The sequence below is a fragment of the Bubalus kerabau genome, chromosome 6 (assembly GCF_029407905.1).
Source record: "Bubalus kerabau isolate K-KA32 ecotype Philippines breed swamp buffalo chromosome 6, PCC_UOA_SB_1v2, whole genome shotgun sequence".
Taxonomy (NCBI): Eukaryota; Metazoa; Chordata; class Mammalia; order Artiodactyla; family Bovidae; genus Bubalus; species Bubalus kerabau.
In genome coordinates, this window is record NC_073629.1 from 50402079 (window position 1) to 50978794 (window position 576716).

General features: G+C 42.1%; 7 protein-coding genes, 1 long non-coding RNA gene and 3 other non-coding genes across 26 annotated transcripts; 6 read left to right on the forward strand and 5 right to left on the reverse strand.

The window, feature by feature from the left end:
* The first annotated feature begins 45677 nt into the window (after positions 1–45677).
* GCLM (glutamate-cysteine ligase modifier subunit) lies at positions 45678–63544 on the forward strand. Its single transcript, XM_055585072.1, has 7 exons — positions 45678–46232; positions 49859–49924; positions 51187–51271; positions 54300–54359; positions 55733–55935; positions 58431–58545; positions 62708–63544. The coding sequence occupies exons 1-7, from the start codon at positions 46107–46109 to the stop codon at positions 62875–62877; spliced, it is 825 nt and encodes a 274-aa protein (XP_055441047.1). The 5' UTR covers positions 45678–46106; the 3' UTR covers positions 62878–63544.
* Positions 63545–74472: 10928 nt separating this feature from the next.
* Positions 74473–86643, forward strand: DNTTIP2 (deoxynucleotidyltransferase terminal interacting protein 2). Of its 3 annotated transcripts, none has more exons than XM_055585069.1 (7): positions 74473–74636; positions 75501–77137; positions 78436–78574; positions 81207–81302; positions 82377–82541; positions 83739–83848; positions 85576–86643. In XM_055585069.1, exons 1-7 carry the CDS (start codon positions 74565–74567, stop codon positions 85667–85669), a joined length of 2313 nt encoding a protein of 770 aa, XP_055441044.1. In that variant the 5' UTR covers positions 74473–74564; the 3' UTR covers positions 85670–86643. The 3 variants fall into 3 exon arrangements, with proteins under 3 accessions (XP_055441044.1, XP_055441046.1, XP_055441045.1); XM_055585071.1 differs by lacking the exon at positions 74473–74636 and adding an exon at positions 74706–74830; XM_055585070.1 differs by lacking the exon at positions 74473–74636 and adding an exon at positions 74985–75130.
* A 12579-nt stretch (positions 86644–99222) lies between these two features.
* TRNAR-UCU (transfer RNA arginine (anticodon UCU)) lies at positions 99223–99307 on the reverse strand. Its single transcript is given in 2 exon segments — positions 99223–99258; positions 99271–99307. It is a non-coding gene; the product is annotated as a tRNA-Arg (tRNA).
* A 16947-nt stretch (positions 99308–116254) lies between these two features.
* Positions 116255–121038, reverse strand: LOC129655111 (uncharacterized). Its single transcript, XR_008715774.1, has 3 exons — positions 120426–121038; positions 119635–119856; positions 116255–116812 (listed from the first exon to the last, which is right to left on the reverse strand). It is a non-coding gene; the product is annotated as an uncharacterized LOC129655111 (long non-coding RNA).
* On the forward strand, positions 119072–375663 carry BCAR3 (BCAR3 adaptor protein, NSP family member). Of its 10 annotated transcripts, XM_055585079.1 has the most exons (14): positions 119283–119298; positions 119619–119656; positions 155122–155353; positions 256656–256983; positions 285326–285365; positions 347183–347311; positions 350265–350710; positions 354977–355080; positions 356457–357109; positions 362043–362158; positions 366315–366486; positions 369063–369174; positions 372153–372365; positions 375263–375663. In XM_055585079.1, the coding sequence occupies exons 4-14, from the start codon at positions 256667–256669 to the stop codon at positions 375439–375441; spliced, it is 2481 nt and encodes an 826-aa protein (XP_055441054.1). In that variant the 5' UTR covers positions 119283–119298; positions 119619–119656; positions 155122–155353; positions 256656–256666; the 3' UTR covers positions 375442–375663. The 10 variants fall into 10 exon arrangements, with proteins under 10 accessions (XP_055441053.1, XP_055441054.1, XP_055441050.1 ...); XM_055585078.1 differs by lacking the exon at positions 155122–155353 and having other exon boundaries at positions 119072–119298; XM_055585075.1 differs by lacking the exons at positions 119283–119298; positions 155122–155353 and having other exon boundaries at positions 375263–375448; positions 375493–375663.
* Positions 375664–390146: 14483 nt separating this feature from the next.
* Positions 390147–514731, reverse strand: FNBP1L (formin binding protein 1 like). Of its 5 annotated transcripts, none has more exons than XM_055585086.1 (16): positions 513130–513257; positions 512355–512444; positions 454445–454560; positions 433318–433371; positions 431892–432039; positions 431164–431226; positions 422233–422337; positions 418048–418176; positions 415988–416134; positions 413101–413304; positions 404182–404291; positions 402651–402783; positions 402163–402257; positions 395159–395307; positions 393672–393830; positions 390147–390410 (listed from the first exon to the last, which is right to left on the reverse strand). In XM_055585086.1, exons 2-16 carry the CDS (start codon positions 512367–512369, stop codon positions 390370–390372), a joined length of 1668 nt encoding a protein of 555 aa, XP_055441061.1. In that variant the 5' UTR covers positions 512370–512444; positions 513130–513257; the 3' UTR covers positions 390147–390369. The 5 variants fall into 5 exon arrangements, with proteins under 5 accessions (XP_055441061.1, XP_055441064.1, XP_055441063.1 ...); XM_055585090.1 differs by lacking the exons at positions 390147–390410; positions 512355–512444; positions 513130–513257 and adding exons at positions 406765–406779; positions 411501–411659; positions 514395–514684 and having other exon boundaries at positions 392405–393830; XM_055585089.1 differs by lacking the exons at positions 512355–512444; positions 513130–513257 and adding an exon at positions 514395–514731.
* Positions 428719–428825, forward strand: LOC129656640 (U6 spliceosomal RNA). Its single transcript, XR_008716429.1, has one exon. It is a non-coding gene; the product is annotated as a U6 spliceosomal RNA (small nuclear RNA).
* LOC129655115 (60S ribosomal protein L23a-like) lies at positions 442112–442629 on the forward strand. The gene has a single exon (XM_055585092.1). The coding sequence runs from the start codon at positions 442112–442114 to the stop codon at positions 442586–442588; it is 477 nt and encodes a 158-aa protein (XP_055441067.1). The 3' UTR covers positions 442589–442629.
* On the reverse strand, positions 479041–479703 carry LOC129655114 (60S ribosomal protein L9-like). Its single transcript, XM_055585091.1, has one exon. The coding sequence runs from the start codon at positions 479686–479688 to the stop codon at positions 479110–479112; it is 579 nt and encodes a 192-aa protein (XP_055441066.1). The 5' UTR covers positions 479689–479703; the 3' UTR covers positions 479041–479109.
* A 25586-nt stretch (positions 514732–540317) lies between the features above and the next one.
* LOC129656685 (small nucleolar RNA SNORA16B/SNORA16A family) lies at positions 540318–540450 on the forward strand. Its single transcript, XR_008716474.1, has one exon. It is a non-coding gene; the product is annotated as a small nucleolar RNA SNORA16B/SNORA16A family (small nucleolar RNA).
* Positions 540451–553493: 13043 nt separating this feature from the next.
* On the reverse strand, positions 553494–575182 carry DR1 (down-regulator of transcription 1). Its single transcript, XM_055585123.1, has 3 exons — positions 574776–575182; positions 563985–564148; positions 553494–557088 (listed from the first exon to the last, which is right to left on the reverse strand). The coding sequence occupies exons 1-3, from the start codon at positions 574993–574995 to the stop codon at positions 556942–556944; spliced, it is 531 nt and encodes a 176-aa protein (XP_055441098.1). The 5' UTR covers positions 574996–575182; the 3' UTR covers positions 553494–556941.
* Positions 575183–576716: the final 1534 nt, after the last annotated feature.

A 576716-nucleotide genomic window follows, 5' to 3' on the forward strand; every position in this document is an offset into this window, starting at 1 on the left:
CCTACATGCTGTGGAGCAACTAAGCCTGCGTGCCACAACTGCTGAGCCTGTGCACCACTAGAGAGTCCACGTACCACATTTAGAAAGATCCTGGATGGTGTAACGAAGATCTTGTGTGCTGCAATTAAGACTCCAGGCAGCCAAATAAATAAAAACAAATTAAAACTATCCTATCCAGGGCTAATATCTTATACTGCCACCCACTACCCCTAAGAATACCACCTCTATCAGCGGCCACCCTTTGCTCCCAGGAATATTCACAGCAGTGTGTTGAGGGCTCTTCTGAATGTCAGCCACTGCACTTCTCCCACCCCTGCTGCTGGGTCAGAGGATGCCAGATACTGAATCTCACTCGGCTTTGCATCCCATCCCTCCTATGACTTCCACGATTGTCTTACTATAAAATGGATTTTTGGTTAATATTGAACTAGGTAGGATGAAAATGCTAATTTGGGAAACGGCAGGCAGGATCAGTTACATAATTTTGGAGGCCCAGTGCAAAATGAAAGCTTATTAGAAAATTATTTAGAATTTCAAGATGGCAGTTGTGCTCAGATGCTCAGTATTGTCCAACGCTTTGCAACTCCCAGCAAAAACAGTGGAGGGGGTGCTATTGCCTCCTCCATGGCATCTTCCCCACCCAGGGATTGAGCTACATGTCTTACATCTTCTGCACTGGCAGGTGGATTCTTTACCACTAGTGCCACCGTGAGCAGAGCCTTAAATCAAGCACAAGTGCATGGGCCTCACACTCATGAATGTGGCCCTGAAGGCTTTGAACACAGAACTCCTTAAGTAGCAGAATGACTTAAAAGAATAGGCTATGGAGAGGCTCCTAACTATGTACTACATCCACTCATTTCTTCCACAATAAGAGAGCAGTGACTTGGAGCCAAATTGCCCAGGCAGAGTCAGCACTTCTCCAGCCTTGTGGTAAGTGTGGCCTGGTCACTAAGCTCTCTTCAGCAGAATGGAATGGAAGTGGCAGGCATGACAGCGGAGTAGAAGTGCCCTTCCATGCGCTCTCCCCAGCTCTGCTGACTGGAACCTGATTTTTGTGGTAACCATGGAGACAAGTTCAAGGATTCAGGATGGCAGAGCCACAGATAGAAGGCCCCGAGTGTGTGTGTAGAGCAGAACTGCCCAGCAGCACAGCCCACTCCCCTACACCATTAGGTGGCCCAAACTAGTCTGCATCTTCATTACATTACAGCAGCCTAGCTCGATTGACTTAAGTGGTGTGATAGAAATACTATTTTTGACTCACCCAACAACCAAAAATAGACTCCTCCAGACAAATCCAATGCTATAACAACCCCCTAGGGACTGTAAACTGGCAGCGCTAGGCCCTGGGCCAGCCCCAAAGAAACAGCCTGGCTTAGAGGGGAAATAATACATACATTCCCTCCAAAAACTCAAGCAGCTACTTAGATGTTAAAGTTCCTTAACAGAGAAAGCCTGTAAACCCCAGCATGGAAAAATAGATATCCTCACAAGTGCCGGAAACCCTCCTGGCAAGTCTGGGATGTGCTGCCATGAGCTCCACTCCTTGCTGATCATTCACAACCATTTCTCTAGAGACACAGTAGGCAAGACTGCTGGCCCTGCAATCGAGCTTGGCAGTGTCAGATGGACCAGGGGAAGAGACTGTTTTTCAAGCAAGATTGAAACTCCATAGTCATGTAGTTCCCAACAAGGCTATAAACTGTTCCCAAAGCACATAATGACCCAAATCCAACCGGCTACTCATCAGATAACATCCAGAGGTCAAGGATCAGGTGTTATACAACACAACACATGGCCCAGAGCATGCACGCGCACACGTGCACACACACACACACACACACATCTTTTTTGGCAACAGACCTTGGCTTTCATAAACACATTCTACTTGAATTTGCTCAGGAGTTTTTTTTGTGTGTTTTTTTTTTTAATAGCTACAAGTAATGAATGCCCATGATATTCCTGTTTTGATGAAAAATGAGTCAGCTATCTGATGATGCTCAAGCAGAGGGTATCTGACCCTGGACTTGCAAAACAGAAATTTGTAACTTGCCAAAGGATACAGCTATGCCATTGAGAAGATATTTTCAATAATTAGTATTTTCAACAATATTTAGCATATCCCCCAAGAAACTTGTGGACCCTTCATGAGAGATTTCATTCAAAATTTAAAGAAGGCCAGAGGGAGACTCAATGTCAGAGATTGGATCAGACTCAAGTCTTAATGATCCCAGTCCTGTCTGCAGCCTGCACTCATACCTCCTACTCTTTTAAATTAAAAAAGCACCAGAGAAACAGACCAGTCTCAAGAAAAGGCAAAAAATTGCATGTATATACTTGTCACACCCTCTTCTCAAAAACATGGTACATTTACAATAACCAGCAAAGAGCACTGCAGTGCTGAAAAGATGAGGAGAAACAAACTCTGGGCTTGAAACAGCAGGGTTGGCTAGAGATAAGATTGAAATGATGATGAAACTGTGTGTAGTGGGACTGGGGTAAGGGAGGCCATACCCACCTGGAGACAGGTACATGCCCAAGCTCATGCACACAGCCACGCAGGGAGAACCAGGGCCTGGGACAGAGGCTGGAGGACACAGAAACAATTTGCCTCTCTGATGCTCTCCAACAGCATGGTTCCATGGGATATCCCATGAACAAACACTGTTCATTCAACCTTTTGAGGAGATGAAAAGAATGGCAGATATAGGCCAAACTGGAAATAAGACAAAAGAACTTAAGAAAGCTAAAGAAGCCATTCAGAATAAAACTCCAGTGCTGACACTCCCTGGAGCTCTGGGAAGAGACTCAATTAATCCAAGGAGGCCAAACATGAGCTTCCCATCAGGCCAAGGTTGAAAAACAAAGTGTGCAGAGATAAAACAGGCAGCAGTGTTCAGGGACCCGTAACTGTAAAGAGGAGCACAGTTTTCAGAGTGTGCCTAAAACTTCAAACATGCAGACCTGGAGGCTCACCACTTCACGAAATGACTTCATTTTGGAGAACACTGATGAAAATGTCACTATTTAAGGTTAGCCAGAGCAGGAAAAGGGATGGTGGCCTTTTCTAAAACCACTGAAGCTGTGGTCAGTGCCAGAGCCAGAGAGAACAAAAAAGTTTCCTTTCCCCTCACAGCCTGGGGCCCCACTCCCACGGATGCCAGGCATTTGCTTTTTCAACCTGGAATCTGAGAATTTTAAGATCTTCAAACTGATGGAATTGGGGGCTACCAGGACCTTAAGAGTTGTAGATTCTTAGACATCCTGCTGCTTCTAAGTCACGTCAGTCGTGTCCAACTCTGCGTGACTCCATAGACGGCAGCCCACCAGGCTCCCGTCCCTGGGACTCTCCAGGGAAGAACACCAGAGTGGGTTGCCATTTCCTTCTCCAATGCGTGAAAGTGAAAAGTGAAAGTGAAGTCGCTCAGTTGTGTCTGACTCTTCTCGACCCCATGGACTGTAGCCCATCAGGCTCCTCCGTCCATGGGATTTCCCAGGCAAGAGTACTGGAGTGGGGTGCCATTGCCTTCTCCCTTAGACATCCTAGAACCATGAAATTCCAGAATCTCAGGGTCAGAATTACTGTGTCCAGGGAAGAGACAGCTTCCACCACTTCCTAGTTGTGTGACTTTGGGCAAGATGCTTAACATCTCTGTGCCTGCATTTCTTCATCTACAAAGCAGAGTAATAATTGTATGTACTCCCTTCTCTGCTCTCGGCCACACGAAAATACAGTAAGTCAGCAGCATACAACCCGGAAGAGGATCCTCACGAGAACGCTCCCGTGCTGACACCCTGATCACAGACCGTCCAGACTCCAGAACCGTGAGAAAGAAACAGCTTTATTTTTAAAGGAAGGAGGGAAGGAGGCTGGTAAGAATTTTATCAGGACTACCTGACCATCCTGTCCAGATGCCCACCTTCCCCAAGGTGTCATGTTCCCATGAACCCATGTCTAGGACCCACAGCTACCTTCAGTTGACCTTCTTAAAGCAGGGCCTTCACTATAAAACCTCATCCCGGAGACCACCACGCTGTTCCAAGGGCTCCTGGAAAGCAGTGCCGGCCTGCCTTTTCCAGACTCTTCACATTCTTGGCCCACTTTTCATCCAGCTCCTAACTCTTGATAATGATGGTGTTCTTGGCTCTATAAACTGCTGCCTTCAGGATTTGGTAAGGATACTTAATCTTGGAAGCCACGACCCTCGGTATGCCTGCTAGTGCTGACCCAGACCTCTGACTCCTTTCTCCTTGGAGGTCCTGACTCCTATCTTAGTTTCAGCCCTGGGTTCCTCAGCTCCCAGCAGCTGCCCACCTATTCAACACCCTCATCATCTAACTCTGGCCCCCTGAATGGGATATTGCACAGATGGGACGTAACCAAATTGTGATTGTACCCCCATCTGAAATTTGTTGCATATATAATGCCTAACAATTTATAGTAAAGTGTACATAATTAATCTCATAGCTCGGGTTTATTACTTAATTTATTATTCCCATTCCTGTCTTTTTAAAAAATATTTATTTGGCTGCACGATGTCTTAGTTGCAGCACGCAGGATCTGGGGGTCTTCATTGTGGTAAGAATGATCTTTAGTTGCAGTTGCAGCATATCGGATCTAGTTCCCTGAGCAGGAATCGAACCAAGGACCTCTGCGTTGGAAGCGTGGAGTCTTAGCCACTGGACCACCAGGGAAGTCCCTCCATTGTTGTCTTTAAGAGACCAGAATTTAAAAACAACTACTACCACCAATATTTGGGTTTTGTTAAGAAGATGTGCTCAACTCAAGTAGACCCAAACCTGTGGTGCCTCTAACTTGAAATTTTGATTTATTCTCAACTGTTTCTGAGCCTCTACTAAGGGCCAGGGAACTTAGCACACTGGGGAACCAGGACAAGACACAGTCCCAACTTGTGGAGCTCAGAGTCCAGTGGGAAGAAAGACAAATCCCAGAGGTTAGGAGTCATTGTGGACGCTGCTAAGAGGCGCCTAGAGGAGGCAGCAGCAGAGCGAACTGTTAAGAATAAAAGAGTAACAGGGGGAAGGGGAGGTAGTGGAGGGAGAGTGTTTTAAGCAATGGGAGCATTCGGTAGAGGGAGACCCTAATTCTGTGCACCAGTTTGTCTAGACGTGGCGGGGTGGGGTGGATAAGTGCTTCCAGGAGGGATGAGAAGATAGAGGCAGGCATACCCACATTCTGGTGGGCTTTGTCTTCCTGGCTAAGCGGTTTGGACTTTATCCTGTAATGTACCTTGATTCTTGGTGTACATAAGAGTCAGTGAGGGACCCCATTTTTAACTATGGCTCCTGAACCCTGCACATAGAACGTTGGATTCAACAGGTCAGGCAGTGGACCCAGGAATCTGCATTTTGATAACCTCTCCCTCTGCTGAGTAAATCTGATGCAGACTATGCTTGGGCAGTACTTTTCTGAATACAGTTACAGGAGACGGGGAGTCATAGAGGGGTGGCATGATCAAATCTGTTTCAGAAAAGTCGCTCTGGCAGAAAGTATGCATACGTGCTCACTCAGCAAGAGCCCCTAATCCTTTGATAATCCCCTAGTAACCTTCTGTTGCCCAGGGCCTGGAGCGCTCAGAGTTGGCTCTGAAAGAGATAGTCTCCTAAGAATGGAGTCCACTGGGAAAGTTATGCCTGAGTGCTCCTGGCCTGTTGTTCTGAACGTTTTGTAGCTCCAAACCCAGGGCAACAAGAGGTACTGGTTGTGAAAGCAGGAAAGCCTTGGGGCTCCAGGTCCACTGATGAACTTCTGAATGCTGGAGGACACAGACTCTTAAAGGGGCGGACTGCTGGAGCAGACCCATGTCTAGTCTTGTTGGTGCTACAGAAGCTCCTGACAGGACAGAACCTGTGCTCATTTGGTTATTAAAGACCCAGGGGGATTTGGGTGCAAGCCACATCAGCATTTTCCCCTGGAATGCCAATAATGTCACCTCAGAGAGCTGAACCCATCCTGATTAGCATGGCCTAGTTTCTTGCAGCCAATGGCAATAAATACACCGATAAATATTTTGTGATGGCTACAACAATGACATTCCAACCAAAAGCCACACTCATTTCCTGGAACTGCTGAATCAGTCAAGCAGCCGTTCTGCAAAAACTGCCTTCTTATAATCTGGTGATTCTGACCATGGTAAAACGTTCAGGCGGGCTGATGCTGGCTGACAGCATGGGAGGCTGGGTGATGTTCACTCCAACTCACCACCCACACCCACACCTAGATCCCAGCCCAGTGAGCCTTTAGTCCCAAACCTGTCCACCTTCCCGTGCCTCTTCCAGAGCAAAAGTCACATCTCGTCCAAAGTTGGACTGTGCTGTGATCTGTAACATTTTGTTTCATATTCTACCATCTCAAAGGGCAAGAACCGTGTCTTGGGCGTCTTCTGGCTCCTTGTGCCAAGCAGCTACTCCAATGAGCAGGTCTGAAATGACCAAGAGACCTCCATGTGGTTGGGCTGGCCCCACTCTTAGCCCCAGCCAAAGTCCTCCCAGCTCAGCTCTGCCACTGCCCAGGCACCAGACTCTAGCCTGGGACATATGTTTCCTGAATACTCCTCGAATAATGCTGTTGGCTTATGCTTACAGGATTGCCCCTTTGCCAGCTGAATCCTGACTAGTATTTTCTGTAATGGAGCCTCACTGACCACCTGGCAGGACCCCACTGGGGATCTAGAGGAGAAAAATAGTCTTGTTTAGGTACTTTAAATAGCCATTAGAAGGTGATTCCATTTGGATCAGGGGGACTACCTCAAATATTTTGGCTTTTCTGTGTTAACTTGCCAGTCAGATTCTAGTCTATAAACATTTATTTATCTTAAATTTATTTATTTATTTTTGGCTGCTCTGGGTCTTTGTTGCTGTGCTCAGGCTTTCTCTATTTGCAGTGAGCAGGGCTACTCTCTAGTTGAGGGGTGCAGGCTTCTTTCTCCTTGTTGGGCTTCTCTTGTTGTGGAACAGGCTCTAGAGTGCCTGGGCTCAGTAGTCGTGGTGGACGGGTTTAGTTGCCCCACAGCATGTGGAATCTTCCCGGACCAGGGATTGAACCCATGTCCCCTGGCAGACTCTTCACCACTGTACCACTGGGGAAATCTGCCAAACATATTTAAATATCATTTGTGCACATGTGTGTGTGTGTACATGTGTGAGAGAGAGGTCTTATAACATTTGTGAGTATGTAACTGATACCTAAAAAGATCTAATCTAATATCTAACTTGATATTATTACTTAAAGGGTAAGTTTCAACATAGGTATCAAAAATATTTATAATTAATGAATTGCTAGAAAATTGGGTTTGCTGCCTTGTCTGGAAAACACAGCCGTTTCTTGGTTTTATAATCAAGAATTTCCACCTGGCATAAACAAAAATTACAACAAAAACCCTACCTATTGGTCCTGTGTGGCCTACTGGCCTAGGATGACCCACAGCATGTTTATATAGTGCCATTAAAGTGGGGATCAAAGATGGGGGCCCCACTGCCACCCCTCCCAAGTGCCTTCAGGTCAGAGACCCTACTCAAAGATGCTCAACCAGTTTTCAGACACCAAATGACAAAACTGAGTTTCAGGAGACCAATATTTACACACACACACACACACACACACACCTGGGCCACCCTTCATCTTAACAGCTATACAAAAGGCTTTGTGTCCACCTGCATGGTCATTCTGAGATACTGTATTTCAGATAGACTGGGCTGAGTCTGCCCCATTCTCAAAGTGTCAGCTTAGTTCATAGCCTCCAGCTACCTAAGCTGTAATAATCACATGGCAAAGCCTGTGACTCTGCAACCCACGCATGGCAAACAGATAAGGCTGAAAAGACATAATAGGTTTGGGAGGAGTGCTGATATTTGTCAAGTTCCCACGGCAAAAAAAAAAAAAGCTTTCAAGATAATCCTCTGAAGTATCTACTCTTACCCCCACTTTTTAGATGAGCCTACTCAAGCTCTAGAAGATTGATCTGCCAAATCCATACAGCTAATGAGAGGCAGAGTAGGATTTGAGCCAAAGTCTGCCTCTCTCACCACCCACGTGTTCTCTCATCTATTTCATTTAATGTAATTTGCTCTTCTTCACATTATGATGACAATTATTAGCACTACTTTCCAGGTAAAGAAACTGAGCTTGTTTCTGAAGTGAGTTTCCTCTCTGGAACACTCAAGCATTTTTCCACACTGTCTCATAGAAGTATTTTTAATATACAAGTCAAGACTCTTAACATAACACAGAAGAAAAGCTTTTTGAGAACAAGTCCCTCACAATGACTGCTCAATCTCATCATAGTTCCAAGTAGACTAAGTCTTCATATAAACCCTCATGATTTAATATTATAAACAAAATGGTAATGATGAATAGCATACAACAAAAGAACCATGACTTCTAAACCTAAAATTCATGTCTGAAAGAAACTGTCCTCAGCTCCTAAGATTCCTGGCTAAGATGTCATGGTTGCAAATAACAGAAACCAATCTGACTTAGCATAAATAAAATGTGGTTTTATTGGAAGTATGAAATTCAATAACTATGGCAAGACAACTTGCAGGATCTGTGTGTTGCTCAGTCATGTCTAACTTTTTGTTAGTCGTGTCTAACTCTTTGCTATGGACTGTAGCTGGCCAGGCTTCTCTGTCCATGGGGATTCTCCAAGCAAGAATACTGGAGTGGGTTGCCATGCCCTCCTTCAGGGGATCTTCCTAACCCAGGGGTTGAACCCAGGTCTCCCACATTGCAGGTGAATTCTTTACCATCTGAGCCACCAGGGAAGCCCAAGAATACTGGAGTGGGTAGCCTATTACTTCTCCAGGGGATCTTCCTGACCCAGGAATCAAACCAGGGTCTCCTGCATTGCAGGTGGATTCTTTACCAGCTGAGCTACCAGGGAAACCTGTAAGGGCTTCAGTAGGGAGTTTAAAGATCTTCCTTCTACAGGTGAGGCAGCTTACATGACTCAATTCCTAGCTTCAGGACTCAGGCCAAATTCTCAGAATGAGAAGTGAATGTTTCCAACTAATTCAGCCAGTTCTGGAGCAGGGTTACCTGGTAGAAACATGGCTGCCAGGACTCACCCATATAAGGGGCAGAGTTTTTAGCAAAGGAAAAGTAGTTGTTCCTAATATTTATTCATAAAAATATAACATATAGCTAACTCCAAATTCTAAGCACAAAATTATTATATGGATAGAACAATAGGATGGGGAAAACACCATATAAGAAGTTAGGCAATGTGATTCCTATTAATTCTCTGCAATGTCTTTGGGCAATTCCTGCATCTATAAAATCAGGAGTTGAAGTAAATGACCAAAAGTCTTCTAAACCCACCCTCAGGTCTAGGTTTCTGTAGATGGTTGGTATAACAGTCATTTCAAGGAGACTTTAATACAGCTATCTGAGGAATGCATATGTTTTGATGAACCCCAGAGTTTGTTTGAAACTTTTTTCTACAGAAACAAATGAGTGCAACATCACAATAATGTCAACAGCCAGCTCTGTGAAGAGGGAAGAAAAGATTAACATGCCAATTCTGGGACTTTAGTGCTGGCCCCTCAGACCCCATCTCTAAAGGGGCTTCTTTCATGCCTATCTGATCAATGTTCTATCTGTACTTGGCTCACCAAGCAGAACACATGACTGCAATATCACATTTCTATGCTGGATTTTAGTCAGTACTTTAAGTTTGCCTCAAATTAGCTGGGAACCAGATTCAGAGTTACTGCTGACATTACCCTTGTCTTATGCTGACCAGCCAAAACTGAGCTCAGATCTTTATCAATAGAGAGAATAATAAATCAAGGCAATTTGTTTTAACCATATGCTTTATTCCCTACTGTGCCCTCCTTCCATGTCCCTTCTTTCAACCACTTTATTCTGCTACAACCACAGTACTTGGGTGTTTGTCTAAAACTAAATTATTTTTCAGCAGAAACATTTTTAAAATTGTAACATATTTGCCACCCCTACCCACCTGCCCTCCAAACCCCCTTTACTCTGCTCTGCCTCTTTTTTCCCAAAGCATTTATCGCCTTCCAACATATCATACGACTTATTGTGTATATTCTCCCATCAGACTGTGAGCCTCCACAAGGAAAGATATCTTATTGTGGTACATATATAACTGTACTTTTTCCCTGGTCCCTGGCACAGAGCACCTGCTGCTGCTGCTACTAAGTCGCTTCAGTCGTGTCTGACTCTGTGCGACCCCATAGACGGCCTCCTACCAGCCTCCTCTGTCCCTGGGATTCTCCAGGCAAGAACACTGGAGTGGGTTGCCATTTCCTTCTCCAATGCGTGAAAGTGAAGTCATTCAGTCGTGTCCGACTCTTAGCGACCTCATGGACTGCAGCCTACCAGGCTCCTCCGTCCATGGGATTTTCCAGGCAAGAGTACTGGAGTGGGGTGCCATTGCCTTCTCACAGAGCACCTAAACCCCTGGAATTTCCTGAGCCATAGGAATGTATTTTGTTACTCATAGTGAGCTTCTTCCTGATCATAGTTGAATTTATGCTAATAAGGTGACCAGTGGTGAGGTCCTAGATAGTTTCAGGATGGAGGTTAATGGCCAGAGACACCAACCATATGATTAGAGGTTTAGAACTTATAGCCCCACACTCAACCTCCAGGAGGGGAAAAGGGATGACATTTGCGTTCAGTCATAATGGCCAACGATTTAATCAATTGTGCCTGTGTAATGAGACTCCCTATACAAACTCTAAATAAAAGAGCTTCCCTGGTGGCTCAGAGGTAATGAATCTGCCTGCAAGGCAGGAGACCTAGGCTCAATCTCTGGGGAAGATCTCCTGAAGAAGGGAATGGCTACCCACTCCAGTAATCTTGCATGGAGAATTTCATGGTCAGAGAAGCCTAGCGGGCTACAGCCCATGGGATCTCAAAGACTTGGACACAATTGAGTGAATAACACTTTCATTTTCATACAAATTCTAAGCAACAGGTTCAGGGCACTTTTCAGTTTGTTGAACAAAACTGCAGGCCTGGAGCATGATGTACCCTGACTCCACCAAGACAAAATTCCTGAAGTTGAGACCCTTCTGGATCTCGTCTATGTACCATTTCATCTGGCTGTTCATTTTTATCCTTTATGTGTTAGTCTCTCAGTCATGTCCGATTCTTTGTGACCCCATGGACTGTAGCCCATCAGGCTCCTCTGTACATGGGATTCTCCAGGCAAGAATATTGGAGTGGATTGCCATTTCCTTCTCCAGGGGATCTTCCTGACCAAGGGATCGAACCCAGATCTCCCATATTGCAGGCAGATTCTTTACCGTTTGAGCTACCCAGTGATGCCCTCATCCTTAATAGCAATCCATAATCATCAGTATAAACTCCTGAGTTATGTATGTCACTCTAGTAAATTATCAAACCTGAGGGGGAAGTGTCATGTAGACCTCAATTTTCTAGACAGCGGCATCTGAAGCTGGGCAGCCTTGTGGAATTGAGCTCCTCACCTATGGAAAGTGAGTGTTATTCGCTCAGTCATATCTGACTCTTTGTGACCCCATGACTGTAGTCTGCCAGGCTTCCCTGTCCATGGAACTCTCTAGGCAAGGATACTGGAGTGGGTTGTCACTCCCTTCTCCCAGCGCTCTTCAGACTCAAGGATAGAACCCAGGTTTCCTGCATTGCAGGAGGATTCTTTACCATCTGAGATGCCAGGGAAGCCCTAACCGATGGAGTCTGCAATAACTCTAAGCAGTTAGTGTCAGAATTGAACTGTGAACACCCAGATGGTGCTAGAGAAGGAGAGAATTGGTTGTTATTTTAAAAATGACACACCCAACCTCTTAGAAAAGTGTCTGGTACATAGTAGGCACTCACCTAATATTTACTGAATGAGCAAATGGATAGATGTCATCCTATATATGACTTCCATTAAAGTTCTCCTGTTTTGACCATCATCTCCTTGGGAGTCCCATTCCTTCCTAATGGATTTTTAACAGTTCATCAAATAAATATTTTGAGGTCCCAACACACGCCAGGCACTGAGGACCCAACATTAATAAAGTTAGCTAGGAGGTAGCAAGCATGCCACTTGATGCCATAGGTCTTGGAGCTACTCAAGAAATCATGGTGCTCTGCCAACCCCACCAGGATGGAGCCAGACCTTGTGGACAGAAGAGTTCTGGCCCTCTCTGAAACTCAGTGAGGTCCACAGTGATTCTTCAGCTTGCCCTCACAATCAACAGAATGCAGCCCTGAACATATTCCTCTCAACCTCTGAAGCCTGGATTAAAATCACACATGGAAGACTGGCTCTAAAGACACAAGGTTTGAGAGTCATTCTCAGCAGGAAGCAGATGGAACTCCAAGCCAGCCAAGAGCACAATTCTTTGTGTTTTCAGCAAACAAGCTTCCCCAGGGCATCCAGGAGCCAGCTGAGTTGCTCCCTCCATCTCTTCTTTTAGCTTTTAGCCTCTACACTCAACTCTATGGAGAATTTTAAAATTCCACTCTATATATGACATTCACAAAAACAAATCCTGGTAGATGAAAGTGTTTAATTTAAATATACAACTCCTACATTGCTACAAAAGAATCTTGACCTTTAATCTTGGACGGGAGCAGTCCTTTATAAGCAGAACAGAAAACACAGAGGTAATAAATGGAAAATTAGAGGGTTTAATTAAATAACTTTGGAAACTTCTTAAGGAAAAATAACAAGACTAACAATGTTAAATATAAACTGACAAATATTTCAATGTAGATCAATAAGAGGGTTAATAGTGATAATACAAGTCTTTAGCAGAGAAGCTCATGAAGCCATTCAGTAGAGACGTTTGGAGTCTGGGGATCTAAGCAGAACAGCCTTGGGGACCCCAGTGACAAAGGGTGGTTGGCACACAGTGAGCAGGTGCCCTTTCCCCACCTCTGCCCGAAGCTCAACATCCCAACTCTGCCAAACAAGAGTTGGAACCTTTGGAGCACCAGCACTGGAGGGACAGCCCCTCCCTGTACTCCCTGCTCCACAGGCTCTTCCTGATGTAACCCAGCACCAAGGCCTACATTAACTACCTGGGAGAGCACCTTGGCCTTGCGCAGCTGCTGAGCCAGGGACTGCAAGCTCCAGGCAGCGGGCGTTACCATGCGGGGCGTGGTAACCTGTACAGGGCCCTGAGCCGCTGGCAGACCTGCGAGCGCACACCTGTGTGTGGAGCCCACAGCCTTCGCGCTGCTGAGCCACTCTTTGCACACGGTTCTGCTCTCCCACCTGCAGGGCAGGCTCACAGCCTGGGATAAGTTCCTGACAGGCCAGGCAGTGGTCCTGACGGAGAAGTACCAGTGAGTTCCCTGCCCTGCAGGTCCAGGTCTGCACCAGTCAGTGAATAGGCCTCAAAAGACTGGACAATGTTTTTTAAAAAATGGACACTTTGGAGACATCTAGAAATAGCACCGCATGGCATGGACTTTGACATTTGGTTTCTGTTAACTTCTCCAAGCTTCCGGGCAGATACACAAGAAGCAGGGGCCAAGGGAAACTGAGAAGTTACCATATGGAGACAGAACCAGCAGACAGGTTTATGGACAGAGGTGAGACACCCTTGGGGACTTCCAGAAAGAACTGGAGGACATTGTGAGGGCCCTGAGAGCCTGGTTTTACTTGGGATACTACAACAGAAAATGTCTGGACATACATATATACATACATTTCTTTTAAGTCTGGAGGGATAATGGTTTCTTGGAGAAATGGAATTATGAGAGGAGACAGGAAATTCTACCTTCTAGTGTATACATTTCAGGGATGTTTCATTTTTTTTTAAGAAACATATATTACTTTCATAATAGTAACATACAAAAAGATAGTCCCACTTAGAAAAACAAAATAAAAAATACACAGGATTTGGCATTTGCCTTTCAAGGATGGCGCCCTGCTCTGGAGCATGGCTGGTAACAGAACCAGTCCACAATTAGTCATCCCGTGTTTTGTGACCTGTGACAGGGATACGTAGGAGTTTCCCAGGCCTCAGTGTCTGGAACTGAACCATGTCTAGGGGCAAAAGTTGGTTTGGTGGCCAGCGTGGAATGTCAGGGTTAGTGACTATCACTGGCATAGAGGCCCTGACTTGTTCTGCCTCGAGATCTCAGAAAAACTCACTGTTTTGGAGGCAGTCACTGCAGGGTTCAGAGGGTTTCTCTCTCACACACGCTAGGTTGCAAGTGAGAGATGGGACCGAGGTCTCATGATCTGCTGCTCTCATGAAAATGTCCAGCATCTTCATCCAGATTCACAAGGCCTGGCCCCTGCCTTCCTCTCCAGCATCATCTATCTCCTCTTTGAGTTTTGAACATACTAAACCAGGTATGGTCCCCAGAGTGGTCTCCTCTTTCTACCCTTCACCTGCCCCTTCCCTCACTCTTCCATTCCCAGTTGTATTATTACCCCTTGCAGAATCCTCCCTGAGGGGCCCCTTTCCAAGGGCCCCCCACCCCGGGTGAGGCACCAGCAGCTCTGCTCCTGACGCCCTGAAACATCACCACTCTGTAGAATGGTTGCCTGATTACATGTCCGCAGCCCCCAGCTGACAGGTAGCTTTTCGTCCAGCAAGAGTGAGAGTGTTACCACCATGGCCTCCAGTTCTGGTCATGAGGCTCTGTAAACATTTGCTAAATGAAGAGGAACATGCTGGCCTGGCCTCACCCTGTGGGCATCCTCATGGGAGGACCCTGCATGTTCACTGACCCACCTGTAAGCTCTTCACAGTTCCCGAGGGAAGGATGGTGGCAAAACACCAAAAAATAACAGCACTTACTAAAATGTCTCTTCATGGAAGAGAACATAAGAAGGGAGTTAAATGCTCACAAAGGGAAAGAGAAAAACAAGTATCATGTATTAACACACATATATACATAGAGAGAGAGAGAATCTAGAAAGATGGTGTTGATGAACCTATTTGCAGGGCAGCAAAGGAGACACAGACATAGAGAACAGATTTGTGGATGGAGGGTGGGAAGAAGAGTGGGGGACGAATGGAGAGGGTAGCATGGAAACATATCCACTACCATATGTAAAATAGATGCCCGGTGGGAATTTGCTGTATGACTCAGGGAACTCAAGGCTCTGTGACAACCTAGAGGGGTGGGAGGGAGGGTCATGAGGGAAAGGAAAACATATGTATACCTACGGCTGATTCATGTTGATGTATGGCAGAAACCATCACCATGATGTAAAGCAATTATCCTTCAATTACAAATAACTAACATTTTTAAAATGCTCACAGAGGTAAGTGGGACTGCAGGCCTCCCACACAAAGTTCTTGGTACGTCAATTTACCAGGAACAAGTGGGAGTCTCAGGCCTGGCAGGACAGAGAAAAGCACCGTGGGGCTGGGGTTCTCGCTGTGACTGTGGGCACATGCCTTCACCTTTCAGGCCTGGCAGCCCCTGTGCCCGCCCCAGGGTCTGTGGAGTAAAGGCTAGGGACTGGCTAAACCCTGGGGGTAGAAGGAGAAGAGCTGACCGATCTGAAAGGCACATCAATTGGGCTCCACCCAACCTTGACCTCAGCCCTGGATACAGACTAACCCAAATCCTCCTGCCTTGTACAAATGCTCCTCACAGTAGACATTCAATCTGGGTCACAGGACAAGAATCTTACCAAGGCCTTTGCAGCTGGTGCTTTGCACAAACAAGCAAATCTAGACTGAACTGGCACCTTTCCTTTGAAGGGAAGGACACAGGCCTCCTTGCACCCGGTTTCCCGGGGTATAAGTTTTACCTGGACTTTATTTCTTCCAAGACCAGGCAGTCACCGGCCCCACAGCTCTGTCACCAGCCTGAGCCTCCCTCCCTGAGGCAACTCCAGAGCCAAATCCACACCCTGTTTCCAAGGTGCTAGACGTGGGAAGCTACTGCCTATGTTACAAGGTAGAGTGTGCGTGTCCTAAGTCGATTCAGTTATGTCAGACTCTTTGCGACCCTATTGACTGTAGCTGCCAGGCTCCTCTGCCCATGAGATTTTCCAGGGAAGAATATTGTAATGGGTTGCCATGCCCTCCTCCAGGGGATCTTCCTGACCCAGGGATAGAACCTGAGTCTCTTATGTCTCCTGCATTGGCGGGTGGGTTCTTTACCACTAGTGCCACCTGGGAAGTGCTATAAGGTAGAAGGGAACACCTCTATTCCCAGTGACTTCACTGAACTGGGGGACAGAAAAGTTCGTTGATGTTTTTCTTCTATTCTGCTTCATGCACAGGCTTGGGCATCAGTGAGACCAGGCTTCGGGTCTCAATTCTGCCTCTTTCTAATGATTTGACTTTGGGCCAGTTACCCACCTCTCTGCCACTCAGTTTTGAATCTGCAGAGTGCAGACAGAAGGCCTACCTGAGAGGCTTACAAGGCAGAGTTGTTATGGGAATCAAATGAAGCAACATCTATCAACCACACAGCACAGAGCAAATGTCAGCATCTTTACAGCCTGGAAATGTCTGCCAAGAGCAATGGGGTGTTTTTATAAGAATTTCCCTATGAGTCATGGTCAGAATTGAATCCTGATCCCACAGCCCATAAGTCAGGTCTCTTCATGCCACCTCACTCACCACCCCACAGTTCCAGCTACTTTTGATTGAACAACTGAGAACTGTAAAAACGGAAACCCACAGCCAAAGACCCAGCCTATTTCTGACCCTCCAGGAATCCCCACAGCTCAGATCTGCTATCTCTTTCTGCCCTGGCAGCACAGCACTGAAGGCAGGATGCTCAAAGTCAAGTTTCTGACTTGGAGGCTCTGGTGCCTCCTCCCCAGTGAGCTTTTCTTTACTCACACTGGGACCTTCCGCATAGTTACTTTTTAATCTCATGAAAAATCCCCGCAGCCTGCTTTGTAGAGGGGTAACCACCTGGAAGAAGGGTGCATATTCAGGATACATGATGACAGATGGCACCTAGAACTGAGAAGCAGAACCCCAGATGTCTCTGCCAGCTCTGGGGCAATAAACCTTTTTGTCCCTTTGGGTTAGCTTCAATTTCTTTTTTTCTTTCTTTCTGTCCTTTTTTTTCTCTTTTTTTATTCAAACCAAAGGATCAAAATGAGACAGGCAATAGAATTAATAAAGACTAATGCCCCAAATCTATGTTAGCTTCCTCAGCCAAACTCTCCCTGAGCTGGTTAATAAATAAGCCAGTGATTAAGCTGCTCTGGCACATTCCATTCTGTAGCCCAGAAGGGATCTTTCCTGCGTGGAGGGACAAAGACACTAGATTTGTAGCTTCCGTCCCTGTTCACCTTCCCTGCTCCTGTGTCTGCGGTGTGGTGGGTGATGGGACCGCCTCCAACACCAAGTCATTTCTGGGACACCACCAGGACCAAAGAGGACCCAGAGACAAAGAGAGGCCGATGGGGTCCTGTTGTACAGGACTGGCCCATGACGGGGTGGTACACGCCTCACACCACATCTTTGTGGTGTGAGATGTTAATTAATCCTCCTGGTCACCCCATGCTGCAGGATCTGTCACTAATGTGAAGGCTCAGAGGGGTTAGTGGCATGCTCAGAAAGCTGGCAGAAGCAGATCCTAAGCCCCACAGCCTGATGTGGGAGAGCATTAGGTAATACTGCCTTTACCTTTTTACTACCAACCACAAATGTACTATTTCCAAAACCTGAGAGATTAATGAGCAGTGCAGTTACTCAAGAAGGTTCAGTGGAAGGGGGAGGATTTGGAGAGGTCCCGGGCAAGAGGCCAGGCACCCACGTGCTGGGAAGGAGTCTGGTGGGTACAGGAAGTGGGGGCAAGACCAAGCATAGACTTTGTTAAGGCAAAATTTTTTCACATTCCTGCTGTAATGCATCTAATCTCTAATTTAAAACATACCTGAACTTGTATAAATGAGTGCTGTTAAAGCACCTGTTAATTTTAGCAGCTGGCACTCAGGATGAGAGAGTTATGAGCAGGCAGGGATGGTCCTCTCAAGCCTTCCTCTCAGCCAACCCGTGCTGACACCCTGTTCCCTCCGCATACCTGCAATTCTGTGAACAGCAGAGGGTCAGGGTAGCTTCCACCGCGCAAGCTATTTAGGCTCAATATCTTTCTAAAAAGAAAATTGCTCTTTCTTTGTGTTTTGGAAATTCTGTTTTGCAAATGGTTCCTGCAAGTTTAAAGTTGTTTTTTGTTTTGTTTTGTTTTGTTTTGTTTTTGCTGTTTGGCATTGAGAGAAAATGTTTTATTGTTGGTTGTTCATTTTAATTGAAGGATAATTGCGTTATAATATTCTGCCATACATCAACATGAATCAGTCATAGGTGTACCTACAGCCCCTCCCTCTTGAACCTCCATCCCACCTCCCAACCCATCCCACCCTTCTAGAGCTCTGGTTTGAGTTCCCTGAGTCATATAGCAATTTCCCATTGGGTATCTATTTTATATATGGGAGTATATCTGTTTTTTAATGATTTCTACAAATCAAATATATAATATTTCTCTTGAAATTGAAGTCATCTGGTGACTAGTTCAACGTTCAGAACAAGACAGTTCCAGGTTGTCCGGACAAACCAGAAAGGGCAATCACCGCCTGGCAGAGCCTAGCTGGCTCCCTACGGGAGAATGTTGAGCCTACGTGGTCAGTCCCCAGCTCCCAGATAGCAGGAGTCGCTCTCTCTTCCTCACACCCTCAGCCCTGGGTCTATAGCATTCCTGAAATCTCTGCCCTACCCTCATGTTAGTGCTCTCAATGACCAGGCCACCAAGCAGGAAGTGCCTGGAGGTGAGGGTCATGCTTCATCCTCTCTTCCAGCAGAAAGTGCCTTAATGTCTTCTATGTGCCAAGCAAATTTCTGGGCCCTGGGCTACACCTGCAAGCAAGACTGTCTTGGCATCATGCTTAGGAATATAGACTCTGGAGCTAGACTGCCTGGATTAGGATCCCAGCTCTACCATGTACTAGCTACTGTTGCCCTGGGCAAGTCACTTAGCCCCTGTGTATCTTGTTTCCCCATGTGTACAGTGGTGATGACGGTGACCTACCTCATAGTGATGAGAGGATTAAGTGAATTCATACATTGTGAAGTGTGTTTGCGCTTAGTACCCAGTAAGTCCTACAAAGAAGTTAATGTTACAGACTGTAGTGATAATGAAATAGACTGCTATAGTAAAATACAAGTGCTCTCTATATCAAGGGTAAGTACAAGATTATTTTGGAGCACACCAAAAGGGTGCATAAACCCGGTCTTGGGATGGCTTCCCAAAGGATGTGCTGCTGTGTACTGTCATCTCCCACTCTTTGCAGCCCCACTGACTGTAGCCCACCAGGCTCCTCTGTCCATGGGATTCTCCAGGCAAGAATACTGGAGTGGATTGCCATTTCCTTCTCCAGGAGATCTCCCTGACCCAAGGACAGAACCCAAAGGACAGGGATAGAACTCCTGTGTCTCCTGCATTGGCAGGTGGATTCATTGCCACTAGCGCTACCTGGGAAGCCACACTCTAAACAGAGACTTAAACCACAGGAAGGAGATTTGAGGATAAGGAGAAGAATGTTCTAGGTTGAGTGACTTCACGTGGAAAAATGTGGAGGCAAAAGTCCACACTTTCTTTGGTGAGTTTTCTTCATTTTTAAAAATGAAACAAACAGAAGTTCAGTCACTGAGTAACAGTTATCAGAGTTAGTAACATGCCTTCTGTCTGTTGAACCATTAATGAACAAACAGAAAATTCAGGTTCTGATCCCCACAGCAAGTCTGAACTTAAGGCATCTTTGAAGGTCATACCAACAAGGTCACAATGGCTCACAAGTTCTCTTTTTATTTTCAGTAGGAAACAAACATGAACCTCAAATCTTTAGGTTAATTGAATTATTTCTTGAATGATTTCTGGTCTATAGACTCCCTAAGAGAAGACATTACTGCTTTTACTCCCCACATCACGCCCAGCACACCTTCCACATGGTTGGTATCCAGCAAAAGCCTTTTTTTTCTTTTATACTTGAATGCATTGAATTTTAATTTGCATCTCAATATTTTTTAATAAATGCGTTTTAAATGCTGAGTGTTAAAATGAATTCTGCCAATGCCCAATGCTTCTCTTTCCACTCAACTCACAGGAAAGCAAGTTTGGGCCCGCCTCTGATCTCTTAGAGCTGAAAGCTAATCTCCAGGGTGACCTCACCACAGAGGTGTGTTTTATAGTCAACTGGCAAATCTCAGCATGAACTGAGAACGAAGGTTGGAAAGACAATAAACATACAAACACGTCAGAATTGTACAAATCAAGTCAGTTCGGAGAACCAGCGGGACTTATGACTAGCTTTCAATTTTAAGAAAACTACAAAGGGAGAAATCTTCCTGGCCAATAGTAATCCTTTTCAGAAGACTAGGACGGCCTTTCTCTTATTAGCAAATGAAGAAGTCTGGATAATAGAAGAAGGAAAAGGATTTTAAATTAATCTATGCCAGGGATTTTCAAACATGTTTTGACTGAGGAACACTTTGTTCAAACTAAATATTACTAATATATATGAGCAAATAAAAACACATCAAGACAGAGCTTGAAGGCAGGATCCAGGCCCCAGTTCTAGCTGTTGCTCTCTTCCCTTCAGTTCAGACCAGTCGCTCAGTCGTGTCCAACTCTTTGTGACCCCATGGAATGTAGCACGCCAGGCTTCCTTGTCCATCACCAACTTTGGGAGGCTGCTCAAACACATGTCCATTGAATCGGTGATGTCATCTAACCATCTCATCCTCTGTTGTCCCCTTTTCCTCTCGCCTTCAATCTTTCCCAGCATCAGGGTCTTTTCAAATGAGTAGGCTCTTCGCATCAGGTGGCCAAAGTATTGGAGTTTCAGCTTCAACATTAGTCCTTCCAATGAATATTCAGGACTGATTTCCTTTAGCACAGACTGGTTGGATCTCCTTGCAGGCCAAGGGACTCTCGTGTCTTCTCCAACACCACAGTTCAAAAGCATTAATTCTTCAGCCCTCAGCTTTCTTTATAGTCTGACTCTCACATCCATACATGACCACTGGAAAAGCCATAGCTTTGACTAGATGGACCTTTGTCAGCAAAGTAATATCTCTGCTTTTTAATATGCTGTCTAGGTTGGTCATAGCTTTTCTTTCAAGGAGTAAGCATCTTTTAATTTCATGGCTGTAGTCACCATCTGCACTGATTTTGAAGCCCAAGAAAATTAAGTCTGTCACTGTTTCCATTGTTTCCCCATCTATTTGCCATGAAGTGATGGGATGCCATGATCTTTGTTTTTTGAATGTTGAGTTTTAAGCCAGCTTTTTCACTCTCCTCTTTCACTTTCATCAAGAGGCTTTTTAGTTCCTCTTCACTTTCTGCCATAAGGGTGGTTATCATCAGCATATCTGAGGTTATTGATATTTCTCCCGGCAATCTTGAATCCAGCTTGAGCTTCTTCCAGCCCAGCATTTCTCATGATGTACTCTGCATATAAGTTAAATAAGCACGGTGACAATATACAGCTTTGACGTACTCCTTTCCCAATTTGGAACCAGTCCATTGTTCCATATCCAGTTCTAACTGTTACTTCTTGACCTGCATACAGATTTCTCAAGAGGCAGGTAAGGTGGTCTGGTGTTCCCATCTCTTGAAGAATTTTTCCACAGTTTTTTGTGATCTACAAAGCCAAAGAAGTGCTCTCTACCTGTGAGCACTTCTAAAACTTCTCATTGTAGTCAAACTTCACTGGCCCTGCCATTGTGCAGTAGGAAGACCTGAGACTGAGAAAAAATACTTGACTTGTCCAAGGTCACACAGAGGCACCAGAATGAGTTCCTGGGTCGACTTAATCCAAATTCAGTGACCCTTCCACTGCACCATGCAGAGGGTAGGGAAATTTTTCTTCTTAATGCAGAGGGGTGGCTGATGGGAAGGAGATGGAGCACAAGAGGAGAAGGATTGCCCTGTCGGATGCACAGAGTAACAGAGCAGAGCAAAGCCATGCAGCAGCTACTGGCTGTTTGGAGGCTCCAAGATACCTGCTGAAATGAGAAGATACCATATCCTGTCTTTTGGCTGGATCACTAGCCTGTGATGATTTACTCACATGGTCAAGTCAACAGACATTAACTGAGCATCTGCTATCAGGTGCTGGGAAACCTGCTGAATACAGTGATACAAAGACAATTAAGTCACTCTGTCATGCCACAAAAATGAGGAAGTCACTTCTTCATCCCAGGTACTCATGGTCAAGTACAGAAAACAGATTGGAAACCCTAACTAGAGTGAGTGTGAGACTGCTGCATGGACCTACAGGATGGTTACACAAGCGAAGGGGAGAGATAATTCACTGGGAGAATCAAAGATGCCCAGCTGAATAGACAGCCACGTGGGCTTTCCAAGGATGAGTCTGTGTGCAGGTGGACAGGCGAGGAGACACATCTGGTTCAGAACAGAGAGTACAGAGAAATAGGTTTCAAACAGTGGCAAAGATGCTCATTTGCAGTTTAGAAAGATCACTGAGGTGGCACTGTGGAAATGCGCAGCATGAAGAGGCTCTGCATTGTTTGAACTGAGGGGACTCAGAGTAGGAATGGAAAACAATGGTGGTTTTCACAAGGAAACTCAGCATAAGGAGTAGGAGCAATAAAAATGACAGGAGGGTTCCCTGGCTCCTGTGGTTCCTGAGAACTGTGGAACGTGGTACCATCACACATAAAGAGTTTCAGAGAGGAAATAAGGAGCCAGCTTCAGCGGGCAGGAGTTCATGGTGCTGGTGGGCCCACCAAGTGAAGATATCCGATGGGGAGATAGGCGTAGGGGTCTGATGGTGCACACAGCACAGGCTGGGTTCGTTCCTCAGCTTCAACTTCTAAAGGAAAGGCGTCACCTATTTCATCTACATGGGGCTTCCAAGGTGGCTCAGTGCTAAAAGAATCTGCCTGCCAATGCAGGGGATATGGGTCCCATCCCTGGGTCGGGAAGATCCCCTGGAGAAGGAAATGGCAGCCCACTTCCAGTATTCTTGCCTGGAGAATCCCATGGACAGAGGAGACTGGCAGGCTATAGTCCATGGGATTGCAAAACAGTCAGACACAACTTAGTGACTAAAACCTTTCCCCTGTGTGCCACAGAGCTTGTTTCAGCCCTCTACTCTGAGGGCTTTTCATAAGTAGAACTTTGTGAAGTTCTGTGTTGGTTGTTTTTTTTTCCTAAGCTATCTAGTTGAATCCAAACCCTATCAGCTTTTACCACAAGTTAGCTGGGGAATGCAGCCACACCCTAGAGATACTGGCTTCCTCTATTACATCGGAAATAGGAAGCAACTTTATTTTAAGCAATAATAAAAATATACAACACTGAAAAATACAGAACATATATCCAGTTTAGCTTTGTCCCATCCATTCCTTTATGGAATAAAATTATCACCATTTTCAAACAAGAAAAGAAATATAGGAAGAAGGTAAATGTACAGGCCCCAAGCCAGGGAACCCTGCAATTACTCAGAATTGAGTTAGGTACTTTGTTAGCACTCAATCAATACATCTGTACCAAGTAACTTAAGGTGCTGAGACACAATACCCAAAACCATGGGAGATATTAAAAATAGAGAAAGCCTAAGAAATAGATTGCAGCCATGAAATTAAAAGATGCTTACTCCTTGGAAGGAAAGTTATGACCAACCTAGATAGCATATTCAAAAGCAGAGATATTACTTTGCCAACAAAGGTCCATCTAGTCAAGGCTATGGTTTTTCCAGTGGTCATGTATGGATGTGAGAGTTGGACTGTGAAGAAAGCTGAGTGCCGAAGAATTAATGCTTTTGAACTGTGGTGTTGGAGAAGACTCTTGAGAGTCCCTTAGACTGCAAGGAGATCCAACCAGTCCATCCTAAAGGAGATCAGTCCTGGGTGTTCATTGGAAGGACTGATGTTGAAGCTGAAACTCCAATACTTTGGCCACCTCATGTGAAGAGTTGACTCATTGGAAAAACCCTGATGCTGGGAGGGATTGGGGGCAGGAGGAGAAGGGGACAACGGAGGATGAGATGGCTGGATGGCATCACCGACTCGATGGACATGAGTTTGAGTGAACCCCGGGAGTTGGTGGTGGACAGGGAGGCCTGGCGTGCTGTGATTGATGGGGTCACAAAGAGTCTGACATGACTGAGCAACTGAACTGAACTGAACTAAACTGAACTGAAGAAATAGAACATCAGCTCCAGGAGCTGATAATTAATTAACTAGATAATCAAGTACCAAAATGAAAATGTAAGGATAAATGGAACAAATGTCAATAGAAATTAAATGTCCCAAAAGTTAGAGGTAGGAAATAGAAAGTTTAATCAGAGTAATGAGGAAACATTTCACAGAGGAGAGGTGCGATCTAAACTTAGTGTTGAAGGATGAGCTGAGTTTGAACAAGCTTGGTGGCTCAGACAGTAAAGTGTCTGCCTACAATGTGGGAGACCTGGGTTTGATCCCTGGGTCAGGAAGGTCCTCTGGAGAAGGAAATGGCAACTCACTCCAGTACTCTTGCCTGGAAAATTCCATGGACAGAGGAGCCTGGTAGGCTACAGTCCATGGGGTTGCAAAGAGTTGGACAGGACTGAGCGACTAAACTAAACTAAACTAAACTAAATAAAGGAGAAGGCCACTAGGCTGGAGGGAGGGAATGGACTGAAGATGCAGCATGGGTCCCACCAAGTGTTTCAAGACTAGAGAATAGGTGATTCTGGTCAGAGCAGAGGGTCCACACATAAGAGCGACCTCAGCGGTTCGGGAGGGGGTCTGAGGGCCCTGACTCCAGATGGAGGAGGTCATGGGAAATCTCAGAAGGGACTCTAAGCAGAAAAGGACATGGGGCATCAGAAAGGTGGGAGTGGGGACAACCAGATGGATGGCAAACTGATCACTCCTGAGGGAGAAGAGCACGAGGCCATGAGAGAAGCAGAGCAGAGGTGAGGGTGGCTTTGTGACGAAGACAGTGTGTGAGGTAGGTCTGGAGGACCGGGCTACTTGGGATGTTGAGATGGAAGAACAAAATCATAGAGGCTGAAAAATGTAGTCCATATGAGGAAAAGCACAAAGGGCAGCTGCCTTCATTGTAGGGCCTGACTAGGAAGTCAACCACATGAGACAAAAGGCAGACTGGAGCTGGGAGTTGCTGGCCTACAGAGAACTGGACTCTGTTCAGAGGGCAGTGAGAGTCCCTGGCGGTGGTTGATAAGGGGATGTACTGGATCAGAAGCTGTGTGTGAGGAATGCCAGGTGATGATAGATAGCTTCACAGCTTAACAGCCAGCAATATTCATAGCATTTCGATTGATAGCAAAAGTCAAGACGGATGAGGGAGAGCTACAGAAGCTACCCAGATGGGGAGACAGGCACAGGCTGTGCTGACCTCAACAGGAATGTGGGTGCTGAGGAGTGGGAGTGAGGGGTGTGAAGGATATCTGGAGGCCTTACCTGAAAGTCTGAACATGTTATGGGAGAGAAGGTGTGAAACAAACATCCTGAAGACCTGCCTCCATGAGCTGTGAACTATGCCAAAATAATGTTCATATCAATGATATCTGAACTTTCCAAGTATAAGCATCCAAACCTGGCTATATTTAAAATCCTCTCTACACACATGCTTGAAAGGTACTCTGAGTATAGTAAGAATTTCTAAAATACTCTTACATTGTGAGACTTATCATCTTTATAGAAAAATCAAGTAAAACATATTGGTGCAGCTTAAAGAATTATTATAAGGTGAACCCCTGTGTAATCTCTCCCAGGTCAGGAAATAAAATGTTGGCAGCACCCCAGAAGCCAGCTGTGTGCACCTCCCAATTTGAAACCTCACCTTCACTGTCCTAAATTTTGTGACTACCATTTCCTTCCTTTACTTTCTACTTTGAACATATGCATATGCATCCTCGACTGGATGGTATATCGTAGTTTTGTCTTCCATCAGTGGAAGAGAATAGAAAGAGTGGGAGCAGACCTAATCTACAATGATCAAAACACTATGGTATTAGCACAAAAGCAGACACATAGACTAATGGAATAGATTAGAAAGTCCATAAATAAACCCACATGCAAGTGATCAGTTAATTTACAACAGAGGAGCCAAGAATATATAATGGAGAAAGGACAGTAGTCAACAAATGATGTTGGAGAAACTGCACAAGTGAAAGAATGAAATTAGACTGCACTTTTACACCATACGCAAAAATTACTGAAAATGGATTAAAGAGTTGAAAGAAAGACCTGAAACCATAAAACTCCTAGAAGAAAACATAGAGAGTAAGCTCACTGATATCAGACAACAAGACAAAAAAATCAGCAGTTGAGACTACATCAGACTAAAAGGCTTAACAAAGGAAAGCATCAATAAAATGAAGTCAGTCTACTGAATGAAAGAAAATATTTGCATATCACATACCTAATTAGGGGTTAATATCCAAAATACATAAAGAATTCAATCAACTCAACTGCAAAATAGCAAAGAATCCAATTAAAAAGTGGGCAGGGACTTCCCTGGCAGTCCAGTGCTTAAGACTCTGTAACTCTTCTGCAGGATGGCACAGATTTGATCCCTGGTTGATGAACTAAATAATTAGTTAATTAATTAATTATTTAAATGGACAAAAGATCTGAATGGACAGCTTTCTGGAGGAGACACACAGCTGGCCAATGAACACATGAGAAGATACTCAATATTACTAATTAGCAAGGAAATGTAAATCAAAACCACAAAGAGATGTCACCTCACACCTGTTAGAATATCTATTATCAAAAAACCCCAAAATGACAAGTATTGGTGAGGATATTAAAGAAAAGGAACACTTGGGTACTGTTAGTGAGAATGTAATCGGCGCAGGCACTATGGAACATATGATCAAGTTTCTTCAAAAAATTAAAAATAGAAATATCATATGATTCAGCAATTCTACTTTTGAGTATTTGTCCAAAGAAAACAGAAACAGTACCTTGAAAAGATATATGCACCCCTCATTGCAGCATTATTTACAATCGCCAAGATATGGAAATACTCTGTGTTGTCAATCAATGGACGAATAAATATAGAAAATGTAACATGTATATACAATAGAATATTTTTCAGTAATGAAAAAAGAATGAAGTTCTGGCACTGTGACAACATAAATGGACCTCAGGAGTATTATATAAGTGGAATAAGGTAGACAAAGACTGACAAATACCATATGATCTTATTATATGTGGAATCTAAAAAGAACAAAGCAAAACCCAAGCTCATAGGTTCAGAGCATGTTGCCAGAGGCAGGGGGTGGCGAATGAGTGAAATGGGAAAAGGGGGTTAAAAGATACACACTTCCAGTCTTGGGTCTTGGGCTCTCAAGAAGGAGATGTGAGTGAGTAAAGTCGCTCAGTCGTGTCCGACTCTTTGTGACCCCGTGGACTGTAGCCCACCAGGCTCCTCCATCCATGGGATTCTCCAGGCAAGAATGCTGGAGTGGGTTGCCATTTCCTTCTCCAGGGGATCTTCCCAAGCCAAGGATCAAACCAGGGTCTCCTGCATTGGAGGCAAATGCTTTAACCTATGAGCCACCAGGGAAGCCCCATAGGGGTCTGGAATTCTCAAGGAGAAAGGACAAACATCTTCTTTTTCTCTACATTCCTTAGTCTTAAGTCTTAGTCTTAGTCACATAAAATGTTTTTTTCTTTAAAGTGATGATTACAACAGAGGATGAGATGTTTGGATGACATCACCGACTCAATGGGCTTGAGTTTGAGTAAACTTCAGGAGATGGTGATGGACAGGGAGGCCTAATGTGCTGGGGTCGCAAAGAGTCAGACATGACTGAGCGACTGAACTGAACTGAACTGATGATTACACAACAAACAACTCAGTTTAAACTCTGTACTAAGGATTATATAACAACAATGTATCCTGCTTGAGGACAGTTTCTCCTTCCTGAAAACCTTTTGGCTAATTCTGTTATCTTAAAATAAGATTTTAAGTGTGGGTCTACTAAGATCTTTACAACCTTGAGACATTCTTTTGATTTATTGTAATAACTAATTAAAAAATCAGGGGGGCACTCTCTGTCCCCCTTCTGATGTCTGTGTCAGAAGCTTTCTCTGTCCTTTTTCATATTTTAATAAAACTCTGCTACACAAAAGCTCTTGAGTGATCAAGCCTGGTCCCTGGTCCCAAACCTAAGTCTTCTTCAGAGATCAAGAATCCGACACTGTTCACCTGAAGCTATCATTAATAATACTACATTGCATATTTGAAAGTTGATAAAAGACTGGATCTTAAAAGTCCTCATTGAAAAAATTATAATTATTTATGGTGACAGACCATCCCCAGGAAAAAGAAATGCAAAAAAGCAAAATGGCTGTCTGAGGAGGCCTTACAAATAGCTGAGAAAAGAAGAGAAGTGAAAAGCAAAGGAGAAAAGGAAAGATACACCCATCTGAATGCAGAGTTCCAAAGAATAGCAAGGAGAGATAAGAAAGCCTTCCTCAGCAATCAGTGCAAAGAAATAGAAGAAAAAAATAGAATGGGAAAGACTAGAGATCTCTTCAAGAAAATTAGAGACACCAAGGGAACATTTCATGCAAAGATGGGCTCAATAAAGAACAGAAATGGTATGGACCTAAGAGGAGCAGAAGATATTAAGAAGAGATGGCAAGAATACACAGAAGAACTGTACAAAAAGATCTTCACAACCCAGATAATCACGATGGTGTGATCACTCACCTAGAGGCAGACATCCTGGAATATGAAGTCAAGTGGGCCTTAGAAAGCATCACTATGAACAAAGCTAGTGGAGGTGATGGAATTCCAGTTGAGCTATTTCAAATTCTGAAAGATGATGCTGTGAAAGTGCTGCATTCAATATGCCAGCAAATTTGGAAAACTCAGCAGTGGCCACAGGACTGGAAAAGGTCAGTTTTCATTCCAATCCCAAAGAAAGGCAATGCCAAAGAATGCTCAAACTACCGCACAATAGCACTCATCTCACACGCTAGTAAAGTAATGCTCAAAATTCTCCAAGCCAGGCTTCAGCAATACGTGAACCGTGAACTTCCAGATGTTCAAGCTGGTTTTAGAAAGGGCAGAGGAACCAGAGATCAAATTGCCAACATCCACTGGACCATCGAAAAAGCAAGAGAGTTCCAGAAAAACATCTATTTCTGCTTTATTGACTATGCCAAAGCCTTTGACTGTGTGGATCACAATAAACTGTGGAAAATTCTGAAAGAGATGGGAATACCAGACCACCTGACCTGCCTCTTGAGAAATCTGTATGCAGGTCAAGAAGCAACAGTTAGAACCGGACATGGAACAACGGACTGGTTCCAAACAAGAAAAGGAGTACGTCAAGGCTGTATATTGTCACCCTGCTTATTTAACTTATATGCAGAGTACATCATGAGAAATGCTGGGCTGGAAGAAGCACAAGCTGGAATCAAGACTGCTGGGAGAAATATCAATAACCTCAGATATGCAGATGACACCATCCTTATGGCAGAAAGTGAAGAAGAACTAAAGAGCCTCTTGATGAAAGTGAAAGAGGAGATTGAAAAAGTTGGCTTAAAATTCAACATTCAAAAAACTAATATCATGGCATCTGGTCTCATCACTTCATGGCAAATAGATGGAAAAACAGCGGAAACAGTGGCAGACTATTTTTTTGGGCTCCAAAATCACTGCAGATGGTGACTGCAGCCATGAAATAAAAAGACACTTACTCCTTGGAAGGAAAACTATGATTAACCTAGACAGCATATTAAAAAGCAGAGACATTACTTTGCCAGCAAAGGTCCGTCTAGTCAAGGCAATGGTGTTTCCAGTAGTCATGTATGGATGTGAGAGTTGGACTGTGAAGAAAGCTGAGCACCGAAGAATTGATGTTTTTGAACTGTGGTATTGGAGAAGACTCTTGAGAGTCCCTTGGGCTGCAAGGAAATCCAACAGTCCATCCTAAGGAGATCATTCCTGGGAGTTCATTGGAAGGACTGATGTTGAAGCTGAAACTCCAATACTTTGGCCACCTGATGCAAAGAGCTGTCTCATTTGAAAAGACCCTGCTGGGAAAGATTGAAGGCGAGAAGAGAAGAGCAGAGAATGAGATGGTTGGATGGCATCACCAACTCAATGGACACGAGTTTGAGTAAACTCCAAGAGCTGGTGATGGACAGGCAGGCCTGGCATGCTGCAGTCCATTGGGTCACAAAGAGTCGGACACGACTGAACGACTGAACTGAACTGAACTGATGATGACAGACATTAACTAGACTTATTGTAATGATCATTTCACACTATATACAAATACTGAATCATTATATTGTACACTTGAAATTCAATTTTATCTCAATTTTAAAAAACCAAATCCAAATATGGTATGAATTATATGATACCTATTTCATATCATTTATCAAAATAAATTATAAATAAACTATAAATAATATTTTATTTAATCAGATCAGATCAGTCTCTCATTCGTGTCCAACTCTTTGCGACCCCATGAATCGCAGCACGCCAGGCCTCCCTGTCCATCACCAACTCCCAGAGTTCACTCAGACTCATGTCCATCGAGTCAGTGATGCCATCCAGCCATCTCATCCTCTGTCGTCCCCTTCTCCTCCTGCCCCCAATCCCTCCCAGCATCAGAGTCTTTTCCAATGAGTCAACTCTTCGCATGAGGTGGCCAAAGTACTGGAGTTTCAGCTTTAGCATCATTCCTTCCAAAGAGATCCCAGGGCTGATCTCCTTCAGAATGGACTGGTTGGATCTCCTTGCAGTCCAAGGGACTCTCAAGAGTCTTCTCCAACACCACAGTTCAAAAGCATCAATTTTTTGGTGCTCAGCCTTCTTCACAGTCCAACTCTCACATCCATACATAACCACTGGAAAAACCATAGCCTTGACTAGACGAACCTTTGCTGGCAAAGCAATGTCTCTGCTTTTGAATATGCTATCTAGGTTGGTCATAACTTTCCTTCCAAGGAGTAAGCGTCTTTTAATTTCATGGCTGCGGTCACCATCTGTGGTAATTTTGGAGCCCAGAAAAATAAAGTCTGACACTGTTTCCACTGTTTCCCCATCTATTTCCCATGAAGTGGTGGGACCGGATGCCATGATCTTCATAAAGCTATTTTATAAAATAATTTATAAAATAAATTATAAATCAACTAAAGATTTAGTATAAAAACCAGAGCAAGAAAAGTACTAGAAGAAAACAAGAGGGAGATAGTTATGTTATCTTGAAAGGCCCTTCTAAGGATAATACCAAAGGCTGAGACCATAAATGAAAGGAATGCCAGATTTGTCTATTAGAAAAAAGTAAAAATCTTCAGTAAATCAATAAGCACAGTAACGGAAACTAAAAAGAAAATGCCCAAAGGGAAAATTATATGGCACATCATACTAGCAAAGCAATTATGTCCATAGTTCTTACAAATCAGTAAGAAAATAAAACAGTGGCAAGAGTAGCTAGGACAATGTCTAGGTTAGCTGTGTGTGCTATGTGCTGTCGCTTCGGTCATATCTGACTCTCTGCGACCCTATGGACTGTAGCCTACCAGGCTGCTCCATCCATGGAATTCTCTGCGCAAGAATAGTGGAGTAGGTTGCCATTCCTCCTCCAGGGGATCTTCCCAGGGATCAAACCCGTATCTCTTAGGTCTCCTGCATTGGCAGGCAGGTTCTTTACTGCTAGTACCACCTGGGAAGCCCTTCTAGGTTAGCTATTGCCACAAAAATGATTAATAATAAAGAGGCCCAGAATACAGCGGTGTAAAATAACATTTATTCTCACTTATGACACGCAAGTCAACTGAGGTTGTTTGGGCACTGGGCTTAGCACAGGCAGAGTCCAGGCCCGTGCCATGTGTTTCTCATGCTTCTGGCAGCAGGCTGGCCTGGACATGTTCTTCTCAAAGAGATGGCAGAAGGCCAACAAGCACTCCCCACCATCCAAGCAGTTTGGACCTTTAGTCACCTATCTCCTGCTAACATTTTGTTAGCAGGTCAGATGGCAAAGCCTAACCATAATTGGTTGTGTAAATAGGCTCCACTGCAGTGGGAGGGCGGATAATCAATATTTGATGATGGCAAGTGCCATAGACTGAATGCTTGTGTCCCCCCCTCCCAATTCAAATGATGAGATCTAAGCCCAATGTGATGGTATTAGGAGGTGGGGCTTTGGGGCTCCACCTTTACAAAAGTCACCCCCGGGGAGAGCTCTTGCCCCTCTGCCATGTGCAAACACAGGGACAAGAGGGTATCTACAACTAGGAAGCAGAGCCTCACCAGACGCTAATCTGCCAGTGCCTTGATCTTGGACTTCCTAGTTTCCAGAACTGTGAGAAATAAACTTATGTCATGATAACTAATTCCAACAGCCCAAATGGTCTAAGACAGCAGGTATCATCAGGTACTACTGGAAAAACAAGGACAAATGACCAATTAGTATGTGGAAGAGTGAGCAACATTCTTTATATGGAAAAATACAAATCTTAAAAAATATATCATTTGTGGCTTATCAGATTGGCAATTACAAATTGACAACATCTAACATGAGTGATGATGGTCCCTCAGTACTCTTTTGGTGAGACTGTAAATTGGTATCATCCTTTATATCAACATTTATAATATATACTCTTATGATTTGCAATCTTACTTTTGGAAAATTATTCTACATATTTAACAGTACAACATCCTAACGATGTATGACAAGAATATTCAATATAAAGTAGTTTGTAATAGCAAAAAATTAGAAACAGTCCTAAGCCCAAAAATAAGGGATGTTAACAGGACATAGAATTACATGAGAAAGCGGGATTTAGGAGACCATTTTTAAAATGGAGATAATAAAAGAAATGCTACTAACCAGTGTTGTCAGGAATATATATAATGCATTTTATATTGTGCATATTTTTTAACATAAAAATATGCACAATATAGTAAATAGAAATAGATTATAAAACAATTCAAACAGTATGATCGTGTTTTAAAAATGAAGATATATAAATATGCAAAAAACATCTAGCCAAAAAGAAAAAAAAAAGACATCTAACCAGTGACATATCATAGTAATGGTGATTTGGGATGGTAAGATTTTGGATTTTATTCTTTTTTCTTTGTATATTTTAATCTTTTATAATAAACAGGTATTAATTTTATATGATGTTAAGTTAAAAAAACATCATGTTTACTATGATGTTAAGTTGAAAAAAGATACATTTGTTGAGACAGTATGAGTCATTGTCATGTAAATGTGTGTTTAAAAACACATTAAAAGTATGTGTTTAAAAACCAATGTAGATATGTTTGAGTAGTATAAGTTATTTTTTTCTACTTTTATGCATATTATAAATATTCTGTGATAAAATACATTCTTCTTATAGTGAAAAAATATTTTTTAAAGACAATTGCTGGACAAAATAATTTAGGATCCCTTAACAAATTGAACTGTATCTGTAGTCAGATGTCAAAAAAAAAATACATATACAAGTCCAGTGGTTTTCAAGTTGTAGTGACCCTAGGAGACACCTGGAAGCCTTCTTTAAAAGGCAGATTTCCTGTTCTCATCCCCTAAACCTGCCAGTCTTTGATTTCTACTATATAATGGTATTTGACAGTCCCAAATAGTGTTGGGGCTTCCCAGGTGGCTCAGTGGTAAAGAATCCTACTGCCAATGCAGGAGCCATAGGACACTTGGGTTCTATCCTTGAGTCAGGAAGATCCCTTGAGGGAGGAAACAGCAACACACTTCAGTATTCTTAGCTGGATAATCCCATGGACAGAAGAGGCCTGGTGGGCTACAATCCGCAGGGTTGCAAACAATCAGACTGCACTGAGCATACAGACGCACACACACAAATAGTATAATATGAATATCTCAACTCAGTCTCTTCTTTATGTATTTTTATTAAATGCATTTTCAGCATTTGCAAAGTAAGTATATGATTTTCAATTTAAAACTGCCAACATGATGATTTATATTGGTAGGTTTTCTTTTTTAAAGTATTTATTTATGCATTTTTGGCTGTGCTAGGTCTTCATTGCTGCCTAGGCTTTTTTCTAGTTGTGACAGCAGGGACTACTCTTCATTGCAGCGTGTGTTCTTTTCATCGCTGTGGTTTCTCCTGTCTTAGAGCACAGGCTCTAGGGCATATGGGCTTCAGTAGTTGCAGCGTGCGGGCTCAGTAGTTGTGTCTCATAGGCTCTAGAGCGAGGGCTCAACAATTGTGGCACATGGGCTTACTTGCTCCGTGGCCCTGCTCCCTTGATCCCTGGGCACCTGATTCCCTGGCAGCCCAGAGTTTTCTCCAAGCCCTTCAGTTTCTTAGTAATAATTTGTCATTTAATGACAAACATGCTCATCTTGGGATGGAGGCATCATTGAGAACACTTAAGACAGAATCTAGATTTCCACATTCCACCATGCACTGATGCTTGGACTTGCTGCTGCTGCTGCTGCTAAGTCGCTTCAGTCGTGTCCGACTCTGTGCAACCCCATAGATGGCAGCCCACTAGGCTTTCGCGTCCCTGGGTTTCTCCAGGAAAGAACACTGGAGTGGGTTGCCATTTCCTTCTCCAATGCGTGAAAGTGAAGTCACTCAGTTGTGTCTGACTCGTAGCAACCCCATGGACTGCAGCCTACCAGGCTCCTCCATCCATGGGATTTTCCAGGCAAGAGTACTGGAGTGGGGTGCCATGGCCTTCTCCGGACTTGCTGCTGCTGCTGCTAAGTCGCTTCAGTCGTGTCCGACTCTGTGCGACCCCACTGACGGCAGCCCACCAGGCTCCCCTGACTCTGGGATTCTCCAGGCAAGAACACTGGAGTGGGTTGCCATTTCCTTCTCCAATGCATGAAAGTGAAAAGTGAAAGTGAAGACGCTCAGTCGTGTCCGACTCTTCACAACCCCATGGACTGCAGCCCACCAGGCTCCTCCATCCATGGGATTTTCCAGGCAAGAGTACTGGAGTGGGGTGCCATTGCCATGCCCACCAATCCCCAAACCAATAAGCCACAATTTAATGAAAGCCTAAAGTTGGCTCAACACTAGTCAGATTTCAAATATAACTTGTACAGAGTTAGCAAGTATTAGCAAGTTTCAAAGATGTTTAAAGTTCGTTTCTTTCATCATAGAGTATTTCCTCCGGGATTTTGGATGTTTCTTTGAAGAAGGTAGCCAACACATCACAGAGAATATAAAATGATATATAGAAATAGCTAAAACTAGAAACTAATAAGCACAGTATCTTTGCTAGAAACTCTTAGAATCCTTGTCCCAATAGTCTTGTATTTTCTAAGTAAATCATGCAAAAAAAGTAATTTATTTGTATGACATAACATTTATTGAGCTACACATGCTAAGATATTATGCTAAGAATTTTATATATATTCTATCATTTGCATAACAACTGTATGAGTTGGGTGCTAGGATTACCCCCACCCCATTTTATAGATGAGAAAACGGAGGCTTCAAGAGAGTAAAAAGCTTACCCAAACACATGCTTCTGGCAAGTGTCGGAGCAAATGTTTGAACTAAGGTCATCTGATGCAGCTTTCCTGCTCTCCTAACCATTCCTGTATATGCTTCTCTGGTTAGCAGTGTCTATCATTCATGTATCAATGAATATCATCCTCAGAAATGCACATCAAAATTTAGTTTTTCCCTGTTTTTAACCTTCCTAGAACTGTTCTATTATATTTTCATGTAATAATTTTAAAATATGTATATCATACTCATGAGTGTGATTTTGTGGGTATAATTGCAAACTAAAGCTAGCACTTTGCCCAAATGTATAAACATTTGTATCAATGTATACTTAAAAATTATAGAGTGATATTTGTTTGCTAGAGATGGGAAGAAATGTATATTACATCTTAAAATAGTAGTACATTTTTCCCATAGTAGTAACACATTTTAAATGAAATTATAAGAACAGAAATGGTATCAGTTAGGGTTCAGTTGGGATAAATAGAAACTACTCTGTTAAAGCAGAAGATAATATTTAATTCAGGAAATAATTGAAGGTTGGACAAACAAGCTCTGGACCAGGTCTCTAGAAATAATGTCCACTGTGACACTGTTTAACTTGTCCCTTCAGGAGAACTTCTCCTAGGACACAATAAGAAGGATGAGCAACCAGGAGGTTGCCATGAAATCATCATTGCTGCAATCCAGGGATCAGAAAGTGGTTCTAACTGCCTCCGTGACATCTGCAAAGCAGGGGTAGGACTTCAGACCACGGCTGCAGCAAAATTCAACAGTTGACGATGCAGGAAGATGCCCTCCATTGAACTTCTACTTTGAAATCCAAACCTAGTACATGGAATTTATGTAATCTAATTTGTACCTAGAATAAGGGCTTGTAAGGGATTCTGAGAATTAGTGAAAGAGCCTGCAGGCTGTATCATACAGGAAAGCACCCTAGAAGGAATTTAGGGATTGAGTGGCAGTTTAAGATTTTCACCACAAACACACTATGAAATAAGGTAACACTGAATTCCTATAGCTGTGAGGTACTGTGGTCTGTGTCCCATGGGCAAACCGCCAACTCAGTAACTGGATGGCACTTCCCAATGCTTTATGAAGAGGTATGCAGTGTTATCTAACACACTCCATTGGAAATGCTACAGAAACAGGAACCAAGAGACAAGAAACCTGACTTGTGGATTTTTTTTTAACTGTCTACATCATTTCTTGTTAAAAGCTTGTTTGTCTCAAGAAGTTGTTGTTGTTCAGTCGCTCAGTCATGTCCAACTCTTTGAACACCATGGACTGCAGGACTCCAGGCTTCCCTGTCCTTCACCATCTCCCGGAGCTTGCTCAAACTCATGTCCCTTGAGTCGGTGATGCCATCCAACCATCTCATCCTCTGTCAACCCCTTCTCTTCCTACCTTCAATCTTTCCCAGCATCAGGGTCTTTTCTAATGATTCGGCTGTTCGTTTCAGGTGGCCAAAGTATTGAAGCTTCAGCTTTTCAGCATCAGTCCTTCCAATGAATATTCATGATTGATTTCCTTTAGGATTGACTGATTTGATCTCCTTGCTGTCCAAGGGACTCTCAAGAGACTTCTCCAATATCACAGTTCAAAAGCATCATTTCTTCAGTGTTCAGTCTTCTTTATGGTCTCTCACATCCATACATGACTACTGGAAAAACCATAGCCTTGACTAGATGGACCTTCGTTGGCAAAGTAATGTCTCTGCTTTTTAATACACTGTCTAGGTTTGTCATAGCTTTTCCTCCAAGGAGCAATCATCTTTTGATTTCATGTTTGCAGTCACCGTCTGCAGTGATTTTGGAGCCCAAGGAAAAAAATCTGTCATTATTTCCATTGTTTCCCCATCTATTTGCCATGAAGTGATGGGACCAGGTGTCATGATCTTCATTTTTTGAATGTTGACTTTTAAGCCAGCTTTTCCCTCTCTTCTTTCACCTTCATCAGGAGGCTCTTTCATTCCTTTTTGCTTTCTGCCGTAAGGGTGGTGTCATCTGCATATCTGAGGTTATTGATATTTCTCCCAGCACTCTGGATTCCAGCTTGTGCTTCATCCAGCCTGGCATGTCTCATGACGGACTCTGCACAGAAGTTAAGTAAGCAGGGTGACAATATACAGCCTTGACGTTCTCCTTTCCCAATTTGGAACCAGTCCGTAGTTCCATGTCCAGTTCTAACTGTTGCTTCTTGACCTGCATACAGATTTCTCAGGAGCCAGGTAAGGTGGTCTGGTATTCCCATCTCTTTAAGAATTTTCCACAGCTTGTTGTGATCCGCACAGTCAAACACTTTAGCATAGCCAATGAAGCGGAAGTAGATGTTTTTCTGGAATTCCCTTGATTTTTCTATGATCCAGCAGATGTTGACAATTTGATCTCTGATGGCTTCCCTTGTGGCTCAGCTGGTAAAGAATCTGCCTGCAATTTGGGAGACCTGGGTTCAATCCTTGGGTTGGGACGATCCCCTGGAGAAGGGAAAGGTTACCCACTCCAGTATTCTGGCCTGAAGAATTCCATGGACAGTCCATGGAGTTGCAAAGAGTCGGACACGACTGAATGACTTTCACTTTTCATTTCCTCTGCCTTTTCTAAATCCATCTTGAACATATGGAAGTTCTTGGTTCATGTACTATTGAGGCCTGGCTTGGAGAATTTTGAGCATTACTTTGCTAGCGTGTGAGATTAGTGCAATTGTGTGGTAACTTGAATGTTTTTTGGCATTGCTTTTCTTTGGAATTGGAATGAAAACTGACCTTTTCCAGTCTTGTGGCCACTGCTGAGTTTTCCATATTTGCTGGCATACTGAGTGCAGCACTTCAACAGCATCATCTTTTAGGATTTTAAATAGCTCAGCTGGAATTCTATCACCTCCACTAGCTTTGTTCGTAGTGATGCTTCCTAAGGCCCACTTGAGTTCACACTCCAAGATGTCTGGCTCTAGGTGAGTGATTACACCATTGTGGTTTTCTGAGTCATTAAGATCTTTTTTTGTATAGTTCTTCTGTGTATTCTTGCCACCTCTTCTTAATATCTTGTGCTTCTGTTAGGTCCATACCATTTCTATCCTTTATTGTGCCCATCTTTGCATGAAATGTTCCCTTAGTATCTCTAATTTTCTTGAAGAGATCTCTAGACTTTCCCATTCTATTGTTTTCCTCTATTTCTTTGCATTGTTCACTAAAAAGGCTTTCTTATCTCTCCTTTCTATTCTTTGGAACTCTGCATTCAGATGTGTTTATCTTTCCTTTTCTCCTTTGCCTTTCACTTCTCTTCTTTTCTCAGCTATTTGTAAGGCCTCCTCAGACAGCCATTTTGCCTTTCTTTTTCTTGGGGTGCAAAATTGTATGGAGTATGATTACAGTATATCATAAAACAACAAAAATCTTAAAAGTCTTCTTTATAATCAAGGAATAATGGGATACCATTTATTACTCAATTGGCAAAAACTGAAAAGACTGATAATATGTAGTATTGAGAATTGTGGGAGGAAATGAGTAGTCTTATGCAATTTAGATTTGAGTATAAATTGGTTCAGTGGTAGCTATTAAAGTAGAAAATATGCACACCTTCAGGACAACAATACAACACTTAGTTATCCTACAGGAAAAACATTCCCTGATATATAAAGAGGCAAGTACCAAGAATGCTTATGGCCACATTGTTTATTCTAGAAAAAACCTGAAAACAACCTACCTGGTCATCAATACTGAGAATAAATAAATTATAGTATATTTATATAATACTAGGTTTCTAAATATACATGAAATAGGAATCTATGTATTGACCTACATACATATATATGTATATATAATTAAATTATACATGTAATATATAATTAAATTTAAAATAAATTGCATAAAAATAAGTGTATTCACATTTATGTTAAACACACAAAAACACATATATAACTAACATTTATTGAACATATTTCAGACACTATTCTAAGAGATTTATGGGTTTTGACTCATTTAAATTCTCATAGCACCAACATGAGCAAGAATATGATAATTATGCCCATTTTACAGAAGAAGAAATCAAGATACAGAATCTTAAGTCACTTGGCCAAGGGCAAATGGCCACTAAGAGGTGGAACTGAGATTCCGACCCAGAAAGTCTTGCTCTAGAGTCCATGTCTTAAAAAAGGAAGAGATAGGACAGGAAGCTAAACCTAGGTCTGAATGACTCCAAAGCCCAGAATTTCATTTAAACTTCATTTTTAGATAACATCATGCTTGGATTTTCCAGAAGATGGTTGGTCATTTTACCATAGTGGTCTGTGGGTGTTGTGTCTTATTCAGGGTGAAATATTGGAATTTCAGGAGCCTGCTGTCCAGAATTCTTGCCAAGTTGTCTGGTATCCGGAGAATGGGTCTGACCTGCTTTATGGAGGTGAGCCAGGCCTACCTGAAAACCAGAAGGACTCTCAGCAAAGTGCTGCCTTCTGACCTTCTGAAAAATAACTCTACACAGCCTTATTAAAAATCTGCTCACTCTTCTTGGTAGAAGTAACTCAACCCTGGATATCCTCTTCCCAGTAATGGAAAAATATGACAGTTGAAGCTATAATGGTGCAATACACGTGCACAGGACTTGGGCTTAACAATGAATAGATTGTAGGCATTGTTATAAAGATTGCCAATCTCCCTTACACTTCATCACAATCTCCTTTTATTTTTTTCTTAGCTTTAAATATTATTTGAAATCATTTTAAAGTCTTATTTTGTATATCTATGTACTAAAATTAAGGAACATCCCTATCTTGAAGAGCCAGTCCAAATCCCTTAGAAAAGTTCTTAGATGACACATGAAGTATTCAATAAGATTTCCTGAATTATTAAATAAATGCTATTTATGCCATTTATTTTCCTGGAATGTTGTGGTCCTGTGTGTGCTAAGGCCTGTGAATGACTGATTCTACTTTCCTTTTTCTAATAGGCACAACCCACTTGAAATCACCCTGCCTGCCTGCTCTTAGAAAGGGCTGCTTTCCCCTCCTTTGCCTGGACTCCATAGCAGCATTCTGGGGCAGGGGAAAATGAGGCCAGGGTTGGAGGATGGGGAAGAAGGGATTGTTAGGGCCTTTTGTTTCCCCTAAGTTCCAGATGCTACAGTAATAGTTTAGCATCAACAGAATGAAGATGATTCATCTAGATGATTGTGACCTCAGAGAATAACCAATATGCAAATACTCAACCCAGGTCTGAAACAAATCATCAGAAATGGCATTCATTCATTCATTCATTCACTCATTCATTCAGCAAATATTTATTGAGCTACCACATGCCAGACACTTGATTTGTACTAACAGGAATACTGTCTACATGAGCAAATAGATCACTCCTTAGGATCCCCAATCTATAATTCCCAATCTGCTAAGTAATAGATAATTATCACAAACTGACTTCAGCCCACTACACACACTCAAAAACTGGATGTGATACATGAGAGGCAGATGGTGTTAGGATTTCATCAGTTTTTCTGTGCTCTTATCAATATGGATAAGGCTTCCCTGGTGGCTTGGATGGTAAAGAATCTGCCTGCAATGCAGGAGACCCAGGTTCAATCTCTGGGTCAGGAAAATCCCCTGGAGAAGGAAATGGCAACTCACTCCAGTATTCTTGCCTAGAGAATCCCTTGGACAGAGGAGCCTGGTGGGATACAGTCCACGGGGTCACAAAGAGTTGGACACAACAGATCGACTAACACTTTCACTTTTTTTCACTTTATCGATATGGAAAAATAACATTAAAGGCTAATTGATACGTTTCAGTTCTCTCACTTTTCTCTGAGCCCCATTTTCTCTTTTGCTTACTTTAAGTAAATCTTATCAGTTTTTCTAACCCCACCACGGCAACCTGATTTCTCTCCAATAACTAGGGCAAATGAAGGCAAATCTATTTGTGTTTTTTTTTGGTTGGTTGGTTGGTTTTTGTTTTTGCCTGCACCATGGGCATATGGTTCCCCTATCAGGGATTGAACCCATGTCCCTTGCATTGGAAACTCGGAGTCTTAATCATTGAACAACCAGGAAAGTCCCACATCTAATCTGTTTCAATGCATCTTCACAGCCTTCATTCACTGTGGGCCAGGTTTTCACTAACCAACGTCTAGATGACTACCAGAGTCTTTGCACTGGTCTCTTGGCATTGAAACATTCCCACTACAACTTTATATACCACTTGTAGACTTATAATATTTGTACCCCTTCTTTATAGTAACAGCCACAGCAGAATTTTACATTTACTTGTAATTATATGACTAAAGTCAGAGAAGGCAATGGCAACCCACTCCAGTACTCTTGCCTGGAAAATCTCATGGATGGAGGAGCCTGGTAGGCTGCAGTCCATGGGGTTGCTAAGAGTCGGGTGACCTCACTTTCACTTTTCACTTTCATGCATTGGAGAAGGAAATGGCAACCCACTCCAGTGTTCTTACCTGGAAAATCCCAGGGATGGGGGAGCCTGGTGGGCTGCCGTCTATGGGGTCGCACAGAGTCACACACGACTGAAGCGACTTAGCAGGAGCAGCAGCAACAGCATATGACTAAAGTGGCGTCCTCTACTGGATTGTAAATTATGTGGGGACAAGGATAAAGTCACACTTTGCTCACCTTAAATCTGTAGTGCCTAGTCCAGCATCTGACAAGTATTAGACATGTAAGAAATATCTGTTGAGTAAATTAATATTACTTTAAATATAGATTTTTTTTCTTACTTCCTGGAGTCAAGACTTTGTTTTACTCAAGGTCAAAGTCTTCCTAACCCAAATCCAAAAACTCCAGGTTGATGATAATGGTCTTCCATTAATCACATTCTCACTTCCTTCACCTTTAAGGGGTACTCCTGCTCAAGGCAGGCGCCTCTATTTCCTATTCTCAAAAAAATGCTGTGGGTGTTTCCGCTCCTCTGTACTTAACTCATGTTCTTTCTATTCCAAGCCACTGGTCTGTTCTTCCAAATTGTGTGAGAGTGACAGTCGTATTATTTCCAAACAATCTGGGTTTCAGAAATACCCTAGAGAAATCTTTTTATATTTTGTTATATTTATTTTGGGGTATGCTGGGTCTTCATTGCTGCGTGGGCTTTTCTTTAGTTCCAGTGCATGGGCTTCTCATTTCGGTGGCTTCTCTTTTTGCTAAGCATGGGCTTAAGGGCACACAGGGAGGTTCAGTAGTTGCGGCTCCTGGGTTCTAGAGCACAGGCTCAGTAGTTGTGCTACACCTGCTTAGTTGCTTTGTGGCATGCGCAACCTTCCTGAATGAGGGATCAAACCTATGTCTCCTGCATTGGCTGGCAGATTCTTTACCACTGAGCCACCAGGGAAGTCCAAGAAATCCTTTTAAAAACCTTCACTTCTAAAGTGGCCATGACCAAGTTAGTTACTCCTGAATGTGGTAACATTAATTTGGAGAATTAAAACAAAAGTTAAGAATTTACATCAGTTTCAACTGATTAAGCATAAAATGTACCAAGTGGTCCCTTAATAAGATGAAATAAATTTAATTTTCATATTTTGCTTGTTCTTACATAAAACAAAAATGGACTATGAATTAAAAATGTAATCACTTCCTGCAACAATTTATTTATGAGACCATTTTTGCTGTCTGCTTTAACATAAACATTTACAGCTCATGAGCCTCTATTGGGCTTCCAACAACACATTATAATTTTTAAAAGTGTTCTGTGATCAAATATGGTGAGGAAACTCTCACATGTAGTGTAGTTTATTTCAAGCTAAGTGAGGAGAGTAGTTTTTAAAGGAGAGCCTGGACAGTAGTTATCAGATCCTAGAAAGGTCAAGAAGAATGAAAAAAGGGCAGTCAATATTAGTGACTCTTTATACTTACACACATTTGCAGAATTTGAAAGTATCTAAAACTGAAATTTATACCATTTCCAAAGATGAATGTGTCAGCATTTTTTCCTCTTCCATAGAAGGAGTGGGGTGGGGGGGGTGCGGCAGTGGAACTCATTCAAAATATATACAGCAAAATACTTCTGATTTTGTATTCCCTGTTTTTGTCAACAAATAAATTTAGAAGATTAAGCTTTTTTTTCTTCCAAAATTATGATGCCAGGGCAAAGGTATCATTCAGTATAATATACAGTAAAATAAAGCTGTACAAGCACAGAAAGCATATAAATCATGCTCATACACATTTAAGAATTAAAATTACCTCAATAAATACGTTTTATGTAGCATAAATTGTAGTATGGAAGAGTAAGGAGTTTGAAAATGAAGGATCTAGGTTTTGGTGGAGGCCCCAAAACTTAGTATTACCTAAGATTTTCAACAAATCACCTATCTGAGTTGCTGTGAAGAGTAAAGTTTGGTGGTGGTTTAGTCACTAGGTCTTATCTGACTCTGTGCGACCCCATGGACTGTAGCCTGCCAGGCTCCTCTGTCCATGGGATCCTCCAGGCAAGAATACTGGAGTGGGTTGCCATTTCCTTCTCTAGGAGATCCAGGGATTGAACCCAAGTCTCCTGCATTGCAGGCAGACTCTACCCACTGAGCTACAAGGGAAGCCCAAAGGGGTTTACACATGTGAATTTTTGTTTTGGCCATGCCCCATGGCCAACAAGATCTTAGTTCCTCCACCAGGGATTGAACCTGTTTCCCCGCAGTGAAAGTGCCAAGTCCTAACCAGCGGACCACCCAGGAATTCCCTTCTAAGTGTAAATTTTAAAAACATGACAGTGATGTTGCTGTGAAGTACATCATGAACTTGCCAGTGTTGTGAGAAGTGGGTTGTAAGGCGGAAAGAGAAGAATCAGTATTTCTAAGTGACCTCACCTACTGGACATTTACTATACTGAGGGCTGTCATAAGTTCTCTCATTAAGTCCTCACACTTACCCAACGTAGTAGTGTTGTATTAGGTGGAACACTGGGAACTAGCTATTTCAGTAACTCAAAAATAGTTATCAGCAATATCACAAAGTTTAAACTACCAACCGCAGAAACGGGAGAAAGTGAAACACAGAGACTGAGTGACTTGTCTAAGTTAAACTAACCAGTACCTGATAAAGTCAGATTTGCAAGCCACACAGGTTTATGTTTTTGCTGTTTAATATATCTGATTACTCTCAACAAAAGCAAAAATGTGTCGAGGAAAGCTCAATAAATGTTAAATTCACGGTTCCTACCAAGTCTACTACATATGAAATTTAATAGGAGTAAAATGACCAACCTAGACGGCATATTCAAAAGCAGAGACATTACTTTGCCAACAAAGGTCCATCTAGTCAAAGCTATGGTTTTTCCAGTGATAATGTATGGATGTGAGAGTTGGACTGTGAAGAAAGCTGAGCACCGAAGAATTGATGCTTTTGAACTGTGGTGTTGGAGAAGACTCTTGAGAGTCCCTTGGACTGCAAGGAGATCCAACCAGTCCATTCTGAAGGAGATCAGTCCTGGGTGTTCTTTGGAAGGACTGATGCTAAAGCTGAAACTCCAGTACTTTGGCCACCTCATGCGAAGAGTTGACTCATTGGAAAAGACTCTGATGCTGGGAGGGATTGGGGGCAGGAGGAGAAGGGGACAACAGAGAATTAGATGGCTGGATAGCATCACACCGACTGGATGGACATGAGTTTGAGTGAACTTTGGGAGTTGGTGATGGACAGGGAGGCCTGGCGTGCTGGGATTCATGGTGTCGCAAAGAGTCGGACACGACTGAGCAACTGAACTGAACTGAACTGAAAGAATCACAAACTCTAAGGGAACAGCCCATATCTTCCCTGATCTCACCAGTTTAAGCAGTCTCTCTCATCTCATTTGGAAACTATGATATTCTTACAGTATTACTCACTGTTTCATATACTTAAATCGTATCTGGAACTACTGTTGAAGAATCTCAAGGGCAGAGATTAAGTCTTACTCTTTGACGTCACACACTGGCCAGCAAATAGAGTAAATCAATAGACCTTTAATCAATGGACGTGAAGAAAAATGAGCAGTTTGGGGGAAAGCCCTTAAGAAGGGAAACGAACTGCTTCTGAGAATTGAAACCGGCGGGCGTTTCAATGCCTCGGTACTTTCTCTTTTTGAAGCGTTATCTTAGGGCTAACACCAACGTGATAGCCCATTGGCTGGCAAGTGAGGTGGCTAGCGCAGCTGATGGAGGTGGAGCGGGCCGGCGCACCGCCCTCTGGCCGGCAGAGGGAGCCCTGCCGAGCGCTGGGCCCCGCGCTGGGCCCCGCGCCATGCCGCCCCGCCCCGCGTGCCCCGCGATCTCTCCGCCGCGCGCCCGCCTGCCGCCCGGCGCCACGCCCGCCGCAGGCTGAGGGCCAGTCACCCGCGGGCCGGCGCCCCGCAGCCCGCTTGCCGCCCCGCCCCGCCCCGCGCCGCCGCGGGACGGGTAACGGTTACGAAGCACTTTCTCCGCCGCAATTTCTGCTTAGTCATTGTCTTCCAGGAAACGGCTCCTCAGTTGGGAGTCCACTCTACCGCGGCGGCCGCTGTAGGAGAGAGCCGCAGCCATCAGTGCGTCTTTCCCGGCCGCAGCTCCTCCGCCGCCCGGTCGTCCTTGGGCCCGAGCGCAGGCCGGGGTCCCGCCGCGCGGGGCGAGCAGCCTCGCGCTTTGCTCTCCGGCCTCGGGCACCGCGTCCTACGGGCGGCCTCCTTCCCCGCCTGCGGCCCCGTCGCCGCCGGGCCCGCTCCGTCGGCTGCTGTCATGGGCACCGACAGCCGCGCGGCCGGAGCGCTCCTGGCGCGGGCCAGCACCCTGCACCTGCAGACCGGGAACCTGCTGAACTGGGGCCGCCTGCGGAAGAAGTGTCCGTCCACGCACAGCGAGGAGGTGAGAGCGGCGAGCGCGCCGGCTGAGACCGGCTCCAGGGACAGGCCGCGGGCCGGGCCGGGAGGCTCCGCGGGCGGGTGGTCGGGCTCCGAGCGCCGCGGCGGACGTGGGCGAGGCGCGCACCTGGGCTCCGCCTGCGAGAGGAAGCCGGGGCTGCTATCTGCTCGATGTCGCGTCCGAACCTGCTGTTGGGGGCCACTGCGTCTTTACAAATTCGGCAGGTGCAACTTGATGAGGAGTGACGCCTCTTGTCAGTGCTCCCGGCAGATGACCAAACTCTCGAACCTATTGGATCGCTCTCCTGGGCGAGGGGGTCAGAGAGGGCCGATCCCGCGCTTCGTCCCCCTCCCTAGCTCACTCCCTTTCTCCCAAGATGTCCAGGTAAAGAAAAATTGGGGGGATTAGCTTGCTGAAGACTCAGCAGAGGTAGTAGTAATAATCCATTTAGCTTTAAGGGTGTTGACTGTAGTTTCTTTATGGCTGTGAGGCAAATGACTGAACACTCAAATCCGGCTTTGGAAAAAGGTATGTATTTCTCTTGCCGAAGATTAGTTTGGCTAAAGACTGACCACTATTTTGAAGTGGCAGGGAATAATCTGGAATTATACTCTCGTTGAATATTTGTTACATCGCTGGTCCTTCCTGAAATGAAGAGTCGATCATTACGCACAGTTAATTGCTGAGGCATGTTGGTGGTATAGGACGGGTTTTAGTGTTAAAAAAAAATAACAGTAAAACAAACTTTTAATTTAAGAGCTCTGTGACTTTGGGAAAGTTACCCTCGCGAGCCTATTTCCATGACTTGAAAGTTGGATTATATCATCATCAGGTCACGGTGAGGAATAAAAGATCCTATATGAAACACCATGCAAGCATTTATCTCCCTTGCCATCTGGTTCAGAGAGATAAAACAAATCTTGATTAAAAGAAAAAATTCCTAAGCTATGTCAATTATGATGTTACCGACTGTGTTCCTAATCAGTTTTAAATAAGATGTTGGTGATATACTAGGTAGTGGCAGTAGCATCCCTCTGAGTATGAGTTGGACCTGTGCCTAGGCCTCCTGTTGGCAGTGAGGACCAATTGGGGGATGGTAACTCCTGGTTGCAACTTTAATAGGAATCAGAATCCATACCATATTCTGTGTCCAGGATGCAGCTCAGTTTGTCTCTCTTGTTTTTTTTTTTTTTTTTTAAACACCCTCACCTGTGCTATTTCTCCCAAAGATAGGCACTTCTGTGTTTTGTACTAGATCTTTAACTTCTCCAGGGTTGATGGTTCAATACAGCATTTTGCACATAGATAGTACTGGGTGACATTTTCTCTCTCTTATCTCACTCAACACATGCTAAAGTAGTAATTTGCAGTTTGACTGCAAACCCAGTAAAAAAAAAAAGCATTTTGCCTTGACAGTCCATTTCATGGTTGCGTGCGTGCGCGCGCACACACACACACACACACAATCTTAAGAAAAGATTTTACTATATACTATGTATTCTAATTTTTTCTTATTTTAATTTTTAAAACCTTGATTTGTTAATGCAATAATGAGTTACACCCCTCAGTTTGAAAAACATTCTTCACAAGACTAACTGTGATTTGTGTATTTTATTTTGGGTGAGGTGAAGGAGGGACAAAATTAAGAAATTTGAAAACTTTTGAGGAAAGCTTGGTGCTAGCATATGTGGAGAAAACGTGATTAGAATAGGAGAGATGTGTTTTGTTTCTATGTAAAGAACTTTGCAGCAACCAGAGCTGTAAACCAGAGATCCTTAAATTTCCTAAAAGGTCTTTTCTAGTCTAATGTTTTGTTTTTTAATTATTCTGTAATCTCTGCCCAGATTTTTTGTTTCACTGTAATTTTCTGAAATAAAATCTTGTGTTTTAAATGGGCCATTATTGGACTGTTTTGAACAGTTATTTGTTGTTAAGGTATTTGATCATGTAGGATTTTTTTAAAACTCTTATACAACTCCAGATCTAATGATACACTAAATTATGATGATGCTCATCTTCCATGATACTATGTGTGGTAAGAATGAAGACAGCAGAGAACAAAAAAGTACAAAGTTAATGTTCATTCAGTATAGATAACATATAAAAGATTAAAAATCACCCAGTTTGTGATAGTCAGTGAATTTCTCATATTGTTACAACATTGGACTGTTCCATAATTTGTCCTGACAGAAGGGAGAGAACACTCTGAAAATATACTTATCTTTATGAATTGAGAAATTCATCTGGAAAGCCTTCCACCAGTTAACCATCTTACCCGAGGAAAATTTCTAAAATTTCTCCCATGACTTGAGCCACAGCGCTCCTGATAGAATTGTTGTTCCTGCTGCCTCAATTTTTATTAATTTTTTCAGAGAATATTGATGTGTAATTCTGTCTAAAATGATTATCAACTAATCATTTTTTATTTAATGACTTAAATTTGATTATAAATGTATAGACCCTGTAAATGGAATTCATGTGGGTTATTGTGGCTAGCACATGAATTACTGTTATATACTGTAAATCTTAAATAGGTGATTTTGAGCTCTTGATAAACCAGTTGTCCCTTGTAATTATCTATACTGAAATATAAGCAGTAAAGTTCTTGTGTCGGTTTGTATCATAAGCACTCAGAGATCAGATAGTGAGTTCAGAAGTTTAATCTCTGTTGTTGGTATTAGGAAAGTGCTTTTGCAATTCAGGGATGTGCTTCTAGTTACTCATTTATTTTTTCATTGATTGCCCACAGAATGCAAAGTACTGTGCCCTTGGTATTTATAAGGCAGTGATTTCAAACTGCTAGTGTTGGCCCATTTGTGGTCAGAAGTCAGTTCAATGATTCATGGAGCAACATATTTTTTTCTCATAAGAGATAAAAGATAACTAGATACTTGAATGAATTTACAGAACACTACAATGTTAGTGTAAGGAAATTGTATAAGAAAACATTGATGACAGGTCTAAGGTCTACCTGCCTGTTAGGAAATGACTTACATGAACTGACTTTATGCAAGCTGACTCCGTGAGATAGGACTATGGTGGTTTCTAGACTTTAGAGTACATTTTGATTACTTAGATGCTTCTTAAAATGAAAGTTCTGCTGCCCTCAGAGAGTGATTCAGCAGATCTAGGATGGGGCTCAGGGATTTAAACATTTATTGAACACCACAGGTGACTCTCACGTAGGCACATAGTGGTTAAGGCTCATTCTAGTCAGCTGCCCCTGGGCTTGATTACAGTTCCTCCATTTATAAATTTCCTTATTCTTGAAATTTTGTTTCTTTATGAATGCTTTTACATCTCAAAAGTTTACTTAAATTTTCATTGGTGCAAAAATATTTTTTAAATGATTAGATTACTGCTTTAGGTCAAGAACATTTGAGAATTAAGAGTAGGATAAAAACAGATATAAGTTGATCTTTGTTAAAGGAAACAAAACCTTGTAGAATTAAAATTTTGGTTTGTATCATATTTCCTATGGGTATCTTCTTTTTCCTACTTAGCAGACTAATACAGTCCTTTTTAAAAAAAAACTTTAGGTGAAGGTTTATTTCAACCTTTTTTCATTGTAGAAGTACATAAAAAGTGTAGTGTATGGTTAACTGTTTCAAAATGCATTTCTTTTGCAGCTTCGAGATTGTATTCAAAAGACCTTAAATGAGTGGAGTTCCCAAATCAGCCCAGATTTGATCAGGGTGAGTGAACTGTGAATGAAGAAATCGTGTAATAAGCAGGAAATTAATTTTCTCAGGTTTGATCAGGAAGTCAGATAGGCAACTAGCATGAAAATCACTGTGGTCCATTTGCTGAAATGGCAGTTTGACCCAGTAGGCTTAAGCATGAAAGAGAAAATCCAACTCCGTAGTCAACTCTAAAGTAAGACAAGCTACTAAGATTCCACAGTCTTCTCAGAGTGTATTTAGTTCCAGTTTATATTTGGTCTAGTAGAGGAATGACTATCAAACAGTTCTGGTTTCTAGATGGCTTTGGTAGACTATAAGCAAAACATAGTTGCTAAAAATAATTTTGTGTCAGTTACTTATGAAACAGTAAGGAAGTGTTTCATTGAATATCAGTATATGGCTATTATCAAAATGTTAATATACAAAACACAGTCTGTAAACCACTCTTTGGAATCCAGTTTAGCCAAAGGCTTGTCACAAATTACAGAGACTACTTAAAAAGTATGGAAGAGGACATGTACTAAAAATAATTGTTTCCCTAAGCATACTGCAACTTTGTAACTAAAGGTGCTAGGCAGACATTCACTAATGTCTTCTATCAGTCTCCTTTCTCAGAAGTGACCATTCACTCTGTGCTTGACTTATAAATACTTAACATGTGGTCAGGCATTCTATGTTCAAGAATTATGGGAAAATCTTGTTTACTTTGTTTTAATTTTATAAATGTTAGTATGTTAGTGATTTTTATGTACCAATATTTTACATTTCACTCATTAACTACTCATTTTTATGCATTGGAATTGCCTTTACTTTGTTTCCATTGCATTCAGAAAAAAATATATTTTGGGTTAAAATGTTTGTGATTGACATATGGGAAGTTTTTAACATGTCAATATCCAGAAGGAAAATACCACTTTTCATTGATTTCTGAGTTGAAGTATTGACTGTGTTAATGGTTCTCACTCTTCACTTACTGCCCAGTTTGCTTGCTGGTTTGTTCATTTGTTTTTGGTCATACATTCTTCCCTCACCCCCGCCCTGAGTATCTCATCAAAATGAGACACTTTTCCCCAGAAAATGGACACACACATATATACACACAGCACTTTACCTTTATTTCAGGGCATTATAAACTTTCTGAAGCCAATCAGATAAAGAACTTTATTGTCTTATATGTTCTCTGCTTCTAAAGAGTGTTATGGACAATAGAAAATATATAGCTAAGTAAAAACATTAATTTTATATTTATTGTAAATATCATGTGTTTATTATAGGAGTTTCCAGATGTCTTGGAATGTACTGTGTCTCATGCAGTAGAAAAGATAAATCCCGATGAAAGAGAAGAAATGAAAGTTTCTGGTAAAGTCCAGCCTTTACAGTTCATTTTGTTTTAAGTGGATAATAGGTTTTGTTAGGCATGGGGATAAGCCTTTCTTTGATTCTGGTAATAAGTAACTCTATCACTCAGTGTAGGAAATATAGAGATTCTTTATAACATAATTTTATAGCCAGCTTTAAAGAAAGAGTTATAGGAGGTCACTGTTGGCTACTTCAGTGAAGGCAGAATAGAACTTCACCTCTTCATTTTGTTCTCACTAATTTATGTGAGACATTATTAATCAGAGCAGTAGCAGAAGGTGTAAGAAAGAATAAAGGGAAGGCTTAAGAGCCGTGTTCACCCGAAGCCAGCGTAAGTCCTCCCTTCCTGGTGTGACACTACTAAGCAGTGGCTGAGGTCCCCTGGGAGCAGGGAAACCAGTCTGGGCAACAAGTCACATGAAGAAAAATAAAATACATACTGTACCCATTCAACAAAGGTGGAGGGACTCCTGCTACTTTCCAGAGGTAGTGTTGAGTTCAAGGAATGAAAGCCGTTCTTGTTCTCAGCTTACAGTCAGCATATAACATAGTCATTAAATACTTGAGCTTAACTAGATTGAAATTCCTGGATGTGCAGATTACCGACTGACATAATCTAGGGCTAACAAATGATTTAACGTCTCTGAGCTCAGTTTCCTTATCTTTAAAATGGGGATACACCTGTTTCTCAAGCTTCCTTGTAAGTTAGATGAAATAATGAAAAAAGCACTTAGCATGGTTCTTGGCACAAAGTAAAGTGCCAGGTAACTGTTACTTATTACTATTTGTGGCTGTGTCGTAGTTGCTGTCGTTTTATCATTGTTCTTATTAGGATGAACACGTAAGATGAATTAGAGCATTGACTCTAATAACTACCATTTGTTGAATCTCACTTTATACCAGAGATTGTACTTGCCACATTATGGTTATATTTATTCTGTAGAATTTTCAAAACAATTCTGCAAGGTAGGTTTATTATCCCCATTACACAAGTGACATTAAATAACTTGAAAGCTGTCGTGTAGCAAGTAAATGGTTGAACCAGGAGTCCATCGAGGTATGCCTGACTACAGAACCCATTTCTTTTTGTTAATTTCACATTCCTGTTTGTGTTGAAAAGGTCATCAGAACAGCATTTCTCTGTGGTGTATTGCAATTCATCACGGTGTAGATCCATCTTGGAACTCTTAACAAGTTGTCCTTGATTCCTGGAAGGCTTGAGATTTTTGATAAGCATCAAGAGCTTTCCTCTCTTCACCTACCTAAAAATGCCTCCTCTTTTGGAAAGAGGAGACCATCTCAAATGACACCCAGTTCGTAGCCAGTGGGGTAATGATGGGGAGGGTTTTCACAGAATATAATTACAGAGCTGAGTTGGAGCAAAGTGGTGAAGATTGACTCTCAGCTGGTAAGGAAGTTGTGATAGCTTTTAGATAGAGAAGTAACATGAGGAAAGCAATATTTTAGGAAGATTATCCAGCAGTAGAAAGGAAATGCCAAAGGAAATGACAACAAGAAATGTTGTACAAAGAAAATTTGTTGTATATATTGAATGCCAGGCACTTTACATAAGTGTATTTCATTAACCCTGTTTTCTCTCTATTACCCTTTATGATTTTCTCTCTCCTTGCTTTCCTATTATTCTACCTATTTGTTGAGTAAATTTAGATTTTTGAACAGTGAGTTTATTACATAAAGTAAATATATACATATTTATATATATACAATATATATAATGTTGAGTCAAATCAAGCCAGAGCTTCAATTTCATTTTGTATGTATCAAATTAGCAAAAATATACATCTTTTTTTTTAATAGCATCCTATATTGTTAGGAGAGCAACTTCTAACTTTTAATGGTCTGGTAACCTGAGACAATTTTTTTTTAAGTAAGAGATAAATAAAACAAGACTAACAAAAGAATCATATCCTTTGACTCATAATTACATTTCTGATCTTCAGAAATGCTTCAGGCATAAAGTTGAACAGAGAGTTACCATAGATATTATTCATTAAGAATACAGAGTACAGGGAATTCCCTGGCAGTCTAGTGACTGGGACTCTCTGCTTTCACTGCCAAGGACCTAAGTTTGACCCTTGGTCAGGGAACTAAAATCCCACAAGCTACAGAGCCAAAACAAAAAAGAAGCAAAAGAAAAGTACAGAGTACGTAAAAATCTAAACAGTAATTGCTTTTGGAGATGAGACTCATGGCAATTTACCTAAATATTGCATAGAAATATAAAAAAAAATTTGTTATATAAGGGTAATAAACCAAATACATAGAAGTACAAAATATATACTATGTTTCATATGACCAAGAACTCGAAGGTACTGTTGTCTAAAATTGAAAATGATTGTATTAGGAAAGTAGAATTGTGGGATATTTGTTTGTTTGGGTTTTTTGGTTTTGTTTTTTTAATTTTCTTCTCATTACAAGCAATTTAATTTAATCTTTATATAGACTTTAGTTTATTGGAGAAAGTATGTAATGTGGTGGTGGTTTAGTCACTAAGTCGTGTCTGACTCTTGCAACCTCATGGACTGTAGTCTACCAGGCTCCTCTCTCCACGGGATTTCCCAGGCAAAAATACTGCAGGGGGTTACCATCTCCTTCTCCAGGGGATCTTCCCAACCCAGGGAGGGAACCCAGGGCTCCTGCGTTGCAGGCAGTTTCTTTACTGATGGAGCTACCAGGAAAGTCCAGGCATATAATATGCTCCATTAATGTTTAATTCATAAAAATATATATTTTGAATGCTTCTATATTTATCTGCCCTGCTTTCCAATAAAGGAGAATTAATATTTGCCTTTTTGTTTTGACAGTCAGATACTTGTTGGCAACTGGCCTATCTTTTTTAAGTTACCATGGAAATATACTTTTAGGTCTTAAAACTATAAAACAATGCAGCTAGGGAAGGAAAAAATTCATTCAGGATTATCTGTTCTTAGTATTTTAGCAGTGTTACTGCTGTGTAGTAGAATGTTATTCAAATATAATAATCTGTTTTGTTGTTTTTGTCACTCAGCAAAACTATTCATTGTAGGATCAAACTCTTCATCATCAACTAGAAATGCAGTCGACATGGGTAAGCAAAATTTTAACTTTTATTTTCATAGTGAATTTTAAATTACTGTAAGTGTATTAATTATATCTTGTGTTCAGGTCTAGTTAAAAAAAAAAAATAAGCTCATTGCAATTTTACCTTTTCAAGTTCTAGCCTAATTTCTTAAGGCTTCTATGGAAATCACATCAACCAATGCAATGTAAGGTCATATTTTGATATATATAAGAGGAATGTAAAAGGTGTAACGTAATTACATGTGAACTATATATTTGGAGATAGAAATTCTCTTTAATCATATTCTTAACTTTTTTAGTACTACAGGTGAAATATCAAAAGAATAACAGCAAAAACAGCATTTTTATCTATTTTCATCTCATGGTGAGGTTACTATATAGCATTATAATTAATGAGTATTTTTTCTTTTAAAACATTCTTCTCGTATTTACATACATTGAACAGTTAAATAACTAGCTGTTTAATATAACTATGGAAGGAACAAAAATTGTTAAAAATAAACTCAGTTTTATAAAAACTAAGAAGTTATCTACATCGATTGTTGTTTAGTTGCTAAGTCGTATCTGACTCTTTCGCAGTCCCTTAAACTGTGTAGCCTGACAGGTTCCTCTGTCCATGGGATTTCCCAGGCAAGAATACTGGGGTGAGTTGTCATTTCCTCCTTCAAGGGATCTTCCTGACTCAGGGATCGAACCTGCATCTCCTGCTTGAGCGACAGTTTCTTTATCACTGAGCCACCTAGATTAATGTGTAAGTTAAGGCCATAAATTCAGTTTTTCATAGTCTCAAGCTTATTCTTTGCTATGACTACCAGTTACAGGATTTCCCAGGTGGCACTAGTGGTAAAGAACCCACCGCCAATGCAAGAGACGTAAGAGACTTGGGTTTGATCCCTGGGTTAGAAAGATTGTGTGGAGGAGGGCATGGCAACCCACTCTTGTATTGCTGCCTGGAGAAGCCCACGGACCATGGAACCTAGCAGTCCATAGGATCCCAAAGGTCAGACACAACTGAAGCAATTTAGCATGCACGCACAGCATACCCAACAATTATAGACTATTAGGTCAGAAGCTACCAAAAAGTCCTGGGGCCTAGGAAACAAGGAGCCTATAGTAGTTGTGAGTTTCCCCAGGAATGAGGCAAGTCAAGGAAACCCACATGTCTGCCGCACAGACCAAGTAGATGAACGGACACTCATTGTTTTGAAAAAGATGGAAATGTTATACATGACAGGTAAATTATGAAACCTAATGAAATAATCTGTTACACAGAATACTAGTGAACTCTGGGCAGAATTCAGTGGGGGAGAAAGGACATTAGAAACACTTGCCTTTATTACGTACAAACGTTTGTCTTCTTTGTGTTTTCCTTTGCATCAGCCTGTTCAGTCCTTGGAGTTGCACAGCTGGATTCTGTGATCATTGCTTCACCTCCTATTGAAGATGGAGTTAATCTTTCCTTGGAACATTTGCAGCCTTACTGGGAAGAATTACAAAACTTAGTTCAGAGCAAAAAGATTGTTGCTATTGGTACCTCTGATCTGGACAAAACCCAGTTGGAGCAGCTGTATCAGTGGGCACAGGTAAAGGACGTCTGCATCCCGAGCACCCCAGGAGCAGCCTGTCCCTTACAGTCTTTGCTGCATCCCATTAAACATCATGCACATAGCAGACACCACTGTGGGGGGCCTGTTCCAAATATGGGGATTTTGAGGCAGACTTTGACAGAAAACTCTAGAAAATGTGTGTTGAAACATTCATAGCCAAATGAATTGAGGCTCTTTCCTTCAGTTTTGGAACTATGTGATAAAAATAATATGTTTTCCATTAGACCATGGTTCTAGAGAATATCATATATAACATATATTTTGCTCTGTTATTTAAAGACATGTAAGACCTTCAGTTCACATAACTTGATATGGAGTAGGAGTCATAAATTAATGACTCCCACTCTCTGGCCTAATAACCTACACAATTATTAGGGAAGTTGCTTACAAGTAGTTTACCTTTACTGTCCCTATTTTCTTTATTCCTTTTACTTCATCCCCAGCCTTTTCATTTTCTTCTGGGCAGGAAAACCCTAGAGAAAAGTTGCCTCCTTGTCCCTTTGACTTGGTGATAGCCAGAATGTGGCTAAGATTCTGCTGAATCGCTAAGATCACTTGGGTGATCTGAAATGTATCTGTAAATTAACCAGAGCATCTGTTAGAAATGACCTAATTCTTCTCTTTTTCAAATGTATATGATTAACAACCATATTATATATTTCAACATTAAATATACGTGTCATTTGTATTTGATCCTCTAAGATATCTCCTTTCTAGGTGGAACCATCACACTTAGAATCATGTTTGTTTTCAAGGCAGATATATTAGATGGCAGGTTCTAGCATGAGACTTCTGAATAGTGTAGTAATATATTGGCTTATTCCCCTCTCCTTAGAGCTATTTTTCCCTTTCCTGTTACCAGTACCATGAGTCAGAAAAGCGTATATTAATAAATATATTCAAATGAAAACTACAATGAGGTATCACTTCAAACCAATCAGAATGGCTATCATCAAAAAAGTCTACAAACAGTAAATGCCAGAGAGGATGTGGAGAAAAGGGAACCCTCTTGCACTGTTGGTAAGAATGTAAATTGATACAGCCACGATGGAGAACAGTATGGAGATTCCTTAAAAACTAAGAATAAAACTACCATATAACACAGCAATCCCACTACTGGGCTTATACCCTGAGAAAACCACAATTCATAAAGGCACATGTACCCGCAATGTTCACTGCAGAAATATGTACAATAGACAGGACATGGAAGCAATCTAGATGTCTGTCGACAAATGAATGGTTAAAGAAGTTGTCGTACATATAAACAATGGAATATTAGCCATAAAAGAAATGAATTTGAGTTATAGTTAGGTGGATGAACCTAGAACTGTTACACACAGTGAAGTAAGTCAGAAAGAGAAAAACAAATATCATATACATATAATGCATATATAGATATACACACACACAAACATTTGTTTATATATATGGAATCTAGAGAAATGGTACTGATGGACATGTTTGCAGGGAAGGAATGGAGATACAAATGTAGAGATTTGGCTTGTGGACACAGCAGGGGAAGGAGAGGGTGGGATGAATTGAGAAAGTGGCATTGACATACAAACACCGCTCCTGCTGCTATTTAGTCCCTAAGTCATATCCGACTCTTCAGGACCCCATGGACTGTAGCCCACCAAGCTCCCCTGTCCGTGGAATTTCCCCCTCAAGAATACTGGAGTGGGTTGCCGTTTCCTTCTACAGGGGATCTTCCCGACCTAGGGATCGAATCTGCATCTCCTGCTTGGCAGGTGGATTCTTTACCACTTAGCCACCTGGGAAGCATATATACACTGCCATGTGTAAAATAGATAACTAGTGGGAAGCCACTTTATGACACAGACCAACCTGGGGCTCTGTGACAACTTAGAGGGGTGGGATGGAGAGGTGGGGTGGGAGGGACACTCAAGAGGGAAGGGATACTTATATAGTCATGACTGATCTGCGTGGTTTTATATAAGGCAGAAACCAACACAACATTGTAGAGCAATTATCCTCCAATTAAAAAATAAATTAAAACTGGCACAAGTATGCTGCTGCTGCTGCTAAGTCGCTTCAGTCGTGTCCGACTCTGCGACCCGATAGACGACAGCCCACCAGGCTCCTGCGTCCCTGGGATTCTCCAGGCAAGAACACTGGAGTGGGTTGCCATTTCCTTCTCCAATGCATGAAAGTGAAAAGTGAAAGTGAAGCCACTCAGTAAGTGTCTGACTCTTCGCTACCCCATGGACTGCAGCCCACCAGGCTCCTCCGCCCATGGGATTTTCCAGGCAAGTGTACTGGAGTGGGGTGCCATTGCCTTCTCCAGGCACAAGTATAAGTAAAAGTAAAAAATAAATTCATGTAAAAATAAACTTGAAGCACTGTAAAATGTGATATTTCATATGTTCTAAAATTGAGTCCTTTTATTGCTTTCTACTTTTCGAAGTACTTAATTTAAAGGAGATGTCATGATTTTTCTTTTTCACTTCTAGGTAAAACCAAATAGTAATCAAGTTAATCTTGCCTCCTGCTGTGTGATGCCACCTGATTTGACTGCATTTGCTAAACAGTTTGACATACAGCTATTGACTCATAATGATCCAAAAGGTAAGACTGAGATTTTCATTTGTAGAGATTGATCAGGTGCTTTTATTTTATAAGAAGCTACTTGTTAAAATTTAATTTTTAATTGTACAGTGATAAAGGTACAATGCTGTCACCTAGAAATATTCTTAATAGTTAAAAATACATACACCTTTATTTTAGTTTCAGAAAGCTTTAATTTTGTCTTTGTACCAATGGGAAAAGAAATGAAGAGATCACTTCCTGAACATCCAGTCTGCTCAGATTTATAAATACTAAGCTACACAGAGAAGATCTTGTAAGATACTCTAAGTAGTGTCACATATAATATAGTACAGCAGAGATTGCACCAAAAGGCCACTTAATTAAAGAGGATAAATATCTGGAAAAAGCAGCAGATAAAATTTAATTTGAAACTTAAGCATCTTAGGATGGGTATTTGATTAGGTATTTTATTAATCATTACTACCAAGACATATATGTTTGATGTTAATCAGAAATTTTATTTGATTAATGAGAATGGCTTGTCTGCCTTTTGTAGGATACGTTTTTATCAACATTTTACAAGATAAGTTGGAAAGCTGGGAGGATAGTGTTTTACACTTTAGTTACTAGCAGTCTGCTCCATTTTCATTTTTTCACAGTTTCATAGCGAGCCGAGTTGGGGTTTTACGAAGTAAATATACAGGCTGTATGAGATAGTTCTTTTTGGTATAGTCAAGTGAGAGCTATCTTGTGAAAGTTTCAAATTTCTATGACACTTTCCCTGGTGGCTCAGACAGTAAAGCGTCTGCCTACAGTGCAGGAGACCCGGGTTCAATCCCTGGGTCAGGAAGATCCCCTGGAGAAGGAAATGGCAACCCACTCCAGTATTGTTGCCTGGAAAATCCCATGGACTGAGGAGCCTGGTAGGCTACAGTCCATGTGGTCGCAGAGAGTCGGACACGACTGAGCAACTTCACTTTCAGTTTTATAGAAGTTCTCATTTAATAAAAATTGGAGGAAATTTTATTTTATAGGTGATTCCTAAAGAAAAACTTTGAGTTTTTACTTTCATTTCTAAAAAGATGGCATTTGTGTAGGTGGTGTGATTCCATTTATTTTTAGGATGCTTATGGATAACTTCTTAAACCTTATTATAAACAGTCTGCCTCATTCTCATTTTTTTTTTTTTACTGTTTTATAGGAAGTGGAGGAGGAGTTTTAATAGTTATTCTTTCTCAAATGCTAGGCAGCATGCTACATGCCTCAGAGATTGTAACTCTCACAACTGAAACTGGACATTTTATGGATGAGGAAATAGAGCCTTAGAGTTTAAGAAACTCCTCAAGGTCACCCAACTTGGCCTAGCCTGAAGTCTGAACTTAGACCTAGGTCCTGAGTGAATTTGGAGTCTTTTCCCCACTCTCTCTCTGATTGAAACATTAGTATTGTAGTATTTCAGGTCCGAAACTTTACTTTCTTATCAGCCTCCATTTAAATCATACCAGAATAGGACATAGTTACTGTTACCTCCCGTCTCCAGCAGAGCTTTCATGCATAAGTAATTAGATTCATTTTTTTTTTAAAAAAGGTCATTTTAGTGAAAATCCAACAAAGAATTGCTGTGCTGATTTGTTCTGAAATATAAGCTATTTAAAATTTAAGTTCCTATGTGTTGGCATATATTATATAATTTTTCTGTTTACTTTGTGGAGGCTCTTCCACCACCAGCAGTTGTTATTATCACCAACAGCAGTTGTTACAAACAGCTGATCGATAAGCCTGTACCCCATTTGAGCTCCACTTGAAAAACACATAATTCTTTTTCCATTGGGAAAGGAAATAGGAAAAGTCTAAGGTGTCTAGTGTTTTATTTCCATTTATCTAAATGTGGGCATGTGGATTATGTGCTAATACATCATCATGGAAAAATATATTACATATGTATAGGAGAAGAGAAATTTAATCCTTTTGGGGAGAGTGTGTTTTTGTTTTACCAGTGTAATTTGACTTTAGGATATCTCTTTAATTTAATTCTAAACCCTTTAGGTAGAATTTATAGTCTGATCCTGCATATACTATAAATGGATCTTCAGACACTTTGATCTGTAATGAAGCAGTTCTCTTAAAAGTTTTGTCATGTTTACTGATTCTAAAGATTTAACATTAGTTGAATTAAAAGAATGTAGTTAGTGAATAACATAGTTTTCTGACTTTGTGTAAGATTTATTTTTTAAGCAAGCAAGTTGTAAAACATTTAACTTTATTTGTCATCTAAAATAGAATCTTGTTTATAAGTCACCTAAAGGCCTTCCTCTCTTCTATAATTACCCTTATTCCTCAGGAAGGTTTATTTTCCATTATTCTTTGTCCTAGAAGTTGTGGTAACAGTTTAACTACAGTCAGAGTACAATGGTCAAGTATGTGATTCTGACTTCAGAGCTTTCCTTTTTTTATTGGCCTTACTCCTCTCCTCACTCCCATTAAGTCTATAGTATGCCTCATTCCCTCAGGGTTCCTCGATTAGACAATCTGAAAAACAGATCCACAAACAGAAATATTTGGGAAATTACCATTTTATTTATGAAAACTACCATTTACTAGCTGTGTGACCTTGGGCAAGTTATCTAATGTCTCTGCATCGATTTCCCCCTGCAAAGGAGAATTATATCCATCTCTTGGGGTTAACATATGGATTAAAAGAGTTAATACATGTGAAGTACTTAGAAAAGTGCCTGGCACATGACAGTAGCTAATATTTACTGAGAGTTTAGTATTGATGTTATTCAAATATCACAGCAGTTCATTTTGGGGCAGGCAGGTTCTTTGACATTCCCAAATCATATTGCATAGATGGTCATCTAACCCCTATCTGTAGGATTGGTTCTGACCCTAGTGGAATCTTTCCATATTGACTGATTTCTTCAGTAGACTATGTGCCAGGCATTCTAAGTACTAGAAATACAGGCCCAAGTCAGGAAAATCTCAGCTGTCATGGAATTTATATTCTGATGGGAGGAGACACAAATAAGATAAATGTTGAATGTGATAAATGGTGGTGTGTGCCATGGAGAAAAGTTGCCTGAGGAAGAAGAGTGCCCAGCTTAGGGGGTGTTGTTTTATATAGGATGGTTGGGGAGGCCTCTGTCCTAGGGTACATTAATCACAGACCTCCAAGAAGGGAGAGAGCCATGTGGGTGTCTTGAAGACGAGTGCTCAGGGAAGAGGGAGCAGCTAATTCAAAGGCCCCGAGGTAGAAATATGTTTGAGGATTTCAGGCTACAGCTATGAGGCCAGTGTGACTAGAGAGGAAGAAGTGAGGAGGGGAGTTGTAAATCAGAGCAATGGTAGAGGTCTTAGATATAAATGTGGAATTAGAAAATAATGATTTCATCAAAGAGATGCAGATTAAAAGATAACCATCGGGAAAGATTTTTTAAATGATTGTTGGTGCTGGTGAGGATATGGTAAGATTGGCACTCCTGTATCAAGTGTGAAGCACAGTCTTTCTGAAAAGCGATTGGCAATACACCATGTATCAAACCTTCCAAAGGTACTTGTACTTTGACCTTGTCATTCCATAGCCAGGCATGCATTTTAAGGATGTTCATCAAGCTTTATTTTTATTAGCAAAATATTAGGAAAAACCTAATTTTTTTGCCAACAATAAGAAAATGTAGAAATTATATCTATAAAATATTGGGAGAATTATGAAAAATGCTTTCACAGAATAATTACATGGGAAAATATCCATAATATACAAGAAAAAATAAGTTAGGCTATAACTGCAGTATGATTTCTGGTTTTTAAGATATGGATACATACATACATATAAATATATACAGAAAAAGTAGTTTGATGGAAATACACGGTAGTGAAATGGTCCATGTTTTTCCTTTTGTCCTTTTCCTTTATTGTCCTTGACTGCACGTTGGGATCACCTGGAGATTGTCAAAAAAACACAAGTACTCAGGCTCCTCTCACCAGAAATTATGAGTTGAACTGGCTGGGTTACAGGTGTAGATACTTTCTAAAGAACTACCTGGGTTTTTCTGATATTCTGGTTCATATTCGTAGCACACATTAAGGATAAATATTCAGTTTTGAGGTGTTTCTTTTGTTGCATTTAAATGCTTACCTACATAGTAAAGTGCTTTGATTTCAAGTTTAACAATTTGAGTTTTTATTTGTTGTTTGTTTTAAGAACTGCTTTCTGAAGCAAGTTTCCAAGAAGCACTTCAGGAGAGCATCCCTGACATTCGAGCACATGAGTGGGTGCCTCTGTGGCTACTGCGGTACTCAGTCATTGTTAAAAGTAGAGGAATTATCAAATCAAAAGGCTACATCTTACAAGCTAAAAGAAAGGGTTCGTAACTGCAGCTTAGGATCATAACCTACTGACCTATATTTTCCTTGAATATAAGATAACATTGAGCTGTGTAAAAATCTAATTACTGCCTGTAAGTGTGTCATGGAGGCAGATATTCTTTAGTTATATTTGACAATATGTTATCTGTCAAGTTTGAATACTTCTCTTGCTTCCATATCAGTTCACTCACATGAACCACTATATTGTTTTCATTAAACTATTGTTTTCTAATTGAAATTGTCTATGAAGAATATACTTGCAATATATTTTTCCTTTATTTTTATGACAATAGCAATCAAGAAAATTTGTCATTAGATATATTTTGGCCTAGGCATCAGGGTAATATATATACATATTTTTTATTTCTAAAAAATTCATTAATTGCTTCTTACTCTATAGTATAACTAAGCAATTTAATTACAATTGTTAAAACTGAAATACTGGAAGATATTTTTCCTGTCATTGATAAGATGATTATATCTCAGACTAACTGGAGTAGCTGGGATCTACTAATAGTGTAAATAAAAGTCCTTTCTTCACTACATGAATGGAAACTTACATTTTTTAATGTGTCCTTGCTTGTAGTTGACCTGCAATGACTTAACCTGAATTCTGTGCCATAATTGCTCTTGCTTTTATTACAAGGACAGACCAAAGTAAATATGTAAAGGAGACTGGGAGCTTTGATCTTATTGTTTGGGGACTTTATAAAAGCAGCTATTGTCACATCCAGATTCTTTTTAATTCTCAATCTGTCCTTAGTCTCTTTCTACTCATTCACGAATATTCAATAAGTATTGAGCGATTGCCGTGTGCTGGACACTGTGGGCTCTGGAAGGAGGAAGGAGGGAGCACAGGGATGAAGAAACAATTAAGTAAAATATGCAATACTTGTTCCTTTCTAGTAACCGACTATAAGGGACTAAAAGCCAGAAAAGAGGTGAAAAAAATCTTTAGTTCAGGGTCAGTGTTGTCTATTTAGACAACTTTGTTTGAGATACAGTCTTAACTATTGAAAAGCAGAAGAGTATAACCAAAACTTTAAAGCTAAAAGAGACTGTGTATTATTTAATATGATTCCTCATTAGGTTAAGAACCAGAAAATAGCAAATAAGTAAGTTGTGACCTTTGGTATATACTGTTGGTCTCTGTAATTCTATAAATTTGTATCTGTGACCCAGATAGTTTGAAAAAATTTTTTTAAATCTCTTGTATCTCAATTAGTACTTTTAAACCATGTATTTTAACATATGGTTTGTAAAACTAAGCTAATGATAATATATATATTTATACATACACACATATATACATACACACACATACACATATACATCTACACACATGTATGTAACTCATATAAAACTAATTTGCCCAAGTTTTTTCAGCTTAGGGAAAAGAGCTGTGATTCCATATTCAAAATAAACACATTAAAAATCAATATTATATAAACAAACAAGACTCTTCTCCTATCCTAAGTAAGGTTTTGTGGTTTACTAGTTGGATAATTCGGAGAAGGCAACGGCACCCCACTCCAGTACTCTTGCCTGGAAAATCCCATGGATGGAGGAGCCTGGTAGGCTGCAGTCCATGGGGTTGCTAGGAGTCGGACGCGACTGAGCGACTTCACTTTCACTTTTCACTTTCATGCATTGGAGAAGGAAATGGCAATCCACTCCAGTGTTCTTGCCTGGAGAATCCCAGGGACAGGGGAGCCTGGTGGGCTGCCATCTATGGGGTCGCACAGAGTTGGACACGACTGAAGCGACTTAGCAGTAGCAGCAGTTGGATAATTTGATTAGAATTGTAATGTGAAATCAGCTGATTTACCTGCTAAAACTTGTTTAGACTTTCAGCTTCCTAAAGCCTTCTGTAGCCTTTATATTAATTGTATGTAATGTTATTAAGTATACATAGTTAACTTTTTAATTTAGAAATGTACATTTTTTTAATGTAACATAAGTCTTAAATGCTCATTTTAATTTAAGCCTATACAGTGAATTGGGCAAGATATTTAACAAGGTACTTAAATATCACATTTATTATTTTTTAAAACCCTAGGCTTACAAAAGCGGATTTTTAAAAGGTTATTTTGAAAATAGAAAAAAAAAAAACAAAACCGTATATTGCCAATATATCCAGACTTCAGGGGGACCTTTTTGTGTGTTTTTTCACCAACTCTTGACAAGGAACCAATATTATAGATTCATTTCATAAAGAAGATCATGTATGGCTTTTTTTTAATGTGTTTTTTGTTTTGCTTCTATACCTTTAATTTCTGTTCTTGAATAACCTTTCTTTAAAAAACTGTTTTTTTAAGGCTTCATCTTCTAAGCTGATATTCACTTCTTTTATTTGGTGAACTATCAGAATATAGTGAATGCTTTCAAATATTGAAGGATTAATGTTTAAAAAGCCATAAAATAAAGAGTGATGATACTACCAAATAATTGCTTAAAACTGAAAGCTAAGTGAGCAATAGTGTATATAACAGATTTGTTTTTCTGGGGAGATGTGTATCCAGTGACCCAGGGTATAAGGAATTTATATAACTTTTTTTCCAGTAAACATGACAAGAAGCTGCAGCTTATTATTATATGTCCAAAATACACTGGAGCCTTATTTTAAAATAATGTGCTGTAACTTGTAATTTGTTCTGTAATGAGTCTGTTTTGAATTCTCATCTAAGATACTGTAGTCTAAAAAAGGACCCAGGTGTCTTATAAAATGTGTTTTCATGTAGTGTGAATTCTGAAGACCACATTGTGCCAGTATGATAATAGAGCATCCAACAACCACTGCTAGAAATTGAATCACGAATAACAGCTAATAATTTTTCCATTCACAGGAACATTTAGACAGCTGTGTGAAATGAAAAGTGAGGTTATTCTATTCTGAATGAATGATAACAGACTTTTCCCTACCAGAGCCTAATAATAACTGAAATAGGATCTTGATTTTCAGTGATAAAGGTCTAAGGCTCATTTAATTGTGTCTCTTTTTAGAACCTAAAAAGTTCAAGTTTAGAACTTCTTAAGTTTAAACTTAAGAAAGTTTAGAAGTCTTTCTAACTTTTCCACCCAGATTCAATATTTAGGAATGTAAGCAGTTGAGAGAGAGAGAGAGAGAGAGTGTGTATGTGTGTGTATATATATATACACATACGTGAGTTTTATTTTTTAAAAATATGTACTATAACTTTTATTAATTTTTTATAGTTTTCAGAGTAAGAAATAGGAGGGGAAAATGTTTTAATTAGATAATTCTACTTTTATGTGTCTTTAGTAGTATACTATAAAGGCAAAATATAATGCATCATTAAATATTTATAAGTTTTTAATTTTAACTATATTATGAACTTAAAGTATAAGTTGTATATTTTTTAATTGAGTTGTTGCAATAATTGTAAGCATCTTGAAACATTGATTTTGAACTGTTTAAATTCAAACTGAGTATGATTTGGAAATAAATTATGATAAAAATTTAAACTTCCAAGCCATAAAGTTATTCATACGTTCATTCAATAAAGATGTATTGAATGCCTGCTGTGTGCCAGGCACTGTGCAAGGTGTTGGCAGAAAGACAGAGATGAAAATAGCCCTGTCTTCAAAGAGCAGATAAGTATATTTGAGGGGCGAGAGAGATCTCAATGTGAACAAGAGCAATAAAGGGCTGCATGTGTTGTTAATGATAAAAGCCGTGAAAGGGGAGTAGGGTCATATGGAAAGAATGGGACTGCTGGGAAGCAGAGTGAGAATACGTAAGAAAAATTCCCTGAAGAAACTAGCCTTAGAGTTAGGATCATAGAGTGGGATGTGGGGTGTGCCTGGTTTGTATTCAATAAATACACTTATACTGAATGATGAAACAGTTTATATGTAAACTTCAGAAATTCAGTGAAAACACTTTCTTCAAGAGCTTATTCTTATCAGAAAGGAATGGCTTCTAGTGAGACAAGAGTAGGTAAGGTTTGAAAAGTCACATTTTATAAAAGACAAAAACTTGCCCCAGTCCCCTAGACATGTTAGAGTATGTCTTATGTAGTTTCACTACCAGAAACGTCAGACAAAACCTTAATATGTATCCCTGAGCAATGAATAAATGTATAAAATGTTCTACAAGATTTTGGTCTGTGTTTTGGTTTCATTATCTTAAGAAGGTTCATGTTTTACAATAAGCATCACTTATTTGGACTTAGCTTTGTTTTCTCTGTTTCTTTACTCACTATTGATTCTTGCATCCTATTCCATTCACATTTACTTTGTTCTTAATTATATCCTTAGTAATTCTTTCACTAAAGGTCTTTGGGCAGTAAACCTCCTAGGTTTTGTTTGTCTCAAAATGTCTTTGTTAACAATCTTAAATGATCATTTGACATTATAGAATTCTAAGTTTCCAAACACTTTCTCTGAGCATCTTGAAGATAATATCCCATTGATTTCCAGCATTTATACTCTTGCTAATGAGAATCTGGATTTTCTTCCCTAGAAATAATCTATTTTTCCCTCTGGTCTCTTTTTTCATTTGAAATACTTGATTCATTTTGATATGTGTGGAATTAGAATAAAGCAAGAAAATGAAAACTGGCTTATGAGTTTTCTAATAATACCAAAAAAGTAACCATAAAGGAAAATATCAATAACCAGATTTAATCAAAATTAAAATCTTACGTTCTTAAAAATATACTGTCAAGAAAATGAAAATGTGAGCCACAGACTCAATGAAATATATGCAATAAATCTTATGAAAAATAAATTGGACATAAATTTTTTTAAATTGAACTTCAAAAACACCATTCAAGATAAGCCAAATGGAAAAAAATATAAAAAGAATGTGTGTGTGTGTATATATAAAACAATCACTTTGCTGTATAGTAAAAATACAAAATTGTAAATCTACTACACTTCAATAAATTTTTTTAAAAACTTCAAACCTCCATCAAGAAAGTCAAAACACCATTAAGAAAGTCAAAAGGCAACCTAAAAACAGGATAAGATACTTGAAAATCATACATTTGATAAGGGTCTTGTATCCAGAGTGTTTAAAGAACTTCTTACAGCTTAAAACAACCCAAGAAAAATTAGGCAAAATTTAGGACAGATTTTTTTTCCCCCAAAGAAGACATGAATACTCAGTAAGAACATATAAGATGTTCAACATCATTAGTCATCAGGGAAATGCCAATTAAAACCATAATGAAATATCACCAAAGTAGCTAAAATTTTTAAAGACAGTAGCAAGTAATGGCAAGGATGTAGAGGAAGCAACTCTCACATGGTCCAGTAAAATGGTACAACTACTATGAAAAATAACTAGATTTCTTACAAAATGTACCATGTGACCCAGCAACTCCACTCCTAGGTGTTTCAGATCAGATCACTTCAGTCGCTCAGTCGTGTCCAACTCTTTGTGACCCCATGAATCGCGGCACGCCAGGCCTCCCTGTCCATCACCAACTCCCAAAGTTCACTCAGACTCATGTCCATCAAGTCAGTGATGCCATCCAGCCATCTCATCCTCTGTCGTCCCCTTCTTCTCTTGCCCCCAATCCCTCCCAGCATCAGAGTCTTTTTCCAATAAGTCAACTCTTCACATGAGGTGGCCAAAAGTACTGGAGTTTCAGCTTTAGCATCAGTCCTTCCAAAGAAATCCCAGGGCTGATCTCCTTTAGAATGGACTGGTTGGATCTCCTTGCAGTCCAAGGGACTCTCAAGAGTCTTCTCCAACACCACAGTTCAAAAGCATCAATTCTTCGGTGCTCAGCCTTCTTCACAGTACAACTCTCACATCCATTACAAGAGAAATCATATATCTGAAAAAGACATATACCAATATCTATAGTACTTTGGAGTTCCGTGGTGGCTCAGAAGGTAAAACGTCTGCCTACCATGCGGAGACCCAGGTTCGATCCCTGTGTTGGGAAGATCCCCTGGAGAAGGAAATGGCAACCCACTCCAGTATTCTTGCCTGGAAAATCCCATGGACAGAGGAGCCTGGTAGGCTACAGTCCACAGGGTAGACAGGACTGAGCGACTTCCCTTTCACTTTCATACACAGTAATATGGATGAGTCTCGGGAATAGACTAAGTGAAAGAAGCTGGACATGAAAGTACATTATTTCCTTTACATGAAATTTTTAGAACAGACAGTATTGACTGTATTATCTATTGCTGCACCTGGATACCTCAAGGCCTCTCAAAATGTTGCAATCACGGTCATCTGGGACTCCAGTCTCCTCTGTGTGCTTGATTGAGGTTGGTCTCCTTCCAAGCTTGCTCATGAGGTTGTTGACTGGACTCAGTTTCCTTTCTGGCTATAAGCCAGGGGCCTTCCTCACTTCCTTGCCACATGGCCGTCTCTATAGGGCAGCTCATAGCAACCAATTACTAGCTTCCAACAGAATGAGTGAGTGAGAAAGTACAAGAGAGAAGCCAGCCTTTTTTGTAATCTCATCTTGAAAGTGACACCCATCACTTTTGTTAGGTTCTTTTCATTATAAGAAACTAGGTCTAGCCCATACTTAAGGGCATGAAGACCAGAGGATAGGATCAATGGAGACCATCTTACCAGTCAAACTTAATTTAAAAGTAATATTTTGTATGTAGTAAAGTAAAGTGACCATGAATAGTATGTATTTTTAGGCATATGCACTAAAATTCTCATTGGAAAAGACCCTGATGCTGGGAAAGATTGAAGGCAGGAGAAGAAGGGGACGACAGAGGATGAGATGGTTGGATGGCATCACTGACTCAATGGACATGAGTTTGGGTAAACTCTGGGAGTTGGTAATGGACAGGGAGGACTGGAGTGCTGCAATCCATGGGGTTGCAAAGAGTCGGACACGACTGAGCGACTGAACTGAACTGAACTCTTATCTTTTGGTTAAAATTCCTGCAAGAGATTCAACCCTATAATTTAAGGTTTTTAGTTAGTAAAATATTATGGGAGAGTTTCCCTTTAGGCCTGAGTAATAATTACTGTGTTTTTATACTTACTGTATCTTCCAAAATCCACTTTGGGAAAAGAAGAGAGCAGGTAAAGAAGGCAGAGATGGGGAAACATGGCAGACATGTTCAGTTCAAATAGAATACTTCACAGTTTTGCCCCTGATCAGCAGACCAGTCCAGTCTTCTTATATTACTAATATGTACTAACATTTTAATCTTAGTATTTTATTTTTGTTCTTGAACTTTTTAGATTCTAAATACTTGGGAGCGTTTTGCTTTTTCATTTTAAAGGGGCCATGCTTGTAAGTGAATAGTACACACTGGTTTCATATTAATAATATTCTCCCAATTTTCTATACAACTCCTGTGATCTTAATATTTTCATGCATTTGTTCATGTTAAAGTGGTCATACATATTAAATGTTATACATAAGTATATATTAAATGAGTTAATGCATGTAGTACCAGCATATAGTAAGTGCTCTACTGATTAGGAACTAGAAAGCCTCTTGATGAAAGGGAAAGAGGAGAGTGAAAAAGTTGGCTTAAAGCTTAACATTCAGAAAACTAACATCATGGCATCTGGTCCCATCACTTCATGGGAAATAGATGGAGAAACAGTGGAAACAGTGTCAGACTTTATTTTGGGGGGCTCCAAAATCACTGCAGATGGTGACTGCAGCCATGAAATTAAAAGACGCTTACTCCTTGGAAGGAAAGTTATGACCAACCTAGACAACATATTCAAAAGCAGAGACATTACTTTGCCAACAAAGGTCCATCTAGTCAAGGCTATGGTTTTTCCTGTGGTCATGTATGAATGTGAGAGTTGGACTGTGAAGAAAGCTGAGCACCGAAGAATTGATGCTTTTGAACTGTGGTGTTGGAGAAGACTCTTGAGAGTCCCTTGGACTGCAAGGAAATCCAGCCAGTCCATCCTAAAGGAGATCAGTCCTGGGTGTTCTTTGGAAGGACTGATGCTGAAGCTGAAACTCCAGTACTTTGGCCACCTCATGTGAAGAGTTGACTTATTGGAAAAGACTCTGATGCTGGGAGGGATTGGGGTCAGGAGGAGAAGGGGACAACAGAGGATGAGATGGCTGGATAGCATCACCGACTGGATGGACATGAGTTTGAGTGAACTTTGGGAGTTGGTGATGGACAGGGAGGCCTGGCGTGCTGTGATTCATGGGGTCATAGGGTTGGACACGACTGAGGGACTGAACTGAACTGAACTACTGATTACTGTAATTGAAGCTGTTGTCTTCTGCTGCTTTGATCTCCATTACCCACCTTGTTGCTTCACCTTCCTTCCTCTACCCCATCCCATCTCTTCAAATTTAGCATGTCTTCTGTTCTTTCTTACCTACTCCAACTTACATAGAATGATGTTCTCTCAGATCCCCTCCTCTTCTCTCCACTTTAATTCCCCTGCATTTACAGTCGCCTCTCTGCTTCAATTATCAACTTTTCCCTCTTGCCTCAAAGGAAGGAACATTCCTCTGTAGCTCCAGCTCCAGTTTTTTTAAAAATTCCATTCTTTAGCTGGGATTAGGCTCAGCTGCAAAACACAGAAAATCCCCAAATAACAGTGGTTTAAAGTGAGAGATGTTTCTCTCAGGTGAAACAGCTCTAAAATTAGTCTGTTTAGAACAAGACACTTGCTCCTTGGAAGAAAAGCTATGAGAAACCTAGACAGTATATTAAAAAGCAGAGATATAAGTTTGCCAGCAAAGGTCTGTAGAGTCAAAGCTATGGTTTTTCCAGTAGTTATGTACAAGACCATAAAGTCCGAGCACTGAAGAATTGATGCTTTCAAACTTTGGTGCTGAGACTACTCTTGAGAGTCCCTTGGACAGCAAGGAGATCAAACCAGTCCATCCTAAAGGAAATCAGCATATTCATTGGAAGAATTAATGCTGAAGCTGAAACTCCAATACTTTGGCCATCTGATGCAAAGAGCTGACTTACTGGAGAAGACCCTGATGCTAGGAAAGTTTGAGGGCAGGAGGAGAAGGGGGTGACAGGATGAGACGGTTGGGTGGCATCACTGGATGTGAGTTTGTGCAAACTGGGAGACAGTAGTGAAGGGAGAAGGCAATGGCACCCCACTCCAGTACTCTTGCCTGGAAAATCCCATGGACAGAGGAGCCTGGTAGGCTGCAGTCCATGGGGTCGCTAAGAGTTGGACACGACTGAGCGACTTCACTTTGACTTTTCACTTTCATGCATTGGAGAAGGAGATGGCAACCCACTCCATTGTTCTTGCCTGGAGAATCCCAGGGATGGGGGAGCCTGGTGGGCTGCTGTCTATGGGGTTGCACAGAGTCGGACACGACTGAAGCAACTTGGCAGCGGCAGCAGCAGTTAAAGGGAAGCCTGGCGTGCTCCAATTCATGGGGTCACAAAGAGTCAGACACGACTGAGTGACTGCAACAACTGATAACGGCAGTTCCCCAATTTGTCAGAAACTTTTTTGTCACTGCTCTGCGATCCTTAAAGCATGGCTCTCCTCTTCATGGCACAAGATTGCTGCTTGAAAACCAGGGAACATGACTTTCCAGGGAGTGGAATGAAGTTAAAGGCAAGGAGAACCTCCTCTTTTAAGAGGTCTCTAGAGAACTACCCCGGAGAAGGCAGTGGCACCCCACTCCAGTACTCTTGCCTAGAAACTCCCATGGACACAGGAGCCTGTTAGGCTGCAGTCCATGGGGTCGTGAAGAGTCGGACATGACTGAGCAACTTCACTTTCACTTTTCACTTCCATGCATTGGAGAAGGAAATGGCAGCCCACTCCAGTGTTCTTGCCTGGACAATCCCAGGGACGGGGGAGCCTGGTGGGCTGCCGTCTATGGGGTGGCACAGAGTCGGACACGACTGAAGCCATGCAGCAGCAGCAGCAGCAGAGAACTACCCAACGCTTAATGATCTGTAATTAGCTCAAACAGCCGTATCTGTCTGCAAATAAAACTATGAGAGGAGTTATTTAGCTGAGGGCAGTGTGCCCACTGAAAATTCTGTACTTCATGACTTTAAGGCAAAAAAAAAAAAAATAGTTTTCTGTTATAAGGTAGGAGAGAAAAGATACAATGAGGCGCGCGTTCTCATCTCCAATGTCTGTTTACGTCTTCATCCATTGCCCTCAAACATATTCTAGCTCTCCTCTCTCCATTCTGAAGGAAAAATCAAAAAGCTTTTCTTGCTTCTGGTCATTCTCTTTCACTGAAAAAAAAATCTTTTAAAAAATATCTCCTTTGCAATTTAACATTCTTCTATTCTGCTTATTCCCCATCCCTACTCACCATCTCACCTTTAAATTATATAGCTTCCTTCCTAACTAGTCGAGTTCCTGGGCATTTAGCAGACACGTCTTTTACCCTAACTAGGGCTTTTATTTTAACTTCACACGTAATACAAGAGTGTGTTGGGGGCGGGGGAATGTTTTTGGTTTTTTAAGGTGTTTGGACGGGGGAGCCTGGTGGGCTGCCGTCTCTGGGGTCGCACAGAGTAGGACACGACTGAAGCGACTTAGGAGCAGGAGTAGGAGGAGCGATAGATAATGCAAACGTCTCCTTTGGCCATAACCATGGCTACAATAAGTCTTTTGCTGAGCAAATGAGAGGACAGATGTAGTGGGGCACATGATGCTATTTTCGAAACCATTCGGGTGTAATGGGGACAAGGGCCCTAGATCATTGCGGGAAGGTCTCTCCCTGCACCAGCCTGGGCTGTCTTCTACCGCACTGTGAGTGAGTGCAAGTGAGTTTAGTCGCTCAGTGTCCGACTCTGCGACCCCACGGACTGTAGCCTACCAGGCTCCTCCGTCCATGGGATTTTCCAGGCAAGAATACTGGAGTGGGTTGCCATTTCCTTCTCCAGGAGATCTTCCCGACCCAGGGATTGAACCCAGGTCTCCCGCATTCTCAGACGGTAAGACGCTTCACCGTCTGAGCCACCAGGGAAGTCCCGCACTGTTGCTGCTGCTAAGTCACTTCAGTCGTGTCCAACTCTGTGCGACCCCATACATGGCAGCCCACCAGGCTCCCCCGTCCCTGGGATTCTCCAGGCAAGAACACTGGAGTGGGTTGCCATTTCCTTCTAAAATGCATGAAAGTGAAAAGTGAAAGTGAAGTCTCTCAGTCGTGTCCGTCTCTTAGTAACCCCATTGACTGCAGCTCACCAGGCTCCTCCATCCATGGGAGTCCCGCACTGTACTGAACTCTAAAACCCGAGCCCTTCGGAATCCCGGCTCGGATTGCCTTGACCTAGGTCCGTTGGAGAAGACTCTTGAGAGTCCCTTGGACTGCAAGGAGATCCATCCAGTCCATTCTGAAGGAGATCAGCCCTGGGATTTCTTTGGAAGGACTGATGCTCAAGCTGAAACTCCAGTACTTTGGCCACCTCATGCGAAGAGTTGACTCATTGGAAAAGACTCTGATGCTGGGAGGGATTGGGGGCAGGAGGAGAAGGGGACGACAGAGGATGAGATGGCTGGATGGCATCACGGACTTGATGGACGTGAGTCTGAGTGAACTCCGGGAGTTGGTGATGGACAGGGAGGCCTGGCGTGCTGCGAGTCATGGTGTCGCAAAGAGTCGGACACGACTGAGTGACTGAACTGACTGAACTGAGGTCTGAGTGGCCGAGGCGGCACGAGATTCTCGCGGGAAACGCGAGTGAGGCGCATCTCTGACGTACTTCCGGGTCGCGGGACCAGAGGGAGGCTGCGGGGGCCGCACGCCGGGAAGATGGTGGTTACTAGGTCTGCGCGGCCTCAGGCCGGGAACCAAGCCACGTCAGTTGAAAGCTTGCGGCAGAAGGTAGGAAAACTCGAAAGTCTCCTTCATTTCTTCTAACTGCTTCGCAGAGCAGTGCTGAGAAAGGTGGGCGGTGCAGGGGTCCAGTGGAGCCTGGGGAAGGAACGGCAGAAAAGCCAGATCTGGCGGCGCGCTTCTGCATACCAGGCTCCTCTCTAAGCCTGTAGCTTCTAAAGACCACATTGGGATCTTTTAAGGTAATGCTTGGCAGGTAATAGATTAGGTAACTTGATTTGCGTAGTTCAGCTCCGTAATGCAGGTGCACTGCTCGCTTTTTAACCGTACTGCTAACGGAGGATTAATTTCGGCCGCCAATCGTGGATTGGAGAAGGCACCGTTTTCACGTGGGAAGACTGACTGTGCCTCGACAGCACTTCCTTCTGGTGGGGGTAAGAGGACTGCGGTGACGTCACCTCGTAATTCAGTGGCGCTAATTGTCTGCTGCCTCTGATGCTGCGATGAAGCGAAGGGAGTATTAGTCCACGTAGATATGAAAAGTAATTTCATTGGCGTGTTTTCCTGAACACATCGTTGGCTTCTTTGTTCTTTTCCTGTATGTGTGTCGGAATGTAGGTCCACCAAGCATTTGTGACCTTGCGTGAGGAAGATTTTTATTTGCAGTTGTTTGTTTCCTGAAGTCAGGACTGAGGTGACGCTAGTGAGGCAGGACCTACAAATGCGAAGTCAGATCCAGTATCTAGCTATTGATTTTTTAAATTGTGGGTGGGGATGGTAGTTACTGTTTTACATTAATTTTGTTTACTGAGTTTTTCCAGTGCCCCCTTAAAATTTGCTTTTGAAGGGAGTGCCTCATTCACTTTGCCCTTGTCCCAGCCCTACCTAAATTACAGTGTATTTGGCTTACAGAATTCTGCTGTCACAAGACTTCAAGTGCACCCAAAAGGCAGGAAGGGGTCTTCACCTGATAACCCAAATACTACCGAATCACAGACCACTTCGGAACGAAGTCCAGCTCCTAAAACCAGGAAGAGGGGAACTACAGGCTCATTACCAGAAATGAACAAACCTGCGACAGATGGCGAGATCTCTGAAGCAGAATCAGGTTGTTCTTCTGTGCCTGAGGTCCAGGATCCTGTGTTCAGAGTAACTAGGAGAAGGCAGATCTTAGTTGCAGGCACCCCAGTTTCTAGTGTAAGGAAAAGGCTGAAAATAACTCGGGTAAGTGAGTCTCATACTGAAGAAGAAGTCTCTGAAGCAGACTCACATGTTTCAGGTATTTCTAGAATTATGCCTCCCACAGAAATAACAACCAGAAGAAGTAAGGCTAAATCCCAAAGAGAGCCAAAGCAAGAATCCCATGTGGAAGTTATTTCTGATGCTGAGTCATCATGCTCAGACATTTCATTTTCTGGAATTGCAACTAGGAGAACAACAAGGAGTATGCAAAGGAAATTACAGGCACAAACTGAGGAGAATAATACTAAGATTGTACTGGAAAATGAGAAGGAAATCATACATACACCTGTGAATTTAGAGGATTCAGTTAACAGACAAACTTCTCGTTTACTAGCAAGATCACTTTCTCAGATAAATAAGCCAGATTTCTCTAATAATGAAATTTATAATGACCCTGATGATTCCTTCTTTGGAATTTCAGGAAAAAAACTAGCAGTGAAAAAAACCCGAAATTTTACCATAAGAGAGGAAAAGCAGGACAGTATTTCACCTCTCAAAGAAATAACAAAGCAGAATTGCAAAAGTTTAGATGAAGAAGCCAAAAAAATAATAGATGGGGGAAAAGAAGGTAATGAGAAGAACTCTCAGTTGAATCTTTCTGAATTTCAGGATACTGGCCTTCAGCAGTTAGTTTCTCAAAGGCATTCAACCCCTGAAAGTGACAAAACCACATCAGAGTCTTCAGCTCTGAACCATGAGGCTGTGATGAAATCGTTAGCTCAAACATTTGCAGTTGTGGAAATGGACAGATGGAATGAAGAGAGAAAGAATGCCATAAAAACAAGTGACTGTTCAGAACCTGGTGACGGTAGTTATAGTGATAGTGATGAAGAGTGCACAGTTATAGGTGTTAGTGAAGACATGAGCAAAGAAAAGGAGGTAGATTCTGAGAGTGATACCAAACCAAGTAATCTTGAGTTCAACACAACTCAGGATAAAGATGATTCTGTTTTGTTAGTTCTCAGCAGTGATGAAAGCCAGCAGTCTGAACACAGTGAGAATGAAGAGGACACCATGTGTTTTGTTGAAAATAACGGTAACAAAGAGTCCCTAAATGGAGACTCAGAAAATTGGTCACATGACAATGCATTGTTTGTGATTGACACTACTCCCGGGTTGAGTGCTGATAAAAATTTTTACTTGGATGAAGAAGATAAGGCAGGTGAGGTTGCCACTGAGGAGGAGGAAGAGGAGGAGGAGGAGGAGGAAGAGGAAGAAAGTGAAGAAGAACTATCAGACCATGACAGAAATAAAGATAATGAGTTTAGTGATGAAGACAACTTGCTAAGTAACACAAAATCTAAACTGTAAGTTTTATCTTTAATTTTTTTAAAGTAAGCTTTTGATACGTGCTTCAAGTGGCAATAATTTACCATAGAAATATTACAAAGCATAGGAACTGAAAAAAATTACTGCTTTGGGTTCTTTATCTGTCAGGGTTTCCCTTGTTTATGTGGGTGCCTTTGTTAGTCATATTTTTCCCACCGGTGAGAGCTAAAAGTACTCCGTTTGATGGTATATTAAAAGATCTGTTAAGATTTTCTTGCATGATTATTAAGAGCAACATACAAAAGGGAAGGAAGGTAACTTGGCTTTTTTATGCATGTTGATTGTAGAGAAATTGAAAAATAGAGGAAAACTGAGAAAAATAGTAACCTATAATCCCATGTACTGCCATTAAAAAGCAGTCTTTGGAGGCGGTTTCTTTAGTTTTTCTGTTTTCCAAATTTGTTTTTCCCAGGCACAGGCCTTTAGTGGCAGTGTATCCACTGAAAATACAGGTATCCTTGGAAGGAAATGTACGTTAACAGATGCCCAGTCTTCACTCTAAACCAGTGGAATCTCCGAGACTAGTCTCAGGTGTATTGATTTTTTAGGAGCCACACCCTTTCCCCAGGATAATTGTAACATACACTCAGGGTTGAGAATCACTGCCAAGGCACTGTAATTGAATAGAGGTTGTTTATGGGAACTTTAAACTGCTCAGTTTATATGAATAATTAGGGAAGAAACTAAGTCCAAGTGTTTATAAGTGTACTTATAAAAAAGACTTTAGTAATTACATAAGTACGGCAGAAGCCCAAGCCAACTGCTGAAGATTCTGATTTGGTGGATCTAGGGTATGACAGTTACATTTTTTTTAAGCTCTGGTGGAAAATACAGATGCTCACTGTTGTTTAAAACTCCTTGATTTAGAGGCACTACTAAATGTTCTTAAATACTCAGGAAACAATTCCAAGTTTGGATAACTTAGAAGTACAGAGAAAAAGGCCCTGTCTGTCTCATTGGCTTTTGAGATGGAAAAATATGGACATTTATTAATTTACTACCTACATATGAAGTTGAGCTAAATGCCAGATGCATTTCCTTTTTTCTGTAACTCTTTCCTTGTAAAATACATGTATGAAGTCTGTTGACATGTAATATGGCCTTAATCCTCTTTTAAGAAAATTTGGGGAATAAATTTGGATGTGCTCTCAAAAGGCTTAATTCATTATTTATCCTATAATTTCTTCTAAATGAAAAGTCTCAGTTTTCATTTTGAATTGCTAAACGATGTAAAGATTATTTCTTAATCACTTAAAAGTGATCATTTCTCTTTCAGTCTGAAGTTGATGAGCAGCAGCATAGATACTGGACTGAATATTAAGGAGCTGGGTGGTTTGTATATTAATTTCAATGCAGACAAGGTACAGTTGAACAAGAGAACCCTAACACAGATGAAAGAGAAAAGGAAAGATGAGGTAAGCTGCACAGAACTCACCAGTCACTTCTAGAAATGATTAGTCCTTGGTAAGAGACTAGTTTTCCTGCAGTGAAACCACATTAGCCTACTGTGCTCCTTTTTTCTCTTTTTATCATAAAATCTCAGCCAAAGGTGATATGTGAAAACTAATGTAGGGTCAGTGTTCTTCTGGCAAGCACCAGTTATGATCCCAGAGTTTTTTCGTTTTTTATTGCTATATTTTTCATTCCTCACTGCTTTGGACTCTGTTGAAAATCTGAAAGCTGTGAGTACCCATTAACTCCACCGGGAAAAAGCATATGTGCTCATAGACATTAAATTGTACATATATTTTTAGAAGGAAATTACACGTTAGGTAACCTTACACAAGCCTTCAGTTTCTGCTGCCACCTTGAATGGCTTCCTCCTAAATCTGTAGTATTTCCTAGTCTTGCAGCCTACACAGGTCTTTAAACTCAGGTGCCTATTCTTTGTTCATTCAGATGCATTCAGGCACTTGACTTCACTAATTGCCCTTCTCTTCTTCCTTGCCTGAACCAGCTTCTCCTCTTGTATTATTTATCCTGGTTAACAACACCAAAATCTATTTCTCTTTTGTAATCAGTAACTAAGCTTAAAGGACAGTGCTCTTATATACTTCCTATTAATATTCTGCTCCCTCCTTTCCACCCCACTGTCACTGACTAGTGACATCTGTTTTACTTTTTATCTAGACCACTGCATTGGCCTCCTCTTCTTCAAGCCGTCCTCAATGGTCTTGCTAGATTTCTCATTCTAAAAACACAAAATACCATCTGACCATGATACTCTCCTGTTTAAGTCCTTGAGTGGTTCCCCAGAGCCTTTCAAGGTGCCTCTGTTCATCTGGCTCTGTCTGCCTGCTGTGTTCTTAGCACTGGAAAAAACAGGATTTCTCAACCTCAGCAAAGCTGACATTTGGGCTGGATAATTATTTGTTGTGGGAAGATGTCGTGTGTATTGTAGAATGTTTAGCAGCATCCCAGCCTCTACCCCATAGGTGCCAATAGCATCCATCTCTACCAGTTCATGCCCCCCACCTCAGAATGTCTTCAGACATTGCCAGTTGCTCTCAGTTGAGAACCACTCTAAACCCTACTATAGTACTTGATACACAACCAGCTCTTAATAACCTATAAAATAAATGTCATGCACTCTTCTCTGACTGATAGGAAAGTCTAGACCACTACTGTGCTACCCAGCAACTTCTAGTCCTAAATTTGAATTGAGGATTTAATAATTGCAAATGTTATTGACCAAGTTAACATTTGCTACGTTCCTGTGAACTGTTTTGCGGGCTAACAGTTTTGTGAACTGTCTTTAGTTCTTGTTCTAGGGAAATGACTAATGAGTCTGAGGTTCCTTTTAGTCACATACACAGTATTAAGACAGTATTTAATTACCCTAGGCAAGTAATCAAAAAATGCAGAAGACATTTAGGAAAAGATTAACAGATTTGACTACATAAAGTTTTTAAACTTACGCAATTAAAAACATCTAAACAAAGATAGGTAAAAGGCCATGGGTTTAATATCACTAAGATACAGAATATAATTCTTCAAATTAATAAGAACACCACCTTGTATAAAAATAAAAAAGAACACTGCCCGCCCCCGCCCCCCGATCCCAAACAAATGCAGGCATTCCACAGAAGACTTATACACAGCTAAAAAAAAAAAAACACAAAAAGATGATCAGCAGCAAATGGAAACATTCATGAGGTACCACTGACAAAACACAGAGATAATCACCAGTGTTAGCTATGTTAAAAAAAAAAAAAAGGTACTGATTAACTTCTGGTAGGAGTTTATACTACTTGGATTCAAGGCAATTTAGTGGCACCTATCAAAATTTAAACGACACGTTTTGGAATCTGTTTTATAGAAATAATCACAAGTATTCAGAGATGATGTTTATAATATTTAATGGAAAAAATTTAATAGAGACTTAAACTAAATATCAATAAAAATTGTGCATAACAGCTATGAATGAAGTTGATCTTTGTATGAATTGACATTGAAAGAACATCTTTGATATGTTGTTGAGTTGCAAAAAGCAGATTTGCTTGATGGCATGATTTAATTGGTGTACCATTAAAAGCATGCGTTGTTTAATCAAAATCCATATTGCTGTTCTTATCAGTAGTCTAGCTGGTCTCAGATCACATAAAGCTGTTTTGTCAACATCAAAAGAACTTAGGCTAGTCAGGTGTTTTTTTGTGTGTTTTTTCAGGAAGTTCCAGAACACTATAGCATTGTTTCTGTTGTCTTTGTTTTCCAATTGGTTGGTGCAGGTGGCTGGTTGCAAACCAATGAAATGCGAGTGGACACATTAATGTATGTCTGGTGTGTGCAAATTCAAATTAGAAAAAGAAATTTGAAATGAATATTAATTTTATAGATACCCTAAAATAACCCTTCAGTTTGTCTCCTAAAGCATTTTTATTTTTATATAATTTATAGATTTAAGAACAGGAACAACTTTGTAGTAGTATATCTGTCTATAAAGAAGGTTAATGTATCTGGAGTCATCAGTGTGGGAGATGTTTCCTTTTTAAGGCAAAAATGTTGACATTTTGACATTATTTTAAAACCAGTTTAATATATTTGTAGCTTCTGCAGAAAACTGTCATTACTCCTGAATTTGAAAAAAACTACTGTGTCCCACCATATAGTGAATCAAAATATAAACTTCAGAAAAAACGCAGAGTAAGTACAGTGATTCTTACTTAGAGCATTTAATGTGTTTGACTATATATATATATTCAGCTTGTCTAACATGGTTGTACAATTAAAATACATGTTTCCAAAGAAAATTATCACAGATAATTAAGAGCCCATAAAATATGGTTTCATAAACACATTTCATGTAAATTTTCACAAAGTGAAAGTGCAGCAATTGGTGCATTTGGATACAGCTCTTTTTTCCCTTCATTAAAAACAGTGGCAGCCAGCATACGAGGTCACTGTCCACACCATACTGTGTCGTGGCTTATAGGTGCTGTTCACAGAAGGCTGGGAACTCTGTTGCTGGCTCTTGAAGTAATGTAACCAGCTAAAAACACCAGCCTATTGAGTCTGCCAAATGAGAGCAAGGAATTTCTTGAGTAAAAAACAGGGGACTACTTCCATTTCAACTAGTAAGCATAAAGAAATTATGGATGGTACACGAGGAAATTTGAGGATGGTGCTCCAGTAATGTCACTGATATGACCAGAGCACCCTGGCAGGTGGTAAACACTAGTATTTGCTGATGAACAAAACAATGAAATTGAGCAAATAACTTGCTGTAAATTTTCCAAAAAACAGAAAAGATTTTGAATTTTAGAAATAATACAAATTCTGGGCATGTTGGAGAGAGTAACTTTTAAGAGACAACTGGGTGACTGAATAAAAATGTTAAATGTTTACAGAAAGGCTCCAGATGTAAGAATGTTTTTATACTTTACCTCTTGTAGGATATCTCAGACAATAAAACATCGACATTGTCGGCTATTCTCCCAACAAGTCAGCAGTTCTTACTGAGATACAAAATTAATTTTAAGGAGCCTTCATTTATGCCACTGATAGTGCTGTGTCTAACGTATCGAGAGAAATGGATTTTTGTCATTTAATTCATTTTATGAAAGGTGTATCTGGAGACTAATATATACATTCTTGTTAAGTAACCTTACTTGGTTTTAATTCATGAAATTTTCTTCATAATATTGAAATGAGGTGTAGTTATACACTACTTATTAAAAATGAGAATTTTCTAATTGTTTTTGAAATTCTGAATTTCAGCAACAGCGACAAAAAACAGCAGGTGATGGATGGTTTGGTATGAAAGCGCCAGAACTGACAGATGAACTGAAAAACGATCTCAAAGCACTGAAGATGAGAGCTAGCATGGACCCAAAAAGGTTTTACAAGAAAAATGATAGAGATGGCTTTCCTAAGTACTTCCAGGTATGAAGCAAACAGAGTAATGGTAGTGATGTTGTGAGGATTTTAGTCTGGAAAACACTACAGTGACTTGTTTTCTCTTAAATGTGTATTTACAGTGTATATCTGCTCGGACCATATAATGGCCAGAACCCAGTTCAGATAGCCATCAGCCTGTAATGGCTTTCCTCATCAAAAGACAGTGTTCCAAATGGTAACTAGGTGTCCAGATGAGCTCTGTGAATATGGAACCTGTAAGATGGGTGTACCGTGTATTAATGATACACCTCAGTGGTATCAAGATATTCAGTAATACCACCAGTGATTCTTTATAACCTGTAGGATAGAATCTCTATCCTATGATGTAGCCCTTTACAATCTGCACCCACACCAGTTCACTAATCCTTATTTTGGTCACATAGCCCTCTAAGCTCCAACACACTCGGCTGCTCAGTCTTCTTGGGATATGCACCAACTGGCCTAGTCATTCTCACTTTAGTGTTTGGCTCTGCCATGTCTGCTTGGTGAAATTTTACCCATACAAGTCCAAGCGAAAATGTCATCCTTGTGAATTTGGTAGAATTGGCCACTTTGTTTTCAGAGAATCTAGAGTGTTTTGTTCAACATAATACTAGGTTATGCTTTCATTTTTAGCCGTGTCTCTTTGGATCTTCTATAAAACTGGCCACTCACTGGCAGGGACCAGATACTCTTTGTTTCCCTAACCCTGGCACAGTTCCTGGCACATAGCAGACATTGTATATTTTACTTGGTTGAATGTATGAACAAATGCCAAGTGTTCAGTAAGAAGGTTCTAAGCTGGCAGCATTTATGATAACCTAGGAGATCTAACAGGTATATAGTAGAATGTGTGCATCAATCTTGTTAAATTGGAAAACTAAAAAGGTGTTATTTTTATCTGTCCCACTTTTCTTCTGTTTAGACTATTCATCAAGAATTTACAGTCTAGCACTTACATAGAAGGAATTTGTTTTACTCAAAAATTTTAATGAAGAAATGTCACTAGTAGGACCCAGTGCAGGTTGAATAAGTGATTTTTTTCAAGAAATGGCAAAACTAATACTGGTAAAATATAAGCTGTGTTTTCCATTCCTTTCTATAAATAAACTTTGTTAGAGCTCCCCTGAGATAAGAAAACAGCTTGACTTTCAGGTATTGCATGACTTATTTCAATCACTTATTTCAATCATTCATTCATAGATTGGAACCATTGTTGACAATCCTGCTGACTTCTACCATTCACGAGTTCCCAAGAAACAAAGGAAGAGAACTATTGTGGAGGAACTGCTGGCTGATTCTGAGTTCAGAAGGTAAAGGAATTCATGTTTCACTTTATAATATATGTTTTCCTTTAGATTGTGCAAAAACTTTAAATTCAAGATAATTTTTAAATGCTTTAGCACAGTTTCTCAACAGAACTATTAGGTATATTGGGTGGGATAATTCTTAGGGAGGACTGTACACTGTAGGATCTTTAACAGCATCCCTAGTGTCTGCCCATTAGATGCTGGTAGCGCACTCCCCTCCCTCCCAATTCATGACACTCAAAAATGTCTTCAAACGTTTTCAGATGTTCCCTGGCGTGCAAAAGCATTCTCGATTCAGAACCACTGCTTTAGAAGGAAATGAGACTAACTAGAGGAGGAACCCACAAAGGAGACCAGGAAAGAAGTCAGGGAGGCAGGAAGAAAACCAGGAGAGCAGTGTCATAGAAGTCAAGGAAAGAAAGTATTACAGGCAGGTAGAAGCCAGAGGGAGTGGTTAACAGGAATAAATGCTGCTGAGAATGCAAGTGAGCTAAGAACTAAGATCTTCCTCTGAATTTAGTACGTGGACGTCACAGTAACCTTGTCAGGAGTTTTTAGGGGAGTGGTGGGGAGGAAACTAGACTGGACGGTACTTGAGAGTGAACTGAAGAAATAAGAGATGTTGTGAGCAAGACGAGAGAGGCACAGCTAGTGAATGGAGCTGGGTTCCTCCCCCCCCACCTCCCCGAGATGGGGGCAGTTAAGTATGTTTAAATGTCCTTGAAGCAGGTATGTGTATAGCATAGATTTAAAAGCATGCCTCATATAGAAACTTCTGCTGAACTTCCAGACTGGTTTAATAGCAAAAGTGAAAATATTGATCAGGGATTTTTTAAATTATGTTAATATATAGGCATGGAAAACAAATTTAATTCAAGTGTTATGTAAACTTTTTCATGATTCTAGGTAATGGTGAAACTTTTAGAAATAAGCAATGCTCTTTTCTCACTTATTTCTCTCTCCCTGGAAATCTCATCCCCACAAAGTTGTATTAATCTGTATACTGTTGACTTTCAAATGTATGTATAGTCTGGATCTCTCCTGAGTCCAGAGCCACATAACCTGCTGCTGCCTTAGGAACATCTAATGAGTATCTCATAAGCCCCTCTGAGAGCTAACTTGGGGTCTCCCGACTTCGTCCTTCCTATACATTCTAGTCCTCTCCCAGTGTCCTGTTTCTCATGACTGACTGGCATTGCCCTCCATCCCTTAGGGCAAATCCTTAACGCCACCTTCTCCCTTCAGTCCCATGTTCAAACTGTCAGATTTCCTCCCATTTTCCTATCTCTTAAGCTTGTCTCTTTCTATCCCACAGAGGTGTCGAGTACAAGGTGATTGAGTCTTTGCTTACTTCATATATTGACCTACATTTTGTAATCTTCGTGATAGCAGTCTCAGAAATTACAGCATGGGTCTCTAGTGGTTGAAAGTTTCCGAAAGCCTGCCTCTACCATGGCCACTTTTTTCTTACTGGACTACAAGCTCTGAAGACAGGGACTATGGCTGGCTAGTTCACTGCTCTGTCTCCAGCTCCTAGTATGGCTTCTTATTCATGATGGAACTTGGTACAGATGTGATGGATAGTGAAAATGCAAAAAAAAAAAATTTAGAAGCACTTGCCCATCACCCCCACCCGCCTCTGCCCCCCAAACACCACCAAAAAGTTACATTAACTTCTAATGTCTGGTATGTCATACTTTAGAACTTAAAGGTTTGGTTTTTCTTTTTAGATATAACCGAAGGAAGTACTCAGAGATAATGGCTGAAAAGGCAGCAAATGCAGCAGGAAAGAAGTTTCGAAAGAAGAAGAAATTCCGTAATTAAGATTCACCGAGCAAATCACAAAATTGTACATCTCCTCTTTATTTATTTACTAATTTAAAAATTAGCACGACTGTCACATAAAGTAATATAGACTGGCCCTATTGGGGGGATTTCTCGTTAAAATTTGATTTGAGAGAGAATCAGTCACATGCCACCTGGAATAAAAATAGGCGTGTCTACAAAAGATCCACTCATGTTTAGACCCTTTGAGGAGGGAAAAAAGGAAAAGAACCTCAATCAACATATTTAGAAAATACAAAGTTTGCTAACATTCAAAAAATTTAAAGTATTTTCAAAGCTACATAAGCAATACTGTAATTATTATGTAGAGGTGTACATAGGGAGATGATGCCATGTGTCAGTTGCACATTCAAATCCAGAAAACTGGTAAAGCTGGGATACAGAGATCTTGTTGCAAGTGTAAAAGTCACAGTTGAAATCAAAGAAATGTTATAAGTGTTGGAGCATGTGTATGTTAATATATGACCAAAGAACTAAATGAAGCTATGAAAAGGACTTAAAAGATAGACTACTTGGAAAGTTTGGGTTAAAGGTAGAAGCGGGAGAGCTATTTTCTTTCCTTAGCAACTGAAACAGGAGGTAAGATAGATTTTTATCCATATTCAATGTTGTGTTCCAGTGAATAGTATTCAGATAATTTTAACTTGGCCAGGAGGTAAAGTCTCCAGTGGCAGAAATATGCATCCTTGCTAAGCAACTCATGACACCCAAGGAACACTAGTCATTTCTATTCATGCTTCTTGGTGGCTTATTGCTTCCTTTATGTCGTTATTCACGGGACCTCTGTTTTCTACCGTACTGCTTTCTTGGGATTTCAGTAAATAAGCAGCTTCCTATTTTGTGTTTACTGCTTAGCGTCACAAGCAGCCTAGTAATAAAACTAAATGACATTTATAGGCGGAGTGAGGGAAGCATCTGTTCTCTTTTATAATAAAGCTTTTATTTCAAGAGTATTAAGTTTTACATTAAGGACCTGCTATGAGAGAATTAACTATCAAATCAAGAAGCATTTACCCCATACACGTTCTTCCAGAAGGAGACATTCTTAACGGAACGTTTCTTCAACTCATGCTGCTGGGGTGTTTGGAACACTCAAAACTGGTGGCCCTTTTGTATTGTGTTTCTCTGTGCAACTGAGAATTTACCCACTTTTTTCTCAGGCTCAAGGGGATGGGTCAACTTTTTATCTGTCTGTAACCTGCGTGCTGGTTTCTGACTCATGAAGCTAGAATAGGTTGAATTATCTGGTATTCAAAACTGCAGTTATGACAGATATTTGGGACACTGTAGTGCATTTACAAGGAACACAAAATTGGAAATCTCCTATCCTTCCCACACAGAGCAGCATTTGAGCTTTCTAGATTGGGAAGCAGTGATAAGGAAGAGAACTGAACCTAGGTGCCAGCCTCACTAACCCATGTCAGAGGTGCTCACAAAATGTATTCTGAGGATAGCTGACCCTTGAACAAAGGGGTGAGGGGCTCTGAGCCCCAAGCAGCTAAAAGTCAAAAACTTAAAGTAGGTCCTCTATGTCCACGGTTCTTCATCTGAGAACCAACTGGTCAACTCCTGCAGAACATGTAGTACGTTAGTATGGATTTACTGGGAAATCTATGTATAAGTGGACCCACCCAGTTCAAACCTGTGTTGAAATGCGAGTTTAGATAACTATGGAGGTGGTTCTGAAACGTAAAGTTACCAATAAACACTGAACACCAGCTTCGAGAAAGGGGAAACTTATAGGTTCAGGTGATCGGTGTTCGTTCATTATCACTGTGTAACAAATTGCCCCAAGACTCAGTGATTCAAAACAGCCACTGTTTTACTCAATCTCATGATTTAGCGGGCCAGGGCTGGGCTAGATGGCTTGTACTCCACATGGTATCAGGTGAGGTCATTCAGCTGGCAACTGAGCAGATCTAGAAGGCCTAACATATTCTTGAAATTTATCTTCAGTTTAATGGTAGTACAGCATAGAAGGGCTTCCCCAGTGGCTCAGCAGTAAAGAACCCGCCTCCAGCCTGCAGGAGACACATGAGGGTACCAGGCAGGAAGGCCAGGGGTCTCCAAACAAAGAAAATAGCCTGCAAGTGTCAGACATGGTTCTCTCAAGCAGCAAATTTAAAAGGAGGTTTCTCTTAAAAGACTGCGTTGCCATAATGACACCTGGTTTCACCTGAAGTTAACTATTCTCAAACCTAGAGATAACCAATACATTTCTCTTATGGAAATATTTATCTTCAGCTATGCTAATGTACTATGCATTTAACCCAAACTCTGTCTTCAAGTCAGTTCTGCCTCTTGGCTCAGAACCTACTTGACAAACCAGTATGTTATACTCAGATATTTTTCCCCTAATCTATGTAAATGAAACTATTTGTATGGTGATCTGCCCTTCTTCAAGATTCAAGGTAATCATTTTATGGCCCAGGATGAACCATTTGGTGCCAAGATTATCCCAAAATGCATCTTATGGGTGAGGGGCCTGGTGCCATTCTGAGTCTTAAGACATTCCTTTCTTTTATTAATAGACTGCTAGTGACTATGTAACATCCAGCTGAAGACTAGCAGGGGGGTACTCTTTCTGCCCCCTTCTGATGCCTATGTCAGAAGCTATCTCCTTTATACTTTAATAAAACTATTACACAAAAACTCTGAGCGATCAAGCCTCGTCTCTGGCGCCGGATTGAATTCTCCTCCGGGGGCCAAGAATCCCAGCGTCTTTGCATGATTCAACAACAACCTTTCACACATGGGTTCGATCCCTGGGTCAAAAGATCCCCTGGAGTAAGAAATGGCAACCCACTCCAAAATTCTTGCCTGGAGAATCCCATGAATGGAGGAGCCTGGTGGGCTACAGTCCATGGGGTCACAAGAGAGTGGAACACGACTTAGCGACTCAACAACGGCATAGAAATTGGCTAGAAGTCCAAAACATGACCCACACCTTTTGCGTGGCGCGGCACAGTATGTAGGAAGTCCTGCTCTTCTCCATCTGCCTCCTTCCTAGTTAACCCTCCTAAGGGAAGAGGAGTTGCTAACCAGATTGAGGAGAGCCCAAGATACCCATTAGGCTATACTTCACAAACAGGGCTGATGTATTAACAGGTCAGAAACCACCTGCAGTCAGTCTCTCTTGCACTGTTAGGGGGCAGGCCTATCATTCTCTCTTCCAAATGAAGTGGGAAATCAGAGTTTGGGCTTTCCTCAGCCAGGCTTTCTCTATGAAAGGCAGGGGATGACAGGGGCATAAGTCATTCAGTCGCAGCTTAACTGAGAAGTCTGCAGTCACGGTGCTCTTCTAAAGCTATTACATGAGTGGTATACTTTGTTTTCCATTGATTCATCTTCCTTTTGGTTACAACCTCCTGGGCAGAAATGCAAAGCAGAAGCTGGTATGGTTCAGGTGCCAAAATCTTGACCTCAGATCCCATGCAATGTACTCAAATTAAGAGAAGAAAAGTGAAATATGAAAACTATAATTAGATTTAGGTCAATTACCATATGAACTCTAGCTCCCCAAAACAGGATGATTACAGATGACTGAGAGGTGTTTCTCAACCTTTTTCAGTGGCAGGAGAGAAATTTGTGCATGCAGTCATCTATATGAAGAAATGTTTATATGAAGTTTTGTTCAGTCCCTCCCTCCTACATCCACTCCTCCACCCCCGTAACTCAGGGAAGTTCACAGGAGCAATGTACTGAGAGCAAAAACAAGGCACACACTATAGTTAATAAGATTTTTCTATATGTTAAGGTTTTATCAGGGAAACCTATTTTTTTCCCTTAAATGTATGTGTATACATTTTTATGTGTACACAAATCAAACTGGCTGGCTCTGAAGCAGAGCTAGGAGAACAAGTCACGGCTTAATTCTGTAATGTAAAGCTCACCCAAACTTGGGCTGATGTAGCTGTAACATCTGCCCTTCCAGCCAAGTCTGCCACTTAACCTGCTTCAACTGTCTGCTGCCCCCACCTGCCAGGGGGGGTGCGGGTGGATGTCCAGGTGAGGGGAAGAGAGCACACAACCGGCCCGGTGCCTCTCCTCGAGCTTCGGAGACTGCTGAATCATGACTCAACCCTGTCACGTTTTACCTGACTGTAGTCCTTTAAGGTGACTCGTGGTTTTTCCTTTAGTGAAAATCATTATCCTGATCTGTCCAAAGGCAACTGAACCAAGAACAGCCTGCGGTTTCTCAGGCTCGGTCTCATCAATTCTAGTCACCCTATTTCCACTCCACCTCAGTCAGTCACCATCATGGACTTCAGACTCACTGCTTGAAACTGTTCAGTGGTCAAGATTCTGGACTTTGACTATCTCAGTCTGTTCTGTTAGCCTTCCCTCCAGTTCGCTCTAACCCAACCTTGACTGCACTTTGAAATTACCTGAGGTGGCTCCAAAGTTCTGTAGACTCCAAAGAGGCCTATCTCAAGTATTTCACCCTCCCAGTCCTCCACCTCCATCAGGATACATTTTCCTCCCTAATCAATCTGGATCCATTGGTGAGACGTTTCTTTATCTCTTTACTTTTTTTTTTTTTTCCCTGTTACTTGCACTTGCCACTCCCAGCCAAGGAAATACCCACTGTTCCTTCTGTGACCTAATCCATCAAGAGAAACCATTCCTCCACGCATCCAGCTGTTGTATTCAATAGCTTTTATCTTTGTCTTCATCTCTTCTGGCCAGGAAATGTTATTTGACATTACTGACCCTTCCTTCTTGAAGCTCCAGCCTCTCTTGGCGCCTGCAGGAAGATAAACTTTCTGCTTCTCCTCTCTCTCTACTCTTTTTCTCTTCACTGGTTTTCTTACTCTGCCCACTGCTTGCTGGTCTTCCATAATGCCTGCCCTCTTCTTCCTCTATTCTGTCTAACTTGAATGTCTTGTTCTCCCTCTCCTGCTTTGCTCTCACTTCTCTGCAGAAAACACCAAAGTCTCCATCCTTACATCTCTTTTTTTAAAATAATTTTTGGTTGCACATAGTTTTGTTGCTGCATATGGGTTTTCTCTAGTTGGGGAGAGCAGGCTTGTCAATGTGGCTTCTTTTGTTGTGGAGCACAAGCTCTAGGTACGCACTTCAGTAATTGCAGCACGCGAGCTCAGTAGTTGTGGCTCGTGGACCCTTCAGCACGCAGGCTTCAGTAATTGTGGTGCATGGGCTTAGCTGCTCACAGCATGTGGAATCTTCCTGGACCAGGGATCGAATCCATGTCTCCTGCATCAACAGGCAGCTTCTTATTCAGTATACCACCAGGGAGGTCCATCCACCCTTACATCTCTACACCTCTGCTCCAGATGCAAATTTCCTATTAACTCTGTAACATGCCCATCCATGTTATTGTGACGTCCTAACTCAACATATCCAGAACCAGACACATCATCTTTCTGAGATAAATGCTTAGCGCCATACCTGGCACATGACAGGTACTCAAAGGGAAGCTACTATTTCCCTGTTCTCCATCTTCCCCATTGGCGAAGTCTTCCTAAAATGGTTTGAACAACGTCTTTCTGCTTTTTTACGTTCTATGTCCTACCTCTGCCTTTCAAAACATGAGGCAACCCCTACATTCAAGATTTGACATTCAAGACTCCATAAAAGGACACCACCACAGGCTTATGTTCATCACTCCCCTGCTTTTGCTCCAAACTGCCTTTTTGCTGGTCATCTGCCTGTTTCTCTCACTGCTCTGCTCTGGACTTCAAGAAATGATATTTCCCAGATGCCAAATTGACTTTCCAGTGAGACACTGACCTGAGAGGAGGACAGAAGGAGGGAAGAGGGTATTTCTCTCCCTCTCTGGCTTGGGTTGGGTTGCAGCTCTGCCATTTCCCAGCTCTCACCAGGCAATCCCCCACCACTTAGGATTCTGGGAACACCACCTCCTCCCATGTCCCACTGGCACTAGGAGTAAATAGGAGGTTTCCTACTGTTGGAATTTCTGGGTTACCTACACTTTGATCACCTATGTGACAGTTCCCCATACTACATTTCCCAAAGTGATGTGTCTTTATGCCTGGACCCAACTGACAGATTTCAGCCAAACCAAACTAGCTGATACTGAATATTAGGTTACTCAACATATACCATGTTCTATGTATGCTAGCTACTGTGCTGGATACAGTAAGCTTTCACCTTTTACTTCTGTTCATATGGTTAACTCCACCTAGAGTATTCTCCTTGCCTCCAACCCACCTATCAAAATACTACTAACTTTTCAAACCCATTCAGAAACCAGTACTTTGAGCATCTTCTCTGTGCAAGGCAAAAGGCCAGGAGCTCGGGGTGCCCAGGGAAGGAATAAGACCATCCCAGGCATCAATGAGCTGATGCTCTACATTTCTTCATAAAATATTTTTTGTTTTTTCCCCACCAATACCTGCATCCTTGGAATTCCCATTTGACTCTGCTTATTTTTACTTTGTTTTTAATAAACACTATAGCACTTACTATATGAGAAATGCTGGGCTGGAAGAAGCACAAGCTGGAATCAAGATTGCTGGGAGAAATATCAATAACCTCAGATATGCAGATGACACCACCCTTATGGCAGAAAGTGAAGAAGAACTAAAAAGCCTCTTGATGAAAGGGAAAGAGGAGAGTGAAAAAGTTGACTTAAAGCTTAACATTCAGAAAATGAAGATCATGGCCTCTGGTCCCATCACTTCATGGGAAATAGATGGGGAAACAGTGGAAACAGTGTCAGACTTTATTTTTGGGGGCTCCAAAATCACTACAGATGGTGACTGCAGCCATGAAATTAAAAGACGCTTACTCTTTGGAAGGAAAGTTATGACCAACCTAGATAGCATATTGAAAAACAGAGACATTACTTTGCCGACAAAGGTCCATCTAGTCAAGGCTATGGTTTTTCCATTGGTCATGTATGGATGTGAGAGGTGGATGTTGAAGAAAGCTGAGCACCAAAGAATTGATGCTTTTGAACTGTGGTGTTGGAGAAGACTCTTGAGAGTCCCTTGGACTGCAAGGAGATCCAACCAGTCCATTCTGAAGGAGATCAGCCCTGGGATTTCTTTGGAAGGAATGATGCTCAAGCTGAAACTCCAGTACTTTGGCCACCTCATGTGAAGAGTTGACTCTTTGGAAAAGACTCTGATGCTGGGAGGGATTGGGGGCAGGAGGAGAAGGGGACGACAGAGGATGAGATGGCTGGATGGCATCACGGACTCGATGGATTTGAGTCTCAGTGAACTCCGGGAGTTGGTGATGGACAGGGAGGCCTGGCGTGCTGCGATTCATGGGGTCGCAAAGAGTTGGACACGACTGAGTGACTGAACTGACTGACTGACAGCACTTACTAAGTGCCAGGCACTTTCTAAGGACTTACAACTTATTTTATGTAACCATTATGTATGTACGTATGTATGAAACGTACATACATATATAACAATTTAGGTAACCTTTAGGTAAACCTAGGAGATAAGTCCTACTATTATTCTCATCATTTTATTAATGAAGAAACTGAGGCACAGAGAAACTAAGTAACCTGCCTAAAGTCACAGAGCTAATATATATAATTCTGTTCCACTTTCATTTTAGCTATGCACTATAGCTATGTGCATACCTATTTCAGCATCACCAGCAGAAACTGCTGGATTTTTCCCCTTTCTTTTACAGTTAACAGAACATATGATTTTTAGCTGGGAATGGTCCCACCTTTCCATGGGATGTGAATGAACGTGGTTTATGCAACTCCTGGGAGGTGTCCTCAAAGAAAGGAGAGCTTGAAATTAGGCTCTGTCCCTTTACCTTCTCCCCACTAACTAGTATGCTGACCTGATGGCAGGGGCAGCAGCAATCATCTTGGACCATGAAGTGGAAGTTGCATTTTTGAAGATGGAAGAATAAGGAGCCTGGGTCTCCTGATCAAGTAGCTGCCATAGAAGGTGGATGAAGTTGTAAAATGTTTTTTTAATTTTTTGATACAGAAAGCCTCAGATCAAGAGGAAGCTGGAATGAAACCTCCCTGAGCCCCTGGTCTTTTAAGGTCTGTACTGGCTCTGTGTGGCATTAAGATAGGAATGTCTCCACCTTTGGGGCAGAGCTCCCACTTTGTCAATACCTTCCTGAATTCTGAGTGTGTGACGCAGAGCAGTGAAAGAGGGCACGAAGGAAACAGGTCCTCAAACATGGAAACCTAAAATTTTCCCTTCTCCATCTTCATGCTTTAAGCTCTGCCCTCTTCCTGCTTGCCTTAGAAGAGCAGACACTCTTCCATCATGCTTAAGCTAATCCTTTCACCTTACCCCCATAACATTTTTGCACCTCAATTTTCTCATCTGTAAAATGGGGAGATTTTGTACTTTTTAGGGTTGGGGGGATAATTAAATGGCAAGGGTTAAATAAAGTTGCTATCATGAAACAGGTGTTTAGAAAAATGTAAGATGTCTTCCTTTTCCTCTTGACTTGGTCCTCCTCAAGAGGAAACTTACTCCATCAGTTTTTGGAGATAATGCTTCTTCCTGGATTTCTTCCTATTAATACCTCCCTGGCTACTCTTTTTGTTCTCTCTGAAGAACTCATTCTTTGACTATCCTTCAACTGTCTATGCTCTGGGTTTTTGTCTTCAATCCTCATCTCTCCATACACCATCTACACTCCCCCGCATGACCTCACATGGTCCAGAGCTTCAAGTGCCATCTGTAGGTGAATGAATTTTAAATCTCAGCCTAGATCAGCCTCCTGAGCTCTAGAGCTTCTCTTTCTTCCCTCTTTCCCTAAATACCTACTTTCCTTTTGGTCCTTTCATTCAGTAAGTATTTACTGAGAGCTTGCTATGTACTTGGCATTGCATATCAACTGCCACTGTACATCTTCTCCAGGGTATTCCACAGAGACCTCAGGAAATCTGAACTTGACTGACTTCTCTGTCTCCTTCATGACTGTTTCAGCATCCACCCATAGTCCCTGGTTAGAAATGGGAGTGTTTTTTCTGACTGCCCCTCCTCTATATATCACTTAATTCATCAAGTCCCATCAATTTGGCTTCCTTTAATATCTCTCAATTTGTATACTTATCCCTCTCTCCAAACCACCTCCCTAGTTCCAGCCCTCATTATTTTCTTACCTATATGACCTCAACAGCCCTGAACTGGTCATCCAGCCTCTCATCTTGTGCTGTTCCAGCTTGGGATCCATAATTCAGAGGGCTGACACAGAACACACATCTGAACACACATCCAAACCCACAGCTAATATCCTCACTGATGAAAAGCTGAAAGCATTCCCTCTAAGATGAAGAACAAGACAAGGATGCCCACTCTTGCCACTTGTATTCAACATACTAATAGTTTTGGACATCCTAGAAATAGCTATCAGAGAAGCAAAGGAAATAAAAGGAATCCAAATAGGAAAGGAAGAACTAATACTGTCACTGTTTGCAGGTGACATGATGCTATACACAGAAAACCCTAAAGGTGCCACAAGAAAACTACCAGTGCTCATCAATGAATCAGTACAGTTGCAAGATACACAATTAATATCTAGAAACCTGTTCCGTTTCTATACACTAACAACAAAATAGCAGAAAGAGAAATTAAGGAAACAATCCCATTTACCATCACACCAAAAATAATAAAATACCTAGCAATAAACTTACCAAAGGAGGCAAAAACCAGTACTCCAAAAACTATAGACGTAGATGAAAGAAAGAGATGAAAAGATGTACCATGTTCTTGGACTGGAAGAATCAATATTGTTAAAGTGGCTCTATAACCCAAGGCAACCTACAGATTCAATGTGATCCCTATCAAATTACCAATGGCATTTTTCACAGATCTGGAACAAAAAATTTTGAATTTCTGGGAAACACAAAAGACCCCTAATAGCCAAAACAATCTTGAGAAAGAACAGAGCTGGAGGACTCAGGCTCCTTGACCTGAGACTATACTTCAAAGCTACAGTAATCAAAACAGTATGATACTGGCACAAAAACAGACACACAGATCAATGAAACAGAGCAGAAAGCCCAGAAGTAAATTCACTCACTTATGGCCAAAATTAATCTACAACAAAGGAAGCAAGAATATTCAGTGAAGAAAAGACAGTCTCTTCAATACATGGTGATGGGAAAACTAGGCAGCTACCTGTAAAAGAATGAAATTAGAACATCTTGAACACTGTATAAAAAACTCAAAATGGATTAAAGACCTAAATGTAAGACCAGATACCATAAAACTCCTAGAGGAAAAGATAGGACACTTTTTGACATAAATTACAGTAGTATGTTTTTGGACCTGTCTCATAGAGTAATGAAAATAAAAACAAAAATAAACACATGGGGCCTAATTAAACTTAAAAGCTTTTGCAAAGCAAAGGAAACCATAAAAGGACAACCTACAGAGTATAAAAAATATTTGCAAACAGTATTACCAAGAGATTAATTTGCAAAATATACAAACAACTCATACAGCTTAAGAAGATCAAAAAAACAACCCAACAGTATATGGGCAGAAGACCTAAACAGATATTTCTCCAAAGAGGACATACAGATGGCCAACAGTCACATGAAAAGATGCTCGTGGTTAACTATTAGTGAAAAGGAAATCAAAACTACAGTGATGTATCACTGTAGTGATACATCACACCAGTCATGGTGTGTAGTGATGTTTCACATCATGTACACATCACAACATGTAGTGATGTTTCACACCAGTCAAAATGGCCATCATTTAAAAGTCTACAAATAATAAATGTTGGAGAGTGTGTGCGCAGAAAAAGGAATTCTCCTACACAACAAGGGAATGTAAATTTGTGTAGCCACTATGGAGACCACTAAAGAGGTTCCTTAAAAACTAAAAATAGAGTTGTCATATGATCCAGCAACCCCACTCCTGGGCATATATCTGAAGAAAACTCTAACTTGAATTAACATACATGCATCCGAATGTTCACTGCAGTGCTGTTTACAATAGCCAAGACATGGAAGCAACCTAAGTGTCCATTGACAGATGAATGGATAAACAAAATGTGGTATTCACATACAAACACATGATGAAATATTACTCAGCCATAAAAAAGAATGAAATTATGCCATTTGCAGCAACATGGATGGACCTAGAGATTATCATATTAAATCAGAGAAAGACAAATAGCATATGATATCACTTATATGCATCTTTAAAACCGATATAAATGAACTTATTTACAAAACAGAAATAGACTCACAGCCAAAGAAAACAAATTTATGGTTACCAAAAAGGTAAGGGGGGATGGGAAATTTGGGATTAACCCATGCTGCTGCTGCTGCTAAGTTGCTTTAGTAGAGTCCGACTCTGTGCGACCCCATAGACGGCAGCCCACCAGGCTCCCCCATCCCTGGGATTCTCCAGGCAAGAACACTGGAGTGGGTTGCTATTTCCTTCTCCAATGCATGAAAGTGAAAAGTGAAAGTGAAGTCACTCAGTCGTGTCCGACTCTTAGCGACCCGATGGACTGCAGGCCACCAGGCTCCTCTGTCCATGGGATTTTCTAGGCAAGAGTACTGGAGTGGGGTGCCATTGCCTTCTCTGGGGATTAACCAATACAGACCTCTATATACTAAATAACAGTAGACACAGAACTATACTCAATATCTTATAATAACCTATACTGGAAGAGTATGTAAAAAAAAGAATATTTTTATATATAACTGAATCACTATACTGTACCCAACATTGTAAATCAACTGTATTTCAATTAACATTTTCTTAAATAAGAAAGGTAGGTGAGTACTTTAGTTCAACTAATAAATAGCACAGGAATCTTGGTTGTCTATAAAACTATCAGATTTAACTTTAAAAACAGAAGTTAAAGCCAAAATATAATGTCTATTTAAAAGAAAACAAACCCAAATATATTTTCTAGATACCTACTGTGTGTGTGGTGGGTTTGGTCATTTTTCTATTCCATCATCGTTCATTTTCTTATTGGTTTGAAGGAGTTCTTTGCACACTAAGGAAACCAGCCCTTTTTTGTGATATGTATTATAATTGTTCTGTTCCAGTTTGCCTTTTGATTTTTGTTTATGGTATTTTGTTTTTTGTCTTACAGAAATCCATATTTTTGGATTTATTGATTTTTTAGTGGCTTCTAGGTTTGGAGTTATACTGCTTAAGTTATTAAATAACTTCATCACATCTTATTTTAGTGCTTTTGATGGTCATATTATTTGTATTTTCATCTGAAATATACCTCTGTAAAAGGACTGAAGTGGGAATTTTGTCTCAGAATCACTGACAATGAACATTCCTCCTCTTCTAAGCATATTTGAAATGCCACTTTTATCACTGTTAGTGACAGTAAAATGGATACAATCTCTATGAAAGCAATTTGGTAATATCTATCAAAGAATGCACAAACAAGCCTTTGACCCAGCAATTCAATTTCCTAGGAATCTATCCTACAGATAAATTTGCACTTGTGTACAGTAATAAGGCTGTTCACTGAAACACTAGGAAAATACATAACACTGATATGGCCAACTATTGGGGACTATTAAATCATTATGATACTTAGGTACAATGGAACAAGGCAGTTCTATTGCAATAATAAGTGAGTTAGCAAGCATAGCGAAACCACCTACATCAATAACATCAACAAATATAAAGAGGGTAGATGCAGCAATGCTGACATAAAATAAATCTGAAAATATTTCCAAGAAACCATTTTCACTGATGGCTTATAGAGTTGAAGAAGGGCTGGGAAATAGGAAGAACAAAGATGTTTACTTTTCCCTATACTTTTCTGGACAATTTGGGATTTTGTATTTTTTGCATGAATTGTTTGTTGCAGCATTGTTAAAATTTCATTCACTCACTGATTTATTCGCATTCATCGAGGTAGAACCCTAATCTCATGCAAAGATATGAATTGTCAGAAGGGCTTCGCCGGTAGCTCAGTCGGTAAAGAATCTGTTAGAAGAGGTAAAAGATAGCCTTGCCTAAAGGAGCTGACAGGCAGAGTGGACCTTGGGTCTCTTTGCACCGGAATCATGGAGGAGAGGAGCAGGCGTTCTTATTCGAAAGTCAGATTCCTGGGCCCACTGGAGTGACGCCCAGAAATCTGCATTTGTGACAGGATCCCACTGGGCTGGGAGCCTTCTGGGCTGGAAGACTGCTCACCGCGTGGGCGCGTTTCCCTGTCCTTCGCTCGCCCCTCCCTCCCTAGCAGCCACAATCGCGCCCCTGGCGAAGGGGTCTGGAGCCAGCTCTCCCGAACAACCGAGACGGGGCCTCCCCCGCGTTATGCTTAGGCCGAAACCGCGAGACCTTGCCTCGATGCCGCCCGGGCTGCTTTCCCCAGTTCCCGGATCAGGCTCCGGAGTCGGCAGGGCCCTGGCCCAGAGCCACCGAGCCAGGGAAGTAAGGGGAGGGATAGACTATAGAGGTGAGAGCGACTAGAAGAAAAAGAGCTGCAGAAAGCCGAAGGCAGTGGGTATAGCGGGCAGAGAATGCGAGGCGAGAGTACACCCTTTAAGAAAAGGAGAGAAATGACTGGTGTAGAAAATAAAACAGGGGGTTGGAAAAAACCTCCGACTCCGCCGGGACTCGAACCCGGAACCTTTGAATGCCTTCAACCTCTAGAAGTCCAATGCGCTATCCATTGCGCCACGGAGCCACCTGTTGGAGTTTCCGCGCATCTGCTCTGTTAAGCCAGAGGCGACGGCCCCGCGCCCTTCCCACCTCCCCCATTAACTGTTGGTCTGTATCACTGAGGCCAGGGCGCTTCCAAACATCGCTCGCTGGCGCCCGTCCTCATTCGGCGACCGCCTTTTAATGAAGTCGGCTTAGCCTTGCAAGAGAAGGGATGTTGCGAGGGCGCCGGGCGCGGGCTGGTTGAGTCTGAGCGCAGCCGCAGCCCGGTCTCCGGCCCGCCCTGGGCGCCGCCGTACCTGGCCGAGAAGGACAAATCACGCCCGCGCTCCTCCTCCCCCGCTATTTTCCTTTCCGATCTCCCCCGCCTGCCCGCTCTCCCGCGGCCGGTTCCGCCCGGCCTGGCCCCGCCCCGGCGTTGCAGGCCTCCGGCCGGCAGTTGCGCCTTTAAGCCGGGCCGGTAACGCCGGGCACTTACGTCGCACCGTTTAGCGGCTGGTCCCGAGCAGCGACCCCTCCCGGGTCCCGAGCTCTTCCCTGGCCGCACGCGGCCGGGATCCGCCGCGGCGGGCGCGGGTCGCGGCGACGTCTGTGTGAATGCTTGTGTGTGTTTATTTGCGTGGGGTTCGGCAAAATGGAGTTTGGGTTGCATTTCGCTCCCCACAGACCCAGAGCCGAATTTCTAAGGTATCCGGGCTCTGGTGGACTGAGGGGGGCGACGCGCCCCGCGCTGCAGCGTCCTCCGAGAGCTCGTCCCAGGGCCGGCAGCTGGCTCGGTGGGCGCGGCGCAACGCAGCAGCCGGGTCCGCGCGGCCAGAGCACGCGGCTGCGTGGGCGGCGGCGGCGAAGGGCCTGCGCGCGTGGGAGCGCGGGGAGCATGCGTGAGCGGTCACGAGCGGTCGGGGGGCGCGCGCCCGAGAGCAGCCGCGGGGTTTCCGGCAGGCGGCGCAGCCACAGGCTGGGTAAGCTCCCGCTGTTCGAAAGGGCGCGGTCGCCACTAATACAAGGGTTTGTCTGAGGGAACCCGGGGTTTCAGTGCTCCCTGTAATTCCTGTCACTACGACCCCAATGCCACTTGAAATAGACGAGCCAAGTAAAAACCGCGTGGTTGCCCCGCAAACGTCTTTGCATACAAAATCCTTGGTCCCCGCTCCAATCAGCTTGCGGTTTTCCGAGCCCGCCTACTTAGAAATTGCGGGGCTGCTACTGTGCCATCTCTTCAGGCTCGTTTGCAGCCTACCCTGTGGTCCACTCCGTTCCACTCTGCCCAGCTACATCGTGCCTTCCGCACCCTATCCCAGTGCTAAAGAGGGAAAAAGCACCCAGAAAGGGTCGAGTAGAGTAGGGATCAGTACATTCTTATTTAACTTCACTCCACTTTGATTACACCAAAGTCTTTGTGTAGATCACAACAAACTGTGGAAAATTCTTTTAAGAGATGGGAATACCAGACCACCTTACCTGTCTCCTGAGAAATCTGTATGCAGGTCAAGAAGCAACAGATAGAACTGGACATGGAACAACTGGTTTCAAATCGGGAAAGGAGTAGTCACGGCTGTATATTGTACACCCTGCTTATTTAATTTATATGCTGAGTACGTCATGCGAAATTTCGGGCTGGAGTAAACACAAGTGGGGATCAAGATTGCGGGGAGAATTATCAATGACCTCAGATACGCAGTTGATACCACCCTTATAGCAGAAAGTGAAGAGGAGCTCAAGAATTTCTTAATGAAAGTGAAAGAGGAGAGTGAAAACCTGGCTTAAAACTCCACATTCAAAAAACTAAGATCATGGCATCCAGTCCCATCACTTCATGGCAAATAGATGGGGAAACAATGGAAACAGTGACAGACTTTATTTTCTTAGGCTCCAAAATCACTGCAGATGGTGACTGCAGCCATGAAAGTAGAAGATGAAATTAGAAGCTTTTCTTCTCCTTGGAAGAAAAGCTATGACCAACCTAGACAGCATATTAAAAAGCAGGGACATTACTTTGCCACAAAGGTCCATCAAGTCAAAGCTATGGTTTTTCCAATAATCATGTATGGATGTGAGTTGCACCATAAAGAAAGCTGAGCATGGAAAAATTGATGCCTTTGAATTGTGGTGTTGGAAAAGACTCTTGAGAGTCCCTTGGACTGCAAGGAGATCCAACCAGTCAATCTTAAAGGAAATCAGTCCTGAATATTCATTGGAAGAACTGATGCTGAAGCTGAAGCTCCAATACTTTGGCCACCTGATGCAAAGAACTGACTCCTTGGAAAAGACCCCAATGCTGGGAAAGATTGAAGGCAGGAGGAGAAGAGGACGACAGAAGATGAAATGGTTGGATGGCATCACCGACTTGATGGACATGAGTTTGAGCAGGCTCCAGGAGTTGGTGATGGACAGGGAAGCCTGGCGTGCTGCAGTCCATGGGGTCGCAAAGAGTCGGACACGACTGAGCAACTGAACTGAACCGAACCACTACAATGTTATGAGCCAGATATTATCATCCTCTTTATAAGGAAGGGAAACTGCTGCTAAATGACTTGTGTAGGGAGGCCCCGCTGGAGTGTGACAAGAACTTTGAAGAATCGTCTCTTTTACCCTACTTGCCAGTTAGGCCATCTTTCCAGTTTCATGGATGTTGACAGAACACGTAGGACTCCTGGGTCAGAGATGAAAGACTATGACTGTAGCCAGAGTGTTAACATGATTGTATCAGTTCTCTGAACCCCAATTCTCACAGGAAAGAAGCAGGTGGGCTCAGATGGATGATTGCACACAAAATGGGTTGCATTACATAAGAGGAATGCTGATCTTGGGGAACCTTCCACTTTATAGCAAGCAGTAAGCAAGCCGGCTCTTTGTCTCACAGACATTCCCTAATCCTTCAAGGTTGCTCACTGCAAACACAGCCTGGAAGAATGACCCAAGTGAGCAGGGTCTTAACATTCTTAGCACACTCAGCAAGAACGTGCAGGGATGCTAAGGGCCTGTGTTCATTGCCTCTCCAAACAATGCCAGAGCCCAGACTGTTGCCAGGCCTGTATGTTTCATTTTACCACAATACATAAAGTTTCTTGACAGTAAGCACTTTATGTAAAACATCATTATGCCCCCTTTAAGATTAATGAAATAAATATCCTCATATGCAGGAAGGAGAAATTCTGACATATACAAAATTAACTCTTAAAATAGCAAATGACTTCAGAGTGTTTTTGTTTAATCTTTTTTGAACTTGGAAATGTGCCAGGCATTAGTGGCCTCTTAGAGTCTTCACTAGTCCTTTGGAATTTCAATGGCTTAATGTTTGGAATACCATACAGAGGAATTCTGGGAGCATTGGAGCCAAATCACAAATGATGAATCATTGACATGATTAACAAGTTTAGACTCATATGTGAAAGGTCTGGGAAGGGGGAATAGAAAAATAAATCACATGTTAAGGAACGAGGTGTTTGTCCTTAATTCCACTTGATAAATCAAGCAAATATTTTTTAGATATTTGATTGCTTTCAGTAGTTGAGATCAAAACCTCTTGTCTTTGTCATGGAAAACATTACCAAGACACAAGGTTACCAGACAGTGTGGGAAAACCAGGGCTTGTGTGACCAACTCTGTGAGTAATCAAGGTGTACTTTTTTACATCTTACAATTAGATGCCTGGGAAAGCCATGGCAGAACAAGTGCTGTGTATGTTCTCTGACAATAAGTGGTTTGTAGTGAGTCTAGTTTTAGAGGCAGCAATGTTAGCATATAAAAGGAATGAAAATCTGTATTTAGTTTCCATCTAAGGAGAAAGATCCAGTAGGTTTTCTCATCCCCTTTACTAAATCTAAGAGCTGAATCTCAGGCAATAGTACATGCAGTTAAGAACCATCACACAACTTGCACCAACTTATTTTTACAGGTAAAAACAGACAAACCTCTTCTTTTCTGCCAACAGAGGGAGCCAAAGCACAGACTATATAACCACCTGCAAGCCGGCTGCCCTTCACCCAGCTGCAATTTGAGTTCCCTGGGCAGTAAAACCCTACTTCATCTTGGTGTCTTATTTTTAAGTTCAGATCATTATACCCCTCTGGGAGTCTCTAGTAACACTTCTCATGTTTGTATAGAAGGATTATTTTTAAGTTACTGAGTTATATTTGCAGTGCTTAGAAGCAGCTTCAGTCTTCCCCAGAATCTCTAGAAATCTACTGTATTTCTATTTATTTTCACTAGCTTTGCTTTGCTCCAGAGGGAGAAGGTCATTGGAATACCAGTGTAATTCAATTCAAGGAGTATTTAGGGAGGATGCAGTTGGGCCTACTGTGGGAGCTAGAATAGAAGTTTAAGACACAATCCCTACCTTTAAGGACACTTCAGATTCCTTGGGAGAAATACCTGTGACTATGCAACAAGGAGCAAACTAATGCAAGATGGCATATGAAAAAGTGGCAAAATGTGATTGGTATCCCTACCAGTAAACTGTTTTTGAGTTTGCATTCCCAAATAAAAAGCATATACTCTATACTAATTATCTTTTTTAAAAGGAAAAATGTAAAGGAAGAGATTTTTTAAAAAAATCCAACACTCCGAGAGTGGCGGTTAGGAACATAGGCTGTGAAGTCAGACTCCTGGTGTTCACATCTTGGTTGTGCCTCTAATTTGTAAGACATCAGCTTTAACTTTTCTGAGCCTTCTCCTCCACCTCTGAAAAATCCTAAAGTTGTTGTGAGGATTATGGGAGTTAATCCTTGTAAGGGTTTCTCTCTGTCCTGGCACACAGTAAGTGTGTAACAACCGTTTGCTGTTATTATTAGCAAGCAGCTCTCAATAAAGAAATCTCATACATTCTGCAGGAACAAACCACCTCAGATACAGGGTCAGCTAAATTTGTTGCAACTCAAGAAACATTCTCAGCCTCCCTAGTGGACTCCTACTCAGCTGTTGACATCATGTTTACATGATGTACCAAACAGAACGCTCAGCTTCTGCATGATGTACCACACAGAAGGCTCAGCTTCTCCAACTAAAACATCTACCTTCAGCTCCGTGGTTTCCTCATTATTCTCCCCCAAGAACCTTGTGTGGATTCTTATCTTCCTGAGTGCAACCACATGGTTTCCCAAAGCAAGAGAAAAACAATGCATCTCTGAAGGATTTATGAAGACAAAATCTGCTCACAACATTTGAATGATTGCTTTTTTCATTCTAATAAGCTTAGTGCTCACCATTAAGCAAGATGTTTAATACACTAGGTGGCAAGGTGGAATAGGAGAAGGAAAAGAAAAAGTGCCAGGATGAAGAAATTTAGATATTAACATAGAAAAGAGACACAAAAGAGTCCTTATGAATGTACAGCTGGGGTGAGGGTTTGCAGCGTCAGGATGCTGGGCAAGTAGAATAGAGGCCAGATGTGGCAAGGGGGCTGGGGGCAAGCTTGGTTCAGGATAAGAAACGTGGATTTCATGCAGTAGGCCGTTTCTTTTGGCATGAGAATGGCTGTGTTTTAGAATGGTTAATTTAGGAGGTGATACACAGGCTGAATGGAATGGAGCCCAAGGGTCAGGGAAAATTACATCCCATTTGATTTGTGCTTAGTGTTGTCTTATGACTTCATCTCTTCAACAAGCAATGGTTGAGTGTGGTTGACATACAAAGGAAAAAGACGTGTGCCTGGCTTACTGCCTAGGAGATATGATGAAAGGTACACAATTGTGATGCAAGGTAAAACAGTGTCCAAGTGAGACAGATGCAGTGGTCACGGGCTTCAAGGGGAGAGACTGAGATTACATCCTGAAAGGGCAAAGCAACCTAACCTAGGGCTGACTTGCCTGCAAGGAACTCCAGGCAAGGGTTAGCAAACAGACTAGGGAGGAAGGAGGAAGAAGATAGGTCAGGGCTGGGGAAATGGCAGCGGCTGAGCAGTCCAGTGTCTGAATGGGTCTAGCTAACTTGGCCTTGGCTGCAGCAGGTGCTGGTGGAAAAGGTCACTGAGGTTCAAGGCACTGATGACCAAGTCAGGTTCGGGCCAGTTCCATGGTTCTGTGCCGTCAGCCCATTCACAGGAGGACAAGAATCACAGCTGAGGATAAATGGAACATGATCCAGCCCCCAAAGGGAAGGTTTTAGAAAGAACTGGTTGACAGTCTCGGACCAGTAGGCTGGTGTTCAGAGAAGGAGTCTAGTCACAAAGGGAAACTGATGCAGAAGCAGGTATACCGTGTCTGAGGCAGGCAGCACCAGTGTGTGATTTCAGACCTCGTGGCTGCCAACCAGGCTTCCAAGCCTGGAAGAGCTCAGGAAGAATGTAGGACCTCCCTGTAGGTGGTAGTCACTCCCTGCTGTCGGGATAGCTAGACAAAGGCCAAGCCTGACCTGGGTCTTCAAAGCTGCTCAGGCTTTGAGCTGGCAAAAACCACACTTATTCACTTAAGCACTGAGCACAGCTAAATGCCAGGGTGCTCCGCTGGTCTCCAAGGACACTGTGGTGAGGAACACAAGTGCTTTCCTTGCACCCATGTACTCTGCAATCTTGAGCAAAGTCAGACAGGAGAGCATGGATGGATATCGGAAGTAAGTTTGACTTGTCAGGAGACAAACATCCTGAAGCCCTTTGAAGGCAAGGCTACATACAGGGCCTGAAATTGACGAGCCCGTGTCACCTGCTCCACAAACTGTCCCAGACCTTCTTCTTCAGCCAAGTCTGCTGGTGGGGACGGCTCCTCTTCTAGGTCGGAGGTGGGAGTCGTATAGTTTTCTATCTTATTTCTATATCCTCTCTGAGGCTATCAGCATCTTGAGGGGAAGGAACCACACTTTATTGTCGTTAGATCACCCATGTCACACAGCTTGTGTGATCTTAGTTGCCCAACCAACCAGAGATCAAACCTGGGCCCACAGCAGTGAAAGCTTGAAGCCCTAACCAGTGGACCACCACAGAATTCCTTAGCTTGTCTTCTTTTTAAACCAGAAGCTCTAGAAAGTTAAACATCCTTGCTTTCTGATTTAGGCAGTTCTCCCCAAGGCTTACTTAGCACCAGGCCCTGTCACTCCGGTACTGTTGCCTGAATGATCTTGGGAGTAGAACTTGATCTTCAGTGTCCTAATTCTGCCTTCAGTCTCACAGTTTGTGGGAGTGGGTGTTGAATCCCATCCCCTACAGATCCACTTCTCTTTCTTCCAAGTTATTGAACAAAGGCATTTCTCCACTCCTGGCCCACAAAGGATAACCATCTATTAAAACTTAACTAATCTTAAGTCTCTAGCCATTGAGAGTAATCATGAAGTCATAATGCATTGTGCCAGGCACTACACTGAGTTCTCTGTGAATACATGAATGTGCTCCATCCTTCTTTTGACTCAGCCATTGCCCCTGTCCCCGGATGAGAAGGGGAGCCACAGAGAGAGCAGCAGGATGGATCAGGCACCTGCCCCCAGCTACCAGTTACCCTGAACTGTAGCTGCTTCTCCCAGGAAAAGGATCAGGAGGGAACCAGCAAACAACTGGAAATGGGCTTGTTAGAAGTGAGGTGAAGTCGCTCAGTCGTGTCCAACTCTTTGTGATCCTGTGGACTGTAGCTTACCAGGCTCCTCCGTCCATGGGATTCTCTAGGCAAGAATACTGGAGTGGGTTGCCATTTCAAATACTGCCACACACTAGAATCCTAATGCCCAGGATGCACATGAGACCAATTAAAGTGGACTTTCTGGGCGTAGGACCCTGGCATCTATAGCTTTTTAACTTCCCAGGTGATTCTCATAAGCACCCAAGTTTGAGAATGATTGCTTTCTGCTCTTCCTGCTAAATTGCTGACCATGGCCCAGGAGCATCAGCTTCACCTGGGAGCCCTACTCCAGCCCTGCTGAAGCCAAATCTGTATTTCAATAGATGTCCCAGGTGATTCATTTGCATTAAAGTTTGAGAAGCACTGGCTTAGGGCTTAGGTAGCGAACTCTTATTAATCCACTTGGCTTCTGTTATCAGCATTAAGTCCTTAATAAGCAGATCTCAAAATTCCATTGAAAAGCTCTGAATCAATCTGATTTATTGACTCAAAAAATGACCTCAGAGAAAACTATGCCCTTTTACTTCCCACTGCGTGGGGAACTGGGGAAGAAAAGTTCAATTGCTAGTTATATCCAACAGAACCTAGGTCAAGTCCATTCCAGAACTGGCATAAGAATCACTCCTGGCTGTCTTCCTCCTTCTGAGATAGACTCAGTCCACAGGTAGGTGATGACCACACCTGGGCTGCCAAGGTGACTGATAAGATCCTCCAGCCAGCAGTGTCCACGCTTTGATGGCTTCAGCTATTTTCCCATGGTGTATACGTGTCATAGCTCCACAAATGATACCAACAATCCTTTGTCCCAGCAGAGGTCTTATTTGTCATCAGCTTTCTGATTTCAACTAGAAACACTGTCCACTTTTTTAGTTGTTTCTTTGCTATTACTTTAGAATGCTGTTTGCTTCACCTCATCTCTGCCAAGTCCTTGAAGCTGCTTCACAAAGTCTGTAAGAATACGATTTTTGCAGGTAGTTTGAAAACAATCATACATAACAACCATATAATTTCAGCCTTAAACCTGAGACCACTGTCAGAACAATCAGGCTCATCTTTGTAAGTCAATCAGAGGAGGAGGAGAAAATCTCAGAGAGGCATGACTGTGTGGGGCAGCATGGTTTAGAAGGATTTGAGGGCAGGTGTATGACCTTGGGAAATTACTTAGGCTCTCTGAACCCATTTTCACACCTCTGAAGTGGAGAAAGTTATTTCTTTTTTGTTTTGTTTTTTTAAGAAAGTTATTTCTATTTCACAGGATTGTCGTGCAGATTAACTGAGCTGCTGACATACACTGACTAACAGTAACGGAGTAATAGTTATCTTTGTTGCCTTAGTTGCTAAGTTGTGTTGCAACCCCATGGACTGTAGCCCTCCATGCTCCTCAATCCTCATGGGATTCCCCAGGCAGGAATAATGAAGTGGGCTGCCATTTCCTCCTCTAGGGGCATCTTACCGACTCAGGGATTGAACCCGAGTCTCCTGCATTGGCAGGCAAATTCTTTACCCCTGAGCCACCAGGGAAGCTCGGCAGTTATCTAGGGCTGCATTAACCACTTATTTCAGACCTTAGCAACTCAAAACAATAAAATTATCTCAGTTTCTGTGGGTCAGGGAGCCATTTAGCTGAGTGGCTTACACTGAGGGTCTCTCTCGAGGTTGCTTGGGGCTGTGAGTACCTGAAGGTTTGACGGGGGCTGGAGGGTCTGCTCCCAAGATGACTCCACTCACTCACAGGCCTGTTGGCAGGAGGGCTTAGTTCCTTGCCTCAGCCCTCTCTCAACAGGGCTGCCTCCCCCAGACTGAGTGATCTAAGAGAGAGGTGGAAGCCACATGCCTTTGTGACCTAGCCACAGAAGTCCCACACCATCACTTCTGCTTTCTATTGGTCACATGGATCAGCTCCAATACAGTGTGGGAGGGGAAGGGTGACTTGCCAGGGAAGCCCCATGCCGCATCTTTAATGTTAGTTTCTTCCTCCTCTTGATATGGCAACCAATTTCCCTCCTTCCTCCTCTTGATATGGCAACCAAAATCCCCAAATATTCTGAGAAGGAAGATTCTTGAGGTGATTCACTTTTGTTCTCACTCCAAATTACTTTAAGTCAGAAGCTTCTCTCCTCACATCAGGCCTCACAACTGATCAGGGATCCAGACAGTTATGACTCAGAAATTTGGTACTAGACTCAGAATTTATCCCAGTTCATCTGACGAACATGGAGATTGACTGGGATGCTCCTTGTTTTACTATTCTCTGGTCCTTGTCCACTTTCCCCTTGAAAGAATGCACTCTATGCATTTTGTTATATCTTCAAGATGTCAAGCTCAAGCATTATCAAATATGCTGGCCGAAGTTTCCCTCCTTTTCCTGGAATATCTGCCCTTGAATACAAAGGGTTTACTTTTGGATCCCTGACAATATGGCTGTATAAATGTGACCCCACCATTATACAAACGAATTCCCATTTGAAAGGAAATGGCTAGTTAATACCAAGTTTTTAAACACTAGCAATGGGGAAGCATCAAGAAATAGAGAGGGGCCAGTCCTTTCTGTCTGCTTCTCTGGCTGATCCTCCTTGGTGGCCAATGACTTGGCATTTTTCAGCCTGTGGTAAACAATAATGATAAATAGAAAGATCTCCAGGGTATCGTCATAGCAGATTCTGTGCTACAGCCTTAAACACAACTCATGCAAGTGTCGAATGAACTGATGTACGGATGCATAGATGAATAGATGGATGAATTCTTCAGATGTAATATAACTATGGGTATCTGACCACCATACCAAAGGGTAGTGCCCCAAGTGAGGGGACCATTCCATTGGTCAGGCCTCCCCTCTGCTGGTGGCACCCACACTGTACTGGCCATTAGAGATAGCACCCAGTCTGGAAGAACGTGGTACCATGTTGCAAACTAGGTTACAGAGGAGTGTTTAGAACCCAAATGATATGTGCTTGTTCATAGGACTGGCTGGATTGACTGGGAACCTGGAAGGAGCAGGACTTGATAGACTCCGAGCTGCAAAAAGATGGATCTTAGAGCCAGTATCCAAAGTCAAAGTAGAGTGAGGTAGAGGATGGGTGAATATAGCTCTGGAGTCAACCTGGAGGTGAAAGCTGGGAGCAACAAAGGAGTGCAAGGCAGGGGGAGACCAGGGGCGAGAGGTGAGTGCACTGAAGTTGAGGACAGTGGAAACAGAGCAGGAGGAAGGGATGTTTATCAGTGAAGTTCAGCTGGAAGTCATGGAAAGCCCAAAACAATGGAGTTAAACTTCATTCTGTATTAAGTAACAAAGTGTGAAAGTGAGGCATCCTTAGCAGGTATAGCAATTTCGGGATGATCAAGGATCCAGATTTCTTCAATCTTGTTACTTCATCATCCTCAACATGTAGCTTCCACCTCATGGACAAAGATGGCAGCTTAGATTCCAGCCTTTACATCCACACTCCAGTCAGTAATTTGGAGAGAGAAGCAAAATGAGCACTGTCTCCCTTAAGGCAGGGTTTCTCAGTCTTGGTCCTATTGGCATTTGGGGTCAGATTGTCATAGGGCCTGTCCTGCTTAGCAACATCCCTGGCATCTACCAACGGATGCCAGTGTAACTTCCTTCTTCTCAAGTGTGACAGAAAAAATGTCCCCTGACATTGCCCAGTGTCCCCAGGGAAGCAAAATCTATCCAGCTAGAGAACCACTGCTTGTAACTGACTTCTTGAGGCTGCACCTCATCCCTCTGCCACTGATCAGAGCCTAGTCACAGAGGCAACTCTTAGCCACCAGGAGCTGGGGAATGTAATCTTTATTCCAGCCAGCCATGTGCCAGCTAAAACCCGGGAGTTTTATTGCTAGAAAGAAAGAAAAAGTATAGGGAGATTATGCAAGTGCAAGGACTCAGCCAAACTTTGGGCTGCTTCGTTCCAGATCCCAGCTCCTAGCTACTGGTTAGCTGAAAGGAGAAGGATTTGTGGTCCCAGTGGCATCTTGGATCGCTAGGATAGGAACTTTCCTCCCAAAGGCTGAGCCTTCAGCTGAGAAAGGCAAACACTGGGTTCTCACTCTGCCTTCCAACGTGGCACCTGAACTCAGGTTTATGAGTATGTTACAAGGCACAGAACTTTGAGTTGCCCTTCACTGTGGAGACCTGTGTTTTGCTTCAGTTCCCATGAGACAGCCCTAATCAAGTTTCCTCCCTACTCCGCTTCTACTTTCCTTCTCTCTCTTCCTCCTTTCTTCCCTTAGGTGTTCTTACAAGAGGACTGGATGTAGAATCAGGAGCCCTGAGATCTAGCTTCCTCCTGCCACTGACTTAGGGTGAGGCACTCAATTTGTCTGGTGTTAGTGTCTGTAAAACTAGGAACTGACCAGATGATCACTGGAGTCCCCCCCTCACTCTGAACGTGCAGGCTCTCCAGAGTCCACAAGACTGTGGGGGGAAGCAGAGACTCCCTGTCCCTGAATGGCATAAACTCAGCCCCTGGCAGGGTCTGTATCTGCCAGGCTCCCCCACCGTGTGAAGTCCCAGCCTGGAAGATGTCACCAGTCCCTCCCACGGGCTCCAGATAGACCTGCTTTGGATGAACGGCACTCTTGTTTTGCTGTTTCACCAGCTCAAATCAAGCCATACAAACCAGGCCTTTTTACAAACCTGTCCTTGTGCCAGTCGGATGGTTGCAGCGCTTCCCGGCTGCCAGCTGAAGGTTGAAATAGCCCTAGTCGTGGCCTCTGGGGCGGTGTTGTTTCGTTGGTCAGATCCCCATGTCCTGTTAAGTTCTGTTTCTCTAGTTAAAGTGTTTTCAGTCTTTATTTGTTCAATAAACACTTCTTGAGCACCTGTGATTCCCAGGGGCCCCAGGAATACAAAAACAAACAAGTCACAGGCCCCTCCTTTCTGGAATGGCCCTGAACCTGGCCTTCCTGGTGCTCCAGCGTCTTGTCCCACCTGACCATGCAGCCTGTCTCCCTCCACCAGCTACAAGCTGTGCTTGGGATCCTCTCGCCGGAATCACTGTCTCTTTCCCTGTGCCGATTTTGCATTTGCGCAAGCTCAGCCTGAAATGGGACATTGTCCCTGCCACACACACACACACACACACCTCTCTCTCTCTGGCCATGCCTCACACACACACCTCTCTCTCTCTGGCCATGCCTTCCTCATTATTCAGGTTTCTCAGTTTAAATGTTCCATCTTTTGGGAGACCTTCCCTGACTGTCCTGCTCCTAACCCCAGACTAAAGTACACCCTCTCTTATATTCACTCACAGCACCCTGACTTTCCTTTTCAAAGCATTCACCATCTTGTATTCCTGAAGTCTTCTCCCTCGCTGCACTGCGCCCTCCCTGGTGGCACTGAGGAGCCAGGTCTCTCTCAATCACTGCTGGCAGACAGTAGGCCCTCAGTAAATGACACATGGGGCCTTCCCTTGTGGTCCAGTGCCTGGGACACCACGCTTCTAATCCAGGGGGGCTGGGGTTTGATTCCTGGTCAGGGAACTGGCTCCTGCATGCCACAACTAAAGATCCCATGTGCCGCAACTAAGACCCAGCTTATCCAAATAAATACATTTTTTTTTACTAAATAAAAAAACATAAATTTCACGTGAATGAATACTGCATGAAGGAAACCATGAAAGGGAGAGAGATACAGACAAACACCCTCCATCAGGTACTGCTCCAGGAAGGCTGGCAGAGTGGAAAGAGTCTCTGGCTGCAGGCATGGGGAAGGGATGGGTGGGAAGTCCTCACAGGAAGGAAGAGGAATGAGAAAGGTGAAGAGGAAAGGAAAGAGCAGCCCAGGTAGAAGAAACTGTAGGGGCGAAGACATGGGGCAGGGCCTCTGACATTCCCTGGGCCTGGGGAGACTTGGCCAGTGATCAGTGCCGCAGACATGGGGAAGCTATGGGCCCCCAGCCCTGGGTCTGTGTTCTCCCAGGAGCACAGGCCAGTTCGTCCCTTCCGCTCTGTCTCTCCCCTCCTGCCCTCCGCCTACCCTGATACTTTGTTTAAGAGCTTTCAGAATCTCTGGATTTGGAGTCCTTAAGAAGGTAGGGTGGTCCAGTGAGCAAGATTCTCCATTGTCTCCTTCTTTCTCTCTCTTCCTCCATCCCTCCCTTCCTTTCTTCCATCCTTCCATTCTTTACCAACTTCAACTCATATTTACCAAGCTCCTTCTATGTGTTAAAAGTTGGAGAGAGAATTTTCCTCTCATTCTATCTGAAAGCTTTGAAAAAGGAATCCAGACAGAAACCAGACACAGTTCCACTGGGCTGGAGCTGTGGCAGGGGAAGCAGAGGAGAGCTGGCAGGCAGGCAGACAAGAGCAGGAACAGCATCTCGGCCAGATCCCCAAGCAGGCACATATTTAGGGGTCAGGTGAGCGGAGCTGCCAGTGCAGAAATGGGGCAAAGAGTCAGCAGGATGAGCTCCAAAGCGTTGGCCCTGGATGTGGAGGGAAGCTGAGCTCAGGAGCGAGAGAGAAGGGGCAGCTTGAATCCCTGCTGGAAGAAACAGGCAGAGAATGGTTAAAGGCAGGGGATATGCCCTTGTTTCCTTTCCTTGCTGTCTCCTACCAGAGTGACCTCTGGTTCTCTTTCTGAAGAGACCTTAACTTTTAAATGCCTTGGTTGCTTTTCTCTACCAAGGAGGAGTGTAAACCTGCCAATGAAGGCGGCCGCTTAGCCCCTAAGAGCAAAGCAGGGTGGGGCAGGCTGAGTTCTGAAGGCCGGGCTGCCCAGGGTGGGTGCTCTGCAAGCTGATGTATGCCAGGGCAGTCACCAGCTACAGCCCTGGAAATGAGACTGGCTCTGAGGTTGACTTGGGGACATAGGTGTGGCACTCAGTGATTTTCTCTGGTGTTACTGAGTGGGGTTTCCTGTGTACTGGCTCCCTAACTTGACCCTGGGTGTTGAGAGAATGTCGTCCACTTAACGTCACCCAGGGAATTCACCCCAGAGCTGACTGACCCACTGAGGATTCTCGGTCTGTGCTTCTGAGCTTTGATGGACGGCCTGAGAGCTGAGGAAGGGGATGGCCTGGAACAAAAGCCAGGCGTGCCGCTCGCAGCCAAGCCTGACAAAGCTCTGTCTCTCACAGACTCTTCCTCAGGACGGCAGAGCCTTCCCAGGGAGAAGGCTGCCCCTCAGGCCACCGGGGCATGCAGAACCCAGTGCCCAGAAGGAAACTTTCAATCAGATTAAGTGCCTTTTTTGATGAGACAGAAGGAAAGAGGAGGAGGAGAGGCCCTGCCAGGCAGCTCTGGACTTAAAGAGGGCACGAAAGAATGTCATCTGAGGAATGGGGAGAGAGGACAAAGAGCTTAGTGTGACAGGAAGCCTGGGAGGAATAAAGCCAGCAAAGGGAGCCAGAGGGAGAGAGGGCCACAAAGAAAGGAGGAGGAGGCCGCAAGGCAGATGCAGGAACACAAAGAGGAGGGGCATGGTGCCTCTAAGTGCCTGGGCCAGAGCGAGGGAGCCCCGACGGGAGGGAAAGCTGCACAGTGAGTGTGTCTCTACACCCAGAGTCATCATCTGAGAGGCCAGCCCAGCCCAGCCCTCTGGGATGGATCTGATGGATCGGAGGAAAGGACAGGCCCCTTTGTTGAGGCAGTCAGGCCCTGCCCGCAGCCAGCCACGGGGCGCCCTGCCTGACCCCAACCTTCGAGCACAGCTGCCACATGTCCCTTTACGGACCAGCACTAGGAGTTCTGAGGGCAAAGATGGAAGGAAGTCATTTCTGTCCCTACTGTTTTGTTCTTTGGGAGTCCTAAACATTCAGCAGGGCAGGAAACGGGAGTGCAGGCCAGGTGTCTGTAGGAAGGAGGCAAGGGGCAGAGTTAGCCAGGCTGCCTGGGAGGGGCCTGGGGTGAGGCCCAGGGTTCATTTGTTCATTCAACAAACACGTGTTCACCATCTACTAAAAACAGAGTGAACAAGCCAGAATCTCTGCCTTTTGGAGTCTAGTTTACATTCCAGCTGAAAGCTATGGTTTTTCCAGTAGTCATGTACGGATGTGAGAGTCGGACCTTAAAGAAGTCCGAGTGCTGAAGAATTGATGTTTTTGAATTGTGGTGCTGGAGAAGACTCTTGAGAGTCCCTTGGACAGTAAGGAGATCAAACCAGTCGAAATCAACCCTGAATATTCATTGGAAGGACTGATGCTGAAGCTCCAATACTTTGGCCACCTGATGCTAAGAGTCAACTCATTGGACATGAGTCTGAGCAAACTCTGGGAGATAGTATAAGAACAGGGAAGCCTGGCGTGCTGCATTTCATGGGGTCACAAAGCGTCAGACAAGACTTAGGAGCTGAACAACAACAATTGTTCAGTACTTACTGTGTGCCAAATGCTAAGTCTTTCCTTTTTTTTTTTTATTTTATTTTATTTTTAAACTTTACATAATTGTATTAGTTTTGCCAAATATCAAAATGAATCTGCCACAGGTATACATGTGTTCCCCATCCTGAACCCTCCTCCCTCCTCCCTCCCCATACCATCCCTCTGGGTCGTCCCAGTGCACCAGCCCCAAGCATCCAGTATCGTGCATCGAACCTGGACTGGCAACTCGTTTCATACATGATATTTTACATGTTTCAATGCCATTCTCCCAAATCTTCCCACCCTCTCCCTCTCCCACAGTGCTAAGTCTTTCCGTTCATCTGTTCATTTCATCACTACAGTGTCCTGCGGATCTGTTTTCCAGTGTCACCATGTCATTTAAAACCAGTGCCTCACAGCGCCCCATTTTACTCCCTTCCACAGCCCGTATCACTTTCTGACGCACTATGTTTACTTCGATTACTTGTCTGTGTCTCTTCACTAGAATGTTAGCTTCCTGATGGTGAGAATTTGTTTCATGCTCAGCACCCAGAACAATGCTTAGCATACAGTAGGCCCTCAATAAATAGTTGATGCATGATAGTACTATTATCCTCATTTTATAGATGAATGGGGCCCCAAGTGGTTAAGTAGCTTGCTCAGATCACAGCTAGAAAGTAGCATAAATAGGATATAAACCCAGGAAACTTGGCTCTGGAGACACACAACTACAACAGACTATTAGCCCAAGTATAGCATGACTAGGCCTGAGCTGGGGATATTGTGTGGAAAGGGTAGACCAAGTATTCAGCTCATAGGTAGGAAGAAGAAAGCCCTGAGTGGGAGGTGGCAAGCACTGAAGATTAACTTAGCTCTTTGACATTTGTGCTGAGAGTGCTGGTATTAACCTGGTATGAATATAATCATATAGAAACCAACAGACATCTACTGAACCCCGTTAGTGTGCAAAGCGCTGCACAAGGGGTTAAGAGAAATATCACAAAGTTTAAAGGAGACACTTGGCACTCAAGGAGCTTATAATCTTAATTGTGGAGACAAAGCGGTAGCACATGAAAAATTAATAGTGAAGTCGGTAATATTAACAGTATCGTAAAGTAGCATGTGGTTAACGGACAGATCAGCAGCCCAAAGAACAAGTTCTTCACCCTAAAGGAAGTGGGCATCTCTGAGGCCTGGGTGGATGGAGAAGCTTCATGGAGGGAATAAGTCTTCGCTGGCCCTGGCAGAGCGAGAGGGCTGGGGATGTGAATAAGGTGGGTGAGGAAGCAGGAGGAGGCTGGGATGAGGAGAATTCCTTGAGCAGAAAGTGCTGTGATGTGGAGTGCTGCAGAGGTGCCAGGTTGGGACTTGCAAGATAAACAGACCTGGTCAGCTGCAGAAGAAAACCTGAGCATGGGAGTAGTAAGGGCAGAATAGATTCAGACTGTGGAGGGCTTTGAACGCAGGATGACAGATGTGACATGGAACTTATGGATGGCTGTCCATCTTGAACTAGGAAGGAGCCCAGACAGGGAAGCAAAACAGAAGGAGTGGAAAGGCTACAAAACCTAATGGCTGAGGGCACAGACTTTAGAGTCAGCGTGAGTTCAGATTTCACTTTTGCCTCTTCTGAGTCACGTGAAAGACCAAGCCATGCAACATTTCTTGAGGCTTGTTTCCTGCACTCTAATAAAAAAGCAATGACAACAACAAAAACATTTCGTTAGGTACTGTGAAGTTAATCTAATGAGAAATAACATACGTAACGCACTGAGCACTGTGCTCAGTAAGGGGTAACTTTCAAAAGCCATGGACTAGATCCACCAACAAGGCTTGGTTCTCAGCCCCAAGAATCAGAAAGCAAGGCCAGACCATGTTCCATACTGGCCTCCCCTCGTGTGACTGACCCCTGCTTTGACGCCCTGGCCCTCATTCCTTCCATCACATATACAAGTACATACTTGTATATAAGGCTAAATAAAACTCTTGCAGAAACAGGACAGGAAGCTGGAAAGATATCATAAAGTCTCTTTATGTAACAGGAATTCCTGTTCCCAGGATAGTGTTGGTTTAACAGGATGTAGAGGGACCAGGGAAACAGATGGCTGGGAAGTGAATGTTATGGAACAATACAGGAAGGTATTGCCTTCCTAGGCTCAGGACAGACAAACTAGTTCTATTATTATAGCTGCTGCTTCTGTGCTGCTGCTGCTTTTTTTTTTTTTTTCCCTTTATGTAGTGTTTGCTTGCCTGCCCCTGAAGGCAGTTTCAGGACTTCAGCAAAAGACAAGTTAGTACCTGTTTTAATAATGATAGCTAAGATAGTTTAGGGATTTTGTTTTGTTCTGTCTTCATTTTTGGAGTTGCATTCCTTAATATTTCAGCCTTAGCTACAATGGTGGTTTTGACATCGTCAATCAAGAACTCAGTGGGCAACAGCTTAAATGCCTTCAATATTACCATCAATTGCTTGATTTTTAAATAGAGTTTTAATTTCTAAAGTATTTTATTAACTATTCACCAATTAAAGCAAAGCTAGAAATCGCAGCTTCATTTCAAAAGTATTGCTTGGGGATAAAGTCATGAGAAAACATGAGCTACCCTTCTGTCAATTTGCTACACCAATAAACCAGGTCACGGTGAGCCTCCACTGCAGCTCATGTTTTAATGTGCCTACTCAGTGCCAGGTGTGGCACTAGGTTCTGTGTGTAAAGTGGTGAACAAGACCTCATAGTCTTCACCCTCAAGGAATTTTCTAGTAAACTTTTCCAAAGCGCATTCAGCCCTTTGCAGAGCAGGCTGACCTAATTTTTCACCCACTTGTTCTTTGAGAAGCTGTGATGAATTTGTGAATGCTCCATTCACATTCTTCCCCAGCATCCTTTGTGTCTGGAATGCACACATAAATGAAGACGCAGGGCAGGTGTGAATCAGACCATTGTAAACCCAGCTCAGACCCCGATCTTGCGGCTTAATCTGCACTCTGTTCTAACCCGCTGCTAACCAGGTGGAGTGCGTACATGCATGCTCAGTCATGTTTGACTCTTGGCGACCCCATGGACTATAGCCTTCCAGGCTCCTTTGTCCATGCATTTTTCCAGGCAAGAATACTGGAGTGGGTTGCCATTTCCTACTCCAGGGGATATTCCTGACCCAGGGGTCGAAACCGCATCTTTTGCATTGGCAGGCAGAATATTTTTTTTTTGACCACTGATCCACCTGGGAAGCCTAACCAGCTGGAGACAAGCTCCCTAATAAACCACTGTAAAATTACATTCTGAAGTGACTCCTTATTCATGTTTCTGGCCGAACATGTTTCCCATATATCTGTTGGTGTACAGGGCATCTCTGCACAAATGGTGCATGGCTCTTCCCATGTTTTATTTCATTTTCCATTCAAAAGAAGCCTGTGAGGCAGATGAGTCAGCCAATGATATCTTTCACATGGTGAGGAGTGACTTTTCCAGTCTTGTAGATGAAGGGAAGCTGGGCAGTCTTGTTGGTCACTCCAGGCCAGGGCTGCCCACCAACCTCACAGACTAATCTGGGCACTAGCTTTACAAAGTCAAGTGCACTTGTACATCAGTATGTACTGAGCCCCTGTCTGTGTGATGCTTCTTTCTCTGAGCCAGCGCAAAACTCCATTTGCTGAGTCATCAATTCTCAAGAATCCCAAGCTTCCCCAAACATGAGGACCCCACGGATGCTCCAGAGAATGGCTCCAGTTCACTACTTACAGATGTCTCTGCTCCACGAGTAAATCCCAGGAAGAAAAGAAGCAGCTAGTTAATTTCATGCTGAGAAATATTTCTCTCCTCTCTTTGATCTATTTATTTCTCATGATTCTTCTGCTCTGAGCTTCTCCTTTGGGCCTACAAAATGAATCTCCCTGGTGTTCTGGGAGAGCACTCAAAACTATAAAGCCATAAAGAGGAGGCTCTGGGCCATGTGAGGGGCACTAAGAGTGGATGAGTCACGTGGGATGGGAAAAACCTGCCTGGGAAGGCACAGGAATCTCATTTAGGATGTAATTGCTGCTCTGCCTGTTTCCATCACTCAAAAAACTATAAGCTCTGTGAGGCAAGCATGCATCCTGCTCTCCATGTAGAACCAAGGCAGAGCCTGGCGTATAGTTGGTGCTCAATAAATACTTACTGAAAGGAGAAAAGAAGGTAGGTAGGAAGAAATGTGTGTGGGGGCACCAAAACATCTCAGAAGGATGCAAAGAAAATGTGGAGAGTTAAGGTCTGGGTAAGAACAGAGTTTGCACAATTCTGGCTTTAGCCCCTACACCTAAATGTGCTGAAAACACAGGTGTTCCTGGTTTGGTGGGGGTGGGAGGACGCCAGCTGAAGGGGAGGGCTCAGTCCCACCAGCCTGGGAGCAGCGGTGCGGCAGCAACCCCAGTGGGTGTGGGGGTAACGGCTGGTGCACAGGCCAGTGGGGACCCCAGATGGACCACCAGGGCAGACCTCCCTGTGTTCCTTCACAGCACGACTCATGGATACCTGTTGTTCGTGGAAGCCTCAGGTAAGGCAGCAGCTCTGTCGTAGCAGCCACAGAGGTAGGATCCACTAGGGGCTTTGCAGGCTGTGGACACGACGTCGTGAAGAGCAGCTTTGGCACTCGGACCTCCGGGTTGGGTTTGTGCAGAAATCGTAGCAGTTGGTTACAGACAGTTTAAAACACCGCATGACCACATTTGTAGGACCCTTTCACATTCAACCGCCCTGTAAAAGAAGCAGGGCAGAAACTGTCACCTTCTTTTTATAGATGAGAAAATCGAGGTTTAATAAGGCTGAATAACTTTCCCAAGGTCTCACAACCAATAAGGGGTCAAGGTCTGCACTTCAAGGTTTCTCGTCCCTTGTCAATTATATCCTCCGAAGCAGGCAGCGGCAATGTTGAAAATGACCAGCAGAGGGCAGCCTTCACACAGGCTGTCTACGCCTCTATGGAGCTCAAAGCTACCATCGCTACTGGGACAGACCCCCATCATGGACCCCCGAAGATACACTGAGAAGGATACAACGTCATGTCCTGTGATTTTCCTAGCCCCAAAGCTTATCTAAATGTAAACATGAAGCACCAGGTACTTAAATTCAGGGACAGACTACGGAGTAACTGGTGCTCATATATCAACTCTTTGCGACCCCATGGAGTGCAGCCCTCCAGGCTCCTCTGTCTATGAATTTTCCAGACAAGAATACTGGAGTGGGTTGCCATTTCCTCCTCCAGGGGAATCTTCCTGACCTAGGGATGGAACACACTTCTCCTGCATCGGCAGATGGATTCTTACCACTGAGTCACCTGGGAAGCCCCAAATAACTGGCCAGTGACCTTGAAAAATGTCAAGGTCATTTGACATTGAATATCCTTTTTCTTAGAAATATTTAGGGGTGAAAACACAATGTTTTGAACTTGCTTTTAAATAAGTTAAGAAAAAACAGTAACAATAAAAAAAAATGAGCAAAATGTAAAGTGAATCTGGGTAAAAGGTATATGGAATTTTGTTTGTTTGGCTGTGCTGGGTCTTCGTCGCTGCATGGACCTTCCTTGCTGCATGGGCCTTCCTCTAGTCTTGGAGAGCGGGAGCTACTCTTCATGGAGGTGCTCGGGCTTCTCATTGCAGTGGGTCCTCTTGTTTCGGGGCACAGGGTGCTAGTGCTTCAGTAGTCGTGGCGCCTGGGTTTAGTTGTCCCTCAGCATGTGGGATCCTCCCAGACTAAGGATCGAACCCATGTCCCCTGCATCAGCAGGCAGATTCTTAACCACTGGACCACCAGGGAAGTCCTGGAATTTCTTTGTACTAAACTTTGAAATTGTATCCACATAAAAACAACAAAAAAGGCTCCTAGTTCTCCAGGGTCTGGGGCTTGCGGTAGCCACACCTGATTCTGGGCAGGGAGAGAGCTCCCTCGTTGGGGTTAGGGGTGGGATAATGAGGCCTTTTCTCAGTGAAAGTGGCTTTAGCTGTGAAGCCCTGACTGCCTTTGGCTGGCCAGAGTAGCTGCACACAAAGCTTACCTGATAATAGAATTGCCTTGCCTGACCTAGAAGATGGCCTTTGCAGCCCGTGTTTTGAGAAGACAGGCTGTAATTCACACCTATGCAGGGGGGAAGAACAGTGGACCCAGCTGAACGTGGAATGGAGCTTGCAGGCCCCACATCTCAGTAGAGGCTGGGGACACAGGGAGCGTTCAGAGCCTGTGAAATACAGAAAAGGAGTGTAATGTGGGATGGATGCAACTGTCACCTAGAGCCTTGCTGAGAGGATCCTTCTAGTGGGTGAGACTGCTAGGATCTGAATGAGCAGGGGAAAGTATTGACAATAAAAAGATACTATGAGGGGCAGCCGGATAAAGGGCATCGCGTAGAAAGGGCCCATGGGAATGAAGGAGAGTAGACCAGTTCCCTCGGAACCACCTGGAGGGCTCCCTCCCCCACCCAGCCCAGAATTCGGATTCATTTAGGCCTGGAATGGGCACTGAGAATTTACTTTGCTAACAGACCAGCCAGGTGCTGCCAGGATTACATTTTGAGTGGCAGTGATGCAGCAGCTGATTGTGGCCTGCCCACGTTAGAGGAGTCACAGCTATGAGGGACACCGGAGAGCCTCAAGCAAAGTGTTCTAAGAGGTCCAAAGCGCCTGAGTCACCTCTGCCCAGGCAGTAAGGACTAGGGACAGATGGTGTTGTGGATGAAATGCCACAGAGACCGAGTTTCAGAGGAGATGGGGTGGAGGAGGGCCTTCTAGGGAGAAAGAACCGCAGAGGAGCAAAGTCCAGTCCTGTCCAGTTTATCACTGGGGTTCCCTGGGGAATAAAGGGCCTGAAGGCAGTGGGAGGCGAGGAGACTAAGAGACAGGGTCAGGAAATTGAACTGTGTGGAGCCGTGCAGAGCCTCTGATGGGAGGCAGGGATTCCAAAAGATTGACTGGGCAGAGACATGGAGGGTGGCTAGCAGGGAGGCTAGAGGCAGGGAAACCAGATAGGAGGTCCAGGTATAGGCTCCAAGAGAGATAAGGGCCTGAGGTAAGGGCACAGCAGTGAGTGTGGAAAGCAACGAGGTTTACACATTACAGCTGAGTTGGAGTGTTGAGTTACACAAAGAATCCATTTGTTCTCTTAAGCTTTTGGCCTAGAGTTACCACTGAAATGGATTTGAAGCATTCAAGATTACAAAGTTTTTTTGTTTTTGTTTTTAAATCAATCTACTAAATATATTTGAAGACATGGAGAATTAAAAGTCAAGTGTTAGCTTCCATGTGAACATCTTCAAGAGTCTTCCGGGCAGGAAGTAGGCAGATGGAGACAGTGATGTGCTGGTAAATATTTAACAACAAGCTGGGAGTGGAGGAGAGCCCTGATTGACATTTGTCCATTTCCACGCTTTAAAATCCTCCCACAATGACTGATTTCAAGCTACCAGTATGATGTCAACCAGCTTGCACAATTCCAAAAAATACAATTGACCCTGGGAGGTGGTGTGAGCTGGCTCCAGCATGCTTCTGAATGGAGGCCCAGTGCCAGGAAATGGATGGAGCCACTAAGGCAAGAAGTGGGTAGTCACCCCTCAGCACTGGGCCAAGGTCCCAGCGAGCAGCCCAGGGTGCTGATGGCTTTGAGTAGCTAGCACGTAACACTTCTCAGAGTGGTAAGTGGAGAGCTGGGGCTTGTTCCAGGGCCCCCAATGCCAAGAGGATCATTTCACATGATACAGGAGAAGTGTCAAGGAAAGAGTCTTATACTAAGAGGAAGGAGAGCCAGTTTCGAGTCCCCTACTCAGCTCCACTACTGTCTGTGCTTAACTGTACCAAGCCTCAGTCCCTTGTATTTAAAATGAGGATGTATTGACCAAGTCGCCAGCAGAATGCACAGCCCAGAAGCATTCAACACGCGCCAGAGCTTCTCCCCTCCCTCCCCTCCTCCTGTTTCCCACCCTGAAGCATTCTGAACGTCTCCCCTCCTCGCCTAGGGTTTACGCTGGCCCAGGCCCTGTATCTGCCCGGTAGGACCCATCCTCCTTCCCTCTTATTGTCGCCACACTCAGGGTGGAGCCAGGGAGTGGGTTTGTGTGTCAGGTGCAGAGAGAGAGGGGAAGGGAAGCTGCCTGTGATCCCCTGGGTTTCCTCCACCCTGCTATGGATGCACCACCTTGTCCTTGGAGTCCAGTATTTTTTTTTTTTTTTAATGTTTGGTTGTGCTGGGTCTTCACTGCTGCGAGGACCTTCTCTAGTGGTGGTGAGTGGGGACTCCTCTTCATTGCCGTGCTGGGGCTTCTCACTGTGGTGGCTTCTCTTGTTACAGAGCACAGACTCTAGGCGGTCAGACTTGAGCAGTTGCAGCCTGGGGGCTCAGCAGTTGCGCTTCACAGGCTGGAGAGTGCTGGCTCAGTAGCTGTGGCCCATAGGCTTAGTTGTTCTGCAGCATGTGGAATCTTTCTGGACCAGGGATCCAAGCCCTGTCCCCTGCATTAGCAGGCAGATCCTTTTCCACTGTTCCACCAGGGAAGTGAAGCATTTTTCTGATAATTTTTTCCTTTGACTTGAAATTAAGGTTCTGTTACCTATAACCCAAAGACCTGAGATGCCCTAATGATCTTTCTTTTAAAAAATCTTGTAGAGCTAAAAGACTGGGAATCAAATCTGGATTGTGACCTTGGGCAAGTCCAAGGGTCTTAACCTCCTAGGTCTCGGCTTCAGATAGTTTGCCTGTGCGCCAAGAGAAACTTAAAGGGTTATTCTTTAAAAGTTATTTTTAAAAATTATGAGTAAAAAACTAATTAGTATAGAAGATATAGATATGTGTAAATTATAAAGAGGAAAATGAAGCAATCTACTATCCAAAGACTCAGAGATGATTTCTGACACCAGTTTATATCCCTTAACTTTTTCAAGGAATGATGTTCTACATGGTCTTATAAACTACTTACCTCAGAAATTCATCATTAAAGATTTTAATTAGTAATATATTCAAATGTTTACCATCAAATACTACTGGAGACCTTATAATGAAACAAGTCACCTGCTCCACCCCTCCCCATCCATGGTTCTGCTCCCCTGAGACAAATTCTAGGCCTTTCTACTTAGAATTCATTTGGAGGTTACCGCCGTATTTCTAAATAAGATGCTATTTATTGATTTAACTTCGTGCTTTCTATTGACTTCCTTATGTAATAGATGAGGCATCAGTTCATTTCTACCCTGTTCCTATCTCCCCCTCCAACTCTTCTAAATATATTTAAATGACTATTTTCGGAGTTAAGCCCTGGTCTCTTCTTCAACTTCAAAGAACACAATTAAGCGCCATTTCCTGCTCCATCAGTTGCAGACAGTATCTCTTTACTTCTCACTTTGTAAGGGAATGACACCACTCCCCACTTCCCTCCTTGCTCCTCCCCGCCATCAGCCTGTTCCATACTTTTACGATTTGTTCTGACAGCTGTTCTTGTTTGTTTGTCTAAGGTTGATTCTAAGAGTAGAAGGCCAGAAAGTAGTGTTTCTTTTATTCTGGTGATGTAAACATAGCTCACAGCAGATGAAAGCAGTGAGCTAGGACCACGTTTCTTTCTTTATGGGACCAGTGTCCTATTCAACAGAGAATGTTGCTGAAGTAAATTTATCCTCTTTTCTTTACATCCCACCAATTTCCTTTATCTTAGCCTCATATCGTGTTTTCCAAGCTTTTGATCATGCTATTTCTCTATGGGTTCTATTTCCTTTCCTCCCTAAAAATAAAACAAGAAGCCTCTCCCTGCAGCTTTCTGTAGTTCTGTCTCCCCGCCCTTGATTCCTATGGGTTTCTGCACACTGCTGCAATTTTCATTCGCTGCTTTCATTGATCAGAGTCACTCTTTTCAAGACCATGATAGCTTCTTCTTTCTTAGTTTACACTCTCATTTTGCTGAACTGTGTCCTTGAGCCACTCTTCAGGATAAACTATACAGAAGGTAAAATTTATAGAACTTGCCTACTGAAAATGCCTTTATTGTGCTCCACTCGATTAATCAGTTGGCTGTGTATTAAATTCCAGGTCAAACATCACATTCCTCAAAGCAGAATCTGTTTTTATCTCTCTAGAATCTTGTGACCCTGGTATTTATCTTTTTTTTTTAATTAGTTTTAATTGGAGGCTAATCAGAAGGAAAGTTATGACCAACCTAGATAGCATATTGAAAAGCAGAGACATTACTTTGCCAACAAAGGTCCATCTAGTCAAGGCTATGGTTTTTCCTGTGGTCATGTATGGATGTGAGAGTTGGACTGTGAAGAAAGCTGAGCGCCGAAGAATTGATGCTTTTGAACTGTGGTGTTGGAGAAGACTCTTGAGAGTCCCTTGGACTGCAAGGAGATCCAACCAGTCCATTCTAAGGGAGATCAGTCCTGGGTGTTCATTGGAAGGACTGATGCTGAAGCTGAAACTCCAGTACTTTGGCCACCTCATGCGAAGAGTTGACTCATTGGAAAAGACTCTGATGCTGGGAGGGAATGGGGGCAGGAGGAGAAGGGGACGACAGAGGATGAGATGGCTGGATGGCATCACTGACTTGATGGACGTGAGTCTGACTGAACTCTGGGAGTTGGTGATGGACAGGGAGGCCTGGCGTGCTGTGATTCATGGGGTTGCAAAGAGCCGGACACGACTGAGTGACTGAACTGAATTGAATCACTTTACAATATTGTGGTGGTTTTGCTATACATTCACATGAATCAGCCATGGGTGTACACGTGACCCTCCCTCCCTGGTCTTTATCTTATATTGAGAGTTTTCAGAGATCCTGACACTCCCTCCCTGGTCTTTATCTTATATTGAGAGTTTTCAGAGATCAGGTCCAGGTATGAATCTTCTCGATTATTGTGCTGGGCCTCTGTGGATCCTATGAGCAAAGACACATGCCCTTCTTCATTCTGGAAAATTATTTATCATCTTTCTTTTATAATTTCCTTCCTTTTGTTTTAACTTTTTCTTACTGGAATTCCTGTTACTTAGATCTCAAACCTCTAGATCATCCCTTTATGTCTTTTGTATTTTCCATCACGCATTTTTTGTTTTAAAATCTTTTAAAATATTTTTTTAATTATGAAAGTATGATTTAAAAGTTTTAAAATCTTAAAATCTATACTTGGAGATTACAACCTCATCATCTAACCTGACTATGGTTATTATTATTTTGGCAAGTAAATTTTAATTTTATAGAATTTTCTCTTGTTCTGTTTCTTTCTCATAGCACCCTTTTCTTGTTTTTACCACAGTGATATATTTTCCCAGTTGTCACTGAGGTTTTTAAAAAGTTTTTGTTTGTTATGTAATCCTCTCCTGCTCCGTGAATTATCTGTTTCCTCTAGAATCATTTTTGTTTGTTGGTTTATCTTTTTTGTACTTTTTCCTTTTGCCAAATTTCCTCCATATCTGTTTACTCTTGGTTTTTCTTTTCTATTAATATTTAAAGTTGAGGTTGAAGCAACAGGAGGCTGATGGGAAGTTTGCAGAACATGCGCAGAGCCTCTCAGGCTTCTCTCCAGGGAAAGGTGGCAGAAAGCTAGTTTTTTTGTTCTTGTGAAGGATTCCTAAGGACAGGAGTGCAGGAGAATCCACTCTGAACTTCCAAGCTCCATATTGGCTAACTGAATTCTCCCCAGGTGGTCTGTACAATTTCTTCAGAAACAAGCCCTCCAATGTTGGACTTAGAGAAAGTGATTGGCACCTGTCTAGTGTCTAATCTGGGCAAACAGAGGTGTTGCATATTAGAACTTCCGCAGTTGCCAGCCCATTTTCCCTTCCTGCTTTCTGAGATGTTTTGCATCTCCATGCTGAGGCATCTCAGGGTCGGGACAGACTGGAGCCTTTATTGCCTGTAGCCTCCTCTACCTGCTGTGTTCCTCAGTATTTCCTGAGCCCTTTATGTTTCCAAGAAATTTGCGGAAACTTCAGCTGATGTCCCTTTCCTGCTTTCTTCTTTGCTGTCAGTTTATATCATTTTAATCCATTTATTGTTATGTTAATGGCAGTCTCAGAGGATAAATACATTTGCTAAGTCCTTTTGTTGTTTAGTCACTGCCCTGTCTGACTCTACAACCCTATGGACTATAGCCAGGCTCTTCTGTCCATGGGATTTCCCAGGTAAGAATACTGGAGTGGGTCGCTTTTTCCTTCTCTAGAGAAGCCCTGGGAAGCCCATGCTAAGTCCAAACCTGAACTCGGAGCCTGAAATAGCCATTTCAGTAGCTGTATGGTACTCCATAGGGCTTCCCAGGTGGCGCTAGTGGTAAAGAATCTGCCTGCCAATGCAGGAGAAATAAGAGATGCAGTTTCAATCCCTGGGTCAGGAAGATCCCCCGGAGGAGGGCAACCCTCTCCAATATTCTTGCCTGGAGAATCCCATGGACAGAGGAGCCTGGTGGGCTACAGTCCATAAGATTGCAAAGAATCGGACACGACTGAAATGACTTAGCATGAACATGGTACTCCATGGCAAGGTTATACCTTAAACTGTAGCAAATGTGTAAACAATTTTGTGATGAAGATCCAGGTAGCTAAATCTTCACATGCAACCATGATTATTTATAATAAATTGTGAGAAGAATTACTGCATCAAAATGGAAGCACCTATATTTTTTAACAAATAAAATTAAACATACATTTACCTTAGAATCCAACCATTCCAATCCGAGGTATGTACCCAGAAGAAATGAAAACACATTCTCATACAAAGACTTGTTCACAAATGTTCACAACAACTTTATTCTATGCAAGATGGCTAAAAACAGAAAACAATCCAGATATCCATCAGCTGCTGAATGGATAAGGAAATTTTTGTATTCAATAGGATACCATTCATAAATGAAAAGCAACAAACTATTGATAAATCACCACCTGAATGAATCTAGAAACATGCAGAATCAAAGAAGCTAGATACAAAAGAGAGAACAATATACTATTCTAATTTATATGAAATCTGGGGTAGGCAAAAATAATCTGTCATGGTAGAAACCAGATTAGTGGTTGCCTGGGGCAGGGGTGAAGGGACAGGAAATCTTTTTGGGGTGATGTAAATATTCTATATCCTGATTGAGGTGGTGTTTGGAGGGTGTATATTTTTAATCAAAACTCATCATACCAAAGTATATGCTTAAAATAGGTGTGCTTTTGTATGCAGATTATATGTTCATAAAGATGGTTTTCAAAGTAAAAATATTATATGTATTTCTGAATTATCCGTATAGTTTTTTCTCATTATATTCTTAGTATTCCCTATGACACCTTCTTAATATGTTGCCATTACCAAAAATAAAAAGTGAAAAGAAACTTTTTACAGTCATTTAAAAAGGGAAATTTCAGCATAATCTCACACTGCCTTTCACTCCCACTCCACCCCAAGTTACAACCACAATGACCATTTGAGTGTTTCCAGATTATCTGATAAATATACCAATACAGAGCTACATGAACGCTGTTTACAGAAATAGGATAATACTATATACATATTCTTGAAACTTGTATGTAACATTTTCTAGCTTTTGCCTGATGCAGTGGGCCCAACCAGTTTCTGCTGTAGTGACTAGAAAGTGTCCTGCACACAACAGGCCTTTACATGTTAGGTTCTTTGTCTTCATTTGCTGGTGAACATTTCCTCTTACTTCAAGAGAAAATATTTTACCAACATTTTCAGTTTGTTTCTTCTTCTTCTTCTTCTTTTTTTTTTTTGATTTTACTAAAATCACATTTTCCCACTAACTTTTAACTTAAGTTCTTGTGGCCTAAATTCTTTCTACTTCCAGAGGGGAGGTACTTCTAGGTGGGTTTCTGGGTGATGGTCGAGGCTGAATGAGAGACTTGTTGTGGATTAAGGGTGGGGTTATAGGGGGTTTGGCTGCTACTGCTAAGTCACTTCAGTTGTGTCTGACTCTTTGCAACCCTGTGGACTGTAGCCTGCCGGCCTCCTCTGTCCGTGGGATTCTCCAGGCAAGAACACTGGAGTGGGTTGCCATGCCTTTCCCCAGTGATCTTCCCAACCCAAGGATCGAGTCCGCGTCTCTTAAGTCTTCTGCATTGACAGGCGGGTTCTTTACCACTAGCGCCACCTGGGAAGCCCATGGAGGGGGTGGGTTGTGGGAGGAATGGTAAAGTGTCTGCCAGCAGAAGAGGCTCTGTCTGCACAACTGTCTCTGACTTCATTTAATTTTAAGGTTTCACCCACCGCCCGAGTGGGATGCCCCTTTCCCTCCACCTCTTCAAGCTGAACACCATGCCCACTGTATCCAGTCCCCAAGGATGCAGGGCCACTGCCTGAAACACCTGCTTCTTCCCCTGACAAAGCCATGGGCTGCTTACATGTTCAACCATGAGCACTTCCCCAAGAAATAAACCCCAAGAGGGTGTCTGAAAGGGTTACCTGAGAGATGAGTAGAATGTAGGTTTCTAAACTGGAACGAAAGGATCATCCGGGAAGTGGTGGAAAATGTAGCTTCTCAGACCCCCTTCTACGTTAGTCAGATGTAGGGTGTACTGTGGGTACCCCACTTTGAGGAATGCTGGCCTAAATGGTAAATCAAAATGTTCAGTCTTCAAAGTTGAAAAGGATGTGGACTGATTCCACACCCAGATTCAGAAGGGTTGCAGCTCCCTCCTCAGCCCAACCCTGGGATTGAATTAAAGTTCAGGTGGTCCATTCCACTCTATTCCTTGTCTCCATAGGTTCTGTCTCAGCTTGGGAAATCAGGAAGAAAAACATCTTTTCCTTTTGACCTAAAAATTACATTCCCGTGCTTTAGGAGGGCCTGAGTTGCCCTTAGGTCTCTTTCTTCACCCTTCAGGAATGTCTCTGGTTTAAAAGTTTAATTTTTGACCCTGTTCCAGTTAACTGTTGCTACATAAAAAGACACCCAAAACTTAGTGACTTAACACAACAATGTCGATTTGTTTTGCTTATGAATCTGCAATTCAGGCAGGCCTGAGCAGGAATGGTTTGTCTCCACTCGACATGGTCCCACTGGGGCTGCTCAAATGAGAGCTGCAGGACCCACCTTGGAGATGGTTCCCTTGCACCGCTGGCAGGCTGGAGCCGGCTCTGGCTGGGAGCTGCGTGTGTGGGCTGGCTCCTTTGAACATGGCTCTCTCCACAGGCTGCTTGAGCTCCCTCATAGCATGGAGGCTGGGCTACAGAAGTGAGTATCTCAGAGAGCAAGGCATAGTTGCATGGTGTTTTTTGTGACCTAGCTTCAGAAGCCACATAGTGTCTTTTCCACCATACTATGGCTTCAAGAAAGCATAAAGTCCTCAGGTCAAGGGGAGGGAAAGTAGCCCCCATCACTTGATGAAAGGAGTGTCAAGGTTACATAGTAAAAATAGGAGGATACAAAATAATATTGTAGTTGTCTTTGGAGAATAGTTTGTCAGTAGACTCTGACCTATTTTTTAAATTATGTATATAGGTTTTTCTGGTGCATAGTCACTGAAAGTTAAAGTGTTAGTCGTTTAGTGTTGTTTGACTCTTTGTGACCCCATGGACTGTAGCCCACCAGGTGGCTCTTCTCATGGAATTTTCCAGACAAGAATGCTGGAATGGGTTGCCATTCCCTTTTCCAGGGGATCTTCATGACCCAGAAATTGAACCTGGGTCTGCCACATTGCAGGGGAGACTCTTTACTATCTGAGCCACCAGGGAAGCATGTTCACTAAATGCTGTTATTTCTATTTTATTTCATTTTATCCTCTTCACAGCCCTACAAGGGAGTTGTATTCCTTTTGGCACGTCCAAATACTATTCATACATATAGTCGGTTTACCTGATACATTATTTTAAAAATCGTGATTACATATGTGAAAAAATTATATAAATATCTGAATTTCTGGCTTTTCTTCACAATCTTCAGAAGATTGAATACATTTGGGCTGGGTTTTCCTCCTCTGAGCAATGGGCTGGATCTGAGTAGTGGGGGCCCCTTTCATAAACACCTGTCTGTGATCCATTTACCACAGTCCCTACCACTCCCTTCCACTGTTACATTTTATGTCTCACAAACACTTGATTCTGAGGCTTTCTGCTTTAGAAAAATACACCCCAGTTCTACCATAGAAAAGTAACAAATAATGCTTGTTTTTGACTTTTAGTTTTCTGTAGAGAACTCCTTTGAGGGTTTCTTTCTTTTCCAATCTGACCTCTCTTTGGGGGAAGCCAGCAGGGCACTGTTTCTTGTCTGAAGACATCTGCAGCTCTGCTCATTTGAAGAACACAACTGAGTGATCTGTCCTAGTTCCCAGAACAGTCTTGATGCTCAGTTCCAGTCCCCCCCACAGACGGGCCCTTCTGGGAATCCCCACCACTGAGCAGAATTCTCCTTGAGACCTCGAGTTCACTGTCTGAACTGCCTGATAAATGCCGCATCCCCATAACATTGGAATTCTCAACAAGGGTAAGGGAAGCTCATACAAGGAGCACCAACGTCAAAGTTTTCCAGCATCACCACCTCGCCCAGCGCCAAGTCTGCATACAAAGACTGTCTCACTGGGAGATAAGTGTCCAGGGTTCACACCACTGTTCAGGACCAGCTCTGAAGACTCCTAATGGCTCAGAGGCACAATGCTCACTTTGTCTTTTCAGGGACACTTGGTTTTATTTCCAAAATGTCAACAGATAACTGTAGGTATTGATTAAACAACCAGAAAAGCACAGCCAAGGGAGAGCATTCTCTCCAACCTTCCTCTAGCCCTTCAGAGGAGCCGGGCCCACCCTGAAAGGGCAGCAGGCAGGTGCAGCTGGGCCCACGCTCTGTAGTCAGGACACCTTCCTCTCTGGGGCTTGAGTTTCTCTGTGGTTCTTTAACACTAGGAAGACCTGCTCACCCTCAGCACAGAAGATGCCTAAGAGTAGGAAGGACAGAGTGGTTTCACTATCAGTGGGCTCAGCCGCCTGGCTAGAACGTTCCCCACAGCCCCTAATCCATCACGTTCCCCAACCCTCTCCCCATCAGTAACCAGGGTCCTAAATTTTATGTTATCATTCACTTGCTCTTCATGATAGTTTTGCCATCTATTTTAGAAATCTATTGCTATTCGAAAATAACCATAAAACTTAGTGGTGTAAAAGTAACAATCTTTTTTTTCCTCCCATATCTGCAATGCGGGCAGGATTGTGTAGAAAAAACTCACCTGTGCCGCACACGGCATCCGCTGGGGCAGCTCGCCTGGGGCCTTTTGCATCTGTGTTCTTCCATGATGCATTCACTGGCTGGCTGTTGGAGCTGGGCTGAGGCCCGGGCCTTGGTTCTTCTCCCTGTAGCCTGGGCTTTCTCACAGCATGGTGCCTGAGTTGCCAAGAGAGAAAACTACATAGAAGCTGTGTGAACTTTAGCCACCTAGCCTCAAAAGTCATATATCGTCCATTAGTCGAAGCAGCCACAAAGTCCCACCTGGTTCAAGGGGCAGGGTCACTGCCTGCATCTGATGATGGAGGAGTATGCAAGTTCTGGAAAAACAGGTGGGACCAGAAATACTCTTGCAGGCTTTTGGGGGAAGTACCACCTACTGGACTATCAATGTAGGTACTACATAAATAAAATATTATTTGATTTTGCATGATTTATTTTTATTTTCAATTTATTTTAAAATTTATTTAATTTACTTTGGGCTGTGCTGGGTCCTTGTTGCTGTGCTCAGGCTTTCTTTCGTTGTGGTGAGCAGGGGCTACTGTTTGTTGTGGTGCGTGGACTTCTCATTGTGAGTCTTTTCGTGTTGTGGGAACACTGTGGCACTCAGGCTTAGTTGCCCCATGGCACATGGAATCTTCCCAGAGAAGAGATAGAACCCATGTCCCCTGTATTGGTAGGCAGATTCCCAACCATGGGACCACCAGGGAAGTCCTGATTTTGCATGCTTGAAACTTTATAGAAATATTGATATTAAATATTTGTTGTTCAGTTGCGTCCAAATTTTTGTGACCCCATGAAGGCACCCCAGCCTTCCCTGTTCTTCACCATCTCCCAGAGCTTGCTCAAACTCATGTCTATCAAGCTGATGATGCCATCCAACCATCTTGTCCTCTGTCATCCTCTTCTCCTCCTGCCTTCAATCTTTCCCAGCATCAGGGGCTTTTCTAAAGAGTTGGCTCTTCACATCAGGTGGCCAAAGTTTTGGAGCTTCAGCATCAGTCCTTCCAATGAATATTCAGGGTTCATTTCTTTTAGGATTGATTGATTTGATCTCCTTGCAGTCCAAACAACTCTTAAGAATCTTCTCCAATACCACCGTTCAAAAGCATCAATTCTTCAGCACTCAGCTTTCTTTATGGTCCAACTCTCACATCCATACATGACTACTGGAAAAACCATAGCCTTGACTAGACAGACCTTTGTTGACAAAAGAATGTCTCTGCTTTTCAATATGCTATCTAGGTTGGTCACAACTTTCCTTCCAAGGAGTAAGCATCTTTTAATTGGGCTGCAATCACCATCTGCAGTGATTTTGGAGCCCAGAAAAATAAAGTCAGCCACTGTTTCCACTGCTTCCCCATCTATTTGCCATGAAGTGATGGGACCGGATGCCATGATCTCAGTTTTCTGAATGTTGAGCTTTAAGCCAACTTTTTCACTCTCCTCTTTCACTTTCATCAAGAGGCTCTTTAGTTCCTCTTCACTTTCTGCCATAAGGGTGGAGTCATCTGCATATCTGAGGTTATTGATATTTCTCCTAGCAATCTTGATTCCAGCTTGTGCTTCATCCAGCCCAGCATTTCTCATGATGTACTCTGCATATAAATTAAATAAGCAGGGTGACAACATACAGCCTTTCCCAATTTGGAACCAGTCCGCTGGTCCATGTCTGGTTCTAACTGTTGCTTCTTGACCTGCATACAGGTTTAGCATACTAAACATATTCTCCTGCAAGTTTGTTTTCCCTAACAATCATGAGAGTCATTTATTGTTGGGAGATGTTTATTCACTTTTAGAACTGTGTAATATTTCATTGCATTTGTTGACCATGATTTAGTTGTCCATCCTCTTGTTGGATATTCACATTTTTTCCAGTCTTTTTTCTTATGTGTTATGCTTTTTGTTATACAGTGCTGCTGTGAACATTCTTATAGAATTCTATTCGTGCACAAGAGCCTAGGGTAGTGGTTCCGAACCAGGGGTGATTTTTAGCAATGTCAGGAAATGTTCAGCAAATATTCCAGACATTTTTGGTTTCTGTGACTAATGGTAGTGGCTTTGTTTCTGGCATCTAGTGGGCATAAGCCAGGGATACTGCTAAATATCCTACAGTGCTCAGGGCAGCCCCTTATAATGAAGGATTATCTGATCCAAGATGTTAATCATACCGAGGGTGAGAAGCTCTAGCTTAGGGTAGGAGGCAATTCCTAGATGATAGGGCATTTGTAGTTCCAACTTTTGTTGTCATTGTTTAGTCACTAAGTCGTGTTCAACTCTTTTGCGACCCTATGAACTGCAGCCTGCCAGGCCCCTGGGTCCAAGGGATTTCCCATGCAAGAATATTGGAGTGGGTTGCCATTTCCTTCTCCAAGTTTCAACTTTATTATATGATATTAAATTATTTTCCCAAGAAGCTAAACTAACTCACACTCTGCCAGAGCAGAATGTTCCACATCCCTCTGATACTATCAGCCTTCTTAAATTTTGCTTATTCACCTGTTTTACCCTTTTATAGATAATAGCATCGATTAGTAGGAGTTCTTTATATATTCTACGTATCAGCCCTTTGTTGGTCGTATATGTTGCAAATATCTTCTCCCAGTTTGTTGCTTGTCTTCTCACTTCTTCATGGTTTTTTTTTTAATTTTTTTTTTTTTTTTTTTTTTTTTTTTTGGCTGCACTGGATCTTTGTTACTGTGTACAGGCTTTGTCTAGTTGTGGTTTGTGGGCTTCTCATTGTGTTGGCTTCTCTTGTTGCGGAGCACGGGCTCTAGGCTCACAGGCTTCAGTAATTATAGTGCATAGACTCAGTAGCTGTGGCTCCTGGACTCTCGAGTGCTGGCTCAGTACTTGTGGTGCACAGCTTTAGTTGCTCCGAGGCTTGTGGAATGTTCCTGGACCAGAAATCAACCTGTGCCCCTGAACTGGCAGGCAGATTCTTAACCACTAGACCACCAGGGAAGCCCCATGGTTCTTCTGATAAACAGAAGTGCTTAAAGTTTATAGTTACGTTTATTAGTCTTATACTAGCCTTTAGGCTTGGGACTTGGGGGTATTATTTAAGACAGCCTGTCCTTCTCTGAGGTCCTCACTGCCTTCCAAGCCTGGGAGCCCATTGAGGGTCTCACCCCTTCGAGATGGCTTCTCCTGGAAACGGATGACCCCAGAGGGGGCTGTCCCTCCTCATCTTCTGGAATGATTGCTGAGTACTCATGGGTAGTGGACTTCAGCACTGATTTCCTGACACTGCACTTTCTCTGCTGGGACTGGAGTCCTTCCGTGACCACTCAATCCCTCTCCACCTAGCACTGAACTCTGCTGTCTGGGGACTGGCCTCAAAATGAGCTGCCGTCTCTGGAACAAAATTACTCCCCGCCCCAGTGTCAGCACCATCAAAAATGCCCCTTAGATATCAGCCTTGCTTGGACTGAGCTCTGATTTTCTATAGTACATGGATAGTTTCATCTGGACCCATCCGGGAAACATTCCTCTAGCCCTGGATCAATGACAGTGGAGCTGAAGGTGCAGAGTGGTGCCCAGGAACACTGCTTCTCCCAGAAGGGGAGTCCCAAGATGAGCCTCTCTACTCTGACCATTCACCTTCAAGCCAGGCCTGCCTGTCCAGTGCCCTTAAAAGCTGACTACAGTTGAAGGGTAGCCTTGGAGCTCTCTGCTTCATCCATTTATCCATTTTTAAAGTTTTACGTTGGAGTAGATTTGATTAACAACATTGTGTTAGTTTCAAGTGTACAGCAAAGTGATTAAGTCATACATAACATGTATCTGTTCTTTTTCAAATTCTTTTCCTATTTCGGTTACTACAGAGTATTGAGCAGATTCCCTGTATTACCCAGTATATCCTTGTTGGTTACCTGTTTTAATTTTTTCAGTAGTAGTTTCTTTTAAAAAAAATTATTTATGACTGTGCTGGGTCTTTGTTGCTATGTATGGGCTTTCTCTGGTTTCAGGGAGCAGGGGCTACTCTGCATCGCTATGTGTGGGCTTCTCACTGTGGTGGCTTCTCAGGTTGCAGAGCATAGGCTCTAGACATGCAGGTTTCAGTAGCTGCAGAATGTGGGCTTAGTGGTTGTGGCTCCCAGGCTCTATGGTGTGCAGATCTAGTAGTTATGGCACACAGACTTAGCTATTCCATGCCATGTGAGAATCTTCCCAGACCAGGAACTGAACTCATGTACCCTGCATTGGCATCACCGACTCGATGGACGTGAGTCTGAGTGAACTCCGGGAGTTGGTGATGGACAGGGAGGCCTGGCGTGCTGCGATTCATGGGGTCGCAAAGAGTTGGACACAACTGAGCGACTGAACTGAACCCTGCATTGGCAGGTGGATTCTTAACCCCTGGACCACTAGCCAAGTTCCAGTTATCTATTTTAAATATGGCAGTGTGTACATGTAAATTCCAAATTCCCAATCTGCCCTCCACACCAACATTCCCCGACTAGTAACCATAACTTTGTTCTCTGAGTCTATTTCTGTTTTGTAAATAATTTCATTTGTATCATTTTTTTTTTTTTTTAGATTTCACATATAAGTGGTATCAGAGTCTTTTCCAATGAGTCAACTTTTTGCATGAGGTGGCCAAAGTACTGGAGTTTCAGCTTTAGCATCATTTCTTCCAAAGAAATCCCAGGGCTGATCTCCTTCAGAATGGACTGGTTGGATCTCCTTGCAGTCCAAGGGACTCTCAAGAGTCTTCTCCAACACCACAGTTCAAAAGCAACAATTCTTCGGCACTCAGCCTTCTTCACAGTCCAACTCTCACATCCATACATGACCACAGGAAAAACCATAGCCTTGACTAGACAGACCTTTGTTGGCAAAGTAATGTCTCTGCTTTTCAATATGCTATCTAGGTTGGTCATAACTTTCCTTCCAAGGAGTAAGCATCTTTTAATTTCATGGCTGCAGTCACCATCTGCAGTGATTTTGGAGCCCAATAAAATAAAGTCTGACATTGTTTCCAGTGTTTCCCCATCTATTTCCCTCTGATGCTGGGAGGGATTGGGGGCAGGAAGAGAAGGGGACGACAGAGGATGAGATGGTTGGATGGCATCACTGACTCGATGGACGTGAGTCTGAGTGAACTCTGGGAGTTGGTGATGGACAGGGAGGTCTGGTGTGCTGCAATTCATGGGGTCACAAAGAGTCGGACACGACTGAGTGACTGAACTGAACTGAACTGATAAGTGGTATCATGATATTTGTCTTTGTCTGATTTACTTTATGATGATCTCCAGGTCCATCTATCTTGCTGCAAATGACATTATCTCATTCTCTTTGATGGCTAAGATTCTACTGTAGATATGCACCACCTCTTCTCTATCCATTCATTTGTTGACGGGCATTTAGGTTGTTTCCATGTCTTGACTATCGTAAACAGTGCTGCAATGAACACTGGGGTGCGTGTTTCCTTTTGAACTGTTTTTCTCTGAATATATCCCCAGAAGTGGGATTGCTGAATCATATGGTAGCTTATTTTTAGTTTCTTAAAGAATCTCCTTAATGTTCTCCACAGTACCTGCACCAATTTATATTCCCATCATCAGTGTAAAAGGGTTCCCTTTTCTCCATACCACTCCAGCATTGTTTGTAGACTTTTTGATGATAGCTACTCTGATTGGTGTGAGGTGATATCTCATTGTAATTTTGATTAGCATTTCTCTAATTAGTGATCTTGAGCATCTTTTCATGTGTCTGTTTGTCATCTGTATGTCTTCTTTGGAGAAATGTCTAGTCAGGCCTTCTGCCCATTTTTTTATTTTATTTTATTTTTTTTTTAATATTGAACTGCATGAGCTGTTTGTAAATTTTGGAGATTAAACCCTTGTTGGTCGCATCATTTGCGAATATTTTCTCCTATTCTATGACTTGTCTTTTCATTTTGTTTATTGTTCCCTTTGCTGTGCAAAAGCTTTTGAGTTCAATTAAGTCCCATTTGTTTATTTTTGTTTTTATTTTCGTTAGGAGATGGATCAAAAAAGATTTATTTATTTATTTATTTTTGGCTGTGGTGGATCTTTGTTGCTGAACATGGGCTTTCTCTAGTTGCAAAGAGTGAAGACTACTCTTCATTGCGCATGGACTTCTCATTGCAATGACTTCTCTTGTTGTGGAACACAGGCTGTAGGCGCGTAGGCTCAGTAGCTGTGGCGTGGGGATTTAGTTGCTCCATGTGGGATCTTCCCAGACCAGGGATCGAACTGGTATCCCTTGCATTGCAAAGTGTATTCTTAACCATTGGACCACCAAAGAAGCCCCAAAAAAGATATTGCTGTGATTTATGTCAGTGTTCTGCTTATATTTTCCTTTAAGAGTTTTATAGTACCTGGTCTTACATTTAAGTCTTTAATCCATTTTGAGTTTATTTTTGTGTATGGTGTTAAAAGAGTGTTCTAATTTCATTTCTTACATGTAGCTGTCCAGAGCTGTCCAGTTTTCGCAGCACCAATTTATTGAAGATGCTTTTTCCATTGTTATAGATTAATTGACCATAGGTGTGTTTGGGCTTTCTGTCCTAGTCCATTGATCTATATTTCTGGTTTTGTGCTGTACTATACTGTTTTGTTGGCTTGAAACTCAACATTCAGAAGAGTTTCATGGCATCTGGTCCCATGACTACATGGCAAATGGATGGGGAAACAATGGAAACAGTGACAGACTTTATTTTGGGGGGCTCCAAATTCACTGCAGATGGTGATTGAAGCCATAAAATTAAAAGACACTTGCTCCTTCAAGGAAAAGCTATGACCAACCTAGACAGCATATTAAAAAGCAGGGACATTACTTTGCCAACAAAGATCCATCTAGTCAAAGCATGGTTTTTCCAGTAGTCATGTATGGATGTGAGAGTTGGACCATAAGGAAAGCTGAGTGCTGAAGAATTGATGCTTTTGAACTGTGGTGTTGGAGAAGACTCTTGAGAGTCCCTTGGACTGCAAAGAGATCAAACCAGTCAATCCTAAAGGAGATCAGTCCTGAATATTCATTGGAAGGACTGATGCTAGAACTAAAACTCCAGTACTTTGGCCACTTGATGCAAAGAACTGACTCCTTGGAAAAGCCCCTGATGCTGGGAAAGATTGAAGGCAGGAGGATAAGGGAAAAGACAGAGGATGAGATGGTTGGATGGCATCACCAACTCAAAGGACATGAGTCTGAACAGACTCCAGGAGTTGTTGATGGACAGGGAAGCCTGGCATGCTGCAGCCATGGGGTCACAAAGAGTTGGACATGATAAGCAACTGAACTGAACTGATACTGTTTTGATGTAGTAGATACTGTTTTAGCTTTGTACTGTCGTCTAAAGTCAACAAGCCTGATTCCTGAAGCTCCATTTTTCTTAAGATTGCTTTGGCTATTCAGGCTGTTTTGTGTCTCTATACAAATTTTTAGATCTTTTGTTCTAGTTCTGTGAAAAATGCTTTTGTTAGTTTGATGGGATTGCATTGAATGTATAGATTACCTTGGGTAGTATAGTCATTTTGACAATATTGATTCTTCCAATTCAAGAACATGGTATATCTTTCCCATTCACCCATTTTGGACTTAAACTGGACTTAAATTTGCTTCCCTTCCCTCCCAGCTCCACACAGGACCTAATCTTTGGCGCCCCTCTCTCCTAGATCCTCTCACCTTTGACTTCAGACTGGTCTGAGTTTTTCTGGCTTTGACACTAGGCACTTTGTAAGGGCTTTAGATGAAACTCATCTTTTGCCTCCCATTTGCCTCAAGAAAGGCACCTCATGCTGGTTCGAGCTTTCCTGACCCAAGCTCATGGATCTATATAAAGTTGAAGAGACAGATTTCCTGGTTTCTAGCTGAATAACTGCCAAGTCAGGGAGAAGATAAATCTTAAGTTGGGGAGCAAAGAGAAGGTGAAATAAGAGTTAAAACAGCCAAACATCAGGAAGATGTAGAAGGATGGATAGGCAGAGTGAGAGGACTTGAGGCCCAGCTGTGTGGATGGCAGCGAGCTAGCACAGGGCATTCTACATACTAGTCCAGAGCGTAATCTTTGTAGACAGGGAGAATCTCCTAACCTTACTGGTTGTGTGATCTCATGCAGATAGCCACTTTACAGTGGGGTGAGGGGGATAATTTACATGATTATATGAAGATTAAGTGATAATATATAAGCCATATTCATAGCATTTGGCGTAAAGCAAGTGTTCGTAATGGCAGCTGTTTTGATCACTACTAGTCTGTGAACAGAGTACCAGCTGTCAGGTTCCTTTATGGGTGTGTTGTCACAGGCCAGGAGTTGGCAAACTGCGGTCCATGGTCCAAATCCTGCTCACTGGATGTTTCTGAATGACCCTGGAGCTAAGAATGGTTTTTACATTTGTAAATGGTTGAAAAAACTAAAAGAAAAGTAATATCTTGTGATATGTAAAAATTAAATGAAATTCAATTTTCAGTGTCCAGGAATAAAGTTTTACTGAAGCATGGCCATATTTATTTTGTATTAGACAGTCAGCTGGACTGTGCAGAACTGGCTTCTCTTCTCCATGGCTCTGCACATGCTGGCCACCTTTCTTTTCCCACTGGCTCTCTCTGCCCTGGGCCCCCGGAGGACCTTTTGGTGAAGCCATCCTCAGTTGAGCCAATGCACCGATGTCTGGATTTCTAAACAATGGGCCTGCTTCATACCAGGGAGCCAAGATAGGACTGTTCTGAGATCAAAATGAAGTAAAATGTGCAAAAGTGCTCTGAAAATTCAATGGATGTTATTATTTAGCAAACAATGGCTAGTGATAGTGAGATTTCAGTGTATTTTATTCTTCTTTGTATGTTTAGTAATACGTCTTTTTAAGCAAAAAAAAAAAAAAAAATATCAGAAAACTAAGATCATGGCATCTGGTCTGAGCACTTCATGGCAATTAGATAGGGAAACAATGGAAACAGTGACAAACCTTATTTTCTTGGGCTCCAAAATCACTATAGATGGTGACTGCAGCCATGAAATTAAAAGACACTTGCTCCTTGGAAGAAAAGCTATGACCAAACTAGACAGCATATTAAAAAGCAGGGACATTACTTTGCCAACAAAGGTCCATCTAGTCAAAGCTATGGTTTTTCCAGTAGTTATGTATGGATGTGAGAGTTGGACCATAAAGAAAGCTGAGTGCTGAAGAATTGATGCTTTTGAATTGTGGTGTTGGAGAAGACTCGAGAGTCTCTTGGACTGCAAGGAGATCAAACCAATCAATCCTAGAGGAAATCAGTCCTGAATATTCATTGGAAGGACTGATGCTGAAGCTGAAACTCCCATACTTTGGCCACTTGATGTGACGAGCCAACTGTTTAGAAAAGACCCCAATGCTGGGAAAGATTGAAAACAGGAGGAGAAGGGGAAGACAGAGGATGAGATGGTTGGATGGCATCACCGACTGGATGGACATGAGTTTGAGTAAGCTCCAGTAGTTGGTGATGGACAGGGAAGCCTGGCATGCTGCAGTCCTTGGGGTCACAAAGATTTGGACATGACTGAGTGACTGAACTGAACTGAAGCAAAATTACCAGAATGCTCTCATTTCTGACCAGACCAAGTAAATTTTTAAGCCAAATTTAAACACCCATAAAGTATGTCAAACCCACCCTCACCATGGAGTTTTGAGCTTCCCAACCTTATTTTTAAAGAAAATCCTGGCTCTTCCATCTTGTTTTTGCTTCCTCTTTGCTTCCTGTACACCTAATGTCATTTTCTCTTCCAGTCTCTATGCTTCTGTTTTGGACCATTTCCAGCTTTTAGGATCTGAGTAGAGAGCAGTTGAAAATCATTACATTCGAAAAAGCCAAGGAATTGTGAGACCTGTGTTTTAAGAGAATCATCAACCAGCTTTTGACATTTCCCTAGGTGATGAGGAGGACTGGCATGCAAGAAACACTCTGAGTCAATCCCTCAATACAGTAAGTCCCCTCCATACAAACCTCCAAGTTGTGAACATTCAAAGGTGCAAACATGCCCCTGTATGCCAGCTGTTGTACTGTACTACTGTACTTTTCAAAGTGCTGACTATAAGATTAAAAATATTTTCTGTATTTTTTGTGTTCATTTGTTTTTCATGTCTCACTTGTATAAAAAGTGTTATGAACCTAGTACAGTACAGTACTATACAGTCAATTGTGTTAGTTGGATATCTAGGCTAACTTTGTTGGACTTAAGAGCAAATTGGACTTAGAAACACACTCTTGGAATGGAACTCATTCATATATAGGAGATTTACTGTAACTATTATGGGAGACCCAGAAAAGCAGAGGGGAGACGGGGTGGATGGCCGGAGTTTTCTATAAAGGAGGGGAGAAGCAAAACAGCTGGGGACTGGGACAGGAAGTAGAAGAATGGGCAGCTGTCCCTGGAGAAGTTGGTAAAGGAAGGCTGAGGAGCCCTCAGGGAGGGAAGGCTGAGGTCTAGGGTGTTGTCTGCCTTTCGTGGGGCCCCAGAGGTGGTACTGAGGAAGAATGGGAGGGAATCCCATGAGTGGTGAGAGATGAGGTCAGCAGGAAGGACGTGAAGCAAGGCAGGGCTGAGGGTAAGGAGACATGTCCTGAGAGATTTGCGTTTTAGCTGGAGGACAAGGGCTACAGGAACATGAGTCATCCCAGGATTAAAAGGCCCTGAATTCAAGACGAAATGCTGGGGTAAGGTTGTTCCCATCCTGGAGGCAGGAGAGGTGGGGATGGTGGGCATGAGAGGCCTGATGCAGATGCAAGGGTGGGAGGGGGCTGAGGCAGCTGCCTGGATCAATTCCCTTGGCCCGTACCCAGGAGTACCGTGTGTTGTGACTGTGTCTTCATTTCCTGAACAACTTAAATACTAAGCAGTTACTTAAAAGTGCTGAAGGAGGAGGCTCAGGTTTCTAATGACCTTCTGTCAACATGACTAATGTTGCCCTGGGACACCTTCCCCTCAGTTTTGTGTGAAGCTCACTTTCCTCTTTACCCAGATTTCTCTCAGAGAGGGGGCTTCTCTGACCCCTGTGCTCAAAACAGCCCTTTGTATCACTCACTAATTGTCTTATCCTGCTTTATTTTCTTCATCCTGCTTATGTCCATCTGATACCTTCTATATTTGTTTAATAGTTAACTGTCATCTCCACTTCCCTGGTGGCTCAATGCAGGCTTGTTGCAATGCAGTCTTCGCCTGCCAATGCAGGAGATGCAAGTCTGATCCCTAGGGGTCAGAAAGTTCTCCTGGAGGAGGAAATAGCAACCCACTCCAGTATCCTTGCCTGGAAAATTCCATGGACAGAGGAGCCTGGTGGACTACAGTCCACAGAGGGTCACAGAGACTCAGACATGACTAAATGACCAAGCACACTGTCTGCACTAGACTGTCAGCCCCCTGGAGTCAAGAGCTTTCTCTTCTTCTTGGTCCTCTTTCCCAGGGCTCAGAGCAGAGCTCGGTGAATGTTTGTGAAAAATATGGATGGATGAATGGGGATAGTGAGCACAGGCAGAGTGGCCTTCCAGCTGTTTACAGGCCCTGAGCGATTTCATCTCTCAATTAGAAGTTGCTGCCCTGTTGATGGTTCTGTTAACCCTTGAGTGGTCTCTCTGCACCCTGCCTCCTAAGCAAAAGTGAGTTGCCTAAAATTCACGGCCACACTGTCTCTTTCAAAGTTTTATACAATTAAATCTGACTGCTAGAAACTCGGCTGCTGGTTTTGGCCACTCCTTCCCCCCATCTTGCCATTCCTCCTTAACTGCCTTTTCTGATATCGGCCAAGAGATACATTAGAGTCAGCAAATTGAAACTCTACCATGACCCATTACCAGGACTTGAGGTTTTTAATAACTAAGACAGTCAGACAACCTCCTCTCCCCTAAGAGCCCAGGTTGAGCACAGGTTGTGGGCAGACTGATAATTGAACATGTGATTTTTTAATTTATTTATTTATTTTTGACTGTGTTAGGTCTTCATTGCTGTACAGGCATTTCTCTTGTTGTGGCAAGCGGGGGCTACTCCCTGGTACAAGCCTATCATTGTTGTGGCTTCTCTTATTTTGGAGCACAGGCTCTAGGGTGCCATGGGCTCAGTAGTTGTGGCTCCTGGGCTGTAGAGCATAGGCTCAGTAGTTGTGGCACATGGGCTTACTTGCTCTGAGGCATGTGGGATCTTCTTGGATCAGGGATCAAACCCATGTCTACTGCATTGGCAGGCGGATTCTTCACCACTGAGCCACCAGGGAAGCCCCTTAAATTTTATTTTTGGCCACACCACACTGCATGGCGGGATCCTAATTCCCCAACCAGGTATCAAACCCACGTCCCCTGCAGTGGAAGGTCAGAGTGTTAACCAGGGAAGTTCAAACTTCTGATTCTATGATAGCAGGTAAAGGGAAACAGGGGAGGAACTACCTTCAGAAAGGCTCTGAGGAGGATGATCATCCCATCCTTGAGGAATGATATCTGAATAGGAAGCTGAAGGACGAGCAGGAGTTAACTGAGCAAGGAAGGGTTGGGTAAAAGTGTATCTCAGGGCAAGTCTCAGAGACTGGAAAAGTGGGACTTAGTGGAAGAACTGGAAATGCCAGGTGCCTGGAAACGGAGCAGGAGGTGGGAGTCGTGGGTAAAGCCAGAGCTGCAACAAGAGACAAGCAGAGTGGACTCCAGCTCCCACACTCCTAGCTGTGTGACTCTGGGCAAGTTAATGATCCCATGAAAGCATCAGTTTCCTTATGGAAGAGAGCAGTAGTCTCTAGGCGAGCTTCGAGGATGCGGCAGTAGAGGTCAAACACTTAGCAAAGTGCCTGCCACACTAACTATTCATTGTATGTTGTGCTGTTGTGCTACACAGGCCTGCAGTAGTGGAGAAGTGCCCAGTGCATGGGGCGTGTTCAACAGACAGGTGAAGGCACTGCAGGCCCATAGGGGCAGCAGTTCTGTCTCCAACCACCCAATTCTTTACCGCCAAGAAGAGTTGCTAGAGGTTCCTCTTGCTAGAGGTTTGGTCCCTTCCCAGGCCCCCATTACGCTGTTAACATAGTGTAACCCTCCAGAAATGTAAGTGCCTTTACCTGCATATGGTATCTGGTCCCATCACTTCATGGCAAATACATGGGAAAACAGTGGAAACAGTGACAGACTTTATTTTTTGGGGCTCCAAAATCACTGCAGATGGTGACTGCAGCCATGAAATTAAAAGACGCTTACTCCTTGGAAGAAAAGCTATGAACAATCTAGACAGCATATTAAAAAGCAGAGACATTACTTTGCCAACAAAGTTCCATCTAGTCAAAGCTATGGTTTTTCTAGTAGTCATGTATGGATGTGAGAGTTGGACCATAAAGAAAGCTGCGTACTGAAGAATTGATGCTTTTGAACTGTGGTGTTGGAGAAGACTCTTGAGAGTCCCTTGGACTGCAAGGAGATCCAACCAGTCCATTCTAAAGGAGACCAGTCCTGAATATTCATTGGAAGGACTGATGCTAAAGCTGAAACTCCAATACTTTGGCCACCTGATGCGAAAAACTGACCCATTGGAAAAGACCCTGATGCTGGGAAAGATTGAATGCGGGAGGAGAAGGGAAAAGACAGAGGATGAGATGGTTGGATGGCATCACTGACTCAATAGACGTGAGTTTGAGTAAACTCCGGGAGTTAGTGATGGACAGGGAGGCCTAGCGTGTTGCAGTCCATGGGATCGCAAAGAGTCGGACACAACTGAGTGACTGAACTGAACTGATGGGCTTCCCTGGTGGCTTAGACAGTAAAGAATCTGCCTTCAATGCAGGAGACCTGCATTGGATCCCTGGAGAAGGGAATGGCAACCCACTCCAGTATTCTTGCCTGGAGAATCCCATGGACAGAAGAGCCTGGTGGGTTACAGTCCATGGAGTTGCAAAGAGTCGGACATGACTGAATGACTAACACTTTCGCTTTTCACCCACGTACATAACTACATTCTGATCTGTTTTTCTATAATTTATCTCCTTTCAAGCTTATACCCATGTGATCATATTATAGTCGTTCTTTTTCACCTCGCTTTTCAAAATCAATTTATCTTAAAGAATGTGCCACAACAGTACATTCAGACAGTTATTATTCTTTTAAACATCTGCATAGTTTTCCATTTTATGGATGAGCCATAATTTAACCAGTCTTCTACCTACTGATCTTCAGGTTATTCCAGAATTTCTTTTTCTGTTACAAATAATGTTGCAATAAACTCTTGAACATATACATGCCGCATGTTTGTGAAGCGGTAAACTTACATAGGTGAACTTGCTGTACTAAAGGGTGTTTGCGTTTAAAAACTTAGATAGCTGTATGGCTCCATTCACTTTTTAGGTGCTCAAAGGGGGCTGGATTGCAGTGCTAGACATAGGATTCTGTCTGAGTCGCATCCAACCAACCAAAATTGGAAGCCTAAATGTAATACCCTATGTTTTTCAGCAAGATTACAGTGGTCTAGATTGAAAATTATTCCCACAGGTGGGTGTGTATATATACACATATATATATACACACATATTTGTGTATATCAGATCAGTCGCTCAGTTGTGTCCGACTCTTTGTGACCCCATGAATTGCAGCATGCCAGGCCTCCCTGTCCATCACCAACTCCCGGAGTTCACTCAGACTCACGTCCATCGAGTCAGTGATGCCATCCAGCCATCTCATCCTCTGTCGTCCCCTTCTCCTCTTGCCCCCAATCCCTCCCAGCATCAGAGTCTTTTCCAATGAGTCAACTCTTCGCATGAGGTGGCCAAAGTACTGGAGTTTCAGCTTGAGCATCATTCCTTCCAAAGAAATCCCAGGGCTGATCTCCTTCAGAATGGACTGGTTGGATCTCCTTGCAGTCCAAGGGACTCTCAAGAGTCTTCTCCAACACCACAGTTCAAAAGCAACAATTCTTCAGCACTCAGCCTTCTTCACAGTCCAACTCTCACATCCATACATGACCACAGGAAAAACCATAGCCTTGACTAGATGAACTTGGTTGGCAAAGTAATGTCTCTGCTTTTCAATATGCTATCTAGGTTGGTCATAACTTTTCCTTCCAAGAAGTAAGCGTCTTCTAATTTCATGGCTGCAGTCACCATCTGCAGTGATTTTGGAGCCCAAAAAAATAAAATCTGACACTGTTTCCCCATCTATTTCCCATGAAGTGATGGGACCAGATGCCATGATCTTCGTTTTCTGAATGTTGAGCTTTAAGCCCACTTTTTCACTCTCCGCTTTCACTGTCATCAAGAGGCTTTTTAGTTCCTCTTCACTTTCTGCCATAAGGGTGGTGTCATCTGCATATCTGAGGTTATTGAGATTTCTCCCGGCAATCTTGATTCCAGCTTGTTTCTTCCAGTCCAGCGTTTCTCATGATGTACTCTGCATAGAAGTTAAATAAACAGGGAGACAGTATACAGCCTTGACGTACTCCTTTTCCTATTTGGAACCAGTCTGTTGTTCCATGTCCAGTTCTAACTGTTGCTTCCTGACCTGCATACAAATTTCTCAAGAGGCAGATCAGGTGGTCTGGTATTCCCATGTCTTGAAGAATTTTCCACAGTTTATTGTGATCCACACAGTCAAAGGCTTTGGCATAGTCAATAAAGCAGAAATAGATGTTTTTCTGGAATTCTCTTGCTTTTTCGATGATCCAGCAGATGCTGACAATTTGATCTCTGGTTCCTCTGCCTTTTGTAAAACCAGCTTGAACATCAGGAGGTTCACGGTTCACATATTGCTGAAACCTGGCTTGGAGAATTTTGAGCATTACTTTACTAGCGTGTGAGATGAGTGCGATTGTGCGGTAGTTTGAGCATTCTTTGGCATTGCCTTTCTTTGGGATTGGAATGAAAACTGACCTTTTCCAGTCCTGTGGCCACTGCTGAGTTTTCCAAATTTGCTGGCATATTGAGTACAGCACTTTCACAGCATCATCTTTCAGGATTTGGAATAGCTCAACTGGAATTCCATCACCTCCACTAACTTTGTTCGTAGTGATGCTTTCTAAAGCCCACTTGACTTCACATTCCAGGATGTCTGCCTCTAGGTCAGTGATCACACCATCGTGATTATCTGGGTCGTGAAGATCTTTTTTGTACAGTTCTTCTGTGTATTCTTGCCATCTCTTCTTAATATCTTCTGCTTCTGTTAGGTCCATACCATTTCTGTCCTTTATCGAGCCCATCTTTGCATGAAATGGTCCCTTGGTATCTCTGATTTTCTTGAAGAGATCTCTAGTCTTTCCCATTCTGTTGTTTTCCTCTATTGTATACAAATGCTAAGTCCAAGAAGTTTCACAGACCACACTTCATTTATAGATATGTATGAGGAACATGGATATAAGAATTGGATGAAGTATGTAGTCTCTGCATTGCTCTAAGAGTTAGAGGATGAATGTTCTTGAAACATGAGTACTGAAACAATGAAATGGAACTGGATGTATGGTAGGGTTGCCAAGGAGAGCCTGATGACACTGGGTGGGTTGCTATGACTACAGAGGAGGATACATTCTCTTATGTAAAGTTCTAACCCTTCAATCAGGACAGAAGGATCTCTCATCTCCCATAACTAGACCTTATCAAGTTGTCAACAGATTACTATACCTGAAGAAAAGCAGCCAGCCAGTAGATGGAAGGTCCAAGAAATAAATCTCTGAGATCTTATTGACTTATCTCCATATAGCATATAATTTTTATGAGTTCTTCAGGGTGTTGCCACAACTTTTCAAATTGGTAAAATAATTTTATTTCTTGGCCATGCAGCTTATGGGATCTTAGTTTCCTGACAAGGGACTGTACCCATGCTCCCTGGAGTGGAAGCACAGTCCTAACCACTGGACTGCCAAGGAATTCCCAAAATAATTTTATAAAAAGCACTATTCTGTCTATATCCTGGTATAAAATGCTGTAAGATATAGAGTTAAGTGAAAAAAGCAAGATGAATTAAAGCATGTGTGGTATGCTACAATCGTCTAAAAAACATATGCAGTACTTATTTTTTTAATGCAATAAGGTAAAAGAAAAGATATAAGATTGGAAATGAAGAAATAAAGCTTATAATGAATAGAGCGTATAATGTGATTGTGTACAAGGACATTTGGTCCTTTGCCTAAAGGAATCTCCAAGTAAACCACTAGAACTAATAAGTAAATTTAGCCAAATCAGAAGACAAAGCATCAACATACCAAAACATCAAAAGACCAATAGGCAAATGAAAAGATAGTGAACATCATTAGTCATCAAGAAAGTAAAAATTACAATAAGAAAATACCACCTATCCATCCTAATGGCTAAAATTTTTTAAACTGAGTTGAATACCAAGTGCTAGCTAAGATGAGGCACAATACGAACACTTATGCACTTCTGGTGGAAATATGAATGATAGAACCATTTGGGAAATTAGTTGTCTCTAATAAATTTATGTAACTTCCTTGTAGCTAGTTGTGTGCTTGTAAACATTTAACAATTGGCTTTGGGGGTGGAGGAGAAGGAAGTCCTGATTTATAGCATTTGCCTATTTCCATGGTGTAAATATTTCCCCCTTGGGATAAATATTTCCTCCTTGGGTGATTTCAAGCTACCAATGGGAAGTCATTGAAAGTAGAATTGGGAAGAAATGCACATTACTGGCCCCAAGCTGTACAAGCTGGCTCCAGACCACCACTTCCTATGACCCAGCAGCTCCACTTCTAAGTACACATCCAAGAGGAATGAATAGTAATATCCACAAAAAGATGACTTCTATGGGAAAGTTCTTAGCGGCTTTATTCCTATCAGATACAATATAAACACAATCCAGAAAAGATGAAAGGATAAATAAATCATGGTGCATTCATGCAATGAAATACTGTTCAGCAATAACAGATAATGAACTGATACAACAGCATGAATAATTCTCAGACATGTCATGTTAACTGAACCAGGCATGAGCGTGCACTCTGTATGGTTGGTTCCATTTACATAAAAGTCAAGAATGAACAAAACTAATCACTGGTGTAGGAATCAGATGGTAGCTATTTCCAGGATTTCTCAATTGACTTTTGGAGTGGGGACAAGGTAACCTTCTGGGGTGATGGAAATATATTTTATCTTGATCAGCCTATGTAAGTGTGTATATTTGATAAAAATTCACCAAGATCTTCACTTATATGTAAAGTCACCTCACTAAAGTCTTTGTTGACTCATTTTGCCTCATTTAAAAAAAAACATAGAAGTCACAAATTTTTAAACAGTTATCTATAGAAGGATGGAGGAAACTAGGAAATGACATGGTTAAAAGCTAGATTCGGAATATACCTTGTCTTGTAGGTTTGATTTTGGATTCATGGGAATAATTTACATAAAATATAGACTCAATTAAATCAAAATTGAAAAAGGCAATTCCTTAAAATCAAAATAAAATGTTTTAAACTCTATATTGAGTTGGTGGCCAACCAAGAGGAATTATTTCAAGAGATTTTTTAAAATTTAATTTTTTTTTTTTTTTTGGCTGCCATGAGTCTTCATTGCTGCATGCAGGTTTTCTCTAGCTGGGGTACAAGGACTTCTCATTTGGTGGCTTCTCTGTTAGGGAGCATAGGCTCTAGAATGTGAGGGCTTCAGTAGTTGTGCAGTTGTGGCTCACGGGCTTATTCGCTCCAAGGGATGTAGGATCTGGAGCAGTGACTGAACCCATGTCCCCTGCATTGGCAGGTGGATTCTTTACCACTAAACCACGAGGGAAGCCCCTCAAGAGATTTTTAACAGAGTAAAATATTAGTAATAATATTGGTATTATTATTCTGAAATTATTATAAAGTAATATTATACATAATATTATATAAAGTAAGTAAATAATTATGTTAATGTTAGAAGAAACCAAGAATTTTACCAGAAGAGACAAAGAGATGCAAACACAGAATTTAATAATGTAGTAAACATTTTATAGTCTTAAATTTGAGTAGAAAATATCAGTATGAACTGTTGATACATTTTCTTATTTTAAGAGTCTGTTTCCTAGTTCTGTCCACTGAAAAGGCCTAGGAAAAATGACCAGTCACATGGAATGCATACCCTTAGTGCCCGTTTAGTCCCTTAATACTATTTCCCACGAAAGGGAACCAGGGCTTCTTGAGGAGATGCATGGTTCTGGTCTGAGGCAGGCAATGTACGTGATCAACCTGGACCCTCACAACATACCTGAAATTCCTGGAGTCATGTCAAAAGGACTCAGGGCCAACCTGTCAAGGCTCTAACTAACCACATATGGGACAATTTAAACATGGAAACTGAAAAGAATTAAAACATATGAATCATGTTCAAAATTCATAATATTCATAACGATGCTAAAAAAATACCAACCCCAAACCACCATTGGATGATACCAGGAAACCAACTTACCATTCTGAATATAGGCAAGTAAACCTGTTACCTACTTTTGCCATCTGAACTGAATTTCAAATAGTAGTGAAGGAGATGTTTCTTTTTATAGAAGTTTTCCAGCCAATAATGAAGGAATATCACCATTTGACAAGTCCTAAAAGAAATAATGGTTCTAGGCAAGGATGATAGTATTTGTTTCCTGGGGCTACAATAACAAAGTACCACAGGCTGGGTAGCTTAAAAAAGAAATTTAATGCCCCTCAGTCCTGCAGGTGAAAGTCTGAAATCAAGGTGTTAGCAGGAACATGCTCCCTCTCAGACTATATGAGAAGCTCCTTCCTTTCCTGTTCTATCTTCTGGTATTTGTTGGCAAACCTTGTCATTCCTTGGCTTGTAGATAAAACACTGATTTCTGCCTTTGTGGTCGCATGACCATCTCCTCCTTGAGTCTGTGTTCAATGTTCCTCCTCTAATAAGTGCTGGGTTAATGTGGGTCTCATTTTAACCTGAATTACCTCCATGGGCATGAAGTTTAGGATTTCAACATATCTTTTGTGAGGGATACTATTCAATCATAGTCATCAATGGCAGTTAGGATCACAGAGTGAAACAGGACATTATGTATTATTCCAAAGAATTAGACCCAAATCAGACCAAGTCTAGATCTAACTATCAATATATAGAAACCAGAAGGGATGGAAGAACATGGTAAAAAACTCCACAGGTGTATAATCTGTGAAGTCCAGAATGTGGGAAATTCTGCAGGACAAGTGACTTGGTTTCCTCAACAAATAAATTACAAGGAAAAAAACAGAAGCAGAACCTTTAAATAATTATGAACATAGACATAGCCACCAAATCCCATATATAGCTCTTGTCTGGAAATCTGAATACTTACTAGATAGTTAATGATATAGAAGGGTTACTGGCAAGTTTTAAAAAACATATCTTTAAATGAGACTCTACTATATAGCACAAGAAAATATATTCGATATCCTGTGATAAACCATAATGGAAAAGAATATGGAAAATATATATTTGTATAACTGAATCATTTTGCTGTATAACAGAAATTAATACAACATTGTGAATCAACTATACATCAATAAAATTAAATTTAAAATTTTAATAAAAACATATCTTAATGGCATGGTGGTAATGTTTAAAAAAAGAGTTCTTAATATAAGAATACATAACTTCAGGGACTTCCCTGCTGGTCCAGTGGTTAAGGCTCTGTGCTTTCACTGCAGGGGGCACAGGTTCAATCTCTGGTCAGGGAACTAAGCTTTCACTGGCCTCGTAGTGCAGCCACAAACAAAAAACAAACAAAATGAAAAAACATGCTCTCAAATAAAGCAACATGATGTTTGGAAGATGTCAGGAGAGTGGGGAATGGGTTAGGTATAAAACAAGATTAGCCATGTTAAATAATGAAGCTTGGTATTGGGTATATGGGAGTTCATGATACTGTTTTTTTCTATATGCTAAAATTTTCCAGCATATACAATTATAAAAATAAAATGCAATACATTAATTCAGTGTTTCTCAACTTGAGGCAGTATCAGAATCTATTTTCTGAAGATTCTTCCCTTCCCCAGAAGTTATGCCTCATTCTTGCAGAGAAATTGGTGTTGAAAATATTTACACTTCAGTAAGGAGTATTTTTGTAAAGAAGTTAGACTATCATAGGATGAAGTTATACATTTTTTATACATTTTTGCAGCATGTGTATGTTCAGGCTTTCAACTGTTTTTACTCATCTTTTAGTTCAACAAATGTCCAAAAAACTTCTGCCTCACATCGTCCTAAAACTTGAAATTATTGTATATATTGGGAATCTGATTTCAAATTCAGATGAATTTATATCTCATTAATATTTTTCATTTTTTATTTATACTCAGGCTCTGGGTTAAATGCTACCTCCCCTGCTCCGTCAATGTCCCTGATTCCCCCCAACTGGAAGTACAATTTTTAAAAATTCCTTCCTTGCCGAAAAGTATTTTGTCAGCTACATAGGAGCTTCCAAAAAAACAAAACTTCTCCATCATTAATCAAGCTGCAATGGATGAGTTTGAAAAGAGAAACTCAGTATCCTAGAAAAGTATACTGAACAGCAAATCTCAGTGAGTTTGGGGAAGGGAGGTGGTGGCTTAGTTGCTCAGCCAACTCTTTGCGACCCCATATAGCCCGCCAGCCTCCTCTGTCTGTGGAATTTTCCAGGCAAGAATACTGGAGTGGGTTGCCATTTCCTTCTCCGGGGGATCTTCCCGACCCAGGAATCGAACCTGAGTCTCCTGCTTGGCAGGCAGATTCTTTACCACCGAACCACCTGGGAAGCCAATAGATATATAAATAACAGTAAAAGAATGCTGCTGCAAAGCTGCTGCTAAGTCGCTTCAGTCGTGTCCGACTCTGTGCGACCCCATGGACGGTAGCCCACCAGGCTCCCCCGTCCCTGGGATTCTCCAGGCAAGAACACTGGAGTGGGTTGCCATTTCCTTCTCCAAAATAATGCTAGCAAGTAGAAAGAGATGAAAGAGTAACAAAACAGTGCATAAGATCACTTTATGAGGAGAGAGAGGTAACCCTGGTGGGCTACCGTCCATGGGGTCGCACAGAGTCGGACACGACTGAAGCGACTTAGCAGCAGCTTTGCAGCAGCATTCTTTTACTGTTATTTATATATCTATTGGCTTCCCAGGTGGTTCGGTGGTAAAGAATCTGCCTGCCAAGCAGGAGACTCGGGTTCGATTCCTGGGTCGGGAAGATCCCCCGGAGAAGGAAATGGCAACCCACTCCAGTATTCTTGCCTGGAAAATTCCACAGACAGAGGAGGCTGGCGGGCTATATGGGGTCGCAAAGAGTTGGCTGAGCAACTAAGCCACCACCTCCCTTCCCCAAACTCACTGAGATTTGCTGTTCAGTATACTTTTCTAGGATACTGAGTTTCTCTTTTCAAACTCATCCATTGCAGCTTGATTAATGATGGAGAAGTTTTGTTTTTTTGGAAGCTCCTATGTAGCTGACAAAATACTTTTCGGCAAGGAAGGAATTTTTAAAAATTGTACTAAGTGCATACACAAGGTAAAAAAGAAAATCTAAAACGAGCCAAAAAGTCAGATCACTCCTCCTGCCCCAGTTCCACTCCCAGGGTCTCCACTATTCCAAGCTTCTTGCAAATCGCTCTACACATTTTTTCTAAGCATATACAAAAATAAATGCTACTGGACCTTACTGCAAGTACTATCTGCTGGGGTTTTTTTTTTTTTTTCCACCTTGCAGTACACATTAGAGACCTTAGCAGCAAATACAGGATCTCTCTCTCTCTCTCTCTTTTTTTTTTTTTTTTGCACTACATGGAAATCTCATTTATTTCAGCCCCCAGTTGGCAGCATTTTTTCCCAGTTATTTCCTCTTACAGATAATGTTGCAATGCACCATCTTGTACACACAGAGAAAAGGAATTTTGTTGAAAATCTGCATTTCTGAAGGAAACCCCTCCTTCATTCTTTTAGCTGGGGGCAGGAAGCACCCTGTGGTATGAAGCAATCGCTCCGCAAACCTTCCAGACCTGACGGTATCACCTTGAGATTCCCCAGCGGCTGGGTGGTCAGTAGTGTGCCTGGTTCCCTAGAAGGGAAGACGCCAGCACCCCCTGCTCTGTGGTTGAAAGCGGATGCCCCCTGAGTCCCCTCATGTTTGAACCCCCAGCCTGGGAGGGGTGAAGCCTCAGCATCGTGTCATTAGGTAAGTGCGCTGGCTTCGGAGGTGTATTAGACTCACCTGGACGCAGCAGTGGTTCAGTTGGTGGTGTGTTTAAAGTTAATTCACTAAATGCTAATGTAGACAATGTCTCTGAGACCAAGAGCAGTCAGTGCCAAGTGTCCTCTCTGAAAACAGCATTTTGTGTGGGTGAGCAGAGTAAGCTTTTATTTTAGTTCATTCTTTTAAAAAAAGAACAACTGTGGCTTGTGTTTAATCCTCTGGAAGTCCTCTGTGTCAGCGAGCCTTTTCTTTTCATGTGGGCATCTCTTGCCAGAAATCGGAGTTTCCTGGCAGAAAAGAGAGGCAATTTGAGTAACCCGGACACAGACAAATACACTTCACTTCAACAAAGCTTCTCAGGTGTCACTGAAGATGTGTGAGAAACCAAATAGAATTCTATAGAAAATGGTCTTTTAAAAAAGTATTCTCCAGTTGATGGCTTTAATGAAGCTCTTGCTTCTCATCTCAAACTGGATAAGTTCAGGCCAAGGCTTCACTGAAGAGGGTTTTGTTGACCACAGGGAAAAAGGGTTGGGGATATGGTCAACATCTCAGACCAGACTGTGGGGCTTCCTTTCCAGCTTGGACAATAAGATCAGGGCTCAGAGCAAAATGCATATGACTTGATTTGTTTCTCCTCTTTAAAAAAAAAAAAAAACTTATGGTGTCTGTTATGTGAAAAGTAGATAAAAGGTTTGTTTACAATCTCTCCCTGAAGAGTGGAATTGAACAATTCCAATTTTGGAATTTTTCCTCATTGCTGTTAACTACCTTGGTGAAATTTGGCTGATCTACAGTTATTCAAAGATAAGCATATGTTTGTTGGGAAGGGAGAAGTAAAGTGCTTGCTCATCTGACAAGTCTAAAGTTTCCATAATGGCATTTGGCTTCACAACAGGGGATACTAGGAAAGCATTGCTCTAGTGGAACTTGAGGTGTGGATTCAAGTGAGGGATGAGACTGTGGGGAAAGGGTTGAGTCTGGGGAAAGGGTGGAGGTCCCATGAGTTCTCAGAGGAGATGCAGGATGACCAGGTCAGACGTAGAGGTCAGTTCTGTTTTAAAAAGTGGTAAAGCATTAACATCCAGGCAAAGTAAACAAAGAGGAAGAGAGCTAATGAAGGTGTGGTGCTGGGTAGGGGGGATGGACCAACCTAGGATGTGCTGGTCTCAGGTTAACCTGGGCACAGGGCTTTGCACATAGTCTGTGCAGGTTCCAGGACTGAGGGTCAGAGACTTTAATACACAGGGCCCAGGGAAACCAGTCTCCAGGTCTCATGGGCTCCAGTAAGAAATCTGTCAGAGACCAAGGGGTTAGGTCCTAATTGAGAAGGACCCTGATTCTCTAGGCATTCATTCAGGGAAGCTTTCTGTTTCTCCCCTACAGAGGGTGTCCCATTTTGCATCACCTGTCCAGTCTCCATAAACAGCTTTTACAATCTGAACTAGTTCCGTTCCATAGAGAAGCGTTTGTTAAGCATTCATTAGCTTGTAAGATTTTTTTCACTCTGTGAAATTCTTTCAAGCTTTTTGACATTGTCATGTGCCTGGATGCTTGGGTTTGAACAACTGTGATCTTCAGCTGTCTGAAGACCTGTAATGCCATCCCTGTTGAATGTAGATTCTAACTCAGGGATTATTTTAGTCAATAAGAGGAAATACTGGAAAAGGGTATAGAGTCTCCCCTTCCTGCCTTTGCGGCCTGTAAGTTAAGACCTGTTCTTTCATGCAAGTGACTGCTAGTCAATCTGGATTCTAGTTTCTCTAAACAGATAAATTTCCTGGAGAGGTGGAATAACAGGGTGCCTGGTTTAGGAGTCAGGAAACTGGGGTCCAGCATTGCTTCCACCACTAATTACCCCACGTGCCCTTTGGCAAGCCCTTCGGTATTTCCCCTTAAATAAAGATGAAGGGGTTGAATTAAGATGCACAAAGATTTCAATAATCGTAAAGGAGGGGCTGAACTGATAAGATTAAATTTTTAAAAGTTGGCTGCAAAGATAGATGCTGGGAAAAAGCTATCATTGCTGTTCCTTTTGAAAAGGTTTAGTACCCCTGAACATGAAACAGGAGGGAGTTGTGGTCACCAGTATAGTTCACATCTGCAGGCAGCCTCCATAGAAACTCAGCTTCCAGAATAAGGTCAGAGGTCAGAGTTCTGCTGTGCTCTGTTCTGACCTGGCAATGACACCACTTGCCTCCAGTTTCACATCTACCTCCAATACACTCTCCAACTTAGAAATCAGAGTGATTGTTCTTAAAAACTAAATTCGATTGTGTTACCCTCCTGCTTACAAACCTTCAGGAGCTCCCTATTGCCCTCAGAATAGTCTCATACCATGGCCTTCATGATTTGATCCCTGTTGATCTCAAGCCTATCTCTTATCCCCCACTGACCCACAACCCTCAACCCTGAGTCTTGTAGTTCCAAACCACAAGCAGTTCCCAGAACTGGTCTCCTCTCCCTCTCTCTCCCCCATCTAGAGTGCAGTTTCCAACACACACACACACCTCTCCACCTGTCAGCTTCCCCAGCCTCTGGACTTTCAGAGGGTTTGCCCCTGTCATAGCACTTCCCACACTATATTGCAATTCCTTAAGAGTACTCCACCCTCCTATCCCAAGACAGTGAGCTCCTCAAGACAGACTATGCTTTTTCCGTGCATTCTCAGCATCTGCTGTCTTCATGGAAGGCACTCAGGAAATATTTGGAGAATCAACAGAAGGCTGGGGGAACAATTGACAAACCAAGTGTACTCAGAGAAGAGTAATAAGGATGGTGAGGGTGGTAGAAATGAGGTTGAATGTCAGTTGAAGAAGCAGAAATGGTTTAGCATGGAAAAGAGAGCATCGGAGCTCACCTTCATGCCAGGACTGCCTTGGGATTTGATTTACTCAAGCCTCCCCAGAGGGCAGGGTTAGATTCTGGTGGGAGCGAGGCAGACATGGTGCAATGTAAGCAGCAGCAGTGGAGACTGCTATGACGTGCTACGTTTGGGTACATTTGGTGGAGGGAGGATACCCTGCAGACAAGAGATGGCTTCTTGGTGACTTAAAGAGCCTCCTGGCCCTGAAGGGCCCCAGCACTGTCTCAGGAGTATAGCTAGAAAGATACTTGTGTTGGGTGAAGCATTCACCCCAATAATATTGAACATAGGCTCTAAGATCTGCAAGCACTGAAAATTCTAAAAGTCAGTGGTTCTCTCATCTAGGCCAGAAGACCACACACTTTACAAAACTGAACCGACATTCTAATTCCTGACTTCTCTTCCTTAACAGCTTTGGCGTATTTTAACTTATTCCAAATCCACCCATGATGCCAGGTCCACTTAGTTGTTCCGCTGGGGAAGGAAATAGCTGCACAGAGAAGTTATATAACCTGCCCCAGTTTTTGCAGGATACTAAGAGACAGAATCTTAATAGGAAACAGAACTCCCAAGTCCAAAGCATTACAGTAGATGGCTTTTCCAGGTCCCTGATGACTTACCAGGCCAAGTTGGCCTATGAAGTTTCATGTTTCTTACCATTTTGCCTTCATCCTGCATCTTAAGTTCAAGAACACAATCATGGCAGAGTGGCGATGGAGATGGGCTCAAGAACCAGACTGCCTTCGTGACCTCAGAAAAATCTCTTCCTCTTTCTGTGACTCAGTTTCCTCATCTATAAAATGGATGTAAAAATAGAATTAACCTTATAGAGTTGTAAGGATAAAATGAGGATACAGAACATGGATATATTAAGTACTTAATAAGCATTACCTAATGTTATTAGTACTGGATGAGGACAGGACTTGGCAATAAAGACAACTGATTTCTCATTTCGGTGCTAAAGGTACAGTGGTCTTAAGCCATTCTCTGCACATCCTCAGAAAGTCCTCAGAAGGTCCTCAGAGCTTCTGCTGAGAGCCTGAGTGGGGTATAAAGGACCAGAGATGACAACCATTGGCAAAGAAGAACCAGATTGGGGTAGGGTAGGCTGAGCACCTAGCTCATCTGCTGCTGTCTGTGGTCCTGAAACAATTTGTTAACTATCTAGAAAAATGAGGGTGTGGTGGGATTTACACCCACAGCCTCCCTTCCCAACAGTTGCCTGCTTATGGATAGTCCACCCACAAAATGGAGTCTGGATAAATTATCGATAACCTTTGAATCATTAGTTTCTTTTTCTCTGAAAACAGGTAATTCATGTCTTCTGATGTGTTCACAGGGATGTTATCAGTTTACATACCATCCATGTATAAAATACCTCCCCACCTGTTGCCTGTCTGAGGGACACAGTCAGAAAGGGGCGACATAGTGGGAACAAAGATATCTTACACTCTGAACTCCCTCCCTACTGAGTTTCAGTGGGCTTGGAACTCCAACCCCACTGAAGGCACATCCCAGCTCTCACCTGACAGAGTCCCAGGGACCTCATACAGTTTTTAGTGACAATTCAAGTCTTCCTGAGGCTGGGGTCAGAGCCACACTTTGCTTTGCAGGTGGCCTGCATCGACCATCACTGCCTCTGCCGGTGCTGATGCTGCCTCCTCTGTGATGCCCACCTGGGATGGGGCAGACTCTCCCCCACCAAGGTCACAGCTCTTGAGATGCTGCAAAGGGCTCTCTTGCTGTTTCAACTTATAATCTTCTTTTGCCAAAGACTTGGGATGGATTCTGAGTGGAATCTGGGCCAAGGGACAGTTAAGACACCTCCCAGCATCTTGCTCAAAAGTCTTTCTTCTTTCTTTCTCATTAGCCTGGACAGTGCAATCCATTACTGTTCCAGGATAAATCCCAGGCCCCACCAGAGGCCTCCCCAGGAAAGAGATCGGGGGCATGCTGCCCCTGTTCTCTTTTTGGATGTCAGAGTTTAATCTGGCATCTTGTAGCTCAGCTATGTTCTTGATATCCTCATCAAATAACTCCCAGTGAACCTTGAGGTGGACAGAGCTCCTGAAGGGACCCTGCTGACTGGCCTCCCTCTGAGACCCTCAGTCCATAGATATGAAAGTGCTTCAGACTTTCTGCACCAGGGGAATTTTCCAAACCTGATTAAGTGTCATTACAAGGAAAAAAATAGAAATAATTTTTCTTTTTATAGATTCAGAAAGCAGAAAAAAACTCTTAATGTTGATTTTACCCATTCTGGCTGCTAGTAGGATTAAACTCAAAAAATAGTGGTTAAACTTAGAGAGAAAAACACCTCCCAGAGATTAAGATACTGCAATGTCTCCTTATATGATGGAGGGTCCCCCAACCAATGGCCACATAAATTCCTTTGTGGTGCTACTTAAGACCTTTACCTATTTTTATGTCCTTGAGGTGAATCAGAAGGAAGATGGTAGCGTGCCTTGGCTGTCTCCCATCACACAGTATAATTCTCTGTGCCTGAGTTCTTATCCACCCATCACATGCATGCTCACACATCCCTACACACGTGCTCAGTTGTATCCAACTCTTTGCAACCTCTTGGACTATAGCCCACCAGGCTCTTCTATCTATGGGATTCTCCAGGCAAGAATACTGGGGTGGGTTGCCATTGCCTGGCTGACACACACATTCAGCTCTAAACTGTAGTCACCTGTGTCTGACTTGGCTCTGGGATGTGAAGGGGGAGCCCTGGGTATGCAATACCATAAACATATTTTCCCCAAGAGATGCTTATGCAGCAATTCAGACATTCTCATTGCTCTGCCTTTTAATTAGTTCAGGGAGTTGCAGCCTCACAGTGTGGGTGTGCTTGCCAGCTGGGCTTTTTGGGAAGTTATCCGGTCTGCGCTCCTTCTGTCTCCTCCCTCGGTGTCAGGAAATTATAGAGCTAGCTCTCTTTGCTTGTCTTGGAAATGTGTGTGCTGATCTTACCCCACAGAGCCCTGGACACTCCAGGGCCTGTCTGAGCCAGCGCTCAAAGGCCCCTGTGGACCAGTGTGGTGACACGCAGAGCTCAGGTCTTGCAGCCTGCTGTCCTTGAGCAGGGGGCGAGGCAATAGCTTTGGGCTAAAAGGGATGGTTTTCATCCATAATTACTTGGTCCCTTTGGGCCACATACTGTAAAATTGGTGCCCCTGGGGGCCCAGAGGAGGGATTTTATGACTCAAGGGAAAGCTGCTTGTCTCCCAGGCAGGGCCCTGTTCTGGAGACTGCCAGATACCTTATTCCCATGAAAGAAGAGGCCCCAGAAGAGTCCTTCCAGCCTTCCTCTGAGCTGCCTCCCCACAGGGGTTCTGGGATGGCTGCGGCTGAAATTAAAACTCTCACTGCTGCTGGCTTTTCAGGGTAAACCTTTCTCCTCTGCAGTCATCCCTTGCTTTGTTTATGCATCCTCCCTCTGGGTGTCCAGATCACACTCTCGGCTCTATTTTAACTTCTCCATTAACCAGGCTTTGGCACACCCTCCTCTTTCCCTGAGCAATGGGGTTTTTCCTGGCTTCTCCCCTAGATGTGTCTTCCAGCTCAGTCTGCATGGCCAGTGCCTCTCTGACTTGCTGGTTTGTTCCTATGGGCTGTGGAGGTTTCTACACCACACTTTTCAGCTGAAACCCACCAGGGTGTGATTGTCTTTCTTGATTTATCTCATGCTTTGGCACAGATTGCCCTCTCTGTTTCCTCCTATCTGCACATCTCTTTTTGTGGCTGTTCACATCCTTCCAGCCTCACTCACCTTTTGGGCAGGGGCTCCCACCTGGACAAAGGGTTGGATCCCTTCCCAACCCAGGGATTGGACAAAGGGTTGGATCCCTTTCCAACCCAGGGATCGAACCCAGGGGCTTCTTAAGATATCCTGCTATCTGCTGCAAATAGGGTCACTAATCACTGCCTTGGCATTGACTCTGATGCCGCAGCCTTGCAGGCAGCCACCTGCTCACCACCTAGTCCCACCTGTCATGTTGATGGTCACTGTGACCTCAGCCAATCCCAGCCCCTCAATGCCCCTGTCCCTAGACTAAGGCAGAGCACAAATGAAGGGGCTTGGAGCTTAAATATGTACTTTTATAACCTCTAATTTCAGAAGAGCTGCCTAGCTAAATGTTATATTTATTTTTTCAAAATAGAGTAAGTCTAACTTTGTATGATTTTTTTCCATTTTATTTTATAAAGGAGTAATATATTTATATGGTTCAAACATCAAAAAGTCTAAACTCTTCTTAAGTTATTTTTGGCTGTGCCGGGTCTTCATTGCTGCACACGGGCTTTCTCTAGTTGCAGCACGTGGAGACTACTCTCTAGTTGCGGTGTTCGGGCTTCTCTTGTTGTGAAGCAGCGGCTCTAGGGCACACAGGGTTCAGTAGCTGCGATTCTCGGACTCCAGAGCACGGGCTCAGTAGTCGTGGTGCACAGGCTTAGTTGCCCTGAAGACTGTGGAATCATCCCAGACCAAGGACAGAACCCATGTCTCCTGCATTGGCAGGCGGATTCTTTACCACTGGACCACCAGGGAAACCTAAGCCTAAACTCTTACACAGCAAAAATTCTTTCTCACTGCCTTGTTTTCTTCTGTCCAGTCTCCATCCTGTGTGGGTAGGCACTGTGTGGATCTTGCTTAACTTGATATCTCTTAGTAGTCTTGTACCAGATTCAATATCAGTTGACTGCTTCTAAAACAATGATGTGCCAGCTAGTTAACAAAGGAGGCACACGGTGGCACATTGGCCATTTAGGATCGAAGTACCTGCTCCTCCCCTACCCCTGTGGCTATACATTCTGTACTAAGATCTTTCTCTTTCTCATAGCCTTTGTGGTAGTAGGAATCTTTATCTCAGCCATCTTCGTCTACGTGTCTTTGTTTCAGTGTCTTGAAGCTCAGAGCAGATTCCATTACTTAAGAGCTTAGTGAATTGCCCCCAGTTGATCAGATAAGCACTAGAGAAATTCCCTGGAAATCTCCAACAGAGACTTAGAAAGAGCCAGCACAATCCATTTATCACAGTTAGATTATGGCTGATACCCTCAAAATGCAGGAGCCCTTGCGGTCATTTAAACAACTTGAAGAGGGCTCAACGGAGGAGAGAGGGGACAGGAGGGAAGTGTGGGCAGGCAGGCATGCTCAGCCTCAGGCTGGGTGTCCCCAGAAGTCAGGGCTTTCTCTGGACAGAGCTCAGTGGCCCAGACAGCAGGAGTGACCGGCATTCCTATAGTCATAAAGAAAATTCATCTGGGCAGATAAATCTTTGGAGAGTTCTGGCTGCCCACCTCCTGGGCACTCTCATCTCTGGGTTTCATTGGAAAGGCGTCTGCTAACCTGGTCCTCATCAGCACCATCTCTGAAACTGCCCATGGCAGTCACCGTTCTATACACACACACACTTAGTGCCACCTAATATATTTGTCCCAAATCTTCACTTTTCTAAAGTGCTTTCAATTCACTGACTCAACTGGAGGGATCACCAGCACTGTTTGATGGCCCAGCCCGACACTAGAACCTCCCCTGAGTAGACTTTCTTTATGTTTGACCTGCTGCCCTACATATCTCTGGGAATTGCCACCGTGTTTAAAGATGCTCACTGGTGATCACAGAGATGGCTCCAGGTACCACAAGATTCAGAATCACAAGAATGGGGAAGTTCACTGTGGTCTCAGTGGGGAGTACTAACCTTCAGTCATAAACATGTATAAACTGGCATTCTTACGTGGTGTATATGATTTATGCAGTGATACCACACTAAACATTTAATTAACAAGAAAATGTCACTCCCAAGCCACACCCAGTGCCCCGTGGGATATCACACTTTGCACTGGGGACAAATGAAAACAAGGATTGGCCTTGGGTAAACGGGTGGTGGTGGTTTAGTCACTAAGTCGTGTCCGACTCTTTGCGACCCCATGGATTGTAGCCTGCCAGGCTCCTTTGTCCATAGGATTTCCCAGGCAAAATACTGCAAAAGGTTTCCATTTCCTTTTCCAGGGGATCTTCCCAACCCAGGGATCAAACCCAGGTCTCCTGCACTGCAGGTAGATTCTTTACCGACTGAGCTACCAGGGAAGCCCAACTACCTGGTCTTTAATTAGGAACTGTGGAGGAAATACCTAAAGCCCCTTTCCCTAGGAATATCCTCCAGGATGTCTGTTCTAGCTCATGCCTGCCAGAAAGGTTCTCCAGCCTCTGAGCAGGGATGGCCATCCCAGGGGCTGCTTGGCTAATGGGTGAGGTCCTACTTAGACAGGAGATCTCACACATGTGTCACAGCTGGGGAGACACCTTCCCCAGAGGTCTGTGGATGGGCCCTGGGGTCTGAGTCACAGAGGGTGGGATTATAGAGCCAATACTGGGTCTGTGGATAAGGAGGATCAATGAGAACTGCCGAGGAGGAGTGCCTGTGGGTCATCTGAGTAGAGGGCCAGCGACATCCTTATCTGGGGACCATTATCGCATTAAATAAGGAGAAGAGATGGGGCCCTGGAAGTGTGGGTGGGCTGAGAAGGGGAGAGGTCAGGATGTCTCTGGACAGGGCACAGCTAGAGCAGTAGCAATGCATTACCTCTTAGGGATGAAGACGTTAACTGTTGCGGATGGGGTATTCTGGGTGAAGGGCCGGGGCTGGGGTAGGTCAAGCCTGCTGTGGCAAGCAGGGAACAGGTGTATGTCCAAAGGATTGTCATCAGCCTTTGTGGTCTAGTTGGTGTTCTCAACCCTGCCCTCAGACAGCCTGAGGTAGGTGGTGAACAAGAGGAAAGGAATGTGGAAGTTCACTGGCACTTTCCAGATCAACACAGGAGCCTTGGGTCAGTGATCAGGTGGATGGGTGGTGTGTGGTCCAAGGTATACTGTTCTTGCTGGGTGGAGTCATGGTGGATGATGGAGGTGGGCAGGGGCTGTGTCTGAGCCTGAAGCCCTCTCCTTCCTCCTGACTGAGCACATCTGTTCCTTGTACAGTGATGTCATAGTCACAGCTTGAAATCGGCCATGGTGGGAGTGCCTACACCACGGAAATGCTCTGTATCAGGGTTTTCTTTTCCAGAGAGCCAACTGTTAAACATTTACCAGCACATCACTCAGGGGTGGGGAAGTAAAGTGTACCTGTCGGCACATGAAAAAGAATGAGTCTAAAGTGAGGGACCTTGACTGCTGAGGAGTTCGGACTTTATCCTGAGGGCTGATGAGAGTCATTGAGAAGCTGGATAATTCAGTACATTGCTTGAGAGGGGAGTATTTGAAGTCTGTTTGCCTAGGTTCAAATCCTCGCCCTACCACTTGCTAGCTGTGTGACCTTAGGCGGGCTACTTAACCTCTCTGAGCCTTAGTTTCTTCATCTGTGAAATGGGAGAAATAATTCCTACTTTACAGTTTATTGTGAGGTTTAGACAAGTTTTGCATCAAGAACACTTAGAACAGAGCCTGGCGTGCAGCAAACATTCGATAAATGTTAGCTATTATAGATGTGTTCAGATCATTCAATGACAAGATCATATTTGTCTTTGGGGATGAACACTGCAGCCAAGAGATTAGGTTGAAGGGGGAAGGACAGAGGCTGGAATAACAGGAAAGAGCAAGGGATGGTGGAAGCCTGAACTAAGCTGGAGAGAAGGGAGTACACCTGGGGGATCTTGAGGTGGGGTGGAGAGGGCAGGGAATACGGTGCAAGAGGGAAGGAGAAGCGAAGGGAAGATCATAGCAAGCAGCCATGAGCAGTGATGGCTTTGAGAAAGAGATGGATCTTGAAGGGGTATCTCTGTGGAGAAGAGGAAGCAGGACTTTATGAGTAGAAGAAGCCATATAAGAGAAGAACAGGGGTTTTCCAGGGAGTGTTGGTGTTTTCAATAAACATATGTCATGTGAGTATTTAAATGTTTGATGGATACAGCTGGAATGAAAAAAGGAAGAAAAAGCAGTAGGCTAGAAAAAATTAAAATCCCATTAAGTTTCCTGCATTGCTCCCAGTTTATATGCTGCTTTCCCAGAACCTACAGAAGCCACCTGGTGAGGTCCAGGCATCACCCCTGACCTGGCTGGAAATGTAGCCTTCCAGCCCAGAGCTGCTCCCGGTGGGGTGGGGGCCCTGCAGTGGCCCTGATCAGTGTTGCTGTGGAATTAGCCAAGCACCAGAGGGTTAAATTTTCCCTCTCTTTCGTGAAGAGGAGAGGGAGACAGAGATCTTTCCTGTTTACACTGTGCTGGGCTTTCGGCGCCTTCCTGTTGTCATAATGGTTCTTTGTTGGTGGCACAGGCCCTCCAGACCACTGGGGCAATATTTTACCCTTGCCACACTTCAAACACTGTCACCAGAGTCGGGCTAACTGTGTCACAGGCTGTCTTTGCATCAGCCCACATTCTGTGAGGTTAGCTGGGGGATAGTGATAAGCTGGTGTTATATCCAGTTCTGCATAGGAGTATAGGGGAGAGGGCTAATGGGGTGCTGGCAGTTACATTGGCTGGGGCACGCAGACCTGGAAACTTCCAACAGTTCACCTGCCTCCACCAACCACTTCCCCACTCAGCCTGGAGAAGGGTTGGAGGTGGCAAAGAGCCAGACTTTTCTCACATTCTATCCCCCAACAGCTTCTCCTCAGCCACCAGACACTGTCTCTCCTCTCAAGTGAAATGGAAAAATAAAGATGCGGCAGGGGGCGTTAGGGGTAAAGAATCTGCCTGCTGATGCAGGAGACATGAGAGACCTGGGTTCAATCCCTGGGTCAGGAAGATAACTTGGAGGAGGGCTAGCAACCCACTCCAGTATTCTTGCCTGGAGAACCCTATGGACAAGGAGCCTGGCAGGCTACAGTCCATAGGGTCACAAAGAGTCAGACATGACTGAAGCGACTTAGCATGCAGCAGCAATGAGCCACAAGGGTAAAAAGATAGCAGAGAACCAAGTTGGACCTGTTAAGTGACTCGGAGAACTCAAGTTGTTTGGAGGGAAAAGATACATATATGTAAGAAAAGTGAAAAGATAGGCAGACTTCGCTTCTAAGTTTGGTGTGAACATCTCTCAGATATTCTCCTCCTGGGAACCCATGACTCCGCCATGCTTTAAAAATGACACACACCAGGACACTCAAAGCAGAGTATTGCTTAGTTGTTGCAGTAATCTTTGGGAATCCAGCAGAGTGGCATAGATTTAGACCATCCTACAGCTGACTCCCAATTAGTGGCTTTTCTCAGACAAATTATTCGGCCATGTCAGACCCACTTGGGCCTAAGGCAGGTCATTTGGACTCACTCCCCCACGGCAGCCAGTTCACCCTCTGTGGGCCAGGCCTGCCCAGCTGCTCTCAGCCAATGTGTGTTCTTTTCCAGCCACTGCTGGGGCTCCTGGGAAGCCCTTCTTCTCTCCTCTGGCCCTGTCTCCTGACAGGTCAGGTCAGCTCCCAGGGGTTGACCTGGAGCAGTGGAAGCTGGAGGCCCAGCTTCCTCCTCCTCTTTCTCTGCACCCTGGCGGGCAGTGCAGCCGGACTTCCCATCAGCACCAAGGCCCTCATTCTCCCACTGCCAGGAGAGTTTGCCTGCTGGTGGGGAGAGCTGGGTCCTTCCCCAGAAATTGCCCTCACCCAAAGGGAACTGCTTTGCCCAAGGCTGTGCCCTCACCCCAGGGTCAACTGCCTCCAATGACTGGATGATGCAGAGGTACAAACTCTTAGCCCTTTGCTTCCGTTCAGGACCTCTCTGAAGGGCCGACTCAGCCTCACAGCTCCCTCTGGGTGGTGGGGTGTTGACGTCTCTGTGTTGATGGTGCATCCTCACGTGTGAGCCTCCTCTCCCTCCCTGGCAGTACCGTTCCCAAGCACACTTGCCAGTAATTGCATGTAAATCTCCATCCCAATGTCTGTTCCCCAAAGGAAGCCGACCCATTACACTTAGAGACACTGGACAGGAGGGCTGTGGGCCCCGAAGGCCAGGCAGTAGTCTGCAGGGAGGCTGGGTGGTGGGAGAAGCAGGGTGGCGAGGAGGTTGCTGAAGGAATGACCCAGGGAAGAAAGAGTTCACGCCTAAGGATGCCCGCCTTGCCCTCTGCAGCCTGTGGGGGTTGTCTGGCCCTGTTGAAGGAAAAGGAGAGGACGAGAGAGGTTCAGCTGTTTGTCCCACAGCTGACTAAACACACACTGCAGAATCCTTTCTCCTGGTGGCCTGGGCACATTTACCTCACAAAGACATTACTGCCTTCCATCTGAAGTCAGCTGGGAAATTATGCAGTTAGTCTTACCACTAGCTAGTTCAACAAGTGAGTGAGACGCCAAAGATTAAGAGGAAAAGATAAGAAGGAAAAGAAGCTGGGGAGCTGTATGGCCTGCTCCTCCTCTGGAGAAGAGGGGAGTGCAAGGGTGCTCCCCACTTGGTCTGGCTTCATGCCCCAGGCCCCATGATGTGCGCTCCTTTAGGAAGATCTCTGGCTTTCCTCAGTCTGAACACAAATCCTCTGACTATGACAGGAAACAGGAGTGTGGGTTTTCCTCTTTGCCTCTCAGCAAAGAACCCAGATCCACTCATCTGTCTGTCAGGTCTAGAACAGACCCCAGTCACCGTGGCTTCCAACCTGGGGGTGAAGAGGAGCCACAACTGCGCACATCCTCAGATCCCCCGTCTCAAACCCTAAAAGCTCAGAACAGCTCAGTGTCTCTTGTTCCCATTCCAGAAAGCTCTACAAGCCTAGGGTATAAATTTTGTAAGGCCAAGAACCCCACACCAGTGGCTAACTTTTTTTTTTTATGTTTATTTACTTACTTATTTTTTATTTACTTATTTATTTATTTACTTACTTATTTTTGGCCACACTGGGTCTTTGTTGCTGCGTGGGCTTTTCTCTAGATGCAGTGCACAAGCTTCTCATTGCGGTTGCTTCTCTCGTTGCAGAGCACGGGCTTTAGGCACAGGGGCTTCAGTAGTTGTGGCTCCTGGGCTCTAGAACACAGGCTCAATAGTTGCAGCACAAGGGTTTAATAGCTTCAAGGCATGTGGGATCTTCCCAGATCAGGGATCGAACCTATGTCCCTGCATTGGCAGGCAGATTCTTCACCATTGAGCCACCAGGGAAGCCCCTGGATGCTAACTATTAATAGTGCTGACACAATGGGAATGCAAGGGAATAGTCTAAAAGCCGAGATTTTCTGAGGGCTGTCGGTGCCAAAAATCATTCCAATCCTCTCTAGAGGCTGTAGCTGCGCATTCCCCCAGGAGGTGCTTGTGGGGAAGGGACGATGCACGCAGACACACATCTGTCCAAATGATGTATTACCTCCGGGAACTGGCTGAGGCCCCTTCAGTTTCTGTCAATGTTTTTGTTTAAAATAATTTTTTAAATGCATTTTATAACAATTTCAGATGAAGTTGGAAAGTAAGCACAAGATACTAACTTGCTTCATCAGCTTTTTTACCCAATCCCAAGATCCCCCAGAGAGAAGGAAAAGTCAAATGCAAAGTTGACAAGAACTTATGTCACATAAAGTGGGTGATGAGCTCTCCAGGTTGGCCTCTGGGCTGGTTTCTAGGAGGAAGGGATGGAGGGCTCTGTGCTACTTGGAGGTAATAGGGCTAATTATTAGACCAGGGGTTGGTGTTGCAGAGATAGAGTGAAGGGGACATGGCTAAGATTGAGCACCCCAAAAATAGTCCTTGGATGACTCTGGACCTGCCATTGTTGTCTAGAATAGGAAGAGCACTAACACACAATGGGAGAAACCCAATTGGGGAGAAAAAATTGGAAACCCAATTTCTCCCAATGGGGAGAAACACTACCTGCAATGAAAAGTCAGCTTTATTTTGTCCTTTAGGTCTATGCATAGCTCTAGAATTCTGATATATTTTGTCTGTGGAGCTGACAGTTCTCCACCATCCACTCAGATTGTCAGAGGCTGTAGATAGGAGAGCCTGGCAGCCCACATGACAGGGGATGTATTCTCCCCCCTCTTATTTGTCCAGAGCAGGTGAACTTCAGCTACAGATTGGCTCCTGCCTCTGGGATTTCCCACTTTGTTTGGTCTGAGCGCTGGAGTCAGAGTGACTCCAGATAACCCTGACATGGAATAATAAACAAAAAACTAAAATGGTACAAAAGCCCCTATCATCAGATGTCATCTTAGGTAATTTTAAATCATGGAATGTTTCTTCCTTTCTGGGCATGTGTACATGTACATGCACAGACTCTTTCATCCTGTATCTCTTTATACATTTATAAATTTCTATGCCTTCATCCACATAATGGTGATTTAAAAGTCTAGCTCTATTTCATCCTTGAGATGCACTGTGTGGGTCAAATGATATCATGCAAGCCTTCCAGAAGGATGAAGTGCTAGAGAAACAGCAGGTGTCCCCATGGACAACCATGGATCCGTCACTTGTTATACAGTTACTCTGCATCCTGCCCTTCATGTTCAGAGAACAAAGGAGTCCAGTGTTTTATTTATTTTTTTGTTTTTTATTTATTTTAATTGGAGGCTAATTACTTTACAATATTGTGGTGGTTTTTGCCATACATTGACATGAATCAGTCATGGGTGTACATGTGTTCCCCATCCTGAACCTCCCTTCCACCTCCCTCCCCATCCCATCCCTCAAGGTCATCCCAGTGCACCAGCCCTGAGTGCCCTGTCTCATGCATCGAACCTGGACTGGCAATCTATTTCACATATGGTAATATACATGTTTCAGTGCTATTCTCTCAAATCATCCCACAGTCCAACATTTTAGAAGTTAGACTCAATGATCCCTGTGTTGACAAGATGAAAGTTTAAGGAAGACAGCAGGACATGGGCTTGTTTTTCCAGGAAGGCTAACTGAGCAGTTCTCGAAATGTTTGCATACATGGGGCAGAATTCCATGTAGTCTTCGAACCTTGAGCCAAGACTCAGCATTAATGATGCCAAAAGTTTAATTTTTTTGACTGTGGGAGGGCTGCGATCACCCTTTAAATGGCCATTCAGTTTGAAGTTCAATAAACACTTTGATTGTGAAACACTTTGAGGGGTGAAAAGTCCTTGGCTGTGGGAACATTTTTTACTCTCTCTTTGCTGCAAGATTTCCTGTGATTTAAATCACAGTAATGTACCCTTAAGTGTACACGCAAAAGAGCCCATATGCCAGCTCGGTGGTGACCACGGCACCTGGTAGGTGATCTCGTCTTCCAACAGCAGGAAGTAAGACCTGTGGACTCTCAGGCAGTCACTGGTCTGAACTGATTATCAAAGCTCTAAGTGGAAGTGTTTCCCCACTGCCAAATCTAGAATGGTCCTGGGAGTGTACGTGAAGAGGAGGTATGTGTGTACTCAAAACAGGAAATTCTGCAAGAGAGCAGCCAAGACAAAGCCAAGAAGACAGACTAAGCAGAGAGAGGTTGCTCCATGGCCATTACCAAGAAGCAGGCTTCCATGAGCCAGTGAGACATTTAACAACACGAGATCAGCCTCCATTCCCTTTAGATGGGAGCCTCCATTCCCTTAGATTGAAGACGTAGCCACATCTTTGTCCCTCACCCTCACGAGGCTGGGTGTAACACACCTGAGTATAATACAAGAAATATAGTTTGGAAACAGAAGATCTGGGTTTGAATTCCAGCTGTGTCCCTCACCTGCTGTGGACTAGGAGCAGACCCTCTCTGAGGTCATTTCTTCACATGGAGATGGCAGGAAGACCTACTCTGAAGGGTCTTAAACTTGAACCGGTCACAGCCTACCATGGTGAATGTGAAAATATTCTGCAAGTTTACCATGTGATTTGCCACAGGTCACCAGTGAGGGGTCAGCTAGAGAGGGGATGCTCACAGGACAGACACTGCTGCAGCCAGCTCCACTGCACTGTTCTTTGCCTAAACATACAACAAGTGCACAAAATCTCACCAGAACCAAAAGACAACCTTCCCTTCTGTTTGTCAGCTTCTTGAAAGGCAGCCTACTGCTGGCTAGTCCCTTCTCTGGGAGAAAAAGTAGAGCAGACTCCTTGGTTGGTTGTATGCAGTGTGGTTCTGGGCATACCCCCACCCTCACTGGGGTCACAGTACTTCTCAGCCCTTTGCCTTGAGGTCAAAGACTGATGACCTCACAGGTGTAACATTCACCACGTGCCTCTCACAGAGCTCAGACCACCCTGCTCCAGCACCCTTTCCCATGTCTGAATGGGTTTCCTCACTGTGAGATGGGAGGATCATAAACCCTTCCCTAAGCAACAGTATTGTGCATACAATCATACACCCACTCTTACTTCAAATCTGATATATCTTGTTATTGATATTAAGTGACTTGTCACAACTGACTGACACCTGGTGGTATACCTGGAAGACAAGATTGAGAACAGTCTTCATCTGCAAGTGAGATCAGGAATTGGCTTGTGCACCTTAGTATTTCCAATGCCCGATGCATGGTAGGGGCTCAGCGCCAGCTCAGATTGGAAAGAGAAGCCTCCCATCTCCCATAGATGAGCTGTAGAGCCATTCCAGACTCAGAGGTGCTGGCTGACAGTCAGAGCTCTCTCTGGAGCATAGCAGTTAGGTGACAGGAGGAGATAGGGGCTCTATGGGGGATTTCACTGCTAGGATGAGCCAGCTCCCTCCCCATTCTGTGGTAGTGGCAGTTTTCACTGGAAAAGTTAGTACCTACCCTATTTCATGTCTGCCTTTGAAGAGGTGGCCTCTCGCCAGTGAGAAGTGCCTGAGATCTGGGCTTGGTGAGGGCTGGACGAACTGAGCATGCAGGTGCTACCGCTTAGAGAGTACACGGGAACAGCCATGGTGGATCTGTAGGTGCAAGGCAAAGAGGTGCATCCTGGGCACCATCCCTGAAGACATTCAAAGGCACCTGCATTTATCTGGGTCCTTGGGTAGATCTATAGCTCCAGGGGATCTGAGGATGTTGGGGCCAATGCTACCATGGATTTTCCCTTCCAGTTGGGAAAGGCCTTACCAGGGCAGCAGTCTGAGCCACACACCCTTGCTTAGGAACAGTTTGGAAGCTGGCAGCCCATGGAGTCGGTTGAGCTCACCAGTGTATGGAGAACCTTCCGGATAATTTGTCACAAGTGTGCTAATAACTCTGGGGACCAAGGGTAAATGAGTCACACAATAGTTTTTGGTTTTTTGGCCACACCCTGTAGCATGTAGGATCTTAGTTCCCTGACCAGGGATTGAACCCATACCCCTTGCTTTGGAAACATTATGTCTTAACCACTGGACTGCCAGAGAAGTCCCCACCACAGAATGTTTCTGAGATCTGGATGTGTAAATGAGTTGCTCTGTAAATTGTTACTGTCTCACCACAGCTTAGAAGAAACTAGATCTGATGGGCTTGGCCTATGAGGCAAAGCAGAGCTTGGCTGTTTCAGCCTTAGGGAGTGGGCAAAGTGGTCTCACAGTCTGAGAACCTCCCTGGTGGTACCAGGCCAGCTTGAAAGTCGATCAAATCAGAAATATGAAGAGATTTTGTTCTAGCCCTTAAGAGACAGGAATTGTAGATGACAAATGGGGAAGAACCAAAAGCAGACAGGAGAAGACCCTGGGACTGGAGGACTCAGCTGTGGCCTAGGAGTGGGCTGTGCTCAGGCCAGACCCAAGTGTCAGCGAAGTCCCTGTGGAACCTGAGTGAATCGTTAGCCCCGCTCATGGTCGGTTTCCTCCCTGTGAGATGGGAAATCGGGACTTCCTCAGTGAGCTGTGGTGAGGATGAAGTCAGGTCAGTATGTGAGGTGCTTGCCGTTGTGCCTGGCACAGAGCAAGTACAGTGCTGGGTACTGTTCCTGGTTGTGCTGTGACTTGGCCATCACCAGTGCTGTGGAACAATCAGCGCAACTTTAGTAGCCAAAAGACAACCATTTTGTTATGTTCATGGATTCTGTGGGTCAGGGATTTAAATATTTATTCATTTAGATTTATTTGGCTGTGTTGGGTCCTAGTTGCGGCACACAGGGTCTTCATTGCATCGTATGAGATCTTTGGTTTCAGCTCGTGGGCTCAGTAGTTGTAGTGCACAGGCTTAGTTACCCCACGGCATGTGGGATCTTAGTTCCCTGACCGGGGATCAAACCCGCATCCCCTGCATTCCAGGGCAGATTCTTAACCAGTGAACCACCAGGGAAGTCCCCATCAGGGATTTAGAAACGACAGAAGCTCATCTCCATTCCATAATGTCTGGGACATCAACTGCGAAGGTTCAAAACCTGAGATAGCTCAATGGTTGAGCACTAGCATCTTCCGAAGTCTTATTCACTCACGTCTGCTGCCTGGCCAGGGAAGGACTTGAAGATGAGTACTGCTGACCAGAGAGCCTGCACTTGGCCTTTCTAGGTGGCTTCCCTACAGCCCAGCATCTCAGGGTAGTTGACCTCCTAATGCAGTGGGCAGCTCTTCCAGAGTGTGTGTCCAGAGAGAAGCAGGCAGAAGTGGAATCATCTTTTCTGATCTGGCCTCGAAAATTGGTTGCTTCTGTTGGTTACAAGCAAGTCTCTGAGGTTGGCCGCCTATAGTCAAAGTGAGGGCATTTCTGGATGGGAGGAGTGTTAAAGAATGTATAGACAAGATTTAGAGCTGCCAAAGTAAATGGAGAAAAGAATAATGCCTTAGGATTACAGTTTTAAAAGTCCATTCAATTAAAAAAATTTTTTTTAATTTATTTTATTGAAGTATAGTTGGTTTACAGTGTTCTGTTAATTTCTACCATACAGCAAAGTGATTCAGTTATACATACATACACATTCTTTTTAATATCCCTTTCCATTATGGTTTATCAAAAGATACTGAATGCCATGCCGTAGGACCGTCTAGTTCATCCATTCTCTATGTAGCGGTTTGTATCTGCTAGTCCGAAACTCCCAGTCCATCCCTCCTCTGCCTTTCCTCCCCATTGGCAGCCATAATTCTGTTCTCTACATCTGTGAGTCTGTTTCATAGGTAAGTTCATTTGTGTCATTTTAGATTCCATATATAAGTGACATCATATATTGTCTTTCTCTTTCTGACTTACTTAGTATGATCATCTCTAGATCCATCCATATTTTTGTTTCAAATTCTAAACTTTTTATTTTGTATTGGGGTACAACCAATTAACAGTGTTGTGATGGTTTCAGGTAAAAAGCTAAGGGACTCAGCCATACATATACATGAATCTATTCGCCCCCAAACCCCATTCACATCCAGGCTGGGACATAACATTGAGCAGAGTTCCATGTGCTGTACAATAGGTCCTTGTTGGTTATCCATTTTACATATAGCGGTGTGTACACGACCTTCTAAAACTCCCCAACTATCCCTTCCCCACTGGCAACCACAAGTTTGTTTTCTTAAGTCTGAGTCTTTCTGTTTTGGCAATGAGTACATTTGTATCATTTCTTTTTAGATTCCACATGTAAGGGATGTCATGTGATATTTCTCCTTCTCTGTCTGACTTACTTCCCTTAGTATGACACTCTCTAGGTCCATCCATGTTGCTGCAAATGGCATTATTTCATCCTTTTTAATGGCTAAGTAATATTCCATTGTATATATGTACCACATCTTCTTTATCCATTCCTTTGTCATGGACATTTAAGTTGCTTCCATTAAAGTTGGGTGTTGGAAAAAGTGCTGCAGTGAACATTTGGGTGCATGTATCCTTTCAGATCACGTTTCTCTCTTGAATATATGCCGAAGAGTGGGATTTCAGGGTTATGTGCTCTATTTTTAGCTTTTTAAGAAACCTCCATACTGTTCTCCATAGTAGCTGTACCAATTTACATTCCCACCAAGAGTAGGAGGGTTCCCTTCTCTCTGCACTCTCTCCAGCTTTTGCTGTTTGTGGATTTTTTGATGATAGTCATTCTGTAGGTCCATCCATTTTGCTGCAGATGGCATTATTTCATTCTTCTTTATGGAAAAAAAAAAAAAAAAAGCCCATTCACTTAATCCTCCCAGTATCTTTGAGTGGTGGGCAGGCGATGAGAGGTGACTCCATTTTGCAGTGTGGAAGCAGGCTCAGAAAGGTAGTCACTTCATCCCCTGAGCTGAAGTGTTCATACAAGACGCCCTCTCTCATCCCTTTCAGCTCAGAATTACTGTGGTTTTCTGTTCCTTGCAGAAAGACACAGTCCTGAAAATTTGGTTTTAGTGAAAGAAGCAGTTTGACTAGACCTCTATTTACTATTTGAACAATTTCTCTGCCTTCCTGGAACAAACTGAATTGCTTCCACTTAGCCTACACCTGGATTCTGAAGGCAGCTAATTTTAGATTTCTTGTTTCAGTGCCAAGTATTGAAGGAACATTGAAAGAATAATCTTTGCTCAATTGGAGTACAAATTCCTTCAACAGAGATCAGTTATGGTACCTCATCTTAAGATAAGAAAACCCCATTTATCATATAGCTTTAAGCTGAAATATTAAATCCAAAGCAGGAAAAGTAAAAAACCAAGATCATTTTTAAGCAAATGACTCACTGAGCAAGTAAATATATCAAGAATGAAGATTTTGATAAATAGATGCAATTCACTTAATACTTGTAGTCCTGATTTCATGACTGAAAATTATTTTTACGTTAAGTCCATTTTAATGGACTCAAGAATGACAAAAAGAAGGAGGAATTTCCTAGTAAAAGACTCCTGTGAAAATTTGCTTCCTAATTTAAGTTTTATAAATTTGAATTTCTAGAAGTTGGATTTTCTTAAAATATACTCAACCAATATCACATAGTTTCCTAGACACTGTTAAAGAATCTGATTTTAGAAACTTTGGATCTTCTCTCTGTTGAAATGCCCATGTGGAAAATGGCATTACCTAATTTGTTTCCTTTTACTTTATTCATAATTTGCATTTTTTAAAAATACTTGGGGAACGGTGATAAAAAGGAGAACCATGAAGGAACAGTGACCAATAAATACTTAGATCCAAACATGTTCTTTTCCTGTGGCTTTGGAGGCTGTAGTGAGAGATTAATACAAATCTATCACCACCATCCTCACCCCTTTTTTGTTGAAGGACCCAGTAACACATTTTTGAGATGTACACAGTGCCCTGTGGTTAATGCAGATCATCTTGCAATTTGAAACTTAGTAAGTTAAGCTTTTAAAGCAGAAATTAACCTGGCATGGGGCAGTAGTAAGGCTGCATAAGCTCCCAGTCCCGTGTTCCTTCAGCACCTTCGTTGTGGCCAGCATTGTGCAGGGCGTCATGGGGAACAATAGAAGCTTAAGGTACCATTCCTACCCCATACACTCCAATCTAGTTGAAGGGATGAGACACACGCACAGGCTACAGTGAACAAGCCGGCTTCCTATACAACATCATACCAGGCAAGAATATAGTTCCAGGTATGTGAAGAATTAAAGAATAAATAGGTCAGCCTATCAAGTGCTGTTAATTATGTAGCATAGACAATAAAGATCAAAGGAGAACTGGTGAAAGAAGAAATAGCATTGTAGCCCTGTGTTTATGAAGCTTTTAAAAAACATTTCCTATCATTATTTTATTCATTTCTGACAAGTTTGGAGGCCATCAGAACCAGGATCATAACTCCTGCTTTATGAATGGAGGAGACTGAGGCCCCTGAAGGATGAATGACTTTATCTCAGGGATCTCATGGACATGAACCCAGAAAGTCTGACTCCAAACCAGATACTCTTTTCCCTGCATGACACTAACCCACATGTGGCAGCCTTTTTAAAGAAGGATTTTTCCAAGAGGAGATTTGAACTAGGCCTTGAAGGAGAGGCAAGGGATGGGCAATCTGAGAAGACTGGGTATTCAAGGAGACCCGAGAAGCTGGACCAGAGCCACAGGACAGACACTGCATGTGAGAGACAGGAGGAGTTCAGCCTGGCTGTGATGGGTGGTTCTCATGGGGGAATGAAGTGGAGGGAGCTCGGACAGGTGGAAGTAGGCTGATCTCAGAAGGTCTGGATCTCTGGGCTGAAAATGGCACAGAGCCACCAAAACCCAGCAGTAAGGTGAAATATGTTTAACAATATTCAACTGGACCCAGTCATTCTGGGAATTCATGAATATAAAGAAATAACCTTAAATATGGAAAAGCAATTTGCAGAAAGATGATCATCAAAGTCTTATCAGCACCAACATACCAATAATGGTTAGGGTAGGCTAGACTATGTTTGGTTCTTTTTATTCCCATGTTTCCCAAAGGGAAAGAATCCACATGCAATTCAGGAGAATTGGGTTCAATCCCTGGGTTGGGAAGATCCCCTGGAGAACGGAAAGGCTACCCACTCCGGTATTCTGGCCTGGAGAATTCCATAGACTACAGTCTATGGTGTCAAAGAGAGTCAGACACAACTGAGCAACTTTCACTTTTCAGGGAGATATGTTCCTGACATAATTTATGACTGGTTTATTATCAACATTTTCTTGGGATCGATTGGCCCATTCTTTCACACATCCTGTAGTACTGTCCTGATGAAGGGCATAGTCAGGACACACACACACCAACTTAGAGCACATCACACTCACAAGCTAGTATCTAGTGGGTTATTTAACCATTGAAATAACTCCATGTATGCTTTTCTTTGGACAACAAACCTTCTATTTACTATGAGTCAAAAGACTGTCAGCAGGAAATTAGGATTATTAATGGCTGAGAGATCACCAGAGGTAAGCCAGACAGACTAGAAAAAGCCAGGCAGGTGGAGGAAAGCACAAGAGAATGCCCTAGCACGCTGGCAAGGGCAAAAGACGGTGCTTGCTTTCCATTCTGGCTGAAGCAGCGCTACGGCAATGCTAATGGGGGTTAGGAAAACCATTATTTCAAAAATAATGAGTGCAGTCAGCTGAATAATGGCCCCCCAAAGATCTCTGGAACCCATTAAGGCTGACTTCTAAGAAAATGGGTATTTGTAGATATGACTCATTAAGAATCATGAGATAGGGACATTATCCTGGTTTATCTTAGAAGGGCCTTATATGCAATCACAAGTGTCCCTATGATAGGAAGGGGGGATTTGACAGCGACTGACGAGGAGGAGGCAGTGTGACCACAGGGGCAGGGCTCGGGGTAATGCGCTCTCAAGCCAAGAAACACCAGCAGTCATCAGAAGCTGAAAGAGGCAAGAACAGATTCTTCCTTAGACACTCCAGAGGGAGCCCGGGCCTGCTGGCACCTTGATTTTGGACCAATGAGACTGATTCCAGACATCTGGCCTTTAGAACACAAGGGAATACGTTTGTGTTAAGTCCCCAAGTCTGTAGCAATTTACTATAGCAGCCACAGGAAAACAATGCAGTGAAAAACTGTAACATTTGAAAGGGAGAGTCCTCTGGAAAATAAGGTGAGATATGGAAGGAAGGGGAGATGTGGTCAAGCATGAAGTGCTGAAGAAGAGCTGGGTGCTGAGAGTTCAGCATGAGCAGACTTGGATGATCAGCTGTGAAGAGTGAAGAAAGGCAATGGCACCCAGGAACTGGCTCCTGCAGGCTTCATGAGTCATGGCACACATCTTCCCCAGCTCCACCTTCAGAACCATCATGTCGGTGGCTTGAAATTAGCTGTGTTTTTACAGGGTGTGTATTTTCACCCTAGAAATTGGCAAACTCTACAAGGCTTTCTTCCAGGGAACCAGTTGTTAGACATTTGCCACTGGGTAAAAGGGGAAGGAAAGATGGAAGATGGATTCTGTTCAGAACCAGAAGACAAGCATTGTCATGTGCTTATCTCATTCATTGTGTAACCATTATATGCCATTTACAGAAAGGGAACATTGGAAAGGTGATTTAACTTTAGAGCTTTGAATTCAGTGTGAGATTTGGATTTTCTCCTGGCATTTACTTTGTGAGTGAGTGACATCTGCTCAGTCATGTCCAACTCTTTGTTCAGTTCAGCTCAGTCACTCAGTCGTGTCCAACTCTTTTCGACCCCATGGACTGCAGCACGCCAGGCTTCCCTGTCCATTACCAACTCCCAGAGCTTGCTCAAACTCATGTGCATCAAGTTGGTAATGCCATCCAACCATCTCATCCTCTGTTGTCCCCGTCTTCTCCTCCCTTCAATCTTTCCCAGTGTCAAGGGCTTTTCCAATGAGTGAGTTCTTTGCATCAGGTGGCTTGGAGTTTCAGCTTCAGCATCAGTCCTTCTGATGAATATTCAGGACTGCATTCCTTTAGTAGTGACTGGTAACTCTTTGTTACTTACATGTATATCATAGTCTGCTTTATTGTTACATAGTGGGTCAAGAACAGGGGACACAATAATGCTTTAAGACATTGTCTTGGCTTTGTGGGGAAGACAGAATTACAGTGGAATTGGGAAAGTGCTAATAAAGATACAAGCATATCACAGAGGTAATGTGATGGAAAAGTAGGGATGGGGTGAGGACTTCCCAGGTGAGGTGACCTTTGCAGTCTGAAGGAAGAGTAAATATTTGCCAGACATGGAAAATTATAGGGGAAGAGGGCAGTTTAAATGGCAAGACTTGCAGTGACCCCATGGGGAGACAAGCAAGTAAACAGTGGTGTATGGTTGGGAGGTTGAGAGGCTGAAAGGATTGTGATTAGAGGAGCTGCTTCCCTCTATAGAAGAGCCAAGGGGTTAAATTCACAAGATTATTGAGTGTGGCCAACTCAAGTTCAGCCTGGACTGAATAATTAATAATCAGGGCATCTGATTCAAGGAATGGAGTTAGCCACAGCAGCAAGGGCTTCTAGGAGGAACCAGTTCTTGGTGATGGATAAATGACAGACAAGGGGGCTTCTCTGGTGGCTCAGATGGTAAAGAATCTGCCTGCAGTCCAGGAGACCCAGGGTCGATCGATGGGTCTGCAAGATCCCCTGAAGAAGGAAATGGCAACCCAGTCTAGTATTCTAGCCTGGACAATTTCATGGACAGAGGAGCCTGGTGGGCTATAGTCCATGAGGTCGCAGAGAGTCAGACATAACTAAAGGAATAACACTTTCACTTTTCAGATGACAGAGAGAGAGATTAAGGAGATCAAGCTGTGGAGTAAAGGACACAATAAGATGCAACCCTCTGTGAGGGAGAGTAGAGAAGGAGGTGGGATCTGGCTGGTGGTGGGGAGGGGCAGTGAGGGAGCTGGGAACTGGAGTGGAATTCAGGAGAGAGTGCAGAAGCCCAGATATCAGGTTAGCCTCAGACAGGATGAGTTCAGCTGGTCCTGCTATGTCCACGAGGATAGACAAGGACTGTCTGCCTACTGCTCAATCCAAACACCTAGTACCTAACACTGAGTGGTCATTCAATATATGCTCGAGAAATAAATGAATGAGGGTTTTATTTATTTGTTCTCCTAGGGTTCTGTTTCTTCCAGAGACACTGGACACAGGGAAGCAGACATCTCCATTTTCTTAAGGTGAAGGCCTTCCAGTGAACCAGTACAGTAGGCTTGGCTTTCAGTCAAAATCAGAGGCACTTGATGAGTCATTTCTGCTGGCAGGTGGGTGAGATGGAGCAGGCCAGCATCTCCAGGTTTGTAGTGAGCAAAGGCCTAGACCTGGGCATCAGGGCAGCATGTGTGGGAACACTGTACAGGAAACACGGGCAGTGAGGTATGGCCAGAGCATGGTGCATGGGGGACAGTTGTAGGAGATGGCATCTGAGTGTCATGTTAAAGGATTCAGATTTTATCCGGAAAGCAATGGGGAGCTACTGGAAGGTTTTAAACATGGGAACAATAAAGTCAGTTTTACATTTGGGAAAGACCAGTCTGGCAGCCATGCAAATTAGATTGAAAGGCATGAGGCAAAGACAGGTAAATTCATTAGAAGGCTGTTTCCAATACCATAAGTGAGATCCTAATCTTATGTAGTGATCCCGGGACACAGAAGGAGACAAAATCGAGAACTATTTAGGAGGTTCACTCAGCAGCTTGGGGTAAAGAGAGTAAGTTCTGCAGATGTGATGCTGTTACTTAAGAGATGGATCCTGGTGGAAAGCAGGGCGTGGCTCTCACACTGACTGTAGCAACACAGGTGTGGAAGCCACAGCTTGTACGACTGGACACTAGAATTGGACATGGCAGCCTCTGTCCTCGCTGGAATGGAGCCCCTCAGCGCATGCCTGCTGAGGCTAGTGTCCCAGTCCAGGGTGGGTTTCAGGTGTGTCTGTTTGCCAGAGGGAAGGACCCTTTAAGGGAAGCTGAGAAAGCAAGTATTTAAGACTTTCTGTGCTTCTCACCTAAACTCTTAAGGTAGAGGATTCTCCAACTGAAGAAGGCTGTTCAGAGGGTCTTGTTAACCAATAAAAATAATGACAAATGCTTACTTAAAATATAAAGAATAAGAAAAAGAAAGAAGACCATGACCCATAACCCTGAGAAAAGCCAGAATTTAAGAGGCAGAGGATCCAGAGTCAGTGAAGAAAACCAAGAAGGAAGAATCAGAAACTAAAAGGAGATTCAGAAGAGTAAGAGGGTCCGGTGCTGCAGGAGCCCCAGAAAGAGAGGGCTTTGAGCGGGACTGAGTAGCCACTGGAGCGGAAGATCAGGAAGTGATCAGGAGCAAGTGGGAGTAGAGCCAGGGTAGAGGGGGCTCAGGAGTGAGTCATGTTAGTAAGGACAGAGCCTAGACCTTTCTTCAAGAAGTTTGGCTTGGAAGGGGAGAGCAAAGAAAGAGAAAGCCGAAACTAAGGTGTGGTGCAGAGTGGGAGGGTGTGGATTTGGGCTTTTGAGCCTGGAGTGCAACGAGTACGTTCATAGGAGTACGTGCAGGGCCAACCCTGTGTTCCCCAAGGATGCCCACAGGCTGTGGGGAGAACCAATTTAGCAACAGCCTCTCCCTTTATGCTGCTCTGAGAAAGTTGCTCTGTTCAGCAAAAGGTATTCATGTTTTGTTTTGTTTTTTTAAGATTCTAAATTACCCATGAAGCTTTCCTTTTTTCGGGATTAAGAACATAGACCATCTCCACTTTACTTCTGGGGTTGTAGATGTTCATTGCGAAAGGCATCCTGAGACAGTGGAGGGCGGGCAGTCTGTGGCTTAGGAGGAGGACTCTGGGATTGAGTGCAGCCTTATAGCGTCTGTGTCTGGAGCATCGTTCCAAGCTCTGGGACAGTGATGACACCCAGCTCAGGCTTCTCAGGAACAAGGGCCGGTGGCCACTGTTGCCCACTTCCCTCAGCAAGTTGGATGTTCTCCTCCTGCCCTACATGCTTACAACTCCAAGAGCTGATGCACAGTCAGCTGCCTCTTTCCTGGGAGAGCCCAAGAAAAGCAAGAGACCTCTGTTGAATTATTCATTAAACTTGCAGCCTTCTATTATGCTAAAGACCTCTAACTATCCTCTAAACTCACACAAGTTCTATGTATGAGTGAGTAAATACTTCTGTCTTCTGAAGAGTTCTTTCAGCATTTTTCCTCATCTTATCATATACCCTCAGAAACATGCCCGGGAGTAAAATTTGTGAATAGCCTCACTTTTTAGATGAGGAAACCAACAAATGAGTGAGTAAGGCAGGAAGGCACTCCCATCCTACACACAGAGTTATGAACACCTGGAAGAGACAGAATGAGAATCCAGGACACTTTTTTTCTGCCTAACAAGTTTTTTTTTTTTTTTAAACTTTACAAAATTGTATTAGTTTTGCCAAATATCAAAATGAATCCTAACAAGTTTTAAGAGACTGTGGAATGTCTATTTGATTATGTGCTGGGTTGAAGGGGGTGGATTCAAGGGGGGTAAAAAAAAAGATGGTGAGTGGCTGAGAGAAAGAGAAATGCATTTTTATCACCCACTTTTCCTTTGCATAAAAGATTTTAGCCCAAGAAACTAATGTTGAGTAAATTCTGAATAACAAGAAAAGTCTATGATAAAGCAGTTCTAAAAGCAACCGAACAGTCGGTCACCCTGCTGCACCACGGATGATGTTGACAAAAGCCCTATTCACTTGCTGCAGGGTGAAATAGTCTGTCATCAAAGTGCCCAACTCCTTGCAGGCAGGCAGAGGCTGAATCCAGCTGCCAAGCCAATAATGACCCTTTCCCCTTTACTCCCACCAGACAAAACTGGCAGGTGACGTGGAGAGTCCACCCTGCCCCACGTGGTGGGCTCCACCTGGCTTTCTGAAAGGGTCTATTTGTTTGTGGGAAGAGAGTTAACGTCACCCACAAGATCTTCAAACCCCTGAAGCCCCAGCCATCCCCAGGAAGGGGTATACCTGCTGTGTAGGGCAGACATGCGTGCCTGATTTCTAGCTATGGTTCCCTGGAGACAATTAAGTTAAAAAAGAAATGCCTCTGGGTCTTGGCCCAGCTCAAAGTCAAGTTAGAGAAACTGCAGAGTTTCTCTTTGGGCGAATAGCTTTCATTCACAGTTTCTTTTCTTCTTTCAGACACCATGTCAGCTTGCTTCCTAAGGGGATTTCCTTGTGGGAAAGACATGAAATCCATTGAATCTGGCTAAGCATCCTATTTAATGAAGGCAATAAATCATGTCAGTGAGGGAGGTCTGGGGAAGCCCAAGCCAAGGAAGGCGGGACAGGAGTTTCTGTAGAAATGGAGGGCAGGCATCTGCTTTGGTCTCAGCCCGCTTTGTCATCAACAATACCATGGGGAAAACTGGGTTTCAAGGGAAACTGCCCAAGAAAGAGCCTGGAGGGAAGTTCCAATATGCTTCTTGATTTCTCTTGGAGAGTCTTTTCAAACCCTGGTTCCCTTGTGTGCAGAAGGGCCAGACTCTCTGCAGGTGGGTGGCCTGTGAGTCACAATTCAAGTATGGGGGAAGGGATCCCACATTCTCTCTTGGACTCACTGGTTGTTCATGGAAAGTGCCACTATTGGAGAAGCTGAGGTAGTGAGGGCCTCTTGATATGTCTAACCCTGAGGTAGGCCAGCAATGGAGACATTTACTCCTGTTAGAGTCCATTCTGAGGGCTAGAGGCTGGTGAGGACACCCTCACCAACTTTGTACTGTCCCGAGAGCTGGCCCTGCAAATGAGCCTCATTGGGAATAAATGACTTTGCCACTCAGTTCCAGTGTGACTAACACCCTCATCACACTCTGAGCCTTGGCTCTTCCAGTCTGTAAAGTGGGGATAATAATGCCTATCTAACCAGGCCATCGCAAGGGTGAAGTGAGATGGGAGACATGAAAGCTCTAGCTAACTGTGATGTACGACATGGATGGGTGGGGCTACTCTTGCATCCAGTCCGCTGCTTCCCTGGATGTGAGGTAATCCAGCCTGGCTAGGTTAGATTCACTGGTTTTCCCAACACTTTCTGTCACATATTCTGCTGCCTCCTGCCCTTCTCCAGCATCCTTTTACGTGGCATTGTACATGGCCACCATGAAGCTGTAACCCTCCTTTTAAAGAAACAGACAGCAATAATGTAGACAGAGAGATGATGGGCCCACAGGCAAACTGATAATCTCTATACAAAGAGACACATTGAATAAGTACCTGTTCATATTATGAGCAAATAATGAGGTCAGTGTACTTAAGAGTAACTTGGTAAGAATGGGCTTGTCTGTACTTCCTGGGTGATTGACTGCTCTCAGCAAAGTCCTCCCAACATTTTCTGAAGGGGTGAACCTGGGAAAACACCATCTGCTTGAAACCACATTGGACAAGTGCCTGGAGGAAAAGCTACATCAGATGTTACCCCATATGGGCCATCTTTTAATAGTGAAAGGGGCTTATTGGATAAGTTTAAGTAAATTTATTTTGTATGAAGCTCCCAATATAGAGGCTGTATGCTTCAGGGCACTGGAAACTGATTCGTGAGATTTATGGTACATTTGGGGCTGTTTACAGGGCCACCTGCCTCTGCATGGGTTACTATTGCTGTTGTTCAGTCCCTCAGTTGGGTCCGACTCTTTGCAACCCTATGGACTGCAGCACACCAGGCTTCCCTGTTCTTCACCATCTCCCAGAGTTTGCTCGAACTCACGTCCATTGAGTTAATGATGCCATCCAACCATCTCATCTTCTGTCACCCCCTTCTCCTGCCCTCAATCTTTCCCAGCATCAGGGTCTTTTCCAGTGAGTTGGCTCTTCACATCAGGTAGCCAAAGTATTGGAGCTTCAGCTTCAGCATCAGTCCTGCCAATGAATATTCAGGGTTGATTAGGTTGCATGAGTTACTAGCCCACTTGTTATGGAAAGTCGCCTTCAAATCTTTCTTTTTCCTGGGCCCAAATTTCTCCCTAGCATGATTTGGTACATCAAATAAGACCCTGAGAAGGCACAATTAATTCATGTATACATGAATAGACTATAGTCTATTTCCCACTCCCTATTAGATGAAATATTTTAGGAAAAGTTACGCAGTATCATTTCTTTCATGCATCTTCATATAGTTTTAATGTCAAGTGTCTTTTGGGAATACAATTTCCCAAACAACTTAAACTCAGTTTGAGAAATCTTTGGATAGTGCTGGCATCTATATATATAAAGATAGTTTGTTTGACAGAGGCTATGCTATGCTAAGTCACTTCAGTCATGTCCGACTCTGTGTGACCCCATAGACGGCAGCCCACCAGGCTCCTCCGTCCTGGGATTCTCCAGGCAAGGACACTGGAGTGGGTTGCCATTTCCTTCTCCAATGCATGAAAGTGAAAAGTGAAAGTGAAGTCTCTCAGTCGTGTCCGACTCTAGTGACCCCATGGACTGCAGCCCACCAGGCTCCTCCGTCCATGTGATTTTCCAGGCAAGAGTACTGGAGTGGGGTGCCATTGCCTTCTCCATGACAGAGGCTACATAGGGGTAAATTACCATGGATAAAGAAACCACAGCCCTAGACAAGGGACAGCCAACGTGCAGCATGCCCGGAGCAAGGGTCTCTGAAGAGGAAGGTGGCTTGCATTCCTGAATGCAGACAAAGGAATCTGAGTTCTGCTGTTGGCAGTAGAGAACCAAAGGGATTTCTAGCAGGGGAGTAATGATCAGACCAATTGGTAAATGAGGGAGTCTGTCTGTCTGAAATTGTTGTCCCTCTTTTCCCTTGGCGCAATACATCTGAGAAGTGTTCTTGAACTAGTTTCAGCTCAAAAACTGAACCCTTTGATGACAATTTATCCCACCACTGCCTTTTGAGAGTCTCTGCTTCCACAGTACAATAGCCAGTGGACTCCCTCTATCCAAAACCAAAAGGGGATGCTTCCAGGAAGCAGTGAAGAGCTGTCATACCACAGGACCACACTCCACTAGGAAACAAAACTATTTACGTGATAAAGTGCAAGTGGCTTTAAAAAATCAGTCTATTACAAGCAAGAAAACTGAGGTCAAGAGAACAAAAATAATTCATCCAAGACAGGTCAAACTTATATATTTTACAGGCTTTATGCTGGGCACTGGGGATACTTAAAAATAAGACATAGTTCCCATCCTCAAGGAGTAGAGAAACATGTAAACATATCATTTTATATCTAATCCCAAGGGACATTTGGAATTGGAATAGGTGGTTACTACAATGCTGCTGCTGCTGCATTGCTTCAGTCGTGTCCGACTCTGTGCGACCCCATAGACGGCAGCCCACCAGGCTGCCCCATCCCTGGGATTCTCCAGGCAAGAATACTGGAGTGGGTTGCCATTTCCTTCTCCAATGCATGAAAGTGAAAAGTGAAAGTGAAGTCACTCAGTCGTGTCTGACTCTTAGCCACCCCATGGACTGCAGCCTACCAGGCTCCTCCGTCCATGGGATTTTCCGGGCAAGAGTATTGGAGATTCAGCTCTAAATTTCTATGTATAACTGAAAGCAGAAGCATCTAGTGGGGTGGGGGTGAGTGGAGTTCGGTGTTATGGGAATATAAGAAAGGAATACTTGGCATCAATAGAAGACATCTTGGAACAGTTAATGTTAGAGCCAACTGGGGTGTCCAGTCTCTAAGGTGGCCCCCAGTGAGTCTTGCCTCCTGGTGTCTGTTCATGACCCTGTGTAGTCTCTCCCATGTTGAATGACATCCAGCCTGGGTGACAAATAGAGCCTGGTAGATGGCATGGTGGAGGTCTCAGATGGCACTGTGGGTTTACCTCAGTCTCTTGAATTGTCTGGAGTGGGGCAGTCCTCATACCTTGAGAACACTCGGGAAGTCCATGGAGAAGCCCGTGTGGAGAAGAATTGAGGCCTCCTGCCAACAGCGAAGCAAAGGAGCTACCTTGGGAACTGACCCTGATGGTCAAGCCTTCAGATGACGCAGCTCTGGTGGATATCGACTATGGTCTCATGAGAAGATCTGAGCCAGAACCAAATTCGCAACTCAAGGAAATTGTAAGAGACAATAAATGATTGCTATTTCAAGCTGCTAACTTTGTGGGTAATTTTGTTGTGCAGCAGTAAATGAACCTAGCATCTCTGTTAAGAACACAGGTCTTATGTTATCCAACCCAGTCATCTCTGAACTATTTTCAATTTAGTACCCCAATTTTTTCTAATACCCAAATCTGGTCAAATAATTTTATTATCCTTACATAAAGAGAGTTGACTTTTAGCAAATATGATTTTTAAACGTAGGTTGCATTTTTTAAAAGGAGTGATTGAAGAAAAGTTTATAGAGTTTAGCAGGATATTAATTTTCTTTCCAGTTCTGTTCAATGTGATGCTGGTGGCATTTCAACAAGTGCCCTTTTCTTCGATTGTCTTCTTTATATGGTGGCATTTTGGCAAGAGATTTTCTTTTCTGTGTGGTTGCATTTCTGAAATAGTTTTGTGTGGGTTTTGTTGTTTGTTTGTTTTCTAAATAGTAGGTTTACCAAAAAAAGCTCCATGTTTCGATCTGTAAAATAATGAACTTCAACAGAAACCTAGGATGATTTTGTCAGGGTATTTAAACAGTAGAGATTTTTAGTACTGAGGATTTTAATTCTCAGTCTAATTCAGTTTGGGGAGGAATTTCTTTTACCAAAAGTAGACAACAAGGATGGAATCTGTGTAGTATACAGAAAACTGCTTCTAATAGGTGCAAATTCCATTTAAGCAGGCCCAGGTGCTAAAGCCAATTAGAGAAAATGGAACCTGGCAGATGGAGAGAAACTTGCCAGGGTACCCTGGGAGCAGAAGTTTTAATCACAGCCCATGTGACAAACACTTAACCCAGATTATTAGAAACCATTAGCACCTTGTCACCCATGGCAATCAAGAGTGCCTTTTGCTTTAAATCTTAAGCTACAGGCTCCCATTTTCCCTTTAGACTATAAAGACCCTTAGTTATATGGAGCTACTCTGCTTCTAAAATTCTGCTGTGAGGAGCTCATTGGATTATAGCAGGAAAGAGGAATGGAGCAAGTGTAATATCTCTAATTCTTTCTGCTCCTACAACCTTCTGGTTGGCCGTTTTTCCAAATAGGTGTCTTCACACTCTGACAGCCTGCACCACCCACCTCCCTTTCTCCAGTGCCTTGGGTAAATTCAAAAGGACATCTTCAGGGTTAAACTTGCTAGTTTGAAATGCCAGACACAGACGGCTCTCCATTCCTATCTCTGCATTGAGGCATCATGGTGTGGAGGTCAGTACATGGACTCTGAGTCCATCACTTACCATGTGTTACTTGGATAAATTTTTAACCTCTTTGAAGCTAGTTTTTAGTCTGTCAACATGCATTCCTTGGAGTGTCATTGTAAGGACTAAAATAATAGTAATGGTAATTATAATAGTTAACAGTTATTGATTTCTTGATATGTGCCAGGCATCTTTCTATTTTATAGATATTGACACACACTTAATCCTCACAACAATCTCTTTTAGCTGACGAGAAAACCAAGGCACAGAGAGGTTAAGAAACTTCCCCAAGGTCACAGAGTTAACAGGCGTCAGAGTGAGGTTCAAATCTGAGCAGTCTGACCTGAGCTGATGATCTTAGTACTATACTGTGCTGTCTCCAGAGAGGTATCAGACATTAATAATAATATCTACTTGTGTGTTGAATGAGTAAATGTGGTTGTGTGATTTTTCTCTGGCAGTGCTCAGCAGTCCCAGGTTGTAGCAGAGAAGGGCGGGGTGGTGGTTGAACAAAGCCAAGGTTGGGGTTTAAGAGTAGGCTTTACAAAAGGAGGAACAGACAAAGGTGCTGATCAGGCAGTGGTTGAAATGATGATTTTTTTTTTAAGATAGAGTTTTATTTTATTATTTTTTTAAACTTTATTTATGTATTTATGGCTGTGCTGGGTGCTCGGGCTTTTTTTCTCTAGTTACAGGGAGTGATGGTGACTCTCTGGATGTGGTGCCCATGCTTCTCTTTGCGGTGGCTTCTCCTGTTGCAGAGCACAGGCTCTAGGAGCACAGGCTCAGTAGTTGTGGCTCCTGGACTCTAGAGCACAGGCTCAGTATTTGCAGCACGCAGGCTTAATTGCTCTGTAGCATGTGGGGTCCTCCTGGACCAGGGATCAAACCCGTGTCTTCTGCACTGGCAGGCAGACTATTCACTGAGTCATCAGGGAAGCTCTGATAATATAATCTTGAAATTTAGTCTGGAAAGAAAAGAAAGTGTTAAATTGCAAGAAAACAGATGAGCCAGGAGCTTTGTGACAAAAAACCAAGAAGCCATAAAAAAGTGATTGTAATTGACATGTTAAATTTTTAAAATTATGAATTATTACAAGTCCCAGAAGCAAAATACTTTGAAACTAGAAATAATGGTTGCACAACATAAATGCCACTGAATTGTATACTTTAAAATGATTAACTTTATGGTATATGAATTTTACCTCAGTAAAAAGAAAAAAAAAAAGCTAGTAACAATCTCAGAAGACAAAGTGGGGAAAATATTGGCAAAATAAATGACAAAGGGATAATTTCTTTACTATGTAAAGAGTTCCTGGGGTATGTTAAGAAAAACAACATCAACCCAATAAATTAGGTTCATCCTCAGTCATAATCAGAGATTCAAATTAAAACTAGGATGCTACCATGCTAGTCACCTGATTGATTGGCAGTGATCGAAAAGACTTGTACCTTCTTTTTTCTTTTCATCTTTTCCCTGTGCTATTATACAGTAGATCCTTGTTGGCTATCTATTTTATATATAGTAGTGACGCTCACCCCCTTTGACCCACCAATTCTAGTTTTTTGGGGGTCCACATCATGTGGCATGTGGGATCTTAGTTCCCCAACCAGGGATCAAACCTGTGCTCCTTGTACTGGAAGTGCAGAGTCTTAACCACTGGACTGCCAGGGAAGTCCTTAGGCAATTTTTTAAATGTGGTAGATCTGTATGGATTGTTAAAGGAATGTTCTCCTAGCTGCATTATTAAGGGAAAAAATCAAGGTGTAGAGAGTGTTCATAGTATGCTATTCTCTCTACTTAAAGTAAAAGGGCAATATATTCATTTGTGTATGACTGTGTCTGAAGAATGTCTTTGGAAAAATAATTAAACTGGTGATACTGATCGCCTCTGGGAATGAGAAATGAAAGGCTGGGGATCAGAAGGGAGTCTTCCGTTCACTCTTTATTGTTTCTTAAAAACACGAAAAACTAAAAGAAAAAAATAATATCTTTGATTATTTGGCATGTTCCTCTCTGTTGCAAGCTACTGTCTTAATCTGGGCCTTGCTGCATTGCTGTTATTGGAATGTTGGGGGTACAGCAACCCCAATCATTAACTGATGGACATAGAGCTTCCTCCAAGTACCAGCATCTTGAATTACATCTGACTCTGGTAAGCATACTTTCTGAAGCCATCTGGCTTACTTGGGCGCTGGTCACTTGATGTTAGCCAAGCAAGGACTCAAGAGTGGAGACCAGTGGGCAGAAAGCCAAGCTCTACCTGGGTCATCTGCTGCTGTTATCAGTGAAGCCGGTGGCAGAGGATGTGGAAGTCAGCAGGAACACTTTTATCCAAGGCTGAACACAAGTCTGTCAGCTGAAAACACAGCTGGTACTCTGGGGTAATTCCTAACTTCCTATTAGAAACAAACAAAAGGCCTGCTCTACTGAATTTCCCACTCAGCATTTCAGCCTGGCAGTCAGTCTGTAATGCCTATCACCTAAGATAGCAAGGATATTAGGCTGGGCCACTGGACTAGAACAGAAAGGGTGGGAAAGGCCATCCCCTCCTGACCTCTGCTCTGCAGAGCCACTAACCAGATGCATCAGGGGTTTGGGGACCGGAAGGAGACAGAGGACCAGGGATTGAGAGCAGGGGGGAAATGAATAAGCAGACAAAAGAAGGAAAAGAATGTTGAGTGAGCAGACGGGGGACAAACCCTAGCACCCTCTCCCCTGCTCCTCACCAGAAGTCTCAGACCCACCCAGGGCACACCAACTAAGCCCACCAGGTGAAGCCAACCCTGATGGCTGATGGGGGTCAGGAGACAGGCTGTGGATTCGGAGGTGGTGCTCTGTGGCATTTTTTAAATGTCTGCTTATTTGGCTGCACTGGCTCTGAGTTGTGACATGTGAAATCTTCAGTTGCAGCACCCAAGCTCTTAGCTGTGGCTCGTGGGATGTAGTTCCCTGATCAGGTATCGAACCAAGCCCCCTGCACTGGGAGCACAGTCTTAGCCGCTGGACCACCAGGGAAGTTCCTGCTCGTGAGATTAAATGGATGTCCCAGCCTGCGGCCAAGGCAGGAATGCTCTTCCCCACAGCCAGCCCCTTAGGTTTCTGTTATCCATGCCTGCATCCGTGGGAAAGAGCATCTTTGTGGCCTGACTCTGTGTGCTGACTTTGCAAGGCCTGGCAGCTGTTGTCAGCATTTTGTGTCACCATGAGCAACCTTCAGGTGACAAGATACCTGCCTGACCTGACTTGCCTTCCTCTCGATTTTGTGCCACTGTGTCACAAGTTCAGGGTTTTCAAGGCTGGCATTTCAGAAGCTCTTTTCTTCTTCTGTGTACTAAACTTGATTTCTGGGCACATTCCATCCACTTAGAAAAGGGCTGAGTCCATCATTTGTGAGACTCAGTACAAAATGAAAGTGCAGGGCCCCTTGCTCAGAAATTAAGAATGACAGGATGGCAGCAGCAGAGCGTGAAACACACACAGGACCCTTCTTAGCCTGAGTCCTGTACAGTTTATACACCCATGAAGCTGGCTCTGCCTCAGGATCTAAGAGGCTAAATTTCTATAGATAAGATTAACTGAGCCCAAGATTATACAGTACACATTTTTAGTCATTTTTTTATTTTTAGAAAAGTATAATATTTTATTAAAAGATCAGAGCTTAAAGATTGTAACCAATCATTACTGAATTTTTAAAAATATACAGGCCCTTAGCATCATTCCTTCCAAAGAAATCCCAGGGATGATCCCCTTCAGAATGGACTAAAGCTGAAACTCCAGTACTTTGGCCACCTCATGCGAAGAGTTGACTCATTGGAAAAGATTCTGATGCTGGGAGGGATTGGGGGCAGGAAGAGAAGGGGACGACAGAGGATGAGATGGCTGGATGGCATCACTGACTCAATGGACGTGAGTCTGGGTGAACTCCGGGAGTTGGTGATGGACAGGGAGGCCTGGCATGCTGAGATTCATGGAGTCGCAAAGAGTCGGACACAACTGAGTGACTGAATTGAACTGAACTGAACAGGGCCTTAAATTCAGGAGATATGAACATCTAGGCACATCACTTATTAACACTTAACTGTTTTTAATCACTGTGTAACATGAACCTAATTTTCTCCCTGATTTGGTAGCTTAACTGCATTTCCCATCTCATAGGCTTCTCTGTAGCCCCAGAGCACCTCCTTTAACCAGAGTGGGGGTCACCTAAGATGTGGCAGCCGCCACAAAGCCATGCCAATCAGGAAGGACTAGTTCCCAAGGGAAGGGCAGGTCATCTCACAGCTGCACAGCTGGAAACCCAGCGGGTAGGCAGGGGCAGAATCTGGGAGATTAACTTGTACAACAAAGAGGAAGGAAGAAGTTTAGTGTTTGATGGACAAGTCAAGGTTGGAATTCCAGGTCAGAGGCAGTGCCAACTCCAGACCCACCAGCCTCCTCCATGGGGTCAAGGAACTGTGTCATCCACAGAGAACTCAGGCAAACCCTCTTGGCCTTTCTGTTCCTCGCTTTGTTCCTGTTCTCCTGTCCTGGCTCCAAGGTTAACCTGTGCAGACCTGCAGGGTCCTGATTAAGATTGCCAGATTTAGCCAACAAAAATACAGGACCCAGTTAAACTTTAATTTCAAGTAAGCAATGAATAATGTTTTAGTATAAATATTACACGGGGGCATACTTAAGCTATAGCATGACTCACTGTTTATCAGAAATTCAGGTTTAGCTGGGCATCCTATATGTTTTCTGGCAACCCTGGACCTAATCTTGGATCCCCTTCACCTGATTGAAGACAGCATCTCTGCAACTCCTCTGCTCCTAGACACTAAGTGGTCTTCCAGCAGGCTTTCCTAGACTTGGTTGCTGGTCTGCCCTAGCCTGCCCAGTTTTCTGGTGATGAACTTCACAGATGTGCTGTGGGAGAAGCTGCTACCCCTGTGGAAGATGCCGGTGCCAGGTGGAGATTCATCTCTGACCTGCGGCCAGCTCTGCTCAGCCTCAGCACATTCCTTCCCAGCTCAGCTCATCCTTGGCACTGAGACGGGGCAGCCCTCTCACTGACCTGCTGGGTGGGCTCTGAGGGGGAGGTTCCAACTGTGATTGTGGCTTGGGGATGCTTGTTAGGTTCTTCTCTTCAATTTAGTTTATTTTTTAATCTTCCTTTTTGGAAACAAGCATGAAACATTATCAGGTGTCAGGAAAGTGCATATTTCCTTGTGGTATATCACTTAACCCTCACAACAGTTCCATGAGATGGGTGATACTATCCCCAGTTTGCAAGTGAAAACATTTGGGTGCCACTGTACTACTCTTGGCAGGTGCCAGAGCTTGAATTTGAGCTCCAGTCTTCTAAATCCAAGTCTGCTCTATTACTTCCCAACTTCATCATCAGCCGCCCAAGTAGAAACTTTGATATAATTGTTTGTACCTCGCTCTCCAGTAGGATCCTGCTATCATTCTGTCTGCAGTGCCCTCTCCATACTGCTGTTTCTCTGTCCAGGCCATCACCACGGCTGGAGAGGACAGGAGACTCTTGGCTGGCCATCTGCTTCCAGGCTTTCCACTTCAACTCATCCATTACTCAAAACTGCTTTCTATAAAGCGTATCTGACCATTTACTCCCCAACTTAAAAATGGTGGTATATCCACATGGCCTATAGCTGTGGTTCTCAGACTTGAGTGTGCAGAAAAATTGCCCGAAGAGCTTTTTTTTTTAATTTAATTTAATTTTTTAACTTTACAATATTGTATTGGTTTTGCCATATATCAAAATGAATCTGCCACAGGTATCCATGTGTTCCCCATCCTGAACCCTCCTCCCTCCTCCCTCCTCCCTCCCCATACCATCCCTCTGGGTCGTCCCAGTGCACCAGCCCCAAGCATCCATTATCATGCATCAAACCTGGACTGGCGACTCGTTTCATATATGATATTATACATATTTCAATGCCATTCTCCCAAATCATCCCACCCTCTCCCTCTCCCACAGAGTCCAAAAGACTGTTCTATACATCAGTGTCTCTTTTGCTGTCTCGTATACAGGGTTATTGTTACCATCTTTCTAAATTTCATATATATGCGTTAGTATACTGTACTGGTGTTTTTCTTTCTGGCTTACTTCACTCTGTATAATAGGCTCCAGTTTCATCCACCTCCTTAGAACTGATTCAAATATATTCTTTTTAATGGCGAGTAATTTACCAGGCCCCATCCTGGAGCTTCTGATTCAGTAGGTCAGGGGTGACGCCCAGGGTTCTGCATTCCCACCAGCTTGAGATGATGCCCATGCAGATGATCATGGATGCCACTCTGAGAAAGGTCTATAGGATAAAATTTAAAATCCTGACATGGCACTTAAGAATGCTCCCAGTCTGCTCCCATTTCTGTTGCCTCATCCAGTTCTCCAATTCCAACCTAGTGGCCTCTTCCCTCACGCACCCCCACCCCCCACCCTCCCAAACCTATGTGGGTAAAGGCCAGGAGGTTAGGGATGGGGATCCGGGGTCTGACTCTGCCTCAGGCTCCTCAGCCCCCTCGAGTGGAATAACAGCATCACCATAACAGCGCTGTGAGGAGAATGACTAACTGTGAGGTACTTGGAGCAGAGCCTGGTCCTTAGAAAGCACTCAGTGAAAACCATTAATTTCTGTTTGTATAGCTTTAGTCATTTTGCCTCCTCTTCCTGGAGTTTCGTTCTCCTCCTCTTATGCCCTCTTCCATGTCCAGTTAAGAAGCCATAGTCTCTAGCTACAGTAGGTCCCATTACCTACTGTCTCCTCACCCAGTCCCCCACGATTATTGCTTTCTGTTCTCTGCTCACACAGTCATCTTGTGCTTGGTAATTACACCTACTCTGTCTACATACGTGAACCACCTGGGGGCTGTTCATTTTCTGCAGGACTTGGTGTAATGCCCGGCACGTTTTCTAATTAAACTCATCACCACTTCTCATTCCATGAAATTGGATATTCAATCTGTTATTTTAAAACGGAAGTTTGGAAGCTTAATTTAATAATTGTGCTTTTAAATGAGCATCTCTGGCCTCCTACCTCTTGCTGCCACACTCCCTGGTTTCTCCTTCTCCCAGTCCCTCCACGTTCCATGGCTGCAGCCAGTATGCAGTGACTAGCCTAGCCGAACTGTTACACATTCCAAATGCCTTATTTAGGAATGATTGCCCACCACTCACAGACAGGGCCCTTAATTCTGACGGCAGGAATGTTCTTCCTCTGCTCTGCCTACAGAATCCGTAGGGAGGCTGCTGAATGCTGTGCTTCCAATACGTGTGTCTGAGTCTCATTGTTTGGTGGCTCAGGTCATGGCACATAGCTTCCTTGAACCTGGGACCACATTATCCAATAAGTGGTTAATTAGCTTTTCATGGGCCTATAAACAATTCTGAGAGCTGGGGGGGGAATATAATTTTTCCAAAATAAGAAAAGGAAACCATGATAACAAAACTGAAAAATGTTTAAGTAAATGTCTACAAAGTGTAATAGGATTCCAGCTAGTCAGCTGAATCTGAGTCTACCTCTTCCATGGTGAAATATGTTACATTTCATGTGAGGTGAATGAGCACTTTAGGGTTTTTGATATGGGCTGTTGTCTCCAAAAGCAAAAGGGCTTGGTGCTGAGGAAAGTCTCAGAGAGGCCCCATGTTGTCTGCCGGGAGTGAGATCACAGCTGAGGAGAGGAAGAAGAGGACTCTGGGGGTTAGATCAGGGGAATCACGAGGGATGACAGCAGATGTATCCTACAACTCAGGCTCCTGGCACAGGGCTATAAGAGCATCTCTGGAGAATGTTGCTTTTCAAACTTTTGGCATCGAATTCTGCCACCTCAGGCTCAGCATAACCAGATCCGGTCCACTTCTGACCAAGCAAGAGGGTGCACTGGAGACTCAAACCAGAATGACCTGTACTCACATTGTTTTTTATTTCATCAGTAACATTTACAGAGCCCTTCTATGAGCTCGTGCTGGGGAACACAGCAGGGAACAGGACAGGCTCAGCCCTTGTCCTCGGGGCGGGGAGGGGGGCTTACAGTTCAGTTAAGAAAACACACCCTGAACAGCTAATCATTGGTGGAAGAGAGTCACTGAGAAGTGCAGGCCGCTGTGGGTGCTTGGCAGAGAGGTCTGTCTAGTCTGGAGGTCAGGGTGGGTGTCCCGAAGGAACTGACTTTTAATTTTTGGCTGTGCTGTGTCTTCGTTGTGGTGTGTGGCTTCTTTAGCTGTGGCATGAGGGCTTTAGATTGTGTGGGCTCGGGCTCAGTAGCAGTGATGCATGGGTTTAGTTACCCCATGGCATGTGGGATCTTAGTTCCTCCGCCAGGGGTTAAACCCACATCCCCTGCCTTCTAAGACAGATTCTTAACCACTCGATTACCAGGAAAGTCCTGAGGAACAGACACTTAATGTAATAAGTGAAGGGTGAGGAAGAGCTAACTGGGTGGAGAGTGTTTCACACTGGAAGTCCCTGTGCTGCCTTAAACCTGGTGCTGGGGTGCCAGGGAGGGGTGTCCCTGTGTGCCCACTCTTCTGAATCCCCTCCAGGTTGGCCCACTGAGTCCGTGCCTTGGTTTCCTGGTTTGCCCTGAGTTCTGCTGGAACTGGACTAACACTACCTTTTTTGCTGGGACCCTGCCCTGCCTGGATGCCCCAGCCTCTGCCCATGAGGGCTGGCCCTTGGGTGGCCCCTGCAAAGCTGTAAGGCTGCCACCACCTGTTTATAAGCATCACCACTTCCCTGGAAACCACGTCCCCACTCACCCCCATCTGACCTCTCCAGAGGTCAGCCCAGGCCACATCACAACCTCATGTACCACCCCTTTGGCCTCTCTGACTGTGGGAACCATGCTACTGCAGTCCCACCACTTCCGTCTGGCTCATGACTGAGATTCAACCACAGTATAGCAGATCCTACCAGAAGGCTCCATGTCATAGAGCAACGTTTCCCAAACTAGGGCATCCAATGAACCCCAGACAAATCCATGTGCTCCAGTGTGAGGAATACTACACTGAGAGATGCATGCAGGCACTGTTAGATGGCGTGATTATAAACACAAACTCAGATGTGTGCCTGGAAACTATCTCAGCATTCTGTTGTCAGTGTGTGTTCTCAACCTCAGTCACGTCCAACTCTTTGTGACCCCAGGCTCCTCTGTCCGTGGGATTCTCTAGGCAAGAATACTGGAGTGGGTTGCCATGCCCTCCTCCAGGGGATCCTCCCGGCGCAGGGATGGAACCTGTGTCTCTTGCGTTTCCTTCATCAGCAGGCAGATTCTTTACCACTAGTGCCACCTTGTCAGGGAGTCACACGTATAGCAGAATGTTTATTCTTTTAGGTTAGCGTAAAAATGAATGAAAAATCAATAATTCTCACAGAGGATGCTCACGGTTACTCTGGAATACTTTCTTGGACCCTGAGGGGTTTGCAGGCCTCACCTGGAACATATGGCCTTTAGAGTATAGAGAACACATCACCTTTCTGGACCTCAAGATTGCCCATCTCAGCGACGGGTTTACATAGCCCACCTCTTCCATACCTCTCAAGTGTTGTAAATATCCATTAGGTGAGGTGTGTAGAACACTTTGAACTGGCCTGAAGATGCCATGTAATTACAAAGGTGAAATATTGTTCTTTTTCTTCCTCCTGTCTGCCGGCTGCCATCTAGCCTGCTCACCTCAATAGCCTTGAACTTTCTCCTCCAGTAAAGACTCAGTTTCTCCTCTCCCTGTAGAAAGGACATAAGGCCATATTTTCAGGAGAAAAGCCACCAGTTTCTACTTAGAGACTGGGTTTTGGTTTTAGGTTTTGCTCTTCAAATTCACTTGTTTACTGCCTATGTGGCCTAATGCTGGAAAGAAAAAATGACAATGAATAATATTTAAACTGCCCTGGTACCCAGTGGGCCAAGAGTTCTGAGCAAATAAAAGGACCTGGAAAGCAGTACACACATGTACACGGGCATGTACACACACACACACACCCCTATACCCACCCCCTCACCAGCTGCGCTAAAGTCTCCCAAGTGTTCCTTCAGCTTCTGGCCTGTGTTTACTTTGCGCCTTTCATCTGAGGGGCTCACAGCTCCTTGCTAGGAAGCGGGTATGTATTAATCCTCAGCACCCTCCTGTGAGGCTGCTACCCCAGTGCAGTCCTGGGGGAGGGCCTGTGAGCCCGGCCTTACCCCCAGGCCAGCGTCCTCCTGTTCCTGTCCCCAACGCAGTGTTTTGTATGTATAATTGTTGGGGGAGTACTCCCCAGTGACAGGAGAGGATTTAGAACATAAATGTTTGGGGTTTTCAGTGTGTTTAGTCCTTAAGAACTTGTTCTTTTTATAAGAAAATAGGGAGGAAGGTACAGAGGTTTCTCATATACCCCCTGACCCACTCACAATAGCCTCCTCATTGTCAACATCATTCACATATGGCACATTTTTTACCTGCACTGATGTGATAATCACCCAAAGTCCATAGCTTACCTTACAGTTCACTCTTCGTATTGTACATAAGGGTCTGGACATGTATCCATCATTATAGTTGCATACAGAGTATTTTCATCACCTTAAAAATTCTTCATGGTCTGCCTATACTTTGGGAACTTTTTTTTTTTTATAGCTGTTTTTATGATAATGAGCTTCTTCATTTGCTTAATAAGTTCTTAAGAGCTATTCTTCTTGGGAGTTCACCTTCATATGCACCTTTTCTTTTCATAAGATCTCTGTTTGCCTCAGTCTTGGTCTAGATGGGTTTCACAGGTCCAAACTAGCTCCTATATTATCAGACCAGTTTGGATCTTTTACTCTGTATCAGTGGTTTAATTTTGGACTTTGCATGCACACTATACACACTCAGTTCCTATGTTCCATGTTGCCTCTGCTTCTTTACTTTTTGTGTGTGAATTCAGTGCTCTCAAAAGCAAAATCTACATCCAGTATACTTTGTTTAGTCACTAAGTAGTGACTGACTCTTTGTGATGCCCTGTACTGTAGCCAAGCTAACCTGTCCGTGGGATCCCAGGCAAGAATACTAGAGTGGGTTGCCCTTTCCTTCCCCAGGGGAACTTCCCAACCCAGGGATTGAACCTGTGTCTCTTGCACTGACAGGCAGATTCTTTATCACTGAGCCACCCAATATACTCTAGTTAACCAAGTGTTCCATTTAAGAAGTTAGATTTTTTTTTGGATAATCAACATGAGGATAAATGACCAAAGACCTATGAACTACAGGGGAGAAAAGTCTTTTCTCAAGTTATAATTTATGTTTATGAATGAATTTGAAGTCATATGCTTTTCTCTTATACTAACTCCATTCCAGAACCTTTAGATCCACAGTTTTTTGAAAAAGAATTATATTTTCAAAGAATTACATGGTGGTTTCATTTAACCTTCAGTGATTCAGAGGTACTTCATAGTACAGAATAAGCCTTTAATGAACTTGAGTTTCCTTCTCTCTTCTAGTAGAATGCTGTTTCTAAAGTTTTATAAACTAAGGGGAAACCTACGGCCTTTGTCTAATCTAAATCCCTCCTCCAAAAAGGAGGCAAACTGGGCTGAAGCGGGCCCTGCAGGGTCACAGCAAGTGGAGGGAGTGTCTCATTTGAGCTTGAATCCTTGCGGACTTTTTATTAAAGCTGCCTACAAACTAGAATCTAGTAAAGATGCATTTTCCCAAGCTTTTCTCCCCGAAGCACCTGGTAACATGCCACTTTGGTCTCAATTTTGTATTTTTTTTAATGTAAGTATAGTTGACTTACAATGTTGAGTTAGTTTTGGGTGTACAGCAAAGTGATTCAGTTACACACACACATATACGTGTGTATATGTGTGTGTGTGTATATATATATATATATATATATACACACACACACATATATATATATATATATACACACACACATATATATATATGATTGTTGTTAGGTCACTAAGTTGTGTCCAACTCTTTTGTAACCCCATGGACTGTAGCCTGCCAGACTCTTCTGTCCATGGGATTTCCCAGGCCAGAATACAGGAGTATATTGTCATGTCCTCCTCTGGGGGATCTTCATGACCCAGGATTGAATCCACATCTCCTGCCTTGCAGGTGGATTCTTTATCACTGAGCCACTGGGGAAGATTTTATACACACACACACACACACACACACACACACACACATACACATACACACACACATATATAGACACACATACATACATATATAGATATTCTTTTTCAGAGTCTTTCCCATATAGATTATTACAAAATATTGAGTGTAATTCCCTGTGTTTTACAGTAGGTCCTTGTTGGTTATCTATTTTAAATATAGTAGTATGTACATGTTACTCCCAAATTCAATTTTGTATTTCATTTTGCTGCTTTGCAGGTATTTAGATACTAACCCCACTGATAGAGTGTTTGGATGCAGGGCAAGCACTTCTGTCTCTGCAGCTGTTGTTTGCACAAGGTTGATATTTGTTTAGAAATGACCATTGCTACCAACCATGGAGGGGAGAGGCCCCATTTGGCAGGGATTGGTTGGTACTGGGGAATTCTGGAGTTACTGCCCAAAGAGACATCAGACAGAAGGAGACGGAAACCTCTTTATTTCTTTGTGGACATTTTCTGGGGTTCGAGGTTTCATAGCAGGTGATGCAGCTGAAAGACAGTGGGGGCTCCCTCAGGGCGGGAGAAGGTGGTTGGGAGCCATTGGCTGTAATCCCAGCAGGTCACAAGAGTGGCCTGGCCGTGTGACAAGGGCTTGGGAAATGCTATTCTGACTCCATGGCAACCGCTGAGTCGTTTGTCCAAGTTCAGGTCTCTCCAACCAGGTTTTGCTCTCCAGTCCTCTTCACTCTCTGCGCAACCCCACTCTCAGTGCTGCTTTTTCTGTCCCTGTGGCTTCATGGCCTCACAGATCTCCTCTAGCATCGAGCACGTTGTCTTGAAAGAGGTTTCACCCAGAGCCTGTCCTGCACCACCAATCCTGCTAATTTTGGCCCCATACTGTAAAGCTGGTCCTGTGAAGTTCTTTTCCCTGCCCATGCTAATTGTTTTCTTTCTCTTTCTCACTTTCCCTGGAGAGGAAACTCTCTCCTGAACCTGCTGACCCTAGGGAGAAGCCACCTGCCCAAGAGGCTTGCTCTTCTCAGCCCTGTTTCCTAGCTTGGCCTGCCAAACCCCCTGTGGAGCCTTGCCCTGGGGCTCCGGGATTTAGACCTCCTGGATCAGGATCCGGTGTCAGAGCCCTCTTGCCTTTATTCCCCCATGAGGTGGGGGCAAGCGAGGAGAAGGCTCTCAAAATCTAGAGCCTCAGAGGACTGGTCCCTCCACCCACTTCTCCTGGGCCTGGGGCATTACTCACTCCTGAATAGGGCTGTGTGCGAAGAGGGGTGTTAATTCTGTCATCACTTGACCTGAGCTAGAGGAGGAGTGGAAACATGGGATTTTGAACCTGCATGTGGAATCTTTCAGCCATGCACTGTGTCAAAGGCAGAGAAAGTTGCTTTGATTAAGGTGGCACCTGAAATATATAATTTTTGATATCTATTACTTATTTATATAAGACACAGGCTTCCCACTGATGTTTTCATCCCATTTAGGATGTGTTTTTATAGCTGAGCCCCTGATCTTGCACCTCCTTCCTTTCTAGCCTACTCCCTACCCAATAAAATAGTTCATCAAAGGACTGTTCAGGCCCCATGGCTTTCCCCTGGCATGAAATTGGTGTTGGATTTCTCCCAGAATTTTTTTTTAATAGATTAGATTGAGATTTACAGAAAAATTGCAAAGATAGTACAGAATTCCCCATACTCCTAGCTTAGTTTCCCCTATTGTTAGCATTTTACATTACATGGAACATTTGTCACACTGAGAAACCAACACTGGTATATTATCATTAACTAAGCTCTACCCTTTATTCAGATTTCACTAGTTTTCCCGCAATATTCTTTTCTGTTACAGTATCCCATGCAAACTTCCACATTGCAAGTAAGCATCCTTACTCTTTGCCATGTGACAGTTTCTGACTCGTTATTTGGATGACCTAGGCAGTTTTGAGGAACACTGGTCAGGTATTTTGTAGAATATCCCATAATTGATGTTTGTTTAGTGCTTTTCTCATGATTAGACTAAGATTATGAGTTCTGGTGAGGACATATATTATTTGAAATCTTCTGTAGGGAAGATCCCAGAGATGTTTTCCAAGCAAGCCAGAATTTCCCTCTAACACTTACTAGCAGGCCAGTTGAGCTGGATGCATGGATTTTGCGGGGCTGGTCCTGGAAACCCTGAGGAGAGCATCTCATAGAGTCTTACATTGTGTGTTTTCAGCTCCTGGGTATTGGGAGGATCAGTTTGAATATATAGATATAGCTATAAATAAAGATATATACACACACAAATTATACATACACATGTGTGTGTGTGTATATATATACATGTGTGCTAAGTTGCTTCAGTCATGTCTGACTCTTTGTGAACCTATGGACTGTAGCTCGCCAGGCTACTCTGTCCATGAGGTTCTCCAGGCAAGAATACTGGAGTGGGGTTGCCATGCCCTCCTTCAGGGGATCTTCTTGACCCAGGGATTGAACCTGCATCTCTTACGTCTCCTGCTTTGGCAGGCTGATTCTCTACCATTGGCGCAATTTAGGAAACCCATATATATGCATACAGAATCTATCTTCTCTCCATCTATACCCACTGAGCCATTCAAAAACATTTAGCAAGTGTCCAAAAGTACACAGCCCTCTGTGAGCAGTGAAGGCACAGGGTAGTAAATAAGGTTCAATCTAGACCCCAAGCACTGCATGCAAGATTACAGACGCAATTCAACAAATATCCCTGTACTCGCACTGTCAGCTCTGTGCCTGAAGTTGATGAAGCAGCAACTGGAAGCATGATGAGGAATAGAAAGGCAAGTTCAAGGTGCTGCTGAGGAATTGATTAGGGGGCATCAGCAAAGGCGTCTCTGTGAGAGTGGGGTTTCAGCTTAGGAAGGATGAGCAAGAGGAAGTCAAGGGTTCAGAGGCAGTGGGGGTGCTCCAAGGAGACAAGTTCATCAGGCAGAGAGAACAGATCACATCAAAAACAAGCTAGCATCAAGAGAGACGTCTGGAAGAACTGAAATACAGCCAGTGTGTCTGGAACTTAGGTATATATAGAAAGAAACTGTGGCCTAGAAAAATCACATGATAATTTAGTCATATGACATGGTTCTACTTCCTTAAAATTAGCTTGTTCTATATTCTTTAACAGAGAAAACTTGATGTTTTAATAATAGGTTTATACTTTATATATTCTGCTAAATTTCTGTACAAACATACTGAAAGCTCAGGTGTTTTATACATGTGATGCTAAAACTAAAAATGCATATTAGGGAGGCTAGAGAAACCTGGAAGGGTATTTTAGTGCCTGCTGATACATCCCCAGTTCTCCATTTCAGGACCTTCAAGGCTTTCGTTTCCCCAGATGCTGGGGGTAGTGATTGCTGAGGGCTCACAGCTGAGACCTCCCAGGCCTTGCTTTCCTCTGAAGACAGCTGCCCCCACCCCAAGACTGTACCTGTCCCAGGGGGCTGCTCACATCCAACGACTAGTTGGTGCAGGCGTACCAAGTCCTGGCCCCTTGGCCTCAAATGTTATTTATTTATTTTTAGCTGTGCTGGGTCTTCATTGTTGTGTGGGCTTTTCTCTAGTTGTGGCCAGCAGAAGCTACTCTCTAGTTGCATGCTCAGGCTTCTCACCGCAGTGGCTTCACTTATCGCGGAGCACAGGCTCTAGGGCACATGGTCTTCAATGGTTGTGGCTCCTGGGCCCTAGAGCACAGGCTCAATAGTTGTGGTGCACAGGCTTGGTTGCTCTGCAGCATGTGGGATCTTCCCAGACCAGGGATTGAACCCGTGTCTTCTGCATTGACAAGTGGATTCTTTGCCACCGAGCCCCCAGGGAAGCCCCTTGGCCTCAAATTGAGACAACTCTGAAGGACCGTCCAGTCTCACTGCCCCAGAATAGGCTGAGATGTTCCAGCTGCATCACAGTTCAGCCTTTCCCTCTGCCCACCCCCACTTTTTTTCACAGCCTTGCAGGTATTGTTTCTGAGAGGACTCTCCAATAAACTACTGGTATGCAAATCTCTTTCCTGTGTTAGAAATACAGATATAAGCGGTATTGGTTTCCTAGGGCTGCTGTAACAAATGACGATAATCGGGGTTGCTTATAACAGTAGAAGTTCATTCTCTCTCAGTTCTGGAGGCCAGAAGTCCAAAATTTAAGTCAGCAGGGCCATCCTCCTTCCAAAGGCTTTTGGACACAGCCCTTAGGAAATCCACTTGTGATGGGACTGGTGGTGATGTCCCCCCTTATAAATATCCCCAGTCCAGAGGGCCAGACAGGAGCCCCAGCCACCGGCAGAGGGTGTCCTCACTCAAGGGGCTTCTACTCCTCTCTGGGCATCCCTGTTCGTACTTTGGCTGAGCCCCCCATGCACCAGCCGAGGCCCAGTGGAGTCCATTTACAGTGCTTGTTAATCACTTTATTGCCACCCAACCTGTCTGTCCAAAGCCCCTTCCACCCCAGACAGGGGTCAGTCCAGTTCTTCCAGCTCCGCAGGACACAAGTGCCACCAGGCATCCCCAGAGGGAGGTGGCCCAGTGGCTTCATTTTCACACTGGAATGTGACTTCCCTTTCCAATTAGAGACCACACAGGATGGAAAATGAGAGCAGGGCAGCCCTTCTAGCGTGAAACCACATCAGCCTTTACCAGGAAGAGCCGCTGGGGGCCCTGCCTTCCAGGCCCACCTGTTTAAAGCTCCTGGCCTCCTTCACCTGCTATCACTCAGCCTCTTTTTCCTTTGCCCCCAAACTCAAGGGCTTCTCTTGAGACAGGATCAGTTCTCTGGGCATGTCCAGTCCCCAGGCCCAGCTTCCCAGGGCTTGTTGTTCTTGTGGCTTGTGTGGCAGAGAAAGTCAGACATGTCAGGCTTTTGAGACAAAAATAAAAACCAAAGAAACTAACAGCAGATAGGAAGTGGGTATCCATCCTTGACAATACGCACTCCTCTGGGGTACCTCCCAGGAGACCTGGCAGGAAGTCTGGGCCAGTGGGGACTGGAGGGCTCCTGAAGGCAGGAGAGGGACTCAGCCCTCAACACAGGAACAGTGGGCCACGGGCACCCCAGGTGGGAGGGCAGGGCCTCGGGACCACCACACCTGCCTCTCGAGAGCACAGCCATGGTGTGCCGTCTGTTCGCCTCCTGCCAAGGCAGCTTGGCCAGAGGGCACTGGCACATGTCTTCCTACTTCCAGTCTCACTGCTAGGTCGATTTTCCCGGCTAATATCTAGCATTCTGTTAGGGACATCATCTTTCCAGAAGCACCTTACTCCCAGGGCTAGGTCAGAGTTGGGGAAAAATTGTGTTTTTCCAGGCACACCTTGGGGCTGTCCTGGGACTGGGGTCTGGCAGTTCCTTTCTGGCTTCTGGAAGCTTAGAGATCTGCCTGAAGCGTCTAATCACGACTGCCTCTTTGTTCTTCAGGCCTTGACCTTTATTACTTCATCTCGACCCCCCACCCCCAGCTCCTTGAATCCCCCATTCTTTTCCCTCTTTCTGGCTTGGAGGGAGGCTTTTACTCTCAGGGACCTAATCCTGTTGCTCGTACGTGTGACTAATTCCCTCCCCTCCCCCTCGGCTCCCAGCAAAGAGGAAGGGGCCTGTTTGCCCTGATGAGGGGTCTGCGTCCCTTGCTGGCAATCAAAGCACAGACACATTCCTGTGGGTGGTTTCCTGCCCTGAAAACCAGCCCTGCAGGACAAGCATCCTCTGTTCCCTGCGGGCCACCAGCCCCTGGGGCCAGAACTTCTGCGAGAGGGATTTATGATATAGACAGCAGTCCATTGCCCTTCCAAACCTGCTATGATCTAGCGGTAAAGCAGATTGTATTGTTGCGGGACAATATGACTCCCCGGAGAAGAGACAGTGACCCTGCGAGCCTGATGGTTCTTGGGCGGCCGCTTGCAGCAGAGGGTGTATGAAGGTTACACAGCGCAGGATGCAGGCCTTATTATCCTCAAAGCACCCCAGAGACCCTGCGGGTCAGCCTCGCCTGCCTGATTTCTGAAGTTAAAAAGCACATAATTATGGTATTGTTTGACTGCCAAGAATTCTGGGTTAATCTCAGTTTTATTTTGACTGCTACCTAAAATAGCCTGTCCCTGAGGACAGCAGCAAAGGCCAGGAGGCCAAAAACAAAAAAGCAGGCCTGAGATCTAAGCAGGCTCTCATTTAGCATCCCAAACCAGGGTGCAGAGATATGGGGAGGCTCCCGAGTGCATGGGATCAGGCACTTGGAGCCAAGGTCACCCTTCAGCCCTGTTCCCTTACAAAGGCCTTTCTTTTGACATTGGCCTAGGGTGGCCCTCTGCCTCAGTGGACCTGGCCTGAGCCTGTGGGAACACCAGTGATGGCCAGGCCCCACCACGTTCGATGTCCCCAGACACATTCGGGGGTATTCCCTGAGATAGTTTGGAGCTCTGTTCCTGTGATCCGGGGAAATAGGATGAATAATATGAGCTGACTTTACAGACTGCTTGTCCTGTGCCAGACGCTACTGTAGGGGCCCAGGCCTGCGGTACCATGTTCGGTCCTCACCAAGAGTCCTCTCGGTCAGTACTTTGCTGTCTTCTCTCCTGCCCAGAGCCGCACAGCTGGCAGGTGAGACAGAATTTGAGCCCACAGAACCCTGGCTTCAGGATTGGCCCTCTCCCTTCTTTACCACCTGGCCTTTCCAGAGTTGAGAGGTCACGGCCTTGAAGGCTCAGAAAGAACAATTCCCACCGGAATCTGAGCTTCCAGATTGGGAGAGCCACGTCACTTCATTAGTGTAGAAGATTGTGCCTGGTGAGTGGTGTGTCTCCTTCTTAGAGCACACACAGAAACATCCTTAGTATTCTCCATCATACTCAGTTCAACAAACATTTCTGAGAGTGCCAGTCTTTTTCCAAGGCCTCTGGGCCACCAGGCAGGGGATCCCTATGGAAAGTTCAATGTCATTAAAGGGAGAATCACAAGGCCACGTGTGTTCCTATGGAGGAATGCTTGCTGTGTGCCGTCAAGGAGGACTTCCCAGGGGAGGGGACATTCAGGTTACATCTGAAAGGGTGCTAAGATTCGTCTGGGTGGACAAAGTGAAGGTGGATTTTCTAGGCAGAGAGAACACCATGGGCAGTCTATTGCTGTATTCTACCAGACTCAAGAGATTCCTGAGGATTCTGAGCTACCGGTCCTGGGCACTGGTCTCCAGGATCTAAGTAACCATCCGCTTTCCCCTCATGCTGGCTCTCGCTGTGCTGACTTCAGAGGGCCTTCCCTACCCTTCCTTCCTGCCCCACCTAAATGTCTCTGAAATGTTTCCTGCCTGAGGCATCCCTGAACTTCTAAGGCATCCAGAGATGTCAGTCCAGCCATTTGCAGGCTGCTATCTGCACACTGCTACCAGGGGTCCCATGGTCTCAGCCAGCAGTACCCAGGGAGCTGGCTCAGGCTCTTTGCAGCTGCCCAACACCCTGATGCACCCCCAGTACCTGGAGTGGGTGTGTGGTAAGGCAGATGGCACCTTGAGAGCACAGGGACAGGCCCAGAGCACTGGGGATTCCAGCGGGCTTCTTCCTTCTCTTCTCCTCCTAAGCAAGGGAGAGGTAACAGGAAAGCTCGGGGACCAAGCTCCCAGGCCCGGTGTGTATGGTATGGGTGGGAGTGTGTTCCCTTTGCTCCTCAGAACGTCCTCATCTTTTCTACCTTTTGTTGTTGTTTGACTGAAGTGCTTCTGAGTTCCTTTCACTGGAAAAGAACAAAGGCAAGTACGAGTCATATTCCTCACCAGCGGAGCGGCAGGAGCGAGGAGCAGCCTGACAGCAGCAGTCCTGGCTGGTTCTCCACCAGGCACCGTGGCTGGAGAGTGGACCGGCTGTGCGAAGGCAGTGCCATCCAGGGAGGGTGGGGATGGTGGAAAGGGGCTCACTATGACTAACAGAGACACTCCTCTTACCCCATCACTCAGAAGTTCCAAAGGTTTTAGGAGTTCTGTGCCAGGAACTGGGGAGAATTACTAAATACCTGTTTCCTCTTGTGTCACAATATCACAGGAAATCTTTTCCCAGGGGACAAGGGTTCATGGGTCAAGAAGGGATGTGGCTTTTATACATAGACTATCACATCGCAGCACCTGGCACTTAGTAGGCCTGCAATACCAGTAATAGTTGTTATCTTTATTACATATTCAGGGAGTGAGGGAGTGATCTGAAGAGCAAAGTATGTGGCAGAGGACACTGGCGGATGATGGAGAAGCAGTGAGGTCGGCAGTCTGTAAGGAGCTCCCAGTGATCTCACCTCCTGGTATTCACATCCTTGGCTAGCCCTTGCCTATAGCGTTTCACAGTTGATCTCTGCTGACTGGTAGAATACAGCTGCAGTGTGATCAAATTTCTGGAGGGGCCCACGTGGTGCAGAATGGAGACCTCTAGCCAACAGCCAGTCAGGAACCGTTGGAATTTTGTCATCCGCCATATGAGTAAGCTCGGAAGCAGACCCTCTTCATGTGACTGAATTTGGGGTGGTTTGTTATACAGCAGAAGCTAATCAATAAAGCATTTAAGGGAACTGTCCAAAGCTACAGGTAAGCTCTGAAGTAAGCAAAAGGGCACTGACAGTAGCCTGGCCTTATTCATACGGTGGCAGCAGAGTTTTACGAGTAAAAGAATAGATACCGTAAGGTCTCCTGAGGCCCAGGCCAAGACCTCCCATAACCTTGCAACCTCTGCACTCTATCCCCCAAAAGACCAGTCCAGATAAACGGGCTGAAGAAGTAGATTCCATCTCTTGATGGAAAGAACTGCGCAGGACTGTAGCCATTTCTGTGTTCTCTCCAGCCCATCTGCAGTCTCCTGGTTCAGGCACCTGCGTCTCCCTGCCTCAGTGCATTCTCTGATCACAAAGAGCAGGTTCAGCTCTTGTATGAAGCAGACCAGAAGGGCTGCCGAGTTAGTCCCCTCAGGCCAGCCAATGAGAAAGGCAGCTGATGAATAAATTCCCCAGCTTCCAAGCTCTTGATCAGATAATGTATGTATACAGTCTTTCAGAGGAACCTGGGGAAATTGAACCAAGTTTCCCCACAGTGGTCACCAGCTCATAAAGCACCCTAATTGGTGTTCCTCCCTTCCCTGTCTCTCACATCCCCACTGCCTTACTCTGCTCTGTGGATCACCTTCTTTGAAGGATCTTGTACAACTTGCACCCAAATCCTATCTATGGGTCTGTTTCTAGGGAAATCTGCAAAGAAGTTGATCACCCCAATCTCATTGGCCAGGCTAATGAGTTGGAATTTATTCTGTAATTGATTGGGTTTCTGGGAGTTTTAAGCTGGATAAATCTGTATTCTAGAAACAAAATTAGTGGCAGTGAAGGAACTAACACCCTGTCTACTGACTTCCAGTTGACTTCTTAAGTCAACTCTACACTGTTTTAGGCTTTGGATGTAAGATTACACAGATCTTTTTTCCAAAAAAAGTTCATTGATTTTTTAATAGATAATAAATGCACATGGTAAAAATGTAGAAAAGCATGTAAGGTCAGATCTATTTTTATAAGCATTTTCACTGTAAAAGAGCAGCTAAATAGCCATTGTTTCCAGAATGTTTTATGCCACAATAGAGCTTGATTCCTTGGGCAGCTGCTCCTGGCCTGCTTCTTGCTCTTCCTGCCCCGGCCGCTTGACTAGGGCTCTTGCGGCATCCACTCACTGCAGGCCTCTCTGCTGGAGGTGAAACACTTGACCTCCAGCTAGAGAAAAGTTTTGACACTCTTGGCCCTGGGAAACTTGGTGGTGTTGGCAGATGTCATCTTTGCTCTCTGTTACTACAAATAATTGCAAGTTGACTGAAGGCTACTCAAATGCATTAAGGTTTGTGCCTTGTTCTGACACAAATCTAAAACACACAGAGTGAAGGCCAAGCCTGAAGCTTTTATCTGTCAACTGGGAAGAGGAAGAGATAATGATGCCTAACATCTCAGGTCTTTGCATTTCTCCTCGAGAGGTGCCATCTGCTCTCAGATTACTTGCCCTGGATCAATCAGACCATCTGCATTTATTTAAATCAAATCCATAAATAGTCTCTGGGTGTCTGCTATGGGCCAGCCCTGAGGCGGTCAGGTAATTGTGAGCCGCCAGCTTTGTCACTCAAGGAGGCAGACTGGCGAGGTGGCAAGTCTGGCAGCTTTTGGAACCAGGCAGGTCTACTGAGAATTCCCTCTCTCCCACTGGCCAGTTGAGAGATGTTGGGAGCTTAGTCTATTTCCCCAGGTCCTTCGTTTCCTTACCTTTAAAATGGCCCCACTTTTTGCATAGGGGAAGGTGGAAATCCCGAAGACCGTGCTTTGTTCCCCTCATTTTTTTTTTCTTGAGGAACTTACAAAACTAGCCAGAGAAAGAAGATACACAAGTGGAAAGTAAACATCTCTAAGAGATCAACAGTTCAAAATAAGATAAAACAAAGAGAAGAAGGTGAAAAAAAGGAAAAAGATACAGAGAGGAGGGCTGAATTACCAAAGTATTAAGTCTGCTAGGGCTACAATAACAAAGTCCCTCAGACTGTGTGGCTTAAACAGCAGAAATGTATTTTTCCTCACAGTTCTGGAGGCTGAAAGTTCAAGATCAAGATGTCAGCAGGGTTGACTTCTCCTGAGGTCTGTCTCCTTGGTTTATAGGTGACCAGCTTCTCTCGTGTCTTCATATGGACTGCATTGCAGGCAGATTCTTTACCATCTGAGCCACCAGGGAAGCCCTCTCTGTATATATCTGGGTCCTAATCTCCTCTTCTTAGAAAAACACCAGCTATATTAGAGGGGCATCCAGCCATATGACTTATTGTACCTTAATTACTTCTTTAAAGGCCCTATCTCCAAAAACAGTCACATTCTGAGGTGTTGGAGGTTAGGACTTCAACATCTAAATTTTGAGGTGATCCCATTCTGCCCATAACAGGCAACATATAGTATTTGTTTAGAAGTTGAGCAAGGGAGCATAGCAGAGGGAGTACAAGAAGGCACTTCTGGTTTGTAATTTTATTCAGTCTTAACTCAATATGGAATTGTAATGCCAGGCACATAATTGTTGTTTTGCTCAGTCATTTCTTTTGCAATCCCATGGACTGTAGCTTACCAGGCTCCTCTGTCCCATGGGATTTCCCAGGTAAGAATACTGGAGTGGATTGCCATTTCCTCCCCCAGGGAATCTTACAGACCCAGGGATTGAACTTGCGTCTCCTGCATTGCAAAACAAATTCAGTGAATTCTTATCCTCTGTTGCAGGGTAAAGTGGATTCTTTACCATTAAGCCACCAGGGAAGCCCCTGGCACATAGTGCTGCAATAAACATTTGTTGAACAAGTGTTCAAATAAATGAATCAGTACCCATACAGGTTTTGTTACTGGACTTTATGAAAGACATCCAGAGAAGAGTATATATAGACGACAAACAGGCAGAATGGGTGACTTTCATATTCAAAAAAAGGATTCTTTCAAGAATACATTTTGATCTGTAAAGGCACAAGTTAAAAATGAGTGTGACAGAAGTTTATGAAACTATGAAAGTCATGGATGAAAGTATTATAATCTTAAAATCTTCACCAAATATTGTGTTGTTATGGGTAGATAGAGGACAACCTTTGAACTCGATGAGGTTTCAGAACATATGCCCAGAGAGAGAGAGAGAGACAGAGAGTGGATAAAAAAGGAAAGAAAGACGATCTGTTGCTCTTAGACAATTTCTTATCCTTTGAGACGCTAGAGACTGAAAACGTAACTAAGGAAAGGAGGGGATTCAGTGAGTTCGTGCAGGCTGATCTCAGTGCAAGTTACTTCAGATTCCTTTGCGATTTTGACTCCCATGCTAGAGACAGACTGCTGGCTGTGTAGATCATGGATCTAGCCAAATGCCACATTTCTATGGTTTACTGTTCCTTCAAGGAACTTTTAACCAGCGCCCACCATACTCCAGCTGGTGTCCTAGGGAGTGAGGACACTGCAGTCAATGGGACATGTGCTAGCCCTCAAGGACCCCCACTCCAGGGAGAAGTGTGAAGAGAGAAACTGCAGTTTACTGAGGTAACTTCTCCAATAACAGTACAATTTAAGTGCTTTATAACCTCAAAATTCTTGTGGCAATAACTAAATGGACAGTCTGTGCATTAAAGAGACTTGACAATATTTGATCAATAAATGAACAGATAAAAAAATACCTGGTAAAAGATACTAAGAGCATGGACTTAACACCATATCCTTTGGGTTACTAGCAAGAAACTTAACCTATTTACTTTTGAAATTAAAAAGTTGAATCTATAAAAGTTATTTTTCTTTCCCATTTTTTAAACTCTGCCTTCTCTACCTGCACTTTAGAACTTGCTATGAACTCAGACAATATTTGTGGGTGTTAGATGAAAAGCTGGGTGAATAAATGGGTTAGAGAATGACTGTTTTGCTTCCAGAACTGAGCAGATTTTTTCCAATAGAAATTTGTTCATCTTTAAAGTCTCACTATAGTGTTAGTCTCTCAGTCATGTCCGACTCTTTGCGACTCCATGGACTGTAGCCTACCAGCATCTTCTGTCCATGAAATTCTCCAGGCAGTAATACTGGAGTGGGTTGCCATGCCCTTCTAAACCAATTTGGAAGTCTGTTTGGGTAGAAGCCCTGGAAGCTGTCTTAATTAAAAAAAAAATAGCACTTCAGTTTCTGTATCCTTTTTAAAATCTGCATTCAAGTCTATAGATTGGGAGGCTCTGTAGAATTGCAAACAGCAGGCCAAAAATTAGATTGACTCAATGTTGAGTTCCCTAGCACACACTGAAGGACACTTCATGGCAGTGATTTCTCACTCTTTCTCTACACTGGGATGAGTTCATTTCAGTCTGAGTGTTGCAGAGGAAGTCTGTTTCACTGAAGAGCCTCAAAATAATTCCTCGGCCCAAGCATTCTTGCTGACCTGAACCAGGAATCTGGACATCATTAAATGAGTTTTCCTTATGTGAATTTAGTCTTAGTTCAATATTCAAGAGAAAATAGCCCTGTGGCTTCATCAGAAGTCTTCTCTCCCCATCCTTTCCCCACCCTGACTCCCCATCCTCCCTTCACCAAGATGAGACCCTAGAGTTGGTGTATACAGTCATTAGCCACCTGTGACTATTTTAAGTTAACTTGATTACAGTTAAATAAGATTCAGAATGCAATTTCTCAGTTATACTAGGTACATATCAAAAATTCTGAAAAGCCACGTGTCTAATGGCTACCCTAATAGACAATGCCCAGAACATCTCCATCACTATAGAAAGTTCTGTCGAACTGTGCTGCCCTAGGGAAAAGGAGGATGAAGAGTTGAAGAGGAAGGTGGTAAATTTTTGTGTGTGGCTATTTTCTTTTTTAAAAAATTAGTTTATAATTGGTGGTGTTGTTTGTGCTGGTTCTTTATTGCTGTGAGCAGGCTTTTTCTAGTTGTGGAGAGCAGAGGCTACTCTCTAGCTGCAGTGTGCGGGCTTCTTATTGCCGTGGCTTCTTTTGTTGCAAAGCACAGGCTCTCGACTGCAGGCTCAGTAGATACGGCTATAGGCTTAGTTGCTCCACAGCATGTGGAATCTTCCCGGACCAGGGATTGAAACTGTGTACCCTGCATTGGTAGGCAGATTCTTATCCACTGTACCACCAGGGAAATCCAGGAAGGTGGTAATTTTTCATAAAACACTGATAAACGCACAGACCAGCCACACAGGAGAAGAAACGTTCTAGCAGGACACTGCCGCAGAATGCGCACCTAGGCAAGAGGATGGAGTGTATAAGGTTGGGGAGAGGCTAAAAGCTTTGGGATCAGAACTCAGGTTTCAGCCTGGGCCCACCACCCACCACACTGGTGGAGCAAGTTATGTGAACTGTTTGAGCCTCAGTCTCTTCATCAAGGAAACAGTAGTAATAGTTCTTATGCCATAGGATTGGTATAAGAAATCCTGAGGTAGTTAGAAAAAGTACATAGCATATGGCCTGACAGATGGAAAAAGCTCAAAAAAAAAGATAGGTTGGGGGTTAGAGGAGGCATAGGGGGGATGAAGGAGATGTAAAAAAGGAAAGGGAAGGATGTAGAGATAAGGCAGCCAACCTGGGAAGAAGAAATGTCTTCTAGATTACAAAGTAGACCTAAGCAGCAAGCGCATGGCTGGAGGGCAAACCAGAAGGCAGCTGAGCCTCCAGACACCTGAGAGGCACAGAGGAAGATCCTCTGGGTCTCAGGATTAGAGAACTGAGCCAGGCAGTGGCAAAAATCACCCCTGACTGGTGGTCCTCCTGCCCATCTGTAGCAGCAGGAATTGCACTGCCACTTGGAGTTTAGCTGTGCTCATGCTGATGCCACTAATTATGGGCAAGAGATGCAGAGATGTAGCTTTCCTGGGACAGGGTGGGTGAGCCAGGGCTGGGGCTGGCGAGGCCAGATGTCAAGGTGATGCAGGGCACTAGGGTAAAGGGAGGGGGATGACGTTTATTCCGGGCCTGCCACCAGGTTCAGCACTTGTGTGTCCAATTGCACTTGAACCCTATGGCAATTCTGAAATGTTGTTGTTGTTGTTATTTAGTGGCTAAGCCGTATCTGACACTTTTGTGACCCCTGTAACCCGCCAGTCTCTTCTGTCCATGGGATTCTCCCAGCAAGAATACTGGAGTGGGTTGGCAGTTCCTTCTCCAAGGGATCTTCCTGACCCAGGGATTGCACTGGCATCTCCTGCTTGGCAAGCAGATTCTTTACCAATGAGCCACCTGGGGAAGCCCCCAAAAGAAAATGGAGTTCAGTTTGGTAAAGGAAAACTTGCCTGGGGTCACACAGTGGGTGCTAGGTTCTGGTGTACCATGGAAAAGTGTTTACAAAAATGGCAGCGTTCTCTACTTCCCATCATCCAAGCCCCTTTGCAGTGTGACTTTTCATCTCTTCCCTTAAAAGCTTGTGTGTTTCTCCATTTTTGGATCTGCCCTGGGCTTGTGACTTTCCTTGACCAATAGAAAGTGGTGGGAGTGACACCATACCTTTTCCAGATCTTTCAAGAGGCCTTGTGTTCTTGAAACCCTAGAGCTACCATGCAAACACACCCACCTAGCCTGCTGAATAATAAGAAACACAGGCCCATTCACTTTCATTGTCCCAGCCAATGGCCTGTCACCTGCCAGACACTAGAGGTGAGAGGCTATTTCAGGTCCATCATGCCCAGCTAACCCAGCTAATAGCTGATGCCAGACACATGAACAAGTGCAAGTGGATCAGCAGAGCCTGGTCCAGGTCAGCAGAACTCTGATGACCCATAGACACTTTAGAAATAATAAATGAACACTTTAAAAGCCACTAAGTTTTCAGGTAGTTTGTTTTATAGCAAAGGCTGATTGATACATGAGCAAAATAGATACATATTCTCAAAAAGCTTATGGTCCAATGGACTATAAACTTTAATCACAAAACCCTACAAATACATATCAAGGGAAAGGAAGTGATCATTTAGCTAGCCCCCACAAAGAACCCCAGTGACTCCCACCTCCTGGTTTTCAGACTATGCATGGTCTCCTCCCATACTGTGCCAGGGTTGGTCTGCTTGACCAATAGCATATGGCAGAAAACATGCTGTGTCCCTTCTAAGATTAGGCTACAAAAGACTACAGCTATTGTTCTGGGCCCCTTCTCTCTTTCTGATCATTAATTTTTGGGAAAAGCAGGCTTTCACATGCTAAAGGCACTCAGGCAGCCCATGGAGAGGCCAAGCAGCAAGGAACTCAGGTCGCCAACAGCTTGAGAGGCACTGAGGTCTCCCAAATGCCAAGTAAAAAAGCTGGGGAGGCACCCTCCAGCTCCAGAGACTGGGGCTCAGGCTGACCCCTTGGATGGAACCTCTTGAGAGACCCTGACCCGGAACCATCTAGCTAAGCTTCTCCCAGACTCCTGACACGTAGAGACTGTGAGATAAAAAGCGTTTGCTGTTTTAAGCCAGTAGGTTTGGGGGTAATTTGTTACGCAGCCACAGATAACTAACAAAACGAGTTAACTAGACAAAGCAGGGGGAGGAGGTGGAATGTTCCAAGCAGAGGGAATAGTGAGACCGAAGGTCCTAAGGCAGGAGGGTATATAGCACATTTGAGAAACTGAAGGAGTGCTAGGAGTTCAAAGAGCAAACGTATGAGAGTGGAAGATCAGTGGAGACCAGAGCTGTCAGGGTGGCCTTCGGCATCTTACTAAGAAGTTTCCTTTAGGAAGAACAAGAAACTGGATGATTAGGGGACCATTCCCTGGGGGACCGAGGAAGTCGAGGTTCTTAGACAAATGAGATAAAGAGAATAGCAATACAGCTGTGAGGAGTCCTGTCCTTATTTGGCCTTCATTATGAATTGTAACCATTAGAGTTGGGGAAAACCCCTGAGAAGCCAAGTTAGCCATCCTTAGGAGGGGCTGCATCTCGTTTCCTTGTGATGCTCATCCAGGTACCCTGGGGGTCAGTGATGTGGTGGGGCCAATGGTGGGCAGCAGAGGAGGATGGGAGAAAAGAAAGAGTGTGAAAAAGAAAAGGGGCAGGAAGGAGGAGGAGCCAGAGAGGAAAAGGGAAATGGCTGAAGAAAGGGAAGGGAAGTGTCAGGAGAGGGGCAAGGATGGAGAAGAAAAGAGGGAGGAGACGCCACAGAGAAGCCTAGTCTGGCTCTGCAACCCCATGGACTGTAGCCCACCAGGCTCCTCTGTCCATGGAATTCTCCAGGCAAGAATACTGAAGTGGGTAGCCATTCCCTTCTCCAGGGAATCTTCCTGATCCACGGATTAAACCCAGCCTTCTCACATTTCGGGCGCATTCTTTACCATCTGAGCCACCAGAGAAGCCTAGGGAGTCTGCAAAATGATTGCATAAAGAGAGTTCGAAGCATAAAAGGGGAGTATGGCACCCCACTCCAGTATTCTTGCCTGGAAAATCCCATGGAAGGAGGAGCCTGGTGGGCTGCAATCCATGGGATCGCTAAGGGATCGCCAAGCGATCGCTAAGTCGACTGAGCGACTTCACTTTCACTTTTCACTTTTATGCATTGGAGAAGGAAATGGCAACCCACTCCAGTGTTCTTGCCTGGAGAATCCCAGGGACGGGGGAGCCTGGTGGGCTGCCGTCTATGGGGTCGCACAGAGTCAGACACGACTAAAGCGACTTAGCAGCAACTTAGCAGCAGGAGGCTCTTAGAGACACTGGTGTTCAGAAACCTGAAAAACTCAGGCATGAGACTGTATGTGTTAAGGATTCAAGGAGTGGAATGGTCACTTCAATGGAAGATAAGCAGAGGAGAGTAGAGGGAGGTGAGTGGAATCAGGGGTAGCAGCTAATGCCGAGCTGGAACACAGTCAGGGTTCAGGGATTTGAACTCATGGCCGTCACTCGGGGCCACACTTTGGGGACATGCTGTCAGCTGTAGCAGCCATCCGTTAGGGAAGAGTGATGATTTACAGCTGAGGGGCGGAGGCAGAGCTCGGTGGACTCTCGAGATTCTGCACTGAGTTTTCCAATCAGCCCTGCCAGGATAAGGTCCCTCCAAATGAGTGATTTGCGGTTTTAGTTCTCCCCACTCAGAAGTCCCCTTCAAAGGGCAAAGGAAGAGGTGACAAAAACCAGAGCCATGAGGAGAAAGCTGCTCCAGGCACAGCATGGCTGTGCCTGCCTGGCTTCCCGGATGGTCCCTGCAGTAGGCGCAATGACATGCAAGGAAAGGGGCCATCTCTTGGCCAGCCTCTCTTGACTTTCAACCTCTAACTCTTCTACACCCTGTCCCACCAGCAGTGGATCTGTACTGTTTTGAAAATACTGAAGCTCCTGGAATCTTATTTCATTCCCTTGTGGATTTGGTTCAGCCAGCCTAACCTTTTTTTTCATCAGTGAAAAGAAATCTAAAGATACACGTGTTCCCTAAAACAGCTTTGCAGAAGGAAAGCAAAGAAAATACAGCACTGAGCAGATCTATTTATTTTGTGACTTAATTCTGGAAAGGTAACATCTTTTTTCTTATTTTAAAAAGTATGTATTTGAAATAGAGATGTGAAAGACTTATATGCTGTTCCATCAAGGAAATAAATTCTACCAAGATAATGGTATAGGAGCAAAACTCCAGTCCTTACAAAGAAGGGTTAGTTGACCAGATAATTTATTTCCACCAATCTAAAATTGTAAATGATACATAGAATTTTTTTAAAAATACACCTGTTTTTCCATCGAAGTTGCCTTCTTTTCCCTCTTTCCATCTCTAGTCCAGGAAGTTCTCCCCTCCCTCCTCCTTGTTGTTCTGGGGGGAATTGGGAGGACCCCACAGAGGCAGTGGGCTCTGGGCTCTGGGAGCCTCTGCAAACACCTGCACAGACACAGCCGCGCTCCACTGAAGCGCAAGGGCCCCGTTATAAGACAGAGTGTATGTCACAGCACGGGTGCCAGCTCAAAACCACTTTCCGGTTAGGCAGATTCATTGGCCTCTGTTGCCCTTGAGTGTGCTTTGAACAGACCACAGACTGGGAGGATCAGAAAGAAGGGGGAAGAGAGGCGGCTGTAAATCAGCGTGGCCTCTCCAATTCTCCGGGTCAGAAAGCAGGTCCTGCTGAAAGGACAAGGAAAACAGCCTCACCTTGGGGAAGGCCTGGTGTTACCTCATGTGCCTCCCAGTCGGGGGCCCTCAGGAAGCCTGTGACAGCCCTCATCCCTTCCTTCTCCCTGGCTTTGAACCAGCTGCTCTTGGAAGGAAAAAGCTCTGACTTCATGCGGGCTCCCCAGCCTCCCTTTTCTCTAAACACAAGGAGGACTTTTTCTCAGGTAATTGTCTCTCTCCTCCTAGTGATTCTTTTCCTTTCCTTCTCCAAATGTGCAATCAGTTCTCCTGACCCCCATTTTAATAAGCTTAAAAGCTGATCCCCCACAAGCATCAACAGAGAGCATCTATTTGGGTGTTATAATCACTGCCAGCTCTCACTGAAAAATAGAACAGCCTGCCAACCTCTCCTGCCTGTGCTCCAGGCACAGCCCTGGGAGGAGCCAGTACAGTCCCGGGACCCCATGCTTTCTTGGAAAGAAGTAATTCCAGCTAGTTCAGGTGTTTAAGGGATTACTGCAATGATCTTTCTCATGTGGGTTTCAACATGGTCTGTGAATAAAGTAAGTTACACAAGGGACTTGATGGTGGTGACATTGCAAAGATAGAAGGGGGAACTGAAACAAGTTTCTTTTTTAAAAAAGATAAACTTTTTATTTTGTATTGGGGTACAGTCAATTAGCAGGCTTCCCAGATGGTTAGTGGTAAAGAACCCACCTGGCAATGCAGGAGATGTAAGAGACTCAAGTTCGATCCCTGAATCAGGAAGATTTCCTGGAGGAGGGCATGGCAATGCACTCCAGTATTCTTGCCTGGAGAATTCCGTGAACAGAGGAGCCTGGAGGGTAACAGTCCAAGGGTTACAAAGAGTCAGACACAACTGAAGTGACTTAGCATGCACACATAGTTGATTAAAAATGTTGTGATAATTTCAGGTGAACAGCAAAGGGACTCAGCCATACATACACATGTATCCATTCTCTCCTAAATGCCCCTTCCATCCAGGCTGCCACATAACAATGAGTAGAGTTCCATGTGCCATAGTGTAAGTCCTTGTTGGTTATCCATTTTAAATATAGCAGGGGTACATGTCCGTTCCAAACTCCCTAATTATCCCTCCCCTTGCCCCATCCTTCCTCCTGGCAACCATAAATTCATTCTCTAAGTCTGTGTGAGTCTTGAAACAGGTTTCTGTCTGTCAGAAGTTTCATTTAGCCAGCATGATTTCAGAAACTAGCATTTTGCTTTTTTCACAGTTCTTTACGTCCCTGAGGGTAATCAGATGCTAGGTAAGAAAATTTATGAGCTAGAAATATGGAAATGAAAGAGATCACAACAGCTTTCCCAGGACCCACTGTTGGCTGGATTCGGGCAGGGGACGTGTGAAACTGCGAGTATTCCTAGGGGACTGGATACAGCCAGGTCTTGGAAGTGACATTAAGATGGTCTTTGGATTCATCCTGCTGCCTGCTCTTTGACACACAGAGGATTCACTTTCGCATTAGTCCCATCCATCAGAGCCCAAATCCAGCTTTTCTGGGGATTTTCATTGTTTTGAAAGCCCCTAGAGCAGGGTGAGAAGTGGCTTGGGGACAGAGCTGAGAAGGCAGCTCATTGCTGAAGGTCACGGTTCAGGGAGTAGTTCTTATTCTTTTCTCCATGCAAGTTCTACACAAGTGAGCAGTAAAAAGAGATGCTTATCTGCTTCCTTTATTTTAGCAGGCCCCGAAGTTCCGTTTCCTTCTTGAAACCTCTGACTCAATGGCTGGAGGAATGCTCCCCCACCCAACCCCACCCCATCCTGTCTACTCATGCAGTTCTCCCTTCTCGTGCCACCTTGCAAAGCATGCTCGATTCACTGTGTCTACATACTGCAATTTCCTTCTTTGTTTATGTTGTTTATGTGTGTTGGTCACCTGTTGCATAGGTAAGATTTAAATCTGGCTGTGTTGGTACGGTCAGTTTTTATTATTACTATTCCCAGAAGGAAAATAGTATTTATAGACATGGATAAGTGTGAGATGTTATTATTTTTTCCTTTTTGATGGTAACACTTTGCTAATCATTAAAGCATGTGGTAGTGGTCATGTGTCAGCCTCAGCTTTGAATGAACTGGGCTAGGGAACTGTCAGAATCACTATTAGTACCATGATCAGCATTTTAAAGCATGATCACTTATTCTGGATTATGTACATCTACTATGTTTGAATAAGTGTTGTTGTAACTACTGAATAGTTTGTTTTCGAATTACTTTTATTACTAAAATAATACACAGAACACTCATATTTTAAGATAGAAAAGCACCCTTTTAGTATATGTATATTTTTCACTATATATAGATTTATTTTCTTCTCAATAATAATGGTATACTGAGGTTTTTTCAGTGTCTTGTCATTTCACTTAGTAATTGATCATGAATATAGTTCACAGTTCTTTTATAATAGAGATTTAGAATACTGTGTGGTATTCCATTATATTGACTTTATATAACCAATCCCCTGTTATTGAAATTTACTTTTTAAACACCTATTTAAGTACTTACTACGTGTCAGTCACAGCCTATCCCCATTTTACAGATGAAGAACCTGAGATTAAGTAATTTGTCCCAAAGTAAGTGGTGGAGCCAGTTTCAAACTCGGTTTAGCTCCTAATCACATTTTACTGGCCTCTCTCTACTTCTACTGAAAGGTCAAGACCTTCTTTACCTGGCAGAAAGGCTCAATCTATATAAAGTGGTTCTGGCAAAAAAAAAGAAGGAACTGCTGTCCTGTGAGTCACTGTTACTTAGAATGATATCAGCTGCTGAGACCACATGCAAAGAGGCATTGGGGCGGCATGAGCCGTGCGAGCCCAGCAGCCCAGAGAGGTGCCCTCAGGAGAGACCGCAGACCCGGGTCCACCCAGCTTGCTACCTGCGGCAGTCACCCTCCGGCAGAACAAAGCAAGCGGCCTGGCCTCGCCTGCGCCATGTGAACGTCCTCACACCAGACCGAGAAGGCTAAGGAGCAGCTGCTCCTGACCAAACCCAGCCAGGGAGAAGGGCACAGGCAAGGTAGGAAGGAGCCCAGTGGCTGCACTCTGCCCCAGAGCACCGGCAGCGCTGAACCAGCAGAACTGTGGCCTGGGCTACGGGGAGGTGTCAGTCCAGCCTAGGAAGCGGCCTCTGGGGCAGCGTCTGGAGTGTAGGAGAATCTCTTGACTCACCCACAGAGGCTCCGGGGCGGTTGTTTCCTGGGTGATTCTGGATCCTTACTCATCATCACCTTGAGACTGGGCTTTGGGCTTTGGCCACATTTTCCCCTATCCTCTCCTTGCCAGTGATGATCATCTGATGTCATAGCCAGCAAGGATAGTTGTTCTGTTTTACTTCTTTAATTCTACTTGTTTCATTCTACAACAGCACTGTGAGATAGAACAATATTTAGCAATAATGAAGAACTGATGCTTTTGAACTGTGATGTTGGAGAAGACTCTTGAGAGTCCCTTGGACTCCAAGGAGATCCAACCAGTCCATTCTAAAGGAGATCAGTCCTGAGTGTTCTTTGGAAGGACTGATGCTAAAGCTGAAACTCCAGTACTTTGGCCACCTTCTGTGAAGAGTTGACACATTGGAAAAGACTCTGATGCTGGGAGGGATTAGGGGCAGGAGGAGAAGGGGATGGCAGAGGATGAGATGACTGGATGGCATCACCGACTCGATGGACATGAGTCTGAGTGAACTCCAGGAGTTGGTGATGGACAGGGAGGCATGGCATGCTACAATTCATGGGGTTGCAAAGAGTTGGACATGACTGAGTGACAGAACTGAACTGATCTTCATTTTAGGGATAAAAAAGGGGAGCTGCTGAGAACTTAGCCAAACTGACATAGGAGAAAGGGTCTTAGGTATGGGGAATCACAGGGCTGTGACCTAGACCTCAACCTGTGTCCCAAGTGGGCCACCACACTCTGGGCCTCAGGAGGCAACTGTGGCTGGAAGGGAAACACAAGTTGACCCCTCTTGCTCCCCTTAATCCCATCCCTTCTGAGAAGAGAAAGAGGAAGCAATAGGGGGGTTTTCCCTGATAGTCCAATGGTTAAGACTTCACCTTCTAATGCAGGGGGTGTGGGTTCTATCCCTGGTTGAAGAACTAAGATCCACATGCCTCAGGGGGCCAAAAAATCAAAACATAAAACAGAAGCAATATTGTAACAAATACAATAAAGAATTTATAAGGTCATCTGTCACGCTTGAACCCCACACCTTGGGTTCCCACCCAAGGCAAGACTCCACCTTCTTCTCCGATCTGTAGCAGCAACCCTGGTGGAGCCAGGACCAACTTCCCTGTTTAGGAAGATGGTTGGCTTAATTGATAACAATCTAAAGAATATGGGAATCTCTAAGTGGAATTAGGGAAGGCTGGCAAAAACTGGCTTTCCTACTGCTAAATGATTATTGGGGTGTGTCTAAAGTGTTCTGGGTTTTTTGAAATGAATCATTATTTTTTCTGCCCAAGTCCTTGAAGATAAATGCCCCCCCACCCCACCCCCCAAAAAAGTGCAGTGTTCACTAGGCTTTAAAAGATACAAAGAATTGCTGCCATCCTAGTTGGAGACACAGTGACGGTATCTCTGGATTGATGCAGTAAACCCCTCTGCAGTCTATTCTCTTTGCTATGAGCAGACCAAGTGCTCAAAGCAGCAATAAATCAAGTCACTGTCCTGCCTAAGAACTTGTGATGACTTCCCATGACCCCCAGGTAGGGTCCCAACCGCTCCCAGGGAGTTCCTAACCAGCCCAAGTCTCTGTGGAGAGGCTGAGCGCCCCACGGCCATGCTGCCCAGTGCAAATCCCAGCCCCAGCCCCTCAGAAGTTGTGTGACTTTTGTGAACATGTCTACTTCTCTGTGTCTGTGTTATCATGTGTGAAAGGAGGCTAATAGAACCGACCTCATGGATGCCTGGCACACACTCAATGGCCACCAGCTGTTTGTATTATTACTTTTGACCTCACTATTCTCCATTCTCCCCACCCTCCAGCCCATTACACCCCGTCCTACCCACCTCCTTTCTGTTCCTTGAATTTGCCAAACTCACTCCAACGTTTGGACCTTGCCTGGAACTCTCCGCCCACAGCCCCACCCAGGTCTGTGGGCCATTAGTTCTCATTTGGGGGTTTCAACTCAAGGTACCTCCTCAGAGAGGGCTTCCCTGACCACCCAGGCGAAATCAGCCCAGTCACTCAAGTTTATCGCTGTCCTGTGGGCATTCCTGCAATGATGGAAATGTTCTGTATCTGTACCACTAGCTGCTATCCTCATGTGTCTCCAGGACTTGAAATGTGGCTAGTGTGAACTGGAGAACTAAATATTTAATTTAATTTCATGCTAATCAGTTTGGACTTAAATGTAAATAGCCACATGTAATTAATGGCTGCCATACTGGACAGTATAGTGCCGGCCTTACCTAACTTCATGATCTTCTGAGCACTCATTGCTCCCTGAAATTACCTTGCTGGTCCCTTGTCTGTGGTTAATGGTCTGATTCCCCAACTAGAGCGTGCACTCAGTGAAAGTGGGGGTCTTGCCTTGTTCACTGCTATGTCACTACATGCCAAGGAAAAGTGTCTGGTTCTTTGTTGGGGCTCATGAAGTTTTGTTGAATGAATGAATGAATGCACATATAAAAGTACTTTGTAGGAATGGGGAGGGAGGAGGGAGGAGGGTTCAGGATGGGGAACACATGTATACCTGTGGCGGATTCATTTTGATATTTGGCAAAACTAATACAGTTATGTAAAGTTTAAAAATAAAATAAAATTTAAAAAAAAAGTACTTTGTAAACCAAATGCATTATATAAATGTAATATGTATTATCATTATATGTACATATAATAGGAAAGTGTGTGTAGGTCTTCACCTTTTTAAAAAGTCCCCAGCATGTGCACTCATATACACCCATGCAAAACTGACCTTTAAAAAATGAATAATTTTTAAAAGTAGTTTTCTTATTTTATGAATGTATTCTTTATCTCTCTAAATAAGATCCCTCACCACAAGATTGCATGTGTAACCTCCCCCGCCTCTAGTAAGTAGAGGACGGCTTGACCTGACCAAAATTCCACTTCTTCATCACTTCTAAGCTGCTATGGCAGGCACACCTGTGAGTTCTTCTGTCCGGTGCCGGCCTCAGCGGCCAGCCCTGGACCACAGACAGCAGGATGCTTCTCGGGGCCCTGGGCCTGTTTGCTTCGCAGAGACCAAGGCTCTGGGCTTGATGGCAATCAGCCCTAAAGCCTTTGAAGTGCATGGGTAGCTGCCACTGTGACTCGAATGAAAAGGTGAGGATTCCCAAGGGGACTGCAGTATTCTTGAAATTAGAAACAAGATGGGAGCAGACCCTCTCCTTCCTGTGGGAGTAGCTAGAGCAGAAGTGCTGAAATATGATGCCCAGGGCTTCTGGTAGGGCTGGAACCAGCCCAGTTCCATGCCACTGGCTGGTGTGAGGTTTCCAGAGAGGGCCCAGGCGGTGATCTGACTTCCGTCTTGATGAAGCATTGTGGCCCATGGCTGCCTTCAAGGGAACACTAGAGCTGAAGCTGCAGAGTCAAGTCCTGGACAGGGCACATCATTGCTCCATCAGGCAGGATCTGGGCCTGAACCTGGAAACTCCATGGGCTTCTGGAGGGCCTGGTGGCCACAGGGGCTACTCTCATTGCTCAAAACCAGGTGCTGGGTCCGATAACCAGGTCAGCTGGCTGTAAGATGCTGGCCATGCCCTCCCCTGCCCTCAGGCCTGAGCTGATAAGTTGACAGCACATAGGGGAGACTGTTAAACTGCAGTTGTTTTTCAAGACTTTTTCTGGCCCATGTGCTTGAATTTCTTGCAACATTCTCCCTCCCTACATAAAGTCTGTCCCATCCCTCAACCTTCCTGCATACACCACTCTATCTAGACACATATTTTCCTACTTGCCTCCTATAACATCAAACAGGATGCTTGGACAGTGTGAAGGAAGCATTAGCCTGGGTTCAGCTTCAGGAAGGCATCTGTCACAGTGACATGGGTATGTGGGCGTGGATGTTCGTGGGGATGGGATGTGCACAAGGCTATGTGTGTTGTGTGGACGTGGATGTGCGTGGGGGTGGGATGTGCACAAGGGCATGTGTTTTGGCCCTAAGACTCTCCACCATGACAGTGTCTCTCCCCGGATTCAGGTGGATGGGTCGATACCTTTAGGAAGGTGAGGCTCCTTTTGTGGATAAAGTGATGTGTACAGTGCTCGCCCCACCCCAAACCACAGGTTCATGCTTTTTCTGGGATCTTCACCCAGCGCCTTTCCTGGGTCAGGTCCCACCCTGCCCTTGCCAGTGACTCGGCTGCTCTCAGAGGAGAAGACCGTGATGGGGCAGATATCGGTTAGATGACTAGCAGCTCAGCGACACAGGAAGTGGTTCTTTTGCCTCAGGCACCCACTACCTGCTTGGTGAGTCACCAGAAGAATGTTGGCCTCCAGGGCAGCCCTCTGTGTCCCTGTCCTGCAGGGCCTGTAGACACAGAAAAGAGAAGCAAATGCATCTTTGGAAAGAAGTCCTGGGGGCTGGCCCAGAACATGGACATGAGGGGAGCAAAACAGGTCATTAATGTCAAATAGGTACCCACCCCCGCCCCGACCCCGTGGTCCTGCCCAACCACACTCTACCCTGTGCTGCGCAGTCTGTACTGCATCATTTTTGTGAATGGCTTTATATTATGTTGCTTCTTATAACTGTTCATTTAAAAAAATCTTTTTGTGAAGAAATGTCTCATGCATGGAATCTGTGGGGTTTCCTATTGCCCACCTGACCAGACACGTATGTGGGAGATAGTGGCCAGCAGGGATGGACCTTCGAGTTTCTTCTATTCCAGTGGTGGGAACTTGTGGCCAAGGGGTGGCCTGTCACTCAGGGATCTTCCTCTGCTCTGGAAGGCATATTTTGGGTAAGGCCCCCTAAGGGAAGCTCCGTAAAGGGCCCTAGTGACCGTGGACAACACATCCTAGGAGCTTCTTTCAAAGAAAGTGAAGGATCCCACGAGGCCAATTATTTTTATGGTTCTTCAGCACCTGCAAGGGCCAGGCCCCATGCTTGACTCTTTCCTGTTACTGTGTCTAATTCTCAAGGGCCCGTCTAGGATGTGAGTGCTCTTGGCATCTCCATTTTACACAGGGACGCTGTGGACCAGAGAGGGGCATAGCAGTCTGTGAGGTCACACAGCCTCTAGCGGCAGGACCTGTCCTCAAGCCCGGGTCTGACACTGACTCTGAAGGCTGTACCCACCACTCTGTCTGCCTCCCCCTGATTGCTGTCCACCACCAGCCCCCCACACCCTTGCCTCTGAGGCTGCTTCCCTTCCCAAAAGTCCTGAACATCAAAATCCCCTCCACCAATGTGACTTCCTGTGGAATCTGCTGAGAAGATTGCTCCCGACTGTGTCCATTTGTTCTCCACAGGAGGATCCTGTAGGGGAAAGATTATCAAAATATTTGCTGGCCTTGCAGGAGACTCTCTGAGTCGTTGCTGTGCCCCACTGGATGTGGGAACTGCCACCATCCCTCCTGGCTTCTGTTTGTATCCGGCTGCTGAGCAGGGGAGAGGGGAGCAATATTTAGCCTTCTGTGAGCCCATCAGGGATGCTCTAGTGCAGTACAGATGTTTGACAGATAATAGATATTTAAGAATTTTCTGGTTCAGAGCACGATGTGGGATCTAAATTCTGAGCTGAGTGAAGTGCAGTTAGCATACAGCTGGAGTCCTGGGTGCTCAGAGCCCCTGGTTGGTGGCATGAGCCCTGGTTCTCCCTCAGAAGATCCGGCGTCTTGCCTGGCTCTGCGCTTGGGCTTGTTTCTTCACCCCTGAAATGAGGTTGAGGGCAGCGAGGAGAAACGATCTTTGGAGGTAGAGCAGCCTGTAGGAGCCAGACTGTGTGCGTATGATTCCAAGGCCTCATCATAAGAGCTGGGAGACTTTGGGCAAGCGCTGACACCTCTCTGGGTCTCGGTTTCCTTGTTTGTGCTCTGAAGATTAAATGGGTCTCTACGTAATGTCCCTGGAACAGTGCTTGGCTGTTATATAATAAGCTCTCAGTAAACATGGCTATTACTCTTTACAGCCCCTTCCTGCTCTCACATTTTATTAACTCAACTGTGGGTCTTGGCAATTGTTCCCTGAGAAATGATGTTTTGGCTGAGCAGTGGGTTGAGAAGCTAGCTGGAGGTAAAGAAATTTCTTCCTTGTTGGCTCACATGTAATTAACTCAAGAATTCTATCCACTCCTCCCCCTCACAAGGTATAGCTTTAATGCAATGATTTTACCTGTGTAAAAATCCATGTCATGGGGGAGAGGCAAGAAATGAAATGTCCCCTGAGAATGTTCTGAAATTATGAATGGGAAGGGAAATCCTAGGGGGATATGCTTTAGTTGCTAAAGCAAAACTCCTCAACTTATTTCAGTTCCTTTTCCCTATTTTGAGTTTCTCTCTCCTCAAGGGAGGATCTTTGCAGGTGACATACTATGGGTGAAAAAAAAAAAAACCCATGTGTCAGAGTCAGACAGACCAGGAAATTCATATTGGATCCCTAGAGATTCCTAGCTGGCCAGGGTGATTTCTCCTGTCTGAAGCAAAGTTTCTTCATCTATAAATGGAGATGATATTTATTTTATAGGGTTGTTGGAGAATTAAATATGGCCATGTATGCACAGCATCTGGAGAAGGCGATGGCACCCCACTCCAGTACTCTTGCCTGGAAAATCCCATGGACGGAGGAGCCTGCTAGGCTGCGGTCTATGGGGCCGCTGAGAGTTGGACATGACTGAGCGACTTCACTTTCACTTTTCACTTTCATGCATTGGAGAAGGAAATGGCAACCCACTCCAGTGTTCTTGCCTGGAGAATCCCAGGGACAGGGGAGCCTGGTGGGCTGCTGCCTATGGGGTCGCACAGAGTCGTACACGACTGAAGTGACTTAGCATAGCATGCACAGCATCAAAAAGCTAGAGGTGCAGAAAAACTTATTCCCCTACTCTGAGTAGCCTCCTCTCCATTTCTGTGCCCAAGAGGCTCCTTAACTTGCATGTCTCCTTCTGTCCCAAGACAAAAAGGCAGGAGGCAACCCCCAGGCTCGCTTATGTTGTGTGCTGTTAGCTTTCAGAATGAGGCTGTAATCCTGTAAGTTCCCCTGGCAGGTTACCACCCATGGAGTGGGAACCAAAAGTAGATGCTGTTAAGGTAAAGCTGTAAACAAGAGAGGAACAAAGTGGGAAACTCAGCAACCCCTTCTCACTTTAGGCGTTCAGTCACAAGCTGGTGGCCTTGTCTCCAGTCGAGGGCTCCACTAAGAGCAGAAAGAAGTGGTGGTCACAGGTGGAGTTCGGGAGACTGCCTGTCTTTACCAGGTGTCCTCCAGCCTGCTCAGGAATGGGGCATTAGGGTTAGGTGGCCGGGGCCACAGTCTGAATATGCTGATCTTTCCTCTGGCCATGGGGGCCTTGGATGACTGGAGATGGGCAGGAAGGAGTGGGGTGATGGGGAGGGGGTGACAAGAAGAAGGACACAACCATGAGGCTGGGCAATATCTCGGTAGGCTGAAATTCTGAGCCCCCCACTAAGAGGGTCCCTCGGGCTCCCCAAACCTCTCTTTACCAGGTGTCCTCCAGCCTGTTCAGGAATGGGACATTAGAGTGTCGGTGGCTGGGGCCACAGTCATGAATATACCAAACTCTTATCATTTCTGCCAGGTCCTGAGTTATTCTGGCCATCACCTAAGCTGTTTCACTACTGTTATTAATGTCTTCTCCATTAGGGCTGCTGCAGTCCCAAAAAAACCCTTTTTGCAAACTAAAAACAAGGACCTCCTTTTCTAAGAAAATGTGGTTCTATACCAGGACACACAACTTGGCAAGTGGGTGCACAGGCTGGATTTCAGGCCTCATTTACGGCTTCATCTGAGCAACCTTGTGAACGGCCTGCACAACTGCCCATGGCAGCCCTGTTTTCCATGCTCTGCTTTAATGATCTGGATTGGCCACGCTGCTTCTGTCGCCTCCTCTGAACTCATTGCTCCTGACTCTGCTGTAACCCTCCCCATAGCATGGCTGGCTTAGGCTACAAAAGAGACTGGCACTGTCAGCTTTTCCAGCCCCCTCTGTGGAAGGAGCTGTGACCTCTGACTAGGGCCAGGCCAGAGGACACTTGAAGGGCTCCACAGACTCCAATTCAACACTCTTCTCTCTGACATTATTCGGCACTCAAGGCCCAGCAGTATTATATACCCCATCTCCTGTAACAGTGTGAATCCCCTGCTTATCCAAGAAGCTTCTGCAGAAGCTGAAGTCAGCATCTGCTTCCACTGTGTTCAAGGGAGTACACTGGGGCTTTGAGGATTCTAGCATCCATCCAGCCTCTTCACTTTTCTTCCCAGAGGGCCAGCAGATTGGCTTGTAAATAGACCTCCTAAAGGCTTACTCTGACGTCTCAGGATTCCTGAGGAGGGCAGGTATGTTGGCAGGATGCTCCCAGCATACATAATCACAGTATTCCCTCACCAGTGACCTGGCCCTTAGGGTTTAAGGTACTCTGAAAACATGGTGTTTTATGATTCCATCTTCCTCTACTTTAAACTTATGGTCCCTGCCAGAATATCTGGACCACCTGTTAGCCATGAATGGTTCAAAGCCAAGTTTCTGGAAGCTTTGCCAATAGCCAGGAGAGGCCACTCCCTTTGAGGAGCAGGGATAAAGGTGGGCTGACTCCTGGGTGGTCCTCCTGCTTCACTCTGAGAGGCAGTGGGAGGGGAAGGTTGGCTGCAGACACATTCACAGGTGCAAGGAAGAGCCAGCTCTCAGTCACTATGGTAACAACTAGGGCTGGAGGGAGGTTGTAAATCTGTAAAACTATCCTCAAACTTTCTTTCCACAGTTAGCAGTTGAGTTTGCCAATGTAATCTGGTAAGCATAGAGTGTTAGAGGAATACTTTCAAGGATCACTAACCCTGCCAAACAGAACCAAAAAGTTTGATGATGCCTGGGCTGAGGGCAGAGGGTGGGGTGAAAGCTGGTTAGATAAAGGAAGGACGAAATTGTGAGCATTGACATGGAGGCATGGAATAAACTGATGAGTTCAGGAGAGCCATCCTGGATAGTTTGGACTTCAACTTGTGGGTGACAAGAAGCTCCTGAGGGGCTTTACGTGATGGAGAGATGGGATGAGGCTGTATTTTAGATATGTCACTCAGGTGACTGAGTGGAAGACTGGCTGAAAGAGGGCAGGATGGGAAGGAGAGAGACCAGCCGGGAGATGATGTCCAGGTGAGAGAGAGTGAGGACCTTGACTGGAGACATGATGGGGAGAAGGAGAGGAGGGCATGAATTTGAGGACTAGTTAGGCATGAAACGCTCAGAACTCCGTGAGTGATTGGCTGTGTATTGTGGGTGTGTGCAGATGGAGAGAAATGAATACCGGGATGTCTTCCAGGGTTCTAGCTTGGGCAACCAGATGAATGGAAGTATCATCCTGACACAAAAGGAGGAGGCCCCGGCTTTTTGGTTGGCTAGGCTTGGGAAGTGCTAATTTTGAACTGTCCATGCCATAATCAGTACTTCGCAGGCCATTTGGATGGAAAACTGAGCACAAGAAGCAGGTTGCATTAAAACTATGAAAGTACACGTGATGACCAGGAAGAGTAGGCTGAGCTCGGGACCTGGCTACATCCACTTTCAAGGTGGCTGGAGAAAGAGGACCAGCAAGGAAGACCGACTAGAAACTGCGGAAGATGCAGGAAGAGAGTCAGGGGAAAATGGTGTCTCAGAGGTCAAGGGAGTTGAAAGATTCATGAAAACGGGAGTAGTCATGAATGTCTGCTTAGCAAAAAGTTCAATTACACAATGTCTGAATCGTGTCCACTGGATCATGTACTTTATAAATCATTGTCAGCCTCAGGGAGAGCAATTTCAGTGGAAGGCCTGGGGCAGAGACAACTGCAGAGCCTTTGGTGAAAGGGAGGAGAGAAACAAGATGGTAGATGGCAGAGGAAGTGAAGCACAGGTGCAGGTTGCTGGGGCTGAGAGGTCGTGTCCTTTGGGCCTCAGAGGTGTTATCACAGGACAGGAGTGGGTGGTTTTGCGGACTGTAGCCAGCTCTAGCATAAACAGGGGGAGGACAGTCAAGGTTTCTCAAACGTGCCTGATCAAAAGGACACATGAGATTTTGTTAAACATGGGGTCTCCTGGTCTCCACCTGGATCTTTCTAATCCAGATCTCTAGGGGAAGGAGCTGGGACTCTGCATGGTCAAATTTCCCAGGTGATTCTTATGATGATCAGGCAAGTTTGAGAACACTGATATCAGGGTAGGAAAGAGGAGTTTAGAGAAGATTGGATGGAGGAGAGGTTTGGAAGACACCCTGGGAAGGGAGCAGGGAGAGATGGGCCAGGCAAGAGGAGAGCCCTGGAGAGAGGTGAAGGAGAGGATTCATGTCAGGAGGGCTCACATTTGGGATGCTGAGCAAGGATCTAGCTGGGGAGCTCTACCATGAAAGAAGCATAGCAGACTCAGTTTCTGGTGTCCTGGTGGGGAGACAGAACAGTGTGCTCTGAAACATTTGTGGCTCTGGGTTTGGATCATCTCTCCTCTGACGAGTTGTCTCAGATGTAAATAGGGTGGTTGAAACTTGAATCAACTCGTTGGCCTTGCTTCCTTTGACTGGCTGTCCTGTCCATCTTTCTATGCCCTTATTGTCTGGCTCTCAGGTCCCAAGAGCAGATGGTCAGTACTTGTCATCTGGGTTTCAAAGCAAAAGTGCTCTATTAAGTTACTTCATCTCTGTTTCCAAACAGAATCAGTAAACAGTCCATTCTAAAAAGGGGTTTACACCATCCCCCAAACTTCATGGGCTTAGATAATTCTCTGAGAACTGGGGAGGGTCCACTTTTCTCCTCTTTGTGCAGGGCAGCTGGAGTCTGGGACCTGGCACCAGAGGGACACATAAGTGGAATCGACAGCCACTGGTGTGGTACCACCCTCTCCTCCATTCTTTGCCTATCCCACCTCTGAAACTCCCCAGGGAACCAGGTGAGCTTGAAGTAGCCAGTAGTGGAAGGAGAGACTTGAACTTTAGAACCCTGTCAAATCTATATTCCTCTAATACTTTCTAGACATGTGACTGTGAGCAACTTAACCTCAATTTCCTCATCTGTAAAGTAGGGATCATAATACTAACTCAGGGCACTGCCATGAGGATCGAATGGGCAAACCACGCAGAGATGCCAGTTGTAGGAACTCAAGCAGTGGGCAGGGCTGGCCACCATCAGTCACTATAGATGACACTCTACACTGAGCCCAGAGCAAATGGGAGAGGGCAGTGTGGGAGAGGTGAGGGAGCTTGCAGGGGGGTGGGTCGGGGGAGGGTCCCTGGAGTTCCTATTGAGTAGTTTCTGTCCCTGCTGCTGCTGCTAAGTCGATTCAGTTGTGTCCGACTCTGTATGACCCCATGGACTGCTGGGATTCTCCGGGCAAGAACACTGGAGTGGGTTGCCATTTCCTTCTCCAATGCATGAAAGTGAAAAGTGAAAGTGAAGTCGCTCAGTTGTGTCTGACTCTTAGCGACCCCATGGACTGCAGCCCACCAGGCTCCTCCCTCCATGGGATTTTCCAGGCAAGAGTACTGGAGTGGGGTGCCATTGCCTTCTCTGGTTTCTGTCCCTAATAATTGTCAAATCATTACTGTACAGTCTGTGTTGACAGAAGCATTTTACTTGTCCTTTATTTTCTCTTTGTGACCAAAGGTGGTAACAGTATATTATTATTTCTTTATAAATTACCTCCAGGTCGGGAACCACCTGATCTGCTGTCCCCAGTACTTATGTTCTGTGGGACACTCTCTAAGGTGTTCGTTAGCAGTATACTCTGAACAAAGAAACAGAAACCGTAAGTCTAATCAGCTGGAGCACATCCCCAAGGAAGGCCAACATGACTCAGTGCAGAATATGCGAGGATTATTCACTAATTTCCTTCCATGTGGTGCATTTGTCACTGCCTGGTCACACTGTGAGGAAGTGCGCCTGTCACACCCTCCAAGTTCATGAGCCCTGAGACAGACAGGGTCACATGGGGGGTACACAGGGGCTTGAACTTCCTGGAAATGCTGACAACTGAGATGTCCCACTCCCATTCAGACGGGTCTTTCCAGCAGGAGGAGATTAGGCTGCACATGGTCTTAGCCTGCCTCAGCCTCAAACAGGGAAAAGGAATTGTCCCCAGTTGCCTGGGGATGCCCAGGATGATGGCTGACACCTCTGCTGTGGGAGGTTGCTGAGCCAGGCCTTTGCACGTGTCACCTGGGAGACTGGTTAGTGCACAGGTTCTGAGCCCGTAGGTCTGGGGTGGAGCCGAGATCAGGATTTCTGACAAGCTCCCAGGAATGGTGAGACTGCCGCTCCCTGACCACTCAGGGCAGGAAATGCTCAAGGACTCTCCATACACCTGTGACCCGTCTATGTGGTTTCCTGCCATGGGATATTCAAGAGTGCATGGAGGCCCAGACTGTGGACCCCAACTCACTGAAGACTCCCACCCACCCCCATCCTGTGTCTGAAAGTCTGTTCAAGAATCCAGTTCACAAATATCTACTGGGCACCTCCTACCAAGTGCTGGGCAATGTGTTCAAGTCTTACCCCATCCCAGAGAGCTTGCTTCTTTCAAGTGTCACACCTCTATTCCCCAGCATTCTCAAGCCATTCAACCCAAACTCATGATGGAAGGTGATGTAGGCAGTGAAGTCAGAGAGTCCAGTCAAGGGCCCTCCATGTCTTAGCCATGTGCACTTGGCTAATTTCTCTGCCTCTGTATTCTCACCTGTGAAATGGGTTTACTAACTTTTTCCTCTCTGTGTTGCTGAAAGGATGGATTGAGATGTGGTAAAGCACTTAGTCTAGTGCTAGGAAACATAGCTGTTATCGTCAAAATTTTTTTTAATTTTTTAATTTTTAATTGAAGGATAATTGCTTTACAATATTGTGTTGGTTTCTGCCATACATCAACATGAGTCAGCCATCAGCATACATATGTCTCCTCCATCTTGAACCTCCCTCCCACCCTATCCCACCCTTCTAGGTTGTCACAGAGCACCGAGTTTGAGCTCCCTGTGTCATACAGCAAATTCCTGCCTGCTTATCATTGCAGTTTAGGCTCTTTTCTCCCATAGAACATGTGGTGATCTACTCCTCAATGCCGCCTCTTATGCTAATTCCAGGGCACTTTGCTGTTGTTGTTCAGTCGTTCAGTCCTGTCCTACTCTTTGCAACCCCAGGGACTGCAGCAAAGCAGGCTTCCCTGTCCTTCACCATCTCCTGGAGTTTGCTCAAAGTCATGTCCATTGAGTCAGTGATGCCTTCCAACCATCTCATCCTCTGTTGTCCCCTTTTCCTCCTGCCCTTAATCTTTCCCAGCATCAGAGTCTTTTCCAATGAGTCAATTCTTCACATGATGTGGCCAAAGTATTGGAGTTTCAGCTTCAGCATCAGTCCTTCCAATGCACACCCAGGACTGATCTCCTTTAGGATGGCTGGTTGGATCTCCTTGCAGCTCAAGGGACTCTCAAGAGTCTTCTCCAACACCACAGTTCAAAAGCATCAATTCATTGGCATTCAACCTTCATTATGGTCCAACTCTTGCATCCATACATGGCTACTGGAAAAACCATAGCTTTAACTAGACAGACCTTTGTTGGCAAAGTAATGTCTCTGCTTTTTAATACACTGTCTAGGTTTGTCATAGCTTTTCTTCCAAGGAGTTTGACCGTGTTCTATTTTGTGACCTCGATACTGTCAACAGGACCATCAAAGGAATTCCAAATGGTCACCACCTAAGATGTGCCCTACATCAACAGAGTGGGGTGGGGAGAGAGGATGTTGGGGAGGGACAGGTTCATATGAGGAGGGAATCAGAGAAAAGAAAAGGACCAGATGTATGACCTCAGCCAATTTTCCAATTTGCTGTCCCAGCTGCTCTGCCTCTGGGGTACGGAGGTACCTCACTACTGATAATGCAGTACCACTGGCTGTAAATAATTTATTTAAAAAATAAACTGATAGACATAAGCTTGTCCTTATCATAACACCACTTTTACACATCCAAGGGATTTTTAAAATTTTTATTGTAATGTTTCATTATGGCGTTTTCCCAGCATACACAAAAGTAGAGACAAAAGCATCACAAACCCCAGCTGTAATATTTATCTTCATTTTAGTAACCAAAAGGTGTCTTGAGTGAAAGAGAAAGTTGTGGAATCACACCTCATACCCTGGGCTCGAACACCCCAGGCATTCACATGGGAGTAAGTTATGCAATGTTAATGTCTAGCTGGAAAAAAGGTTGAGAACTCTTCCTCTTTCTGATCCACTTCCCCAGTTGCTCTCCCTTCTCTCTGGAGACTTGTAATGACCCCGACCTCCCAGGGATTGGTTGAGCCTAAAAAATGGGTGGTGGGCTTGGAGCCTCACAAGAGGAGAGAACAGTTCCTCCTTGGCTCCTGCCTGACCTCTGGTGCTTTGGGAAAATAGGGAAGGATCAGGATGAAGCTAGAGGCAGATGCTGAAGCTGAAACTCCAATACTTTGGCCACCTGACGGAAAGAACTGACTCATTTGAAAAGACCTTGATGCTGGGAAAGATTGAAGGTGGGAGGCGACGGGGATGACAGAGGATGAGATGGCGTCACCGACTCAATGAACATGTGTTTGAGTAAACTCCGGGAGTTGGTGATGGACAGGAAGGCCTGGCATGCTGCAGTTCAAGGGGTCGCAAAGAGTCAGACACGACTGAGCGACTGAACTGAGAGGCAGAGCTGAGAGCCTGATGGCTCAGGGCTGGACTGTGCTCTGGACCCTCAGCCAGCTTCCTGCAGCCACGTGCCTGCAGCCCCCTGCCTCCTCCACAATGGCTTGTGTCCCTTTTGTAGAATGACTGCTGTTCAGATAAGGACGCTAAACAGCAGAGTAAAAGGGGCAGGGTAATTTGCCCCTGGGCTGTGTGGACCCCACCCACAGGGGGTTTGTCACACTTGTCATCCCTGAAGTGTAAGGAGGCCATTTCCCACCCTCAGCAACAGCCGCAATGGAATGGGTGGGGCGTTCCCCCGGTGGTACTGTTCCTCCCAGACTCATCACTTTTCTAGCACATTTCTTCTGAGAAACTGTGATCACCGCTTCCCAACAGGGTATCCCCACAGCAACTCAGACAGTTGTTGTTGCTGTTGTTGTTGAGTCGGATCCAGCTCTTTTTGACCCCGTGGACTGCAGCATGCCGGGTTTCCCTGTCCCTCACTGTCTCCTGGAGTTTACTCAAACTCATGAATATAGAGTCAGTGATGCTATCTAATTCAGGCAGTGGGATCTGTGAAAAGAGGGTTGACGTGGAATTAGGCTAAATTTCAGTCCTGGCTCTATTATTTAATTGTCTTGGTGACTTTGGGCAAATTCCTGAACCTTAATACCCTTATTCTAAAAATGGAATGATGACATTTTACCCCAGAATGATTTTGAAACTCACCTAAATACTGTTAATTTTGTTTTCTTAACTGGACTGGCTGTAGGCCAAACTGTGAAGTGTTAATTCAGCACTTTTCAAGTTCTGGGTCTGAGCCCAGGTCCCTGCGTGTTCCCAACTCCTCCTTCTCCACTTACCTCTAAAGCACCAGATGCTGCCAGGCAGCCAATCAAGAAAACAGCCAATTAAATTAACATACAGTAAAGGGCTGATCATTTAAGCTTAATAGAGGAAATAGTCTGTGTTTGTCCAGTACTTGCTAAATGCCTGGCACTAAACATATTTTGTGTAGTTCTCAAAGTGGTCTCCTGAGTTATGTGACGATCTCATTTCCATTTTACAAATGGAGAAAATCACCCAGAAGTAAGACACTTGCTAAGAATCACACAGTTAATCAGCAGAAACTGGGATTCAGGTGTGTCTGCCTCTAAAAGCAGTGCTATTTATCTGTTTATTTATGTCATCTTTTTGAGGCACTATAATCTAGCGATTAAGAGCACGAAGTCTGAGCCAACTGGCGTGGGTTCAAAGCTCAACACCTTTATATACCTCTGTGTGACCCGGGCAAGGACTGAGTCCTTATCTGTAGAAAGGGTTAAGAAAGTGCCCTCTCACAGGATTATTGTAGAATTAAATTGGTGAATATACATAAAGCTGTTAGAACAATACTTGACACATAGTAGTGTATGCATTAGTTGTTCAGTCCTGTCCAGACTCTTTGCAACCCCATGGACTGTAGCCCGCCAGGCTCCTAAATGGAATTACCTGTCCATGGAATTCTCCAGGCAAGAATACTGGAGTGGTAGCCATTCCCTTCTCCAGGGAATCTTCCTCACCCAAGGATTGAACCTGGGTCTCCTGTATTGCTGGTGGATTCACTGTCTGAGCCACCAGTAGAAATTATTTTTAATTATGAAAGCAATCAGTGCTCATTGGAAAAAATGCAAACAGATTAGGATAGCATAAAGGAAAAAGCAAAGTTCCCTCTCACTTTTCTGTCCATTTAACCCCTCAGGATGATGGGGGGAAATTCTTCCAGATGTTTTATACATGTAGACACATAACCCCCACACAAATTCATTATTTTTATATTAATGAGGCAATTTGCTTTTTTCACTTAACATTTCACAGGTATCATTCTGTGTCAGTACCTATAGAATTACCTCATTCTTATCAGCTGCATAGTATAGGCATGCTACAATTTAGGCGTTCCTCTGCAGATAACCATCTTATTTTGACTGCACATAATGCTGCTGTGAATAACTTCCTGAGCACAGATGAGTGAGTGTTTCTGCAGGACAGATCCCTAGAAGCAGAGTCCCTTGGCAAAGTGCGCGTTTACAGCCTGGGTTCTATTAAGTCATCCATTAAGGATTAACATTGTTTTACAAAAAGAGCATGGCAGAGGTCAGTGCCTAACACAAAGGAATGAGCAACTAATGACAGAGTTTTAAGTGATAAGATTGCTAGGAAGATTTTTTTTTTAATAAGATGGCAGATGTGAGTGTCTCAGCCATGTCTCACACACCATGCTCCTAGGCTGAAGCCCACTCATCTGGAGGGCCAACTTTGCTCTCAAAGGTTGAATGAGGACATCCAAGTAAGTCAGGTTTTCCCATCAGCCTGACTTCTCCTGTGTAGGGGAGCTGGTAGGCTTCATACTCCCTTCATCTCTCTGACTGTCCGGGTTCCTTCTTCTGCACTAGAACAGTGCCGGCAGGGCTCACCTCTACTTGCCATTGGGCAGTCTGCAGCCTCTAAACTGAGCCCTTCCCGTTGTAACTCAAGAGGGCAGCCAGGTGGCCATTGCACCAGGTCTCACATACGTTTGTTTCCTCTTTCTTTGTTTCCACAGTAAAGCATTTCTTCTTCAAAACTCCTCTCCTTTATTTTCACCAGCATCTGTCCCCCAGTACTTTCCATCTCTCCCTTCTCTGTTTCTCCACAGCACAGGGAACCTCTATCACAGCCAGTCCTTCTCTCTGTACCTGTCCTGTATTCCCCTCAAGGACAGAAGTTCCTGTTGATGTACTCATCTGCATATCATGCTGAGTTGGTGATGATTTCCATATGGTAGGGCTCCATGAATTGGTCTTCTAAGTGACATTTTCAATAATAATAATAATACATGCTTACTTAAGAAAAAATGGAAAGTGGGAGCTATGTGTGTGTGTATTCAGTTGCTCAGTTGTGTCTGACTCTGTGACCCCATGGACTGTAGCTCAGCAGGCTCCTCTGTCTGTGGGATTTCCCAAGCAAGAATACTTAAGTGGGTTGCATTCCCTTCTCTAGGGGATCTTCCCAACCCAGAAATCAAATCTGCATCTTCTGCATTGCAGGCAAATTCTTTACCATCTGAACCACCAGGGAAGTCTGGAGCTGTGTAAATAAGAACATTAAAATCATCTGGAATTCCATAATTATCCACAGGCATTTTAGATAATTTTCTTCCAAATATTGCCTAAGTTGAGAAGCTAATTAATGCAAAACTTGTCATCAAATTAAGGAAGTCACTGGGGATGAGGGTCCAAGTTCCATGAACTGGTGGTTCAAATATGTGCCTTATATAGAAAATGAGCCTGTGTTATCAAGAACTCCATCTGTTTTTCTCTCATTCATTCATTCAGTAAGTATTTATTGAGGATCTGTTGAACTGTAGTCCTCCTACAGTGACTTTTCTAGCTGATATGACTGGGCATTTATGGCCATCATATAGGCCTCTTGAAAGCTGAGTTGACTTCTCTGCTTGGAAGACTGGGATTCCCATGACACCAGGCCCATGGCTAGCTCTTCATGGGCCAGGAGCCTAGAGGATAAGAATTCTGAAAATACCATAGCATTTTCTCCTCTGGTCTATGTCAGAGCTGCCCCTTCTTTGGGGCAGTGGTTTATAGTATAGTAACCTCAGGGAGAAGGCAATGGCAACCCACTCCAGTACTCTTGCCTGGAAAATCCCATGGACGGAGGAGCCTGGTGGGCTGCAGTCCACAGGGTCGCTGAGAGTCGGACACGACTGAGCGACTTCACTTTCACTTTTTGCTTTCATGCATTGGAGAAGGAAATGGCAACCCACTCCAGTGTTCTTGCCTGGAGAATCCCAGGGACGGGGGAGCCTGGTGGGCTGCCGTCTCAGGGGTAGCACACAGTCGGACACGACTGAAGCGACTTAGCAGCAGCAGCAGCAGCAGCAACCTCAGGGAATTCTCAGTTTCTCTGTCTGTGATTGTTCAAGTTCAGATCTTCTGTATGACCTTTATCAGTGATGGCCTAAGCATCTGTTGTTCCTTACTTGTTACCATGTAGAGCTGAGTAAAGCTTAAATTTTAGGAGTTATTCTTCCTTTAAGTGTATTTTGCCCAATGCCTGCTCCAGCTACCTGTTAACTAATGATGTTACGGGGTGAGGCTCAACAAATTACTTTGTGGCAGGTGGTGATCAAGGCCTGGGTAAGTGCTCCCTGACAAAGCCTTGTGCATTGCCCGAAGTCATCAGCTCCATTTCATTGGTTATGTTGTCCTTTCATATGTCTCTTTGGTTAAAGCAGCCCAGGGTTTTGCTGTCTAAACATTAATGTGGAAGCTGACTGTACACTTAAAGAAGTTTGAATCCTCAAATTGTCTATAGCACAGCCCACATCCATGACATTACATTATTTAGCTTTAGGGAGCTTTATGATGTAATACCAAAGACGAAAGGACGAAGGGTCTAAAGGCCTGGAGCTCATTCATTCATTCAATAAATATCTCCTGCCTGCCAATTATGGGCTTCCCTAAGTGGCTCAGCGGTAAAGAATCTGCCTACAAGACAGGAGACCCAGGTTCGATCCCTGGGTCAGGAAGATCCCCTGGAGAAGGGAATGGCAACCCACTTCAGTATTCTTGCCTGGAGAATTCCATGGACAGAAGAGCCTGGTGGACTACCATCCGTGGGGTCACGAAGAGTCGGATACAACTAAGCGACTAATACACACAGACAAATTATGTGCTCCAAACTAGGACCAAAGTAAAAGCAAAACCAGGCATAGATCTTAGAGACTATAGAGCAACAGATGTTAAACAAAAATAAACGTGTAATTATGAACTGTGACAAATTCTGGGAAGGAAAGAAGACTGTAAGACACACATAATCTAGGAATCTGCCCTGCTTTGGGTTTCAGAGAAGGTTTCTCAGAGAATAGAACATATGAACTGGTTATTTGATTTCATGGGGCCTCAGTCTTCTCATCAGTAACGTGGGGATAATACTACCCCCTTTGGCTCAGAGACATTGAGGGAAGAGTGATGTATGTCAAAGATTGAAAAATGCTCAGTGTCCCTGTGAGTAAGCGTGTTGCTCTCCAGTCAGAGGCAGCTGGTCCCCGGCTTCTCTATATCTGTCATCAAGCCAGGCATTACTCAGGCGCTCAGCCTGCAGACCTTTGATCATTGTTCTTCACTCTGCCAGGCAGCTGGGGTCGGATAGACCTGGGGTTAGCCTAGGTTCTTCCACTTATATCTAGAGTGAATTTGGGTTAAGTCACTTAACTTCTTCACTTTTCTCATTTGTGAAATAGGGGCAATAATAGTACCAATTCACAGCTTAAATTCTGTAAAGCACTTAGCATAGTGCTTGGGTTGTAGTTACTCCTAAAACAGTTGTACCTACTGTTACTGTCATTGTTATCATTGCTGATTATTAACTCTTGCCAATTATTTGTTGGTAATAACTTTGGCCCTTAACTTTCATTTCCACTGTCATCAGCCAGGTCAAAACTCTTGTTGTGTGACAATTGGCTGTTGCCATGGACTTCTAATTAGTGTCCCACCGTGGCTCTCACTTCTCTAGTTCATTTCATATGGCTTCCTAAAATAACGTTGCTTTACATATATCAATTTTTTCTTTAATATCATCATTGAAAAAATATTCACAGTTCATACCACAAAGAACTGATATAGAAGGGTGTCCTATAAAAATAATAAAAAGACCTACAAATGGATAGAAAAATGAAAGTGTGGATTCCAAAAAGGAAAAACAAGTAGCTACTCAACATGAGTACTTATTATGAGACCTGAAAATTTAAATTGCACTAAAATTCACATTTTACTTATCAGATTGGCAAAAATTCAAAAATTAATACCTTCTGAAAAGGATGTGGAGAAATAGACATTTTCTTATATTGCTGGGGTGTATAAACTCGTATAATCCCTGTGGAAGGCAACTTGGTATCACTTATCAACATTACAAAAGCACATACCTTTTGACTTGCAATTTTACCTCTGGAAACTTATCTTAGAGATATACATATCGATACTATATATAAAAGATTATTCATTGCGGTATTGTTTGTAATAGGAAAGGACTGGAAACAAGCTAAATGTCCATCAACACAGCATTTATTGAATAAAGTATAGTACAATACATCTCTTCAAAAGGATACCATGCACTAGTATGGGGAAATCTGCAAGATATATTAAGTGAAAAAAGAGAAGTGTAGAACTATGGATATAGTATGTTACTTTTTGTGTAGGAGTGAGGAATAATACACACACTTAGAGAAACTGGGTCAGACACACATTTTAAAAGCAGTTGTTACCTATGGTGGGAGGGGGACTGGCTGATGGGAGAAAGAGTTAAGAAGGGAACTTTTCACTGCATACCATTTCATGTATATATATAATGGTGTGTGTGAGATTACATATATATACACAGATATATGTGTGTGTATATATATAAAATTTGTGTAACAAGAATCATATTACCTAATCAAAAGGTTATATTAAAAATACTCCCATTACTCATTCATTAATGTATTGAGCACCCACTACATGCTAGGCACTGGAGATACAAATGTGAAAGTAGTTGTGATGTGATGGAAAGACCACTGAACTTGAAGTTAAAATATCTGATTCAAATCCTGACTTTGTTTCTCACTAGCTATGGCTCAGCGCATAGTAGACACACATCAAATGTTTGTTGAATGAATTTACGGTTGAAACTACTTAATCTTTCTGAGTCTGCTTCCCTCTGTATGGTGGTGGTGGTGGTGGTGGTTTGGTCACTAAGTCGTGTCGGACTCTTGCGACCCCATGGACTGTAGCCTGCCAGGCTCCTCTGTCCATGGCATTCTCCAGGCAAGAACACTGGCGTGGGTTGCCATTTCCTTCTCCATTCCTTCCATATAAATATTATCTAATGATTTAATGTTATCTAATGATAGAGATGCCTCCTATGTCACAGAGGTATTATGATCGGATGTGTCATCAGACCTAGTAATAGTTGAAGAGAACCATCATATGCTAGGCACTTTCACATGTATTATTTCCTTGAGTCCTAGCATTTATTTGCTCATTCACTCCTGAAGAAATAGCGGGTCTGGGAGGAACAGTGACTTGCCTACGGCCTCTTGGGTGTGAGTTGTCTTCTAGTCTTTGTTACTACCTTGTCATGATGCTTCATTAGTAGAATTTTTACCCAATGTAGGTGCTCAGGGAATTTTGAAAATCAAGAAAAACCAAAGTTTTACCACTGTTCTCAGTGACACTTCAGAGTAGCAGAAACTCAGTAAATGCAGTTCTAATAATTCAGTTTAGAAGTATACCAGCTGGTCTGTTTGACATTCACTGCACTAAATACTTTGGGAAAATCTAACAAAAATTAAAATTTATGCTTCTAATGAGGTAGGAAAGATAAAGACTAACCCACAAAAACACTCATAAGGAAAAGATAGAAATGATTCTTGAAGATGCTGCACTTAGAATTTTGCAGATTCACCAATGGCTTGTCCTCAAAGGAATGAAAATGCTATAAAATATATCAACATGGCACAATTTAAAAAACATTTTTATTGGAAGAAAACATATGGACAGAGCAGTGTACAAATCAATTTTTATAAAATGAGAGATAGTTGATTTTTATTAAATAGGACATGTCTATGCAACCAGCACTTGGATCAACAGAGGGAATATTACCAGCACCTAGAGCACCTCTGGGTTCCCCTTCTATCACTATACACCCTCAAGATAACCACTGTCTTCACCCTTAACATCATAAATAAATTCTGTTTTTGAAGTTTACATATACCCATTTGTGTCTAGTTTCTTTTACTCAACATCACATACTAAGAGTCATGCATCTTGTTGAGTGTAGACACAGTTCATTCATCCTTATAGGATTCCATAGTTTCTCTCTCTTCTATTAATGGACATTTGAGTTGTTTCTCTTGGGCTCTTATAAAGAGAAATGCTATAAACATTTTTAAACATGTCTTTTGATGAATATTGTATTATCTCTGTTGGGTATATAACTAAGGAAGGAGCTAGGTCAAACACTTATGTAGAAGATAATGCCAAACAGGTCTCTAAAATGTTATACAAAGTTCTCTAATTTTAGGTATTCTGGTGGGTGTGAAGGGAGATCACAGCGCAACCTCAACTTGCATTTCTGAGATAAGCTGAGAACCTTTTCGTATGTTTTTTGACTTTTTGAGAAATAACTGTTTATCCCCACTTGCAAAATGCCTGTTGAAATATTCTGCTTATTTTCAGCTGTGTTTTTCTGCCTTTTTCTTGCTGATCTGTTAATGTCCTTTATATATCCTATGTAAATCGTTTTTTGGATATGTATGTTGCAATTATCTTTTCTCTGTGGCTTGATTTTTCACTAATGGTGTCTTAGAATAAACAGGAGTTGTTAATATTTAAATTAATTATTTATTTTATTTTTGGTTGCTCTGGGTCTTTGTTGCTGCACGGGATTTCTCTCATTGCAGCGAGCAGGGGCTACTCTCCAGCTGCAGTGCGGGCTTTTCACTGACTGGCTTCTCTTGTTGCGGAGCAAGGGCTCTAGGGCTTATGGGCTTTAGTAGATGGGGCCCTCAGGCTCTAGAACACAAGCTCAAAAATTGTGGCACAAGGGCTTGGTTCCTCCCTGGCATGTGGGATCCTCTAAGGTCGGGGATCCAACCAGTGTATCCTGCATTAGCAGGTGTATTCTTTACCACTGAGCCACCAGGGAAGCCCAGGAGTTCTTAATTTTAATGTTATCTAATGATCAGGTGTTTTTTTCCCCTCCTTATGGCACCCCACTCCAGTACTCTTGCCTGGAAAATCCCATGGATGGAGGAGACTTGGTAGGCTGCAGGCCATAGGGTCGCTAAGAGTTGGAAACGATTGAGCGACTTCACTTTCACTTTTCACTTAAATGCATTGGAGAAGGAAATGGCAACCCACTCCAGTGTTCTTGCCTGGAGAATCCCAGGGATGGGGGAGCCTGGTGGGCTGCCGTCTATGGGTTCGCACAGAGTCGGACACGACTGAAGCGACTTAGCAATATGGTTAGTACTGTGAGTGTTTAGGAAGTCTTTGCCTACCGTAAGGTCATGAAAAAAATTGCTTTTATATTTACTTTGGATGCTTTTATTGTTTTATCTTTCACAGTTAGATTTAAAATCCATCTGGAATTGATTTTTTGGTATAGAATAAGGAAGGAGAACGCAATGGCAACCCACTCCAGTATTCTTGCCTGGAGAATCCCATGGGCAGAGGAGCCTGGCAGGCTACAGTCCACGGGATGGCAAGAGTCGGACACGACTTAGTGACTAAACCACCACCACCACCAAGGTAGAGGTCAAGATTCTTCTTTTTTTCTCCATGTGGCTTTTCAGTTGATCAAGCATCATTTACTGAAAAGATCACCCTTTCCCCAGTGCATCACATCAGCATCTTCTATGTAAATCAAGTGACCTTATAATGTAGATCTGTTTATGGACTCTATTCTATTGTCTATCCTTGCTGCTGCTGCTAAGTCGCTTCAGTGGTGTCCGACTCTGTGCGACCCCAAAGATGGCAGCCCACCAAGCTCCGCCTTCCCTGGGATTCTTCAGGCAAGAACGCTGGAGTGGGTTGCCATTTCTTTCTCCACTGCAGGAAAGCGAAAAGTGAAAGTGAAGTCTTCGTGACCCATGGACTGCAGCCTACCAGGCTCCTCCGTCCATGGGATTTCAAGAGTACTGGAGTGGGGTGCCATTGCCTTCTCCGTCTATCCTTGCTACCAATTAATATTTCTATAGCTTTATAACAGGTCTTGATAACTGGTAGTCCTCCACTAGGCTCTAATTTTTTACCCTCCCAAGCCATCTAATACCAGAGTGCAGCTTCCACTTCCCACTTGGCTGTTAATATCTTCAGATGGGTGTAATTGATTTGCTTGTTCCAAGGGCTTGGTCATTTGTGGTTACCTGGGTCTTTATCCCATCAAAACCCCTTTAAACAAAGCCAGCCAGGTGTCGGCAGACAAGCAAATCAGATCTGTTGGGTAATTAAATTACGCGGGGAGGTGAGAGATGGATAAAGTGAGGATGTCTCCCCTGGGGGTAGAGTGACAAGGTGGTCGATCTACATACACCTGAGGACTGGCTTCTCAGGAGGTACGAGGAGAGCCAAACTAAAATGCGGGTAGAGGAGGGCTACGCGAGGTCAGCGCATGTAAATGTCGCGGGGGGTTCCGCAAGGCTGTGCGAATAGGCTCGCTGGGGTGGGGCCGAGAAGCCGCAAATCACCAGTTGAGGGCCGAGTGCGCGTCGCCGGCTCAGAGGCGCGCCTGCTGCTGCCTGGGCCCGGGCGGGGGCCGGGGAGAGAACCGGAGCCCCAGCTGCCCGGCACACAGGAGAGACGCGCGCCGGCTTCCCGGTGGGCGCGCTCCACCGATTATGAGCCGCTCCTGCTCCGGGAACAGCCGTGGCGCGGGGCAGACCGTGCGGCTCCTCTGAGCCCCAGCCCGAGAACCCGGGCCCCGCGCTGGGAGGTGAGTCTCCGCCGCGTGTCCCGCGGGGGTGCGGCTTCTCCCGGGGCGCTTCGGCCTCCCCCTTCCCTTGGAGGACGGACTGGGAACTTTGTTGGCGAAAGTTAGGCTTTGGGGAAAGTAGAGCCAGCGACCCCCTACCGCTCCCCCAGCCGAGTTGGCGACTGGGGGCTGGAGTGGCTGAATTGTGGACGGGGTTGCGCCCGTAGGGGGCCTCTGAACCGGGTGGGATTCCCCACACGGGGCCTGCGGCGGGAGGCGACGTGCCGCGAGCATCTCTGCTCTTTGCGTCTTCCCGGGTGCTGGCTTCTCCGACCCCCTGAGCGTCCAGCCGCGCCTCCCGGTCCCCTCCCTCTTGGCCGCAGAAGCCGGAGCCGGTCGCGGGATGTGAGGGCCAGGGAGGTGGGGGTAGGGGCTGCTCCGCTGGAAGCCCTGGGCTTGGAGGAGGCGAGTTTCTCCACTAATCTCTTGGAAAGTCTGCAAAGCAGGCGAAGGCGCCCGCCCCGTAACTGTTGACAACAGCTCCCTCCCTCTCTCCCTTTGTTGAAAAAGAATGAATAGTTGGTTGTGTTGCTCCCTCTTCGTCGGAGAAGGGAGGGAAGGGGAGGTGAAGGCAGGGAAAGGAGGGACGGTGGGCGCAACGCAAAGTGGGTTCCGGTCCCAGCCGGTCTTTCCTTACCTGCTAAGGCTGCCTCCACCTTAAAAGTTTGATCAGGTGTACACAGTCGTGGGAAGTTCAGTGGGCTCCAAAGCAGCTGTCGAGGCGGTGTGTTTCGTGGAGGAACCCAGAGGGTCGTGCCTAGGCTTGGGTGGGGTTGATGGAAAACTGGTTTTGGTTTTAACTCGCTTGAAGCAGGGTGAGGAGGTAAAAGATTATTCTCCTAACCTCGTTTATCTTTCACCTGACGCTATTAGCTGAGATAGAAAGTAGAGCCGTGCGTTCAGCCATGCATTTTAAACCTTGACTCTTATCTACCAAGGCTACACAGATCTTTCCAAGGAAGACACATTGGCGGAGGGAAGGTCAGTTTGAGAACGGATAATCTCCCTGCTTGTTGCCAAGGAGTGAAACGAGATTCGGGAGGAAGGGGGAGACCTCGGTTCAGAAAGTCACAAGTGGGAGGGGGCTGCTCAGTTAATATCGGGAAAGCCACAGGCCAGGCAGTTGTACGTGAGTGTACAAGGGGACATATGGAATGTAGCTGTAAACAACTTGCCACACTAACGGCTCTCTCACGCCCTGACTCCAACTTTCCCTGACATTCCCCGAGAAGCCTGACATTTCCAGAATGACTAACAGGAGATCTCAATCTCCTATTCATATAGAAAGGACTGCTTGTCGAATGGATGCTAATCTTAAGACCTTTATCATGTAGATCCTGTGCTGTGTTGCTTGAAATTCAATCCATGCAAGAATTATTCATACTTCAATCATTTGGCTAGACTCCATAATGTACTTCAAAATAAAGGGATACTCTTAATTCCTACACCCAAGCAGAGCTTCATTCTGAGTGGATAAGCCAGCTTTATATGTGTGGTTTGCCATCTCCTCTTCCTATCTGCCTCTGCAGAGAAGATATACAACTACAGATCTGGATTGTAACTTCTCTGTCGTGGTCATAACAGGGCAGCAGAGGGGCTTACATTTCCAGAGTTTAAAATACGACAGAAAGCTCTTAAAGCCCATATCCCATGACCGTCTGTGAATTTAACTTGAAAATATCTCATTTCAGAAGTAAGATTGAAAAATCCAAACAAATAGACTGCTTATCTCTGCCTCAACTTGTGTGCGATCGTCAGTTTCTTTGAGGCTATAAAGGAAGGGAGTCACGCCTGTTGTTCACAAGCATTTCCAAGCATAGCCGCTGACCAGGGTCAAGAAGGCAGCACATAGGTTGGGAGTGTGTCAGGCTCACTCTCATCTCTACTGAGATTTCAGCTCTTTGAACGTACACGTGGGTCTCATATTTTTCTATCAAGATGTAGAGTCTTTGACCTTTGTGTATATTTCAAGATCTGGCTTTAGACGGAGTCAGGACGCTGTGTCTGATTACCTGCACGGGTGAAGTCAGATGGCCAAAGTCTCACCTGGGCTTTTATTTTAAAGACTGAATGTGGGCTCACTTCATGTGCTTGTGTATCTGTGCCCTTGTCATACTTGATTGGGTGTCGTTACATCTTTTGTTCTTGGTTTAAACATCTCCCTCTTCATCCTTCCTGGCTGCAGTCTTCCCCAGAAGCAGTGACTTCGTTTATGAGCTCTCACTGTGATGGGGATGCAATGACAAGCAAGACAGACATGGTCTCTGCCCTGCTTAGAGGAGACCTGGTATTTTTGGAATGCTTGCTGTATGTCAAGGGCTTTCCATACACAATTGCATTTACTTTTCGCAACAACTCCATGAAGTAGATGTTGTTAACCCATTTTTACAAATGAGAAACTGTCAGAGAGGTTGTCACTTGTCCCAGGCCACACAGTAAGTCAGTAGCAGAGAGGGATTTGAACCTATGAGTGTCTTCAAAGCCCAGGTTCTGAGTCACACCATGTTTGATTTTCAAAAATTAAATAGTACATAATGGCTAGGAACATCAAGACAGAAGTATCTCCAAGTGGAGAAAACTTGGGAGCCAGAAACTGGAGACTTGAATTTAGTCTCCACCATGCTCTTCCAACCCATGTGTTCCCATCTCAAGACCCTCCCATTTGCAGAATCCCCTGCCTGGAACTGAAGGGAGTTCAATCTTTTCTTGACTGGTTCCTTCTCTCTTTTCAGGTCTCATGTCATGGTTCCCTCTTCAGAGAGCTCTTCTCAGAACACCCTTTCATGTTCTTTAGGGCAGTTATGACTGGGATATTCCCTAATTTGTTTTTTTTAATCTGTGTTGATTGGACTTCCCCATCGCAGTGTAGGCTCCATGAGAAGGAGGAGCTTATCTATTCTGTTATAGCCGCAGCTCTGGTACATTGTAAACCCTCAGAGAATATATATTGAGTGAATGAACATGTATTTTCCTTATCTGGAAAAGGGAAGGGGCTTGATCCTCTGAGATCCCATCTACATATCACGTGCTGAGATTCTGCCTAGTGATCAGCTGTGGTAGGTGGCTTCTCTGGCAGAGTGGAAAGTACGTACCTTGAACCTAGATTCCATCACTCCAACCTCTGGATTTCCCCCAGGTTCCTGGAGTCTGGAAAAAATAAAAATAAATAAAAAGTAGGAAACAGAGCAACCCACAGACTGCAAATGAGTTTCTTCCACCTGTAGTTCTCCCTTCCACTCCCCACCCCACTTTGGTTTGTTGCTGTTGTTTGTTTTTATAAAGTTGGGTCTCTGGCCAGGGCCCGCCTCTCTACTCGTTGGATTGACTCAAGCTTGACATTGGACTCAGGCTGGAACCAGTCTTTCGCAGTGACTAGTCACGGGATGAGGCTATATTTTAATGGGGAAGAGTCCCAAGTTAGAGGCAGCAGGTTGTTGAGGAGAGCCTGGCCTGTGTATTTCCAATTTATCTGCAGCTGAGAAATTTAACTGTAACACGGGAAACTTCAACTAGGATGATCTTCATCCTCCCATTATTAAACTCTGCTTCACAGCCTTCGGGTCAGCACCCCTTCCTCAGGGAAGCCTTTCCTGGCTGCTAGATTCATCTAGACCCCAGTTTCCACTCTGCGTGCCCCCGTAGCCTGGGGACTCACCAATACATAAAGTCATTACTTACTGTCTGCTTCCTCCATAGGATAGGAACCTCTGGAGGACAGCTGTTTGACACCATCCCCAACACCCACACAGTGCCCACCACATAGGAGGCCCTCGTTAGATGTGTGTTGGATAGAAGAATTAGTGGATGCTGCTGTTGACTGACTGTTCCTCTATGTCATTCTTTTCTGTTACCCAGAAAGTAATCTGAGTGTCAGTTGCTCTGTACCAAAGAAACCCACTTACCTGGTGGTTCTCAAACCTGGCTCCACATTGAACAATATTGCAAGGATTTTGATAAGACTGATGCCAGGGTCCTATTCACCGAGATTGTGACTTGATTGGTTTGGTTCATGGCTTGGGTGTCAGAATTTTCTAAGCTTCTCCGAGGACTCTTAATGTGTATCCAGGTTGAGAGCCTCTGCTTTTCCAGAACTCATTCCTGGCGTTGGCCCTTATAGGCTTGAAGCAGTCCAGGTGAGAGAGGGCAGGGATATAATTCATGGAATATTGCATGGTTCCTGACAATTTAAGAGGTACTTTCACATCTGTTATCACATCTGATAATAACAAGCTGACGGATCTACTCTCTGGTTTAAATACTCCCTTTATGTTGATGACTCTTAAAAATCTACATTCTGTACTGGCCTCTAACTGAACATACGAGTATCTAGACTGCTAGACAGAACCGTCCTGGGTACCTCACACTCAACAGCCCCAGTGGTGAGCTTGTTACCCGCCGTCCTGAGAGGGTCACCCCTTGTGCTACTGAGTGATACAGCACAGCACCATCCTCCCATGGCTGTGGCCTCCTTCATCCCATACAAGAGGACTTGAGCTCTTAGCCCCTCACTCTGCCCTTCCTTTCCCTTCCCGTGGCCACTGTCCCAGGTCGGAGTCCTTCATCATTCCTTGCTGGCTTGTTGCTGGTGTCTAACTGACCTCCTCTTCTGTCCCCTCAGAATCACCAGAGCTCCCTACCCAGGCACAGACTGGATTCCATCCCTCTCTTCCTGAGTTTCCCTAGCACTGACAGTCAAGTTCAAACACCTCAACACACCCTTTAGGACTTTGTGATCTGGTCCTAAGCTGTGCTTCTTCCAGGAAGTACTTCTCAGCCTCACTCCAGCTGCTCTGCACAGCTTAGGTTCCTGAGCCTCTGCAAGTACTTCCTGCCTTTATGCATCTGCTGTTACCACATCATCTTAGAAGGCTTTTCCCTACAGTTTCCAGCCTTTCAAAATCTTCATCTCCAGTGATGCCCTCTCTGAGATCCTCCTTGAGCCCTTTTATCAAAATTAATTGTTCTTCCCTCCAGCATCTTAAGGGTCCCATCAATGAGTTATATTGCAGTTGACCCTTGAACAGCACAGGTTTGAACTGCATTTGTCATTTTGTTGTTGGTTAGTCCTTCAGTCGTGTCTGGCTCTTTGCAACCCTGTGGACTGTAATCCACCAGGCTCCTTGGGATTGCCCAGGCAAGAATACTGGAATGGGTTGCCATTTCCTTCTCCAGGGTATCTTCCTGACCCGGGGATCAAACCCATCTCCTGCATTGCAGGTGGATTCTTTAGCCACTGAGCCACCCAGAGTTGGGGTGGGGGTGGCACGTAGAATTGCATAGGTGCACTTATACACAGATATTTTTCAGTAGTAAATACTACAGTCCATGGTCAGTTGAATTTGTAGATGTGGGGGAACTGTGGATACAGAGGGCTGTCTGTAAATTACATGCAGATGAACCCTGAGTTGTTCAAATGTCAACTGTATTCTCTTTGAATTCATAGTTAGGGATTGAGGTTTATGCATCTTTGTTTCTCTGAGTATCTTATCTGGAGTGGGCACTTAAATGTTTGTTGAGTTGAAAGTAGGAAAAGCAGGTGTTAACATCCCTCGAGAATACACTGAGGTGTGGATAACTTGCCGAAGGGCATTCTAAAGCACTTTGGCTCAGACTTGAAATAGATAGATCTTGGATAAGCAGAGAGGAAACAGGCTGCTGGAGACGCTGGAGCCAGTGTAACTCTTGTCTGTCATCCTAGCCTGGAGATAGACGTGATCAACACGAGGGGCCTTTGCATGCGGAGAGATTCTGTGTGATGGGGGTGGGACTTTGGATCTCCCCACCAGGTTCTTGGGACTGATCCAAGCCTGTGGAGAAGAAAGGTGCTGATAACTCGGGCAGGTGAGAGTTCATGGCTGTGAGTGTGTATGGGTGGGATGAGGGAATCCTAGTCGGCTTACGTCATCTGTGTTGAGGAGAGGGCTGAGGAGTTTGGTTTCTTTTTTAATAATGATGATCAACATGAAACAAGTGCTGACAGTGTGCCAGGTACTGGCCAGACCCGGGAGGGGCCCCCGCGGGGACTGACAGTCCGTTGTCTGCACCCGCTGGCAGCCGGCCTTCTGTGTGGTCCCAGTTAAGCATGGAGCAGACAGGCCTCAGAACTACCAGGTCTGGCAGGGTTCAGATTATATGCCTTAAATGAAGGGCCTCCTTCCACCCAGCACTTCAGTGTCTCTCTCTGTCACGTGTGGGAACAGTGGACTGAGTGTGGGTGTGGGTGTGGGTGTGTGTGTGTTTGTCATTTGTTTCCTCTGCGCACTCTGCTGACTGCTCTGGGTCCACCTCTTATTTTACCAGATTCTGTTCTTGATTGTCCCCAAGCCAAGTCCCAGGTCCCCAGATCCTTTGTGGAACTGTCTGCAATGGTGCTAGAGAGTGATGATTTTCACTCAGCACCACTCCCTTTGCAGGGGAGACAGTGGTCTGTGAAGAATGGGGATTGCACGGCCTGAGAACAGACTGCAGAGTGAAGAGGCATGTTCCTCACCAGGCTCGGGGAAGGCCAGGGCGTGGGGCTTAGCTGTGCAGCTGTGATCTCTGGATCAGTCTAATACTGTGACTAGTGGTACAGATTCTGTAACCTTCTGTCTCCTGGGACTAGCCGTAATTTTTATTCAAGCTTGTGTTTCTCCTTCTCTATTTATTCGCCTTTATAATTTTATTTATTTGGCCATGCTGGGTCTTCTCTGTGGCACAGGCTTTTCTCTAGTTGTGGTGCCTGGGCTTCTCGTTGTGGTGGCTTCTCTTGTTGTGGAGCACAGGCTCTAGAACACAGGCTCAATAGTTGTGGCACACAGGCTTAGTCACTCTGTGGCATGTGGGATCATCCTGGATCAGGGATCGAACCCATGTCTCCTGCGTTGGCAGGTGGATTCTTTACCACTGAGCCACCAGGGAAGCCCTATATTGGCCTTTAAAATATCATTTAATTTGGCTTAGATCAAAACCATAGTGGTTATTTAGAGGATAGAGGTGCTAACCCTGCTCAGGGTGAACTCTCTGCTAGTGGTGATAGCTGGAAACAACTGCTAAGGCTGCTTTCACACACAGCATTTTTCATTTCTTTCCTTGCGGCTCTCTACCATTTTTTTCTCTTTTTTGCCTTTCCCACTGTCCTGACTCCACAGGCACCTATGCACATTGCTTAACTCTGTTGGTGATAGGCGGGTCCCTGACCCCTCGAGGGGATGATTGGAGCCCCCACCCCATGGCTTTCCTCTCCAGCTGAGCCCACTGATGTGTGGAGGAGTGGCCCACCTCCTGAACCCTGACCATCTTCGTTAATTAGCGTACATTGATTTATTTACAAGCACCAGGTCTTCACCAGAAGGAATCTGTCCTGTCTCTCTGGGTAGCACAAGTGAGGAGCTGGGTTGAAGGCATTCTAGCAGCTAAGGAATTCCAGCCATCTTCACCTGTTCTTATTGCTTATAGGGTGGTGGGAATGCATGAGCTCATTATCTTTCCTCAGTATTCTTTTTTGTTAGTCATGCTTTTCCATCAGCTTCAGTCATCTGAAGTAATAAACTGGCTCGTGTGTCTCTAAAGGCTCTGAAATGTATTTGCCCTATTCCATTTTGGCTCAGTCAGTAAAGAATTGGCCTGCAATGTGGGAGACCCAGGTTCAGTTCCTGGATCAGGAAGATCCTCTGGAGAAGGCAATGGCAACCCACCTCAGTATTCTTGCCTGGAGAATTCCATGGACAGAGGAGCCTGGTGGGCTACAGTCCACTGGATCGCAAAGAGCTGGACACGACTGAGAGACTAACACACACACACAGATTGGTGGATCTGCTGCCAAACCAGGAGCATTCTTCTATAGGATGAAGAAGGGGATAAATAAACTTCCCATCATAGTAAATTTCACAAGTGATGTTTATCCTTTAACACTTCGTGAGCATTTTCTTTTGTTACATGATCTATTTCCATTTCCTTTTGTAAGGAGGAAGTCAGTTCTCATGGTTTTCTTAGATTTATGGCTTCACTCTCTTCTTTCCCCCTTAGACTTGAGGATCATGGCTGCGGGAAAGTTTGCAAGTCTTCCCAGAAACATGCCAGTGAATCACCAGTTCCCCCTTGCCTCGTCCATGGACCTTCTGAGCAGCAAGTCCCCTCTCGTTGAGCGTCGTGCAGATGCCTATCAAGACGTGTCTATACATGGCACCCTTCCCCGGAAGAAGAAAGGCCCTCCTCCCATCAGGTCCTGTGATAACTTCAGTCATGTGGGGACCCTCCCCCATTCCAGATCCCCACGGCACCACTCACCTCTGATCCAGGATGTCATCCAGGAGCAGCCCCTGCAAGACTGGAAAGGTGAAGCCTTCACCTTCAGGTAGCTTCTTTAATTTCACAAATGAAAATGATTTGTTTTAAAGGATTTTAAAAAAAAAAAAAGTTTTTTTTCGGAAAAATATCAAACATGCCCAAAGTAGAACAGATAGTTTAATTAACTCCCATGGACCCATCACCCAGCTTCAACAGTTATCAACTCGTGGTTGGCTGTACCCCACCCACTTTCCTGCCTCTGGTATTTGTATTATTTTCAGGCAAAGCTTTATTGTGCTCTATTATTATTTTGAAGCAAATTTCAGACTTCGTTTTATCTGTGAATATTTTGGTATATGTCTTTCAAAGATAAGGACTCTTATTTTAAAAAAACATATAGCTACAGCATAAAAAACTGTAACATCTAAAAAAAGAACCATTTCTTAATATCATCCAATTTGGATGATATTAAGTGTATTTTAAGGTCAGCTTCCTGTATCATTAAGTCCCTCAGAGGGAACCACGGTATGTTTTTTTTTTTTTTTTTTTGCCTCAGATTATGAACTGCATCCATCCATTTCTATAGAGATGCCAGGATTTCTATAATTAGGATGTCTATAATTGTATAGGCGTCCCCATTATCCAGAGCATGCCTATGAAACCTTCCATAAGCTGAGATGATGTGAGGAAGTAGTTCCCCTAGGACACATCATACTATAAATGGATGCATAACATAAATGGAGATAAAGCACAGATGCTCACGCACAGCTCAGGGCCAGGGCGACTTGATGCTGCGACGCTGCATGTAGTTCTGGAGGGAACTTGGTGCTGCCCCTCTCTGCTCTGCGTGTGCACCGCCTGTGCAGCAGCTTCCAGAAAACAGACACTCAACGCTATTTTAGCATTTCACCTTTTTCCACAAAAGCAAAATTCCCGTTCAGACTTCTGTTAGTGAAATCAAGTCCCAATGTAGGTCATTTTGTAAAAGCAAAGTAGTGTCAAGCACACTTTCAAAAAGCGGGGATACCTGTGTTTAGCTGTCAACAAGCTGAAATAAAATCTTGTTTGGTTTTGGATCCATCATCAAGTCAGCTTCAGAATACTTTAGAACAGGAATTGCTGTCTTCTTCTGTCCACCAGGGACCTGGGTAAATAAGACTCATGGTCGTAAAGGCTTTTTCTCTGGGTCTGAAATGGACCTAGTTGTGACCCTGCTTGTGGAGCTGGTTTAGAACCGCTGCACCCCTTTTTCTGTTGAGCAAGGCCAGCAGCCTGTGATGCTGTTGGGTAAGCAGGGGGATGGTTTCTTCCGCTGTATCTCCTTACATCGCTCTCTCTGTGCAGCCCTGTAGTACGGAAGGCCGCTTTGGTCCTAGCTCATTTATTTGTTCAATACCTGTATATTGAACACCTGTGTTAGTTAGAATATGCTGATTTTGTAAGCACTGTTGCTTCACCAGGAAAATTCTGCCCATATCCTCTAAGTATCTTAACTAAAGGGCTGGTCTGACATAGATGACAGCTTCAATCATTTCATTGCCCTTTCAAATCATTGCCCTTTTACAGGGTGGGGAAACATGTGCCCTGACAGGATAGCAGTGGAACATGAGAAATGGTGTCCTCCCAGAGCAAACATTGTAGTGAAGGATCCAGATGATAAATACAAGTAAATAAACAAGACAATGGCAGGCTATAGTCAGTGATATAGAGGAAATAGTAATATGCTGGAGATTTATTGGGGTTATATTTTTTTATAGAGTGGACAGTCTCTGAGGAGAAGAGTCAGTGGAAGGCTGTCCTGGCATAGGAAGAACAAGTGCAAGGAACCAGGGGTGGGAACATGTTTGAAAAACCCAAAACAAGCTAGGGTGACCTGTGGCTGGAGTGTGGCATGTTGAGAGACAAATAGTACACGTGTTGGGAAAGGCCTAGGCAGGCAAGAGTTCAGAATGAGTTGTATAATTGCAATATTACAGGAGAAGATGAGTGGAAGCCCAGATAGTCTCTGGAGAAAGCACTGGAGAGTCTGCAGGGTTTCTGACATCAGACCACACAGCTTCCCAGGGCGTTCTGGGCATCAGGTGGTTCTGCTCTGCGGAGTCCAGGTGGGTGGCCTGCTGATGACAGGTGTACGTGGAAGCACATGTGCACAGTAATGTTGATATCTCATGATGGGCACCTCATGCACTGCCATGCAGAAGCAGAGTCATTACTGCCCTGTCTTAGGGAGGCTATGAGGCAGTGAAGGAAAATAACTTCCAGCTAGCCAGAATTAAGCCCAGGCTGGACTCATGGAGTCAGAACCTGCTTATTACCTGGCTTCCTGTGGCCACTTTTTATTCATTAAGTTAAACTCTATATTGAGCTAGATATCCATGGGCTACCACATGGAGATGGTTCACAAAGTCCAGGCTAGGTGTCTACTCTTACCAGGGGGATCTCCCAGGGGCCAGGGGTAGTAATGGAGTCACCCTTTGTAGCTTGAGGAAGTTCTCAATAAACTCCTGAGGCCCAGGCTGTCAACCTGCCAGCAGTTCAAACCTTTTTAACTGGAAAACTAACTTGGACGTAGATCAGATCTTAGATCTTATCGGAGGTGGACTCAAGTCATGAGTTTAAAGTCCAGGCTGTGGAAGACTTAACAAGTGCTGCTGGTTTAGGTTTGTTTCTGATTCAGAATTACGTTCATCCAAATTCATGTTTTTTCCCCTTAACTTAAAATACCTTATTGTTAAAGGTCAGCACAGGAAGTAAATGCACATCCTTCAAAATTATGCTGAGTGTCAAAGGATCTAAAGTCCTCTTCCCCCACTCTGCAGCCTTATTGTTAATGTATTTTGTTTACCTGACACATCTTAAAAATATCCTGAGTTGTTCTCAGTTTTGAGGACTTCAAAGCACCTTATATTCTTTTTTTTTCCCTCCCTAAATCCTTTTAAGTATTCCTAATAAGATTATGAGCTGCCTCAGTTACTTTTTGGAACAAGTCAAAGTGTCAACAAGTAACATTTTGTGAAAGTGAAAAGCTGGGGACAGGCTGTTTGAATGAGAACCTGAGCCTCTAGAGTGGGAAGTGTGACCAAGGTGCTAGACAGAATTACCTCCAGAGAGAAACAGCATTTCTGTTCCTAACTCGGCTCTGACAGCCCGGCAGAGCTGTGAGACCCACCACCCTGGTTCACTCACCACTGGAAGCTGGGAGCTGTGTGTGTTTTAGAGTTTTGAATCCCTGACTCTAGGGACCTAAGACTAGTTAGGTCTACCTTTAACAGGATTATTGGTTTCTTTTTTTTTTTTTTTTTTTTTTGCCTTGTTTCAGATAAACTCTTTTGGCCTTATTTCTTTTCAGAGTGAATTCAGGAGTTAACTTCAGCTAAGAGTAGCTGAAGTTCAACTCTCCCAGATGTCAAGCCTGCAAGCCTTCCATTCCATTGCACTTGGGGTTGGCATGACGATGGTGGGGCCATCTTGGGGAGTGCCCCCCCGCAGCTGCTCATGTGGGCCCACCTATACTCAGAGGGAAGCGCTCCAGATAGCACCTCCTTGTCTTGTGAAATATTCTAAGTTGCAAGTTTGCTGTTTTTCCAACAAATTTGTTTACTTTATTAATCACTAAAAAGTCACCTTTATGGTTGAATATTAAGTAAATATCAACCCTGTGGAAGGCCCCAGGCAAAGCAGAGGAAGTCTTCCTTTTGACCTAACAATTTGCATTAGTAAGCAGTCATATAAACATGTGTCATATTCACATGGATTATTATTCCCTTACATTTTATAGTTATAAAATATCTTCCTGTTCATAAGTTATCTTGTTTGAACACCATAACCCTATGTGACAGCAGATTTCATCATTAGCAGCAGCATCAGGTTGTCATCAATACAGCTGAATAAATGGTTCAGAGATTGAATGGTTGAGGCACCTAAGATTAGACCCTCATGTGTGACTGAGCTAGGATTAGGACTCAATAACTATCATAGGGCCTTCCCCAGACACTGTGCTCTGTAGCCTTGCAAGAAGGCTGGCTCTGCTGTGGGCATCTCTGAGTTATCTTCTCGCATGAACGCTTCAGTCCCCAGGGTCTGACTGCAGCGTCTCAGACACCCCCCTTGAGGAGCTAGAGCCTTGGCCGCCAAGAGCAGGCAGAAGGCAGGCCTGGAAGGGGAACTGGTCTCCTCGTTCCGAAACCCGTATCTCTTGGCTCTGTTGTTGTCTTGGCTGCCCTTGGATATACTTGTGGTTTGAAAAGGAGCCAAAGTGAGGAGCTCAACGCTCTTAAACCTGCTGCTTGATGTCACAAAAGGAGCCTTTGTTCTACAGGCTGAGCAAGGCTTCTCTGAGCAGTCTGCAGATGGGATTTCCTCTTGACATTAGCGTTGTTTGGCTGGTGTCCCTTGGGTTCATCCATCTTCAAGGATGAATTTTTATTTCAATCTGGGACCTTCTTGGGCTGAGAGGAGACTGGTTCCTGATATGAGAGGTCTGCATTGCTGGGATAGGTGAAGAGTCAGCGCTTGGAGTCCACTGTCGGTCCTCTCCCTGCCCATGGGTACGTGGAGGCGCACATTCCTGGGAACAGCTGCTGAGAGCGTAATTCCTTCTACCCTCTGTGCTGTGGGAGCATGTGGCTGGACAATGCGGTGTTTCATTAATCTGCATGAGTGGAGCTGACTGACTAGTCACAAGTGTTTTAACTAATGGGGGCCAGAAAGTCTGCAGAATTATTCCAAGTTAAAATCCCATATCGTTTCCCAGGCAGTTAAGTAACCTTCTGTGTCATAGTGTCAGCTCTTCAAATTTGAAGCTGAAGTGTTAAGACACAGGCTCTGTACAGAAGACCCTTCTCCAAACACTAATTCTAGGCTGTGACGGTACTGTCATCTGAAAAATTGTTTCCACAGCCACCAAGTTCTAGAACTATTGATTTATGGTCCCCCAGACATGCAAATAAAGTAGTCTTTAGCACAGCGTTAATCAGAAGGATCTACTATTTGAAGGTCCGCACGCAAGCATCTGCTCAGTTTATACATGGGCATGTCTGCTGTCTACCAATTGGAAGCTCTTTGGGCACAGAGAAAAAGTTGGGTTTAGATTTGAAGAAAGGCTATTTAATATGAATAAATTCTTTTTAGGAGAAGGTGCATTTATTGAGTTAGCAGAGTGGCAATGGTGTAACAGCCAAGAATGTCTCCAGAAAGTAATAACCCATGCATTGAATTTTTATTTTTAAATTTTGAAGTTAAGTTTTATGAACAGTTTGAAATGCCCCTTGGTGTTTAAGTGCAGCTGTTGCGGATGGGTTAGTGAATTCCAAGCCATGGTGCACGTCCAGGTCCTGGTGGCCCCTGGTGTGCGGAGGCCAGGAGCAGCTGGGTCAGAGGTGAGCTCAGCCCCTGCTGGGCATCTGGTACCAACCCAGGGTTGGGGGAGCCCAGAGAATGGGGAATGCCTGCAGGCCCACCAGCTGCCTGACAGTGTCCTAAATCTTCTACCCACAGGGATGGTTTCAACCTAAAGGCTGGGATCTGTGCATTCTCAGCTGTTCTGGGGGAAAACTGAAGTACTTTTTTTTTTTTTTAACTGATTGCAAACCACAACCAAGAAAATGATCAGACTTACACAAAACCGTCCTTGTTAAGTAGAGCTGTTCAACATCTTCTTTCCTCCCCCAGCCCCCCCAACAAATCTGCTTTAAATTCCTGTTTATTGAGGCCTCCTGCACATTATTTGAGCAAAAGTCAGGTTTGTCAGTCTTCTGTGAGTCAGAAACTCTGAGTTTTTCACACCCCTCAGGATAGGTTGAAGCACACTGTAGACAGAAGATGCTCTGCAGTTACAGATGACTCGTGTTCGTATCACGAGTGGATTGGGGAGCCATCCCAGCCAGGCCCGGAGGTGGGAGCTGGAGAAGTTGCTTTTGCTGTTTAGGAGATCCCTTCGTGGGGACTGGACTGGAGCCACAGGAGTGATAAGCCCTCCGGCCACCTCCAGCCACAGCCACCCTTCTGCTCACAGCTTTCTTATGCTGTCACCACCCAGTCTGTCTCTTAGAGGCTAGCTGCAGGATTGCCTACAGAATTTCAAGCTTTGTTTCCTCCAAGGCCCCAACACTGAGGGTGTTCCTGGTTTTGGACTGTGCTGTTATTTACAAATTATAGAAGTCTGAGAAACCTTCCGTGTTGACCCAGCCTTTATGTCTGTGGTTCCAGAATCACTTGCAAAAGTAGTCAGAGGTGGACAGAGAGAACGCGAGTCATGTAATCCAGGAGGTCTCAGTTTATCCACTACTAGGTGTGTGAACTAGGACGGGTTCTAAACTATAAACTGAGGGTGAGCATAATGCTTCCGAGGGGTGCTGTGAAGATTCACTGGTCACTAAACTTGCAAGTTCCACTGAATGGCATGGCTCTGACTTCCACTCTTAAGCCTGGTTCTGCCTTCTGGGAGTCTGGGTAGAACAGGTCATGTCCTTGCTCTCACTTCCACCTGATCATAGCAGCTTATTCTTCTCCTGCCAACTCTGCTGGGTGACGCCTGACCTGAAGGCCACTGGGCATTTTGCTGGGATGTTGATGTAGCCGTGGATATCAAAGAAAGCAGCTAGTGACCTTGGGGTTGATTCCAGCAAACAGACTGGGTGGCTTTGTGACCTTGTGTAAGTTACTTCATCTTTCTGACCTCCACATCCTCAAAGGGTGGCTTGGGGGTCAAATACAACCCCACATGAAGGCACCTAGCTCAGGACCTGGCATGGAGCAGGGGCTTAGATGTTGGTTTCCGCCCTTCCTTCCTCCTGGAAGTCCAAAGGCCAGAACTTGGAGGCTACTAATCCTCGTATGTAACCTGAGATCACGTTCAATGCCTGCGGGTTTCCGTGGGAGAAAGTTTCCCATGTGTTGACAGTCTGGCCGGAATCCCTCTATCTGGGTCTGCTCTAAGCGGCCCTGCAGCAGGGCATCTTGGCCACCACTCAAGCTTACAGGTCTGACAACCCCATGGCACATGGAAAATCAGCACACCATGGTACTGAGACATAGAGTCTGTCCTTGGTGAGCTGGCCCAAGCCCTTGCCTGCTTGTCCCTGTACTCAATGTCTGTGTCTTCACTGTTTCTTTGAGTATTTATTGAGTTTATTTCGTGTCAGGTATTGTGCTGGGTTCTTCCCAGGTGGCTCAGTGGTGAAGGATCCGACTGCCAATGAAGGAGATGTGGGTTTGATCCCTGGGTCGGGAAGATCCCCTGGATCAGGAAACAGCAACCCACTCCAGTATTCTTGCCTGGAGAATCCCATGGACTCAAGCCTGCCAGGCTTCTCTGTCCATGGGGCCACAGAGAGTCGGACACGACTGAGTAATTGAGCACACACGTTGTGCTGGGTACCAGGTCCCAGTGGAGCATAAAGTATAGATGTGGGCCTTGTCCTTGGGGAGTGCCCAGTTTAGGGCACTAAACTGAATGAGGAGGTACAAGGAAGGTCATATCAGAGAGCCCTGAGTTCCTTGAATTGGGGGGAGAGAAGGGTTCTCTGCAGGAGGGAACATTTGAAGATTGAATATAAAAAAACAATGTAAACTTCTTCATTAATATTTTATGTTACGATGTATTAAGATAATATTTTTGAAATATAAACTTAAAACATTATTAAAATTGAGTTCACCTCTTTCTTTTCAATGGACTACTAGGAAAGTTTACATTACATGTTTTTCACATTGCATTTCTGTTGGTTCCAGTCTAGACCTCACTAAGGAGTTTAGATTTTCTCCACAGGTCAAAGGGAAGCCTTTAAAGGGTTTTAAGCAAGGGAATAGCATGATCTGGCTCAGTTAATAGAAGACTCAGTGGAGAAGTGATTGAAGGCGAAACAGGAATTGGAGGGAGGGCAGGAGACAGTTGCAGAAGTTCAGAAAGCAGAGGGGATCTGTTCTGGGAGGGTAGTAGGGGAGATGAAAGTGGGAGGATTCAAGATCTATTTTGTAGGTAGAATCTACTGGAATTACTGAGGGTTTGATAGAGAAGGATGAGGCAGTGGGACAGTCAAGCATGGCTCAGGGAGCTGGGTGGGGGAGTGGGCCATTTACGGAGATGGGGAAGAGTGGAGAGGAACAGGGCTTTATTTGGTGATCAGGCTGCTTTTTCCCGGGAGGAGGAGGTGATGGATGGTTCGATTGCAAAGAATCGAGACTTCTGTTTTACGTGTGCTGAGTTTGAGATGTTTGCATGTCTGCTGGAGGTGTTAACCAACCAGTTGGTGTTGTGAGCCTGGAGCTATGGAGCGAGGTCTGGGCTAAAAGTTATAAAGTTAGGAGTCTGCATACAAATGATGTTAAAGCCAGAAATGGATGCCATTGGCCAGGGAGAGAGCTGTATAGAGCATAAAGAGAAGGCCCCCTAGAGCCCAGCCATGAGGAACCCAAGCACAGACCATTCTGGGGAGTCAGCATAGGAGGCTGAGTGTTCAGTGGGGAGCAGAGAAATGAGGCAGGAACCACACATGGTTGGTGTTCAAAGGAAGGTGGGGATGAGAGACAAAATTCAACAGGAAAAGATCTAATCTTTTAAGTATGTAGTAAAACAAAGCACATTTTTTCATTACTTGATTCTTTTTATAAAACGTTTTTGATTTGATTAAAGCAGACATGCCCCTGGGGCCGCCCTCCCTGTGGGCCTGTGTCAGCAGTGTGGTGATTATGCCTGCGGTTGGTTCCTTCCCTGGCGGTTCTGTGCATCCCCCAACAGCTCCGTGGACAGAGGTTACATAGACCACTGTGGTTGGTGTTCAGATTTTTGCCTGAGGGGTGAGGGCTGTTTTTCTAAGATGCCTGACCTGGAAAAGGGGCCTGGGGTGCATGTTCCTATATATGTTTGGCTGAGTGAAGTCTTTCCTTTTATTTTCTCAAAACTGTAGCACTTTGGGGCTTCCCTGACAGCTCAGTTGGTAAAGAATCTGTCTGCAATGCAGGAGACCCTGGGTCAATTCCTGGGTTGGGAAGATCCACTGGAGAAGAGGGATAGACTACCCACTCCAGTATTCTTGGGCTTCCCTTAGGGCTCAAATGGTAAAGAATCCACTTGCAATGCAGAAGACCTGGGTTCGATCCCTGGATTGGGAAGATCCCCTGGAGAAGGGAAAGGCTACCTACTCCAGTATTCTGGCCTAGAGAATTCCATGGACTGTATAGTCCACGGGGTCACAAGGAGTCAGACAGAATAAAAGTAGTACTTTTATTCTGTCTCTGAGTTAGTTGAGAAGAAACCTTTACAGACACACTCCTTTAGCAGTGAGTGGAGAAGGCAATGGCACCCCACTCCTGTACTCTTGCCTGGAAAGTCCCATGGACGGAGAAGCCTGGGGGGCTGCAGTCCGTGGGGTCGCGAAGAGTCGGACACAACTCAGCGACTTCCCTTTCACTTTTTACTTTCATGCACTGGAGAAGGAAATGGCAACCCACTCCAGTGTTCTTGCCTGCAGAATCCCAGGGACGGTGGAGCCTAGTGGGCTGCCGTCAATGGGGTCGCACAGAGTTGGACATGACTGAAGCAACTTAGCAGCAGCAGCAGCAGGGGAATGGTTGGGGGCAGGGTGGATGGGGCCAGTAGGAGTGGAGGAAGGGCAGATAGACATCAGCCAAACAAAGCATCTGCTTTTATCAAAAGTGCTGTGTTTGGGCTTAGCCAGCCTGAAGCCTGATGATTCACTGATGCCAGACCCTCTGTGCCTGCCAAGAGACATACTGGCCTTGATACGGTTTTTCTCGTTGTTACTTTATTCAGTTTGACTGACTGCTGCCAAGTTAAGATTTCAACAGTGGCTTTTAACTTAATGCTGTCCTGGAATTCTGCTGAACACAAGTTAACCCATGAGCACATCAGGTCTTTGTCAACCAGGACCACTTGGTATTAACCTTGGATTCCTGTAGAGACTAACCATAGTGTGATATGTAGGATATTTAAATGGTGCTGTTTTAACATGATTAGGGAATCTGCCTGAGGAGGCGGTTTAATTGCCATTCTTTCAGTGTATGTCATGAACACATTCATCAGGCATGGCTGTATTTTCAGATGAGATGGAAACTGACTCATAGGAGCAGGAATTGGCTGCTGAAGTGAAAGAAGCAGGAGTTTGAGAAGCAGCTGGGCCTTAGGATCTCTGGTCACCAGGACGGGAATTGTGTCTTCATGTACAGTCTACCCTGGGCTGTAGGAAGAAAGATTCCCCAAGTTGAGGGAAATGACAAAGAGAGTCTCACCGTCTGAGGCTCTGAAAGGGAAATGCATTTCAGGACAACTGACAGCAACATGCTAACCAGAGTTTGGAGGAGGAACAGGTATGTTGTGACCATCCAGGGAGCGCTCATGTTTAAGGATGTATAGGAAGGACTGTCTCCAGCCTGGACTGACCTGTGTACAGGATCCCCCAGACTGTAGCATGATGAGCCAGGGCTGATCTGATAAATTCATTCACTAGTACCCTGAGTATTTGTGTGCTGGAGACTCAAAGACAGGCCAGGGCTTTTGTCCAGTTGAGGAGCTCGTGGCCCTGGGAGCAGGGGATGCAGGTTTTGAACCATCTGAGCTCACCTGCACCTGTTCTGTCTTTGCTGCTGACCTGCCTTCCCATCCACACTTTTGCCCTCCATGTCACTCCACTAGCTCAATAAGCAATTCTACTTTTCTTGACCTCTGACTCGAACATCTTTCCAGGTATCATGTTACTTTTTCTCCTTGACCAGGTGATTGCAGGTTGTGCTTTCTAGGTAACCTTCCCTCAGAGCCTGCCTTCACTGTGCCACCACTTGCTCTGGGCTGTTCTGGCCTTGGACCCAGACTTAGGAAAGGTCGGGCCATGCAACCGAGGCCCGTATCAGAGGGTGGCTCTGGGCTGTGGAAAGAACTTGAGTGCAGAGTGAGCAGAGGATTGTAAGGAATGCTATGGGTAACAAAAAGGGCTTTCAGAAATTATGTTTGGAATAATAAAACCAAAGAGAGGGGGATGTGAGAGAAACCAAACTGCTGAGCTTCTGTTCAGCTTGCGTTTTTTCCTTTTTTTTGGTCGAGGAAATGACTTCTCTGATTGGAAAGGGTAGGATAGAGGTGAAGGAAGATAGTAGATGAGGCCGTGACAAGAGGCTCTAATGCCATCAAATAAGCTGAAGCCCCAAGGCCCCAGAAGAAAGGCTGAGACCACCAGACCAGTGCACAGCATTGGAAGCATTGGGGAAATGCTGGCATCACCAACAGTGACAGGAGAGATGAAGATAGATAAGGATTTTAGTTTCCAAAACGGAACTAGGGAGATACAATTAATCTACAAAATGGTAAGATTGACATCCATCTCAGGAAATATTCTAAAAAGGATTATTAGAACAATGATTTTTGAATACTTGGGGAAGGAAGCAACAACCAGTAGTAATTAGCAGGGCTTTGCCAAAAAGCAGGTCGGACTAGTTTCACTTTCCTTCCTGGGGTTACTTTGTTGGTAGATTAGAGGACCGTTGAGAAGGTGTATATTCAGATGTCAGTCATCAGTGATATCCTTAGGATGAAAGTGATTGCAAGCCAGATGATGGTAGAGGAAACACACTCTAGGCTGTGTCCGTAGCCCGTTTCTAGCCAACTTTAAAATATCTTTTAGACAATGATGCTGACATAAACATCATGTTGGTGGATGTTATGAATATTGGGGGAATAACTAATATGTCAGAGATAGAAGTAAGATCCAAAAAAGATCTTGGCATTTTGAAACAACAGACCAAACCTAACTAGAAGGACCGTGTGTGTGTGTGTGTGTGTGCGCACATGCGCACACGCAGAGTCACTCAGTCGTGTCCAACTCTTTGCGACCCTTTAGACTCTAGCCCGCCAGGCTCCTCAGTCCATGGGATTCTCCAGGCAAGAATACTGAAGTGGGTTGCCATTCACTTCACCAGGAGATCTTCTCAACCCAGGGATCAAACCCGAGTTTCCCGTGTCTCCCGCATTGCAGGCAAATTCTTTACCTGGTGAGCCATCGAGGAAGCCCAACTAGAAGGACTCAGGAGAGACAAAGACTTGGACTAAGTCCAAAAAACCAAAATAAATGTATAGCGTTTGGCTTAATAGCCACCTGTGAAAAAGTATTCCAGGATTTAGGTAATTGCAACCCTAGAATGAGTCAGCAGTATTCTAGGGTTGTCAAAGAAGCTAATGTGATTTTAGGAGCATTAATTGAAGTTTAATAATTGGACCAAGGGAAGTGGTTACACTTGGCTGCCCAGCTTCCATCTGGTGAACTGTTATCTCTAAACAACAGAAATAGAAGATGAATTCCTCCACTACAGAGCAGTGAGCTTCTGTCTAGATCACTCTTCTACTTTAAAGCAGAGACGTTTAATCATCAAGGCATACCCCTAAGGTTCTTTGTGTTAGTGAAAAGGAACTCCTCATGTCATGGGTTAACCCTGGGAGGAGAACAGAAAATAAGCACCAGCCTTAATCCTGTCAACTACTAGTGAGCCAGCTTTAACAAATGAAATCAAGGAGTATGTCTTGAGATGTGGGAGAGTAAATCTCATATTTATTTTGCAAGGGGATGAAACAAAATGTATTGTCTGAAATGCACATCTAGGACTGTTATAGTTCTCTGTTTTTAAAGCTACATCCCATTTTAAAGCACAATCGTATGCATATTTTATAATCAATTTCATAATTAGCTTTTATGGGTTATTTTTCTTTTTCTTTTTGGCCTCTTCTTTTTTTTAAAGATTAAAGTAGAATTGACTTACAATGTTAACAGATTGCATCCTTCTTTTAATTAGCAAAGACAGTGTGTATACTATGCCCCTGTGTGGCATGAGAAAGTAACTTAAAAATTTTTTTTTAATTTATTTTTATTTTTAATTGGAAGATAATTGCTTTACAATGTTGTGTTGGTTTCTGCCATACAACAACATGAATCAGCCAAAAGTATACATATGTCCCCTCCCTCTTGAACCTCCCTCCTACCCCTCTAGGTTGTCACAGGGCACCAGGTTGCCCTCCCTATGTCATACAGCAAATTTCCACTAGCTATCTGTTTTACATGGGGCTTCCCAGGTGGCTCAGTGGTAAAGAATCTGCCTGCTAATACAGGAGATGAGGGCTCGATCCCTGCATTGGGAAAATCCCCTGGACAAGGGAATGGCAACCCACTCCAGTATTCTTGCCTGGGAAATCCCATGGATAGAGGAGCCTTGGTGCGCTACAGTCCATACAATCTCTAAGAGGAGCCTGGTGGGCTACAGTCCATGGAGTCACAAAGAGTTGGACACAGCTGAGTATGTACTAATGGTAGTTTCATTCCTAGTTTTTTAAGAAATCTCCATGCTATGCTATGCTAAGTCACTTCAGTCGTGTCCGACTCTGTGTGACCCCATAGACGGCAGCCCACCAGGCTCCCCCGTCCCTGGGATTCTCCAGGCAAGAACACTGGAGTGGGCTGCCATTTCCTTCTCCAGTGCATGAAAGTGAAAAGTGAAAGTGAAGTCGCTCAGTTGCATCCGACTCTTAGCGACCCCATGGATTGCAGCCTAACAGGCTCCTCCTTCCATGGGATTTTCCAAGCAGGAGTACTGGAGTGGGGTGCCATTGACTGTTCTCCATAGTGACTGTATCAGTTTACATTCCCACAACTGTGCAATAAGGTTCCTTTTCTCCACATCCTGTCTAGCATTTATTGTTTCCAGGGTTTTTGCTGATGGCCATTCTGACCAGTGCGAGATGGTACTTCATTGTAGTTTTGCCTTACATTTCCTTAATAATGAGCGATGTTGATCATATATTCCTGTGTTTATTGGCCATCTGTATGTCTTCTTTGGAGAAATGTCTACTTAGGCCTTCTGCCCATTTTTTGATTGGGTTGTTTGTTTTTCTGATATTGAGCTGCATGGGCTGCTTGTATATTTTGGAGATTAATCATTTGTCTGTTGCTTCGTTTGTAATTATTTTCTCCCATTCCAAAGGTCGCTTTTTTTTCATCTGGTGTATAGTTTCCTTTGCTGTGTTTTTAAATTTAATTAGGATAAAGTAACTCGTTATTGCAACTTTAATGTGATTCCCAGTATCAGTGGAGAAACTGTCCATCTAACTACACACTAGCTCATGTTTTTCCAAGTGATGTCATTTCTCCACTCACCAGGCCAGTCCTGTTTTAAGCATCTAGTTCTTCACTTTCCCATAAACAGTTGGAAATGACCTTGTGGTCCACTCAGTCCTCTTGGTTATCTGCCTGGTTAACCTCCTCTCTGGCATTTCAAATGTGTCCAGAGAGATTCATTTGCAGCTGAAGCAGCCAGCTTTTCAAGACCACTTTGAAAATATCTAGTCTCAGAGGGGCTGGGGAGCTAGGTGCTGGCCGGACAGCAGTGACCTTCCACTGCTAAGGGAGTTCTGTCTGCGGCCATCACCGCTCGGTCACAGGCCTGTGGCTATATTATCTCCTTCATGAGGAGGCCCGTCAGTCCAAGAATAACATTTCTCTCATGTTCCCTCTCTCTCTCCAATGTTATTCTTCCCTTGATGAACCCATGGAGTGTGGTGGGAAGGGTTAGAGTCTAGATCTGCTGCATAGTGGAGAGAACACACACACACACACACACACAGCACTCATACTCATTCATTCAAACCAGCATGGATTGAGCAGCTGTACTCTGGGGCTACAGAGGTGAATAAAATAAAATATGGTCCCTATTCTCAGTGAGATCATAGTCCAGTAAGGGAAATAAACAGGTGTATATATATTGTATTGAATTATTATTTGTTATAGTAAAGTTTTATATTAACAAATAATTATAATTCAATATAATACATGTACTCCTTTATATGTTTTATAATGCATAGAAAATAAGTGCCGATGAGATGTTATTAATTCTGTGAGTTGGTGGTGGGGAGGGAGGAAGGGGAAAGAGTGGTCAGAGAAGATGGAAATGAGTAAAAAGATGATGGGGACTCTGTAGACTTCTTGGTTCAGGGAATTCCAAATAGTTTGGATTTGTTGGAGCGTAAGGAGCATGGTGAGGAGATGAGGCTGGTGAGATGGACAAGGCCTTCGAATCGTGGATAGCGTCTAATAAAATATAAGATGAGAACGCTATACTCTCCGACATCAATCTTACCTGAAAGAACATGGGTTTAGTCAGGAATATTGGCCAATGGAAGCAAAATCTTAATAGATTCAAAGCCTCTTGCTATCTCTTCCTCCCCGCAACAGCTCCCCAAGGTGTTGAGATGTTGATAGAACTTCATGCTAGAGGACAGAGTGACTGAGGGCTCTAAGTTCCAAGGCCATGTCCACATGCACGTAGGCTGAGGTTGCCAACAAAGGGCAAACTTCCTCCCAACTATTGGGTTCACCTTTCCTGCTTGTCGATGTGCCCTTGTACATGGGTTGGTTAAGGATGGTAAACCAGTAGTCCCCTAGGCTGCAGTGTTGGTCCTCTTTGGCAGCATGCTACATGTGAAGAAGCCCATTGGTCACACTCGTCTTAAGTCTCTTTGTATTGCAGTTCAGTTAAATGTTCTAGGAATGAGGTCATTTGTGGTAAATGGATACCCGCAAGCTAGAATGTATAAACCTCCTAGTCCCTCACCTCAGTAAGTTTTGAGTTGATGATTTTTGCAGTGCCTTCATATCTGGGAACCGCGCTTTACTTGGCAGCTTTGTATAGATTCTTTGTGTGTTCTACAGTCATCATTTGTGAATCATGACAGTTTTCTTCTACCTTTTCCACTTCTTATACTTCTTATTTCTTTTGCTTATTTAAATGCGCTGACTAGGACCTCCCGGACAGTGCATGGAAGCAGTAATAGGGGGCATCCTTATCTTGTTTCTGATTGATTGATTGGTTTTAGTAATGATTCTAATACTTCACCATTAAGAATGAGGTTTTTACCAGATATATTTGTTCTTTTTTATTTCTAGTTTGTGATGAGTTAGCTTTTTCATTGCTGAGATCATGAAAAATTGGTGGTATTTTTTTAAATCCTCTTCTTCCCCCCATTAATTAGAAGCCCCAAATGATTTTTCCTTTAATCTGTTAATGTGGTGAATAGATTTTCTCAAGTTAAACGGACTCTGTATTCCAGGAGTCAACCCAGTTTGATTATATTTTTATACATTTTTGGATTCTTAAATTAGGTTTGTCAATATTTTAGGATTTTTTTTTGTATCTCTTCATGTGTAAGATTAACCTATACTTTTTCTTTCTTTTATTAACCTGGTGTCCTTTAGTATCAAAATTATATCTTCTTCTTCAAATTTCTTGAGTTTATAATTTTCATAGTAATAAATTCCAAAGTTTGGCAGAACTTCCTGGTTAGAAAAACCATCTAGATCTGTAGCTGTTGAACAACTGACTCAATTTTTTAATTGTTATAGATAGGACTCTTCAGGTTTTCTGTTTGAGTCTATTTTAGTATTATTTTTCCAGGAATTTGTTTTTTTCCTAAGCCTTCAAATTTATTGGTATACAGATGTTCATAGTGTTCTCTTACTGTGCTCTCTTGTATCTGTGATTATGTGCTGCGTGTGCTCAGTCGCTCAGTCATGTCCACCTCTTTGTGACCCCAAGGCCTGTAGCCCGCCAGGTTCCTCCTCTGATTTTTCCCGTAAGAATACTGGAGTGAGTTGCCATTTCCTCCTCCAGGGGATCTTCCTGACCCGGGATCTCTGATTATACCCCCACTTTATTTCTCTGCTGTTTCGTGCCTTCTCTCATTCTCCCCCCTAGATTATATCTGTCAGAGGTTTATTTTATTAGGCTCCTGAAGAACCAGGCTTCATCTGTTGCTCCCTTACTGTATCGTTTTTTTTTTTTAATTTCTGCATTTTAAAAATCTTTAGTCTATTTTTTAAATGTTTGTTCTGTTCTCTTAAGCTAGAAACAGTTAATTTCAGTCTTCTCTAAAAGTAAGCATTTAAGGCTCTAGTCTCCTAGACTCCTGCAAATAACCACTTTGATTGTGTCCTACATGTGCTATATCCTACATTGTGCAAATCTGTCTTGAGTTTAATCTGGTTAACAGTTGCCATGCTTGGTCATACATTTGGGTTTATAGCTACCTCTTATTCTGTGTGTCTGTACTGTTCATACATTTTTCTAAACTATGGTCATTTTTTTAACTGCCTTATTTTGAATTGTCTTAAAAAAAAAAAAAACCTCTATTCCTATTCATTTAATGGTTAGTTTAAAAATACCTTTAAATGACTTTATACAACAAAATAGAGTAAAACAATACCTTTCCTTCTTCTCGAGCAATGCAGGATTTAGAACATGCGCTTCGGGCACCTTCCTCTTGGCTCCTATGTCAATGTTGCCCTGTGTTTTAGTTTGTCTTTTAAAATTGTAGTTAGTTACACATACCATCGGAGAAGGCAATGGCACCCCACTCCAGTACTCTTGCCTGGAAAACCCCATGGACGGAGGAGCCTGGTGGGCTGCAGTCCATGGGGTCGCTAAGAGTCGGACACGACTGAGCGACTTCACTTTCACTTTTCACTTTCATGCACTGGAGAAGGAAATGGCAGCCCACTCCAGTGTTCTTGCCTGGAGAATCTCAGGGACGGTGGAGCCTGATGGGCTGCCGTCTATGGGATCTCACAGAGTCGGACACGACTGAAGCGACTTAGCAGCAGCAGCAGCACACATACCATAAAATTTACCTTCTTAACCATTTTTAAGTGCACGGTTCAGTAACGTTAAGTACATTCACATTGTTATACAACCAGTCTCCAGAATTCTCTTCAGCTTGCAAAGCTGAAAATCTGCACCCATTAAACAACAACTCCCCATTCCCTGCCCCCCGCACACCCTCCCCTGCCCCTGGCCACCACAATTCTACTTTCTGACTCTATGATTTTGACTACTCTGGGTACCTCATATAAGTGACATCCTTATGGCTATTTGTCTTTTGTGCCTGGCGTATTTCACCTACCATATTGTCCTTAAGGTTCTTCTGTATGCTAGCATATGTCAGAATTTTCTTCCTTTTTGAGGCCAGATGATATTCCATGGTATAGATCACATTGTGTATATAGCACATTTTGTTTATCCATTTATCTGTTGATGGACAGTTGGGTTACCCACCTTTCAGCTTCTGTGAATAATACTGCTATAAATGTGCACAAATATCTCTTCAAAATCCTTGCTTTCAATTTTGGGGGTATATATTCAGAACATAAATTGCTGGATTGTATGGGAATTCTACTTTTACATTTTGAAGAGCCAACATACCGTTTTCCACAGCAGCTGTACCCTTTTACATTCCCACCAACAGTGCACAGGGTTCGTTTCTCCACATTCTTACCAACGCTTGATTGTCCGTGTTTTAACTCCACGGATTAGACATTGTCTTGTTTTCACCATGAGTGCTGTTTTAGAGTTGCCTGTGTATTTACCAGTTTCTCTGTGCATCGTTCAGTCTTAGACCCTAAGTTTTCCTTCTGGCATACTTTTCCTGCTTCACTGAAGGGTATTCTCTACTTTTATTTGTCTCTGATTGTCTTTATTCACCCTTGTTCTCGTAGTTTTCTGGGCAAGAAATTTTGTGCTCCTCACTTTCCCTTTTGGCTGCTGAAAATCTCCTGTCGGTCTAATTGTCATGGCTGTCAGGGCAACCTTTCTTTGCTCTTCTGCTGCTTTTAAGATCTTCTCTTTGTTTTTGGTAGTCTGTAACTTCCTTAAAATGTGTTTATTTTTGTTTTATACTGCTTAGGACTCATGGGATGCCTGAATTTAATAATTAGTATTTTTCATTAACTTTGAAGGTTTCCCATCATTATTTGACTGTTGCTTTTTGCCTTTTTCTATTCTCTCTTTCTAGAGTTCTGGTTAAATATAAGTAAACCTTTTCATTCTACCTTCTGTATCTCTTTTATATTTTCCCTGACTCTTTCTCTGCTGTGTTTTGTATAATTTATTTATTTATTTTAATTCATAAATATTTTCTCTAGTAATGTCTGGCTTATTTATAAGATTATTTTTATATTTATATCTAGATGTTGTGATCAACTTTTTAAAATTTCTAGATGTTAGATTATTTTTGTATCTGCCTGTTTATTCTTAAGTCACATTTTTTATTCCATCTTTTTAAAAAACTTATCATGCATCATTATTTTATAGCTTACCTCTGAAATCCCAATATCTGAATTCTTTAGGGATCTCAATCTGTTGTCATTTCTGCTCATTTTGGAGATTGTCATTGGGGCTTATTTTCTGGTGTATGTAATTATTTCTAAAAGGGAGTTTATATTTAACCAAACTTGTGGATATCCTGTGTAGCTTTCTGTTGATGATGTTTTCCTCCAGAAAGCACTTTTACATTGTTCCCTGACACTAACCCAGACACTTTAATATTTTGCTCAGTTTTGGATTCTCTATTAAAGCAGGTCATATAAATTTGCATCCCAAAGGATGACTTGTGGTTTACACATTCTTAGGGGAGACTATTACTACTGCTATTGTTTCCATCAGAATCTGTGGTGGAGATAGCAGCTGTCCTTGGTTTCCTTTGCTGGAACATGTTTTCGTCTTGTGTTGTATTTAGCACATTTCTTCTGTAGTGGGTGGTGTAGTCCTGGTCCGATTGTTCTAGCATTATGCAGGGAACTAACTTCAGAGTTAGTTGCTCAGTCTGGCCGACCCAGGGCTTAGCCTCCCTGCTTTCCTCCTTAGCTTTTTGTTGTTCACATTTTGTGTTCTTAATTTGTTCTCTTTTTGTATCTGTTTTATATATATGTCTGTGTTTCCTGAGACTTTCCCTTTCTTGTGACTTCAACAATATATTTGAAAATACATTTTTAATTTGATTATCATTTAGATTTGAGACTACCTGGTCTGCCAGGTTAAGCAAATGAAGGTCCCAGGGTGGAACTTTCTATTTTTCTGAGTCTTTATTTGTATATAAGGTGGTTAATTGTGCATTATATGTTCATTTGTCCTTGCCCTTGTTTATTTATTAATTGGCTGCTATGTGACAAATACTTTGGTACGTGATTAGTATACATTAATGAGCAAGACAGAAGTAGCCTCTGACTTCACAGAGCTTACAGTCCTGTGGAAAAGACATAAACAAGCAGTGGCAGCTGAGGCGGGGTGATGGAGGAGACCAAAGCATTATGTAAAACTGGGCTCTCTTATCTAGCTTCTGCACAGCTCCTTTGTTTTATTGTTCCCTGGTTTTCATGAGTTAACTACTTTTGCTGGTATGAAGGGATTACTTAAATATTATATTTTATTATACTCTAAGAGAAGGATTTCTGTGTTCATAGTTTGAAGGATGTGAAAGACCCCCAGAAAATAAGTATCTGTTGAGAAGGAAGAAGAGCTTATTTGGGATATTCAGTAGCTAAATGGCAGCAATCACGTGTGCACTACTAACCATGGAAAATGGGTGGTGAAGGGATAAAATCTTACTATTTCAGATCCTGGTAGTCAGTACGGTATAGTGCTTGAGGCAGGCATGCATGTGTGCTCAGTCATGTCTGACTCTTTGCAGCCCCATGGACTGTAGCCCGCCAGTCACCTCTGTACATGCCAAGAATACTGGTGTGGGTTGCCTTTTCCTCCTCCAGGGGATCTTCCTGACCCAAGCATAGAACCCACGTCTTTTTCGTCTCCTGCATTGGCAGGCAGAATCTTTACCACTGCGCCACCTGCAAGGTGTTTGCTAATTCATTCTTAGCAAATGTATTAAGTCCCTACCAAGTGCTAGGCACCATCTACCTGGTTCCCTTAGAAAGAGTTCAGTGAGTGTCCTTACCTCTGTGTTTCCTTTCACCCACTACATCCTGCCATTTACCAAGGCCTATCTATTCCGCCTTCTAAAAGTCTCCCTCACACTCTGTCACTCTAACCCAGGCCTACTCATCTCTTACCCAGACCCCATAGTATCCTCCCTTTAGTCTTCCTGGCTCCATTTGGACCCCACTAATCTGTTTTCCATACTGCTGCATGGAGATTTTTCTAAAACACAAATCTCTGGTTATTCTCCAGCATGAGAGCCTTCAACAAATCCCACTGCTTTCAAGATAAAGTGTAAATGTGTTTACATGGCATCCAAGCCCCTGATAGTCTGGCTCTGCCTCTTCTTCATCCTGATCTCCCAACCCCTCACCAGACCTATTACCTCCCCCAACCCCCTGCTTTCCTTAGTAGTTCTTTTACTCCTTAATTCAGCAAGTGGTTTCTGGGCAACTGCTATGTGCAGAGCACGGGGGACACCAAGGGGAACAAAGCCAAGAAAGCCCCACTCTTGCAGGATTATATTCAAGGGAATAGACAGACCATGAGCAAATTAACATATCATAAATTATCACATAATATGGGAAAAAATGAAGCCAGATAAGGGGATAGAGTGTGGTGGTGGTGTTCATTTAGGTAGGCTGGTTAAGGAGGTGATGTTTGAGAGAGATCTGAGTAACGTGGGCTGAGTGAGCCTTCAAGTATACACGTGCTAAGTTGCTTCAGTTGTATTTGACTCTGCGACCCTATGGAATGTAGCCCAGCAGGCTCCTCTGTCCATGGGATTCTCCAGGCAAGAATACTGGAGTAGGTTGCCCTGTCCTTCTCCAGGGTATCTTCCCCACCCAGGGATCGAACCCTCATCTCTTAGGTCTCCTACATTGGTATGTGGATTCTTTACCACTAGCGCCACCTGGGAAGCCCCTTCAAGTATATATAGAGAGACTATTCCGGGCAAAGGAGCAGTGAATGCCAAGCCACAGCTGACTTGATGCGTTTGCACAACAGAAAGAAAAGTCAGTAGGGCTTTGGAATAGGCAACAAACGTGTCAGTGTTCTTTTGCTGAGTAACAAGTTACCACAGACTTGGTGACCTAACATTCATTTGTTACCCCACAGATTCTGTAGGGCAGAAGTCCCATGTGGCTCAGCTGGGTTCTCAGCTCAGTATCTCATTCAAGATGTCAGTGACTGCATTCTCATCTGAGGTTCTGGGGTGGGGAGTCTGCTTCCACACTCATTCAGGTTGCTGGCAGAATCCAGTTCCTTGTGGTTGTAGGACTGTGGGCTCTGGACATCTGCCAGGGGCAGCTCTCATCTCCTATGGGTTCTGTCTTGTCACAGACCCTCGCATAACATCACGCTGGCAACAGACTCCCTCATGTCAAATCCCCCAAGTCAGCTGACTTGTGACATTATTAACATCTGCAAAATCACTTCAACAGCAGTACCTGGATTAGTGTTTGATTAACTTCAAGGGACAGGAATCTCAAGAAAGAGGCATCTTTGAAATTCTGCCTAACGCAGGTTGGAAAGCTGGCTGAGATCATGCCATCCAGGGCCTCAAAGGCCACAGTGGGACCTCAAGGTTTTGTTCTGAAAAGATGGGAGCTAGTAGAAGATTTTGAGCAGGGCAGTGATCTGAGTAAGGATCATGCTGGCTACTGTGTGGAAGTTGTAGAGATGGAGCAGAACTGGGGATTTGTATTGCAGAGTCCAGGTGAGAGATGATGGTGGCCAGGGCTAACGGAAAGTCAACTCCTCAGTGCTGTGGTCCCCCATATGTAGTGTATTATCACATGCTTCTCTCTTTGCCTGAGGATTTCTCATCACCACCTGCCCCACAGCTTCTTCACTGGGACAAGTCCCTACTCAGCCCTCAAACCTTAACTCAGATGTTGCTTCAAGGCCTCTCTATGGAGCTTCCCTCCCACTGACTGTCTCTAACTTGAATTGTGCTGAGTCGGTTGATCTGTTTTCCCACTTGCCTGCAGCCTCTCTATAAAAGCAGTGCCTGTGCCTTTGCTTCTTGTATTTCTGTTGTCTGGCCTACTGTAGTTGCTTGCTAATGTTTTGGGATGAATACAAGAACTGTGGGGATGAATACAATATTGAGTGTGAAGTGAGCAACTGAATTCTCTTGGATTGCTCACCTTGTAGAGGGAGATACCATTGTATAAATACCATTACAGTAAACATGCATGGACGCACCAGAGGAAGAGTGCACATTCTGCACATCACTAGTGTGCATGGAGGGCTCTGGTGGCTCGGTTGGTAAAAAATCCGCCTACAGTGCAGGAGAACCAGGTTCGATTCCCTAGGTCTAGAAGTTCCCCTGGAGAGGGGAATGGCAACCCACTCCAGTATTCTTCTTGCCTGGAAAACCCCATGGACAGAGGAGCCTGATGGACTAGAGCCCATGGGGTCGCAAAGAGTCAGACATGACTGAGTGACTAAAGCACCACCAGTGTGCATGGAGTCTAAGGGGAGCCCCAATCTGATATAGCTGCATCTAGTTTCTCACATCCCTCCATTGTATGAAACAATCATGTTATCACAGGCATTTCCTTTTTAGTTATATCCAAACGAACATTTGTGTGACATCACTGTTAGCCGTTAATTTAGCCTATAATATTTAAATAAGTAAACATCCATTCCCTTAAAACATTCTCTTATTTAAGACAGACATAGGGCACTTCCATCTCCATCTGCATTTGAACTGCTCAGAAAAGATCTATGTCAGTGAAATTCTGTTTGTGTATTCAAGGCGGAGAACCTCTTAACTCAAAATAGCAAACACTTCTAGCTCAAGTGTCCCTTTAAGAGAGAGGAAATTATTAACCTGGTTACTGATGAGAAACAAACTAAAATAGTAAATATGTGTAACATTTCTGAGACTCCCAGCGACACATCCTCAGTATGAACTTGAGAAAGTGGGACACTGGAAAGAATGATTTAACCAGAGTAAGCACAGTGATGTTATTTAAAACTTAATAAACTTAAGAACAGAATAACAGAGTCTGGTTTCATCCTGCTGCTTTCCTGCGGTCTGTGGATGGTGCTCTGCAGGGCAGCCTGCCTGACAGAGGGCCCATGGTGCCCACCAGACTCTCAGGGGTAGAGATGCACACAACATCATGGATTCACATGGGTGGGGATTCATAACTGGCATAAGCAAAAAAAAAAAAAAAAAAAAGATTAAAAAAGCTTTTCATTTATATTGCCAAGTTTCTCTGTTTGTTTTCTAGTGAACTCTGTTGGAGAGTATAAAGATGTGGTTTAAGGAGTGTTTGCTGTGCAGTCTTATATGAATAATTGGATATTCTATTTCAAATTAGAGGCTGGGGCTACAGGGCCAACTGCTATGTTTCTAGCTTATGTCTTCTTTGTGGTTAGATGGATTAGAGTTAGGGTTAGGCTGGCTGAGAAAGGAGACACAGCACTTCTACATTAAAATATTTGGGTTGGCTAAAAAGTTTGCTTGAGTTTTTCTGTAAGATGGTACAGAAAACCCTGACGAACCTTTTGGCCAACCCAATATACTGTTAATTTGGTTCAAGGCAATGATTTTTAAGGCTTTTGGATTTATAACGTACTCTCTTTGTCTTCCCTCCCTTGCCTCTCTGAAAAGGGTGAGCAGAAGAATGCAATCTGCCTGCAGTGCAGGAACCACAGCAGACACGGGTTTGATCCCTGGGTTGGGAAGATCCCTTGGAGAAGGAAATGGCAACCCACTCCAGTATTCTTGCCTGGAGAATCCCCATCGACAGAGGAGCCTGGCGGTCTGCAGTCCATAAGGTCGCAAAGAGTCGGACACAACTGAAGCGACTTAGCACTCACACACTGTTCTGCTTACAGAATGAACAGAACTCTCTTAGTAGGGTTCAGTTGAGGGTGGGGTCAGGAGGAGACTTCAGTTTTTATCCCTAACCAGCACCTCCTGTTTCCTTCTCTTCTGCCAAGAGAAGTGTGTGTGGTGGAGGATCAAATGGGAACACTGAAGTCCATGCAAGCCTGGGGGGATGCTTGGGAGAACACCCCAGGCTCCTTTGTGCTGGGGTCACTGGGCAGGAGAGCAGGGTGGTAGGGAGAGCAGGTATGTTACTGAGCTGGGTCCTTGGACTCTTTAACCAATAGAAACTGATAAGAGGTCAGCCAAGGATTTCTGGCAGGGTTCTTCTGATGCCACAGGAGGGAGTGAAAACAAGTAACAGGCGCCCTTGCTCGCCAGCCCCCGGTGGGGGAGAGCTGGTCCTGTAAATGGGGTGAGGGGAAGGAAAGCTTGGTGGGTTGGGCTAGAGGGTGATGCAGATGATCTTCCAACCCCCTTGGCCCTGTTGGGTGCAGAGGACATGCGCAGCGTGCTGCTTTTGCTCCCAGCAGCCCAGAAATGGCAGCTGAATTTTGGCCTTTTTGTAACGTGCTATTCAGGACCTGCCCCAACCCTGGGTGGATGCAGTTATTTTTAGTTCCTTATGGTTTCTTTGTATTCTGTTGCTCCAGGTGAAATTTATCTGGATACAAACACTTGGAGTAAAGGGTCCCAGGTCCTAGCCTGTCTCACAAGGGCCACCCTGCCTGGAGGTGACCCCACTCTGAATGGGGACCCTTCTGACTGCAGCTGGGGCTACCTCAGGAGCCACCCAGACACGGCGCCCAGCCTGATCCGTGTTGGTTACCACACTGCCTGCCCAGTAGAGCTTGAGGGGTCTGTCCTGATAGAAGGAGCTCAGTTTTCAGGTCTATCTCTAGAAAAGAGAGAGAGAGGAATATTTCAGCTTTCGAAGGTAAAAGGAAAAGGATTTTTACAGGTAAATCTGGTGAGAAGAGCAGATCCTGGGCAAAGTTCTAAAAAGAATTTATTAAAAGAATGACCTTTGAACACCTAAAAAAAGTTAAAATTACAGATCATGACTATGTGGTCTTGGTATTTGGAAGCTATTTCCTCCAAAATGAGTGAAATGAAGCTCAGGGAAAATATTTGACCTTGTTAGTTGCCAATGAAAAAATTCCAGTGAAAAATTAAAATTTTAGAAGACTCATGGAATCCTCCACCATGAGCTTGACAGTTACTTCCTATAGGCAGTAACTTCTAACGAGATTAGTGATGATATTAACAAATGTGATTTTTTTTTTTACATTATAATGAATTGGGTCAAAATTTGGCAGATCTGCATAACTCAGTGAACCAGTATTTTCCAGAATAGTGTTTAAAGAATCAGACATGGACAAAAGATCCATTCAAAGTGCAGGACAGATGGAAAAGAGTAAGAGATATGGCCTCAGAGTCCACAGCTAACCTTTAAGAAATTATTACTTGTCAAGGTTTGGTATGTTCTTAAAGTAGAACATCCATAATTATATGAAAAACCTATTAAAGTATCCCTCCCTTTTCAATTACATAACTTCATGAGGGTGGATTTTCTTCATTTGTTTCAACCAAAACATATCACAACATTTTGAATGCAGAAGTAGATATGAGAATTCAGGTGTCTTCTAGTAAGCTGCTGCTGCTGCTGCTAAGTCGCTTCAGTTGTGCCCGACTCTTAGCGACCCCATAGACTGCAGCCTACCAGGCTCCTCCGTCCATGGGATTTTCCAGGCAAGAGTACTGGAGTGGGATGCCATTGCCTTCTCCGTCCTCTAGTAAACCAGATGTTAAAAAGATCTGCAAAAATAGGACAGTGTCACTATTCTCACTAAATTTTTGCTATAAAAACATGTTTTTCATAAAAATGTTATTTATGTAAATATTTTAATGGAGTTACCTTTAAAGTGTGAATTCACAAACACCTTAAAAATTTCTCAGGTTCAATTTCTAGTATCAGTAATCAGTAGATATAACCCACATGAACAAAATTTTTCAGAGTCCTCAATTATTTAGTGTGGAGAGATTCCCAGGACCAAATCATTGCTATAAACAGCACACACCTACACTGTTATCCATGCATCAAGACACACATGTATGAGTGTATATAATGGACATTTTAGAACATACCTAAAAATAAACACTTTAAAAAGATGAGAAACAGCATCCAAGTGGCTGTAACATCTTTCTGCACTCCCAGGGCCAGACCACTGGACTGGATGATTAGCATGAGACTGGATGCCTATAAGCCTAAAATGTTACTTCAGTAGAAACCCAGGAGTTTGAGAACTTAAAAGGGAGCTTGGCCAAAGCCCTGCTGACAAAGTTTATAGTCCCTCTCCATGTGGTCTCATGGTCACAAAGTCTGGAAACATCAGCTTGATGTCCAGACTGCAGAAGGAGAGCTGGTGACCCAGCACAGCAGACAGACTCAGCCGCTTTGGGAAAAGATGCCTAATGAACAAACACAAGCTTAGTGGCAAAGAGTATGCTTGGTTTTAAGGCTCTGAAAGACTGATTTATACTCCTCTTTGGTGGAAGTGCACCAGGGACTCTGAGCTTAAGCCCTTCTCAGGTACTTTGGCCTTACAAAGGCACTCATTTCAGAAGCTCATGAGCTCACACAGCCTAGAGGAGCGTCCGCGAAGCCAGCCTGCCTCTGTGTGCATGGCTGTGTGCAACCCTCAGTGGACAGACCAGTCCAGGAACAGCTCTGAGGATGGGGTCCATTTTACAACAAGACGGGCTGCCCCTGAGCTGTGGGAGCCACTCCTTGTGTCCCAGCAGGGGTCCGCTGCCCCTGTTCAGGAGAGAAGTGCTACTGTCTCCCCGGGGTCTCTCCACAGAGGGAAGTGTCCAAGCCCCTGAGGGTCTGGGCTTGAGCTCATTCTTCCGGAGGCGGCTGCCTATGGGTGGGGATCCCCCGCCTCCTGAGGGCCATGTGCTTTCTGTAGATATACTGACAACCTCCCCACCAGCTTCAGAGTCACTCTGTTTAAAAAGTGATCTCATCTCTTCAGGGGAACGTGTTGATTTTGTGAAGTTTAAGTCTCTAAAGGCACTGTCTTCTCACATCCTGTGTTACGGCAGGCACCTTGCTCTAACTCCGCCAGTATTGGAAGCAGCAGCTCTCACGTGCCCGCTCCCTTCCTTTGCCTAAGATCCTCTTCCACTGTAATAAATCGGCCTCCTCAGTGACACTGCTGCTGTTTACTTTACTTGTCTGGTTAATCCTAACAGTATTATAATAGATCTGAGCAGACGTTAGATGGGGAGAGAAAAAACACTGGGGTACCAAAGAAGATTAGAATGAGTTGCTCAGCTTGACAGCAAAAGACACAGGGGATTTAGAAGCAGAGCTGGGTTCAGAACTCACCTAGCTGGTGCTGGGTAACCTTGGGCGGCTGTGCTCCCCACCTGAGCTCCTGTTTTCTGTCAAGGTGGGTGTGGCAGAGCCGCCTGGTCCAGAGTGCTGCGGGGCCCTGCTTGATTGGTGTGTCTGTTACTCCTCACAGCTCTTTACCTCAGACTTTTAGGCTGATTTTTATGCTTTAGTGACCCTAGAATTACTAGCCATAAATAGTCTAATGTTGGGGGCTTGAATTTTACAGGAAAACACATGTCTTTTCTAACTTCATGGCTGTGGATATTGTCTGGGAGGTGGACTCATCTTAAAAATGTGGATGAATAGGGTGTAATAATGTTAGATACATTGTGTGAGAATGTTAGATACCCAGTGTGAGAATGAGTTGTTCCCAATTGTTCTCATGCTTATATTTTCTCTTTTCAGGGATCAGCATCTCCTGGACCCAACTCTGGAATATGTGAAGGTAGGAACCCGGGATTTAACATGTGGTAGGGACCCTGTGGTAACAGGCTTCCCATTTCTAATACAATGTTGTCCTCTGGCTTGTGTAGGAAGCTGGTTAGATTGAAACCACCAGGACATAATTTGACTCTCTTGGGCCTTTAGTAATCTTTGCAGGGCTCTTATGTCACCCTGTTATATATTTATAAACTTTCCGCCTTGTCTGAAGCCCTGGGAACCAGATGTGTTTTAAAAATTTGGAGTTTTTTAGAAAGGTAATATGGTACATATATCTAACCTCTAAAGGGGGCTAGAGTCAATGAAACTCATTACTACAACAGTTTAATGTAAGGATATTCACACAAAGTGAGATGAATAGACTACAGATGATTTTGTGTAAATCACATTATGTTTTTGTCACCAAATGAGCTAGGGTTTGTTGTGCTGCCAAATGAGTTATTTAAAATTTTTCAGTTTTCAGAGTTTGGGGATTTTGGAATGGTAGACGAGGAACTGTGAACCTGTGTTTGTCTTCAGTGGAGGACTGAAGGGTCTCTATGAGACTTTATTTTACTTATTTATTTTTGGCTGTGATGGGTCTTCATTGCTGCACTCCGGCTTTTCTCTAGTTGCCGTGAGTCGGGGCTGCTCTGTAGTTGCGATGTGCAGGCCTTTCATTGTGGTGGCTTCTCTCATTGTGAAACACCGGCTCTGGGGCACCAGGTCCAATAGTTGCCGCTCCCGGGCTCCAAAGCACAGGCTCAGAAGTTGGGGCGCATGGGCTTAGCTGCTCTGCAACATGTGGGATCTTCCCAGATCAGGGATCAAACCTGTGTCTCCTGCATTGGCAGGTGGATTCTTCACCACTGAGCCACTAGGGAGCCTTTCTGAGCCATCCCCTCCATCTCAGTAGCCACCCTCTTGTTCGGTGGCTAGTTGGTACCTGTGAGCAGTGTAATTCTTTTACTTTCCGGTGGACTCACATTCAATGTATCTGAATACTCAGTACTGCTAAACAAGTTTTAAAATGCCTTTCACTTCCTGCTTCTGCCACACACACCCAGTTTTCAGGTGTGTATGTTTGTTTGGTTTTATTCTATTTTTGAGAACTGTAATTATGTCCGGCACCTACTACAGAAAAGAGAACTCTCATCTGTCATGACAAAATGTATCATTCATTTTTAGGAGAAATCATGGCACAAGTTAGGACTTAAAGTGCTTGCCCCCTAGGAGCCATACTTCATCTTTATTTTTCAAAGGTCAGCCTCCCTGTTTCAGAGCATTTAAGCCTATTCTTGCTTTTCTGTGTGCCCATGACTGTGCCTGCCCCTGAGTTTTGGCATTTCTTCCTTTTAGACCAGAGGGTGGAGGGTTTAAAGCTTCTGCTGGAGGAGAAGACTCTAGTAGAACCATGTGGTCACTTGAGGCAGTCATAATGAAGTTTGTTGGAATGGAGGTGGGAATTGCGTTTCCCGTCTCTTCTACCGTGGCTATGCCTGAGTTGCAGCTTGACTGCAGCAAATATGTAATCCTAAACCAACAGAGCCAGTGAGTCAGAATCTGGTCAGGACTTTATGAGTGGTGTGTCTGTGTCCCTCCTGGTGCATCGCGTGTGCTTTCGTGCTGGTTATGCACTGCAGGGAATTAGGGGCACTGTCATGCTCTGATCTGACTTGACCGTAACATAAAAGAGTGTGTCCTAGAATTCTCCAGTGTGTTAATCACAGCAGCTCTTTAGAACTCACTCTGTTCCATGTCCCAGAAACTGGCTCTCTCCTGCTGCCGGCTCATTCAGGCTGTGCTCATTTCCCTTCTCGCTACTCCACAGCTCAGTTTTTCTCTTTTACTAAAGTCCCAGCCTTTAAGATAATCCAGTGATAAATTCTAAACCTAAGCAGAGACTTTGGGAAGGACTCATTTTAATATTAATATTTTCTAAGCTATTGCATCTCATTCGTGAATTGGTCATTACAAGTTGTCATGTTGACTCAGAAGAGGTATTGGCTACAGTATATAAAATAGATAGCCAGTGGAAATTTGCTTTATGACTCAGGGAACTCAAACCGGGACTCTGTGACAACCTAGAGGGGTGGGAGGGAGGCTCAAGAGGGAGGAAACATATGTATAGCTATGGCTGATTCATGTTGATGTATGGCAGAAACCAACACAATATTATAAAGCAATTATCCTTCAATTAAAAATAAGTAATTTTAAAAAGAGCAGTGAACATCAACTCAATCAGAAGTATAGACTTCAAGAGGCAAATAAAAGATACTATTAAAAATTGGAACTAAAAGAAGAGGTGTTGGGGTTGTTCGTGCTTCTGTCTGCCCGGCTCCCCACTTTGCCTGGCGGTGATAGAACTGCTCCCGGTAGTGGCTCAAGGAGTCCCCTTTTCTGGGACTCACTGAGGTCTTCTGAAGCTTACTTTTTGCTATCAACCTTGTCTGAATCTGGTCAGAACTTTAGAGATGACATTTCCGTGTCCCTCATCACGTTTTCTTTTTTTTTTCTTTCTCATTTTGCCCTTGGTTTGGAGATATGGCTTGGGGACTTAATGAGCAAATATAAGGGATTTTCATTTATCTCCATGGGCACTAAAGCTCTGAAAACACTTCCAGAGAGGCCTTGGGCCTCAAGGTCTGAATGGACCCATGAGTCAGTTGTCTTGGGCCAGTGCAGTCCCATCCTAGCATTTCTCAAACTTAGCCACCCTCTCGAGCGCTTCTGACCAAGCCATGCCTCAGAGGCCTCGTAAACTGGTGCCAGCTGGTGCCTAGTGCCTGGAGGGTGGCTGAAGATGATAGAGGGAGGTGAGAGATGTAGATAAGGTGAATGCAGTTTGGCCCCCTGACTTTGAGCTCTTTCTTCCCTATCATCCCTTTGTACACATAATATGTCTCCTTGAGAAAAGTAGTGATTCTGTATCAAGTATGTTGCATCATGTAGGGCCTTTCTGAGAGTCAGGGTTTTAGAGGTTCTTCCTGACCTGAGAATGGGGGAGGGCAGTGAGCAGATCTCTGACTGAGTCCATCTTGCAGTAGAAGCACCAGTGGTAGCCAGCCGACTGTCGTTCTTATCCAGGTGGGAGTCACAGTCCCAGGTCTCCCTTAACCTGGGAGACTTTCTAACCATATTCACCTGGTTTTTCCAATTCCCAGATTACGAGAGAAAGGTCTGGGGTCACCCTTACCTCCTCATGTCTAGAGGAAAGGAGACACTGAGGCTGACCCCTTAATGCACGGGGTGATGGGGCTGCTGTGTTGCGGCAGGAGAGAGCTGGGTGGAGAAGGAGTCCACCGTGCAGTCCTGTCCAGTTTGTACTGTGTCCTCCCAACACTCCCCACAGCTGGCGCTGCTGCACATCAATACGGAGGCATGCCAGGGGACCTGCGGGGCGGTTGCCAGGCTACGAGGAGCACCTCTGTGAGAACTGGAGAGAAAAGTGCGTGGCAGGGAAGCTCTAGAACCGTTTGGTAGTCCTTCATTTCTTCAGCAGGCTGACCTCCTGCTGGGGCCTCCCAAGGACACCTTGTTACCCTAAGTGGTGAAGTCCCTATTTGGATGTGATAAGAAAATTTGAGTAGATCCAAAGAACCCCCGGGAATTTTGGAATCTTTATTCTCCTCTGTTTCTGTCTCTTTACTTTTCTGACCACCAGAGAGGGGAGCTTTTTCTTTTTCTACCTTTTCCTTGTGTCTCTATCCCCCTCCTCCTCTCCACATCCCCCCAAGCCACGAGCCTGAAACATGATGATCATCTTTGAGGTCTGATTTTAACTGTTAAGTATAGTCATGAGATACTTTTCTGTAATCACATATAATTGATTCTCTTTCACTGTATCTGAACAACACCCTTCTTGTGGATTGGAAAACAGAAACCTCCATGCAGCTGCGCCTTCCTCCTGCTCTTGAGGTAGTGACTTTGGTTAGTGGTGTAAGCTCTGGAATTTTCCTGTGCGTACCTAGCATTCCTTACCCTAGATAAAACTAATTTTTTTTTTTTTTAACAGAGGAAATAGCTTTTAGAGGAAATAGCCCTAGGCAAAATTGTGTAGTAGAGTTTCTCTTCTGGGTTGCTTTACCTGCTTGAAAGTGAAAAAGTGAAAGTGTTAGTCGCTCAGTCGTGTCCAACTCTTTGCGACCCTAAGGATTGCAGCCTGCCAGGCTCCTCTGTCCATGGAATTCTCCAGGAAAGAATACTGGAGTGGGCAGCCATTCCCTTCTCCAGGGGATCTTCCTGACCCAGAGATCGAACCCGGGTCTCCTGCATTGCAGGCAGATTCTTTACCATCTGAGCCACCAGGGAAGCCCTGCTTACTGCTCCTGTTTATTTTTTGCCATATTTTTACTGCCTTCAGTATTTACTCTGTGTCTAGTTTCCTAGATCTGTGTCAGGTAACTGTTTAGAACATTTGATAAAAATAATTGTACTGAAATATGAATACATGGTAATAGCTCAGTGTGCTGTCCTTCCCAGATAGCATTTCAGTAGGAGACTCCAAGTTACATAGCCCCTAAAATCTCCAGGCAGGGCAGCCTGTCTCACATTCTTGTCTAATTAGCAGCATGACCTTGGACTTACCCCCTTTGCCCTATGGCTTCTGAGGCAGGAGATAGATGGGCCCCAGGCTAAGCAACTGGAGTTTGTCCCCTGTTGGGGCACAGGAGGAAAGAGAACACTGAGCCCTGCCCAGATAAGATAGTACAGAGACCCCGTAGCCCTCATTTTCAAAATAAAGCTCCTTGGAGGTCAAAACAGAAAGAGGCATCATGCCATAGTAGGTGATGTCAACCTACCCATAAGGCCTCTTCTCTAGAAACCATTTTGGCTAAGAGATGCACACACACAGGAGAAGACCCCAAGATAAACGGAATACAGACTCGAACCAGGCAAAGTGAGATGACTGGCCAAAGGAAACCCGGCAGAAGTGCCCCATATAAGTGATTCAAACCACCACGTGGGTGCAGCTCTGAGTCCACCCATGTAAGTCTATTCACACATACCTTTTCCTACTAATAAACATTTTACTTGTTTTACTACTTTCTGTCTCTCTGTGGAAATTCATTTCTACAAAGCCGACAGGCCAGGGCCTTGTCACTGGCCACTATCCCTGGTGGTCTAGAGGCTGGGATTCAGTGCTCTCACTGCTGTGTCCTGACCTCAGTCTCTAGCCGGGAACAAGAACCCTGCTTCAAGCCACTGCAGACTGAAGCCACCCAAGATCAGTTCCATTTTCCCCACAACTAGAAAACCAGGGGATGGGCCAGTGTCCCTTCTAGTTCCACACTTTTAGGCCTGTGACAGAAGAACTGTATTAAAAAAAAAAAAAAAAGATCTTAATGAACTGGATTACTATGATGGTGTAGTTAGTTACCCAGAGCCAGACATTCTGGAGTGCAAAGTCAAGTGGGCCTTAAGAAGCATTGCTTTCATAAAGCTGGTGGATGCAATGAAATACCAGCAGAACTATTCAAATCCCTAAAGGATGATGCCATCAAGGTTTTGCGTTCATTATGTCAGCAAATCTGGAAGACCCAGCAATGGCTGCAGGATTGGAAAAGGTCAGTCCTCATCCCAATTTCCAAGAAGGGTAGTACCAACGAATGTGCTAATCATCGGACAATTGCACTCATCTCCCATGCTAGTGAGGTCATGCTTAAAATCTTGCATGCTAGGCTTCAGTATTACGCTAACCAAGAACTTCCAGATGTCAAAGCTGGGTTTAGAAAAGGAAGAGGAACTAGAGATCAAATTGCCAACATTCGCTGGATTATAGAGAAAGCAAGGGAATTTCAGGAAAACATCTATCTCTGTTTCCCAGCTATGCTAAGCCTTTGACTGCATGTATCATGACAAACTGTGGAAAGCTCTTAAAGAGATGAAAGTACCAGACTGTCTTACCGTCTCCTGAGAAACCTGTTTACGGATCAAAAAGCAACTCTTAGAAACCTGTATGGGACAACTGATTGGTTCAAGATCAAGAAAGGAGTATGACAGGGTTTTCTGCTGTTACCCTGTTTGTTTAGCCTATACACTGAGCACTTCATGGGAAATGCTGGGCTCGATAAGTTACAAGCTGGAATCAAGATAGGTAGGAGGAAATCAATAATCACAGATATGCAGATGATGCCAAAGACTGTTCAAAAACTGCACAATTGCACTCATCGCACATGCTAGCAATGTAATGCTCAAAATTCTCCAAGCTAGGCTCCAACAGTGCATGAACCAAGAACTTCCAGATGTTCAAGTTAGATTTATAAAAGGTAGAGGAACCAGAGATCAAATTGCCAACATCCATTGGATCATTGAAAAAGCAAAAGAATTCCAGAAAAACATTTACTTCTGCTTTATTGACTACGCCAGTCTTTGACTGTGTGGATCACAACAAACTGGAAAATTCTTCAAGAGATGAGAATACCAGAACTTCTTACCTGCCTCCTGAGAAATCTGTATGCAGGTCAAGAAGCAACAGTTAGAACCAGACATGGAACAATAGACTGGTTCCAAATTGGGAAAGGAGTATGTCAAGGCTGTATATTGTCATCCTGCTTATTTAACTTATATGCAGAGTACATCATGAAAAATGCTGGGCTGGATGAAGCACAAGCTAGAAACAAGATTGCCAGGAGAAATATCAATAACCTCAGATATGCAGATGACACCACCCTTATGGCAGAAAGTGAAGAGGAACTAAAGAGTCTCTTGATGAAAGAGGAGAGTGAAAAAGCTGGCTTAAAACTCAACATTCAAAAAAACGAAGATCATGATATCTAGTCCCATCACTTCATGGCAGATAGATGGGGAAACAATGGAAACAGTGACAGACTTTATTTACTTGGGTTCCAAAATCACTGCAGATGGTGAACGCAGCAATGAAATTAAAAGATGCTTGCTCCTTGGAAGAAATGCTGTGACCCACCTAGACAGCATATTAAAAAGCAGAGACATTACTTTGACAACCAAAGTTCATCTAGTCAAAGCTATGGTTTCTCCAATAGTCATCTATGGATGTGAGAGCTGGACCGTAAAGAAAGCTGAGTGCTGAAGAATTGATGCTTTTAAACTGTGGTGTTGGAGAAGACTGTTGAGAGTCCCTTGGACAGCAAGGAGATCCAACCAGTCCATCCTAAAGGAAATCAGTCCTGAATATTCATTGGAAGGCCTGATGCTGAAGCTGAAACTCCAATACTTTGACCTCCTGATGTGAAGAACTGACTCATTGGAAAAGACCCTGATGCTGGGAAAGATTGAAGGCAGGAGGAGAATAGGATGACAGAAGATGAGATGGTTGGATGGCATCACCAATTTGATGGACATGAGTTTGAGCAAGCTCCAGGAGTTGGTGATGGACAGGGAAGCCTGGTTTGCTGCAGTCCATGGGGTCGCAAAGAGTCAGACACAACTGAGCAACTGAAGCAAACTGAACTGATGCAGATGATAGCCCTCTAATGGCAGAAAACTATGAGGAACTAAAGAGCCTCTTGATGAGCGTGAAGGAGGAGTGTGAAAGAGCCAGTTTAAGACTAAATATTAATAAAACTAAGATGATGGCACCTGGCCCCATTACTGCACAGCACATAGAAGGGGAAAGGTGGAAATAGTGACAGATTGCCTCTTCTTGGGCTCCAAAATCACTGTGGACTGTGACTGCAGCCATGAAATCAGAGGACAATTGCTTCTTGGCAGGAACCTAGACAGTATGTTGAAAAGCAGAGACATTACTCTGCCTACAAAGGTCCGTATAGTCAAGGCTATGGTCTTCTCAGTGGTCATGTATGGTTGTGAGAGCTAGACCATAAAGAAGGTAGAATGCCAAAGAATTGATGCTTTCCAACTGTGGTGCTGGAGAAGGCCCAAAAGTCCCTTAGACAGCAAGATCAAACCAGTCATCTTAAGGGAGATCAACCCTGAACTGATGCTGAAGCTGAAGCTCCAGTATTTTGGTCATCTGATACGAACAGACAACTCATTGGAAAAGTCCCTGATGCTGAGAAAGATTGACGGCAGAAGGAGAAGAGGGTGTCAGAGGATGAGATGACTGGAACCAATGCAGTGAACATGAACTTGGGCAAACTCCAGGAGATGGTGAGGGAAGGGGAGGCCTGGTGTCCGTGGGATTGCAGGGAGTCAGACACGACTGGCAGATGAACCACAATAAAGCCTATGGCAAGCTGGAGGGGGCAGGGTTTTGGTCAGGGCTTCTTAATCTGTCACTCTTGATCATAAAACTGCCACATTAGTTGGAACAAGGGTGGCATTTTATGTTGTGCCTCCGACATTAAGACCAAGGATGTGACAGATAATAATGGCCCACCCATCATATTACCTCAAAAGATTGGAGATTTCCCCCGACACTCCTGCGTTTGCTATTATAATCCACACACTTTCACTTCTGTAACCCCTTCTTGAACCTGTGAAACCTGCTTCCATTTTCACTCTGTATCATTCTTTTCATGTTTTCCTGGGGCTACTTCTTTAACCTTCAGGAGTTGCCCCGACACACACACACTCTCACATACACTAAGTTTTATCAGTTTATAGTATTTCCTGTCTTTTCTCCCTTTATACTTATCTTCCTTTTAGACTGAAGATTCTAATTCTTTCTAGCTTCTTCACACATAGCCTTACAGTTATATTAATAGAGTCTCTTTTCTGAGAGAGACTTAAAAGTATATATTTTTAGGAAAGGAACTGATTAGCTACAGCAGAGCTGGGTGATTTTTTTAAGAAGAAATTTTCATTATAAATTTGTGATTTTCCTTTTAGAAGAAATGTTTATTATAGATTTTTTGTTTTAAAATAAATTGTCCTTAAGAAAGACAAATTGGAAAATAAATATAATAATAGCATAGTAGGGAAGACATTGGGGAGACTCTTCTCAAATTAACCAAGGTTATATAGGCAAGGCCAGGTTGTAAATAGCACAGTGCCTGAGGACCAAACAGCTCTTCTGACTCCGCAAGTGTCAGGACAGAGTGTAGCCTTTTGTTCCCATGAGCTCCCTAGTGAATGAATAGCCTTTTCTTTTGTCGTCAGCCCTTGTGGACTTTTGCTGGAGCCACTTGTGAGCTTTTCTAAGACATCTGCAGTTTCTGAGCTTGCTTTGCAGGTTAGATGAAGGGACGGGACTGGAGCCTTACCCTGGAGAGGAGACCAGAGCCCTTGGACTTCTTCCTCTGGGTGTGTACTGACTACTTAGGAGCCTAGAGCCACTTGGAGCCCTGTCCTTTATGGGGTTAATGCTCCAAAATGCTCTTTCTAAGAGGGGCTTACAGACTTGACAGTCTGCCCAAGGCTCAGATCTCACAAGACCATTTCCTGCAGTCGGCTGGCCAGGGCTACATTAGGTCACCCAGCAGATTAAAAGAGGAGTAATTATGTGAATTCCAGCGCCAAGAATAAGTGCCCCAGGCTGTGGGGGCCGCGGTGGGGGCAGGGGCGGCAAGGCTGCAGCCCCCATCCCCGCTTTGTGCTCAAGATGGTTGCAGCCATGGTCACGGTTAAATAGCTGTCTTTGAGGAAGGTCTTTTCTTCCAGCAGGGGAAATCAGGCCAGCCTGCTCTGAATTAGCCAGCTCACAAAGTCATGAAAGGGACTTACAAAAACAATGGCACGCTGTACATTCCGTGAGATTTTAACAAGTTATACGAACCAAATAATGGCCTGATTGGCTGGCTCTGCAGGTTTTTGCCTGAGTGTGCACATCCAGAGAGCCAGTGCCGCCCCGTGGACCAGAAGATCAAACACTGCCAGCAGTGAATGGGAAACAGCCCTGGGGCTCATCCTGGGAGCAAGGAAAGACAGCTCCCATCCAGCTCCTCCCACTCCACCCCAAAACCTTCTCTACAAATATTCCTGGGAGGCTTAATGTTACTACGGTTTTGAAAGATTCCTGAGGCAGGGTGAGAAGAATAGGCATGGAGGATATTCTTTCATTTCATGGAATCCTATCCTGCAGGTCTGTGAAAATATGGCCATTTATAAAAAGTGAAACTTCATCATGAAAACATATGTCTGTTTAGAAATCTGTATGTTAGTGTCTATAGTGACATCATTTCTAACTGACAAAAACTGGAAACAGCGCCAGTGTCTTGACTGCTGAGCGGATAAACTGCAGACCCACACGGTGACATCCTCTTCAGCATTAAGAAGGATTGGACCGTTGGATGCAGATAAAACCTTACAGTACCGAGAACAGAGCAGTGGTTGAAGGGGTGGGGGGTCGACTGCAGAAGAGAATAAGGCAACTTTGGGGGAATGATAGAAATACTTTGATTGGGGTTGTTTCAGATCGCATAGAACTGTACGGAAAGGGGTGACTTTTAGTATTTGCAAATTATACCTCACCGAGCCTGACTTTAAAAAAGCAAACTGAAGCCTTAAGTACTGCCATCTCACTAAGGGAGATTTTTGGTTTTGAGATGGGCCACATCAGACTGCTGACCAGATGGAGAGAGTGCTGAGCTTGGGGGTATTTTTACTGCTTTAGTTCATTCAGCAGATAGTTTGGGGGCAGATTCTGTGTGTTAGTAATTGTTCAGTCAAGTCAGGCTGGGTAGGAAGAAAGTGTCATCAAGAGCCTAACCTGAATGGAGAGGATATATGTATACCGTGGCCAACTTAACCTGGGATAGTGACAGTGGGAATGGAAAGTCAGGGCAGGTGCTGGAGGCCTTTTAGAGATAGAATTAAGAGTCATTGTATGAGGTGAGTTGACAGTTCCTGGCAGGACTTAAATGGGGGTGGTGATGGAGAAGCAGCCAGGGGGAAATCCAGAGTTCACACAGTGCCTGGCATCTTGCCAGAAGTCAGTAAGGATTTTAGGGGCGGAAGGGAGATTTTCAATTGAAGACCATGGTACCACAATGATGTTAAGTTAAGCATCTGGGGATAGCGTTAGCCTGGGGGGTGGGGCAGCGGGGGTGTGCAGGGGACAGTCGGAAAACTACAGCCTGGGACCAAATCTAGCCTGCTGTCTATTGCTGTAGACCACAAGCTAAAATAGATTTTATGTTTCTACATGTTTGTTTTTTGTTTTTAAAGAAGAGTGTAAAAGTTGTAAAATTCAAATTTCAGTATGCATAAATTTTATTGAAACACAGCCACATCCATTCATTGGCGCACCACCACTTTCTCACTATGAGGTGGAGTTGAATAGTTATGGCAGAATAGGTAGCAAAGCTGAACTGTTTACTATCTGGACCTTGACAGAAAAGGTTTGCAGACCAGACCCCTCCTCTAGGCTGTATACACATACACTACCCGTGTTTCACTTCTGAACAGTGTGTAGCAGGCTTTCAACAAAAATCTCATCTTTTCATGCCAACACTTCCATGATGCAGTCATGGGTCATCAGCATCACCTTGACCTTGCCTAATGACATAGCAGTGAGTCCTTGTGCAAATTGTGTGTTCTTGCACAATCTCAGAGATGATGCTGTTGCAACACTGCGCAGTCCAGACATATTTCGGCATCTCGTTGGGTAGACCTGTCTGCTCTGAGTAGCAGCGTCTCTCTTGTCACGTTAGCATCTTCAGCTCTGCTGGGTGAGCAGGTGTGTGGAAACAGCTAGAGTCCTGACTGCTCTTACCTGGGGTTTGTGTGGATAACTCCTCAGGCCAGACATTGCCAGGACAGCCTGAGATGTATTTTGTCAGTGTCCCAGGTCAGAAGCGAATTCTCCCTACACTCCTGAACTTGATGGTTTGAATCAAGGTCGAAGCTTGGGCTGCCTTCTGGAGGTGCTCGAGGGAGCCTGGTCTGGCCTGTAAGTGGGATATGGCAGGTTCACATTCTTGTTCTTTGCTGCAGCCTTCATCCTTGGCTGAAGAAAGAGGACTCTTCTGAGATCCCAATCAGTCAGAGAGGCGGTGAAGAGATGAGAACTGACATGTAAGCAAGGATTGAAGCCATGGCCTCTGACCAGAATCAGCTTTGTAACTGGGCTTCACGGCCCTCCCCGTGTGGCCTATCGCTAACCTCATCTCCTGCCATCCACCTTACTCACAAACTTTTCCATGATGGCTTTTCCTGCTGCCCTGGGTCTTTGCCTTTCCTTAGGCTGGAAGGTTCTTTTGTGGTAGAACAGCTGAGTGGCTTGAAGAGGGTGCTAGATTGCTGTCATGGGTTGAACTGTGTACCCCCAAAAGATGTGTTGAAGTCCCAAGACATCTGTCCTAACACACCAGTACCTGCAAAAGTAACTGCATTTGGAAAGAAAATCACTGGAGATGTGATCAAATTAAGGTGAGGTTGTGCTGGGTTAGGGTAAGCCTATCCAATGACTGAGCTTCCCAAGTGGCTCAGTGGTAAAGAATCCTCCTGCCAAGCAGGAGTTGCAGGTTCAATCGCCAGGTCAGGAAAATCCCTGGAGAAGGAAATGGCAACCCATGGTAGTATTCTTGCCTGGGAAATTCCATGGATAGAGGAGCCTGGTGGGCTACAGTCCATGGGGTCACAAGAGTTAGACACATCTAAACAACAATCCAATGACTGATGTCTTATAAGAAGAGGGGAGTTTGGACACACAGGGAGCATGCCAAGCGATGACAGAGACAGATTGGGGTTGATGTGTGCATAGGCTTAGGAACACTGAGGATCGCCAGCAGCCACCGCTGGCTAGGGTAGGAAGAGGCAAGGAAGGATCCCACCTTAGAGCCTTCGGAGAGCGCGTAGACCTGGGACACCTTGATTTTGGACTCCTAGCCTCCTGAACTGTCAGAGAATATGTTTCTATTTTAAAGCCATCAAGTTTGTGGTAACTTGTTACAGCAGCCCTAGGAAACTAATACAGATACACAGCCCCATCTTAGCCATTTCCTCATGATTGTGTGACTTTGGGGCAAGTTCCTTAAATTCTCTGGAGCTCAATTTCCTTAACAGGAAATGGGAGAAGTAGGGCTTTAATGAGTTAATGCTCACAGAATTGCTAGCACAGTGCCTGCCCTGTCGATGACACTCAGGAAATGCTGGTTTTGTAGCTGTCCCCCTAATTCTCATGTGCCTGGTGCACCCCCACTCAGATTCCACGGCCTCAGAGAGACCTCCCCTGACCTCCCTGCTAAAAGCAACGCTCCAGTCACTGCGTTACTACTGTATTACCCTCATAGCACTGTGCCAAATTCTGTAGTTCTGTTAACAGCAACCACCAACTCCTCAGAACTCAGAACTGAGTTCTCAGGGCAAGGACCCTTTCTTGTCCCCTTAATAAACATTTAGCAACTGACGGGCTGACTGATGATCCTATACAACCAGATAGGAAGGGCATTTAAATTGAGGGGAGAGGCAGTGAGGTTGTTCCGAAGATCTCTCAGTTTCCCAGAATAAGTGGCACTCACATCTCTCAAATTTTTTCAGAAATTCTTCAGTGACTTTATTTCATGAGAGCAAGGAGGTTCCCACACCTAACCTCTCTGCTCTTGCCAACATAGTATAGGATAAAAACTTTGGGGTCACAGTGGCACCATAAACACTCACACATTTAGGCAGAAGTGTATGGTAAAGAGGGCTTTCCTGGTTGCTCAGACGATAAAGAATCTGCCCGCAATGCGGGAGACCTCAGTTTGATCTCTGGGTCAGAAAGACACCCTGGAGAAGGAAATGGCAACCCACTCTGGTATTCTTGCCTGGGACATTCCTTGGACAGAGGAGCCTGGCAGGCCACATCCATGGGGTTGCAAAGAGTCAGACTCGACTGAGCGACTTCACTACTACTACTACTACATACTGTTTAAAAGTGTCGTTCTGGCAACCTCCATGCTTCTGACCTCTGGGATCTTGTTATTAGCTATGGGGTTCCAGTAACTTTTCAACCTGCTGATGGGCAGTCAGGCTCTTCAGTATTGGAACCGTTTGCTGTTAAATTCTGCCCCCTAGTGGTAATTGAATGACACAACAGCACAGCATTTGGCTGCAATACACCTGTGTATTCTGGGAGGTTTAATATTAAATGTAATGGGCTTCGCTGGTGGCTCAGATGGTAAAGAATTCGCCTGCATTGTGGGAGACCTGGGTTCGATCCTTGGGTTGGAAAGATCCCCTGGAGGAGGGCATGGCAACTCACTCCAGTATTCTCGTCTGGAGAATCCCATGGATAGAGGAGCCTGTGGGCTAGAGTCCATGAGGTCACAAAGAGTCAGACACGACTGAGTGACTAAGCATATTATTAAATGTAATAGTGTGCCATAGCATTACAAATTCAGAACTAATGGCTCTGTTTAAACTTTGTAAAATGGCAAGTCATTTTCATTAGCTTCATATAAGACAAAATTGTCAAGGCATTTTATTGTTAGAATAAATTGTCTAACATTCTTGGACAAAAACTCTAACACACTGCAGTACTGTATGTAGATTTTGAGGTGGGGGATTGGCATTGATCTGAAGTTTCACATGTTGTTACCAAGAAGTTTTCTTGAAAAAAATTATGTTTGAATTGTGATTAGACAGATGAAGAAAATGGTGACTTGAAAGGAAGGAAGCTGGTATTAGGTGAGGCAGAAGAGAGAGATGAACATGTTAGAGACTGAGAGGGAGACCCAACCTGTGGGAAAATGTGTGCCCAGGCTGCCTGGGGCAGGAGAGATCAGTAGGGAAGTGTTTTTTCAGTTGCTGGGTTATGTCTGACTCTTTTGGGACCCCATGGACTATATGTAGCCCACCAGGCTCCTCCGTGCATGGGATTTCCCAGGCAAGAATATTGGAGTGGGTTGCCATTTCCTTCTCCAGGGGATCTTCCCAACCCAGGAATCAAACTTGGGCCTCCTGCATTGACAAGTGGATTCTTTACCACTGAGCACCTGAGAAGCCCAGCAAAGAAGAATAGGGACTCTCTTATTTACTGAATGGGAAAGGTGAGGAAACTTCAGGTGTTCCTAGGAAATTCTGAAATGGTCAAACTGTTAAGAGAACAAGAAGGCTGAGTTGGGGAACAATTTGACTGATTGCCAAAAATTATGTGTAACTACATATGGCTCTGCAACTTGCTTTTTTTCATTGTACATCATTCCATATTAAACGTTTGAATCTAGCTCCTTATTTTATTTTTTTTTTTTAATTTTATTTTATTTTTAAACTTTACATAACTGTATTAGATTTGCCAAATATCAAAATGAATCCGCCACAGGTATACATGTGTTCCCCATCCTGAACCCTCCTCCCTCCTCCCTCCCCATTCCATCCCTCTGGGTCGTCCCAGTGCACCAGCCCCAAGCATCCAGTATCGTGCATCGAACCTGGACTGGCAACTCATTTCATACATGATATTTACATGTTTCAATGCCATTCTCCCAAATCTTCCCACCCTCTCCCTCTCCCACAGAGTCCATAAGACTGTTCTATACATCAGTGTCTCTTTTGCTGTCTCGTACACAGGGTTATTGTTTTTTTATTTATTTATGTTTATTTATTATTTAGAAAGATGGTAACAATAACCCTGTGTACGAGATAGCTCCTTATTTTAAATGGTTATCCAATATGCCATTGTATGAGAGAGTTATATTTAACTGATTTCCTACTGACATTTGGGTTCTTGTTAAAAACAGCTTTGTTGTTATTTAACAAATGTAGTCACATTTGTTACACAAGGCATATAATTTAACAAATGTTTATCGAGTTATCTGCCATCTGCTGGTCACTGTTCCAGGGGCTGAGGATATAGCAATGAACAGAACAAGGTCCCTGCCTCTGTGGAGCTTACGTTATGGGGTGGAACAGTGACAAGACAAAGAAGGCAACAGAGTATACCATGTTCGGTAACGATATGCACTCAGCAAAAAAGGTCATCAGGGGAAGCCTCTGTGAAATGTTGGAGTTAAGGGGATGTTAAATTTAAAGAGGGTTAAATTTAAAGATGTTAAATTTAAAGCATCTCTTTAAATTTAAAGATGTTAAATTTAAAGCATCTCTTTAAATTTAAAGAGATGTTAAATTAAAAGGGTTAATTTTAAAGATGTTAAATTTAAAGAGATGTTAAATTTAAAGCAGGGAAGGCTTCACCCAGAAGGCAACTTTCTAGTGGAGGGGCAAGTCAAGAGTGATGTCTGGGAAATTTTCTGGCGGTCCAGTGGTTAGGACTCTGCACTCTCATTGCCAAGGGCCTGGTTTCAACCCCTGGTTGGAGAACTAAGATCCTGCAAGCCTCATGGCTTTAAAAAAAAAAAAAAAATATGGACGAAGGTAAAAAAGGGAGGGAGGGCAACCAAAATTAAGAGTGATGTCTGATGGGGACAGGACGCAGGAAGAACAAGGCCATGAAGCTGGAACTCACCTCTGCCACTGAGGAATGGCTGAGAGGCCAGTGGGGCCCGAGGAGTGGCCTTGAGGGAGAGCGGTGAAAGCTGGTGTCAGAGAGTGAGGAAGGGGCATGAGGCAGGTTGCACAGGCCTGGATGTCCCCGTGAGGATGTGAGCTTTTACAAAGTGAAATGGGGAGCTGTCTCAGGATCACTGTGGCCTGCGTGTTGCTGGCAGGGGCAGGAAGATCAGTTGGGAGCTAGTTGTGACCATCCAGATGAGAGATATGATGGTTTGCATCTGTGATGGCAGAAGGGGGTGGTAAGGAAGGGGGATTCTAGACATATAGTATGAAGGCAGAGCCTCAGGATTTGCTGCGGGACTAGACCTGGGTGGGAGAAAAGGATGACGCACCATACTGGAAGGACGGCACCGCCTTCCACTGAGATGGCTGGGTGTGCATGTGTGAGAATTTCTGTAAGATAAACACATGGAAAGATTGGGTGTTGGGTAAGAAGTAAAAATTAACTTCCTGGCAACTCATGAGTTTTGTTTTTCACATTTCTGTTCCCAAATTTTCTCTAATAATCATTAATGCTTTTATGATAGTTATAAAAATAAAAATACTCCTCTATTGACATACCTTAGCCTACTCCAGATTTGATGCTGAAAACTTATAGCCTAAACAAAATCATATAAAACAAGTAGGTGAGAGGTCTGACAGTAGAAATTCTCAAACTCCTTGGTCTCAAGACCCCCTCTCAGTGCTTGAAAATTACTGAGGACTGCAAAGACCTTTTGTGATGTGGGTTTTAGCTATTGGTTTACTGTATGAGAAATTACAGTGTAGGAATTTTTACTGTTTATTTAGCTCATTAAAAATAACAACATTAAACCTATTATGGGAATATAAATAGCATATTTTTATGAAAGTAGTCATTTTCCAGAGCAAAATTTAGTGAGAAAGAAAGAATGGCATTGGTTTGCATTTTTGCAGATCTCTTTAGTGTCTGATAGAATGAGTTTGACTCTCACATATGCTTCAGCCTTCAGTCTGTTGTGTTGTGTTATGTTATTTTGGTTTAAGTCTGAAGAAAATCTGGCCTGGCACAGATATGTAAATAAAAAAGGAAGGAATACTGTATAGCACACAGAATCATAATTGGTATCTTACAATAACCTGTAATGGAAAATTATCTGCAAAGGAATATATTGAGACTTCCCCAGTGGCTTAGTGGGTAAAGAATCCACCTTCAGTGCATTAGACACAGAAGACCCAGGTTCAGTCGCTGGGTCAGGAAGATCCCTTTGAAGAGGGCATGGCAACCCACTCCATTGTTTTTACCTGGGAAATCCCATGGACAGAGGTGCCTGGCAGGCTACAATCAATCAGATCGCAGAGTTGGACACGACTTAGTGACTGAGCACATGCATACACACACACACACACACACACACACACACTCACATATATATAACTAAATCACTTTGCTGTACACAAAAAACTAACACAACATTGTAAGTCTGCCATCAGTTCAGTTCAGTCGCTCAGTCGTGTCTGACTCTTTGCAACCCCATGGACTGCAGCACACCAGGCCTCCCTGTCTATCACCAACTCCCGGAGTTCACCCAAACTCGTGTCCATTGAGTTGGTGATGCCATACAACTTTCTCATCCTCTGTCATCCCCTTCTTCTCCTGCCCTCAATCTTTCCCAGCATCAGGGTCTTTTTAAATGAGTCAGTTCTTTGCATCAGGTGGCCAAAGTATTGGACTTTCAGCTTCAGCATCAGTCCTTCCAATGAACACTCAGGACTGATCACATTTAGGATGGACTGACTGGATCTCCTTGCAGTCCAACGGACTCTCAGGAGTCTTATCCAACACTATAGTTCAAAAGGATCAATTCTTTGGCCCTTCAGCTTTCTTTATGGTGCAACTCTCACATCCATACATGACTATTGGAAAAACCATAGCCTTGACTAGATGGACCTTTGTTGGCAAAGTATTGTATATGCATTTTAATATGCTGTCTAGGTTGGTCATAACTTTCCTGCCAAGGAGTGTCTTTTAATTTCATGGCTGCAATCATCATCTGCAGTGATTTTGGAGCCCAGAAAAAGAAAGTCTGCCACTGTTTCCACTATTTCCCCATCTATTTGCCATGAAGAGATGGGACTGGATGCCATGATCTTAGTTTTCTGAATGTTGAGCTTTAAGCCAACTTTTTCACTCTCCTCTTTCACTTTCATTGCCAGAGGTGCTAAGAGGGCTCAAACAAACCTTGTGCACACCAGGACCCAGGGACCCCACAGAGACTGAGACAGAACTGTGTGTGAGCATCTCCTGTGAAGGTACAGGTCAGCAGTGGACTGCCACAGGGACAGGGCCTCCGGGTGCAACAGACTTGGATATGGCATAAGCCCTCTTGGAGGAGGTTGCCATTAACCCTACCATAGAGCTGCCAGAACTTACACAGGACTGGGAAATAGACTCTTGGAGAGCACAAACAGAACCTTGTGCACCAGGACCCAGGAGAAAGGAGCAGTGACCCCACAGGGACTGACCCAGACTTGCCTGTGAGTGTCCAGGAGTCTCCAGTGGGTTGGTGGTGGCCTGCTGCAGGGTTGAGGGCACTCCGTGTAGCATACATGCATGGGATCTTTTGAAGGAGGTCACCATTATCTTCATTACCTCCACCATAGTTTGAAGTGAAGTCGCTCAGTCCTGTCCAACTCTTTGCGACCCCATGGACTGTAGCCTACCAGGCTTCTCTGTCCATGGGATTTTCCAGGCAAGAGTACTGGAGTGGGTTGCCATTTCCTTCTCCAGGAGATCTTCCTGACCCAGGGATCGAACCCGGGTCTCCCGCATTGCAGGCAGACGCTTTACCCTCTGAGCCACCAGGGAAGCCATAGTTTGGCCCCAGGTAAATAGCAGGGAGGGAACACAGCTCCACCCATCAACAGAAATTGGATAAAGATTTTCTGAGCATGGCCCTGCCCATCAGAAAACATCCAGTATCCCCCTCAGTCAGTCTCTCCCATCAGGAAGCTTCCGTAATCCTTGTATCCTTCTCCATCAGAGGGCAGACAGACTGAAAACCACAATCACAGAAAACTAACCAATCTAATCACATGGACCACAGCATTGTCTAACTCAATGAAACTATGAGCCATGCCATGTATGGCCACCCAAGACGGACAGGTCATGGTAGAGAGGTCTGACAAAATGTTGTCCACTGGAGAAGGGAATGGCAAACCACTTAAGTGTTCTTGCCTTGAGAACCCCATGAACAGTATGAAAAGGCAAAAAGATAGGACACTGGAAGATGAACTTCCCAAGTTGGTAGGTGCCCAATATGCTACTGGAGATCAGTGGAAAAGTAACTCCAGAAAGAATGAAGAGACAGAGCCAAAGCAAAAACAACACCCAGTTGTGGATGTGACTGGTGATGGAAGCAAGGTCCAATGCTGTAAAGAGCAATATTGCATAGGAACCTGAAATGTTTGGTCCATGAATCAAGGCAAATTGGAAGCGGTCAAACAGGATATGGCAAGAGTGAACATCAACGTGTTAGGAATCAGCAAACTAAAATGGACTGGAAAGGGTGAATTTAACTCAGATGACCATTATATCTACTACTGTGGGCAGGAATCCCTTAGAAGAAATGGAGTAGCCATCATAGTCCACAAAAGAGTCCAAAATGCAGTACTTGGATGCAATCTCAGAGACGACAGAATAATCTCTGTTTGTTTCCAAGGCAAACAATTCAATATCACAGTAATCCAAGTCTATTCCCCAAAAGGTAATGCTGAAGAAGCTGAAGTTAAACAGTTCTGTGAAGACCTATTGGAGAAGGAAATGGCAGCCCACTCTAGTATTCTTGCCTGGAGAATCCTGTGGACAGAGGAGCCTGGTGGGCTGCTGTCCATGGGGTCACACAGAGTTGGACATGACTGAAGCGACTCAGCATGCATGCATGCATGCATGAAGACCTACAAGACCTTTTAGAACTAACACCCAAAAAAGATGTCCTTTTCATTATAGGGGACTGGAATGCAAAAGTAGGAAGTCAAGAAACACCTGGAGTAACAGGCAAATTTGGCCTTGGAATACGGAATGAAGCAGGGCAAAGGCTAATAGAGTGTTGCCAAGAGAACACACTGGTCATAGCAAACACCCTCTTCCAACAACACAAGAGAAGACTATACACATGGACATCACCAGATGGTCAACACTGAAATCAGATTGATTATATTCTTTGCAGCCAAATATGGAGAAGCTCTATAGTCAGCAAAAACAAGACCGGGAGCTGATTGCGGCTCGGATCATGAACTCCTTATTGCCAAATTCAGACTTAAGTTGAAGAAAGTAGGGAAAACCACTAGACCATTCAGGTATGACCTAAATCAAATCCCTAACGATTATACAGTTGAAGTGAGAAACAGATTTAAGGGACTAGATCTGATAGACAGAGTGCCTGATGAACTATGGATGGAGGTTTGTGACATTGTACAGAAGACAGGGATCAAGACCATCTCCAAGAAAAAGAAATGCAAAAAAGCAAAATGGCTGTCTGAGGAGGCCTTACAAATAGCTGTGAAAAGAAGAGAAGCCAAAAGCAAAAGAGAAAAGGAAAGATACACCCATTTGAATGCAGAGTTCCAAAGAATAGCAAGGAGAGATAAGAAAGCCTTCCTCAGTGATCCGTGCAAAGAAATAGAGGAAAACAATAGAATGGGAAAGACTAGAAATCTCTTCAAGAAAATTAGAGATACCAAGGGAACATTTCATGCAAGATGGGCTCAATAAAGGACAGAAATGGTATGGACCTAACAGAACCAGAAGATATTAAGAAGAGGTGACAAGAATACACAGAAGAACTGTACAAAAAAGATCTTCATGACCCAGATAATCACGATGGTGTGATCACTCACCTAGAGCCAGACATCCTGGAATGTGATGTCAAGTGGGCCTTAGGAAGCATCACTACGAATGAACAAAGTCTGCTATACTTCAATTTTAAAATTTATTTCAAAAAGGGAGGAATACTCTTTTTGTATTAAGGTATAATTAGTGTAACATTTTATTAGTTTCAGGTATACAACATAATGCTTTGAGTGTATTGCAGAATGATCACAATAAGACCAGTGAGCATCCATTACCATACAATAGTTACCAAAAATCTTTTTCTTCTGATGAGAACTTTCAAAACCCACTTTGCTAGCTATTTTCAAATATACAATATAATATTATTAACTTTAGTCACTGTGCTTTACATTACATCTCCAGGACTTATTCACTTTATAACAGAAATATGTACCTTTTGACCCCCTTCACCCATTTTGCCCACCTCTCATCCCCTAGGGGTAGTATTTTAAATAGCCTTTTCTGATCATTAGAGATATTCTTCTTTGTTATTATACTAAAATTTGTAAAGTTGTAGTTCCATAATGGTTAATTGCAGTGTGGAATCTGAAGTCATATCAGTGACCTTTTCTTTTTTTTTTTTTAACTCTATTCCCTTAAAATCCATTCATCTGTCTAGCAATGTGAATGAATTTTAACTGTGTATGATTTTGTATCATTGTGCATTGATCATTTGAAAAATATTGGTTTGCTGAGTTATGCAGATATTCCAGCTGTTAACATACATCACTATACAATACCAAAAATTCACACTCATTATTATCATCACTCATGAAAAACATCATTAAAGTATTGGGAAAAATCATTAAAGTATTTACCGCTTATGGTGATAAATGCAAGTTTCCCGAAATTCTAATTTTCAGTTAAAAGCTCAGGTTTCAGCATTGGCAACACATAATGTCAGTTGTTTTCCTTGAAGTGACAGGCTCACTTTGTTCATTTTTTTGGAAAATGTCTGCCAAATGAATTCTCATGTCTGAATAACCATTGTTTGTCAGGCATTCCTTGAAGTAAAAACGGTGCTCCGTGAAACAGCAGCTGGTGCAGCTCCCGGTTTAATGACACCGTTGCTCTCCCTCAAGACAGCCATTGTGTGGGGTGTGCAGCAGAAGAGTTGTGTGTCTGCTTCCTGTCTTGCCACACAGAATGTTCGAGACGTGGACTCAGGGGCCAGGATGTGCTAAAGTAATACAGTAGTCCTCCAATCTGCAGCTTCAGTCACCCAGTCAACCATGGTCTGAAAGTTCCAGAAAGAAACATTTCATAAGTTTCGTTTTATGTGGTGGTACAATATTTTTTTACTGATGCATAGTTAATGTGCAACATTATATAACTTATGGGTGTACAGTGTAGTGATTCACAATTTTTAAAAGTTATATTCCTTTTATAGTTATAAAATATTGACATTCTGTGTTATGTAATACATCCTTTTAGCTTATTTTATATCTAGTAGTTTGTACCTCTTAATCTCCTACCCCTATATTATCCCTCTCTGCTTCCCTATCCCCACTGGTAACCACTAGTTTTTTTCTCTGCATCACTGAGTCTGCTTCTTTATTATTATATTCACTAGTTTGTTGTATTTTTTAGATTCCGCATATAGGTGATATCATACACTATTTGTCTTTCTCTGACTTATTTCACTTAACATAATGCCCTTCAAGTCTATCCATGTTGTTGCAAGTGGCAAAATATAATTTCTTTTTTATGGCTGAGTAGTAGTCCATTGTGTGTGTGCGTGCATGTGGGTGCACACTTGTGTATACACATCTTCTTTTTCCATTCATCTTTTGATGGACACTTCCATATCTTGGCAATTAATTGTAAGCCATGCAGCTATGAACCTTGGGTGCATGTATCTTTTCAAGTGTTTTTTTCTTTTTCTTTTTGACAATTCATAAGTTTTAATTCATGCACCATTCTGCATAGCCTGATGAAATCTCATGCCCTCCCAACTCCTTCCCACCTAACCCATGAATCATCCCCTTGTCCAACATATCCTGTCCCTTGGTCACTTTGTGGTGGTGATGTTGGTTAGTCACTTGGTAGCCATCTTTTATCAGACCGACTTTCTTTTTTTTTTTAATTTATTTATTTTAATTGGAGGCTAATTACTTTACAATATTGTATTGGTTTTGCCATACATCAACATGAATCCACCACGGGTGTACACGAGTTCCCCATCCTGAACCCACCTCCCACCTCCCTCTCCATACCATCCCTCTGGGTCATCCCAGTGCACCAGCCCCAAGCATCCTGTATCCTGCATGGAACCTGGACTGGTGATTCATTTCTTATATGATATTATACATGTTTCAATACCATTCTCCCAAATCATCCCACCCTCTCCCTCTCCCACAGACTCCAAAAGACTGTTCTATACATCTGTGTCTCTTTTGCTGTCTTGCACTCAGGGTTGTCGTTACCATCTTTCTAAATTCCATATATATGCGTTAGTATACTGTATTGGTGTTTTTCTTTCTGACTTACTTCACTCTGTAGAATAGGCTCCAGTTTCATCCACCTCATTAGAACTGATTCAAATGTATTCTTTTTAATGGCTGAGTAATACTCCATTGTGTATATGTACCACAGCTTTCTTATCCATTCATCTGCCGATGGACATCTAGGTTGCTTCCATGTCCTGGCTGTTATAAACAGTGCTGCGATGAACATTGGGGTACACGTGTCTCTTTCAGTTCTGGTTTCCTCAGTGTGTATGCCCAGCAGTGGGATTGCTGGATCATAAGGCAGTTCTATTTCCAGTTTTTTAAGGAATCTCCACACTGTTCTCCATAGTGGCTGTACTAGTTTGCATTCCCACCAACAGTGTAAGAGGGTTCCCTTTTCTCCACACCCTCTCCAGCATTTATTGCTTGTAGACTTGGATTGCAGCCATTCTGACTGGCATGAAATGGTGCCTCACTGTGGTTTTGATTTGCATTTCTCTGAGAATGAGTGATGTTGAGCATCTTTTCATGTGTGTGTGAGCCATCTGTATGTCAGACTGACTTCCAAGGTAGTGCAGTGCTTGCTCACATAACCCTTATTTTACTTAATAACGGCCCCAAAGCACAAGACGAGTCGTGTTGGCAATTCAGATGTTCTCTTACTGTACCTAATTTATATATTAAACTTTATCATAGGTATGTTAAAAATATATATATATATGAAAAAAACATTGTGTGTGTGTGTGTGTGTGTGTGTGTGTGTGTATATATATGTACATGTATACAGTTTGGTCCTGTCTGTGGTTTCAGGCATGGGGTCTTGGAACATTGTCCGCACATAAGGGGAAACTACTGTGATTCTTACTGCTTCGTCAAGGACTCTTTAAGTGAAACTGGCTCTTTTTTAAAGTAGTAGTATATTTTTAATTTTTAACATTTAAGAAGAAATTAAAAAAAACATGGTGGTCAAGAAACACAATGACTACTGAAGAGTTGGTGCCTTCCCCTTGCTTACTGCTACGGTCCCAGTGGTTTTCCCCATCATGGCCTTTGTCCTGTCAGCATAAATATCAACCCAGTGAAAAAGGCAAAAAGGTCTCAATATTATTACAAAACCAGTGTTGGCCTCATGGGCTCTCGGAGAGGCGCCTGTGGGCCCTGAGGCCACTGTGAGCGCTGCTGCCTCCTGCCACTTGAGCTGTTATAAAGCTGCAGAAACACTTAAAAATGATCACTGTTTATCTTAATCCATATTTTTTTCTCTAGCTATGCTTTTTTTTTTTTAACCCAGCTTGCTCCGCAATCGCATTTACATTTAAAATACTGATCATAAATAGAAAAGTGTTAATGTCCAACTCTTTGCCACCCCATGGACTGTAGCCCACCAGGCTCCTCTATCCATGGACTTCTCCGGGCAGGAATACTGGAGTAGGTTGCCATTCCCTTCTCCAGGGGATCTTCCCAACCCAGGGATGGAACCTGGGTCTCCTGCATTGTAGGCGGATTCTTGATCATCTGAGCTACCAGGGAAGGCCAAAATTTTCATGTAAAAATAGGAAAAAACTGAGACTGTATCCCAGAAATATAGGTTCACAGTTGTCCGCCTGTTTTTTTACAATTGGACTGTGAAGCCTCAGTAAGTACTAACTCGATTTCACGCAATCAAGTCATTGCTCGCTATATACTGTGCGGACCTGGGCCGCAGCAGTTGCTGGTGTACTTTAGTTGCATTATATTAAAACCATGGAACCCTAGATCTCGGTGAGGTAAAAGCTTGGTTCATGGCAAAGATACTCAGCTTGGGTGTGTGAATGCATTCAAGGGGTACATTTCCTTGGGGCAGGCTGAATGTGAACATTCCCCTGGTCCTTAAGCTTTTATTCATTGCTGTGTATTTGCCCATTCTTTGCTCCCAGCATGGATCAGCTGGCTGACTCCATTCATCCTTTCTGTCAGTGAGGATAAGGATATGTCACACCCTGGGAACCAGAGCATGCCACTCTACCCTTCGAGTCCCAGCTCTCTCCAGATGGCATCTAATTGTTCCTTGAATGACCTCAGTGTCCAGGCTGCAGGAACCTGGTCTGAGAGGCCGTTTCACATATTTATTAGCCCGTGGATGAGAACTGACTACACAAAGCCCCATTCACACTCTCAAAAGAGCTTCTGGTACAGAAGAAATGATGAAGCTGATGGCCTGTTTCCTGTGGCCACCAGTCCCCAGCTGGATCCTTATTTTTCACAGGCCCAGTTGGGTGCTTTCTGAAAGGAGTCCAGCTACATCCATCAGATCCAGTCTCTGCCCCTCTGTCTTCCCATGGTCTTTCCTGGAAGGAGCCTAAGCACAACAGGGCTGTGTCCTCTCTTCTCCTGGTTTGCAAAGCATTCCAGGGTTGCTCACACAGAGCACAGGTGGTGGGAGCCGGGAATTACTGTGTCCTGGGAGCCTCTTCCTGTTTGGGAACCCGGGTAGTTCCCAGTTTGAGAGAGGCAAGTGCTTCTCAGCACCGAAGTGACAATCAGCCCTAATCCAGCCACAGGGATGGTAAGGCAGATTCACCAACGAGGACCACATCCACCCCTGTGCCAAGTCATATCTTGTGCCTCTGTGGTTCTTAACTATTTGGGGGGGGGGTCCCAAATAGTTAATAGTATTTCTGCAAATTTGATGATAAGAAACCCATCTCTGCAAATATGCACACACACTTACTGAGCATCTTACTTCCAAAGTGTTTGTGGATCCAGAGTGAGAGTTGCCTATGCTATCTCTAAATGTTCTGGCACCGTGCTGGGTATTGGCATGATGACAGTGACTGAGACCTGGGTCCTGAGGTCACCAGACATGGACACAGATCATTTTAATGAGTGTTTGAGTAGCTGGATGCTTGAAGACGGAGTTGGAGCTGGAGCCTCTCACTGGGATAAATAGAATAAGAGCAGTGGGCAAAGGAAACCCCATAGGGCCACACAACCCGGGCACCAGGGCTCCTTCCAGGATGTGTCCACCTAAGGATGACCTAGGGAACACATTCGGAAGATCTAAATATAGTTTGGGGTTGCTGTACATTTCCTTTCTTTTGACCTAGAAGTCATGAATGTTGCACTTCCAGGTAATCCATCATACCTGATAAAATTCTCCTTTGTAAAGAAATGTCTCAGCCTTTACCTCTGAATCAGGTCCTCAGGCTTTCTACAAAACAGAATAGCCTTTGGAAATGTTCTCTGGGATCTTAAGATGCTGCTCTTGCCTGTATAAGCAGGATGGAGTGGGCTGTTTGTTAGCGGTTTCCCCTAGCCTGGGAGGGATGGTGGGCGTGGGAGCAAAACCTCACACCTACACTCAGTGGCACACAGCATTCCAACTCCATGAGTTCTCTCTCTTTTCCTACAGGCAGACTCATGCCAGCTTCATCCTTGAGAACTCATGACAACTCGTGCCTATAATGGAGTGTCCTCGGAGTAGGCCGTGAAACACCATTAATTTCCACCCATCACTAAAACATGAGTGTACCACCCTGTTACTAGGGCATATGTCATACATGTTTCTGTGTAACATCAGTTTATGTTGACTCCTTGTTAACAATTCCAGGTTTAGGGATGACATCTTATACATGTGAACTCTAGCAGAGCCCAACACAGATGTGTTATATTTCACTCTCAGGTTTCACCTAATCTTACACTGAAAAGGTGAACCTATAAACTCTCAAACTGATGATGTGAGCTAGAAAGTTTATCACTGGGAAGGGCAGGGGTGGAGTGTCCTGGGTTGATTGTTCTGGGGAAGGAAAACACATCTGGACTCTGAGACCTTGCATCTGCTTCTCTCAGCATGTTGGCTGCATTCTCTCAGATCAGCTTCTCTGTGTAGTTGAGGGCACATGGCTATTGGCTGCTCTGAGCTTATAAACTTAAAACTTATGGTCCAAAAGGAAAAGTGGGCCTCTCCCTCTGCTCTGATTTGAAAAATCCCAGGGAAGGACTCTGATTGGTCTAACTTAGGTCGCATGTCCACTCCTGGACCATTAGGGGCTTCCCTGGTAGCTCAGATGGTAAAGAATCTGCCTGCAAAGCAGGAGACACAGGTTCAGTCCCTGAGTCAGGAAGATCCCCTGGAGAAGGGAATGGCTACCACTCCGGTATTCTTGCCTGGAGAATTAAGTGTTCAGTTTCCTGATTGGCTCTCACAACCATTACACGTATGAGTACACATGCCATGGAGTAAAGGTTTTAAATGTAATAACCACTGTCTGCTATCTACATCATTTCCCCCCTGAATGTTGAGGATCAGAATCTACCAGGCTATGCCTCTAACTGTCACTGTCTATTCAGGATACTTACATAAAATATTGGCATATGAATTCTAGGTTTTACAAAGATATTTTTGTTTTGATCTTTTCAAGTCCTATACTCACCTTTCTCTAGCTTGTCTTCCTCCTGGTTTACTTATATGCTGGATATCCATTGCCTCCCAGCTTAATTATTAGATCCATATTGTTAACAGGGAAATTATAGGTGGGAGGTAAGGAGTGGTGCAGAGGGGCTAGGATCCCCCTGTAGAGTTTGACTTTGGAGAAATTCCTGCATCTCTTGTCACAAGTGGCCTAACCCTGAGGCTGGTGTGTTGTTCCTAGAGGATGGTCCAGGTGGGTTCCTGCTGCTCTTCCTGGTAACTCCCTTCCTCCACCCTGCCCTCCCACTCCTCTGGGTACACACACAAGGCCAAGGGTTGTATTGTCCTTTGAACCACTGACAGAAAGAACCTGTTGTCTCCACGAGTGTTGACTGTCTGAGTGTCATTTCTGAGCTGGTAATCAGTACAGTCTTTCCCGTACAGCTCACCCTCCAAGTCAGCCTGTTCCTGTAGAGAAATGGGCACAGTTGGCATCTCCATTTACCACAAAGACAGTCTGTCCCTTAGCCCTGCACTTATCAGCTTTGCTGCCTTCTGGCTTTTCTCAGATTCTGGCCTCAGTGTCCATCTGTGCATGTCCTGCCCTTTCCCATTAGTAATGACGAGGACCTCCGGGGCTATTTCAGAGGAGACCTGCGTCTATGTTGCCGAGAGTATCGGTCACTCGGTAGGAGGGAGAAGGCGGTTGCAGCAGCTATAGTTCTGCCTTTTGGGTTTGCACAAGATAAGATACTCCAGGCAGCCAGGTGGTATCCCTGCTTCCATGAGCACGGCCGATAGAGCCAGCCATTCTGATTCATAGTCGTTTTAATTATTAACTCGAAGAACTTTTCAGTCTCACATGTGAAATGGAAATAATATGTGTCTCCTAAGTGAGTGAGTGAAGTCGCTCAGTCGTGTCTGACTCTTTGCGACCCCATGGACTGTAGCCCACCAGGCTTCTCTGTCCATGGGATTCTCCAGGCAAGAATTCTGGAGTGGGTTGCCATTTCCTTCTCCGGGGGATCTTCCCAACCCAGGGATCGAACCCGGGTCTCCCATATTGCAGATAGACACTTTAACCTCTGAGCCACCAGGGAAGCCCATGTGTCTCCTAGTGTGAGTATTAAACAGACACTATGGTAAAAGTTTTCTGTATAAATACTGGCTCTTGAGGACCTTGCATATGGGGTCATGAAGGCTCCTTTGAGGAGCCCAGCTGAGAAGTGGAAAGATGCCACAGTCTAGTGGGAGGGACTGCATCCCAGAAGGCTGTTGTTGGAGAGGGGCTGCTGAAGGTCACACTGGCAGCTATTCTGCATTTGCTAAGTAATACGTGCAGACGGGCCCTTCTGCCAGCTGGGGGAAGGAGCTCTCCTCCTCTCGCAGGTATTTAAAGTCACCCCAACAGCAGAAAGGAAGGTGGCCCTGCTTGCCTCAGAGCTCTCTATCTCCTCTTACCAACTGCAGCCTTGCCAAGACTCAACTGTGCCCATGGTGATCAAGGGCAGGGGTGTTATCTTTGCTCATGTCCATGATGACCAGGGTATCCACTGTACTCGTCTCTCTGTTAGAAAGTAGACCAAGTAAGACCCTCAGAGGCTACGTCTTTAAGAGCCACTAAAAGTCTTTGTGGATCAGTGAGGATTTTTAGGTCACATGACTCTTGGGTAAAACCATGGACCCCTTCCCTGGTTGAACAGTTTGTATACAATTTCCAATGGTTCATGGAAGCCCCCTCCCACTCCGAGGTTCAGAACTCCTGGTCTAGACTGGTTCTCATAGCTCTTTGGGCAGAATGCATAAATATCCAGCATGTCCCTCCAGTGATCCCCAGGATCAGTTTATGACTATGAAGAAATTATGTTTTCCCGCAGAAATAATTTGTTGAGGTGGCTGGAATTTGCTTGAAAACAGAGGAGAAGAGATTAATAAGATCACTTTCTGTTTTCTTGGCCAGTTCAAGGGCAGGAATGAGGTGAGGTTGCCTGCACCTCTCACCTGGTGCCGACCCCGCCCTCTGCCCCAGCATTCCTGCCCTCTCAGGCATCCCTTGTGGCTGCTTCCTCCACTCGGAACTTCGGTAGCCTCTCTGGGGGGTGTGGCCTTGGAAGAATGCACTGTAACTCTGGTGATCCTGCCCTCGGGGGTTGGTGAGGAGGAGGTGCAGACAGCAGAATCGGAGGTGACCGAGAATGTCCAGAGAGAGCAGCGGGGTGAGGCAGGCACAGCATCCAAGGAAGGGCTGTTCCAGACACACTTCTAATTCTAGAAATGGTTGGCATCCATGTACCCAGTTACATGGGCTGGTAAAACAAGAAAGAGTCAGGCACATGGGAGATGGCCCTTCTAGGGACTCTAGATACATGTGGAAGGGTTGGTCTCAGGACAAGTATCTGGAAGGCCAGGCAGTAGGGGAGGTTAGAGGAGCATCAGGCAGGGCACCGGGTGGGACAGAGGCTGAAGCCCAGCTCTGCGGTCAACCTGGTGTGGAGACAGTGGGAAAGGAGGGGCCCCGGGACCCCCACTCAGACTGGCTGGAACAGTGGTGGGACATGGAGAGTGTGGTAGTTGCGAGTGGACCCAGGAGTCCCCCTGGGTGAGGGCCAAGTGGGCAGATGCTGTGGACTCACATGCTGTGTGTTAAAACAAACAACTCCCCAAGTGACAGAGACTCTGCCATAGAAAATCATCTGAGCTATCTGAGCAAGTGTGATTCAAACCATATGTGCAGTTTTAATATGTGATCTTAAAATTTGAAGGCTAAAAAATATCTCATGGCTAAAGAAGCTCTAAACTCCTTCTTGTTGTTTCCTGGCCTTCAAGTCTTAAGAGCTACTGTGTACCAGCTGGGGCCAGTCAGCGGCTCAGGCCTTTGCTGTCCACACTGTCCTTGCAGGGCATGGCTCCTGTAGCCTGCCCCTTGGGTTAGGGCCAGGAGACAGGATGCAGCTGGGTGTGTGCCCTGAGGGAGGAATGGTCTAGGGGGCCAGGTTTTGTGAGCCCTTCCTTTGGAGGGCAAGAAAGCACACACTGGCTGAGTGTCTAGTCTGTTGCCAGGCTCTTTATCTCCTATTTCACTTGATCCTCCAAAAAGAAAAAAAAACCGGTAAGTTGGAGGAGGAAACTAGGGCTCAGAGAGGTTAAGAAATTTCCCGTGGTTACCTAGCTTGCTAGTGGTATAACAAAGACCTGAACCGACCCCTTGCTTTCCCTCTAGCCTGCCACCTCCCAGCAGCGCCTGAAACGTGCTGTGTCCTGAAGCTGTTTCGGCAGATGCATTTTGCAGAAGTGCTTGGAAGAGGGGCGAGCCAGTGGCAGCCAAGATGGGAGCCAGTGTGGCTGGATCTGGTTGGAGCCTTTGCGCATTCTGGCCATTTCTGCAGCACTCTGCATGGGGGTGGGGGATCTCTGAGGGACTTTTGTGGTCTCTTGAGTTGCTCGAAGGGGAAAGAGCAAAGCATCCAGCGAAGAAAGTCTAACTACAGTGACAGGAGAACAAATGAGAGCTCTGCGTGCAGCGCCCACACAGCGAATGTAGGGTGGAAGGAAGCTTGGGAGGTGGGTGGTGGATCGTCTCAGATGAGTCAGACTCCCAGGGGTGTAAGGATGGGCTTCAGAGGGCAAGGAATCCCCTGAAATTGTATGTTGAACATCACAATATGTGCCTTTTGTTCTGAGAGGAGGGTCCATGGTTTTCATAGACTCTCAAAGAAGGCTGAGACGGCCAGAAAGTCTGAATCTGCTGTTTGAGAGGCTGGAATTACGCCTCGTGCATGTTCTTTTAATTTTCCCTAAATGCTAAAAATAGAAAGTTGAGCTTGCCTAATATAGGATTTCTGGGGGCGTGTCAGGAAATAGGTGATGGTGTTGGTGGAGGGATGTATGGGACAAGATTGTATGCAGTGGTTCAAGAAAGCAGTCAGGGCTGGGTGCTCTCACCTGATGTGCTTCACGTGCTTCACGTTATCAGTTATACAATTTCAGTAGCCTGTTAGAGAAACCAACTTTGTGGAGGGGACAGAAGACTCAGTAGAGAGAGAAATCTGTTTGTGAATATTGTCTCTTTGTTGATGTGCTGAGCGGATCAATACTGCTTCCGGATAGAGACCATTTCACAGCCATACTCTTTCATCCCCTGGAGGAATCTGAGGGAACCCTCAGAGAGAGATGTGCACAGCAGATGCTTGTAAATGCACCCTCTGTGTTCCTCTCTCTTTGCCGGCAACACACAAAGCAGCCCTAAGAACTCGGCCGGCGCTTCCCGCCCTCCTCCCGCCAAGTCCAATTTGCATTCCCTTTTGGAGTAGGAACTAAATCACGTTTGCCTATAGGAAAATGTGTTGAACTGTCTTTGGCATCTTGTGTAGCTGCTGAGTCTGGCGTGAGGAGGAGGTGACCTCTTCCTTGGGCCTCCTTCCTCAGTGGTTTCCCAGCTGTTCTCCTCCAGCCCTGTGGCTCCTATGGAGGGTGGGTGCTCCTAGACCCCCGGCCCCTCCCTACCCCCTCGCCTCCTGGTTACTGTGATCAGAATCACGCAGACAGGCCAGTGCCAGGGAAGCAGGGCTGTTGATAAGCATGCCCCCTTCCTGCCCAGGGCTTCCCGAGCCCAGGAGCAGGGCCTGCAGAAGGTGGCCTTGGGTCCTTAGGATTGGGCCAGTACAGGTTCCTCTTCCTGCTTCCACTACCCCAGGAGGAACGCCTGCTAGCTCCTTAGGGCTGTCTTGGTTCACCGAGAGCTGGATCGCTAGGGTTTAGTGGAGGCAAAAAGCCAGGAGGGATAGATCTTTCCAGGGAGGTGAGGCATCTCAGCGTGTGGACTGCTGTTCATCTCTTGACTGATGTTCCGAGTGTGTCCCCTGTGGGCAGAGACCAGTCAGGCCTCATGCCTTGGACCAGTGTCCCCAGTCACAGCCTGCGCCCATCTTGGGCAATGTCACCATACTCGGGGCTGCTTGACAGTGACCGAGAACACCTTGGTGTGTGTTGTGAGTGAGGCTTGTTGCCTTGCTTCTGGGCTGGCCCCAGGGAGGGGAGGGGAGTGGAGGTGTGGGCAGCATTGTGTTCTCTGTGGCCCTGAAACAGGGAAAAGCAGGTCCCTGGCGACATATCTTCCTCCTCAGAGACCTCGCCACCCCCCACCCACCCCACCCCGCCATTCCATGTCAGAGAGGGCACCTACCTCACAGGGAGGCTGATCTTCTAGTGGGGACTGTGGCACTTGGGGAAAGGGACTCTGTTCACCTCTCAGTCCCTCCCAGCCCGAGGGCTGCCGCCAGCAAGAAACCTTGTCTGTGAAATATGACTGGCAGGCAGCTCCTGTTTCCATGGTTACTAAATAGGGCAGGTTCGTATTAGGGCTGCCCAAGGAAAGAATGGCTTGTGCAGGAGCTTTCTTCTGGTCTACTCTAATCCTCTCCCCAGACAGGATGGGTAGCATCTGACCTGAGATCATGAGGATTTTCTTCCAGGGTTCACCTGCCTACCCAGCACTGGCTTTTTTTTTTTTTTTTTAAACAGGTGTTTTTCTTGGTGCTGAGTAGTGAATCTCCCAGGAAGCCAGAGGAGGCGCTAGAGAGCACGGTGGGTTCCCAGAGCTCTGTGCTGCCTGCTCCTGGCCTCCCACCTCTGTCAGTTGCTGGGGTTGCATTAGAGATGCTGACCCCTGTCCCCAGAAGGGCCTGGTGTTTAGAAAGCCCTGAATACAAATTTGGCTGATCCTAAATCACATGTAGGAGATCAGCCCTGGGATTTCTTTGGAAGGAATGATGCTAAAGCTGAAACTCCAGTACTTTGGCCACCTCATGCGAAGAGTTGACTCATTGGAAAAGACTCTGATGCTGGGAGGGATTGGGCGCAGGAGGAGAAGGGGATGACAGAGGATGAGATGGCTGGATGGCATTGCCGACTCGATGGACCTGAGTCTAAGTGAACTCCGGGAGTTGGTGATGGACAGGGAGGCCTGGCGTGCTGCGATTCATGGGGTTGCAAAGAGTTGGACACGACTGAGCGACTGAACTGAACTGAACTGAAATCACATGTAGGAAATCATCAGACAATGACTCCCTGCCCCGGGTCACAAGCTGTTTTCATGAAGCTGTGTGACAAGTTTAATTATAAGACATTAGAAGAATCTATTTGTTGATCAGATACTAGGTTCTGGCAAAAGCACAGGCTGGAGTTCCGGGTCCTTTCTCTGTTGAGTGGCACACCATTCTGGTCCTCTGTTTCTTTGTAACTAGAATAGAATCATCATTGTGGGAAGAATGTGGGGGAATTGATCAGTGTGGATGGGAGACTTTAAAAGCATAACAAGTCAGTGAAGGGCACTTTACAAATTCATGCAATTATCATCTTTAGTTGCAATAACATCATGTTATTTTAGTCTCTCTCCTTGGCCTTTTCAAGAGGAAATTGATTAAAACCTTTGAGTGCTGCTTTAGAAATTATTTTTGGTGTGGAACAAAAAAAATAAAAAGTGCTTAGGAAACAGTTACCTAATAAGATTAGCTCATTCTTTAATCCTGACAGAACCAATTCTTTGTGCATTTTGGAGATGTTCTTTTTTTTTGCGTAAACAGGGAAAACCTCAGGTGACAAGAGCTGCGATTCTCCAGTGACCTGCGTGTCTTTTGTTTTGCTTTTACCCTGGCCCTGGAGCACCTGACTACATAATTCTATGTAATTTATAAGTCTGAGTGTTTTTAAGTACATTTTCTTTCAGGAATGCACTTCATTCACTCTTTCTGGGAGTGGGGGTAGGGTATTGAAATTCAGAGGCTTTGGCTGACTCATCTCACTGAATTTCTGTTCAGGATTTAAGGAGCTGCTTCTCTTCTTTTTCCTGAGCTAAGAATAGTCCCTTTCTAGTCCCAAAGAGGAATGGCAGGTGCAGACTGGACACCTTCCTGGTGGCTTTGGTCTGATGGATGAGTCGTCTCCACAGAACTGCTGGGGCCATGGGCCCTGGCCACTCATGTGGACTTATTACCCTTTGAACCCCATCTAATGGAAATGAAGGCAAAGAGAGAAAATGCCTCCTCATAGGTTCAGTTCATAGACCTTGGGGGGACAGTATTGACCCACCAACTGAACCATCTCTAAGGGCCCCTGCAGCTCCAAACCCCACAAATCCTCCCAACCTTGGTATTTGCTTCCAAGGTCTCAGGTGGACTTCCCAGGACCCAGGGCAGCACATCTGAGCCCTGGAATCCTGGTGGGGGAGGGGGGAGCAAGTGGAGGGACCAGAAAGGAAGTCAGCCCCCTGGCTGTTCTGTGATGACAGCCCCATGCCCTTTTCGGGGTGTTTATTAGGCTGAACCTCCGCTCCTTCGGGGAAGTGTGAGGGCTGTCACTCTCCAGAGCCCTCATCCAAGCACCGGAGCTGCGCACCAGGCATCGAACAAACAGTCCTCTATTTTTACAGGCTGGCTTGACCTAGTCCAAAGGCCGAGGCCTCCTGAGGATTTGAGGCTAATCCTGTTGGATATTTCTCATACCTCCCTCATGCCTCATTTGGTATTGTTCCTTTCTGGACTGAATAGGTTCTGTTTCTTCCTCGTTACAAGTTTCTGCCTGTGTGAAGTTTTAGAAAGCTTCAGGACACATTCCATTTTTGAGTGGCCGAAGCCACAGAAAGTTAATGTTTGGAACATAGGAGAGGAAGTGCTACGGGCAGAAATCTGGGTTTGATTAAAAAAAAAAAAAAAAAAAAAAAGAATTGTTGGGAATCCACTATGACTGGAATGAAAGAAGAAAAGCAATTCCTTTCCGCTAAGGTGTCAGGGGGCTCTTGGTAGGGATAAAGGCCTAAGAAGTGCTGGAGAATCACTCAGTGGTATTAGATGCGAGGTTCATGCCTTGAATCTGGGTTAGGCAGGGTGAACAGTTACAGTGAAGTATTTAAAGTGAAGGAAGGGAGTGAGAAAAACAGTTGGGTCGAAAGAGGGCACACAGCCTGTCCCCCATCCTCCCAACAGACTGCTGCAGGGCCAGGTGGGGAGGGCAGAGCTGCTCAGGGTGTTTGCTGACAGACTTGCTAATTAAACACCAAAAGGCAGTATTGCTTTGCCAATAGCGATGGCTGTGCCAGCGTTATCAGCTGCAAACTGGCTGCCCAGGGGCATCCTAATGAAAAATAAACAGTTCTGAGGGCTGGTCTGGGAGAGTCCCGGGTTTCTCAGGACTTCTAGGATCGCTCCCAGGGGAAAGTCACACCCAGGTTGCCTTCCCGTCCTTGTCTCAAAGGAGCCTCTCTCTCATCACAGAGTGGTGTGATGTGTGCTCCTTGAACTCCCAGGTCCTGGGGCGACAGGCAAACAGACACAAGCTCTAGGAGCAGAGTGCCTGGTGCCTTCAGCCCTGGGGGAATAATGATTTCTGCTGGGTCTCTAAATTGAGGGGACAGCTAAAGCCCAAAGCCTCTTCTGAGAGAGGTTAGAATTTCATCAGAAAGCGAGTCTGGTCACATGAGGATTTCTGGCACCGAGTGCATGGCAGGCTGGACACCCGCCTGCCAGAATTGAGCGAGTGGATCGTATTGGCTTCAGCGAAGAGGGAAAGTCCCAGCCTGGCCTGGGAGAAGGAGCCGCTCACTCCTCCCTGCTCTGCACAGCTGCTGCGGCAGGACTGGGGTGTCAGCCGCAAGACCCCTCTCAGTTAACCCTAAAGACAGTGTGGTCCAGGGACTGAAGACTGAAAGATGCCAAAGGAATGCAATGCCTTCCGTGCCCTCTCGGCCGCTCTGTGCTGCTTCTATCACCGCAGGTCTTTCCTTGGAGTCAAGGTAGGTGTGGTTAGAAATAAGGTAGAGCTAAAGTTCTCTGGGAGGGCTTGAAAGCACTAGGAAAAGTTGGCAGCACACTGGCTCTAAAATCAGAGACACTTGTTCTGACGGATGGATCTTCACAAGCTCCTAGTGGTAAGCTTCCCTGCAAGCAGAATCGGGCCACATGGAAGGGGGCACCTTGTCTTGCTTAGCGAGAAAGCTCTGTTTTTCAGGAGACTTTCCATTTCCTTGGGCTGAAATTTTATACCAAAGTAGCTCAAGACTGTTTTTTCTTTCTTCTCTCTTTGTCTCTGCCTGTCTTCCCTTGTTCGTAATAAATGTGAGATGGCTGAGCCCCTCTCTTCACTTGCCCCACTCCTCCCTTATGTCAACGACGTATAGAAGTACAAAAACCATCAAATATCTCCTTTCAAATTAAAGTCATGTTCCAAAACATTTTCTCATTCAGAACTTTTTTTTTTCCACTGCTCCCGTTTTTAATCTTTGTTACAAGACATCAGTACCCAAGGTTTTGCGTAATATGTCAATGCACTATTTATTTTGATAAAAATATTCAAACAAGCTCATTTGACTATTTCAAGACCAAGCCTCTGTTCTGTTGCCCACCTGTGACACTTAAGAATCCTGTTTGGTACAGGCTGTCGTTGATCTGGGCGCTTGTCTGCTTTGGGAAAATCCTGTTGGCCCTGGCAGGACTGGGGACCTCATTTATTCATGGGAAATAGGAATAAGAAAGCTCTCAAGGAATTCTTCCCACCCTGACAGCAGAGCTCCCTCTCCTGAGGGACCAACTTATTCGGTGCTATTGAAAAAGCTACAACAGGAGAATTTAACAGGAAACCCTGTTAAAGGCAGAAAGAGCCCTTTGTAGAAAAGTATACACTGAGAAGAGGAGAGGCTTCTTCATATCTTACTGCCCTTTTGGAGTGTTCAGAGTAGATTTCTAACCATTCTGCAAAGTTCGTTTCTGTCTCTTTGTCAGGGGATTTGAAGGAGAGTGAGTAGTCATAGGTTAAAAGTGTTTCCTCCCGCATTTGAAAGCGCCTTTCTATCCTGGAGCCCAGTGGGGGTGATGAGGACCATGTGGTTTCTGGCCTAAATATGGATCGTTCTGGTGTGGGGCAGATGAAGTCATGCCATTAACAGTATTTTAAAGCTGTCAGAGATAGACCGGGAGGTCCCAGGGGGGAATCGTGCACGTCAGGGATTGGCAGTAGGTTTACCCTCAAATAGAAGTCCTCCCATAAGCCAACGTCTGCTAATTCAGTAAAGTGCAACTCAGCATTTGGTATATTAGGAAATAACCCATAAATATCTAGTCTGGGTGGTGAGATTCTGTTTGGAGACCCCTGTTCCCCTGCAGTTATTTCCTCCAGGACCAGGCCACAGTAACATGGGGTTGCTCTTGTTCATTTGCTAAGTCGTGTTCGACTCTTTGCGACCCCATGGACTGCAGCATGCCAGGCTTCCTCTATCCTCCCCTATCTCCAGGAGTTTGCTCAAATTTGTGCCCACTGAATTGGTTATGCCATCCAACCATCTTATCCTCTGTTGCCCCCTTCTCCTCCTGCCTTCAGTCTTTCCCAGCATCAGGGTCTTTCCAGTGAGTCTGCTCTTCACATCAGGTGGCCAAAGTATTGGAGCTTCAACTTTAACATCAATTCTTCCAATGAATATTCAGGGTTGATTTCCTCTAGGATTGAGTGGTTTGATCTCCTTGCTGTCCAAGGAACTCTAAGAGTCTTCTCCAGCACCATAATCCGAAAGCCTCACTTCTTTGGCGCTCAGCCTTCTTTATGATCCAATTCTCATATTTGTAACTGTCCTCTGGTTACCCCACCATGGTCACTCCTGGTGACTGACTGTTGATGGAAACACCTTCCTTCCCACCTGGGCTTCCTCTCCCACCCCTAGTTTGTAGCATCGTCATAGTCCAGGGAGAGGGCCTGATCTGCTCACTCACCAGAACCTGAAACCTTTAGACCCAGCTCAAGGTTCCCCATTGACCCTTGGTACGCATTTCCCTGTCTTGTTTTACTTAGTTACCTGGGAAAGAAGACGCCCCTGTGCTTAAATCCCTCCTCCTGCCAGTGTTGCCCCAGAGATAATGCTGCATCGCTTTATTGACTCCCACTTTAATTAGGGGTTTCAGGTCCTGCCACTCATAATTAGTTTCTGTTGTAATTAGAGTTTCAAAATTAAATTGGGATTGATTGCCTGATAGCAAAGCGGAAATAAAGCTCCAGTTCTTGACCATGGATGCTGCTTCTCTTGGCATGAATTTCTCATACCAAAAATAACACTGCAGTAGCCATGGTAACTTTCCATTTGGTCTAATCCATATCATCTCTGGAGAAAGTAGAATGTTATTAATAGTGTTTGTTGTATGGGAAGAAAACTAAAAATATAAAAGCTCCTTCATCACATAGGAGACCAAACACACAGGCGCTTTCAGGGAATAAGATCTTATTTGCAGAGATGATGCAGAATTTCATTTGTGTTTAAGGGCCTCATGTGGACTTGTATACACATGTCCTGGAAAGGAATTAATTGGGAGGCCAGGAGTGAGAGGAAGTCAAGGATATGCAGGCACTGCTGATGCTCACAGAGTTGAGGCCATGTCAAGGGTCATGGCTTTAGCAGCCCAGAAGGGTTCACATAAGGCACTCATTTCACAAAAGACAACTGCATCTCGAGTAAGAAAAGAAAGTGATGTTTTTGCTTATACCCAGTGGAAAAGAGTTCGCCGTGAAGATATTCCAGATCCATGACATTAGTGGAGCACATTAGAGTTTGAAAATCCCCAAATGTCAAATGTTGTAGCCTTTTCATGTGTAAAGCACTCTGTTAGGTGGGGCGGGGGGTGATTAATGACAGTTGAGGCAGGTTCCTGCCTTTGAAGGACTTCCCACTAGAGCATTAGTCTACAGAATCATTTGTTCCATTTGCAGAAGGCTTTCTGAGTTCCTTCACGAGTTATCTCACTGGGGTCTCAAGGCAAGCTGAGTCACGCAGGGCAATCGTTTATCTTTTTCCACAGGGGAGAGGCCGAGGCTCAGAGAAACTCCCTGCCCTAGAATCATTTACTGGAGAACCAGGAGTAGAAATCAGGTTTCTGTGGCCTCAAGCCCAATGTCCTGTCTCCAATACTGTGCGTGCTAAGTCACTGTGGTCATGTCCGACTCTTTGCGACCCCATGGGCTATAGCCCACCCAGCTCCTCTGTCCATGGAATTATCCAGGCAAGTATATTGCAGTGAGTTGCCATGCCCTCCTCCAGGAGATTGTCTTGACCCAGGGATCAAACCTGCATCTCCTGTAGCTCCTGCATTGCAGGAAGATTCTTTACCGCTGAGCCACCAGGGAAGCCTTCTCCAATACCATAGGAAGACCATTGAATGTGGAACAATGTAATTTTGTCCCTGATAGTACTTCAGTTAACAGTTCAGTTAAGAAAGAATAGTGTGAACCTCAGCTTTTCAGGAGAGACTTCAGGGAGACACAGAACTGGTCTTCACATACTAGGTCTCCCTCCTGGGGCAGTGGCAGGGCCACCTTTCTGTCCATAGAGAACTGCAGAAGGAATTGGGGGAAGCACAATAGAGCCCGCTTCTGGAACTGGCCATGGGGACAAGCCCCCATTTCTTCTGGCCCCTCGTGTCTCTGATTCTCCTTGCATGTGGGCAGGGGAACAGGAGCTGAAACTTGCCACCATATCAATGGCTGCTCCTGAGGAAGGTAGGTGTGATTGTGCAAGAAACTTCAGGGGAACCAGAGATAGGAGTTAACCTTGCAAGTGCAGAATTCGTTGTTGTTCAGTCACTCAGTCCTGTCTGACTCTTTGCAACCCCAGAGACTGCAGCACACCAGGCGTCCCTGTCCTTCACTATCTCCTGGAGTTTGCTCAAACTCATGTCAATTGAGTCAGTGATGCCTTCCAACCATCTCATCCTCTGTTGCCTCCTTCTCCTCTTGGCCTCAATCTTTCCCAGCATCAGGGTCTTTTCCAGTAAGTCAGTTCTTCGCATCAGGTGGTCTGAGTATTGGAACTTCAGCTTCAGCATCAGTCCTTCCAATGAATATCCAGGATTGATTTCCTTTAGGATTGACTGGTTTGATCTCCTTGCAGTCCAAGGGACTCTTTAAGAGTCTTCTCCAGCACCACAATCCAAAAGCATCTGTTCTTTGGTGCTCAGCCTTCTTTATGGTCTAACTCTCACATCCATACTTGACTGCTGGAAAAACCATAGCTTTGACTATCCAGACCTTTGTTGACAAAGCAGTGTCTCTGCTTTTTAACACACTGTCTAGGTTTGTCATAGCTTTTCTTCCAAGTAGCAAGTGTCTTTTAATTTCACCTTTCTGAACACCAACAGGGAGACTGGAGTAGGGAATCAGAGGATAAATGAATCAGTAAGTCTCAGCTAACCAGTCACTAAGTCCAGTGGCACTGGTCTAGTCAACAAGAAGTTATTGTTAGAAGGCAGTGGATTTTAAGTATAAATGTTCCCATACGGAGGTGTGACTGTCTTTGTAGCCACGAAGTTCCGTGTAGTGGGAAGTGCTTAAATCATGGTATTGCATTTTGCTTTGTTTTAGCTCATTTCCCTTATCCCTGAAAAAAGTATCGAGAGCCTCTCTATGAATATACATTATAGCCTGAGGTCTCTCAACTGCCCATCCTTGGAGAGTTGGGTCCTCAGAGCTTGCTTTCATTGGGAGCTGCCTTTCTGTGTCAGAGTGAGCACGATGGGGGGAAGGTCCTGCTCATCGTCCCCGTGGCCCATCTCTCGGTCCGTCTGCTGTTGTGACAGTGTGCATGCTGCTGCTACGTCCCAGTGTTGACGGTAGCCTCAGTTGCCTTTGTCGTGGGGCTGTTGCACCGTCAGCACACGCTGCGCGAGGTAGAAAAAACCACCGGGGAAACGTCTAAGTGACTCAGCCCCTGCTCAACCCTTGGTGGTTGGTAGTTGCTCATTTATCTCTCCTGCCCTCCAAAGGAAGGAAGGGGAAAAAAAAAAAAAGCCTAGCACAGCTTTTTTAAAGAAACTTAATGTATTCCCTTGGCATCTGGAAGCTGCGGGAATCTGGTTTCAGTACCAGGGGAAGGACATGCCTGACAGAGGCTGGGTCCCAGAGCCCCCTGCACCACAGACCCTGGAGCTTGGATCCTGGCTGAGACCTTTGTTTTTGTTGGAGAGACGTGGGTGGGAAGCAGACATGAGACTGGGATCCTGGGAAAATTTTGTTAGTGGGTCGGTACCTCCAGGACAGCAGATAGATGAGGCTGTGCCTGACTCTGGGGAGGATGCTGGTGAGTGGGGGCACTTGGGCCACAAAGGTCATCACACACCATGTGCGAGCGGGCAGTACACGGAGGGCTCAGGCCTCTGTTGCTGGGTTTAAAGATGTCTTCAAAGACAGGTGTGGGGCCTTCCAGCCGATGCACATTTTGGACATCCCTGGGGGCCACAGAGGAGACTTGGGCTGTCCTGGTGGGGAGAGCTGGGGAGTGCCTCCTGGGGTGGACACTCCTGTAGCATCCCTGACCACATCTGGATTTTCAGGGTGTGTCCACAGCCCCGGAGCTACTGTTGGGATCTGACTCTGGCCATGAGAATGTCACGGCCTATTTTTCTAGCTTATGAAAGAGCTATGATCAGTCTTTCAGTTTGTGTGGAGAACTCTGCCCAGTGTCCACTCTAATATGTGTGCATTTTTACAAAAGCACATGTACACAAAGAACCAAAAAGTTAATTCTAGTTGGAATTTGAGGGACCATTGAACCAACCTCCCACTCGGAATTCATCTTCTCTCCCTACCCCCATGCCCAGCATGTGTCTCGAGGGCCTGCGGGTGCTGGAGAGACAGAGTGGAAGTTTCCGTCCTAAAGGAGCAATTCTGTGTCCGGCCAGGGAAATGGACATACAGGCAGCTCTCTCCAAGGTACATGGTGATGCAGAGGCAGGGAGAAGTCACAGCACAATGTGAAATGCTGGGCAGAGGGATTAACCCAATTTGGGGTCAGGGAACCTCCCGGAAGTGGTAACACTGGGCAAGTCTTAAAGGAGTGTTAGGAGGAAGACACCCCGGGGAGAAAAAGAACATCAACATGGGACTTCAGGCTGAAGCTAAGGAATGGAAGGAGATGAGGCCAGAGAAGAGGCCAGCACACAGATGGCACAGGGCAGCGGGGAGTGGGTGAAGGTTTGGGTGTCAGCCTCCCGTGTGCAGGATGAGTTTAGGGAGTGTAACCAGAGTCTCCCCTGACTCATGCTGTTGTCCTTGAAGCCTCCCATCAGCTCTGCTTGTCCTTGCTCAGCTCACTCATATTTTCCTCCCTCCAGCTTCTCTTTAAGCCTGTTTCTAACACACATAATAAGATCCTGTTTCTAACTCCACAGCAGCAGCTCAGACCATCAAGCAGGATACTTTTCCGTCCCCACTGCTGCCCCCACAAGCTGCAGCTCTATCCGTGTCTGAATCCATGATCCTCGCTTCCTGCCTGCATCCTCCGAGGATGAAATGTCCCTCTCTCAGACCAAGGCCTGCCCTGCCACCTGTGCCCATGACCACCCCCTTTCCCAAAGAATCCTCAGGCACCTTCAGTCTGTCCCTTTTTACCAGCACTTTCCTCTTAGCTCCAGTCTTCCCTATTCTAAAAATAATCACCATTTCAATGTCTTCTTTCCTGGTCCCTGGCTTCCTCCATCCAGAGAGCTGGTTAACACAGTCTCTGCCTCACTTCCCATTGGCCACTCACCCCTTGACCTGACCAGCGGCCTGTCCTTGCCAAGTCTGGTGGCTGCTGTCCAGTTCTGATGCTATTAGAACTCTCTGCTGCACTTGGCACTGTTGGCCATCCCTTACTGGAAGTCTGCTCTCAACCTCTAGGACAATGCACTCTGCTTATTTGTCCTAGATCCTTCCCGACCCATCATACTGTGGGGTTATGGACTCAATGTTTGTGTCTGCCACCACCCCCACCATTCATGTTGAAACCCTAACCCTGATCATGATGGTATTAGCAGGTGGCCCCTTTGGGAGGTGATTAGGTCAGGAGGGTGGTGCTTTGATGATTGGGATTAGTGCCCTTATAAATAAAGGGGACCCAAGGGAGCTCTCTTGCCCTCCCCACCTCCACCATGTGAGGACACAGCAGGAACATGGCCATTTATGAACTAGGACGCACTCTCATCAACCACTGAGTCTGCCAGTGCCTTGATCTTAGACTTTCCAGCCTCCAGTAACTGTGAGAAAGAAATGTTTTGTGCTTATGCCATTCAGTCTGTGGTATTTTTCCTACAGGAGCTAAAAGGGACTAAGACACCTGTCCTTCAGCTTCTCTTCCTAGCCTGCCTCTTAAAAGCCAGCGTCCCCAGCCCTCTTCTCATATTCCCTCTGTAACTCATATCTTGGGGGGCATTTGAGACAGCGCACCCCCTCTGCATTGAGGATTCTCAAGCCCTTCTCCGCACGGGGTGAGCCGCTCCATCCAGACAGCTCCGGATGTACATCTTCCTTCGCAGACTTGCTCCCCGCTCGAGCTTCTGCGCTGGAAGTTGGTGGCTCAGTCATCTTCCAGTAGCTCCCATGCCTCTTCTCCCTCTTCATCTTCCATGTCTGATCAGTTATAAGTCTTCATGACTTACTCCTAAGCTCTTGTCTCATATGCCCCTTCCTCCTTTCTCTGCCACCAGTACTTTACTAGTCCAGGTCTCATTGTCTGTTTTTAAAAAATACTTATTTACCATTTTATTTTGAAAATTTACAGGTCTTAGTTGCAGCCCGAGGGCTCTTTCGTTGTGGAGTGTGGGTTCCAGAGCACATGGGCTCTATAGTTTGTGGCACGTGGGCTTATCTGCCCCGACGTGATGTGGGATCTTAGTTCCCCAACAAGGGATCAAACCTCCTTCCCCTGCATTGGAAGGTTGATTCTTAACCACTGGACCACCAGGAAAGTCCCTCATTACCTGTTACTGCTTGGAATTCTGCAATAACTTCCTAACTGGTCATCTGGCCCTGAATCTTCATAGGAGGTCATTTCACTAGCCTTCTATTTGACATTTCCTGAGACGGGAGGTATACTGTACCCTCAAGGAAATACATGCCCACATTTGAAAACTCTAATTACTAGAAAGCTGTTCCTTGTATTGAGTCAGAATCTGTGCCCTGCAATATCCAGCTATTATTATTCTTCAGTTAAATGGTGTAAACCCTTCAGATGCGTGCTTTTCCCCCTCGAGCATGTCTATTTGAGGCCAAATTAGTTGGTATGAATAGACACCTAGAAATAAGACAGGAGGGAGTCTGGATTCATTTCTCTATGGAGTTGCACCAAGAATATGTGACCTGTCATCTTAGGATGAGAACACCTCAAACCTTTGTATATGTCAGTACCTCATGTTCCCCACGTCCTTTCTGTACAGACTAAACCTGTTTAGTTCTTCGTATATTTTGGGAGACTTGGATTCTAGTTTTCAGGCAATCCTTTACTGCAAAAGTCTAAGCGAGTCACGAAAATTCACGGCCTTGGTCATGTTTTCTTTTGTAAGATATAATTATTCTTGCTACCTCTTTAACTTCAAGGACATTGTATGATTCATGAGACATGAGTTGTATTGTATCGGGTGTCTTGTCCCTCTAAGTCCAGCTGCTGTTTCCCTGATCCTGCCCATGACATCTAACATGGTGTTTGTATTAAAAAAAAAAAAAAAACAAAAAAACAAAAACTTGTTAGATGAGTTATGTGGGTGTCAAGACCTTTGAATTCCTCTGAGAGAAATATATACCTTTAAAGTGGCATACATGTAACTTGTATATTGGAAACCATAACCATAATGTTGATGCTTGGCCAAAACCCATTTTGTGATGAATCATTGAGTTCTACTGAAAACCTACTATATACTTAGCTCTGATATATAATGCACTTTCTGAGACAGTTGTTAGTCATGTGCTATTTTGGAAAGAGAGAATTTGGAAAGTCATTTATTCCACACCCCACACTGAAAGGCTTTCTGAATCTTTGAATTTTTCTCCACGTGTTTGGCATATCTCACTTTTCTGCCAGTTACATCTCCCAGAGTCTTTCAATCACAATGCATTTTGTTTATTCAGTAATGCCTCATTCATTTGAGGTGAAGTAAGGAAAGGATAGAATTTGGGTTTGGGGTTTGTTTATTTTTTGTAAAGGATTGTATTTGAATTGATTTTTATTTTCTGATATTCTTATTTAAGAGCAAATAGGGCATCCATTTGGTGTACGGCTGTGTTCCAAGTCACTCATAATTTGAATTAAGATGTTAAATTAACAAGCTTGAATTACCAGTGGTAAGCTTTCTGGTTTGGCTCTCTCTGCATCCTGACCTCTGGTCAGTTGGTCTCCAAACCCTTATCCTGGGTCTGCCTTAGCCAGGGAAGTCTGTTTTTCATTCTCCATAGATGTTAACAAAGCACTACTCTTACTGAATGGAATCTCACTGCCAGACTGAGCGATTAATATTTCACTTGCATTGTCTTGGTTAGCCTGTGTGCCAACCCTGTGAGAGAGGGGGTTATTATCAGAAGTCACTTGAGGACATGGTTAAAGGGAGCAAAGCAGTTTACAGGAGGTTTTCATCAGTGGAACTGGTACTCGGCTTTTATTTGAAGCCCTTCATATCACTGACCCAATAAATGATTAAGTGCAACCAGGGACCTCCAGCCTTCATTGTAAGTGTGGGCACATCCGACTTCTCACCAGGAGGAACCAGAATACAGGGCTGCCGCACGGGGGTTACTTGGATGTCTGCTCCAGGAAATCATCATCTAAATTTGATCTAGAGGGGAGGGTACCCGCCGCAGCTTTCAGCAGGGCTGGATGTTAACAAATGGCCTGTTGACAATCTCATCGTGTTTCAGTGTATCTATTACCAGAGAAAGGTGAGACCCCCTTGGAGCTGAGCACTAAGTGAGCCCCTGAGTAAATAATGTTTTGTCAAAAGGGTGAGAAACGTGATGGGCAAACCCACTGGGCTGGGTTGTGGGGGGTGGTGTGGAGCTCTTACAGTGTAGTGAGTGCATGGGGCGAGTCCTTTCACGTGTGAGTAACCTTTTGAAGGAAGGAAGAGCCATTTTCTTGTTGGATGTGCTGCATTCTGTCACACTTAGAATTCCTCCTGCCGTTTCCAGACCAAAATCAGTCTCCTTCAGTGAGAAATAATTTTCAATCCCTTGGTGTTTCATCAAAATGAAATTGAACTTCAAAAGCAATAGCTTCATGATCTAGCAGGATGGGAAGGTGTGGGGGGAGAACCTTGCCCAGAGAATGATTGGGGATAAAAGGCAACAGGAGTTTAACATCAAAGGGAGCCGTGGGTACCAATCAGAATGATTCTAGTGTAATTAGTTTGGAATGGAGGATTAAGTTACTGCTGCCTGCTTAGTGGGTACGCTGCTTTAAGGCTCCAGCCTGCACAAATTAAAATGAAAGCAATCTTTTTCATTTACACACATGGAAAGCAGAATTTTAGTGGGAATTTCTCAGAACCTTGATAAGCCCAGAGGTCCACAGATACCCTCTTCACGTTTCTTATTCATGGTTTCTGAGCCTCTTTTGATAAGGTTTGATAATGAATAAAATGAAATCTCCTGGACTTGGGCTGCGGGATGGGAGGGTGTTGTTGGCATTTTCCTTTCTGTGTTAAGAATCTGATGACCCCTGTCTCATCCTTTGTCTGTGAAAAGGAAAATCACCCAGAGTGAAAAAAAATAAAGGCATCTTAATTTAACAGCAAATTGCAAATCCGTTTTTAATGGCACTGGAGGATCCGATGTAAAGTGTGATAAATTACTCAGGTTTAATTATAAAATGGGAAAACAGCATCAAAACCCATCTGTAGACTCTTTGCTGAAGATTAGATTCTTTCTAGGTTTTAGAAAATAGAAATTTGTATTGCCCAGGAACTTGAACATTAGCATCAAATTAAGTGAAGTGTTTCAGAAATCTCTTTGCCACTGATCCCTTTCTCAGAAGGATCCAGGGGCCCTCGCTGACCTCTAATAAGACAGAGAACACTGAGAACTTCAGCAGAACATCATGTGATTTGTTGCTGTACATTCCCTTCAGATGTCTCGTCTCCTCAGAGGGGCTGTAAGCCCAGGTCAGGCCATGGGGTATTTCTTACTCACATCTGCGTCTCCCCTCCAATCTAGCCTGGGAGGAGCACAGTGGACACTTGGGAAGTCCTTGAGTTTAACTGAAGGCACAGTGTTCCAGTGACTATCAAGTTCTTAAGACTCCCTGATTGTTTCTGCAGAACTCTGGCCAATAGGATGAATATGTGTGGGTTAGGAAGCTGCCCCCAAAGACTGCTTCACTGAGCTTTAATCTCAGGATTGAGAAGAGTGGGCTCAGAGGCAAGGGGCCCAAATGAGACCAGAGACCCCCATTTGTCAAGAGCCCAACACCAAACAGGCGGAGAGGCCCCTGGGACAGCCCGGGGCCTTTCTCTCCTAGCTTGTAGTGTACTTTTGTGTGAATTAGAATAAGGCGCCGCTTCCCCGAGACACTCTATTGCCATCTGCCGGGCAATGGTTGCGTACAAATTTTCGATGGCTGTGCGTGAAGGGCCCCTTCTTAGATATGCTCCTGTGTTGCACACGTCCCTGAGCCACTGGCCAGGCCACCACCGTGTGCCCACCACTGCGCTGGGCCAGGCCGAAACGCCCAACTGCCCATGCCACTCTTTGCTTTACCTACCAAACAGGAGACTTAAAATTTGAATTTAGCATTTCTTCTCTTTGGACTTTTAGTTGCAAAATTAAGTGTTCTCTTAAGTAGAGACTTTGGTTTTAGTCAGTTATTAGAGTAAGAAACTGTATTTGTCTAACCTAGCACCCCAGTGGGAAAAGTTGGATTAGTAATTCAAGCTTTTCTTCACTTATCTTTGGATTCTAATAAAATATTTCTGGGCAAGCCATGAAAGCCAGCAAGTGTCAATCAAAGGTGACCCAGAAACCAGTATATGAATTGTTTCATTTCAAGGTCTTAGGATTGCCACAAACACCATCCAGTTCCTTTCCATTCTACCTCGGATTGAAACAGCTGAGTGTTTGTACTAAAAATTGTTGTGCCTGAAACTGGTGGAGAAGTGGGTTTTTGTTTTTCAGGCTGTGGTTAAGGTTAAGAGTGCAGAAGTAATTGGGATTTATTCATTCCGTGCCTTCATGATCAATTTATGCTGGTTTTCAATGGTAAAAATACCAGTTGGATCTCTGAAAGCCCTTGATATACTTTGGAATGTGGTTATAAACTGGCCCACTGCTTAAAATTCAGCCCAAAGCAGTGGTTCAAAGGTGCTGAAATCTCCAAAGTATCTTATTTTTAGGTGGATTTACTTTATAAGACAATCCTTGGTGAGGCTTCAGAATCCTCCAGTAAAGCTGATCGACAGTGTCGTTTTTCCAAGGTGGGGGAGCGCCACCTCTTCGTGTGTCTAACGTTTGTTAGGGATCCGCATGGTGAAGCCGTCACATCATCACGTGCAGGAGTTCAGCGCATTTCAGGTGAGGGTCTGTTTACCTGGACGCCTGTGTTGCCCTGGCTCCAGCCAACTTATGGACAGTGCACGGCAGACCCAGAGGGTTTCCCACCAGCTCATCGGAGGACATGGTCTTTGCTCAGAAATGAGACCAGTTTTACTTGCAGTGAGACTGATACTTTTGTTTGTGATCGTAATTTCTGGATGAGACTTCTGGAGAAACGTGACCTGTGGAGTTGTTTGGTTGAACCTGACGAGCAGCCTGGACTGTTGTGGATCTCTCCCTCAGCTGAGAAAATCATCCCTGTGCAGAAGAAAGGGACTTTTGTTTGGGAGCCTGATAGCTTTCTGGCTGTTGTGGCCTGATGCTCTAAACTAGGATAGAATAGCCCAGAAACTCTCTCCCTCCCTCTTCACTCCCTCGCTCCTCTTTTCTTGTGCACATTCCTGTCCATCCTCCCTTTTTATCTTAAGTCAGTTCCCAACCTTGATCATAGAACGAATGACTAGAAAATCATCCCAATCTTAAAAATTCAACAAAAAAACATGTTGATGACTAAGCCGCCTGGGCCCCACAGGACACGTCATCTCTGTACCAGGACCCCTCAGCCCTTGCACAAAACACACAACTTCCCTGCACTCTCAGGCTGCTTCCCTGTCCTGTGTGCTATGGACGTGTGACTGGCTGGAGTAACTGCATGTGTGTGTTCATACGGAGACACATGTCACCAAGGGACGGTGCCTTCTTACAGGTGATCAGCGTCACTCTGCACAGATGGAAGCATTTAGTGGCACTCAAAAACCCAGCAACTATTAACTTAGAACTGAAATGAACAGAATAAACACACCTACACCTGAGTAGAAATTGGTAGTTTCAACTGCTAGCTTTTTTACTCCATTAGCGCTAAATTCTCAAAGACCAGATATCTCTAAAACCTTCTGATGGATTGTATAATTCTTTAAAAAAAAAATTCTTTAGTGAGTGAAGCAACTCTATTTTTGTAGCTAAGAGGCATCTTTAAAGGGGCTTCAAATTCTACATTGTTCCATATGAGTATATACTATGTGCTAGGCACACTGCCAGGTCCTTGGTTTTTTTTTAAATGCCAGGTACATGAGGTCAGGTAGCCCAGTGAAGTGGGTACTAATATCCCCAGATGTAGACAGACGCAAGTAAAGAGAAGTCTAGAAAGGTAGCCAAGATCATCTGTTCTTTTTTTTTCTTCTAGTTTTATTGAGATATAATTGACATACAGAACTATATAAAGTGTACAGCATAATGATTTGACTTACATACATCATGAAATGATTATCACAGTAAGTTTAGTGAACATCTATCATCTTGTATAGATAAAAAATAGAAAAAATGTATTTGTTTTCCTTGTGATGAGAACTCAGGATTTACTCTCTTAACATACGTGTTAACATTTGTAACATACATGCGTATGTGTTCAGTCACTCAGTCGTGTCCAACTCTTTGCAACCCCATGGACAGTCCGCCAGGCTCCTCTCTCCGTGGGATTTCCCAGGCAATAATATTGAACCAGTATTAATTTATCATGTTGTACATATATCCCTGGAACTTATTTATCTTGAACTTTTTGATTGCCTTCATCCAATTCTCCCTCCCCCGACCCTGGCCTCTAGTAACTACAAATTTGATCTTTTTTTTCTATGAGTTTGTTTGTTTTTGAAGTACTGTTGATGTATATAACACTATGTTAATTCCGGTTATATAATGTAATGATTTGATATTTCCGTACATTCACATGATTACCATGATAAGTAGTTATCTGTCAGCACACAAATACATTGCATAATTCTTGATGGTATTCCCCCCACTGTACACTTCATCCCCTGACTCATTTATTTTGCAACTGGAAGTTTGTACTTCTTAATCTTCCTCACCTATTTATCTCCTCCCCCAACCCCACTCCCTTCTGTTTGTTCTCTGTATCTATGAGTCTGTTTCTGTTTTGTTATGTTTGTCCCTTGTTTTGTTTTTTAGATTCCACATATAACTGAAATTCTATGGTATTTGTCTTTTCCTGACTTATTTCACTTAGCATGATACCCTCTGGGTCCATTCACGTTGTCACAAATGGCAAGGTTTCTTTTTTTTTATGGCCGAGTTATATTCCATTGTGTATATATGCCAAGTCTTCTTTATTGACTCGTCTATTGATGGGCACTTAGATTGCTTCCGTATCTTGGCTATGGTAAGTAACACTGCAGTGAACACAGCGGTGCATAGTTTTTTTCTAGTCAGTGTTTTTGTTGTCTTCAGATAAATATCCAGGAGTGGAATTGCTGAATCTTATGGTAGTTCTGTTTTAAATTTTTTGAGGAATCTCTGTACTGTTTTCCACAGCTTCTATACCCATTTACATTCCACCAATAGTGCACCAGGAATCCCTTTTCTCCAACTTGTATTATCTGTTGTCATTTTGATAATAGCCATTCTGATTGGTGTGAGGTGATGTCTCATTGTGGTTTTGGCTTACATTTCCCTGATGATTTGTGATGGTAAGCATCTTTTCACGTGCCTGTTGGCCATCTATTAGGTCTTATTTGGAAAAATATTTATCTAGATCCTCTACCCATTTTAAAAAGTCAGGTTGTTTGGTTTTTTGCTCTTGAGTTGTATGAATTCTCTGTATATTTAAAATATTAACCCCTTATCAGATATATTGTTTTCAAATATCTATTTAGCAGGAGACCTTTTCATTTTGTTAATAATTTCCATCATTGTGCAGAAGATTTCTAGTTTGATGCAGTCCCATTGGTTTTGCTTTTGTTTGCCTTGCCTGAGGAGGAAAAAATTATGAAGACTGATGTCAATGAGTGCACTATGTTTTCTTCTAGAAGCTTTTGTAGTTTCAGGTCTCACATTTAAGTCCTTAATCCATCTTGAGTTTATTTTTGTATGTGATGTGAGAAAGGAGTCTCATTTGATTCTTTTACACGTAACTGCAGTTTTCCCAACACCGTTTGTTAAAGAGGTTGACTTTCCCCCACTGTATATTCTTGCCCCCGTTGTCGTTGATGAATTGCCCGTAAAAGTGTGGGTTCATTTCTGGGCTCTCTATTGTATTCCATTGACCTATGCCTGTTTTTCGTCACCTGTTCTTGACCAGCCTTCAGACTCTTTCTTTTTCTCCCCACCCAGTGACAAGGAAGCTGCCACATGGAGGGCAAGAAGGCAAGCAGGGTTCCAGTCAATAAGTGGCTACTGGACACACACTGTGTGCCAGTCACAGGCTAGGCTCTGGGAGCCACAGACGAGTGAGCCCTGGCCTCTGGCCCCCAGGAGCTCATGCCTGGCAGACAGCCTTGGCCCCCCTGTGCAGTATGTGACAGTGGATCCCCTGCCCCCTTTGATGTAATTAGACTAATTCATTGTGGCCTTCAAGGCCCTGCCTCCTTGTCCGTCTCTCCTCTAGCCTCTCCCCATTCGCCAGCCTGGGCTCCAACCAGGCTGCACAGTGGCACTTACAGAGGGGTTGCCGTTTCTGGACCACAGGATGAGAGTATGGAGGAGGGATGTGCGAGACTGTGTGTCTGGGAAGTTGGGGAAAGTCCCAGTGACCAGGGCCCTGATCAGTGCACCTCAGAAAGGGAGCTCATGGCCAGATGGAGAAGGGCATCTCTGGCCTTTGGATTTTATTTGTAGAATACCGTGACCCTTTGGAACATGTGGACCCTTTAAATATAGTCCAAAAAACTTTAATGCCCCAAATCTGCTGACTTAAGGGTTTCCTTGGTGGCTCAGTGGTAAAGAATCTGCCAGTGTTGCAGGAGACCTGGGTTTGATCCCTGGGTCGGGAAGATCTCCTGGAGAAGGGAATGGCAACCCACTCCAGTATTCTTGTCTGGAGAATTCCATAGACAGAGGAGCCCGGCAGGCTATAGTCCATGAGGTCGCAAAGAGCTGGACACAACCGAGCTACTGACACTTTCATGGATTCCACTGCATAATAGCAGTGCCCTTGTGCATTCTCCCCATCAGTGAAGCCTCTGCCGCTTATTTCTGGCGACCCACAAAGATGTCTCCACTTATGTATCCACACCTTCTCATGACCTGGGCCTTCTATCGAATTCAGACCTGGCTCCCAATATGAGGTATCAGTATACGGCCAGGGTGGTGCTGTAGCTCATGGGGCTGTGAGAAATGTAATGTGTTCAAAGCTCAGGAATCTGGGAGGAGAGGGCAGGATGCATGTCTGTGTCCCTTATGGACCAGGTCTGAGCCCTGGGAGAGTGCAGACCAGATGTAAGAAGCCCATTTGTTTGCGGGGAAGAGGGGTTGGGAGAGACTGTGACTCATGTCAGCCCTAGTGGGGCACCCCTTGACTAAAGTCCCTGAGCAGGAATTATAGAAGTCTGTGACTTTGTAGGCGGCGGTTGTACCACTGGAGCACGGAGGTAGGGAAATTGTCAGGAGGCGATTGTAAAGGTTTAGGGAGAACAGGACAGGGTAACTTTCATGGGGATTAGAATGGACTTTAGTGAGAGGGAAAATCAGGAATTGCTTGATCAGTGGAAGCCAGTTCTGAGGGTTCTTGTGTGAGTAATGAGGGCAGAGGAGGTGCCAGTGTCTGGGGAAGGGGGAGAAGAGCAGGCTTTCCAGAGAAGATGAGTTTCATTTATCCATATCGACATCTGAGCTCTGAAGTGGATTCTGGTAAATATCCTACCACGGCACCAGCTCTAAAGGCTGGAAATGGGGATTTGGGCATCATCAGCACCTTTCAAAAGACTGAACTGGCCTTGTGCCACTAACCCCAGCCCCTTCCACTCCCTTCTGCTCACTGCAGCCAGATTGATCTGTCTAAAAGCATCTCTTTCTTTGTACCTGTTGCCATCCCGGGCAGCAATTGTCAACAGCCCTCACTGTTTAGAGTGTGGAGGTCTAAGCCCTCAGCCTGCAGTGCCCCTCTATCTGATCTGTCCTATCCCCACCTTCCTGGGTCAGGACTTCTCTGGTCACAAGTGACAGGAGACCAGTGCAAACTAACTGAGGTCACAGGGGAGTTTACAAGTTGATGCAATGCCCTGGGGTTAGGGACATGCATGCCACTTGACACTTCCATTTCTTGCTCCTCTTCTCTTCCCACAATGATTTCATTCTCCCAGCCCAGTCTCATCCACACTATGGGTCAAAAAATGAAGCAACCTCCGTACTTCCAGTCTCATGATATTTTCAGAGCAGGCAATGGCACCCCACTCCAGTACTCTTGCCTGGAAAATCCCATGGATGGAGGAGCCTGGAAGGCTGCAGTCCATGGGGTCGGTGAGGGCCGGACATGACTGAGCGACTTCACTTTCACTTTTCAGTTTCATGCATTGGAGGAGGAAATGGCAACCCACTCCAGTGTTCTTGCCTGGAGAATCCCAGGGACGGGGCATCCTGGTGGGCTGCTGTCTATGGGGTCGCACAGAGTCAGACACAACTGAAGTGACTCAGCAGCAGCAGGGTGTTTTTTACTCAATTCACTTAGAAAGATCCCAGGAAGAACTCTGATTGGGCCAGCTTGGGTCAGCCAGCAATGGCCAGGGAAGTGGGTCTGAACCACATACTTAGAGAAAAGATAGAGCTCTCTTGGCGAGGAGAAAATCGATGTTGTGACCAGATGTCTCTGCCTGCTTCAGCCCTCTCCACCCCAACCAGAACCTCTATCTGATAAAGCCCAGGTACTCTTAGCTCAAATGCCCAAAGCACTCTCCCTCTTCTCAAGTTTTACCCTCAAGGGCCAATCCTGATATCCTATCCTCTCCTTCCTCCTCCCTATCCCATAGGGAGCCCTTATGTAGCAGAGGAAAATCAAAGGATCAACAGGTGGTGTAATTTCCCCCAGACTAAGGAGCCGGAGGGGCAGGGATGAGAATTCAGTGCTCTGTCTTCAGTGCTCAAGGATGTGTTGCACCATTCCCTGTGTTGGCTTCTAGGATACTGTGCCCTCGGGAGGGTGGGCCCCAGGCTGTCACTGCCCGCCACCAGCCTGTGCTGTGCTTAGTCACTCAGTCGTGTCCGAACCTTTGCGATCCCATGGACTGTAGCTGACCAGGAGCTTCTCTCCGTGGGGATTCTCCAGGCAAGAATACTGGAGTGCGTTGCCATGCCCTTCTCCAGGGGATCTTCCTGACTCAGGAATTGAACCGGAATCTCCTGCATTGCGGACGGATTCTTTACCAGTTGAGCTGTCGGTGGCCCCATGATGGCGCCTCACAATCTTCTCCTTTCCACACACAGCTCCCAGCCCGGGGACATGGTCTTTCCATGACCTTGCACAATTTAAAATTCTGTGGGAACTGGGAAGCTTTTCTTACAGGCAGGGAGAGAGTAAAATAAATATTAATTATAATGCAGATGCCATCTTTTTCTAATCCTCTCAATTGTCTCCTGCACACAAATGAGCTGCTCTGGGCCTTTCCCACCCATTGCGCTTGCGGTACACACACCTCCCTCCCCCACCCCACCCCCCGCCCCCTCCCCCCACACGCACACTTACAACGCAAACCTCCTGAGAGGCTGGGTCCCATTGTTCTGCCTGATTTGAAATGCAGGATCACACATCACACAGCCCTCTCAAGACCCGAGCTGTTCCTCCCGCAGCTGGACCAGCTTTTCTTCCTCGGAGAACTGTTGAAATGTAGGAGGTTTCCTCATTAATCGAGGTTCCCAGCACGTCGGCGGAGCTGGCTCTGTGCCTCCAGAATGTGTTTTCCAAGCATCTCCTGGGCTCCAGCTATTCCAGCAAGTCAAGACCAGACTTGCCTGCCATGTGAGGCTCCAGAGATGTGCATTCCAGATTAGAGTGATTTTCAGAGCCAACCTCAGCAAGCCAGGACCAGTCCTGGCCACGAAACTGGACCACCTGGGGCAGGTGGACAGTGAGGTTCTTAAGAAGACTGAAGTAGACAGTGGACACGTAGCCAAGTACCAGGCTGCTTTCCTCCCAAATACCAGCCCAGTCCCTTCATCATGGCTGTGCATCAGACCTTAAACATCTCAAATGTAAACCTTCTATTCTAGTTAACCAGAATAGTGTTCTGATATGTCTATAAAAACCATTAACAGTGCTGTCTGTGTACCACAGTATAAGTGCTTCACAGATATTGATCCATTTCATCCTTATTAACCTCTCATCATACATTATTATCCTCATTGTGAAGACCGGGAGCTCTGCAGAGAGGTCAAGTCACTTACCCTAAGCCACACAGCTGGTGAGTGGCACAGTGGCCTATGGATGTAGCAGGCAGGCTAGCCCGAGCTCTTAAAGGCTGTGCTGTAACGTTCATTGGTATTAGAGTTATGGAAATGCCAGCAATAGGAAAGTAGTAGTTAGACTCAGATTTCCATGAGAAGCAACAGTTATAGTAATTAAGGAACTTTCCCGCTACTCTTCAGTGTGGTTGGACAGTTGTGGACCTCATCCATCCCTTTCTTTGCCCTAGTTATCAGCTTACCTGCCTCTCATCTCAGACCCCAATGCTAACGACTGGGACCAGATAAAGTTTTAGAAGTGGAGCCATGTGAGTGGTAATTCTGATATAGTAGTTGCTAAGCCCTCGCTCCTTTCCTTCCTTCCTTCCTTTTCTTTCCTGATCAAGGTATGCTTATTACTTAATTTACGTACACAGCACATTTTATTACACCCTTCTGTCCCCCTCCTTAAAAAAAGCAACTGCTCTCAAATCTCTGATGGATCCAACTCAGGCAAGATGTGGAGTAGAAGATGTATGTCCAGACTGCATCTTTCTTTTATGGGGGCTGCGAGTGGGATTGGTCCCTAGAATGAACCTGTCAAGGCTCATGGGCAGAATGTTCTTGACCCAAAGCCTAGCATCTTGCCTCCCTCTGGAAGTTGTGGCCCAGCTGCTGTGTGCGGAGGAGTTCGGGGTGGCCAGAGCCTGTGCTGGGTGCAGAGAAACCGAAGTCCCTTGTCTGTGGTCTCCCCTAAAGATAAGAGGCTTGAGAGACAAGGAATCAGATTTGTCTTCTTGGAATGAAGTTCAAAGTTAAGGATAAATGGAGAATTTGAGCCTGAAGAAAAAGTTGTACAACTATAAGGTGGCCATTAGGAACATCTACAGCATCTGTTTGAGAGACTGATTATTCCTAATTATTTCCGTGCTGTCTCTGTCTGGCAGTTGAAGAATGTGAAGTCCAAGGGCTGGTGAGCAGTGCACTTCTGTCCAGTGTAACCTGAGAGCAGAGCTGAAATTACACGTGCTTGGGTGCATGGTGCCCAGTGCAGATTGAGAATGACTGTGTCCAGCCAGTCTTTGAAACACATTGAATTCAGAAGATGTGTGTGGAAACACCTGTGAGAGCTGGAAGAGATCAGCCTGGAGAGAAGGCTGTGGGGACTCGACCGGGTATGGAAGATGTGCTGTGTCCTCCCTATTTCCCTAAGATGGGAAGCTGTCGGAGGGCTGGGACCTGTCCCTCATTCAGTCTCTCATGCTGAATTCTCGGCTGTGCATAAACTAACAGTGTATGAGTGAGAGCTGCTCTCATCTAGGCTCTCCTTAGAAGGTAATTTAAGGAAGGCCGGAAGGATTCATTAGTAGTATCAATTAGAATTTCAGAGGACACGGATGACCATGCAAATGGGATAAAAACCAGGGGGGTTCAGGATGGGGACACATGTACACCCATGGCTGATTCATGTGAATGTATGGCAAAAACCACTGCAATACTGTAATTAGCCTGCAATTAAAACAAAACAACAAAAAAAAAACATTGCTGAGGTACTGTTGTGTTACCTTAAATCACTAGAATTTACTTCGTAGCCAGTGAAAGTGAAGTCGCTCAGTCGTGTCCGACTCTTTGCAACCCGTGGACTGTAGCCCACCAAGCTCCTCCGTCCATGGGATTCTCCAGGCAAGAATACTGGAGTGGGTTGCCATTTCCTTCTCCAGGGGATCTTCCTGACCCAGGGATCGAACCCAGGTCTCCCACATTGCAGGCAGATGCTTTAACCTCTGCGCCACCAGGGGAGCCCCATAAGACCCCCAAATTATCCAAGATGGGGGCATTTCAGAAGAAATTTCAAATGCCTGCCAGATGGGAGCAATTAAGTGGAAGGGTGCGCCATTAGCAAAGGTCCCATTGTTTGGGGGAAGCCATCCGAATTCTGCCAAGTGTCACAGGTCTGGTCATTCCTGGTCATTCCTGGTCCTCAAGGTGCACAAGTAGCAGTCACAGTGCAGTCAGATGGATACATTTCGCCAACCTTTCTATGGTCACCCCTCACCACCCATGGGGTTGCTAGCTGATCAAAATACTTACCTACAGTGGCAAAATCAGAGTCACCAAGGTCAAGAGTTCATAAAACAGGCACTTGAGAAAAATAAAAGTTGTGTTAATATATATGATTAAAACTACACGTGAAAGTTCTAGAAGGAATCCTCCCTCCAGATAACCACTATTTCATCATGAGGGTGATCAGTCACCTGTGGGTGACTTTTGAATCGCCTCTTCAGTTATTTGGGAGACACTGCCCATGTCATCTGCTGAAGCAGACGCTCCCAGCAGCCCACCTGCCTCCTTTTAATGCGGTAGAACCAGCCCTCACCAGCTTGAAATAAGGAGCTCTTTGCAGTTCTTGCTCACTGTGGCTCTGTCTCCCCCGCTCCCCTCTCCCCTTTCTCTCCCCATCTCCCTCCCTTTTCCTTCTCCTCCTCCTCTTTTAAAATACAAGTCTAGACAACTGTGTAACCTCCTGACTTTTCACAAATTATGCAAGAGCTTAAGGGCTTATTTTTTGAAGTCTGGTTTCTGTCCCAGATTATTTGAGAGGGTCGGTCTTTCTGATCTTTTCTCTCTCCTCTAGGTACCTCCCTAGAGTGCCTCGCCTCTCAAGTCCATAGGGGAAGAGAGCAGTAATTGTGGACTTTCCTCTAAGGACAGAAATAACAGAGCTGATTTTATATTTTTGGTAACAAGTGTGAACAATATTATCTCAAAACCTAGAGTAAAAGATTGTCATGTATAAATGTTAAAAACAACTTTGATGTTGATGAGATGCTGAGAGAGAGAGAAGGTGATGATGGGGGGACATGGCCTGGGTGTTGGGTATCAGGGAGCAAGGAGAATGCAAACAGAAGTACGGCAATAGCTTCAGGGCTTAGGGCAAATGCAGTTTCAGTGGAGGGTTATGCAGAGGATGGGACCTGCTGGTTGCTGCATTTTCAGGGCTCAGGACAAGGGATTTAGGCTGGGCATACAGATTGCCAGGGTGGCTAAGTAGAGGCCTGGGTCACAGTATCAGCTAGGATTTAACTCAGCTGCTAGTGAGAGGAACACCGAAAATAACAGGCTTAAAAAAGAGAGGTTACATGGAAGACCTGGAAATGGGCAATCCGGGGCTGGGGGGTTGGCCTTACTGCTGTGAGGGACCTGGGCTTGTTCAGGCCTTCTGCCCGCCCCACCCCCCACCCCCATTCCTGTGGCTTGGCTTCTTCCTCATGCTCCAGGATGGTGTTGCAGCTCCAGCCATCACATCTCAGCTTGCAAGTCCCACCAGCGTGGCAGTTTATCCTTCTTTGGCCAGAACTTGGTCATGTGGCTGCACCTCCCAGTAAGAGAGGGAGATTGAGGAATATCATCCTGTAGCTGTATGGCAACACTCCCAACTATAACAGGGTTTCAGATAATTTGAGAGGAAACAGAACTTTCATAACTAAGAAAAGTCACAGACCTTCCTCATCTTGGGTTATCTGTTCATTCAGTGAGTAGGGAGTAGCCCACATGTTCATGCACTTCTCGAGGGCAACAGCAAGGTAGGCAGATGGGCTCTGGTCTCGTAGCAGGAGGTGAGACAGACAATAAACGAATGGCACACGTGGCCTGGTTGACAGCCTACATTCTGTGCTCAGGTCTTCCCCAGGAGCTCTCTTCAGATGTACCTGTACATAATTAATGATCGAAGCCAACAGCGTCAGACATCACTGCTGATGCCTGCGGGCGCTGTGGGCAGCCAGCATCAGCATCACTTTGATAGGAATTCAGCTCATCCATCAAACACTCCCGAGGGCCTGCACTGTGAGGAGTGGAGGGGAAGGGGAGAGGGGAGAAGTAAATAATCAGTAAGCCAGAGCCTCACCTCGAAAGCGGCCCGGGAGTCATTCTGCTGCCAGCGCCCTCATGGGTTGAGGATAAGAATCCAGCGGTAAAATCCCAAGTCTTTTTCTTCTTCTTTTTTAAAAAAAATTTTTTTATTTATTTTCTTTTGGCTCTGCCGGGTCTTCATTGCTGCACGGGCTTTTCTCTAGTGCCAGTGCTCAGACGTCTCATTGCAATGGCTTCTCTCATTGCAGAGCGCAGACTCGAGGTTGCGCCGGCTTCAGAAGTTGAGGTCCCAGGCTCTAGAGCACCAGCTCAGTAGTTGTGGCACGCGGGCTTAGTTGCTCTGCGGCCTGTGGGGACTTCTGGATCAGGGATCAAACCTGTGTCTCCTGAATTGGCAGGTGGCTTCTTTACCACTGAGCCCCCAGGGAAGCCCCCAGGTCTTTTCCTTGAGTCAAGGCAGTTTGGGGGCTCTTTCCTTGCTAAGGTGCAGGGCAGAGTGATGAGGATAGTTTTGTGAGTCCTACAGGCTTTTGAGGCCAACCTGGGGAAATTGAGAAAATGCAAGGACATGACCCTTTCCTTCTTATATGACCTTCAGCCATAGTCCCTGAGCCTGGTTTTGCTAGGAACCAGGCAGGTGTCCAAGTTCAGTTCGTATGTTGTAAATGGGCGTGGGTTCTAAATTAAACCCCAGTGAGTGCGACCCACCCAGAACTCCTGTCCCGGCCACTGGGCAAAGACCTAGATATAGTGATTCTCAAACTGCCTGAAGGAAGAGCCAGTTCTTGAAGTTTTAATTTCTACTCTGTTATTAAAAAAAATGAAATATTAGAAAAATGAAATTAAAATTACATACAAAACACAAACTCAGACTTCTGTTAGTAGATGCAGGAGACCTTACTCTATCCAATTGCTCTAAACGTTTCTAAAAGCAAACTCAATCCTGAACTGGAGTTGGCCAGTACAAAAAATTCAGGTCCTCAAGGCAGCGCTTTGGACAGTATTGTCCCTCCAGGGCCAGGTGGGGACTGTGGCCTTCCCAGCTGTGTGTCAGGACAGTTCAGAAGGAGAACGAGGAAGCTCCCTAGGCAACTTCGATATTCCTCATGCCCCGCACATCTCTCTTCCTGGTGCCCCCCACCCTGCTCCCCACGTTTTCAGCTGCTACACGAGCAGAACCGATAAAAGGAACAGCTTGGCTAACTCTGCTGTCATAGTCCCTGTGTGCAGGTGAAAATTTTACTGCACACTTGCAGCCAGAGAAATGAAAGGTCACAGCTAATTGTAATCATTATCCAGGCTCCCCTACCTGACCGGGGCTTTGGGCATATACCGCTTTGATAGCAAAGCAGCTGACTGCAAGGCCGTCTTCTCCAGGTGGCTGGCCTGGGCTCGCCAGTCTGAGCAGGGTGGGAAGGTCACTGGTGACTGGGGACCCTGTGTTGCAGTTCTCCAAGGAGAGGCACGTCATGGACAGGACCCCCGAGAGGCTGAAGAAGGAGCTGGAGGAGGAGCTGCTGCTGAGCAGTGAGGATCTGCGCAGCCACGCCTGGTACCACGGCCGCATCCCCCGACAGGTACCCGCCCTCACGCAGGGTCATGTGCCCAGGGCCATTAGGAACAAGCTCCAGTTCAGCCCAAACGAAATAATATGAAGTGGCTTGCGGTGACTTAACGTAGGCCCGTTTCTAAGGAGATCTTGGGAAGATCTAAGGTCAGGAATTCAAAGTCCATTTGCCTGTGGCCAGTGAGGGGATGAAGGAAAAGCAGGTGTTCTGTGGTCTGTAAACACGAGCCCAGCGGGAGGCAGCCATGCAGGGTGGCACCTCGGGGAGTATGAGGGCGGGCTGTGGTTCAGCTAATTGAACTCTTGGCCAACTGCCTGCAGCCTCATACCCTGTGGAGCCTGCTTCCTTCTTAAGGCCGTGGTTTAATTTCAGGTGAAAAGAGGGTATCATCAGGGCAGGTAACCCAGAGAAATAGGCCGCCTGTGCCCTAGTGGGGCCGACAATTATTCATTCTCTACTCTTGCCCTATCCGGCTCCTGGCCCAGAAATAGGGAAGAGGAATTATACCAGCGACCACAGAGTCATGGCCAGAATATACTTTGTGTGATTGTCCTTTGGGTCATAGCCATGAATCATGTTTCTGTATTTAATAGTATAGAAATTGAAAAATAAATGCAGAATTGAGGTATAGAATTTTCCTTGAGTTTTTATTGTAACATGATCCGACCAGTCAGTCATTCAGGACCACAGGACAGGAAAGGGGGGGTGGGGGAGGGGCATCGTATTGTGAATGGGTTTGTTTTGTTTCTAATGTAGCAGAGTCTCAGCACCATCAAAGAAAGAAATCTTATTTCAACTTTGTTTTTCTTCTTTTAGCTTAAAATTGATTATAGAAAATAGAATTAAAAAAGAAGCAAATTAAACTCTCACCCATAATTCTCCCTTCTGGAGATAACCACTATGAATATTTTGATATAAATCCTGCCAGACTTTTCCAAATCAAGCTTGAGCTCATTTTGCCTATAACTTAGCAGCCCACTTTCTTCCCTTAATGATGTAACCTGGGAATTTTCTCCTGCTATGAAATGTTGTTCTCAACCAGCCCCCATTGTCTGCATCCATTGTATGTTTGCTCCGCTCTGTATTGGGCAGTCTCCCAACACCCTTGAAGATAACTACTATGTTCATCGCTATCATCATTTCCTCAGGCTCAATTCCAAGAAGTGGAATTTCTGTGTGAAAACATTTTTAAGGCTAAGATGCAATTTTAAGGTAACCATGGTAACATACTATTCTGAGCTAGCTGATCAAATGTTGGCAGGTCCTGGAAAACTTGTCAAAGTTTATAAATCTGATATCTGTCATCACCATCATTCTCCTTATCATAATCATAAAATTTGTTTCCCACTTGCCATGAGGATAAATTTTCAGCTATACATAATCTAGATTGTATATCTAAAGACTGTAACGATAATAATGATCGTTGTAGTTAACTCTGAAGGGCTTCCCTGGTGGCTCAGATGGTAAAGAAGCCACCTGCAATGCAGGAGACCTGAGTTCGATCCTTGCATTGGGAAGATCTCCTGGGGAAGGGAATGGTTACCCACCCCAGCATTCTTAACTAGAGAATCCCATGGACAGAGGAGCCTAGCAGGCTATATAGTCCATGAGATTGCAAAGAGCCAGACACGACTGTGACTAACACATACATAGTTAACACTTTACTCCTTTAAATCTTTATAGCTACTCTGTAGGAGATATTATCCTGGTTTACAGATGATGTAACGGAGTGTAACTTGTACACGTAACTTGTCTCACGGAAGAGCCAGAATACAAACCCAGGCAGACTAGCTATGGGAACAACCATTCTACGACACAGTTTAAATTCTCCTTTTGTTACCAACTTCAGTATCCTTATAGCTAATGATTTTTTTTAACATCTGCTATGTTCCAGTCACTGTGCTAGTGCTTTGTGTATATTATGTGGCAGTGGTTTGGTTGCTAAGTCTTACGCAACTCTGCGAAGGCATGGACTGTAGCCTGCCAGGCTACCTCTGCCTGTGGGGATTCTCCAGGCAAGAATACTGGAGTGGGTAGCCATGCGCTCCTCGAGAGGATCTTCCCAACCCAGGGATTGAACCTAGGTCTCCTGAATTGCAGGCAGATTCTTTACCAACTGAGCCACCAGGGATGCCTCATATCTTATGTATGCAAATATATAACCTTCCTAATAACTCTGTGGGATGAGAGACTGGCCACTTTGTTCCAGGCCCACAGAATAATCGGTGTGCCCAGAGCCACCCTCAGAGGTCTAGTTCTACTGTCCCTGGCTTCCACCTGCATGCAGACCCTCCTCCTCCCCACCCACCAGGCCTGGAGAGGGGTTCCTTTGGAGAGGGCTCTGAGGATGATCCATAGATGACAACCAACATCCTCCTCCAGGTGTTGCAGGGAGAGAAAGAATCAGACCCACCAGACACAAATTTAGTTTTATCACTTCACATCCTTCAGGTCTGCATAGATGTCATCTTCTCCTGATACCCTCCTAACCACCATATTTAAAAGGACAGCCCCCATCCCAATTTACTTTTTCCTTAACTTTACAACATCTGACATGGCATACCTGTTCCTTTTTTGTCCTACTAGAATAGAAGCTCTGCAGTGAAAACAGAAGCTCTGAGCCAGTGGAGGCTCAGCTTCATTCACTATATAAATGCAGTGCCTACAGCAGTACTTGGTGCACAGCTGTTGCTGTTCAGTCATGTCCGACCCTGCAACCCCATAGACTGCAGCACGCCAAGCTTACCTGTCCTTCACCACCTCCCAGAGCTTGTTCAAACTCATGTCCATTGAGTCGGTGATGCCACACAGTAGGTGATCAACAAATAGTTCATAAGTGAATGAATCTTCTCAGAATTTGACAAAATAAAGAGCCGACCGAGGAAGAGCAGACATTATAGTCTTGTCCATAGTGCAGCTAAGCTTGCCTTGCCTGTTCCTCACTCGCCGTTCTGTCCCAAAGGTGTCAGAAAACCTCATGCGGCGAGACGGTGACTTCCTGGTTCGTGATTCTCTGTCCAGCCCGGGAGACTTCGTCCTGACCTGCCAGTGGAAGAACCTCCCTCAGCACTTCAAGATCCGCCGGACGGTGGTGCGGCTCAGCGAGGCCTACAGCCGCGTGCAGTACCAGTTTGAGATGGAGAGCTTCGACTCCATCCCTGGCCTGGTGCGCTGCTATGTGGGCAGCCGGCGGCCCATCTCGCAGCAGAGCGGAGCCGTCATCTCCCAGCCCGTCAACAGGACGGTGCCCCTGCGTTGCCTGGAGGAGCGCTTCGGAGCCTCCTCCCCAGACCGGGCCCACGAGGGCAGCCTCGCTGAGGGGAGGCCGGACGCGGCCAAGAGGCTGAGCCTCACTGTGGGCGGAACCCAGGCCCGAGAGCAGGGCTTGCCCAGGGGCAACCTCCTCAGGTGAGTCAGGGCCTCCTCGGGTGGTGTTGGGACCATGGGGGGCACTCACCTGGCCAGGGCCCAGCTCTGCTCAGCAGACGAGCTTCCCATAGGAGCAGAGGAACAATGAAAGATGTTAGTGGAACTCCAAGTGGCGCTGGAATCGCGGACACAAGGCATTGCGCGGTTAGTTCCCAGTTGTGCTGTTGCTTCAGTCGTGTCCGACTCTTTATGACCCCATGGACTGGCCCTTCAGGTTGCTCTGTCCACGGGATTCTCCAGGCAAGAATACTGGAGTGGGTTGCCACGCCCTCCTCCAGGGGATCTTTCCAATCCAGGATCGAGCCTGCGTGTTTTAGGTCTCCCGAGGCAGGTGGGTTCTTTATTACTAGTGCTACTTGGGAAGTCCAGTTGCCAGTTGAGTTGGTGCCAAAAAAAAAAAAAAATGGTGCTGTTGCTGAGGAAGGGGAAGGCTGACCAGGAGAGACCTTGTGAAGGAGGTAAGGATTCCGGCTGGTCTGAAAGCTAGGGGACATTTGGATAGATGCTGCAGAGGGGAGGGTGTCCCCCTGGAGGGAGGGGGCTCAGACAGAGCCTGAGTTGCAGAGTTAGAAAAGGGCAAGCGTGGCTCAGAGTGTGGAAACTGGAGGAACTGGAACAAAGGGTCTGTCCATGCAGGGGGCTGACAGAGGGAGGTTTAGGGAGCTGACCCCACCAGATCAGGGAGGCTTTCGTGCCAGACTTTGAGGCGCCTCAAAGACTTAACATGGGGAATGGAGTGTCCTAAGAACAAGACGGAATGGTGATATGCAAGAAGGGTGAGAGGGGAGAGGAGCAGGAAGGCAGCTAGTGAGCTATGAAGGATCAGGCTATGCAGATGGAGTAGCGAGGAAAGTCAGGAGGCTCAGAACCAGGCTTCCTGACACCTCTTCTTGTGGGGAGATGGAGACAGGCAAGTCAGATACCAAAGGAGGGACCAGAGTGGGTAGACTTCGGAGGAAAACCAGTTGCTCCATCTGAGGGGCGACTTGTGGGCTTGCAAAGGGCCAGTGTCCAGCAACAGCTCTGGAATTAGGAAGTGAAGTTAGTCCTGAAAGCTTAGATGAGGACTTGGTCCACACAGAAAGGGTGATTGACTAGGTCAGAAGAGATGAGATTCCTAAGACAGATGATTTTGAGAGTCTGGGGGCTGCAGGCTGACCCTTGGGGGATCTTGGAGAGAAGAGTTCAGAGAACTGAGTGCTGGGCTAGCCCCACCATCGATTACAAGTGATGTGCCCTGGGTTAATACTGGACTTGTCTCTCAGGCAGTGAGGAGTCCTTGAGCATGTTATCTAGCTGCCAAGAAAGAAAAGTTGGCAAGACGCTGTGCATTATATTTATTTTAGACTATGGAAATGATGTTAGAAAAAAAGCAAATTCAAATGATTTTCTTATTCGAGTTCAAAATGGGTCAAAAGCAGAGACAACTTGCAACATCAACAATGTATTTGGCCCAGGAACTTTGAATGACTGTACAATGCAGTGGTGGTTCAAGAACTTTTGCAAAGGAGATGAGAGCCTTGAAGATGAGGAGCATAGTGGCCGGCCTCTGAAAGTTGACGACAATCATTTGAGAGCATCTTCAAAGCTCCTCTTACAACTACATGGGAAGTTGCCAAAGAACTCATGCTATGGTTGTTCCGCCCTTGAAGCAAACTGGAAAGATGAAAAAACTTGATAAGTGGATACCTCATGAACTGACCACAAATTTAAAAAACTGTCGTTTTGAAGCGTCATCTTCACTTATTCTATGCAACCATAATGAACCATTTCTCAATCTGATTGTGACGCACGACAAAAAGTGGATTATATACAACAGCTGACGACAACCAGCTCAGCGGTTGGACCGAATAGAAGCTCCAAAGCATTTCCCAAAGCCAGACTTGCACCAAAAAACGGTCATGGTCACTGTTTGGTGGTCTGCTGCCAGTCTGTTCCATTACAACTTTCTGAATCCCAGTGAAACCATTACATCGGAGAAGGAAGCTCAGCAAATCAATGAGATGAACCAAAAACTGCAACAGCTGCAGCCGGCATTGGTCATCAAAAGTGAAAGTGAAGTCACTCACTCGTGTCTGACTCTTTGCGACCCTGTGGACTGTAGCCCACCAGGCTCCTCCATCCATGGGATTCTCCAGGCAAGAACACTGGAGTGGGTTGCCATTTCCTTCTCCAGGGGATCTTCCTAACCCAAGGATTGAACCTGGGTCTCCCGCATTGCAGGCAGACGCTTTAACCACCAGGGAAGCCGCACTGGTCATCAGCAAGGGCCCTATTTTTCTCCAAACCACCTGACCAAATGTCACACAACCAACACTTCAAAAGTTGAATGAATTGGGCTGCAGAGTTTTGTCTCATCCACCATATTCACCTGACCTCTCACCAACCGACTACTGCTTCTTCAATCATCTCAACAACTTTTCGCAGGGAAAATGCTTCCACATCCAGCAGGAGGCAGAAAATGCTTTCCAAAAGAGTTCATTGAATCTCAAAGCATGGATTTTTATGCTACAGGAATAAACAAACTTATTTCTCCTTGGCAAAGAAACATGTTGATTGTAATGGTTCGTATTTTGATTAATAAAGATGTGTTTGAGCCTAGTTATAAGATTTAAAATTCATAGTCCAAAGTTGCAATTACTTTTGTTCCAGCCTACTATTAAAACGCTATCTTCTGTTCTTTTGGGAGTTAGGGGTTGGTTGATCAACTAATGAGTAGGGAGTTAATGTGAACAGAGCCAAGGTGACCCGCAGAACCCCTGCTAGGAACAGTGCTGGGTAGGAAGGCCCCTTGCTCTACCCTCAACAACCTGAATTTAAAATATAAAAAAAAATTTTTAAGATAAAAATGAAAGAAAAGCTTAGAAAGTCTCCATGTTGATAACACAAAGCTAACAGAGCCACTCTTGGGGATTGCCCTTTGAAAGCAGAGTTTGCTAAGCCTTATCACACTTGGCATAGGCTGCAAGTCCAGAAAGACCTAGACGTGGGGGTGGGGTGGACTCAACACGGAAGAGGCTGGAAGCCCTGCCCCTCCGCCTGCCAGTGGTTCCCCACATTCCCTGACTTCAGGCCAAATGGTTGCCCCCACCCCCCCAAAAAGGTGTGCGCTCGGCCAGGTTACATTTCAGGCCAGTGTATGACCACGGAGTCTGACTGCTGGTGGGGATCACTGCTTAAATATCGCTTCACTGAAGCCACTGCCTTTTGGAATTTGCCCTCTGCCCAGCCTTATCTCTGAGGGGTTGCTGGAGTTTGGGGGCTGTTTGGTTTTTTGTTTTTTTTTTTTCCCTCTGGTTGTCTGCAAAGGTAGGAAAGAACTTTCACAATTTCTGTAACATAAGTTTGGGGGTTGGGGGTGGTGACTAATAAAGTTCATTACCACTCGACTGGTGAAGTGCTTTCTGTTTTAGCTAACAGGAGATTCTGTTCTTTGGTGCTAATTAGAGTAATTCCTGATCTGAACAGGCAGAGTTAGAGCCATGCTGGCGAACTGTGTCACTAGGGTCTGCTGGGCCTGCTTGCCCTGCGCTGCTGTGCTCTGTGCTTCCCAATCAGAGAAACTGCCAGTCTGAACTGGCAAGGGGCAGAGCCATGCTGGTGAATCGTGTCATTAGGGTCTACTTTTCCTGTGATGCTGTGTCCTGTGCCTCCCAGCTTGCTTGATGACCCCACAGCCCTTTCCCCGACTCAGCGCAAGGAGGCTGGCCAGGGGATCCCCCAGTGGGGTCCTTCTGAATGGGTATGACAGCCTCCCTGGGCAATCCTGCAGGTTATTTGGGGGACGCTGAACTTTCCACTGGAAACTGCCCCACAGCCTCCTTCCTAACTGTGACACTGAAAGGCTTGGTGGAAAACGCGTGTTAGTTATACAAGTCATTCCTCCTGGGTCTGTAAGTAATTTTAGGCGCTGTTGAAAGTACACATTCCAGCTTATCAGATTTTCCTGAGAGTATCTTGAAGCCTTTACCCTGCTCTGCTTAACAGGATGGAAAGACTCAGAAGCAGCAGCCGGGGATCTAACTGGATGGGTCCTGGGGACACGGCAAGGAGCCCATGGCACAGTCATGTACTAATCACCCCCATCAGTGATTTCCTCCTCCAGCCAACGTTCCTTTACTCTTAGGCTATACGGGAGTGCTCTCATTCTGAGCAGTCTTTTTCTTTTTTTAAACTTTCCATGATGTTGCCTAAAGGTTTTATGATTTAATGACATGTTTCTGCCCTATTTGTCTTTTGCTTCAGAAATAAAGAGAAGAGTGGGAGCCAGCCAGCCTGCCTGGATCACATGCAGGACAGAAGAGCCTTGTCCCTCAAAGCCCACCAGTCAGAAAGTTACCTGCCAATTGGTAAGTCTTTGGGAATTTTGGGGGGAGGAGGGTGACGGTGTTCCCCTGATTTTCTGCAGGCTGTCTCCCCTGCTCCTTCTGGTCACCTAATTTGGGAAGGACATAAGACTCCACGTCTGGAGGCTGAGGGGTTCATAGAACTGTATCCAGACGCGAATCACTGAGCTGGATGCTGTGTGTGTGTGTGTGTGTGTGTGTGTGTGTTACTCAGTTGTGTCCGACTCTTTGCAACCCCATGTACTCTGTGTGTGTGTGTGTTAGTCACTCAGTCGTGTCCAATTCTTTGTGAGCCCATGGACCAGATTCCTCTGTCCATGGAATTCTCCAGGCAAGAATACCGGAGTGGGTTGCCATTTCCTTCTCCAGGGTATCTTCCCATCCCAGGGATCAAACCCAGGTCTCCAGCATTGCAGGCAGATTCTTTACCATCTGAGCCACAGGAGAGCCTGGATGCTTAATGTGTGCTAGCTTTTAAGTCTCATAAGAAGCCTTAAAGGTGAGCATGGTTATCCTCTTTTCGGTGAGGAGACTGAGGCATGGATATAATTGACCTGTCTAGATGCATCTATCTAGTAAGTGGTGAAGCCAGCATTTGAACCTAGGTTTCCTGACTCTGAGCCCAACTGCAAACTGGTGGTCATCATGACAAACGTGCCTTCCCCTTGGTCTCCTCCCTGGGGAGAGGGTGAATGGGTCAGTCCTGGGGTTCCTGGTAGAAACCCCGCCTCCTCTCCATTCTGCTGTCACAGCTGGAAGAGTGAGATGCTGTGGGATGCGGGGGAACCAGGTAAGCAATTGTGCTAATAGGCAATGGGATTGTTTTTCATTATTTTTGTAACAGACCTTCCTTGGGGAACCACAGGGTGATTTTTCCTGTCACCCCTTCATAAACTGTTTGAAAGTGGGTTTTCTCAGCATCTTTTTCTCCCTTCCCCATGTGTCTCTGTCTCTTCCTTAAAGCTGGCAGGATCCACTCTGGCTTTGAGAGTGACTCAGACCCCTCCCCCCTTTATACTATGTGACTAAAGACATGTTTCTTAGGGTAAGGTTAGATTACTCACCACCCTCCAAGCTCGATGTATTTCCCTGTTTTGACTGTATAACCTTCTGTGACCATAAAATGGCATTGCTGCCCAGCTGTGGGTAGTCACCAGGATTTAGAATTCCCCAAGAAGTGGCGTGGGGCCACCTATGCCCTTGACATGCTCTTGACTGCTCTAGACCAGACCTGCAGTGGTCATACTGACTGGTCTTTTGTGGGTAAAAATCAAAGCCCTAGGGTATGAATTGAGGGCCAGAAGCTGTCACTCTAATTTTGTCTGTTTTGTGTTTGCCTCACAGCTGAGCTTTTTCTGACCCTCTGTTATCCTCCACAGGTGGTAAGCTGCCTCCTCAGTCCCCAAGTGTGGGCACAAGCCCCTGCCCAAACTCACCAGTGTTCAGGACGGGCAGCGAGCCCACTCTGAGTCCAGCTGTGGTGCGGAGGGTCTCCTCAGACGCTAGGCCAGGGGAGGCGTTGAGGGGCTCAGACAGCCAGCTATGCCCCAAGCCGCCCCCCAAGCCCTGCAAGGCACCCCTGCTCAAAGCTCCCCCGTCTCCATCTATCTGGCTCAACTCTGAAGCCAACTACTGCGAACTGAACCCAGCCTTGGCGGCCAGCTATGATGGGGCATCTAGGCTGCCCTTCTGTGCCCAGGACAGCTACGTGGAGTTGCTGACAGCCAAGCAGAATGGGGGGCTGGGCACCCGGAACTCTGACACCAGCTACTTGATCCTTGATGATGATGATAGGACGAGGCCTTGGAAGCCGCCGCCAGCCCCAGGGGACACAGGACGGGAGGACCAGGACACATTTGTGATGCCCCTCCTAGAGACCACCTCTTCGTTCAAGCCCAATGACTTTGAGTCGAAGCTGCTTCCTCCTGAGAACAAGCCCCTGGAAACTTCAATGCTGAAACGTGCAAAAGAACTGTTCACCAACAGTGACCCCAAGGTCATTGCCCAGCACTTGCTCAGCGTGGACTGCAAGGTAGGTGCCGGAGGGATTTCCAGATGCTTGAAAGGGGGTTCTGTCTGGGCCTCATTCTGCTTTACCTTGTGGCTTGTTTGCTCATAGGACAATGGAGATGATGACCTGGGTGTGGGATTTATTGAAGGGGTGGGAACCCAGGCTGTGACAACCCTTGCCCAGGCAGGAAGCTTGTGAAATTCACCTGGGACAGAAGGATACAGGGCCACCCAGGGCCCTACTCTCCTCCCCCAACCCCTGCCGTGCCCTTCTCCCAGCTCGTGTGAATTTTCAATTCTCCCCCTGCCTCAACTCCATCAGAACTGATGAAGTCAAGTCCAAAGAAGAGTAGATTGTAGATGAAAATGGAGTTTCTGGAGTAGCAGAGACTTCGTGGTTTTTATTTCATTATATGCCACATATGTACATTATATATTTATTTTTATTGTTATGAAAATGGTCTTTAGGGTAAAATTTTTAAAGTTACTTGCTCAGTTGAGAAAAAATATAAAACAATTATAAAAGATATCATTTTAGAAAAATTACACAATACAGATTAGGAGAAAAAAAATGAAAACCACACAAAATCCAGTTTCTTGGTGATCACCGTTGTTAACATTTGTTCCGCCAATAGATGTGTAAATAATTGCACGCATATCTATTTGTTTACCACAGAAATGCCACAGGCCTACGCATACCACTTCAAACCTTTTTTGTCTTTCATGGAACAACATAGCATGACTATCTTTCCATGTGACTACATAAACCTCTGTTTACATCATCATTTTAAAAAAATTATCATCATTTTTGATGCATTTCTTTTAGATATGGGTGGCTTTTGTTCATAGCTGGCCCCAAGACAACCTCATCCTTCAGAGAGTAATTTCTCGAAAGCAAGCGTTTAAGGCTGGGGTGTGCTCAGCCCACCCCTCAATATAAGGAGACAGATCCCTTCATTTGAGCAACAGATGAGGCCTTAGATTTAAAGCCCTTTTTCATTTGTAGCTCAGTGAAGTCAATTAGCTTCAAAGGTCAGGGCTTATTGAGGAACTGGTTTTCCTAAATAAATTTCCTGGGTCATGAATCATGGCAGGAAATCTAATCTCCAAGCATTCCCCAGGGAGTTCCTCGGTTGATGGAGGCTCACAGGGCGCATGGGACCTCCCAAAGCTGTCTTGAGGAATATTAAGCAGGCGCTGGCTGTTTCGGGGCAAACAGCCGAGGGGCTGCCAGGAATGGGGCTGTGTTGGAGGAACAAGGACTGTCTGTGTGGTTCACTGGGTGTCCTTGGGCAGGGCCCCAAGTGGTCAGATAATTTTCCTTGTTAAGACCTTACCTCATTCAGAGGGAGCTAAACCTGTTTGGACAGGAAGAGGATTTAGTCTCCTGTTCTAGTTGGTATGAATAGGCCCTGGGTCTGAGACAGCAGAACCACACCAGCAGGCCAGGAGCCTGGTGTGAACCTGTCTGAGTTCTCGGTGGAGGAAGCTCCTTGTGGGAACATGGCTCTGGGTTTATAGAACAGCCTAATTTCTGGGAGGAAATGAATGCTTCCCCGCTGTGTTCTCAGGCAGGACTTGGTTAGTATCACTGTCTAGGAGGAGGTGAGAGGCCCGACTGCTCTTCACAGGAGTCTGGAACCTTCCCACTGCCTTGGCAGTCTGTTCTCAGCTGAAGGAATGTGTAGCCTCCTCTTTGTTCTGTTTCTCTGTCTGCATTCTGTCCTCCTGGTGGGGGTCCCACTCCCCCCGTATGCCTTTAGGCACCCCTGGAAGAGGCGCTGGATGGAGCCCCCAGGCAGCGAGGCAGAGACCTGAGCGGGAGCCCCCTGACGATGAGCCCACCCCCAGCCCCCAGGGCGGGGCTGTTTCGTCTTCCTCCGCCCTCATTTCCTTATCCTCTTCCTGAACTACTGACTGCTGGGCTTTGCCAACACAGCAGGAGCAGCAAGCGTCTCTAAGAAGTAAAACAAAGGCTGTTGTCACCTAACTGCAACCAGACCAGCCCACCCGGAAGCCTAGAGCTGGCCTGGGCAGCATCCAGGGCCCAAATGCTGGTTCCCACCTGTGCCCACAGCCCAGCCTGTGGGGCCTGTGGGTGGTCCTGAATGCCTGGAGGCAGCAGGGTAAGCCCCTTCGCAGGCTGGGGCTGGGTGGGCGTCCACTGAGCTGCTCCCACCCTGTGAATGGGTAACGCCCTGCTTTACCCACTTGTCTCTGCAGAAGCTAGAAGGAGACAGGCCCAGTGGCCAAGGGCCTGGCCTCTGGGGGTGAGCTGCCTGAGTCTAACCCCCCCACCCGCCCCCCGCCCGCCGCCTCTCAGAGTTTCTAAAGGGAGAAGAACGCCACAACCCAGGTGCTTATGAAGACTAAAGCCCTCATACAGTGCCTGTCCCATTGAGCCTTGATTGAACACCAACTGTGGGCCAGGTCAGGTCAGGCCAGGTCATAGTGGGAGAGGCAGGAGCGACAGTGACGTAGAATTTGGACCAAGGTCCAGGTGGGAAATGCTCTGCAGGGCCTCCAAGGTAGGGTCTCAAACATAGCGGAGGGAGGGGTCAGGGTGGGGATTTCTGAGACAAGCTTTGAAGGCTGAATAGGAGCTGGTGATGCAGAACACAAAAGCATCTTCCAGGTGGCGGGCAGCGCACACTTGCAGAGACTGAGAGGCCAGGAACCATGGGAGAGAAGGGTATTGGTTCATGAAGGATTCACTCTGGACGGGTAGTGAGGGAAATGGGGTCTGTAGGGGGAGGGCCTGGCAAATCTGTCCGTCTTTTTTTTTAAATCTCTACTTCTGGGCTCCTTCCAGGTTGCTTCCTTCAGGGCACTCTGCAGTTCAGTGAGGGAGACAGGCCCGTAAGTGCAGAGTGCCCATCAGAGTCCTCTACAGAGGGCAACCGAGACGGCGACCTCATTTCTCGGTAGATGGTTCCTGGCAGCTGGGAAGAAGGCCAGCCAGGCCCCTGTCAGGGCTCCCCTGGGTCACCGCAGCCATTCCCCAGGCAGTCGGATGAAGAGCAGACAAAACTTGGAGACCCTGCAGAGCCAGGATGGCTAAGATCAGGAGAGCAGAAGGCAGCCAGGTCTCATGAGGACGGGTGTCATTCTGCCCCGCCGAGTCCAGCTCACAGTGAATCCTCTAGAAGTGCTCGTCCTTCCTCTCCCTCTCTGAGCATCATGGCCCCAGGCTTTCCCAGGAGACCTAATCCAGGCTGCACTGTGACCTCAGGACCCCTTGCCCCAGAGCTCAGCCTTGGGGCAACCAGCTGTTGGCATTTCCTGGTAATACGTCAGGAAAGTGACCAGGGGAGTGCATGTTTACACTGAAGGAAAACAGGCAAGAGGGGAATACAGCTTCCAGAATAAAAGTGAATCAGTGACAAGCCTCTGACTATTACACAGAGTGTGTGTGGACTGAATGTATTAGGTTTGGAGCCTCTGACAGGGCAGATGTCTAAACAAGCAAAGAGTGTGTGACTGCAGGTGACCAGGGTGTCCATCTGGGCTGCCTTGCCATGGTCAAGGCGTAAATCTCTTTCCAGAGATCGGGCCAGAATTCTTCCCCCTTCCATGTGGCCAGTGATTCATAACTTGGCTTTGTAAATAGCTCGGGTTTTAGGGTCATTTGATCCTTGGCAAAGTCCTTGAGGAAGGTAAACTCAGCAGTTGTTTTAGAGAAGGGGAAACTGAGGCTGAGAGCAGATGAATCCTGCATCTTCTTCTGGAGTCTGCACTGGACAGCTCATCCCCAGGACTGATGGTGGTGCCTTTGCTCAACTACAGAAGTTAAAGGTCAAGGTTAATATCAGCTAAACTGCCAGAAGTTTTTGGTGGACTGTTATGAAGACACCTGGACTGTTCATATGCTCAGGATAATTATCGTGGAGGACAACTCCACAGGAACAAGGAAAGGAATTGTCCTGTGCCTCCACATGTCCAGGGATGGTTTGACCCATTATATCTGCTAGTTGGACCTCCCCGGGTGTTTTAGCAGTCAAGAATCTGCCTGCAATGCAGAAGCCACAGGAGATGTGGGTTCAATGGGAAAATCCCCTGGAGGAGGGCATGGCAACCCACTCCAGGATTCTTTCCTGGAGAATCCCATGGACAGCCTGGCAGGCTCCAGTCCATAGGGTTGCAGTCGGACACAACTGAAGCGACTTAGCACACACACACACACCTGCTCATTGCGCTGTTAGTATCAACGTATCAGTGCTCTGTGAGTGTCAGCAGCCCCGGTCTAGAGATGCCCTGACTCAGCCGTAGCATTTGGAGGTAATGTAATAACTATAAGTGGTTAACTAATACCTGATTCCAATAAGCTGTGCTCACACACTGGAACTGAGATGGGGAGTGCTGACTGGGACAGACAAACCAGATTTTCTTTAAGGAAGACCTCTCGGGGGAGAAGTGGGTGTGTTTGAGACCTCAGGTTTCACATAGCCGTACATGTTTCTAATAGTTTCCAGATGTACAGTGCGTTTACTGAGCCCAGGAGAGGCGTAATTACGGGTAATAGGAGCCAGCCCTGCCGTTAAGCGAGAACATGAACGGCAGAGCCTGCAGCAGAGTGGCTCTTGGACGCAGCTCCACTTTTCCACTGCCGGGGATCAGCCTGCTCCGTGTGCACACAGCCCTGCTGTTGGCGGCAAACCTAGCAGCAGGATCCAGCCATGTTAGACACAAGCTCGAAGAACCACACCGTTCTCTGGCCGGGCAGAAACACCAAATCTGCAGACCAATCTAGGTACTTTCCTGCCAGGTTTTACATTCCAGTATATGTATCAAAAGCCTCCAAATAGTGTATTAAGACTGTATTTTCAGATGCTGCTGTTCAAAAAGAAGTGCCACAAGTCAAGTGCATCCACAGTGTCCCAGTTTAGTGTATTTCTTTCCATGTTCGCAGCAAGCCACTTCCTGGTCCAGTTCATTTCAACCTGTGTTCTTGACAGGTTGCAAGGATACTTGAAGTCTCGGAAGAGATGAGGAAGAACATGGGCGTAAACTCAGGGCTGGAGCTCATCACCTTGCCTTATGGTCACCAACTGCGCCTGGACATCATTGAAAGGTGAGTAGTGCTGCTCTGTACTTATGGTCCTTTCAACTCCACAGGCTGTCAGAGCTACAGGTTTCAGAGCTGGGAGAGGCCAGGTACCCTCTGGCCCAGGGCCACCTCACTCGAGGAAGTGTGGCCCCTGAAGGCCTTTCCCAGAAGCCATGACCAGAAAATTCCTGGAGAAGCTCAGGTGGCAAAGAGGAAGTCAGGGAACAGATAGCACGTTTGCAACTCTGCTCCATGGGCAGATGGAGAAGCCGGCAGAGGCTCAGCCCTAGAGCACAGGTCACCCCCCCTGCTGGCCTGGGCTGGGAGCAGTGCTGCAGGCAGGTGGAGCGGGGGTGCCGTGCCACTTCCCTCCAGCCGGAGCTGCAGCCCCTCTGTCTGCTTTAGGAATTAAGTGGGGGTTTGTGGGGGAAGTTGGGAAGAACAGGGTCTGAACGGTGTTTTCTTCGAAGTGTGGACAAATGGGGGATCAGAGGGCAAGAGATAAGGTGCTCAGGCCCCCGACCTCTGAAGCATCACTGCCCTCTTCTCATGGAAAGCCAGGGCCCTGGCTGGCCATTAAACCCCACTCACGTCAGATATTTAGAAATTAGAAAGGTAGAAGTAGCGAGGCACGTTTTTAAGAAGCACTAGACTAGAATCTCATATTACCATAGAAGTTGGCCTTTTTGATACACATGAAAAGATAGTTGTTTTGCGCAAGACTATTTTGTTATCTGAAGTTTTCTGTCTTTCCAACCAGCTTCCTGGTTGCCACAGCACTCGTGTGGTCTTTAGTGGGCAGCCAGGGCCCTGGCTTCTCCTGAGAAGAGGAGAGTGAGGCTTCAGAAGCCGGAGCCCTAGCACCATCGTCCCCTGCCCATGGTCTTCTGTGATGCTCTGGGTCACAGCGCTGTCCAGTACAACACGGATGGCAGAAATCTCCTGACGGCACCCACTAGCCACTGGTGACCACTGAGCACCTGAAATGTGGCAACTGAAGGATGAACTTTATTTTTACTCTTCAGCATTTTAAGTATAAATATAGCCACATGTGGTTTGTGGACAGTGCAGTCCTAGACTACCACTAGCCCCTAGAAAGTAAACACTATATTTCAAATGGCCTGGGAGAGTTGGTAACAGCTGCTTTCAAGGTTACCCGACTATGAAGCAAATAAAATGGCTCCAGTGCCTCTGTTGCTGTGGTTTCACAGCCACAGGTGCCTCCCGTAGGAAACACCCAGCGCTGAATGGAAGACTTCTGGGAGGCAGGAGGGCAGGACGCGGGCCTGCTGCTGTTGTTTAGGCATGCCTGTCAGCTTATTGTTCAGTGTCTTTGGGCAATGGTAGGTCTGACTTCTGAACTCCCCTACTTTCCCTGCTCACTCTTCTAGATGCCAGCCCTGCTCTCCAAGGCATCCTCTCCCTCCCCATGCCCCAGGGCCTGGCTTCTCATTTCCACTCACATGCCCTCCCTCCTGGTCTGGGCCCATGGTCATTATTTCAGCAGAGACCAGCTGTGCTGCCATGCATCCCTGTTTCTCCTGTGATACTTTTCAGACTGAAAGCTCCCCAGCTGCAGGCCTTGTTTATTTATTTATGGCGGCACTGGGTCTTCGTTGCCGTGCGGGCTTTCTCTAGTTGTGGCGAGCAGAGGCTGTTCTTCATTGCAGTGTGCAGGCTTCTCAGTGCAGTGGCTTCTCTTGTTGCAGAGCACGGGCTCTAGAGCACAGGCTCAATAGCTGTGGCCCGTGGGCTTTGTAGCTCTGGAACGTGTGGGATCCTCCCAGACCAGGGATCAAACTCATGTTCCCTGCATTGGCAGGTGGATTCTTTACCACTGAGCCACCAGGGAAGCCCTGCAGGCCTTATTTTATCAGTTTCATGAGCTGTGTTGGGCATGCTTTATGGGTGCCCAGGCTGAGGTCAGCAGGCTTGTGGCTTCTCTCTGGGCTATTTTCTGACTTCCACTCTTGTCTACATCCATTTCCTCTTCCTCCTGATTGCCGCCTGCCTGGGGTCTGGCTTCTTGCTTTGTTCCCCATCCAGAGCTGACCTGTAGGATCTACCTGCTAGGGCCTGGGGAGTGGTTCTCTCCATTACAATGTGTCTACTAAATTAAGGTTACAGCAGTCCTGCAGGATCAGGTGACAGCCTTGTGTTTGAGACTCTAATGTAAACCACCCTTCATGTTAAACTTCAGTTCAGTCACCACCCATTCCAAGGCTAGTGGGTGGGATGTCCTTCTGAAATGTTTTGTGCCTCCTACCCACCTCAGGAGCTTCTGCTACACAATTGCCTTGCTGAGCTGTTTTTCCCAAGGCGGTGTGTGCAGGAGGTTTGAGGCAAATGTTGTTCGAATGAATGGATATAATTACCCAATTAACTGTTGATATAAAGCCAGTTCTTAAAATAGAGAACCTGTCTTTTATTAAGGGCCTTAAAACATAGGAAAAAACATTGACTAAAGAATCAATTGAAGGCAACATAGGAAGTTAGTTTACTATTAAACAGCTAAAATGTTCATCTCAACCTTAACACTTTGCAAATGGGTAACAAAACTCTTCAGTAAGCTTAACATAATAAAAATATACTTTAAGTCTATTTTAAAGATCCATTGATTAAGAAAGACAGGAAATTAGCAAAAGAAGATAAAGGGAAGAGATATAGGCAAAAGGGACCAACACACAGAGGGAGAAATGCACACACAGGTACCGGTGTAGTAACAACTGCTATTTTAGGTACTGCTGAGCCAGGCACTTTAATTATCTTTACGCACACACACAGTCTTTCTCACAACAGCCCTTGTTCCCATTTTAGACATGAGGAACTAGGGGAGTGGAGCAGTCAGGTAACAGCCTAAGGTCACACTTTGAGCAACCACCTTGCACACCCACATGTGCAAATGCTCAGAGACAGCAGAGCCTGTTACTGATTTAAAAATCATTGGAGAAACTGGTAGTGCTAGCCACTAGATGAATCACTCCTCTCTTTGCTCTAGAAGAGTGAGGAGGAGGCCAGCACAGGAAGCGTGGAATATCATCCTTAGCTGTGAACTTCTAGGACAAGGTGGCCCCAGAGTTTCAGAGGCAAGTCATATCGAAGCGACCATAGCTGTGAATTAGTGCTTCACCTTCAGCACTCGTACCAGTGCCTGGAGAGAAATTTACCCAAGGCCACTCTGGTGGCTCAGCTGGTAAAGAATCCACCTGCAATGCAGAAGACCTGGGTTTGATCCCTGGGTTGGGAAGATCCCCTGGAGAAGAGAACAGCTACCCACTCGAGTATTCTGGCCTGGAGAATTCCATGGACTGTATAGTCCATAGGCTCGCAAAGAGTCAGACACGACTAAGCAACTTTCACTTTCACTCTGGCCCAAGGTAGGGAATGCGCATTCCTGGGCCACAGAGGGAGGGAGAGACAGGTTTACAGACTGCTGCCACCAGGAAGGAGACCTCTCTGTGACCCCATTCATATCCATCCCATTGTCTGTACAGAAAAGACCACTCTGCTTCCTGTTCTGGGTCTGCGCAGTTGACCCGTGGCATTCAGGATGAGAAAAGGGAGGATTGTTGGTAGATACAAGATTTCTTTCTATGAGGGTCTGACCTTACAGAGAAATCCTGCCAGCTCACTATTGAGTCTTTGTCCACACTCCCACTCACTTTCTGGCCCCTTGACCCAAGCCACTTTATTCTTAGCTCATCCCTTGTTCTCACATCCATGTTGTCTTCCTGGATCAAGCATATTATCTCATCTTTCTGTCCCTTCCATTCCCCAGTCCAGGGGACTTAGGGGCTTTCCAAAGGATTCCTCAGTGTGTTGGGGACCTGGCATCTCTGTGGACCTGTCATGGTGAGAGGGACAAGGAGCCATGTGCACTTCTGAGCAGCTTCAGCACAGGAAGGCCCCTTCATGCCCCTTGCTCCAGGGCTGAACATGCCATGTCCTGGGGTATCTGTCCTTTTTGATTCCCCACAGGACGCCCACTGAGGCCCTTCTGCAGTCACTCTGATGGGGGTGGTCTGTCTTTGCAATCAGCAACCAAACTGTGTGAGCTGCCAGTGTGTCTCAGGAAGACAGCGGCAAATGGTGCAAAGCCAGTCCTTTCCTTGGCCAGTTTGGTTTCATTTCCTCCTGGTCCTATTAGCCCTGGCCTGATCGCTCATCTCCTTCCTTTCAGACACAACACGATGGCCATCGGCATCGCAGTGGACATTCTGGGCTGCACGGGCAGTCTGGAGGACAGAGCAGCCACCCTCAATAAGATCATCCAGGTGGCAGTGGAGCTGAAAGACTCCATGGGGGACCTCTATTCTTTCTCAGCCATCATGAAGGCCTTGGAAATGCCACAGGTAAATTTCAACTTGCTTTGTGCAGCCCTGTGGGCCTGTGTGTACTTAATGCTCTGCAAAATGGTCTTTAAGTCCATGCCCGGCAAACCACAGGTGACTTTGGTCAATGCAAAAGGTAAATCGTGTCTTAGTGAAAGCTGCTTTGATTAGGGGGCAAACAAGAGCAGCGTTGCACGTTTCTGGCTCTGTTTTTAAAGACAGCAGATAATCGCTGACTGCCTACACTTTCTCTGTGATGTACAATAAGAGTCATCCTCAAGAACAACAGATGTTCCTGAAGAACCGGTTAGGATGATTAAGTCTGGCTCAAGTGTGTTGTGTAAGAAAGACTGCTTCCATCTGGGTCACTGGGCAGGCGGGCTGTTTGGGGTTATGACTGGGAAACAAAGACATTTGGGGAGCTGATCTCTGAGGATCCCTAGAGTGGTTTATCTCAAAGTATGTTCCTCAGGTCACCTAAAACAGACTCTCCTGTTAAAAGACTCAGCTTCCTGACTCATTTGCCATACAACCCCCTAAAGCAGAGTTTCTGAAATCAGGCACTTTGAATTTATCTGCTTTGACAGTCTGTTTTTAGAATGAGGTTTGAAACTGAAAATTTGTTTTTGAAGCCAAGTGGACCTCATAGAGGTAGATGCTCAGTGACTTTGAGTATGAGATCACAGTCCCACAAACCCAGTCTGCAACCAGTAATACCAAAGCCACCACTCATTTAGCTTGGCTATTTTGCAACCAGCCACAGATTCTCTGAAATCCTGCATGTTAAGAACATAATTTCCTTATATGAAACCAAGGTCACCTTTCAAACAAGAAGCTGAAATGCTTCATGCTTTCACCAGGAAATTTTGAGAAGGGTCAATTCCAATTATAATATTCTAAGAACTTTCAAATTTCTTTAGATGCATTGAAATTATTTGGGTCAATATTTGAAATAAGCAAGTTCAGCTGTATTTTCATGATATACTGACTTCTACTATACTAACAGGAGTTATCATTTTTCATTTGGGTGTTTCTAATTTACATTATGTTTATTTCCTCTTATCCAAAACTGCCTATAATTCTGAGGACTAATAGGTTAGCTATTCGTATAGCTTCCCAGCCCAGAGCTTCCTCTGAGAGTAGTGAAGGGGAATTTGTGACATTAACATGGTTGCTTTCCATGACATCAAACTCAGCAATTAGGGACTTATCCCAAAGCACATAAACATGCCTTTATAGGTGGTCCCCCCATCCCACGGCAGCATCATACTCTTCCTATCTGCAACACTTCAGCAATGAGGGCGCAGAGTCCTCCAGAGTACTCAGGGCTCTGTTTGGGGTGGGGAGTGGCAGACCCAGGAAAAACCAGAGACGAGAGTCATGTCATTTCTGTGTATCATCTAAACCTGACCCCGGACTACAGCCATTTGTGCTGCCTTCTGTTCTCAGTTTCTGGTATCAAGAGAGCGCATCCAGGAGATGGGCCGAGACAAGGGCTCCTTTCAGAAAGGTGGATGCTTCAGGGCAGGGAAGAAGAAGGGGGCATGAGAAGAAATGGTGGCATCATGGGTGGCCAGAGGAAGATAAGCCACATCCTCCCCTTCCCAGCAGACCTGCTGGTGGTGATCCTTTCTCACCCTCCTCTTGGAATACACAGGGAGTTCTTAGAGGCCAAGGAAATGAATCTCTGCCATTTAGCTGTGAAACTTGACTAAGTTCCCTAATCTCTTGTCTTCTGATCTGTAAAATGAAGTCAAAATACTGCCTCATAAAGCACTGTGAGGATTAAATGAAATTCCTCAAATACCTGACAGAATTGGCCCTCATTCCCTAAATATTAGTTCCCTTTTCCCCCTTCCTTGTTTCATGTAGAAGACATCAGACACAGGCTTGCTGGTTTTAGGGTGTGAATGGGGGACTATTAGGATAGTCAGAGTCAGTGGCATATGTTGGTCTGGACTAAACGATTCCAAAGAAATGAGCAGTGGCATCACATGGCCTAGGCAATTTTCCATATGTCTCAGACTTTACTACTTAAAAGTAACATTAACATGCTTAAAATCACAATTCTACATCCTTACATCAGTATAAACTCTGGAGGACAGTTGGCAATGCCTATCAAGATTTTATTTCTTGACCCAGTAGTTCTACTTCTGGAAATTTATCCTCCAGATATTCTCTTGTGCACATCTGCAAAATCTTTGAGATAATTCTATAACAGAAAAATATGTTTAAAGCTCTTACGTATAGGAAATGAGCTAAACTATGGTTTATGCATAAATGGACCACTTGAGGCTTAATAAAACAAGACTGTTGTATGCTGTTCTGTATGTACTTATGTAAAATAACTTCCAAACAAGGAACACGAAAATATGTGTATAGTATGATATGCATTTATTTTAAAAAGTGTGTGTGTCTCTAATGGGTCATGAGAGCAACATGGAGCAGGGAGTGGGTAGGGATTAGCTTTTCTCTATACTCTTTCAACTGCTTTGAGTTTTTATCATGTCCATCTATCATCCATTTCAAAACTTAAGCACCAAGGTAATTTTTAAAAGAGCCTTTTTCCAAAGCTATAACACTTTTCTTTCTTCCAGATCACACGGTTAGAAAAAACGTGGACTGCCCTGCGGCACCAGTACACACAAACCGCCATCCTCTATGAGAAACAGCTGAAGCCTTTCAGCAAAGTCCTGCATGAAGGCAGAGGTGAGCACTGGGTCAGGGCAGGCGGCCTGGGGGCTGCTTGGCAGTGTCATTATCTGTTCTGGTTTGAGCAAAGCTTTTAGCAGGGCGTGTTATAAAGGCTCCAGGTTATCTGCAGGATTGTCAATGAGTCAGTCAGGATTGTCAATCAAGCCTGTATCAGATGACAGAGTTGCTTGTAGGTATTCAGTTGCTAAAACAAGACATAGGGTACCAGTCACCTCATTTTGAGCTTAACTTTGTAAACAGAGGTACAATTTACACATTAGCTTCAGGTGTACAACATAATGGTTCAATATTTGATTGTTGCAAAATGATCACAGTAAGACCAGTTAATATCTATCACCATACATAGGTGCAAAAATTTTTTGTTCTTCTGATAAGAACCTTCAAGATGCACTTTGCTAGCTACTTTCAAATATGCCGTGCAGTATTCACTATAGTCACCACGCCGTATAGCCTACCTCCAGGGGTTACTTTATAACTGGAAATCTGTACCTTCTGAGCCCTTCAACCATTTCACTTCTCCCCTTGTCTCAGGCAACCGCCAATTTGTCCTCTGTATCCATGAGCTCAAGGGGTGTTTCTGTTTTTCTTAGACCCTACATGTAAGTGAGTTCACATGCTATTTATCTTTTTCTGTCTGACATATTTCACTTAGCATAATACCCTCAAGTTTGTGTTGTCACAAATGGCAGGATTTCTTTTTAATGGCTGAATAATATTCCATTGTGTGTATACACACATATGCATCTTTTAAGTTATAGTTGATTTATGATGTGTAAATCTAGTGTACAGCAAAATAATTCGGTTATATATTTAATATTTTTCATCACATATTATTGCAAGATATTGATTATAGTTCCCTATGCTATACAAAAGGACCTTGTTGTGTAAATAAGTTCATTTGTATCATTTTTTAGATTCCACACATAAGTGATATCATGAGATATCTACCTGTCTGACTCACTTCACTCAGCATGATAATTAATCTCTAGGTCCATCCATGTGTTGCTGGAAATGGCACTGTCATTTTTTCTGGCTGAGTTGTATTCCATTGTGTACATATATATACCACATCTTTCTTTATCCACTCATCTGTTGAGTGACATTTAGGTTGCTTCCATATCTTGGCTATTGTAAATAGTGCTGCTATGAACACTGAGGTACAGGCATCTTTTCAAATTAAGGGTTTTCTCCAGATACATGCCCATGAGTGGGATTGTTGGATCATATAGCAACTCTGTTTTCAGTTTTTTAAGAATCTCCATGCTGTTCTCCATAGTAGCTGCACTAATTTACATTCTCTCCAACAGTATAGGAGGGTTCCCTTTTCTCAACACTGTCTCCAGCATTTATTATTTGTGACTTTTTGATGGCCATTCTGACCACTGTGAAGTGATACCTCATTGTAGTTTTGATTTGCATTTCTCTGATAATTAGCAGTGTTGAGCATCTGTTGTCTATTGAGCATCATGTATCTGTTCGCCATCTGCCTATTTTTTCAGGGGGCTATTTGTTTTTTGCTAGCTGTATGAACTGTTTGTATATTTTCAAAATTAAGCCCTTGTTGGTCACATTGTTTGCAAATATTTTCTCCCATCTGTTGGCTGTCGTTTCATTTTGTTTATGGTTTCCTTTGCAAAAACATGTTTAATGAGATCCCCTTTATTTTTACTACCTTGGGAGACTGATTTAAGGTAACATTGCTATGATTTATGCCAGAGAATGTTTTGCCTATATTCTTGTGTCAGAGCTTTATGGGATTGTGTCTTACATGAGTTTATTTTTGTGTATGGTGTGAACAGAAGTGGTGAATTGGCATCCTTTTATTCCGGTTCTCAGATGGAAAGTTTTTAGCTTTATGGGCTTGTTATATGTGGCCTCATTATGTTGTTGTACATTCCCTCTATATCCACTTTGTTGGGAGTTTTTTTTTTTTTTAACCATAAATGGATGTCAGATCTTGTCAAATGATTTTTCTGCATCTATTAAGATCAAATTATTTTTCTTTCATCTTATTAACACAGTATGTCATATTGATTTGTGAATATTGAGCCATCCTTGTTTCCCTGGAATAAATCCCACTTAATCAATCCATATGATCCTTTTAATGTATTGTTGAATTCAATTTGCAAATACTGGCCTATAATTTTCTTTTCTTGTGGCATTATAAAGATTACAGTCCTATAGGATCCATGGGCATAAGCCCCTTTGGCCCTCAGAGCTAGGCAATGTGTAGTGTTCTAGAGGTAGCTGGACAAAGGTATAAGCTCTTTTCTAGGATATATCAGTGAGCTGGAGCAAGGCAGAGACAGCACACAAAGACTGCATCATCTATCAGCTTCCATTTGCTGAGGGCCTCCTAAGCCCTAGCTGTATGCTAAAGCAGAAGCCTGTCTTTCAGGCTAAAACTTTAATATTGGCAAATGAGCCAATTTGCATAATATCTAGGCACCTCTCAATTGGCTGCCTCTGTACCGAGCCCTGGATCAGGTGAGTTCAAGCTTGTAAGCCCTTTAAGACCTGTTTCTCAGACAATTATAGCCTTGGGGTCTTACAGACAGGTACAGTGTTGAGTTTCAAAGTTAGATGTTTTGGGGGTTTGTATCTCAGGTGCTGGTCTTAAAAGTTGCAGTGCTACACGTGGTGTTCAAGCCCTTTGCTCCTCAGGTTGAAGCTCCAGGTTTTGAGTTCCCTCCTGATTGTGGGTCACTGCCCCAGGAGAGGGTTTATAGTGTGATAGTCTCCCAGCCCCTCTTACCTACTTTGATGTGGGTCTTCTCTTATTTGCACAATGCAGTCTTTAGGATTTTTCCCAGAGGAAGCTGTTCCATACTTAGCCATAGATTCACTGTGTCCACAGAAGGCGGTAAGCCCAGGACTCTCCTACATTGCCATCTTCAACTGGAACTCGCTGCATTTAACTTGGGGAAAAAAAACATGATATGGAGAACTTTACCCCTGCCCCTGTTTTTCAGAGTCCACATGTGTTCCCCCAAACAATGTATCGGTCCCACTGCTGATGCCTCTTGTGACCTTAATGGAACGTGAGGCTGTCACTTTTGAAGGAACTGACATGTGGGAAAAAAACGATGAAAGCTGTGAGATTATGCTGAACCATCTGGCAACGGCCCGACTCATGGCGGAAGCTGCAGACAGCTACCGGATGAATGCTGAGAGGATCCTGGCCGGTAAGAGCTGGTTTTGGTTAAGCTGCTCTCTGCACAGTAATTGGAATGAAAAGAGCATCAGTGCTCTCAATTAGAAAAAGACCAAATAGGAAAGATTAAGACCTGGGAATTCCATTTCTTGTATTACTTATTCTTAATTCCTGACTTAAGGATCCTTCTTCTCTCTTCTTTTGTGTCAGTGGTATAAAGAAAACAGAGAAAGGATCAAGAAAGAATTTGTCAGTTTGTTTACCATTAGTACCACTAATAATAATAATTAGAAAACGTGATGGGCCCACATGAGGCGTTAGGGTTCTATTGGACTTATCTATATTCTTGTTTCTTCCCAGACACACTGGGACATGAGCTCCTCTGCTCTTGGCATCAGAGGGTCCACCGTAAGCCAAGCCTCTGAGATTGAGAGAGCTTGGAGAATAGCAACACAAGTACACTGATCCAAACCCAGGTTTGGATCAGTGTACCGTGTGTCTTCAGGAGTGGCCAGCTAGGCTAAACAAAGAGGGGCACAGAGGTGGGAAGGCCTTCCATGTAGGACTGTGGCTGAGGAAGAGCCAGTGAAGGGTTTTAAATATGAGAAGATGTTATCACATGGTTAGATTTGTTTTCAGTCTGGCATCTTTGTGCAGGAAGGCTGGAGGGCTGAAGCTTGTAGGCAAAAAGACCACTTAGGAAGCGAGTACAAGAATAAGGGCCTTGTCTCTTCACCACTGTATAATTTTTAAAACTCTTCAAGGACCTACAGTTTGATCCAGAAGGTTAAGAAATATATGGGGCAGGAGAGGCCTAGTATTTGACCTAAAACAAAGTTGTTAATTCAGAAACAGAATTTGGGACTAAACAGCTTGCACTATGTCTGCTATAGGTATAAGCAATACATAACTGTTTCTTTTCCTCCGAAAGTTCAGCAGGGTTGGCAGTATAGGACTCAGATGCTAATTATAGGAGCTTCCCTGGTGGCTCAAACAATAAAAGCATATATAATTCAAGTCAGTAGATACTATTAGAATGCCTGCTTATACAAAACCAGTAAGTATATTACTTTAGATGTTCCCTAAGCCAATATATCAGGGTGGATTTTGAGAAAAGTATGTTTTAAGCTGTTTTACAGCAAATCACCTTAAAGGTATTTTCTCAGCTGTTCCTGCTACAGGTTTTCACAGCAAGTTCTTATGGCTGGAATTAACTGTGAACCCAGTAAGGGCAGAAATTTGCTCACCGACATATCCCAGTACCCTGCCCAGGATAGGGGCTCAAAGCAGATTAACTCAATGAATGGAAGTTGTCATCTGGCCTCTAGTTGGTTATCTGCCAAAGAAAGATATTTTGGCATCACATGAAGAATGAAATAGAAGGCTTCTGTTACCCTTTCCACCACCAAGAGACTATGATTTAGATGCTGGGGCTATATTTAATGACAGAGCCAACTACTCCAGCAGTAATCAAGGATGAGAAACATCTTCCTGTATGACTCGAGCTAGAGGTTTCCCCTGCTCTAACAGAGCTGACTGAGAGCATCCTTGGCCATAAGTAGAACAGATCTCTTACACAGAAAAGAGAGTTAAGAAATGGGCCCAAACATATGATTGTTAACTGTTTCTTGACAAAGGTGGCAAGGTAATTCACTGGATAAAGTAATCTTTCAACAAATGGTGCTAGAACTACTGAATGTCATGCAAAAAAAAACCTTCAATTTTACCTCATAGAATACACTCAGAATATAAGAGCTAAACTGTAAAGCTTCTATGAGGAAAACATAGAAAGTCCTTGTGTCCAGCAAAATTTCTTAAGCTATAAAAAGCATGAACCATAAAACACTGATAAATCAAAATTTTACATTTTGCTCTTTGAAAGACATTATTAAGGAAGCGAAAAGGCACACTACAGACTAGAAGAAAGTATTTGGCAAACATACATCTGATAAAGGACTTATTATCTAGAATATAAAGAATTCTTACAACTGAATGAGAAGAAAAGATTTGAATAGACACTATACCAGCGAGGATGTACAATGACAAATATCTATATGGAAAAATGTTCAAAGCATTAGTTATTACAGAAATATAAGATGAAACCACGGTGAGATGCCAGCACCTCACCTGAGATGACAATAGAGTTCACAACTGGACTCTTCGTTATGTTACTGATGAGAATATAAGACAGTATAGACATTTTGGAAAAGAGTTTGACAGTTTCTTTAAACATATATTTACCATATGAGCCAGTACTTCCACTTCCAAAGATATGAAAACACATGTCCATGCTAAGACTTAATCACAGATGTTCACATTATTCATAACAGCCAGAAACTGGACACAATCGAATGTCTTACCATTCAGTAAACAAAATGCAGTATATCCATATAACTGAATACTACTCAGCAATAAAAAGGAATTATTAACAGGCAACAATATGGAATAATATCAGATTTCTAGAAAAGGCAAAATAGCAATGGAAAGCAGATTAATGGTGTGGGGTAGGTTCAGGGATTGACTGAGAAGAAGTACTAGAGATTTTCTAGGGTTCTAAAGTGGTGTGATGTTTATACAACTCTATAAACTGTACGGCTAAAAAAAGGGTGAATCATGACAAGTAAATTATAAAGCTTTAAAAAAAATACTTGAACACTCCTGCACTACTACAACCCATGGTGCTTGTGCGCACAAATTTTATTCTGTCATAGTGACTTAGTTATTCTTTCTCTGAAGTTGCTCAGATCCTTGGGGGTGGGGGATGTTCTCCCCTTCCTTATATAGAAAGATCCTATATTTTTCCTTGAGGGCATTTTTTAAGTTCTGAGAGATGTTCATTTTGATCTTACTTTAAACAAGCAAGTTTTCAGTCTATTTTCAACACTGTTTCAAGCAGAACTGAAGTTTTTTTGGTTTTGTTTTTATTAGGTTTTCAACCAGATGAAGAAATGAGTGAAGTCTTCAAGACTGAATTCCAAATGAGATTGCTTTGGGGCAGCAAAGGTGCACAAGTCAATCAGACAGAGAGATACGAAAAGTTCAATCAGATTTTAACTGCCCTCTCACGTAAATTGGAACCTCCTCCTGTAAAGCAGATGGAGTTTTGATAACTCTCCAGAGAAGCTTAGGATATAATTTCAAGCTTATCTACTTTCTCCTCAGAGAAAGCTTATCATTTGATAAAAGTAATAATGTGCAAAACTGACAATATACAGCTTTTAGTATCCACAGGATATTAAACATGTAAATTGCACAGAGCACACTTATTTATGAATTGTTTAAAATTACTACTGATTTTAAAATAAATGATAATTTATTAAGGTAACTGTTGCTAATGTTGATCAACAAATTTAAGTGAAGACCCAGCTATATTGGCTGGTTGCTTTCTATTACTGAGGTATATGACCATTTCAGTTTTAATTCCATGTCAGATAAGTGTAAATAGAAGAGTTTAAAAGCATGAAACTGAAGATATCAGTTGTATGATATTCTCTAACTAAATATGAAAAATGTAAATAGTCATATGAAAATATATCTTTTTGTGAAACAACTGTATCCAGTCTCTTTAATACTAAACAAACAATTCATTGTAGTACAATAATTCTACCTCCTAACTTCTTGGGGCACCCTGTTCCCTTGCCACCACATCCTGATAGTAAACCAAAATCAAGAGAGTGGTACAGAAAATTTAAGGTATCTGGCTTAGGGGACAGGGTAAAATAAATAGTGATATAGGTGGAGCTGACCCCAGAATACCTAAAAGTTACAACAAAAGCCCTGGTGCTTGCTAGCAGCTGCACTTCAGTCAAGTTAACCCTCAAGTCCCACGTGCAGCACAGCGGCTGGTATGCAGTGAGCACCAGATGCTAGTGTGCTTCACGACAGTATTTCACGTATTTCACAATAAAGTAGCTTTTCCTCTGGCTGATAAGGATGAGTTTTCTAGGTTTTTTGACTTCCCAAAGGGGATACTTTCTACTTTAACAGTATCTGTCTCAATTTTTTTCTATTGTAGAATTTGAATACAAGTCTTTAAAGTATCAATAATAAACTTCTATCACTCTGCCACCAAGTGTCACTTACCGATCTGCTTTTTCTTCCTGTCTTCTAAATAATATGGGGATCACACAAAATAGTTTTATATCCCACTTTTCTCCAATAAGTTGTGAAAATTTCTCCAGGGTGGCCTTTGAAAAAAAGGATTGGTTCCAGAGGTTACACTATAATTTAACCATCACTCTATTATTGGTCATCTTAAATATGTCCGCCAGAACTAAGTACAAGGCTCTCATGTGGTCTATTTAATAAAATGGAAATATTAGTTTCAAATCCTGGACTCTGTATTCTCATTAATGCAGCCTAGAATCATGAAGCCCTTCTTCCAGTTTTTAAAAGCCATCTTTTTTTTTTTTTTTTCCCCTGAAAACACCAAAGCACACTTCTACTTCTGATGGTATGGGGGTTCAGATGCTCTTAGAAATCCCTCTAACTAAATTTTCATAAACATACCTTTTAATGCACTGTTAAGCTTCCCTTGTGGCTCAGCTGGTAAAGAATCCACCTGCAATGTGGGAGACCCAGGTTCAATCCCTGGGCTGGGAAGATCTCCTGGAGAAGGGAAAGGCTACCCACTCCATTATTCTGGCCAGAAGAATTCCATGGACTACAGACCATGGGGTCACAAAGACTTGGACACAACTGACCAATTTTCACTTTCACTTCACTTTCAAATTTGACAGAATGAAAAGGGAATCCCTAAGAAATAATCTACTCCTCACCTCACTCATCAAAAGGAACAGCAAATTTAAATAAACTCTGTAAAAGGAAGTTAAAAACCCTGGGTAGCCCTAAAGGCAAATACTGACATCAACTCAACGAATGGAAGACAGTATCTTAAGGGAGCTGAACATGAAATGCCTCCATTATGTAGGAATCCTTAAAGGATCCCTGTTGGCAAGCTGGAAAAGAAATAATTTGCCAGAAAAGAGAGGTTACCAGGGAACATTTACAATAAGAAAAATAATTGTAATGATAATGGTCTTTGGCGAGGATTTGCAACTACAAGTGAAAGTGTTAATTGCTCAGTTGTGTCCAACTCTATGCGATCCCATGGACTGTAGTCCACCAGACTCCTCTGTCCATGGGATTCTCCAAGCAAGAATACTGGAGTGGGCTGCCATGCCCTCCACCAGGGGATCTTCCAACCCAGGAATCAAACCTGAGTCTCTGCAGGGAAGCAACTATAAGCCTGTCCTCAAATAGGTCTGGAGTAAACTTGACAAAATTTATAAAACTCAAAACCAAGAAACTGATTTACAGTGGTAACAACACACACACACACTATAATATATATATATATATATATATATATATATATATATATATATATATATATATATATCAGAAGGCAATGGCACCCCACTCCAGTACTCTTGCCTGGAAAATCCCATGGACAGAGGAGCCTGGTAGGCTGCAGTCCATGGGGTCACTAAGAGTCGGACACGACTGAGCGACTTCACTCTCACTTTTCACTTTCATGCATTGGAGAAGGAAATGGCAACCCACTCCAGTGTTCTTGCCTGGAGAATCCCAGGGATGGGGGAGCCTGGTGGCCTGCCGTCTATGGGGTCACATAGAGTCGGACACGACTGAAGTGACTTAGCAGCAGCAGCAGCAGCATAACACAAACAGAAACAGTGTCATGAAAAATAAAATGCTGGGGGGAAAAGATTTAGAATCCCAACAACTTCAGATACTGGAATTATCCCATTTTGAATGCAAAGCATTCATATATGGATTTGTATAAAGAAAACATGAACTCAAACAGGAAATGAGTATTTAAAAAAGGATCAGATTTTTAAGAGAAACTAGGTAGACCCTTTAGAAATGTATAATAATGAAACTCAAAACTCACTGGATGCTAATAATAAACAGAAGATTAGATCCAACTGGCTTCCCAGGTGACACAGTGGTCAAGAATCCGCCTGCCAAAGCAGGAGACACAAGAGATGCAGGTTCAATCCCGTAGTCAGGAAGATCTCCTTTGAGTAGGAAATGATAACCCATTCCAGTATTATTTCCAGGGTTATAAGAACAGTCATGGGGTTGCAAAGAGTTGGACATGACTGATCACACTTCACACTACTACTTGATCCTACTGAAGCTTTAATGAACTCAAAAACATATCGGAAGACCATGGCCAGAATACAGCAAAGACAAGAAAAATAGGAGAGATTAAAAGTGAAAAATTGCTCAGTCATGTCCAACTCTTCACAACCCCATGGACTGCAGCCTACCAGGATCCTCCATCCATAGGATTTTCCAGGCAAGAATACTGGATTAAAAGACCTGAACAATTTGTAATAGAATGACCCAATGCATCTCATCAGAGCTCAAGAAGGAAAGAGAGAGAGAGAGAGGAAGGAATTCATCCAGAAGAGTGAGCAGAGAAACTGCTAAGCTTATAGGTATATTAAGGCAAACACTAAAAATAGTGTCTACTATGTGGGGTTAAAAAAAGTCAATTACAACAGTAGCACAAACCAGGAGTGGGGTGACTAGTTACTAGAGTTTTGATAAAGTATTACTCTTAGATACTAATTAGCTTTAAGTTTTAAGTGAGTATGCAAAGTATCAAGGGTAAATACTACAGGAACAGAAATTATGGTCCAAGTTTCAAACTAGTAGAGAGAAAAAAAAATGGAGAATACCAACAAGATTGCTGGGAGAAATATAAACAACTCAGATGTGCAGATGAATCACTTTAATGGAAGAAAGTGAAGAGAAATAAAGAACCTCTTGATGAAGGTGAAAGAGAAGAGTGAAAAAGCTGGCTTAAAACTCAACATTCAAAAAATGAAGATCATGGCATCCAGTCCCATCACTTCATGGCAAAGAGGGGAAAAGTGGTAACAGTGACAGATTTTATTTTCTTGGGCTCCAAAATCACTGCAGACGGTGACTAAAGCCACAAAATTAAGATGTCTGCTCCCTGACAAAAAGCTATGACAAACCTAAACAGTGCGTTAAAAAGCAGAGACATCACTTTGCCAACAAAAGTCCATATAGTCAAAGCTATGGTTTTTCAAGTAGTCATGTATGGATATGAGAGTTGGATCATAAAAGAAAGCTAAGTGCTGAAGAACTGATGCTTTCAATTTGTGGTGCTGGAGAAGACTCTTGAGAGTCCCTCAGACAGCAAGGAGATCAAACCAGTCAATCCTAAAAGAAAATCAACCCTGTATATTCACTGGAAGGACTGATGCTCAAGGTGAAGCTTCAATACTTTGACCACCTGATGTGAAAAGCTGATTCACTGGAAAAGGCCCTGATCCTGGGAAAGACTGAGGATGAGATGGTTGGATGGCATCACTGACTCAATGGATGCATTTGAGCAAACTGGGAGATAGTGAAGGGAAGCCTGGCCTGCTACAATTCACAGGGTTGCAGAGAGTCAGACACGATTTAGCAACTGAACAACAACAACAAACCAAAAATATATTTAAAGAGACATAAAAAAGTGAGATGAATAGCAGGCACAAAGACAGCAGAAATAAGTCTGAACGTATCAGTAGTCATTATAAATGTAAACAGACTGAACCCTCCAGTTAAAAGTCAGAGGTGATCAACTAAATTTACAACAAAACCACTCTATATATTTAGAAGACAAATAAAGCATAAAAATACATAGAAATTGAAAATTCATTTTCTAAAAAGGTCAGGATAATTATGAAAGAACAGGGTATAATTTGTGAGAAGAATGTGGTGGGTTACTGAGGTGCTGGTAATGCTTTTTTGCCTGACTTAAAAGTTACTGACTTTCTAATAACTTAAGCTGTACATTTATGTTTTATACATTTTCTGAATATTTTATCTAACATGTTAAGCATTGCTTAGGAATATTTGTATATTGTTGTATATTGTCACCCTGCTTATTTAACTTATATGCAGAGTACATCATGAGAAATGCTGGGCTGGATGAAGCACAAGCTGGAATCAAGATTGCCGGGAAAAGTATCAATAATCTCAGATATGCAGATGATACCACCCTTATGGCAGAAAGCGAAGAACTTAAGAGCCTCTTGATGAAAGTGAAAGAGGAGAATGAAAAAGCTGACTTAAAATTCAACATTCAGAAAACTAAGATCATGGCATCTGGTCCCATCACTTCATGGGAAATAGATGGGGACACAGTGGAAACAGTGACAGGCTTTATTTTGGGAGGCTCCAAAATCACTGCAGATGGTGACTGCAGCCATGAAATTAAAAGACGCTTGCTCCGTGGAAGAAAAGTTATGACCAACCTAGACAGCATATTCAAAAGCCGAGACATTACTTTGCCAACAAATGTCCATCTAATCAAAGCTATGGTTTTTCCAGTAGTCATGTATGGATGTGCGAGCTGGACCATAAAGAAAGCTGAGCACCGAAGAATTGATGCTTTTGAACTGTGGTGTTGGAGAAGACTCTTGAGAGTCCCTTGGACTGCAAGAAGATCCAACCAGTCCATCCTAAAGGAAACCAGTCCTGAATATTCATTGGAAGGACTGATGCTGAAGCTGAAGCTGAAGCTCCAGTACTCTGGCCACCTGATGTGAAAACCTGACTCACTGGAAAAGACCCTGATGCTGGCAAAGATCGAAGGCGGGAGGAGAAGGGGATGACAGAGGATGAGATGGCTGGATGGCATCACCGACTCAATGGACATGAATAAACTCCAGGAGTTGGTGATGGACAGGGAGGCCTGGCGTGCTGCAGTCCATGGGGTCACAACGAGTCGGACACAACTGAGCGACTGAACTGAAGTATCAGAACTTGGTGAAGAAATTTTTTAATGTTATTCTATTAAAAATCTGAAAACCACTGAAAAGTAAATGAAGGAACCATGCTCATCAACAGAATATTCAGTATTAGAGATAATTAGTTCTTAATACGATCTATAAATTCAATGCAACCCCACTCAAAATTCAATAGGACCTTTCAAGCTAGCTTGATTAAGCTTTTTCTAAACCTGTAATGGCTAGGAAGTCAAGACCATCAATGGTTAGGAAAGTAAGACAGATGGAGGAGGGTATCTGTTCTACCAAATACAAAAGCTCATGATTAAAATACACTATTGACTGAAGACAATATGTTTTTAGAGAGTGATACTGTTAACATCAGGGCTTCCCTGGTGGCACGAGTGGTAAAGAACCCACCCGCCTACCCAGGAGGCATGAGACACGGGTTTGATCCCTGGGTCAGAAGATCCCCTGGAAGAGGAAATGGCAACTCACTCCAATACTCTTGCCTGGAGAATCCCATGGACAGAGAAGCCTGGCAAGCTACAGCCCACAGAGTTGAAAAGAGTTGGGACATGACTGAGTGACTTAGCTACTGCTGCTGCTAAGTCGCTTCAGTCGTGTCCGACTCTGTGCGACCCGATAGACGGCAGGCCACCAGGCTCCCCCATCCCTAGGATTCTCCAGGCAAGAACACTGGAGTGGGTTGCCATTTCCTTCTCCAATGCAAGAAAGTGAAAAGGGAAAGGGAAGTCACTCAGTTGTGTCCAACTCTTTGCGACCCCGTGGACTGCATCCTACCAGGCTCCTCCGTCCATGGGATTTTCCAGGCAAAAGTACTGGAGTGGGGTGCCATTGCCTTCTCCGGAGTGACTTAGCATGCATGTACAATTAACATCACCATGTGAAGTGTTTAGAGCTTAAAATGATCCAGGGTTCATTAGACAACTTGTGACTATCATCACCATTTACATTTTGCACTCAGGTTTTTGTTCCAACCCTATGTATATTAATAATGTACAAATTTTCAAAAAGGACAGAGTGAAATTTTGAGTGAAGAAAAATTTTTCAGTGAATCTTATGCAGATACAGATACTTTCCCTGATTGGCTGAGCAACATATATACTAGTGTCACAAATGATAGTTCTTCAGAATATAGTTCTGATTCAGATGATGTTGAGTATTAGACCAACAAAGACAAAAAAACTTCAGTGACTGATTCTGATACAGAAAGTGAAAATGAAACTCACGTGCTGGAAAATGCTCTTTTGCTTCTGCACAAGACTGGATTGCAAATATTTCATGAAAATTAGACTTTACAGGTATAACTACTGAATGTAATAACCTGCAAAGTGTTAGTGAAATAATTAATTATTGGCTGGGCCAAAATAAAAATCACCAGCCACAGGCATTCATTTCTGCAAGAATCCCCTGGTCAATAATGAGTTAAATTACAGTAATCAAAAAACTGTCATTAAAAATTTGATATATGACAGGAGCATAACATTGCCACTCAGTGGGGGAAAGGATGATTCTTTAAATAAATAATTCTTAAAAAAAAAAAAATAAATAAATAAATAATTCTTGAACAAATGGTGAAGCAAATGAAAGGTAGAGGTGATGGTTCCTTACCTCATATGCTGAAATAAAATCTAGATGAATTAAAATACCACATGTGAAACGCAAAACCATAACACTTTTAGAAGAAAACACTGGAGAATATCCTTTTTACTTTGAATCAAGGAAGAATTTCTTACAACTAGATAGGAAAGCATTAAATATGAAAGATTCATCAATCTACATTAAAATGATCAAAAAATAATCCTAGACTGAAAAAACTGAAAGATATCAGCAGCACGTAAAAATATCAAAGTATTAGTATGGCAGGTAACGTCCAGGATGGCCCCAGAGCTTCCCTGCCACCTGGTGTTCACACCCTTGTGTTGTCCCCTCCCACATATACCAGGGCTGGTTTGCATCACCAAGAAATGGTATTCACATCTGAGATTAGGCTATAAAAGATTGCCTATTCTATCTTGAATTTTTCTCCTTTGGATCACTCACTAAAGAAAGCAAGATGCCACACATAGTGATGAACATCCCTATGAAGAGGTCCACATGGCAAGGATGATGTGAATGATCTTGGAAGTGGACTCTCCAGTCCAGTCTGAGTCAAAGCCTTGAGATGATTGCAACCCTGGTCAGAACACCCATGAATAAATACAGATACCAACCTAAGGAAAAAATGGGCAAAAGATATAGAGGCTTTTCACAGAAGAGGAAACACAATGGTAAATATGATGGTCAACATTATCAATAATCAAGAAAAAGCAAGACTATAATAAAATGCTATTTTACATCCATTGAACTGTAAAAAAAAAAAAAAAGAGGTCTTACTCCTAAATTGTTGGTGAGGATGGGAGAATAAATAACACTTATACATTAACTTGTAGGTCTGTAAAAATGTTGCAATCACTTCAGGGGGAAAATGTGGCATTACCTTTTTAAATTAAAGATAACCCATAACTTAGCAATTCCATTCCTAGCCATAGATCTTAGAGACTTTTATTAGTAAACATGCACATGGATGTACATAAGAGCACTGTTTATTCTAGCAAAATTCAGTAAACAGACCAAATATCCATCAACAGGAGAACAGATAAATTCTGTATATTTATCTAATGGAATACTATACACAGTAAACTGAACTATGCATAAATATGGATAAATCTATTAAGTGGAAAAAGCAACTCTCAGAAGATACCATGCAGGGGCTTCCCTGGTGACTCAGTGGTAAAGAATTCACCTGCCAATGCAGGAGACATGGGTTCGATCCCTGGTCTGGAAAGATCCCACGTACCATGGAGCAACGAAGTCCATGGGCCACAACTACTAGCCTGCACTCTAGAGCCCAGTAACTGCAACCATTGAGCCCAGGTGCCACAATGACTAAAGCCCATGTGCCCTAGAGCCTCTGCTCCACAAGAGAAACCACCACAATGAGAAGCCCGTGCACTTCAATGAAGAGCAGACCCCTCTCTGCAACTAGGAAAATGCCCACATAGCAATGAAGAACCAGCAAAGCCAAATAAGTAAATAAACAGAAGATACTATGCAATATTCAAAATACTTAACAAGTGGGATGTTAATACATAAATCACTATGAACAAATGAATGTACAAATCAACGTGCAAATCAACTAAAATAATCCTTTACTATTTAAATATACATGTTTATCAAGCAATGAAAGTAGTACAAATCATCAATCACTAATAATCTCCATAAAATAATTAAAGTTGGGTTGGTATAACTTTGTTGACTTGACTACCACCAACTAAATAATGCCTCCATGATTTAACACAGGGCTGGAAACTCTTCCAATGACTTCCCCTTCCAGTTCTGAAAGAGATGGGAATACCAGACCACCTGATATGCCTCTTGAGAAATTTGTATGCAGGTCAGGAAGCAACAGTTAGAACTGGACATAGAATAACAGACTGGTTCCAAATAGGAAAAGGAGTACGTCAAGGCTGTATATTGTCATCCTGCTTATTTAACTTATATGCAGAGTACATCATGAGAAACGCTGGCCTGGAAGAAGCACAAGCTGGAATCAAGATTGCCGGGAGAAATCTCAATAACCTCAGATATGCAGATGACACCACCCTTATGGCAGAAAGAGGAACTAAAAAGCCTCTTGATGAAAGTGAAAGTGGAGAGTGAAAAAGTTGGCTTAAAGCTCAACAACATTCAGAAAACGAAGATCATGGCATCTGGTCCCATCACTTCATGGGAAATAGATGGGGAAACAGCGTCAGACTTTATTTTGGGGGGCTCCAAAATCACTGCAGATGGTGACTGCAGCCATGAAATTAAAAGACGCTTACTCCTTGGAAGGAAACTTATGACCAACCTATATAGCATATTCAAAAGCAGAGACATTACTTTGCCAACAAAGGTCCATCTAGTCAAGGCTATGGTTTTTCCTGTGGTCATGTATGGATGTGAGAGTTGGACTGTGAAGAAGGCTGAGCGCCAAAGAATTGATGCCTTTGAACTGTGGTGTTGGAGAAGACTCTTGAGAGTCCCTTGGACTGCAAGGAGATCCAACCAGTCCATTCTGAAGGAGATCAGCCCTGGGATTTCTTTGGAAGGAATGATGCTAAAGCTGAAACTCCAGTACTTCGGCCACCTCATGTGAAGAGTTGACTCATTGGAAGACTCTTATGCTGGGAGGGATTGGGGGCAGGAGGAGAAGGGGACAACACAGGATGAGATGGCTGGATGGCATCACTGACTCGATGGACGCGAGTCTGGGTAAACTCCGGGAGTTGGTGATGGACAGGGAGGCCTGGCGTGCTGCGATTCATGGGGTCGCAAAGAGTCGGACACGACTGAGCGACTGAACTGAACTGAATGTGCTACCTGGCACCCAGAGACAGTAGACACACAGCTGATCTCCATCTCACCTCACTGGTTAGAACAGTACCATTTGGATGCAGGCTGTATGCCAAGAGCCAGTGGCAGGAGCACCCAGTTAGAAGACAGACAGCACAAAAGATGAGGGAATGGGAGCAAGTTGAGTGGGGACTGATGATCCTGGCTGCCGGAACTGGGAACTTGTACTTGTCTCAGATGAGGCAAGGGAGCAGTTGTGCTGTCACTTACCATATTCTTCTGGGTTATGAAACGGAGGCTGGTAGATTCCCTCTCCTTACCCCTCTTTAATGACCAAGGCAGGCTACCCTCCACTACAGCATAAGATGCCAAATAAAATAAAATGCTAAAAAAAAAAAAAAAATCTAAAGGGCCACTACTGTTGTTTAGTCATTAAGTGGCGTCTGACTCTTTGTGACCCCCATAGACTGCAGCCTTCCAGGCTCTTCTGTCCTCAGCTCCCAGAGTTTGCTCAAATGCACGTCCACTGAGTGGTGAAAGGGCCATTTCTGCATCACAAGAGGCTATGCCCCTAAACACCAGTGTCTACCCACATTCCCTTCCAGTCTCCCCAGCTGCTACCAGATCTTCGATATGTCTCCTCCCCTTGAGCAGGACGAGGCATTTCTTTGAAAGGTGAACAGAGGAGGTCTCCTAAGCTTAGCTGTCCAGGGTCCTCTCCCACTCAAGGGGCTTATGAAACCAAGAAGATTCCCCAACACCTGAAATAATATATGTCTATAGTAAGACCTTTAACTTTGTTTCCAGTACTCAAGCCAGAAATGTATCACGGAGTGTCACGTGGTTTCTGAAATAAACCACATGTAGTGAAACTTACAAGATTAACAAGTTTTACTACTTTTCAGAATTATTTTTTACCAACCAGTAAGGAAATACTTCTACAGCATTTACTGCAGCTATTTCAGTGTGCACTGGCTACATACGAGCCCTGCTCATAACAGAGTATGACACCATCTTTACAGAGCTCAAAACATGGAAAACTCATCAGGTTTAGAAAAGAAAAAAAAAACCCATGTGGTAAAATGAAAAAAACAAGAAACATAAAACTCAGGATAGTAGTTATCTTTGAAGAAGATGGAAATGGTAATTTTCTATTTCTTGAGTTGACAGATTTATGTTTATTTTATGATGGTTCTTATTTCCTCAGAGTTGACATTTGGGGTTTACCAAATCAGCTCACTGCAAGCTCCCATTCTCTACAATAATGCCATTAAAATCTTATAAAAATGAGTACAAAATCTTGTTAATTACTGAAATCATGCTGAAATCAGGACAATTAATGTCTGTAGAATTTCGCATTTATATCTAAAGGAAGAAATGAGGCTACCGAAATGTGACTTATTCTTAGGACCCAGGTCAGGTGCCCATTATATTTTCTCTTAAATGCTGACAAAAATTATCCAGTACTTTTAAGAGTTGTCAAAGTTCACAGAATTTACTCATCAAAATTTCTATTTCTTAATGGGCAGAAGACTTAAGACACTTCTCCAAAGACATTCAGATGGGCAACTGGCACATGAAAAAATGCTCAACATAACTATTAAATGCAAATCAAAACTACAATGAAGTACCACCTCACACCTGTCAGAATGGTCTTAATTTTTTTTTTAATCAACAAACAACAAATGCTGGAGGGGTAGAGAGAAAAGGGAACCCTCCTACATTGTTGGTGGGAACATAAACTGGTGCAGCCACTATGGAGAACAGTATGGCAGTTCCTCAAAAAACTAGAGTTGCCATTTGATCTAGCAATACCACTCCTGGGCACATATCCAAACAAAACTATTATTCAAAAAGATATATCCACCCCAATGTCCATAGCAGCACTGTTCACAATAGACAAGACATGGAAGCAACCTAAATAGTCATCAACAGAGGAATAAAGATATAGCACATATACACAAATAGAATAATACTCGGCCGTAAAAAAGAATGAAACAATAACCATCTGCAGGAACGTGGATGAACCTAGAGATTGTCATCATTATCAAGTTAAGTCAGAAAGACAAATACCATGTGATATCACTTTCCTGTTAAATCTAAAATATGACACAAATGAACCTATCTACATAATAGAAACAGACTTAAGACACATAGAGAACAGACTTGTGGTTGCTACGGGAGGTGGGAGGGATGGAGTGGGAGTTTGGGATTAGCAGATCCAAACTTGTAAATGTAGAATGGACAAACAACAAGGTCCTACTATATTCAATATCATGTGATACACCATAATGGAAAAGAATTTTTAAAAGAATCTGTGTGTGTTGTATATATATAACATACAAATATATATATATGTCTGTATAACTGAATCACTTTGCTGTACAGCAGAAATTAACACATTTAAATCAATAAAAAAATGTTTTAATTTATATTTTCTCATCCCCCACCTTTTGGCATCTCTTACATTGTCTATAGTTTCTTTGATTACAGACAGTGATTATACCCAGGAATATATTGGATTAGCCGAAAAGTTCCTTTGGTTTTTAAGAAAAAAAAAACACACACATTTTTTCATTTTCACCAAGAACTTTATTGAACAACGTATTCACCATTTTGTTCCACGACCTTCTGCCATTTTTCAAGCAACTTCATAATTCCATTTCCCCCAAACCTTATCTTTTTGAGCAAAGAACTGTTCCAGGTGCCTTTTACAGTCTTCCAAGGAATTTTTTCATTTTTTCCATTAAGAGAATTTTGTAAAGACAGAAATAAATGGGACATTGGAAGTCACGATGTCTGGTAAATAAGGTGGATCAATCAGAACTTTCCAGCCAAGCTGTTAACAGTTTTTGCCTGGTCATCAAAGAAACATGCAGTCTTACATTCTCCTGATCAAAGATTGTAGTTTTCTCTTGACTAATTCTGGATAATTTTGAGTGCTTGCTTTCAGTTGGTCTAAATGGAAACAGGACTTGTTGGAATGAATTGTCTGGTTTTCCAGAAGGAGCTCATAATAGAGGCCTCCTTTCCAATTCCACCATACACACATCACTTTCTTGGGAGAAGACCACCCTTTGGTGTGGTTGGTGGTGGTTCATTTTGCTTGCCCCGTGATCTCTTCCATTCCACATTATTGTACAGTATCCACTTTTCATTGCCTATCACTGTTTTAAAAACATTTTCATTATGTTTAAGCAGAGAATCACATGCAGAAACATAATCAGGAAGGTTTTTTTTTCACATAATTTATGTGGAACCCAAACATCAAAGAGATGAACATAACCACGCTGGTGCAAGTGATTTTCAACACTTGATTTGAGTATGTTGGCTATCTCCCGTGTGGTATAATGTTCTTGATTTGATTGCTATCAACTTCAACTGGTCCAACAGACCGTGGAACTTTGTCCAGAGAGAAATCTCCAGCACAAAACTACACAAACCACTCCTGACACATTTGATCAATTACAGCACCTTCTCTATATACTGCATTTTTTTGTATTTGAGTTTTTACCTTTCTTGAAATAACAAACATAATAGGCCTAAATTGTTGCTTTTTTTTCTTCCATCTTCAGTATTAAAATGGCTACACAAAAATTCACCAATTCTCTTTTTTCTAACGCAGCTGATATGGCAGCTGTTACAATACAATCTAACAACATTGTTAAACTAAGCACTACTAGAGCCATCTTATGGGAAAAAACAAACAAACCTTTTAGCCAACCCAATATTTGATCCCAGGTATGTGAGCTCATTGAAGTAGTTTTGGTGGTTTTTTAAAATATTTTTTTCACTTGCACTAATACGTTCTTCACGAAGAAAATCTATCCTTTACAATAAGTCTGGAGATCCTTTTCCTTTTACTCTTTCCGTAATACTGCTATAAGGATGTTATCTTTTCCTACCAAGTAGGATATGACTTCCTTGATTTTGGTTCAGATAGTAAAAGTCCTTTTCATTGTTGAGTATTCTGATAGGCGTTGTTTTCCTGATGTTTTGTTTTGTGTATGTCCCTGCTTGCAAGCTTGGCATGGATCTCTAAATTTTCATCTCAACAATTACAGCCCCTCATTGTTCAGGATCAACTCTGAATTTCATTCCTTTTTATAGTTTCTAGAACTTACTAATCATAGTTTTGTATTTGCCCTTTTAAAAAGGTTCATCCTCTGAAATTAAGACATCCTAAAATCATGGATGTGACACTAACTGTGGCCAACATTCAGTTTCCATGTTTTGAGATGCCATGAAGACACAGGCACTCGCTCTGACAGAAGCATGGGAAATGCTGACCAGCCTGAGACTAGATCGAGCTATGTAGTACAGGGACAGTTCTTATGGATGCAGAGGATAAGATGGTGTAAAAGGAAAAGTCTAACAGCTACTGTAGAACAAAGATTAAGAAATACAAATTATTATTCACTGTAAAGAAAGTTAACTTTTTTTTCTTTAGGAAAGCTTGAAAGAAACTAAAACTAGAATATAACTTTCAAAACTGCTTTGCAAAACTTGTTGCCATTTATGGAATGTAGCCATCTAAGTTGTACTACCTGGAGTGTAGCACATTCAATAACAAAACCAATACATCTCTTTAATTCCCATAGCGATAATAAGAGAGAATTCTATACACCTTAATGGACCATGAAAAGATTATTTTATTCCATGAAAATATTCTCAACAGAGAACACTATCTTAAACAAAGCATTTACATTAAGAAATCAACATGTGCACAGAAAGAGTAAAAATTACTGAAAAATTAAAGATTTCTTTTGGACAATTCACATGTTCAAATTTAAGAATGATTTAAACTGTGCAAGTACAAACGTCTTCCTTATTGTAATAATCCATATACAGGTTGCACTATTCCACATGAAGGAACTTGCCTCCTACGGAAGCAAATCCTGCAAGAAAAACAAACAGTAGCTTGTAAAGAACAGTTAGTCCTCACAAGAAAGCCTTAAACTTTGCCCTCTGTGGCTATTAGCCAAAAAAACACAAGCACTTCAGGCTTTGTACAGAAGATAAACACAGCCAGATCACATTTCCTCTTCATTGCTAACCTTGAAAATAAAAATAGCACTGGATTTTAAAGCTACTTTATGTAGTCTGTCAGTACTGAATAATGTCACATTATATAAATAACCCTGTAACGAGATTTTAAATCTAAAACTTCATAGTTTACTAGCCTTAAAGGTAATACACTATATGTCAGCTGTGTAATAGGAGCGTACTTGATCTTATGAAGGCATCCACTTTCACACAACTGTCATTCAGCTTTAGTATTAATATAACTGGTAGTACAATTCAAATAACACTGGGGAAAATTATTAAAGCAGTCACACAGCTTCTAAAATATTGCTTGAAATCCAACAATACATAGACCATTTCACGTTTTCTTTCCTCCCTCGAAACAGTAAAGAACCAAATTAATCAATCTTCCATGTTACAAATATTCCCCCCTCCCCCACCCACCTCCCTATTAAATGCCACTAAGAAATCAGTTAAGATACAAGTCATTAACAGAATCACAAATGCAAGGCAGGACAACATAAGCAATAGGGGCACTGATGACAATTATATATACAAGTATAAACATACAGAAACCCATTTTACAAGTAAAAGTGCACATAGATCATTACAAAGTTTCACTATATTTTATCCAGTTCAAATAAAATCATCACTTGGAAACAGACTATCATTGTAATAATTAAATGAGAACACGGTAACCCCAAATTAAAAGACAATGAGGGGAAAGGTCCATAAAACTTCTTATTGAAAACACTGAGTAAAGTAAAATGGACTGGGACATGTCTCTAGTTTGATGTGTAAATTTGAAGATGCACCATCAAACGTGGCAGAGCTCTAAAAGCCCCCTGTGGAGGCTGCATGGCAGCTGCAGCAGCACTGCCCAGGTAAAGGAGGCCGCACTGAGCTGACACAGGAAGCCCTTTGTGGGATACTGTGGTGGTCGAGTTGGCAATCAACAGATTTAGGCACTCTAGTTTAAGGCAGCGTTTGAATGGAAGCAGCTGACTTCTGACAACAGTCCTTTGTCTTGAGGCGGTGAGTATCTTCTGTGTTTATTATGCCAGGATTTCACGGCTGACTATAGATTCTTCCCAGACTGAGGGGCTGAAGATCAATCATGTTTCAAAGAGTTCTTTCAACTGGGCTGTAGGCTAGAGCAGAGATGTTTTCTTTTTCTGATCATAAATACTTCAGGTTCACAAACTACTTCTTCATAATGCCAAAACTGGAATGTTCTGTAGTGGGGACATTATAGTAGTGTACACAAATGCTAGGATGGAAACATTAGTGCTGGAGATGTTTGACAGAGTGATTTGCACTACAAATGTAAAACAAAACAAAGGCTTTGACAAGAACAAGGGATTATAAAAACATGCCTTAAAATCTAAACCCGATCACTCTAGACATGCAACAGGATGTTAAGCAAGCACAGAGGTGGCGCAGGCAGACACTGACAAATGGCAAGGATTCTGACAGACAATGGGTCTAAAAGCCAATTAAAACAGAGCTGGGACGGACAGTCCTGTTACGACAGTCAAATTTAATAAGAGCTCTGCATTCTTTCTAATTTGAATATCAGTAAAACAGATGGAAAAAAGGTTAGCCATTGTTGGCTTTTTTTCCTTTATATGAATAATTATAAATGACAAATTTAAGGGTTGGTATTACAATGATTTTTTAAAACAACACATGGAAATGCTAATGAAGTTAGTAAAAAATAATCATGTCTGCATGCACTCATGCAACTTGCTTCTCTCACTCTCTCTGAGCCTGACAACTCTAACACCTCCCCCCCCAAAAGCAGCTGCATGTAACCTCCTTCAACATCTTGCCCATTTCCTCAGAAACCCTCTTCAGGAACCTGCAGTCCAGGAGGAAAAAGAAAAGAACAATTACTGAAGACCTTTGGTAAGACCAAAAGGGATGTCCAGTTTAAAGCATCCATCCCAAATGTCTCTAAAATCATTTTATAGTCAGCTATTAAAAACACCAAAAAATGCTGGAACATGAGCAAAATTAAAGACCAGTCTCTTAACTGCTTCTTCACTTTACTTCCCTAGACAACTAGCACTGCCTATCTTGACTGTACAGTGTTTCCCACAAATGCTTATTAAAATTAGTTGGGAAAAAAACTATCTTAATAACTGACAATTCAGTTAAAATGAGGAAATGCCCTTCATGATAGTACAGATATATTCCTCCAACCCATTTAGTGAAAAAAAAAAGTCATTTTTTCTTTCAGGCAAAATTTGCCAATACTTCCCCACTATGCAAGATATCCTCTATCTTAGTTTATTTAGAATCCACTTTCCTATGTATAATTGTTAAATGCTAGTATCACTAAATGACATTTCTCAAAAGACATTTCAAGAAGAAAAATACAAGCATTAATTCAGAAGAAAGCTTGTACATTACTGAAAATTACTAGGAAACCTGAAAATATCCTTGGGTCTCAAAAGAAAGCCATTTTATTCACTTAAGAGCAAGACCAGGCCCATTTATTTTGCATCTCTTGATTAGCCTACTACAAAATAGATTATGTGCTACATGCCTGTTTTCTTCCTTTAGGAAACCAAAATTAAGAACAGGGACAAAAACGAAAATGATTACATCCTTATTTTATCCATTAGCTAATTATTATTCCTTTTTCCTAGAAACTGTAGCTACAATTTGAAACTCCTATACCAAACCACTCTTTTGGGCATCAGCAAGCATTTCAGTGCAGTTTTACTTGAGTTCACTACCATCACTGTGTTTCCTGAAGCAAAGTGTAACGGGGTAGGGAGCTTTCTATCTATGGATTCCTGCCCAGTAGATCAAATTCTATGATTTATACGGCAGAAAAACACAAATCCTTCACGCAGACTTAAGCAGAACACAGAGCAAAAGGCATCAATTAAGCTTCACACCAACATCACTCAAATGGTAAAGCGTCATAAGAACAGCTTCTTGTGGTAATGTTCTCATCTCTAAGATCGAGCCTACGCTCAGCTCACATAGTGAACAATAAATCTTGGATGCCGTTTAAGCTTTCTTATGTTTTCCCACCCACTGACTGTGTTTTCATTTTGTTATCATTCCTATGTCGTATGTGTTACAAAGTTGCCAATTAGTTTAGATGTAAGTTACTGCACCTTTACTGTTTTTCTCTAGAGTTACATCTATGTATGATGTGGGAACGTAGCCTTCTTCACCATTCTGTCTCCGAGCTCTTGTCCATCCATCACCCTTGTCCTCCTCAATAATGTACAGAACTTCACCTTCTTTCATTGCCAGAGTGCCTTCATTATGTCCTAAATGAGAGTTTTCATAGCACAATCATAATTTAAGCATAACAACAATTTTGAATAAAAGTTACAAATACAAAACAATGTGAAACCCTGCTAGATTTCAATATAATAGAACTATGAGCACACTGACTCTCGTTACCAATGCCTCCATGATGCTTTGTAGTTTGCCCAACACTTTCATATACTTATCTTGTTTGAACTGCACAATAACCCTGTGAGGCTGGCATTAACAGCAGCACCGTGAAAGATGAAATATCTGAGCTACAATAATATTGTATGATTTGACAGGGTACACAAACTTTATTTCACTACTCTAACTCCTTCCTCAAATTTGAGTGGCAGTGCTATCTAGAAAATTCATGAAGTTTAGATCAAGAAAAGAGTAACAAGACAGTGAAAGGGCTGGAAGAAATAAGGGAAGAATATAACTGTAGAAGCAGAATGGTCATAATCATAAACCACAAATCTCCTTCAAAATCCCAATCCCTTAGCCATTCCCAAGCTGCTTAACAGTAACAATTTTCACAAATGAATCTTTATTTAACATATGCTAAATTCTTCCCTTCCTCTCTACATTACAACAAGATCTTACTTAACACAATTTTCTCAGAGTGAGGAATAACTGAAAATTACTCAATTTAAAAACCAAAACCATAGATGGGTAGGGAAGGACCTTAAAACGTATACCATTTTAATACCAACTTCTTTGTGAAGGTGTTACTCTGCTCCTTGGTGAAATGAAGGAAACAATTTTTCAAAGTCCAAGAAAGAGAAGGGTAACTAAAAATATGCGACAGGACCACACCTTCCTTCCCTCACAGTTTGTTCTCCAACTATCACAGGAGAAGGATGGCACATTCAGAAGCTACATTTTCTCCTTCCCACATTTGAAAATATGGCCAACAGACTCAGGATATGGTAGCGCAGTCAGCTACGCCATTTGCCTTATATCAGCCACTCAATGATAGCAACTTACAAGGAAGAGCATGAAGTGGTTTCTACCAGCCTTCCACTTTCTGGGTTGAGCTATATGCTCAAGCAGCTTCAGCTCTGAAGAGTACATTAGTAAGGTCTCTTTGGGAAATTCTGTTATCAGGCAAAGTTGATAATTAAACAATAATCTTTATTAGGATACTGGTAACATAGGCAATTTTCTTTCAATGTCATATATAGAAGGAACATCTCTGTATTTGTAATGTAGTTAATATTCACACTAATGAGCCTGGATAATTTTCTAGTGGTTGTATTTAGCTATAAGGACAGGGACTCAGTACACATGTAGACTTTAAGGAACGAATTTTATCAAATACAATGTATTAAGAAAATCATACCATCAAAAGGGTAGATAGCTTTGCAGTGTCCAATAGCAGGCAAGGGATCATCATCTTCAAACTCATCATCAAACTCACTGTGGTGGCCATGCTGTTGGGGTGGCCCACGAACTTCTTGGTTTGCATCATCAGTGTAACTTCCCTCAGGACTATAAAACAAAATTATATCTCATCAAGTATCACAAAGATGGGAACTTTTTATATTATCTACAAACTGATCTCCACAAGATCAATTCAGAGAATCAAAAATCAACGACACAGTTCCCAATTAAGCCTTTATTTTCTTAAATGTTGAAATATGTGTGTGTGCATGGCTTCTAATTCAAAATGCTTCTTTGTTGGATTTATTGAAATTAAAAAAATTAAAGATAATAATGTTCTAGGCACTGGAGAAGGAAATGGCAACCCACTCCAGTGTTCTTGCCTGGAGAATCCCAGGGACGGGGCAGCCTGGTGGGCTGCAGTCTATGGGGTCACACAGAGTCGGACACGACTGAGGTGACTTAGTAGCGGCAGCAGCAAGCATATAACATGTACTTAGTAAATATGTCTCATTATCATGGGTCCAGAGATAAAATGGAAAAATGTCATCAACAGTTGGTTTTTATCGTCCCAGATTCAAGAGGGATGGAGGGATTCACCCACTGTTTTTGCAAGAAAACTACAATTTCTTAGAGGACCCACCCAGACCCATGATCACTTCACAGGCTTCAGGTAGACTTCCTCTGCCCTGGTTCCAGAAGATCCATCTTAGCAGAGAACTTGCATGACCAGAGTGAATAGCCCACAGGTAGGCATGTAACTCAGTAAGATTTGACAGACTTTTGTTTGGGATTACTGAAAGAGAAACTCCCTTCCTTTATCACTGGACCCAAACCTGGAGAAATATGAGCTTACAGATTTAGAAGATCACCATATAGAGACTGTACAAAAAAGATCTTCATGACCCAGATAATCACGATGGTGTGATCACTCACCTAGAGCCAGACACCCTGGAATGTGAAGTCAAGTGGGCCTTAGAAAGCATCACTACGAACAAAGGTGGTGGAGGTGATGGAATTCCAGTTGAGCTATTTCAAATCCTGAAAGATGATGCTGTGAAAGTGCTGCACTCAATATGCCAGCACATTTGGAAAACTCAGCAGTGGCCACACGACTGGAAAAGGTCAGTTTTCATTCCAATCCCAAAGAAAGGCAATGCCAAAGAATGCTCAAACTACTGCACAATTGTGCTCATTTCACACACTAGTAAAGTAATGCTCAAAATTCTCCAAGCCAGGTTTCAGCAATACGTGAACCGTGAACTTCTGATGTACAAGCTGGATTTAGAAAAGGCAGAGGAACCAGAGATCAAATTGCCAACACCCGCTGGATCATCGAAAAAGCAAGCGAGTTCCAGAAAAACACCTATTTCTGCTTTATTGACTATGCCAAAGCCTTTGACTGTGTGGATCACAATAAACTATGGAAAGTTCTGAAAGAGATGGAAATTCCAGACCACCTGACCTGCCTCTTGAGAAATTTGTATGCAGGTCAGGAAGCAACAGTTAGAACTGGACATGCAACAACAGATGGGTTCCAAATAGGAAAAAAATATGTCAAAGCTGTATATTGTCACCCTGCTTATTTAACTTATATGTAGAGTGAATCATGAGAAACGCTGGGCTGGAAGAAACACAAGCTGGAATCATGACTGCTGGGAGAAATATCAATAACGTCAAATATGCAGATGACACCACCCTTATGGCAGAAAGTGAAGAACTAAAGAGCCTCTTAATGAAAGTGAAAGAGGAGAGTGAAAAAGTTGGCTTAAAGCTCAACATTCAGAAAACAAAGATCATGGCATCTGGTCCCATCACTTCATGGCAAATAGATGGAGAAACAGTGGAAACAGTGGCTGACTTTATTTTTTGTGCTCCAAAATTACTGCAGATGGTGACTGCAGCCATGAAATTAAAAGACACTTACTCCTTGGAAGGAAAGTTATGACCAACCTAGACAGCATATTAAAAAGCAGAGACATTATTTTGTCAACAAAGGTTCACTAGTCTAGGCTATGGTTTTTCCAGTAGTCATGTACGGATGTGAAAGTTGGACTATAAAGAAAGCTGAGCACCAAGAATTGATGCTTCTGAAATATGGTGTTGGAGAAGACTCTTGAGAGCCCCTTGGACTTCAAGGAGATCCAACCAGTCCATCCTAAAGGAGATCAGTCCTGGGTGTTCATTGGAAGGACTGATGTTGAAGCTGAAATTCCAATACTTTGGCCACTTGATGCGAAGATTGACTCATTTGAAAAAACCCTGATGCTAGGAAAGATTGAAGGCAGGAGAAGGGGACAACAGAGGATGAGATGTTGGATGGCATCACTGACTCAATGGACATGGGTTTGGGTAAATTCTGGGAGTTGGTGATGGACAGGGAGGCCTGGCATGCTGCGGTTCATGGGTTGCAACGAGTGGGACACAACTGAGTGACTGAACTGAACTGATGTAGAGCCTTAAAATGAAGTTAACACAGTGGAAGGCAGAACTGTGAGGTAGAAATGGAAAACTGAATATATCATCTGAGTTCCTTGATCAAGCTCTCCCTAAAGTCAGTCACTACAATCCCTTTTCTGTTTAAGTCAGTATGGGTAGAAGACTCATCCTGTCACTGAAAATCAAAAGACTCCTAGGAAAATTGATTTCCAATTAACCACATTAACAGGAAAGTTAGTAACTAAGAAAATCCAAAAGAGCAGGCAAGACAAAGACAATTTTTTGGTAAATTTTTACTTCAAAAGAGAAAAATGTTAATTTTGCCAAATAATCAGATGACTGAAGGAGATTTTAATAGTAGTAAAGTTTGCCTGATTAGATTTTGCAGTATTTTCAGTATGTCTGGAAACTACATTCTTAATAACACAAACCAGAGAGATTAGATTCTTTTAATCTCAGTTCAGTTCAGTCGCTCAGTTGTGTCCAACTCTTTGTGACCCCATGAATCACAGCACGCAAGGCCTCCCTGTCCATCACCAACTCCCAGAGTTCACTCAGACTCACATCCATCGAGTCAGTGATGCCATCCAGCCATCTCATCCTCTGTCGTCCCCTTCTCCTCCTGTCCCCAATCCCTCCCAGCATCAGGGTCTTTTCCAATGAGTCAACTCTTCGCATGAGGTGGCCAAAGTATTGGAGTTTCAGCTTTAGCATCAGTCCTTCCAATGAACACCCAGGACTGATCTCCTTTAGTATAGACTGGTTGGATCTCCTTGAGGTCCAAGGGACTCTCAAGAGTCTTCTCCAACACCACAGTTCAAAACCATCAATTCTTCGGGACTCAGCTTTCTTCACAGTCCAACTCTCACATCCATACATGACTGCTGGAAAAACCATAGCCTTGACTAGATGGACCTTTGTTGGCAAAGTAATGTCTCTGCTTTTGAATATGCTATCTAGGTTGGTCATAACTTTCCTTCCAAGGAGTAAGCGTCTTTTAATTTCATGGCTGCAATCACCATCTGTAGTGATTTTGGAGCCCCCAAAAATAAAGTCTGACACTGTTTCCACTGTTTCCCCATCTATTTCCCATGAAGTGATGGGACCGGATGCCATGATCTTCGTTTTCTGAATGTTGAGCTTTAAGCCAAATTTTTCACTCTCTTCTTTCACTTTCATCAAGAGGCTCTTTAGTTCCTCTTCACTTTCTGCCATAAGGGTGGCATCATCTGCATATCTGAGGTTATTGAGATTTCTCCCGGCAATCTTGATTCCAGCTTGTACTTCTTCCAGCCCAGCGTTTCTCATGATGTACTCTGCATATAAGTTAAATAAGCAGGGTGACAATATACAGCTTTGACATACTCCTTTTCCTATTTGGAACCAGTCTGTTGTTCCATGTCCAGTTCTAACTGTTGATTCCTGACCTGCATATAGGTTTCTCAAGAGGCAGGTCAGGTGGTCTGGTACTCCTATCTCTTGAAGAATTTTCTACAGTTTCTTGTGATCCACATAGTCAAAGGCTTTGGCATAGTCAATAAAGCAGAAATAGATGTTTTTCTGGAACTCTCTTGCTTTTTCCATGATCCAGTGGATGTTGGCAATTTGATCTCTGGTTCCTCTGCCTTTTCTAAAACTTGCTTGAACATCTAAAGAAGTTTGCGGTTCACGTATTGCTGAAGCCTGGCTTGGAGATTTCTGAGCATTACTTTACTAGCTTGTGAGACGAGTGCAATTGTGCAGTAGCTTGAGCATCCTTTGGCATTGCCTTTCTTTGGGATTGAAATGAAAACTGACCTTTTCCAGTCCTGTGGCCACTGCTGAGTTTTCCAAATTTGCTGGCATATTGAGTGCAGTACTTTCACAGCATCATCTTTCAGGATTTGAAATAGCTCAACTGGAATTCCATCACCTCCACCACCTTTGTTCGTAGTGATGCTTTCTAAGGCCCACTTGACTTCACATTCCAGGATGTCTGGCTCTAGGTGAGTGATCACACCATCGTGATTATCTGGGTCATGAAGATCTTTTTTGTACAGTTCTTCTGTGTATTCTTGCCACTTCTTCTTAACATCTTCTGCTTCTGTTAGGTCCATACCATTTCTGTCCTTTATCAAGCCCATCTTTGCATGAAATGTTCCCTTGGTATCTATGATTTTCTTGAAGAGATCTCTAGTCTTTCCCATTCTGTTGTTTTCCTCTATTTCTTTGCACTGATCGCTGAGGAAGGCTTTCTTATCTCTTCTTGCTATTCTTTGGAACTCTGCATTCAGATGCTTGTTTCTTTCCTTTTCTCCTTTGCTTTTTGCTTCTCTTCTCTTCACAGCTATTTGTAAGGCCTCCTCAGACAGCCATTTTGCTTTTTTGCATTTCTTTTCCATGGGGATGGTCTTGATCCCTGTCCTGTACAGTGTCATGAACCTCTGTCCATAGTTCATCAGGCACTCTGTCTATCCGATCTAGTCCCTTAAATCTATTTCTCACTTCCACTGTATAATCATAAGGGATTTGATTTAGGTCATACCTGAATGGTCTAGTGGTTTTCCCCACTTTCTTCAATTTAAGTCTGAATTTGGCAGTAAGGAGTTCATGATATGAGCCACAGTCAGCTCCTGGTCTTTTTTTGCTGACTGTATAGAGCTTCTCCATCTTTGGCTGCAACAAACATAATCAATCTGAATTCAGTGTCAACCATCTGGTGATGTCCATGTGTAGAGTCTTCTCTTGTGTTGTTGGAAGAGGGTATTTGCTATGACCAGTGTGTTCTCTTGGGAAAACTCTATTAGCCTTTGCCCTGCTTCATTCCGTACTCCTAGGCCAAATTTGCCTGTTACTCCAGGTGTTTCTTGACTTACTACTTTTGCATTCCAGTCCCCTATAATGGAAAGGACATCTTTTTTGGGTGTTAGTTCTAAAAGGTCTTGTACGTCTTCATAGAACCGTTCAACTTCAGCTTCTTCAGCATTACTTGTTGGGGCATAGGCTTGGATTACCGTGATGTTGAATGGTTTGCCTTGGAAACGAACAGAGATCATTCTGTCGTTTTTGAGATCGCATCCAAGCACTGCATTTCGGACTCTTTTGTTGACCATGATGGCTACTCCGTTTCTTCCAAGGGATTCCTGCCCACAGTAGTAGATATAATGGTCATCTGAGTTAAATTCACCCATTCCAGTTCATTTTAGTTCGCTGATTCCTAGAATGTCGACGTTCACTCTTGCCGTCTCTTGTTTGACCACTTCCAATTTGCCTTGTTTCATGGCCCTGACATTCCAGGTTCCTATGCAATATTGCTCTTTACAGCATCGGACCTTGCTTCTATCACCAGTCACATCCACAACTGGGTATTGTTTTTGCTTTGGCTCCATTCCTTCATTCTTTCTGGAGTTATTTCTCCACTGATCTCCAGTAGCATATTGGGTACCTACTGACCTGGGGAGTTCCCCTTTCAGTATCCCATCATTTAATAACAAAAACTCGTGTTGTACTATCTCTTAAGGAAATGTACTCTTTCAAAAAGTGATAAGGGAGAGGAAGAGGAATTAACATCCTGCTACCAGGTATCTTACTGTTAGGTGCTTTGTGTACATTATTTCCTTCATTACCAATAACCCTGAATGATAGGTATTTTCATCTTTATTTTATATTTTAGGAAACTGAGACTCAACACTAAAAATGAATTTGCTAAATGTGAAGGGGAGGGATAAGTCAGGATCTTAGGATTAACACACACACAACACTACTATATATAAGATAGATAACCAACAAGGATCTACTGTATAGCATAGGGAACTCTACTCAATATTCTGTGATAACCTATATGAGAAAAGAATTTGAAAATGAATATACGTATAACTGAATCACTTTATTGTACATCTGAAACTAATACCATAAATCAACTATAAGCCAGTAAAATATTTTTAAAAACTCAATTTGCTCAAATTACAATGTAATTAGATATAAACCAATTATTGATACTAGATCTCTCAAATTCTTCTCTGAGTCCAAATTTGTTGGATTTTACTATAAAGTGGGGATGGGGTGGTGGAAATATTACTCAAAGGGAGAAAATGTCACAAATGATCTGAAAACATGGAAACTTGGTAAAATGTCTTTTGGAAGCTCTGATCCAATCTAGCAATATGCACTTTTTTTATTTACAAAACTTTGAGTAATTTGACAGTTAAATTTTTCTTTGGTATAAGCTACCCAACTCCATCTAAACTTTCAGGTACTCTTCCTAGGTCTGAGGAGCCCATGCCTCCAGACTATAACTCCCAGAATTTTCCAAGTTCCTACCTCTGTTTTTAGATGCATTACAAACTAGAAATGAGTCACAAAATGACAAATCATAATTCATCTGTAGCTAATGTAAAGAACAGAGAATTATTTAGATTCAAAGACTGAGTTATTAAAAGCCAAACTTCTCAGATTAGGAAAAAAGAGAATTGTCCAAAATTTAGGACAAAAGATAAAAGTCTGGGGGTGGGGGGAGAAAAAATACAAATAAAATGCAAAAATAACCTTTCTCGTCCCTGTGTTACAAGATGATTTATGTCGCTGCTATGTCTTCTGTCTCCTCTTCCACCTGTTTTGCCTTCAACTTCAGAGAGCCAAGCCTTAGGGGGAAAAAACAAATAAAACTGAGCTCAATAAGTATATTTTAAAGTTCATAAGATATTCTACACTGAAAATGTGATTTGAGCCTTTATTATTATCTAATTTTTAGACAAGGGAAATCTTTATTTCAATTTGGTCAGTGATCAGTGTTACAGCTGATTAAAAATAGTATAAACATTTAGTTTTACATGAAGTTTTAAATAAGAAAAAAACTTCAACGAGGGGCTAATTCTAAAGATGATACCTTATTTTTATATCATAATGATGCCTTACTTTTAGATTATAAACCCTACAAGAAAATATTTGAGGATAATTCTAGCAAGAACCAATTTATCATAATGAAGTTTATAAAAATGAACTTATCTTTGAAAACTGCTAAACAACAAATCTACCTCATTCTTGTGGATTTCCATTCGCAGGCGGTCAATATTATTCATGGTCTCTGCTAATTTAGGCTGCAAACTCCCTGGGTCCCCCATTTGTGGATTCTTCTCATATACATCTTTCATTTTGTTGAGCGCTTCTCTGAAAATGAAAAGGAAGCCACAAAATTAAACATTCACTTCACATGTTTCCAGGTAAAAGAGTTTCATTTGATTCTGGGGACTCACATACAGCCTAATCTTAAGAGTCCTAGTTCTTTAACTTTAATCAAACATTACCTGATTAAAGATAATCTGCACAAAGTTGATCATGTACATACTGAATATTAGTCATTTATAGAGGCAGTCTTTTAAAACATTTATAATTTTTTCAAAAAAGATTTCATGTCTCATTTCTTGCTTCCTAAATGAGATTATATAGGTTTAATCAAGGGCTGGAAGAATATTCCCCAATATTCCAATATTCTTAAACTCATCATGTCCCAAATCAAAGTCACTACATTCCCCCATCCAGACACATTATTCCACCGGTGTTCCTTACCTTACTTCAGAGCACTGTCATCCTCCTAACTCATCTATACCACCTCTCTCTAAGCTCACATCTCTCATCCTCTTCACTTCTCCAATCTTACCACTGTAAATTATGCCTCAATTAGCTCTTCTGGACTCTTAACATCTGACATTACTAACATCCCCTAATACTCTTTTCTTCCTTGATTTCCTGGAGGTAATATTTTCTTTTTCTTTCCTTTTACCTTTATCTCATTATTTCCTTCACTGGCTCCTCCTTTTTTTCTGTTCATCCTTAAGTGTATCTCATAAAATGACAGATTTCTTCTCATCTCATCCTACAGTCCTTCTTTTTAAGGAGGATCTCATTGCTTTGTTTTTTCCAGTTTCACTGAGACATAATTGACTACTTTAATATCACCTATCTTCAGATGATTCTCAAATATGAATTCTTCAATCACTCATGTTAGAGTTTAAGCTTCAATTTTATCTTCAGTGTAATAGCAGATATAAGTTACCACTGTAATAACCCTTTATTCATCATATATAAATTTCTATATTCACTAAAATAAAACTGAACTAAAAGAAACACTTTATGAAGTTGAAAAAAAATTAAAGCTATGAGTGAATGATCTGCAGTTGCAAGTAATCAAACACAGTTTTCCAACATTTCTGCTGCAAAGTAATTTCAGCCTCAGATTTCTATTGAGCTCCATTTACATACCAAAGCAAAACAAAAATTATCAAAGTATATACCCTTGATAATAAATCAAAACTATCGTTAAATTTTATGGAAGACATACACTATTAGCATCCAATAAGTAACCTGAACCTAAGAAACTCTCTAACATTTCAGTTTAAAAATATCAGAGCAATCACACAATTTTCCAAAATTTAGGAGTATGTTTTTCCCTGAAAAGGTATTTCAATTAGGATGTATAATTTTTAAGCCTTTTATACCCCACATTTAAACGTATCATTCATATTAGACTCTGAAAGGAATAATAGAGAGGACTTAATGGGAAAATACTTTTGATCTGATTCTTTCTGTAGTTCTCTGTTAAGTTCATCAATGCGCTGCTGCAGTTTTTTACGTCTCTGTTCTGGTGGCAGATGACTGAAATCTTCTAGTGCTGGGCCCTGAAAAGAGAATCTAAATCATTATAAAAAATACTTTCATGAAATTTTATTTCTAAAATATACCTATTATAAAGAAAGAATATATATCAATTTTAATTTCAAATTAGCCCAACGACTCCTTTTAAGAAAAAGAAATCTACATATGTATGTACATGTATGTTAATTAAAATAATCATACTGAAGAAAGAGTTCAGATTCCAGTCACTTTATAAAATCATGAAATAGAATAGGTAAAAATATCACCAGATACAGAAAACTGGTTATTACCAGTATAACATTATATTCAGGTCTTGGCAGAGTTAAAATAAATACAGATGAACCTTCTTACAGCAACAAGAACGAAATGGAAACATGTAACATTTCTCATCTATACAAAATATTTTATATATAACATATTCCACCACATTCCCAAATCAAATCTATTGCCATGACAGTAAGGATATTACAAATGTTAAGACTGAACATATTAAAAGTTTATATAATTGTGTCAATTAAGCAACTTACCTCATAAAGGCAAACTAATGAAAAATATTTTAATATTACACAGTCTTTGAGTGATTACATTTATTAAACCATTCATTAGGACCAAAACATACTTGATCATTAAAAAATAAAAAGGTAGAACTATCCACTGTGTGAAATGTCAGTCAAAATTATATTCCAATAAGGGATTTATTTTCAATTATCCTTCTGTACAACCATACCTCAGTTCTTGAAATAGAGATATAATCCAAAGAAAGACAAAATCCTTATTTAGGAAGGATCCTCAATGTCTGAAAATTTTTAATGTTTTTATATTCAAGAAAACTACATCATTTAAGAAAACATTCTAGTACTTAGATATAACTTGTGATTCAAATGATGTCCTTCTCCTCTTAATCATGTCATTGTTACCTTAGTTATCTCCTAGAGATGACACAACTACATCCAATGTTAGCAAGTATTGATTCTGTTTAATATGAGCCCATATTTATGTAAGATTTTACATACTCAAAAATTGATGACAACTATTATTAATTTTTATTTTAAAAATGGGGATTTTAAGAACATATAAGTTCAATTTTTAAAGTATTGCTGAAATAAACTCCCACAACAAATGCATCCTTGCTCTTTGAGCCATTTATGCCTATAACATAGTTAAACAGCTTTATTTCATCATCTGTGTTTCTCTTACTTTTAAAAAATCAAACTCACCTTTCAGATAATACATGATCAAATATAACATTTAATTCATAACAGAATTTTATGCAAATGACCTGAACATTACAGATATTCAATAAGCCTGCCTTGAAAAAAAGAGGACATCTTTCCTAAGTGACCTTTGCTTTTTAATCTACCAGTCACCAGAAATAAAAATCCATCAATCACAAAAAATCTGATGTAAATAAACAAATGGCAAAATTTCCTACAAAGTGCCTTTAAATTTAGGGGTCAGTTATAAATATAAGTTGTCAGATTTAATTTAATTTGAGGTACAATAGTTTGAAAACTATTATATTGTGCCAAAGATAAAAATATAATGAAATGAAAAATTATATTTCAATATGGTTTTTTTGGCAGTATTGTAATAAATTCACAATTACTTTAGAAGTAAATCTTCCAAATTTCTTTTCACTATCTGTAATGAAACTGTTCTCAAATTTATTAACAATAGCTAGGCACTTGAATTTCTAATATCCCATTTTGACATTATAACATATTCCTTTATAGAATATGAGAACTAAACTCACTCTATTTCCTATGGCTGTAAAGAAGACTCTGAGACATTAAAAAACCTCTTCTACTACATGGTAATTCATAAAAGGTCAAACTGCAAGAGTCTGAAAAAGACTGGTTTGTTTTCCAAAAATGAGAAACTATGTAAACACCCAATAATTTTTATGTTAGGTCTTCACAATGCAGTTTCATTAATTTGTTTGAAACATATGTATAAAGGAATACTACACATGCACACATACACGCACACACACACGATATTTAGGTTATTTGTACTGTTATCCCCATTCAAGTAGTAGACAAAAAGAAAGCACTGACTAATGAAATGAGTAGGAAATCTTTCTTTCTTACTTTTTGGAAAATCTAATGATTTTTGTGATAAACTACATATCAAACTTACAGGATCTTTCTTTTTACAGAGTTAAGAAAAATCATTTTTAATTTTCCTTTTGTAAAAACATAAACTTTTGTTCCACCATGTAACTTTTAAAATGATGTTTAATTTTATTCTCTGTAACATGAAAAGACTCCACCCAATAACATTTAAGAGCTTAATGAGTTACAGTTAACCACATTATTATTAAATTTCATGACATCAAAAGTACTGGCATGTGCTGGACTATGGATTATAGAAAGAAAAGACACACAAGGTAACATGTGGGGATGGACCTTACCACTCTGCTTTAAATTAAACAAAACAATGTTTTGTGATATATTTAATACTGGCACAGTATACAGATCAGCACATAAGGCTTACCATCTTCACCGACCACTGAATAGTTCAATGGAAAACAGAAAGAAATGGTATATTATTCACATGAAACCATAATACAGAAGATGCAATAACTTATACTGTTTTTTTTTTACGATATTAAAATAAATCATGTACACTTCACAATCCAAACAATTATGCCAGAAAAACAACTGTAACCACATTTTGGGGAAAGTAAATTACTTGCAAAAAAAAAAAAATATACACTGATGATAATGGGCAGATATTTTCTAAGTGCAACTAAAACTCAAAAGTAAATAGTAATGATTTTATCAGCAATAATGTATTTTCTTCTTTAAAAGAGAACTTTTACATAAGTGGGTTTCACATATACAGCTTATACAGCTCTTCATTCTCAAAATCCTAATGCTCAAAAAGTTGAACATAAAGATCTAATATTAGCCATTTTAAAGAAATATTACATGTAGTATTAAAGAATGGAATACTCTTCCCAATACATTAAACATCATTATCTGAATTTTTATAATTCAAAATATTGTTTTGAACTTGAATATGTCATGGATAGGTAAGGGTAACATTTCTACTTTAGTTTTAAGATGCTATTTTTAATGTACAGACACATTAAAAAAACACACTATTATCAAAATAATGAGCCACCTAGATTCATGTTTCCCATACATATTTGCTAACAGATACAATATATGGGTTGAATTTTGCTTTGAAGATATAGCTTCTCTTTTTCAGTTTTCATTCTGAAATCCATACACTCTAAAAGCAACACTAAAAATATAACTTTGATTTTTAGAAAACTGGTTAAAATTTATTCTTTCTGAAAATCTGACATAGCAGAGTCCTCTCATATTATGAATATATAAATATATATATATATGCTTATATATGTATCATCCATATTCTGTGGGTTCCCAGGGTTCTGCAACCGGCATTGCATCTGTCAAATATCCCAACTAAACACACATGTACACATGCATACGTGTGTGCGCACACCCACATACTCACACACACTGTGACTCATAATACCCAGGAGAACTTACAAAGTTTATCTTCACATTCATTGCATTTGTTTAGCAGTTTCTAAAATTTCTATTTTTCCCTGTTTACTACGCCAAGGTGTTTTAGAGAATATGGAGGACATCAGGTAGAATTTCACATAAAAATACAGATTTTAATAAATAGCTGAGAAAAATATCTACCCCTTATCGCTGATGAACTGGCCATATATATTAATGGTTACAATGATAAGAAAAGATGACATACGCTATCCATTATCTTTCCAAATTAAGCTTAACATTCTTTAGACTGTCAGTAGTTTCAGGGAACAAAAACCACAACTTATTTTGCTATGACAAAATTCCTGTTAAGATTAGAGTTTTAAATTTTTATAAGATATTTATGGTCTTCTATAAATATTAAAACAAAATCATATCAATAAGAAACAAAATAGGTAAATTATTTGAATTTCTTTTATGATAATCTCAAGCAGCTTATTTTTCCAGTTTCTTTATTAATACATTTTAGAGAAAAGAGTAATATAGTTAAAACTGAAATATTAAATGTTTCAGTTTTTAGCTAACTTAGTTTTACTATTAATTAGACAATAAAATCACAGTTCATTAGATTTGGGGATATAAAAACTCAAGTTCTTCGTAAATATTAGAAACATATTTTGTCTTTTTTAAAGCAATTCATGTTCAATAGAGAAATACTATACTGAAAATTTCACATACCTTCTATATCTTAATAAATACATAAGGGAGCTAAAAAGGAAATCAGTTAGACAATTACAAATTATTATGTGTATTTAACTTTAAGGTAGGAAAATCCTGAGAACAGTATTCTGGATAACAAAAGCTTACAAAAATGACTGTATAAGCCTATAAGATCATGAATAATTTAGACAGTAAACATGGACTTGCTAGATGGACTCACTACTGCTAGATAAATATATATATATACTAAGAAAAAGGAGTACCCAGTAAGCACCAATGAAGTAGTTAGAATAAAAATTATTCATTTCTATATTAAATAGCTTTTGAGTGTGCACTAAATATCTATTTAAGGTTAGATCTTGATGTCACAGAAGGAAATTATAGACCCTCATCCCTCAGAAAAAGTCTACCAGTACCACCATCAAATTAAAAAACATTGGTCCAATATAACATTTCTCATGTCCTTAAAGATAATGGAAACTGCAGGTTTTCTTAAGAATGAAAGAAATTATAAATTTTTATAAAAGCCAAAAGCAGATATTTAAGAAAAATGATGAAACAAATATAGCTCAAAACAAGATTCTGATTTGAATGGTACAACTCATCAGCTTTAATAAACCATAAGACTTTTTCAGTTTTATGGACTTAAAATGTAAATTCATGTAAAAACACATAAATGGTTTGTTAAAGCATATCTTCTTCCTTTTCTATATTGAGAAAATTCTTAAGTGGAAATAAAACACAATTTTGAAATAGTATCAATTAAACTACCAAATATCAATCAAAGCAGAAAGAAACTCAATGCCAAGGTAATGAACTTTATACTTCCTGTTCTATTCTCCATTCTCCAGCTGGTTTGTCTATCATATTTTCTATCTTGCATACTGCTTTTTTCTTTGGCATGATAACTAATAATAAGTACAACCCTTTTGGCCTACTGGAATTAGCCTCCCTACCCCAACAAATGTCCTAGTGTTTAAAGCTGAAGCAATATGTGGAAATATAATAAATAATGACCACACAGACACTTTTAAGTTTGACAGTTATAAAATTCTACCTATGAATTTATTCAGTAACAATAAAGATGTCACTTATTTAAGCTTCTTTCTCCAGGGCTCACAGTTCTAACTAACTAAACTTTTTTTTCACAGAATTGTATGTACTTCATATCCCTAAGACTGTGCAAGGTACTGTAACTGGCCCTGGTAGACTCGATATGCAGGATACCTGAGAGATTCCAAAAATATGGCTCCTAGAAATTACAAGCAGTAATTGCAATTTTTGATTACCATTGATTTCTGCAAGAGCATAATATTTAATGAAGTCTAAGTCATCACAAAGAAGAAAGATGGGAATTAATTCTACTCTCATAATTCAGGCAACAAAAATCCCAAGTATGACTTCTTAAAGTCTTTTAAACAAGTGAAAAGAGCTTTTAAAACTGATTACAGGCACCTGTAGTGCCTATAAGCGTTAACACAGACTCATTCACAGGGACTTTTCAGAATGTCATGAATTAACCTACATTCACACAAGAATTAGGAAAGGTAATGCAAAGAAGTTCAGGTCATTACAGGAAAAAAAGGAAGTCCCAAAAAGAATGTAATACACTGGGTTCTGTTGCTTTGTTGACACCAATTAGCTTGTCATACTGTTTTAATAGAAAAGCAAATAATAATATAATATTGCCCTATAAGATATGTATCTTGTTCTACATATGACCAAAAGAGAAACCCAACTAAAGCAATTTAAAGATAGAAAGTGCTACTGAAGAGAGAGAAGCATACAGGCTAGACAGAACAGGAAAAAGAAAGGGGAGAAAGGGAGAGAGGAAGGGAGTAGCAGCAGGGAGAGAGAAAGGAGAAAGGGACTGAAAGTAAGAGTGAGTCCAAGACTGAGTGCAATGCTGTTAACAACTAGACTTCTTATGACACTAACAAACTCCTGAGTTCTCATCTGTGGGTTATTACACCTAAGATTTTTATATGTCTAAACAAACGCTCATACAAATCTCCTAAATGTATCTAAATTACAAGCTATGAATATTACAACCATGCCCTTCAAATCAGATCTTAAACAACAGAAATTAGTCTAACATAATGAATTAACACTAATTTATCAGTAGTATTTAATAGTTGTTGCTAAGAAACAGTTTAGTATTTGTTTTTCACTATCCTAAAACTTTTCATTTGCAGAGTATCTTTGTGTTAAGTCTTTCAGTCCTGTCTGACTCTTTGCAACTCCATGGACTGTATCCCACCAGGCTCTTCCATCCATGGGATTTTCCAGGCAAGAATACTGGAGTGGGTTGCCACTTCCTTCTCCAAGGGAATCTTTAGTTATAAGTAAATGATAAAGGCTAGCTTATGGGGGAAAAAAATGAAAAATTTGGTAAAAAATACCTTTTTCTTTTTAGTTTAAGAAAACAAATTCCATGTATCCATTACTCAATAAAATCTAGTATTTTTATAGGCTTTATAACTTATACAATATACTTTGCAATATATTATTTTAATTTGATCTACAATCTTGATTATTTAACATGCCTGTCTTTGATTTTTTTAATTTAACTATTGGCAATTGTGTTTTATGTTTCTGAAAGTAGGGCAATTAAAATTAAAATAGAACTTTATTTTTTTTTGCCAACAAAATAATACTTTATAAAATTCACAGAAGTCATTAGTGACAGATTATTACATGAATAATTTCAGTGACAAATTACTGAAAGTCTTAAAAATGTAAATACATTACAAGACAATGGTGGACATATGACTTCACATAAACAAAAAAAAAGAAAAATAGCTAATATGATTGTACCCAGCACCCTCTTTATAATACCATTCTTTTATGGTTGAGCATTTCAAATGTTATAAAGAGGAGTTGTTTTTAACTTGAGGGCAGCTATACTTAATTCTGTGGTGTTTTAAACTATATATTTATAGGAGAGAGCCTTATAATGAGGGTGGAGAGTATTAAAAGCCACACTACACACACAATAGGCCGTCATGCATTTTAACCCATTATTAAACTTACCCCTCTTTTGAGACTTCTGAAAGAAGGAATTCTGGGCTTCCCTGTTTTTATTTCATTCATACAATAATGCACGGGCTCAATGGAGAATGTGAGAAACTGGGACCCATTAGGAGTACTGGATGTGAATAAACTAGTAGGGGTTAAGGGTGGGGATTGTGGCTAATATGGAAATAAAGAAAGGAATCAATAAGCCAAATGTGCATACCTTTTTTTCCTAAATGAAAATTCTATTTTTGGCAACATACTTTTTACAAAATATATCTCAAATAGTTTTCTGTAAAAATATTATAAGAATCTTAACACAGTTTTGCCAAAACTGTCATTTTAAAGTCAAATGTACTTTTAAAAATGTACCATTTCATTTGATCACTTTTTTACAAGCTAACAGACTGAAAATACAGAGTATACAAATTATAAGGTTAGAGAGAGCAATATGACCTAGATAAAAAAAAAATCTTCTGATTTCTAGATTATTAAAACCACCTAGTTAGTCACACACAACCTATACTTGTCAGAGATTAACGGCAGAAGCTATAGTTAACAGTTATCTAAACAGGAAATGTCTATTAAAATAAAGTATTAAAATTTTAACTATTTTCATAAACAAGCAAAAAAAAATTCATTACATTTGTGGCTTTCCTCTCTGTTTCTATTTCATCCCTGTTGCACCTCTTTTTTAAAAAAAATTTTCAGTATTCCTTATTTATCTAAGTTTTCCTAGCTACTCTGATCTGACTTAAAAAAGTCTCACCTCTCAACTTCTCGATGGAACAATGTTATGAAAAGCATAAATAAAGCTTGAGTTAATTACAATTGTGCTTTTAAAGATTTTTATGGGCATATTATAATTTGAGTTAAATGTTATCTAAATTCATATGTCAAGTGCAGAAAAATGAATTAAAATAATCAACTATACTTTAACAAATACAGAATATCAGATTATCTATTCTCCTACGGATATGACATTTTATAGCCATTAAATTGATAAGATTAAATACTCATTTATTCCAATTGCTCACTGGCTGAGCTAAATTTATCTAAAATAACCAGCACCTCAAAAGATGGGTTTAGACAAGAAGTTAAGAGAGAGACTCTCTTAATAAACTAGATTTTTTAAAACTTCAAATAATTACACGCATTGAGCCCCTTCCCATTAAATATTCACATGGATGATAAAAATATTCACATGGATGATAAAAATAACTGTTAGTATGATCTGTAAGACCTAATTTGACATTTATTTTTGCTGTGATCAATCATTCCAACTGAGAACTGCAATTTCAGTGATCTCACAGTCACATCATGATTCCTAAAAAATTTGAACTGAAACTACATACAAATGAAATTTCAAAAGTATATAATTTAAAAGATACTAACTTATTTAATATTTTTACTCATTATTAATGATGTTAAATTCAGAATTAATTTTTATTGTTAAGGTAGAAAATTCTATGTTTCTAAGTGAAAAGTTAATCGAATCATTCATATAAAAATATTTATTCTCTATTAGTAGTAAACCATTATCCATCCAATACCTATATTATTTTAAATGACAGACTAGAACAAAATCATCAGCACAGAAAATTTTAATGACTTTTACCTTTGGCTTCTTTCCAAAGAGCCACAACTTGCCCTTGGCCTTTCCTACTGTGGTTTTGGCATCCACCTTTCCACTTTCTTGTTTGGATGCACTGATAGTCCCATCAGAAATGGTTCTATAAATATGCTGACTGTAATCTTCAAATGGAAAGTCTCCGGGAGGTTCAAATCCAGACTTAAAGGAGTCTACTACCATCTGAGAGTCCTACACGTAAGAATAGTACCATATTAGCTTTCAAAATCTTAAATATGTGTCAGAAAACAAATAAAAATTTAAAGAAATAATTCTACAATACTTATTAAAGGTTCAAAATTAATAATTATTTCCTGTAAATATGAAATAACCCCTAAATATTTTAATTTCTATAAAAAAATTTCACAAATGACCACTTTATTAATTTGTAATAGTCATGGATGTTTTCACTCCATAGCTTTAACCCACTGAATTTCATCTTGAGTAGTTAGCTGATATTTAACATCTAACTGACAAAAAAGGATATAGGAAGAGGTTACTCTCAAGCAGAAATTCCAAGTTTTAAAGGAAAAAGGTTTTCTGTTTTACAGAATAGAGGAAAGGGTGTCTAACTGTAAAAGAGGGTAGGAGACAAGCAGAAAGGCTTCCATTTACCCAACAGGAAAAAGGATAAATAAAATGTATTAAAGACATACTTGGAAATATTAACAGAGCAATGAAGATCTGACAAACAGTACAGTGCAAAAAGTAACTCTGAAATTGTAAAGCTTAGCACCATTCACCCAAAACCGTAAAGCTCACGTAAGTATTACATGCTAGTTTTGGACATACATATACCTCTATCTGGGAGAAGGTGATGGCACCCCACTCCAGTACTCTTGCCTGGAAAATCCCATGGACGGAGGAGCCTGGTGGGCTGCAGTCCGTGGGGTCGCTAGGAGCCGGACACGACTGAGCAACTTCCCTTTCCCTTTTCACTTTCATGCATTGGAGAAGGAAATGGCAACCCACTCCAGTGTTCTTGCCTGGAGAATCCCAAGGACGGCGGAGCCTGGTGGGCTGCCCTCTATGGGGTCGCACAGAGTTGGACACGACTGAAGCGACTTAGCAGCAGCAGCATACCTCTATCTGAATGTTTTACTGACACTTTAAACTCATTAGTTTCAAACAGAATTCTTTACCAACTCCTCCCGCACTCCAACCAACCTCTCCTATTTTATTCCTTATTTCTGCTGACAGTACATTTTGCCTATCACTTATGTCAAAAGTCATCCTTAAGTTATACCTTACTTTTTTTTTTTTTTTTTTGGTCACTAATGCCACCCACACCAATCATTTGCTAAAGGGTAAGAACAGGTTGAGAGGAGGAGGGACCTAACTATATTTCTAATCTTAGATCCGTCACACCAAGATGTAACTTTGATTTCCCAATTAAAGAACCCCCAAATCCTTTCTTTCTTATATTTAAGTCAGAATTCTGTTACAGGAAAGATCCTCACTCATACAAAACCAACCTGCTGTGAAGACTAAAATATGTAGTACCTATTTTGCACTCCCCAAACATTGGTTCTCTTTTCTTTCTCTTCTCTCATATCCTCAGTTTCTGAGTCATTAAATCAATATTTACTGAAAAATAACCAGTACGAGACCTTTTCTAGACCTTACTCAAGATCAGAGATCAGATCAGATCAGTTGCTCAGTCATGTCCGACTCTTTGCGACCCCATGAATCGCAGCACGCCAGGCCTCCCTGTCCATCACCAACTCCTGGAGTTCACTCAGACTCACATCCATCGAGTCGATGATGGCATCCAGCCATCTCATCCTCTGTCGTCCCCTTCTCCTCTTGCCCCCAATCCCTCCCAGCATTGATAATTAAATTTATTTCTTCAAGAAAAACAGGGCTTCTTTTTTTTTTGACGGAATAGTAACTTCAAATTATCTTTAGAAACAGATCAGAAGAATTAAAATATCTTAAGACTTTTTGCCAGAAAGACAATACAAAGAAAGTCAATTTCTTTTAACCCAAATCAGATAAAAGAAATAGGTAATGAAAAGAAGAAAGGGAAAAGAGAGGGATGGTCTGGGAGTTTGGAGTTAGTAGATGCAAACTATTATATCTAGAATGGATAAACAACAAGGTCCTACTGTAGACGTAGAGCACAGGGAACTATACTCTATACCCTGTGATAAAGTATAATGGACAAGAATATAAAAAGGAATGTATATATGTACATAACTGTGTCATTTTGCTGTACCGCAGAGACTGGCACAAAACTGTAAATCAACCATACTCCAATTTTTTTTTTAAAAAAAGACTGATAAAAAGAAATGGGTAATGAAATGGATTCAGGGTCACAGGTTGACATGATGATTCTAAAACAAGGATGTTGGTTGAGGCTCAGTGTGTACACCCTGATGACTGCAGCCTCCAAGAGAAGGGCTTCTTCAAGGCAGTTACTTCTACTCACAATGCTCTCCTTTCTTTTCTCATGGGCCATTATTCATACACTACTCATGGTTCAGAATGCAACTCAAATGCCAACTCTTCTGGCAACAAGGAACTCTTCTAACTCTAGATCTGACCATTTCCTTCTTTCAACTTTCCCTAGAATAGTAGTTTAAATAATAATAGTATAATACAGTTTGCAACATGCAGTTTACAGGTTAGTTATACTCTTGGAATAGAACTGAAAAATTAGTGGGGAAAAGAAAGAGAAGCATTAGAACTCTTTTAAATGATTAGAACTTTAGTGTTTAAAGTGATCCTTACAGCCTGAAGGAGTCTAATGTATAGCCAGACTTACTTGTATAGAATATAACTAAAATCAATAATCCATCAATTACTTCCCCCCTCTCCCAATCCATTTCATTAATTTAAATCAAATACATTATTCAAATTATAAAACACTTACTCTTCTTTCGTCAACTGACTTTGCTGCAAGAATCATTCCTTCCAAACACTTTGAAATGATAGGAATAACTTTCCGTTCTGAGTCTGCAAATCCTCTGTAACACTCACTAAGTTTAATAGTCCTTCGTTCATCCATTTCTTGCAGTTGCTAATAATTAGGAATTTTTTAAAAAAAGAAAATTGACTTTTCTTTTCATTCTGAAGAAACTCCCTTCCAAAAAACAAACAAACAAACAAAAACCCCACAAAGATATCCCCGAACAGTTACACTGTTGTAAGTACCTTTTAACAAGTGCTACAGAGTGAAAGCACTTAAAACTTGAGGCCTGTGAAATAGCAAAAGAATAAAAATTCAAGGCTTAGTATATCCTAAAACCAGGTGACACCGGTTTTCAAGCCTTAAAAGGGACTCCCTACAGTTTACCAGCTCCCTGCTTCATACAACCTCTGCCTTTTATTCTTCAGTAAAGTTTCATTTGAAAACAGAAATTTTGATACTTTTTTTTCTTTTTCAAGCAGCTGGCATACAACATATACAAGTGTAAGACTTCTAAACCCTTAAGTTAGTTCAGAACACTTTGCTAAGATCTGGCTGGACTAAGAATCTACAGTCAACCACATACTAACAGGCACCCAAACCTACTACAGTCTACAGCTCAAAGTGTCAAAAGGTTGGGGACACAAGAGGAAAAACAAGAAGCTGAGAGGTCAAAGTGGTACATGTATGGGATCCCTACTCAAAAAATTCACTGGCACCTGCTATTCAGAATTATGCCAGGGCACATGAAGCCAAATAACTTAAAGGCAATTTTTGACACTTCCTATTTGTCAACAATGACCTTTCTTCTTTTTAGGAAGCAATTACACTGCTTAAGTCCCCTAACTCCTATAGCTTTCATACTATTTTTTCCTCTTTAATTACTTCCCAAAGCCTGGGAATTTATTTTGAGACCAGCATTTTCACAGAAGGACTGAATCCAGTATCACAAAGTGGCAAGACTGCTCCATAGCAAAGTCCAAACAAAAAGAGCAAGCCCCCAAACACAACAAAGCAGTGAATCTACAAATTAAGGTCTCCCCTGAATATGAAGGCTTAGCTATTAAGTTTAGAAAAGCACTACAGAGTGAGGACTGGCTGACTAGATGCCCTGGGTTAAACGACCAATATCATACTTGCTCTAGTCCACTACCTCTCACTATGCTTCCTTTGCAGTTTCCTTTGTAGTTCTATTAATAGCTTGGCTGGGGGAGGGGGGGGAATGTGGGGGGTGTATTTGGACTGACACTTTTTAAAAAAAATTAATTAATTAATTTTAATTAGAGGCTAATTACTTGACAATACTGTGGTGGTTTTTGCCATACATTGCCATGAATCAGCCACGGGTGTACATGTTGGACTGAAAGGTGTACACTTTTCACATAAGCTCAGCTCTCCCAGGTACCACTTCTTTCAACACTATTTCACTAAATCCCTTTTTTCTAATTTCTCTTCTTTCTAGAATAGGCAGTAACATAATTTCACCTTCATGTAAATTCCAGGGTCTTTACCTGAGGGCTGTGTGGCAACTGCTAAATGATGATGGATGGGGTTTAGAAGCCTGAATTACATTTATGATCTGACAGCTAGGAAGACAAGCAGGCAAAAACCAGGCTAGCAAATGCATTTAAGATTTATTTCTGCCATCTGGACTAACACCAATGATCCTGTTATAGTGTCAAAGGCTACGTCCAAATTCTAGATAAGCAGACTACAATACAAAATTCCAATGAAGTCTCCCATCTCACAATACTTAATGTAGCATGAGAATTTATCTAGAAATGTCATTGTTTTAGTGAATTATTTAATATACTACTATGAAATCTGTAGAAAAATTTGTGATTTCAAAGTAAAAAAAAATTACTTTTCACATCTATAATCAATTATAAATTTCTTATTACCAATGTTGATGACTAGTGAATCTAGAAACATTCTGACTGATGCCTGGCATTTTAAAGTTTTACATTTCAAGACTAGGTTTCTCAGATCTAAAATAAGGTTAATTTCATATATCTAAATTTTACCTTGTAAATCTGAGGAATCACTACGTAGAAATGTTTGTGCTGTTCTCCATTAAAGTTTTGTAATTGTGCAGCATATTCATTCTTATTTTCATCAGCCATATGCGTACGTAGATTCAACTGCTGTTTAGCCTAGAGGCAAATTGGTCCAAATCATTACCAATGAGAAGAGGAGCAACAAAATCACAGTTAATTCACTTTTTAGAAGTTATACTAAAACTAGGCTTTTTCTAACTACTGCTATCATTTAAAAGTAAAGGAGATGCTTACAGATCTTTATTTTTTAATTGAAGGAGAATTGCTTTCCAGAATTTTGTTGCTTTCTGTCAAATATCAACATGAATCAGCCATAGGTATACATATGTCCCCTCCATTATGGCCAGCCGCCCTGTTGCAATATTCCCTTTCTCTTACTACAATAATAAATCCTCTCCCTTGTAATAAACCATTTGAATAAAATTTCTTCTTAACGAATGGGTTTTTCTAATTAAATAAATGACAACATTGTGGTTTCTCAGTAAGCATTTAAACAGTAAGCATTTAATCAGAAAAGGAAAAAAAACATCAGCAGTAATTTTGACAGTTACAAAGTTATCAGTAAAACTTCTCTTCAAACATAATCCAGTTACATTCAACTCAGAACCACAATGAATCCAGGTAACAGTAAAAACGTAATTTGGGGATAATGTAATGCTTAACAATACTTTCTACCTCTATACAAAACAACAGATATTGATACTTTAAGGAATGCTTAATTAGAATATAGTTCTCTTCATCTCAAGCTCTTACAGAAATGCTTTTCCAGTGAGTCACATTAATGCCATCTATATTAATGAGAACATCTGCATACAAACAACACAAATCATTAATTCCAGGTTTACTGGAGGTAATCTAAACAGTTTTCTCAATTGCTTATAAATTAATAGGAAAAAAAAAAAACAAAATAAGAATTGAACTCTTTTCTCAATATTCCAACACTCAGTATTCCAAACTCAGTTAATACTCAATATTCCAAACTCCAAATACAGTTTCTCAGTATTCCAAGCTATAAATTGTTACATGAGACTTCTCTGAAAATAATAAAAGCACATTGAGAATACACTTCATTATTCTAATCCTAGTTTTTATAATTGTAATCCCTAAGCTTCTAACAGTAGATCCGCAAGTTAGTTCTTCTGAACTCAGAAACAAACTGACACACCGATATACATAGTAGTCAAGATCTCAAATAAGTTCACAAATATCCATTTAATTCATGGTGTTCTTGAAGATTAAAATAAATAAGTACTATGGAAACTAAACACCATTTCCTAAAGTATTTCTAAAGAAAAATACACTTCAAGTTCTAACCTGAGACTCTAAGAACACATTCATTCACTTCTTTCCCTTTTCTCCCTCCTCTTACAAACTATGATGAAATGAAGGATTCCAAGTATTCCCTACCCACACGGTTCTTTCTTTCAGGGGAGGTGCCTCCTATTTCGTCACTGCTATGATACCTAAAGCCTAGATGAAGGACTCTAACAGGTTATGAAAAAGTATAAGACTAGAAACTAAAACAACTGACACCTTCCCTGACATATTCTGGTTTTCACATCTACTGCCTTTGCTTTCTTTTTCTATTTTATATTTCACTAAATTAAAAAAAAATTAATTGTGGCAAAATACACAATACACATAAAATTTACCCATCTTAATTATTTTTAAGTGTATAGTTTGATAGTGTTGTATATATTCAGTGTTGTGCAACTGCCTTCCTTTTCTTTAGGAGATACACTAATTGGCCTGCTCCCTCTTCACCTTTGTTTTTTGTTTTTAATTGTATCAGTACTTACTTAAATCTATGTTTCCTTCCCTTCCTAGACACTGAAAACAGAATTCCTCTACTCTGCAGATTCTAAAGTAAATCCTCAAAGTTTTCCCAATTCTCTAATAATTAAAGGGGCTGCAAACAAGGAAAAAAAAAAATAAAAGGAAGATATAAACATTAAAGTTCTGAACTAGTTAGGTCAAACTAACTAGTAGACATGTTATATCTAGATTTCAAGATGTATGAACAGTTTCTAAAGATATCTTTATAGATAGAAATGAATAAGCTAAAAATGAGAGTCCAGTTAAACCTAATTTGTTTAATACACAAACTATGTATTAAATTAACGTATCAGAAGAGTTCTTAAGGAGTCAGTGTCAACCAGCAAGGAAGACTCCTGACTCCCACATATAAAACAGTTCTGTTTGCAAGTGTTGTGGTCCACATTTTTATCAAGTAATGCTAACACATTGTGTGTATTACATGATGCCTAGAAGGCAATGGCACCCCACTCCAGTACTCTTGCCTGGAAAATCCCATGGACAGAGGAGCCTGGTAGGCTGCAGTCCATGGGGTCGCTAGGAGTCGGACACGACTGAGTGACTTCACTTTCACTTTTCACTTTCCTGCATTGGAGAAGGAAATGGCAACCCAATCCAGTGTTCTTGCCTGGAGAATCCCAGGGATGGGGGAGCCTGGTGGGCTGCCGTCTATGGGGTTGCACAGAGTCGGACACGACTGTAGCAACTTAGCAGAAGCAGCAGAAGGAAATTAATATAGTGAGTGATCAAAATCAGGGATCCAAAAACCCAACAGCAGGATCAAATCTAGTAATTGACATAGATGTAGCATATTCATTTAAAATGTCAACAGTACAAGTTCTGTCTGAGACACATAAACTTGTAACTCCTCATATATGAAAAGACATGGGGATTTCAGTTAACCATAAACTCAATGAAAGTTAATCCAAACAACGAATATACATTTAGGGTATAATGTATACCCTACAAAAAAAACCCCAAATACACAATATACATTTAAGGTATAACTGTCAAAAAACCAATATACATTTAGGGTGTAATTAATATAAATTTAGTTTTCAAAACAAGCAAGGTAGTCAAACTCAGAACTGATCAAATTGAACTATACGCCATTTGATACAACATACTTTAAGTGGAATATTGGTTAATTAAATGATATCTAAATGGAAGTAGGCATAGTGAAAGGTAACTTGAAGATATTTCATATGTAGAATAGTTGAAGAAACAGACAGTTCATCTATGGGTAGAGAATCTGCTAAAAATATCTAAATACCTATTTATGAGAAAAATAGATTTGTTACTTCAGTTTTTTTACAAACTGAAAGTGAACAGGGAGATGAGTGGGGTCAATATAAGGAAATGGTAATTTTTTTTTTTTTTAATGAACAGGCTATTTTAAGTTTCTATATTTCCAGTGACAGGCAACTTACTATCATAAGAGGTGTAGGTTATTAAAAATAGGGTAGACAAGATAAAAGCATAAGTTATAGCAGAAGATCTTTAAGGTAACTGTAACCTAAAATGTTTATGATTTTAGGGTTTTTTAAAAATTGGTAAAGCAAATGGAAGGTAGAAAATAAAGTATTCCTTTCTCCTTACTTTTTCTTCTTCTGATGCTATAGAATATTATAAAATTCTAAGGAGAAAATATACTAATGGTGGACCTTTGTATATACAAAAAGAACAGAGTAAGGTTCGTCTATATTTCAAAACTCCAACATTTCAACACTATCACTGTGTCAAACATCCTAAGATAAAGAGCGTACAGCAAGGGAGAAGGAAAAGCTAAGCCACAGAAGTTATAGGACTGACCCTACCAACAGTTATGTTATAGAACTTCTGGCCCAGACTCAGTCAATGACAAGAGAGAATTCAGCCTTCCAAAATGAGTGAATGAATTGAACTAATAAACAAATAGCGATAAATCACATTTCTGACAGTTTTATCATGTTTTCCTTTCTGTAAAGTTGAGAAGCACACTATCCAGCCTCTATCTGCATACCCTATCAACATACCTTAGACTTTCTGTCTTATTTTGGAATAGGATAGAAGCTTATTCCTATGAGCAATTACATCTTTCCTATGCACTTTGAATGCAGTTGACATTGTTAATTTTGTTTACTTTCTCAGACCAGAATTGTAATTTAAAGTACACAAATATTTGTGTATTTTATTTTATTTTATTTATTTTTTTTTTGTCCACCCAGCCTCTATTTGTGTATTTTAGATGTACAGTATCTCTTGCAGAAACTCTAATACCAACATGAATATTGTAACTATGCTCCATATGCAAGTAATAATATTTTGATATTAAAGTCAGCTTGAATTATTTCTTACCTTTTCAACATCTGCCTTGGTTGCATTCGTGTCATTATCCAATCTTTCATAACTCTGTTGTGCCTTCTCAGCCTCTCTACATTCTCTTTCAAATTTCTTTTTACTCTGTTAAAAAAAATTAAAATACTGTAAAATAAAATTAGAGTTATCTCATTTAAAAGTTAATAAACAATACTAATACTAATAAACAATACATGGAACCACAAAAGACCAGTACTGCCAAAGCAATCCTGAGGAAAAAGGAGAAAGCTGGAGGCAAAACCCTTCTAGATATAAGACAGTACTATGAAGCTACAGTTATCAAAACAGTATGATACTGGCACAAAAAAGACATCAGGTCAATGGAACAGAACAGAGAATGCAGAAATTAGCCAACACACCTCTTTAACAAAGAAGCCAAGAATATTAAATGGAGAAAAGACAATCTCTTTTGCAAGTGGTGTTGGGAAAGCTGGACAGCTATGTGTAAATCAATGAAATTAGGACACCCCCTCACATATGTACGAATAAATTCAAAACGTTAAAGACAGTAACATAAAACAGGGCACCATTAAACTCCTAAAAGAGAACATAAGCAAAACATTCTCAGATATAATATGTTCTTAGATCAGTCTCCCGAGGCAAAAGAAGTAAAAGCAAAAAATAAACAAATGGGACCTAATCAAACTTTTAAAAGCCTTTGCAAAGAAAAGCATCAACAAAATGAAAAGACCTATGGAACAGGAAAAAATGTTTGCAAATGATGTGACTGACAAGGGGTTAACATTCAAAATATACAAACACATACAACTCAGTATTTAAAAACAAAAAAAAAAGAACAATCAAAAAGTGGGCAGATCTAGAATTTCTCCAAAGACGACATACAGATGGTGAACGGACACATGAAAAGGTGCTCAATATAGGTAATTATTAGAGAAATGCAAATCAAAACCACAAAGAAGTATCACCTCACACTGTTCAGAATGACTATCATCAAAAAGTCTACAAATAATGAATGCTGAAGAGGGTACGGAGGAAAAGGAACTGTTCTACACAGTAGGAATGTGAATTGGTGTAGCCACTGTGGAAACCAGCATGCAGTTTTCTCAAGAAACTAAAAACAGAACTACCGTATGATCTAGCAGTGCACTCCTGGGCATATATCCAGAAAAGATTAAAAAATACATGCATCACAATATTCACAGCAGCATCATTTATAATATTAATAGCTAAGCCATGGAAACAACCCAAATGCCCATCAACAGACAACTGGTTTAAGAAGATGTGCTATGTATATATATACACACACACACACAATGGATGTTACTTGGCCATAAGGAATGAAATATTATCAAAGGCAGCAACATGGATGGACCTAGAGAATATCATACTAAGCAAAGTAAGTCAGACAAACATTATATAATATCACTTATAAATGAAAGTTAAAAAACAAATACAAATGACGATATATGCAGAACAGAAACAGACTCACAGACATAGAAAACAAACTTAATCATTACCAAAAGAGAAAGGGGGGAAGAGGGTTAAACTAGGAGTACAAGGTTCAGTTGAGCTATTGCAAATCCTGACAGATGATGCTGTGAAAGTGCTGCACTCAATATGCGAGCACATTTGGAAAACTCAGCAGTGGCCACAGGACTGGAAAACGTAAGTTTTCACTCCAATCCTAAAGAAAGGCAATGCCAAAGAATGCTCAAACTACCGCACAATTGCACTCATCTCACACGCTAGTAAAATAATGCTCAAAATTCTCCAAGCCAGGCTTCAGCAATACGTGAACCGTGAACTTCCAAATGTTCAAGCTGGTTTTAGAAAAGGCAGAGGAACCAGAGATCAAACTGCCAACATCCGCTGGATCATTGAAAAAGCAAGAGAGTTCCAGAAAAACATCTATTTCTGCTTTATTGACTATGCCAAAGCCTTTGACTGTGTGGATCACAATAAACTGTGGAAAATTCTGAAGACATGGGAATACCAGACCACCTGATCTGCCTCTTGAGAAACCTGTATGCAGGTCAGGAAGCAACAGTTAGAATTGGACATGGAACAACACTACGGGGTTAACAGATACAAACTACTATACATAAAACAGATAAGCAACAGGATTTACAAGGAACTATATTCAATATCTTCAGAGTACATCATGAGAAACGTTGGACTGGAAGAAACACAAACTAGAATCAAGATTGCCAGGAGAAATATCAATAACCTTAGATATGCAGATGACACCACCCTTATGGCAAAAAGTGAAGAGGAACTCAAAAGCCTCTTGATGAAAGTGAAAATGGAAAGTGAAAAAGTTGGCATTCACTCTCTTAAAGCTCAGCATTCAGAAAACGAAGATCACGGAATCCGGTCCCATCACTTCATGGGAAATAGATGGGGAAACAATGGAAACAGTGTCAGACTTTATTTTTTGGGGCTCCAAAATCACGACAGATAGTGACTGCAGCCATGAAATTAAAAGACACTTACTCCTTGGAAGCAAAGTTATGACCAACCTAGATAGCATATTCAAAAGCAGAGACATTACTTTGCCAACAAAGGTTCGTCTAGTCAAGGCTATGGTTTTTCCTGTGGTCATGTATGGATGTGAGAGTTGGACTGTGAAGAAGGCTGAGTGCTGAAGAACTGATGCCTTTGAACTGTGGTGTTGGAGAAGACTCTTGAGAGTCCCTTGGACTGCAAGGACATCCAACCAGTCCATTCTGAAGGAGATCAGCCCTGGGATTTCTTTGTAAGGAATGATGCTAAAGCTGAAACTCCAGTACTTTGGCCACCTCATGCAAAGAGTTGACTCATTGGAAAAGACTCTGATGCTGGGAGGGATTGGGAGCAGGAGGAGAAGGGGACGACAGAGGATGAGATGGCTGGATGGCATCATTGACTCGATGGACGTGAGTCTGAGTGAACTCTGGGAGTTGGTGACGGACAGGGAGGTCTGGCGTGCTGCGATTCATGGGGTTGCAAAGAGCCGGACACGACTAAGCGACTGATCTGATTTGATCTGATCTGTAATGGAAAACAATCTGAAAAAATTCATATAGATATATATAAAACTGAATCACTTTGCTGTACACTTGAAACCAACACAATATTATAAACCAACTCTACCTCAATTTAAAAAGGAAAGTAACTTTAAGGTGTTGCTAATGTGAAATGTGTAAAATTGCATGCATACTCAGAGTGAAATTTTTCTAAATTAGAAATTTTACTATCACAAACCATGCACTTTAAACATCAGATATCATAAGACTGTAAAGAAAAAAATTATAGGCAAAACTGAGTTAATATTTATTATGCATCTCAATCTCTTTATAATATAAATAATCACATGTATTTAAGCTCATTTTAAGCAGGACTTTTGGTTTGTTTGGTGTTTTTGTTTGGTTTTTATGCGTTTTGTTGATTGGTTTGATGTTTGCTTGTTTTTTTTGTGTTTGTTTTTTTGATGGGATCCCAATGTAGCTTAGAATATGGAAACATCCCTCCAAACTGGTTTTGTGTTGTTTCTTCCATGTGTCCCAAGAAATACCATCTGCACAAAATGGCTCCTGAATTATTTAAAATTTAATTCAAATTACCATGACTTTGCAAAGCTATTCAGAACTGAACATGTGATATATTTACTTTCCTGTATACATTTTTTTATCCTGAAATTAATGTCTCTTTCTTAAAAAAAATTGCTTTAGTTTCCAATGTACTCTTCTCTAATTTAACCCTGGTGTCTCCAGTTCTTTAAACCTCTCCTCAATTAATTCAACTACATTCACAATTCTATTAATTTTATTTTCCTAATGAAATCAATAACTCAAGAGGTTTTTAACCTGCTGAAAAAGGCCTACTGTTACCTTGGGATTTCCCTTCACCATTTCCTGGGAATTCCTTTCAACTCTCCCTTAATTTGAATTAATCTCTAGCTCTACACCTTCCCCTTTCTTGGTTCATTTCTCTATTTTGCTAGAACCATTCAGCAGTAGCTTCCTAAAAGAAGGTTTGTGGGAGATAATTTTTTGAGTCTCCAAGACTCCAAGCCTTTCCATCTATTTTAATAAAGTTTAACTGGGTATGAAACTCTTGAGTAGGAAACTCTCTTCTTTCAGACATGTAAAAGTACTACTTCATTGTTCTGGCTTCCTGATCCCCGATCGTTTGCATAAAACATATTTATTTTATATTTTGTTTTTTCCTCTATGGAGTTTGGTAGGATTGTCTCCCTCTAACTGTTCTGAAATTTCATTAAGCTATGTCTTGTAACTGTGCTGGGCACTTGGAAAATCCTTTCGTCTAGAAACCTATGTCTTTCTATTCTGGGAAAATTTTCTTCCTGAATTAATTTTCCCTATCCATTTTCCATGTTTTCTATTTTTTAAGATGATTCTTACCTTGAAAATCAATCTACAGGATGAATCCTCTAATTCTCTCATATTTTTTCTATATTTTCAATCCCTGTCATTTTGCTCTATTTTAAAACAACAGAATGGCAAAGACTAGAGATCTCTTCAAGAAAATTAGAGATACCAAGGGAACATTTCATGCAAAGATGGGCTCGATAAAGGACAGAAATGGTATGGACCTAACAGAAGCAGAAGATATTAAGAAGAGGTGGCAAGAAGATCTTCACGACCCAGATAATCACGATGGTGTGATCATTCACCTAGAGCCAGACATCCTGGAATGTGAAGTCAAGTGGGCCTTAGAAAGCATCACTACGAACAAAGCTAGTGGAGGTGATGGAATTTCAGTTGAGCTCTTTCAAATCCTGAAAGATGATGCTGTGAAAGTGCTGCACTCAATATGCTAGCAAATTTGGAAAACTCAGCAGTGGCCACACGACTGGAAAAGGTCAGTTTTCATTCCAATCCCAAAGAAAGGCAATGCCAAAGAATGCTCAAACTATCACACAATTGCACTCATTTCACACACTAGTAATGCTCAAAATTCTCCAAGCCAGGCTTCAGCAATATGTGAACCGTGAACTTCCTGATGTTCAAGCTGGTTTTAGAAAAGGCAGAGGAACCAGAGATCAAATTGGCAACATCCACTGGATCATGGAAAAAGCAAGAGAGTTCCAGAAAAACATCTATTTCTGCTTTATTGACTATGCCAAAGCCTTTGACTGTGTGGATCACAATAAACTGTGGAAAATTCTGAAAGAGATGGGAATACCAGAAGACCTGATATGCCTCTTGAGAAATCTGTATGCAGGTCAGGAAGCAACAGTTAGAACTGGACATGGAACAACAGACAAGTTCCAAATAGGAAAAGGAGTACATCAAGGCTGTATATTGTCACCCTGTTTATTTATCTTATATGCAGAATACATCATGAGAAACGCTGGGCTGGAAGAAGCACAAGGTGGAATCAAGAATGCCGGGAGAAATCTCAATAACCTCAGATATGCAGATGACACCACCCTTATGGCAGAAAGTGAAGAGGAACTCAAAAGCCTCTTGATGAAAGTGAAAGTGGAGAGTGAAAAAGTTGGCTTAAAGCTCAACATTCAGAAAACAAAGATCATGGCATCTGGTCCCATCACTTCATGGGAAATAGATGGGGAAACAGTGGAAACAGTGTCAGACTTTATTTTTGGGGGCTCCAAAATCACTGCAGATGGTGACTGCAGCCATGAAATTAAAAGACGCTTACTCCTTGGAAGGAAACTTATGACCAACCTAAATAGCATATTCAAAAGCAGAGACATTACTTTGCCAACAAAGGTCCGTCTAGTCAAGGCTATGGTTTTTCCAGTGGTCATGTATGGATGTGAGAGTTGGACTGTGAAGAAGGCTGAGTGCCGAAGAATTGATGCTTTTGAACTGTGGTGTTGGAGAAGACTCTTGAGAGTCCCTTGGACTGCAAGGAGATCCAACCAGTCCATTCTGAAGGAGATCAGCCCTGGGATTTCTTTGGAGGGAATGATGCTGAAGCTGAAACTCCAGTACTTTGGCCACCTCATGCGAAGAGTTGACTTATTGGAGAAGACTCGGATGCTGGGAGGGATTGGGGGCAGGAGGAGAAGGGGACAACAGAGGATGAGATGGCTGGATGGCATCACTGACTCGATGGACGTGAGTCTGAGTGAACTCTGGGAGTTGGTGATGGACAGGCAGGCCTGGCGTGCTGCAATTCATGGGGTCGCAAAGAGTCGGACACGACTGAGCGACTGAACTGAACTGAAGACTTCTTCAATTTCATTCTTTCCAGTGAGCTTTTCATAAAGTTCTTTTTTGTTCTTTGTATGTTCCTTTCTTAATAGTATCTTGTTCCTATTTCAAGGATGTAATCATTTCTCTATTCCCTATGAAAAATGTTAATAATAGTTCTGGGTGTTTTGCTTGTTTGCTTTTCATTTTTAATTTCTATTTCCTTTCATAGTCACTGTTTCTTCAAAGTTGCTTTTTTTTTTTTTCCCCTGTATACTTTGCTGTTTATGTCTGGAGATTTCTGCCAATCTGCTCTTCTTATTTTAAAAGCTAACTGGCAGTGCTCGCTTCGGCAGCACATATACTAAAATTGGAACGATACAGAGAAGATTAGCATGGCCCCTGTGCAAGGATGACACACAAATTCGTGAAGCGTTCCATATTTATTTTATAAAGGGAATAATAAAGTGAATGAAACCAAAAAAAAAATAAATAAATAAAAGCTAACTGGCAGTTTCCTTGGAGAAACCATGGTGCCTGTATCTTTAAGTCTTTTCCTCTCAACCTAATTAAATTCCACAGAGGAAACTCTTCCAACTTCTTGTCTGGAAAACATATACCTTGCTACCTGTATTCTGAGAATTACTAAGAAGCAAGCACAGGATGTCAACATTTTCTGTTTACCTAACCACTTATACAAGGTCAATTTTTTGTCTTGGGCATTACAAAACTATTCATATAGTGCAAACCTCATTAACTACAAGGTCAAAAGGTTTAACCTTCTCACAGGATACCTCCCACTCCTTGACCTTCAGATAGAGACAAGGTTCTCTGTTGTCTCCCTTGGCCTGTCCAGAGTTCCTGCCACTTTTCATTAAAGGGTTAACCCTTAAAGATTCAAACTTTATACACCCCAGTGCAAAAGCATCAATTCTTCGGTGCTCAGCCTTCTTCACAGTCCAACTCTCACATCCATACATGACCACAGGAAAAACCATAGCCTTGACTAGACGAACCTTCGTTGGCAAAGTAATGTCTCTGCTTTTGAATATGCAATCCAGGTTGGTCATAAGTTTCCTTCCAAGGAGTAAGCATCTTTTTAATTTCATGGCTGCAGTCACCATCTGCAGTGATTTTGGCGCCCCCCAAAATAAAGTCTGACACTGTTTCCACAATTTACCCATCTATTTCCCATGAAGTGATGGGACCGGATGCCATGATGTTTGTTTTCTGAATGTTGAGCTTTAAGCCAACTTTTTCACTCTCCACTTTCACTTTCATCAAGAGGCTTTTGAGTTCCTCTTCACTTTCTGCCATAAGGGTGGTGTCATCTGCATATCTGAGGTTATTGTTATTTCTCCCGGCAATAACAGCTGTCAATTTTCCCCTCAATACTCAATACTCCATCACTAATTCAACCTACCCCTGCTAGTTCTTTAAATCTGTCAATTATTTCAAATGTGTTAGACATATTACAATTTCATTTCCTTGATTAGACATGAAGACATGGGACTAGAAAATGAATCCTGCATATATTTCTCCATATTACACAAAATTTGTATTTGTGTGTCTCTCACTATACTGTAGGCTCCACAAAAACAAGATCATTATCATATTTGCTTTTATATCAAACTCAATACATATTGTGGGTATCTTCAATATACCTGAGCTGAACTCACCTTTATTTCACAATACTGTTAATGTCTTAAATCTCTCCTACATTTTTTGATGCCTTCTTATGACTCTTACAACTATGCTTAGTAACAATTATTCTAAAGGTAAATCAGCACATATCAACAGGAATGATTTGTGTCAACTCCAGTCTTTAAAGGAACCAATAACTCCTGAGTGTAGGAGTTTGTTATTTTGTGCAAACGAAAGACACACACACATACACACTCATTAGGTGGCAGTACTAAGGATGCTAGTTAAGGCAATTTTAAATTTAATAAATGTAAACACTCCCTTAAAGTCTTGCTGAAACCAATCAGAAATAAAATCAAAACAAAATGAAAACAGACTATTAATATACCTAAGAATTCTCAATCAGCACTGATTAGAATCTTACATTTACATTATTAGAGATCCAGTGAACTGGAAGAAACATTTTATATAATCTAGTCCGCTGTCTTCATTTTTCATTTACTAAAGATGAAGTCATGAAAAAAATCAGATGCTAAGGGAAAGGCAGAACTAGAACCCAGGTTCTCTTTGTCTCAGTCAAATGGTCTTCTAAGATATATCACTATTTCCTTATTACTTCTATCCTCTACCAATACTTTACAATAACAACTGCAAAGACAAAAAGAATCTTCCTAAATGTCTACAGATACCTGAAGATTACAGAGTTGTTACAAAGTACAGAACCATACAGAAAAAAAAAAGAAAAAAAAAAGGAAAATGGACACAATGATCTCACATTCTCTATTTACATCAGTGTCAAATTAAGAATACTACTACAATGAGAACTATTAAACTCAAATAGATAAGAAATAAGAGAACTTGGCTTCCCAGGTGGCACAGTAGTAAAGAATCTGCCTGCCAATGACAGGAGACATGGGTTTGTTTCTTGGGGCGGGAAGATTTCCTCGAGTAGGAAATGGCAACCCACTCGAATATTCCTGCATGAAAAATTTCAAGGACAGAGGAGCCTGACAGGCTCCAGTCCATGGGGTTGCGAAGAGTTGGACACCAACGAGCAACTGAGCATGAACACACATAAGAGAATTCAGGGCTAAATCAGTCTACGAAAATTTACGTCAAACATGAAAACATTATAACTCACATTATCCATCTGTTTCCAACACATGTCGAGGTATTGCTGAGCTTTTCGTCCCTCTTGAAGATGCTAAAGGTGATAACAACCAAAAAAAACAAATTTTAAAATTACATTTAAACACCAATTAAAGCCTAAAGGCCTCTCCCAAAAGACTTTTCACTTAATTTATTTTCAAGGTACTAATTATGTAACTTTATCAAGACTCAGGAAGACAAAAACTCTCTAAAATGCATTTCCTAGAATATTATTTAAATACTTCAAATATAATCTTTAAGACATATAATCTCTAGAAAAATACATGATTATAGAGAATAGGGGTAGAAAAAGTTTTTTATAATGGGTCAGATAAATATTTTAGGTGTTGGAAACCACATGGTCTCTTGCAAATATTCAACTCTGCTAATGTAATGCAGAAGTGGCCACCCGCAATATGTAAGTAACTATCTAAAAATGTAAACACCATTCTGAGCTCATGGTAACTAGAAAACAAAAATAGGCAGTAAGCTAGAGTTGGCGTGCTGGCTAGAGTTTACCAAACCTCAGTCTTAAATCCAAAATGATCACAAATTAGCAAGAATGTCTTGAGATAATTTAAGCTAGAAGAAATGTAGTGAAGTAGAAAACCAGTTCACGCTGAATGAACATACATAATTTTAAAAGGCAAAGTAATTACTTCATTTCTGTGACAACATTATATGCTATTATAACTGTATAAAAATGATAAAAAAAATTACCATTTTTCTTTCAGTTTTCAGATCATGAGCATATCTCATTAATTCACCATAAACTCTGTGGGCCATTTCTTCTGCTACTACTTCTCGCTGTCCTGCATAGTCATTTAACTCGTTAAGGATGTTAAAAAAGGCTATACACGAAGTAAACCTGACAAAAACATTAAAAATGGCAAAATTTATTTTTATTCTCATTACAAATATTTTTGTGAGATACAGATCAAACCTGACACTTAACCAATTTTAACATATGCATCCTAAATCTCGGCTACTAGCTCTAAATTAAGCTCTGCATTAAGCTCAAGTTGTACATGTTTATATATTTCCAGGTAGTCATAATTTATAAATAAAAGGATTTGGGGGTCAAAAAATAATAAGAATACTACCTGCAAGCTCTTTTGGCATACTGGAATCTCTTACGTTGCCAACTGACTGGCCTGAGCTTGGGAATGAACTTGGTTGGATTCCTAGGCTTGGCAGCTGAGCCTGTTGCAGAGATGATGTGCTTGCTCTCCAGGACAGAACCTGCCAATCATACCACTCAAATGCATCTCGATGGGTGATCTACAAACAATTTTGCTATCAGCTCTGGACACAGCTGCCTGTATGCCTGCCCACATCCTGAATGGAAGTGAAGTGCCACTTTGGTTGGCACCACAGAGGGTAAGAAGGGGCAGAAATAAGGGTAAAAAGAAATGTGTGTGGAGGGAAGGAGAAAGACAAAGAAAATAACTGTATTAAAATGTACAGATCTACTTGAATACACTGCCGGAACGCTCTTACGTAAGCTGAAGGCACACAGCTCAGACAGGACTCCATTAACACTAAACCAAAGAATCCTCTAAATAACTGACAATCATACACAAAGTTGTTTTAAGTTTAGTCTTTGTTTCTGCATTTTACAACCATCCAGTTTCTTTTTGTTTCTGCATTTTACAACCACCCACGTATCCCCCTGTGTAAGAATGCCAGAAAGCTCGTAGGCAATCCCTAAACATTTATTCAGAGTTCCAAAATTACTCTGAAAACCTATTCCTTTTCATTACCCCTTTAACCCAACCAGCTAAATTGTTTTACTATTTGTAAAAGAAAAATCAAGAATCTAACAAGCTGACAACTGCAAAATAAAGTATGGAAAAAAATACCCTTCTCTTCTGGAGACTACATCATTCAAGTGGAGTCCCAATCCACCTATTACTTAGAACTCATACATCAACTATTCTAAAAAGCTATCATCAAGCCCACTGAAATATGCATTCTCATAAGAAAAAATAGTCCTTTCCTCTTTCATAAACATAATTTTTTATTATGATACAAATCTTGTTAAAATTTTTATAAAAAGCTAATGGTATAATATTTATTTTACTAAATAACAAAAATATACTCTTTTAAATTTTCATAAGCAATAATAAATAGGTATGTAATTTACCTTGGCTCTTCATCTTTGGAGGAACGTTTGGGACAGTACTTCTTAACCAGATTTCTATAGGAAGATTTTTTAAAATTTGTTAAAAATGCTGTTGTCGAAATTGACTTACATTCTAAAAGTCTCCAATTTCATTAAACCAAGAATTTAATGATGTAAAGTAATTAACACAGTAACATGATCATCTATCATTTCATCTCTGCAAAATCAGAGGCAGACAAGCACACGGACTCTGGAGTCAAACTGGACTACATGGGTCACATAAAACCCCTCTCTATGCCCTGTTTTCTATAAATGATGGTAACAGTAACCTCTACCCCATATATGAGAATTAAAGGAGACAGTATTTGCAAAGCATTAACCACAGTCCTTTATAGCATGCTCCTCAAAACATGATCCATGGACTAAGTAAAAGTCCACTTACTCTTCATTACGATCCACAACAAGCTAAGTACAGAAGTTGAGAGTAATTTTATAAACGTTGAATCTAACAGCAAAAAATGTAGGGCATTTCATGTCTATTTTTACATCATTTTTCAAGTATTCAAAACTTTTTGTATTTTATAAAAGCATCAGTAGACACTTTAAAAGAATCCAGTCTGTCATTACAAATAATTTGAGATATACTACAGAGGATGAGATGGCTGGATGGCATCACCGACTCAATGGACGTGAGTTTGAGTGAACTCCGGGAGATGGTGATGAACAGGGAGGCCTGGCGTGCTGCGATTCATGGGGTCGCAAAGAGTCGGACACAACCAAGAGACTAAAGTGAATTGAAACTGAAACTATAATATTCATGGAAATTAGCAATTATGAGGTAATTGATTAATTTATGGTATTATGGTTATCACTACAGTCTCCAACCTATAAATTGATTGCATTCCAGAAATTACTTTTAAAGTCAGTGATTTTAAACCATGAACCCATAAATTACTTTAAACAAAAACAAGTCAAATTTGGACAAAGAACATTCCAAAGAGCAAGTAGTGTCAAATTCTGAACAGTTTTTTGTATATCAGCATTTTAAGCATTATTTAGAGTTGCAGGTTATAATCAACACATTGTCTTTGCATACCTACATCACTTACTATGCTATTTTATTTGTAACAGTTTGTAGCAGACACATTTCTGCTCACCAAAAAAACCTTGTTATTTCATACATTTTCCAGCCCACTTCCAGTTGTGGCTAATTCTGTATAATGGGCTCTAACTTTTGTGTAAATACCAAGCTAAAGCTTTATGGCTCATACCTTGGGCTTCCTCATTCTCTTCAGAAGCAACTGTGGAAGTTTCATGTTAAGATAAAGATGAAAATAATATGAATTCTTCAGTTACCACATGGACTACTAGAGCATTATCACCTAGCCTTGTGGCTGACTTTGCATGAGCAAGAAATAAGCTTTTTCTGCTTAGCCCATGAGATTTGGGAGTTATTATTCTAGTACAACTGAGTATATCCTAAACTACAGCTCCTCTATTGTCATGCCTATGTAGTTGTGGCGTGCTGGCCACATGTAACAGTTCAGGAACACCTTTTTCTTTTTTTGGCCACATCCTATGGCACGTGGGATCTTAGTTCCCCCACCAGGGATTGAACCTAGGCCTGCTGCAGTGGAAGCACAGTCTTAACCACTGGACCATGAGGGAAGTCCCACAGGAACACTTTCAGATCCATAAATCCATGCCAAAGTCAATCCTAAAACTTCTCTTGAAATTCTTGGTAAGAGATGTTCTCTTTTTAAATTTTTATTTTATATTGGAGTGCAGTTGATTAACAATGTGGTTTTAGTTTCAGGTGCAGAGCAAAGTGATTCAGTTACCATTTCTTTCTCCAGGGGATCTTCCTGACCCAGGGATCAAACCTAGGTCTCTGACACTGCAGGCAGAGTCTTTTCCATCTGAGCCACCAGGGAAGCCCAGTTATAACTTTAAATGTATCTATTCTTATTCAAATTCTTTTACCATTTAGATTATTATAGAATATTGCACTGAGTTCCCTATGCTCCACAGTAAGTAGGTCCTTGTTGTTTATCAATATGTTCTCTTTATTCTAAAGTTAAATTGATAGGACACAACCCTAAAGAGGCTACTTGGGAATTATATCAACAGAGAGGATAGCAAAATCAGGAGAAAAAGAAATTCTTACTTTTCTGAGTACCCAGATCCCTAAACTTCTCAGTCACATAAGCCATACATTTTTTTCTTTGCTTAAACCAATATAATTTGGGCTTCTGACACTTGAAAGACTATGGCTACTGCCACAGACATTAACACTAAAGTCTTAAGATACTCATACTTTAAACATAGCCTAAACAACACTAATTTGATCTCTAGCTTCTGGGAGGAAGAGCACCTATACCACAAGAGGGAAGGGGAAGAAGAAAGTAATAATACGTTTACCTTTTGAGCATGCCGTCTTAAAACTCAGCAATTTTTAAAAATTGCTCTTGCATCTCTTCTGTAAAAGTTACCCACCTACAGGCAACTCTTCCCAAGGACCAGTAAAGCCCTTAGAAACCATATATAAGACAATAAAGACTCCATCCAAGTGAACCCTGCCATTAGAGAAACTACAGCATAATCCAAAATGTTCTTGTAGTCCACTAAATCAAAGCTTCTGCTAGGAGATGATGACACAACAAACTATTAATATTTCTAGGGAGGGCGACTGAGAAGTGATTCATATGTAAATGTATTACAGTTTTTCTAATTAAAAAAATTTATGATAAAAGCATACCAAGAGAATTTATCCCCACAAAAAAAAGATGTTCCTCAAAGCATCTGATCTCAGTTGCGCTTTCTAAGAAAATAGTCTGAAGTCAGCAAAAATTCATTCCAAGGTGTGATTGGTTACTAAGTCCCACAAATCCCTGCTTTGAATTTTTAACATAATACGCTTATTAGGTCAAATAAATCTCTGGCTTACGTTAAGTATGTAAGGGTAAAACATGCACGTTGCTCCTAAACTAAAAATACTTCAGGCAATTAATCTCTCTCAAGAAGTCTGCCCTTAGAACTCTCCGACACTGTTAGTGAGAATGTAAATTGGTGCAGTTACTATGGAGAACAGTATGGTTCCTTAAGAAACTGAAAACTGAGCTACCATATGATATAGCAATCCCATCCTGAACATATATCCAGAGAAGAACATGGTTTGAACGAATACCTGCACCTCAATGTTCTCTGCAGCACTGTTTACAATAGCTAAGGCATGGAAGCAACCTAAATATCCACTGACAGATGAATGGATAAAGTTTATACACACACACCCCGCCCCCGAGTATTACTCAGCCATTAAAATCAATGAAATAATGCCAGTTGTAGCAACATGGATAGACCTGAAGATTATCATACTAAAAGGAGGTCAAAGACAGACATATACCATATGATATCGCTTATTACAAAAGACTTATTTACAAAACAGACACAGAGTCACAGACTTAAGAGAAAAACTTATAGTTACCAGGAGAGAAAAGGGAGGGGGTGGGATAGATTGGGAGTTTCAGATTGACAGGTACACAATGCTATATTTAAAATAGATAGCCAATAAGTACCTACTTTATAGTACAGGGAACTCAGCTCAAGACTCTGTAATAAAGTAAATGGAAAAGGAAAAGAATGGGTACATTTATATGTGTAACTGAATCACTGTGCTGTACACTTGAAACTAATACAACATTGTTAATCAACTATACTTCACTATAAAATAAAAATTTTCTAAAAATCTGCCCTTAGTGTCAGTTTCCCTAGGCTACTGTTTATGAAAAAAATTTCCCACTCTTCTAAATTCAGAGACTCTCCAAGCAACCAATTATGAAAAGTAGTTTTTATATGTAACACATGTTTTGAGTACTGTGTTATAAATCAGGAATTAAAGTTTTATACAGATACATATTGTAATAGATGTCATAGATAAGCTACTACTTTGCTTTGATGCATGTGTCTTTCATTCATGTTTTCTCAGTACCTTAGGATCATGCATCACAGATACAGAAAAACTAATACCCTCCCTGAGATGGCTTCTAAATTTAATGGGCTTCTCTAAAAATAACAGTATTCCCTATATATTCTATGTGGTATTAAATATATCATACTACTTAATTATATTTAAATTCTGGATTTTAATATTTATCCATTCTAGTTTTATCATGTTTATAGTTTTATAGTTTATAAATTATAATTTATATAATTATAAATTTATATAAATTATAGTTTATAATTTTCAGTGAAAATTATATGCTTTCCAAATAATTTCTAAAAACATTAATTCACTTTTATTTAAACTGCATTTCACAGTTCTAAAAGTAGTAAAATGTAAAAAAAATTTTTAAGGCACATAAATCACTTACATTTTTAATGTTTCAACATCTGAGAGGCTCTGAGTTTTAATTCAATATTCCATTGGAACCTGGAATGTTAGGTCCATTATCACGGTAAATTGGAAGTGGTCAAACAGGAGATGGCAAGAGTGAACACTGACATTTTAGGAATCAGTGAACTAAAACTGACTGGAATGGGTGAATTTAATTCAGATGACCACTATATCTACTACTGTGGGCAAGAATCCCTTAAAAGAAATGGAGTAGCCCTCATACTCAACAAGAGAGTCCGATATGTAGTTCTTGGATGCAATCTCAAAAAGGACAGAATGATCTCAGTTCCTTTCCAAAGCAAACCATTCAATATCCAGTAATCCAAGTCTATGTCCCAACCACTGATGTGGAAGAAGCTGAAGTTAAACAGTTCTATGAAGACCTAAAAGACCTTCTAGAACTAACACCAAACAAAGATGTCCTTTTCATCACAGGGGTCTAGAATGCAAAAGTAGGAAGTCAAGAGATATCTGGAGTAACAAGAAAGTATGGCCTTGGAATAAAATGAAGCAGTGCAAAGGCTAACAAAGTTTTGCCAAGAGAACACACTGGTCATAGCAAACATTCTCTTCCAACAACACAAGAGATAACTCTACACATGGACATCACCAGATGGTCAATACCAAAATCAGACTGATTATATTCTTTGCAGCTGAAGATGGATAAGCTGTACAGTCAGCAAAAACAAGACCTGGAGCTGACTGTGGCTCAGATCAGCTCCTTATCGCAAAATTCATACTTAAATTGAAGAAAGTGGGGAAAACCACTAGGCCACTCAGGTATGACCTAAATCAAATCCTTTATGATTTTACAGTGGAAATGACAAATAGATTCAAAGGATTAGATCTGAGACAGAGTACCTGAAGCACTATGATGGAGGTTTGTAACACTGTACAGAAGACGGTAATCAAAACCATCCCCAAGAAAAAGAAATGCAAAAAAGCAAAATGGCTGTCTGAGGAGGCCTTACAAATAGCTGAGAAAAGAAGAAAAGCAAAGGGTAAAGAGAAAAGGAAAGATAAACCCATCTGAATGCAGAGTTCCAAAGAATACCAAGGAGAGATAAGAAAGCCTTCCTAAATGTACCATGCAAAGAAACAGAGGAAAACAACAGAATAGGAAAGACTAGAGACCTCTTCAAGAAAATTAAGAGATACCAAGGGAACATTTCATGCAAAGATGTGCACAATAAAGGACAGAAATGGTAAGGACCTAACAGAACAGAAGAGATTAAGAGGAGGAAGTAAGAATACACAAAACTGTACAAAAAAGGTCTTAATGACCTGGATAACGACAATGGTGTGATCACTCACCTAGAACCGGACACCCTGGAGTGTGAAGTCAAGTGGGTCTTAGGAAGCATCACTACAAACAAAGCTAATGGATGTGATGGAATTCCAGCTGGGCTATTTCAAATCCTAAAAGATGATGCTGTGAAAGTGCTGCACTCAATATGCCAGCAAATTTGGAAAACTCAGCAGTGACCACAGGACTGGAAAAGGTCAGTTTTCATCCCAATTCCTAAGAAGGGCAATGCCAAACAATGTTCAAACTACCACACAACTGCACTCATTTCACATTCTAGCAAGGTAATGCTCAAAATCCTTCAAGACAGGCTTCAACAGTATGTGAACTGAGAACTTCCAGATGTACAACTTGGATTAAGAAAAGGCAGAGGAACCAGAGATCAAATTGACAACATCTGTTGGATCATAGAAAAAGCAAGGAAATTCCAAAAAAACGTCTACTTCTGCTTCATAGACTAAGCTAAAGTCTTTGACTATGTGGATCAAAACAAACTGTGGAGAATTCTTGAATATGGGAATATCAGACCACCTTATCTGCCTCCTGCAAAACCTGATGCAGGTCAAGAAGCAACAGTTAGAACCGGATATGCAACAACGGCCTGGTTCCAAATTGGGAAAGGAGTACGTCAAGGCTGTATATTGTCACCATGCTTATTTTAACTTATATGCAGAGTACATCATGCAAAATGTGGGGCTGGATAAAGCTCAAGCTGGAATCAAGATTGCCGGGAGAAATATCAATAACCTCAGATATGCCCATGACACCATCCTAATGGCAGAAAACAAAGAGGAACTAAAGAGCCTCTTGATGAAAGTGAAAGAGAAGAGTGAAAAAGCTGGCTTAAAACTCAACATTCAAAAAACTTAGACCATGGTATCCGTTCTCATCACTTCATGGCAAACAGATGGCGAAAAATGCAAACAGTGACAGACTTTATTTTCGTGGGCTACAGAATCACTGCAGATGGTGACTTGCAGCCATGAAATTAAACAACACTTGCTCCTTGGAAGAAAATCTATGACAAACCTAGATGGCATATGAAAAAGCAGAGACATCACTTTGCCTACAGGTGCATATAGTCAAAGCTATGGTTTTTCCAGTAGTCATGTACAGATGTGAGAGTTGGACCATAAAGAAGGTTCAGCATCAAAGAATTGATGCTTTCAGTTGTGGTGCCAGAGAAGACTCTTGAGAGTCCCCTAGACAACAAGATCAAACCAGTCAATCCTAAAGGAAATCAATCCTGAATATCCACTGGAAGGACAGATGCTGAAGCTCCAATTCTTTGGCTCCCTGATGCAAAGACTTGACTTATTGGAAAAGACCCTGATGCTAGGAAAGACTGAAGGCAGGAGAAGAGGATGACAGAGGATGAGATGGCTGGAAGGCATCACTGATTCGATGAACATGAGTTTGAGCAAACTCTGGGTGATAGTGTGGGACAGGGAAGCCTGGCATGCTGCAGTCCACGGGGTTGCAAAGGGTCAGAAAGGACTGAGCGAATAACAAAAACAAGTTCCAATTGCTGTTTAACAGGTGATAAATACCATATCATTTGTAAAGTATGAACAAATCATACTATCAGGTTGGTACAAAAGTAACTGCAGCTTCAGACCGTGAATTTTAAATCATTATAACTAGGCTCAAACACTCAAACTGAGCTTCCCTGATAGCTCAATTGGTAAAGAATACATCTGCAATGCAGGATATCCCAGTTCAATTCCTGGGTCAGGAAGATCTGCTGGCGAGGGGTTAGGCTACCCACTCCAGTATTCTTGGGCTTCCCTTGTGGCAAAGAATCTGCCTGCAATGCAGGAGACCTGGGTTCGATCCCTGGGTTGGGAAGATTCCCTGCAGAAGGGAATGGCTACCCACTCCAGTATTCTGGCCTAGATAATTCCATGAACTGTTTAGTCCATGGGGTTGCAAAGAGTCAGACACGACTGAGCGACTTTCTCTTTTTCAGGCTCAAACACATCTTTATTAATCAAAATAGGAGCCATTACAATCAACACATTTTTGCCAATGAGAAAGAAGTTTGTTTATTCCTGTAGCATAAAAATCCATGCATCAAGACTCAGTGAACTCTTGGAAAGCCTTTTCTGCCTCCTTCTGGTTTATGTAAGTGTTTTGCCTGCAAAAAGTGTCGAGATGCTTGAAGAAGTGGTAGTTGCTTTGCGAGAGGTCAGGTGAATATGGTGGATGAGGCAAAACTTCATAACCAAATTTGCTCAGCTTTTTAGGAGTTGGTTCTCTGACATGCAGTCAGGCGTTGTCGTGGAGAAGAACTGGGCCCATTCTATTAGGCCGGTTCTTCAATGCTGGCTGTAGGCATTGCAGTTTTCAGTGCATCTCATCAATCTGCTGAGCATTCTTCTTAGATATAATGGTTCCACCAGGATTCAGAAAGTTATAATGGATCAGAATGGCAGCAGACCACCAGTGACCATGACCTTTTTTTGAGCAAGTCTGGCTTTGGGAGGTGCTTTGGAGCTTCTCACTCCAACCTCGAGTTTGTCATTGCCAGTTGTCATAGAAAATCCACTTTATTGCACATCACAATCCAATTGAGAAATGGATTGTTGTTGTTGCACAGAATAAGAGAAGATGACACTTCAAAACGACGATTTTTTTCATTTGTGGTCAGCTCATGAGGCATCTGGTTACTGAACTTTATCACTATTCCAATTTGCTTCAAATGCCAAATGACCATAGCACGGTCAACACTGAGTTCTTTGGCAAACTTCTCGTGTAGTTTTAAGAGGATCAGCTTTGATGATTGTTTTCAATCGGTCACTGTCAACTTCTGATGGCTGGCCATAGCACTCCTCATCTTAAAAGCTCTTATCTCCTTTGCCAAACTTCTTGAACCACCATTTTCTTGTATAAACGTTTGTTAGCAGTTCCTGGGCCAAATGTGCTGTTGATGTTGCAAATTGTCTCTACTGCTTTATAACCCATTTTGAACTCAAAAAAAAAAAAAATCTCTTGAATTTGCTTTTTGTCTAACATCATTTCCCTAATCTAAAATAAATATAAAACAGCAAGTAATAAGTCATTAGTAAAAAAACATAATGCAAGAAAAGTGTATTAAAGTGATGTATAGCTTTTTCATGAAGATGGCGCTGAAGGTGAAGAAGGAAGCCCCTGCTCCTCCTAAAGCTGAAGCCAAAGCAAAGGCTTTGAAGGCCAAGAAAGCAGCATTGAAAGGTGTCCACAGCCACAAAAAAAAGAAGATCCGGACGTCGCCCACCTTCCGGCGGCCCAAAACACTGCGGTTCAGGAGGCAGCCCAAATATCCTCGGAAGAGCGCCCCTAGGAGAAACAAATTTGACCACTATGCCATCATCAAATTCCCCCTCACCACCGAGTCAGCCATGAAGAAAATAGAAGACAACAACACACTGGTATTCATTGTGGATGTCAAGGCCAACAAGCACCAAATTAAACAGGCTGTGAAGAAGCTCTATGACATTGACGTGGCTAAGGTCAATACTCTGATCAGGCCTGATGGAGAGAAGAAGGCATATGTTCGACTGGCTCCCGACTATGATGTTTTGGATGCTGCCAACAAAATTGGCATCATCTAAACTGAGTCCAGCTGGCTAATTCCAAATATATAAGTTTTCACTATGTAAAAAAAATAATAATAATAAAGTGATGTATATAATATACCAACATTTATTTAAGAATGTATTCTAGTATCAAATGGCAAAGTTCAACAATGTAAAACCACAGTAACTTTTGTACCAACTTCGTATTTCTTCTGGCAAAAGGGTAGTATTAGATATCTGAGACTGACTAGTATCTTTTGTCTTAATTTCCCTCCCTCTAACAGTTATCATGCTTAAGAGTTGCCAGATTAACAAAGATGACCTTATTTGAGGGTCTCAGTTAAGTGATCCAGAGATGGAAAACATTTTGTACCAGAACTTTGAGGCCAGAATGAGATTTGAATCTCTCAAACATAAAACTTCATTGGTGAGTATGTTTCTTGCCACGTGCAGCAAAAAAGTCAGTCTGCACTGAAAGAACGAAGCCGACACACAAAAAGAAGCCAAAAAGGGCAGGTGGATGGAGAAAAAGACAGGCAGGGAGAAAGGGAAAAAGGGAGGAAGGAAGGCTGGAAGGAGTATAGGAAGGTAGTAAGGAAGGAATCATTCAGAAAATAATAAGCACTGGTAAGGATGTAGAGAAATTAGAACCCTTGCATATTACTGGTAGGGATGCAAATTAGATCAGCCACTGCAAAAAACAGTATGGTACTCCTCAAAAAATTAAACCTAGAATTACTATATGATCTAGCAATTCCTCTTCTAGGTATACACACAAAGAATTAAAAGTAGGGAATCAGATATTTGGACACCATGCTCATAGAATCACTATTCACAATACCAAACAGGTGGAAAAAACCCAAATGCTTATCAACAGATGAATGGATAAAGAGAATGTGGTACTATCCATACAATGGAATAATATTCAATCTTAAAAAGGAAGGAAATTCTGATATACTTCCCAACACGGATAAACCCTTAAAACGTTGTGCTAAGTGAAATAAACTGTGGGAAATTCTTAAAGAGATGGGAATACTAGACCACCTTACCTGCCTTCTGAGAAACCTGTATGCAGGTCAAAAAGCAACAGTTAGAACCAGACATGGAAGCACAGACTGGTTCAAAATCAGGAAACGAGTATGTCAAGGCTGTATACTGTCACCCTGCTTATTTAACTTCCACCCAGAGTACATCATTTGAAATGCCAGGCCGGAGGAATCACAAGCTAGAATCAAGGCTGTAAGGAAAAATATCAACAACCTCAGCTATACAGATGACACCACTCTAATGGCAGAATGTGAAGAGGAACTGAAGAGCCTCTTAATCAAGGTGAAAGAGGAGAGTGAAAAAGCTGGCTTAAAACTCAACATTCAAAAAACTAAGATCATGGCATCTGGTCCCATCACTTCAAGGCAAATAGAGAGGGAAAAAGTGGAAACAGTGACAGATTTTATTTTCTTGGGCTCCAGAATCACTGCGGATGGTGACCGCAGCCATGAAATTAAAAGACGCTTGCTCTTTGGAAGAAAGTTATGATAAGCCTAGAGAGCATATTAAAAAGCAGCAGAGACATCACTTTGCCAACAAAGGTCCGTACAAAGTTATGGTTTTTTCAGTAGTCATGTACAGATGTGAGACTTGGACCATAAAGAAGGCTGAGTGCCAAAGAACTGATGCTTTTGAACTGTGGTGCTAGAGAAGACTCTTGAGAATTCCCTGGACAGCAAGGAGACTAAACCAGTCAATCCTAAAGTAAAGCAACCCTGAATACTCATTAGAAGGACTGATGCTGAAGCTCCAATACTTTGGCCACCTGACACAAAGAGCCAACTCACTGGAAAAGACCCTGATGCTGGGAAAGACTGAGGCCAGGAGGAGATGGGGGTGACAGAGGATGAGATGACTGTATGTCATCACTGACTCAATGGACATGAGTTTCAGCAAACTCCAAGAGATAGTGATGGATCTCTATCCATCTTTCTCTGGTGTGCTGCAGTCCATGAGGGAAGGAAGGGAAGTCTGGCGTGCTGCAGTCCATGAGGTCGCAAGGAGATGTACACGATTTAGCGACTGAACAATAGAAGTGAAATAAACCCATCCCCCAAAGAACAAATACTGTATGATTTTACTTATACAGTACCTAGAGAGTCAATTTCACAGAAACAGAAAGTAGAACTGCCAGGGCCTAGAAGGGGAAAATGGAGAGTTAATACACAGAGTTTCAGTTTCTCAAGATGATTAAGTTCTAAGGATTGGTCACAGAAGGATGAACATACTTAACACAGCTGAAATATACGCTTAGAAATGATTAAAACAGTAAATTTCACATTAGGTACAAGTGGTATTAGACAAATTCTGAATACTGCATTTGTTTTTTTAAAGGACATGCTTCGTTCTCAATATACCTCTACTGGTGGCAGATCGTAAAATAAATTAAGAAAAAATAAGAGGACTTAAGAATTTATGCCTGGCATCTTTGTCAGGTTTTTATTAGGGTGATGGTGGCCTCACAGAATAAGTTTGGAAGTTTACCTTCCTCTGCAATTTTCTGGAAGAGTTTGAGTAGGATAGGTGTTAGCTCTTCTCTAAATTTTTGGTAGAATTCAACTGTGAAGCCGTCTAGACCTGGGCTTTTGTTTGCTGGAAGATTTCTGATTACAGTTTCAATTTCCGTGCTTGTGATGGGTCTGTTAAGATTTTCTATTTCTTCCTGGTTCAGTTTTGAAAAGTTGTACTTTTCTAAGAATTTGTCCATTTCTTCCACGTTGTCCATTTTATTGGCATATAATTGCTGATAGTAGTCTCTTATGATCCTTTGTATTTCTGTGTTGTCTGTTGTGATCTCTCCATTTTCATTTCTAATTTTATTGATTTGATTTTTCTCCCTTTGTTTCTTAATGAGTCTGGCTCATGGTTTGTCAATTTTATTCATCCTTTCAAAGAACCAGCTTTTGGCTTTGTTGATTTTTGCTATGGTCTCTTTTGCATTTATTTCTGCTTTTAAGATTTCTTTCCTTCTACTAACCCTGGGGTTCTTCATTTCTTCCTTTTCTAGTTGCTTTAGGTGTAGAGTTAGGTCATTTATTTGAATTTTTTCTTGTTTCTTGAGGTATGCCTGTATTGCTATGAACTTTCCCCTTAGCACTGCTTTTACAGTGTCCTACAGGTTTTGGGTTATTGTGTTTTCATTTTCATTCATTTCTATGGATATTTTGATTTCTTTTTTGATTTCTTCTGTGATTTGTTGGTTATTCAGCAGTGTGTTGTTCAGCCTCCATATGCTGGAATTTTTAATAGTTTTTCTCCTGTAATTGAGATCTAATCTTACTGCATTGTGGTCAGAAAAGATGCTTGGAATGATTTCAATTTTTTTATCACTGATGAACATAGATGCAAAAATCCTTAACAAAATTCTGGCAATCAGAATCCAACAACACATTAAAAGATCATACACCATGACCAAGTGAGCTTTATCCCAGGGATGCAAGGATTCTTCAATATCCGCAAATCAATCAATGTAATACACCACATTAACAAATTGAAAAATAAAAACCATAGGATTATCTCAATAGATGCAGAGAAAGCCTTTGACAAAATTCAACATCCATTTATGATAAAAACTCTCCAGAAAGCAGGAATAGAAGGAACATACCTCAACATAATAAAAGCTATATATGACAAACCCACAGCAAACATTATCCTCAATGGTGAAAAATTGAAAGCATTTCCCCTAAAGTCAGGAACAAGACAGGGTGCCCACTGTCACCACTACTATTCAACATAGTTCTGGAAGTTTTGGCCACAGCAATCAGAGCAGAAAAAGAAATAAAAGGAATCCAAATTGGAAAAGAAGAAGTAAAACTCTCGCTGTTTGCAGATGACATGATCCTCTACATAGAAAACCCTAAAGACTCCACCAGAAAATTACTAGAACTAATCAACGACTATAGTAAAGTTGCAGGATATAAAATCAACACACAGAAATCCCTTGCATTCCTATACACTAATAATGAGAAAACGGAAAGAGAAATTAAGTAAACAATTCCATTCACCATTGCAACGAAAAGAATAAAATACTCAGGAATATATCTACCTAAAGAAACTAAAGACCTATTTATAGAAAACTATAAAACACTGGTGAAAGAAATCAAAGAGGACACTAATGGATGGAGAAATATACCATGTTCATGGATCGGAAGAATCAATATAGTGAAAATGAGTATACTACCCAAAACAATCTATAGATTCAATGCAATCCCTATCAAGCTACCAACGGTATTTTTCACAGAGCTAGAACAAATAACTTCACAGTTTGTATGGAAATACAAAAAAACCTCGAATAGCCAAAGCAATCTTGGGAAAGAAGAATGGAACTGGAGGAATCAACCTGCCTGACTTCAGGCTCTACTACAAAGCCACAGTCATCAAGACAGTATGGTACTGGCACAAAGACAGAAATATAGATCAATGGAACAGGTAGAAAGCCCAGAGATAAATCCACACACCTATGGACACCTTATCTTTGACAAAGGAGGCAAGAATATACAATGGAGAAAAGACAATCTCTTTAACAAGTGGTGCTGGGAAAATTGGTCAACCACTTGTAAAAGAATGAAACTAGAACACTTTCTAACACCATACACAAAAATAAACTCAAAATGGATTAAAGATCTAAACATAAGACCAGAAACTATAAAACTCCTAGAGGAGAACATAGGCAAAATACACTCCCGACATAAATCACAGCAGGATCCTCTATGACCCACCTCCCAGAACACTGGAAATAAAAGCAAAAATAAACAAATGGGACCTAATTAAAATTAAAAGCTTCTGCACAACAAAGGAAACTATAAGCAAGGTGAAAAGACAGCCTTCAGAATGGGAGAAAATAACAGCAAATGAAGCAACTGACAAACAACTAATCTCAAAAATATACAAGCAATTCCTGCAGCTCAATTCCAGAAAAATAAACGACCCAATCAAAAAATGGGCCAAAGAACTAAATAGACATTTCTCCAAAAAAGACATACACATGGCTAACAAACACATGAAAAGATGCTCAACATCACTCATTATCAGAGAAATGCAAATCAAAACCACAATGAGGTACCATTTCATGCCAGTCAGATTGGCTGCTATCCAAAAGTCTACAAGCAATAAATGCTGGAGAGGCTGTGAAGAAAAGGGAACCCTCTTACATTGTTGGTGGGAATGCAAACTAGTACAGCCACTACAGAGAACAGCGTGGAGATTCCTTAAAAAACTGGAAACAGAACTGCCTTAGGACCCAGCAATCTCACTGCTGGGCATATACACCGAGGAAACCAGAAGGGAAAGAGACACGTGTACCCCAATGTTCATCGCAGCACTGTTTATAATAGCCAGGACATGGAAGCAACCTAGATGTCCATCAGCAGATGAATAGGTAAGAAAGCTGTGGTACATATACACAATGGAGTATTACTCAGCCATTAAAAAGAATACATTTGAATCAGTTCTAATGAGGTGGATGAAACTGGAGCCTATTATACAGAGTGAAGTAAGCCAGAAAGAAAAACACCAATACAGTATACTAACACATATATATATGGAATTTAGAAAGATGGTGACGATAACCCTGTATGTGAGAGAGCAAAAGAGACACAGATGTATAGAACAGTCTTATGGATTCTGTGGGAGAGGGTGAGGATGGGATGATTTGGGAGAATGGCATTGAAACATGTATAATATCATATAAGAAACGAATCGCCAGTCCAGGTTTGATGCAGGATTCAGGATGCTTGGGGCTAGTGCACTGCGATGACCCAGAGGGTTGGTATGGGGAGGGAGGTGGGAGGGGGGTTCAGGATGGGGAACACGTGTACGCCTGTGGCGGATTCATGTTGATGTATGGCAAAACCAATACAATATTGTAAAGTAATTAGCCTCCAATTAAAATAAATAAATTTAAAGAAAGAATTTATGCCTGAAGGCCCTAGGAGAAGAAATTCAAACAAGTTTCAATGGATATGAAAGTGAACAAAGTATCTTATTTCTTAAAAATGCCAGTTCCTACTTTTGCTTTATCTTTACCATGTCAAGGATACACAGTTTGTAAGATGTGAATGGGGCTCTGTATTTTGTATCTGTATTATCAGCTTCATACTCTATACTCAAAGAACATATTCAACAATTCATTACTATTTAGGATGCAATAGGCATAACAATGTGATTTCTAGGCAACTGCAAATCTTTCAGAAGAGTGTTTTCTGGTATGTTGAAGACAGAAAAGAGAAAAATTATTTTATTTGCTCAATTTAGACCAAGGAAGGAACGGATTGACCCATATTTAAGTATTACACTTTTCAGAGAAATTTTCTTCTGCAAGGTGATAACTTGTTTTCCCTCTAAATATTAGATTCTTGAAGAACTATACAACATAGTCCTAGATTCAAATAAACAGCTTAATTTATCTGATGTGTCCATATTTTAAACATTAGGATGATAAAATAAACATTATATCTCATTTTAGACACTGCCACACAATTCAAATGGCTACAAATAACTTAGAAATAAAAATATTAAAGGTATTATGAAAAAGCTAAGAGATTAACTAAGTGATCTATACAGCCAACATCATTAACAACCTTCTTATTCTTTATAGTTGTTTAAAGAAGATCTTTAAATCCTTTTCATTGGAAAGCTCACTATCAAAATGTTTAACACAACTGGTTTGAACTTTTTTTCTTTTTTAAAAATATTATTTGGTTGCACCTGGTCTTAGTTGTGGTGCACGTGGGCCCTTCGTTGTCACATGTAGGGTCTTTTAACTGACACATGTGGGGTCTTTTAGTTGTAGCATGTGAGATTTAGTTCCCTGACCAGGGAGCTGAGTCTTAGCCACTGGCCCACCAAGGAAGTCTCTATTTTCTTTCTTAAGAGCTTTATGCTTTATTTATTAGGTTTGGCTTCATCATCTAACAAAACATTTTAATACAAAAATCAGGAATAGACTGTAATTCTTGTTAAGGTGATGAGCCTTTCTGTTGTACAGCAGAAACTAACACAACATTGTAAAGCAATTATCCTCTAATTAAAAAAAAAAAAAAACAAAAAAACCCACTCAGGGAAGTCAAAAGCCTCAAAAGTTAAACAATGGCCGACCAAAAGCAAACAGTAGTCTCTACTTTCCATAGGTCAGCACAAAAGATGAGCTCCCTAGGTTCTTCTGTTACTAAACAGGAACACAGAAAGAGAAAATTCTGATAAAGTAGCATGAGAAAATAAAAACCAAATAGAAAATAGAAACTGGTTTTATTTACATTATTCTATATCTAAGCCTATCCTAAATATTGGGGACAGCTCTTAGTAGAGCAATCTCTTCACACTGATGTATAATATATGACATAAACTCTAGTATGGATAGAAAGCAGCACATGGTTCAAAGGTCAGCATACTGAGATCCTAATTTCTAAACTAAACTGAAACACAGATCATTCAATCATTCATGCATTCAACTTATATTCACTCAGCTCTAGAGGTACCCATTATGTCACCATGGTTGTCAAGGTACAGAAACAGAAATAAGATCCAAGAAATCTGGAGAGATTTCTGTTCTGGTTAAGGTAAGAGTAATTTTTAGTCATCCAATCCATTTTTCTTTCAGTACCACACTGTCACATTTGAGCCAAAAAGGAATGATCTGGGGTGAAATAGAGAAATATAATTTCATACAGCAATCTCTATGACAGAACTTACTGCTGTAATTATTTTTACTAGACAAAAATACTACATACCATTATGCATAGAGCTTTTTTCACATAAGAAAATTTAGTCAATCTCTGTCATACATATACAATAGCATAAATTTATTAGAGTAACTTCCACTTTTTATGTCTACAAACAAAGGAAAGTTCTACCAAGTGATTCAAAGTCACCACTTATTATCCATCAAAATGGACATGGTTGGACTGTTTATAACTATGTCTCCAAACATAATTAGATGCTTTATTTTTTGTTTATTCTCATCCTCAAATCACTACCAAAAGTGAATACCAAAACTTAAATAAAATTAAACCAAAGCCATCAATACAGACAAATAGAAGACAGAGGAAAATAAACTAGGGAGCGCCAAAATCATGTGAAAATTTATGCAAATAAAAAGTGTATTTACAAAAGTATATTGCAAAATTTAATCCTGCAGTATATTTAAAATATTTAACATTCTGAATACAGTTATTATTTAGGAGAAAAAAGAGTTCTCACTATGAAAAGAAGTTATCCTCCTCCGCGGTAGCAAAACAGGAGGGAGTCAACCAAAAGAATTTTTCTCATTAAAGAAAAGGAAATAAACAAGGCACACTTCTTCCCTTTGGACAAAACAGACACTATAAAAAGCAGCTGATAATTCAATCATCTACTAATTATTCATCCAAAGCAGCAAATATCAATGTGGACAAAGGAAAGGGAGTTGTGGTTTTCAAGTTACACAAGCCTCCTCCCAACTCTTCTTTATTGGAATTCCTCAACACCTTCCAATAATCCTGTTCTTGTTGAGAATCACTGCAAGTGAAAGCCACTGTTAGGATGAACATGTACTAAATTTCTTTAGTCTGCTGGGACAGAAAAAGTCTGCTGGGACAGAAAAAAGATGCAAATCACTGAACTAGAGCATCTATTTTCTCACTACAAAAGTATATTTTCATACCATGTAATTGTGGGTTCTAACCACTCCTGCTCCAAAGAAGTGCTGTCAAAATCTCTCTTTGCAAGTAAGTGAAAATTATAACCGTTATTATCAGTCACAAAATAGAAGGGCAGACAAGTCTGCTGTTTGATTACAGTCTTTTACTCTGCTAAAATCTTGGCCACCCTGAAACCCTTGAGACCCAAGTTATTCTGGACAACTGAATACAGCATACTGCTGATGGCTTACCTTATAAATTACCAATTTTTCTTTTAAAATTTGTGGTGATATTCTTTTAAATATATCATATTCTTTGCTTAAGATTACATAATCACTAGAAAAACTTCAATAATTGAAAAGTACAAGTAATAAGTATAAGTTCTGTCCCTTCCCCCCCCCCCCCCCCCCACTCTCGTTCCCCAGGGGTAACCACGGTAAAACAATCTGGGGTATATCCCATTTAGATCTCTTCAGAATACACACAAATTTTATACATAGCTATATACTCAGCCTCAAGTAAGCAAGAACATCTTGCTGTACCTTCAGTTCTATAGCTTGCTTTTCACACTGACAGACTGAACACTCTTTTAAGTTTAAATATGCTGCTATATCTGACTTGTTTAAATTGTATACTCCTCAGTATTTTTCATCATTTCCTTACTGACAGGTACCTTTAAGCTGGAAACATTTTATCTTGTTTTTTGCAATATTTTACTCTTTGTTGTCACTTCACACTGTCATCACATCACTGAATTATTGTCTGTAGCATTTCTTCTCTTCACTTTTACTGGCATACTTAAAAACCAGAAAACAATGTGCTAGAGTTGAGATCAAATTAAAAATTAAATGAGGGAAATTTTTCATTGTTCACACATGAACACATTCTTTTTACTGCTATTTTAACTTTTCAGAGGTCCTTTAATGCTTCCAGATTCTTGCACAGTAAAGTTCCCAAGTCAAAACTTTTGGGCAGATAAAATATCTTCACAATTATTATTAATATACTTGTAGCTTCCTTGGTTATATTTCCATATGGAAATTACTTTTTTTAAAAAAAAACATAGGATGCAAATGGATCAAGAAATTAGCATGATGCTACAATTTTAATACATGTCAAAACAGTAGTATGTATATCATTATAAGTAACCTATTCATCATACTAGTCTATCTCATGGCCACAACCAGTCAGCTCCTTGAATAAACTGCTACAAATGGTGGGCATATGTAGTTTATCACTCAAAATCTTCCTTCCTCCTGTGATCTACTACCTTATATTTCTTTTGGGCAATTAATTAGCTATAAATCAATCTAACATTCTCACTTCAGTGAACTGTTCAGGATAAGCATATAATCTAACCAGGGTCGGCAAAAGGAGACTTTTGCTGTGACTTCTGGAGAGGAGAAGCTGATACAGGCTTGCACTCTGCTCTCCTTCCATCTCCTCCCTCTCCTTTCTTTCACTTTCTTCCTTCCCCCTTTCCCTTCCTATCTCCTCCCCTCAAACGCACAACAAAGATCATCGTTCTTCCCCAGGATGTGGGAGTATGAAGATATGAAATCTAGGGCTACCGGGTAAAAAGGATGGTACTGAATAAAACTTGAGTATAAAGGCAACAATGGGAAGAAGAGCCAAGAAACAGGAGCCTGAACACATCTGACCCACAAATCAAATTATGCTTGGACCCTTAATCATGTGTGCCTTGTGGGCTGGATTTTTCTGTCACTATACAACATAAAGAACCCTAACCACTTTACCTAGAACCTTATACTGTTTTCTAGTCTTCAGGCTTCAAATACTATTTTTATTGAGTAAGTTGCAGCAAAACTAGTTATCAGGTTGTGGTCCAACAATGATTTTCTGCTTGAATAAAATCTTAAGTTCCATTTGTTTTAAGATTAAAATTTTCCCTTTAAAATTTTTATCTCCTAACACATATTCCAGAATTTTTTATCAGTAATATACATCTACTTTTTGACAGAAAGAAACACAGCTCATCACACTCACTTTGTAAGTCTTAGAAACTATGAAGAAATGAGAAACTGGAGAAATCAATATTTTGGAAAGATTACTAACGCAAAAAGTTCAGGGGAAAAAACTGTAAAGCACAAAATTATTAATATTACCAAGTTATTTCCTTTTCCAGGAATTTTGCTTCTTGATTGTATAATTTTAAGTATCTTTCTGGAATGAAAGCTGCTCATGATCTAGCCAGCCAATATTCCTTGTGATACTAGGCAATGATTTAATTAAACCAGTCACTAAAACAAACCAGTTACCTAAAAGTCTACAAGCAATAAATGCTGGAGACGGTGTGGAGAAAAGGGAACCCTCTTCCACTGTTGGTGGGAATGCAAACTAGTACAGCCACTATGGAGAACAGTGTGGAGATTCCTTAAAAAACTGGAAATAGAACTGCCTTATGATCCAGCAATCCCACTTCTGGGCATACACACTGAGGAAACCAGAAGGGAAAGAGACACGTGTACCCCAATGTTCATCGCAGCACTGTTTATAATAGCCAGGACATGGAAGCAACCTAGATGTCCATCAGCAGATGAATAGATAAGAAAGCTATGGTACATATACACAATGGAGTATTACTCAGCCATTAAAAAGAATACATTTGAATCAGTTCTAATGAGATGGATGAAACTGGAGCCTATTATACAGAGTGAAGTAAGCCAGAAAGAAAAACACCAATACAGTATACTAACGCATATATATGGAATTTCGAAAGATGGTAACAATAACCCTGTATACGAGACAGCAAAAGAGACACAGATGTATAGAACAGTCTTATAGACTCTGTGGGAGAGGGAGAGGGTGGGATGATTTGGGAGAATGGCGTTGAAATACGTATAATATCATATATGAAACGAGTCGCCAGTCCAGGTTCGATGCACGATACTGGATGCTTGGGGCTGGTGCACTGGGACGACCCAGAGAGATGGTATGGGGAGGGAGGAGGGAGGAGGGCTCAGGATGGGGAACACATGTATACCTGTGGCGGATTCATTTCAATATTTGGCAAAACCAATACAATATTGTAAAGTTTAAAAATAAAATAAAATAAAAATAAATAAATAAAACAAACCAGTTACCTAATTCAATCTAACTCTGATGAAAAACACAGAATTCAACTCCTAGTGTATCACATTATCTAAAGCTAACTATTTAAACATGTAATTTCATTTCTGAAAACTGAAAAAAAAAAAATATAACTTACCTCAATTGTTTCGCATAGTTCTGTTCAATTTCTATCCTCTCTTTAACAAATTTGGCATATCTTTCCAAGAAGTCAATTCCCCATTGTGTATGCTTGTCTAGGCTGTCGAACTGATCCTAGAAAAGGAAGATAAAACCACACTGAAAAGGCTGAAATTTTATCCACAAATATTTTAACCAGTTTCCGATATTTGTCCAGATAATCATGTATGAAAAGAAAAACTCAGGCTCTTCTTTCTGCTGGTCACCACCAATCTCATCCTTTAAGACTCAGACAGAAATATGTTCTTCAGCATAAATCATGCTATTTTTATGCCTAAATATCTTTACACATGTGGTTCCCCCTGGCTGCAAGCAACATCCTCCACAGATCATCTCTTTGCAATTAACTCTTACTCCTTCCTTGAGATCCAGTTCAGACAGAAAATGCCCCTAAAATTTCAGACTGAGCTAAATGGTCTTTCTCTGGCTCCCCAAGGCTCCCTACAGATTACTATCTTACTCATTTGCAACACTATGTTGAGGACAGGAGCCATGTATTATTCTCCTCTGAACTCCTAAGGTACAAGCACTATTCCCAGCACCACAGCAGACTCTCAGTGAAGAAGGGTTTGAACAGAATCAAATAAACCTGGGTTCAAAATCTGGGCTCTGCATTTATAGTACATTTTGACCTTGGGCAAGTTACCAAGGCACTTTATACCTTTTCCATAAAATGGGAGTCCATCAACCTCTCAATAGGACCATGGTCATTCATAAAGTGCTACACAGTACAGGAAACAAGATACTAACACATAAAAATCACTGTTCTGCAAGGCTCCTCCAGTCTTCCAAAGATATTCCCATCTACCTGCTGCCTAAAAAAGCATCATTTCCTATTCTTCAAGAATAATTTTCAAATTGGCTAATAACTTGGTGCTCTTTACATCTCCCATATTCAAGATATTCAGAGATCAAAATGCTAAATATCAATATTCAATATTCAGAACATTCAGGTATCATCCCTTTCTATATCTCTAGTTGTTTTATCTTTCCAAATCATCCATGGTTTAATCACATGTGTTATTTACAAATAAATCATTTCAAAATATCTGCCTTTTCTTTCCCTACTGAAAAAAAAAATGTTTTTTGACCACATCAAGTGGCATGAGGGATCTTAGTTCCCTGACCAGGAATCAAACCCACACCCCTGAAGCATGGAGTCTTAATCACTGGACCACCACAGAAGTCCCTTCTTTCCCTACTTTAAATCATTATAAAATTCTATTTATAAATGTAAAGTCTAACTAAACAGCAGAGAAAGAATTCACCCAGCTTTCATAGTCTGGTATTACTACTCTAATTCTATTCTTTCATGCACTTTTCCCTTATTATTTGGCTACCAAAGTAGATTTGAAAACAGCCAAGAGAATGCACTGCTCAGTAAATTTAATTGGTATGTTAGTTAATATTTCCCACTATAAATGTGAATTCTATTTCAAATTGAAAAACTCCCAATAACAACAAAACATTTCAGAAAAAGAAAAGTCCAAGCTGAAAACAATTACCCTTCATTTTCCAAAGTGCTTTAAGGCTTCTTTCCATCATCCTCTTCGTCAAATTTTACATTAAACTTCCTTATCTTCTAGATGAAATCTCCAAAAATGTTTTATTATATACCCCAATCAGTAAAATTTCTGAATATTCCTGTATGTATATTACCTATAATACTATATTATTGTATTACATAATTATGAAACCCACAAAAATAGAAATTTTAAAAAGAAACAAAAATGAAATAAACATTTTTTAAACCTGTTTATTAACTCACAATGTTTACTGAGCACTTGCCATGTGCCAAGTTCCTTGGGGACAAAGAGGAACACTCAGCCCCAGCCCTGCCCTCCATGAGCATACAGTCCAGCCAGCCAGCAGGTAGGGCAGCTCACCTTGCTGGGGGCTCACCCTCCTGTCTTAACAGTGACTTTGTCAGTGATGCCCGCAGCTTCCACACAACCTGCCATGGGAGTCAGTGCCTAGGTCACCATGGGTTTATGTAGCATAGCTCAACTTAATGATCCCCCCATTAGCTCTATTCTCTTGTCCCTAGTGGAAATAAGCATTATTTCAAATAGTTCTTTTTTTACTTCTTTAATGAAAAAGCAAAAGCCTTGGGGCCATAACTTATCAATATGAAACAATTTTAATAAAAGCAATGAATTTGACATGCTTCATTATTTCTAAAATCTTGGTTTAATATTTAATGGCAAAGCAATCTGAATGCCTAGGTTATAAACTGAAACATTTAGGCTAAATTTAGTTGCTGTCACAGCTGGGGAAATAAATGACACCTCACAAAGATATAAAAAGATCTAAATGGAAAAAGTCAACTGTTGACTATACCTTCCAATTCCATTTTATGCAAAAATGTGGTTAAATGTCAGTGTTATTTTAACAAACTAATAAGAAAATACTCTATCTTTATATTTTTAACAAAGAGTTCCAAACTCCACTGAAAATGACTGTAATATGATTTTGTGTCAATTGAGCTGGGCAACAGTGCCCAGATAATTCAGTCAAATATTATCCTGGATGTTTCTGTGAAGGTATTTTTGGATAAAATATTAATATGTAAATTGCTTAGTTTGGAATATGTAAAGCACAATACCCTTCATAATATGGGTGGGCTTCATTCAATCAGTAGAAGGACTTAACAGAATAAAAACTGACCTTCCTTCAAAAAGAAATGATGCCAGTAGGCTTTCAAGCAGGTTGTAAGCAGACTGCCTTTGGGCTAGAACTGCAACTCTTCCCTGGCCCTACCTTGCAGTTTGGACTTGCCAAACCTCCAAACTCATGTGACCCAACTCCTTATAAATAAATCTCCCTCTTTCCCTCCCCCAACACACACATCTCTTCCTTCACACTGACTTTAAAACAAGCAATAAATTTGTTTTCGAAATGTTTTCCAAGTGTGGATATAGTCCAAGATATGATAGTTGTAGGTGTCACATATCACTTTCAGCAACAAAATTCTATAATGATGGATGCATTTCCAAACATTCATCATCAAAATGTTTTTTCCATAGCTTAAGTTTCTTTGGAAAAGCAGCTATTCATTCACTATTAAAGTTTCCCTTTTATCTTAAAGAAACATGCATTTTGATAAAAGCCACTTATTAAAGGTAAACAAATTAAAAACAGGAGAAAAACAGCAAAACAAAGCTTTTCAACAGTCCCTCCCCATTTTATTTGGAAATACTGTAAAAAGTCTATCAACTATATTTCAAAGATATTATTTTTATAAAATTAATCAAAGTAAACATATACTGTAATATTCTGCGGACTTCTCACTTTAATTTCCTTTACTTACCTAGAAATGAAGTGAATAAATTACAACCATATCTCAATATTCTTTCTAAAGCAAATTATTACTACAGTGCTTTATGAGGGGTTATTACACAGTTTTTTCATAAAACACTGTTCTTCCTGTTGAGAATAATCTTCACATCTTTCCTTTTTGTTGTTAATAGCCAAGTCGTGTCCAACTCTTTGTGACCTCATGGACTGCAGCATGCCAGGCCTCTCTGTCCCTCACCATCTCAGAGTTTGCCCAAGTTCATATCCACTGAATAGGTGATGCCATCCAACCATCTCATTCTCTGTTGCCCTCTTCTTTGGTCCTCAATCCTTCCCAGCATCAAGGTCTTTTCCAGTGTCAGCTGTTCGCATCAGATGGCCAAAGTATTGGAACTTCAACTTCAGCATCAGTCCTTCTAATGAATATTCAGGGTTGATTTCCTTTAGGATTGACTGGTTTGATCTCCTTCCAGCGCAAGAGTCTCTCAAGAGTATTCTATAGCACCACAGTTCAAAAGCATCAATTCTTTGGCACTTTGCCTTCTTTATGGTCCAACTTGCACATCCATACATAACTAATGGAAAGACCACAGCCTTGATTATATGAACCTTTGTCATCAAAGTGATGTTTTTGCTTTTTAATACACAGTTTAATGGTTTGTCATAGCTTTCCTGCCAAGAAACAGTCATCTTCTAATTTCATGGCTGCAGTCACCATCCGCAGAGATTTTAGAGCCCAAGAAGAGGAAATCATCACTGCTTCCACCTTTTCCCCTTCTATCTGTCATGAAGTGCCAGGACCAGATGCCATGATCTTAGTTTTTTAATACTGAGTTTTAAGCCAGTTTTCACCTCATCAAGAGGTTCTTTAGTTCCTCTTTGCTTTCTGCCATTAGAACGCTATCTATTATCTGCATATCTGAGGTTGTTTATATTTCTCCCAGCAATCTTGATTCCAGGTTGTAACTCACCCAGTTCAGCATTTTGTATGATGTACTCTGCATATAAGTTAAATAAACAGGGTAACAGTATACAGCCCTGTCGTACTCCTTTCTCAATTTTGAACCAGTTGCTCCATGTAAGGTCATAACTGTTGCTTCTTGACCTGTATACAGGTTTCTTAGGAGACAGGTAAGACGGTCTGATATCTCCATCTCTCTAATAAGAGTTTTCCACAGTTTGTAATGATCCACACAATTTTTAGGGTAGTCAATGAAACAGAAGTAGTTGTTTTTCTGGAATTCCCTTGCTTTATCTATGATCCAGTGAATGCTATCAAGTTGATCTCGGTTCCTCTGCCTTTTCTAAACCCAGCTTGTACATCTGGAAGTTCTTAGTTCACATACTGCTGAAGCCTAGCTTGAACGATTTTGAGTATAACCTTATTAGCATGGGAAATGAGTGCAATTGTCTGATAGTTTGAACATTCTTTAATACTGCCCTTCTTCAGAACTGAGATGAAGACTGACCTTTTGCAGTCCTGTGGCCACTGCTGGATTTTCCAAATTTGCTGACATATGGAGTGCAACACTTTAATAGCATCATCTTTTAGGATTTTAAATAGTTCTGTTGGAATTCCATCATTTCCACTAGCTTTACTGGCAGCAGTGCTTCCTGAGGTCCACTTGATTTCACACTCCAGGATGTCTGGCTCTAGGTGAGTGACCACACCATCGTGGTTATCCGCGTCATTAAGACCTTTTTTGTATAGTTCTGTGTATTCTTGCCATCTCCTCTTGATCTCTTCTGTTTCTATTAGGTCTTTACTGTTTCTGTCCTTTACTTTACCCATCTTTCCATAAAATGTTCCTCTGATATCTCAAATTTGCTTGAAGAGATCTCTAGTCTTTCCCATTCTGTTGTTTTCCTCTATTTATTTTTGAATTGTTTATTGAAGAAGGCCTTGTTGTCTTTCCGTGGTATTCTCTGGAACTCTGCATTCAGTTGGGTATACCTTTCCCTTTCATCCTGTTTTCTGCTTCTCTTCTTTCCTCAGCTATTTGTAAAGCCTCCTCATACAATCACTTTGCCTTCTTGCACTCAATTTCCTTTGGGACAGTTTTGGTCAATGCCTCCTATACAATATCACAAACCTCTGTCCATAGTTCTTCAGGCACTCTACCAGATCTAATCCCTTGATTAGATCTGGTAAATTCTTCACCTCCACTGTATAATCATAGGGGGTTTGATTTAGGTCATATCTGACTGGCCTAGTGGTTTTCCCCACTTTCTTTAGTGTACGCCTGAATTTTGCTATAAGAAGCTGATTATCTAAGCCACAGTCAGTTCCAGGTCTTGTTTTTGCCGACTGTATAGAGCTTCTCCATCTTCAGCTGCAAAGAATGTAATCAATCTGATTCTGGTATTGACCATTTGGTGATGTCATGTGAAAAGTCATCTCTTGTGTTGTTGAAAAAGGGTGTTTGCTACGACTAGTGCGTTTTCTTGGCAGAATTCTGTTAGCTTTTGCCCTGCTTCATTTGTACTCCAAGGCCAAACTTGCCTGTTACTCCAGGTGTCTCTTGATTTCCTACTTTTGCATTCCAATCCCCTATGATAAAAAGGACATCTTTTTTTGGTGTTAGTCTTCACAGAACTGATCAACTTCAGCTTCTTTGGCATTGGAGGTTGGGGCATATACTTGGATTACTATAATGTTGAATGGACATGGTCAAGCAGGAGATGGCAAGAGTAAACACTGACGTCTTAGGAATCAGAGAACTAAAATGGATGGGAATGGGCGAATTTAATTCAGATGACCATTATACCTACTATAATCCTGGAAAAGAAAGGGGGTAGCCCTCATAATCAACAAGAGAGTCCAAAATACAGTACTTGGGTGCAACGTCAAAAATGACAGAATGATCTCAGTTCATTTCCAAGTCAAACCATTCAACATCATACTTTCAGGAGTACAGCAAAGTAACTCAGTTATACATATACATGTATTATTTTTCAAATTCTTTTCCCAAAAGAATTGATGCTTTTGAACTGTGGTATTGAAGAAGACTCTTGAGAGTCTCTTGGACTGCAAAAAGAGCAAACCAGTCAATCCTAAAGGAAATCAGTCCTGAATAGTCATCGGAAGGACTGATGCTGAAGCTCCAATACTTTGGCCACCTGATGCGAAGAGCCAACTCACTGGGAAAGACACTGATGCTGGGAAAGATTGAAGGCAAAAGAAGAAGGGGGCAGCAGAGGACAAGATGGTGAGATAGCATCACCGACTCAATGGACATGAGTTTGAGCAAGTTCCAGGAGATGGTGAAGGACAGGGAAGCCTGCTGTGCTGCTGTCCATCAGGTCACAAACAGCTGGACACAACTGAGTGACTGAACAACAGCAACAATTCTTCGAATCCAAGAGCAAGGGATATCTTTCCATTTCTTTGAGTCATCTTTAATTTCCTTTATTAATGTCTTATAGTTCTCAGTATGTAAGTCTTTTACCTCCTAGGTGAGGTTTATTATTAATTTTATTTTTTGATGCAATTTTATAAGGGAGTGTTCACATTCTCTTTCTGGTATTTCATTGTTAATATTAAAAAATGCAACCAATTTCTGTATGTTGCTACCTTGCTGAATTCATTTATCAGTTCTAGTAGTTTCTGTGTGACACCTTTAGGGTTTTCTTCTATTATAGTAGAACACTGTCATCTATTGTCATTTGCGTATAATGACTATTTTACCTCTTCTCTACCAATCTGAGTATGTTTTATTTCTTTTTCTTGTCTGATTGCTGTGGCTAGGACTTCCAATATTAAGTTTAAGAGAAGTGGTAAATCCTTGTCTTGTTCTAGATTTTAGTGGGAAGGCTTTCAGCCCTTCACTATTGAGCATTATACTGGCTGTGGTTTTGTCATAAATAGCCCTTGTTATGTTAAGCTACATTTCCTCTGTACAGCTCCTATAATTCAACAATAAAGAAACAACTCAATCGAAAAATGGGCAAAAGACCTAAACTGACATTTCTCCTAAGACGAGATATGGATGGGCAATAGGTATATGAAAATTAGCTTTACATCACTAATTACTAGAGAAATATAAATCAAAATTACAACGAAGTACCACTTCATACCAATCAGATTAGCCTTCATTAAAAAGTCTACAAATAATAAACGGTGAAGAGGGTGGGAAAAAAAGGGAACATTCCTACACTGTTGGGGGAAATGTAAATTGGTTCAGCCACTTTGGAAAACAGGGCTTCCCTGGTGGCTCAACTGGTAAAGAATCTGCCTGCAGCATGGGAGACCTGAGTTTGATCCCTGGGTTGGGAAGGTCCCTTGAGAAAGCTACTCACTCTAATATTCTGTCCTGGAGAATTCCATGGACTGTATAGTCCATAGGGTTGCAAAGAGTTGGACATGACTGAGTGACTTCCACTTCACTATGGAAAATAGTATGGAGGTTTCTGAAAACACTAGTATTGCTGTATGATCCAGCAATCCCACTCCTGGGCATATATCCAGAGAAAAACATGGTTCAAAAGGATACATGCACCCCAATCACTATTCAAAATAGCCAAGACATGGAAACAAACTAAATGGCCATCAACAGATGAATGAATAAGAAGACGTGGTACACACACACACAATGGAATACTATGTGGCCACTAAAAAAAAAAATTTAAATAATACCATTTGCAGCAATATGAATGGACCTAGAGATTATCATACAGAGAGAAGTCAGAAAGACAAATATCATAGGATATCACTTATGTGTGGAATCTAAAATATGACATAAATGAACATATCTATGAAACAAAAACAGACTCATAGGTATAGAGAATAGACTTGTGCTGCAAAGAAGAGAGGGGCAGAGGAGGGAAGGGCAGGAGTTTGAGATTAGCAAAAGCAAACATAGGATGGATAAACAACAAGGTCCTACTGTACAACACAGGGAACCATACTCAATATCCTATGATAAACCATAATGGAAAATTTCAAAATATAATTATGTATAATTGAGTCACCTTGCTGTACAGCAAAAATTAAACACATTATAAACCAACTATACTTCAATAAGTTTTCAAAAAATTAAAAAATAAGCAGTGAAACAAAAAAAATTCATTTAGTCATAATGATTTTAATATTTTTATGGAATTCAGTGACTTAATAAATTTTAAAATCAGAAAAGATAGCAAAGTGAACTTCATCACACAGTCCAGCACATATAAGGCACTTACTCCCTGAGTAACTGTTCTATTTATAATATATATACTTTTGAACTTGCAAAGTTTCACATAATTACCAGACATCACATGCAAAACTCTACTGATAAAGCATTTTACAAATGGGAAAACTAAGTTTCTGAAATTAAAGACTTCAACCTCTGGCTCCAATCTCAATTTCTTTCAACCAAAACATGCTATTATTTTGATAAATAAGTATATAGTAATTAATGTTTATTATTTAATAATGGTTCTAGACCCTTCATTTTATAAATATTGAAGCTGATGCCCAGAATGCTTATCTGACTTCCTCACACATAATTAGCTAGAGAGATTATCTTTTAAAAGCACTGCCAGTTTTATACTCTTAGTATCTAAATGAGTAACAGTTGTGAATAGTATTACTTAAAATGATGCATTTCTTTTATCAGGAGAGAAATATAAGACTGGAAAAATTTTTTGGTCACTGGAAACTTTGATGAAAGGAACAAATCAAAAATCTCAAAGTTAGAAACTGCCTAGTACAAACACATACTGAATGTCATAACCACTCTTTACAACATTTCTGATAAGTCATTTACCCTTTCTTTAGAAGTCTTAGCATTAGTCTGCAAAACAATTTGGAAGCATGAGAGAAGATGGCTGGAGATGGAGGAATGACTCTTACTACCACAAAATAAAGTACAAAGCTCAAATAAAAAGATTAGAATCAGAATCCTAAGACTTCAGTTCTTCAAAAGTAATACCTCTTAAAGCCTTCATGCATCTCCCTGCTAGAAAATGTTGTGGAAAGACAAACTAAAGAATTAAGCACTATTCTGAAACCACCTATAGATTAGAAATAAAAATATTGTCATCAAAATAGGTAACTTATCCTCACTTCCTTATTCTTTCCACTTTTAGCAACTCTCTTATTTCTAGGACTCATTCTAGATTACTATAGCCAGTCCAACTTCTTCCATTTCCATGCCTTAGTCATCGCCTTACTTCCTTTTCTTGAACATTTACTCTTACCATAGTTTCTGTGAAATGTATCTCTTCATCAGAGGTGTACAGTGATTAAATCTTACCGCTTCATTTTTAAACCCAAGAAAGTTCTTGTTTCCTTCAGGCACTGTCTTTTAATTTTGTAAAATGTTTAAAGTTATTTTCCCTTATTCATTTGGGAGCACAAGGAAAACATTCTAAATTAAGGCTGGCATCAACACCAACTTAAATGTCTACACCATTCAGCGTAAATCAAATGAATTATATGATGCTCTAAGATTCTACTTGGAGAAATAAGGTAGTAATAAATACTATATTTACTCAATTTTGTTATCTATATAGTGATATATTTAATGTAATTTAAAGAAAAAGAACTGTCTTATGTATCACAAAATATGGTAAAGTTTTAGAAGTTACTACTAAATATTCAATCCTTGTTTTCCTAATTACTTTGGTAAAGCCTTGCATCCAAATGAAGTTCCAGTAAAGTGCTTTTAGTAAAGTACCAAGGGTCACAACTATTTAAAAAAAGACTTTCTTCACTAAAAAGCAGAATAATGACTTTGCTGTCCTAGTTTGGGCTTACTCTATGGCTCCAATTTTCTGCCAACGTTCTTCCAGCACTTCTGAATACGCAAGTACTACTGAAAAAACGTTTTAAAGATCTAACAGAACTGACTTTTCTAATTCTCTGATTCATAAGGGACTGTGGAAATTTCTTCTTTAAGTCTCATGGATCTGAGAAATCAATTTACAATTTAGGGTCAACAATATCTGCCTCCAAAGTAAACTGATGAACATTCTAAGTTTTTAAAGATTACCTTAGTTATTTGGATTTTCTTGTGGTTTTATTTTTTAAAAGACAGATGCAAACTTGTTTATTTGGGAAACTCACATATTAAGCTCTTAGTGACTTCCAAATCTATCCAGGTTATCCTTCCAACATCCCTCTGTATATTTCTTACTTCATAGAACTTTCTCCTCTACTACTGTAGGAACTCAATCCAATAGTCATCTCCACTGTCATTAGCCTCACTCCTGTCTCCCCAATAAATTTCAAGAATCTCATTTCTCAGATAGCTAGCCCTATCAACTCAATATCTCTAGTATCCCAAAGTCTGTAATTCTGTCCCCTCAAGTGACCTCAATCCATGGATCCTCACATATTATTACTATTCCTCGCCCCACTCCTGTTTTCATCTCCATCTTTACAGCTTAGATTCCTAAGTCATCACTATAATCACTCCCTGCAAAGAGTTTGAATGTCCTTGCCCTCTCACTTTGTCAGATTAACCCTAGTTTTATATTTAATTCTTCATCAACCCTTTCCCACCCCACTAAAGCAACATTTAAAAAAAAGAAAAAGAAATAACTATGCTGACAGGTCACACTTTGTGAAGTCTGTGCCTATTAACTTAATAGGTTTTAATGTTACTTAGCCTGAAGCCATTCACTACGCCATTACCCTAACCAACTATCTTAAACCTTGCTTCTTCACTTAAACTTAGACCATATCCTATCTACCTCACTCTCAGCTAGTCATCTTGCTTCTTACCTCACTAAAGCACTCAGAACCTATTTCATCATTTTCCAACTCAATTTTTCACTGTAAACACATGTGTTTTTATTCTGCCTTCCTGCCTATTACTTTGAGTAACAGTCCATACATACCCTTACTGCTTCTGCTTACCTAAAGAACTAATACAGTTTCCAGTTTGGTTGTTAAAATATTCAAGACCCTAAGCCTGCATATGCTTGATGTATTCCAGGAAGAGCAAGAATAAGCAACCTCTACTGAATGAACAGGAGAAAGAGAAGAGTAGTAACAGCTGAAATGTAGGTGTGGGGGGTCAGAATGCAGATTACACAGGCCTTACTTTCCATTATAAGGACTTGGCTTTAAGACAGAGTGAGATGAAAACACACTGCATGGTCCTGAGCATAAGCCTCACAGGTTTTAAAACAGATCACTCTGGCATCTATGCTGATAAAAACTGTTTCAAAGCAAGAGAGACATTGAGACAGGCTACTGCAATAATCCATACCAGAGATAACTTGGCTAGTCCAGGGTAGAAGCAGCAGAGTGGTGTAAATTGGTAAGATTTTGGATATATTTTGAAGGCAGTGCCAATAAAATTTTACAGTGTTTTATGTATGCACTGTGAAAAAGAGACATCAATTCTGAGCACAATGAACTAGAGGGATACAGTGCTTTGAATTAAACTGGGAGAACAAGTGTACAAGTTTGGCCAAAGTAAAAACAAATATTTTGGGTTTAGAGTTATGTTTGATATCCTTGGATATCCAGGTGGACATGTTAAGTAGATGCTTAAATAACATGCCTGGAATTCAACAGAAGTGGTCTCCCCAAAGACATATGGTAAAACATGATCCTGTGTGCCATCTCAATTAAGCTCTGTTGCATTAACAACAATTAGAGGTCAAAGGATTGAGGAGGAACCAGCAAAAGACACTGAGAAGGAATGACCAGTGAGGTTCAAAGTAAAACCTGAAAAGCTTGGTATCTTGGAAACCACATGAATAATGCATTATTTCAAGGAGAAAATTATTTACTTTGTCAGTCAGTACAGTCTCTCAGTCGTGTCCAACTCTTTGCAACTCCATGGACTGCAGTACACCAGGCTTCCCTGTCCACCACCATCTCCTGGAGCTTACTCAAATCATGTCCACCATGTCGGTGATGCCATGCAACCGTCTCATCCTCTGTCATCCCCTTCTCCTCCTGCCTTCAACCTTTCTCAGCATCAGGGTCTTTTCCAAGGAGTCGGTTTTCCCATCAGGTGGTCAAATATTGGAGTTTCAGCTTCAGCATCAGTCCTTCCAATGAATATTCAGCACTGATTTCTTTAGGATGGACTGGTTGGATCTCCTTGCAGTCCAAGGGACTCTCAAAAGTCTTCTCCAACACCACAGGTCAAAAGCATCAATTCTTTGGCACTCAGCTTTCTTTATAGTCCAACTCTTACATCCATACATGACTACTGGAAAAACCATAGCTTTGAATAGACAGACCTTTGTTGGTAAAGTAATGTCTCCCCTTTTTAATATGTTGTTTAGGTTGGTCATAGCTTTTCTTCCAAAGAGCAAGCATCTTTTAATTTCATGGCTGTAATCACCACCTGCAGTGATTTTGGAGCCCCCAAAAATAAAGTCTGTCACTGTTTCCACTGTTTCCCCATCTACTTGCCATGAAGCAATGGGACCAGATGCCATGATCTTTGTTTTCTGAATCTTGAGTTTTAAGCCAACTTTTTCACTCTTCCTCTTTCACTTTCATCAAGAGGCTCTTTAGTTTTTCGCTTTCTGCCATTAGGGTGGTGTAATCTGCATATCTGAGGTTATTGAGATTTCTCCCCGCAATCTTGATTCTAGCTTGTGCTTCATCCAGCACAGCATTTCACATGATGTACTCTGCATATAAGTTAAATAAGCGGGGTGACAATATACAGCCTTGATGTATTCCTTTCCCGATTTGGAACCAGTCTGTTGTTCCATGTCCAGTTATAACTGTTGCTTCCTAACCTGTACTTAGGTTTCTCAAGAGGCAGGTCAGGTGGTCTGGTATTCCCATCTCTTTCAGAATTTTCCACAGTTTATTGTGATCCACACAGTCAAAGGCTTTGGCATAGTCAATAAAGCAGTAGATGTTTTTCTGGAATTCTTGCTTTTTCAATGATCCAGTGGCTGTTGGCAATCTGATCTCTGGTTCCTCTGCCTTTTTCTAAATCCAACTCGAACATCTGGAAGTTCACAGTTCACATACTGTTGAAGCCTGGCTTGGAGAATTTTGACCATTATTTTGCTAGCATGTGAGATGAGTGTAATTATGCGGTAGTTTGAACATTTTTTGGCATTGCTTTTCTTTGGGATTGGCATGAAAACTGACCTTTTCCAGTCAAGTGCTACTCAAAGTAATATGAGGACTGAAAACTGACCACCAGGATTTAGCAATATGCAGATCACTAACAACCTTAACAAGAGCAGAGTTTTATTGAAGTAGTAAGAGCAAAAGTCTGACTAGAATGGATTTTTAAACAATTAGGAAGAAAGAAATTAGAAACAGTGTATACAGACACCACTTTCAAGAACTCTGCTTTCGAGGAGAGAAGAGATACGGGATGATTAAAGAAAGAAGTGAGGTTAAATGTAGGTGGATTTTAGATATACGAAACAATATGATCATATGCTAAAGAGAAATAATACACATAAAAGAAAAACTGATAATATAGAAGGAAGAACTGGAGCAATGAACACTGAGTATATAAAAGCAGATGCACGTCTAAGTGAAGGGACTAATCTTTGCTAAAACCACAGGCAGTTCAGTAACAGAAGAGAAGGCAGAGTAAATGGACACAAGTTTAGACAGCTTGGTGGTAGTAGCTTATGGAAAATTCTCTTGTGATCACTTCTATTCTGTTCAGTGAAACAGGAGGCAAGGTCATTAATTAAGAATAAGGATATAGTAGTATTAAGAGGACAGAGAAGGCAATGGCAACCCACTCCAGTGTTCTTGCCTGGAGAATCCCAGGGACGGAGGAGCCTGGTGGGCTGCCGTCTATGGGGTCGCACAGAGTGGGACACAACTGAAGCAACTTAGCAGCAACAGTATTAAGAGATTTGAAGGGGAAAAAAAGAGCATCTCTTTCTCTTTTGCAAACATAATTTAAATCAATAAGCATCAAATATATATAGGACTTCCCTGGTGGCTCAGACGGCAAAGCGTCTGTCTACAATGCAAGAGACCTGGGTTCGATCCCTGGGTTGGGAAGATTCCCTGAAGAAGGAAATGGCAACCCACTCCAGTACTCTTGCCTTGAAAATCCCATGGATGGAGGAGCTTGGTGCAGACCATGGGGTTGCAAAGAGTTGGGCACGAATGAGCAACTTCACTTTACATATATATAACAACACAAAAATATAACAATTCTTCAATCTCTCCAAGTATGGTTGATAAATGAATACCAAGTCCTTAATTAATAGAGCCATGTCTTTTAAAGACAATAATTTAGCAGGTCATAATTTTGCACAAGGAGAAGGCAATGGCACCCCACTCCAGTACTCTTGCCTGGAAAATCCCATGGACAGAGGAGCCTGGTGGGCTGCGGTCCATGGGGTTGCTAGGAGTCGGACACGACTGAGCGACTTCACTTTCACTTTCATGCATTGGAGAAGGAAATGGCAACCCACTCCAGTGTTCTTGCCTGGAGAGTCCCGGGGATGGCGGAGCCGGGTGGGCTGCTGTCTCTGGGGTCGCACAGAGTCGGACACGACTGAAGTGACTTAGCAGTAGCAGCAATTTTGCACAAAAAGTAAAAAATAACTTATAAGAAGATGGTGCTGTGGTTATGAGAATATGGCTCTCAAGATTTCTAACCACAGGCAACTAGCTGACCAGCACCCTAGCTACCAGGCTTCCCACCACCAACTGTTCCCACACAGCAAGGAAGGCAGGGATATGAAGAAAGATCTGGTTGAGGGAGACCAAGGAATCTTCCAACAGATGAATTTGGCCCAAAAACTCCTTGACAAATTCCTCCTTGTCAAATTCTCTTTATAACTTCACTGTAGTAGATGCTTCTACTCAATCTTCCTTCCTTCTGCCCTTCTTCCCCCTTTAAGGTCAAACTGTAATTTAGAATTGCATTTCCCTAATGATTAGTTACGACCAACCTAGATAGCATATTGAAAAGCAGAGACATTACTTTGCCAACAAAGGTCCCTCTAGTCAAGGCTATGGTTTTTCCAGTGGTCATGTATGGATGTGAGAGTTGGACTGTGAAGAAGTCTGAGCGCCGAAGAATTGATGCTTTTGAACTGTGGTGTTGGAGAAGACTCTTCAGAGTTCCTTGGACAGCAAGGAGATCCAGCCAGTCCATTCTAAAGGAGATCAGTCCTGGGTGTTCTTTGAAAGGACTGATGCTAAAGCTGAAACTCCAGTACTTTGGCCACCTCCTGCAAAGAGTTAACTCATTGAAAAAGACTCTGATGCTGGGAAGGATGGGGGCAGGAGGAAAAGGGGACGACAGAGGAGGAGATGGCTGGATGGCATCACTGACTCGATGGACATGAGTCTGAGTGAACTCCAGGAGTTGGTGATGGACAGGGAGGCCTGTTGTGCTGCGATTCATGGGGCTGCAAAGAGTCGGACACGACTGAGCGACTGAACTGAACTGAATGATTAGTGACACTGAATATCCTGTCACGTGCTTACTGGTCAACTGTATATCTTCTTTAAAGAAATGTCTATTCAAATGCTTTACCCATTTCTCACAGGGTTGTTTGGGTTTGTTTGTTGTTGCAGAGTTGTAAGAGTTACATATTCTGCACGTTAATCCCTATTCATATATATTTTTGCAAGTATTTTCTCCCATTCTCTGGACCTTTTTACTACGTTGATAGCATTCGTTAACACACAAAAGTTTTCAATTTTTATCAAGTCCAATTTACCTATTTTCTCTTTTGATATCTGTTTTTGGTATCACATCCAAGAAATGAGTTCCAAATCTAATGTCATGAAACTTTCCCATGTTTTCTTCTAAGGCTTTTTATAACTTTAGTTTCTACATTTAGATCTTGATACATGTTAATACTGACTCAATTTTTTTTTCCATGTTGTAAGGTAAAGATTCATATTCATTCTTTCACACGTGGCTATTCAGCTTTCCCAGCTGAAGAGGTCCCACTGAAAGTAGCTGGCACTTTTATTGAAAATAATTTAATCGTGCAGGTGAGGGTTTATTCTGGGCTTTCTATGCTATTCCATCAGTGTTTAATGTCTGTATTCCAGTACCATTCTGTACCTTTGTAATAAGTCTTGAAATCAGTAAATGTCAGCTCTCAAAGTATGTTCTTCTTTTTCAGGATTCTCTTGGCTCCTTGGTATCCCTTGAGAATTCATATGAATTTTAGAATTGATGTTTCTATTCTGCAAAAAAGTTTCATGGGGATTTTGATAGAGATTGCACTGAATCTGTAAAATGCTTTGGCTAGTACAGTGAGTGAAATTGCTCAGTTGTGTCCAAATCTGCGACCCTATGGACTATAACCTACCAGGCTCCTCTGTCCATGAGATTTTCCAAGCAAGAGCAATGGAGTGGGTTGCCCTTTGGCTAGTATGGACATCTATTTATTTGTATCTTGTTAATTTCTTTCAGCAATTTTTTATTGTTTTCAACGGATAACTCCTCCACCTCCTCAGTTATTAATTCCTAGGTATTCTTGGTGCAATTATAACTGGCATTATTTTCTTAATTTTCTTTCAAATTGTTCATTGTTAGTGTGTAGAAATCCAACCGAGTTGGGAGTGCTGATTTTGTACTCTATAATTTTGCTGAGTTTGTTTATATTCGTTTTAAAAGTTTTTTCTGGAATATTTAGTGATTCTTACATATAAGATCATGTCACCTGTGAACAGAGATAATTTTACTTATGTTGATCAGATTTGGGTATCCTTCATTTCCTTTCTTGCATGATTTTTCTGGCACAAACTCCCAGTATTACACTGAACAGAAGTAATGAAAGAAGGTATACTTGTGTTGTTCCTGTTCTTAGAGGGAAAACTTTCAACTCTTTCACCACTAAGCAAGATGCTAGCTATGGGGAAAAAGATAAACTTTAAGTCCTGAAAAATAGGTAGGATATGAACGCCTAGAAACAAGAGAAGATGGCATTCCAGGGAGAAGAAACTATATAATCAAATGCAGGAAGAAAGAAAATGAAGTAATTCTGAAAACTTCTGTTAAAATCAGCTACTATCAAAATGAAAGGTATCACCTAAGTCTATACGGTTCATTTTCTAAGAAATAACAGAAGTGGCTATGAAAACTAAGTATGGTATTGTCCAAATTCCCTCTATACTTGTTAACCAAATATATGACACAGAAATCTTATGTGGACAATCTACAAATTCTACTGAACAAAATGGATTAGTAACTAGATATAAAACCATGTAGGATGCAACAGCATGAACTCTTCCTATTCTGAGCAAATGCCCTTTTTAAGTTCAATATTTAGAGTATCTTTCTTAAAAATAACCAACTTATTAGAACAAAAACCATCTGATTAATGTCTAAAATAGTTTTACTATATGCACACAGAAAGCAAGTGATACGGTTCTTTGACAAGTCACTTGAAGGGTTTTTATTTTCAAGCTACAAATTTCTAAATGACAGATCACATAAAAAATTTTATATAAAATATTTTCAGAAAGGTGACAAAATTTTTAAATTCTTATTCCATATGCTTCTAAAATAACTGAATTCACTAGAATTCTCTTTTCTCTGAATACTGAAATAGAAAGCATAGTTTATGAAGTGTACTTTTTCAGTTATGTGTTGTTCTTTTTGTTTTTTACAAAACATACCACACATACACAAAAAGGTACATGTATATGTATGTCATACATACACAAAAAAGATCTTAATGACTTGGATAACCATGATGGTGTGGTCTCTCACCTAGAGGCAGAAATCCTGGAGTGTGAAGTCAAGTGAGCCTTAGGAAGCATAACTATGAACAAAGCTAGTGGAGGTGACTGAAGTCCAGCTTAGATATTTCAAATCCTAAAATGATGCTGTTAAGTTCTGCACTCAATATGTCAGAAAATCTGGAAATCTCAGCAGTGGCCACAGGACTGGAAAAGGTCAGTTTTCATTCCAATCCCAAAGAAGGGCAATGCCAAAGAATGTTCAAATTACCATACAATTACACTCTTTTCACATGCTAGCAAGATAATGCTCAAAATCCTTCAACTTAGGCTTCAGCAGTATTAAACAGAGAACTTCTAGATGTACAGCTGGGTTTAGAAAAGGCAGAGGAACCAGAGATCAAATTGCCAACATCTGTTGGATCATAGAAAAAGCAAGGAAATTCCAGAAAAACATCTATTCTGTTTCACTGACTACACCAAAGCCTTTGAGTATGTGGATCACAACAAACTGTGGAGAATTCTTGAAGATATGGGAATACCAGACCACCTTACCTATCTCCTGAGAAACCTGTATGCAAGTCAAGAAGCAACAGTTAGAATTGGACATGGAACAACAAACTGGTTCAAAACTGGGTAAGGAGTACATGAAGGCTGTATATTGTCACCCTGCTTATTCAAATTCCATGCAGAGTATATCATGCAAAATGCTGGGCTGGGTGAATAACAAGCTGGAATCAAGACTGCTGGGAGAAACATCAATAACCTCAGACATGCAGATTGACAACACTCTAATGGCAGAAAGTAAAGAGGAACTAAACAGCCTCTTGATGAATGTGAAAGAGGACAGTGAAAAAGCTGGCTTAAAACTCAACATTCAAAAAACAAAGATCATTAAAAAAAAAAACACCTGAAGATCATGGCATCTTTCTATCACTTCATGGCAAATAGATGGGGAAACAGTGAAAACAGTGGCAGGTTTTATTTTCTTGGGCTCCAAAATCACTGCAGACACGACTGCGGTCATGAAATTAAGAGACACCTGCTCCTTGGAAGAAAAACTATGACAAACCTAGAAAGCAAATTAAAAAGCAGAGACATCACTTTGCCAACCAAGTTCCGTATAGTCAAAGCTATTGTTTATCCAGTAGTTTTGTACAAATTTGAGAGTTGGACCATAAAGAAGCCTGAGCGTGAAAGAACTGATGCTTTCAACCTGTGGTGCTGGAGAAGACTCTTGAGTATCCCTTGGACAGCAAGGAGATCAAACCAGTCAATCCCAAAGGAAATCAACCCTGAATAGTCACTGGAAGCACTGATGCTGAAGCTCCAATACTTTGGCCACCTGATGTGAAGAGCAGAGTTGCTGGAAAAGACCCTGATGCTGTGATGAGGGAAGGAGGAGAAGCGGACAACAGAGGATGAAATGGTTGGATGGCATCACCAACTGAACAGACATGAGTTTGAACAAACTCCAAGAGACAGTAAAGGACAGGGAAACCTGGAGTGCTGCAGTCCATGGGGTTGCAAAGAGTCAAACACGACTTAGCAACTGAACCACTACAACCATACATGCAGAGTATATGCAATGAATATGTGCAGTTTTTACTACAAAGTACTTATTTTCAGTATTTGATTCAGTACTAAAATACTAATTTTAATACCAGTATTTCTTTATTTGTGCATTTACTTCATTTAATATTAAATAAGAGTTTTAATTCCAGTATTTTAAAGTGTTTGGAATCCAGCAATTTCTTTAAAAAGAAATAAGTGAAACTAAATCATTTAAAATATAGATCATAAATACATTTCTGTAAATATAAAATTTACTACAAAATGGCAACTACAAACATAAATTTATAAAATGAGAAACATACATGGTTATTTTAACATAAACTAGCATTTGGTTGTGGTTTAGCCGCTCAATCGTTTCCGGCTCTTTGCAACCCCATGGACTGCAGCACACCAGGCTTCCCTGTCCTTCACCATCTTCCAGAGCTTGCTTAAACTCATGTCCATTGAGACCATTCAGCATACATAACAAAAATACTCTAAAATGAAATAAACAGTACATACACAAGTGAGCCTTAGAAAGCATCACTACGAACAAAGCTAGTGGAGGCGATGGAATTCCAGTTGAGTTATTCCAAATCCTGAAAGATGATGCTGTGAAAGTGCTGCACTCAATATGCCAGCACATTTGGAAAACTCAGCAGTGGCCACACGACTGGAAAAGGTCAGTTTTCATTCCAATCCCAAAGAAAGGCAATGCCAAAGAATGCTCAAACTACCGCACAATTGCACTCATCTCACACGCTAGTAAGGTAATGCTCAAAATTCTCCAAGCCAGGCTTCAGCAATATGTGAACCGTGAACTTCCTGATGTTCAAGCTGGTTTTAGAAAAGGCAGAGGAACCAGAGATCAAATTGGCAACATCCACTGGATCATGGAAAAAGCAAGAGAGTTCCAGAAAAACATCTATTTCTGCTTTATTGACTATGCCAAAGCCTTTGACTGTGTGGATCACAATAAACTGCGGAAAATTCTGAAAGAGACAGGAATACCAGAAGACCTGATATGCCTCTTGAGAAATCTGTATGCAGGTCAGGAAGCAACAGTTAGAACTGGACATGGAACAACAGACTGGTTCCAAACAGGAAAAGGAGTTCGTCGAGGCTGTATATTGTCACCCTGTTTATTTAACTTATATGCAGAGTACATCATGAGAAATGCTGGCCTGGAAGAAACACAAGCTGGAATCAAGATTGCCGGGAGAAATACCAGTAATGTCAGATATGCAGATGACATCACCCTTATGGCAGAAAGTGAAGAGGAACTCAAAAGCCTCTTGATGAAAGTGAAAGTGGAGAGTGAAAAAGTTGGCTTAAAGCTCAACATTCAGAAAACAAAGATCATGGCATCTGGTCCCACCACTTCATGGGAAATAGATGGGGAAACAGTGGAAACAGTGTCAGACTTTATTTTTCTGGGCTCCAAAATCACTACAGATGGTAACTGCAGCCATGAAATTAAAAGACGCTTACTCCTTGGAAGGAAAGTTATGACCAACCTAGATAGCATATTCAAAAGCAGAGACATTACTTTGCCAACAAAGGTTCGTCTAGTCAAGGCTATGGTTTTTCTTTTTTCTTTTTAAATTTTATTTTTAAACTTTACAATATTGTATTAGTTTTGCCAAATATCGAAATGAATCCGCCACAGGTATACCTGTGTTCCCCATCCTGAACCCTTCTCCCTCCTCCCTCCCCATACCCTCCCTCTGGGTCGTCCCAGTGCACCAGCCCCAAGCATCCTATGGTTTTTCCTGTGGTCATGTATGGATGTGAGAGTTGGACTGTGAAGAAGGCTGAGTGCCGAGGAACTGATGCTTTTGAACTGTGGTGGTGGAGAAGACTCTTGAGAGTCCCTTGGACTGCAAGGAGATCCAAACAGTCCATTCTGAAAGAGATCAGCCCTGGGATTTCTTTGGAGGGAATGATGCTAAAGCTGAAACTCTAGTACTTTGGCCACCTCATGCAAAGAGTTGACTCATTGGAAAAGACTCTGATGCTGGGAGGGATTGCAGGCAGGAGGAGAAGGGGACCACAGAGGATGAGATGGCTGGATGGCATCACTGACTTGATGGACGTGAGTCTGAGTGAACTCCGGGAGTTGGTGATGGACAGGGAGGCCTGGCGTGCTGCGATTCATGGGGTTGCAAAGAGTCGGACATGACTGAGCGACTGATCTGATCTGATCTGACACTAGTGACCAGTAATTATAAAAATGAAAACAAAATTTGACCTTTTTTAACATGATCTTTCGGTGAAAGATCCAATGCCATCATTTTATTGTGCATATTCTTATGCAAAGTTTTCCAGGTGCTGATATATTTTCTATCTGAAGAGTGAAGAGAAAGCTACAAGCTAACACTACATATTTTCTTCTGATGTTTTATTCTTCAAATTATCTCATCTCCTGTATAACTGATAAGAAAACCTTTTTTGAACAGTCTTTTTTTTAAAGGGACTAAAATCTTTTTTACTTACAGAGAGCCAAAGTTTTTACTTATAAAAAGCATTTTTGGTAGGTTTTATCTCCTTAATTTCATCATGTAGAAATGGGAAGTTCCAAAAGCTATGACATCATTTTCAGTACTTAGTTGCTAAGCTGTCTCCGACTCTGCAACTACACGAACTGTTCTACTTATTTAGAAAGTCTTTGAATTAAATTAGAATTATTCTTGCCAGAGAGCTATGCTTTATCAATTATTTTCTTCTTCCTCTTGAAAATTGTGGAATTACAAAAGAGTGACCCTTGCTCAACCTGAAATTCTAATGTAAAGGGTGCAACTAATGGGAACATTTCACGATGCAAATGACTCAGATTTCTTAAACTAAAAAAAAAAGAACTGCATTATATCAATAAAAAGAGTGCTGTATCATTGCGTTAAAACAGCACATGAAATATCAGACCAAACATCACTACTGCTATCAACTATGCACAAATAGTATGTCAATGTTTTCTATGTTTGGTTAAAGCATTTATTCAGCTTTTAGAAGACTATAAACTCTAAGCACAGGATCTTTTTATAAATCTCTGCATCTCCCACCTAGCCCAGTATCATTGACTAGCTCTTGATCTCTGAGTAATTACATGACTCTGAAGTAATTACACGACTCTGAACTGAGAACATGAAACAAAATGTAAATAAAACATTCAACACAGTGCTCAGAACTGGTGGCTATCATTATTCATTCATTTAACTCACTAACTGAGCAATGTTGAACTTGGAACTAGGGGTACAACATGAGTAAAAATATACTTAGTGGGAAGAAGAGTTATTACTCAAGTAATCCCAATTTGTCTTTGATTTCATTGGCTAGTGTTCCCACAATAATATTAAATACAGCAATGATGTTAACAACGGTCATATTCATGTATCTGAACTTTATGTCTTCAAGTAAACTCAATGAAGAATATTGTATTTGTTTAAAAATTAATTACAGTATAATTGCTCTCTGTAAGGAGTCCTTTAAAACAGTATGCATTCTTAGCACAATTAAACCGATTTCACATATCCAAAATAAACTTACATACTATTAGAACGTATCTGTTGTGTGATGCAAGGTCTGACACAAACTTTATACCAGTATATTATCTAACATCTTCCCTGTTTAATTATATAATTTCTGATATTACAATACCATCCATATTGATGAGACAATTTTCTACCCGTCCCTTCATTCCACATTCCTGTCCATTTCATTTGTACTTTGGGGATCCTACAGATTTTCATTTCTGTATCACATTAGCCTCTATATGTTCAGTACTGCTTTCTAAATCTCAAACTTGAGCCCAGGGTAATTCAGTGGCTACTTAACGGTAAAGCACGGACTACAGTTTAGGATAAACAACTTTAAATCTAGTTTTATTTAGTCATACTCTTTTGCCCTGGTTCAGATTCTCTGGTGATCTACTTTCATTGTCGTCCTTGCTACCTACTATCCTGGACCACTTCATGCCACTTTCCCTCTGCCCTCACACCAATAATGCAGTATCATATCCCTGAAGCTGTACTGAGACCAGTGGATATGATTAGCAAAACAGAGAATCAAGAGCAGAAATAGTCTTGCAAACTATTATATAATAGGATAAATAAACAATAAGGACCTACTGCATATAGCACATGGAACTATATTCAATATCCTGTGATAAACTCTAATGGTAAAAAATATACATACACACATATGTATGTATGTGTGTGTGTACATATATATTTACATATAATCCACAAGGGCTTCCCTGGTGGTTCAGACGGTAAAGAACCCACCTGCAATGCAGGAGACCCACATTTAATCCCTGGGTCAGGAAGATCCCTGGAGAAGAGAACGACAACCTACTCCAGTATTCTTGCCCAGAGAATCCCCACGGACAGAGGAGCCTGGTGGGCTATGGTCCAGGGGTCCCAAAGAGTTGGATACAACTAAGCAACTAACACTTTCACTTTCCTGGGATCTTTCAGTCATAAATACACATATATATAAACCACTGTTCCATACAGCAGAAATTAACACAACACTGTAATTTGGTTATACTTCAATAAAGTGTTAAAAATAAAAATTAAGGGACTTTCCTGATAGCTCAGTTGGTAAGGAATGTGCCTGCAGTGCAGGAGACCCTGATTCAATTTCTGGGTTGGGAAAATCGGCTGGAGAAAGGACAAGCTATCTACTCCAGTATCCTTGGGCTTCCCTTGTGGCTCAGCTGGTAAAGAATCCACCTGCAATGCAGGAGACCTGGGTTTGATCCCTGGGTTGGGAAGATTCAAATGTTAAAAAAACTAAAAAAAGGCAGAATTCAATTTGAAAATAAAAAAATAGAGACAGTGTTTATGTACATATATTCATACTTTTCCTGGAGTGTGAAGTCAAGTGAGCCTTAGGAAGCATTACTACGAACAACCTAGATGGTATATTGAAAAGCAGAGATATTACTTTGCCAACAAAGGTCCATCTAGTCAAGGCTATGGTTTTAACAGTGGTCATGTATGGATGTGAGAGTTGGACTATAAAGAAAGCTGAGCACCAAAGAATTGATGCTTTTGAACTGTGGTGTTGGAGAAGACTCTTTTTTTTTTTTTCAAATCAAGTTTTTATTGTCTCTTTAAAGTCCATAGAACCATCTGCTATCTTGTTGTTTCTGCAGCAGGATCACTGAGATCTTATTCATCAGCCTGCTGAACTGTTCCTTTTTCAGAAACATAGATACCATCCAAAAATTTTCTGATATCCTTGTTTTTAACTGTGGTGGCTTGCTGAATCAAAGCAGCTGAATTTGACACAAGTTCAATGTCATTTCCTTCAAGAATCAACTCATCTTTCTGGGCTTGAGATACTGAACAGGCAACCCCTGGCCTCATTCGAACCCTGCGTATATATTTTTCACCCAAAAAATCTCGGATTTCCACAAGAGAACCATTCTCCTGAATAACAATGTTGATGGGGAAGTGGGCATACACCGACCTCATCTTGTAACGGAAACCCAGTGTAACACCCTTGATCATGTTCTGTACGTGACTACGGATTGTGCGAACAGTGGCCAGTTCCTTTCTGTTTCCCCACCATTTGTCAACACGGAGCCTCTTCTTTTTCTTTCCAAGGAGACTGAGTTCTACATTGATGTGATTGAAGTCCCTCCGCAGGGTGCCTCTGGGGCCCTTCACAATAACTGTCCATCCCTTCAAGTTAATGTCGACATTTTCTGGGATGTCGACAATCTGGTTGCTGAGAATGGTCTTCATTCTCGCAGTAGATGCAGCAAAGAGCTGGAGAAGACTCTTGAGAGTCCCTTGGACTGCAAGGAGATCCAACCAGTCCATCCTAAAGGAGATCAGTCCTGGGTGTTCATTGGAAGGACTGATGCTGAAGCTGAAACTCCAATACTTTGGCCACCTCATGTGAAGAGTTGACTCACTGGAAAAGACCCTGATGCTGGGAAAGATTGAGGGCAGGAGGAGAAGGGGACGACAGAGGATGAGATGGCTGGATGGCATCACGACTCGATGGACGTGAGTTTGAGTGAACTCCGGGAGCTGGTGATGCACAGGGAGGCCTGGCGTGCTGTGATTCATGGGGTCGCAAAGAGTCAGACATGACTGAGCGACTGAACTGAACTGAACTAGGAACAAAGCTAGTGGAGGTGACGGAAGTCCAGCTGAGCTATTTCAAATCCTACAAGATGATGCTATTAAAATTCTGCACTCAATATGTCAGCAAATTTGGAAAACTCAGCAGTAACTTCAGGACTGAAAAAGGTCAGTTTTCATTCCAAACCAAAGAAAGGCAATGCCAAAGAATGTTCACACAATCATACAATTGCACTCATTTCACATGCTCAAAAGGGTAATGTTCAAAATCCTTCAAGGTAGGCTTCATCAGTACATAAACCAAGAACTTCTAGATGTACAAGTTGGAGTTAGAAAAGGCAGAGTAGACAGAGATCAAATTGTCAACATTCACTGGATCACGAAGAAAGTGAGGGAATTCCAGAAAAACACCTACTTCTGTTTCACTGACCACACTAAAGCCTCTGACTGTGTGGATCACAACAAACTGTGGAAAATTCTTAAAGAGATGGGAATAGCAGACCACCTTACCTATTTCCTGAGAAACCTGTATGCAGGGCAAGAAGCAACAGTTAGAACCGGACATGGAAAAACTGACTGGTTCAAAACTGGGTGAAGAGTGCATCAAGGCTGTATATTGTCAACCTTCTTATTTAACTTATACGCAGAGTACATCATGTGAAACACTGGGCTGGATGAATCACAAGCTGGAATCAAAATTGCCAGGACAAATATCAACAACCTCAGATATGCAGATGATAGCTCTCTAATGGCAGAAAGTAAAAAAGAATATGTTGATTACGGTGAAAGAAGAGTGAAAGAGCTGGCATAAAACTCAACATTCAAAGAACGAAGATCATGGCATCTGCTCCCATCACTTCATGGCAAATAGATGGGGAAAAAGTAGAAGGATGACAGATTTTATTTTCTCGGGCTCCAAAATTACTGTGGACAGTGATTGCAGCCATGAAATTAAAAAGATGCTCCTTGGAAGAAAAGCTATGATAAGCCTAGACAGCGTATTAAAAAGCAGAGACATCACTTTGCCAACAAAGGTCCATATAGTCAAAGTTATGGTTTTTCCAGTGGTCATGTAGAGGCATCACCGACTCAATGGACAGGAATTTGAGTAAACTCCGGGAGTTGATGATGGACAGGGAGGCCTGGCGTGCTGCAGTCCATGGGGTCGCAAAGAGTCAAACACAACTGAGCAACTGAACTGACTGACTGATGTACAGATTTGAGAGTTGGACCAAAAAGAAGACTGAGAGCAAAGAACTGACACTTTGGAACTGTGGTGGTGGAGATGACTCTTGAGTGTCCCCTGGATAGCAAGGAAATCAAACTAGTTAATCCTAAAGGAAATCAACCCTGAATATTCATAGGAAGGACTGACGATGAAGCTGCAATATTTTGGCCACTTGATGCGAAGATGTGACTCACTGGAAAAGAGCCTGATGCTGGGAAAGACTGAAAGCAAAAGGAGAAGAGGGCAACAAAGGATGAGATGGTTAGCTAGCATGGATGTGAGTTTGAGCAAAGTCTGGGAGATAGTGAAGGCAGGGCAGCCTGGTGGGCTGCAATCCATGGTGTTGCAAAAAGTAGGACATGACTAGGCAACTGAATAACAACAAATTCATAATTCTTAACATGAAAATTCGCTAGAACAGTGCTAAGTATCCATTTATACTTTCTCTCTTTGACTTCTTGGCTTTCTTCCCCTCAGGCTCATTTTCCTGTTCACTCTAATCTCTTTCCTATTCCTCTTAATCTACCCCATGAATGCAATGTAAATTGAAATCTAATCATAGGCTGTCCTGGCTAGCAGGGACTTCAAAAATCAACCTCTTTATTTACATATGAGGAAACTATATCCCAGAGATTAAACTATTTGCCCAACGTAACAGAGCTGAGTAGCAGAGCTGAATAAAGGATCCAAATGTCTTAATTACTTTTTCCTGTTATGCTCCTTCAGATCAGTACAGTTAAATAAATGCTCTTAAGACTATATTTATTTATTATCTAGAGAGCAAATGGACTTCTTGGCTTTAATCTATCTAAAGTGAAGTGAAAGTCGCTCAGTCGTATCCGACTCTTTGCGACCCCATGGACTATACAGTCCATGGAATTCTCCAGGCCAGAATATTGGAGTGGATAGCCTTTCCCTTTTCCAAGGGATCTTCCCAACCCAGGGACTGAACCCAGGTCTCCCGCATTGCAGGCGGATTCTTTACCAGCTGAGCCACAAGGGAAGCCCAAATCTCTCTGAAGAGATAATTATTTGTTGGCGTATTTATAGGAATAACTGCAAAGAGTGACCTCACACTACTCTTACTATCTCCAGGAGATCTTCCTGACCCAGGGATCAAATCTGGGTCTCTCGCACTGAAGGCAGATTCTTTACCATTTGAGCCACCAAGGAAACCCACTCCTAGTATTACTATGGTCAAAATATTGATTTAATGTAGTTATATCTTTATATGCTCTAATATATTTTGGAAGAAGCTGAGCTGGCCCAGAAAGAAATTTCCTGAGTTTATTTTCATAATAAGTGTTGAAAAATCTTAATATTTAGAATTAAGAAATTAAAACTAATGTGAGGATCAAAATAGACTTTTATATATGAGATAGGAAAATACTCCACATTAATCTAATCAGAAGAGTCTCTAAGATGCAAAAGAAGAATATTCAGAAAATATGTACATAACTTAGCTGTTCTTCATTCTTTCTTCTATGTAATGTAATTATAAAGTTGATGAGAGGCACTGAGTAAAGGGGAAATGGTCAAGTAAGTGAATTCTCTCGCACATTAACATAAACCAGGCACTATTAATAAAGTAAAAGTAAAGTGAAGTCGCTCAGCCGTGTTCAACTGTTTGCGACCCCAGGGGCTGTAGCCTACCAGGCTCCTCTGTCCATAGGATTTTCCAGGCAACAGTACTGGAGTGGGTTGCCATTTCCTTTACTGGGGGATCTTCCCAATTCAGGGATTGAACCCAGGTCTTTAGCATTGCAAGCAGACACTTTACCATCTGAGCCACCAGAGAAGCCCTGTTAACAACACTATTTTAATTTTACATGGCTAACTTTGTCCTTTTCATATCAATTCTATGTGATTCTTATTTCACCCTCAAAAACTAGCTTGTGAGCAGGTAGGGTTACTACCTGCTAGCTTTCATTTCCAATACTGTGCATAGTACTTTGCATAAATACATAATTTTAGGAAGCATCACTATGAACAAAGTTAGTAGAGGTGATGGAATTTCAGTTGAGCTATTTCAAATCCTAAAAGATGATGCTGTGAAAGTGCTGCACTCAATATGCCAGCAAATTTGGAAAACTCAGCAGTGGCCACAGGACTGGAAAAGGCCAGTTTTCATTTCAATCCCAAAGAAAGGCAATGCCAAAGAATGCTCAAACTACTGCACAATTGCACTCATCTCACACGCTAGCAAAATAATGCTCAAAATTCTCCAAGCCAGGCTTCAACAATAGTTCACGTGAACCATGAACTTCCAGATGTTCAAGCTGGATTTAAAAAAGGCAGAGGAACCAGAGATCAAATTGCCAACATCCACTGGATCATGGAAAAAGCAAGCGAGTTCCAGAAAAACATCTACTTCTGCTTTAAAAGGCTTTGGCATAGTCAATAAAGAAGAAATACATGTTTTTCTGGAACTCTCTTGCTTTTTCAATGCTGTTAATACCAAAAGACTATTGATTGGCTGGTTGTGGTAATAAAGATGGGTTTGAAGTGTTTTTTTGGTAAAAATATTCTGAAATAGAACCCAACAAATAGTTCCCTGAGATTTTTTAGCCAAAAGAATAAAAAACAGCAACACTGACCTCTGAGACCTAAGTGCTTATAAAGAAATTAAGACATTTGTTTCACAATGTGGAGGGATACCTACAACAGAAGGAGGGAAGTTTCAGCTGTTTGTTAGTTATGCACTTCTTCCACTGTGGCGTTTCTCTGAAGGGCTTCCATGGTAACACAGGATTAATAATATCATGCATTGGAAGAAGTGATAAAGATTATGGGGGTTTCCCCACCCCCCAATTCTACCACAGGCATTATTTGCTCTTGTGCTATTTGGAAGATCTGAAATACAGTCTGGAAACTTAATTATGCATAAACCTGTTGAAGACATTTAATAAGCTGTTTCTTTCAATTAGCAGGTTTTAGAATTAAAAGATCCTGGAGACCCAAACTATAAAGTGTCCCTAGGGTCATCTAAAAAAGTATAAAGACATCTGAAAGGAGTACACTCCAGTGTCCAAAGTGTGAAGGAACTTTATATGCATTATCTCATCCACAACTCTATGAAACTGGTGGTATTATCCTTATTTTATATAGAGGAAAATGAGTTCTCAGAGGGTTAAGTGATTTATGAGGGGTACAGAGTTGGGAGTCTTTCCATTTGACACTGCAGGAAAAAGACAAAGGCATTACTGATGTGTCCAAGGTATCTAAACTCAGGTTGGTATGTGCATGGAGCAAGTGGCTACTAGAGGTTTACTCATTTCTCCTTGCTAAACTGTTCTGAGTTCAGTAAAAATCGAACTGTGAAGAACTGCAGTGCTCTGGAGGAAAAATAGATTTTGCAAAGTTACAAATTTTGATGTATGAATCAACAGCTGACTTTTGGAAAGCAAACCTCAGGACTGTTTGAATCACCACTAAGCATCTTTCCTGTCATTGTGACTGCATGAATTAAGAAAACCTGAGTCAAAATTAAACTTCCCCTTGGAAGAAGTATTACTTTTGAAATTTTTGGAAATGGCTACATAAATCTAAGCATTCTAAGAAAATTCTGAATGTAATATTTGTGTCCACCTGGCTTGGAAAAGGCAGACTGTTTCATAAAATTGCTAAAATAAAAGCTGAAAGATGCAATATCTAAATCTTAGCATGGATTTGGGCCTTAAACATAACACTAATTCTTGAAACAGCGTTGAACAGTATTGAGTCTCTCATTTTTCTATGAATCTAGTTGATAGCATTCTTTCTGCCTTTTTTTTTTGTTACTATTGTTTTTGGTGCTGCTACTAAGTCACTTCAGTCGTGTCCGACTCTGTGCGACCCCATAGACGGCAGCCCACCAGGCTCCCCCGTCCCTTGGGATTCTCCAGGCAAGAACACTGGAGTGGGTTGCCATTTCCTTCTCCATGTTTTTGGTCGGGGGGGCGGTGTTGTTTTTGTTTTTTACCCAGTAAATCCTCGTTGGTTATTTATTACTGCATTTTCAAATTACTAAAAACTCATTTGACTTAACAGTCTAATGTTTATTATTATCAATAAAAAATTAACGACCTGTATACAATTTTTTAACATGATGTTCTCACAGGTAGAAGACCATGAATGCCCCAAAGTAGAGGCACTTACCAAGTATCCAGGTTACAAAGTACGGGGCATAATTCTGAGGATATCTGGGGTAGAAAGCAGGAAGAGTGAACAGCCAAGTGAAACCGGAGAAAGGAGAAACTTCATCGGTGTGTCACTTGAAGACAATGGTCTCCTGAACTTTTGAGTTTCATGCCCAGTGTAATTTCAAATTAGATATTGGGGATAACAAACAATTATCAACCTTGTGTTTGTTTCAACACGTTTAACAAATAAAATATATAAATTACTGCCTCTACTCACCATCATTTTATCAAAGAAACTGTCAATACACCCCCCCCCCCCCCACCTCCAAGAGAAGATATGGGCTTCCCTGATGGCTCAGACTGTCAAGAATCTGCCTGCAATGCAGGAGACCCAGACTCAATCCCTGGGTCAGGAAGATTCCCTGGAGAAGGAAATGGCTACCCACTCCAATATTCTTGCCTGGAGAATTCCATGGACAGAGAAGCCTGGTAGGCTACAGTTCATGGGGTTGCAAAGTTGGACACAATTGAGCGATTAACACTTTCACTTTCAAGAGAAGACATTCTAGTCTGGGAAACCCCAAGGACACAGGAGTCTGAGGCTACAGTCCATGGGGTCACAAAAGAGTGGGACATGACTGAGCGACTAAACAAGAAAAGACATAATCTCAGAATAAGACAGTCCTTTAAATTAGGATAATTAATAGCTTATTTTTTTAATCACCAAGTAGTATTTATTTCTCTCATTTTTTGCAATATTAGTGAAAAATTTGTTATGCGACCAGCATTTGAGAATCAACAGTTCAAAGCGAAGATTCCCAAATACTGGTCCTCAGACAAGAAATACCTGTGGGGCTTTAAAGGTAATGAATTCTAGGTCTCACCCAAGACCTACTGAATCAATCTACGGGGTAAGGTGTCCAGGAATTTTGATGTACAATTGTGTTTGGTAACAATGGTCCACAGTACATATAAACTTAAGTATGACTTAGGAATTGTTGGTAACAGGAATGTCCAATCTAGTCAATCTGGACATAAAAGTTCCAGATAGAAATCTTCTTGAGAAATCAAGCAGAGGGGTCCATGGGGCTCAGGAACCTGTTTATTTGGCAGATTTACTAAGAACAGTACATCTCACTTCAAGGAGCGAGGTATTTTAAGAATAGCAGGATGCCAGGAGTGGAATGTTGGCAGGAACTTGGAAAGGGTAATAAGCCCACAGTTCTTCAGAGAGATTAAGATATTAAATACAAGCAAGATACTGGCAAGAAACTAAGGCAAAAATCTAGGTTCTTAACTGGAACCACTGTGATACATAGAGTGCTGTTACTTAAGAGTTACTATCATAGTAAGTCCTAGGTTTGAAGAATGTGATTTATTCTAAGCCCTGTAATTTTAAAGCTCACAGTGTTTGTGCATAGTAAATGCTCACTAAATATGTGTTGAATAAAGTAAGTTTTTAATTTTTAAACTTTTTTTTAAAAACTATTCTTTCTCCATGCCTAGAAAAGATTTTGAGGTTCTGGGAAATGTACACAATGAAAACTAGGATAGGGTAATAGGTTTAATAGAGCACACATGATTTCAGCACTGTAACATTTTCCTTGTTGAAACAAACATTCAGAACAAAAGCAAGTAACGCACAGCTCTTTCTCAGTTATTAAGAGTTGTACAAGAGAACAGTATTGTTTATGATTTTTTTAACTCCCTAATATCTGACTCTGGAACACAGTTAACATTAAGTTTTTATGGTAGATTTACTTTCCAAATACTTTGTTCAGCTGATATATCATAGTGTATATTTTTTCTAGTTATATATACCTGTTTATTTTAGACCTGGCTGGCAGATGGAGGTTAATCCAGGATTGAACATTTGCCACAAGCAGTGTTTGGAGACAGAATAACAAACTAGTCTAGAGTTCAGATCCTGAAGACAGAACATCTGGGTTTGAATCTCAATCCCACCTCTTACTGACTCTTGCATCTTGCCTAAACTACTTAATCTCTGTGTTCAACAAAGGTCCGTCTAGTCAGGGCTATGGTTTTTCCAGTAGTCATGAACGGGTGTGAGAGTTGGACTATAAAGAAAGCTGAGCACTGAAGAACTGATGCTTTTGAACTGTGTTGTTGGAAAAGACTCTTGAGAGTCCCTTGAACTGCAAGGAGATCCAACCAGTTCATCCTAAAGGAGATCAGTCCTGAATATTCATTGGAAGGCCTGATGCTGAAGCTGAAACTCCAATACTTTGGCCACCTGATGCGAAGAACTGACTCATCTGAAAAGGCCCTGACGCTGGGAAAGATTGAAGGCAGGAGGAGAAGGGAACAACAGAGGATGAGATGGTTGGATGGCATCACTGACTCAATGGACATGAGTTTGAAGAAACTCTGGGAGTTGGTGATGGACAGGGAAGCCTGGTGTGCTACAGTCCATTGGGTCCCAGAGTCAGACACAATTGAGCAACTGAACTGTACTTAACTCATCTGTAAAGTAAGGGAAAATACCACCTACCTGATAGGAGTTTTTATGGAAAGTAATAGAACATAGGGCTTCCCTGGTGACTCAGTGGTAAAGAATCTGCCTGCCAATGCAGGAGACACAGGTTCAATCCCAGGGTTGGGAAGATACTCTGGAGAAGAAAATGGCACCCCACTCCAGTATTCTTGCCTGGGAAATCCCATGGACAGAGAAGCCTGGCGGCTATAGCCCATGGAGGTTACAAAACAGTTGGACATGACTTAGCAGCTAAACAACAACAATAAATGAACATGTGTCACTATATATATGTGTTCAATTAGTTACTTTTACTAATTTGGAATGATCAATACTGACTATAGTTTTACAGAACCTTTAGACTTTTTTAACTGAATTTAAGAATTTTTTTCATTCTCATAAACATACCACATATGCAACCCAGGAGACCTGGGTTAGATCCCTAGTTCGGAGGATCCCTGGAAGAAGGCATGGAGACCCACTCCAGTATCCTTACCTGGAGAATCCCATGGACAGAGAAGCCTGAAGGGCTACAGTCCATGAGGTCACAAAGAGTCACGACTGAAGAGACTAAGCACTCACACACTCATTTCAAGTCAGTAAAAATCTTTCTAGGGGCTGTTATCATATTAGAGTATGACAGCTTACTTAAAATGATTTAAATTTATGAATATCAATTAAGCTTACAGCCAAATTTGCACTAAGATTTAAAGATAAGTTTGTTTATATACAAGTAGACATATGCCAAAACTTAAAGATACACAACTTTTACTAATTAAAAAACAATTACTCTACAACATGATTCTCAACCGATGTCAATTTTGACCCATCCTCACCCAGTGGACATTTGACAATGTTTGGACACATTTTTGGATGTCACAACTGTTGGGGGGAATGGGGGAACTGCTACTAGTACCTAGTGGACAGAGGCCAAATATGCTGCTAATCCTCTTATAATACAGAGCTCCCACTCTACCTCAACAAAGAAGTAGCCAAGAGACTAGAAGCCCAGACATTATTGCAAAACTACTTAAAAGAACAGAAATGAAAAAAAAAAAAAAAAAAGAACAGAAATGCTTTGAAGACCTGACCTGTGTGGGAAGAGAAGGTAGGAAAAGCAGGTTTGATCACAAACCTCATGAGGGCCTTCAGGTTACCTTTGATCCCATTACATTTCCCTGGTCTATTCATTCCCCTACTCTTCACAATGACTATTTCTCACTTCCTCTTTCTCATGAAACCTCCAGTACCATCTTTCCTTTCCACATTCTCAGCTAGGAAATTCGATAATTTCACTGGGAAAATTGATAATTAGCTGTAATTATCTCATCTTTGCATCATTAAACTATCAGCCTGTACTTTGCCTTCTCTGTTCCACTGGTCCTTGCTCCTGAGATAAGGTTCTTCATTTGTGCATTGATCTCATGCCATTTCTTAGTTAAGTACATTGTTTCTGAAATTATATTCTCTCCTGCATTATCATTTTCTCTTTCCTCTACATCTTTCTCATTCACAAACATACATCCTGCAACATCATTCATGTGTTAAAAAAAGAGAGAGAGAGAGAGAGAGAGAGACAAAAACTAAGACCATGCCCTCATATAGCTCTCCTACTCTGCTTCCTTTCTTAGAAAATTCTTCCAAATAGTTGTTTTGTGTACTTGCTGTTTCTACTTCTCACACTTTCCACTTACTTTTTCTCACCTCCAAATGCTTTAATGTGTATTTTCTACAAACAAGAACATTCTCCAACGTAACAAAAATGTCACCATCAAAATCAGGAAATTAACACTGATACAATACTATCACCTAACCCTCAGACCCCATTCAGGTTTTCTAAACTGGTCCAACTATGTCCTTTACAACAATAGGACCAGGTCTAGAACAATGTTACAATTATTGTCACTTTTCTTTAGTCTCTTTCTATCTGCAATAGTTCTTCAATCTTTCCTTATCTATCACGACTATGACATTTTTGAAGGTTTAAAGCCAGTTATTTTGTCAAATGACCATTGATTTCAGTTTGTCTAATCTGTCCCCACCATTCAGATTATGCGTCTTTGGCAGGAAATGGAGCATCCTTCTCACTGCATCCAATCAGGTGACAAACGACCTCAATAAGTCCCACTACTGGTGACGCTAACTGATCACCTGATTAAGGGAATAACTGCCAGAGCTTTCCAGTATAAAGTTGCTTTTTTCCTTTCCAATTAAGTTTAAAACTATGAAATACTTTTTTTCCCTCAGACTTTCAACTTAGTCTATTTACATCAGCATGAAGTCATGTGCTCCTACTGTATTCCATGTACTATGGTTCATAACCATCATTATTTATTTTGATGCTCAAATTGTCCCACATTTGGCCAGTGGGAGCCCCTTTAGGCTGACACCTGTTTTTCACATATTCTCAACATTCTTTGAACACTTCCTCACTTCCTAACACAAAATACTTCAGCTCATCTTTTATTTTCCCAGCCCCAGCCCTGGAATCGGCTATTTCCCCCAAGGAACTCTGTTCCTTTTAGTGGAGAAAGATATTCAGAAGTCAGGAGTTGGATAACAGATACTCTCATTGACTGCTATAGGTGTATCACTACTCCAAGTCCCTCTCAATGAACAGACCTTGAGTGCATGTACACACACACAGGTAGACATAGACAGACACACATTCACCTCTTTATTTACCTAATATACTGAAAACCTTGAGTTCACATCAATATTTCCAATTCCAATATAACACCACAAACACCCTTTCAATATTTGTAATTCCCTTCTCCAAACTGAAAAACCTGACTCCTTTTATCCTTAATATATTCGTTGACTCACATTTAAATGATCCCTAATATGTTGGAAAAGACTCTGAGGCTGGGAGGGATTGGGGGCAGGAGGAGAAGGGGATGACAGAGGATGAGATGGCTGGATGGCATCACCGACTCGATGGACTTGAGTCTGAGTGAACTCCGGGAGATGGTGATGGACAGGGAGGCCTGGCGTGCTGCGATTCATGGGGTCACAAAGAGTCGGACACAACTGAGCGACTGAAGTGAAGTGAATATGTAACCAATCTCCCTTTGCCATTGCCACTACTTCCCCCAGGTATCTTCCTGGCTGAACTCAGTCTTCACATCATTGTTAGACTGCTGCCACTGTTCTCTTCTCAGACACTCTGTATTAGGCTGAGGCCACTGGTGCTCAAACACCACTGGATTCCCCTTCTCGCTCCACCTGGGCTCCACTACCCTGAGCCTGACTGCCCTCCTGCACAGACGTCTTCCACTCAGTATAACCCAATCACTACAATGGGTTATAGCTATTAGGTTGGTGCAAAAGTAATTGCAGTTTTACACTGCTAAAATTTGCCATTTGACACTGGAATACATTTTTAAATAAACGTGGTTATCTTATACATCATTTTAATGTGCATTTGTCACTTCATGTTTTTTATTAATTACATTCAGTTCAGTTCAGTCGCTCAGTCATGTCTGACTCTTTGCGACCCCATGAATCTCAGCACGCCAGGCCTCCCTCCATCACCAACTCCCGGAGTTCACTCAGACTCAAGTCCATCGAGTCGGTGATGCCATCCAGCCATCTCATCCTCTGTCATCCCCTTCTCCTCCTGCCCCCAATCCCTCCCAGCATCAGAGTCTTTTCCAATGAGTCAACTCTTTGCATGAGGTGGCCAAACTACTGGAGTTTCAGCTTCAGCATCATTCCCTCCAAAGAAATCCCAGGGCTGATCTCCTTCAGAATGGACTGGTTGGATCTCCTTGCAGTCCAAGGGACTCTCAGGAGTCTTCTCCAACACCACAGTTCAAAAGCATCAGTTCTTCAGTCCTCAGCCTTCTTCACAGTCCAACTCTCACATCCATACATGACCACTGGAAAAACCATAGCCTTGACTAGACGGACCTTTGTTGGCAAAGTAATGTCTCTGCTTTTGAATACGCTATCTAGGTTGGTCATAACTTTCCTTCCAAGGAGTAAGCGTCTTTTAATTTCATGGCTGCAGTCACCATCTGCAGTGATTTTGGAGCCCCCAAAAATAAAGTCTGACACTGTTTCCACTGTTTCCCCATCTATTTCCCATGAAGTGATGGGACCAGATGCCATGATCTTAGTTTTCTGAATGTTGAGCTTCAAGCCAACTTTTTCACTCTCCACTTTCACTTTCATCAAGAGGCTTTTGAGTTCCTCTTCACTTTCTGCCATAAAGGTGGTGTCATATGCATATCTGAGGTTATTGAGATTTCTCCTGGCAATCTTGATTCCAGCTTGTGTTTCTTCCAGTCCAGCGTTTCTCATGATGTACTCTGAATAGAAGTTAAATAAGATGGGTGACAATATATAGCCTTGACGTACTCCTTTTCCTATTTGGAACTAGTCTGTTGTTCCATGTCCAGTTCTAACTGTTGCTTCCTGACCTGCATACAGATTTCTCAAGAGGCAGGTCAGGTGGTCTGCTATTCCCATCTCTTGAAGAATTTTCCACAGTTTATTGTGATCCACACAGTCAAAGGCTTTGGCATAGTCAATAAAGCAGAAATAGATGTTTTTCTGGAACTCTCTTGCTTTTTCCATGATCCAGTGGATGTTGCCAATTTGATCTCTGGTTCCTCTGCCTTTTCTAAAACCAGCTTGAACATCAGGAAGTTCACGATTCACGTATTGCTGAAGCCTGGCTTGGAGAATTTTGAGCATTACTTTACTAGCGTGTGAAATGAGTGCAATTGTGGGGTAGTTTGAGCATTCTTGGGCATTGCCTTTCTTTGGGATTGGAATGAAAACTGATCTTTTCCAGTCCTATGGCCACTGCTGAGTTTTCCAAATTTGCTGGCATATTGAGTGCAGCACTTTCTTGCTGCTTATTTTATATTTATTTTAGACTAGAGAAATTATGTTAGACAAAAAGAAAACTCGAGTGATTTTCTTATTTGAGTTCAAAATGAGTTTAAAGCAGCAGAGACAACTGGAAACCAGCATTTGGCCCAGGAACTGGTAACAAAAGTACAGTGCAGTGGGGGAGATCAAGAAGTTTCACAAAGGAGCCGAGAGCTTTGAAGATGCGGAGCATGGCGGCCAGTCATCAGAAGTCGACAACAACCAACTGAGAGCATAGCTGAAACTGATCCTCCTACAACTACATGAAAAGTTGCCCAAGAACTCAATGCTGACCATTCTACAGTCGTTTGGCATTTGAAGCAAACTGAAAAGGTGGAAAAGCTTGATAAGTGGGTGTCTCATGAGCTGACTGAAAATCAGAAAAACTGTCACTTTGAAGTGTCATCTTCTCTTATTCTATGCAACAACAACAACAAACCATTTCTCAAATCATGACATGTGATGAATTGTGGATTTTATATGACAATCAGTGACAACTAGTTTGATGGCTGGACCAAGCAGCAGCTCCAAAGCACTTCCCAAAGCCAAACTTGAACCAAAAAGAGGTCATGGTCACTGTTTCATGGTCTGCTGCCCATCTGATCCACTACAGCTTTCTGAATCCCAGCAAAACCATTATATCTCAGAAGTATACTCAGTCAATCAATGAGATTCACTGAAAACTGCAATACCTACAGCTGGGCACTGATCAATAGAAAGGGCCTATTCTTCTCCACAACAGTACCTGCCCGCATTTCATACAACCAATGCTTCAAAAGTTAAACAAACTGGGCTATGAAGTTTTGCCTCATCCGCCACATTCACCTGACCTCTCCCCCAACTACCACTCTTTCAAGCATCTCAACAACTTTTTGCAAGGAAAATGCTTCCACAAGCAGCAGGATGCAGAAAATGTTTTCAAAGAGTTCATTGAATCCTAATGCACAGATTTTTATGCTACAGGAATAAACAAACTTATTTCTTATCAGCAAAACTGAGTTAACTGTAATGGTTCCTATTTTGATTAATAAAAATGTGTTTGAGCCAAGTTATAATGATTTAAAATTCGCAGTCTGAAACTGCAATTACTTTTTCACCAATGTAAATACCACTCTCCCAACCTTCTCACCAGAGAGGCAATGGCACCCCCCTTCAGTACTCTTGCCTGGAAAATCCCATGGACGGAGGAGCCTGGTAGGCTGCAGTCCATGGGGTCGCTAAGAGTCAGACACGACAGAGCGACTTCACTTTCACTTTCCACTTTCATGCATTGGAGAAGGAAATGGCAACCCACTCCAGTGTTCTTGCCAGGAGAATCCCAGGGACGGGGGAGCCTGATGGGCTGCCGCCATGGGGTCACACAGAGTCGGACACAACTGAAGCGACTTAGCAGCAGCAGCAGCAACCGTCTCACATGGTCAGACTCTTCATCTTACTCATACTCTCACACCACTCTCTGAGCACACCATCCCCTAATTTGGGGGCTATCCTCACCCCACTAAGCCCTGACTTAACATTATAGGTCACCGTCCAGCACGCAAGTCCTCCTTAAGACTCTGATACTCAAGGTTCTGATACCCTGCTCCAGATCATCACAGCTTCCAACCTTGATTTTCTGTGAGGAAACCAACCTTGCTCAACCCCAGCTGAGGTGCTCAGAAGGTAGAAGGAAAACATCCTGCCATTCACCTCAGATTCTATTTTACATCCTTCATCTATCACTTCCCTACTTATTCCTAAATAAAGGATTCTTCCTTCAGTTAGTTTGCTTATTATAAAACCAAAGTGAATTTGAATGTTTTACAGCCAGATATTTTAAAAAATAAAGTTTCTCACAATTAAATAATTAGGTAATCTGTGTCTACATGGTACTCAGAATTATAGAAAGGATGAGAATAAAGAAATAAAAGGTAGGATATTAAAAATAGATGTTAATGTCTTATTATATCTTCTAGCTTACTAGGATAAAAATGTTTTAACCACAAAATGCATTAATGCAGTCTATGAGTACAGCTGGATATCTGAAACAGAAATATGAATTTTTCAAACTATACCAAAGTATATCTTTTCTGCCCATCTGCCTTTATTGCTCAGGAAGGCTATGATTCTCAATTTTACAATGAATGATCTCTTCCTTTCAATTCACCTATATTTATATTTACAGCATTTTTTCCTTTACTCCCATATCTGAGAAGCAATAATAGCTTTGTATTGTAATTTGTTTTTGGTTAAGAACATTTAAAGGTCTAATAAGAACTAGAAGAGCTTTATAGCATCAAGTGTACCAAGGTTATAATATGGATATATACAACCTGTTATTTTGTAGATTAACATCTTTTTCTTTCATGTATTTAAGATAAAAATCTTGCTTGGTAGTAGCATAAATAAATCTAAATGATTTATATCTGCCCCAGTTTTTATTCCAACAGATAGTTCAGCAATTATTGCTTACAAAAAACATTTAGTAAGGCAGCATATTGCCATATTTATACATGTGGTTCAGACTCATTTTCCATTAATTTTTCATTCATTCACTTTGTAAAACAGCACAGCACCTACTTCTCTGTAACTTCCCTATCATCACTCTACACCAAACATTTCTTGGAATACTTCAGTAGTTTCTTAACTGGTCTTTTCAGGTTTTTAGTCATTCTCGAATTCATTTTTCAGTTGTAACTAGAGTGATCTTTTCAAATTTAAGAGTGATCATGTCAGGCTACAATTGTTAAAGAGCACTGATTCTGGGGCCCAACACCTGGATTCAAATCTAGAGTCTGCCATTTATTACCTGTGTTACCTCTGACAAACCACCTTAACTTCTCAGTTTCCTGATACGTAAGATGGACAACATGTGTATCTTAAATGATTATAAGGATTACATGAACTATGTTAAGTGCTCTGTGAATGGCAGTCTACTTCATCAACCTCAATCTCAACCCTTTATCTGTTATTTTATTGTTCTAGCCATTTTGGAAGCTTTTTGTTTTTCCCATTTGAGAAAAGGGCCACATACCCTATGTTTGAGGGCCTTTGCACATGCTACACCCTATCTGAAGTCACCCTTCTGCTCTCTCCCACATACTTGTTGCCTATTGGCTCCTCATCATTTTTCAGATCTCTGTCAACATCTTTTCCACAGGGAAACCCTTCCTAGTGCTAAGTTGGGTTTTTATGTCACTATCACCTTAAAAGAATGTTGTTTCTCTCAGTCACAGTACTTACTGCTTTGGGTGACTATTTGACTAACAGCTATCCTTTCCACCATGCCTGTTTTTGCTCACATTACATCCTTAGGGCTCAGCTCAACAACCAATCAAGTTGTTGAATTAAATAAATGAATAATAACTGACACCTGTGCCATTCATTTCGCCTCACCTGATGGCAGGTATTATTTTACAAATGTTAAAGTTTTGTGGTTTTTAATATGTATCATCATTCTAGATATCAAGAAAAGTTTAAAACAGGTAGATGTCATGTCGGATTCTGCCACTCGAGAAAACTCAAAATGGCCTCAGCTCTATCCTCCAACTGCCAAGCTTTAGAATGCAGTTACAATTGGGTAAATTAGATCCATGAGAAGCACTACAAAAAGGGGGAGGGGTCTTTGGAGTCACACAAACCTTTAGCTTTGCATGACAGAGGTTAACCTTTCTTATACTAGTTTCAACTTCTATAAAATGAAAATACTACCACTTACTTCATAGAGCTGGCATGAAAATAAAAGAATATCAGAATGCCTGGCACACAGACATGTTCCAAATTTTAAGGTCCTCTCTCTCCCAAGTTTAACTCTTTTAAAATGTCATTTGGCCAGAATTACAGAAAATGGCTTAAAATCTCTTACTAATTTATTACTTAACACTTTCCTTTAAAATGACTTGTGAAAATAATAGAGCAAGATAAAATAATTTTAAGAGATGGAAAAAATGAACACAAGATAACAGGAATGAATTTGTAAACAGAATGCAAACAAAAAACCCTACATATTTGCTAACAATAAACCAGAAATGTGATAGTCAGTTTTCTAGCCATACGTTCAAAGTGAGAAATGTGAAACAGTCATAGGAAACAGTTTCTATACAATAAAAAGCTTGAGAAAAACTTCTCCCATGAGCCTCATAGAGGATGCACTATAAAGCAGTGGGTACTATTCTAAAAGTCCTTATGGTAAACTGACAAATTACTGAAAGTGAAAGTCGGTCAGTCATATCTGACGCTTTGTGACCCCATGGACTATACAGTCCGTGGAATTCTCCAGACCAGAATACTGGAGTGGGTAGCCCTTCCCTTCTTCAGCAGAACTTCCCAACCCAGGGATCAAACCCAGGTCTCCCGCATTGTAGGCAGATTCTTTACCAGCTGATCCACCAGGGAAGCCCAAGAATACTGGAGTGGGTGGCCTATCCCTTCTCCAGCAGATCTTTCCAACCCAGGAATTGAACTGAGGTCTCCTGCATTGCAGGCAGATTCTTTAAAAACTGAGCTATCAGGGAAGCCCAAATTTTTGAAAGCAAATTATTAGGACCTACAAAAAATAACCTCTCTGCATATACACTGATGGCTGGCTTCTCAACGAAGCAATTTGATAAAGACAGTGAGTATAACATTGATGGTAAAGAATGAAGATTCTAAATACAAATACCAGAATTCATATGCTAGTTCTGCCATTTACTACAAACTGGTTTTAGACAGAACACCTTAACCTCTGAGTCCCCAAAAGATACACTGCCTCAAATATATGAAAGAAAGAAAAGAAAGTGAAGTCGCTCAGTCGTGTCCGACTCTTTCTGACCTCATAGACTGTAGCCCACCAGGCTCCTCCATCCATGGAATTTTCTAGGCAGAGTACTGGAGTTGGTTGCCATTTCCTTCTCCAGAGGATCTTCCCAACCCAGGGATCAAATCCAGGTCTCCCACATTGCAGGTAGACGCTTTACCATCTGAGCCACCGGGGAACAGTATCTTCCCAGCATCACAACTAAATTCTTTTCTCAATATAGTACTAATGCCATCAATACTGGTTTTTGTTTATATTTTTACTAATACTACCATAGCAAATTAAAATGAACATTAAATTTAAAATTTAACTGAGTTTAACAGACATTTCTCTAAAAATATACAAATGCACAATAAGCACATGAAAAGTTCCTCAATACCATTTGTCATAAGGTAAAAACAAAACCACAATGAGATACCACTTCATATCCAAAATCAAAAGGTCAGCTGATAAGTTTTGGCAAGGATAAGGATATGAAGAATATTGCTTGTGGGAATGTAAAATACAAAACAGTCTGAGATGCCTCAAACAGTTAAACACAGTTACCATATAACTCAGGGATTCCCCTCTTAAGTATTTGCCCAAGAGAAAGTATACAGCCACACAAAAACTTAGCCACAAATTTCAAAGCAGCAGTATTCACAACAGCCAAAAACAGAAACACCCCAAATATCCATTAACCGAAGAAATGGATAAATAAAATGTGGTATATGCATAAAATGGAATATTTAGTAATAAAAAAAATAATGAATTACTGATTTGTGTTATAAACACTGATGAACCTTGAAAATATTCTTGTTGAAAAATGTCTGTCACAAATGACCATAAATTGTATGATTCCATTTATAAATATTATGGACATATTAAATGTCAAGAATAAGCAAATTTTTAGAGAAAGAAAGTACATTAGTGGTTTCCTAAAGCTGGTGGTAAGGGAGAGGGAGATACAGAGAGTGATTCCTAATGGGTACTGACTTTCTTCTTAGGGCAACTGAAAAGTCACAGAAGAAAAGATCAGTGGTCACCAGTTAGGGAGGAAGGAGATATGAAGAACAGCACAGATGATTTTTAGGGCAGTGATATTACAATGTATGATACAATAATGTTGGCTACATGTTATTATACATTTTCCTAAACCCACAGAATGCACAACACCAAATGTGAACCCTAATGTAAACTATGAACTTTGGATATTAATGATATGTCAATGTAGGTTCATCAATTGTAGCAAATGAACCACTCTGGTGGAAGATGTTGAAAACAGGGGAGGCTAGGCATATGTAGGGGTAGGTAGCATATGGGAGATCTCTCAATTTGGCTGTGAACCTAAAACTGCTCTTTAAAAAGTCTATTAAAAAATCAGTGGTTGGGATAGGGAAGGATGAACAGGTACAGCACAGGGGGTCGGAGTTGGAAAGGTTTGTTGTTGTCATTGGCAAGGGGATGAAGAAATTATTTTTTACTGTAGTAAAATACTCAAAACTTATCATCTTAAATTAGCATCTTAAAAATATACAATTCAGTGATATTAAGTACATTTATACTGTTGTGCAACCATCACCAGAATTCTCATCTTCAAAACTGAAACTCTACACCCATTAAACAGCAACCACCATTCTACTTTTTCTCTATGAATTTGACTAGGCACCTCAAATATATGGAATCATACAGTATTTGTCTTTTTATGACTGGTTTATTTCACTTGGGTTTCCAACTGAGCCCACACAAATATTTCACTGATAGCATAACATGTTCAAGGTTCATCAATGTTTTGTAGCTATGTCAGCATTGCCTTCCTTTTTGAGGCTAATAATATTTCATTGTATGTATACCCCATTTTGCTTTTACATTTATCTGCTGATAAATACATGGGTTCCTTCTACATCCTGGCTACTGTGAATAGATATATGTATATCTCTTCAAGACCCTGCTTTCAATTCTTTTGCGTATATACCCAAAAATGGAATTGTTGAATCATATGGTAATTCTATGGTTAATTTCTGAGGAACTGCCATACTGTTTTTCACAGTGGCTGCACCATCTTACATTCCTACCAATAGTGCACAAGGGTTCTAATTTCTTCACATCCCCACCAACACTTATTATTTTCTGTTGTTTTAATAGCAGCCTTACTCATAGGGATGAGATAGGCCACAGGGGAGTAAGACATAAAACTTTTCTGCATGATTCTTGGAATGGTGAATACATGACACTATACATTTCTCAAAACCTACAGAACTTCACAGAACAAAAAAGAACCTTAATATATGCAATTTTTAAAAAATCATTGAGAAAGTCAAAGGATCCCAGGAAAGAATGCAGATGGTAATAAGAGAACCTAAATAAATTACAAATGTATGAAACTATCTCACTGAGAATGAGGGGAATGGTGCTGAACTAAGTAACTTTGAAAATGAATAATGTGTAAAACTAAAGGGAAAAGAACTGCACATATGTACTATACTTTAGCTGACAAAGTTGATTCCCAGAGGGCTATGGGCTAACAACTCCAATATTTCTATACATATACAGTGAAAAGGAACAAGCAAATGGATGCAGCCAAATAAGAGTTGTTAAAGAATTTACAGATAAACAAAGGGAACAGGCTAGAAGAATACATGTGGTAATGGATTAGAGTTGGAGATATCAGGAAGAATTCATATTTAACTTAATATACAGACAGAGATGGTTAGCATAAAGAAACACTCATAAATATGTGTATATACATAGGTTAGTATACACATATATTTCTGTTTTATCAGCTGAGACTAAAACAAATAAAATCCCAGTAACAATGAGCTCATCTAGCATCCATAAATTGTTTTCTTTTTTTTTCTTTACAACATTAGTTTATTAAAGTAGTTACAAGCAAATATTTAAAACTGCATATTATATACAATAACATTATTTTAGAGATATTGCTTTCTTCACTTACACCATATATTGTTTTCTAATACTGTTCTCCAATAAAAGGAACAAGGGCTCTTTACAGAAATGGCTGATTCTAGGACTGGGGCAAGAAATATGCAAGATGAATCTGTATCATTTAGTAGTCCCAGAAAGTAAGGAAGTACTCTTAAAAAAAAATCCTTATTGATGGAGATGTGTTACAGTAATCAACTGAAAGATTTCCCATTGACCAAAATTGGACCAATCTGAGTAAAAGAATAAATGAAGAACTGGATTATAATTCAAAGCATAAATATCCTTGAGTCCATACTGATATAAATAAATGATTGAATAAATTAATTAATGGGAGATAAGAAGCAAATCTTCCATGCAGAAAATTCCAAATAAATTATGTAGACACTCCACTCTAAAAAGGGGGAGCCTAACTTCTCTCTCTTTAAGGGTGGGCTACCCTTATGGCAGAAAGTGAAGAGGAACTCAAAAGCCTCTTGATGAAAGTTAAAGAGGAGAGTGAAAAAGTTGGCTTAAAGCTCAACATTCAGAAATCGAAGATCATGGCATCTGGTCCCATCACTTCATGGGAAATAGATGGGGAAACAGTGGAAACAGTGTCAGACTTTATTTTGGGGGGCTCCAAAATCACTGTAGATGGTGACTGCAGCCATGAAATTAAAAGATGCTTACTCCCTGGAAGGAAAGTTATGACCAACCTAGATAGCGTATTCAAAAGCAGAGACATTACTTTGCCAACAAAGGTCCGTCTAGTCAAGGCTATGGTTTTTCCAATGGTCATGTATGGATGTGAGAGTTGGCCTGTGAAGAAAGCTGAGCGCCGAAGAATTGATGCTTTTGAACTGTGGTGTTGGAGAAGACTCTTGAGAGTCCCTCAGACTGCAAGAAGATCCAACCAGTCCATTCTAAAGGAGATCAGTTCTGGGTGTTCTTTGGAAGGACTGATGCTGAAGCTGCAACTCCAATACTTTGGCCACTTCATGTGAAGAGTTGACTCATTGGAAAAGACTGATGCTGGGAGGGACTGGGGGCAGGAGGAGAAGGGGACGACAGAGGATGAGATGGCTGGATGGCATCACCAACTCTATGGACATGAGTTTGAATGAACTCCGGAAGTTGGTGATGGACAGGAAGCCTGGCGTGCTGCAATTCATGGGGTTGCAAAGAGTCGGACATGACTGAGCGACTGAATTGATCCAAAGTGACTTCCTTTCAAAGAGTACAAGAAGGAAGGTGGGAGGAATCACTTTACAGTGGAGAAACCTGACAAACACTACTTCAGCCAGGAGACTGAGATGAATATCAACAATGATAAATCTTGTTGATAATATATACCCTTTCATCCTATGAACATGGCACATGATCATCCTCCCCAAAACCAGTAATTCCAGTCTGACCATGGCTAAAAAAGCAAATTCCCAAAGAAAGGCATCCTACAATTTTAGCTGACTAAAATGGTAGCTCAGATGGTAAAGAAGCTGCCTGAAATGCAGGAGACCCCCCAGATTCCTGGGTGGAGAAGATGCCCTGGAGAAGAGAATGACAACTCCCTCCAAAGAGAGGAGCCTGTCGGGCTACAAATCATGGGGTCGCAAAGATTCGGACTCGGCTGTCAACTTTCACTTTCAGTACTCCTCTAAACTCTCAAGCGGACCAAAAACAGGAAAGTCCAAGAAAATGTCACAGACAAGAAATGCCTAAGGAGACATGGCAACTAAATGTAACGTGGAGCAGAAAAATAAATTAGGTAAAAACTAAAGAAATTTGAATAAACTAAGCACTTTAGTTAATAATAATGCATCAATATTGGTTCATTAACTGTAACAAATGTACCATTCTAATACATGAATTTCAAGAAAAAAAATTTTTTTAAGTAACTGCCACTAACCCCACTGATTGATGGCCTTTTACTCTGCAAACAGTTTTACAGTTTGGCATTGTATCCAGGTGACCAAGAGACGTGGGAAATTACCAGAGATCTTCACTATTTCCAAGATCCAGGAAAACTTTTCACTCACAAATAAACTTGTAGACTCCTACTTCAGCACCCTTTCCTCAGTCCCTGCAGTGCCTTTACTCAGTCTGAGGACAGGTCATTTCACTATGCCCTGCCCATCAACTGTTGATACTTGCTCAAAACATTCATCTGTTCTAGCAAGTGATGTCAGCAGGGCACAGTGTGCCGATCAAGCAGCAGCCACTGGACTGCAATGAAGACATTTAAGTCCTTCACCCACCAGGTCTCTTAAAATGATGGTGGGCTGTGTTAGACCCCTTAAGAATTCACCTCTAAATATCTGCTGTCACTTACACAGCTGCCTTTTATTAACTCCCATGCTATTATTCAACTATGTATGTATCTACAAATATATATACATAGCTGGATATAGATGTGTATCTATGAAGCCATCATTAACTCCTTAGGGACAGAGACTATAAATTCTATGTTTTGGGTTGCCTTATACTCTTTCTAATAAAATCCTAATTTTATCCAGGGGGCAATTTACCCAACTTTGGACAGTGAAACCTAAGGGGAAGTTTGCTGCAGGGTTTCTGAAAGCCTTCCTGATAAAGAGGCAGACATAGCTTATGTTCCTCTTTTCTTTTTCTATTTTTCCTTTCTTTTTCTTTTGGTCTTAATAGCAGACATGATGGTTGGAGCTACAACCACTGCGATGTACTCATTGCAATCCTAAGGAAAAGTCCAAAGCAGCTGCACAGATGCTAACTGACAGTGTTAAGTTTATAAACCCATGCCAGTGACTGCCTACCTCCAAATTTCTTGTCATATAAGACAAACTATTTAAGCACCTACCAGTAAAAAGAGGAATTAAATCAAGCTGTGGCTCCCAACACCATCAACAGCAATGATAAATAAGACATCAAAAGAAAGACTGTAGTTAACCTCCTGCACTGTCACAACAGGACTGGAAGAGAGAGAGAGTATCTGAACAAGCCCAAGGTAAACTATCAAACAAAATCCCTTAAAAGACTTTTAACAGCCCAAACCCTAAACTTAGGGCATTATCAGAGCTCAGTATGTCCTAATCTTAACAGACATCTTTCCAGGGTCCTAAGATCACAAAATATGTAAGTCTGTTAATGAAACCCTGGCTTTCATGGTGGTCCACTGGTTAAGAATCCACCTTGCAATGCAGGGGACACCGGTTTGATCTCTGATCCAATAAGATCCCACACACCGCAGGGCAACTACGCCCATGTGCCACAACTACTGAGTCTGCTCTGAAGCCAGCAACTGCAACTATCGAGCCCACAGGCCACGGCTACCGAAGGCCACGAGCCCTAGAGCCCATGCTCTGCAAAAAGAAGCCACCGCAATGAGAAGCCCAGCCCGCACACTCCAACTAGAGAGTAGCCTCTGCTCTCTGCAACTAGAGAAAGCCCGCAGGCAGCAACCAAAAAAAGGGGGAAAAAAGCAATACGGAAGCTTTGGATATTATGCAAGAATAATAAAACTAAACACAATAAAACAAAAACCTATTTTTAATATTCACAAATAACTAAGTTAAGATATTGCTCCAAGATGCAAGGAGAAGATGCTATTTTAAAAGTACATTCAGGGGAGTCCCCTGGTGGTCTAGCAGTTAGGATTTGGTGCTTTCACTGCCATGGCCTAAGTTCTAACCCTGATTTGGAATCTAAAGTACCACAAGCTGCACAGTGTGGCAAAAAAAAAAAAAATTCAGAAAACAAGAAAAAAACAACAAAAAGTAGCTCTTGGAAATTAAAAATGTAATAGCAAAAATTAAAAACTCAACCTAAGAATTTCCAGTTTCCAATAGTGGCAGGCTTAGTTATTTGAAGCATCTATGACTATTTCACTGAATAAAAACTTTAAAATATGGATAAAATGTATTTCAAAAATTTTAAAGCACCAAGACAAGTCAAGATAATAAGGAATTACAAAGTCACAAGTGAAGTAAAATTAGAATCCAGAAAGGGAAAAAGGCACATACCACCTATTTTGCCTTAAGGATATTTGCCAATCCTGAAAATCAGGATTTTTGTTTTAGTAACATTACAAGAAATGTTGGGAGAAATATCAATAACCTCAGATATGCAGATGACACTACCCTTATGGCAGAAAGTGAAGAGGAACTCAAAAGCCTCTTGATGAAAGTGAAAGAGGAGAGTGAAAAAGTTGGCTTAAAGCTCAACATTCAGAAAACTAAGATCATGGCATCTGGTCCCATCACTTCATGGGAAATAGATGGGGAAACAGTGGAAACACTGTCAGACTTTATTTTGGGGGGCTCCAAAATCACTGTAGATGGTGACTGCAGCCATGAAATTAAAAGATGCTTACTCCTTGGAAGGAAAGTTATGACCAACCTAGATAGCATATTGAAAAGCAGAGACATTACTTTGCCAACAAAGGTCCGTCTAGTCAAGGCTATGGTTTTTCCTGTGGTCATGTATGGATGTGAGAGTTGGCCTGTGAAGAAAGCTGAGCGCTGAAGAATTGATGCTTTTGAACTGTGATGTTGGAGAAGACTCTTGAGAGTCCCTTGGACTGCAAGGAGATCCAAGCAGTCCATTCTAAAGGAGATTAGTCCTGGGTGTTCTTTAGAAGGAATGATGCTAAAGCTGAAACTCCAGTACTTTGGCCACCTCATTCGAAGAGTTGACTGATTGGAAAAGACTCTGATGCTGGGAGGGATTGGGGGCAGGAGGAGAAGGGGACAACAGAGGATGAGATGGCTGGATGGCATCACCGACTCGATGGACATGAGTTTGGGTAAATTCCGGGAGTTGGTGATGGACAGGGAGGCCTGGCATGCTGCGATTCATGGGTCACAAAGAGTCAGACACGACTGGGTGACTAGACTGAACTGAACCTTACGAGAGATATGGAGACAAAAATCAAAATCCGACAGCAACACAAAGGAATTTCAAGCCCTGAACTTGGTTTAAGGTGGTCCCAGAGTATTAAAAAGCAGAGACACTACTTTCCAACAAAGGTCCCTGTAGTCAAAGCTATGGTTTTTCCAGTAGTCATGTATGGATGCGAGAGGTGGACTATAAAGAAGGCTGAGTGCTTAAGAGTTTATTGATTCTTTTGAACTGTGATGTTGGAGAAGACTCTTCAAAGTCCCTTGAACTGCAAGATCAAACCAGTTAATCCTAAAGGAAACCAAGTCTTAATATTCACTGGAAGGACTGATGCTGAAACTGAAGCTCCAATACTTTGGCCACTTGATGAGAAGAGCCGACTCATTAGAAAAGACCCTGATGACGGGAAAGATTGAAGGCAAGAGAAGGGGATGACAGAGGACCAGATGGTTGGATGGCATCTCTGATTCAATGGACATGAGTCTGAGCAAGCTATAGGAGATGGTGAAGGACAGGGAAGCCTGGCGTGCTGCAGTCCATGGGGTCGCAAACAGTTGGATATGACCGAGCAACTGAACAACAGACTAGGAGAGACCCCAGGCACATGGCAGAAGAAAATACAAAGCTTATACATAAAATGGGACACTATAAACTAATCAGAAAAGGATGATTCTCACAGAGTCCATGTTAAATGGAAGAAGTCAGATGGAAAACAGTACATATCATATCATTTTTGTGAGGTTAAAAAAATCTACAAAACTAATCAATGGCAATTCAAGTCAGAATAATGACTGCCTTTGGGAGATATTTAGTGGGGATGGCATAAGCGAGACTTCTGTATCTTGCTCTTGGTGGGAGTGACATGAAAGAGTGCATTCATTCTATTTTTTAAAATCTTAAGATACATGTAAAAACTATACTTTATGAATGTTATATTGTAATGAAGTGTTTACATGAAAATGAAATAAAATTTTCATATTAAAAAAAGTTAACAAATATTCATTGTATTCAGTCTTTTCAAACAGTAATGGAGAAGGCAATGGCAACCCACTCCGGTACTCTTGCCTGGAAAATCCCATAGACGGAGGAGCTTGGTGGGCTACAGTCCATGGGGTGCCAAGAGTCGGACACGACTGAGCGACTTCACTTTCACTTTTCACTTCCATGCATTGGAGAAGGAAATGGCAACCCACTCCAGTGTTCTTGCCTGGAGAATCCCAGGGACCGGGGAGCCTGGTGGGCTGCCGTCTCTGGGGTTGCACAGGGTCGGACACGACTGAAGCGACTTAGCAGCAGCAGTAACATTCTTTACTATTTGCTGCTGCTGCTGCTGCTAAGTCGCTTCAGTCGTGTCCGACCCTGTGTGACCCATAGACAGTAGCCCACCAGGCTCCCCTGTCCCTGAGATTCTCCAGGCAAGAACACTGGAGTGGGGTGCCATTTCCTTCTCCAATGCATGGAAGTGAAAAGTGAAAGTGAAGTCGCTCAGTCGTGTCCGACTCCCCGCGACCCCATGGACTGCAGCCTACCAGGCTCCTCCGTCCATGGGATTTTCCAGGCAAGAGTACTGGAGAGAGGTGACATTGTTACTAGTAAATGTTAATAGTAAAGAATGTTGGTCTAAAGTCAACATCTAACATCTTAGATGGTCTAAGTCCAGAAAATTATCCAAAAGCAATGGTTTCTTTGTTTATATAAAAGCTACTTACCATAGCAGTTGCAATGATTTTTATTTTTATTATTTATAATGGAAAAAAATCTCAACTAGCCACCATTAACATTTTTTTAAAAATCTATCAGAATCACCTTATAATTTCTCTACTCTGAAAATCAATCTTTTATGTTTTCCTAATTCATTTAACTCTTAGACCACTTAAATTCAAATTATTCATACATAATGACCCATTAATAGTCAAAGCATGTAACAGACATTGTTCTCATTTTTAGAATCCAAAGGGCCGTCAAATAGGCTATATATAAGATAATCATTTGTACTCAAATAATCAAGGAAATGAGAATTCAACACCTAACTTAACTGAGAAACTTCATATGAAAAAACAGAATTAAATTTCAAATTATAAAAAGGGCCCCTAGTATTAAACAAAAATAAGAGAAATATACATGTCGGAGGGAAAAAGCACTAAAATAACCTTCGTTTTGACATGATTTGATGATAGAGTTCTTAGCAATTCACTAATTCCCTCATTCAACAAATATTTCAATGCTTATTACATACCTATTCCTTTTCTACAAATTCAGAATACAGCAAGAATACAAAAGGAACAAAACAGATGACTTTTATGGTCCAGAAACAACAAAATAATGGTGTGCCAAAAATAGGAAAATCTGATTCTATACATTTTTATTTTTCAACATGCAACAAATATATACAAATATTGCACATATTTCACAAGGTACTATTTAAATCTGACTAGTTCTCTATCAAGAACTTATACGAACATTGCTAATATATGGAACAAGTTTGTTTCCTATAAAACAAAAACATTTTATATAATATTTTCCTACTAGTTTTTAATATGCAGCAAATATGACTATGTTCCTCAAAAAGAGGATTTTTTCATTTTTTGCTAGTCAGATGCAAATGTTTAAAGTTGAAGGTTATGAAATAAGATACTATTTGTGAGTACACACAGAAGATGCTCCATTATTACAAACCATTATTGTTCTCTTGTCCTATTTTCTGCCTGCACACAGGGGCTGATAAGAAAAAATAAGCAGAACAGGCTTTTAAAGTTTCCAGCCAAACCTACACTTTATAGATTGGGGGAAGAAGAGAGTGCTTTTCTTTTTTTTAAGATAAAAGGGAGGGGAGTGGAAATGAGTGGTTTAAGGAAGTAGCAATGAAGAGGAGACAGGCTTACTCTCCAGCCTCCACCTTATTATTGTTAGGAGAGAATAGCAGCATAAATAAGAGTCTGGATTGACTGTCGCCCTCCTTAATTAGTAACAACAGTTATACAATGTTGAACACAACAATTTCTACCCAAAAAAAGGTAATGTAAGACATTTATACCATTACTATTTTCATATGCAAGAAATAAATATAAGGGGGTAGTCCCATAAGAAAGGTAATATCCAGAATGTATACTCTAGAGGGAGGGGCTTAGGAGGAACTGGTCAACAGAGGCTATTCTGAACAGTGATATCAATATACGGGAATATTCTAGAATTAGGAAAGTAGTATCACCTCAAAATGACTCTAATTCATAAGTCTGACATTATAAGCCTTAATAAATCTTACCATACATCGCATTTCCCTGGTGGCTCAGACGGTAAAAATCCACCTGCAATGCTGGAGACCTGGGTTCAATCCCTGGGTTGGGAAGATCCCCTGGAGGAGGGCACGGTAACCCACTCCAATATTCTTGCCTGGAGAATCCCTATGGACAGAGGAGCCTGGTGGGCTACGTGTTTCCCCATAATAGACACTCAATCATTATTTCATTTTTTAAACCAAATTTCTACAGTACTTTCATGGCCTTTGAAAAAACAACGCAGCTCACAAGATTAGGACTTTTCTTTGTCAGCCATCTCTAAATAAGTATATTCTAAAAAAATCTTAAGTAAAACCAAGATTTGGTCTAAACGCTATAGACTACAATGGGACCAAACTCCTTTGAGCTATAAAAATCTACATGTGGTCTACGATTTCATCAGCTATTTGGGTTTTTCTCTCCCTCTTCCAGTTCTTCTGTGATATAACTGACATGCATCACTATATAAGTTTAAGGTACAGCATAATGATTTGACTTACATAGATCACAAAATGATTACCACAATAAGTTCAATGAACATCATCCCATACAGATACAAAATTAAAGAACTAAAAAAATTTAACCCTTAGGATTTACTCTCTCAACAACCTTCCTATATAACATTGTTGTTTAGTTGTTAAGTCGTGTCCGACTCTTTTGCAACCCCAAGGACTGTAGCTCTCCAGGCATTTCTGTCCATGGGATTTCCCAGGCAAGAATACTGGAGTAGGTTGTCATTTCCTTCTCTGGGGGATCTTCCCAACCTAGGGACTGAACCCACGTTTCCTGCATTGGCAGGCAGATTCTTTACCACTGAGCCACTAGAGACCTTCATATAGAATATACAATACTGTTAATTATATTTACCACATTGTACATTATATCCCTAGTACTTAAAACTAGAAGTTTATACCTTTGGACTGTCTTCATCCAATTTCCTTCCTCTCCTCCCCTACCCTCACCACGAATCTCTGTGAGTTTGTTTTCTAAGTGTAACTTATCTACAACACTATGTTAGTTCATTATATAACATAATAATTCAGTATTTCTAAACATTTAAAAATGATCACCACAGCAAGTCGAGTTACCATTTCATTGGCTATTTTGGCAGTCACATCATCAGGTGAATTTACAAGAACTACCTTTAGAGGTCAGTTTTTTCCCAATCTGTAAAAACTATTAACCCAAATACTACAACTTGAGTTCATCATTTTGGCTTCAGATCATGTAGACCTTCTTCAATTGTTAATAACTAGACCACCTAAATTTATCATCACCTAACTAAGGCTTTCGGAACCATAAAAGTTTCCTCAGGGATCTAATTATTAATCAGTAATCAATACTCTCGGAGAAGGCAATGGCACCCCACTCCAGTACTCCTGCCTGGAAAATCCCATGGACGGAGGGGCCTGGTAGGCTGCAGTCCATGGGGTCGCTGAGGGTCGGACACAACTGAGCGACTTCACTTTCACTTTTCACGTTCATGCATTGGAGAAGGAAATGGCAACCCACTCCAGTGTTCTTGCCTGGAGAATCCCAGGAACAGCGGAGCCTGGTGGGCTGCCGTCTATGGGGTCACACAGAGTCGGACACGACTGAAGTGACTTAGCAACACCAGCAATCAATACTCTGGGTAATGCAATGAACTATTAATTCAAGTGGGCAAACATGTATGATCACCAACAGTCACTGTATTAGTGAAAACAAAAAGATTAACCCAGTCCCTACACTCAAGGACTCAAAAGCTTAGTTTTACACGTTTACAATATAAGTGTTAGTACAGAAGTGCTACCAAAGATAGGAAGTATTAAAGGGTAAAGACTAGAAGTGTAAAATAAAGAATTCACTGAATCTATCAACCAATGCACATTTTTAAATTTCTTCCAAAAAGATATCATGAGCTTTGTCATATGCACCTAGCTAGAAATATGATGAAAATAATGATGGCTTTCAAATTATACACTCTGAAAACTAAGGGCCAAAAATCATAGACCAGGAAACTAAGGCACAAAAAAGGTTTATGTATCCCTATAAATTAAGTCAGACATTTGAACCTACTTCCTAATTTCCAAACTAGTTCCCTCATTTCCCTAATGAGGAGAGAGCAAATTTTTTAATAAATCAGGATATGAATGTGACCTATGCAAACATTTTTTTCTATCTATATATACACTCACAATCCATACATAAACTGATTTTTTTTCCTCATTGACCTTTAACTTGCTCCTCAAAAGACTAAAAAGCTATCACCTAATAAATAAAAGATAGGACTTCTCCAATTTCCAATTTCCTTATTTGTAAAAAGGGCTAATCATTACAAAATCTATGCTTTGCAAAATTATTAATTCATATTTAGACTTCTCTGTCTACCATTCTTCCTATGGTAATAAAGAAATCAACACAATAAACAATGCATCCTGAAGAAATGAATGTCACCTCTTTGAGTGATACCACCCAGAACACAGAACCCAGAACTGAGTCCCTAGCATATATTCACTACCTTATTTAAACGCCCATTTGGAACACAAGAAATCTCTTAAAGTACAATTTATTACCAGTTAACTTATATCCCCAAACAAATATCTGACACAACCAATTTAGCCTATTACTATTAGTTCTGTACCCCCGAGTCAGTATTAGAATGGTTTAATTTTATAACTTTATTCTCAAGTTTAACGTAAGACTTAAGATAGCAATAAACTCCAATGAATATTATAAGAAATAAACAAGTTTGAGTGCATAACTGCTTTATCATATTTTCTTTTGTTAACAGTGTGTTCTCAGTGAGGTTTAACTTTGGGACAATAATGTGATCCTACAGATGAAAATAATATTAAGAACTGGTTTCTCAATTCAAATTTTCAATAGAATTTTCCCAGCCTCAAATTCCTCAATGGCAAGAGCAGGTGTTTGTTACAATCATATCGAACCACAATATCCTTATTCAAAACTGAGATTTGTAAAAATAAATAAATAAAAACAACAACAGAAAATCTACGCCTTGTCAATGCAGGACACAGGTTCAATCCCTGATTCACCAAGATCCCACATGCAGCAGAGCAACTAAGCCCATGCTCCACAACAGCCAGAGAACAGCAATACTGAGCCCACCTGCCACAACTAAAACCATTTGTGCCTAACTCTGAGGTACTAGAGTCTGAGTCAATCTAGTGCATGCTTTGCCAAGCACACAGGATTGGCAGAGTAGGGATAAGGGTGCGGTGACAGAAGGAATCCAAATTTCTTTACCAGACTAGGAATTCAAGTACGAATGCTTCAAATAGCTTCTTTATCATTAAATCATTGTGAATATGGGTCAACCATGGAATTACATTCTTTTATTAATGTTTCCCTGACATTAATTTTGCTCAAACCTGGGGCTTCCCAGGTGAGTCCCTGGTAAAGAAACAGGTTCGATCCCTGGGTCAGAAGCAGTCCTGGAAAAAGAAATGGCAACCCACTCCAGTATTCTTGCTGGGAAATTCTATGGACAGAGGAGCCTGGCAGGCTACAGTCCACAGGGTTGAAAAGAGTCGGCTACGACTTGAACACGCACGCCGCAACTATTGAAGCCCACATGCCCTAGAACGAGAGCTCCACAAGTGAAGCCACTGCAAAGAGAAGCCCCTGCTCTCCGCAACTAGAGACAGCAACAAAGACCCAGCACAGCCAAACATAAATAAATAACTGTAAAAACCCAGGAAATCTACTTAAATTTTTCTAAGGCCTCTTCTGGTGCAAACAGTTCTCTATACCAATTTATACTTACTTTAGGTGTAAGCATCCAGTTGATATTAGTTGATTCCACGTTATTTAATTCCTAGTATTTCCCTCAAACCACTAAAAAACAAGTTAAAACCTGGAGATATATGAAATTTTAAGAGAAAAATTAAATTTTTTTATTTCAAAAGGATACAAAATAATTTTTAGATATAACAGAAATTCCCACCTCCTCTATGATTCACCTTTTTAAATTGCTAAAAAACTACTCAAACGCTGAACGTAAATCACTGAATTAGGAGACAGGTAACTGCTTCTGACTGTATTATATTTTTAAATTAAAGTATTTTTAAAGATCACATTTTAGTCTTCTCGAAAATATTTTGTTTCTCCTTAAAATTGCTTTCAATAGTGTTATACAAAGCAATTTTTTCCAGTCTAAATTAAATCTAAACAATATTCCTCCACTATTTTATTAGTTATATACTTTTTAAAGTATTCTGCTTACATTCTTCCTTCCTCTGAAACGTGGATCATATAAGCGTGTAAAAATAAAAATATTTTCTAATTATAAAATTGGAAAATAAAACATGTTCATCTCCTTTAATTAGGACAAACTATAATCAATTACAGAATGTCCTATGTCAATGGAAGAGATCAATAATGCCTGAGACTCTAACCAAGTAAAAAATTAAAGCTCACATAATTTACTACACAATCCTCCCCAAAACAAGTATAATTAATTCTATCTAAGAACGTAAATGGAAGGGCCCCTGGGGTATTTTCTCTTGGGCGGTGTGTTTACAGAATGGGCAAACACTTGCCTAGAATGTTGCAGATTTTTGGGCTGGCTTAAGTTCATCAACTAGATGAACTCTAAAGTTCAATTCTAAGATTCCCAACTGTGAGTAAAACGCGAAGCATAAAAACACTGTGCCCTTCAATTAACCGATCTGCCTTCACTGCCACCCTAACTGGATGCATGGAGACAAAAAACTTCTTTCTCTTGCAGGAGATCCTGGTTAACAAAAGGCAAGGAAAACATGCACAGGTGGGATAAAAAGGCGGAATGGCTGAAATCAGGAGGATCTCGGGACAGCGCCCCCACATTCGTCCCTCCGCGGCACCTGAGAAATCACTGCCCGCCACACCTCCACCCTTCCCGTGGAGGCGTCACGAGCCAATTCTCTGACCTATTACAGTCCACCCTCACCTGGCCTGACACTGGGCATTGTCTAGAATCTTCAGCGCCCAAGAAAGGCAAGTAGGAAAAAGAAAGAAAAGCGAGAGGAGGAGTGAGAATAAAGAACAACGGAAGGGAAGTAAAGCAATCGGGAAGCCGCACGATTTGGGGAAAACTGGGTTCCCCATCGATCACTCAATTTAATTCAGATCACAAAAGCCACCCCCCTGGCTCAAGATAGCAGCCAGACGTGGCCCAGCTAGAGTCCCCGAAGCCACTCCGGTCAGAGCAACGAGACACGGAGAGGGAAATGGGCGTGTGGGCTGGGCCTGGCTGGCCAGAGGCCGGACTCCGAACAAAGCCGCCCGGCTCCCCCTACCTGGGGCTACGGCGGCGGGCGGTGCCTCGCGGCTCCCTGCGTCGCCCAGGTCCGGAGACGCCCTCGCCCCAGGGACCCTCGCCCGGGCTCTGGGCCGCGGCGAGCCCCCTCCCCGCCCGCGAACAGCGCCCCTTTGGGACAATGGGCCCCCTCCCCCGCCTCTGGGAGGGGAGGTACAAAGGCAGAGAAGCGCGGCCCGGCACGGAGCCAGGCGTCCGGAAAGTGAAGGCGGAGGAGAAGAGAGAGAAACCCAGAGGATGGCGGCGGACGCGGCAACCGGCGGGCAGCTCCCCCGGCCGTCCAATTCGCTGCCCTCAGCCCCACCGCCGCGGCAGGGGCGGGAGCGCGGACCAGCAGCCTCTCAAGCCCTGCCTACAGGGAAGAGGGGTTCGCACACAAAGAACAGCAGTACCCCCACCCTCTGCCAGCGCCGGGGACCGCCCGACGCGCTCCGGTCGCCGACGCCTGCTCAGCCCGAGTCTCTCCGGGGCCAGGGTCCGCGCGGGGCGCCTCTCTCCCCGACTCACCCACAGCTCCGTGCCCCAGCTCATGGTGGATCCTGAGGCGACTCGAGCCGCCTGGCTGCCCGCTGTTCGTCCGTCCGTCGGCTCTGCCGTCAGTCTGCCCGACCTCCCACTGGCGGGCTCGCGGCTCGGCTGCTCAGCCTCCAAAGGTGCCGCCACCGCCGGGTTCCCCAGTGAGTGAGAAAGACGCGACTGGCGGAGCCTCCGCCGACGCCGCGTCCCCGCCTCCCGGAGCCGGCTGGGAGGGGGCCAGGGCCGAGGGGAGGCGGGACGCAGAGAGGGGAGGGGGCGGGGCGCGATGCACCCTGGGATCTGGGCGGACCGGTGCTTGCCCGCCAAGGAGGGCAGGGTCCACTCTGACTGGAGGGTCTACGGTTCGCACAACTCTTCCTTCCCGCCCAGTCTCTGTTTCCCCTACCTCCGGGCTCGGACTGTCCCACCGCCGCCAGAGCCACTCGAATATCTGTCTCCAAAAAGGAAAGGGAGAGAAGGAAAAGTCGCCCACCGCCCTTCTCTGCCCTGTGTCCCCTTAAATGAGGCGGGTCTTTACTGCCTCTTGCCTCCTCCGCTTGGGAGAAACCCAGACAAGGAAACCTCATCCAAATCCTTGGGTTTAGATTGTGGAGAGTTGTATTTTATTTATAAGGAAAAAAAGTCTTAATGGTTAAGGTGATCTTGGGAATCACTAAAACGTGTACAATGTCAAATATAAATGCAACTGTGCCTCTGATTCTGCTTTTAATAATATTTCTGTAAGTTCTGCCAGGAAATCATAAAAAGAAGTAGATCTTTCAGCATTCATTTGGGATTGTTATGATGATAGGGGTCTTCCCTGATAGCTCGGTTAGGAAAGAATCCGCCTGCAATGCAGGAGACCCGGGACAGGAGATGGAAGATAATGGAAAATGTGACCAGAGGTGTGTCACCTGCAGGAAAAGAGAACTGAGCTTGCCCCTTTTCTGGAATGGGTACCTCGCGCATGGGGGTTGGATAAGAGTCAGATTCCTAACCGGTAGCTCAAAGAACCTATTCCGAACTTCGGATATCTTTCACTTAGAATATCGCAACCTTGGATGCAGGGCCACCATTTCCTTTTTTCTCTGTGGAGTTACTTCCCGGCCTTTCTGAGTAATCATTAACCGCGGTCAGTTTGACTTGTTGCTATTAGACATCAAAATACGCTCAGCAACTTCCTCACGAATGCTTGAGCATTAATTACTTGTCTCCTAATCACACACATACACAAACACACACACACACACACAGTTCAATCCAGTCACTAGTAGTAGAGCACTCCTCAGAGTGTCTTGACAGCTGAGTGTTTTTAAGTTCTCCCACTGACTAGTCAGCATTTGAAACTCCTCCCCTATTATAGGGCCTGCTCAGGTGTCCCAGTCTCTTCCGCTTTAATCTTTGTTCCTGCCTAGCTGTACTTCCTCCTGGGTTTGAGGTAAATATCCTGAGCCTTCCTGACTGTCCAGCCACCACTCTTGCTAAATTGTTTGCCGCAGTTCTCTGAGTCCAGCTGGAGCATACAAATACCCTCTTCTAAGTGGATTATGGCCAATATTTAAATGCTGAAGTGAAAAGGCTGTTAAGCATTGACTAAACACTTTTCTCTTTCCAACATTTTTCTATTTATATCACCTAACATTGCTATCCACCTCTCCTCTCCCTTAAAAAAAATGGTGTGCTTTCCCTTCAAAAGTAAAATAATCTACCGTTCACAATAGAGATTATCCTCAACCATACTGTTTACACAATTCCCCAACTGTACATAAAGTCTTATTTCCTAAATTAGCATTTTTCTTCTTCCAAAATTTCTGAACAGAACTCCACACTTAGAACAATTAATTTCTCTTCAAAAAGTTAGGTTTGGGACCATCAAATTCAGAAAAAAATTTTGTTAGTCTACATTATCATAAAATACTATAGGAACATTTTGGCTAACAAACACCCAGAGGTGTTTTACACACACACATATAATCACACACACAAATATATATTAGCAGCATGGCAGCTTATAAGGCTGTTGATCTTTGTCATAATCAAAATACATTGGGTACTAAATTATTTTTGTATACAAAATTTAATTTTTATGGACCCATGACCAGATAATTTGCGAGCAGTTCAAACACATCATTTTATCTCTAAAAAAGGTAAAACATAACTTTTAGCATCTTGAAAGCAAAGTCTCTTTCGTATAAGAGCAATCTATTATTAATATATTCCAGATATTACCCCCAAATCATGTTTTGCATCATTAAGTGATAAAATTCTGTCAAACCAATTATATCTTTTTGCTGCTTGACCTACTTTGGGAATTCATCACCAGGTAGTTTCTGTAAAACAGAAACTACATATTTTTTGAGGTAATCAACACTAAGAAGGAATCAAGGGAATAATATTCTAAATTTCTCTATATATTTTTACAATGGAGCCAATCTACTGGTTAAACTTGAAGGGGCTCAAATTACACAAGCTTATTAGCAATTTAAAAAATTATTATACAGTCTTCCTATTATGAAAAGTAATTGTCATTTAATGCATTGTATCCTCCGGCATATATTTGAACTCTACTCCATGATAAGTCATTGAACTGTTGCATTTTCTTTTGCATATTTTTATCATGTATTAATTAAAATGTAAGTCCCTTTTATAATTCTTTATGTTATAAACATTTTGCTAATGCTCTTTCAGTTTCAAATTTTCCAGGTGTAAAAGGCATACAGATGGCTAACAGGTACATGAAAAGGTGCTCAACATCATTAATCATCAGAGAAATGCAAATTAAAACCACAGTGAAATATCATTTCACATCTGTCAGAATGGCTATCATCAAAAAGAACACAAATAACAAATGTTTATGAGGATGTGAAGATAGGGGACCCCTCACACACTGTTAGTGGGAATGTAAATTGCTGCAGCCACTGTGGAAAACAGTGTGGAAGTTTCTCAAAAAAACTAAAAATAGAACTACCATATGACCCAACAACTCCACTCCTGGGTAAATAATCCAAAAACAAAAAAAAAACGCACAAATTTGAAAAGACACACGCACCCCAAGGTTCCTAGCAGATATATATATAGATAGATAGATATAGATAGATATGGCCGGGGGGGTTCCTTGGTGGCTCAGCAGTAAAGAATCCTTCTGCCGATTCAGGAGACACGAGTTCAACCCCTGGGTCAGGAAGATCCCCTGGAGGAGGGCATGACAAGCCACTCCAGCATTCTTGCCTGGAAAATCCCATGGACAGAGAAGCCTGGCAGACTTCAGTCCGTGGTGTCGCAGAGAATCAAGACTCGACTGAAGCGACTGAGCACATACACACAAAAATATATGTGTGTGTATCACAATACACATTCCAATCCCAAAGAAAGGCAATGCCAAAGAATGCTCAAACTACCACACAATTGTACTCATCTCACACGCTAGTAAAGTAATGCTCAAAATTCTCCAAGCTAGGCTTCAGCAATATGTGAACCCTGAACTTCCTGATGTTCAAGCTGGTTTTAGAAAAGGCAGAGGAACCAGAGATCAAATTGCCAACATCCACTGGATCATGGAAAAAGCAAGAGAGTTCCAGAAAAACATCTACTTCTGCTTTATGGACTATGCCAAAGCCTTTGACTGTATGGATCACAATAAACTGTGGAAAATTCTGAAAGAGATGGGAATACCAGACCACCTGACCTGCCTCTTGAGAAATTTGTATGCAGGTCAGGAGGCAACAGTTAGAACTGGACATGGAACAACAGGCTGGTTCCAAATAGGAAAAGGAGTACGTGAAGGCTATATATTGTCACCCTGTTTATTTAACTTCTATTCAGAGTACATCATGAGAAATGCTGGACTGGAAGAAACACAAGCTGGAATCAAGGTTGCCGGGAGAAATCTCAATAACCTCAAATATGCAGATGACACCACCCTAATGGCAGAAAGTGAAGAGGAACTAAAAAGCCTCTTGATGAAAGTGAAAGTGGAGAGTGAAAAAGTTGGCTTAAAGCTCAACATTCAGAAAACGAAGATCATGGCATCTGGTCCCATCACTTCATGGGAAATAGATGGGGAAACAGTGGAAACAGTGTCAGACTTTATTTTGGGGGGCTCCAAAATCACTGCAGATGGTGACTGCAGCCATGAAATTAAAAGACACTTAATCCTTGGAAGGAAAGTTATGACCAACCTAGATAGCGTATTCAAAAGCAGAGACATTACTTTGCCAACAAAGGTCCGTCTAGTCAAGGCTATGGTTTTTCCTGTGGTCATGTATGGATGTGAGAGTTGGACTGTGAAGAAGGCTGAGTGCCGAAGAACTGATGCTTTGAACTGTGGTGTTGGAGAAGACTCTTGCAAGTCCCTTGGACTGCAAGAAGATCCAGCCAGTCCATTCTAAAGGAGATCAGCCCTGGGATTTCTTTGGAAGGAATGATGCTGAAGCTGAAACTCCAGTACTTTGGCCACATCATGTGAAGAGTTGACTCATTGGAAAAGACTCTGATGCTGGGAGGGATTGGGGGCAAGAGGAGAAGGGGATGACAGAGGATGAGATGGCTGGATGGCATCACTGACTCGATGGACGTGAGTCTGAGTGAACTCCGGGAGTTGGTGTGCTGCGATTCATGGGGTCGCAGAGTCGGACACGACTGAATGACTGAACTGAAAGCATCACACATCAACTACACCTCAATTAAAAAATTCCCAACATGAATTTCCTTATTAAGTCAGATTGTGAAACATAGTTATTCACTGCTACATTCTGAAATATACAACAATTTACTAGTCCAAATGTATCAACCTCCAAACATAAATCAATCACTTGTCAAACTTAAATTTTTGCAAAAGTTTATTCCACAAATTGATGTAAAGTTAGTAAAAGTCTTATAAACTTTTTTGAAAAAAGTTTCCAAAGATAAAATTAAACTTTAGATCAGTTTAATATTTGGAGCATAAAAAAGTTTTCAATGCATGCATGCATGAATGTCCAATCCATAAACGATTACAAATCATACAGAGGCTCCACCACTGAAAGCAAACAATCTCTAGCATTGTTGTTCAGTTGCTCAGTCATGTCTGACTCTGCAACCCCATGAACTGCAGCACGCCCCGCTTCCCTGTCCATCACCATCTCCCAGAGCTTAGTCAAACTCATGTCAGTTGAGGCAGTGATGCCATCCAACCATCTCATCCTCTTGTCATCCCCTTTGCCTCCTGCCTTCAATCTTTCCCAGCATCAGGGTCTTTCCAATGAGTCAGTTCTTTGCTCAGGTGGCCAAAGTATTGGAGCTTCAGCAACAGTTCTTCCAATGAATATTCAGGATTGATTTCCTTTAGGATTGGATGGTTTGATCTCCTTGCAGTCCAAAAGACTCTCAAGAGTCTTCTTCAACACCACAGTTCAAGAGCATCAATTCTTTGGCACTCAGCCTTCTTTATGGTCCAACTCTCACATCCATATATGGATATATATCTCTAGCATGAACAGTAGCAATTCCTTTCTTGCCATTCAAATATATTAACACTATGTCTTAAAACTAAAAATATAGAGGCACTGTCCAGAAATAGAATTATCACCTACATAGGATGGCCAGAACAATCAAGCTAAAACTACCATTAGGAAGAATATCAAAGCAATGTACTTGACACCTGTGTTTTAATGCTTCAAATGTAGCAACACATCAGAAATTCGATCATACTAGAATACTGATTCACACAGCCAAATGAATAATGGTACTGGCTAGTTAACAGTAATCACTACTTTTCTACACTAACAGTTTTCCTAAACAAAAATTGGAAGAAATTCAAATGTCAAGAGCATAGTTTAAGGTGAAGAGAAAGAAAGAAAACCACCAATTATTTTGTCTTTGGGTATTCTGCTCTCCATTATTGAATCCAGTTAAATCATTTTATATAAATGCTTTAATGAAACTTGGCAAAAAGTAAAAGAAATTTCTATATAAATCATATGGAATGGATTTGCTTAAAGAGGTAACTCATTTCCAGTTTTCTATGGTGACTGGTTCTTTCTTACTGGTCATTATAGAACTGTGTAACTCTGCGTGCTGCAGTCCCTGGGGTCTCAGAGTCAGACACCACTTATCGACTGAACAAAAAGCATTTAGGTATTCATTTCAGTTAAATTCTCCTTAGAGTTGGGAGACCTGATAGAACAAAAGTAACAGATTTCTTCAGGCGTTTATTAAACCTTTGCAAGCCCATTCAAAATTTCCACTAATTAAATGTTTAAAGTATTCCCTTTTTGCTGTTATTGTAGGATTCTTTTGGGAGGGGGCCGGTCGACAAAATTTCAAGATATACACATCAGTTAACAAAAAGAACACTTAGTTCTCTATTTTCTTTTTATAAAATCCAATCAGATGTATCATATGCACTAATAGAAATAAAACCAGCTTTTATATGCTCATAAGGGACACTTGTTAAGTTCTCAGGAATTTTGCAAACAGGTTGTTTAAAATGTTAGATTAGCATCTGTCATGGTGAGAGTGTTTATGCCACGGAAATTGGCAAATATTATAAATCAGGGTTTTTTTTCCCTTGGAGAACTAATTACTAAACCTCAGCACACCACTGTTTAACGCAATGCGTATTATCAGTGAAGGAAATGAAAATAAACTATTACCTACTAAGTGGAATAATAAAATTTAATTTTATTGAGTCCAATTAAAATGTATTTGGAATACTCAGGATATAACCAGATCATAATTTTTTATTCATTTCCTATGTAACAGAATCATATCCACTATGGTAACCCTTCTTTCTGTTGTCACATATTAGGATTCTAAAACTTGTAAGTCTTTTTCATTTGATATTTATTATTATGTTATTGATACACTTTAGAAGTTATAACTCACAATTTTTCATCTTCCATTTCAGGATTTTATACTACTTATGCTTCAGTTCAGTTCAGTTCAGTTCAGTCATTCAGTCGTGTCCCACTCTTTGTGACCCCATGAATTTCAGCACGCCAGGCCTCCCTGTCCATCACCAACTCCTGGAGTTCACTCAAACTCAGGTGCATTGAGTCAGTGATGCCATCCAGCCATCTCATCCTCTGTCATCCCCTTCTCCTCCTGCCCCCAATCCCTCCCAGCATCAGAGTCTTTTTCAATGAGTCAATACTTTGCGTGAGGTGGCCAAAGTACTGGAGTTTCAGCTTCAGCATCGTTCCTTCCAAAGAACACCCAGGACTGATCTCCTTTAGTATGGACTGGCTGGATCTCCTTGCAGTCCAAGGGACTCTCAAGAGTCTTCTCCAACACCACAGTTCAAAAGCATCAATTCTTCAGCATTCAGCCTTCTTCACAGTCCAACTCTCACATCCATACATGACCACTGGAAAAACCATAGCCTTGACTAGAGGGACCTTTGTTGGCAAAGTAATGTCTCTGCTTTTCAATATGCTATCTGGGTTAGTCATAACTTTCCTTTCAAGGATTAAGTGTCTTTTAATTTCATGGCTGCAGTCACCATCTGCAGTGATTTTGGAGCCCCCCAAAATAAAGTCTGACACTGTTTCCCCATCTATTTCCCATGAAGTGATGGGACCAGATGCCATGATCTTCGTTTTCTGAATGTTGAGCTTTAAGCCAACTTTTTCACTCTCCTCTTTCACTTTCATCAAGAGGCTTTTGAGTTCCTCTTCACTTTCTCCCATAAGGGTGGTGTCATCTGCATATCTGACGTTATTGATATTTCTCCCGACAATCTTGATTCCAGCTTGTGTTTCTTCCAGCCCAGCGTTTCTCATGATGTACTCTGCATATAAGTTAAACAAGCAGGGTGACAATATACAGCCTTGACATACTCCTTTTCCTATTTGGAACCAGTCTGTTGTTCCATGTCCAGTTCTAACTGTTGCTTCCTGACCTGTATTTAGGTTTCTCAAGAGGCAGGTCAGGTGGTTTGGTATTCCCATCTCTTTCAGAATTTTCCATAGTTTATTGTGATCCACACAGTCAAAGGCTTTGGCATAGTCAATAAAGCAGACATAGATGTTTTTGTGGAACCCTCTTGCTTTTTCGATGATCCAGTGGATGTTGGCAATTTGATCTCTGGTTCCTCTGCCTTTTCTAAAAACACCTGGAGTAACAGGCAAATTTGGCCTTGGAATACGGAATGAAGCAGGGCAAACGCTAATAGAGTTTTGCCAAGAGAACGCACTGGTCATAACAAACACCCTCTTCCAACAACACAAGAGAAGACTCTATACATGGACATCACCAGATGGTCAACACTGAAATCAGATTGATTATATTCTTTGCAGCCAAAAATGGAGAAGCTCTATACAGTCAGCAAAAACGAGACTGGGAGCTGACTGTGTCTCAGATCATGAACTCCTTATTGCCAAATTCAGACTTAAACTGAAGAAAGTAGGGAAAACCACTAGACCATTCAGGTATGACCTAAATCAAATCCCTTATGATTATACAGTGGAAGTGAGAAATAGATTTAAGGGATTAGATCTGATAGAGTGCCTGATGAACTATGGATGGAGGTTTGTGACATTGTACAGGAGACAGGGATCAAGACCATCCCCATGGAAAAGAAATGCAAAAAAGCAAAATGGCTGTCTGGGGAGGCCTTACAAATAGCTGTAAAAGAAGAGAAGCAAAAAGCAAAGGAGAAAAGGAAAGATATAAGCATCTGAATGCAGAGTTCCAAAGAATAGCAAGAAGAGATAAGAAAGCCTTCCTCAGCGATCAATGCAAAGAAATAGAGGAAAACAACAGGATGGGAAAGACTAGAGATCTCTTCAAGAACATTAGAGATACCAAGGGAACATTTCATGCAAAGATGGACTCTATAAAGGACTGAAATGGTATGGACCCAACAGAAGCAGAAGATATTAAGAAGAGATGGCAAGAATACACAGAAGAATACTCTAATACAGAACACAGAAGAACTGTACAAAAATGACCTTCACGACGAAGATAATCACAATGGTGTGATCACTCACCTAGAGCCAGACATCCTGGAATGTGAAGTCAAGTGGGCCTTAGAAAGCATCACTATGAACAAAGCTAGTGGAGGTGATGGAATTCCAGTTGAGCTCTTTCAAATCCTGAAAGATGATGCTGTGAAAGTGCTGCACTCAATATGCCAGCAAATTTGGAAAACTCAGCAGTGGCCACAGGGCCGGAAAAGGTCAGTTTTCATTCCAATCCCAAAGAAAGGCAATGCCAAAGAATGCTCAAACTTATGCTTAATCAAATAATATTAAGTCAGTGCTTAATATTAAGTGCTTAATATTAAGCACTGACTTAATATTACTTCTTTTCATAATAAAGATTATTTAATTAATCAATAAAAGTTACTTCTCAGTAGACTTACAGTGGTGATCATTTCACAATGTATACAAATGCAAATCATTAGGCTGTATACCTGAAACTAACGTTGTCAGTTACACTTAAAAAAAAACACCTTTAGGCTGGTTCTCTTCATCCTTGTCCAAACCCAACTAGCTAAGATTTTAATGCTTATTTTAAATACCAAAATATCTCAGACTTTAGGTATTTTAAATTCTTTGAAAGAAAAATGATCTACTATATATAAACTCTAGAATTTTTTAATTTTAGTGACCACTTTGTTGGTCACTATAATTATAATACAGTTTTATAATATATAAATTTATATATTATAAATTTATAATACAGTTTTATCTCATTAGAAAAAACAAGTTAACACCACATATTTCAAAATAAGCCAACAACGATCCAATTTCTGGTTAAATTCCAAGGATTGGCTTTAGCCTGAAGAGGCTGGTCCTATAGTTATAATCTAGGTCATCTCTAATACAGAACAATCTATAGAGAATAGTTGAAATAGCTACCAGTAGATCAAAATGTTCTGTAGAGCTGCCATATGTAGCAAAAATACAGGACTCCCAGTTAAATTTGTTTCAGATATTGCCATTATTACATGGGACACAGTTACAGTAAAAAAAAGAATTATTTGTTGTCTATCTGAAATTCAAGGTTAACTGGACATCCTCTTTTTTATCTGGTGGCATTACTAAGTACGCAGGCTGATCCTAAACACCCTAGGTCAGGGACTCTCAACGAGATGAATTTGGACCATGGGTTTGAGGGAGTTGGTAAACACTTGAAATGGGACATAAAAAATTTTAAATAACTGCCTATAGCTTTTTCTGAGGAACAAAAGCATAGCTTTTTTCAGTGGCTCTTAATGAAGAATTTGTTTCAAAATCTCTTGGAGATTTTATTTAAAAATTTGTGCCTGACAAGGTTGAGAGCATCGGTAAGAGGATGCTATCATTTTTGTTTAAAGGGAGGAACTTTAAAAAATATGCATTTATATGCAGAGAATACCTCTGGAAAGACACACAAGAAACTGAAGGAGAGGGGAACTTCGAGACTCAGGTGAAAAGATGTTTTATTTTTCATTATTACTTTTTTGTACTATTTAATTTTACTGTTTTATCCACGTTATCTATCTAAAATTGCAAAAATAAGTGCCAAGGCGTCACACTAGGCCTACTGTCAGAATTTCTAAATTTCCAGCGGTTGAGCCATAATGTTTGTCTGTGTTTTTTTTTTAACTCCCCAATGTATTTTGATTATACATTGAAATCACACACGCACACACACACACACACACACACACACTATTCTATCAGATCAGATCAGTCGCTCAGTCGTGTCCGACTCTTTGCGACCCCATGAATTGCAGCACGCCAGGCCTCCTTGTCCATCACCAACTCCCGGAGTTCACTCAGGCTCACATCCATCGAGTCAGTGATGCCATCCAGCCATCTCATCCTCTGTCATCCCCTTCTTCTCCTGCCCCCAATCCCTCCCAGCATCAGTCTTTTCCAGTGAGTCAACTCTTCACATGATGTGGCCAAAGTACTGGAGTTTCAGCTTTAGCATCATTACTTCCAAAGAAATCCCAGGGCTGAACTCCTTTAGAATGGACTGGCTGGATATCCTTGCAGTCCAAGGGACTTGCAAGAGTCTTCTCCAACACCACAGTTCAAAAGCATCAATTCTTCAGCATTCAGCCTTCTTCACAGTCCAACTCTCACATCCATACATGACCACTGGAAAAACCATAGCCTTGACTAGACGGACCTTTGTTGGCAAAGTAATGTCTCTGCTTTTGAATACGCTATCTAGGTTGGTCATAACTTTCCTTCCAAGGAGTAAGCGTCTTTTAATTTCATGGCTGCAGGCACCATCTGCAGTGATTTTGGAGCCCCCCAGAATAAAGTCTGACACTGTTTCCACTGTTTCCCCATCTATTTTCCATGAAGTGATGGGACCGGATGCCATGATCTTCGTTTTCTGAATGTTGAGCTTTAAGCCAACTTTTTCACTCTCCACTTTCACTTTCATCAAGAGGCTTTTGAGTTCCTCTTCACTTTCTGCCATAAGGGTGGTGTCATCTGCATATCTGAGGTTATTGAGATTTCTCCCGGCAATCTTGATTCCAGCTTGTGTTTCTTCCAGTCCAGCGTTTCTCGTAATGTACTCTGAATAGAAGTTAAATAAACAGGGTGACAATATATAGCCTTGACGTACTCCTTTTCCTATTTGGAACCAGCCTGTTGTTCCATGTCTAGTTCTAACTGTTGCTTCCTGACCTGCATACAAATTTCTCAAGAGGCAGGTCAGGTGGTCTGGTGTTCCCGTCTCTTTCATAATTTTCCACAGTTTATTGTGTTCCACACAGTCAAAGGCTTTGGCATAGTCCATAAAGCAGAAATAGATGTTTTTCTGGAACTCTCTTGCTTTTTCCATGATCCAGTGGATGTTGGCAATTTGATCTCTGGTTCCTCTGCCTTTTCTAAAACCAGCTTGAACATCAGGAAGTTCACGGTTCACATATTGCTGAAGCCTGGCTTGGAGAATTTTGAGCACTACTTTACTAGTGTGTGAGATGAGTGCAATTGTGCGGTAGTTTGAGCATTCTTTGGCATTGCTTTTCTTTGGGATTGGAATGAAAACTGACCTTTTCCAGTCGTGTGGCCACTGCTGAGTTTTCCAAATTTGCTGGCATATTGAGTGCAGCACTTTCACAGCATCATCTTTCAGGATTTGAAAGAGCTCAACTGGAATTCCATCACCTCCACTAGCTTTGTTCATAGTGATGCTTTCTAAGGCCTACTTGACTTCATATTCCAGGATGTCTGGCTTTAGGTCAGTGATCACACCATCATGATTATCTGGGTTGTGAAGATCTTTTTTGTACAGTTCTTCTGTGTATTCTTGCCATTTCTTCTTAATATCTTCTGCTTCTGTTAGGTCCATACCATTTCTGTCCTTTATTGAGCCTGTCTTTGCATAAAATGTCCCCTTGGTATCTCTAATTTTCTTGAAGAGATCTCTAGTCTTTCCCATCCTGTTGTTTTCCTCTATTTCTTTGCATTGATCACTGAGGAAGGCTTTCTTATCTCTTCTTGCCATTCTTTGGAACTCTGCATTCAGATGCTTATATCTTTCCTTTTCTCCTTTGCTTTTCGCTTCTCTTCTTTTCACAGCTATTTGTAAGGCCTCCCCAGACAGCCATTTTGCTTTTTTGCATTTCTTTTCCATGGGGATGGTCTTGATCCCTGTCTCCTGTACAATGTCACGAACCTCATTCCATAGTTCATCAGGCACTCTATCTATCAGATCTTGGCCCTTAAATCTATTTCTCACTTCCACTGTATAATCATAAGGGATTTGATTTAGGTCATACCTGAATGGTCTAGTGGTTTTCCCTACTTTCTTCAATTTCAGTCTGAATTTGGCAATAAGGAGTTCATGATCTGAGACACAGTCAACTCCTGGTCTTGTTTTTGCTGACTGTACAGAGCTTCTCCATCTTTGGCTGCAAAGAATATAATCAATCTGATTTCAGTGTTGACCATCTGGTGATGTCCATGTATAGAGTCTTCTCTTGTGTTGTTGGAAGAGGGTGTTTGTTATGACCAGTGCATTTTCTTGGCAAAACTCTTATTAGTCTTTTCCCTGCTTACTCTGGAAATCATAAGCAGAATTTGTACTGTTATCCAAGGTTGATATGATGTAACCACTGAAAATTAATATGATAACCAACCACTGTGAAGAATAAATGGTCCTGTTTTCTCACTCTGTAAGCTACTTTATGATAGCATACCCCTGAGCCTCATTCCATGTTTTGGTTTGAGCGCTCCCAGTTTTCAGGCTGTTCTTTTTGGTATGTGCACAATAACCTTTTACTCATTACTACTTCAGTGATTCCTGGGTTTTCCTTTGGTTATTTCTCAACCTTTGACAACTTCCTACCCACTACACAGCAGATGTTCTTCAATATTGAAGAAACAACTTCAGTTTTCAGGATTAAATCTGCAAAGAGAAAACTGCCCCCAGGTGAGTGTGCTGGAGCACTACTTGGGTCATTCTTCTGAAACCAGCCTTAAAAAATGGTGTCACTTCTTTACCCCTGTTCTCTCTCCATTTCAGCAAAATTGGCAAACACAAATGCTGAGAAAAAAAAATAATTTTTATTCCCTTTTCTTAGCGTTCTATTTCTGGTCCACTATGCCCAGTGGAAAGGAATGCCATAAATTACATGACTGTACCACAATGTATGCAATGCATTTGACTCATTTACAAAAACAACTCTGGACCTTATTATGAACCTGTGCCCTAGAAAATAGTGTCTGGTATTCTTCTATTGACAGTAGTCCTGGGCATTCTTACAAATTCTCCTTCAGCTTTCGTATTTAATTTTCTGAGGTCATTATGGGTAGTATTTCCTTTATTCTTTGGAAGATAGTGATCCAAATTTTCCCATGATGGATCCTAAATATTTTGTTGGTTAAAGACACAGGAAGGATAGTCACACTAAAACCCTTAAGTTCACATTTTTAAGAAAAAAAAAATTTACAGAACTGTGAATCTTGTATTTTCTCTAGAATGATAATATTCAAGAAACTGCATGATATATATGGCCTCTAACTACCCCTCTGCCCATCTCCTTCTTTCCTTGGCCCTTGTTCCTAAACTCCAGCCATCCCAGCTGTGGGTAGTTGCACAACTGCCTGGGTACCCTATCAAGCCTCTGTGCGTGCGTCCCTCTCCATCTGGTTAACTCTTACAAGATCTAAAGTGCAAAATCTCACATGTGATGACTCTGAGAAGTCTTCTGTGAATCTCCCTTGCCCTCTTCTTTTACTCTCCTGACTTTGAACTTGATGCTTCTTTGTATGTTCTTACTGTCCTCTAAGCAGATTACAACTCAGTCTTCTTACGTATCTGTCTTCTTTGAGGACAGATTTATTCTCGGCACAGAATAGGTACTCAATATAAATGGATATGAAAGGTTCCAGAAAATAATGGATTAAATAATAAGATTAAGTTAAATAATGGATTAAATTAAACAAGAATCCATCATTATTTAAAGAATAAATAAGCTTTAAAGTTGCCTGTAGATATAGGTAAGTCATATTTCCAGCATTGATTTTCAGATTATTTTATGTCAAATACCTGTTATCTCATTCTTAATTTGTTTGCTTTCAAATTACCAATAAACTGGAATTAAAATATGATTTAAAAGAAATCTTAAAGTGAAAGTTATTTATGAAATAATGTTCCTAATTGCACTTTTCTGTACAGGAAAAGAACTGGTAAGAGCTAATTATTTTAAATTTGTGAAATTCACAGAAATGTTTGTAAATTTTTAAAAAATAAATAAATTCCCTCAAACTTAAAAGTTTTTTTAAATGGCATGTGAAAATGACATCAGTTTGTTACCATTTTAAGACTTGTTCAGAAATCCAGATTAAAAGAAAGTGTTTAAAAATTAATGAAAAGAATTCAGAAAGACCATGAAAGCAACAATGACTTCCACATTCCTGGCTAAAGTTCAGCAGAGGTGAGTTAAGTGCTTATTAACCATGAAGAAAACAACAACAAAAAAAAAACGAAGCAACCTTAAGGTTGATTATTTTTAAGTGTAGAGAAAGTCAATTCAACTATGACTCCCAAATTTCTAATCTAAACATGTTATCTTTTCCATTGCTGCTTTTCTAAGGAAGTATATTTGCAGATATATATTTAAATGTATTTAAGTACAAGAGATGATTTGGCAAGGCTTAAATAGAAAGACAGCCAGATAAGGCCATCTATGAAAATTTATAATCATAAATTTCAAGAAATAGTAAATGAGTTAATCTACATTAAAGAATAAAAGATATAAACTACAGAAATAATTTTAGAATATAATACCTCTTGTTTAAAACGACACAATCTTGTTTTTTAAACATCTGGGGACAGAATTCATGGTTTGTTTTCTTCATTCTTTACCAAGCCTACTATGAAGAGGTAGGAGTGAAAACATTTGATTTTATATTATTTTTAATATATAGTATTTACATTATTATGTTTGTTTTCTAATGGCTGAATCTGTTCATACTTCCCCAACTGCATGGTAACTAAAATCTTCAAAGATTTGTATCAGATCAGTTAACAAGAAAGTTTAATGCAAGCTTTGAGGTTGATTAATTGATTTTAAAGTGTCAACAGGTTCATCTCTAAGTCTATATAATCTGCTTCACTTCAATAAAATTGTTTATCCTTTACTTTAAATTCCCCCAAGAAAGGAGAGTTTTAAACTCCCCAGAAAATGCAATACATTTTGGATAATGATGAAACTATACCCTGTTATAATCAAATGTGCTCAGGTTTTGTCAAAGTTGTACAACTGTCTACATATTAAAGGATTTTAATGACATTTTCCCCCAGAAAGCTCTATCAAATGATGAACTTTGTAAAATATGAACATTATTTTACACAAATTTGATACAGCTTTAAAAAATCTGAACATAAAACATCCAAGTTAGCACTGCAGAGTAGAAAAGCTATAGCCTCTTTCACAAATGGTGCTGCATCACCTAAATACCCACATGGAAAAAAAAAAAAAATCTTACCCCTACTTCATATGATGTACACAAAATCCAATTCCAGGTAGACTTTTGATCTGTGAAAATTAATACAATGAAACTTCTAGAATATACCATATAAGATCATCTTCATGACAGTATAGGTGGAAATTTTTTAAATAGTATACAAAAAGCACTAACCATAAAGGAAAAAAATGATAAATTAGAGTACATTAAAATTTATCAAAAAATTCTTCTACGACAATGAAAAGCCTAGAATGAAGGAATATATTAGCAATATATATGCCCAACAAAAGACTCATATCTAGACTATGTAAGGAACTATAAAACAATAAAATAGACCACACAATAAGAAAATGGCAAAATACCTGAATCAGCACTTCACTTAATAAAATATTCAAATAGTCTATAAATACATTAAAAAGTGTTTAACATTACTGGACACCAGAGACATGGATATTAAACCCTGCAATGAAAGATTGCTACATGTATATCAGAATGGTTAAAATTTAAAAGGTTGATAATACCAAATGTTGGTAAAAATGTGGAACAATGGGCTATCACATGCTATATGACCCAATAATTCTACTTCTAGATATCTACTCAAAATAAATCATTCATATGTGCAACAAAAGGCATCTACAAGTATGTACATAGCAGCAATTATTTCTAATAGCTAACCAGAAACAACCCAAATTTCCTTCAGTAATGGAATGGATAAACAGAAGTACATTAATATAATAAATTACCGAAAAAAAGAATGAAATACATCAACAAGTAACAAAAATATTGAATGAAAGAAGCCAGACACTAAGAATATATAATACACAGTTACATTTGTATATTTTCTCAAAGCAAGAAAAACTAAATATAATGTTAGAGGTCTAGATAATGTTTAACTCTGGGGAGAAGAGGGTAATGATTGGGAGGGAACTCAAGGGGGTCCTCTGAGATGCTGGTAGTGTTCTTTCACTTTATCTGGGTGATGCTTATACAAGTGTTTTCACTTTATAGTGATACTTCCAATTGGCAGTACTTAACTTTGTGCATTTTGTGTATATGATATTTCAGTTTTTAGAAACTTCTTTAAAAAAAAGAACTTGTCTCTTATGGGTGCTGATTTGCCTTGTCAAATAACTCTGGTTTCAAAAACTGTTGGATTATTTAGAGTGTCTTTCAATTTTCACAAGACTTCTCAAAAACATGTCCACTGAATAATATAAATTATAAATCACTGGAGAAGGAAATGGCAACCCACTCCAGTGTTCTTGCCTGGAGAATCCCAGGAACGGGGGAGTCTGGTGGGCTGCCGTCCATGGGGTCGCACAGAGTCGGACACGACTGAAGCGATTTAGCAACAGCAGCAGCAGCAGCAGCAGTACACGTTAAGGTTAAAGTGAAAGTCAATCAGTCGTGTCAGGCTCTTTGTGATCCCATGAACTGTATAGTCCATGGAATTCTCCAGGCCAGAATACTGGAGTGGGTAGCCTTTCCCTTCTCCAGGGGATGTTCCCAACCCAGGGATCGAACCCAGGTCTCCAGCGCTGCAGGCGGATTCTTTATCAGTTGAGCCACAAGGGAACAGTTTAATCATTGTCTTGATTTCGACTGCCACCTAATGGCAAGAATGCTGCACTACACAGAAGCGAACAATCAGGGAGCAAAAGAACCTTGATCTTGGCTACAATTTGCAGGGCTGCTCTTCTGTACAATTTATCATCAGCAAATATTAGATAAATGTTTGCATTTGATGTAAATATTAAGTGTAATATTAGTATATGTATATATTAGGACATGAGGTAAATATGACATTCATTTAGGAGTGTTGTCTGACATATAACAGAATTTTCCATTTCTTTGTGTAAGAAGTTAACACCCTATATAATTTTTACTCTTTCTCTTGGCCATACTTTAGAGTCCTTACATACTACAGCCCACTTAGTACAGCAAATATCGGGCAGCAACACAATATATGTGGTCTTTAGTATATTTATAGAGTTGTGCAATTTTTATCACTGTCAACTTTAGAACATTTTCATCACCCTAAAAAGAAACCCCATACCCATTAGCAATCACTCTCCATTTTCTCCCTATCCCCTGCCCTCCCCCAACCAGTGCCTGACAACCACTAATCTACTTTCTGTCTCTACAGACTTATGGCCATTTCAGATAAATAGACTCATATAATAAGTAGTCTCTTGAGACTGGCCAGCCAATTATATATTTTTTAATATCTTAAATAGGAAGAAAAGAATATTTTATATTTACCCACATTTTCACCATTTCCAGTGCTCTTCATTCCTTTGTGTAGTTTTAGGTTTTCATCTTGTTATCAGTCTCCTTCTCCTTGGGGGATTTATTTTAGTATTTCTTGCAGCACAATTTTGCAGGCATTAAATTCTTTCACCTTTGTATATATGGCAAAGTATCTTGCCTTCCTTTTTGAAAGATATTTTCAATGAGTTTAGAAGGCGAGGTTGACAGGATTTTTTTTTTTCTTTTAGTGTTTCACATATAGTACTTCACCACCTTCTACTTTGTATAATTTCCAACAAGAAATCTCTTGGGTTTTTCCATCTTTCTTCTTCTCTATGTAATATATCTGCTGCAGGCTGTTATCCAGGGCATGCACTTGCATGAGGGGGTTAATATCAGTTTAAGACCCCGCAGAGTCACAAACAAATGTGAGTCCTTGATATGAGTTTCCCCAACCTCTCCCCCACCTCTCACGGCCGTCTCAAATGCCCTTTAGATAAGACCTCTGAAAAAATTACGAGAACTCAGCTTTTTTTGGTTTGAATTGACCCCTCTGGTCTAAGCCAGAAAGCCCAAAGCATTCCACCCACAGATCCTAAAACCGAGGCATGTGCCCCGGGCCCTATAGCCTTCCCCACCTTCACTTTGACTTCAACATGTAGCTTCTCAAGGGATGTCATGTACTTCCTAGAGAAGTAATAAATCTATTTCAACTTCTCTGGTAGCCTGTTGCTGAACTGTGGCTCACCACTGCACACCTTCTGCTATGATTAGGAAATACTGATTTAACAAGGTCATTACAAGCATCCTTATAAGTGAAATAAGATGCAGGAGGGTTAAGAGTCAGAGAAGGAGATGTGAAGACAGCAGCAGAGCTGTCTGAAGATGGAAGGGAGCTATATTAATGAACGCATAAGCCACTTTTCCAGCCTCACAATCTAGAAAAACCAAGGAAACAGATTCTCTCCTAAATCTTCCTGCAAACACTTCAGTTTCAGCCCAGTGAGATCCATTTCAGACTCTTCACTGTCAGAAATGCAAAATAAATTGGCGTTACTTTAAGCCACAAAGTTTGTGGTAATTTGTTACAGCATAAAAAGGAGAAGGATACACCTTTTTTCTCATACATTTTGTCTATTTTTGTTTGTTTAACATGACAGTGTGAATCCAGTCTCTTTACCACATCCTGGCATGAAGCTAAAGTCCCCCTCAGTTTTGTTTTTGTTTTGTTTTCATCCAAGCCAACAATTCCAATCGGGTAGAAACTGAGTATGTGTAAAAACTCTTCCTTAAAGGTCAGATAAACTGAAATGTGTTGAGGGACTTGTATATAAGGAAAAACCCGAAGGTAACAAAGAGAAGCCAAAAATATAAAACCAGAATAGAAAACTGAGCAAGAAACTATAAGAATATTCAGCTTCACTGTGTATTAAAGCACACATATAACAAATAGAATTGTAATGTATAAAGCAAGCATGTAGTCAAAACATTCCTGACCCAGAAGTTTTTTTGTTACATCTGGGTGGGGGGGCGGTGCGGGGAAGTAAGCATTTTTGTTTTATCTACGGGATGACTTTAAAAAAGACAAACAGGAAGAATAATAATTAAAACATTTATATTGGTTACTGAGTTGAGGTTTTGTCTCCCTGGACCCATAATTTAGTTACACAAGTCAATCTTTTACCCATCTTGGGAGAAAGAACTACCTCCTCTCACCCTAAATAAGATAGGTAGAGTCAATATGTGAAAATATTCTGCTAGTTTGGAGTTCCCTGTGGACAATTTTCTTTTCTATTTTTTTTTATTCTGGTAAAATAAACCTAAAAAATTTACCATCTTAACGATTTTAAGTGTACAGTTAAGTAGTATTAAATACATTGAGAAAATGAGGAATTGTCAAAAATACGTTGATAATGTTGTGAAACCAAGACAATCCGTTTCTATAACTCTTTCTATCCTGAAAGACTGAAATTCTGTATCCATTAAACAACTCCCGTTTCAATCTGCTTTCTGTCTCTACGATTTTCATTACTCCAAGTAACTTATATAAGTGGGATTATATAGAATTTGTCTTTTTGTGATGGGCTTATTTCACGTAGCATAATGTCCTGACGGTACGAAGGAAATTAGAATTCCCTTCCTTTTAAAGCTGAATATTCCATTGTATATATATATACACCACATTTTACCTTTCCCTTTATCTGTAGATTGGCACTTGGACTGCACCTATATTTTAGCTATTGTGAAAAATGCTGCTATGACTGTGGGTATACAAATATCTAATCATGACCCCTGCTTTTAGTTATTTTGGGTATATATCCAGAAGTGGAATTGCTGAATCATATGTTAATTCTATGTTTAGTTTCTTAAGGAACCACTATAACTGTTTTCCACAGCAGTTGGACCATTTTACAAGCCATCAACAGTGATCAAATATTCTAATTCCTCCACATCCTCTCCTTGTTATTTTCTGTTTTTGTGATGATTGCCAGTCTAACGGTATGAAGTGGTATCTCAGTGTAGTTTTGATTTGCATTTCCATTATGATTCTTGATGTTAAATGTCTTTTCATGTGCTTATTGGCCTTTATGAAACACAAGCTGGAATCAAAGTTGCTGGGAGTAATATCGATAACCTCAGGTATGCAGATGATACCCACCCTTATGGCAGAAAGCAAAGAACTAAAGAGCCTCTTGATGAAAGTGAAAGTGGAGAGTGAAAAAGTTGGCTTAAAACTCAACATTCAGAAAACAAAGATCATGGCATCCGGTCCCATCACTTCATGGCAAACAGATGGGTAAACAATGGAAACAGTGTCAGACTTTATTTTCTTGGGCTCCAAAATCACTGCAGATGGTGACTGAAGCCATGAAATTAAAAGATGCTTGCTCCTTGGAAGAAAAGCTATGACCAAGCTAGACAGCATATTAAAAAGCAGAGACATTACTTTGCCAACAAACATCCATCTAGTTAAAGCTATGGTTTTTCCAGTGGTCACGTATGAATGTGAGAGTTGGACTATAAAGAAAGCCGAGTGCCAAAGAATTGATGCTTTTGAACTGTGGTGTTGGAGAAGACGCTTGAGAGTCCCTTGGACTGCAAGGAGATCCAACCAGTCCATCCTAAAGGAAATCAGTCCTGAATATTCATTGGAAGGACTGATGCTGAAGCTGAAACTCCAATACTTTGGCCACCTGATGCGAAGAACCGACTAGTTGGAAAAGACCCTGATGCTGGGAAAAACTGAAGGTGGGAGGAGAAGGGGACAACAGAGGATGAGATGGTTGGATGGCATCACCGACTCAATGGATATGAGTTTGGGTAAACTCCGGGAGTTGGTGATGGACAGGGAAGCCTGGCGTGCTGCAGTCCATGCGGTCACAAAGAGTTGAACATGACTGAGTGACTGAACTGAACTGAATACCTTCTTTGGAGAAATGTCTATTCAAGTCTTTTACCCATTTTTTAGTGGAGATATATATATATATTCTCTTCAGATTCTTTTCCATTAAAGTTTATTATAAGATATTGAATATAATTCCTGTGCCATACAGTAGGACCTCATTGTTTATTTTAGATACAGTCATTTGTATCTGTTAATCCCAAACTCCTAACTTATCCCTCTCCTTGTTTCCCCTTTGGTAACCATAAATTTGTTTTCTATGTCTGTGAATCTGTTTCTATTCTGTAAATAAGTTCATTTGTATCTTTTTTAGATTCCACATATAAGTGATGGCATATGATATTTGTCTTTGTCTGACTTACTTCACCTACTATGATAACATCTAGGTCCATCCATGTTGCTTCAGATGGCATTATTTCATTCCTGCATTCTTTTTATGGCTGAGTGATCTTCTACTGGGGCTTCCTAGGTGGCATTAGTGGTGAAGAATCTTCTTGCTAGTGCAGGAGCCCCAGAAGATGGGGGTTTGATCCTTGAGTCGGGAAGATCCTGGAGTAGGAAATGGCCACCTGCTCCAGTATTCTTGCCTGGAAAATTCCATTGACAGAGGAGCCTGGTGGGCTACAGTCCATGGGGTCATAAAGAGTCACACATGACTGAGTGACTGAGCATGCACATGGTGGGATATAAAGTTAATATACAAAAATCAGGTAAATTTCTGTATACTAACAACAATCTGAAGAGAAAATTAAGGAAACTGTTTCATTTACAATAGCATCAATGAGAACAAAATACAAATTAACTTAGCAAGGAGTTTAAAGACTTGTACAATGGAAACTATAAATCATTGCTGAAAGAATTTAAAGATGATATACATAAATGAAAACACATCCCTTTTTAATGGACTGGAAGACTTAATGTTGTTAAGCTGTCAATACTACCCAAAGTGATCTACAGATTCAATGCAATCCCTACCAAAATTTCAACAACATTTTTGCAGAAATAGAAAACCTCTCCTAAAATTCATATGGAATGACAAGGGGACCAAAATAGCCAAAACAATCTTGAAAAAGAAGAACAAAAATGGATGACTCATATTTTCTGATTTTCAAGCTTATTACAAAGTTACAATAATCAAAACAGCTTAGTAACAGCATAAAGACATACATATAGACCAATGGAACACAGAATCAAGAAATAAGCCCTCACGAATGTGGTCAAGTGTTCTTTTTTTTTTACAAGAGTGCCAATCCTAAAATTTACATGGAATCATAAAGGACCCAGAATTGCCAAAGTAATCCTGAGCAAAAAGAACAAAGCTGAAGATATAACCCTACCAGACTTCAGACAACACTACAAAACTATAGGGGGATCAAACCCATGTCTCTTGCATCTCCTGCATTGGCAGGCAGATGCTTTACCACTGTACCATCTGGAAAGCCCTTATATCCTGCTACTTTGCTGAATTTACTAGTTCTAACAGTATTTTTTTGTGGAATCTTTTGGGATTTCTACCTGTAGATCATATCATCTTCAGAAGAGATCATTTTACTTCTTCCTTCCCAATTTGGATGCTTTTTACTTCTTCTTGCCTAATGACTCTGGCTAGAACGTCCAATACTATGCACTTACCTAATTCTCTCTTTTCATACTAGGGAAACTAGGATCAAGAAAAGATAAGTGATTTCTTCAAGGTCTCATTGCTAAATAGGAACAGACCCAAGATTAGAAAACTCTATGCTCCCTACTCCCAGCCTAGCATTCTTTCCATTATTGTACCAGCTCAACCAAGATTGGGTTTTCTGTATTCCAAACAAGTGCATCCCAGTATTATTTTAATATGTATAGTGGAACTACCTACCATTCAAACGGCATGCAATTGCCACTGTCATAACTACTGTGTTGTTTAATCTGCAGACAACTATTATACAGATCTACATGGCCTTTAATTTGAAATTTATATGTATTTATCATTTTTATTAACATTTTACTAGGAAAAATTCCACATGTATAGAAAAATGAAAAAAAAAATTGAACACCCTCCATTACCTTCCCTCTAGAAGAGACTTAATATTTGTCAACACTTTGGCATACTTTTTGTGTATTTTTTCCTAAACCACTTAAAAATAAATTGCAGGTGCCATGACACTTTACCCCTAAATAGTTTACTGCTAAACTAAGAGACATTTTACCCCTAAATAATTCAGCAAGCATGTTCTAGGAGAAAGGATATTTATATACATAAGCTCCCTACCACACTAAAGAAAATTATTAAGAAATTTATGATATCATCTAATTTCTGATTCATACAATTTCCAGAAGAGATGTCTTTAACGTTTGCTCTTTTAAAACAATGGCTCCTACTGAAGAGCTATCAAAAGAACCTATGGAGAAAGCAAAGCAGAGGTTATTACATACTGCGGTTAAAGGAAAAAAAAAAATCACCATTTCCAAGATCAAGTTTTAAGTGCATTTCAGAGGAGGGAGGGCAAAGACAGGATATATAGGTTTGGGGAAGTCATGTTTAAGGTTGGTCTTTTGATTGTGGGAGTGCGAAGTTCATGAGTGGACAAGTGGACATTGTTCAGAGTGGACAAGTTCATGACATAATAGATTAAGACTGGTGGACAGAATGAGGAGATGCTTTCCAAACAAATCTTGAAGACTAAACAGTTGTTTGATGCTATTTTAGATTTCAAGAAAAGTGCAAGGACAGTAGAGAGTCCTCTTACACTCAGTTGCAGTTTCCCTTAATATTACATCATTGGGCTCATTTGTCAAAACTAAGAATTCAACACTGGGACATGACTATTAACTGTACTACATGTTTTATTCAGATTTCATTAGCTTTTTTAAACAACATTTTTCTATCCCATCATCCTATCTAGAATACCACATTGCATTTAGCTGCCATTTCCTCTTGGTCTTCTCTAGTCTGTGAGTTTTTCAGATGTTCCTTGTTTTTAATGCCCTTGGCAATTCCAGGGTCAGATATTTCTGTAGAATGTCTCTCAACTTACACTTGTCTGAGATTTTTCTCATGATTAAACTAGGATTATGGGTTTGGGGGAAGAATGCCACAGAATTGAAACCCCTTTCTTATTATACCATATTAGGTTATACATATCTACATGACAACACCAGTAATGTTAACCTTAGTCACTTGGTTAAGATGGTACCTGCAGGTTTCTCCACTGTGAAGTCATCATTTTTCCCATTCTACACTCTGTTCTTTAGAAATCACTCACTAAGTCCACCTTAGTTCCAAAGCAAGAGAGGTGGTTACTAAGGTCCACTTTAGGAGGAGGCAATATCGACATAACTTATGTGGAATTCTTCTGTAAGGAACATTTTCTCCCCCATTTATTTCAATCATTTATCTATACCACCATGGCCTTGTGGACATGTGCTTTATACTTTGGGTTATAACCTAATACCACATTATTTTGTTGCTCAAATTGTTCCAGCTTTGGCCATTGAGAGTTCCTTCAGTTTGATGCTTGTGTCTCTTTGACATGCTCAATTATTATTAATTTTTTAGCACTTTCAGACTTCCTGGTACTACAAGATGCTGTAAGCTCATCTTGTGTTTCCCTGCCCCAATCAAGAATCAGCCATTTCTCCTAGGGGTCCTGATTCATTTTAGTAGAGAATGTGTGTTAGAGAATGGTATTTGCTTATTTAATTCCAAAAACATTTTGTATAGAGGTATAGGCAATTAACAATATTGTGATAGTTTCTGGTGAACAGTGAAGGGACTCAGCCATACATATACAAGGATCCAGAGAACAGTATTTAGAAATGAAGATTGGGTGTTGGCAGTTCTTATTGCTACTGGTTCTTGCTCCTTTTGAAGGAAATATAAAATTTTTCATCATAAGTTAAAATAGTTGTAAATGCCATTTTCCATGGCATTTTAAATACTGCCTTTAAAAACAGACTATGACTTTTCTCTTTTACATGTGCAAAAAATGAAACTGAATAGTTTAATAATTTGATATCCACCATTATATCAAAGACTGATTAGCTGTTTACCCAAACTGCCTACCACCTCTCCTTCATAGGCACAAGCACCTCTTGAAGTTAGACGTGGCCATGTAAACTGAATTCTGGACAACAGAATGTGAATGGAAGCAATTTATGTTGCTTCCCAGTCTGGTCTGTAACAATTACCAATGCATGATCTGCAAGCTGCTGTCTTTCCTCCCTCTTCCAGTTAGATGTTGAGTAACTAAGCACCTATCTCCCTACCAGCTATTAGACTTCTATACAAATCGGAAAGTTCTATTTCAGCCATTGAGATTCAAAAATTGATTTAAAAAATAAGGCAGATCAATTTTTTTTAAGTGTATATGTTGTAGCCCTTATCGAAGCTACAGCTGCTTCCATATAGCTGCTGTGGTCAAAAAGGAGCCCAAAGTGACAGTTTTCCTTGACGGTCACCGTTGTTTGCTGTAACTGATCTGCAACATTTCAGGAAAAGACAGTTCCCATTGTACTTGCCATCTCAGGTACAACCAGAGACCTTTATTAAAACTGACAACGTTTTCAGAGGCCACCAGAAATGTTCCATTGATGGGGTCTTACATGCAAGAATAAGGCTTTTGAGAAGTGGCTTGCCGAGGCCAAGAACCAGTATGCAGATGCAGATATGGGTGGGTTAGATACCTGTGCTGGGGAAATCCAGGGGCAAGTGGTGCAGATTGTGGCCATGCTTTGGGTCTTTGCCCTGAAAAGCTTAAGCATCAGCCCAAAGGTGAGTCAAAAACCTTGGTTCTGAAAACCAGATGAATGGAACGAGTAGGTCATTCAGGACAAAAAAAGAAAAAAAAAAGATAAAGTGTATATGTTAATTGAGGACCCAGATATTGAGTCCTTAAAAATTATCCTTCCTGTGAACCCTAAGAGTCTGGAGTGTCCCCCAGGGTAAGCATTTTGTCTTTGGGAACATTGGTAGAGAGGTTCCCTGTCTATTTGGGGTAGTTGAAGAGTTCTGTTCCACATTGTGAAGACAAGTAGCAGGAGTGATAAATAAATTTTTATTGTTTTGAGCCACTGAGAATTTCAGGTTGTTACTGCAGCAAAATCTACATCATCTTCATTTAAGGTAGAAACTGTTATCTAAAGTGAGGTGCTACCATAACAAGAACCTAAAATAATTAAGAGAGATGGCAAGCAGGAAGGAAACCATTTTCAGAGGATGGAGAGAGAGCAATTTATGATCTACAGTGGCGAAACATTTCATAAAACTGTTGTTCACAGCTAACTTGGAAAACAGGTCATGTAATAAATCTATAGCTTAAGGGCAAGATTGGAAAACAAAATGCTGTGTGTTCATCGCTGTTGGCTGCCTGGCAAGATATTACAAAAAAGAGATGAAGTGGGAAAAGAGCTGACCAGTTTGTAAGCAAGAATGAAAGGAACAGACTCCAATTTGAGAACTTGTAGAGTTGAAGTAGGTAACTACTTCTCAACCCCAAACAGTTCAAGATACAATTGAGAAATGTTTGGAATGATAAAGGACGACTAAAACTCAGCCTGGAGGTAATGCATCAAATTACAAGATTGGCTTTTTCACCCATTTTTTAAAAACTTTTAATGAGTGGACTAATAGGTCCCAGATCAAAGATCCAACCAACAAAAGTCGTTTGGACACAATGGCTTAGGGAAAAGAGACTAAGGGAAAGTAACTCTTTCATCAAAGTTTGGTAAACCTATGTAATCACTGTGAGAGGGAGAAGGGAAGAAGAGAGGGAGAGGGAGAGACAGGAGGATGAACCGGGGCTAGAAAACAAATTACATACAAAATACATACAAAAGAGAATCACATCTTGAAGGAAGCATGGAGCTGATGAAAATGACTAGTTTGGACTTTTTCCCCCTCCTGGTTATGTTTCTGAGAGAGTTGTACTTCCAAAATAACCACTAGCCTAAATGTCTTTACACCTTTATAACTCCATCTATGTGCACAAAGCAGACTAAGAAAGCTGCTCAGCACCTAAGGAGGACATATTACCCACAAAAAACCTATTCCAGAAGTAGCCACAAAGGATAACAGAAAAGGAAGAATCAGTCACAGAAAGAATCATGAGTAGTGGAGAACAGTGAACAAAGGAGCCACTTCTAAGGAGCAGAGCCAGGGCTTAATGAAGAAACATTCCCCATTCCCCAGAGTGATAAAGGGTCCTCAAAACAGCCACCCACAGGATTTCACAACTACCACAGATGAGCCTCTACTTCTGTTATTCCTTTCAAACAGGAATCTTTGCTGTGACTATCTCATCCATAGGGACAGATAACTTGTCTTCTGGAATGGGTCTTCTCACTTGTCTTCTGGCTGCAGATGGTGACTGCAGCCATGAAATTAAAAGATGCTTGCTCCTTGGAAGAAAAGCTATGACCCACCTAGACAGCATATTAAAAAGCAGAGACATCACTGAGTGACCAAACAACAACAAATAGGTATTGATTGTTTGATCTAAGCACAAAAGGAGGCACATTTGTACCTAATGCAGAGATCACTTAGATCAAAAGGAGGCACATCTGTACCTATTGTAGAGATCACTACATGTAACTCTGATTCTGGGTTTTGAACTAGACGTCCTGACCAGATGATGTTTTTGGTATGTCTACCCTGGGAAGGAGATAAGATGTATTTTGCAAACAAGAAGGAGAATTAAATGAATATTTAACGACCAGAAGAGTGGAAGCAAATATTGCTATTCCCTAGTATTTCTGATTTTCTTTCTTCCAGGCACACAGTAGGACTCCACTTGCTTGCCCGCTTGAAGCTAGTAGTGGCCATGTGATTTGTTTTGGTCAATAAAACTGAATAGAATTGAAGAGTGTCACTTCCAGGAGGAAGCCTTTAAGAGCTGTTGCATAGTTTGACCTTCTCCGTCCCCTGGTTGTAGTTATGTGATGTTTCAGAGAGTGAAGCCTCTGCCAACTGGCATCTTTTAGTGAGAACAACACAGAGCAGAGCTCACGGACAATAGCATGAGTGAGGAGTACACTACTGTTCTAAGACACTAATTTTGAGGATGCTACTGAAGCAAAATCTAGTCTCTTCTGATTAACTCAGAAATAAACAGACATAATAGATAAACAGGAAATAGCCTGTCTTCAACTGAAAAAAAAAGGGCAAGATATTTTAAAATAGGGAAATCTAAAAATAACATCTTTAAAAGATTTTTTTTTTAATTGTCTAATTGCTTGGAAACACAATCAACACCTATTTGTTGTTTGGTTGCTCAGTGATGTCTCTGCTTTTTAATATGTTGTCTAGGTGGGTTTTTCTTTTGAAAAGAAGAGAATATGCTTTTCTTCCAAGGAGCAAGCATCTTTTAATTTCATGGCTGCAGTCACCATCTGCAGTGATTTTGGAGCCCAAGAAAATAAAGTCTTGTCACTGTTTCCACTGTTTTCCCGTCTATTTGCCATGAAGTGATGGGACTGGATGCCATGATCTTAGTTTTTTGAAAGCTGAGTTTTAAGCCAGCCTTTTCACTCTCCTCTTTCACCTTCGACAAGAGGCTCTTTAGTTCCTCTTTCCTCTTTGCTTTCTGCCATAAGGCTGGTGTCATCTGCATATCTGAGGTTATTGATATTTCTCTTGGCAATCTTGATTCCAGCGTGTGCTTCATCCAGCCCAGCATTTTGCATGATGTACTCTGCAAAAAAGTTAAATAAACAGGGTGACAATATACAGCTTTGATGTACTTCTTTCCCAATTTTGAACCAGTCTGTTGTTTCATGTCCGGTTCTAATGGTTGCTTCCTGCCCTACATAAGGGTTTCTCAGAAGGCAGGTAAGGTGGTCTGATATTCCCATCTCTTTAAGAATTTTCCGGTTTGTTGTGATCCATCTTTTGCTTTGGCCACTAATAATTTCAATTTTGCAACTTTAATTATGTAAGATCTGATAATTTCCATATCTTCATTCTGAAATTCTTACCGGTCTTGATTTTCTTTTCATTCTTTTTCAGATATTTAAATTTTTATATATTTTTTCTGTTCTAAGTATATATATTTCTGAAGCTATCTCAAATCCCAATCACTTTTGACTATATTTAAAAACAGGAACAAAAAATTCCCATAATGAGCTTGACCTTGGATATCATCATCAAAAATGGTCTTAAAGGAAGGCATAATTTTGCTATCGGCCATTACTCCCTGAAGATGCTGTTGGGAAAGTGAAGTCAGGTAGAGATAGCCTTAAATTCCAGATGTGCCACTTCCTACCAGTATGACCTGGGACAAGTTACTTAATGAGTGGTGATAACATCTACTTTACAGGGAATTATGAAGAATACATAAGTAACATATAAAATGTCCAAATAAATAAGTATCCAGCACATAGTTACTGCTTATAATCATCAGCATATATTAGGCATTCTTTCTTGGTTGCTATTGAAGGATCTGTAATCTGTCAATTTGCTAAAATCTTGATTGAGTCTATTTGTTGTCAACCAGATCTAAATTAATTATATACGGTAATTTTTCATTGTGCCAAGTAGTACTTCCCAAACAGAACCCATATTGTATTTTCCCTCAAAAAGCATTCCTCTTATTCCAGTATTCTGGCCTTTAGTAAGTTTGATATTTACTATCATAATGTTCATAACTTTGAGACTGGGTTCACATCTGTCCTGGTTGAAGAAGGTCCTCAGGCTGTTCATTGTGAAGCTGTTTTTCTTGCCTTATTGTTGTTCTAACTACTCTTCTCCAAGCTTTAATTTTATAGATATTCCCTGGAGTCCTTCCTAAATTGGAGATCACTCACACTGTTCTAGGTGTTGATACTCAATGGTTTTACTTAAAGACAATGTCTTTTTTAAAAAAAGCAAAGTACAAATACAAAAATGTAGAAAGGCAAGTGTCTTCCTTTGCACTCCCACTTTATAGAAATGTTAACATTTTTAGGCCTTCTTGACTTTTCATCCTGTGCATATACAAATGTTAGGTTTGTTTTTACACATAGAAGGTCATGGTATATGTTCTATACTTCATCTTGCTTTTTCTCTCAAAAATAAATTATAGATAATTCAGCACTGATTTTCCACTTTTAAAAGATCACATAGAACTAAACATGGAAACAAGCTAAGTGTCCACTGATGGATAAAGGGATTCAAAAATGCAAGATACACACACAGGAATATTATTCAGCCATAAAAAAGAAAGAAATCTTGCCTTCTGCAGTAATAAGGACGGACTTTGAGGGAGTTACACTAGTGAAGTAAACCAGGCTGAGGAAGACAGATGCCGTATGTTCTCACCTATAGGTGAAACCTAAAAAAGGGGAACTCAAAGAAATAGCATGTAGAACGATGGCTGCCCAGGGCTAGGAGTGGGAGAAAATAGATGCTGGTCAAAGGGTATAATCTTCCAGCACAAGATAAGTAAGTTCTGGAGTCTAATAATGTATAGCATGGTGATTATAATTAACAATACTGCATCATATACTTGGAAGTTAAGAAAGTAGATCTTAAAAGTTATCTTCACACACACACATACACACACAAAAGGTAATTATGTGAGGACAGAGGTGTTAACTAACCTCACTGTGATAATCATTTCACAATACATACATGATCAAATCATCATGTTGTACACCTTAAGTTTACATATGTTGTTATGTCAATAATATCTGAATGAAGCTGGAAAACAAAAGATCACATAGTACTTTGTGGTATAGAGTATCACTGTTTATCCAGTCTCCTACTAATATAAATAAGAAAAGAGAACATCTACTAAAAATAGTGCACTCACCAAATTTTTGTTATACAGACATTTACTGCAGCAACTGTAACTACATCTATCTATGTCTATCCTTGGGCACTTGGTTATTTTTTTGGAATGGAATCCTAGAGGAATTGCCCTGTTTTAGTTGGTTTCAATAGGTATGCCCCAGGTTTTATGTAAAGGTGCAGATAGTGTCTTATTACCCCACCCCCAGGGTACCTGAACGTTGTATCAATCTTAGTTTTTAAGTCATACAGAAAGCATTTTCAGGAATTCTAGGATCTCTTCCTTAATTATTACCAATTATTATCAATCATTTCATATGTTTAGTTTGAAAATTTTTCTAAAAATCCTTATACTTAGGTCAAGTGGGCCTTAGAAACCATCACTACGAACAAAGCTAGTGGAGGTGATGAATTCCAGTTGAGCTATTCAAAATCCTGAAAGATGATGCTGTGAAAGTGCTGCACTCAATATGCCAGCAAATTTGGAAAACTCAGCAGTGGCCACACGACTGGAAAAGGTCAGTTTTCATTCCAATCCCAAAGAAAGGCAATGCCAAAGAATGCTCAAACTACCGCACAATTGCACTCATCTCACACACTAGTAAAGTAATGCTCAAAATTCTCCAGGCCAGGCTTCAGAGGTATATGAACCATGAAATTCCTGATGTTCAAGCTGGTTTTAGAAAAGGCAGAGGAACCAGAGATCAAATTGCCAACATCCACTGGATCATGGAAAAAGCAAGAGAGTTCCAGAAAAACATCTATTTCTGCTTTATTGACTATGCCAAAGCCTTTGACTGTGTGGATCACAATAAACTGTGGAAAATTCTGAAAGAGATGGGAATACCAGACCACCTGACCTGCCTCTTGAGAAATTTGTATGCAGGTCAGGAAGCAACAGTTAGAACTGGACATGGTACAACAGACTGGTTCCAAATAGGAAAAGGAGTACGTCAAGGCTGTATATTGTCACCCTGTTTGTTTAACTTCTATGCAGAGTACATCATGAGAAACGCTGGACTGGAAGAAACACAAGCTGGAATCAAGGTTGCCGGGAGAAATCTCAATAACCTCAGATATGCAGATGACACCACCCTTATGGCAGAAAAGTGAAGAGGAACTCAAAAGCCTCTTGATGAAAGTGAAAGTGGAGAGTGAAAAAGTTGGCTTAAAGCTCAACATTCAGAAAACGAAGATCATGGCATCCGGTCCCATCACTTCATGGGAAATAGATGGGGAAACAGTGGAAACAGTGTCAGACTTTATTTTTTGGGGCTCCAAAATCACTGCAGATGGTGACTGCAGCCATGAAATTAAAAGACGCTTACTCTTTGGAAGGAAAGTTATGACCAACCTAGATAGCATATTCAAAAGCAGACATTACTTTGCCAACAAAGGTCCGTCTAGTCAAGGCTATGGTTTTTCCTGTGGTCATGTATGGATGTGAGAGTTGGACTGTGAAGAAGGCTGAGCACTGAAGAATTGATGCTTTTGAACTGTGGTGTCGGAGAAGACTCTTGAGAGCCCCTTGGACTGCAAGGAGATCCAACTAGTCCATTCTGAAGGAGATCAGCCCTGGGATTTCTTTGGAAGGAATGATGCTGAGGCTGAAACTCCAGTACTTTGGCCAGCTCATGCGAAGAGGTGACTCATTGGAAAAGACTGATGCTGGGAGGGATTGGGGGCAAGAAGAGAAGGGGACGACAGAGGATGAGATGGCTGGATGGCATCACTGACTCAATGGACATGAGTCTGAGTGAACTCTGGGAGTTGGTGATGGACAGGGAGGCCTGGCGTGCTGCGATTCATGGGGTTGCAAAGAGTCGGACACAACTGAGCAACTGATCTGATCTGATCTGAACAGAAGAACTGACTTGTGGTTTGTATTACTTTCTGAAGTTGCTGTTAACTAATTACCACAAACTACATGGCTTAAAATAATGGAAATTTTCTCACAGTTCTGGATGTCAGAAGCAAGGTGTCAGCAGGGCCGTTCTCCCTCTGGAGGCAACAGAGAACCCCTCCTTGCCTCTTCCAGCTTCCGGTGGCTCCAGATGTTCCTTGGATTGTCACTGCAGAATTCTAATCCTGTATCTGATTCACATTGTCTTCTCAGTGTCCATTTCTCTTCTCCTCTGAGTTAAGCACCTCTTACAGGATACTTGTCATGGGATTTAGGGCCTACCCATATAATCCAGGATGATCTCAGCTTAAGTTACTTAACTAATTACATCCACAAAGATCCTTTTTTCCAAGGAAGGTCACATGCACACATTCTGGGGGTTCTGACATAGATACATCTTTTTATTAGGGCCACCATTCAACTGCATAGTGGCTCAATCAACAAAGCCACTTAAATCATGCTATATAAAAAGAAGTCTGCTTGTAACAGCCAATTTAGGATTGATGTGGCTCAATGATCTCTTCAAAGATGCTGACTCTCCATCTTTCCCCTTCCACAATTCTCAGAATATAATTTATAACTTTGCCACCTTACATTAACAGTTACAGGACAGCTCCAGGCTTTACATCCCTTAGAGAACTGTAAACACTGCAGGAAGAGAGAAGGGGGGGGAAAATGTGTTTCCTTTAAGGGAAGAAAGCCTCTCCCTGAAACTTCCACAGCTTCCCCTCATGTCCCAGCATGTCCAACCCAGATGGATCACTGGCAGAGGGGACAAGAGGATGCCATGACTGCCTTACAGCTATGAAGATACATGCCCTGCAGTACACTGCCACACAGAAACTTGAGTTTTGATAACAAACAAAAAAAGCAAAAAAAAAAAACAAAAAAAATGAAGGGATGGCTGTTCAGTAGCAACTAATAGCATCTGCTACAATTCCTAAATGTTTCCTGAAGATCACTAATAAAACTCACCAACCGTTTCATCTACTGATTTACATCACTTCCTTCAATCAATATTTTATAACATCTGCTATACATTAGGTACTGTGATAGAAATGGGAGTCCAAGATCAAGACATAGTCCACATCCTCAAGGAGGATGGATGAATGGAATAAAAAGATAAATACATCTGTAATTCCAGGACAGCAAGACCAATACCACATTAGAGATATGTACATGGGGCAGTGGGGGAATAGAATAGATTGCAGCATCTTGAAAGCCAAGCCTGAAGTTGAGTTTCTGAGAAGCAATTAAACAGAGAAAATGCAGGAGTGGATAATGGTGTTTTACATAAAGGGCACGCAGAAAGGCAGTGATGACTGGAAATTACTGCCACACCCTTGTGGAACTACAAACATTTTAATGAACCTAGAATCAAGGAGCTGTGTGGGTATAAGGAGGGCAGGTAAGCTAGTGAGGGGTAGAAGCTAGATGAAGAGCCTATATATACTGAAATAAAGTGACATCATCTCAAAACCTGTTTGGAAGCAACTGAAGGATTTTGATCAAAGGAACAATCAAGATTACTCCTGACAATGCCTGGATATTTTTGATTGCATAACTGTTTTCTATTTGTATAATGTTATGGCTTCCCAGGTGGCTCAGTAGTAAAGAATCTACCTGCCAATGCAGGAGATGCAGGAGCTGCTGCTGCTGCTAAGTCACCTCAATCGTGTCCCACTCTGTGCAACCCCATAGACGGCAGCCTACTAGGCTCTCCCGTCCCTGGGATTCTCCAGGCAAGAACACTGGAGTGGGTTGCCAATTCCTTCTGCAGTGCATGAAAGTGAAAAGTGAAAGTGAAGTCGCTCAGTCATGTCCAATTCTTAGCCATCCCATGGACTGCAGCCTACCAGGTTTCTCCGTCCATGGGATTTTCCAGGCAGAAGTACTGGAGTGGGGTTGCCTTCTCTGGTGATGCAGGAGATTCAGGTTCAATCCCTGGGTTGGGACGATCCCCTGGAGGAGGAAATGGCAACCCACTCCAGTATTCTTGCCAGGGAAATCCCATGGACAGAAGAGCCTGGTGGGATATACAGTCCATGGGGTCACAGACACCACTGAGCAACTGAGCATGCACAAGCTTGTTACTGGGATATGAATAGGGGATTTGCAATTAAAATTTTTAATCTGGACTTGGTTTTTTAGAGCTTACTCCAAAAAAATTCAAAATTTTGCAGTATTTGGTGAAGATGGAATTGTAGAAACCTGGTGCAGGTCACATATTCCTATAGGCTTCCAAGTATTCTGACCAAAGGAAAAGTTCTATATAAGCCTATACCATAAATCAGCTTAAAATAGCTTCTGTAACAATGTTTCATATTCTGCATAACACAAAGTGAATCATTTGGACAACAGTGTGCAGAAAAAGGATGCTAAAAATATTACTAGACATTACCTTGGCTTCCTTAGAATGGTCTCTACAATTATCTCACAATAGCACACAAGTTTGCTATCCTCAGGCAGACTTTTTAAAATGACCTTCAAATAAAGGTATAAAGATTTACCCCAGTGTCCCCAGAATGCTTCTGGGGGGAAAGCAGAATGATTCAACAGAAAAAACATAATCCTCAGAACTACTTAGACTGGGGTTCAAATTCTGATGTCTCCACTTGCTAGATGTTACTGTATTATTTAATTTCTTTTAAACTTTATTTATAAAATGTTTATAATAAAGACAGATCAAATTTCATAGGGGCTACAAGTATATACATGATTCAACTGCATATATAAACCTAATACTATTACACTTATAAAACATACTCTAGTAATATACCAAACAAATACTTCTCAAAAAAATACCAGTTGTCTTTTTTTATCTTAACTATACTATATACTACTACCCCCCCAGAAGTTTATTAATGACATAAATATGAATGGTATTTTTTATAGGCACAATAAATGCAACAAACTTACTGGAAGATAATTTCACAACCAGACATTTTGATTTTGTCACATTTTCCCCGAGCAGCCAGAGGAGCCTTAGCTGCATGAAGAGCACACAGATTTTTCCTCCATCATGAGGTATAATCGATTATCTCCTTCCACCCTCAATTCCCAATAAAAAACTCTCAATCACACGAAAATTTTTTTGACAAATCATCTTCTAGCTTCACTACTAATTCCCTGTCCATGACAAATGCTATTCATATAAAAATATAACAAGCAAGAAACTTAACTAGCTAAGATGAAATTGAAAGGAAACAGCCATGGACTATTTTCACACTCACTATATTATGCACAGGCTTCCCAGGTGGCTCAGTGGGTAAAGAATCTGCCTGCAATGCAGGAGATGCGGGTTCAATCCCTGGGTTGGGCAGATCCCCTGGCAGAAGGCATGGCAGCCCACTCCAGTATTCTTGCCTGGAAAATCCCACGGACAGAGGAGCCTGATGGACTACAGTCTATAGGGTCACAAAGAGTTTAGACACGACTGAAGTGACTGAGCAGCAGCAGGCACATTCTAAGATACGAGGTTTCACAAATAAAATAAAATATTACATCTTTTAAGTCTACTTTATATAATGGTTTAGCGGTGTTACCAGTTTGCCACTATGACCTATCGCTACCTACTGTCACAGAGATGATGAGAAAACAAAGTAACATATGCAAATATCTAGAAGAAAAATGTTGGTCCCATTTTTTCATGTCACATTTATCATGTTACAATCAGTCCTGGGTGTTCACTGGAAGGACTGATGTTGAAGCTAAAACTCCAATATTTTGGCCACTTGATGAGAAGAGCTGACTCATTTGAAAAGAACCCTGATGCTGGGAAAGATTGAGGGCAGAAGGAGAAGGGGACGACAGAGGATGAGATGGTTGGATGGCATCACCGAATCAATGGACATGGGTTTGGGGGACTCCGGGAGTTGGTGATGGACAGGGAGGCCTGGCGTGCTGCAGTTCATGGGGTCACAAAGTGTCAGACACGGCTGAGCGACTGAACTGAACTGAAATTGTCTTTATATGTGCATTCATATTACACTGCCTTCCTTCTTTCAGTTCTCAGTATACACATCCATACACTCAAACATTTTAGGGACCAAACAGGTATTTGTAACCATGTCCATAGCAGCATTAATCCTAGTAGCAAAAAGGAGGAAGCAACCCATTCACAGATTAATAGATAAATATGGCATATACACACAATGGAATATTATTCAGCCTTAATAAGGAATGAAGTTTTGATACATGCTACAACATGGATGAACTTTGAAAGTATTATGCTAAGTGAAATAAGCCAGGCACAAAAGGACAAGCACTGTATGACTCCACTTCTATGAAGTATCTAGAGAAAGTAGAATACTTATCAGGGGCTGGAGGAGAGAAGAATGGAGCTTAGTGGGTACAGTGTTTTCAGTTTGGGATAATGAAAAAGTTCTGGAGACAGTGGTGATTGTTAGACAACAGTAACAATGTGCTTAATGCCAATGAACTGGACACTTAAAAATGCTTAAAATGATAAATTTTATATGTATATTTAACCACAATAAAAACATTTTTTTAAAAATTCATGATTGGGGACTTCCCTGATGGTCCAGTGGCTAATACTTTGCGTGCCCAATAAAGGGGGCCCGGGTTCGATCCCTGGTCAGGGAACTAGATTCCAGATGCTGCAACTAAAACCTGGTGCAGCCAAATAAATAAATTCAAAAAATACTCAAACAGCACTCGGGTGTTTACAATAAAATCATGATTGTTAAAAGATATATATATATAGTAATGAGATGGTATACCTGATCTGTCTTAAACTGGGTGTGGCTAGGATCTCCAAGTTAAAAACAGCAAGGAGGTAGATTTCAAAGAACTGGACTTAGGGTTCTAGGGGGCGAAAGGATCTGCAAATGTGAAGTTAAGAGCCACCTTTAAGATTTGACTTTTTTAGAAATACATTTTAACCCTGGGCCTATTCTCTCCATATCATCCTGTTTCTTTTGGTCTTTTTCTGACAGCATGTTTTGCTTCCAACAGAGGTTCAGTTTCAGTCTTTCCCCTAGTACTCTATCCTGAAAGTAAAAACCTGGATGTTCTAAGGTGATGCTTCTCAACAGGGGTGATTTTGCACCCCAGGAGACCTTTGACAATGTCTGAAGACATTTCTAAGTTGTTTCAATGGGGCTGGGGGGGCAGGAGTTGCTACTCGCATCCAGTAGATAGGCCAGGGATGGTGCTAACCTTCCCATGAGACACAGGATAGTCTCTGACAACAAGAAATTAACTGGCCCAAAATGCCTATAGTCCTGGGTTGGGAACCCTCTTCTAAGATCTTATTCTAAGGTTTTACTAAGTTGCTTGATTTCTGGTAGAAACTGATTAAAAGGGAAGTTACCTCCTTTGATTCCCTACTTTCTCTTTTCATTTACATCTTTTATAGGAAAAAGCTAGTTTCAGCACATATGCTAAGGGTAGGTCTTTTATTTTGAGTTTACAGGACAAGGATCAGTGGTTATGTTTATGGTAAGTGGGGGTAGGTGAGAGGCTATTTACGCTACCATTCTCCTTACCCCGGCCAGTCCTACCATGATACTCTATGCCATGGGACAAGATGAAAAATAGTAGGGACAAGGTGTTACAGACAGAGAAGAATGGGAAAAAAAAATCCAAGTGAAGCCAGTGGAAGGCAGTGCCTATCCCATGTGGACTGGCTAATTCTTTCCAATGGCCACTGGATAAGAGGAAATATCTATGAATCCAAATAAAGTTATAACAAAAATTTTTTTAATTCAATTAAAAACTTAAATCATGGACTTTCTACAAGATACTACTTTTAAACTCAACATAATGTTTATAATTACCTAAAACTTACATTTCTTCTAAGGAGCAATAAACTAATGAATGCATAATGCTACTGTGTCAATAACAAGATACTCAAATACTTATGCTTTTATTTTTCTCTTGTATCATACTAAATATCAGACCTGCTGTAGCAAGTATAACTCATCTGGTATAATTTAGAAATTTCAAGAAACTACTGAACATCATGGGTCACTAGACCATTATAGTAATTCATTATCATAGTACACATTAAAATGGTGCCTTTTTACAAACACTTTGGGAAACTGACAGTACATACTAAATACCAAATATATACACATCCTTTAACCCAACAATTCCACTTTCAGGTATAGATTCAACACAGACACATGTATATACTCACGAAATGACAGGTGTAAGAATGTTCTCCACAGAATTATTCATACTAGTCCAGAACTAGAAACTACACAAATGCCCACCAATGACAGAACGGATAAATTCTGCATATAATAAAAATAAACTAATGAAATACTATTCAGCAATAAGAATGAATGAACTACAAATACATGCAACAATATGAATTAACCTCACTTGGGCAGGTTAAGTAACTATCTCCTAAAATACCTAGGATTGAAGCCCTGAAACCCGTAAATGTTACCTAATATGGCAAAAGTGATCTTGTGGATATGATTAAATTAATGATCTTGAGATGGGGGATTATCCTGGATTATCCAGGTGGGCCCTAAGTGTAGATGCAGAGGAACATTTGACTACAGAAGAAAGATGATGTGATGATAAAAGCAGAAGCTTTGAACAGAGGAAGAAGGCACAAGCCAAGGATTATAGGCAGACACTGGAAACAAAAAGATAAGGAAATGGATTCTCCACTTACAATTTCCAGATTTAGGAACCAATCTTGCCTCTGACCTAATAAAACTGATTTTGAACTTCTGATCTTCAGAACTACAAGAGAATACATTTGGGTTGTTTTAAATCCCTTAAGTTTGTGGTATTTTGTTACAGTGGCATTAGGAAATCAATACACTCAAAACAATGAGCAAAAAAAAGAGTGTATTATGTATAACTGCATTTACATAAAATAAAATACAGGCAAACTAATTTTAGAAGTCAGAATAGTAGTTACTTCTGGGGAGGAAGAAGAAGGTGTGGAGATAGGGGCAAGAGGAGAGCTTCTGGGATGTTCATAATACTGTTTCTTAATCTGAAGGTGGCAAAATGAATATATTTAATTTGTGAAAACCCTTATTTATGTACTTTTCTACATGTATAGTATATGTAATTTTAAAAGCTGATGCCTTTTCTGATGCCTTTGCTGCTGAAAAAGACAGACATATTCAAGGAGGTGGGGAAAATACTTACCAAACAATAACTTTATTTCTCAAGAATACTAAAAATTTTGTTTCTCTCTCCAAAAGATTTTAAAAATCTCAACAAAAGACACAATATAATAGTTCACTGCTAAAAAATAAACTAAAACACTGCTGAATTAGCTCTGTTATGCCTGCATCCTAAGACTGTAAATTACAAAAATACAAGTAAAACCACATTTTCTGAAAAACCAGTACACAAAGGACAAAGTCTAGTACTATATACCAAAAGATCAAAATTGTTTTGGGGGGCCTAAGATTCTTGAAACTAGTAAAAATGGTAATAACAGAAACCTCATGCCATCAACCTGTACAGATCATTAAATATAAAAACAATTTATAAAACACATCAGATTTTATTGCTTGAAGAATACAGCATATGAAAATCACAAGAATGTCAAAATGAAAGTCACTAGGATTTGAACATATAATACATTATCAGATGCAGTAAAATATTAATTAACCTGAACTCTGCATCAAAAAAAAGGTCTGGAAAATATCTACGTTTTTTCCTAAGAAACAGATATACTTAAAATAAAAAGTATAAGGATGTTACAGTACAAATTAGAAAAGCCAACACTTATTAACTTATATTTCTTAGACTAGACTACCTTTGGTACTTAAACTTTTAAAAAAACAATCCCTTCTATCTTGTTCAAACGCACTCATGGATACAGTATCAACTTTAACTCAAAACATTCAGCAGGATTAACCTATTTGTGGCATGGAAGAAGTGTATTTAATAAATGTGTAACAATATTTCACTTTTTCTAAAACTGCAAAATACGATCATTAAGAAATCTAATACTTGTACATTTGACTTATTTAGCTCTTCAATTAAAACTGGAATTCTAGCAGCCACAATCTATCTTTAGACCTGGTGAATACACAAATTTAAATGATTTGGCAACTGACATAGTAATTTAGATTACTTCATACTATTTTAAGTGGCTTTTCCATTTTGTTTTCAAAATATAAACACAATAGGCCAGTTCTTCAAAACACTGGATTCCTATAAAAATCACTATCATACTTTACTTATTAGAACCAAATTAAAGCTTTTCCCTTTTAATAAGCAGGTTAAAATTATTTATGTTTCATATAGGGCTAATCAATTATGACACATTTTCTTAAACAAAACATTTTTTAAAGCTATCACTCAATTATGATGGAGATAATGATGCCATTTCAAAGGAAGTATTGGACATTCTAGGCCATCTAGTCAAGAAACTGTAAAAGGAATGCTAAAAACAAACAACAAGGAAACTATAACTACAAGTTAAATTACAAAAAGAATCCCCTCTTATAACAAGCATGCTCATTAACTGTCATTTCTTTCCCCTAGGAAAGGTCTTAATATTCGTGAACCAACCAATGCAACCTAAGCAACTGTTTCACAAGATGGACTAAGCAAGTAATATTATTAATGATTACTGGAGTGAAATACTAAGAATCATGACAGTCCTCAAAACTGGGCAGTCTTTGAAATGTAATAGTGTAGCTAAAGATGAATTATGCTATAATAAAACAAGTTTTTAGCTCTACATAAAATAAAAACAAAATTGAAAACATAACCTACCAAATTTTACAACTACTATTGAACATACTCCTTCCTAATTTTTGAATGCCTTGTTTTGAGATCTTTTTAAACAAGTATATTTATCTGAGCATGTATGTTTATTGCCTGTATACATATACTCATTTTAAAAGACAATCCAAATACTGCAAAATTGAGCTTTTTCACCAACCTGATCTAATGTCTACTATATCACACAGCACCTCCCCCCAATAATTTAAAATTCCCAATTTTTAGTTTAGTTAAAAGGGCAGAGGAAATGCAAATCAAGATTTAGAGCTTCTGTATAAATTTCACTGTATTTTTATAAACTTCAAGTTTTCTGTAACACTGTTTATTGATCAAACAGACTCACTGCTATCTAAAATTTCATAAACACCATTAAAAATTCAAAATTGATATTATACTGAACCTTAAATTTTCAACAGTTCAAAGAGACAGATTTTACATGAATAGCACACAACAGATGAAACTTAACAGCAGATATCCCTAGAATACCAATGGCAAGTCCACCAAGATGCAAAATTACAGATAAGCTTTTTTTTCACTGTTTTCTTGTGTAGGGAAAAACATTTTAAAGGAAATAGAAACTCAGCTGGTGAATTTCAGATATCATCATCATCTTCTTCATCCTGAGAAGATCCTGCCTGGTTGGATGCACTTGCTGATGCAGCAGCAAGCTGTGCTTGTTGGGCAGCTTGCTGCATTTGAAGCCATTCCTGTTGGGCCAATTCCGCTTGTTGCTGTCTAGCCTAAACACAAAAAACATAAAAAAAAATTTTTTTTAAACCTGTAACATGTACACTTTGTATATTAAGCCAACCATAAACTTAGTCATTATTAAACTGGGTATTTTCCAACCACTGTAGTTGTTGTACATCAGGACAACATGAACTCTGTAAGAAAATATGAGAGACTGCGTCTTCTCGATTCTCTTAAGGAGAGTTTCCAAAAGTTTCCATAAAAGTTTTCTATAAGTTTCCTTTTATGTCACATAATGGTTCAACTGAAGAGCCTAAAAAAGTTCACAGAAAAATCACAACATTCTCTCTTTGGTTTTCTTTTCCCTGTATTTGTCTCTCTTTTGTTTCACTTGACTCTTCCGCCCTCTCAACTTATAATTTTGACGTAAATACTTACAATCTAAAAATTGTATCTGTGGTTTAGAATTTCACTAGTACAGTACCTCTGTTACAGAAAAGTACTGAACATAAATGCAATAGCTATCTTGATATTTCTTGTAAGTTTCTATCATAGTTTCCTACCCTATAGATACATTTCTTTCTTCCTCTGTCCCTTTCCCCTCTTTATAAATGCACACATATGTATGTGCACACACACACACACAGAACATACCCTTCCCACATACAAACTAGTGAAAATACTTATCCAGTACTGAATTTAAGTAGGATAGTTAAAAATCCATTCATTTGAAATAACTTCTATAAAAACCACCACTGGATCTGAGAAACCAAGGTACATCCACATGCATTACATGGTTCCTTCCCAATTTAATTTCATCTATTAGCAGAAAAACCATACCAAGAAGGGAAAAATGAATCTGTTCTTGAAAAAAAATCACATAATTTCCCATTAAGAGTTTACCAAAACAATGTTGTTTCTCCATTTCTGCCTTTTTTCAGAATTAATCTTTTAGCCTGGCTCATTCCCTCGTTTAGGAATGGCCAATTGCTTGCCAGTATTTAAAACACACATCAGTTTTCTTGATCTTTCTAGGTCACATTCTCCGCTCTATTTCATAGTCTATAATTCTCTATGCATTCCCATACTTATCTATTTTGTTCTCTAGTTACCTGAGTATATTATCTTTTTTCTCCTCTAGACTTGAGAACAGAAAACGTTTCCATATTCATTGTTGCTTTCCCAACATACAGGCCCCAAGGATTTCTGAATGAATGAATGTTTGTGGGAAAACAATAATGCTCAACATAACCTTAAGATTAAGATTTTTTACCATGTACATTTCTAACTTTTCTTAATAATGTTATGAATTTATTATCCAAACATTCCCTGGGGTAATTCTAATATATAAAAAAATCATTTAATTGTTACCAATTAAGTCCAAATTTCTCAGCCTAGAATTTAGACCCTCCAAATTACGGTCTGCTCCACTATACTTTCTCTAATTTTCTTTCAAAGCATTTCCCTTGTGCTAAAAACAAACAAAAAAAACCCCCACCTATAACATAAAATGTTTTCCAATTATACTTCGTACTCTCCCATTTTTGCTACTTTACTCATGCTGATAGTCAATCTTTTTGAAATCTGATTTTCACCTACTGTAATTCCTCTCTTCCTTTAAGTACTCCTGAAATATTATTTTCATCAGTAAGTTTGTTCCTGACTCCTTCCAGTATTATTTGGGGTCTAATAAGGAGATAGAAGTCACACTAGATAGGGAAACAAAAAGAATGTAAATATAAAAGATCAGTAACCAAGTATAAAGGTGATAACTAGGTAATCGAAGAGGCAAGAAACAAATACTAAGATTTGTGTGTGGCAACTACAGGAAGCAGCCATCAACCTTAAAATTGAAACATGGGAAGAGGCTGAAATTTTTAAAACTTACAAGGTTTGAGGAGCAAACCACAGACTTGAAACTCAGACTTCTGAAGAAGGAGTATATTTGGCTGGTACTACCATCTCTAAGTTTAGAAGAGGGCCCCAAGGTTTGAGACCCACATACCTGAGGAAGGGGATGCATGTTCGGGTTGGTTCTGTAAGTATTAAGAGAAACTGCAAACCAGATTCAGTTGCTGCTACAGGAAAAAACTGATGCAGCCAGGGTGAAGCATTGCTGCGTTGCTCAAAGGAACCTGAAGCCAACTGGAAGTAAAAGAAAGGAACAAGTGCCTTCTTCCACCCAGCCATGTAATCTCCCTTCAGAGCCCCCCACTAGCAGCAGAGTCTAGGGAAGTCAGCTAGAAAAGCAGAAACACGGTTTGCAGACTACTGGGCCCATTCTCAAAGCTAGCACAGGAAGGGGGTTTCATGCTGAAACAACTGCTTAGTAACTGGCACACTTCTACATTAAAATCTGTACTTGGGGATCTCTTTATGTCTTCCTCATGAGTAGTCAATCTCATATAACAGATGTTAAGGTATCTATATTACACCTCCCCTCTGAGATGAAAATGTTTTTTGTGTTTGTTTAGGAAATTAAAGACCAGGTATTCTAGTAACTACTTCTACCTATTTTTATAAAGAAATATGGAAAATATTTCCATAATACACAGGCATATTTACTATTATGGCAGGAATACTCAGAGTTCAAAACAGACTAAGAATGCTTCACAGAAAATACTTGAAAATCGTACGGCAAACCAAACATATCAATTTAATCAACTTAAGAATACCTACTCTGTGGCCTAATCAACCATAAATAGGTATAATTTTGTAGCACAAAAAAATTCAAATAATCTCAAGTCTCTACACAGGTTTTATTTGCAAAGCTGCTTTATCTCAGTTTGTTCATTATATTGTAGTTTGTTCAATAATCTGAAAAGACATGTACTGGCTATACTTAAAATTTAACTGACTTTTTTAGGTACCATTGCCCCATATCAGCACCCATACTTTCCTCACTGAACAAAAAGCACTCTGATACCTTTAAAATCAATACTGATTGATAAATATTATTTGTATTCATGTCCATAAATTAAAAATTTCAGTGGTATTTATTCTAATTTCTTTCCTTCCATTTTGTTTCTTACCCAATCCATCCAAAGTACTTTCCTTCTAAAATGGAAGAGTGAAAGGGAAGTAAATAGGCATTACTTGCTAACCCACTTCTTCTGGAAATTCTCATTATGTTTTAAGACTCCCCCTCCCACATACTAATATGATTCATTTACAATTTACAGTTAACTAACCTCAACATATTAGTGGTACCTCCTTTTCAAATATTTGCTGCTAGCACTGAAAGACAGCTTCAAAAGAGGCTGCTTTTTGTTAGTATGTAAAATAAAGTCTAAATGATTAAGTGAAATGAAAGTTATGAAAAAGATGGTATAATAATTTATCAGTTCCATTCATATTTAAGACTAAAGTATTAATACTATGTGCTCTAGGAAAAGTACTAAGCAGCTACAATAATTTTACTTCTCTTCTGATTTTTCTCACAAGAGCAAAGAAATACTAGGGTATTTTTTATCCATAGGTCAGGGCAAGACAGAAAGGAGATAAGGGAGAAAAAAAAAAAAACAAAGAGATGACAAGGGTAGAAAAGTGAAGACAGAATTTGCAACCAGTGGATTATTTCCTTCATTCAACTTTTTGTCATAGAAATGATAAAGTACATTCATTCCACTTAAAAGTTCCAAAATAAAATTTAAGTAAACAAAATGGTGGCTAGAGTATTAGCACAGTATTGTAGAAAGAGCACAGGTTTTGAAGTCAGAAGATATTTACCCATTTCCTTTGTCTAAGTCTATCCTTCCCAATAAACTAAGCTTCATAAAGACATAACCCTGTCTTTTTTTACACTATTATAAGATTAGCAACTAGCACTGTATCTGGTAAATAGTGAAGACTTATTAATAAATATCTGTAGAACAAATGATCTCATGCAAGTCTCTCCATCTCTGAGTCTGTTTCTTAAAGTGTAAATGGGTACAATAAAATTTGTATTGTTCATTAAAAACTCTGTAAAGTGTATAAAGTATTTAGCAGAGCATCTTTCCCTTCATCAAATATTTACTTTGGCACCCTGTAGGTGATCTACGATAGTAGAGACTCAATAAATAATAGCCAATAGCTTTTTAAAAAAACTTTCAATCCTCCATTGGTACCTCATATTCACATGGATTACAACACTGTTTGCATGTGGTCGTGCCTGCCTCAAAGGCTTTTCTACTTTAGCACCTATTTTCTATGTTGTTGTCAGGATTAAATAATACTGGTAAATCACTTGGCACATGATTAACATATGGTTAGAACTCAATAAACATTCGTAAGCTTTATCTTCCTTATCAGTTTAAATGGTATCTGGTGTCTAGTGCTTGATAACTTAAAATTTAAATACTTTTTAATATAAACCAAACTGGTAGTTAATGAGCTAATCTGGAAAAGACCTAAAATGGTATTTCCTAGTTCTAATTTTAATTATAGTAACTTGTAGCAATTCTCACCTCTTCTATTCAAACCAAACCTGTCTTTCATTTTCAAATGAGAAGCCAGAACTTTGTGGGGGGAAAACAGCCCCACTTCTCCCCCTCCCCTTTTTTTTTCATAATGGTGAATAGATTCTTGAACCTCCTCAAACTTCAGAATCATAATTTGGAAGATCAAGGCTGAAGTAAATGATTTCAAAAGTCTGTTCCGCCCCTAGAGTTCTGTGCTTCCCTGACTCATCAATTTAACTCAGTCATTTATTCAACAAATATTTACTGAATACTCCCCCTGTGCTAGTTACCATGTTAGATGGGTGCCAGAGATACAATTAATAATAGGTCCAGCCGTCAGGGAGGTTACAAACTAATGGCAGGGACAGACAATTAAAAAGGACCACAAAGCACTATTCCTATGATGAAATATCTCTATGGAACTGAAACACTATTTTACATCCTCTTTACCACAGAATCACCTCTGACCCAGTGATTTAGGTCGAAATTTCAAGATCTTCCCACTGGAAAGTGAGTTCAATGCTTTATTTCAAAAAAGTATGTACTTATAGACAGTTTGCTTGAGCAATCTGAGCATTTCAGTAGTACCCAGAAATGGAATGGACTATTTTTTAAGCTGTTCTTGTAAATCTTCAAGTTCGTAATTCCTTGCTCCTGCCTTTGCAGGGTAAGTAGGAAGGAGGTACAGAGAAGAGCAAGTGAAAATATCATTAAGATATCTCAGTCCCTGATGATAAATTTAGCCTTGGACAGTGATCTGCATTCTTAATGACGAGGTTTTTAAGCTCTCAGTCTTACATGGAGTGAATATTCAGTCATTCAAGGATCACTGTAGGGTTTCCCTCGTGACTCAGTGGTAATTCGCCTGCCAATGCAGGAGACACGGGTTCAATCCTTGACCCGGAAAGATCCCACATGCTGTGGAACAGTTAAGCCTGTGTATCACAACTACTGAGCCTGTGCTGTAGAGCCCAGGAGCTGCAACAACTGAAGCCTGTGCGCCCTGGAGCCCAAGCTCCATGACAAGAGACTCCACCGCAAGGAGAAGCTCCAGCACTGCAACTAGAGAGTAGCCCCTGCTAACTGCAACTACAGAAAAGTTCACATACCAATGAAGACCCAGCACAGCCAAACATAAATAAATAAATAAATAATTTTTTTTAAAAAAGAAAAGAATCACTGTACACTGTAACTACCTTCTCCCCAGCTTCAAGGAACCTGGCAGAGAAGGAGGGAAGGCCAATTTTTCCCTCTCAATTTCTTGTTCTTGCCTGTGGGTATTCTGGACCAGGCCCAGTGCATCCCATGCCTGAATGGAAAGGATTGATGGAAAGCTTTTTCTTTGCATCAGCATGGGGTATATGTGCATATTGGTTGTTGTGTTACTCACTCCACGTGGAAGCTGTGTTGCATGCTGCATGGGATTCTTCATCTCCTAATCCTCATCCCTAGGTATTTTTATCAGATAATGAATGCTGCCAGCCTTTGTTGCCTCTGCTATAATACGAAGGCACAGTGAGCCATGGAGACGAAGGGTAAGAGACACTATAGCAGTCATCTTTGGAAAATATGATCTTCCACAGAGGGATGATCCAAAATACATTACAGAGCTTGTTTCTACTGTCACCAAGGGACCTGGAAGGGAATGAAGAAGGTATCCAGGATTCTGACAATGGGCTAAGGCAGGCCAAGAAGATGGCAGAGCAGTAACACTGGAGAAATTCTGAGAGGCTAGTCACAAACTCCTGGAGGAGGAAATGGCAACCCACTCCAGTGTTCTTGCCTGGAGAATCCCAGGGACGGGGAAGGCTGGTGGGCTGCCGTCTCTGGGGTCGCACAGAGTCGGACACGACTGAAGCGACTTAGCGGCAGCAGCAGCAGTCACAAACTCCACTCAATTCCAGCTCCCGGTGGTCTCCTTTTTCAAAAAATAGAGGGAAATAACAAATAGTTCTTGTTGCTAATCCTCCACAGACTGGACAATAGAAAAAGCAAAAAAGGAGAAAAGTTTTCTGCCTTTCTCTGTTCCACTGACCCTTCAAAGTTTTAAAGATCAGAGTGTTTTAAGGGTGTGGTAAAGACCTAAGTTAACTAAAAAGTAAATGTGAGTCAGGTTTTTTTATATGCCATTCGCCTAAAAATTTGATAAAATATTTTCTCACCAGTCCATCAGTTTAAATCTTACGAATGTTTAGGTATACTTTTCATGCTTTTAAATGGTCATTCTGCCTGAAAAAAACATCAAAGTAAAGTCTCAGTAGTCATTTGGAGTTGTTCTCCTCAGAAAACAGGTTGCTGCAAATATTTACTTTCATGTAAAGTAAACCGCTGGCCAAATAGTCAAATTGGCCAGATCTAACATCAGACTCTATGATTAAACAATCAGCCACAAAAACAAAATTCTTTGGACATGCATATTGACGGGAAATGATTTTAGAAAACTATGATTTTGGTGTTCAAAAAGGGTCAGATTCACATGAAATAATTTAATATGTGTTACTTACTTTTGCAAATAATTCCTGTTGCTGTCTCAATAATTCTTCTTCAGGAATGCCAAGATTTTCCAAACGAGAACTGGCCTTTCTTCTTTTTAATGCTACTGTCTTGCATTCTTGTAAGACTTCTTTTACTTCACTGATATAAGAGCCAAAGCCTAAACTTTCTAGTGCTGGGAAAATGAAAATATGAAAACATCAGAAAGTGATAACACACCACTTTTTCTTCACCAATGGAATATTTTGTGAAGCTTGCCAATGGGGGGGGGGGTGGGGGGAGGTATTTGGAGGGGCAGACTATTGTCTTCTAATAATTTTACATATTTTACAGTGCACAATAATCATCCATATGGCTAAGACAAAATATTTTATCAGCTTTCTTAATATTAGATTGCAAATTAGTTAAAACTTAAGGAACATATCAAGGCACAGGCCTTCACTTTTCCTTTTCTTTTTAGTTTTTTAAAAACTAAAGCATTTCCTGTGAGGAAAGAAAAAAAAGGCCCAATGTAAGAACATGTGGTTTTACTAAGAAAATATTTTTTCCTATACCACTCATAGTAAATAAATCATTAAGTCTGTCATTTTCTTAAAGAATACAAAAAAAGGAAATATTTGGAATATATTTGTTAATAAAACGGCTTAGAAAAAGTAGGCTGGGAACATAAGCTTTATCTAACTTACAGTAGGATGGAGGAAAGAATAGTTAAGTTCTTTTGTCTAATATACCAACAGGAAACTATTTTTAGCAAAGACACTCAACCTGCCAAGTTTAAGAAATACTGCTGGAAATAACTTTTGAAATTCGGAATTTATTCAGTCAAAGACCCTGAAAAATCAAACTTACAAGAAATACTGCAAAAATATTTAAAGTGATGTGGCAGAAAAACTGAGATAAGGGAAGACTATAAGGATAAAAGAAACATCAACAAAATATTCTATTTTTTCACATTTAGAAAGAAAAATTTATAAGAAAATAAAGCCTTCTGTAATCTAGAAAGACAAAGCATAAAATTTCCTTTTGGTTCACAGTATTTAAAATTATATAGTTCTCTATATAATTGACTAATGCCCCAAAGTCATATTTTGCTTTCTGAACCAACAATGAAATACAGGTGATAAAAAACATAGTAAATGAACTTAAATTATTTTTACAGACTTTCAACAGTTATGATGAACCAGGCTCCCTCAGTAAAGATGCCCTAAGTTCTCACTGAATTTGCTTTTCAGGGAGAATACCAAATATACCTTTAAAATGTACATTCCCATGTAAGCTGAGGTTTTTAAAGGCATTTTGAGTGATTTACAGTTTTAAATTATTTCGTATGTTAAGCTGTTTTCATCAACCATCTTTAGAAATAACCTGATGTCAAGAAGTAGACTGCTACTACCTGAATTTTAACTTAGGAGATCCCATCTTTTGACCCTCCCCAAATTTCAATAAGACATTATTCTGAGTTCTATTTACCAAATTACCAAATTAACTACCACCTAATTCCTGGCCTCAAGGAGTTTGGGGGTATAGTAGGAAATTAAGTGAAAACTAGGCAGCCTAAATATTTTACTTGAATTGATAGACATGATTTTTTAAGTGTTACTGCTAGAAGCCAAAGTTTTTCATTTGTATTTTCTCTTTTTAAAGGCACGAGCATAGCAGTATATTTGCAATAATACTGGCTGGAAATAATATCAAAAGAAACTAGTAAATGACTTATGGTATCCCACTACAATCTAAAGAAAAGTTTTATTTCCTTAGCCCTACAACAAGATCCTCCAGGATCTAGCCCCAGCTACCTTTCCAGCTTTATTTCTGCCATTAAATCCCTGAATACTTTGCTAAACCTGACCACTAAGTGTTTCCCAATAGGCACTGGTTTCGCACATTCATGCTGACAGTAATTCATTTACAATCCAGATCAAACTCTGTCTTCAAATTAAGCCTGATCCTTCTAGACAGAAATCAGTTCAATTCAGTGGCTCAGTAGTGTCCGACTCTTTGTGACCCCATGGACTGTAGCACACCAGGCTTCCCTGTCCATCACGAACTCGTGGAGCTTGCTCAAACTCACGTCCATTGAGTCCGTGATGCCATCCAACCATCTCATCCTCTGTTGTCCCCTTCTCCTCCTGCCTTCAATCTTTCCCATCATCAGGGTCTTCTCAAATGAGTCAGTCCTTCACATCAGGTGGCCAAAGTATTGGGAGTTTCAGCTTCAGCATCAGTCCTTCTATTGAATACCCAGAGTTGATTTCCTTCAGAATGGACTGGATCTCCCTGCAGTCCAAGGGACTCTGAAGAGTCTTCTCCAACACCACACTTCAAAAGCATCAATTCTTTGGGACTCAGCTTTCTTTACAGTCCAACTCTCACATTCACACATAACTGGAAAAACCACAGCTTTGACTAGACGGATGTTTGTTAGCAAAGTTAATGTCCCTGCTTTTTAATATGCTGTCTAGGTGGGTCATAACTTTTCTTCTAAGGAGCAAGCATCTTTTAATTTCATGGCTTCAGTCACCATCTGCAGTGCTTTTGGAGCCCCCAAAAATAAAGTCTCTCACTGCTTCCACTGTTTCCCCATCTATTTCCCATGAAGAGAGGGGACCAGATGCCATGATCTTAGTTCTTTGAATGTTGAGTTTAAGCCAACTTTTTCACTCTCCTCTTTCACTTTCATTAAGAGGCTCTTTAGTTCTTCGCTTTCTGCCATAAGGGTGGTGTCATCTGCGTATGTGACGTTATTGATATTTCTCCCAGCAATCTTGATTCCAGCTTGTGCTTCATCCAGCCCAGCATTGTGCATGATGTACTCTGCATATAAGTTAAATAAGCAGGGTGACAACATACAGCTTTGACATACTCCTTTCCTGATTTGGAACCAGTCCATTGCTCCACGTCTGGTTCTAACTGTTGCTTCTTGACCTGCATACAGACTTCTCAGGAGGCAGGTCAGGTGGTCTGGTAATTCCATCTCTTTAAGAATTTTCCAAAGTTTATTGTGAGCCACACAGTCAAAGGCTTTAATGTAGCAGAAATAGAAGTTTTTCTGGAATTCTCTTGCTTTTATACAGAAGTAATCTCCCCTTTTTGAAAAGAGAATTTGAAACTTGGTTCTCACTGTATTTGTATAACCTTGGATATGCTGCCTAATATCTATGCTTCAATTTTCCATCTCTAAAATGAGAACAGTGTCTATTTCATAATATCTTCCTACAATCAGAAACACTATAATGGTTAAGCATGCAGCCCCTAAGGCTGCCAGGAATTGACTCCCAGCTCTTAGATTAGCTGTGTGACTTAAGTTCTTTCACCCCTGGTCTTAGAAAACAAGAATAACAGTACCTACATTTCATCAGATCATGTTGTTATGAAAAATAAATGAATTAATATAAACAAAGAGCTAAGAACAGAGTTTAGCCCACAGAAGGAGCAAAATAAAGCATTCATTATTATATTATCATACTTTATTACTTTAAGGGTTAGAGGAATCAACAAGTAGTTAACTGAAGGCATTTAACACAATGTCCAACACGGAGGAGTTCCTTACCTAACCTGGACTATGTATTATTCATGTTCAGTTTTTAAATTTATTTATTTTTTCTCTTACATTTTAAAGTGTACGCTAGTAAGTGTACAGGACCCAAATAAATGTATGGCTATGCACTGTTGCTGCTGTTGTTTAGTCACTCAGTTGTGTCCAACTCCTTGTGAACCTATGCACTAAAGCCCACCAAGCTTCTCTGTCCGTGGGATTCTCTAGACAAGATATAATGGAGTGGGTTGCCATTTCCTACTCCAGGGGATCTTCCCAACCTAGGGATCGAACCTGCACTTTTTGCACTGGCAGGAAGGTTCTTTACCACTGAGCCACCAGGGAAGCCACACAGCTACTACCACCCCATTAAATTCTAGCTAAACAAGTATATTAAATTCACAAAATTGATCCGTGAAAAAAATAATAAAAAAATAAATTCACAAAAGTAACAAATCAATGCAATAGAGAGACAACTCTTCAAAATGTCATGAGTTCAAAATTAGATATTAAGAACTTCAATCCAATCTACCTTAAACCATGGAGGGCCTGGGTTAAAAAAAAGAAAAAAGAATCGCTATTAAAATCATTAAGGTTGACCCTGTATGCAAGACAGCAAAAGAGACACAGATGTATAGAACAGTCTTATGGACTCTGTGGGAGAGGGTGAGGGTGGGATGATTTGGGAGAATGGCATTGAAACATGTGTAATATCATATGTGAAACGAATCACCAGTCCAGGTTCGATGCATGAATCAGGATGCTTGAGGCTGGTGCGCTGGGATGACCCAGAAGGATGGTACGGGGAGGGAGGTGGAAGGGGGGTTCAGATTGGGGAACACGTGTACACCTGTGGTGGATTCATGTTGATGTATGGCAAAACCAATACAATATTGCAAAGTAATTAGCCTCTAATTAAAATAAATAAATTTATATTAAAAAATCATTAAAGTTGAGAACACTGCTTTCAAAAGAAAACTGCAAGTAAATCCAAGATTAACATTAAATATTATTGAAAAAGCTGTGCTCTCAACACTGAGCACACTGTACTCTCAAAAAAATGGTTCAACAAGAGCAGCCATAAATTTAATCTCAAAACTGTACTGACTAATCCTAATTTTAAACACATTTGGCTAACAAATATGATTAACCGGATATAGCATCCCAAAGAAAGGCAATGCCAAAGAACGCTCAAACTACAGCACAATTGTACTCATCTCACATGCCAGTAAAGTAATACTCAAAATTCTCCAAGCCAGGCTTCAGCAATATGTGAACTGTGAACTTCCTGACGTTCAAGCTGGTTTTAGAAAAGGCAGAGGAACCAGAGATCAAATTGCCAACATCCGCTGGATCATGGAAAAAGCAAGAGAGTTCCAGAAAAACATCTATTTCTGCTTTATGGACTATGCCAAACCCTCTGACTGTGTGGATCACAATAAACTGTGGAAAATTCTGAAAGAGATGGGAATATCAGACCACCTGACCTGCCTCTTGAGAAATCTGTATGCAGGTCAGGAAGCAACAGTTAGAACTGGACATGGAACAACAGACTGGTTCCAAATAGGAAAAGGAGTACGTCAAGGCTGTATATTATCACCCTGCTTATTTAACTTCTATGCAGAGTACATCATGAGAAACGCTGGACTGGAAGAAACACAAGCTGGAATCAAGGTTGCTGGGAGAAATATCAATAACCTCAGATATGCAGATGACACCACCCTTATGGCAGAAAGTGAAGAGGACCTAAAAAGCCTCTTGATGAAAGTGAAAGTGGAGAGTGAAAAAGTGGGCTTAAAGCTCAACATTCAGAAAACTAAGATCATGGCATCCGGTCCCATCACTTCATGGGAAATAGATGGGGAAACAGTGGAAACAGTGTCAGACTTTATTTTGGGGGGCTCCAAAATCAATGCAGATGGTGACTGCAGCCATGAAATTAAAAGGCACTTACTCCTTGGAAGGAAAGTTATGACCAACCTAGATAGCATATTCAAAAGCAGAGACATTACTTTGCCAACAAAGGTCCGTCTAGTCAAGGCTATGGTTTTTCCTGTGGTCATGTATGGATGTGAGAGTTGAACTGTGAAGAAGGCTGAGCCCCGAAGAATTGATGCTTTTGAACTGTGGTGTTGGAGAAGACTCTTGGGAGTCCCTTGGACTGCAAGGAGATCCAACCAGTCCATTCTGAAGGAGATCAGCCCTGGGATTTCTTTGGAAGGAGTGATGCTGAAGCTGAACTCCAGTACTTTGGCCACCTCATGCAAAGAGCTGACTCATTGGAAAAGACTCTGATGCTGGGAGGGATTGGGGGCAGGAGGAGAAGGGGACGACAGAGGATGAGATGGCTGGATGGCATCACTGATTCGATGGACGTGAGTCTGAGTGAACTCTGGGAGTTGGTGATGGACAGGGAGGCCTGGCATGCTGCGATTCATGGGGTCGCGAAGAGTTGGACACGACTGAGCGACTGAACTAAACTGAACTGAAACAGGGATATTTTACATCTGTTATCATGCAGTAGTAATACCCCCATTTTACATAAAGGAGAATCTTAAAGGATAAGGGAAATGTCTCCTAAACAGGACCATCTTAGCTGTGCAGGTTGTTCAGTGCACAACAGCAACGTATCTGGGAGAGCCATTCATACTGTAAACATCATAGCTTTAAACTCTTACTATGGCACTTTTTCTGTCAGATGATAATAAAGGTTTTCAAGGAAGGAGTATTTTTTTCCAATTGGTACAAAGGGATTTTATGGACTGCTGATGGCCCTGGCTCTAAGGATCTCAGAGTAAAAGCTAAAACAATAAAAATAAATAAAATGAATAATAGTACAGCTATTTTTAAATTTGTGGATAAAACACGTATCACTTGTTTCTCAGAGGTATGCTGTTATCTACCTTAAAACGGTATTCAGAAAAGCATACAGCATATTAGTGGGGAAAAATCCCTTAGCAATATTTTTTCAATTTGAAAGACAGTTATGACTACTTAAAAAAAAAAAAGGTAAAAATGTACACCCAACAACAATTTTAGCATAGGCATATCTTATATTTTACAGTAATGATGTACTCCCCAAAAGTTTTGTTATAACATGAATTTGTGTGAATTATTTTATCCTTCAAATGCATAGTGCATGCTTTTCATTTAAAGAAACTAAAATACAAAAAATGGCATTCTCTAATTTCTCTCCTTTCTTTTGTTTGTATGTTAGGGGAGGGAGGTACTGTAGTTCACTTAAAATACATTAAAAGAAGGTAGGCCAAAGTGATTTCTTGGCTTAATGGCCTAACAAAGACCTTTAAGAATCATGTCATCTATGGCAGCGGTCCCTAAACTTTTTGGCCTCAGGGACCAGTTTTGTGGAAGACAATTTTTCCATGGTGGTAATGCAAGTGATGATGAGTGGCAGATGAAGCTTCCTGCTCATCCACTGCTCACCCTCCTGCTGTGTGGCCCAGTTCTAACCAGGGTTTGGGGATCCCTTCTCTATGGTATGACCACTCCTTGGAATCCGGGACAACAATGAGAGATGGATGGCAGAGCAAGAATCAAATATCATTCATCTTTATATCCTTAGCAGTATCTAGCACAGTGTCAATTCAAAAGTTAACTGTTGGGTGGCAGAAGAAAAACAAAAACAAAAAACACTGATTTTAAAGAAGATAGTAAAGTCCTAACTTGAAAAGTACCTGTGTGCGATAAATTGTTCAATGCAAATTACATGTGTCCCTTCAGGAAAAAAGTATCAGTATGGATGCTTATCTAGGCAACACAATACTATTCTCATTATTATTACTATTATTACAATACAACTTCTTTGCAATCACTCAGATCCCCTGATTGCAAAACTACTTCAAATCCACTCTCCAAAACAGACTGTGGTTGAAGCTTTAGAACAAGGATACTTAAAGTATGGTCTGTGGATTTGTACCATAACTGTTTCATCATGTAATTGTCTGCAATGAGTTAAGTACTGTAACTCAAACTAAGCATTTTAAGAGCCTTCACAGCAAAACTGTAGCTATGTGAAGTGATGGCTGTGTTAACTAATTTGATTGTGATAATTAATTTATAATATATACACACACCAAATCATTAGGTTGTAAACTTCACACTTACACAATGTTATATGTCAATTATAGTTCAAAAAGCTGGGAAAAAAGAAACTTCATAGCAATTTGACAGTAATTTTATTTCTATTGAGTGCAATATCAAAAGTTTTCATTTTGTTTTTCTAGTGACTCATTTTTATTGTATTTTACCAAGTACCAGCGTGAGAGGGATTGGAGCAATACAACTGCTGAAGTGAATCCTCAGAGACTTTTTCAAACTTTCACTAACTTGCAGTTACTATTCTCAAAAAAGTAAGAAAGAAAAGGTAGCAACAGATTTAAAATGCAGAAATAAAAATAATATCATTTAAAATATTCCTATTTACACTTTCTCTTTACAAATGGCATCATGACATAAGGTTAAACATAACAGACCTTCAGCTTTACATTTTAATCAGTATCATATAAAGTTTTTACATTGTAGCATATATATCATATAAGTTTCTCAATTCTAACAGTAATTGCTAATTATACCTGAAACCATTAAGTATTATTTATACATAAATGGGGAAACCTAAGTTAACAGATTTGCCTAAGGCCAAACCCTTCACAGTATACTTTGCAGTTCTTAACACTCAATGTCAGTTCTTTCCATAATGCAACAGAACATGTTAGAACTCATTTAAGAATGTGTTCACAGAAACCCAGAAGCAAAATAAAAACATCTTTTAAGTGTAGAACTCCCTCTATTTGTGTGTATGTTATCTTCAACGCAAGTCCATGTTCTTAAAATAAGCAAAATATTTGTATTAATTTTTTTTATATTTTAACTAGGTTATATAACTTCAGATTTACTGGCAATAAAATTTGTTCAGCTTTAGCTTGCATTTTACAAAACTGCCTCAAAATTTGCTCTGAGAAGGCAAAGTGGCAAGTGAAATGTCCTGAAGCCAAGTCTAGTTCATTAAACTTATTACTAAAAAAGTCCAAACTTAAATACGTGAGAATCAAACCACTTTAAAATGTACACTATTCCACATGGATATATCTTACATTCCTAAATAATCTAATTGACAGAACAGCATTAAAAAATGTCATAATCAGCTTTCCAGTCAGTCTATAAAATTACACCTTAAACACCTAAAAAAAAAACACACCTTAAGGATTTCTTTTAAAAAATTTTAATCACTCAAGACAAAAATTTCTTTAAATGATTACGCAATATGAGATTATAAATATATAAAGTCTATCCCTCTAACTGGGGAGAATTTGGGGTTAAAATGTACATCCTTATCTAACACTTAAAAACAGCAATGTTACAAGAAAACAAAAGTAATTTTATAAAGCTGTAACAGCTCAATACATTATTTTTTTTAATTAATAAATCATCCTCAGTACATAAGGAAAATGCTTTCACTGGAACTTTCTGACTCATACGTTACACTGAATTTAGCATATTCCAAAGTTGAGCTATTTAGCTAGCATACTGCTAGCTACAGCTGCACTATTCTTCCATCATGTCAATCAGAAATCTAAATATATCCTAGAAAAGAATAAACTCTACCCAAGAAGACAGATTGTAAGGCGTTATTAGATTTTTGGAAAGATCCCCACTTCTGTGGTGTAAACAAATGTTTAAGCAGATCCTTTTGAAATCTTTTGCAATTTTCATTAGAAAGGCAATGTTGATAAAAGATCTGTTTTCTCTTTTATGAATTATAAAAGGAAATTACAGCTATTTGTGTTGGACAATCTTGTGAAAGATTTGTGACAATTGCACATATAATGTAAAAAAAAAACACAAGAGGAAAAATAGACAACTTGGCTTTCATTTTACTTGCCAGAGCACTCTAAACAAGTAGAAGACTAGCTTTAAAGTCAAATATACCTTTTCCTAGGGATTTTTCTCCTTATGTACTGAAATGGAAATGTCAGAGTATGTTTTATATATCAGTAAGAATCAAAAATAAAATTACAGAAGTCATTTCAAAAATGAAATGACAAAATACGTCTATCAATAATTACCGTAAAATACTGTATATAGTGAATATGAGCAGATGTGTCCTCTACTTCAGTATAACAGGAAAGTCACCTTTTAAAAAGTTAGTAACAATAAAATGGTAGATAACTGCCTGCCTACCAAAATTAAATTAACAATGAATCCTTTTTTTCTGACTTCAAAAGCGATCCAGAAATTGTTAGAATTTTAATTGGGTTATTATAAAAGGCAAGCTATCACTTCAAAATTGACCACAACCTTCCCATATGATTATATATACCAGTCACAGAAAGTGCTTCCCAAAACATTATGACTAGTAATGCTGAAACAAACCAACCATCAGAATATGGTCCTCCAAAGCCCTATTAACTGAACTAAATCCTTTCCAAGATGCAAGAGGAGAAATTGTTAAACTTTCAGAAGTGTTCAATAAACGCTTAAGCCTATACAGCTAAACGGAGAGGACAGCAGGAAACAAAAGGGAATGTTCCACGAAAAAAAAATCTCACAGTCTTTAAACCCAAGCTTTAAAAACCTACCTCTATGGAACAATGCAAGCTATGGAAGGAAGGAAGGAAGGTTAAAGAATACTGACTGCTTCTTTTTTACAGAATAGAACTGGAGTACTTTAGCAACTTGTTGATGAACGGTAGGGACCATGAAACCATTTTTAAAGCGGAAAATATACTCCAGTCAATACTAATAAACTTTACAATTGTGAACATTCACGTTAAGAATACTTTTATTCATGTTCTGAAAATTGATCTTTTCTTCTACACTGGTGAAAAAGGTCGGGTGGGAAAGGGGTGCCCTCTCCACTCAAGCTTGAACTTCCTGTCTGAATTCTAATTCTCCAAGAACTTCTGGCTTCCTCTCTCAGTTGTCATGATCCAGGTTTCACTTTAGGCAGGCAAAGTTCTTGTTGCTTAGGTTTACCTGGCTGTAAGCTGAGACCGCTACTACTACTTTCTTAGGGGGAATGTTAGCCGACTTAATCGCCTGCAGCTCTCACCTGCGTTTGGTGTTTGAAAAGGACCACGAGAATACTACAGAGGTCTGAAGGCACAGGCTGCCTCCATGCCCGCAATGGCTTTTCAGTTACCAATACTAACCAGGGGACAGAACTGAAGGCTTTGACATGAACGCGTCAAGCGACCAGCAGGCTGTCCCCGGCCCTTCTTTGAAACAAAATCCCACAAATACCACTTACCTTGTATGACGTGCTCTGGCGAGATGGTTTTCTTTTCCGATTTGTTGCAAATCTCATTGGCTTCAGAAGATATAAGGTGAATGAATTCAGTGCAGCAGTTCACCACCAGCTCCCGGGCATCGTTGGCCACCCGGACATTGGGGAGAGTCTCTTTGATCATCTTATTGATAGCAGCTCTGGGTATAGTGAGATCATCATCGTTGCCAGATGAGGAAGCCATCGCACCTTCTCTCTCGCGCCCCGACTTTTAAAAACTCCTCAACTCTGGTCCAAGACGATTTTTCAAAAGGCCGCCCTCAGAGAGCGATCCAGGAGTCCCTCTGAGATGAGCGTGCAGAAAATTAAGGGGCCAGGGGTGGCTGGAGAGAGAGGGGAACACCCGTGTGTGTGAAAGATTTAAGGCGAGGTTGGGAGCAAAGTTGGAGGTGGGCGGGGGGGGGGAGGGGGTGTTGAGGATTCTGGGGACAGCACTGCCCAGGTCGGAGGGGAAGGCAAGGTGGTCCGGAATCTGAGCACTAGAAAACCCCCTTCGTGTCTCCTCAGAGGGGCGTGCGCTGTCGTCTAACCGTTCCCCAACGGCGCGGAGCAGAGGCAAGGTCCGGGGGCACTGGTCTGGCCGCGGAACAGGGCGGATACTCAGCCGGCAAGGCTCTACAGAACCGGAGCCCCCGCTGCCGCCCCCGCCGCCGCCGCCAGCAGCCGATGCCGCCGCCTCGGCCAAACCATCCTTCAGACACCCGCGCCGCCGCCTCACAACATGTCGGCCGCAGCCGCTGCCGGAACCGGGGCGGTCTCCTGGGAACGAATACGGACAGAACCAGGAACAAGGGGACCGGCAGCGGCGTCTGCTGTGACCGTTTAGCCCGAACGCAGATCGTGGAAGCCGAAGCCGCCGCAACGGTGGTCCCTCCAGAGGCCAGAGAAGGTTTACTGGAAGCCTCTCCCGATACCCTTTGCGCTACCGGAAGCCTCGCCCCCACACGTTACCCCCCCAAGCCCACTTCCAGACCAACTTCCGGGTGTGTCAGCCGCCCTTCCCCCACCCTCGCCGGCGGGAACCGCCCGTCTTCTCCGCCAGCAGCTTCCGCCTGCCGCAGTACCGGCACGCGCTCTGGGGTCCCGCCCCTTCCCAGGGATAGTGACCGGGCGAGCGCGCGCCTCGCGGTACTGAAGACACCCGAGCACGCGCCAGGGCTTCGGCACTAGACGCGGGTTGTGATGGGTGGGTGTACTGGCTAGGGTGGATCTCTGCCACTACCTTCTCTCAGCCAGCTGAGGCCTTCTTAGCCACGTTTGGAGACAAAGGAGCGCTGGATTTCGTTCAAAGAACTTGCTTTGCTAACGTTAAAGAGCCCGAATTGAGATTGAAAGGAAGGGGAACGAAGTCCAGGCTCCAGAATGGGATGTAGGAAAAGGAAAACTCCGTTTTCCTGGGGCTGCATCGTCCTGAGGAAAAAACTGTTCATATCTAATAGACTTTATTTGGACCAAAGCTGTCTATGGTCCTCCACCCATTTTTCTGGGTTTATGGGAAATGAAACAGAGAAGTGACAGCCACTACTAATTAACAGCTAAGCTGGAAACTAAAAATAAGATCCAACGTAGTGGAGAGGCGTAGTGTACAATGAGCCAAATTACAAGGTTCCCACTTAGACGTTTTCCGTGATGTATTGGTTCTGCTAAGGTGGGGGAAAGTGGGTTAAAGTATGTTAAGAAACTGATTTTCTCTTCTTTCCAGGGAAGCAAACGTGTGGCAAGTTCTTTACAAAAATTGCATTTTTTTTTAAAGTAAGTTTGCCACAACGTCTTTTTGAAGAAGAGGCTGTTATAAATAGAGTGTTGCAATTTCTCAAAAGTAAAAGATAAAATTGAAATCAGTTTAGGCACTTTAGTTAATCATATACAGTTGTTAGCAACTGGGTTGTTTGAAATGTTTTCTTA

Excerpts from the sequence above, each read along its gene's own strand:
- LOC129655114 (XM_055585091.1), bottom strand. The coding sequence starts at position 479,688 with ATGAAGACCATTCTCAGCAACCAGATTGTCGACATCCCAGAAAATGTC.
- BCAR3 (XM_055585078.1), top strand. The coding sequence starts at position 256,667 with ATGGCTGCGGGAAAGTTTGCAAGTCTTCCCAGAAACATGCCAGTGAAT. Across the intron at positions 256,984-285,325 it reads GGTGAAGCCTTCACCTTCAG|GGATCAGCATCTCCTGGACC; the intron begins GTAGCTTCTTTA and ends TTCTCTTTTCAG. Across the intron at positions 347,312-350,264 it reads ACGGCCGCATCCCCCGACAG|GTGTCAGAAAACCTCATGCG; the intron begins GTACCCGCCCTC and ends TCTGTCCCAAAG.
- LOC129655115 (XM_055585092.1), top strand. The coding sequence starts at position 442,112 with ATGAAGATGGCGCTGAAGGTGAAGAAGGAAGCCCCTGCTCCTCCTAAA.
- DR1 (XM_055585123.1), bottom strand. The coding sequence starts at position 574,995 with ATGGCTTCCTCATCTGGCAACGATGATGATCTCACTATACCCAGAGCT. Across the intron at positions 564,149-574,775 it reads GCCAGAGCACGTCATACAAG|CACTAGAAAGTTTAGGCTTT; the intron begins GTAAGTGGTATT and ends TCATTTTCCCAG. Across the intron at positions 557,089-563,984 it reads AACAGGAATTATTTGCAAAA|GCTAGACAGCAACAAGCGGA; the intron begins GTAAGTAACACA and ends TTTTGTGTTTAG.
- FNBP1L (XM_055585090.1), bottom strand. The coding sequence starts at position 514,418 with ATGAGCTGGGGCACGGAGCTGTGG. Across the intron at positions 418,177-422,232 it reads CCAAGGCAGATGTTGAAAAG|GCTAAACAGCAGTTGAATCT; the intron begins GTAAGAAATAAT and ends ATTTGCCTCTAG. Across the intron at positions 393,831-395,158 it reads AGCTATCTACCCTTTTGATG|GACATAATGAAGGCACTCTG; the intron begins GTATGATTTTCT and ends ACTCTCATTTAG.
- DNTTIP2 (XM_055585069.1), top strand. The coding sequence starts at position 74,565 with ATGGTGGTTACTAGGTCTGCGCGGCCTCAGGCCGGGAACCAAGCCACG. Across the intron at positions 78,575-81,206 it reads AAGAGAAAAGGAAAGATGAG|CTTCTGCAGAAAACTGTCAT; the intron begins GTAAGCTGCACA and ends ATATATTTGTAG. Across the intron at positions 81,303-82,376 it reads AACTTCAGAAAAAACGCAGA|CAACAGCGACAAAAAACAGC; the intron begins GTAAGTACAGTG and ends TCTGAATTTCAG.
- GCLM (XM_055585072.1), top strand. The coding sequence starts at position 46,107 with ATGGGCACCGACAGCCGCGCGGCCGGAGCGCTCCTGGCGCGGGCCAGC. Across the intron at positions 51,272-54,299 it reads AGAAGAAATGAAAGTTTCTG|CAAAACTATTCATTGTAGGA; the intron begins GTAAAGTCCAGC and ends TTTGTCACTCAG. Across the intron at positions 54,360-55,732 it reads TAGAAATGCAGTCGACATGG|CCTGTTCAGTCCTTGGAGTT; the intron begins GTAAGCAAAATT and ends CCTTTGCATCAG.